The sequence below is a fragment of the Mytilus californianus genome, unplaced genomic scaffold (assembly GCF_021869535.1).
Source record: "Mytilus californianus isolate M0D057914Y unplaced genomic scaffold, xbMytCali1.0.p SCAF_2, whole genome shotgun sequence".
Taxonomy (NCBI): domain Eukaryota; kingdom Metazoa; phylum Mollusca; class Bivalvia; order Mytilida; family Mytilidae; genus Mytilus; species Mytilus californianus.
Window position 1 is genome coordinate 107,139,889 of NW_026262668.1, and position 565,197 is coordinate 107,705,085.

Here is a 565,197-nt window from a genome sequence, read left to right on the forward strand (position 1 = left end):
ACTGAAGGTGAGGAAGGATTAATTCTAGTAAACTAATGAATGTTAACAGGTGTTAAGAGTTCCAGTATTGAATATATTTTCATTGAAACTAATCCAAAAACTATGAATAGATTGGCAAATCAAGTACTGGGGCACCGCATGGGAGCAGTCCTGTCTGAGTATTCATTTCCCCGTTTTCCCCAACTTTATTCGTTCTTTTTACAGATAAACGAAATATAAATAATATGAAACCTGCATGGATTCGTTTTTATCCCTGTTTCTTTTACCTTAAAATTTGAAAGAACATCGTAATTCAATTTTGACATGATTGAGGGACAGTAGGACATCGTGTTTTCTAATTCGGGACTATGGGATGTTAGAGACTTTGCAGTCTTACCATGCTCCATGTTCATTGCGATAAGGATGTCAGCAGACCAAATATTCTGAAACGATTTGACGAAACCGGTCATAAAAAAATTGGCAAACTCCGATTTGAATAACAATTGCTACTGAGTCGATGTTGTTCTATGTTCTGGCGGCAGACTCATATTGATATTTGGATGTTAATCTGACATATAAATTTAGATAAAGTTGTTAAAAATTTGGTGTTAGTACATGTCTTAAAATATAAAAAATATGTAAAAAGTGTCAGACTGAAATAAAAACTCTGGACAGCTTGTCTCAACGATGTCAAGCTCTCTGGAAATGCCCAGAATGCAGGATTTTACACCATTTATCCCAGACCCCCTTCCGAAATGTTTCAGTTCTGCCTCACTAAAACAATATGCCTAGTTAAAGCCTTGACAAAGGACTACTAGCAGTTACTGACATGCCAGCTCCAGACCTCAATTAAATCCATATTTTTAAATTTCAAATATTTCATTCAAATGCCTGTTTTTACCCTATAATCTTTTTAATATCTAATTATCGCAGGATTGATTTCGTTGAATATATTTAAACCCAAAGCACAAATGAGTAGAGCATTGAACTGATTCTTACAAAACGTAAAAAAAGATTGATTGCTTGTTGTTTTATCTTTAAAATACTATTGATGCCCAAAAAACTGTATTCAAATATGTACTAAAACAATCTCTATGTTATACTCGACATTCTCATGATGCTAACCAATTGTGCACCTCTTCTTACCGACTTGTTCCTTTATTCGTATGAGGCTGACTTCATACAGGAGCTTCTTAGGAAGAATGAAAAAACGCTAGCATAATCCTTAAACTTCACTTTCCGCTATATATAGATGATGTCCTCTCACTAAATAATTTAATGTTTGGTGACTATGTTGAACGCGTCTATCCCATCGAACTTGAAATAAAGGATACAACAGATACAGTTAAGTCTGTCTCATATCTAGACTTACATCTAGAAATTGACAATGAGGGTCGGTTGAGAACAAAACTTTACGACAAAAGAGATGATTTCAGCTTCACAATTGTGAATTTTCCATTCCAATGTAGCAATATTCCAGCAGCACCTACATATGAAGTATGTATCTCTCAATTGATACGATATTACAGAGCTTGTGTTTCCTATCATGATTTCTTTGATAGAGGGTTGCTGCTCACAAGGAAGCTATTAAACCAAGAGTTCCAAGTGAAGTTGAAATCATCCCTTCGAAAATTTTACGAACGCCATCACGAGTTGGTTGACCGTTATGGAATATTTGTTTCACAAATGACGACGGATATGTTCCAATCGTCGTAACCACAATCCCGTCCTCCTTTTCCTCGAATGTGACCTACCGAATTAGAATAATCAACGGGGGTTTTCTTACAGGAGCAACACGACGGGTGTCACATTTCGATCAGGATCTCCTTACCCTTCCGGATCATCCCCGGTTTTTGGTGGGGTTCGTGTTGCTCACTCTTTAGTTTTCTGTGTTGTGTTTTGCATTCTGTTGTTTGTCATTTGGTTTTTTTCTTGTTTTGCCTTTGGCGTTGTCAGTTTATTTTCGACTTATGAGTTTGAATGTCCCTATGGTATCTTTCTCCTCTCTTTTACGTTATCAGAACGTTAAAAAATGAGTTAAAATCGACGGCAAGGATCGGCTGAGGAATAAACTGATGACTTCAATTTTCGTTATCTTTCTACATTGTTTTATTTTTTTTTATTTTGTTGACAACTGTTTGTCGTTTAATCTTTTTCTTTAGACCATCATGTTGTCTGTTCATTTAAACTGGCGATTTCGATTGCCTCTCTGGTATCTACTTGCTTTTAAAGCATAATTACTACAAAACAAATCATGTAGTTGTTAATTGAAATTGAAATTACCACTCTATAAACGGGTTGCGTCAGATGCGCTTTTTTTTTATTTACCTTTATTAGAAACGCTCAAACAAACAAACTTTGATAGTCGAGAGTATGTATGAATACCTGAATACTTGAGGAGTTATTTACCAAAAAGGGATCAGTTTCAGAAATATGTCACCTGTCCACTTTTCAATCTACTCCTACGACACTGCATACAAAGAATTGTCAAATCCACACAAGGTCAACTTTTTCTGATGGAACTGGAACCTTAGTTTCTCAATATATATTTTTTTTTAGATATTTCAACAAAAAATTTAAGAGATGTTATAAATCAGTACCCGAAGCAGCGTGGAAGATAATGTATCCTGATATTTCAGTTATATGTATATATAAATGTTTCATAACAAAACACCTCATAAAAAATTGTCCTTTTTATCTCTTCATAAAGAAAGGACTGTCGTCCTAGTGCCAGTAAAGCTTGTAAAACTACTTTCCTAGATACGTATAAACAATTAACAGCGCCGAAAAGACAAATGTAAACGAGATGTTGTGACTGCATAGTGGTTTTCTACCAATCTGATTAAAATTCAGACCTATATTAACTCGCGTGCTCGTATATGAGTATAACGAAATCAGAGAACTATATTCTAATTAGATTGGTTTTCGACGTTTTAGATATTACATATGCATTTTCAAGAATTATTTTTTACAGCAAACATGAATTCGATGACCCCAATATATGTTATATCAATAAAACGGAAATTTTAGTTGAAATAACACATCATTTTTATAGAAAATTCGAAGGAGAGGTTTTTGAGAAAATTAATACAATTTAAAGTAAAATTATTCAATTATTTTTTTCAATTACGTGCATCTCATACATTTGCACTTCCGGAGTATTCAATTTGCTTTATCTCCAAAAAGCAGTAAAAGTTACTTATGTAAACTTTTTGATATAAGCATGCAGTTAAATATGTTTTAGAGGCTTGCAAAATTTCATTTAATTCCACGAGATCGTCCATCTACGCACCTGTTACCTTTTACCTATATCTTTGTCATTAAATGAGGTAAAGCACGGGAAGGTATAAAATGATATTTTCCATAAATATCGTCAAATGAGGGATAACTTCTGTATAAGACCACCTATAATATGATATATATACCACCAAGTAAAGGGACATACTATATCGATCCGAATACCAGAATAGTACCATGACAATCTCTTCAGTATCTCTAATTCATTCGTATCAATTCTGTTGACACCCTCAATGTAAATTTAAAAAATGCTTCGAGGTACGATTCATATTTTTATAGTCAAATTACTAAAAGAGGTCGATTGTTGAATAAATGATTTTCTCATTGTAATGATATATATGCTAGTTTTCTTAGCCGCAGTTTTCTTATTGCAATATCATACAGAACCTTTATCTCTTATATGTCGATTTTTTTTAATGAAAAATGTCATTTTAGAACTACGTGTATTACTTTGATTCAAAGGCACAAAAATGCATTTTACTTTTTAAAATTTATTATCAATTCAGTAGCTTCCTTGAGAGCAAAATCTTGATAGAAAAGGCATCATATGGCACCAACAAGGAGATGTATAATACTTCATATGCAGGTTATACTGTGACGTTGAAACATAAATAAGGAAAGTTCATGATGAGAAATTGAAAGTCAACTCTTCAACCGTAAAGTTTACTTCTCAACCGACCATCACGATCGAAATCTGTCTATGTATCAAGTGTAGTTATTGAGTTTTGGCAACAAACGAGAGTGGTGGAGAAATATGCTTTCCTTTATCTAAGCTATGAATGGTAAAATACATTCAACTTGAAGAATTCAAACCTGATTAGATAGTTAAATGTATAAGAATAATTGAAACGATATTAAAAAAACAAGTATTTCAAAGAACTGGACTTTTAGATTATATTTTGCAATACTGACCACTTAATACGGGTTTAGTCAAGTCGTACATCTTTGACAAAGGCTAGTGGTAGTAGTCTAAAAAATATTTATACATTAATTGATAAGAATTATCTATTGAAACATCCTAAACACCCAAAAAGCTTTTTGTAACAGCATTCGGCCTGAAAAAAAGATTGTCGCTTCCAAAAATAGATTAATTCATTGTTGTTCTTGGCAATTCCAAATTTTTACGATAACATCCAAAGAATAAATTTTGAGTTAAATCTGCCTATGTCACAGATTTCTTTCGTGTGTTGTTGGGGACGCAGGATATTTTAGCGAAAATAAAAAAATACAAGGGCACATTTTAGCGCAGACATGCAACCCATTTCAGCGCCGAATTAATCCGTTCACCTGTATTTAGTGAAAACTTACCGGGTTACATTAGTAAAACCGTAAACAGTAATTTACGCTGGATTTTTGCATTTACAATTTGGTAAATCATGGAACATGGAAATAAATGTTGTTGAAACAAACAAAGAAATAAAAGTGGTATATGTAATGTCTAACATCATCCAGCCATATCCGGTTTCTAGATACTATCGTCAACTTAAAAACGACAACATATATTAAGAAAAGAAGTATAGATGAATCTGTACTTCAGTGTAGACAATCTTATGAACAGTATTGAAAGTGGGTATATCAAAAGCCCATTATGTACGTTCACTAAAACATACATTGATGAAAAATAAATAAAGAGCTGCGCCATGTGCGCATGATACGCCCATCCTACTTTTAGCTCGTCTTTATGCTTTAAACGAATTTATATGATCAACTAGAAATGCTGTGAACTCCGAATTTAAAAAAAAATTGAAACGCAACTTATGTCAATATATATGAGGGGGTGGAAAGGGGGGTATCTTTTCTCCTTTCTCCCGCCCCGTCTCTCCTTTCTCCCGCCCCTCTGCTTCCATCTCCCACCTTAACAACCGTCTTTTTTCAGATCAATCGATTTTAATACAAATTTGAATTAATATATGACCATATATAGGTGGCATATGTCTTTATTAAAGCATATACTGATTTTACGAACAAGGCCTGCCTCCTTCTACTTCTTCTTCTTTATGTAGATCCCTCCAGCGTTGGAGCACACACAGGTAGCTGTGTTCCCTTAACGGATTAGTTTTTTAAAATGTTAACATATTCACAATTTATTCCAAGTTTAAAATATTGTAAGGAGATCCTCCACCATAACGTTGCACATGCACACAATTTATTTACAGAAATGTACATATTATATACACGGATAACCCATACGTTGTCCAGGATGCAGGTTTGATGATAAAAGCAATGTCTAGCTTAATAAAATCAATGAAATATTTTGGCTGTTGAATTTACTGGATAGAGTTTATGTTTTAAAAGTCATCATTCATATGAAAGCCTAGTAGAGCAAGCCTAAAAAACTATGCATTCCCAAGATGTTACGGATGGATATTTTCTAGATAATGTTAATAAGCAATGATATATTTTTGCGTTATAAAAGTTAGTTCCACATTGTACTCAGATTTAAACAGACTGGACATACACACATTCAGGCTTATATATATGTTGTATATTAGAGGTAAGCAAGCAGATATTAATGCTGCGGAAAGTTAAGCATATAGATCACACTAAAGTTTTTAACGGCAACTATTTTGCTATTTATAATATATATCACATAGACACATGGTGGTAAATATTGTCATTGGTGTCTTTATAGGGAGCTGTGAGACCTAGGGAAGTGTTATATCTCGGCGGATAATCTCTTTTTGTGAATTTCATAGCAGTATATTCTGGACATATTTTCAATCTTTCCAAGTATTTCTGGGTTGTTCGGTATAATGTCCAGATTTGCAAAGTTCTGACAGTCTACTATAAGTGTACTTATATATATTGCATCACGATTACTGAAGTGAGTTGCCCATTTTGTTTCAGATATAATACTCAATATAAAGTTTTTAATTGGAGTATATAATGCCATCCTGATGTTCATATACAATGGACAAGTTGTTAACACATGACATAGGTCTTCTGTTTCAGTTCTACAGTTTGGACAAATCGGGTCTACTTCAGCCTGGTTAAATCTGTGTCTATGAGCTTGTAATAGATAGGTTCCCGTTAACATGCGGCTTTTTGTAATTGCTTTTCTGATGTCAGAGACTGATGAGGAAACTGTAGCCCAAACAGGGTGTGTGACACCTATTCCTAAGTTCGAAATTGCTAAATTTTGTAAAGTTGATTTTTCTTCACATTCTAGGCGTAGTTTGTTAGTCCAATGTTCGTTTATTGCTGATTTTGTCAGTTTTTTCCATTCTATTTTTGTATACTTCTTTTCGAATAATTCAAGAAAGAAAGGTAGGTTGTACATCTCTAAAATTTCTGCTGTTTTGGTAAAGAAGCTTGTTGATCTTCCGGACATATATTGACGCATAGCTAGTGATCTAATAGTTTCATTGTTGCTGTTGAGAACACCAAATAAGAGGCTAAGTTGTCTTTTGTGAATTTCAGCATTAAGCGGTAGAGCTCCAAGAAGTAGGTATACTGATGCACATGCTGTCCTTTTAGGAAGAGACTGTAGTTTTCTCAAAATATCGAGGTGGAAGCTTGATAGAAGCGCCATTTCTTTAGAGTTCACATGCAGAGTTTCAAGCCCGTATAGTAGCCTTGGTACGACGTATGCTTGGTAGATCCTGTATGATGATTTAGGATTTAAGCCATTTGAGCCATGTACACCCGTCTTTATGAGAGAGTACAACGTTCTTCTGGCTAAACTGATGCGATCATCTACATTTATTCTGGTTTCATCTTTTGTTGATCTTGTGAGCCCTAGACGAGTTGTACGATCAGAACAATTTAAATCATTGTTCCCCATTTTAAAAGCATCGCTATCTTCAGGATCTTTACGTTTATTTCCAGTCTTTATTATAACATTACTCTTTTGAGGATGGATGTTAAATCGATGGTCTTTTGAGTAGTTATCGACAATGTTCAGCATTTCTTGCATTTCTTCTCTATTGAGGGATAAAAGTACGATGTCATCTGCACAAGTAGGACATCCCACATAATTGTTGCCTATATGAGAACCTAGATTTCGTTTTTGCAGATCAAGAAGCAGTTCATTTATGTAGGCCTTATATAGGTGAGTAGATAGGATACCTCCTTGACGCACGCCCTGGTGTATGGGTCATTATCAAAAAAACATGCAAAACTATGTTATTTGGTCTTTTCAAGTCAAAAGACATGAAACTATATCAAAATGTATCAAAATAACTATTGCATATGAAATATGTGAATGTTTTGTGATACACTATACACAGTTTACAGTATGAAATGTTATAAAAACATTCTTATTTTTTTCTCAGACCCTTGGATATAGCCAGAATCAACTGTTATTTTTATACTATAAATCCCTTCAGACCTGAAATAGGGCTATTATTCATATCATTTGTTATTAGAAATTATCACTTTTTATTGCATTTGATACATACAAACATTTTTTTAATGATTTGGAAGGTGCATGTTGGTTTTATAATAAAAAATTTAACCAAAAGGAAAAGTCTCATTTTTTAAGTCAATGGTGTAACCAAAAGACAAATTGGTAGGGTAAGAGTTATCTTTCTCAATATTTCAGCATTTACAATAGTTTCTCCCTTAGCAATGTTACCTGTAAGCATGTTATGCAAAAGAAAACAAACATTTATGTTGAAAATTTAGTAAAAAAATATTAAAAGTAAGTACAAGCTATATCGTAATTGAAAATAGTGTCCATGGTGTACCCTTATAAAAATCTTTTTTTTTTAAATTCCTGAACTTTGAATTATGAAATATATTGATTGTAGAAACATGCACCAGGAACACCATATAAAATAGGGGAATGGAGCCCTTATTTTGTAACTAAATCTTAAAATACACCTGAAAATCAATGGTGTTACTGTCAATGGTGAGACCATTTTAATAAAATAACACCATTGACCAGCTTAGTAACACCACTGAATATATTATGACAATCAGCATTTTTTGGTGTTTCTTTCATGTTTAACAAGCGAAACATCATATTATTTATAACAAACAATACTTATTTAACAATGTTTTAACAATATCATGTATTACATATACAAAGTTTTCAAAAACTGGTGTATGCTGGTAACACCAATGACACTATTTAGTAACACTACTGACATTTTTAGTTATTGATATTATGTTATATAATTTGAGATTTTAAAGCCTAAGAATTATTTTTTCTTCTTTTTCTTTTGCTCAGTGTTCTCTGTTTTGTGTTCAGTACTTAATAAAAGTAAAATTTGAAATGTGTTGTCAATGGTGATACTTTTGTGTCATTGGAGTTACTGAAGAGTCAGTGGTGTTACTATATAAAAATGCGATACTTTTTAATTTTTATTCATAAATGAAAGTATTTTTAGGTTGTATACGAAGGATTAAGCATATTCTTATCATTTCATCTTATATACATTGTACATATATTCAATTTAAGTGTATTTTTTAGTATTTACAACAGCCATAATTAGGACAGCCAACTTTTTTACGACAATGTATTCTGAAATTTATGTTTAAAAAGAATGTAAAGCTAGAGGAATAATGTCAATAAGTAGTAATTTAAACCTTAACAACAAATTGGAACAGTTGTTTGATGTTTAACAATAATATTTAGTACCTAAATGCATGTTTTAAATTGGTAACACCATTGACACGATTCTATCAAAGGATGACCTAAAATTGTTAAAATTGAAGGAACCCTTCATTTTTCCCATTGCATATTTCTGAAAATAGTTGCTACCATACTATAGAATAGAGGGACACATTTAAATGTTTTAAACAATGACATCGTTTTTCCAAATATTACTTCATCGAAATTTGCTTGTTTTTTTATAATGACCCGTATATCAAAGCTTGTACTTGTTTCTCCTTTCCATTTTACTGTTGATGTTACGCCGCTATATAGCTCCTCGATAATGTTCCACAAATTCAGATTTAGCCCGTAATGATATAGCCTGTCCATCAGTATTTCGTGACTAACAACGTCAAATGCCTTTTGACTGTCGAGTGTTGTGACAATAATGGTTTGCTTTCCTGAGATCTCTGAGCATGCCTCGGAAAGTATTAGGGCTGCCATGTTTGGTGATAATCCTTGTGTAAAACCAAATTGTAACGGAGATTGACCAGATTTCATTAGGTTGGCTTTATCCAAAATGATATATTCAAATACTTTTCCAATAACTGATGTAACTGTTATGCCACGGTAATTTTCTACCTCATAGAATACTTTTCCTTTCTTCAGAATCGGTGATACTGTTCCGGTTTTAAACATTGATGGTACTTTTTCCTCTAATAGAATTTGATTAAATGTTTCTTGTAGTATTTCTAGCAAGCTTTCCCCAGAGTGTTTCAAATGTTCTGCGGCTAAGTCATATTCGTCTGCTGCTTTCTTAGCTTTGAGTTGGTTTATAGCTTTCCGGATGTCTTCCTTTGTTATGGTAACTTCTGAGTTGGTTGAAGTCTTTGCGATTTCTTTTATGATCTTACATCTTTTCTTACAGTTCAGAAGTTTTTCGTTGTTGAAATTAACGTTGTATTTGGTTGGGCCAAATCTTCAAAGTATTTTGCTAGTAATTCACATTGTTCTTTTTTGGATTTAGCTTCTTCCTTTCCCATTTTTAGAAAATCAGTGTCCGATTTTGAAGTTTCTGATCTATTTCTTCGGATAAGTTGGTGGAATATTTGGTCATTTGGATTTTCTTCAAGTTTTTGAATGAATTGTTCTTTTTCTAATGCAGTTTCTTTTCTCTGTTGTTTTCTGAGATTTCTTTTGGCTTCCTTTTTTTCTTTAAAGAGAAGATGGTCGTCTCGTGGTCTTCCTGCATCATTCCAGAGTCTATGTTTGTTTTTGCTAATTCCAATCAGTCTTTTAACATCAGGGGAAGCTTTTCTTTTGGGTCCATTTAGTTTGATAATTCTTGATGGTACTGCTAGTTTGGTAGCTTTGTGTAGAATTCCCATGACACATTTTAGCTTATCATCAGCAGTAGTTTCATCGGATGAAAGGTATTAAAGATGTTTATCAATCTCATTTATGTATATGTGTTTATCCATTTCTTCCCATATTAATTTATATGCTACTGAATTTGTTTTAGATTTACTGTTCTTCTTTATTTCTAGATACAGATTTGTACATGTTTTTACTGGTACATGGGTTGATGTGTTTACTGGATCTTGACTGTATATATTGGTTGATAGTAAGATGTCATTGTTAGACAGAATATAGTCAATTTGAGAAGTATCTTTTCCATCTGTGTGAAAATATGTCGGTTTGGATTGGATATCTCGAGTTGGCTTTAATCCATTAACAGAAGTAAATTGTTTGAGACTAATATCATGCTTGTTGTTTCTTGTTGATATTAATAACCCATTTAGATCTCCACATAAGATGATATTGTGTGATTGATCATATTTGCTCTTGATGTTAAATATGATGTCAAGGCATTCAAATGTTTGGCTTTGAGCGTTCCTGATGAAGGTAAATCCAGAAATGCGCTTCGGACGCATGACATTATTAAACGTGTTGTTTTCAATTTTTTATATTCATCCAAAGATTGTGCTGCATTTGTTGGCATGTAGGCATTTATGAGGCAGGTTGGTTAAGGTACTGACATGATCTCTATTGCTATAATTCTTTCATCCTCCGACTCGTACGCAAATTAATACACAATGTTGGAATGTTGTCAATGGTGCATTGTGCATGCCCCAATGTCAAGAAACTCATTTTTGATATGTATGGTCATGTATGAGGATCATGAAATTAGACATAGTTTTTTATTGTGTCATCTCTATTTTTCCCTGTCCTCGAGAACACCTTACTTTGTATGGTCAAGTGGATAACGTACATATTTTAAGGTGACCTGGAAAACGCATTAAGTACATGTAATATTGTTTAGAGGAGGGAGTGTATCTCTCTGACATTGTCAGCATCCCTTCTTTTTAAATTTGTAGAAGATCGCCAAATACTTAGAGGAAACAGATACCCACATGTGAAGGCATAAGACAAGAAAACTAATGAACCTGTGTACATATATCTGGCCTTAAATATTTGTCTAAGTTTTGCTATAAAATATAATATAATATGTACAGAATTAATAGAAATCCATCAAGTGTCTTGGTTTTTTAACAGTTCTCCCACGTCTCGTCCTTTCACAGCTCAGTACAGTCAGTACAATTTCCTCTTCCTCAAACGTCTCGCTAACTTTTTCATTGATCGTCATTGTATCAGTCTGAAGAGAGCTGGTCAGCCTATTGTAAATCTCCTCATCTAGTGTATATACAACCTGACCAGGTAACAAAGGGGGTATTACACTTTCTAATATACAATTACGTGGTATATCTCTTTGCATGTCTTTATGAAATTCAAGGATTTCAAAGAATTGTCCATTTATTAGAACATTTAGTATCCAGTTTTTTCGTTTTTTTACCTCTTTATTTTTTTTTCAACATTAAAGTTCGTCTCCCTTTGATAGTTCTCCCTCCTTTCTCCCGCCCTTTCTCTCCTTTCTCCCGCCCCCTTTCGCCTTTCTCTCTGTCTCCCAATACCCTTTCCACCTACTCATATATGAACAATTCACTTTCATGAAAATTGCTCAAAGCATTTTTGAGTTATAGTCAGAAAACTGGAAAATACCCCATTTATTTATGAATAAAATCCCATAACTCGGAAAAGTAAAATCTAAAATTTATTAAAATCGAAAGGGAGCTTATGTCAATAGATATGAAAAATTCACCAAAGTTTTATGAAAATTGGTGAAAGTGTTTTTGAGTTATTGTCTGAAGTGTTGACGACGTACGGATGGACAGACGGACATTGGTATACCATGACGAAATTATAAAAATAATATATGTCTTAAGACGAAAGTATAAAAATGAATAATGGACGTACTTCAGCGGCTGAGCGGTATATGAAGACTTTTAGTGCTCAGTGGCGTAGCCACTAGGAAATAAATTATAAGCAGGGGATCTAAGAAAAGCTGAACGATTATAGTAAAATTCTTAGTGAAAATAAAAATGTTTATAAAATTATTAGTAAGCACATGCTTACAATGCTACACTGGTGCTACGCTACTGAAGTTGTATCTTTATTAAGGTCTTTCTTTTCTTAATGGAAAGACCTTACTGTTATTCGTTTGTTTATTATTCTTTTTCCTCGTCCGTTTTCAAAGTCAAAAATCAAAAAAAGTACGCCATATATCCAAATGATCTTTGGTACCAGGTATCAGGTTAATAAAATCTGTCTTGTATTAGGGAAACCAAATTGTACTATTTTCTTTATAGGAGTTATCTCCCCAATTACAAAAAAACATTTTTATCGCTACTCTTCATAAACTATAAGAGTTAACGGCAAATAGTTTTTTTTTAAATGTTCCTTGTCACATGTCACAACTTTAAATAATTTTAACCGAAGCGATCCAGTGACCTCTTATAGGAGTTATTTCCCCTCGAATATTTTACTTTTGGATATGCATAAGAATCTCATAAACCGTAAGTTGTAAAAACCTAGTTTTTTTTTTATTTGAGATCATTGGACCATAACTTGAAAATATAGGTCAAGGTCAGAGGTCAAGGTCATATTTTAGATTTTGATATGTCTTTGATTTCCCGATAATTCTCGAATGGTTATAGATACAGAAAATTTAAATAGTGATAAAAGTTTGGTACTTCAAGGGGCAACTTTATCAAATTATAACTGTATTGATTTTACCATTATATAAGAGACATAACTCCCATTGACGGTTTGCTAAAAGACATTATTAGGCAAATCTATTTAACAAAAGGTCCTAGACCCATAAGGTCTTTTGCAATGACATTGTAGACTAATGACCTTGACCAAGGTCACAAGGTCAAAGGTCAAGGTCATGTCGAAAAAGGCAAACTGTTTGTTTTTGATCCTATTCAAATGGTTTTATGTGTGTTTCAATGCTTTTGTAGGTTGACATTGACTTTTGACCTCACTTCTTGTTAAGGGATCATCTCTCAAAGGCTAGATCCCATATGTTTAGATATAGTATCTAGGCTTTCAATTCCGTTTTTGCAATGGGCTCGGTTCCATGTGTTCAATCAATAAACCAACCAACCAACCATACATCCAATCAATCAATCAATCAATCATTGCATGCATGTTTCCGTCTCATGTGTTTAATGTGGGTTCCAAGATATCCTTTGTTTCTTTTTCGCTTGTTTCAAGAGACCCTGTCCCATGTGTGTAATCAATCAATCAATCAATCAATCAATCAATCAATCAATCAATCAATCAATCAATCAAACAATCAACCAACCAACCAACCAACCAATCATTGCATGCATGTTTCCGTCTCATGTGTTTAAAACGGGGTTCAAGATCTCATTTGTTTCTTTTTCGGTTGTTTCACGAGACCCTATCGCATGTGTTTAATCAATCAATCAATCAATCGATCAATTATTCATTGAATTAATGTTTCCGTCTCGTGTGTTTAATACGGGGTCAAAGATCTCATTTATTTCCTTTTCGTTTGTTTCAAGAGACCCTATCCGACGTGTTTAATCAATCAACCAACCAACCAACCAACCAATCAATCAATTAATCAATAAACTAACCAACCAACCAACCAATCATTGCATGCATGTTTCTGTCTCATGTGTTTAATACGGGGTCCAAGATCTCCTTTGTTTCTTTTTCGCTTGTTTCAAGAGACCCTATCCAACGTGTTTTATAAATCAACCAACCAACCAACCAATCAATCAAGAATTAATCAACCAACCAACCAACCAACCAATCAATCATTCATTCATTGCATGCATGTTTCCGTCTCGTGTGTTTAATACGGAGTCCAAGATCTCCTTTGTTTCTTTTTCGCTTGTTTCAAGAGACCATATCCCACGTGTTTAATCAATCGATCAACCAACCAACCTATCAATCAATCAATCAATCAATAAACTAACCAAGCAACCAACCAATCATTGCATGCATGTATTTATGACAGTATATTTTAAAAAATATGGATGGAAAGACCTCTCAATTATTCAAGAAGAATTGAATTTTAATTTGACATGTTGTTTTTTATATTGTTCTGTCTTGATACTATTAAAATTTATCCTTCTACTATGAATCATTTTCTGTTGCCACAATGGGCAATGATAATTTCATTTTTTACTACAACGGGTAAACAATCTTTTGTTTTTTGTGAAATATGAGAAGATTTTTGACCATGGTAACTGATGTATTTCATTTGGAACATAAACTCCTTATCTGTTGCATAATTGTTCTCCTATTTTGTGGGTTTGTTGCATGCTTGTCAACTTTTTACAAGTATGATATAGTACATCAACTGTTTTTACTACAGGTATGGTACAGTACACCAACTGTTTTTACTACAGGTATGGTATAGTACATCATTTTTTTTGTTTCGCCGGATTTGTTTCATCTGACATAAATTCAAAATCTGATCAACTTATTACGAATTCAGTTATTTTATTTTTATCATTTTCGCAGTCTTATCATGACTAGCGTGAGGGCAAAGAAAACAATTGACCGTGTATAGTCAATCTCAAGTGTATATACTTATATCCAATGATAGACCACACATTTAAAGGGAATTTGGAGAGTTCAACAAATACATTTCGTGCTTTCTTATCAAATACTTTAATAATGATAAAACATAGTCTATACTTTAGAAGGCACATTATTTTAAAGATAAAGTTGTCAGTAATAACGGTTTTTTAAACCACACAATCATAACACGTGTTTACAGAGAAACTACACAAACTTTGAAAACCTATCCTCTGACCTTTTGTGGTTAAATAACAAATGGAAATTATTACCAGTACGGTGATGGACAAATTAAGCATAGATAATAGAGCAACTGCTCCGACATGATAAATGCAGATTCAACGGCAATGGATTTTATGGTGTTTATTTTTAAAACTTACATTTGTTTACATTATCTTGACAGTATTACACATGCATATAATTTTGATAAAAAGAATGTGATGCTTTTCAAAGGACCTAAAGGAAGTTATTTTGGATATTCTGTTGGAATACTGGAAAACAAGAACGGAATCATGTAAGTTTAAACGGTTTTACTTCAATCTTAATTGACTAGGATTGTCAGTTTTCCTAAGGTATGTGGTTCTCTCTAGGCACTCTGGCTTCCTCAACCAATAAAAACTAACTCTACAAAATAGCACAATAGTGCTGAAAGTGGCGTTAAACACCAATCAATCAATCAATATAACATTTTAGGATTGCTAAGGGTAATGGACCAATACGAGATACAAACAACATTTTGTGGCTACTATTCATTGGAGAGTAAAGTTTTATATATCATTTAGTTGATCTATAATACTCTTGATAGTTTGCACTTTTTATGTATTTTGTCAGACTGAATAACAAGTTTACCAGGGGTACGGGGTTATATAAGAAATATGATAAAATAGTTTTACCTAACAAAAATCAGATCGCAATAGATTACGGGAGGTTCTTCTTCATTTTATGATTTTAAAAAAATTGTATTTCATCTTGAGGCATGTCATTTTTGGCCATTCGATTTCGAATATTGTACAATAACGTATGAAATATGCATAATATCAAAATTATCTTTTTTACATGCGTAAATTATTAACAGTTTATAGTAGTGATATTTTGACTTGTATATGGTTAAACAGATGTGTAAACTTTTAGATGATTCACGCAAATTAGAGCAATGCAAATCATATTTAATTACATATAATTCGTGTTATTTGTAAATCTTGGTACAAAAAGTCTAGGCCATTGTGTCATATAGACATATTATACACGCTCCTTTCATATAGGCTTTAATGTCAAGATCCGAGACTGATTATCACGAGGTTCATTGAAGGGTTTTCGTTACTTTGTTTTATTGAGTGTAGAAAAATATAAAAGAAGGGCGGTGGTGGTTTCACATGTCGGAGAAAACCCGTCAAAAGGTGTACTCTTCCCAAAAATGAGTAACCATCCCCCAATTGAGTGTTAAAATTATATTCTTTTTGTTGCCGAGTCTTTTTACTTAAAATGGCACAAATGTATAGAAAAATGGAACAATTTTCCCGAAAAAAACCCATTTAATTATTTTGGGCATAGGCTTGTAACTTAATTATCAGTTTAGGACTATTCGTCTTTGAAGAATGAATTAATATATTTTCATCAAAAGATGTCATTTCGACTAAAAATTCGGGATTACATTTTTTTTAACAAATAAGTAATTTGATTTTCTTTGTTGTCTATTATACCGGTACTACATATGCACAACTGAGCTTCTTGAATGTGAACTTAAAGTTCTTACAATCTAAATTTTTCTCGTTTATTCTGAGCTGAACGACGATTCCTTCAAAGTTAAGATATTGAAAATTTTGAATAACAAACTGGTTAAACAGGTTTGTCAGTTATTTTTTAAGCTATTTCAGTTGGTAGAAAACACACGAGTCATAAATAATAAGTTTCACCCGGCAAGCAAGAAAAAATGCATAATTCTGTGAATATTCCGATTATGTGCTGTACGTGCCTTTTCTTACCTAAATTTTATATGCCCGTCGAAAACGTTAGTTCTACAGGACTTTAGCCATTGATAAGTTAAGCGATTTTTCACATATCGCTCACTAACTCCAGTATGCCTGGATTCGTTTCTTGAAAACTTTACATTATTGTTGGGATTGATAAAAGGAAGCTCACTTTCGATTATTTTTTTAATTTTAAGAGTTATGGGACTTTAACTGTCAGATTTAAGTAAGTTTTCATATGTTGTACCATAGCTTGAGTTTTCTAGGATTAATTTACTGGAAACTTTACAAAATTTAGGATAAGGTGAATACTAGTATAGGCCCATGCTTATACAACTGAACACCAATTAACATTGGCCTACCACTAATGGTTCCCCTTGAACTGACCTAATCACGAACTAATACATGTTAACTTAGCAAAATTTTCAGTCTATAGACCATGACTAAGGGGGCAGAGCCAAATAATCTCCATGGAAATGAGATATGCCAATGCTTATACAACTGCATATCAAATATCATTGACCTACCACTAGTGGTTCCCCATAAATTGACCTAATCACAAACTAATACATGTAAACTATGAAAAGTTTCAAAGTCAATAGACCTTGACTGAGGGGGCGGGGCCAAATAATCTCCATGGTAATGAGAAGTGCCAATGTTAATACAACTGCATACCAAATATCATTGACCTACCACTGGTGGTTCACCATGAACTAGACCTAATCACAAACTAATACATTGTTGACGCCGCCGCCGGAAACAGCATACCTATGTCTCGCTTTTTGACTCCGTCAAGGCGAGACAAAAACTGAACGCCACGAAATAGCTAAAGTGGCGTTAAACACCAATCAATCAATCGGAAAGAAGGTGCACATTTTCAATGTTTATTCAATTCAATTGAAGGTTTTAAGACTTTGGAAACCGTTGGAGGGGGGAGCGTCTTCTTACCACAGAACACCACAGAATACCACAGAACACCAAAAATATACCACAGAACTTCGAATTATAAATACTTCAGACATTAAATTATTGTTATTGTTAATTCTTTTTATAATTTGACATTTATTATTCAAATAAATTCATTTTTTCTATTTAGGGTCGACTCACTATCGCTACGCCCCCAACTGAATTGGCCTATTATTGGGTCTATACCAAGAACACCTACCTGTATTAAAACCATAATATACAAAAAATATTTAAAGTCACAACAATTGTAATTCTGGGGTATATTTGTGACATTTACTTTTTTTTAAATACATTTTAATTTTTTCTTATTATTTTTTTTCTTCCATTTTTTAGAATGTTTAGATGCATAACGTAATTATATTTTAAATCTATTTTGTATATACCAGAACATATCGTTTTTGTAGTTGTCATTTTTGTTTAATTTTATCATAGATATAATGGATATTATATCTATGATTTTATGTTAAGAGTTGTTACAATAAGTACCGTATATCGTCAGGTTTATCGGAATTCCTATGGGTACTAACTGTGCACCACTTACTGCGGACCTGTTTCTGTATTGTTATGAGTTACAATTTATGACTAAAATCAGCAAAGACCCATCGAAACAAAATCTGATTCAAAAATTTAATAACTTTTAGATATTTAGATGATATATTGGCTCTCAATAATGACGACTTCAGTATGTACACTAAAGAGATTTATCCTGCCGAACTGACTTTAAATAAAGCTAATACTAACAATGATCACTGCCCTTTCCTGGATCTTGATATCTTGATCTTTAACGGGAAGCTTTATACCAAAATTTATGATAAAAGAGATCCTATTGTTAATTATCCATTTTTAGATGGTGACGTTCCCTTGTCGCCATCTTATGGTATTTATATATCTCAACTTGTTCAATTCGCTCGTGTATGTAACAACGTATTTGATTTCAACGAAAGAAATCTCTGTATTACTGAAAAATTATTACACCAGGGTTTTCGATATCACAAACTAGTCAAAACATTTACTAAATTTTATCATCGCTACAAGGACATCATTCGTAAATATAAATCAACATGCAGCCATCTTATACGTCCAGGTATTTCGCATCCAATATTTTATGGTAATATTCTTTACAAAGCACAAAAATGTCGGCATTCACCTCAAAAGCTAACCAATCATTTAAACAGACTTATTCGGAAAGGATATAGTTACGATACTGTTGTCATGTCATTAAGGATTGCATATTTTGGTATTAATATTGATTCACTCATAGGGTCTTTTCATCGGAAATAAACACATTTATTTTAAAACCAGTTGTTGGCATGATACGGGTTATGTTCTTCTCATATATTTTATGATGGTATGATACTAAATCCCTAACAGGAGGGATTGTACTTGATTTTCATATGATGAGGACATAATCTTTCAATCAGTTTAATTGAGGTGTGGAGCTGGCATGTCAGTAACTGCTAGTAGTCCTTTGTTCATTTATGTATCATTGTCATTTTGCTTAGTTTCTTTTGTTACTTATTCTGACATCGGACTCGGACTTCTTTTAAACTGATTTTTACTGTGCGTATTGCTATGTGTTTCTTTATTCTACATTGGCTAGAGGTATAGGGGGAGTGTTGAGATCTCACAAAACATGTTTAACCCCGCCGCATTTTTGCGCCTGTCCCAAGTCAGGAGACTCTGGCCTTTGTTAGTCTTGTATGTTTTTTAATTTTAGTTCATTTATATGTTTTGGAGTTTAGTGTGACGTCCATTTTCACTGAACTAGTACACAATTTTATTTAGGGGCCAGCTGAGGACCACCTCCGGGTGCGGGATTTTCTCGCTGCGTTGAAGACCCATTGGCGGCCTTCGGCTGTTGTCTGCTCTTTGGTCGGGTTGTTGTCTCTTTGACATATTCCCCATTTCCATTCTCAATTTTACATGTATATTATTAAATATTGAATAATATATAAAGCAGTCCTTTAAGGGCTACCAAATAATTTCAACAAGCTATTTGAAGTTGTTGGACAGTTATTTGAGTAGACTAATAAAATATTACAAGTGTGTCTTCATATGGGCAGACATTATGAGTAAAAAACACAAGTGTATAAAAAATTGGAATTTTTATGTAACGAAAACATTTTCTGAGTGTAATGCAGAACATTTGTGTAACATTACAGAATATGTTCATAGTACTTCAGTTGTCAATACTATTATGTCTAAAATATTTAGTAAATATGTTGAACAGTGGTAGTGCAATTTACAGTCAGAGAAAGCTTTATCTCGTAAAGGTGGTAACAAACTTCGAACGTATAATTTATTTACGGACAGTTTTGAAACGGAAACTTATTGTACAATTCCAATGTCATTTTCATCGTGTCCTTTATATGACGATTTTAGAAAAAAATTATTTGATGAAGCAACACATTTGATAGTGATTTTATGTCTTTTGATGATAAACAGACATTAGTGTTTTTATTTACAGATGTTAATATGATTCGTAGCTGTGCCAAAGCCTTTTATTAGAACTTTTTTTATATTTTCTACTATTAATATTTTCAAACTGTACATTGATGGTTAGGTTTTATGGATATTTACCTGAAGTTAATTAGCATTATGTTTTGACAATCTAATCTGATGAATCCCTTGTTTATTCAACTATTCCTTCTATTCCTTCGTGGATTTCTTACAAATGACATACAAGATTTAAGAAGGAATAAACCATTTAATTGAATTATACCTTGCATAATCAGATGGCAATTAGAATTCAATCAATTGACAATTTTGTATAGAAAAACTTTTTACAATAAATTGTTTTTAAAAGATTTTTTATAAAATATAGTTTAGTATCTAAAAGGTCTCCAAATATAAAAAAAATCTTTTTTTGTATGAGTTTTTGAACTTAGGAATCTAGTGAGATTTTGTTTGCCCAGTCACTTTTAAACATGTGCACAAAAGTTGACCATACCATAAACTAACAAAGTTTGAAAAACTCTGTAAAGAACACTTTGCTATCATACTGTTTTGAAAGTTATACATAGGTTTGTTTTAGATGTAAAATTGAGATGTACATTTATTGAGAATCTTCATATTTGGACTTATGATTGATGAATCAAACCACCATCAGGTCTACTGATATTATCTGGGATAATGTGAGCTGATACTACTAGAAAATTGTTTCAATGATAACCTCACAAAACGCCCTTAAAAACTGTTTGTGAATACTTATATAAATAGTTGATTATTTTGAAATTTATTAACAGAATTGGGAGAACAAACTTACTCTTAATAGTGTAATTGGCGCCGGTAAAATTCGTCATGTCAACTTTTTCTTTTTTTTTTAATAGAAAAAGCTTTTTTTTTTAATAGAAAAACATTTTTTTTTTATAGAAAAAGCATTTTTTTTTATAGAAAAACATTATTTTATAGTAACATTTATTTATAGAAAAACATTTATTTATAGAAATCATTTTTTTTTATAGAAAAACTATTTTTTACAAATAAATTGTTTTTAAAAGATTTAAAAAAAAATATAGTTTAGTATCTCAAAGGTCTCCAAATATAAAAAAATCTACCAAATAACAAAAAAAGTTATGATCATTAAAGAAATGTATATCTCATCCGGTCAATCGTCCTGTCATTAGTGTAGCCCGAATTATAAAAATAATATAATTCTGAATTATTAGTTTTGCATTTTGTAAATTAATTCAATGTTCTGTGGTATATTTTAGTAGCTTTATTGTATTTTGTGTAGTTCTGTGGTATATTTTGGGTGTTCTGTGGTGTTCTGTGGTATTCTGTGGTAAAAAGACGCTCCGTTGGAGGGGTTGAATATACGAGTATCTTCAATCGAGAATGATGCAGAAAATAGACAAAATTTCCCCATTAGAAAAATATGCACAAATCATCAAAAAGTATACAATGCTGGGGTGCACTTTTTCAAGGTATATCTACACTGTTTGACCGTTTAGGTTGAAGCTGAAGGAAACAAGTATCCTTTTGTTCCATCCCGTTGTCCATCGTACATTAAACAATGATAGTGCACACGCTGAAATGTCTCGCTTTCTTTACTAACCATTGATTTTATGTTGATAGTCCTAAATATAAAGCTTTACTTCAAGGAACACATAAACTTAACATGATCCAAGAAAATGAGGTCAAGGTCAGATAAACCAAACGATAAATACATGTACACCTTACAATCATTCAATAAACCAAACATAGTTGACCTATTGCTTATAGTTTTTATCAGTAACATCTTAATCCAATTAAAAAGTTACATTTGGTAGGAGACATTATATTGCACATTTTAATACACCATTGTTGTGACTTTGTATACAAGACAGACTCTATAGAAAACAACCAACAGCAAATTTAACAGTTTTATTAAGAACTATTTTCTTGTACATACAACACATATTTACCTGTTTTATCAAATTTTGTAAATATATATATATATATATATAAGTTCACAATCGAAGATCGACGGTTCTCTCCGACTTCGTCCACCAATAAAAAACTGAACTAGCATGATTTCGGATCTTTTAAAAATAATCGTTTTTTTCTATAACTCTACTCTTTTATTGTCCATCAATTTTAATAGTCCTGCAAAGTAAAGGAAAATAGTAGACTTAGGTGTGTTTGTGAGCACTCAACCCAGGTTGCGTCATTTTCCTTTACTTTGCAGGACTGTTAAATTGATTGCTATTTCAAAATCTATTCAGATTCTATAACATGTGTAATTATTATAAAAGAAAATCTTGTTATTTACCATATTTTTAATTTGATAAAAAATTTCAGATTATATATAAATATATTTACAAAACTTGATAAAACAGGCGACATCATAGTACATTACGTAGTTCATAACGCCATTTGAATCGGCCCTTTGGCACTGAAAGGAGTACGATTTTCCTGTGGCACAGAACTCGTTACTGAACAAGGTATCTGTAATCCAGGGGTTGTTGTCAGCTGTTGATTACCATAACGGTTTTATTCTTATACATGTACAAATGTACATCTTGTAGTATAAATCAGGCTTTACATGTACAACTGTACATCTTGTAGTATAAATAAGGCTTTACATGTACAACTGTACATCTTGTAGTATAAATCAGGCTTTGGGTTCTTTTTAGAATTGTTTAACATTTTGTCATCCCGAGGCCTGTACTTGTTCACATTATTGTCCTTATGTCTTTGTTGGATAGTTGTCTCAATAACAATTATACCACAACTCCTTCATATATTTTTATATAAGTAACAAAACATCTGTACACTTTGTAAGTTTTCATTGGTACAAATGAATTGAAGCAGTATATAATTAATAGACATGTTGCATTTATCTGACCTGCAAATACACTAAAATTATTTAAATCTCTGAAATACTCAGTCTCACACATTATCTTATTAAAGGTCAATTAGTGGCTAATCAGTTACATGAGGTATTGTAGCCAGAATTGCTGCAAATCATTAAAGATTTTTTGTTCAGTGGAAGTTTATAAATAACTTGTCTACTTCGATAGCATTAGGCTGGCTTCCAGCTAATGTAAAAAGGATGGAAAATCTGATAATTTAATTTTCAAAAATTTCTACTGGTCACCATTTTTTAATTTGTATATGGAAAGTTATGTATAGAAATACATGTATGGTCATCATTAGACTTGACCTATCCACCAGTAAAACCCTTGCTAAAACAGGGGTTCGTTTGGCTGTGTATAAATAAGTAGCCACACCTGGCCAGAATTGAGATACCATGTGCAGGGTGAAGACCAAGCTTTCAGCATGTTTATATGGTTAGAGAACCCTTGCAATAAATCTTCGGGGTCCATAGGTGACCTGTTGAAAGACCAAATTTTTGCTTCTTACCAACATGCCTTCATTTTTAAATAGCAGTCCAAATTTCTTGCCCCCTCTTCATGGCCTTGCAGAACCTACCTGTATTAATTGTAACTTTATTCTGATGCTGAATATGCATGAAATATTTGCCACTGGATGTAGGGCAAGAAATAATCAATCAATCCCACTTTGCACCTGGTAAGCATCTGTATGTCGTATATCTGCAACATTTGTCACATACAAGACAATATCCATGTATTATATAGTCACATATGAGACAAAATACATGTATATAATAAATGTTTACACCAGTACAAAGTACAAGCTAATTATCTGCATGGATGAGAACTTATCAATTATTTTTTAAGTATAATGGTTGTAATTACATGTATATGATATCAATACAATTATCATGTCTACTACATTTGTACTTGTAAACTAAAAAAAACTTGAGATTTCATTTGTAACCAATCATTACACTACATGTATTTACAAACCAAATTTCAGTTTTATAAATGAACCTGTAGAGTGGGCTAAGGGAAGCGAAAGCTGTTTCCTGTATATGGATTATTTTTTCTATGTTTCTAGGCCCTTGCTTAATGATTTTTGAATTCAAAGTAAGAAATAATTCACACAGGTAAATGTTTGTAAAAATTTAATGCCAACATGTCATGCATGCATATATGTGATTTAATCATGTTAACGTTACATGTACATGTACATGCACGTAACATTGAGCCATTTATCATAACAAATCAGAATCAATTGTAAAGTTTCCAAGCTGACCTTTTCTGAATATTTTCAATGCATACTGAGCAGCTTGTTCAAAATTAGGTTTAAACGCATGTTGGAATTGAGGATTATTAATATCTTTAATTTTCTTTACCATGTTTTGCTGTTTGGCAATGTGTGACAAAAATGACATGACATTATCAGTTGGTTCTTGCAATTCAAACTTCTCAATATAACTAAAACGTTTTTGTTTATTCAACCAATACAACATATAGTCTACTATGTAATGTTCCCCAACAAGATGGTCAGGTAAACAACCACATAAACTCAGTCTCATTCCAGAATCAATGTTAGGAATGTAAGGTGTCAATATGCCAGGAGTGTCTACAAGGAACATGTCTGGGTTAAAATGTACCTTAATTCGATTATTAACACTTCTAGTAATTCCTGCTATTGCTCCAGTTTGAGCAACATTTCTCTTTCTAGTAGTATGCATTCTTCTGAAGGCATTTATAAAGGTTGACTTTCCCGTGTTTGGAACCCCAATCACCATGATATTAAAGTCAACACTTTTCCTATACCTAGGTCTTGAATTAATTGCATTAAATATCATTGGCATTAACTCAGTTTGTATTTCCTTTGTCCTAAATTCTAAGCAATTTGTAAAAAGCACATTTTCAACACCCATGCAGTGAAGCTTGTCTGAAACTTCCCCTTTCAGTCTCTTGTTACATAGATCGAATTTGTTCAACAGCAGTATATGAGGTCTAAGTGCAATCATGTCACTGAATCTAGGATTTCTTCCTGAGAATGGAATTCTTGCATCGTGTATTTCAATCACACAATCTGTATTCTTCAATTGTGATTGCATTTGTCCCATTGACTTTGCCATATGACCAGGAAACCATCTTATTACATCATAATTTGGAAGAGAAAATGTCTTCCGAAATGTCTGTGCCATTTCATCTGGTAAATCAAATATTAAAAATGGACTGTCACTGATCAACACCAAAGAAGAAATTAGATTTCTGTAGTAATGTCTAACTTGAATGTTTCATTCAATGGGCGCGTCCATTACAATGTCCCGGATGAAAGGGAAGTAAGTATCTGAAATACTGAGGGTGTACTTGGGGGTTTTTAACTATTAAAGTTTGCTTAAAAAATGAAAACAACACGTGATAAATTTAATGCGTCCGAAGCGCTTTTCTGGATTTACCTTCATCAGGAACGCTCAAAGCCGAATATTTGAAAGCCAAGGATGAATAAAGCCGAAACAGTTGAAGAGCTATATAATCATGGCAAAAATGACCTACAGGCGTTTTTAATCACCAACCAACTTGAGGATTTTAATAGTAGAACTACTTACTATTAAAGTTCATGCAAACCGTATCAGATTATGTCAGTTTTTAAAAGATATCCGTATCTACATATCTTCACATAAATTATTTATAGATAATATTAAAATAAGATCAAATAAATAAACAAGGATTTTTACAGTACTATACTGTACAAATACTTGAAATAAATAAGCTTTATTAAAACTTCAGCATGGTTAAAAAACTAAGGAATGAAATAAGCTTTATTGAGCTTTTAACCGGCATACAAGACAATACAAAAAGCATGCAATAAGTTAAATAAAACACAAACTGAAGCACTATAATCTAGCATGATACTGAATAGCAAGTAGACTCAGTTATACAAGGACGATGAACTAGATATTATAACAAGTTAACAAACTGTTAACACAGAGATATATCTCGCCTTTTTGTTATTTTGATAGTAAAATGAATTATTGAAATTAAAATAGCAATACATTAAATAAACATGTAAGTTATGCAAAATATTCAGTCAATGAACCATGACTGAAGGTACAGGGCCAAACAATCTGAATGGAAATGAGATGTGCCAATGCTTATACATTTGCATACCGAATATCATTGACCTACCACTAGTGGTTCCCCAATAACTGACCTTATTACTAACTAATACATGTAAACTATAACAGTAAGTAAAAGTTTCAAAGTCAATAGAACACGACTGAGGGGGCGGAGCCAAACAATCTCCATGGAAATGAGATGTGCTAATGCTAATACACCTTAATACCAAATATCATTGACCTACCACTAGTGGTTCCCTATAAACTGACCTAATCACAAACTGATACATGTAAACTAAGCAAAAGTTTCAAGGTCAATATACCACGACTGAGGGGGCGGGCCCAAATAATCTCCATGAAAATGAGATGTGCCAATGCTTATGTACTGCATACCAAATAAACTATGCAAAAGTTTTCAAAGTCAACAGACAACGACCCTGGGGGGGGGGGGGGGGGGGGGTCAAATAATCTCCATGGAAATTAAATGTGCCAATGCTAATACAACTACATACCAAAGATCATTGACCTGATAGATACTAATAGCTATCTTAGTTTTTAACAAATTATAGTTCATAAAATACAAAATATTTTATGGAGTATTTTTGCATACAGAAGAGTGGATATTTATAAGGTGGTGTTGTATCTAGCTCAGATGAAATAACCTCATAAGAATTTCAGATAAATACAAGAACTTGTACAGTATTGACAACTTCGTTATTTAATAATATTGAAAGTATGATTATAATTGTTAATTTTGAGATTTTTTGAAACTTTTCTTTTGAGATTCATTAGATGTATTTGCTAATGGTGTCGTCACTTGCTTTCATTTAATGTTTTTTGCATTTTTCTCCAAAAACAGCTTCCAATTGTATAGTGTTAATAAAATGTCTTATCTACGAATTGGCGTAATTATTTATTAATTTTTTAGCGCAAATGATACTAGGTATTCTAAAACTTAGCGGAACATATATATATAAAGATAAAGAACCAAAAGCACCAACATACCAAAGCACACATCACACTTACATATAAATAAAAATAATTAAGCATGTGCACACATATATTTAAATTTTGAACATGAATGGTCACATGTCACAATCACATAAAAATTAAGCACATACGTATTTAAAATTTCAACATGAATGGTCACATTTCACAAAATTTTTAACTTTTTTTTTAATTACATTTTATTTCGGGAATTTTAAAAAACATCTATGAATGCAACTTGTTTCATTTATTTGTTTCAATTTTATCATTTTAAATTTAAAGTTTTCATACCATTTGACTTATTATTCTATTTCATTTCAATTTTATATTGACAAAAAGTGATATTATAAAGGTGCAATATAATTTTACCTTCAAACTATCGTTTTCTAATGATTATTAAAGTTTGTTCTAAAATAAAATCCATTCACTAAAACAACATCAGTTCAATATATTTTGTTGGCATTCGAAGAATAGATATTTTAAAAAATATAAGCATTCCAGGAAGACACCATTTCTACCTATTTGTACGAAACAATTGTCAAGAGAGAAATATTGAAACCATTTGATTCAGAAAATGCCCCAAGTTTAAAAACGCTTTTTGATTTTCTACAGGTTTTATTTACCCAAAATGGTTATAAATTAATACACATACAATATTAAACAAAAAATAAAGTAATATGGAAGGAAATTACCTCTATAATTGTACATGAATTTTAGATTTTAGCTCCCTAAGTCTACTTTATCTCTTCCAACTCTAATATCATATATATGTTTTCGCCTTCACGACCTTCTATTAGACTTGGTGTCTCTATGTGTCTTTACTTTAGTTGCGTTTTCCTTTCTCGTGTATGAAAATTTTTCCTAGTATCTTCTTCACTCTATATGACAATTTACAATGTAAATTTAACTTAAATCTCGTACTTAAACATACGGAAGGGCTGTTTTGAGAACAAAAAATCGACACTGGTAATATATTTCATTGCTGCAGTATTTTTGGGTGAATACCATTCTAGAACAGGAGGTTTAACATTGAGTTTGGTTGAGCAATTTTACATTAGGATATGGTGCAAATAATGCACCAAACCCTCGGTCTCCAAATACAAATATGCCAGGCGTAATTTTGGCGCATTGGCGAAGATACCGATAGAGGTTTTCGACGTTGGATAGTAAGGTGTCAATCTTCTGATGAATTTAATAACATAATTATCAAATATATATTGTCTTTTACGTGTCGTTTGGTCGCTCTCTTAGTGACGTATATCCATGCATTCACCAATAAAATTGAGAATGGAAATGGGGAATGTGTCAAAGAGACAACAACCCGACCATAGAACAGACAACAGCAGAAGGTCACCAACAGGTCTTCAATGCAGCGAGAAATTCCCGCACCCGGAGGCGTCCTTCAGCTGGCCCCTAAACAAATATATATATACTAGTTCAGTGATAATGAACGCCATACTAAACTCCAAATTGTACACAAGAAACTAAAATTAAAAATAATACAAGACTGACAAAGGCTAGAGGCTCCTGACTTGGGACAGGCGCAAAAATGCGGCGGGGTTAAACATGTTTATGAGATCTCAACCCTCCCCCTATACCTCTAGCCAATGTAGAAAAGTAAACGCATAACAATACGCACATTAAAATTCAGTTCAAGAGAAGTCCGAGTCTGATGTCAGAAGATGTAACCAAAGAAAATAAGAAAAAATGACAATAATACATAAATAACAATAGACTACTAGCAGTTAACTGACATGCCAGCTCCAGACTTCAATTAAACTGATTGAAAGATTATGTCTTCATCATATGAATATCAGGCACAATCCTTCCCGTTAGGGGTTTAGTATCATACCATCATAACATATATGAGAAGAACATAACCCGCTTGTTTTTATTCAATCTTCATATACATTTTTAAAGGATCCTTGTCGGTGCACCCAAAGGAAACAGCAGTAACTTTTCATTGATTGACAGACCTGGGTTGCTGTACAAATGTCCAATTGCAGGCCAGAAAAGAGATTGTTACCCTGTCAATGTAAATAATGCAGGTAAGTCTTATTCTTATTTTGAAATATTTCTATCAGCAGTGTGCAATGCTGCATTATATCTGATTATTTTGAGATATGTTTTAAGGTGAAACGGGACCTTTGAAAATTCGCAGTGATGGATACAAACTTATAAGAATATTTTTCTCACTATTACTGATATTAAAAGTGCTTCCTTTTTCAAAATTATGCACCAGCCACTGAAACACACGGAAACCACCGGTTACCGTGTCAAGAAAAACTGAGAATAACATGGTAATTTTCATTGTTTAAAAGTTATAGCACCTTTAAAAAAAATGACAAACTGACCATGTTGAAGATATGCCGGTATATGCCGTATCAGAATCTACATCTTATTTTTTCCCCTGTTTAGATGTTTATTAAAATCATATCATCAGCATTGAATTCGGTCCCAAAATAGTATATTAAGAGGACTCAATATTTAAGAAATTGTTATTCATTACGTTGAGCACAAAACGAATCTAAATTGTTCAGATTTTCTAAAAGTTTCATTATTTTTTTTTCAGAAATAACAAAACAAATAATTATCTAGTTGTACAGAGATTGAGTATTAATTAAGGATTTGAATTATACACAAAAATATAAAAACGTTCCCAATTTTAAGTAGAATAAAATCGAGAATGGAAATGGGGAATGTGTAAAAGAGACAACAACCCGACCAAAGAGCAGGAACCAGCCGAAGGCTACCAATGGGTCTTCAACACAACGAGAAAAATCCCGCACCCGGAGACGGGCTTCAGCTGGCCCCTAAACAAAAATGTGTACTTGTTCAATGAAAATGGACGTCACACTAAACTCCTTTAACATATAAATGAGCTAAAATTAAAAAACATACCTGACTAACAAAGGCCAGAGGCTCCTGACTTGGGACAGGCGCAAAAATGCGGCGGGGTTAAACATGTTTTGTGAGATCTCAACCCTCCCCCTATACCTCTAGCCAATGTAGAATAAACAAGCACACAGCAATATGCACAGTTAAACTCAGTTTTAAAGAAGTCCGAGTCCGATGTCAGAATAGGTAACAAAAGAAACTAAGCAAAATGACAATGATACATAAATTAACAAAGGACTACTAGCAGTTACTGACATGCCAGCTCCAGACCTCAATTAAACTGATTGAAATATTATGTGTTCATCATATGAAAATCAAGCACAATCCCTCCCGTTAGGGGTTTAGTATCATACCATCAAGTCTTTCTCTTGTCCCTTCCACTTTCAAAACCTTTATTTTATTTCATATTTCGAAACGATGAAGTCGTACCAAATTGTTAATTGTAATTTGAACAACTTTGTCGTATTTTAAAATAAGAGTGAATTGAAACTGTGTAGTATATATATATTAGGAAATTAATGCACACCTTAGCTGTGCACTATCCAGATTGTATATATATAGCACATTATAAATAAAGATATTTTGCTTATATCGTGTGTAAATGTAAATATAAGCTTGCAGTGGACGTTTATTACTGTGCTAATAATTCTTTCACATGAAACTGTAACGTAAGCTACTATATCAAAGATTTCAAGATGGTCAAAAGTTTTTTTAGGATTACAATTTGTATACTGATGCATACTATTAGTTAGAGGCAACTCTAACCTACATTGGAAGTGAACTTATGACAATGAAAAACCAGGGTTTGAAAGCGATAGTCTATAAGGTTAAACCTCAATAATCCTGGGTTGTTCTTTTTAACACATAATTCATAGCAAATACGCTTACAGTTTCAAAGTATCTGATTCTGTCGTTTCAAATTCATTTCGCAACAGGTAACACAGAAGAAACGATAAGTTATCACAACAAGAGAATAACATTTCACAACGACATGAGCAACCAGTGGTTAGGAATGACATTAGATATAGAACCTATCAACCACTCATCCATTATGGTAAGTGTTGGGAATCTATAGTTATTTGCGACATCGCTAACACTAGTCATTCAAAATTAGCTGTACACTGACGTCGTCAAATCAGTTGCTTATAGAAGTCTTTGCAGAGCTGTGTTAACGATTGACGTTTTCTACATATGAATTTGTAGTGGCAAAAAAAATTGCCTACAGCTTTCTTTTACCAATAATTGTATCAAAGCACCAGAATTTAAACGCATTTAATCTTCAACTAGATATCTAATTGATGGGCCTGTAGACTAATAAACACTTTGTAAAAAGGGTTAAAAATCTCTTTTCCTTTGGAAGTTGTGTTATATTTATTCGAAAAGTATTGAAATACGGAAAATAAATGCTGTGTGTTTAACCTTAACCTTATCAAATTGAAATTAAATATATCAGAAAGCAGGAAATACAGATATATTTTTCATTGCATATTTCGAGAAAGCATCGAATGCTCTTAATCATTAGTAAAAAATGGTTATTATTATTATATTATATAAAAATATTGTACCGTATCAAAGAATTTCGCAGTTTCTTAAAACAAACTCAAAGTCCTTTGATTGCTGATATGAAATCGTGCCGTGCTATGATCTAATATCGGTGTCTGTACATCTAAGAAAATAATCAAAGTTAAAAACATGAGTACATGAAGACAAGATCTTGTGCAATGCCTAGAAAAAAACTGTACATAATTTTAATGCAGAAAAACAAAAGAAACAGTTTAGACTTGCTTTAAACTTAAAGCATGGCATGAAATGATCATTCTTCTGAAAGAACTAACATTTCAAGGTAAAATCAATTTACTCTACCAGATTTGTGCCCCGAGATGGAAGGACTCATATTTGGAGAAAAAGATGAATGGAATGTCCCATATGAATGGAATATGTTACCTTTTGAGTTCAGACTTATCAAGTCCACCGAAGTTTCTCCCAGCATTAACTAACTTGAAAAGACTTGTCAACAGAAAGAGTAATTATGTTGAGTTTTCAATGGGGGCAATGGGATTTTCAGCAGTATTCTCACAGGTTAGTTTAATCTAAGTGAATATTCTCCTTATACAGTTGTTGTTATAGTGGAATTATATTAAAATTAATTTGTCAATGCCCACACCTATTATACGACTAAATCATATACTATTCGAAAGCATATCATCTTTTCTATAAAATTTGCTCGGTCGTCAGATATTCGTACTGTGCAATACCCGTATATTATGCAAATAATGCTGAAACACAAACTGAAATGAAATTAAATGAAAATTGAGAATAACAGATCGAGCAATTTTACATTTTCTTTAGTTTTAATGAGTATGTAAGTCTTAGTCCATTCTTTGGGAGAATGTTGAAGATCAAAGGTCGAGACAGAATAATTCCAGTAAAAATGGTTAAACGACTGAAAATCAAAACATTTGTTTGTGATTGAACTGTGACTGTCAATCACTCAAAACCAAATAAATCTCTTAGGTATTGTGAAGGAAGTTTTTTGTCATCAATTCACTACAACGACGCTAATAAAAGAGCCAATCATGACAGATCATACATGTTTGAAATTTTTTCAAAAAGTCAAACGGAAATTACACACGCGGGATTCTTGCTTTTAGTGGGAATCAAAGGGGCGAAAATTTTAATTATTATACTTGCCAGCATGACAAAAGTACTTTTCTTACTGTTTGATTTGTAACTTCATGATAAATATAAAAGAAATGAAGGACTTTTTATCTATATAAAATCTCACCAAAAAAGATAGATCCATAGATTATAAATCAATGTTGAGAAGTTAAGTTTCAATGAATTCTCTTATACAAATTAGAAAACTTGTCTTCCAAGTTACTTAACTGCATCGTGCATTGTTCATTGTTAAAATGCATGATATCTTCACAAACAGCATCTGTATTCAGCGCCTGTTTATGATGGGGTTCGTTTTGCTTTTATTAATTTCTGATTTTCTGTATAGTCTGTTATGAAGTGATGTTTGTCTTTTCGTCATGACGTTGTCTGTCTTTTCGTCATGACGTTGTCTGTCTTTCTTCGACTTCGTCAAAGTGTATGGCAGATCCAGGGCTTCTATTTTTTTATTCGAATTCCAAAGAACCTAACAAACCTATGATTTTCCAAGTTTTTCCATTTATACGTTTATTCGGGGTATTTATTATAGAATTGATTCTGTATTTTTGAAAATTTATGCGAAACCACGATCATATTTGTATTAAGAGTTTCTTGCTAAAATGTGACCGTCACTTGCTTTCTCCCGAATAAAAATCCCCATCCCCCCAAAATACGGTATTTAATTTTATAATTTATATGTTATAAAAACCACTGTAATTCAAACAAAATTATTTTCTGAAGTTGACATCAATATGCTTGATCTTTTTGATTGACAACATATTCATTACTTTTGGAGGATGTGATTTTTTCAATAGACATTCGGCATTCCTATATGAACAAACTGTGCTATTCTTCTTGCCGACTTCATACAGGAGCATCATAGGAAGAAGAATGAACGCATCTATCCCTTCGAACTAAATAGAAACCATAAATACATTTAAATCTGCCTTATATCTTATTTGTTGTTTGTCTTTTCGTCATTTTTCGTTTTTATTGTCATGGTTTTGTCGGTTTCTCTTCGACTTATGAATTTTGATTGTCCATTTGATATCTACCGCCTCTTTTTTTTTATAAACATTTTGATTTGGGGGTGGGGACGAAGAGGGCATAAGCAATCTTTTGTTGAAAAATATATAATTTTTTATCAGAAAGTCGTTCCAATTTTTTTCGCCTCGATCTGCTCGGCGTTATATATTTTGTTTGTTTAACAATTACGTTCCCTAGTCAAAAATCATGCATGAATCCGCCCCTGCAGTAAAATTGATTATCTTTAATATCATTGAATCTGAAATTTAATCTGTAAACACAAAACTTCGACAGGCATTGTGTAGTGACGTGAAAGAAGTATGATCTCACGTAAAATCAATTGTACAACTGTTTACAAAATCATTAAAATGAGACTGAAACATGATGACATCATTGCTTTTAAGTTAATACCCTGTATATATTATTTATCTAGGAAAATGGAACGTTGTTGTTTGGAGCTCCTGGTTTAAATGATTGGACAGGTTAGTTCTATAGGTCTTCATGGTAAAATACAGTAGAATAACTATAAATGCCCCGTTACATCTTGCATGTTTCTTCAAGTGCAAGTCATCAATTTTAATCGCAGATTATCTTAGAAGGTGGCTATTGATAAGATCTTGGAAGTTTTGATAATACTTGGATTTCAGTGAATTTTGTTTTTTATAAGGTCTTCAGAATTTATAACAAATGATTTTTGCTTTACAAAAAAAACAAATCTTATGAAATATGATAACGATAAACAAAAAGGGAAATTCATCAAAGATATACCAGGCTTAAAGTTTGGTACCGCAGAAGCGCGTTTCGTCTACATAAAACTCACCGGTGCCGATCAAAACAAACAGATGGATGGCCAAAAAAATAAAAAAAACCCCAAAAAATCCGAAAAGTTGTGCCAAATACGGATAAGGATATATATGCCTTGGGGTAGAAACACCTTAGTATTTAGAATATTTCAACATTTCATAAAGAGCGTATCTATATATATTTCACGTCAGCACAGAAATGCTGATGATCGTTGTTCCCGCTGTCTGTTTCACTCGGCTCAGCTTTTTATAAAATTGTATATCACGGTTTTGTGACATCAAATACGTTGACCCGGCCTTAATAACTTTGACCCGGACATATCATTGACGTCATAATGAATGAAACGACGTCGATAAGTTTGACCCGAACTTATCACGTCAACTTCCAGTTTTTTGGTGAAACTTTTGTTTCTATCATACAAATACACAAATACAATCCGATAAATCAATTATCAGGTTGTCTGCATATTGATATTGTAAAATATCAGCTGCTCAACACAATATGAAGCCTTTTTGAACTCGTTCGCTACGCTCACTCGACACAAAGCTTCATATTGTGACTCACAGCTGATGCGTTACAATATCAATACGCAGACAACCTGATAACCGGTACTTATCGGTGTCCCCACTGTCTGTATCACTCTGCTTAATTAGCTCTTCATAAAATTGCATACCACGGCTTTGTGACGTCAAATACATTAACCCGGCCTAAATAACGTTGACCCGAACATATCACCGACGTCATTATGAATGAACCTACTTTGATAAGTTTGACCCGAACTTATCAAGTCATCTTCCAGTTTGCTGGTGAAGCAAAGAAAAAACACCTGTTTTTATCATGCAAAATACACAAATACAATCCGATAAATCGATTATCAGATTTTCACCATACTTACATTGTAAAATATCACCTGCACGGCACAATTTGAAGCCTTTTTGAATTCGTTTGCTGCGCTCACTCGACAAAAAGCTTCTTATTGTGACTTGCAGCTGATATTTTATAATATCAATATGCAGACAACTTGATAATCGGTACTTATCAAAACAGGAATACTGAGAAAGATTTGAAATAAAAACAAAAGAAGAATATCTAAGAAAAAGGATATTAGGAGGATTGTATAATATTCATTGAGTTATAAAAGGTTTCTTCTCTTCAGTCATGACACTCGTTGAAAAATGAAATATAAAATTCGGACAGTGCGAGATCTTCATGGGTGTTCATAGTCATTTATATATCCCTACAGTAGTGATAAAGAATTTGTTCTTTGTAGGGGGTGTTGTAATAGAAACGATAGCAGGAGAAAACAATGTAAGATACATAGAACCATCGAGAAAAGACTTCCAGGATAGTTATAGTGGTAAGTCGAGAAATATTCATATATATTAAAGATAGAGAAATGTATATAATATTCATTTGTAGGAATGAAAACAACTTCGTATTCAATGTTTAAGCCAAAATATTTGATCGTGAAATAATATTCATAACTTACAAATGACCTAGGTTGCATTGTTTAATTATTGACTACATGCATGAAGTGATAAACCCTAAGTTTCACATCATTATATTTTATTTTTAGGATATTCTATAACGACAGGGAAATTTGTAAGTAGAAACAAATTTAGTATAGCAGTCGGCGCCCCTAGAGCTGATAATTATGGAAAGGTAAGCCGTTACTCCACCTGTTTTCATGCCGTAAATTTTACCAATAGAAACAATGATGATTCAAATTGCAACTATACTATAATTTAATTGGGGCTGCTTCGTAGGGCCACGTAGATTTTGACTACTGAACGTGTAGCTAGCCAAGCCGCTAAATAGATTTAGATAGCCCAATTAATGTATGCTATCTAGAGAATTCAAAATGGAGTCGGAAAGGTTATTACTCATGACGTCATTTTGATAGGCTAACTACGTAGCATATCGTTCAACATAGATAGATATATAAGACATAGAGGCTATAATATCTGCTACGATATTGAACGCAACCATGTAGTCTATGTACGTCACGAGATAAACGCGTTAAACATGTATCTCAGTTAACATCGAAAACAATTACGTACAAATAGATTGAGTGGGATATACATCAATTGGACACAACTACACAACACACCAGAAGCAACATGGATCCTATCAATTTGGCAAAATTTACGTTGTGTGATACATACGTTATAACGATATAACTGAATAACGATCTAATCTTTAATACAAGGGACTGATATTAAGATTATAGAAAACATAATAGAAAAATTAGTTTCTGTAAATGATGCCACAAAGGGACGCAGTTGTCAGTCATTAAAATAATATTTTTGCTTTTAGGTATTGCTGTATTCTAGCGAATCGACAGTTGGTCCGCTGTCATCCGTTGTTGGAACACAGGTGAACATTATAGTGTTTTGATTCTTACATGATCATTTAGCTGCATATAAGAACAATTTAAAAGCCGAAAAAGGCCTTCGAAAGCTTATTGCCCTAACAGTACTACTATCAAAACAAATTAAATATAGTGAAATTTAAGAAAAGCCAGCACAACGCATGCGGGTAGGATTTGCCTATTTGTCTACTCACTGAAGAATACATATTCACTAACATATTGTAATTTTATAAATGACTTCCAACATCTATATGTATTGCTTTACAAAAATAAAATCATTGAACCACTGGTCGTCTGTTCATACTCATCTTTACTGAATCACATGGTAACACAATTACTAAGAGATCTTTTGAGTCGTTGGTTTGCAGTCTCATTGACACATACCCACATCTCCCTTGATTTATATTTTTATGTAGTTTGACTTTCTATTCGTGCATTGTCGTAGTTTTCTCATATCAACAAATTTAAATGCATTTGTTATTGTTTAACAGACAGGTAGCTATTTTGGAGCAGCTTTATGCAGTTTAAGTATAGAAGGGGACAAACTAGACTACCTTGTAGTAGGAGCTCCGATGTTTGCAGATAAGAGCCCAGAGGAAGGCCGAGTGTTTGTGTTCAAGTCTCATGGGTTGGTAAGTGATGAGATTAATTTTAAGTCGATGTACTAGTATAGTTATTAAAGAATATTTCAATTAATATTCAAGTTGACGCAGCAAATATTTTCGTAGTGACGGTACAAATAATATTGCATGACATTGAATGTAAAACTAGCTTCATTGCAATGACATGAAATGTAATTATATATAATGCTATATTTTTATCATATTTAGCTCGGTTTCAGAAAGGCATCAGTTCTCAGGGGTCTTGATAAACCTTTTGCCAGATTTGGAGCAACAATCTCTAACATCGGTGATCTGGATAAAGATGGATTTGAAGGTTTGTTATGGCAAAGCATAAATTATATAATGACTGATATTAGAGTGTTCATATTTTGTTTGTTTGTATCAGCATCTTTATACATTGCATTTTGTTGGTCATCCACACTAGGGAGTTTATTTTCTTAAACGTTAGGTGAATGTTTACTAATACAGATTATTAAATATGTAATCATTAAAGACTAACTTCCATTCCGACAGAATGCGAGACCCGATATGCAAACCCTTCCATAGAACAGACATCCCTCAACATGACTCTGCATTAGTCTTGATTATTTCAGAAAAGGGTCCTGTTTAGTATTGTATTATAGCGGGAGGTTTGGCATGCCACAAAACCAGGTTCAACCCACCATTTTTTTCTTAAAATGTCCTGTACCAAGTCAGGAAAATGGCCATTATTATATTATAGTTCGTTTCTGTGTGTGTTACATTTCAATGTTGTGTTTTTGTTGTGTCGTTGTTCTCCTTTTATATTTGATGCGTTTCCCTCAGTTTTAGTTTGTAACCCGGATTTGTTTTTATCTCTATCGATTTATGAGTTTCGAACAGCGGTATACTACTGTTGCCTTTATTTGGTCTGTTCTCAATATGTTTGACAAAAATACTGTACTAAACACATCGTTGTTTTTTATTCTTTTTTAAATATTATAAGCTGTTATTGTTTGCTGTAAAAACTCACCAAAGATACATTGCTTGAAGTTTGATTCAGTAAACGTTCTAGTGTTACTGCTGGTGGGTGCATATTTTATTTCATTTCAATGGTTGTTTCTGTCTTCTATTTTACCGTAAATTTTCTGTTTGATTTTTGGTGTGATTGAAGTCCCCGATTTCTACTTAAAATTTATCTCCTTTATATTAATTCTAGGAAAAGTTAATGATCTTTTAACTTGCTTGAACGCCTCTTAGCTATAAAGTCCATTTGAATTTGCTTATTGACTTTTATTTAAAAGTGCTAATCCTAGCTGCTTATCAATCGATTTTGTTGACATTTTCCCCCTGAACTTCTCTGGACTAGCTGCACATATATACGGAGAGTTGTGTGTTCCGATGTTGTATATAGCTAGTAGATGCATAAATTGAGGTTGATTTGTAAGGGATCTATTCCCACAGCAACACATCAAACCAACTTTACATAAAACTCCTAATTAAACTGTTCTAATCGTTTGATAAAGGAAATAATGATACTTTATGATAATTCTGATATTATTCAAAATTTTGCATTATTACTTCTTAACAAAACGTTTCTATTGTGAACTGATAATCAGTTCATATAAAATATTGAAGATTTCCGATTATCCGTGTTTACAGGGGGGTAATATTTAGATTTTATACTGTAATAAAGTATATATGATATGGTTTTTTTCTCAATAGCACGCATAATCAACCCTTTACTAATATACCCCCTTAGGATTATATTGGTATCTCAGATTGGTACAGGTTTGATATTTAAAACGCAATTAAATGATCTCTCTCTTTATAAATTCTACTATGATTAAGACTAAATGACAAAGACCTGAACAATCACAGGTGACTGTAACAGTATTAGATTAACATGACACCAAGTACAGTGTTATATATTTTCGCACAGTTTTCCTTTGAACTGCAAAGTGAAATTTGATTTTTTTTGTTGACGATTTCAATGACAAACACACTTTTAAAGTATAATATTTGGCGTCAAACATAAAACTGGACAAACATAATGGGAGATTTAAAACATTGCTATTCTAATAAAAGAATTATACTTTATGACATCGAAATCCTGAATTACGATATAATTGGTTTACAGATATTGTCGTTGGTGCCCCTTATGAAGAAGACGGCAGAGGATCCATATATATCTTTAATGGTTATAAATTAGGTTTATGGAGTAAGTTCACAAAACATATTACAGCCAGGGAGATAGATCCCGGAATTAGAACATTTGGTATATCATTTTCCAGGCCATATGATGTTGACAGAAATAATTATTCAGGTATCACAATTTAATTTTTATTTTAAAATCTCATATTCATTTTTTTTTTAACAATGTATGACATTTCCATAGAATGTAAGTATATAGTACTTAATTACAGCTACTAGCGTTTCTGTGATGATCGACCGTTCCGCATTTTAATAAAGATGTTGGTAAATGTAAAATTTTCTTTTTTAATATTTTTTAAGATCACGAGATAACTGCCGGGTATAAAACAGCTGCTAATGTGTTCTTTTTCTTTCCTACTTTTGGATTTTAATAGACATTTTTCTGATTGTCGCATGGACAATGATTGAACCGTCTGTGAATGTTACCGAATTTGACAGAGCGTCATATTTCAAGATGCAGCCAGTCTTATTGAAAGGATTAAGAGGATTGTTAAATCTAAAGCATATTTAACTATCTTTTCAGGCTCAAAAAATTATAACTAGAAGGCGTACGTGTTGGACGTCATTCCTTTTCTAACCAGCACCAGTTACATTTTCTACAGATTTTGCAGGTTCAATTTTTCTTGAAACTATTTATGAATTGATTATTTTGAAACTTGTTGGGTACATTCATAAGGAATTCGTCCTGTAAAATTGTTAATATAAACAAATATATGAAATTCAAAAGATAAAGCAAATTCTACAGTTAATTCTCAGAAATAGTCCTTCTTTCAGATATTGCAGTCGGTGCCTACAAATCTGGTCATACAATTGTCCTGTGGTCCACACCTTTAATTGACTTGTCGGAGACAATATTAAAAATTAAAAATTTGCAACCAGTAAATGGCTGTATCATTCATGAGAAACTTCAACCAAATTGTACCAACCAAAATCTTCTACAAGGAAATATGATATACTGTTTTATGTTCAAAAGCGACAGACTGAACTCACCCACTAATGCTAGTAAGTATTATACTGGAAAATGGAAAAATGCCGATATAGGATGAACAATATGTTAATGTGATCAAAAGTACTGATAATTATCCAATGAATAATGCTTTTGTTATTGCAGTTTTGTGTAAAACTAGTCTATTTTTGAAGAACTTTCAGTAAAAGAACATTTAAAGGGTTTTCTATGACCGTGAGCACATGTCGTTAGTCAGTTTAGACACCGATACATCATATCGGTCAACCAATTCATCATGGTGACCGTAAAAGTTATGCTGTGTCGATTTCAGTCGTTATTCATTACACTTTTGGAGCAATTTTTGTGTATGGAGCACACCCCTGTTTATGAAGTCCATATAGCGTAAACATGCACGCTTGTAACGTATAAACTTAGATATGTAAACGCTATACGATGGAGCAGGAGCTATGTTACCGTTGAGAAAAGGGAAGTGGACAATTGGAAATTTGAAATCATCACGTTTATCATAGATTCTAATTTGAAGTCGCCCATCTGTATCAATATCGGGGAAAAGATTAAGATGTGAGGCAGACATTCTACTTTCTGTCGTATCTTGATATCAAGTTCACTAGGATATATGATATGTAAGCACTTATTGAAATATGGGTTATTGAGTGAGAGTAGGACATAAACCACGTGCTTCTTTTTCATTGGTTGTCGTTGTCATCTTCTTTGTCTCTTAAAGTTGTTTTCGTTTTGTGTTTTCGATATTAATTGGCTCATTATTTGACCCATTTGAACTTTTTTTGCATTCTAGTTTATCAGTAGGTCGGAATGTTTGCCCAATGATGAATGCTTCACGACGATTTGCAAATGTTTTTGTATTCACTTTTGATTCTTACAGTGTTTAGTGGCTAGTTGTTTGTTACAATACCACACCAACTCTTTGAAATAAAAGGGGCATGAGCTACAAATATATTTTTTGTTTCATTTCAATATTAATAAAAGTGGAATTATGAAATGTTATTTCGCTATAAGCTTTCATTTTGGTTCAATTTTGTCAAAATAAGCTCAAAACATCGCTGATGTATTATTGACCTGCAAGTCAATAATAATAATTTAACCTAATTTGAATCCGTATTTATGCGAACTTCAATTTGACCTTTAATTATAGATGAGATGCGCATGTGTTGAGCATGTTTAGTTATAAAAAAGAAAGAAAGTCAACATTGAAAAGGGAAACAAGGCAGCCAACTGGAAGAACACGTTCGTTGACTGATTCTGACAAAAATCAATCTTATTCATGTAAAACGATTATTTAAATATTTTCAGACCTAGAAAAATCTTCATCATACCATTGCTCGTGCTTGTCTGTGTATTTATATTTGTTTTTTTTCTTTACATCAGGTCATATGACCATCGGAATTCGTCGGTTAATTACACGGCAGCTTGTCTAAAATACGCATTAACTGCTGATACGTTATAACGAGTCTATGCATTGTTAATTATTTCTTAATGACTTTTTGTAATTTGAACATACATTTTTAGTATGTTATAATTCAAATATGAGAATCTTAGTCGAATCGAAGAGGATGAATTTGACAACTCATGCTCATTTAAATGATATCATACTTTCTAGTTTTGTTGTTTCCTTTACAGTTGTGAAATATCAGGTTGTATTTGATTCATCTAGGAATAATTCACGAGTTTTTGGCTATAACAAAAGCAACAAATTGATTCCACTCAAAACTTTCACTGGGAAGCGTAGGATTTATGTCAACAGACGAGCATGTGAAAATACTACAATATATATACAGGTACAACACTTCATCTACTATTACAGCAAATCCAACTACGGTGTTCAAAGTAAATTCAGAAATTGGCAATACAGAGAAATGTAGAAGATAAAGACAAACTAAGATAATGATTTCCTTTTTTAACAAATTATAAGTCTGGTATCTTTGATGAAGTTTTACATGTGGCATTTGACAAATTGGCCAGTGGTGAAATTCATCTATGATAGTAAGCTAAATGACTATCAGATAATACAATGTTATCAATAAAAAGTTATAAACGTCTGGTATGAATAGTTTATATAGAATCCTTATTAATTCCATAGAGTAAATAGTATGTAACTGTATCTTCCTAATATTTGCTACCTTCTCAAGTAATAAATGAGATGATAAAAAAGAGGCGGAAGATACCAAGGGGACATTCAAAACTTATAAGTCATTAAACTGAGCAACACGAACCTCACCTTAAAATGGGGTGATCCCAGGTGCTCCGGAAAGGTAAGATGCATATCCTGCTCAACTAGTTAAACCCGGTGTATTGCTCATGGTAAGTACACATTCGGCGATGAGTCTCATAACAAACTAAATTATTCTGAGCCTAGGTAATATAAAGCTGAGCTTATTTTATAGAAACTTTTCTGTCAATGAAAACCCTATGTTGAATTATGTACATGTGTTATAAAGCTGAGCTTATTTTATAGAAACTTTTCCGTCGATGAAAACCCTATGTTGAATTCTGTACATCTGTTTTGGTTTAATTGTGTTGGTAGATCAATTTCTTACTATCCTTACTTCACGTAATAATACCATTTGATAAAAAAGAGAGTACTGTTTGAAAAACCAGTATATTTTTAATTGGTCGAACGAATTGCAGCTTGGTATAGTTATGTTGTGATTTACAACAAGCATTATAAAGATATATAAAAATCGTGACAAGACGTATACAAGACCATATTTGCGTCTCGTATAATACTTTTTTTTACCAAATAATATTTTACTCCGTTTAACACTAAAAATGTAATGCATGCTAATTAAATGATGCCTTATCATTGAAGTTCACAGAAGAATCAAATCAAGATGTATGGATTGAACTTGATTACAACTTAAGAGGTCGAAAAGTTACCTTACTTCAATTCAACGGGAAGAAAAAACAACCAGAGATTACCAATAAAAGCAAAGCGAAGGTATGTTTACATTATTATTTCTGTTACATTAATTGTGAATAAAGATTTGAAGACGTTTTTATTTCTAGCAAATAGCAGTCCATGAAGTAGAAAGCTATGTGTTATATAAACAAGAACCTAATACCGCCAAAAATCAATGAACAAATGAAAATTTGCTTCTATTAATATTTTTTTCATAAATTTCAATAGTAAGGCAGTTTGAAAGAAGAAAGATGGGTGAAATAAATGATAATACTACAATGATTATTGTAGGTTGAACTGAAGCAAAAGTGTGCAGATGACAATGAATGCGACGAAAAAATATTAATCAAGGCTGCAATGGAAATACAGAATGAAAACCAAACTGTATATACCGTAGGAAAATCAGTAAATGTGCTAGTTCTAGTCACGGTACTAAATATGGATGACATTAAAACATCAAGTGATGTCAGTATAAATATTCAATATTCAAAAATATTATCTTTTGTGAAAAGTTTTCATTACTGGAGCAATCGTAGTTTGCCATGTGACATTGAAGACTACAATAGTTCAAAGTTTATTATTAGTTGTAGAATAAGTAAGGAACAAAATTACAATACATCTGCTATTTTCGAATTTTACGTTGGAAACGGATTGTTGGAGGATAGTGTAGAGTTTTTGATCAGTTCACACAGTAGTAGTAGAATATCCAATAATGTTACGTTATATTTACCTGTAGTTTCTAGATCTCATGTAATAGTTATTGGGTAAGTAAAACGTAAAATGTCGAACAACGTAATAATGTTTTTTCCTGTAGTATCTTGATGTCATTTAACATTTGGTAAGTTTGTAACACTCCCAAACGTGTCCATCCCCCCAAACGTGTCCAATTCCCCCAAACGTGTCTATTCTCCCCAAACGTGTCTGTTCTCCCCAAACGTGTCTATTCTCCCCAAACGTGTCTGTTCTCCCCAAACGTGTCTATTCTCCCCAAACGTGTCCGTAATATTCAATATGGCCCAAACGTGTCCGATTTCAAAACCCCCAAACGTGTCCGATAATTGTTATTCGCCAAAAACGTGTCCACTGTTAAACACCAGCAGCCGGTTGTACGAACGTTGCATTAGCCTAATGGGTCATTAAGTCTTTATTAAGCCTTTATGATTCATTAGGCTAATGAAGACTTAATGACTCATTAGCCTAATGACACGTTCGTACAACCGGCTGCTGAACGTCTTTTAGCGCTAATACATGTATGTCCTAAATGAAACCAATAACGTTTACGGCAATTCTATGATGGGGGAAGCAGTTGATGAGGTAGTTATTTATTAGCATTAGTTTGTTCAATGCCGGTTGTTAATGATTATCATAATTGCAAATTTATTATGTAACATATGAATTAACTTTTGACTGAATTTGCTTATTGTCCAGTATTTCTTGCTCATTTAGAGCGAACATACAAATAATTCTAGTGCAGTTGAATTAATCGTTTACTATGTAAATTATGTGTTACTAATAAACTCCGATGATGCCTTTTATATTAATCCGACGGCGGGCTTTCAACAGAATTGACTTCCCTTTTTTTCAACAGTTCTGATATTTTAAAAGCTCTTCAAATCATAAACTGGTTTTCAGGTTTTTTAATAAATTTTAAGTTTCGAGCATCACTAAAGACACACGAACAAGAGAAATAACGTCCAGTGCCAAATATTTAATGCATTATTGGAACGACATCATGTTAACAATAAATACTGTATACAGGTTCTATTATCATACCGGGAATTTAGGATTGGGTATAAATTTTGACAGTTTTTCGGGATTAACACTAGTTGGGATTTTAATCTAAAAAAAATAAGAGCGAGTGAAGACCGATTTTTTATGACTTCAGTAAGAAACTACTGCAATCTCCGTATGTAATAGAGGCCGTTTTAAATAAAAGTTGCGGAAATTTAAAAAAAAATGTTGCCTTCCAAAATACAACTGATGGCACCATGAAAGAGTTAATTGCTACAAAGGTTTTAATGCGCAGAGAATGGGACATTCTCCCTACACGAGGTATCTGATTTAATATCTACAATTTAACTGAGCATGGCTGCTTACATTTACATCCAACATAGCCGAACGGACGCCCCCACTTTTAACCAGGTTAAACTGCCGGTTTAAAAAAGACCTAAAGTAATTTATTTCTATTTTTTGATGAAATAGTAAAATGAGTATACGTTAATGAAAAAACAATAACCAAATAACCTACGTATTTATAATATGGACACGAATGATAGTTCCAGTAAAAGAAAAAAATTAAGCTCGATATGGACACGTTTGGGGGATTGGACACGTTTGGGTGTTCATTAAAAAATGGACACGTTTGGGCGTTTAGACAAATGACACGCTATGGCGCCCTTTTACATTTGGACATGTTTTGCAGTTCAGTGACGTCATGTGGACACGTTTGGGGGAATCGGACACGTTTGGGGGGGGGGGGGGGGAGGGGGGAGGGGGGGAAGGACACGTTTCTGAGTGTTACAAGTTAATTAGAATATCCAAAAACCGTAACATTTTATTAACTTTTTGTACCTAAATATAACGTAATAGTCATTGTGTTAGTAAATTTAGAACATTCAAAAACTGTAACATCATATTAATCTGTTGTACCTAAAAAGCATGTAGCAGTCATTGGTTAAGTAAAATTTAGGATGTTCAAAAACCGTACCATTATATTAGCCTGTTGTACCTAAAAATCATGTAACAGTCCTTGAGTAAGTAACATTTAGAATGTCCAACATTGTGACAAGTTGGTTGTGGTTGTGTGGTCTGTTGTACTGTTTAATATTTTTAAGTAATTGCTTTATACCTTTTTGTATAATATAGGGATACAATAAACGCATCATAGATACCAGGATTAAGATTAAGTAACGTCAGACGCGCTTTCGTCTACAAAAGACTCATCAGTGACGCTCGAACCAAACGGTCAAATATAGTACGAAGTTGAAGAGCATAGAGGACCCAAAATTCCGAAAGGTTAAGCCAAGTACAGCTAAGGTAATCTATTCCCGGGATAGAAAATCCTATAATTTGCTGTAACGTTCATTTATTCTCGTCTATGTCAATTGTAGTCACGCGGATTCCAAATGTTTTGTCAAGTTCTCGTTTTCCCTTAATCTGTATTCAACCCCAAATGCCCAGTATCAAAGTTTCTTAACTTTCAAATAGTTGACTGAGGATATGATGAATACAGATCCTTAAAATGATTTCGCGGATACAAAACTGGGCATGCAGATAATAATATTATTTTGTGCAATTCAAGTAAATATTACACGATTTACATGACTTCACAGAGTAATGTGCTTACTGAATATCTTTTTCATTATAGTAAAGGGAGTCCAGATGAGGTGATTTTGAAACTGCAAAATGAAAGTATAAAGACAGAACATGAGATTGTGTTTACTTACATCATTTTCAATGAAGGACCATCCACACTTGAGAACAGCAGTATGTTTATTAGTTACCCCGAGCTACCAGGAGTGTTGGACATGAATGGATTGATGGTGAGTATAAAGTAATAATTATAAGAATATGTTCTACTCATGAAGCTGATTTTAACAGAATAAGTTGATATCCAAGAATGATATGAATAATGCGGGAAAGGAGTTAAGAAGGATAACTTTTTACAAAATTAACCAACATTTCTTTACAGACATACTTACTAATTGTTTTAAAGTATTAAACTTACATTTGAAAATTCAAGGTAGGTTTGTTTTGGTGAAACACGCTTAATATCGACAACGGTATTATTATTGTTACTATTATAAGTATGTTAATTTTGTTATTGTGTATCCTGTCGATACTTATATCATTAACAGATGGCCTATGACGTTATTACAATAAATCAGATGGAGGTGTACTGATTGAAATTTTAGTATGGAATCACAATGATTATACAATAGTTCAATTTGGGCTCAGAATCTGATTTAAGTAACAAACGATTTAACAGTTTGTTCTTTTGTTGTGTTGTTTACACCACCGTCTCAGGTTGGAAAGGGTTAAGCGCTGTTGAACCCTACCACGTAATTCATATGCCTGTCCCAAGTCAGTCATCTGTATTTCAGTGGTCTCCAGTGCATGGTTGCCGTTTTTTGCCATATTTGTTTTTCGCTCTTCGTTCATTGTTATAGCATAAATCAGGCCGTTGGTTTTCACTTTTGAATTTTCACAATTGTCATACCGATGACTTAAATAGCTTACAATAAGGTATGAAAATTGCCAGTTGTATAGAGATAGAAACTATATAATATTTTGAATGCACGAAAATAAAACAATTTTGGAGAGCATTTTCTAATTGATGGTATTTTTGTTTTTTGGAGTAAGAAAATTTTTAATAAAGACAGTGTAATTTTTGGCTTTTTGAATTCTGATAGCTTAGTTTGAAATTATTGTATTCTACAGGCAAAGTGTTACATTAACTATGTAAAGATCCCCTGATTAGACAGACTGTTAATATTTATGCAAGCTTTCATTACATTTTTGAAAAGATGTTTGGAAATTTTAGAATATTTATATTTTTCTGAAGACAAACACGAGTCATGTATCGACATATGGGGGGAATTTATGGAATTTATTTTGAATATGATGGTATATTTAATGAACGCCAAAGTATTCTTAAGATAGCATCATATACATGTACTTGGGTTCACATCGAAGACTTGTTAATCCTTAATATTTCTTAATCGCATAATAGTAATGTCATATATTTTATACACTTATGTCTTGGAACAATGTATGTATGCATTTTAGTTTGAAAACCAAAAAATTCAATAAAAAATAAAAAAAAAAAAAGGTATGAGAGTTGATCATTTTTGAAGGTTGTACCGTAACTTGTAACTGTTTACATCTTTGTTCTTTGTTCTTTGGTTTTTATTGCTATTTGTTAATCACCTTGGCAATAGTACCACATCTCCATATTTATACATTGTAGATTGAATCGAATCCAAAAGATTCTTCAAAGTACATGTGTACCCTGAAGATGAGAGGTGAAATCAGTAGTTCTTTGGTTGACAAGATAAATAAAGAGCAAAATATTCAGCTAGTAAGACAAATAAATATTGTATTGGAACTTTATATATGGTTGAATCAGCTCTGACTGATCTAACAAACACAAATCAATGCAAGTGCTAGCTTTGTGCTACTTAGATCATGATTTTGCGCTACCTTCAGAGCATGATTTTATGTTACTTTCAGGGCATGATTTTTTGCTACTTTTATATAACGATTTGTGCTACTTTCAAGACATGATTTTGTGCTACGTTCATTGCCTGATTTTGTGCTACTTTTATGACATAATCTTTTTACTACTTTTGAAGAATGATTTTGTGCTTCGTTCAATGCATGATACTTTGCTACCTCCAAAGCATGATTTTGTTCTACTTTCTATGCAAGTATTTGTGATACTTTCAAAGCATGATTTTGTGATACTTTAAAAATTATTTACTTCTTTTTCACAATTACCAAAGACTGACCAATGTTCTGGTTTGATACTATATTTTTTTTGCTGTTCGATGTAAAGTTGGTTAAATGATGCACCCTGCTGACTATCGCATTGTTTTTTGATTTTTCCTGTTCAGCTTATCAAATGTTAGTTTGATAATTTTATTTCCCGATGTTGTTCAATTATGTTTTAGGTCGATAACCTTTTCCTTTTCTTAGGTTATAAATATATCGATGCTGTAATATTGTTGATTTTTCTGAAGACAAACATGAGTCATGTATCGACATATGGGGGGGGGAATTTATGGAATTTATTTTGAATATGATGGTATATTTAATGAACGCCAAAGTATTCTTAAGATAGCATCATATACATGTACTTGGGTTCACATCGAAGACTTGTTAATCCTTAATATTTCTTAATCGCATAATAATAATGTCGTATATTTTATTCACTTATGTCTTGGAACAATGTATGTATGCACTTTAGTTTGAAAACCAAAAAATTCAATAAAAAATAAATAAAAGGTATGAGAGTTGATCATTTTTGAAGGTTGAACCGTAACTTGTAACTGTTTGCATCTTTGTTCTTTGGTTTTTATTGCTATTTGTTAATCACCTTGGCAATAGTACCACATCTCCATATTTATATATTGTAGATTGAATCGAATCCAAAAGATTCTTCAAAGTACATGTGTACCCTGAAGATGAGAGGTGAAATCAGTAGTACTTTGGTTGACAAGATAAATAAAGAGCAAAATATTCAGCTAGTAAGACAAATAAATATTGTATTGGAACTTTATTTATGATTGAGTCAGCTCTGACTGATCTAACAAACACAAGTCCATGCAAGTGCTAGCTTTGTGCTACTTAAGTCATGATTTTGTGCTTCCTTCAGAGCATGATTTTATGTTACTTTCAGAGCATGATTTTTTGCTACTTTTATATAACGATTTGTGCTACTTTCAAGACATGATTTTGTGCTACGTTCATTGCCTGATTTTGTGCTACTTTTATGACATAATCTGTTTTCTACTTTTGAAGAATGATTTTGTGCATCGTTCAATGCATGATACTTTGCTACCTTCAAAGCATGATTTTGTGCTACTTTCTATGCATGATTTTGTGATACTTTCAAAGCATGATTTTGTGATACTTTCAAAATTATTGAGGTTATTTATGCTAACAGAAGATTTACTTCTTTTTCACAATTACCAAATGCTGACCAATGTTCTGGTTTGATACTCTATTTTTTTGTTAAGTTGATTAAACGATGCACCCTGCTGATTATCACATTGTTTGTTTGATTTTTCCTGTTCAGCTTATTAAATGTTAGTTTGATAATTTTATTTCCCGATGTTATTCAATTATGTTTAGGTCGATAACATTTTCCTTTTCTTAGGTTATAAATATATCGATGCTGTGATATTGTTGATTCGATTTTAAACCAGTTGTGCCATTTTGTTTACATCTTGAATATTTCTAGTACCAAATTATTTTTTAGATTTGCAATGGTGTACACCCCTACTGTACAAATATTGTGTGTAAATTCCGAAACATTGGACCACGAACGTCAGTAACACTGAACATAAATATGCTACTTACTGTTCATGGTAATAAATTTCAGGTAATTATATTTTGAGATAGAGGTTCGTACTAATGAATTTTGTTAAAGGCGAATGGTCAGTTTGGTCAAAATAGCCCTTAAATATGATGTTCTTTATCAAACTCTTTCCATGCGCTAAATTTAGTGATTGCTTCCAAAATAGTTCTATACAATATTCATGTTTGTCGCATTGTTCAATTATTAGAAATAACCTGTAATTTTTGAAGCACGGGTAAAATGAAAACAGAAAAAATGAATTTTAGATAACATAATTAAAGTAAAGGGAAAGCCTTGATTTTGAAAATGATATTTTTCAATGGAAGTACCTGAAATTACTGGAAATTCACTGATTGGACTGAACATTTGAGGTAGTTAATTTTAAATTGAAAAAAAGCGTTCACGATTGATGTTTCTACTGTATGCCATTTATTCTATCCAATATGAGGATACATTTAGCAAGTTCGACATTCCTATTTTCTTCTTTAATACTCCTTGCACTATCGACATTTGACAATGTGTTCTCTTTGTACATCCTGCCATCTCCATAATGCAGGTGAACATTAAATTACTCTTGGCTCATGAGAATCGGGCCGAAAAAACTCACTGAACGGATGGGAGTAGGACGATACAACCCACATACTTACAGTTCTCATGACAGTGTATCTGTTTGATAGAATTTGCATATTTAATTTATTTCATAAATACAGTTTCCATCTGAGAATGATGTTTACTATATCAGAATATGTATTTACATTTTCATTACAATTTCATACTCAATGAGATACGCACTGTCTATTCATACCAGTTTTTAGTATGAATGTTTGTGAAGTCATATGATTACAAAATATTCTACTGTTGGGATAATTCCGCATTCAGGAGTGCATACGAAATGGTTTAGCAAAACATGGGCAGAAATGTTATGTCTGTAAAATTTTCAAATGCAAGAACAAACGATACAATCTTAACTATAGCTGACATTTTGCTATTCATTTGTTTCGTGCACTGTCCTCTGGAGTCCTTTTCACCTCACCTTACCGTCGAGTCATATTCGCATTTTCCTATCAATTGAAGCCTGTTTTCATCTTTTTACATTTTCACAAGTCTCCAACTATGAAGCAAATCGGCACACTAAAACCACAAAAGCTCGCTTGAATTGTCATTAGCAAGAGTTTTTTAATTATATAATTTTTGTCTCAACTAACATTTCTGTTATTACTTAATAAAGATCAACTGAGTAAAACAAACAAAATAGTTAAGATTTATTGACATCCCTTTTGATATTTAGCTGAATTTCTGTAGATGGTTGTGTGATAAACAGATTTCATGTGAATGTTGTGTCTGTAACCTTCCTTTTTACTGTTAACGTTTACCATGTAATAAGCAGCTATTTAAGGAAAAATAACAAAACATATGCGCATTGGATATATATACAGAAGTCGACTGAAGTCTCCCTAACTTATATACAGCCGATCACGGTGTAGCATATATTTACTAAAACATGTCACATGTATATCCAGAGGAAACTCTTTTATGCGCTAGTTGTTAACTATGTTCCTGATTATTTAGTGTTGAATGCAGATCTTCTGATTTTTTCTGTTTCTTCACATTTTCTTATGACTTGAGACCATTGAGTTTCTCAAATAAGTCAATAATTGAAGACCATTTTTTTAAATTTTTAGTCAGGAGGTTTTAAATTGTATGATGTGTTACTTAATATCAAGCACTTTCAGAATTAGCACAATAGAAATTAAGAAGCATTTTATTTTCAGATAAAGATATTATTCACTGTTTATTAAATATACCTAAATATTGCACTACTAGTAACCTAAGATACATTTAAGTGTAGTATTTAATCTACTTTTGTATTTATTTCATTAGCAACTTAGACATGTGAAACTTCAGTCGACTTCTGTGTACAGAAATAAAACGGAGGAAAAAGACTGGGATGAAATCATACTTTTCACAAAATCAAACCGAAAGTCAAAGGTAATTATATTTCAAAACATTGAATATTAGCCAAATGCAATGTGTATATAAATATGTAATGTACAAACCGATGACGTGTAGTCACATACTTCTTAGAGAAATTTGTTCACTGCCGTTTTATAGGCATTCAAATAAACCATAAGAAACCTGATAAATATAAAAATAAGAAGATGATGTATGATTGACAATAAGACAACTCTCCACTAGAGACAAAATGACGTAGAAGTTTACAATTATAGGTCAACGTTCGGCCTCCAACAATGAGCAAAACCCATTTTAGATCTGCTTTCAATAAATGTTTAACTCACATATTTCGTTGTTTTTACTGAAGCTTTAACAACTGCGTAGGAACTGATATCAAACCATTTATTTACAAAGCTGTCAAAAAGTTTTTGGACGTATTTGATAAACTACGTTCCTTTGAAGGCCAGTTTTGATTACTATACTCTGTATACTACACGTCAACAATTTTATCAATCAAAAATGTTTTTGTTCAATAATACTGTCTGTTGATTATATATGTTGTAGCGATTACAATTTTTGTTTCATAATATAACATATATATATATATATATATATAAGTCTGAAAATTACACCCAACAGTGTTTGAATTAGACTTTTATGCTGACAAATTTTTGTCCTTCAACGGGATTCGAACTCACACCTTTGATACACTACAGCACCAATCGCTTAGCCTCATGTCCAGCGCTCTAGACCACACGACCACATCCGCTATATAAAAATATAACTTCAATAGTCGTAGTGTTACCTTGTCACGTAAGGCGAATCTAGAGATAGACATAAGACATGTGTTTTAAGCGTGTGAAGATGTTATATTATTATTTAATACACAATGTATTTGTTATTTGTCAGCAATCTAACTCAACAATTTTTATATACCGTATGGGATAATGATTCAATTCATTATACAGTCACTAGAAATAAGTATATCATACAAACAAGTCTAAGCAAGTGACAACCATACAATATATATGCCCACTGGATCTCAGTGTGTTTGAGACACAGGGTTAATACAAATATTTATATAAGTCTGAAAATTACACCCAACAGTGTTTGAATTAGACTTTTATGCTGACAAATTTTTGTCCCTCAACGGGATTCGAACTCACACCTTTGATACACTACAGCACCAATCGCTTAGCCTCATGTCCAGCGCTCTAGACCACACGACCACATCCGCTATATAAAAATATAACTTCAATAGTCGTAGTGTTACCTTGTCACGTAAGGCGAATCTAGAGATAGACATAAGACATGTGTTTTAAGCGTGTGAAGATGTTATATTATTATTTAATACACAATGTATTTGTTATTTGTCAGCAATCTAACTCAACAATTTTTATATACCGTATGGGATAATGATTCAATTCATTATACAGTGCCTATAAATAGCAGCACATGACATACAAATCTATGGGAGTGTGGATTAATCAGTACAGAGATTAATTCAATTACACAAATAAAATTAAAGATTGCCTAACAATGTAATTTTAACACACTATTTAGTATGTAAATATAAGAATGTTTAAAATATTTACAAAATGATGAAAATAAACGCAATATTTCGCTAGACTAACTAGCTTTATCAAGCGTGCATCTATCCAGGTGAAATCGGATGTAGATGATAAGAAACTTTTGCAGCTCAATGTATATGTTGAACCTGAATTTAGCTGCCTTGAAAATAATACATAATTTGGATGAAGTTCAAGATTTTTACAAAATTTGTAGTTGAAGTTAGCAACGTCCATTGGCCAATATTACAGGATGAAAAGGACGATGCTGTGTACTAAATTATTCTTTATCTTTCCTGTATCTTTTCTCACCTTTTTCGTTAAGACCATCAGGTTCTAAAGTGTGGAGTTGGTGGATCCAAAAATTTTCTCTTCTCCTTCTCGCCGTGGTGTCCCACTCGGTGTTGACTTCTATGATTTGGAAAGTAACATTATCAAAAGAATGTTTCGTTGAACGAAGATGTCTTGTGAGAGGACAGTTTTTGTTGGTGTTGTACCATGAACGATGGTTATTGAGCCGAATATTAAATTTGTCCATTGTTTCTCCCACATACTGAATGCCACAAGTGTCACATGTTAATATATAAATTGAGTTCTCCGTTTTACAGTTGGAATTTGAGTAGATGGTATAATTTTGTTTAGTAACGGAGCTGATGAAAGAACTGCTTGAATTGGCAGCTTTACAACACAAGCAGTTCCTTCGACCACATTGTTTGTAGCAACCAGGAGATGGAGTATGCTGCTTTGCTAATACAGATGTCACTAATTTGTCACGGATGTTTTTTAACATGTGACACTTGTGGCATTCAGTATGTGGGAGAAACAATGGACAAATTTAATATTCGGCTCAATAACCATCGTTCATGGTACAACACCAACAAAAACTGTCCTCTCACAAGACATCTTCGTTCAACGAAACATTCTTTTGATAATGTTACTTTCCAAATCATAGAAGTCAACACCGAGTGGGACACCACGGCGAGAAGGAGAAGAGAAAATTTTTGGATCCACCAACTCCACACTTTAGAACCTGATGGTCTTAACGAAAAAGATGAGAAAAGATACAGGAAAGATAAAGAATAATTTAGTACACAGCATCGTCCTTTTCATCCTGTAATATTGGCCAATGGACGTTGCTAACTTCAACTACAAATTTTGTAAAAATCTTGAACTTCATCCAAATTATGTATTATTTTCAAGGCAGCTAAATTCAGGTTCAACATATACATTGAGCTGCAAAAGTTTCTTATCATCTACATCCGATTTCACCTGGATAGATGCACGCTTGATAAAGCTAGTTAGTCTAGCGAAATATTGCGTTTATTTTCATCATTTTGTAAATATTTTAAACATTCTTATATTTACATACTAAATAGTGTGTTAAAATTACATTGTTAGGCAATCTATATATATATATATATATATATATATATATGCGCTGGACACCGTGCAGGTGGAGTTGCCACCATGTCACAGAAGCAAGGGTACAAATCCCGCTGAGGGAAGAACGAAAATTTGCGTACGCAAATTTACAGAACTAACCTTGTTGAACTAAATTTGAGACGAATTACATATATATAGATTATGGTGTTAGCCCTGTTTAACTACTGGTTATCCGATGGAGAATGTCTGTCATAAAGTTGCAACATGTTTAGACGTATATCTTTTGGAAAATGTTGTTTGTGCTGTATTTAGACCCCCTACCAAGAAATTTGTTTTGCATGCACATGTATAAAAATTGTGGTTTTTATCCAACGCAATCATAGGTTTGAACGTTGTTTTCAATTTAAGATTTGTTTATATTTTTTCGTTTGGGCTTGTATTATATTTGCCTTCGGGTTTATATGATCCGTTCATTCTATTTTGACTCTTTCAAAATTCAAGAGTCTATCCTAAAGAAATTGAGGTAAATTATATGGCCTTCCAAATACCGTTTCGATTTCTAACATCACTAAAAGAGACATTAATTGTCGAAATCCGGATATGGTGTACAAATTTTTGCACCTCATGTTTGCGGTATACCATCTTTTCCGCAAGTTTATTGTTTTCTGTTTGGTAATAAATTGATAATAAGATCTATTTTGTTACATCTTGTGATACGTTTATTTGGCAATCGCCAATGGCAGTCAGCAGGGTTTAAGAACATCAGTTGTTCGACCTGCTAGTCAAATGCGTTTTGTTAAAATATACTTTTTCACTCATTTGGTCTTTTGGAAAATGTTGTTTGTGCTGTATTTAGACCCCTCTACCAAGAAATTTGTTTTGCATGCACATGTATAAAAAATGCGGTTTTTATCCAACGCAATCATATGCTTGAACGTTGTTTTCAATTTAGACTTGTTTATATTTTTCGTTTGGGCTTGTATTATATTTGCCTTCGGGTTTATATGATCCGTTCATCCTATTTTGACTCTTTCAAAATTCAAGAGTCTATCCTTAATTGAGGTAAATTATATGGCCTTCAAAATACCGTTTCGATTTCTAACATCACTAAAGAGACATTAATTGTCGAAATCCGGATATGGTGTACAAATTTTTGCACCTCATGTTTGCGGTATACCATCTTTTCCGCAAGTTTATTGTTTTCTGTTTGGTAATAAATTGATAATAAGATCTATTTTGTTACATCTTGTGATACGTTTATTTGGCAATCGCCAATGGCAGTCAGCAGGGTTTAAGAACATCAGTTGTTCGACCTGCTAGTCAAATGCGTTTTGTTAAAATATACTTTTTCACTCATTTGGTCTTTTGGAAAATGTTGTTTGTGCTGTATTTAGACCCCTCTACCAAGAAATTTGTTTTGCATGCACATGTATAAAAATTGCGGTTTTTATCCAACGCAATCATAGGATTGAACGTTGTTTTCAATTTAGACTTGTTTATACTAGTATATTAGATATATATATATTTAATTCGTGTCAAATTCAGCCCAACAATGTTAGATCTTTAAATTTGCGTTAGCAGATTTTAGTTCTTCAGGAACAAAATATATATATTATGTATTATGAAAACTATCCTCCCCTTTTTTCTTTTTCTTTTCCAATGGGGGATAGCGCCAGGAGGGTACTGACACTTGAATCGTCAAAGTATGATATGTCCAAACAATATCATATATATAATGCAGTAACAATGTACCGAAAAAGTTAGAAATACTTTTTTAAAAAATCTAATAACTACATTATTGCTAAAATAGCCTAACATAGGGTTTTATCGTAAAAGTACATTGCAACCTCATAAGAGTAGCATAGTGTTATAATTGAAGTTCATATATATCAATTGTTTCGTTTTCCTTTGATTGAACACAGTGTTGTCTCTTTTAGAGATAATATTAACTGTCAATTTAGTGGTATTTCAATTAGGAATCATTAGGACCACCTCATTCATTGCTGATTTTAGTTCTTCAGGAACAAAATATATATATTATGTATTATGAAAACTATCCTCCCCTTTTTTCTTTTTCTTTTCCAATGGGGGATAGCGCCAGGAGGGTACTGACACTTGAATCGTCAAAGTATGATATGTCCAAACAATATCATATATATAATGCAGTAACAATGTACCGAAAAAGTTAGAAATACTTTTTTAAAAAATCTAATAACTACATTATTGCTAAAATAGCCTAACATAGGGTTTTATCGTAAAAGTACATTGCAACCTCATAAGAGTAGCATAGTGTTATAATTGAAGTTCATATATATCAATTGTTTCGTTTTCCTTTGATTGAACACAGTGTTGTCTCTTTTAGAGATAATATTAACTGTCAATTTAGTGGTATTTCAATTAGGAATCATTAGGACCACCTCATTCATTGCTGATTTTAGTTCTTCAGGAACAAAATATATATATTATGTATTATGAAAACTATCCTCCCCTTTTTTCTTTTTCTTTTCCAATGGGGGATAGCGCCAGGAGGGTACTGACACTTGAATCGTCAAAGTATGATATGTCCAAACAATATCATATATATAATGCAGTAACAATGTACCGAAAAAGTTAGAAATACTTTTTTAAAAAATCTAATAACTACATTATTGCTAAAATAGCCTAACATAGGGTTTTATCGTAAAAGTACATTGCAACCTCATAAGAGTAGCATAGTGTTATAATTGAAGTTCATATATATCAATTGTTTCGTTTTCCTTTGATTGAACACAGTGTTGTCTCTTTTAGAGATAATATTAACTGTCAATTTAGTGGTATTTCAATTAGGAATCATTAGGACCACCTCATTCATTGCTGATTTTAGTTCTTCAGGAACAAAATATATATATTATGTATTATGAAAACTATCCTCCCCTTTTTTCTTTTTCTTTTCCAATGGGGGATAGCGCCAGGAGGGTACTGACACTTGAATCGTCAAAGTATGATATGTCCAAACAATATCATATATATAATGCAGTAACAATGTACCGAAAAAGTTAGAAATACTTTTTTAAAAAATCTAATAACTACATTATTGCTAAAATAGCCTAACATAGGGTTTTATCGTAAAAGTACATTGCAACCTCATAAGAGTAGCATAGTGTTATAATTGAAGTTCATATATATCAATTGTTTCGTTTTCCTTTGATTGAACACAGTGTTGTCTCTTTTAGAGATAATATTAACTGTCAATTTAGTGGTATTTCAATTAGGAATCATTAGGACCACCTCATTCATTGCAGATTTTTACCTTTATTGTTAGGAATCTGATGAAGGTAAATCAAGAAAAGCGCTTCGGACGCATGAAATTATTAAACGTGTTGTTTTAAATTTTTTAAGGCGAAACCTACAAAAACCCAACAAACCACCATTTTTAGACATTGTTAACAAAAAAGCAGTTATTCTGACGGCATATTCTTTCTCAATGATCCAGCAGATGAGACCGTGTTCTAAATTTACGAATTGCATTTATTCACCTTAACTTACTCTTACCAAATCACACATTCGTAGTACTATTTGTCCTTTCTAGACCTTGATATAAACAGTTATCATTGTTATTTTCCTTTTCTAGTTTTGTCTTTAAATGATCGTGATGTTTCGGTGGTTCCTCCGTATAGAATTTACATATTGTTATTATTAAATTTTTTTTACAGCAGATATATAGATAAATAGGTCAAATTGTACTAAATTTGATCAACATGTTAAAAAGTTTATCAAATTCTCTTATAAAAATATTAATTGTCATTAAACAGTCTTTTTGGCTTAGTTAACTTATTGATTGATAATTTTGTTTTTATTTAACTGTTGTTGATCAACCACATATTGTGTGTTTTATGTTTGTTAATGAAACATATAGTTTTGAAGCAAGACAAATTTAAGATTCTTTGCACATTTAATTTGGGCATTGCAAAAAATCATGTCGTCCTGTTCTGGTTATGAAACTGCTGCATGAAATCTAGCCCAAAGGACCACTACCGACATAAAAGTGTAAGACAATACGACTTGATAAATTTGAGGTTGCTTCAGTAACTGCGACTTTTTTTATCATGATTGTTTTGCTTGTTTTTGAATTCTACCGTTATTGAAGAGTTAAGAGATATTCCTGATTTATGTCCTTGAATTATATGATGTTTTACGTACGTTTTTCATATTGCTTCTAGTCGAAATAAGAAGAAGAAGGTTTGAGATATAAATACCAGTTTTACTCAGCCACATGTTAGCTTACCTGTCCCAAGTCTAGAAACTTGACAGTTGATGTTTGTTTTTTGTAGAATATTTATTTATCTTTTTTATTTTTTAATAGGTTATAATAGATGTTTTTAACGTTGATATGAATTATGAAGAAGTTAGAGATATGCAAATGTGGATTATTATTGTCAGTGGTGCTGGTGGCATTGTTGTCTTTTTGATAATTAGTCTATTCATGTTTAAGGTAAATGATATTTGATAGCATTTATATGAACGCAAATCGTTTAGTGAAACTTATATATGTATAACTAGATAACCCTGTCCATCCCATTCAGTTCAGTAATACTGAATCAAGATGTTTAACAAGCTATTGATTTAGTCTTGAGTACATTGTGTGTTGTAGTACATTTTGGAAATAAATATTATTCCTACTCTATATGCAATCTGTTCATGATGCCATTCCTTTACCAAGCGTTCTCCAAAAAAAAAATTGCAAGAGTCTACTTTCAAAATACTGTGATTGATTGCTCTGTTATACTGAGTGGTAATTTGGCAAATCCTGTTAATTCTGTTATTACTGAATATGTTCAATTTGATAAATGTGTGACTGCGTGATAGTCAAGCTTGGTGCATTTTTGATTAATAGGGAATTTTGTATATTGGCAACAACTCCATAAACAAAATGTTTCAATCAGTCACAACAATGGTAATAAACTTAATTTTGTCACCACTGTTTTCTTATTTTCTGTATACTTCTATTAATAATTGATGATAATTCAATAGTTGGAATTCAATATCAATAGAATTATAAGAAATTAAATTATTTTACTTGGTTTCAGGGGTTGTCAATATTAATCTGCACCTCCCAAAAATATAATATAATTAGCAGAATAAATTTGCTCCATGCATATATTGCTTAATTAGACGAACTGAAAAAAAACACGCATTGGACCGATATTCGTGTGCACGACCCGTGTGTCTGGAATAACCTCTTTATCACGTACGATCGAGAAAAAACAATTGAAAGCAAAAACAATTAAAACGTTTGAGATGATAAATCGGAAAGGCCTTATCAGAACAGCCAAAATGAGTAACATCACAAAATGATTGTACGCTCTGTCATGTTTTTTTGGGATGCCAAACAATATGAAATGCTTGAGAAATACTAGAGAGATGACTTAAAAGAAATGCCAAAATGGCCGAAGATAAACTTATTTAAGAATTGAAAATCTTAAGAAAAATTTAATCATAACTCATGCCAGTACCAACCATTGTGAAATGATCAGGACTGATAGTCTACAGGCAGCGGTACCGATACAGTGGTAGTACAAAAACGTTTGAACGTATGACTTAGAATGACTAGTGATGATTAATGAAACGGCTTATGACAGGAAAGCCTACCATTGAAAAAAGTCATAAACGGACATCGAAAAAGCTTATTGTATCTTTTTTTTCAATTCAATTTAGCATAAAAATGAGGAAATCTGATATGACAACAATAAATCAAAGGACCAACAATAAGTTAACCAAATAAAATGTAATAAGGTACTTTTAAGCAGGTGCTACCTGACGAGCTCCCGACGGTTATTGATGAATATCTGTTTTACTTATCATCATACTGCAATCAGATATATAAATTTGTTGGAAATCGTATGCTCGTAAGATACATTTTTGCTGCATGTCGTATACTCCTTAAGATGTCTTAGGAAAAATCTCTAAAAGAACGGTAACATTTTTGCATTCTCACACAAGATTGTGTGACAGGACATTTATTTGAAGCCATGTTGTTAAAAAAAATTTCTGGAGATAGAGGTATGGTCCAAATGGACAACTTTACCATTTTATGCTCCTTTCGGGTCCGGATCAAAAAGGCAAAGCAATCCAACAGAAAAGCGGCCATATTTAAGTATGAATATATTTAAAGTAGATCTTTAAAACGAATGACTGCTAAGATCTTAAACATCAGAAACAATGTCTTTCAAGCCTCCTTAGAGAAAAAGATATTATGATTTCTCTCTGCATACATAACATTCTTGTCTATATTTCAGGTTGGATTTTTCCGACGACTAGACAACGAAGATTTACAACTAAGAAAGGCTAATTGGAAACTTAGAATAGCTGAGGCTAATCAAGATCAAGACATTAACAGGACTAGACAACACTTCCACAGAAGAAATAGACACACTATTAACAATGCCTGTTTCTCATCGAATGTTGACGACGACGAAACACATGTGCTCATTCCATATTCAAATGATTCTATAACAGGCCCTTCTGATGAAGACATTTCTAGCATCTCCTCTGATATGTCAGAGGAGTCAGGATACTTGGAGCCAATCAAAACTAGAAAACAAAGAGTTTTTGTGAAGTGAAATTTGTTAAAGATACCACCCATTATACAATGTGTTCATGAAATGTCAACTGCCCCAAAAAAGAAGATAAACTTATGATTGTGTGCAATTCTTTTCAAATGCATTTTAATGTGAAGTTGCCAATGTGGCTTTATGTTGTATATGACAACAATCTATTCTGCATGCAGTTTATACAGTAACAAAATAACGTTTATTGCAAAGATGGAATATGAAATATATATGGGGCGTTTTTAGCTACGAGAGACTACACAATGAAAATCTAAAGTTTTTGAATGCACGTCTTATGAACAGTTAACGCAAATGCATACTTTTAAAACCAAACAAAATTATGAAAAATACCTAACTCTGAAATATAGAAAATAAAGAAAAATTATGATTATGCAAACCTTTGGTGTACATTTCCAGCTAATTTAAGAATAAGCAAAATAAAAACACTTCATATAAGAAGAACTGATATCTTTTGCTGCAGTTACATTAACATTATATGATAAGAAATACATTTATAAAATATTGTCAATGAAGGGTAAAATGAAATATTATTATCACGGAATGAAAAAGAAAACATGCATTTCCGTAGTTGTACACAATTCTTGTACAAATATAAAAAAGAAATACTAAAGAACTTGCAAATGAAGTATAAACCGTTCTGAAATTGCTCCCAAGTTGTTTGGCGCGGACTTCGAAGAGGACATCAAAAATAAATATCACGTGAACACTGCTGCACATGTATGAAAAACTTAAAAACACTGTAAGTATAATATAAAGAATACTTTTTTTTGCGAGCTACTTGGGAAAACTATCAAAATTTACACCATACCCAAGCACATACGTCAAGATATTAAATACAATTTTCTATCAGAATGCCTAAGTATCGGGCGTAATATGCTTTGGATAGGCGATTGAACATTGTATTATCGCCCGTTTAACAGAAAAAAATCTCAATTAACAAACTTGAATGAAATCATTACATATGCATAATATAGATGTTAGATAGGTGAGATACTTAAAGTATTGTCATGACACTTTTTCTGAGTATCTCTATTAAATTAATATTTTTACCTGATATTACGTTTGTGTTTATACAAATGCATTGTTTTGTACTAGGAAGTCTACGATCGAGTTTGCATGGTAGCATTTTTAAGGTTCAAGTGCGTCAGTCATTAAAAAAAATGTTGGTTATATCATAATTATTAATGCAGCAAACATAAACAAATGATTAAAAAAAATAATAATGATACAAGATAAATCAGGTTTTTTTTTTAAATTTTCAATAAATATAGTAATATCATGATATTAGTGTATAGTTTATGTATTTTCATTGTATTCAGAATTCCTAATGTACTAATATCCTCCTAAGTGTCAGATGGTCTATCAAATGAGTCATACATTAAATGGTTCAATAGTTGGAAGGTTCTAGACTTTCAAAATATGTAACATACTATGTGAACAATGATAAATTACTTAACAGTCATAACATTGAGGTATATGACGCTCAGGTATGACGAAGCGAAAAAATAATTTCATACTGAATGCTTTTATTATTCTTAGTTTCATACTTATCGTCTGAATACAAAGATACAACAAAACTTGGCACGTAATGAAACAATTTAAAAAAAAAAACGGAAATATTAATGTTGATAAAATGTCCCCACAAATGTGCCTCATTTAATTTACAGGTAAGGTAACAGATGTTTGTTTTGATACTAAAAATAAAGCGATTACGTCGACATTTAGGACGTAAACATAAAACCACGTGAGTCATTTGTGTGTATACAAATACAGCTGTCCTGGGCAGTATTATTCAGAACCCGAAGGCTTGTCAAAATAAGAAGATGTCGAACATTTTTATAGCAGAGTACTGTGATGAGAGTGATTTGTACAGCATAGATCAACATAAATTCATCCATGTTGGGCATAGCGGAAAAGGACGGAGCAAACGTGAGGCCCGACAACATACTAATGGATATGATCCAAATGGACATACTCGTAAGATAGTACAGAAACTGGTAAATCGTAAAATGAAACTTACACAAGACCGTTGAAGATCCTAATGGTATGTTTCTTTCTATTGTCACAGTCTACATTAATAGTAATATTTTAAAAGAATTGCTTAATTGTTCCCCAATTGGTCTTTATTTCAGTTTTTTGTCAAAATTTAATCATATTTCATTAAACACGATTTTGAGCTTGATACAAGTGATATACACTTTTTTTTATTGGTGCCTTTAATTGTTTGTTAAAAGACTGCAAATCGCAAGAACCTATTTTCTTGGTAAATCAAAACAAATTATACTATTAAATGTTTTGAATTCATTGTTGATTATATACATTATGTGTAATTTATTTCTGTATAAGGAAACCAATATTCCATAAAATTGAATTATTTTAGAAGAACTTGCAGCTAAAAATAAAGTAGCACGTTAAAGAAACTAAATTTGATACAGATATTCTCATGATGAAACAGTAGTAAGGAGACGACTATTTGATGTTCTGTGGAAAAAGGGGGAGGGGGAAAAGGGGGGGGGGCTGGATTGGAAACCGGAGGTTTTTTGGCGTTTTGACTTCATTTTCATCTATTGCTAGGCATGCTTACTTTTTTCCTCGACTTTCCTGTGCGAAAATTTATTTTCTTCATTGTACATAACTGTTTCCTGCATTTTGTGTCACAGAAAATTTATTTTCATCCTATCTAAAGAAAGGTTATTTAAATTTCATATCTTACCAGGATATTAATTTTCAAAATCCTCCTTCCCTAGAAAATCAAATGATTGTCCCTTTAGTCCGAATATTTACATAAAAAAATGTCTGGCACGTTTATTTTTATTTATTCAGGTTTATTTCCATATCATATGCAAATTTCAAACTAGAAAACGACTACACCCTTGTCGTCTGTTTGATTGGCAGCTACACCGTAAAAGGCCTAAATATTGTCGATGTTACGCTATATCCGAGGCTGTACACGGACGAGTTATTATCGTTACTTTTTTTACGATAAGTTACATTGAATATTTATATTTTAGCAAAACGCTGTACTACGACACTACGGACACAGGAAAGAAAAACGACGTAAATGGACATGGATGAAAGTGGATAGTTTTAACGAAAATTGGAATCAGTGAGACAATCGATCGAAAACATTTTAACAGTTAAAATGATTACTAAGTCTTATTAAAAAGAACAGTTTTGCAGAATTTTAGTTGTTTTATTGCTATAACACAGTTACATGAATAATCACAAATGATTTTCACGTAATTAGAAATTGGAAAATAAATCGTTCTTGTTAATCTAAAAACACAAACTTCAAACTTTGTAGAAATGCAGATATTTCCTTTGACACCACAAAAAAATGAAAGCAGGATTAAACAAATTCAATTTTTTGTTAACAGGGAGTAAATTGAACCCTTATATATGATAAAGGCTCCTCCCACTCTGTCGTTTACACACACATTGCCTGTATACATATTGTTGAATTGTTGAAATGTCCACATTATATTTGATAAAGCGAAATAAATGCAATAATCTCGATAGGAAAGTAAGCGTACGTTTCGAAAATACAAGTTACTACTTGCAGTTAATTGTTTTGGTTAGTTTTTATCGTTGGCCAATGATTGCTAGTTCGGTTTGATGTTAAGGAGAGTTGAAAAAAGTTTTATGTGCAATATTTTCAAGAAATTAACGAATATAGATGACTGTAAACGAATGTATGACAAACGCAATCTTTTAATGGTCATGTTAATTAAAGCGACAGTAATTTACCGATTTTTAAATCTCTTAAATCCATGGGGATGAGACAAACCAAGGGAGCAAACAGAACTTAGGAATCGCATGAACTTCAAAATGAGCGAGAACTGGTGCGTCGACACAGTAGGGGCATCACCCAGCTTGTGAGTTTACACTCAGTCAAACAGTCATAATCAGGAAAGGGTAACAATCGTTAAAATTACAGATCAAAACCCTATACGGGTATCCAATACCTGAGTCAGAGTAGTAATACCCCATCCGCCCTTGTCTTAACAAATTAAGATACATTATACTTGATTTGAAGCTTTTTCAATCAACAAAATCAACACTGTAAAATGTGCAGTTCTAATTTAGAGAGCCCTCGTATTTTGAGCTCACCATTCCGAAGGAACTGTGAGCTTTAGCCATCACTTGGCGTCCGTCGTCGTCCGTCGTCGTCTGTCGTCGTCGTCGTCCGTCTGGTGTAAACTATTTCAAACATCTTCTCTGAAACCACTGAACCAATTCCAACCAAACTTAAGCTGAATGATCCTTAGGGTATCTAGAATAAACTTTGTGTTTTATTTTCTGTTTCGTAAAAAAACATGGCCGCCATGGCTAAAAATAGAACATAGGGGTAAAATGCAGTTTTTGGCTTATATCTCAAAAACCAAAGCAGTTAGAGCAAATCTGACATGGGTAAAAAGTGTTCATAAGGTAAAGTTCTATAAGCCCTGAAATTTTCAGATGAATCTAATAACCCATTGTTGGGTTGCTGCCACTAAATTAGTAATTTTAAGGAAATTTTGGAGTTTTTGGTTATCTTAAATAGTATTAATGATAAAGATAAACGGAAAACAGCAAATATGTTCAGCAATGTAAGATCTACAAATAAGTTTATATGACCAAAATTGTCAATTGACCCCTTAAGGAGTTATTGCCCTTTAAGGACAATTTTACACAATTTGTTTATCATGTTTTCTAACTTTAAAAAATCTTCTCCTCTGAAACCACTGAACCAATTCCAACCAAACTTAAGCTGAATGATTCGTAGGGTATCTAGAATAAAATTTGTGTTTTATTTTCTGTTTCGTCAAAAAACATGGCCATCATGGCTCAAAATAGAACATAGGGGTAAAATGCAGTTTTTTGCTTATATCTAAAAAACCAAAGGAGTAAGAACAAATCTGACATGGGGTTAAAGTGTTCATTAGGTGAAGTTCGATCAGCACTGAAATTTTCAGATGAATCTAAGAACACATTGTTGGGTTGCTGCCACTAAATTGGTAATTTTATGGAAATTTTGCAGTTTTTGGTTATTATCTTGAATAGTAGTAATGATAAAGATAAACTGTAAACAGCAAATATGTTCAGCAAAGTAAGATATACAAATAAGTTTTATATGACCAAAATTGTCAATTGACCCCTTAAGGAGTATTGCCCTTTGAGGACAATTTTACACAATTTGTTTATCATGTTTTCTAACTTTAAAAAATCTTCTCCTCTGAAACTACTGAACCAATTCCAAATAAACTTAAGCTGAATGATCCTTGGGGTATCTAGAATAAAGATTGTGTTTTATTTTCTGTTTCGTCAAAAAACATGGCCGCCATGGCTAAAATTTAACATAGGGGTAAAATGCAGTTTTTGGCTAATATATCCAAACATTTAAGCAATTAGAGCAAATCTGATGAGAGATTAAAATGTTTATTAGGCCAAGTTCCGGCAGCCAGTAAATTTTCAGACGAATCTAACAGTCCATTGTTGGGTTGCTGCCACTAAATTGGTAATTTTAAGGAATTTTGCAGTTTTTGGTTATTATCTTGAATATAATTAATGATAAAGATAAATTGTGACAGCAAAAATGTTCAGCAAAGTAAGATCTACAAATAAGTTAATATGACCAAAATTGTCAAATGTGTCCTTAAGGAGTTATTGCACTTTAAAGACAATTTTTCACAATTTGTTCATCTAGTTTGCTTACTTTAAAAAATCTTCTCCTTTGAAACTGCTGAATCAATTTCAGCCACACTTGGGCTGAATGAGTTTCAGAGTATCTTGTATAAATTTTTGTATTTTATTTTCTTGTACGTCAAGAAACATATCCACTATGGCTAAAATGGAACATAGGGGTAAAATGTATTTCTTTGCTTTTGAAGAAAATATGACAGATACAAAGAACATCTCAATTGAATTTTTAAGCCACTAATTAATATATATTAAAAAGTAAAAATAATCATTGATGAAAGATTTAAGCAAAAAATTACAGGTGAGCGATTCAGGCTCTTGAGAGCCTCTTATTTATTAGTACTTATTACCAAGTTCAACTTGTCAACGAATTTGTACTACTCATTAGCAAAAGAGAGGGGAAAGATACCAAAGGGATATTCAAACTCGTAAGTCGAAATCAAACTGAAAATGCCATGGCAAAAAAACAATAATTGCTAATAGTAGAATAGACGCTACCATTATTTTGCGTCCATCGGCGTCCGTCGTCGTCCTTCATTCGTTAACTTTTTACAAAGATCATCTCTGAAACTACTAGGCCAAATTTAACAAAACTTGCCCTCACTGCCTATGGATTTTACTAACCCTCTATAGATTCTTTGTTGGTCAGTTGCAAACCATACAACTTAAAATTAGGGATTGTGATAATTATAATACACGCACATTGTATAACAGGTTAGAATGGAGAGTAAGATAGCTGTTAAAATAAGACAATCTTACTTTAATACTTAATAGTATTCATATCTATCAATACATTGTTAACTGATTGATTTGTGTTTGCTTTACGTTATCTATCTGTCAAATAATTCAACCATATCTATACATCAGAGGCGAATCCTCGTTTCCCGTCTCATTTGGTCGAAAATTTGTCTTTTTAGTACATTTTTCTGAATTTTGAACGCTGTCACCCTTTTAAAGGTTTTTGTTCAACCAATGCTATGAGAGAAGTTTTTATTAAGTGCTAATATAGACATGAACGCCAAAACTAGACAATTTTTTCAACGTCTGATAATCCGTTAAAAATTTCATTACAAATAGAGGTAAATGGGACTGGATGCTGGATGATAAAATACAACTGAATAGAAAAAAGTAAAATCACAAAAATACTGAACTCCGAGGAAAATTCAATCGGAAAGTCCCTAATCACATGGCAAAATCAAATGACAAAACACATCAAACGAATGGACAACAACTGTCATATTCCTGACTTGGTACAGGCATTTTCAAATGTAGAAAATGGTGGATTGAACCTGGTTTTATAGCGCTAAACCTCTCACTTGTACGACAGTCTTATCAAATTTCGTTATATTTACAACGATGCGTGAACAAAACAGACATTATAAATAAAATAGTCAAAATATGGGTACAGCAGTCATCACTGTGTTACAATATCAAAACAAACAATTATTTACAAAAAAAGCACAAAAGCATCTATCAAATTAAGACCCACATTCATTGCTTCGCGTGTCTGACGTCAGAAAATGTAAACGTCACATAAGAAAAAAGTTTGTCATTCAATGTCTATTCAAAACAATTTTATAATTTCACATGGGGAATGTTGGTATACAGGGTTAAAAAATCAAAAGTTATGTTAGAATTAATTTCAGAAATAGACCGAGATTTATAATTGTCCAGAAGTTCTTCAGAACCCTTAAGAATCCACATATGGTAAATACCACTACGCGAGTAAAATAAATTTGTCGTTTGTCGTTCAAAGTATTTTCAAATTTATAATAGAACAATAACATAATGACATATAATAGAACAATAACATAATGACGGGATCTTTTAAAGTACAGAGTCACGTTAAAAGAACCACAGAAACACAAAAAGTCGCATATACAAAACACACCAGTAAAAATTAAAGATAATACAAACACATTGACGGGATGTATAAGTACCTAGCCACGTCATATGGATATCACAGAAAACAAACCAAACAGTAAAAGTAATATTAATAATAGAACAAAGACAAATGAAAGAACAATATTACACGTTGTTAAGTGTATGAACTACATTAGAGATCAATAATATTATGTACAAAATAGGCATGAAAATAAGAGCGTATTAGTCAGTTTTCAAGCAGAATATATTCTCATTTTGATTTTCCGGTAGACGTGAACATCATTTAGTTTGTGTATTGACAGCTTTCTTAGCTAGTAACATAAACATATCTCATAGCAGTTACGGATCTCGAATTTTCCAACAAAAAAGGAACAACGTTGGGGGCATCCTGTGATTTACTTTCAGGTCCCCTCAAATTCGATGGCAATCACGGATGCTCTCTTGTGTAAAACATTTTTTTTTAAAAGAACCCCTTAATTTGTGTTATTTTTCTTATTAAAATGTTAATAAAATTGTCATTTATTAGATACAAACAAAATATAACGCCACCTCATTTTCTTTTTCATATTTTATATTTTGAGGGTCATTTAAATGAAAATAACACCATTAACTTGTGCGTCCGACGAGCTTTTCTGGATTTACCTTCAACAGAAACAATGATGTCGTAGACCTAAACATGTGAAGATCTTTATGAAAAAATCTTTTTATCCTAATTTTAAGGAACACAATGTTTTAAAACATTTTTTTTTATAAAACTCCCTTTGGGGTAGTGCAGTGAAAGTTACTCCATCTTTCTTGTCTGTGTTGTCATAATTACCAGCATCAGTCGTCGATTAAGTCTCCTATTGATCTATGGCTACGTTTAGTGAAAATAAAGATAGCTATATGATAGATAACTAGCATATATGAGAGCAAGGTGCAACAATTTATACGTTCTACGACTTTTTTTTTAGAACAATACTGTTCTATCTCCACACTTCCCCTAGCATTATAATGTAGCCTATTCATCTAGTTGGAGACCGGAAGTTCAGAGAAAAATATTGTTATAGTGTTGTATCTTCACAGTTTTACAGATGTTTAGTTCTTCAAAGCTGTTATCCAAATTATCTTTTGTATTTGTATGTCAACATGTTATGCAGGATTTGATTTGAACTACAAGTGAACAAACCGTTGCTATTCCCATATAACTTTCTATCTATCAGTTAAATATTGAGAATCAGAGGTTCTTTCCACAACAAATCTTACGACAAAAATTGATCGTTACTTATATATATATATATATATATATATATATCGAACTTCAGATAAAAGATACAACAGATACAGTTAAGTCTGCCTCATATCTTGACTTACATCTAGAAATTGACAATGAGGGTCAGTTGAAAACAAAACTTTACGACAAAAGAGATGATTTCAGCTTCCCAATTGTCAACTTTCCGTTTCAATGTAGCAATATTCCAGCAGCTCCTGCATACGGAGTATATATCTCCCAGTTGATACGATATTCCAGGGCTTGTATTTCCTATCATGATTTCCTTGATAGAGGGTTGCTGCTCACAAAGAATCTATTAAACCAAGAGTTCCAAGTGGTGAAGTTGAAATCATCCCTTCGTAAGTTTTACGGACGCCATCATCACGAGTTGGTTGACCGTTATGGAATATCCGTTTCACAGATGATAGCGGATATATTCCTTATGTCGTAACCACAATTCCGTCACCCTTTTCCCGAATGTGACCTACCGAATTAGACTTATTACTGGGTTTGTACTAACTTGAGCAACACGACGGGTGCCACATGTGGAGCAGAATCTGCTTACCCTTCCGGAGCACCTGAGATCACCCCCAGTTTTTGGTGGGGTTCGTGTTGCTCAGCCTTTAGTTTTCTATGTTGTGTTTTGTGTACTATTGTTTGTCTGTTTCTTTTTTAGCCATGACGTTGTCAGTTTATTTTCGACTTATGAGTTTGAATGTCCCTCTGGTATCTTTCGCCTCTCTTTTATACTGAAATGTTCATGACTTAGGATTATTTTTTCTCGTATGTCATTTTTGTGAAATCGATCGCTGCTGGGACTTCCACTTATTTATATTTCTGTTACCAACATTTAGAAAAATGTGAGTTTCATCCGTTGATTGATAGCGTTTGATTTCGTAAGTTTTAATGGAAATCCCCTTTTCTGCCTTGGTGTTCGGTATTTTTGTTATACCTTTTTCGTCATTATAATTCTCACAAGAGGACTGCAGTGATTCACTTATCATCTTTCTGTTGTTTTTTGTGTTCTTTAATTGCATTTCAAATCTAAAAATAGTTTGAACTATCGTTACGAATGCGCATTACATGTAATAATAACGACAATATCCAGGGAATGCCACTTTTTGTTGATTCATATAGAGTCTTGAAAAGAGAATAAAGGGATAAAAGCTCAGATGAATTTAAGGGACTTATCATTTTTTACCTGGGAAAGGGGGGGGGGGGGGAGGGGGGCTGGTGAAAATGTAGATGGGGTCTAGTTTTTTCTGTAAGTGGAAAAGGGGGGTTCAAATTTTTTTAGAAATTCAAAGTGGCGGGATCAATTTTATCTCTAATGAAACATTTGGGAACTTTTTAATCTTCAAGTATATCCTACATATCATGTGTATCAATAGTATGTGTTTTGCATGTTAAAATTTTAGCATGTTTAAGGGGGAAGGGGGGGGGGGGGATAAAATAAGAATAGTGAAATATTATGGGGGGATCAAGAAAATTTTATATGTTTGATTTCAAAATGACCTGCTACCCCCCCCCCCCCCCCCCCCCCCCCCCCCTTTCCCAGGTAAAAAATGATAAGTCCCTAAAAGATAAAAAAAAAAAACAAATCATGAGAGGATCACGACATCTAAAATTTCAATTTTGTCATCAGTGATTGTCATCAGTGATTACGTATATGGGGTAAATCTTTTGCTTTGGTGCGTACTATTTTTAGTTTCGAAAAAAAAGGTTGTTTTAACTTTTATAACATGGGTCAATGAGAAAAAAACTGACCTTTTACTATATTTTGTTCACATTAAAACCTTCAAGTATTAGGTACCAAGAGGAGATGGTGGATGAATGTTATCCAATTTTTATCTCAATAAAAGAATTTGTTCAGGGATTATCAATTTACCAATCACAATGCATGTTTATTAGAATATCAAAATTCGGCCAGATAGTATTGGATATCGACCCTCGGTACGTTTTTAGTAGAAAGAGATTCATTTAAATGTTTTCTAACACATTTCATAAGATGGATAATTATATCAGTTTGAAAAGCAAAAGATTGTTCTAGAATGCATTTCTGTTCTGTAGTTTTGAGATATGCATTAATCGACCTTATTATCAAGTACATCTTTCTTATAGGTAAAGATCTTGTTATTCAATTCGAACAATACAGTGATCTGGGAATCGGAATAACTATCAGATAATTTTAGAATTTATGTTACAATAGTAAACCAACGCACAAACAACCAATAAAAAGTGAGTACTAACAATGTGACACTCTATGGTTCATAAACAAATGATTTTCACTCCAGATATACGTTAATAATTAGTGAATTGTTTGCCTCACTGCCGCAATGAAAACTACAACACTCCAACTATTGTGCATGTGTTCAAATATTACAGGAATATTGTGTTGTTTGGTGCAGTAAAAAAAACATTAGCGTTTCAAATGATTCAAACATTTACGAACAGTCAATATCTGTGCCTACCGTGAGAAACGTTTAAATCGCATACTTATAACTGGAAATTTAAAAAAAATGATTGCATCAATGATATTGCATGTCAGAAAAGAATTGTTCACCACATGGCTGGTGATACCACCGGGAACAGAACGTGCATCATCAATGGAATCAACATAATGATTTTTTAAAATGAAAATTACGTCCATTGAAATACTGAACGTAACTGCAAACACGCGCAAATCAAACTAATTGAAAAGTGTACACCTCATAAACAGAATCTAACGAAACATTACCATCTAGAAAAGGAAATTTTGCAACACAAAATGAAAAATCATTTCGTAAAAAAATCATAAATGTTGTAAAAAGATTGGTGGGAAATTCTATTATCATTGTGTAGAAAAGACGCAATCAGATTCAGTTTAAAATTTTGATTTAGCAAGAATGAATTTTGCATATTGAGATAAGTCTTGATTGTTTACAGAATACATTGTATCTGCATATTGTTGAACACATCTAGTTTCAAATTGTGTCTTGTTGAGTGCATTGATGTATTTATATAAAAAAGTAATACCAAAAATACCGAACTCGGAGATAAATCTAAAAAAAGGGATGTCCATAAAATCTGAAAAATCAAACATTAGATATATAATATTTATCTTTAAGCAGCGATTCAAATCAAATGGTAAAAAAAAACAGGTGCAATGCAATGGCAAAGTTAGTCCTCAAAGGAAATACAATCACTTAGTTCATTTTACTACAAAACGACATGCAAGAATCGAATGACTTGTAAAAAGTAGAAAAAAAAAAAAAAAAAAAGAAATTCCAAGCAAAATTCAAAACGGAAAGTCCCTTATCAAATGGCAAAATCAAAAGCTCAACAAATCAAACGAATGGAAAACATTGTTTTTGTCTCACCTGTGACGAAAGTCGCGGAAAGCGACACATAGGGATAGCTTTTCTGGCGACGACGACGGCTCCGGCTCCGGCTCCGGCTCATGGGTCAACAATTGTTAAGTTTTCTGCTTAAGTTAGTTTGATAGGAGCTACTTTCAGTACATATCAGTTTGATGACTATTTCGAGGCCCTGCCCCCTAGGACATGGTCCACTGACTTTGAATTAATTAGCAATTTTTAATGTTCAGTTTTTCTGCTTAAGTCAGCTTGATAGGAACTACTTGTGATAGATCAATGATATTTTGTATGAAGTTGCATTACTATCAGTACATATCAGTATGCAAACATATATTCCCAACAGGCATTACGAATGTGGATAATTAATGAACCAAACTTCAAGTAAAGCATGTTTAATAACAAAGAAATGTCTACATTTATTAGTTACATAACGGGAAATCCGTGTGAATATGTCATTTTTCAATGACTAGGAAAACATATTCACAAACTATTTCACTCTTAAAAAACATAACGTAAACACTATACAATTTTGTGCTATATCTAACTCGCACGTTGTTGGTCTTATTTTCTTATGAAGGCATGTTAGGGGTTCCGATCTTTTTTGTTTATATTGCTTAAAAAAAAAAAAAAACGGCCGAAAATCGTTGCGAAAGTAAATTTCCCTTATCAATAGTTAATGAAACCGTATCTGGTTAGAATGTTTATATTGAAAGTTTCCGTGGCAATGAACAGACGAACGTGCTAGTAGACCACTAAATTATGGGAAAAAAGTATATTTCGAGAAATTGTTCCATGCTAACGACTATGTAGAACACTCTGAAAATAGTGGTATGGAAGGAGCTATACATAATATATGCACATGATTTTTTTCCATATGTTTTGATATGCAGGTAAGATTTCCCAGTACCAAAGTAATTACTACTGGGGAAAAGGGATGACACCTCGATGCCTGATAAAAAAGAAACAATGCTATTGACCAAGTATGAGTTAAAGGGTAAAATAGTATGCCAATTTTACCTAACCTTAGATAAACAAAATATCTAATTGTCGTAATAACCTCTTTATAATGCAGGAAAATTATCATTTTATCGCTTTTTGAAATGATTGGATTTGATAGATCTTTTATAAGGGATGGATATGAGTTGGAAAAAAGATGTGGTCTTGCTTTCTGAAAAAAAATAACTGTGATAATCAGTAGAATATTCTGGTGAAATCACATTCAATAAAGATGGAGCAAAATAAAAATAAAAATATCATATAATTTTGCATAGATATTTAACAAAAAAAACTTTCCTAGAGCAATCACTTTACACGTTCGTGCCTCATATGTGTGACATGTACAGGTATGTCAATTAAGAAATAGTTCATGCAAGCCATAGATTTGTTGGAAATTTTCACATGACCTGGGCCGTTATTTTCGAATTTTATCTCGAGCGTTAGTGAGCGATAAAATAAACGAATATAACGGCCCAGGCCATGTGAAAGGATAACAAATCTAGGGCTTGCATGAACTATTTCGATTACAATAGGACAAATACGGTAATTTGAAAAACTGAAGCGAAGGTAAGAATGCCGTGTGTATGGCTGTTCTATTTTACCCCCTGTAAGATAAAAGCTACAAATTTCAAATAAATCTAAGGCTTGCATGAATTATTTCTTAAATAATCACTAGAAAAAATGTGTTCAATCCATAAAATTCTTAACCCAAACATTTTTTTTCGTTGGCTATTATTTACTGTCAAATCCACAGTTGATATGTCGTAACTAAGGAGTGAGCCGCCATGTTGACTTGCTGAAATTCATGAATGTGCGAATGATACAAAAGAATAGAAAATGAAACAACTACCTGAAAACTCCATTTTAGTGCAATATTATCCAAATTTAGAGCGTACACGTACTGGAATAATCTTCAGCTTGAGAGTTTTCATTCGTATGACGTCATGTTTTGACAGGACGTTAATGCGCAAAGATCATTCATGAAATTTCGCGGCATTTTATTTTATTTTGATTTTATACATTTTTTAAGTTCTTATGCATTAACTCTTTTTGTTATGCATTAGAATAGCAGTAACAGTTTCGTAGTTTCTTTTTTAATTTCCATTTGAACACATAACGAAATCTTCATAGTGTTTGCACATAGGTTACGATACATGTGGATTTACATGGGAGGTAAATTAATATGTACATCACTGAGTCTGCGCTAAGTATAGATATATCTAGAATTTTATCACGCTGTTGTTTACAAAAGCGAAAGGAGCACGTCATATTAGAATTAGCAGTAAATATTTACTGGTGTCCCTTATAATAAGGAATCAGTAAGATGAGTCAAAAATATTTCTTTATCTTCAATATCATCGGGAAAATCTATGTAAACTTCCTCTTGTACAATTTGTAGTATCTTATTTGGAATTCGATATCGTAGTATTTCTTCCTTAAAGACAAGTATTAACATATTTGTGCCTTGTCGCGACATCACGTTTTCTGTATGAGCCATGTGTATTTCATACATACACCATTCAGATTTTTAAAAAGCCTCTGTGATGATAAACACAACCTTTCGGCTTTGGTGTATAGCATTAATGATATTATCTGCAATATCACATCCGGGTATAAAATCTCGATGATGGATGCAAAGTCTTAAACATGCTTCCTCCTCTAACTTTGCTTGAACATTTTTTGTTACAAAAACTCTATCTTCATCTGCATAAGAAATAAACGCATCAAAGCGGTAACGCTTTTCGCGTGGAAGCCCATTGTATCCTTGGAAATAATGACGTTTAGCTATATAATACCAATATCTTAATTTCCATCGGTGTCTGTAAAGTATTGTTATTACTAAAATGGCTAAAAAGCATATGATAAAATTGATTGCTAAAACTGTTATACTGACATAGGAGGAACATTTCTTTTGCAAATAAATTTTTGCGGTTTGAATACCAACGGGATTTGTAAGTTGACAGTTATACTTTTTAAAATTTTGAAACATGTTTCGTCGTTTGATAAGCCACGTTATAAAACTGTAAGAATCACAATTACATTGAATAGGATTTTGTGATAAATCTATGGAAAGATTTGTAAGAAAAAGTGAATCAATTAAAGCCATTCCAGTGTCAGACAGATAGAGAATTTGGTTTTCAGACAAATTTAAATAAGTCAAATATCTCATATGCTTAATTGTAACATTCCAATCAGTGAGTTGGTTTTTACTAAGATTTAAATGACGCAATTTTTTCAGATTCCAAAATATTTCTCTCGGTAAGAACTTTATCCGATTCGATGTCAAACTTAGATGTTTCAGCTGTAATTGCATTGAGAAAAGGTTTCGTATATTTTTATCATGAATAATTTGTGCATTCCCAATTAAATTGTTATCCAAAATCAATGTTTCAACTGCTAATAATTCACTGAAAATATAAGCTGATAAATACGAACATTTATTATTTGAAAGATCTAGATAATTCAGTTTTGTTGCATTACATATAGGCCCAATGGGTGAGTAAAACTGATTGTGGCTTAAAATCAAGGATTTGAGATTTGACGAAGTAAAATAAGTATATGTTAAAGAATGTCCTAATCGAGAATTATTCATTATGATCTGTTCAATATTTTGTGGCACAAAAATCATATGAACATTTGTTGCATATGGTACTGGAGTACTACAATTCAAAGGATACGTAATATTAGTTTCATCATAGTAACCACCGCGTTTTGTCTGCGTATAAAATGTTTCACCTCTTCCTGGGTTAAGACATCCTTTAATACATGATTCCGGAACACGGGGATTCAAAGTTTTCCCGAATAAACTGGATCGAAGTTTTTCACAGTTAATGATGCGAAATAAATTTTGACAGAATGAATACTGTTCATCAGAAGATATTTGATGTTGATTCATATCACTGATATCAAGATAGGTAAGATTTGTCAGCCCCAAAATATTACAGTATGTATATCTATTCTGAATCCACCGGTTGCTTTTCAACGTTAAACGTTTGAGTGACGCAGGTAGATAATAAGGCACTCCAGTCTGTGCAAAATCAATATTGTTGCCGTCAAAATACAATTCTTCAAGAGAAGTATTTATTAATGGTTGAATATCCTCGCATAAAAGTGTGACCGAAGGGCCAGCATCACAATGCAAAAAATTTGCCCTCAAAATCCTGATCTGAGTGAAAGGAAGGTCATGTGTTATATTCGAAAAACCACATAATCCTAATTCTCGATTATACGACACATCAAGATGTATCAGGTTTGATAATTTTGAAATGGCTCCACTATAAATATAAAAAATAGAACAATAAGAAGTTTTCCATACCATTGTCGTAAAATTCCGTTTCATTTCGGATGAAATATCTAATGATATTAAATTCAATAAATTATCAAAGTAGTCTTTCCGTATGGTAAGAAGTCTGTATTCATTACATAAGCCATACAATCGCAAATGTCTTAAGAATTTAAGTTTTTTAAATCTAACTCCAAACGAAATTTTCTCAGACCCATCTATTGCAAAAGTTTTTAACGAAACAAGAGGTTGAATAACTCGATCTAAATTTCTGAATTCATATCGAGTTAATGTATTTCTTGTCAGATCTAGACTTTTCAACTTTGTAAGTTTCATAAATATATCTTTCGTGTAGATTTGAGGATCCAATGGTATAAAATTTGATGATAAATTAAGTGATTCCAAATTATTGATATACGTAAACAATTTTCTCGACTTTTCAGTGTCGATCCTGGCTAATAGATTTCCGGAAAGATTTAAATGTTTTAATGTAGTGGGAACATCAATTGTTGACGGAAAATTCTTCAATTTATTAAAACTTACATCTATTGTTACGATGCCATCAAGGAACTTTGGATAAGAGTTAAGGTTAAGTCCAGAACAATCAGCAAACAATCCCGATTCAACTTCCTTGCACTGGCATCGCTTTTCTGTTGTACACTGTTGACCGTTTTGCCCAAAAATAAAGTTGAAATAGAAGACACTCAATATCGAGATCAACAACATTTTATACTATATATTAAATACTTAAAACTACTACAGTCAAACAGAGAAAATGCAGGCATGATATGTAAACATTTGCTACTACAAAATGTCGATCATATAAAACAGAACAAGCAAATACTTATCTTTTTTATTGGCGGAAAGACGAATCACGTGATTCAATGATATGTTTCTAATTTACATATACAATCTAGTTCTGTTTACAAAGAATATATGTTTCATTCCTCTAATAAGCGTCCAAAGAGAGTATACAACACAAAAAAATAAATTATGCCGTTAGTTTTCTGAATTGATTTGTTTCACATTTTTTATATGGAGGCCTTTTATAGCCGACTATACGGTATGGGTTTTTCTCAATGTTGAAGGCCGTATGATTGCCTGTAATTGCTTACATCCACTTCACTTAAATTTTGGTGATAGTTGTTTCATTTTCAATCATGCCACATCTTATTTTCATATTAACATTATATATTGCTATTAGGTAAAATGATTTAAATGTGAATCAGTTAATCTTATGTAAAATTTAAAAATCGTTCGCTTTTTTCCTAGACAAGCTGTCTGTATGTATTATGGTCAAAACTAAAATGACTTTAAAGTATGTAGACCAGTTTTCAACGTTACAAAAATGAAAAAAAGGAGGTTAAGAGCAACACCTGAAAGTATCTCCACTGAGCAAGAAAACCGATGGAAACTAGATTTGTCCGATGGAAACATACAGCGCCAGAACGATTTTCACCGAATCGACTATTCAGTTCACATATCTTTGCAAATTAAGGATGTACTTAGATGAGGTTTTGGAATTTTTGTCAAATGTTCGGACTCCTTGGTTTTTCCCTACGATTCAGGGTAAAATATTTTGCCCCATAACACCCATTTTTCTTTTCATATAAGACTTCAATAGCTCATAAAAGGTCATTTACCAAAATTTCAGCAGATTCTAATTTTCTTCTCTTTCGATTTGAGACCCAAATAATACCAATGCAAATATAAGGAAAAGTCCGAGTAAGCCTTTTCCCGCCATTTAAAAAAAAATTAAATATCTCTAAAAGGAGCTCCATAACCTATCAATATTTTTGGCTTATTCCTTAACTAATGCTCTTCTGACTTATAGTATCAATTTCATATTCTAGATTTTTTTTAATTTCACCTAAGTACATCCTTAACAAGCTAAAATAACAGAGAAATAAAAGAAAATAATGTAAACAACATATTGAAAAATCCCTTTTAGATAAACAGCGTTATACGTATCTAAACATTAGTAGTCTACTCCTCTTTTCCTAATATAGCTTTTTTTTGAAACCCTGGACTTCTAGTGATTTGAATGTTGCTAGGAAAGACTACTCCAGAAAGGTGCTTCATACGCACACAATTTATAAATGTTTTTTTCAATTAATTAATTGGTTAATTAATGCATAAATTTCTCGTTTTTTATATAGATTAGACCGTTGGTTTTCCCGTTTGAATGGTTTTACACTAGTAATTTTTTGGGGCCCATTATAGCTTACTGTTCGGTGTGAGCCAAGGCTCCGTGTTGAAGACCGTACTGTGACCTATAATGGTTTACTTTTATAAATTTTGACTTGGATGGAGAGTTGTCTCATTGGCACTCATACCACATCTTCTTATATCTATAAATGATTTGACCGGTAATTGGTACAATTTTCATTTGATCTTAACTGGCTATCAGTATCACTACCAGGTACGTGGATCATTTTGCCTGCGCGAGTGAAGTATTTCAATTCAAATTATACACAACAACGATAGATACAGTAAGTGCATGAGAAGCACAAATTCGTAACTTTTTATAAGAGGACGATCTGCGTCTGACAAACCAATTGATACTTTTGGTAATAGGTAGGCAACCTAACAACGAAGCCTTGAAGTCTGTTTTTAATTTCGCTCGGTGCCTTCCTGTATCAGTGAGGAATCATAAAAATGAAAATAAGAAAATACTCTCAGCTGATGTTGTGACTATCTGGACCATCCCTAGGGAGGAAATATAAAATGCCCGACTCTGTAATGAACGAAAATAAATTATCCGTATATTGATGGGTTATAAATATCCTGACTAGCAAAATATTTGAAATAATTATGAAGACTATAGGCTACAGTCCCGACAGTCCAAGTAATCAAAGATTGTATTCATATAAGATAAAAAATCCGGATTTAGTTAGTGATTTTCTTTTTCTAATTCTCGATTAAAAAAACAAATAATAACTTTTTTTTTAAATAAAGTGAGTTTCAAAAACAAAGCATCCATCATGCAAAGCTCTGGTTCCTTGCCCTGCTTTGGCTTTGTCTTTTTTAGTTTATCAGCTCTTCATCTTTTCAATAAGCTTTGGATTCTCAAATTGTTTGGCCAAAGACCATGTATCAGCGATGTTTTAGCGTATCTACGAAATTAAACAGACTGACTGCTGATAGCGAATTACTATTTATATTTTCGCTTTAATTAATGTGGGTCTTATTCGTGGCTAATGGCCCTTTAAAACTTTAAAAAAATATTTTCTTTATCTTCTAAGAAGAGAGCAATGGAACAACAGGTTTTCAGGCTGATTTTGAATCCATATTAAGATAAGAACTAAATTTAGCAAACGTGGTCATTTCTACTATGATACAAATCAAAAGTTCCAGAAAAAGAACTTCACGTTAACAAGAACAACTTGCATCAGTTTATCATAAAAGTCCAAAACACCTGAAGGAATTGCAGGAATTGCACAGAAACTTTAGGGATAATATTATGCCGGACTGTACACTGAAAACGATGATCACATCAGGACCTACCGATCACAACGAAAGTACTGAAACGGATGACTTTAATAATATGAGTAATTGCGTTTATCAAGATAGTTTAATAACTGTAACTTTGCAATGGGCCTTTTATATTTATTTCTATTAAAAGAGAACTTGAATTAAACGAAAACAGCACTTTAAGAAATTCGTGCGTCCGAAGAGTTTTTCTGGATTTACCATACCAATTTGAATCTTTGTTTGGGAACGCTAAAAATTTGAAACCAATGATATATAAATACATTAAACGTGAGGAATAATTAACTTGGACATAAAAGGTATAGCAAAATTAATCTTGTTGGAGTTTTTGCTTTAATAATTTCTTAAATTATGATATGACCATCAGTGCTATCGACCTAGTGCTGGTAAACGAAAATAATACTTTATAAGTATCGTGCTATCAAAGCACTGAACTGGATACACCTTTATCAGGAACGCCCACACTCAAAATTGTTAATCCAATTAAATTCATCAACATCTCTTGACAAGTTCATTTCATTACTTCAAATATAAGAAAAGAATTAAATTTGTTATAAAAAGTCTGAGAACAAAAATGTTACAAGACGAAGAGACGCCATTAAATAAATGCCTTTGTTAGTCTTGTATCATTTTTAATTTTAGTTTCCTGTGTATAATTTGGAGTTTAGTTTGACGTCCATTATCACTGAACTAGTATACATATTTGTTTAGGGGCCAGCTGAAGGACGCCTCCGGGTGCGGGAGTTTCTCTCGCTGCATTGAAGACCCATTGGTGGCCTTCGGCTGTTGTCTGCTCTATGGTCGGGTTGTTGTCTCTTTGACACATTCCCCATTTCCATTCTCAATTTTATGTATGCAAAATATGGAATTGTAAAATGTTCGATAGCTGTTTTGAGCATGTTTGTCCAAAAACACTTGAACCTTTGGGTAAATGTCTGTTTATTATCCTAAAATGACCAATCAATCGGGATGTGGCACACCCTATTGCCTGTTTCAAAACTATTTCTAACTTATAATTGATCTTTACCAAAACGCTGAGTGTTTCAAACTGTATTCTGTTTACAGTCCACTGTTTGCAAACGCATGCATTACAACCGTTAATGAATAAAGATTATGAACTACGACGCATAATGTTCATAGGAAGGCATACTTTATGTGGCAAAATTCACAAATTGACACTATCTCTGGAATTATAAATGCTAATTTTATCAGTTTTATTCGATATAAAGATGCAGTTTAAAAATTCTAATGCATTTAAAATGTCATCAAGTTCCGAAATATTGCCTAATGGTTTATTCCTTGAATGCCTACACCTTTTGATCTGCCGACGTAATACAGGTAAAGAAATGTAGGCATTCAAGGAATAATGTCTTATGAAAATTAAGTGTAGTCAAAACAAACAGTAATTATAATCTGTGCAGGTAAGCTGAGTTTCCCAATTAAAATTTCAGGTAATATTTTTATTTTCCTGTTTGTTTGCCATAAATTAATATTTTGTATTTTTTTTGTATGTTTGAAACGATTTTTTTAACGAAATTAAAGAAACACTCTTCTTTGACAGCTCAGTAAATGTTAACGAAAGATAACTAAAATAAGGAATATATATTTATTCGTGTTCAATTGATCAAGAATAAAGATAATATTCAAGATAAGAAAAAAAGCACAAAAATATAAAAGCACTTGTCACAACCACAAATAAAAAAAGCATACATGCCTTTGAAATTTACAACATGAATAGTCACACAGTGCCATCACAAGTATACACTAGTATATTGTCAATTTAGTCAAAATGAAGGAGGTATGAAACAGCATCTACAAACTGAACTGTCGAAATCTCTACGTTCTGGTGTCGGATCTTTAGGTTGGAGAGTCTATATTTAATTTCCCTGTATTTCCGTTTATTGGTTTGCTCATACATTAAATATTTCTATGAATAATACTTTAAACTTTAAATGATTTTTGTTTATAAATGTACTAGAATCATGTGCATAACAGCGTAGACGAGACCATTGATTGGCGCGCTAAAATATCCCATTGACTGGGTCAGATTAGGTGAACGTTCGTCTGTAACGCCCACTATTCACGACGTATTTGTTATAGACATTTAAACTGTGGAGTCACCAAAGGGTCTCCACGCCTAAATAAAATGATTCGAAAACAAAACTAATCAGGAATAACCTTTGTGTTTTGATTTATATTGAATACTTAAATGTTCTTTACTTGTGTTTTTGTTATGTTTTGATAATCAATTTTTATGATATCGCACGTTCTTTCAGCAAAAAAAAAAGGATTTAACTGGCTTTAAAAGTTACAATGTATGTGTTGATTATTATCTTGTTTCGGACGTCAAAGCGATTTAACAATTGCGGTTGTCCAATTATGTCATCTTTTAACTTTTATCTGGTCAAAATTTTATTTTAAAACGAATGCATGATCAACTTTTAAAAGTGTGCAAACACCAAACATATAGAAAAAATATACTTCTGTCCTGTCTTTTTCGTACTTGCAAGTTATTAGACAGTAAAAAGGCTATTTGGATCAAGCCTTGTGAAATTTGCATTTTCGTTTTTGAATAGGTAAAATGTATAGTTTGGTGAACTTTTCTGCTAACTACTTTACTTGTGAAAAACCCTTGGCAACATAAACATATTCAGCTTTTTTTTTTAATCGACCCAATTTACATAGTAATGGACGACATCGTACATTTTATGATCGCAAATAAAATATGTATATAATATACGGTGCACTGTAGTTCGTATATTCATTTTTTCTTTTGTTAATGGATTTTCCCGTCTTTCTGGGAGCGATTATTTGTTATTGACTCCTTAAGCTTACTCGCAAATAATTTAAAACCAAGACTTGCAAAAAAAAATGTCCAAACAAACCTTGATTTTCCTTTTTTTTTAAACATACATCTCAGCCATAGATAATGACTTAAATTCGCCAGGTCTTTAATTTCTAGTTAGTGAGTTGACCAAAGTAACATTGCGGACCATTTGCCAGTTTCCATGCGGTATCCGTGTTTTTTTCACTCGCTCTGTTCTGCATCCACTCATCTTTCGTGTTTGTCATGACAAGGCCATTTGAAGCTTTCATGCTATACAGTGTGTGTTTTGCTTATTGTTGAAGGTCGTACGGTGACCTATATTGCTAACGTCTGTTGACCGCTGGAAGGGATTTGTCTGATTGTCTATCACACCACATATTCTTATTTTTATATGCAGTTATATCTATAATAAAATTGAGAATTGAAACGGGGAATGTATCAAAGAGACAACAACCCGACCAAAGAGCAGAACATTTGTTTTTCGTTAATTGTTTTGTTGTAGATTAGGCCGTTGGTTTTCTCAATTGAATTGTTTCATATTTTTCATGTCGGGGACTGTTGTAGCCGACTATACGGTATGGGTTTTTCTCATTGTTGAAGGCCGTACGGTTGCCTATAATTGCTTACATCTACTTCATTTGAACTTTGGTGGATAGTTGTCTTATTAGCAATCATACCACATCTCCTTATTTTTATATAAAGTTGTATCAATTGTGACTTTAGATACATTGGTGTATTGATTTTTGTGTGCGTACAACGTCTAGTGTCAAATTTGTCATGCATGTTTAGGACTATTAAATATATTGCAGATAGTTTCGTAATTAAACGGCTTTAGATCTGTTATACGACAATAATACATAAAAAGATAAAAGGTAGGAAAATTAAGAGACCACAACAACAAAGACCATCGAGTCCTGTCCATAAATAGTAAGATAGACGTTTAATCAACAATGAACAACACAAAACCCGGATAGCCGGACGTTTGGCTCAAATTTAGTGGGGCTAATCCAGTTTAACATACAAGCCCTCCCTGGCTAGACTTGATGCAGGCACACAATCCAGTGGGTTAAATCAGTATAACATGCACCCTCCCCAGCCCGACTTTGGCACAATATGTAGCGGTGTATTGCTGTGTGTTTGTTTAATCTACATAGGCTAGAGGTATAGGGGAGGGTTGAGATCTCACTAAACATGTTTAACCCCGCCGCATTTTTTGCTCCTGTCCCAAGTCAGGAGCCTCTGGCCTTTGTTAGTCTTCATTTTGTATGTTTTTTAATTTTAGTTCATTTATTTGTTTAGGAGTTCAGTGTGACGTCCATTTTCACTGAACTAGTACACATTTTTGTTAAAGGGCCAGCTCAAGTGCGCCTTCGGATGCGGGATTTTCTCACTGTGTTGAAGACCCATTGGTGGCCTTCGGCTGTTCAAAGTTGTTTACTCTTTGGTCGGGTTGTTGTCTCCTCGAAACATTCCCCATTTCCATTCTCTATTTTAACATGCAACCTTTCAAACTTTTTTTGTCTGTCTTGATTATATTTGGCAATAAACAATAAAAGAAAAATAAACTACACAGCGCAGCTTCCAACAGGATTACAACAAGAAAATTAATTTTAAAAATGCGGTCAACAGTCAAAATTTATTAATATTATTAAAATTATTTAAAACAAATCTTTTAAAGTTTTGTGAAAAGAAAAAATTTCATTTTATGTATCGAAATGTGTAACAAGTGATCATTATTTAAATCCCCACTGGAAGGCCTCTGACAGACTGAGTGAGTGTAAAATCATTGTTATCGATAGCCAATGACAAACAAGTTAAATGTAATTTATTCAGTATTATTACCAACAAAAGTTTTACGGTTGTCTACGCTGTTATGAAAACGATTCTATTTTAGTCTTAGATGCATGATCTTTTTAACAGTTGTTATTGGCTTTGAACTAGCTGTCAGCAACTGCGAGTACTCTCAGATCTGTACTTAGTGTCTTTTTGTTGTGGGTATGTATAAGTACCCCGCCACGTCCACTCCGTGTTTTTGTTATGTTTATTTCTGCTTTGAATCCATCTGGCGAGTTAAGCCCTTTTCAACTGATTTTTATAGTTTGTTATTATGTTGTATTGTTACACCAAATTCCCAGATTAGGGGAGGGTTGGCGCCTTCAAACTAGTTTAACCCAGTAATTCAGTGGTTGTCGTTTGTTGCTGTATATTATATTTGTTTTTTGTTCATTATTTTGTACATTAATCAAGCCGTTAGTTTTCTCGTTTGAATTGTTTTACATTTGTCATTTCGGGGCCTTTTATAGCGGACTATGTGGTATGGGTTTTATTCATTGTTAAAGGCCATACGATGAACTATAGTCGTTAATTTCTGTGTCATTTGGTCTCTTTTGGACAGTTGTTTCATTGGCAATCATACCACATCTTCTTATTTTTATATTTAAAGTCTTTCTTTCATCATACGATAATGATACTGTCAACCACAAAAAGCTATATAAATGAGATTCATTATGTTGTGACTTGAACATGAAAAACTTCAATTAAAGCGGTTTTCCAAAACATTAATACACCATATCTTTTCTCTTTTTTTTATTTTCGGATATGAATGAAAAGTCGTGCTGAACGGTTTTAATTTTAAAAGACTCAACTGTGAATTTGTACAAAGTGTGAAACATTTTTTTCGCACAATATCTTCTTAATCACTTAAGTCATTGTGTGGGTCAGGATATCCATTTGAAAATAAGCGTTGGATGGACTATATATGTTTTTGTTCATAAGTTATTTGGGTATAATTTTTACATAATTTGCATATCTGCAAATAATTGAAAATGATTGATTGATTAACTTGATTACCTTCTTTTTCCTTACTACTTTCGTTTCTTAAGTAAACACTATGTCATTGTCAATTTCACTGCGATATAGTTTTGAGCGATACTATTGAATGGAATTCTTGGGTTCTAAAACCTAATAAAATATATCAGGCTTATGATTAGGTACACCGCCCGTTAATTGAAAGAATAAAATAACAATGTTTCGAAAAATTGGTTTGACAATTATAAGGATGAAATGTTTTTTTTCTCGAAGTCATACTAACTGTACACCTACTGTAAATACAAAATTCTAAAAGTACAGAAATAGTTAAGACCTCTATTAACATAATATATTAGATGAGAAACTCGACCAGTCAAAAGAACAGAAATATAACACGTTAGTGGTTGTCTTTTTCATGTCTTAATGGCATGTTTTAATATTTAGAGCTTCCAGTACTAGCTAACACTGTTCGATTGTTGTTTCGAAATAATGTTTTTAGAAGTACCGTAACGACGTAAACAAACTTTTAAACTTGTCACCTTAATCATACGAATTATTCATTTCCTTTTGATTTCACACTGCTAATATAAACGTATATGATATTGATCTCAGTGTCAAAGGCACATTTATTTGGAAATACCAAACAAGATGTACTCCGATAACCATGCAAGATTTTGTGAAGCCAAATACATAGTGTATTCAGGGCACCCAAAAAGTTAGTTGTTGTAATGCAAATGTGAAAATATGATATCGATTAAATCTAAACTTATCGTAAAAAGGGAACTGTGAGTAGTTACCTATATGTAAAGATAAGGAGATGAGGTATGATTGCCAATGAGACAACTATCCACCAAAGTACAAATTAATTGGATGTAAGCAGTTATAGGCAACCTTACGGCCTTCAACAATGAGAAAAACCCATACGGTATAGTTGGCTATAAAAGGTGCTGACATGAAAAATATGAAGCAATTCAACTGAGAAAACTAACGGCATAATTTATAACAAAACAATTAACAAAAAAACAAATATGACAGACATGAACCAACGACAACCACTGAACTACAGGCTCCTGACTTGGGACAGGCATATAAAGAATGTGGCGGGGTTAAACATGTTTGTGAGCCCTTAACCTTCTTCTAGTTTACTAAGAAGTTTTTTTTAAGAAAACTGTTTTATCATTGTTTGTATGTTTAAATTTCTATTCATATCACGGTGTACTGATTAGATTTGGAAAGATGCAGTTTAGCGTTAGGCAAATAAAATAATGGTAATGATCGTTATTTATGCATCAATCGAATTCCAGAATTTTTTTTTGAAATACGAATCACAATGTGAATGAACATACTATATATAAAATATTCCACAAATGTGTTAAGACATCACTTGCTGAGAACAAATATATGTAAAATAGCAATGATTTATTTTCATTGATGAAAGAACATGTTGTATTGATGTTTAACTATAATATAATTAGATCGAAATTGTCTTATCGTATTTATCGGCGGTTCTATGTACGTGTGCAATGTGCGGGTTAGTAATTTTTTCTCACTATATTGATAATAACAATTAAGACATTCATACTCAATTATGTTTATCTTTCAACATTGTCATTCATAATAAGGAATCGGTAAGATGATTCCAGAATATTTCTTCACCTTCAATATCATCGGGAAAATCTATGTAAACCTCCTCTTGTACAATTTGCATTATCTTTTGGGGAGTTCGTTTTTGAGGTATTTTCTCCTTAAAGACAAGTATTAACATATTTGTGCCTTGTCGTGACATCACGTTTTCTGTATGAGCCATATGCACTTCATACATACACCATTCTGATTTTAAAAAGGCTTCCGTGATTATAAATATTACCTTTCGGCTTTGGTGTATAGCATTAATGATATTATCTGCAATATCGCACCCGGGAATAAAATCTCGATGATGAATGCAAAGTCTCAAATTTCCTTCTTCTTCTAGTTTTGTTTTAACACTTTTTGTTACAAAAAGTCTGTCTTCATCTGCGTATGAGATAAACGCATCAAAGCGGTAACTCTTTTCATCTGCAACCCCATTGTATCCCCGAACATATTGACGTTTAGCTATATAATACCAATATCTTAATTTCCATCGGTGTCTATAAACTATGGCAATCACTAATAAAGCTAAAAAGCATATTATCAAATTGATTGATAAAACTATTAAACTCACATAGGAGGAACATTTCTTTTTCAAATATGCGTTTGCGGTTGGGATATCGGTGATATTGGTTTCAATAAGCTGACAGTTATAATGCTCAAAATTTTTGAATATTTCCTGGCGCTTGATAAGCCACATAATAAAAATGTGAGAATCATAATTACACTGTATTGGATTAGAAGATAAATCTACAGTAAATGTTTTAGAGAAACTTGAATCAATTAAAGCCATCCCAGTATCAGAAAGAAAAAGAATTTGGTTTTCAGACAAATCAAGATAAATCAAATGTCTCATTTGTTCAATATTAACATTCCAATCAGTCAGTTGGTTTTTACTTAGATTTAAATAACGCAAATTTTTCAGATTCCAAAATATTTCTCTCGGTAAGAACTTAATTCTATTCGATGTTAAACTTAATTCTTTTAGTTTTGATTGCATTGAGAAAAGGTTTCTTATATTTTTATCCTTCAGTATTTGTGCACTCCCAATTAAGTTATTATCCAAAACGATTTTTTCCACTGCTATCAATTCACTGAAAACGTAAGCGGATAAATGGGAACATCTATTATTTGAAAGATCTAAATATTTTAATTTAGTTGCATTACAAATTGGTCCAATGAGTGAGTAAAACTGATTGTGACTTAAAACTAATGATTTGAGATTTGACGAAGCGAAATAAGTATATTTTAAAGTATGTCCTAATCGAGAATTATTCATTACAATGTGTTCAATATTGCGGGGAACAAAAATCACTTTTACATTTGCTGCATATGGTTTTGGAGTGCTACATCTCAAACGATAAGAAATATTAGTTTTTCCATTGTTAACATTGTCGAGTTTCTTCTGTGCATAGAAGTTTTCTTGCCTTCCTGGTAAAAGACACTCTTTAATACACAATTCCGGAACACGGGGATTCAAACTCGTTCCGAATGAACTGGATCGAAGTTTTTCACAGTTAAGGATGCGAATAAAATTTAGACAGTCTACATACTGTTCATCAGAAGATATTTGATGTTGATTCATATCACTGATATCAAGATAGGTAAGATTTGTCAGCCCAAATGTGTTACAGTATGTATATCTATTCTGAATCCATCGATTGTTTTTCAACGTTAAACGTTTGAGTGACGCAGGCAGATAATACAACACCCCAGTTTGCGCAAAATCAATATTGTTGCCGTCAAAATACAATTCTTCAAGAGAAGTATTCGTGAACGGTTTAATATCTTCACACAAAAGTGTGACCGAAGGGCCAGCATTACAATGCAAATAATTTGCCCTTAAAATCCTGATCTGAGTAAACGGAAGGTCCTGGGTAATATTCGAGAAACCACATAATCCTAATTCTCGATTATAAGAGATATCAAGAAATCTCAGGTGTGATAACTTTGAAATGGCTCCTCTATAAATATAAAAAAGAGAACACAATGATGTTGTCCAGTTCATTGCCGTGAAATTCCGATCGATTTCTGATGAAATATCTAATGTTTTTAAATTCGATAGATTATCAAAGTAGTCTTCCTTTATGGTAAGTAGTCTGTATTCATTACATGAGCCATACAATCGCAAATGTCTTAAAAATTTATTGTTTGAAATCCAACTCCAAAAGAAATTTTCTCAGACCCATCTATAGCAAAACTTTCTAATGATACAAGAGGTTTTATAACGTGATCCAAATTTCTGAATTCAAATTGAGTTAACGTGTTTCTTGTCAGATCGAGACTTTTTAACTTTGTAAGTTTCATAAATATATCTTCAGGGTAAGCTTGAGGATCCAAAGGTATAAAATTCGAAGATAAATTAGGCGATGCTAAATTATTGATATACGAAAACAATTTCCTCGACTTGACAGTGTCGACTCTTTCTAGTAGATTTCCGGAAAGATTTAAATGTTTTAATGTAGTAGGAAAATCAAGTGTTGACGGAAAATCATTCAGTTTATTATAACTAACATCTATTGTTACAATGCCATCGAAGAACTTTGGATAAGAATTAAGGTTTAGTCCTGAACAATCAGCAAGTAATCCCGATTCTACCTCCTTGCACTGGCATCGCTTTTCTGTTGTGCACTGTTGACTGTTTTGTCCAACTATAAAGTTGAAATAAAGAATATTTACCATCCAGATCAACAGCAGTTTATCCATAAAGAATACTAGTCAAAATACTTAAAACCAATGTATTCAAGTTTCAAAATTAGCTGAGAAATGTTAAGTTTGCTAATATAAAGTTTTATCATATGAATATTGGTGTGTAAAATTTTTGTTTTAATGTACGTATCAAGGGTAGGGAATTCCGTTTGTAATTTTAGAACCGGGAATTTGATATAACTGTGCTATAATGTGTCATTTTCAAAAAATGTCAAAATCGCATATTTCATGTTTACGAAAATATAATTCATAAAATAATGCATTTAACTGCCTACTTAAACGGATGTAATAAACTTTTAGTGCTTAATGTGTTGACATGTGATATGAAGTACGTTTGAGTTTTGTGGCTATATTTACTTAAAAGCACATTTAAATGTCATATATCGGTATGGGTCGTAATTCGATAAAAGATGACGAGAGTTCAGAGATAAGTATTGCCTAACCTTATTCGTGTCCTTGTTTCTCTTGTTTACCTGCATTCTTAATTTTTATAACAAAATCTGTTTATCATCAGATTTTGGCATCTGCCCCTTTTAATTTTGCCTTTTTGTAATTTTGGTCTCGCCTTGACGGAGCAAAACAGCGAGACTTAGGTATGTTGTTTCCGCTACCGCCGCCAACAATTGGTTAAAGTTTGTGATTAAGTCAGTTTAAGGGGAATCAGCCGGTGGCGGCGGTAGCGACGGTGGCGTCGAAAAGTGCTGTCAACAATTGGTTAAAGTTTGTGATTAAGTCAGTTTAAGGGGAATCAGCCGGTGGCATCGGTAGTGGCGGTGGCGGCGACAACGGCGCCGTCAACAATTGGCTAAAGTTTGTGATTAAGTCAGTTTAAGGGGAATCAGTTATGATAAGTCAATGATATTTTGTACACAATTGAATTAGCATTGACACTTTTCATTTCCATGGAGATTATTTTGCCCTGCCCCTCAAGTCAGGGTCTTTTGACTTTGAAACTTTTGCATAGTTAGCATGTTCAAGTTTGTGTTTTTTAAGGGGAACCACTGGTAATAAGTAAATGATATTTGGTATGCAGTTGTAAACCATTGGTACATCTCATTTCCATGGAGATTATTTGGATCCGCCCCCTCAGACATGGTCTACTGATTTTGAAACTTTTGCATAGTTAGCATGTTTAAGTTTGTGTTTAGGTCAGTTTAAGGGGAACCACTAGTGATAAGTAAATGATATTTGGTATACAGTTGTATAAGCATTAGCGCATCTAACATTACATGCAGGCGAACAATATCTCTGTCTCAACAGTTTATTCTTCTAAATACTGAAGATATTGGCAATCATATCATATTGCCAATAAGACAACAGTTATCAACTATAACACATTCCGAAATTTTTTTGGCAGATATAAAACGATATCATTACGACGAATGAATCAATTGAAATAAAATATGCTTGATGTTTGCCGATATCTCAAGAGTTTCTTTCAATGAAGTGATTAAAAATCCAAAATAGTTTACATATAATCATTGCCCGACATTTGTACATTTTGAAATAACGGTGATTTCAGTTATTATAAAGGTTTAGGACATTTAATAATGGATGCTTGCATGATACAACATAACATATATTATAGTTGTGAAAGAAACAATATAACTAAGTTATAGATGTTTCATACTTTTTGGATAGTGTTGCGGTGTTTCATAAATTATATCATAGCTTTTGTTTAAAACCCCTGCAATAACCTCACGAGACGAAGTCGAGTGAAGTTTCCGAGGGTTTTCAACAAAAAAACTATGATATAATTTACGATACACCGATAAAATATAAAAATATGGAATATCTGTTTTAACTATCGCAACTTTCTCTGTTTAAAATTTCATATTTTATATATTCTTTAGGGTTAATTTTAAAATAATTTTGATAAGAATCAGTTAGAATTTACCCGTTTTGGGCCTTACACATATAACTGCACCTAATTTCTACAAAAAAGCACGGGCTTCTGGAACAGCGGGAATATCAGTTAGACAAGATCCTTTGACAGCGATGGATGTACATTGACATTGTTGTCACTTATCTCTTATCTGTAGGGCTGTAATGCTACAAAAGACATTAGGGGTAAGCATGAATTTCGTGGACGCAAGAGAATACAGATTTATGACATTTTGAAAGAGCTCTGGAATCCCAGATTAAAAGCTGAAATGCAAAAGGGCTAGTTTTTTTTTAATTTAATCAAAAAGTTTGAAAATATTTTTATTTAAATATCAATTTATAATTCTAAGGATTAATTTCACAGTAATCTTTTCTTAGTTTTTGAATGAATCATACCACGTTTTAATTTGTATCAAAAGCCCAAGCAGTACATTAATTAAAAAGGTTTACAAAATGTTCACGATAAAAATAACATTTTGCCTAGATATACTTAAACTACTAAAATTTAAGCTTCACTTAGAGTAACCAGACGCTATCTTATTTTTACGGTCCAACATTATGATTATTACTTAGGCAATTTCGTTAAAATCGAGATGTCAGCAATGTAATATAAGTTATTTTTTTTAACCTTTAGCTGTACAACGGAGGCTATGGGAATACAATCAAAGTATACATCTCAATAATCGAAAATCAAAACTCCCCCAACTTATGTTTTCAAGTGATAAATATAATTTTATATTAATATTACTCTTAACATATCTTTTGTTTTTGTTAACTCAATGAAAAAAAATGTGTCATTTTATATATATATTTTTTTTAAATTTTATTTATTGTTTTATTTGTTGTTTGTTCTGGGAGCAAACTTTTATGCATTTAAAAAAAAAAGGACAACGAAGTTGGCGTACGTCGGTTCGATTCCCACCCTATATCGACTGGTGCAAAGCGGGCAGTTTAGCTAAGTGGCACCGCGCTGACTCTGTTGTTCATATGTCTAAAAATTCAGCCTACCAAGGCCAAGTTTTGCTCTCTTTCTTTTCTTTCTATTTTTTTTTCGAAGTTCAGATATAAATAAAGTTAACCCATGGTATAATTTTTACATAGCTATGGTATACTTTTGTTTACTGAGTTTTATACTCGGCTTGCATTCCCAAAGGCTCCATTGTACGGCTATAGGTTAATTAATGATCAAATTGTAACTTTAGTGTATAATAGAGATACCTAGACCAGTGTATCGCTTTGATATTTTAGAAAATAAATAATTAACTTTTCTTAGAAACATTTGTAACAGAAATTAGCAGTAAATCAATTTCCATTGTAGCTTATAAAAAGAGTGAAGGCTCCGCGTTGAAGGCCGTACTTTGACCTATAACTGTTTACTTTCTACACATTGTGACTTGGATGGAGAGTTTTCTCATTGGCACTCATACCACATCTTTTTATTTATATTGGCATAGATATATTGGAAAATGCTTTCGTAAAAAAATCAGAAATAAGAAGAAAAATATACAGATCGCTGAAACTAATGAAATGAAAATAATACTTTATAAATTTCGTGCATCCGAACCGCTTTTGTGGATAACCTTCATCAGGAACCAAATCCATTTTTTTAAGAGCCAATTAAACACCTGAATACTTGAGGAGCTGTAGGACCTAGAATTAACTTTTTTTTATATAAAAGTATGTCGATGGTATGGTTATATTTTATGAATCCGTCGAGGATAAGGTGGAAACTATGTGTTTAACATTACTGAAATTGTAATTTTTAGACATAGTGGTACTGTAAAAAAATAACGAACAAGGTTTTTATAAAAGTGTTCAAATTGGCATTGTAGATAATTTTACTAATTTTAATGGAAAACTTTAAAAAACACAAAAGCATGTTGCTGATAAAGGAAGAAAATCTATGATTGCTCTTATAAATAACTAAATACCAAACCTTATCATTTGAATTATATTAACTTGTTGTCTGTGTTTGATACTTATGTAATGAGTGTTTAATGCTATTTGTATTGAGTAATGGGGTTTTCACAAAGCACCAGATGTGGATTTTTGTATATTTATAAAGTGCCAATATGCCTAATAACCAGGCAGTGGTGAAAACATGACAAACAAAAACCCGCTCAGCTTTACATTAATTTAAGTTCAGAATGCATAATATAACATTCCTTTCCTTTCCCTGTTCTGGTAATTCAAGATATAATTTGGTTGCACTAGAAAATAACAATTAAGGGGAGATAACTCCGTAATTTGCTATCATTGTAACCGAAAGCAGAAGGTCCGGTAAGGGCTGATTTCGGCCTAAAAATTCGAAGTACATCTGATGCAAGATTTTTTACATTTTTTAAACACGCAAGTGTCTACTTCAGTCGATTCAATTAATTGATGTTAAATATTTGAACTGATTTGTTCATTAAAGACGCTCAAATTTAAGCTTAAATAGGAAAAATCTATCAAATATGCCATAAAACGTCACTTTTCAGATGGTTTTTTTTTTTTATCTAAAATGGAAGTGTTCGCATTCGTGTTCAGTCTCAACATTTATATATGTTATGTTTTATCGTTAGATACAAACTATATTTGAATATTAAGACTGAACACAAGTGCGGCCACTTCCATTGTAGACAAAAAACCGTCTTAAAATTAGCACAAATTCTCAAATTAAGACGACTTCAGTATTTTTGCATGCAATAATGATGTTAGTACCTGATGCATGTCCATTGTATTGTCAAAAGCAACCCATATTTATGTAACAAAAATATTCTACTTTCCAATAAATAGCTAAAAGTGACATTTTTAACTACTTAGTAAAAACGCTATATTTTGGGGCCAAAAGGGGGTCTTACCAGGCCTACTCCAAAGATATGTCTCGAATTACCAGACACGCAGAAACGAAAGACCTCCCATTTCTAACTCAGGATGAGGGTACCTTCAAAATAGGTTGGTTAGGTCGGTGGGTTTTTTTCGTCCATGTTTTGAAATTTTTCTAAATTGCCTGATTCTTACAAAGACTGGCACTTAAAGACATCAAATTATGAGCTTCGTATGTGATATGTGTTTGGAATAACCAAATAACAAGAAGATAAACGGGTTTGTTTTGTTCTAAGTGAGTTATTTCACCTTCGTTTTTAAAAATTACATGTGGTATGCACAAAACTCTCTATGTAGAGAACAGATTCGCATAATAAAGCAGAAGCTTCATGATATTATTGAACAAGAATTTGTAGGGAATTAAATGCTTCATCTAAACTTTATATGTATAGATATCTTATTTCCAACATATGTTTACAATCGTATTTATATAAAACTATGCTTGAATTGTTAGTAAAAAGATCTATTTTTAGAATAAGACTTTCTTCTAAGAGTCTTGCCATAGAGCAAGGCAGCTATTCGAATGGTAACAGAGATTACATGATCTGTAAAATGCGCACTAATGAAGTAGAGGATGAAATGCATTTCATCTGAATATGTTCATTGTATTTAAAATTACGAGGAAATCTTATCAAGGCTTATGTTTGGAAAAGGCAATGATTCATGTATATATTATTACAATTGTTAATAGACTAATTAACAATAGAACATACATATTTCGTGCATTGAAATTGAGGTAAGATAAGATAAGATAAGATAAGATAAGATAAGATAATGATTTTATCAAAGTGTCACATATTGATCTTACAAGTAAATAATTATACAAGTTCAATACACAAAACAGTTAAAACAAAGATCAATAGCCAGCCTGTATAGACTTACGAGACACTAAATTTACAATAAAACACATTGAAATATATAATTTATAAATCATTTACAAGCACATCTTTAATAACGACATAAAAAATTCCACATTTGACACAAGCAAAAATCTTTATAAAAATGATAATGTTGTGATTATATAGTAAATAAAATTGTCAATTGAATTCATCTTTTAAAAAGAAAATAAAAGTATTTAAAATTGGGGTATTAAATGAAGACTATCACAGTAACCTTCATGTAAAATATAAAAATATACAAAGAAAGAAAAAATAATACTGATGATAAATAAATAGTTTGCAAATCATAATTTCATAAAAAATGTTTTTACTCCTAAGAAAAAATCTATTCAATAAAATTGAGAATGGAAATGGGGAATGTGTCAAAGAGACAACAACCCGACCATAGAACAGACAACAGCAGAAGGTCACCAACAGGTCTTCAATGCAGCGAGAAATTCCCGCACCCGGAGGCGTCCTTCAGCTGGCCCCTAAACAAATATATATACTAGTTCAGTGATAATGAACGCTATACTAAACTCCAAATTGTACACAAGAAACTAAAATTAAAAATAATACAAGACTGACAAAGGCTAGAGGCTCCTGACTTGGGACAGGTGCAAAAATGCGGCGGGGTTAAACATGTTTATGAGATCTCAACCTTCCCCCTATACCTCTAGCCAATGTAGAAAAGTAAACGCATAACAATACGCACATTAAAATTCAGTTCAAGAGAAGTCCGAGTCTGATGTCAGAAGATGTAACCAAAGAAAATAAACAAAATGACAATAATACATAAATAACAACAGACTACTAGCAGTTAACTGACATGCCAGCTCCAGACTTCAATTAAACTGATTGAAAGATTATGTCTTCATCATATGAATATCAGGCACAATCCTTCCCGTTAGGGGTTTAGTATCATACCATCATAACATATATGAGAAGAACATAACCCGTGTCATGCCAACAACTGGTTTTTAAATAAATGTGTTTAGTGCCGATGCAAAGACCCTATAAGTGAATCAATATTAACGCCAAAATATGCAATCTTTAATGACCTGACAACAGTATCGTAACTATATCCCTTCTTAATAAGTCTATTTAAAGGTTTTGTTAGCTTCAGAGGTGAATACTGACATTTTTGTGCTTTATAAAGAATATTTCCATAAAAAATTGGATGTGAAATACCTGAACGTATAAGAAGTCTGCATGTTGAGCTATATTTACGAATGATGTCCTTATACCAATGATAAAATTTAGTAAACGTTTTGACTAGTTTGTGATATCGAAAACCCTGGTGTAACAATTTTTCAGTAATACATAAATTTGTATGAGCTAAAAAAATGTGTGTGTATTTACAGTTCATAAGCGCAATAAATCTATTCTCTGTGTTCATACTGTCAAAGTCATCAATGAGTTCTAGTGATTTTTTAAAAAGTTCGTATCGGATGTCTGTATATAAAGGACAACCATTAAAAAATGTATTTCGTTTTCTACAGAGTTCGTATTACAAAATTTACAAAGTCTATCATTTAATGGTATTTGCGGTGTGGAATATCGTCCCGTCTCAACAGCTAGCGGTAGTGCCCGCTCCTAAATAATGCCATTGTACGTCTGATGAAAGAGAAACATTTTTGAAACCTTATTATCGAAATAGACCAAACATATTGAAATTTCATGATTTAATGAATACTAGAAACATCAGTATGCTAAACCATTTGTGCAAATTTATCAGACTGATTAACAGACGACTGAACTCTTAGGAGTAACATTGTTTAATAACGTTTATATCATATTGTATACATATATAATGTGTGTTTATATAAGCTGGAATTTGTCTTCTGTTACTAGTTGTAGATCATACATTTGTATTAATTCTGACTATTTGTTATATTATTAATGTTTATAATATCTCTGTACCATGGATTTTGGTTTATGATAATACAGATATATATATATACAACTCGTCTAAACATCAGCCCAACAATGTTAGATCTGTAAATTTGCTTTCGCAAATTTTTTGTTCTTCCCTATATATATATATTTAAGGAATGACTGTAATATTTTTTCTGTCTATGAAGAAATAACATCAAAAATGTGGTGCACACTAAATAACCCGCGTAGCGGGTTATTTTAAAGTGTGCACCACATTTTTTATGTTATTTCGAATAGACAGAAAAAAATATTACAGTCATTTCTTATAATTTAATTCTAAATTCCATTTTAAACCGGATTAAACCATGAAAAAACGTTGATGAAGTCACGGTCACATGACAAAATTATGTCTATGAGCTGATAAACAAAACAACGTCAGCCAATCGGAAGACGCGTTACATCCAAAATTAAATTATATATATATACATTGTACAAGTCTAAATTGAAAACAACGTTCAAACCTATGATTGCGTTGGATAAAAACCGCAATTTTTATACGTGTGCATGCAAAACAAATTTCTTGGTAGAGGGGTCTTAATACAGCACAAACAACATTTTCCGAAAGACCAAAAAAGTGAAAAAGTATATTTTAACAAAACGCATTTGACTAGCAGGTCGAACAACAGATGTTCTTAAGCCCTGCTGACTGCCATTGGCGATTGCCAAATAAATGGATCACCAGATGTAACAAAATGGATCTTATAATAATTTATTACCAAACAGAAAACAATAGACTTGCGGAAAAGATGGTGTACCGCAAACATTGGTGCAAAAATTTGTACACCATATATATATATATATATATGACAGTTGGTGGAAGTTGGCATGTAATGTAGTTTTCGGTTTCTATCGTCGTCTTATATAAGCGGTACGTTCTTAATTTATTGCCATTCACTTTGTTTTTATCATTGTTCAAATCTTGCAGAAATGGGTTTTGATTAAAATTAAGTAACTTGTCGTTGATAATGCGTGTTGCTGTTTTCACACTCAAGCCAACGTTATTGACAGTATCAGAAACGTCTAGTTCGTTTATACATTTGTTTCCTTGGGAATGCCAGCCTTTTTTTTAAGACGCGATGCCCAATTTGCCACTTTCGAAATCAGCCTATCATCATCTGCTCGGACTAATTTGCATTTTAATCGTATCCATGACAGTTTTTGCTTAGAAGTCCTAGGTAGCCACGCACAGACGTATTAGAAGTTCTTTTTCCTACTGCAAGGAAATATTTGGCTGCTTTAGTCTGAACATTGTTTATCAGATTGTAAGATTTTGTTGCCCAAATACCACTGCCATAATACAAAATCGGTTTCACCATCGATGTGTATAGTTTATGGTAAACTTTTTAAGTCATACCTCCCGTCTATTTTTTTCTATGAATTTGCCAAATAGGGCACCAAGAGCTCTACTAGCCGATTTGATTGTTTCTGAATCGTTTAAGTTTATAGATTGGTAGAGTGTTTTTGTTTAATACTGTGTTTATTGTTCAATCTTCTGTCAGTCTTATCACAATCATGTATATGTATTCTGAAATAATGTGTTACTACCAGTTTTTAAGCTTATGGCTTATAAAGAATTAAGTTGAATTGATCAAAGGTGACCTAAACAGAATATGCAAACTAAACTCAGGTCACATTTACGTGAGGGAGTTCAAAAATAAACCAAAAGAAATCAAAATTACACATTTTACGACATGAATGAATAAGAGATAACTATATTAGGTCCAAAATACAAGGGCAACGATCTACAATAATTTTAGAACCTAATAAACATAACGATACCAAGGCTAGTTAAAAGTGGAGGAATTTGCACCACCAATCGAGAACAGATATTTATAGAAGTAAAAAACTGTACACAAATATGTTTATTCAAGAAAAGAGACAATACAAAATATTGATTTCAATAATGAAATTCCATGTATAAGATGTTCTAAAATTGACTAATGCAATCCAGGATACTCTGGAGGAAAACACTTATTTATTTTGAATTAACCGCAGCTATTAAAAACATTTAATGATTGCTGGGTTATTCTTTCTGCTCGGAAACTTAATTCATAATGAGTTCTTTTTTTTATATTCTATGTCTATTTCCATACAAAGCTTTTGGAACGACTTCATTAAAAAAAGAAGCGCTATGTGTTATCAGTACAATAGAAAATAAGTGTCACAAATACCCTTTACATGTCTTCTTCTATAAAAACCGAAATAGCTATTCAAAATACCCTATACATGAATCAATTAGAAAAGTTAAAATGTGACCACGTAATACCACGGTCTTCCGACAAAGCTAATAAGTTTATATTGAGAGAATTTATGACCTTGTTAGTTGGATTATACACAATTGATGCATTTCCAATTATATGGTACCATTCCAAAGCATCTAAGTTCACTCACGGTTTTTGGTAGGGGTTGTGTTGCTCAGTCTTTAGTTTCCTGTGTGATGTTTTGTTTTGTTGTTTGTGTTTTCTTCGAATTTATGTTGGCCATGGTGTGTGTGCTTTAATTGGATTATGATTTTTGATTGTCCCATTGATATCTTATCTCTGTTATTCTGTATTTTGGGTAAAGATTGCATTCATGCAATCAAAACCCTTATATGGCTGGCTTGATAGTTATCAGTATTCTAGATTTTATCATTACTTTTGGTAAACACATAACATTGTGCATTGAGCACAACATTCTATACATCTTACCTATGAAAATTCATATATGAAATATATACTCAAATATTCAAGTTACAAAATTATGTGTATGTATATAACCCATGCTTGTCAAGAAAATTACATAAATTGAGCATAGTATATGAATTTAGTATCTGTTCTTAAAATATCAATTATGTCATTGCTAAAGTAATATTAGAAATTGGAGTTATCTTCCATTATACGTATACATAATTGAAGTTGAAACAACTCCAATTCATATACCCCGAACTTATCACCAGCCCAGTAGCTAGTACTTTGGTACTGGCATGAACATATGGATATTGTTTGATCAAAAGTTGCTGGTATACAATTTTGGAAATAATTTTGAATTAAGGAGTTTATCCCCATAGTGCAAAGCTACGATTCCTTGTCCAACGTGGGCTATACTTTAGGCCCTTTTCTATTTTATCCGCTCTTCAACATTTGTATTATATTTTGGATATTCAAATATTTTGGCTTTGAGTATCACTGAAGAGACATTAATTGTCGAAATGCGCATCTGGTACATAAAAATTGGCACCGTTTATGCTATTATGAATATGGAAGTACTTGGCATTGTTTTGAATTATCTGGAAAAAGCAAAAGGTTCTAATTGGCTGTGTAGTCTTGTGCGCATGAGGTCACGACTGAAAATATGTCTATATCAATATCTAGGGAAGAACCACTACTACTTGTTTTTCTGTTTACAAACCTCGTTAAATATAAAAAAAGAGTTTTAAATTAAATCTAATTAAAGAATACGGAGTCTCGTCCGGTCAGAATGAGAACGGTTACATCAGATGCCTCGTATTGGGAGATTGCGAGTGGAACCCTCTCTGTAGGTTTAAGGAACCATACGAACTTTTTTTAACGGATATGTAGGTAGCATATTACATATCACAATTTCCGCTTGGTTCCAAAGAGATCACATTATTTAGTGGAAGTCCAAATTTCTCGAATTTCACCAGTCGATTCACTCTGCTGAGCCTGCTTATTGCACTAAATTCTAATGATTTTGTTCTCGTCCTGAATATGCACGAAGTATTTGCCACTTGACGTTTCAGCAAACAACAATCGTTCAATCAGAAGTCTGATTTAAAAAGGATTAATCTAACCTTAAAAACTTCTTTTTAAAAAAAGGTAGAAAAAGAATAATTCTTAAAAAACAAATAGTAATAGATCAAATATAAGATTGTAAGTTTGGTGTTTTTATCTCACCTGGCCCTAAGGGACTAGTGAGCTTTTCTCATCTCTTGGCGTCCGTCGACCGTCGTCGTTTGTCGTCCGTCGTCTGTTAACTTTTAAAAAATCTTCTCCTCTGAAACTACTGGCCCAAATTTAAACAAACTTGGCCACAATCATCATTGGGCTATCTAGTTTTAAAAATGTGTCCGGTAATCTCACCTGCCAATTAAGATGGCCAAAATGGGTAAAATTAGAACATAGGGATAAAATGCTAGTTTTGTCTATTATTTTGAAAACCGTTATAAATAGAGAAAATCTGATATTCCAAAAATGTTTAGAATGTTGAGCTCTACCAATTTTCTATATATGTCAAAACTGTCAGACGACTTCTTATAGGAGTTATTGCCCTTCAAGTTAAAAATGACAAATTTTACCATTTTTTTCATATTTGCCTATTATCTTGAAAACTATAACAGATAGAGAGAAACTTTAAATTGCAAAAATGATCAGCAAGACAAGTTCTACATTTAAATATTTTACATGGTCGAAATCGTCAGTCGATCCCTCATTAGAGTTATTGCTCTTTGATGACGATTTTTACCAATTTTTTGCGTTTATGCCATATATCTTAAAAATTATAATAGATAGATAGAAACTTAAACAAGCAAAAATTATCAGCAAGACAAGATCTACAATTAAAACAATATGGAGGAAATCGTCCGACGATTCCTTATTGGGGATATTGCCCTTTTATGACGTTTTTTACCATTTTTTGCGTTCTGCCTTATATGATAAAAATTATAATAGATAAATGGACACTTTAAATCACAAAAATGACCAGCAAGGCAAGATCTACTAACAAGTCAAATTTTGCCAATATAGTTAGTAGACTGTCATTCTTTATAGGGGTGATAGCCCTTAATTGAGGATTTTTTTTACCCCCTTTGTGTTTTGAGCAAAAACTAAAGAAGATAGAGAGAAACTTAACAGACTAAATGATCATCAATATTAGATCAACACAACAGAGATTTTTGTCATGAATTCTATTCTCGTCTTCAATGTTGAAGAGTGTCCTTTGTTGAATATGCACATTGACCAAGTTGAGCAACACAGGCTCTTTAGAGCCTCTAGTTATATTCAAAGTAAAAACTAAAAGCTTTATCAGAATAAAGATATTAGTGGCACATTCCCTTCAGGTATTATAACGGGTTTTCAATTCACTGGTTTTCAATATAGGTAGCAATACACAGTTAGGAGTTTGGTTTTGCTTTTGCATTTTGGCTAAGGTGATTGTTTTAAATATGAAAATTATTGTGCAATAAAACTGATTTTAGATAGCTGAAGAATAATATAGCCTTCAAAATGGATTTAAATGAACACCAAGATTGTTTTATAGGCCATTTATGTTTGAAAGTCCGTATGTTCACATCCGTAATGCCATAGGTCCAGAAATTATTGTAGTGTTTTTCAACAAATATTTGACGCTCGAACTTTTCAATTCAATTTTATGGAGAAAAGAGTCGAAATGCTGATGATTGTTTTGGATCTCTTGAAAGATAATCGCCAATGGTTTTAGAAAAGGTATCACTCTAATGTATTGAATTTCTACTTTGGAACAAATTTTGGGGACTTTTGTGACATTTTCAGCCCCTTTTTGCAATATTTTGTAGCAAATAAATGCAGATTGTTGCCATAGTTACACCAAAAAGAGATTATATTCCACCATTTTAACTATTGGAAATCAAAATCTATGGAAGATGTTGTTTTCATACATATGAACATACAAAACACAAACATTAAGTCTTATGTGTTAGAAAGCGAGAGAAAGAGGGTGGTTAAAATTATGAGTGTCAATTTTAACTTGTGTATTGCTACCTTATGATGAAGGGGATCAAGTTCCTTAAGAACATCAAAAACTAATCATCATCATCATCATCATCATCATCATTATCATCATCAAGTTGATTGAATTGCCCTTCACAAGGTTTGATCGTACAGACATTTTTATGTACAATATTACTGCATGTCGTCATTGGGTGATGAATTACCACAATTTTAACATTGCGTTGTACTGTAATCAAGGTATTAAGAAACATATAGCATTGCGTTGTACTGTAATCAAGGTATTAAGAACCATGTTGTTTATTTATTATTTAAATGATAGAAACTTGTTTAAAAAAAAATTAAGCCCAAGTTTAAAGGTTCTAATAGCAGGACATTTGAAAATCAATGTGAAAACTAATTACAAACACTTTTTTTTTTAATTTTGGCCACAAAATCTTAAATCTTTCAGAATAGCCAGAGGCACTTATTGTTTTTAATATCTTGATTACAATACAATGAAATCTAATTACAAACACTTTTTTTTTAAATTTTGGCCACAAAATCTTAAATCTTCCAGAATAGCCAGAGGCACTTATTATTTTTAATATCTTGATTACAATACAATGAAATCTTACCCTTGTGGTCATTCATGCATAGTTACTTAGTACACGGAAAAATATATACTATGAAACTTAGAAGGCAAATTCAAGCAATTTGATTGGACGAGAAGTTGTAAGTATGTGCTAATACAAGTCTTAAGATTTGTACACCAGTACTAGTAAAATGTATTTATACGAATGAACACTATAAAACTCTCAGGATTTTCTTTTTTGAAAAAAGGATTTTTACTGAAGAAGATTGATTGTTGTTGCCAATATGTTTGTCTATGCTACATGATTTCATCTTATTCGTGACTAGTTTTTATCAGTATCGTTGCACAAATATTAAGACTTCCTGTGTATAAATATGTAAATAGCCGAGTTGGCCGAAGGAAATCCGTTTGTATTTAATGCGCTCTAACTATGAACACAAGTGTAGTAGTCAGTTAATAACCAGCTTAGTGGTCTAGGTGATTGGACACTGTGCAGACGAAGTCTCACAATGTCACAGAAGCACGGGTTAAATAAAATGGGTTAAATTGGAGGTCCTTAAAATTACAAAATTTGTAAAGCTATTCAATCCTTAAAGGATGTATTCCTCTGACATTTCAGTCTCGTTGAAATCTCGTTCTGGAATTATTTCCAAAACATGTGGAAAATATCAATGAATTCAAAAAATTTTATAATCAAACTTAACTCTGTGAAAAAATTTGCAATGAGTAGTTTTTGAGTAATCAATTTTACAAATTTTATTACCAATCAAGTCAGTTTTTTGAGCCAAAATTTTGAGAAAATGGGTGAGGGGTACAAGAAATGATTTTACCAGACACATGTACATCCCGTATCACTTTTTTCTTTTCATATTTCTTAGATATGTATATTTTCAATCATTTATAACAAAGAAGTTGAAATAATATGCATTTTGTTCTTAAAACAGAGAAAAATCACAAATTTACAAAATTGACAGCATGGTCAATTTGACATAAAAAGCATCAAAATATGATAAAACATTCTTATATTAACACCTACCTATAGTTTTTTTAAGTTAAATTTATTCAGATTGGTCCACTTCATCTTTATTGAAAAAATGAAAAAAAGTTTAATTGTGGAACTTTGATTTTTTTAACGATAATAGCCCAAAAATAGGTAAAAATTGATAAAAAATAAGAAAATCATCGAAATTGTGTACTTCCAAAGGGCCGTAGCAAAAAACGAAGTGCACCACCATATGATTTTTTCTTCACCAATTATTTTTTTACAGTCATATAAACCCAAAAATCAGGTTAAGAAAAATATTTAATTCTAGAAATTTTTGGCTCCTCAGAGGTGTACATCCTTAACTTATTATTTTAAATTCATTGACAAACAGTTTTATATAACTTAGACAATTGGTAAAAAAAATTGGGGTTATTGTGATGTCATAAACATATCGCAATTGTAATAGTTAACTAAAATGGTAATTTTACACATAATTTTTGGTCAATATAGATATGACCTAAGGCCTTATGCTAACAGATCTTTTACACATATAATCATCTTTTTATTTTACATCTTGAAGCAAATGTTATTTTTGGGTTAAACCTTGGCTCGTCTCCAAATATTAATGACAAGATCTAAAATTAAGCACATTTTTGCAGTTTATTTTACAGTTTTACTTTAAGTAGCATGGAGTAAAAATGTGTAATAATTTTGTTGGGAAGGATATATTCATAATCTTATATATCTATAGTTATATACTATTTTCTCGTGATATAAATTGGTATATTGATTTGAGTCTTCCATCGACGGAATTATTTAATTCGGAATTGATGCAAGTGTTTGTATAAGGGCCATTACTCTGCAGACATTGATTTTATAACCTTATGTTACTTGAGAAATCTAATTAAACGAATGTTTAAGGATGATACTATAATTGATGTATATTTTTAGAGGCCTTGTTGTTTTACTGTACCATTGACGTACACGACATCTCTTTTCGTATTCTTGATTAATGTTTTTTTCTATGATTGCTTTGTATAAATAAACCTGCCTTTTCTACCGTATAAGGAATTCGGCAGTAGAATATCCACTTTAAATCATCCTCCATCCGTATTTTATAAGGTATAAATAGCTGTTGTTATCTTGTTGATTACTGTGTCTTGGTTAACCAGTTCGTTCTTTATTGATTTTATGTTAATGTGACAAGGTTTCTTTGTCTATTGGGTAATTATAAAATATATAAAAATCTTTTTATCAAATAAATTAATATCTTTTGTTGTCTTCAATGTGATTGAATGCTTTAGTTCATTTTTTATAAATATGAAAATAATCAAAGTGAAGATATTCATATCATTGAGGCTCAGCGGGGGAATTAGCTCATGTTTCAATGACAAATATCGTTTTAATATTTGTTAGTAAAATTACTAACTTATCGGGAACGTTTCTTGTGAGGAATATTAAGCCAATGTTATCATTATGTATCTATATTAACAGATAGATATAAAATAATCCTATAAAAAACCTCAATAACAATAGTAGCAACCTGTCGTGCTATATTTTTACAACTTGTGCGCCGTTTTCAATTATTGTTATAGCATGCAAACCTTTATGTCAGTGAATTAATTAAATAAAACGATGATAAAATTGTAATAACACATGATCTTGCACTGAGATGTTTCTATTATCAACCGGGTACAATGTGTATCAGATGATAACATTCTATATTTATATGGATGATAATTCTTATAGTAATTATATGATTTGTGAAGAAACGGAAAATGAAAAGATATCACTGTAAAAGGCATGGACGTTATTTAAAACTTGGGATTTTAGTGATTCTCTATACACTTGTTGTTTTGGGCACCCTTGTTTATAGGGCTAGTGGTGGTCAGCCTAATACACATCAACGGCATAAGAGGGATTTATCAGAAGGTAACTATAGATGTTGTATATTCTGTGTATTATACATTAAGTTTACCCAAGTTACCTAATAGACAAGATTCGTGATGGTCAGTCCTTATCAGATACCCTGCGTTTGGAAATCTTTTACACAACAATCAAACAATTTTATACCTACCACATATAACATATATATAACATTTATAAGATAGATTCAATTAAGCCACACAGATCATCGGTGGTTTTTAAATAGTGGGTGTACTAAAGCTCTTTTTCAATACAAGACGAGCGGTGGTCAGATATTGTTAGGTAACTATCGTAGATAATGTAAGAAATGACAAGAAATTTAAAGTTTTGCACATGCGGTAAACATTTCTCGAAAGGTGTCGTCAAAAGATTAAATAATAAATATATAACTTATGTTTCTATAGTTTTTTTGGATGTCTTCAACGGTTAAACAGGGACAATAGTACTGGACCACACTGGTATCTTCTAGACATATTGAAGAATGCATTAAAATATTATCCCTGATGTGATTCAATTACACTTTTTATGACTTGACTTATATTAATGTATAACTCTTCACGTCCCTATTCAGGATAGTAGCTGCCGGTTTCTTACTTATTCTCTTCATCCCGGATGGGACATAAGGCTATCACAAGCTTATTCCATTCTTCCCTGTCCTTTACCACATGCTCAGTTTGCCCTGGGCTGTAGCAAATCTAATGTAACTCGGCCACCACATTTCTCCTACATCTTGTACGAGGACGGCCTGGTGTCCAGTTGAGAGCTACTTTTGATGTTCTTCCAATTTACATAGCCATCTTTAAAGTCCTTGCTTTATCTCATCTGTGATGTTATAATTTTAATTGATAAAGATTTTCTGAATTTTGCGGAGACAGGTGTGGAATACGTTTACCTTCTATATGTTACTTTGAATAATTCGCCAGCATTTTGATTCAAACAACAGAACTGATTGTACATTGCTGTTAATGTTTTTTTTAGCTAGGTGTTAATGATAATGTTAATAGACTTCCAGATGGGCTGTAGTAGTTGCCGGTTCCTTAATGTTATTTTTGTTCATGTATTATGGTCAATGCGTTGTGGTAAAACATGAAATCATACCAAATGAAAGCTTATTATTGTCACATTAACCTATAATGTTTTTTTGGTTATTTACCCAATGTTATTGATATAACGGAATTATAAGCAACTGTTATACAAGTTGGAGGTTTGGCTAGCTATAAAACCAGGATTAATCCATCATTTTCGGAAAATGCCCGTACCAAGTCAGGAATATGATAGTTGCTTTTCACTTGTTCCGTTGATTGATAGCGTTTGGTTTTGTCAGTTTTTATGGACTTTCCTTTTTTAAATTTGCCTTTGAGTTCAGTATTTTTTTTTACACCTTTTGTACAGGCGGATTCGTTTTGTCCTTATAGTAAATGTTGTTTGATTCATAGAAAATTTCCAATTTCAGCTGTAAATATTTTATTGAAGTTAAATGGATAATACTGAGACTAAACTCCTCTGAAACAAACAGAAAACACATAACATAATTTACATATATCAGTCGTCCCATAATGAATTCAATGTCTTGTATTCTAATGTAAGCTTTGATAAAGTAAATTTAAATTTATCATGAGTAATCCTAATATCAAGTTATAATTCATGTTACGTTTAAATATACATTCATTTAACTATAATTATAAAGTAAAAGCTGTAGAATAAACTAACGCCTTCTGGTTTGATGGAAAATCAGGATTTCCCCTGAATTTTTGTAAGGTAGGACTTCCCATGCACTACATCATACTGTACATAAATGATATTTTATTGAAGATTAATTGTTATATTGACCTCAAAAACCGCAAAATGTAATATCGAAGTGTATAACCTGAAGCAATAAATCTAAGGAAAAACACATGAAAAGTCTTATTCTGTGATTATTGTTTGTCAAATAATGAAATAAAATCAAACTATAATTGAATTAAATCAAAGCATGAACTTTGAATACTGCAAACAGTTTTACAATGGTACAAATACAAAATATTGTGCTTTGTTTGAGGAGGGGGTCAAGAATGAAAATAAGAATAATATCTATTTCTGTTATGCCATACAAAGACCCTGTTGTTACCAGTTATTGATGGTATGATGCCTATCAATGTATAAACCAGATACAATTTTCGTAAAGAAAAATATAATCATGGTGAATATATATTACATGCAGTTAAGGTAGGGGTTTTGGAAAGTAAAAGAAGAGAAAATGAGGGTGGGTAAAAACTTTGACGGTAAGATGCAGAAAGACTGAGTTTTTAGCGAAGGTAATTATGAAATACGCAACTGCTTAGACTTTTTTAATATCAAAAACTTGCATAAAAATGATCCGTTTTTCGTTAGAACGTTTTGGAAAAAAGTGTTATTTTTTTTTATTGGGTCTTAGAATTTCATGTTTATTTTTTTAAGTTTATCTAATGTAATAAATATAATGTATATATCATAATCCTCAATTTGCATACTCAGATTAGAAAAAAAATATTGTTTACCGGCTTCAGCATTTGATTGTTTTTTCGTCGTGTCAAAGCATTTGAACAAGTTTTGTCTATTGTTATGTATTGTATCTGCATTTATTACATGTGAAAGTAACAATGTAGTGACCACAGTCCAGTATAAAATTGGGATAAGCTTGTTTAAACTGGATAAGATATTTGAGATGACATCATTTGTACGTGTATACATGTATAACAAACGTAAACATGTTGCCAACTAGGTGCAGAGAAAAAGAATTAAATTGAGACACGCATTTTAAAAGTCAGAAGGTTACTTCAAAAGTTTCAGGCGTCTCCGATATTCAAAATTCTGTATAGCAGCATCCTTTAAATGTCTTTAATAAAAATAAGGAGATGTGGTATGATTGCCAATGAGACAACTATCCACTTGTCTTTTTGTGTCGTTTGGTTTCCATCTCGTGAATCTGTACTTTAAATCTCCGTTTATTCATGACTAATGTAATGGCCTTGTCAGAGTATTTCAAGCACTGTTTTTATAGGGCAGAAACAGTTATTCGTTAATCTAAACAACGAAAAAATGTTTTATAACATGGTCTGTAAATATGAACATCAAAGAAGACAAAATATGATGAATTCTTTTTTCGGCAATCTGTGGAAATGATGTTTATACAGTCTAAGATTTGTTTCGTTGATACAAATGGAAACACTTTTTTTAAAATGAAAAGCTAGTTTTTTTCAAATGAATAATTTTTAAAAAAGTTCAACCTAAACTTTAGCAAAAACAAAAATCTATATAACAAATATCATATTCTTATTCCTCTGACAAACCCTATCTAGTGATATTATATTCCATCTGTTGACTTCTGATCAAAACTTTTACAATTTTCCTGTTCATTTTCATTCTGAATAACCAAAGAGTCAGAAATGTTCACAGGCTGATGAAAGGTGGCTTGTGAAAAAAGTATTACCAAATTTTTGTTAATACTTTTTTTCACAAGCCAGGTATTTACCGAACTCCAAGGTAAATAAAAAAAGGGAAGTATTTGATGGAACATAAAAACCGAGTGCTACAGTATGTAAGCTCTGATTTTTGACACATTTGTCCCCTTTTTCCATTCAAGTGCCGAATTTATTTTAAATAATAATCAAAACTTTAAACTATGATATGCAATACGTTCTTTACTGATGTTCAGTTAGAATAAAACAATATATACCCACCTTGAGCTTGAAACATTGTGTTGTTGGCATTATATGTAATGTAAGTTTTCTGCGAGTATCGGACCGCACCACATTTTCCCATACAGACTTTCGAACGATTCATGTCATGTAAAAAGATGAAGTCAAATTAAAAAAAAATAAATCTATTATTCAGGCAATGTGTGCTTTATCATAACATATATTTGCATATTGCCAAAGGGCAAATTATTTTTTCTTTGGGACATTCATTTTTAGTTCTGGCTCGATACGTTAGGCCGCAGGAATAAAGACCATCGGACTATGTTAACATATCGTTATTTAGATGAAATTAACATTGAAAAGTCTCACATATTGTTTTTCAACACTGCATAAACGCCCTAAATTTGTAGTGTTGAAAAAAATAGGAAGTAATTTTTAACTAATTTTTTCACTTGTAAGACTTTTAGGTTTGGTAATATATTTTTTCAAGAACTATATTCAATATATTCCTTTGAATTTGACAATTAGGCTCTGACTATTTTTATTACTCTGTAATAAGGCATTGTGCCAAACTTTAAGTTCATGTGACAGAGAATCTACGTCATTATTTACAATCTTATTTGTCTCTTTGTTAGGTCTTAAGATCTCTCACTACAACCAATTTCACTCCGCTAATGATTAAAATTAAAAAGAGACAAATGCATATCAGTTTTGAAAAAAAGTAAACAGAACAGACATGAAATGTTTGAATTATATGTTCAACCCACCATTTTTTTCTTAAAATGTCCTGTACCAAGTCAGGAAAAAGGCTATTGTTATCTTATAGTTCGTTTCTGTATGTGTTGCATTTAAGTGTTTCTGTTGTGTCTTTGTTCTCCTCTTATATTTGATGTGTTTCCCTCAGTTTTAGTTTGTAACCCGGATTTGTTTTTTCTCAATCGATTTATGAATTTCGAACAGCGGTATACTACTGTTGCCTTTATTTCCGTAATGAGAACACAATTATAGTACTTTTTCGTTTACAAACTGAAGTACAACACAACTGCAAATTGCTTTATTTTGATTAGTTTAATATTTTGATTAATCCAATTATTTTATTTAATGATTGAATAACTTTGATTCTAATGAATAGTAAGGCAACAACTGCCCTTTCCAGCGCCTGACCTTGAAGATCCTTTTATCTTGATGACAGTTCATTTATCATTATCGTTTTAAAGATATTTCAAGTATTTCATACACAGTTTAAATCATTAACGGATAATCTGTAAAAAAGCGTTTTTATTGATTTCAGAGGTTTTCCTGTCGGATCTGTCCTCTGTGGCCATTGCACGTTCGTGTCTTAACACCTGTTCGCGTGCTAAGATCACAAGGAAGACTTCTAAGGGTCATTGTGACCTTACTGCTACCTAAACCAGTTTTGTATTTGAATATCGCTTATCCATTTATGTCCAATAAACAAACTATTATGCAGTTATTTATGTCTAATATGATTCTTGTGACTTTTAGTTCACAATATAAGACATATAATACATGTAAATTGAATGTATGTCTACTGTTATCATCTTTATATTCGTCTCAAACAAGTTAATATTTGATGAAGAAAAGAAGCACTGATAAAACACTTTGATTAATCAAGATATATGTGTTCAGCATACTGTAACCAACTAGCATTCCGTGAGCGATTTATGTTCTCGCATTTCGCGAGTAGAAAAATAACCCGAATATAAATCGTCGCAAATATGTAAAACTTGGATCTTTTCTTTTTTAACTATATCAAGTAGATTTGAAAATCACGAAATTGAATCGCGAAGTGGGCTAGAAAGAGCCAAACGCGAAATAAAGCATCCGCGAAAATAAGTTGATTTACAGTAAATGCGCTTTGCATATACCAAAGTTATTTTAAATACGAAAAAGGAATAATATTTTTTCAATTTTCTGGAACCCAACGGTTGACAGGAGTATAAGTTGTTATCATTCATGGACTTCTCCAATCCAGCATCCCTTGCTATAGTCTAAAGAGTAGTATCCGTTTGACAGTTCGGGATGTATAAATTTGCAGCCACATCCGACATGAATGGGAACGTTAAATCACATGTTGCGTCTATGTGGAAAATGTCACGCTCTCTGCATGTTAAATAAACTGCAAGAACTCTTTGAGGAGTTCGTAGGTGGCAGTGCTTTGGATTATTGTTGATAGGCGCAAACCTTCACAAGTAATCTCGTACACAATATAGATATGACAAAAGCCTTAACCCGCAACACACTTGTACTATCTTTGTTAAATACATCTTGTTGCAAATTCTCTTTTTCAGTTAAGCCTTTGCTCATATCTAAATGTTTAATGACAAAATCTCAAAATGAGATTATTCTGTCAGTGTGTTTTTTAAATTGCACTATAAAATGCAAGAAGTTTGAGGCCTTGAGGCAAATATGTAAGACAACATCCAAAAATATAAATACTAATATCCGACATACTGATGTCTTGTGAACATCTGAAGGATTTCATTTGGAAGATTTATTATACTTTTGATTTTCGAATTCAAGTGGCCTTTTCGTGCCTTTTCATAAAAATACCTACAAAATAATAACCAAGTTCTGGCCACGTATGTTTTACTACAATATTAATTCATTACTCATATTCCTGCTTGTATGACCCAACAATTGTTCGTTTTAGGATGAAAAATAACATTCACCTGTAATTTACCTGTAAAAAAATCGGTGCAAATGAAAAAATAATCGGCGCAAATGAAAGAAAAAATCGGCGCAAATGAAATGCAGATCGGCGTAAATGCAAAACGCCGGTAAATTATTGTCCAAACTGTCACAGAGAATAAATTGACTAAATGAATTTCCGAGTCCTTTGTCCAAGATTATGACACTTAATCTGTGTAAAACACTTATGTCTAAATTTACGACAAAGTTCAAAATAATAAAATATGGAAAGAATATATATAAAATATGAAAAGATAGACATACACTTGAAATAATAAAATGTTCTTTGAAAACTAATTTCACATTCCACAGTCCAAATAGTCCGGTCATATATGTATGATATGGACAAGCTTCAGACAATGAAATGATATTATAAAAGAGGTATAACTTTTAATCACGTTTATCTGATATTGAATTACAGGAAGTGGAGTTGACGAATATGAGACAACAATATCCCGAATATCGTGGAAATGAAAATATGGTAATGGTAAAGCTTTCGAAGAAATTATTAAGTAAAATTTCATTGAAAATGGTTAATTCCGTCTATTTCATTTACAGTAATTCTAAATGGTATTTATTTTTAATCAATCTGATGCATTACTCTACCATATTTTGATTTTTTGATTTCTTATTATTCATTGTACTTACAGTTTAAGGATGTATTCTTCTGACGTTACAGTCTCGTTGAAATCTCGTTCTGGAATTATTTCCAAAATATGTGATACAAGTGGAAAATATCAATGAATCTAAAAAATGTTATAATCAAACTTAACTCTGTGAAAAAATTGTGTATTTACAATGAGTAGTTTTTGTGTAATCAATTTTTTCAAATTTTATTACCAATCAAGTCATTCTTTTTAGCCAAAATTTTGAGAAAATGGGTGAGGGGTACAAGAAATGATTTTACCAGAAACATGTACATCCCATATCACTTTTTTCTTTTCAAATTTCTTAGATATGTATTTTTTCAATCATTTATAACAAAGAAGTTGAAATAATATGCATTTTGTTCTTAAAACAGAGAAAAATCACAAATTTACAAAATTGACAGCATGGTTAATTTGACACAAACAAGCATCAAAATATGATAAAACTTTCTTATATTAACACCTACCTATAGTTTTTTAAGTTAAATTTATTCAGATTGGTCCACTTCATCTTTATTGAAAGTATGAAAAAAAGTTTGATTGTGGAACTGTGATTTTTTTCACAATAATAGCCCAAAAAAAGGTAAAAATTGATGAAAAATAGGAAAATCATCAAAATTGGATACTTTCAAAGGGCCGTAGCAAAAAAAGAAGTGCACCACCATATGATTTTTTCTTCATCAATTATTTTTTTACAGTCATATACTGTAAACCAACTAATTTTCGCGAGCGATTTATTTTCGCGATTTTCGCGAGTAGAAAAATAACGCGAATATAAATCGTCGCGAATATATAAAACTTGGATTTTTCCGTATTTAACTACATCAAGTAAATGTGAGAATCGCGAAATTGAATCGCCGTGAAATGGACTAGAAAGGGTTAATCGCGAAATAAAGTATCCGCGAAAATAAGTTGCTTTACAGTAAACCCAAAAATCAGGTTAAGAAAAAAAGTTTAATTCTAGAAATTTTTGGCTCCTCAGAGGTGTACATCCTTAAAAAACAAAATTGAAATTGCAAAATAAAATCACTTTAGGATCTTCTCGGTCTCTTTAGAATGAAGTAGAATTTAATTATCTATTGTTTTAGATTTATTACTTCAACTACTTTCGTCAATTTTGTAGTCGAGTTATTAAACGACAGGAACACCAACGGCGAAAAAAGAACGTCAGGAGCACCTAAGTTCAACTTAAGTTTAAGGAGTTCTTGTTGCTTTTTGCTTTAGTTTTCTGCTCAATACTATATGATGAGATACAGTCTTTATTATTAAAAAAATCACATTAGGCAACAGGGAAAATATTCCTCAATTTCCGGAAATGACCAAATGCCTTAAATTTTAAGGCTTTTGGGGTTTGCTTTGTCTTTGTCTCTATGTAATATTTAATACATAATTGCACACATTTCCGGTAACACCCACACACACGATGATATTATTTTTTGATATTTTCACCTTGATATTTATCACGTCAATGTTATCATTATAATATTTTTGCTACCTTCATTAAAAATGTATTCCTATCTGTCTCTGGAGAAAACTTACAATGAAAACTACCAAAAGGAAATATGTTGATAAATATTAAGAGTTTTTTATAAGCATGTACTGAAATACATAATGCATATTTTATATCTAAAAGCCTTTAAAGGGGTACCATTTAGAAAAATTTTACATGTCTCTAAAATCTGTATTTAAGTTGTTTTTGGACACTATGATCTTCCATAAATAAACGCAATTAAGGTACTGTTTATTAAAAATATAAATAATTTTCAAATATTTCTTTAAATATCTATTCTTCAAATATCTAAAAATCCGAATATTTTCATTAACATATCACTCCTGTTAATGAGTCTTTAGTTAATTCTGTTTTAAGAAAAAAAAAAATGAAATAAGTTATGACTAATTTTTATTTATCATATTTAAGGATTGTTATATAGTAAAATACAAAAATTTATAAAATGTATGTAAAGATAAGTTAAAGATTGATTAATGAAAAAATTGAGCCCAAAACGAGGATTAAAAACGAATGAGTTATAATTACAATTGCGATTGTCAATTATATTGAATAAATGTGATATTATAAATATTTTACCTATAGCAAAACGAAAATTGTTGTATTTGGAAATGGATGGCAACCAATAAATGTCCATTTTTCCTACGACGAAAAAGCTACAAAATGTCAATTCTTATATATATATATCTGGGTATGTTGTTTTATTCTAATGGAAAGTTCTTACAGACCCAGAGAATTGTGTCGATTCAGGGATAACGAGCTTTATCTTCATTGTAAAACTCAGTTAATATTTTGTACTTGTTGATGAAGCAACAACTTGAACTATTTGACAGTATGGTGGCATCTGTTCTTAATTATGGTTTGGAAATAATTATGAGGTTTCCATCGAGGAAAAGAGGTTGAGATAATTCATAACCATTTGTGTTGCAACATTTTAAAGGCTGGCACAACTGTGCCATTTTGTTAAGTGTGTTATGAGAAAATTTAGAATTCTCAAATACTGGTTGACTATTGTTATTAATAATAGAATAACAAATCAGCATATACAATGCTGGTAAGCATCTGTAGAAAAGCGTGCAAAACTTAGAATTTATACGAATATAAAGTAAGTAATTAGGTTTTAAGGTTATTTAGATAACTTTTATAATTCACACTTTTTAACTAAATTGCGTAGCGGTACACTAAAGCTGAACCTTGAAACAGGAAGATATACTGACATGGCTAGAAAATTACGATTCTGCAAATGTTGTAATATGCAGTGCGTTGCATTGGTATACTTCTCATTAGTATGCCCGGCCTATAGACTTATAGCATCTGTTTTTTGCCAAAACTTTATTGTTCTTGACCCAAACACCACTGAATTACAGTTTATATTATTAAAAATTATTAACACCTGTTTCACTAATAAAGAAATTGTAAACTATAATTACATAAAATCAGCATGGTCAATCAGATCACACGTTGCTTGTTTTCTTATGCATTTTATGTATTGCTATCTGATGTTTATCATTTGTCTTGTTGTAAATATATATCCGTAAAGTGGATTATGCTATAAATTTCCCAATCAACTACATTGAATAATTCTTATCGTTAACAGTTCTTAGTTCTTAACGTTAAAAAATACGTGCCCTCGAGAATATCTTAAACTATTTTCTGACGCGGAATACCATACCAAAATAAAAAAAAGTTTGAGTCAGAATTACAAGGTAAGAGTTCGAAATCAGATATATATATATATGAATCGATATTTACTTCATTTTTTTAAATACACATTCTTTAAACAATAATTCATTTCTAGCCTCCTCCACCAAGTGATACAGAGGTGCCCATGATGACAAGGACTTAATGATAAAGATTCAATTGACTCTATTTTAATTCAGGTCGGATATATTAATGCGTCTTCGGATATATCGATAATCCAACAAGAAATGACCATCCTTTATAATCAAGAGATATTTTTGCAAATACATTTATTGGAAATGAAGAACATATTTTAGAAAAAAAACATGTATTGAATATATAAGATCTTAAATACAATGGATTATCTGGTCTGCTTTTAATTAAAACTGGACAGGCAAATAGTACGTACAAACATACAAAATATAATCACATCATGTTTGTAGATAACTTAAATTTCAAATAATAATGAAACTTTGACCATTAGATTTCTCTCTTTCCCGTTATTTACCTACAGTCTTCCTGATTGGAATTGAATGAATGGAATCAGAACCAAAGAGCTATATAAAAAGGCGTACAGTAAGATTTTAAATACGCAATTTCCTATATTTTCATCTGGAAATAACTCTAAGTAATGCAAATGTAGACAGTTGCTCATTGTTTTAGGTCACACGGTAACGTATACCTGTTTACATCCTCGTCATTTAGTCTCTGGTGGATAAGTGTCTCATTGGCAATCATTCCACACCTTCTTATTTCTATATAGTTATTCCACACCTTTTTATTTCTAAATAGTTATTTTTCATCAAAGTTTGGGGATAATTGAACTATATCTTTCAAATTATCTTTGACAGACGATGAAAACAATACGGATTGCATCCCAAGATCTGTGGACAATTTTCCAGGGAATTTCTTCACATTGGAACAGACACAAGATGGCGGAGTATTTCTCCACATTTTTATTGCCCTGTATTTGTTTGGTGCACTGGCAATTGTTTGTGACGACTATTTCGTGGCCTCCCTAGAAGTAATTTGTGACGGTAAGTTTTCTTCCTCAGAAATTTAATATTTGAATACTAACTATCTGTATAAGATATTTTGAAATAACTTTTCTTTTCAATAATATTTGATAACATTAAATGAACAGCATAACTCTATATCACAGAACAATCAGCATCAACATACGAGACATACAACAAGAATCGGAAGACGAAATATGATTGGAAAATGTGGATAATCTAATTTAACCCAGACATCTCTTGGCCAACCACAGCGCTGGTTATAACTGACTTTCTAATGTTGTATATCGTACTGTAAAACACATACTAATATCAAACTCTAAAGATATTTAAATGATTTAATTAATCTTTATATAGTGTGTGCTTTGGTTGATTCCATTCAATTGTTCAAAAACGTGTTCGAAGTACGCCGTTTATCTTTTACCACACATTTTTATAATATACAAAGTTAAAGTATTGTCGACGTTTCATTGCTGTTTTTGTATTTCCTTGAAAGATATGACATGTGATCAATTCTTGTTGATTTTTTTTTTTTTATTAAAGTAAAAATAATAATAATAAACAGTGAATTGTAATCATAAAAGACACACACATTATGTATAGATGCATGCAAAATATACATTGGTAGAAAGTTTGTCGAATATCTATGGTTATGATGATTTACTTCATCATTATGGTAAATAAACTTATTTTGTGTACCAAAGATATGAAAGTCGAGATAACCTTTTAATATACATACACTGAACATGTAGATAAAAATGGTTAATTTGTAATAACATTTTGTGGATAAAATAAAACAACACACACACACACACACACACGAGAAAATGAGCTTTGTGTTCTCAAACTTAAAGACGTGATGCAAGTTGTGAAACCAAGCACAGGAATAAGCAACTTATTTAAAGCTGAAATTCACTGCAAGAGGTACTCAGAAATAAAGGCGCTGAATCTCTATCACATACTAATGGCTCGACATTGAGCTGCCCTCAAGGAGTGGGAATAAAAATAAATGAAATAAATACAAATGAACTTATTAGTTATAGTGAAATTTGTATTTATTAGATAGAGCCATTGTTGTTTTGTACATAAAGTTTTGCAAGTTGAAATAAATCTATTTGTATTATCAAAAAAAAAATGCTGAACCAGTATATATTATTGTTTAGGGGCCAGCTGAAGCTCGCTTCCGGATGCGAGATGTTGGTGCCCTTGACCTGTTTTCTGCTCTTTGGTCGGGTTGTTGTCTCTTTGACACATTTCCCGTTTCCATTATCAATTTTATTAAAAAGATATTACTAGATTACTTTGACGTATTAAAATCAATAACATCTTCATTGATTTCGGCGATGTTATTTTCCTACAAACGATTAAAATTATGAGGGGTGTAAATTTTGAAATGATCCTTGTGTCATTTGTTTGAACGCATTCAAAAATTAGAACAGCACGTTATAAATTTCATGCGTTCGAAGCGCTTTTTCTGGAATTACCTTCACCAGGAACGATCAAAGACCAAAAAGGACTTAAAAAAATAGCCAAAAACATCTAAGGTCAACTTTGCTTGAGGGAGTTGAAACCTTGGTTTCTTTATTATTTAAAAAATCATAAACGGACAATTTCGAAAAGGTTTGTTATAAATCATTTCAGTACCGAAGCACTTACTACTGAGCTGATGATACCCTCGGGGACTGATAGTCCACCAGCAGAGGTATCGACTCAGTGCTATAAAAAACTGAAACCAACACGTTATAAATTTCATGCGTCCGAAGCGTTTTTCTTGATTTACCTTCGCCAGGAACGCTCAAAGCCGAATATTTGAAAGCCAAGGATGTATAAGAACGGTTATAATTAAAGAAAATGGAAAGAAGTTAAACCTAGTCCTTACTTTAAGGGGGTACCCAACACTATGACTAAAATAGATTTGGCCCGTTTAAATTTCACAAAATGTTTACAAAATATTAATTTGATCTGTTGACAAAAATATAAAAAATTCAAGAAATTTGAACCACACAATTTACAGACGCGTAATTTCATTGGATATTTAGCAGTTTGACATACACTAATTTCGATCTTTGAGAAGCTTGATTTTTCTACACTCTAATAGCTTGTGATCAAACTATTCAGCTGATTTCAGCTGAAATGATCGGCCCATAAATGTTCTGCACCCCCATAATCGTATGTTAAATAAACGATGTACTTCTTATAATATAATAAGTATAAAAATACTTATTACGGTTAAACTTACAACTTTTAACAGGAAAAGTGATTTCCGGTTTTCATATTTATATTGATTTTGTCTTTCTGATTTCCAACTTACCTAAATACATATAACATGAAGATAGAGAAAAAATGAACGTATGTGGTACTCAAATTTAACCCTTAAATCTTTGTTGAAAACTACTGTGTCAATACCTCTGTTAAGGGATGTTTTATCCGCGCGGACATACCAAACCCAGTAGTCAGCACTCCTCTGTTGACATGACATATCATTGATGTGGTCATTTTCTGTATATTTCTGTTAAAAAAAATGAGAAAAATCATTCGAAACTTTTAGGTTTTTCTACTGTCAGACATAGACAGCCTTGAGTAGACTTGCCACAACTTTGGGAATTTAAAGGTTTCAATTCTCTTTAACTTCGTAATTGGTCATGTACTTTTTATATGAGCGTCACAAATGAGTCTTACTTAGACTAAGCGCGCAATTAGTGTACTAAATTATATACCCGGTACATTTGAGGACTTTTGAAACCACTTGGTGATGATCCTGCTAAGGCACGTTTCGTCATCTTGGATATACCAGTCAAATAATGGACACTCCTTTTTTATATGAAGTCATCTATAATAAATTTATTATCCATACAATGTTAAAATCATCAAAGATGCACTTAGAAATTTTCGGAATAACTTTTTACAATTTCGGTTTTTTCAGAACTCTTCAAATTCGTAATTGATTTTTGTCTCGATATAACAGATGTTTTATACAAATCAGTTCTGGGTTTTAATGGATCGGTGCTTTTGATTTGTATCGTTTGTACACTGTGCTCTGGATTAAATGTAGATTTTTATTTCCTTTTAAATCACAAAGAAAGAGAACTACTTGTTTTCAACATAAGAATATTTCCTCATACCTACCGATAACATATAATATTAGGCTAGGGATTTTTCATTATTCTGGCCACAAGCATAACGGAAGTGACATTCTCTATATCTCTAATGAAGTTCAATTGGTGTCATTAAATGTTATTACAATCACTGGGTGACACCTTAATTAAAAGTATCTCCAGACCAGTAGAATTTGAATTTAAGACACGTAGCTCCCTAATGTATATCTCTGATTCCTGTCCGGATTTGACTATATTTTTGCTACTTTTTCAACGTTCAGACTTCTATTAGTTTCGGTTTTTCAAATCTGAAGAGCTACACATTAATTGATAAATGCGCATCTGTTTCAGTAAAATCAGGAGAGTTAAATGTTATTACACGATTTTTTATTGGTCGTATATATTTGGTTGTGCAATTTATATGGTAAACATATCAATTAAATTGCACGCAATAACAGGAAGACGTATTCTGTTTGCTTCTGATATATTGCTTCATTTAATCTTATATAGATTAAAAAAGTCAAAGGTAATACTACATAATAATAGATAATAGAAACTATACAAACAGAGTGTAAATAGTTACAGGTTCCAGAAATGACAGAAAAAAACAAACTTAACAAACGAATATAATTTGAAATGAAATATATGCTGAATCATTTAATTCTTTTTTTTATTTCAGTATTTGCATCTGATATATTGTATGTTTTGCATTTTTTGTTTGAATTAACATGTACAGCGCCTTAGAGTAATTTTGTTTCTTTGATATAGAGCGCTTTATATATTTTCATTATTATTTTATTATTATAACATAGACCAGAAGTTGCGATACCGGTGTTATTAATTACGTTGGCTTTGTATTGAACTTCTCATAAATAGGAAGCCATTTAAAAATATTCTGTTGAGGACATTTTAACATCGATAAATTAGTGTTGCCGTTAATTTATTACATATGAAATTATTAACAATGCTTATAATCTATTTTAGAATTAAATTTGAAAGAGGATGTGGCTGGTGCCACTTTCATGGCAGCAGGAAGTTCTGCACCAGAATTCTTCACAGCATTGATAGGTAATATGCTTAATAGTTCAAATTTGGGTTTACTGCCGTAATCATAAAGTAAGATTTTAAGGTGAAGATAAGAAAATACACCAATGCTTCTTTTTGTTCGATTTGAATTGCATACGCAAACGGCGAAAGATACCAAAAGGACTTTCAAAACTCATAAATAGAAGAGATACTAGAACCTCGTGGCAAAAAAAACCCAAAAACAGAAGACGTAAAATAACAAACAAGTACACAAAACACTACATAGAAAACTGAAGACTGAGCAACACGAACCACACAAGAACATTGGAATAATCTCGGATGCTACAGAAGGAAAAACAGATCCTGCAACACCAGTGGCACCAATCATCTTGCTCAACTTGGAAACGCAGGATTCTAACTCAAAATAATTAATGTAACTGCTTTGGTCTGAAATGTTATTGGAATTTCTTAAAATAGGTATTCATTTGTACAATAATACATTCAAAACGTAAAATTTTAAAGATAAATAATGACCATAGTGTCATTTACGCAGCTTTTTCATAGTTTTTAATAATCATTTAAAGTTGACTTCTTGATTAAATTACATCAAATGTTGAAAATACAATTAAGCGTAAAGTTGTCACGCTGTAAAGACATAAAAAGCGCGTTCTTTCAACAGTTGTCTCTGCGACTACAGTTGTAGAATGTTTAAAACAACAACACCAACAAAAAAACGAAGTCGGTGACACTTTGATTATCTTATACCAACAACTTCTGATTTTGAAGGGAAATATATGGACTCGTAATGCAAGTGATGTCGGTCATTTATCCTTTTTTTTATTTCTAAGATTTAAGTCAAGACCTGAAATGAGAATAACCAGGATGTTGAAGCTTAAATATGCCTTAAAATTGTACTCATTTAACTTTTTCCTTGTAGGCGTATTTATTTCAAAGAGCGACGTCGGAGTTGGTACAATTGTTGGATCGGCAGTCTTTAATATTCTGTTCATTGTTGGAGTTTGTGCTTTATTCTCTGGAATGGTTTGTTATCCGAAAGTTAAATGATAGACCTCAATATCATTAAAAAAATTGATTTCCATAAACACCATCAATAAAAGACGATCATATTCGAGATATAGTGCGGGATAGGGTTTAAACTTTTGGTTGAGTTCGAATTAAATGTTGATTAAACGCTTTAACTAAACTTCAGATAATGTCTTCGAATACTGTTCGACTTACTGTTTGAGCTACAACTCGGCTATGTTTAATCTAAATCAATTCCATTAATATCAAGCTTAAGTTGAATTAATCATCTCAATTGCAGTTACATATTATTTTTAAGGGCTAAATATTGAGTTCAAAAACGAGTTAATGTTTCATTAAGTTAAATTTGATTTAAAATCGGATTACAGTTACACATTTCGTTTTTTTTTGGATTACATATCGAATTAATATTCGTGTTCCATCTATCGTGTGCATGATTACGTAATACCGTAGCTGTTATTCAAAACAAAACTTTTGTTCTAAAATAGCTCGTATATGTATACAAGCATAATAGTTAAAATTTTTGAGTCATGATCAACTTTATTTTGTTGAGTCAATATTGCCATGAAAAATAGCAATGGCAAACCATATCAAATTCATCGAGTGTAAGGCATTTAAAAAACTTTTAGTTTTTAATATGTAATAATAGTGAAATTAAAAATAGAATATATTATTTGCGGTTATGTCTGCCTGTGTGTAGTGACAACTGTAAATTATACCTTGTCCTTCGGATTTCATATGATTAAGAAATATCAGGCGTTAGAATATTTATTAAATTGCCTAGAATATCAACCTAACAATGTTAGAGTAGATCTGATTCTTTACTTCCTTCTCGGGCGGGGTGGGAACCTGTACTTTTCACTTCTCACTTCTACGAAAACACCGCCTAGCATTGCACAGACGCCTTATCCCTTCCTCTAACTATAGCTGATAAAAATCATCTTTCGTTTCGGGAGGTGTTGTATCTATAAAAATTTAACATCTTAGTTCTGATATGTATAATAACGTGGAAATGTCATTCAAAAATCGTTTGTCAAGTAAAAGGATATGATTATTTCTCCGTGTCAGAATCGAAAAGGTCATGAAACTTTGGTGAATTTGAATATATAAATTATATTCTTTAAAAAAATATTTCGACAATGTTACATTTATCCGTGCAATAAATAAATATTATTCAATATAATACATTGTTATTTAAAATTTTGCATCAAAGGTCATTCAACATGCATTCGTTTCCAGATAAAAAGTTAATACATGTAAATTTAATCCCGATAGATTACGCATAATTTTTTTTTTTTTATTTGTTAATATCGCATATATTTTATTGTATTCTTCTGAAGTATTTGAAAATAAAGGAAAACTCCGAGAAAAATTAACATTCATTTCTACAAATAACTAACTAATTTTTCTTAAAATGTTCTGTACCAAGTCAGGAATATGACAGTTGTTATCAAATAGTCCGTTTATATGTATGTTGGCGTTGTTTTTGTTGCAGTTCAGTGTTTCTGTCGTTCCGTTGTTTTCCTCTTATAGTTGACGTGTTTCCCTCGGTTTTAGTTTGTAATCCGTATTTGTTTTCTCTTTATCGATTTATGACTTTTGAACAGCGGTAAACTACTGTTACCTTTAACTAGCGAAATAATAACACAAGACTGTATGATGCATGGGGTAACTGAGAATGACATTTTAATAAGTGATTTATAAGTATTCAATTGAGGAATAACACCACTAATTCATAGCCCCCTTGCTTTCTATGTTAAATTCTGCAACTTCAAGCATGCATAGCTAGTTCGTCTTACGTTTAAATAAAGTGATAATCATTTCATGTCACAACTTTACCTTATCCTGACTTGTGCTAAAAAAATCAAGTTTTTAAGTTTTCATTTGAAAGCAAAATTATCCAAATATTTTATTTTTTGACAAAGTTACCGCTATGCATAGGACCTATTTTGTTTAAAATATGTACTACTTTCTTGTATGTTCTTTCTGACCGGGCCAAATTAGTGTTCTATACCTTTGAGACAATGCTCGATTACCTTTTCGCCGTCTAAGGCGTTAGTCCCTTACTTTTGCTTTGAAACTGCAGCGTTGGAGCATAAACGGGCTTTTGATACTACTTTTATATATCTGGAATTCAAAACGTAGATTGAACATGCAATGTTTGTTATCATCATTCGTTATATTTTTAAGGTAGTTAATCTAACATGGTGGCCAATGTTACGAGACTGTGTATATTATATCGTAGCTGTTGCAACTCTAGTGATTGTCATACAAAACGGCAAAGTGTACTGGTAAGGTTAATTTTTCAAACATGTTTATATATATTTTTCGGAAAAAAAAATATTATCACTTACAAAAATGCACTGAAGACTTATTAAAAATATTTATATATATTATTAATTAAAACAATGTAAATTATATCGACTGGTAAAACATAAATCTGTTTTATTATTCATATCTTACATAACTCTATGAAAGTTGGAATTCTAGTTAGAAAAGTTAAAGACAATTGAAATAGTCTAATTGTTGCTAGAGGGAATCATTAGCCTATTTGTGAATGTTTCGCTATTACTTTCATTTATTGCAAACATATTTCATTTTCTCTTGAAATAGTGTGGAAACATTTGACTTGTCTACCCTAAGAAACACAAGTATTCCCCACTCCAAACTCAAAAACAAATTAAAAACATCAGTCTTAAACTGTTTACAAAAATGGTAGATACAAATATCTTGTTTTAAGGATAGACAATTCATATTTTGTAAATGACCAGTCTGATTCAAACCAAAAAAAAAAAAAATACTCTGAAACTGATATTATCAAGATGCTGGATTTATTGATTGACAACATATTTGTTTCGTTAGGAGGACGAACTTTTCAACAAACAATTCGCATTCCCATGGGAACCAACTGTGCTCCTCTTCTTGCCGACATGTTTCTTTATTCATATAAGACATACTCCATACAGGAACTTCTTTGGAAGAATAAAAAAAAAAAGCGAGCATTCCGCTATATAGATGATTTCCTCTCACTATATAATTCAAAGACTATGTAAATACATGTATCCCATCGAACTTGAAATAAAGGATACGACAGATACAATTAACTGTGCCTCATGTTTTGACTTACATCTACAAATTTGCAATGAAGGTCGGTTGAAAAAAAACTTTACGACAAAAGAGATGATTTCAGCTTTCCAACTTTCCATTTCTATGTAGCATCATTCCAGCAGCAGCGCCTGCATATGGAGTTTATATTTCATAGTTGATACGATATTCAGGAGCTGCATTTTCTATCAAGAATTCATTGATAGAGGGTTGCTGTTACAGGGAAGCTATTAAACCAAGGGTAACAAGTGGTCTAGTTGAAGTCATCCCCTCTATAATTTTATGGACGTCACCATGAATTAGAAATGTCTTCTTTTGGACCACATAAATTAAGACACTAATACTAAGTGGTATAAATGGAACCATTAGGTTGGCATATTATACCATCTTTTTCGCCAGGAGGATCGCTTGTGTGATTTTGGGCGACTGTTTTATCTTTGTTGTCTGCCAAATTTGACTTGCAAAAAAAGAACATTTTCAGTGGTGGGAAATTTTATCGGAATACTATGTCTTTAGTGTAACGTTGTATAAACCAGTTTTGCGTCACATGATAACAATAAAATCAAATCGCGTGAGAGAAAATTTGAATAAAGACATAGCCAAAAATTAACTGTTGAATCAGTTTTTAAAGAAATATTTTTTTTTGTTTTGAAATAAAAAAGAAGACATGATTTACAATTTATGTAATTTTAAAACCTTGACAGTAGATGCTTCTGGGACTTTTCTGAACGCGCCAAAGTGATTTACCTGCAACATATAAAGCGTTAAATTGAGAAACTATTTCTAATGAATGATTAAAAAGTTTTCACACTACAATTTAATTACATTTTACACAAAAATGAAAGACTTACCAAAAAAACACAAACAACTCACAATTGAATGTTCCTCAATCTTTAATTTACAGGTATGAGGCTTTGATTATGTTTTTATTGTATCTTGGCTACATTCTTATAATGTACTGGAATAAAGATCTCGAAGATTATTTTGAAAGACTTTATCGAAAACTCCGACATATTCCGGAAGACCCTCCATCACAAAATGAAACTCAGTCATTGACAGGTTCACAAAAGATAAGCAATGGTGTGTATAATACTTCTAAAGATTCAGTGAAAGATGTTGAGGACGCCAAAAATGACGAGGCAGAAACATCATTTACAGGAACACATGAGAGTGTTCCGCACGAAGGACATAAAGATAGTAAGATTGATTAGTTCTTTATTTTGAAAAAAAAGCAATATATATACATTGTCGGAAATGTAAAAATTATTTGTACGAGCTTTAGAAACAGGACGAAAAGCGAGTTTCTCCGGGCTATTTTCCTGTTTCGTAATGAGTACAACTAAAATTGAGAATGGAAATGGGGAATATGTCAAAGAGACAAGAACCCGACCAAAGAGCAGACAACGGCCGAAGGCCACCAATGGGTCTTCAATGCAGCGAGAAAATCCCGCACACGGAGGTGGTCCTCAGCTGGCCCCTCAATAAAATTGTGTGCTAGTTCAGTGAAAATGGACGTCACACTAAACTCCAAAACATATAAATGAACTAAAATTAAAAAACATACAAGACCAGAGGCTCCTGACTTGGGACAGGCGCAAAAGTGCGGCGGGGTTAAACATGTTTTGTGAGATCTCAACCCTCCCCCTATACCTCTGGTCAATGTAGAAAAAAGAAACACATAGCAATATTAACTACATTTTATATCTGACAATGTATATATATTGTTTTTGTCCTGCAATTTAGCGTTAGTTGTTTAAATCCAAATCATTGTCTCTGATTTTTCAAAGAAATCGACATAGTTAAAACGCAGACCGCAAAGAGGACCCCAAAATGAACTGTTATGCAAAAAGAAATAGCCACATTACCGCTTGCTCAATATAGAAGTTGGGTAACAGATTTTATTTGTACAAGAACAAATAAAGCTAAATTTTATTTATGAACCTGTTATTTGTACAATAGTTGCTGATTGAAAGATAAATGATGAGATGTAATTAATTATCACACATATTCTATCGAAAAATGATAATTGAATATTAATTTTATTAAATGGGGAAGTATATTACATATAATGAAAAAAATAGAAGCTTCACACGAGGTCCAAAGCAAAACTAACAACTTTTGTTGAAAAGAAATGTGATATGCATTTCACATTTAATTATAATTTGAACTCTGAACAAAATGAATTATAATAAAACTAAATTTTTACATTTTTTAAAAAGTTCTTGCTCCTTTCATAAAAATAAAATTTGTACAAAATGTTGATTTTTTGGAGTGAATTAAATTGTTTCGATAAAAAGCTGATAAAACATATAAAGATAAAAAAAAAGGCAAAACTGGACGAGGAACAAAATGAGCAGTGCACAAAAGAGATAAAGTCCACAATTCTAAACGATATCTAAAGTTTTATAACAGCAAATTGCAATAAAAATATGCATAAGTTCATGCCATTACCGAAGTACTGGCTACTGGGCTGGTGATATATTCAGGGATTATCAGTCAACCAGCAAATGTATCTATCAATAGGTAGTATTAACATTAATGGTTCTAAATGTACATCCTCAGACTCGCATTTCGACAACTATTGTATTTTAAGTGATGCTATAGGCCAAAATACTTGAAAATCCAAAACCTACTACAGACTTTGAGGAACGTATGAAACCCTGAAAAAAAGAAAAAGTTCAGAGTAAATTAAAAACCTTTAAAAAAATTTGTTATACTACATTTTAGAATTATTTTGTATATTTTTCAGTACAACATTGTCTTTCAAGTATACAATCCTGGCAATTAATTTGCGAAGTTTTGTAATTCAAAAACTATCAATTAGATCTAATGTCTATAATCTAGATAATTTAGACAAAATAAATAATCGTTCCTGCTGCGAATGAATTGAACGTATCAAAATGTCATATGGTAAGCAACTTTGATTACGATAATGAAATCTAATGCATGTTAAACTGTACTTTATTGACCTCAGTATATAAGTATATAAAATAAGGAGATGTGGTATAAACTGTCCATTAACGTCCAAATGCTATGGATTTAAGCTAAGTTTGGTCACCGTACTGTCTTCAACAATCTAGCAAAACCCATACCGTATATCCTACTTTGAAATGTCCTGACATGACAAATATCGAATCAGTTCAAACGAGGAAAAAAGTCCTGATACGCATTTTGCTGTACTCATTAATATTTATTTTATAAAGTTCTCCTTTACAAGAGATGTATCCATATCCCTAACATATGATTAATAAGTATCCAACCAAATCTTATCAACTTTGCATAAAACGACCCTGTGATAATTGTTGCTGGTTTAATGAGTAACACAAGAAAGCACAGCAACACATATTAAACAAATTTAGTTGAGTTAACATTCACACTACATCTCCTTTTTTTCACATGTTATAATACATTGTAAAATTCTTGAAGGTAAAGAATATGAATCACCATGGCTGATACCGATATCTTTTCCTGCTCGTATTCTCTGGGTAACCATGCTACCGGTAAAGGCATTACTGTATATAAGTATACCAGACTGTAGGCTACCCGGGCGATGGAGGAAGATGTACCCTTTGACTTTTATAATGTCAGTGGTGTGGATTGCAGGTTTCTCATATATAATGGTTTGGATGATTACAATAGCAGGTAATCTTGAAAAAGTATTAGATAATCAAAAATGTATTTAACACAAAAACATTTTCATAAATATTCAGAAAGCAATGTAGGCATGAGATTGCCTAAAATGTATTTCCAAATTACTCCTGTAAAGAAAGTTTAATTACGCCAATTATTGAACTCGTTTACTCGGCTTGCTGGTATTATGGACCTTTAGTATAAATTCATAAAAAATCTGACAAGAAATGTACCTATGAAAATGCTCACAAGACCGGACGCACGGTATATTACTATGGCCTTCGCACCGCTATGTTGCCTGGAACAATAACATATCAGTTTTGCGTCAACAAATTACCCGCCTTTTCGTTATCGTATGATATTTTGAAGAAAAAATCACGAAAAAGACTTCATTAAGTTAAGTAATGTTCATGTCACAGAAAACCACCAGCAAGCAAAAACTCAAAATTTTATTTATGTCCAAGGAACAATTAAAAACTGAATATCAATATAACAGATTGCTTAACACATTATGCACACAAGCTTTAAAAACTGGAGGTACATATGGTATTTACGATATTGCTCCATAATTTGTGATGTCCTAGGAGGTCTAATTTCGGAGAGAGGGAGGCTGAAAAGGGGTGTGTCTGTGCTAGTCCTGTCAAACCCTTCGTCCGATTGCCTGTATGTCTATTGATAAATTTGTCAATGCGAAATGTCCTACAGTTAGATAGGTATAGGACAAATCTTAACACAATCACTTCATTTACTGTTGCTTCATCAAATATTAATTGATACATTTCATTTTATGTGTAACGAATAATGTTTCGAGTAAATTTCTTATATGAAAAACGAATGATATGATATCCGTATCCACGAAAAATTAAGAAGACCAAATATGTTAAACGCTTTGACATGAAAATGGATAACTCATGCTTTAGTGTCGTAAAGATGAATTAAACGTATTAACTATAAAGTTTTTATTCATGGAGAAATGATTATTCATAGTTTTGAACTTGTTCTATCCAACTGTGTTGTTAACGACATTTGTCGAAGAGTTTCTTTTTAAAGGTATTTTCCGCAAAATTTTTACCAATGAAATGATTTTTAAAATGTTCATATCAGTATTGTTGATAATTAAACATCCTCTCAAAACTATTGTACATGATCAGATAAGCAGAAACATCAAAACATTTATTTTTATAGATTGTTAAAAATTGATTGTTTATAAAATATTTCAAGAATGTTTGTAAACAATATGTATCGCATGGTTCTATGAAACTGATAGCTGGTTTAAAACGGCAAAAGACAAAATTGAAATAGTATGTGTACATGAAATTGATAACGAATTAGATATTGTGTTTATTGCACTAGCGTCTAGATTGTTATTCTAATAAATAAATATATTCCAAACTACTATTTGAATCCTTAATAGTCTCTCTGGGTACCAATGCTTATGTATAGATATTTTTATATATTTATATACCTTTTGGTTTTGCCATTTGAAATTGTTACATTGCTTTGAATCAGATTTCCCGTATTATACTGTGTAGCGACATTTAGTTGCCAATAAAACTTGTAAAGTTGATTTAATATGATTAAATACAAAGTCCACCAGAACACATGTAAAATACACAAAAGAATCATGTCACTATGTTGTTACTATTTCAGGAGATTCCTTAGGCATTGCAGATACCGTCATGGGGTTAACGATTTTAGCAGCAGGAACAAGTGTCCCCGACTGTTTGTCCAGTTTGTTTGTATCCAGAGATGGTAAGCTGAAATTAAAATCGATTTACTAGTAGCCGTTCGTTGAATGACTGATAGTCATTTTTTTTATGACGGGGCTTGTAATATGAAAAAGCTAAAACTACTCTTGTATCAAGTTGAAATATTCCAATCAAGTCACAAAATCTGAGGGAATCGCATGAACTCCCAAAAAAAAGCGATACTGGTTAAATATACATGGTAAGCGTCTCCTGTGATGAACCCAGATTAGGTAGAACAGACAGATAATCAAAAAGATCGCTTCTTACAGGTTTTACAAAAAGTACAAGTTAAAATATTTCCACCTTTTGCATATATATCCTTGACTTATTTGAACCTTTATAATCTGGTAATATGATCACTGGTTTCAGATTCTGTACTTACTTCCTATTCTAAATGAAACATTTAAAAATGTTATAGAAATTCATCAAAGATATCAGGCTTATAAACAGATCTCGGGCGTTTGGTGACGACACAAGTATGCCTTCTTATCTTATCAGTTTGTTGTTGACATCAAAAGGAATGATATTGATGTCACTCCTGGTTTTTCTCCGGAAGGGGCTATTCGTTACTGTAACTGTCATAATATGACAGGTGCAAAATTTTAAATGTCAAAAGAATATTTTGAAAATAAATCAGTTTGTTCTTATCACATGAGCGTTTCAAAATATCTATGACAAACGTGATGATTTTAACTATCCAATTTTCAACCTCCAATTTCTCAGCAATAACAATACTCTCTGCCTCATCGTATGGCGGCGTGTACATACATGTTCACACTATACACAACACATGTCCCAACAGAGTTATGAGGAAGCACGACTGAAATCAACACTGCACAACATTAACGGTCACAATCACGAATTGGGTGACTGATACGATATGTCTGTGTTTCAATTCACTAGAGACATATTTCCTCAGTCTTACTTCTTTAGATATCAGAATCGTCGTCTAATCTGTAATTTAACCCAATATGTTGTATTTTTGATTCAGACATTTTGACTGATTGTGGATTCGCAAGGCGTGTAGTGCGTGCATGTCAGGAGGCGCGTGCCCATTGATTTGCTCCTTTAGGAGTTCGGGATTCCCACGGTATTTGTTTGTTACCTTTATTTTTCTTTTCATTGAGTTTTGAGATCTGAGCATCGGGAAACTAATGGTGCCTTATTTTAAAAGTAGTTGCTCCTTGTCTCTTAAATTCAGTATTATGATTCTTTTTTATAGGATTTGGTGATATGGCAGTTGCAAACTCCATTGGCAGTAATGTGTTTGATATATTGGTCTGCCTTGGTCTTCCTTGGCTGATTGAGACAGCGGCAGTTAATCATGGAGACTTCGTCAAAATAAGCAGTGAAGGACTAATCTATTCATCTATTACTCTATTATCAACAGTCATATTTTTATTGCTGGCCATGTTCTTTACAAAATGGACGTTAAGTAAACCTTTTGGGATCGTTTGTTTATCTGCATATGTAATTGTGATAACATTCTCTGTTTTATACGAACTGAACGTATTTGGTAATTTTGTTGCAGAAATTTGTCCAAGATAATGTTGAACACCACGTTTGTTGGCACTCTTGTATAAACATGTACAGTTAATCTGAAACGATATTTTTATATGATACATGGAAAGATTATAGACTGTAATTAATTTGTTCACCTAAGTTTATTACACAAATATCAAAAGAACACGTATTACAAGTTATAAAAAGTTATTTACACAACTATATCTCCATATCTCTACGAAATATTTTATTAAATATTATTGATGAATAGACGGTAGAATTCAAATTAAACGTACAACAAATACGAAAAGATTATTGAAAAGCAAATTCAATCTTCCTGAATATTAATATTAATATTAAACGGTGAGATGGAAGACCCTGTTATATGAAATAATCTGGGGAATGTCTCATACTGGTAGCCAAGGAGACACTACTGGAAATTCTGAATGTCACATTAATGAAAGTTCAGTTATTTCAATAAATACCCTGAATAAAGAAACATCAGACATACATTGAAATACAAGGCAAATGCCAGTAATTTACATGTCATGTTATGTCAAAAGGATGAATTAAATAAAATAATTGTATAGAAATATTACTGTTATATAGCACGAGAAATAAGTTGCATATTTCACCGTCACAAATGAATTAAGGTACAATCTTAATCAAATCTGCAATATCCTGTAAATTAACAATTATTCATTACGTATGCTAGAACAAAAATTAAATAAGGAAATTACAGCTGATTTTGTGTGACGATAAACTAAACCATGTTTGCAAATGCTTGACGTACCGAAAGTTTCCATTTTCTTTACTTGTTACATATTTGAATAAAATAACGAATATTTCTGTTGTCTTATGCATAACAAGAAAATGTAAGTCTTCAGGTGTCGAAATTCTTCATAAACATACTGTTTGTTTACGGCGTATTTGTACGAGGTTAAAACACAGTTGGAATGCAGTCTTATATTTGTACTTGTATTTATCTAGAAACTCGCCGTTTCACAATCTATAAAGATTTTGATATAAAAAGTAAAATAATAAAAATACCGAACTCCAGGGAAAATTCAAAACGGAAAGTCCCTTATCAAATGGCAAAATCAAAAACTTAAACACATCAAACGATTTGGTTGAAGGCCCTTTGAGTGATACACCTATAATATACAACAGAGCAATGTCTATTGGGTTGTAAATGTATACGACACCTTGTTACAGGGAGATCGTCAGTCTCCTGCTGTGCATGCATCAGATGCACACTCAGTTGAAATGTCACAATCGGGAATTGGACACAATAGGTAAAAGTACAGATCATACGACTTTATTGGTATCTAAAGATTTAAGAAAAAATGTCGCTAGTGAGTTGAGACATTGATACATCGCATCGGTCAACCAATTTGTCATGGTAACCGTAAATTTTTGGAACTTTTGAATTTTTTCGTTCTTCCTCGTAACTATGATGGAGCAGTTTTCGTTCATGAATAAAGAGCACAGCCCTGTAAATAAAATCAGAATAGTGTGAAAATGCACGAGAGTAAAGTATTTCCTGAGATCACTCCCATCTTTTTGGTGGTGCTCGTATTGCTCAGTCTTCAGTTTTCTATGTTGTGTCTTATATATTGTTGTATGTATTTTTGTCCTTTTTTTGTTTTTTTGCCATGGGTTGAAAAAGGACTTTCCTTTTTGAATTTTCCTTGGTGTTCGGCATTTTTGTCACTTTGTTATTACTGAGTTTGAATGTCCCTTGATATCTTTTACTTTTCATGTAAACGCCATACAATGGAGCAGAGGGTATGCTAATGTTAAGAAATTGGAAGTTGACTATTGGGAATTTGAAATCATCACGTTTGTCACGTTTTTAATAGATTCTAGTTTAAAGTCGTCCATATGTGTAAAAAAAGGACAATTAAAGCCGTTAAACCAGCTTGAATTGTATGAAATTCATACGTGAAATCACGTGCGTCGAAAGGCTAGCCATTTCTAACCAGGTATATGATCATATTTGATGTAAAAATCTAATTATATTTAATAATTTTAATTGATCGGGGCCAAAATGAATATAATAGCGTAACGTTTTTCCTGATTGATTTTTGTTATTATTTTTAATCAAGTTCATGTGATAACATTTCAATTAATAGTACTTTTTCTTCACTATGCATTGAAAAGTATCCTAGAATTTGTTATAGTTATGGTAAAATATAATTTTGAACTGTAAATTTGATGAAAATTTTTACAATTTACTATAAAATAAAAATAACAATTGGATCGCGTGTTATAGTTTAGAAATCAAAGCCATTAAAATATCTAATACTCGAATACTTGGCAAATGATTAGCCTCGGACTGGGAACAAAGTACTTAATTAATCCTGTTTTTCACATAGCGTAATTCAACAATTCACATTTTGGTCTTTTTCTATCTTCATAATTATTTATTATTTTGATTTTTAATTTCAATAGACTGCTTAACAGTATGTCCGAGTTGGACACAAATACTTACTGAAGACTCCGGTGCAGCCGCATAGCTTATCTATGATTTATACTTCAAATAAGTAATGGATATACAATGCGTTTTTACTGTATTTTATTTAAAATTTTGCTCTGCTCTTTCTCAGTTGAGTTAAGTGAGACGGCGACGATGTCATAGGCCAACGTCAATGAAATTGCTTTGGAAAATAACACTTTTAATACAAATATATATCCATGGTTCTTAAAATAAAAGGGTGTTTTTCGGCTACAATTCGTCGCAGAGAGATAGTCCTAAGATGAGATAAAGTAAGGAAAATTATATATCTGAATATTCTGTTTTCAAAAAACATCATCGTTTTTTACATTTTTTGACGGGGAAAAAACTATTTTCAGCCGAGTAGCTTGAGATATATTATCACACCGAGAGATCAAAGCAAAAATTAAAAGAAGTAAATGCAATAAACAGATTATGTATACTATTTTACCTCGAGGCAGTTTTTCGTCTACATCTAATCTCAAGGCTTTCGCTCTCCTATGAGATTGTAGCCGAGAAACTCTCTATCGTTCTCAGAATAATAAAAAGAAGCGAAAGATACCAACGGAACATTTAAACTCATATAAAAAAGCCATGGTGAAAAAAAAAACGAAAAAAGATAAAACGAAAAACAACTGTCTACGAAACAAATCACAGAAAACTAAAGACTGAGCAACACGAACACCACCAAAAATCAAGAGTTGATCTCAATTGCTCGAAAAAATTAGCAGATCCTGCTCCTTTTGTAACACCCGTCGTGATAATCCTATACAATACGATGATAAGCTATTTCGAGTGATTAGGCATCATGCATTAGCGGATTGGTAATCGACACTTATCTTACCCTAAGACATCACCATATTTGTAAAACATCGGTCATTTTTCTAACCCTAAATCTTGACTGAATGTGAAATTTTGAAATTGAACACAAACACGCTGTTTTCGTCACAAAGAATAGAGACGACTGTTATCGGTATTAACAACGACATTGAAACATTAAAAAGCACAAAGAACAACACTTAAACTGAGAGCAAGAGCAAAACATCTATAAATAGAGTGGTGGTTCAAATTAAATTATCTCGCGTTTACCCGAAAAATCTCGTCTACACACAGATGTCATTGGCCCGTTACAAACATAACTTTTTATCGACAAATCCACACTGTTTAACCCGCTGCATTTGTTTGCACTTGTCCTACGTCAGGAACCTGAGGTTAAGTGGTTGTCGATTGTTGATGTGGTTCATTAGTGTTTCTCGTTTCTCGTTTTTTATAATAATTCATATTTTGTGAAAAACCACACTGAATCTACCAGAAAATATACTGAAGATGATATTATCAAAATGCTGGACTTTTTGATCGACAATATATTTGTTGAGTTTGGAGGATTTATATTTCAACAGACAGTCGGTATTCCAATGGGAACTAATTGTGCACCCCTACTGGCCGATTTGTTTTAGTACTCGTATGAAGCAGAATTCATTCAGAACCTTCTAAAAGACAAAAAGAAAAAGCACCTTGCGAAATTCTTTAATTTTACAATCCGATATATTGATGATGTTCTATCATTGAATAACCCATATTTCAGCCAATACTTACATCTCATATATTCCAGTGAACTTGAAATTAAGGATACTACTGATACTAGAAGGACTGCTTCATACCTTGATCTTTTCCTCAATATTGACACAGATGGACGACTTCACACGAAAATCTATGATAAACGGGACGATTTCAACTTCCCAATTATCAATTTCCCATTTCTCAGCAGTAACATACCCTCTGTCCCTTCGTATGGTGTTTACATATCTCAATTGATACGTTATTCTCGTGTGCTTGTTCACACTATAAGGACTTCATATACAGGAGTGTGCTCCTTACACAGAAACTGCTCCAACAAAGTTATGAGGAGGACAGATTAAAAATGACACTCCGTAAATTTTACGGACACCATCACGAATTGGTCAGTCCATACGATGTGTCTTTGTCCAAACTAACTAAGGACATTTTTACCACGTGTTAGATTGTGGTTTGTCATTACGTCGTCTGATCTTTTAATTACCGAACGTGACTTATTCCCGATTGTGACTGTTTTGCTGAGTGTGAACCGCATTGCTATAAGACGTGTCACGGTACCTTTCTATTCCAAATTCATGTATTTAATTTTGATGTTATATTTGTTATTCTCGTCGGATTTTGTCAAATGTCTTAACGTCTTTTCTGTTATATTCGTGTGTTATGGTAAAGATAATTAATCACCCCCTTCATTTATTAGATTTTAGTTTGGTTCAACGAAATTTATACGATATATTTGGTTTACAGTTTGATTCAGAAGAAACACCGACATAGCTAGATAATACAATTAATTATCTAATTACTACCACAATTTGATATTAATAAGTATTGTAATTTTCATTGTTATTAATAAATGTAATGTCAGTATTACAAATCTAATCTTGAATCAATCCTAATCCTATCTTATTTTTGGGAAATTTTTTACAAATTCAAATGTGACGTCACTTTGTGTGTTTTTTTAGAATTTAAAAGTGACGTCACTTTGTGCGTTGATGCTTTGGCTAACTCGGGTGTGTATTTTTATATGTTGGATTAAGTTGTTTTATGTAATGTATCCGTTTTTATTCTGTATTTAGTCCCCATTTCGGTTTTATCATGTATATCTATTATATAGTCATTTTATAAAATTTACTGTTTGCAAAATTATAAATTATTCTAAATAATAAGAATGTTCTTGTCCCAGGCAGAAAACCCTGGCCGTGTCAGGCGCAACTTTTTGGAAGTTTTGGTCCTCGGTGCTCTTCGGCTTTGTACTTGTTTTGGCTTTCAAGCTTTTTTTATCTGAGCGTCACTGGATGGTCTTGTGTGGACGAGACGCACGTCTGGCGTATTGAATTTTAAGCCTAGTACCTTTTGTTAGCTATTATTCGTGTGTTTCTTTGTCCTATATGTTCTCCCATTTATTTGTATTGTGGTCCTGTCATGTGATGTTGTCGTTTTGGTGTTGTGTTTAACGTTGCCATTAAAGCGGCAGGTTTGGCATGCCACAAAACCAGGTTCAACCCACCATTTTTTTCTTAAAATGTCCTGTACCAAGTCAAGAAAATGGCCATTGTTATATAATAGTTCGTTTCTGTGTGTGTTACATTTTAATGTTGTTTTTTTGTTGTGTCGTTGTGCTATATCCAAAACGCGCTCTGTAACTTGCCATAGTACACTTATAAACCAAAAGTCAGATCAAATGTGCTAAACGACAATAGTAGTGCATGATCGTATTCTTCGGTTTTTAAACAAATGGTACATGTACGGCGTGTTCACAGTGTGTCAGACTCCGGTTTAACCTAAGTTTTAAAAGCAACAATAGAGGTATCGTGACTGCCGTTTTGTTTAGAAAGATTTGAACTATTGTTCCAATTCTTTCCTAAGGCACTGCCACTGGACCCAAACAGAAAGTAGACAGATTAGCTACTAAATCAGTAACTAAATCTAAACACACTGACATATAGTACCCAACTATTCTCATGTCTGTGAACATATGAACAAATGAACTGATTAATTTGATAACATCTTAATTTAGAGTATTTTTACAAGAACAATATACATTTCTTTTTTTCAATTATCTGGCAAATTTTGTCTTTTTTATTATGTAAGAATATTGATACAATATCAGTATGATTGACAACAGTTACTGTCATGATCAAGAAACAATTAAACATAAAGGGTGGGGCAATAATTTTAATTGTAGATATAACCCTCCTCTTCAATGCCAATCATAACTGACCAAACTACATAACTATTGAGTTTATACATAACATGGCAATCCAGACAATGCACAATGTTGACCTCATTATCATTAGATAGATGTTTGATCTATATAGGTCAGTGTTATTAGGCAGTGCCTGTCTTCATGTGTTTAAACCAAATATTTAAATAAGTATTCCGCTGTTGTATGGGCTTAACAAGAAGTTGAACTGGACACTTTTGTTTAAATGGGTCAAAACAATCATGTCTCTGATAGACCGAGATTAAAAATTATTCATAAGTTCTTTAGAGTTTTTTAGAATCCACATATGGTTAATACAACTACGCGAGAAAACAGTTTCACAGTATTTCTGTAGACCCTCTTTCAATGCGGACAGAATTTTTATCAATCTAATGGACAATTTATTTGTAGAACATGCAGATGAGCCGGCAATGTACCGTTGTTTGTATAGAATTTTGTGAAGCTTGGGTATCCAATACAAATAAGGTAAGTCCTCAGATTTGCTGTTCAAAAAATACTTTCTGTATTGAATTTTCCTTTGAATACGGTATTTTTGTTATTTTACTTTGTGTACACTAGTTTGAGATATCATTTTTATATCTTGACATCGATGTATGAGATTAAGAACTTTAACAGAAAGGTATGTCTCGGAAAACCTTTTTTTTTACAAATTTTGTCCCCAATTTCTTATTCCGCAAAATAATGTAGCTTTTAAAATGACAGGTTTATGTGACTAAGTTTTTTATTTAGGAATGTAGCAATAATGGAACATATGGAAATAATGATTGGTGCTTTATTCATGAGATTTATATATCACGCGACCTGCCCGTTTAGTTTGATTACCTCTCTTGTTTATAGGTTCAAAGATATGAATACTAGTAATATTGAATTTACAGATAAAATATTTTCCCTGAATCAGAATTATTGTGTCCTTGAAAATTCCCCTGTGCTGAATATTACAAGCATGTGTCGGCCGATAAACAGGTAATATACAAGTTATTTATCTAGAAAGTTTAACATTTAACATCTATGGTGTTTTCCTATATGCGGACCTGCATGAACAATCACGTTTTGTATCTGTATTTGTAATTTTGAAAATAAGAAGATGTGGTATGATTGCCAATAAGACAAATCTCCTCAAGAGACCAAATGACACAAAAATTAACAACTATAGGTCACTGTACGGCTTTCAACAATGAGCAAAACCCATACCGCATAGTTAGCTATAAAAGGTCCCGAAAAGACAAATGTAAAACAATTCAAACGAGAAAACTAACGGCCCAATTTATGTACAAAATAATGAACGAACAACAAACGACAACCACTGAATTACAGGCTCCTGACTTAGGACAGGCAATGTGGCGGGGTTAATCTAGTTTGAAGGTGCCACCCCCTCCCCCAACCTGGGACGGTGGTGTAACAGTACAACATAAGAAACAAACTATTAAAATTAGTTGAAAAAGGCATGACTCATCAGATGGATACAAATAGAAATACATCTAACAACAACACAGAGTGGACATGGCAGGGTACTTATACATCCCCACAACAAAAAGACACTAAATACAATCTGAGAGTACTCGCAGTTACTGACAGCTAGTTCAAAGCCAATAACAACTAATAAAAAAAATCATGCATCAAAGACTAAAATATCAATCAGTACACATCCAACATCCAATGGATTTAGTAAAAAGACGTCATAAACAGTCAGAGAAAAACATGACCTAATGCAATGTATATTTGTATCTGAATTTGGCGCGAATTTAAGTTCTTTTATAAAGCAATAATAATACAGCTTTGCTCCTGTTTTTGAAAAAGAAAAGATCCATAATTTTCACAGTTAACAACATTCATGTGTACACTTACAGATGGCAGGTAACGAGTAAAATTCTACTATATATGTTTTGTATCTGTATTTGTAATTTGAAAATAAGAAGATGTGGTATGATTGCCAATAAGACAACTCTCCACAAAAGACCAAATGACACAGAAATTAACAACTATAGATCTCCGTACGGCCTTCAACAATGAGCAAAACCCATACCGCATAGTCAGCTACAAAAGGCCCCGAAATGACAAATGTAAAACAATTCAAACGAGAAAACTAACGGCCCAATTTATGTACAAAATAATGAACGAAAAACAAATATGATTCACAGAAACAAACGACAACCACTGAATTACAGGCTCCTGACTTGGGACAGGCAATGTGGCGGGGTTAATCTAGTTTGAAGGCGCCACCCCCTCCCCCAACCTGGGACGGTGGTGTAACAGTACAACATAAGAAACAAACTATTAAAATTAGTTGAAAAAGGCATGACTCATCAGATGGATACAAATAGAAATACATCTAACAACAACACAGAGTGGACGTGGCAGGGTACTTATACATCCCCACAACAAAAAGACACTAAATACAGATCTGAGAGTACTCGCAGTCACTGACAGCTAGTTCAAAGCCAATAACAACTAAAAAAAAATCATGCATCAAAGATTAAAATATCAATCAGTACACATCCAACATCCAATGGATTTAGTGTAAAGACGTCATAAACAGTCAGAGAAAAACATGACCTAATGCAATGTATATTTGTATCTGAATTTGGCGCGAAGTTTAGTTCTTTTATAAAGCAATAATAATACAGTATTGCTCCTGTTTTTGAAAAAGAAAAGATCCAAAATTTTCACAGTAAACAACATTCATGTGTACACTTACAGATGGCGTAACGAGTAAAATTCTACTATATGCGGACAAATTTGTGGTTCGATGTAAGTTATAGAGAAAGTCCAAATAGCTGTCCATTCCTAGGAAATAATGGTGCGGAGGCCCGTATGGCCGACGCCCATTATTTCCCAGGAAAGGACAGTTATTTGGACTTTCGCTAACTTACACTTTAAATTAGATTATAACATTTTAAAGAATTTATTCCATTTTGTAATGGTTTTCTTTTTGTTTTCCCCGAGGTGTACCAAATAATCCACAGGCAAAATTTAATATCAAGCTAACCATCTACTCATTTAACGAGGTATTTATGAACAGTAGAATAATTACTGTAAAAAAATGTTGAAAAAAGTTCATCCAAATTTAATATAAATAGTATACCGAATAAGCCACTTTGACCATTTCAGTTTCTTGAACTATTTATTCTATTTGACCACAATATTATTGTAGAAACTATCTGAGTAATATTTCTTTTTTTAATGAATATATATTAAATTGAACAAACCGTGTTTGCTGTACAAAATCAAAATACAATACTTTAGATTTCAAGCAAATGATATCTTAAACGGTAAAATTAAAAGTAAATCTGTGAGCGAAATACGTTTTTCGCTAATTTTCCTTATTAAATAATGTTAATGTATTTAATATTAAAAAAGAATTCAGCTGAGTTAACACATTTGATATTTTGTAGATGCACAGAAGAGGAATGGCACTCAATGGAAAATATTCGTTTTACCCGCTTGGATACTATCCGTGTCAGAAATTCAGCCAAGATTTTCATCGAAAAACAAATTGTGGATAATATTATGGAATTTTACGATACGATACTATATTATACGATGGAATTACGACTCGCAAATTAAAGCTGTACGTTAAGTAGAAATAAGAAGATGTGGTATGAGTGCCAATGAGACAACTCCATCCAAGTCACAATGCGTTAAAAGTAAATAATTATAGGTCAAAGTACGCCCTTCAACACGGAGCCTTGGCTCACAATGAACAGCAAGCTATAAAGGGCCCCAAAATGACTAGTGTAAAACAATTCAAACAGAAAAACCAACGGTCTAATCTACGAGTTGAATTTTCTTAAACATAAAATGCATTTGAATTTTATTTATCTAGGGCATGCTATTTCTTAAAACTTTTCCAGATGTAGATGTAAGTCTGTGCTCAGAGTAAATTTTGAGGTGAAAACTCAGCCATTTTAGCCAAAGTGTCCAGATGAACCTTAATAATGAGATATTTGGTGTTCATTGTATTACTACGATCCCAATTAAAAAAACTCCAGTATCAGCCGTTTTAGTAAGTGTTCATCTTCATTCAATATCGCATTACGTCTTTTAGAATTATTTCCATGGGTGAACACTTTTTATGAGAGTGACCATGGAAATATCCAAAGAGCAAAACGTCCGATTGAATGAAGATGAACAATAGAAAATAACTCTCCATTCCTGAAAAATAATGGAGAGTTGAACAAAAGATTTACGTCACAGGTGTATTTCAAGAATTGATATTGTTGCATTTTTTTTTGGGGGGGGGGGGGGGGGGGGGGGCATGTATAATCCTAATGTAATTGCTGTCATCAAAATAAGTCAATCTGGCCGATGTGCGAATTAGAAAAATACTCAAAATTCTGTCATAGGCTTAGGTTTTTCTCAGTGTTTGCCTTCCGACTCACTGCGAGTGCTTAGGTGGGACATTTCTTTTGGAATTTTTGGGTCCTCAATGCTCTTCAACTTCTTTCCTGATTTAGACTTTAAACGTCTTTTGATTCAAGCGTCATTGATGAGTATTCTGTAAACGAAACGCGCGTTTGGCGTACAAAATTATAAGCCTTGTATCGTTGATGAGTTTTTTTTTCATTATTTCGTTTTCTATTGGAATAAAACACATATCAATACATTCTAGAATTCAAAATTGCGCTGGCCCTAGTTACGAACCGGTAAACTGTTGAATTTATACCAACAGAATATATGATTTGTTCAATCAAAACCGTGATTACAAACAAAGAACTTTTGAATTGACTTTAAATACCTGAGTTGTAGAAGTGAACTATATTTTGCCGCTTAAATGTTAATAATATTGTTTTGGTTAAATTTACTTTTGATATTTTCGGTTACATCACTTTTCAACGTTAATTTTAGGTTTTGGAATCATATATAGGTCTCGACCGTCACTGAGGGTCAGGAATCTTTTGCAGTAAAATTTGTGCCGTTTGATATTTTTATCCAGCATCTCACATAGAAAAGTTATTGACAGTGTAGTGCACTAGTAGAGCTAGTAAGGGACATTCAAAAGTAAAATATTTTCAAGGTGATTTAAAAGATGCACCTTAAGATAATTTTCTTCTTTTTTGAATAAGGGAGCTACCATATTTGATCTTTATGATGAGGGGGGGGGGGGGGGGGAGGACTAGGATGAAAAGTTGTAATCTCTGTCCTGCCTTTTTTTATTAGTTTATCCTGACTTTTTTTAACTTAAATTGTCATCCTGCCTTTTTTTTGCCAAGTTGCTTATCCTGCTTATTTTTTTGCTCAAAACTCCTGTCCTGCCTTTTTTTCAAATTTCATCTTAGCCCCCCCTCCCCCCCCCCCCCAAAAAAAAAACAAAACAAATGTTTCACACATCAATTTTAGATTTTTACTATGTTATTCATACATATTCTGTGTAACAATGTTATAGATTATGAAATAAAGAATTCAAACTTCGGTTGTTGCAATCAATTGATCTAACTGTTTCTTCAATTTCCTGTCATTCTCTTTTACATTATCACTCTTCACCAGAATGCAATGTAAAAGGAAGTTGAAAGATACCCAAGTCGAAAACAAACTGACAATGTCATGGACAAAAAATAACAATAAGACAAACAACAGTACACAAAACACAACATAGAAAACTAAAGACTGAACACAAACCCCACCAGAAACCAGGGTTATGTCAGTTGAACCGGAATGGTAAGCAATAGAAACGATCTGATTACATAGACTGTTATAAGCCTGGTATCTTTAATGAGTCTTTACATCCACTGCGTCAATGCACTGCTGGTGGTTGTTTTGTGCTCGAGGGTATCACCAGCCCAGTAGTCAGATGTGCTGACATAAAATATTATTGATATGTCAATATTCTGTAAATGTATTGTTTATAAAATGTTATGATATGTTGAATTATTCGAAGGTTTTTCTTCCCCGAGTTTACTGGTTTTAATGCTGTTTTATTTTGTATTTAATTTTGCATGTCTATTGTTTTGAATCGGATTACACTGGTGAGTCTTATCATTATGTAGGCGAAATGCTTGTCTGGTGTACCAAATTATAAGCCTGGTATATGTTATAAGCTTTTACAACCACAGGGTCAATGCTACTGCTAGTGGACGTTTCGTTCCCGAGGGTACCCCTCTCATAGTACTCAGAACTTTTGTGTGACATGAAAAATAATTGAAATATTTATTTTGTGTTAATCTAATGATTATAAATTAATAATTATTCGAATTGATAAGTCATCACTTCCAGAAAGATTGCTTTAACCGTATTTATGCCATTTTTTTTAATTTCCTATTTTTAATGCTCTTTAAGTTAGTATTTGGTTTGGCAATCCAACTGTTTTGATACGAGCGCCACTGATGACTTTATGTAAAAGAAACGCACGTCTGATCAAATTATTAGCTTGGTATCTTTGATGTTTTAACTTGGCTTACCATTTTTATCGATATTCCAACTGTTGCAATTTTCCAATAAAGGCAAATAAAAATATTGTATCGGTGTATATGCTGGTAAAAAAAGATGTCCATTTTTTGTTCTATAAATTGAATATCCGTAAAACAAATCTATTGTAAAATATTTTCATATTTCAATGGGTCAATTCGCTGCTGGTTGACTATTATTTTCCAAAAGCAATCGTCAACTCAGTTTTCAGTGCTTCTAAATTGACATGATTTATAGGATATGTTCCGTTGATTAATTTAGAAATAGTTATAAAACTAAGATTCCAACACCCTCAGACAATGGTTACCTTAGCTGAATTTGACTATCCATTCTTTTTGATATATATCTACTCACGTATTCATGTATTTATATATCCTTGGCTTTCTTCTGTTTGGTTTTAATAATTCATTGTAAAGGTAAATTCTGAAAAGCTTCGATCACACAAATTGTATAAATATTTTTTTTTTTAATTTTCAATTTAATTAAAACATGATTATGAGTAAAAAAATTTAAAGTGGCAAAAGCATTAAAAAGTCTTATTCGACAGTTGTCTTTATTCATGAAAAAGCAATATTATAAAGAAATTTCATAGATGTAAAATGCATACTAAAACAAATATTACATTGGTTGCAATTAAATACAATGATTTACTTGCAATATTTTAAAACAAAATTCATAGATGTAGAATAAATGCATACTAAAACAAATATAACATTGGTTGCAATTAAATACAATGATTTCCTTGAAATTCTCTAATTTCACTCCTCTGACGATATACAGCAATAGGTTTTGTCAACAAGTTTTCAATGACGTTGCATCAAAACGAAGTGAGAGCCCGTAGAAAAAGATATAGTTCCTAGCATTTTCTTTCTTATTTTTTTTGCATTAAAAGTTAACGTAATAAAAAGAATAACTAATCCAGGAATTCAAATATCCAAGACATTTACTTGGGACCAAAAAACAGTGATAATTATCTCATGCGTTAGTGGAAAATGTAGTTGCAATAATTACCTCCCCTGCAAACACTAAAAAATCGAACTCTTCAAAGTTTTGCACTTAATTCGCGAGAACGTTACTAGTCATAAAAACAAACTAATATGTCAACAAAGAAAAACAAAATGGCATATAGACAAAGCACATAAGCAAAAATGAAAGACAAGAACACAAAAAATGACGATCGCACAACAACACATTGGCGGGATGTATAAGTACCGAACCACGCCAAGAGGATATTACCAAAAATGGATTGAAGGCCGTACGGTTGCCTATAATTGCTTACATCCACTTCATTTATACTTTGGTGGATAATTGTCTCATTGGCAATCATACCACATCTCCTTATTTTTATATACAGTTAAGTAAATAATTTACAAAGACATAAAAAAGAACACTATAGCACGTAATTAAGATGATAAACAACGCCAGTACCTAGAATCTATAATTCAAGGCCATCGTGTATTATTTGTGATGTTGATACGGAATATTTATCAACAAGGTCTTGGTATCTTCCGATGAACTTTATTTTCGTTTCTTTTGCTGAATGCGTCCTTAGAACTGGTCTATTCTCCTTATATCTGGGCAACTAGTCCATAGAGATATGGAATCAAAATATCAAGACAATAGATTTTTATGCAGCAAAGATTAACACTTTTACAGTCACTAGTCAAATTCAAACTGATCTTATTCTGTTTAAACTTTAAATGCGAAAACATCGAGAAGACGACACATTCATGTAGAAAAGTGGAGACGACCAGTGCTTAAAATTCTTTAAACAAAAGAGTAAAATCCTTTAATAGATAATCATTCTTATAAAAAAAAAATATTCCCTTTTCTTTTTTAACATGAACAGATATAACGTTATATTCACACAAACACAATATTATATATATATAGAATATTCTTGGGAAAAAAGCGTTCTTGGTCGTGAAAAATCGATTTTGGGAAATTGTTCCCTGGAATGGATTTATTTTTGAATAACAGTATAACAAGCTTCTAATGCATTTATTTCAATTATAAAAAAAAAACATATGCATTTGCAAGTATCTTTCAAATCAGCTACTGATTTGATTCGAGCGCCACTGATAATTTTTTTCTCGACGAAACGCGCATCTTTCGTACCACATTTTATGCTGTTTTTTGTTTTTTTGTTTGTTTAAATATATTATATATAATAATATTCGATTGTGGCTTTGAAAATCATTTTTATAAGTTTGGTTACTGATGTATACAACTTTTGATTGTTATATTATTCATAAGAAGAGTTACTTTTGTATTATTCCCGCTTCGTCAGTAGGTCCAAAGACACAGTTATCGTCCTTGACAAATATAGTCCCCACTGTATAACTTGCAAATTTTTTTCATACACTTTCTAAATTTATTTGTTTATATTTTATGCATAAATTTTTAAGAAGGGCATGACATTACATGTTAAAAAAATTTGGATGAGAAATTTTTATGTAAAGTAGTGATTTGGTCCAGTTTAAAAAAGTAAAAAAATTAGTATGTCTGAAGCTGTTAAACTGAATTATAGACCCCTTTACAAAGCATTCTTCATATCTTGAGTAAGAGCTGGTAGACTTTTTTAATTTTGAAATTATTTGTCCCAAAAGTAGTACACTACACTGTAAAAATCTTTTTGAGATATAGCAGGTACGATTTGTTTTTTAATTTTAATTTATTGTCTTAAAAAAAAATTCACTACGAAATAACTCGGGCCAATTTACACACACACACACTGATGCACTACTCGCGTTTGTGAATTCATGTGTTGTTCAGTCACACGTTAAATATATTTCAATATTTGAATTCTTGGATTAGAAATTATATATAACAACAACAGTAATAGATGCATTTAAAAAAATCAAAGTAAAACAAAACTATTAGCAAACAACTAAATCAAACAAACAATAAAAACAAAAATAACATTTAGTAAAATAAAGTGCACTTTATTCTTGCATCATTAACAAATATAACATATTTTCTACAGAAATCTAGATTCAGACAAATATATAAATCTTACTTGTATTTCGGAAAGGACTAAAAATTACATTCATTTTATACAAACTACAATGACTTTTAAAATTTACAAAATAATGATTATAGTAAAGACATAATAAAGATATATCAATATGAACATGCACGCCCACAATAAAAACAGTTATGCAAACAGTTGCTTCATTAAAATTGTAAATGCTGCGTATGAAGTATGAAATTCAAATTGTAAAAAAATCTGATATTTTTGTCTCTTTCTGTTGTTTAATGCTACCAAACAACATATATTAAAACGAAATGTAATATAATGTAACACATAATTACAAAGTATTTTGCCTTCAGTACCGACAGATATATGTGTGATGAATGTAAATGCAATAGTGATATTTTTTACAATGACACACATTGTTAGAACAACCATAATCAGAAACACTCAAAAAAGTTAAAATGCATATTATCCAGTTAACCAGTTAAAATTGATGACCCAACTGTATTACGACATCCAAATTACACAATTAGTAAAAACTAAATGTGGAACTTACAGACGAAACTAATTGAAAAATAGAACGCAAGATACTATCCAATATTAACATATTTAACTAGTATTTATTTTATGTAAATGAAAATAAATGTATGCCTTTGTTTTGATAAATATCCAAATTGTATTCAAATCAGAAATCGATGCACATGTAAAAACAACAATTGATGAGAAATTCTACCATTGAAAACAACGAGAATCATCACACTGCGGATTTCAGACAGTATTGGCAATTCAACATTCCGAAACCAAAACTGAAACCTGAACTCTAATCATTTATTTTGTTTTTAGTATTTACTTACCTCTCTGTTGTCCGTGATACTGGTATTATAGTACTTTGTGTCTTTTCTTAAATGATATGGATTGTACATTCTTCCATGAACCCTTTGTTATTATTGAATATTCCACCGGTGGAAACTTTAAAAGAAAAACAAAGTGGTGAAGGCGTTTACTATCACTAACCGAGTCAATACCGAAGTGATAATAGTCTGTCCATGTCAGATACCTCTTTACAGAGGTTTTTAGTTACATGTATATGCTTTTGTTTATTTGTTTTTATGGGTTTTGCGTTGATTGCATATCTTTGATAGTCTCGGTTAGGCTTATTTACAACTTGTCTAGACTTAGGCCGATTAAAAGTATAAACATATATGGTATATCCACCTTCTATATTTTGCAGACCATATTGCTACCCATATAATTATGTCTTTTATTTTGTTTGTGTTGTTATATTGCTGTTTCATTAACGTATACCCACAACTCTTTCATTCATACTTATTGCAAATTTACATATACTAGTTACTAGTTAGGCACATTGCTAAAAAGAAATATAATGCCTGTAATAAATATGAATGAAAAGTATTACAGAAATTTCACATCACCAATTTTCTCTTTTTGGTCTAAAAGATTTGGCTGTATAAGACAATTTTAAAATGTTATATAAAAAAATATACACGTTCGTGATCAATAAAATAAATGAGTGATAGATTTGCCATTAAAATATAGGAGGATGTCTGGAGATTAAATCCAGATGATCTTAAAATTGCGTCTATAAAGCAATACATGAATTAAAGAATATATGGCTGTCGTGAATCAGACAGCAAACTAACGATACAGGAACTAACAGATATCTAGAGGTTAACATATTGTCTTCAACAGAAGTCAAATGTTTATACAATGCGTCAAACTCTAAATCGCTGCGAGTCTTATTTGGACTTGGTGTTATCTGATTTTCTTTGAATTGTGTTTTTTTTATTACTGCCTTTGTATCGCCATTCACATTTGCGTTGAATAAATAAAAAAGAGACTTTAAAGAGTTGCAATCAGCATTTTCAACATGACAAAACTATTAAGATATTATTAAAGCCAAAACAATTAATAGATTCCTGGCCAAATTCCTGCACATGTACATTTGGCAGAGTTAATAATTTGATTGAAAAAAACTTCAATTTGATGATATCGGCATAATAGACAACCAAAACATAAGTACTGAAAAACTATAATAAATAATATCGGATAAAATCATAGTTGCAGTAAACGGAAGTTTATTTTCTTGTATATAGAAGTTCGGAGTAATTTACCTGTTAAAATGGAATCATGCCAACCTACATTCCGATATAGGCAGATGTTCTCGAAGTAGATTTCGTATAGTAATGTCATAAACTTTGCAGGAATACACGTGCGTGTGCAATGCCCAGACTATTTATTTGAACAGAAAATCAAGGCAGAAAAAAATTAGTAAGTTTTGTTTCAGACTAGAAATTGGCGAATATTTATGTATATTAGATCCTCAAAACTATCTGGACATGACAGGCAAGAACACATTATATACATACATAAAAAAAATTACAGAAACATCAATCTATTCAGAGCCAGCGGACTAGCCGACTTGCCCCACGGTTGTCTATAATTGCTTACAACCACTTCATTTGAAATTTGGTGGATAGTTGTCTCATTGGCAATCATACCACATCTCCTTATTTTTATATGAACCTTATAGATATTTCTCCGGAGCTGTGTAATGATATGTGCAACATACTAACTGATAAATACCACGTTTAACCATTCAAATTGTTACTGCATCTCTTCAAGCTTCTAAGATATTATGAGTATCTTTTTAAAAACTAATAAATAATCCTCGAAATAACGCCAATTTTGAATTATACAGCAATTACTTTCCTATAGTTAACAGGATCGTCCAACTATATGGCGATTTCAACTTGTTCAATTGAACATCCAGATTTCTGTTCCTCATAATTACGTCTGACCGATGGATTGTTGATAAGTGTGTATAGCTTAGCCCATTTACGGCTAATCCGTCCATGTTTTTGACTGATTGTTTCGACATTCCCTTGTGTGTAATTGACAGGTGTTAGTAACACGTTAGCACAACCCCTTTCTCTGCTGGTAACTAGTAATTCGTTACAAAAAACTGACGCTACTGGATTTCTGTGATGAACCTCTACCATTAACATACCAATATAAGTCGAATAGCCTGAGAGAAAAATGTTTGTTATTCTATGTATTTTACGGTCTTAACGCTTTAAGTTTTTGCAGAATCTATCAGTCCAATACCAATTTATTTATTACTAGATTTTCAATCGTTACCTTCTACTAGCATGTCAGATAACGAGTCATTTAATAAAAACCAGTTAGGAATAATACCACTATAAACAGTAAAAGTCTGAAATGACCTATATCTGTACTCGACTGTATTGATTTTTACTCGACCAGTCTGAATTGGTCTGAATTTTACTCGATATTACTCGACCTCAATCTTAACTATACTCGACTGTACTGATAAGTATTTGACCCTTATTTTTGCCATTAAAAAAGATCTGAACTATTACTCGACAAGTCTGAAACAGTCGTAAGCTATTCTCGACCTACTTTTTCAGTCTGAACCATACGCGACCAAAGTCTGACTAATATTCGACCAGTGTGAACCATACTTGACCAAATAACCTCTACTTTTTTTAATTTTAACTGTTTATATGATTATATTTTTAACGGAAAAGACCACAGCCACAATAAAGTAAAGATATGTTTACAAATTTTTACATCCTTGCATGATTATCAGATTTATCAAATCGAGATAGTCAAATTATCTAATTCTAAAGTTTGAGTCTTGGTAAGAAAAAAGATTTTCTTTTACATTAAAACACACCTGTACTGAGCTTAATAAAACCTTATTAAGCTGCTTCTTGTTTGCCATGTATTTTTTTTAACAAAACTTAATTCACCTAACTTAACTTCTTAAAAAAACTTCATTGGTTTCATGGCTACATACAATAGTTCTATCTTTTTTACTGACGTAACAACAACCAACAAAATCACTGAAAGTGTTTAACCTTATATCAATTATATATCTATTCTTATTATAATTTGGCATACATATATATATTATGGTGTTAGCCCTGTATAACTACGGGTTGTCCGATGTCTGTCATAAAGTTGTCACATGTTTAGACGTTTATATATTATAATAAAAATAAAATTATAATTTGATGTGACGGCATGGTAATTACATTATCATCCTTTACGACAGGCAAACATACCTGATCTGAAAGATATACCATCCTACTTGCCATTATACATCATGTACTGCGTTACAAACCTATATAAAGCTGACGAGGAAAGGAATTACTCGACTAAGTTAACGAAAGCTATATATTTATATAGCCTAGTTGGAAGAGTGGTCTAGGGCGCTGGACACAGTGCAGGAGGAGTTGCCACGATGTCACAGAAGCTATGGTTCAAATCCAGCTGAGGGAAGTACAAAAACTTGTGAACGCAAATTACAGATCTAACATTGTTGGACTAAATTTGAGAGGAATTATATATTTTTTATGTTGTTAGCCCTATACAACTTCCGGTTATCCGATGGAGAATGTCTGTCGTAAAATTGTCACATGTTGAGACGTACAAATGTATATATTTTCTAAAAGGGATACAAAAGAAATGGACTCTTTGTTAGAGAAAGTAAAAAAGGCCAAGTTGGTAAATTTGAATTGTTTACATCTGTTTCTATGAGCTTTAAAAGTTTAATGAATGTGCATAATTTAGGATTTTATGCATCTTATATATTTGTTTTTACTAAAATTATGGTATAGAGCTTCGAGATATTTGTAAACTTTTAAATTATAGACAAATTTTTACAAAACCGTCGATTGGGGTAGGTGCAAATTCATGTGGATCTTTTTTGTGCATAAGTATATATTCCGCCGAAAAAAATTGCAAAGAAAGATTAAAGATTGATCTTTTTAAAACATTAATTTGCATCTCTGCCCCGGCCACAGTTTTTTTTGGAAAAAATCCCCAAAATTGGCAATAATTTCATCGAAAAGAGAAAGTCGAGTACACCTTTTTATGTTCAGGCGTGCTTGAGTTGACTATTCTGTCTTGAAAACGTATAAAAGAAAATATTTGATACATCATCTCGCTTCAGATTCTATTATTTTTTTTTATATATTTAGGCTTTAGGTTGATATAATAACATTAAAAACCTACAGTACTAAGAAATGAAATATATGGGTCAAGTGAAACATCTTTGTAATAAGTCATAACACAACAGATTAGGTGTGTTCGAATTATAAATTTTTACTAAAAGTACTTGACGACAGACTTTACAAGTTGATATTAAAAAATGCACAACTTCAAAAAAACTTCATCTTTTGTGTGTGTTTTCTAGGGTAATTATTCCTCAACCTCTAAAAATATTTAGTCTGCCCTCCCACGAAATATTTAATTAGAATTTTCTTAAATATTTTTAGAACTTTCGAAAATTCCCCCTGACAACCGATCAGACAATAGTTTTAAGTTAACCAAATGTATAAAAGTACATTAAATGATGCCCAATAGAAAGTAGATACATTTGTCTTTTAAGATACAACTGGCATATAAGGATCGTAATGATGCTATGTGGATAAACTGATCGGGTTTCAAGAGCTGAATTGACAGCGCGTCATCACTACAATGGCTTCCATTTTTACGATTAAAAAGATTGGGTGGCGTAATGGGGAGATAATTTTTACGAAGTAGAATCCTGACTGTTTACTGCATTAAAAGGTTACCGAGGATTGCTATGGAAGTTCTATAATATTAAATTCTTGGTTTTACAAAACAAAGGTGTCATTTTTAAAATTTATTAAGTTGCTTCATATACAATATAAAAAAAAATAGTTCATTGCGTTATTAACTTAATTCGACTAACACCATTAATTTATACCAGGCTTATGTTAGTGTTGAACATTTTCTAGTAATCATAAAATACATCTGAAACATTCAAAAAACGTTTGAATTCCATTTAAGATATTTGAATAATGGTCGAAAGTTCTAGTATTTTTGATGTACAACATGCAATGTGAACATGATCATGAACATAAAAATTAATTTGACCAAAAACTTAATTTATTAAATGATGAATTTTTAAACCGACCAGAAATCACTTCCTTTGATCATCTTGTTTGCAAATTTTTGTTCTCTTGCTTCTGTGACATCATGGCAACACCACCTGCACCATGTCCAGCGCCCTAGACCACTCGACCACCTAGGCTACATAAAAATATAGCTTTCGGTGGTCGATGTAATGCCTTTCCTCGTCGGCTTTATCTAGGGTTGTAACACGGTACATGATGTATAGAGGCAAGTAGATGGTGTACCTTTCAGACCAGCTATTTTGTCTGTAGTAAAGGACGATAATGTTAATTACCACGTCGCCACATTAAATTTCTATGTTATTATACACGTCTAAACATGTGACAACTTTATCACAGACGTTCTCCATCGGAAACACGTCTTAAGTCAAAATATGCAAGATGCAAATCTTGGTCTCCACCGAGCAAAACGGGCTACGACAATTTGAAAATTTAGGGCTTTTTTAGTTCATTTATTTTATAATAATTACAGGTTTTATATATCATTTGCCATCCGAATGGGCGGGACATTGACATTCAACCCGTTTCTGTTTGTGTCAGAAGAAGCCACGTTCGGGTTACCTCAATGTATTGTTTTTTTTTTTTATTCTATTTCTAAATTTATTTCATTGAGATATGTCGTAATCATTAGCTCATTTAACAGTTTTAAATAGATACGTTTTAACGTAAGGGAGAAAGGAATATAAGTTTAAATTATACAGCCACTTACCACTTAAAATAGTATTATACTAAATTTACCTTTGTCAAGCTTCTCATAACCTCTTGGAAGCATACACTTATCTATCCTGGCTAGTGATACCAGACCGATCCGTACACCATCCAAAATCCTATTTATACAACTTATAAACCCAATAATAACGTGGAAGAAGAACATGAAGAAAGACAATATGTTGAACATTTTTCTGAAAAGAACAAATATTAGATAGAAAATATGGACAGATTATACAAAGGGTACAAGCTTATAGTATTGATGAAATACAAAAAATTCAAACAGATGGATAAAATTATGCAAACTTTTTGCCTTTTTAAATTTTATAATTCGACATTAAATAATTCCAATAATTTACCCGCCAAATTTGTAGATACCAAAACCCATTGATGTCGGTCAATCCAGTTAACGTAAATTCATTCTTTTGATTTCGCGTGCACACTTCTTTATCCCTCTTCTAATGAATGTAATTATCATCTACACCACACCTCTTTTCATATTGGTCAACGCTTCTAATCTATGCTGATAGGAATATTATGAATGATAACTGATAATTCATGATTGAAAAAAGGAGTGTCCTATGGCAGAACACTATACATTTTCTGTAAATTAGCTAGGACTTCATAGAAAAAAACAAATTTTGCAATATAAAAAAACACAATACTAAACTGAACGGGTTTAAAACCTGTTAAAAATTGTTGACAATATTTGAAACATTATTTATTCATCGAGATTTCAAAAATACATTTGCATAGAAAGTGAAAGTTGTGCGACTTAATTGTTTTGTTAGATAATGTCAATACTTACATATTGTCCAAAGCAAGAGCTTTCTGAGTTTTTATCCCTTTAGGCATAATAACAGCATAATCCTGCAGGAAGAATGTTCTTGATAAAAAGACTTGTAGTTTCTCAAAGCCGAAATTGATCATCATCAACGGTCTGGAAAATGACAAAAGACACGTAGACATAGGAATGCTGTGTTTGTTCATTCATCTTATCATTACAACGCGAATGATGATAAAAAATAGCCAAAATTATCCGATCCTTGATCGATATCTTTTTAGACCATATAATTCATTGTTTTCACAACAATACACAATAGTACAAAGATAATAGGCTTAACAAAAGTAAAGAGTTGTCTGGTCGCTTCTTCTCCAGTATCATTTGATCTAGTTCTGATTGGTTCGTTTATTAATTTTACTCCTTTCAAGATTAATGGTTGTACCTAAGATCCGCTTCTTCATTCCTTTGTATAATTTTTGTCTCGCCTCCGACGAAAGTCTCAGTTTGCGAGACAAAGGTATTACTATCCGGCGGCAGCGATGTAAACTATATGTATAAAGCTTTCTTTTTCAGAAGGTAGAAGACCTGGATGCTTCATACCGTTAATGCAGATGCCTGATGTTACGAAGTTTCCGTATGTGATATGTAAATTGTCCTTGACCTAATTTTTTATGGTTCAACGACTGCTTGAAAAAAATTACAGTTTTTTGTCATGTTGAACTTCTCACTTATTACGAGTAATAGGATAACTATATTTGGTGTATGGGTTCCTAGTAACGTCTATTATTCGTCAGACAGGGTTCACCTGATCTCGACCTGATTTTATGGATCAGTGATCAAGGTGAAAGTTACGTGATTATGTCCGTTTCTCATATACTTTAAGCAGTAGGTTAACTATATGTGGTGTATGGAATGATTGTGAGGAGTACATATCAGTCTGGCAGGTTTCATCTGACCTTGACCCCATTTTCATGGTTCATTGGTTAATGTTAAGTTTGTGTGTTTCGATCTGTTTTTCAAATATTATAAGCAATAAATCAATATATTTCGTGTATGGAATGATTGTAACTTGTACATGTCTGTCTAGCCGGTATCACATGACATTGACCTCATTCTCACGGTTCATAGGTCGTTGTTAAGTTTTTGTGTTTTGGTCTGTTTTTCAAATACTAATAACAATAGGTCAACTGTATTTGGTGTATGGAATAATTGTAAGGTGTACATGTCTGTCTGGCAGGTATCATCTGACCTTGACATAATTGTCATGGTTTATTGGTCAATGATCAGTTTTTGTGTTTTGGTCAGTTTTTCAATTAGCATAAGCAATAGGTCAACTATGTTAGGTGTATGGAATAGTTGTAAGGTGCATATGTCTGTTTGACAGTTTTTATCTGACCTTGACCACATTATTATGTTAAGTTTATGTGATATTTGTAGTAACACCTTTATCTTTAAGACGTTCAACATACAATCAATGGTCAGTAAAGTATATTAGACATTTCAGCGTGTGCACTTTTGTTATAACCTCTAAATATATAATGTTACTTTGCTTTAATTTATTGTAAATTGTATATTCTTAATATCGAAGCACCATCTCGTTTTAAAAGAAATATTCAAATGGTTTAGTCAATATTTTACATCAAAATTTATTCTTATTAATTGTTGGTTTTATAAAGGTATGATTTGAATGTATCAAGAGTTCCATATAACTAACTTCGTTTCGCCTTTGGCTCTTTTAGTTTTGCAGCACCATTACGCTGTGAGCACGAGGGATCAACACGATTGTTATCTTAAGTTTCGACTTTAACTCCTTATGTCTGATTTTGGTGCGTTTTTTTATAATTTAAATAGTTTAAGAACGTCAATGCTTTAAGAATGATTATCAACGAATCGTTAAATTTTTTTTTCAATGTCTATTTTCAAAATTGATTTATCCGCTGATCGACCAACATAGGTATCGTTTATATTAACTGACCATTAGTGTAAAGTAGGCAAAATTGTCCTACCTGTATAACACTTGATTATGGTATATCGCTTTATAATGAGTATGACGAACGTCTTTTGCTATAATTGGCTAAGTTAGTTTTTAAATAATTTCTCTCACTACAACCATCAGAAAAGATAAAAAAAATACAGTATACAAATCACCTCATAGAAATTTAAAGACTCAGGAATACGTACCCCGGTGCTACAGAAGGGTAAGTAGATCCTGCTCTACATGTGGCACGTGTCGGGTTGGTCATGTAAATAAAAACCCAGTGATGAGTCTATTTAGACAATTGGAACATATCCGTCGTCATTTGTGAAACAAATATTCTAATGGTCAACCAACTCGTGATGATATCCGTATATTTTCCGAAGAGATAATTTTAACTTCCCAATTTGGAACTCTTGTTTTATAGCTTCTTTGTAAGCAGCAACCCTCTTTCATGGAAATCATGACAGGAAATGCAAGCTCTGAAATATCGTATCAACTTAGAGATGTAAACTCAAAATTCCGGGCGCTGTCGGAATGCTGCTAGGTAAAAATAAAAAGTTCACAATTCGGAAGATGAAATCATCCCAGGAATAAAGGAACTAGTCAACAAGAAGACGAGCACAGTTAGTACTCATGGGGAGGCCGATTGTTTGGTAAAAAACACGTCCTCGAAACGTAACAGATATGTTGTCAATTTAGAAATCAAGCATCTTGATAATGCGAGTTTAAGAGAATTGTTTGTTTGAATCAAAATGAACTTTTACAAAGTACGAAAGTGGTTTCGTGAGGCACTTTGAAGACAAATCACTATAACGTTTTTTGTGAGGACACTTATGTAATTTATGTATCCAATACAGTGAAGGAAGATCCAGTTCTTCATATTTGGTTGAAATTCCAAAAGAGCATAGGACAGACCTATAATTATTCAGGTTTTTCTCCTCGGTAAGTACCATGGGAGTATATGTTGAGTTTCCAATTCTATTGTCAATATCTAATTCCATTATCAAGCAGTTTATGTAATATAATTTACGCACAAAACAATGTTGTTTGGGGCTTTATCTGCTGGGACAACAACATATTTGTCATAGATGTGGACAGGTTTGTAAAGATTGATGTAACCATGCGTATCCATACACCCATTCAGTTTTTTGAACTAATTTGTATGAACGACCTCACAACCTTAACCCATTCAAATAGAGTATCTACGTCTTCTTTTTCGCCTTTATTACATTTCCAGGCATAATCCTCGACTGAATCCATCAGTATTACGAAGTTATACTGCCAATTGATTGAGTTAGTCTTACGATATTTCGGGCCTTCGAATAATACATTTCGCAGAGACTTATGACGTATTATTTATGAATGGGGAACTAGCACTGGTGCAATGAGAAGACATTGATATCATGCAACACGTGTTTGTAATTGAAAATAGTTTAGTTGCAATTGGTCTGGTATAGGTATAAGAGATGGTAGGCACAAACTGATCTTTAAAGTAGGAAGGTATTTTCGAGTAAACGTTCCCATCCTAACTGAACATGGCTATGAATTTATACATCCAGCCGAACAGTAAAACGGACGACCATTACCCCTCATCATAACCACATGATATGATTGACAAACTTGTAAAAATACTAAAAATTCTCCATATAAATGTGTACTCACAGTGTAATAAGAACTGGATGAAAATATGAAAATGGGACCTTTCCAGCTAGAGGCAAAATTATAATGTAGGCAATCATAAAGCAGAGTATCCATAACATCAGTATTATTAATAAGTAACCTGAAATAAATCAAAATTAAAATTTATTTTGTATATTTATTTTGTATTCTTGTAATATAGTCTGTTATATAAACATCAATAAATAAAATTTCAACAAAAGAGATGGATTTCAAATATTATGAAAATAATGCCAAAATTGTTTTATAGTGTTGTCCGTCCATCTTCAACCACTAGTTTTGATTGTTACCTTGTCATTTATGTTAAAGTTATGTCATTTCTCTTGAAGTCTTTTGTAGAAAAAAGCATACAAGCTTCATTATGATATACTTTATTTCGTAAAAATCGACAAATGAGAATTGGATTAAAAGTGGAAGTACGAAAATCGCATGAAAAGTCGCAATTGCCTTTTTTTTTTTATAACAATGTTGTAAGTTTGCTTGGAATATAATTCAAATGTACAAATAACGCATAATAATGGTATACCGATTTTTTTATTTATAGGAATTTTGTACCTTGCAATGCTTCGTTGTATCCTTTTAAAGTTGGTTTGTTAGGTTGATAATTGTGTTCATTTACAATCATACGCTTTCTGTTAATAATGGAAAATACAAAATCTAGATATCTCATTTTGGAAAACAGTGTAGTACTTTCGTCAAATAAATAATTTAGTAAAGCCGGTTGCTAGACTAACCACGTCTTTTGTTGGTTTAATAGAAAAAAAGGAAATGTGGTATGATTTCAAATGAGAGAGCTATCCATAAGAGACCAAAAGAAGTTAACCATTATAGGTCACCGTACCGCCTTCAACAATGAGCAAAACCTCTACCGCATAGTAAGCTATAAAAGGCCTCAAAAATGGCAGATGTAAAACAATTCAACAGTGAAAATTAACGGACTGATTTGTACAAAACAATAAACGAAAAACAATATGACATATAGCAACAAACGACAACCGCTGACTTGGAACAGAAACATAGAACGTGGCGGGGTTAAAGTTTTGTCATCTGATTTATTGAGCTATCTTATCTAAAATTATTTTGTTTGATATGATAATCTACGAGTTTCATGGATCCATTGAACAAAGTATTGAAGCTTCGAAATTCTTTCGTCTTCACAGTAAAGAATGGGTCTTAAAAATAACTTAACGGCGTTTTTATCATATACCGTCCGAAATGGGTGATAATAAGGCCCCATTTAAAAACAATTTTATAACCTCTGGGTTATGGAAATTGCTAGTCTGACTGTAGTAACATTATGGCTACAAACTATTTTCCTAAAAGCGCATTGACTTGTAAATGTTCTTTTTTTATTTTTGTAAATGTAAGATAAAAATTCAACTCCGTGCTTTCAAAATACAGATACACGTGTTTCTGAACGTTGATTGAATAAACTAAGATATTCTATTCTAAAAGGCGTACAAAATCCTGCTATCTATGATGAGTTTATTTTCATCCAGGAAAGAGCATCCAGGAACGAATCAAAGAAAAAATCGCTCATTTGATTTCATACTTTGAACAAGAATATGAGTCCATAAGAAACCATGCCCATTCCACACTATCACGTTAACCTCAAAATCTGATTCAAAACATTACTTTGGCATATATGTCTTGGACTCAGAACAACGTCAAGTTTTAAATCGACGTATGTTCCTCAAATCGGAGTCCAATCTGACGTTATAATGAAATACCATTCAAAATCGACGACCAATTCTGAAACCCTCTTATCGAAGTCGTTTTCGCTTTCTCAAATTGAATTTCAATTCCTGAGATCATTAACTGACGTCTCTTTTCTGGCAGTTTTCAAATGAGGGCATAAACTTTGGATGTTGGATGTGTACTGATTGATGTAATTTAATCTTAGATGCATAATTTTAGTTGTTATTGTCTTTGAACTAGCTGTCAGTAACTTCGAGCACTCTCAGATCTGTACTTTGTGTCTTTTTTGTTTTTTTAGGGATGTATGAATACCCTGCCAAGTCCGGTCTATATTTTTGTTTGATGTTTTTTCTGCTTTATATCGATCTGATGAGTTTAGCCCTTTTCAACTGATTTTTATAGTTTGTTCTTATGCTGTACTGTTAGACCACTGTCCAAGGTTAGGGGGAGTGTTGGTGCCTTCATACATGTTTATCCCCTCCACATTCTATAGGTGCCTGTCCTTAGTCAGGAGCCTGTAATGTAGTTGTTATCGTTTACTAGAGATTTCCAATAAAATGACATGCGTACGTAACTCGTCTTACGTGGCTAATGGTCAACAATCGAATTTTGTTAAATACGTCGCTTAAGTTTAAACTAAATATTCCAAGACTATTAAAACCATACACAGGAATTTTCATCCATATAAAATAATTTTTACGTGATGAAAAATGACAGAAATCAGGTATTTTTCATTCATCACGTGGTTCTTCAGATTCCCGCCTTAATTTTCACTGATATAAGATCACGTAAAACACGTACATCTTACCTACTGTAAGTTCGATTTGAATTACATTTCACGGCCTTGGTAATAACAGTTATTTTTCACTTTACTTTGCAAATGAACGCTGCATTATCCTATATTTTAAATGCTTATTTTTTCGTTATCCAATGTTCTTTTTTCTTTCTTTATCTATTTTTTATATTTTTGTGGGGAAAAGATATTTTAGAAGGATATTAAACTGCCAAGTTCAGAAATATCGAAATAAGTGTTTGTCAGAATTTGTCTCTTTTAAAAGTTGAAAATTGAGACAAAAGCTATCGCTTCCTTTTAATTTCTATGTCAAAGTGTTTTAAAATTTATTATAAAAATTTAAGATAAAAAATTACTAATATATGTTGCATTTCAGAAGATGTGCCCGATTAAGGACTGATATGCGTTGTCTTGTTTATCGATAATAATATTAAAGGCAACAGTAGTATACCGCTGTTCGAAACTCATAAATCGATAGAGATAAAAACAAATCCGGGTTACAAACTAAAACTGAGGGAAACGCATCAAATATAAGAGGAGAATAACGACACAACAAAAACACAACATTAAAATGTAACACACACAGAAACGAACTATAATATAACAATGGCCATTTTCCTGACTTAGTACATGACATTTTAAGAAAAAAAATGGTGGGTTGAAAACGCTAGCTGAGTCCAAATACAAAAGTCATTCCCTGGCAAAATATTTGTTATTCCTTGAAGTACATTCACTTATAGTACTTTATTGATAAACACTTTTTAGAGTCTCCGAATTTGTTTTACTACATACATTGAAGTGTATGTGTCATAAGTCAGAAATATAAAAAAACAATATGATAAGAAGTTTCCGATGCGCAATCCATTCAAATCGGCACGCTTATATTGTCCTTTTCAATGCTTTTATTCCATATGCATTGTAGAAGATCACGAGTTTGCGCAGCGCTAAAATATAAGGATGTTGAATCATAATTGTTCATTGTATATGTAGTTAAATATGCACATTCAGGACGAGATGAATACGAACCCTACTTTGTACTAGACCGACACGCTGATCTATTTTGTTAAAGTGTTAGTTCACAAGGTAACAGTACACACGAAGTTATGTCATCCAACTGGGACACATTATTCCGACTCCGGATCGACTACTTTTTGCTCTTACTCCTACATATCGCGTGCTAAGCAGAGGGGCTTCCAATCTTTGATTTGAACCAGTCGAGGCGAGTACGATATCACAAGACCACCGAAGCGGTTATAAATATTGTAAATACACATATATATGTACATGAATATTCAAACCATTTGAAACAATAATATGTGGTCATACGATACAGTGCTCCCTCACATTATCACATCTCTATGTTAAGTAAACCACTTTATCCGGGAACAACCATGATTTGGTTTATAATTTTAAAAATATTAAATTTGGACCGGGACGGATGAATGAACGGACGCACAAACTAGAAAATATAACATCAATTTGTTATCATAAGTTGGTCACGAAAATAAAAGTATTGTACTTAACAAAATTGCAATCAAATATTCCATACATGTCAGTTTTTCAGACGTATTTGTATAAGCTGAACGCCAAACATTTCATAAAAAACATTTTGTGAGCTATGACGTTAAATTACGTATGCATCTCTATAATTAAAAACAAGAAGAAAAATAATAACTGATTTAGTAAAGTGTGATCATTTGTGTTTTTGAAGATGCATCCTAATATACTTCATCTTATGAAATTCTATAGAAAGATGATAAAGTTCTATCAGATACACATACAACAGTGATCTGAATTTCTCCCTCTGACAAAAGTATCTTGAAATAAATGATAGAACTATGCTAAAAAAGAAGTTAGTCGTGAACACCTTTAACATTCCGGCTTGTTTGAAACCCTTGTTTCAACCTTATAACTTATAAATCAAAAATGAGAATATCATCTTGCTTCATATTTTATTTTTTTATTCTTTCAAACTTAATTTTGATTTTAGCAGTTTTACGAATTCATCCTTTCAGAACTAAATATATGGGTAAAGTTAAATGATCGGTGCGTTTGATTACCGGTATCTGAATTAATTATTCCCTTAAAAGGTTATTGTCAATCAAATCATCCAGAATTTAATAACAAAATATGTAAAGATTAGAAATAGCAGATTGGATTGATTTTTGAATAACATCTATTCCAACAAATTATGTATATTCAACGAGCTAAAATATCATGCAATCTATGCTCCCTTCCGTCATGCTTCAGTGCAATAGGCCGAGATACTTTCAGATATGTTTGTTATATCGAGTGATGTCATTTTATTAGAAATCTCTACATGCTGTTTCTTATGTTTTTCGTTTATTGTTTTGTACAGTTTTTTCTTATGTTGTGCCGTTACATCAATGTCCCAGGTTTGGGGAAGGTTGGTGCCTTCAAACTTGTTTAACCCCGTCACATGCTGAATGTGCCTGTCCCAAGTCATCCGTTGGTGAGGAGTCATAAGCTTAGACGCGTACTTATACAGATCTTATATCTGATAATGGGAAGTTATAGTTTGACGTTATAATAATTTTGATCCCTTTTGTACTGTTGCATACACGAGCAATGTTTCATCCTTTTCCCCTGTACAGATTGACGGCGTAAAAAGTTCGGTGACAGAAGTGTAAAAGTCGTTTAAACTTCGAGTTTACTCTCCCCAAATAGCACACGTCTAAAAATGGTCTTAACTTAAAGCCAAATATGTCAACAATATTTTCCAACCTGCCGTAAGAATTTGGTATGGTCATATTTTTCTAAAAAATCGTTTTAATGACTAAAGTATATTGGAAAGTTTGAAACCGCCTCCCCCCTTTTTTCAAAATGAAAATTTGAATATATTTGCTTACATTTAATTAATATGATTTTGTTCTAGCTATCATCATATGTCAAAATGTTTTATTCAGTATTTTATTTTCATCTAATCTATAAAATTTGCAAAGTTCTGACTTTTTAAAAGTGAAGTAATTTTTATTGCAAAAATTTTGACACAAACTTTAATTTCTTCTTCATAGTAATAGTCATTACTACCTCATATTGTTTTAAGCAAATAGTACTTTATAAAACTTGTTACTGATAAAAATCTCTGAACGTAAATATCAAAAAGCCTTAAGATATCAACGAAAAAAGAATAAAGTAAAAAACTGCAATTTCATCACGGAACTTGATCACTTCCCTTTCATCACATTTACAAGTTGTACAAAAATTGACTAAAATTCACTTATAACTTAATAACAATAATTTATAGTATGAATTTTGTTATAAAACACATTGATACACACTATAGAATTTTTATTCAATGACCACACAATAAACCTTATTTACAAAATACAAAAATGGAGACATGCATTGTAATTGATACATGCATGTCAGTTAATTCTGATAGTACAATAGAAATTGGCTTCAGTGACAGATCTGATAGAATGATAAAAATTGGCCCCAGTGACAATTCTGATAGTATAATAGAAATTGCCCCCAGTGAAAATTCTGATTATATAACAGAAATTGGCCCCAGTGACAATCAGGATGACAGTGACGTTGAAACACCAATTATCCTGCCAGGAAGCGTACGCTGTCTGGCCAACAGATTCAAGCCGAATATCTAACCAAGAAAACGAAATACTTCTAAATGTAAATGTAAAAGATGTTGTGCAATTTCCGATGTTATAATTCACTGACATATGACATGCTCAAACAAATGATAAAGAACTATTTTTGTATGTTTTAACAAGATTTATTGTGTGTTCATTAAAAATAATCTATTATGTGTATCAATGCTTTATTATAACAAAATCCATACTATAAATTATTGTACAAGTTATAAGTGAATTTTAGTCAATAGTACAAGCACTTTTTGTACAAATTACAATTGGTACAAAGTCAAATTACAAATTATAATTTGTACATTTTTTTTGTACAAATTATAATTTGTACAAAATGATAACTTGTACACAATATATATATAAATATTTTGGAAAATGTTGTTTGTGCTGTATTTAGACCCCTCTACCAAGAAATTTGTTTTGCATGCACACGTATAAAAATTGCGGTTTTTATCCAACGGAATCATAGGCTTGAACATTGTTTTCAATTTAAGCTTGTTTATATTTTTTCGTTTGGACTTATATTTATATATTTCGTATTATATTTGCCTTCGGGTTTATATAATCCGTTCATCCTATTTCGACTCTTCAAAATTAAAGAGCCTATCCTAAATTTAGGTAAATCATATGGCCTTCCTAATACCGTTTCGATTCCTAACATCACTGAAGAGACATTAATTGTCGAAATCCGGATATGGTGTATCAATTTTTGCACCTCATGTTTGCGGTATACCATCTTTCCCGCAAGTTGATTGTTTTCTGTTCGGTATTAAATTAATAATTAATATCCATTTTGTTACATCTGGTGATCCGTTTATTTGGCAATCGCCATGGCATTCAGCAGTGTTTAAGAACATCCGTTGTTTTACCTGCTAATCAAATGCGTTTTGTTAAAATATACTTTTTGACTTTTTTGGTATTTTGGAAAATGTTGTTTGTGCTGTATTTAGACCCCTCTACCAAGAAATTTGTTTTGCATGCACACGTATAAAAAAATGCGGTTTTTATCCAACGCAATCATAGGTTTAAACGTTGTTTTCAATTTAGACTTGTATATATATATTTATCTTACCTCGTATAGATTTATGGGGATATGATTGGTTAAAGCACTACACGTGGTGACAATATATATTTGAAATAGGGTGTCCTAAAAAATATGGGGTTAGTTACCATATAGGGTCTGTTACCATATGGTGTTAGTAAGGAGTTACTTCCCTTTCAAAACAAAAAAGATGGCAACGAAAAAGACGCAGAAGCGTTTCGCAAGTACAATAGACGAGGAGATGACAGATAAATCTTTGGACAATACTTTAATAGCTAACAAAAGATGTGCAAATATTCTTCGTGATTATTTGAATGAGAAAAAACAGAACTGTGCTTTTGAAACTTTTGATTGTGTGCGCCTGAACGAATCACTCTCACATTTTTATGCAGATCTACGTAAACCCGACGGTGAGCGGTATAAAGCATCATCTCTAGAGTCCATAAGACATGGATTAAACAGATATCTAAAATATTCACCTTAAAATAAAACGTTTGATATATTGAAAGATACTTAATTTAATGATGTCAACACCAACTTTAGAAATGTGCTGGCTGAAGTCAAACGTTTAGGCCTTGGTGATATTGAACACCATCCAGTCATTGACGAAGTAGACCGAGAAAAACTTTACACATCCTTATATCTTTCGCCAGACACACGTACAGGACTCGCAAATAAAGTGCAGTTTGATATTAGACTCTACTTTTGTAGAAGAGGTCAAGAAAACATCCATACCACGACCAAAACAACATTTTCGGTTTAAACAGATAGTAATACAGGCTCTAAATATGTAATCAAGACCATAGACGAGCGTACCAAAAATCACAGAGAATCTAACAAGGAAATCGTTTCAGGAGTTATGCCAGATTCACCAGGTGAGTTGTCAATTTAAAAAAAGGGGGGTATAAAATATTAGTTGTCCTGTATTAAATATCTTGTGCACACGATGTATAAAATCTTACTGAGCGTGTATTAAAAATCTTGTAAACATCATGTATAAAATCTTACTGACCATGTACACCATGTATATAATCTTACTGCCTGTGTATTAAAACACCTGTTCTCACAATCATGACCATGTATAAAATCTTAATGACCGTGTATACTAAATCTTGTACACACTATGTATAAAATCTTCCTGACCTAGTATTAAAAATCTTGTACGCACCATAAATAAAACCTTACTGGCCGTGTATTGAAAGTCTTGAACACACATGTATATCTTACTGACCGTGTATTAAATTCTTGTACACATCATGTATTAAATCTTACTGACCATGTATAGAAAATTTTGTACATACCATGTATAAAATCTTACTGACCATGTATTAAAAATCTTGTACACACCATGTATTAAATCTTACTGACCATGTATTAAAAATCTTGTACATACCATGTATGAAACTTACTGGCCGTGTATCAAAAATCTTCTGCACTCCATGTATTAAGTTGTACTGACGTGTATTAAAAATCTTGTACACACCATGTATAACATCTTACTGACCATATATTATTAGTTAATAATTCATTTATATTTTGGGTTCAGTGTACTGTCATGTTGCCTCTTACAAAAAGTATATTTGTCATTTAAATCCAGAATGTGATAGATTATGGCAGAAACCATTGGATACCTTTGAAATGGAATGTGATGTTTGATATGCTAATATGCCAATTGGAGAAAAGAAACTGGGCGTGTTTATGTCAGACCTAATTAAGAAGTGTAAGTTATAAAAATCACTCAATACATGCAACTGGAGCAACTGGGTTAACGAAAAATATGTACGGATCTGCTTAAATTATGGCTGTAACAGGACACAAATCAGTACAATCTCTAACAACATATCAGAGAGTTGATACGGATTACAAAATAAGGATGGGTAAAAACAATTTCAGAAAATCTTGTGAAAGATCCTGTTGTAAAGCAAAAGGCATTACCCTCTACGACTTCACTTGCCTTACCCTTTACAGATAGGGCAAACATTCCTGCTGAAACTGTAATTCAGGATCTTGTACCAGTAAATAATAACAATAAACAAGTCATACATATAGTTCATGACAATAGTACAAGTAGGGAAGACTTTATGGACTATTTACAAGATATCGACCTTAATGATATTTTGGGAGATTTTGATGGTAACTCACATGGACCAAATCAAACTAAAGAACCCAATATGCAGTCAAGAAATCAGATATTTTCTGGAAATGTTACTGTAATACATAACCTAACAATTCACAAATAGAGTTGCAAAGATGTACATCATTGTACATTGGCAGATATTACAGTTGTCAGCTGCAGACTGTTTATTATACATATTGTTTTGAAATGAATACATACATTTTTCATCATTTTCTTGTTATACACAAACAGATGTGTTACAGATACTGACTATTTTATTATTGATTATTGAAATTATTATCTAAATTTGAGATATCAAGGTTCTGTGATATATATTAAATTGTTATATTTGATATTTGTTTTTAATATAGACCACATCACATCCACAGGAGGTAAGATAAATTTGTTACACGGTGTGCTAGTGACATAATACGAGATATACGGGGTCAGTAAATTCCATATGGGTCTCGAGCTGCGCTCTCGTCCCATATTAAATTTACTGACCCCGTATATCTCGTATTAGCTCACTAACACACCATGTAACTAATAATGTATACATAATTACTCTAAATATCAGCACAACAATGTTAAATCTGCAAATTTGCGGAAGCAAAATTTTGTTCTTCCCTCGCCGGTCACGAACTCATGCTATTTAGATATCGTGACAACACCGCCTGCACAGTATCCAGCGCTCTAGACCACTCGGCCACCTAGACTGAACTAAAAATTCAGGTTTCGGTGGCTTAGTGTTACCTTTCCTCGTCAGCAGAATCTAGAGTTGTAACACAGTACATGATATATTAGGCATGAAGATGGAATTGATTGCAGATTAGCTAAATTATCTATCATAAAGGATCGTACGATGCTGTCACAGAAATAATTATAGATAAGTACGTCTAAACAAGTGACAACTCTACGACAGATCCATCCATTGGATCATCAGTGAAGTTGATACACGGCTGAAAACACATATTATATTCATAACTACTCTAAATATCAGCACAACAATGTTAAATCTGCAAATTTGCGAAAGCAAATGTTTGTTCTCCCCTTGCCGGGATTCGAACTCGTATATATATACAGAAAGAGAGGGCAATTGGTCTCTTTACATGAGCTGCACTGCTGTCATGTTGCCCTATATATATGTTACAAATAGGATCAACTAATCAAGATGGCTACTTGTCTGCCTGCTAGTGTGCTAGCTTTACCACTGGCTGTAGAATTAGCATTTCAGCGAGGTGAGTTTTAGATACGTCAAAGGCCTGGAAATTTTAATGGAGTATAGAGCGACATGGCAACTGACAAATCTGCCATAAAGGACTCAAAAGGTTGTGGTGAAATCAGTGGTATACAATGTCAAAAGCCAGCCCTAATGAGATGGTCACTTACTCGACATGTGCTTGCAGACTTTACGTCAGAAATGAAAACCAGGTATTGTTGCATCAATGGCAAAAGCGTTGAGCATGATGAAGTAAAGCAAACAGCTTTGACTCGAGATGAAGAACAAGTTCAGAAAATTGAAAACCATGTTCTTTTCTTTGGTTCTATTCCTCGGTCAACGTTAAAAATATTCGAGGACCTAACGAATAAAACAAAATTAAAATGTAGAACAGGAGAAATTTTGAATCTTCACATTAATTTTTTACTCGAGTTCCGTCGAGCATTGGTGTTAGCGAATAGTCGAGATGACGTCACTGTTGAAAAGGTTTTGTCATTTCCGATTAGTCCGATCCCTACATTTTCCGATAGCACACACTAGTTAAAACATTTACTAAATTTTATCATCGGTACAAGGACATCATTCGTAAATATAATTCAACATGCAGACATCTTATACGTTCAGGTTTTTCACATCCAATATTTTATTGTGATATTCTTTACAAAGGACAAAAAAATGTCGGCATTCACCTCAAAAGCTAACCAAACCTTTAAATAGACTTATTCGGAAGGGACATAGTTACGATACTGTTGTCAGGTCATTAAGGATTGCATATTTTGGTATTAATATTGATTCACTCATAGGGTCTTTGCATCGGAAATAAACACATTTAATTCTAAAACCAGTTGTTGGCATGATACGGGTTATGTTTTTCTCATATAGTTTATGATGGTATGATACTAAACCCCTAACGGGAGGGATTGTACTTTATTTTCATATGATGAAGACATAATCTTTCAATCAGTTTAATTGAGGCCTGGAGCTGGCATGTCAGTAACTGCTAGTAGTCCTTTGTTAATTTATGTATCATTGTCGTTTTGCTTAGTTTCTTTTGTTACCTATTCTGACATCGGACTCGGACTTCTTTTAAACTGAGTTTTACTGTGCGTATTGCTATGTGTTTCTTTATTCTACATTGGCTAGAGGTATAGGGGGAGGGTTGAGATCTCACATAACATGTTTAACCCCGCCGCATTTTTGCGCCTGTCCCAAGTTAGGAGCCTCTGGCCTTTGTTAATCTTGTTTTTTTTTTAAATTTTAGTTCATTTATATGTTTTTTTTAGTTTAGTGTGACGTCCATTTTCACTGAACTAGTACACAATTTTATTTACGGGCCTGCTGAGGACCACCTCCGGGTGCGAGAATTTCTCGCTGCATTGAAGACCCATTGGGGGCCTTCGGTTGTTGTCTGCTCTTTGGTCGGGTTGTTGTCTCTTTGACATATTCCCCATTTCCATTCTCAATTTTATCCCTTTTTCATGATGATGGAACCATGAGAAAATCATGTAAAGCCGATCATTGCCATCAACTCGAGAACGAGACATCGTATTTCCACTATCTCCCTGAGTTTGATAAACCGCTTACTGTTTAGATTAGGGATGATATGTTTCTTATCCGGTGTATCAATGCTAAAAAAATGAAAAGTTTTGGTGACCTGGGGACAGAAATCGTCCAATCTCAGCTCCGCTGTTATTCATGGGCTACTTCCGATGTTGAGTTCTTGGACAGATACAAAATATGACGTCCAACTTTGTATCCAGACAGCAGAACGGAACCGAAGATCAAACTAAACACCAAAGGTCTTCCAATTAATTGAAGGTCGCTCCCTGTCAGACTGGAAAAAGTTTTTATCTTCCAACGAAAATAAGCAAACATTGCTCAGTTTCTTGGGAATATAATTGTTTGTAACCACCAAAAGAAACCTAATACACTAGCAAATAATAGTGAACTTACTTTAGGCGGATTTTTTTCCAATCCTCAAATCGAAAACGCATTTGTGCTAAAACTGTCATTGACTGCTTCGAGCTTTACAGTACGCATGGGGAACTGATACGCGTATGATTGTACACGCCATGTATGCCGATAGACAGTTTGGAAGTTGTAGCTGTAAAGGAAGGATCATAGTGAAATCCCCTGGCACGGATTTTTAAGTTCTTTGTTTCCACTATTATTCTTCCTAGAAAAACACAGAATAACTTTGGTTTGAAACAGGAACTATAACCAGCACCAAGGCGGCAGGACGTTTTATACTTATGCATGAACTAAGCAATTTTTTAAATTCCATCGTCAGTCAATGCTTGCCTGTAGTGCATGTAATTTCAGGATGTGACTCCCCATCGGCAATGTTTGGTATAGGTAAAAAAAAACGGTTTTCAAAGTCCTGAAACAGGTTTGTAGTGATGTGTCCGATTTAGTAAACCAGGCAAACTGTGATGTAGATGAATCTCTTTCAGGTCCAAGAAAGCTCGTGGCTGTTTCGTGATCAAAAGAGTAAATTCAAAAGCGTACACAGTGACCTCAATAAATTACGTGTAAATCTTTCGACTACTAAAGATGCGTCTCTGGCCAAGCTTCCCCCTTGTGAATCATCATTTAGGCAACATTTGCTTAAGCACCTGTGCAGACAAGTATATGGATGACATTACATCTTCCAATACCGCCTTTCAGATCTCCGTAAAAGTTTGAATGGATTGATAAGGATGGTTTGGACCCGGTGTTTTTCGAGAGTCAAATGTCTTCGGACTTCATACAAGACCTTGTTTGTACTTATAAAGGAAAATATGTGTGCTCAAATGAATGTGTTTGCTTTGAGCAGAACCTCTCATATACAGACCTACGTCCATGCCAAGCAAGTGAAATGTGTGGAAACATTAAAACACGTTTTGTGATGGTTGATAGATATAAAGATGCTGAAGATCAGGCTTCAGTATCTTTTGAAGACTGTGGTACGTTGCTAGGAAAAAAAAGAGGGTTATGGGAGTAAAACCGATCATGTTATATACATTAACCAGAGTAAAATACACAACAGTATATAGTGCTATGGAAGCAGAAACATTCGGTGAAAAAAAGAAGCAACGAGTCGTCTATATAAACAAGAGGCTCTTAAGAGCCTGAATCGCTCACATGTAATTTTTTGCTTAAATCTTTCATCATTGATTATTTTTGCTTTTTAATATATATTAATGAGTGGCTTAAAAATTCCATTGAGATGTTCTTTGTATCTGTCATATTTTCCTCAAAAGCAAAGAAATACATTTTACCCATATGTTCCATTTTAGCCAAAGTGGCTATGTTTCTTGACGTTCAAGAAAATAAAATACAAAATTTATACTAGATACTCTGAAACTCATTCAGCCCAAGTTTGGCTGAAATTGATTCAGCAGTTTCAAAGGAGAAGATTTTTTAAAGTAAGCAAACTAGATGAACAAATTGTGAAAAATTGTCTTTAAAGGGCAATAACTCCTAAAGGCCACATTTGACAATTTTGGTCATATTAACTTATTTGTAGATCTTACTTTGCTGAACATTTTTGTTGTTCACAGTTTATATTCAAGATAATAACCAAAAACTGCAAAATTCCTTAAAATTACCAATTTAGTGGCAGCAACCCAACAATGAACTGTTAGATTCGTCTGAAAATATCATGGTTGATAGAACTTGGCCTAATGAACATTTTAACCTCTCATCAGATTTGCTCTAATTGCTTAAGTATTTGAGATATATTAGCCAAAAACTGCATTTTACCCCTATGTTCTATTTCAGCCATGGTGGCCATGTTTTTTGACGAAACAAAAACAAAAAAAAAACATTATTCTGGATACCATAAGGATCATTCAGCTTAAGTTTGGTTGGAATTGGTTCAGTGGTTTTAGAGGAGAAGATTTTTTAAACTTAGAAAACATGATAAACAAATTGTGTAAAATTGCCCTTAAAGGACAATAACTCTTTAAGGGGTCAATTGACAATTTTAATCATACAAACTTATTTGTAGATCTTACTTTGCTGAACATATTTGCTGTTTACAGTTTATCTTTATCATTAATACTATTCAAGATAATAACCAAAAACTGCAAAATTTCCTTAAAATTACCTATTTAGTGGCAGCAACCCAACAATGGGTTATTAGATTCATCTGAAAATTTCAGGGCTGATATAACTTCACCTAATGAACACTTTTACCGCGTGTCAGATTTGTTCTTACTCCTTTGTTTTTTTAGATATAAGCCAAAAACTGCATTTTAACCTATGTTCTATTTTTAGCCATGGTGGCCATGTTTTTTGACGAAACAGAAAATAAAACACATACTTTATTTTAGATACCCAAAGGATCATTCAGTTTAAATTTGGTTGGAATTGGTTCAGTGGTTTCAGAGAGGAAGATTTTATAAAGTAAGAAAACATGATAAACAAATTGTGTAAAATTGTCCTTAAAGGGCAATAACTCTTTAAGGGGTCAATTGACAATTTTGGTCATATAAACTTATTTGAAGATCTTACTTTGCTGAACATATTTTCTGTTTACAGTTGATCTTTATCATTTATACTATTCAAGATAAAAACCAAAAAATAAAAAAGTAAAAATGCAGGAATTGATGGAACAATGTGATAACTGTCCAAATATGAGAAAATAAAGGGTGTCAGGTAGGTGAAACTTGCATAAATGAAGAAATAAATGAAAAATGAACAAACTGAGGCCCGATTTATATGGATCCAAGGCCGTCAATCGGCTCCAGAAGCAACGAAGCGGCGCATCAATTTTGGACGGGCAAATATCCACTTTTTGATATGGGACGAGCTTTGACGTCCCACGGCCCCAGCTTGACTGGCAAAACTGCCGTTGGACGTCAGAGTAATCTCGGACTATAAACCGTTTATGGGTTGAAAACTGGATTTTTAAAGTTTTGTTTATAAAACGTTGTTTTGGGGATTGTTTGAGAAAAATATCTATGATTAAGGTTTATGAATAAAAAATAATCCGGATGTAAAATAAGCGTTGAAACACAGAAAAAAATATTGAACTTTTTTTTGAGACCGTAATTGGCGAAATGCGCATCTGATAAAAAAAAAATTGAGACCGTTCAAGTTACTGCAGTCATCATTGACATTACAATGAGTCCTTGAAAAAGTCGCAATTTGACATTGCTTTGCAGGATAGACCAACTAAATTAGTGAATTTTTGTAGTAACTTTTTGATTTCATACTTTTTCTGCAATTCTTTCATTCATTACTTTTATCTTCATGGTTTATTATAGCATATATATATATAAGGCTAAAACCATATATTAACTGTGGCAGTAATAACTCATCAAACGCTTTTAAGCATCGGAAGCAGAAATATATTTTCCTTTTTTGCGTATCTTTGAAGCGCCTTCAGTTCTTAAAACTTAGAAACTTTCGCTGGGCATACTACAGTGAGTTCTTTTCTTAGACCAAACACCGATAGGACTGTATACATTTTTCGGTTAAATCAGTCTAACATTTGACCTGAATCGAAAGACAACCATGTGATGAATCATATTATGATGTACAGAAATTGCTATTTCCAGCGGCAAGTATGAATATAATATATATTTTCATGAAAAAAGAATTCGAAGTGTATTTGCTCAAGATTTGTAGTTTTTGTTTATAAGAGCATAGTTCCTGATACTTAATAGCAGATGCAACAGACTCTCTTCATTCAAGTCCGAAATTGGCAAATTAGTGTTTTCATTGACACAATCGCCTTTTGTTCCACCAGTGCATTGGAAGCGTCATCCGTATTATCATACTAGCATTCAATGAAAAAGTTATATAAACACTTAGTATGAAAGGTCGATTATGTTGCTAAATTGTCATCATCAACTTTCACATCGTTACATTTTTGCTAATTTATTTGAAATTTCAATCATTGGGTCTTCGCGAACATTCTCCTTTATAAGGAACTCTGCAAAACTGTAGAATGACTAAATTTGAATATTTTCTCGGATTCAGCTGTCAACTCAAAATTGCATTCTAAATGAAATTCGTAACGAGTCCGTTTTTGTGAAGAAGTGTCATTTCCGTGTTTATCTAAGTCATGCATTATCCAGTTTGAGGTTGCCATTTCGGATGAATGATTTTTAAATGACTACAATAATGTTTTTACCAAGTGAACTCGTAATCCTTACATTAAAAGTTAACAGTCACCCGTAGTGCACCCTAAATGCAAACTTTGTTTTCAGCTTGGGTAATTAAATTCTTATTGTAAAACCTGTGTAAACACTGGACATTACGTAAACATTAATTTTAAATTGGGAATTGAAAGGTTTTGACAGAGTTTGTTGCAATACACATTTGGTGTCTGGACTACAAAAGAACTCGGTATTCGGTGCTGAATATATAAATAAGTATCTTTCTGAGATTGATTTTTTTTAAATTGAATTCGTACATTAAAAAATTATTTTCCTTTCCTAAAATGCTAAATTCATTTCTCTCAAACGCAATGGCTTATCTTTCAGTTATTATTACTTAAACTTACACCATACTAGATATGCAATCTGTGCCCCAGAATATTGTAAACTTGATGCCTAAAAGTAAATAATTAACAGTATGAAATGAGATGTATTATAAATACCATAGAACAATACCAAATTTTTTAACTTTAAGCTCAAGTCTTAAGAATTGAACCACATTAGATATAAGGTAAGGCTGTTTTCACTGAGGAGCCCTTTTCGCTGTTCAACTGCAAACTTGATTCTCAGTTGTCGTATTGTTTTTCATTATTCTAGTATATTTTATTTAGACGAGTTATCATCTTGCTTATTTGGAACCTTGACAATCAATTTGAAGATGCAGAGACTTTTTCTTTTTTCTAAACAAAGAGGCCTTCGTTTTATCAATCCAAATGCAATATTTTGCTATCTTTAGTCGATTGGAGTTTCCATCATTAGATAATTCCAATAGTTTAAAACAAGAAGAAAACAGTTGCTTAAATAAATTATAATAGAGCTTAGTCCAATTTTCGTTCAACGACGTGTCCATTACCATAAATTCAGACTATAAACTTCTACTAAATGCTAGTTGGCATTGCTAATATGGTTTCTTACTAAAATCTCGGTAAATGTTGGAAAAAGCTTATCGATGAAAGCACCATTTTGGTAAAACTGAATGCATTTTTTATAGTCCAAAGCGACAATTAAAAAAAGGGTACTAGATTTCAAACCACCTGTAATGGACATCTTATAAAATCACAGAGTAGTATTGAATATTTAGGTATTGACAAATACCAAACATTTCCCGGTGAAATCGGAAGCCTTGAAAAACAGTTTGCGGTAAGAACAAAACCAGACTGTTTGTTTTATCAAAAGTATTGACCCAAAAATTACTATTGAATTACAGGCTTCCTTCTTGGGACAAGAAGACAAGAAATGCGACGAGGTTAAACATCTTTGTGAACGATCAACCCTCTTTTTTGATATTTCTAGTTAAACCATGTTCCCGCTTATGCTTGATATTTTTTTTTACCTTAAAATATCCATATTAGGCTGATGCTTGTAAAGAAACCTATCGAAAATAAGCTGTATGGCTTCCATATGTAATCCTTTAGTATTGCGTTGGGATATTGAAGTTTTAATAATCAAACGACATGTTATGCTTTACTTTTAATTAAGTAAATAAACTCATCATAGAAAACAGGCTTAAAAATGTTTAAGCCAGAAGCTCGTTTCGTCTTAATGACTCATACGTGAAGCTTGAATTAAAAAGTTAAAACTGAACGAATTATTTTTATCACCTGTTTAAAGTGTTGATATGTTTAACTTTAATATATTTTTCCTTTCACCGTTATGCCGCTTTGAAGTATGTATATATCTGTTTTATTATTTTGTATTTTTATTTATTTAGTGGAGTATGTGATATCTTAACAGCAGTTTGGACCTGAACGAGTCCCTAAATGAAGATCTGGAGGAAAATAAAAAAAAAATGCTTTCCTCAATGCTCTTCAACTTCGTACTTTATTTTGGCCTTGTGACTTTTTTAATCGAGCATCACCGATGACGCGCGTCTGTCGTACAAAATTACAAGCCTTGTATCTTTGGTGAGTTTTTTTTTCAATAGTTTCCAAGAATTGGTTTGAAAACTAAATCTATTGAATGACAAAAGATTTGAGGAATGTAAATTGATTGCTTTTTAAAATCTTCATGCTTTGCATTATAAATCCGAGACATTTGTGTTTTATTTGACCTTTTTCATGCTTACAGATAAAATTGGAGAAAAGGCCAACAACTCAAATTGTCAAGTTGTACAATATGTCTTATCAAAATGGAACCACAACAACAATAACCATGACAAAGGATAATTGTTTCCCCCAAACATATTATATTTAGTAAAATGAATTTTCAAAGTTAGAGCTTTTATTATTATTTTTTTAGTAACGAAAATTATATACATTCCAAAATGGAAGCAAGTATTTTCTAAAATATGAGTGTCGGTTGATTACACATAACAGGTTTACAGGTTATTAAATTTTGTAATTTGTGTAATTTTAACTACACAATCTCAATATGTAGGAATAGGCATCGGTAGCTCGGTAGCTGAGTAGTCTCAGTAGTTCATCCACAGTGTCAACTATTCTGTCAAACTTGAGGTTGTAAGTTTGTAATCGATCTCAGACTCCAACCTAGTAAACTAGGACTGCCAGTTTTCCTGCCGAAGGTAGGTAGTTTTGTCTAGGTACTCAGGCTACATCTACCAATAAAAAGTCATAAAGGTTGCTGGAAAGGGCGTTTAACACCATCAATCAATCAAAATGTATGGAGTTTGGATATATCATTTGAATAAGTAGAAGTAATATCAGTCCCCGGAATGCTGCTCTTCCTTTCACCGGAAATGTGAATAAAAATGCCTGCTATACGTCAATGAGACATAAGCTCTATACAAATCTAGAGATCAGCAAACGATGTTCAACGATAGACAATGGTCTATAAAATATGTAGGCTGTAAATCACCCCGAATCTGTACATGTTGTAAATATTTCAACAAAGACTACGTTCATTATATGATTATTACACTTACGACTAGATTGTCATTTAAACTTTTTCTGAATTTCATTGGCAAGAATGTGTAGTCTCCTCTTTGCATCTTTTCGAGATCTTTACGATAACTGATGAAGATTGCAATGACGTAACCGACCATGAATATGCTGGACAGAGAGAATGACACGTAAAAACCAACTGAAAAAGAGGACGGTTTAACATATATTGAGGTTTTAAATTAAGGCCGATAGAAATATTTCTAGTAGTAAACTGTTACGATTTACTGGCAGAAGTTACCAATAACGTTTTTTAAAGGTCGTTGAAATATACATGTTTGGGATATATTTGAAAGAGTACACATAACATTTACATTCTACAAATTAGTATGTAGAAATCATGGTACATATTGTTTCATACTGGAAAAGCTTTTCATTCATACATATCAATTTCGGCGGGAATGAAATAAATCATACTTTTTAAGATCAAAACACATAGGAACATAAACTAAAGAATATTTTATTCATAAATTCAAACCTATCGTTTAACGTGGGAAAAAGAATTATGGCTGTTGGTTCGATATTAATGGACTACTGGGAAGTTTTAAAAAAACAAACGAATTATGTTCGTATTAAGAGAAAACACGAACCTGTGAGTGCTTTAGTGGCAAAACGGAGTCGGTAACCCCAAATGTTATCATCATACTGTGTTCCCAAAATCATGAAATACCTTGACACAAAACAAAAAAAAAATCACTAATAGAACTGAAAAGGCAGTTTGGTCTCTGAGTGATCATCTAATAAAACAACAGGGTCTGTCAAATAAGTTATATATGTGGTATATAAAAATAAGATACCCATTAATAATGTGATCAATAATTGGATTACTTCCTTTAGAGTGTCGGTAAATACAGTTGTATTTGCAAAATATTTCTATATGACTTGCTGTATAATACTTTGAATGGATAAATATAATACCATCTGCAACAGTAAGTAAGGTTTCAAATTTAGGTACTGATGCCTCTTCAGATGTGTTGAATAATTCAGTTTGGATGTATGTCGTAAACAGAAGTCCAGGTTTATAAAAGATATAAAGAGTGAGCAGTTCCATGCCAACCTGAAACAAAAACAGAAATTATATTTCATATATCTATCAAATATATATAACACTTTAACAATAAGTCATGCGTCGTGAATTTGACTTAATTAGACGAAATGAGTACTTGCATCTTATTTATGCAAGTAAACATGAGATTAGGGATACTACCGAAACTAAAATGTCTGTTTCGTATCTTGATATTTCCCTCTATATAAACATTGATTGACGATTTCAAACTTAATTCTGTGTTTAATTTTGCAATTTTTAATTTCCAATTTCTCAGCAATAACATATACCCTCTTCACCATCGTATGGCGTTTACATAACTGAACTAAAACTTCACGTTCGCACATATTAAACTTTACCGAATTCATAAATAGGGTTGTGCTCACTAAAGTAAAAACTGCTTCAACATAGTTATGAGAAAGAACGACTGGAATCGACAATTAATAAGTGGTTCATATGCATCTTAACAAAGTGGTTGACTGATATGATGTGTGCGTGTCTCAAATCACTAGCTATCTTTTCGCGGTCTTAGATCTAGATGCAAGTGTACGCCACTGATCTGTACTTTGACCTATTTTGACATTTTGACTGAGTGAAGTTTCGCATGAGAAGGGATGCATGCATAGCAGGAGAAGCGTACATTTTGACGAACATCGTCTCTCTCCTATTGGAGTTCATTCAATTTATTCATTTTTAGTTTGATCCCTTGATTTTTAACTTCTTCGTCGATATATGAGAATTGAACTACTGTTGCCTAGATTTGACACGAGTAACATCCCATCCAAAGGACCACTTTACACTCATACCAAAATACGCGTATTTATTTTACCTCAACATGGAATGACTTTCGATCATGATGTGCATTAGATTTTATTCATGTAAAACGATTTTGTTAATACAAACCATATACCACAACAAAACACAAAAAAGATAACAGAATTTACAAAAAAAATTAAGCAGTACAAAAGATCACACCAACCACCAACTTCAGACTACTCTGGAAAAATTACATACAAACAAAGACAAACAACAACGAGCAACACATGGTCCAGAAAGACTGACTCGATACAAGCACAATTTGTACTAGGTTAAATAAGTTTTGATTGCGCACAAACCTCAACTGTGCCATTCTAGACCATATGTTGTAAAAGAAAAACACAATAACAAACCCAGCTAACAACATGATGACAACAAGCTTGAATAAGGAAATAAAATACGGCATATAACTTGGAAAGCAGAGTCAAAATAAAGACAGGGAACTAGCTAAGGTAGAAACGGTTGTTTGTTGAATATTGCTACTTTTTGACAGATTCATGAAGTCTTATCCTAAAAAGTAATTCAAATAGGCAGTATTTGTGTGAGGTTAGTAAGTATGTAGAACCGTCAGACCATCAAAACAAAGAACCATTTTAAACGAATAAGTTATAATATCACGCCTGTCGCCCTTGCTGTTGAAAGATGTAAAGGTTTTTGCCAATTTAAATACTAATATAAAGTTTTCCATTATTTAGCTCCATTTACCACAAAACAATAGAAGGTAGGATGCAAAGTATTGTCTAACATGTTTGTTTGTCTGTTTGTTTGCTTGTTTGCTATACTTGCCTAGTTTTTTGTATACAATTCAGCTCCAAAATAATCCCAGAAAAATCAAATGTATTTACCTGAAATAACACAATTCCTGCTACAAAAAAGGTTGCAATTACTCTAGGTGAAGCATGTAGAGGAGACCTCACGCCAATTTTGTTCTTTATATCTTTACTGTAAGCCTGGATTGACCTTAAAAAAACAGCGATCCCAATGACGCAGGACAAGAACATTGATAGTACTGGCTTAAACTTGTTGTTTTTGTACACATCAGAGACAAAGAACAATGTTTATTTTTTCTCTTGGAAGTTTTATAATTTGTAAGCCAGTGTATGGGAAAATCTGTCAAAAAACACCTATAAAACCGATTATTCCTATTAAGGTTTTATTAAAAGAGAGGCGAAAGATATTAAAGGGCCATTCATACTCATAAGTCGAAAATAAACTGACAAACTTATCCATTTGCCTTTTATCCATGCAATTAATCAAATAAGCATACAAAGAAGTATACGATACTACCATATGCTTATATTTTTTTTCTGTCACGGATATAAGCCAGTAAATAAAAATAGACTGAAGTAGTGTGCTTTTCCTATTCTGATTGTTGTTATTTGATGTTTATGTTATTCCATCCATGAATATTAAAAGTGGAGGGTTAAGATTTCAGATGGCTAAATAAAGGACCTTTTGCTTCATCTACATGAACCTCAATCTGATCTCTTCAAGAAATGAACAAAACCAAGCAATATAAAACCAATGATTGCCAAAAAACGTCTGGATGAAATGGAATTTAAATCAAAAAGCGACATTTGTGTATTACTGACAATTTCCAATATCACCTGTTTTACTTGATTCATATTCTGGTTATCTATTTTATTGTAGTTTTGATTTATACAGGCAATGGAGATGCGGTTATTATGGTCATTTCTAAAAGCAACTTCTGCTTTATTTTTTATTTTCGCTTAAAACACTTTTCGGTCTTTAGTGGTAACTACCGTTTATGTGTTTTTTGGTTTCGTTTTGTTTTTTGCCTTATTCGCGGCAGCTATAGATACGCATAAGCTTCCCTGCATATTCAAAGATTTATCGCTATTGCCCACTTGTCAAAACATTGCTGCAAGTAAGTTATTTAGAAGCACACCAGCAATATAACGGTCTTCAAAGAATAAAACCTGATCACGTTCTGTTTGGTATGACACATATGCTCTCTCAGTCTCATTCAATAAATCAAACCACTATCTGTGTGAATTAGACGGGATATTTTAGCCAGTAATTAGTACTATAAGTTCATAATTCCATACATGCATTTAAAATTGTAATTCTTTGACAAGGACGATAAAACCAGACTAATAAAGACATGAAAAGGTCGAATTAAAGTGCATTTCTCTTTTGTATTCGTAGTTTTGTGTACAGTTTATCTAGAATCCTCCCCTATTTCGTCTATATAAAATAATTCAGAAAAACAAGATTATTTTAACTACCTACCGTACTACATACCTACCTACCAAACAACCCTAATTTTGTACTGTTACCCTAAAACAAGCTTAAGTGTGAATTGTCTTAAAAGTCAATCTAGTATATGTTGTACTAAAATATTATCATCAAAAATTCAAATATGACTTCTATCTATTGCAATACTTATCTTATCACATTTTTCATAATAACAAAATGAGATGTGTGGTTCATTTTAATGAAACAGCAACCCGACGACAAAAATAACAATAGTGTATCTAGAGAGAGCACTATAAAGTCTTCGATAAACGGCAGATGTGTATACAATATGCCAAGATTTAAATCGTCCCGTGTCTATTAAAGTCGTGAATATTTCACGAAGGTTTTTAAAAAACAACACACTGTAAATTCATACCTCTTCAATCCTGAGCCTTTTTCTTTTATGTCACATTCTGGTTTTTTCAATAACCACTTCACATAATTATATTGCAGCTTGCTTGTGCAAGGTTTGGAGCCCTGGTTATATTTAAAAGAACCGTTAAAACATAGAAAAGCAAGTTTCACATCCGGGTGCGGGATTTTCTTGCTGCATTGAAGACCCATTAGTGGTCTTCGGCTGTTGTGTGCTCTTTGGTCGGGTTGTTGTCTCTTTGACATATTCCCCATTTTCATTCCCAATTTCATTCAATTTCTGTCAAGGGGAATATAAATTCCAAGAGCTTTAATTGAGTCAAAATAGTAATTAAAAGTGTAACTCCATCGTTGTTAGACATATTATTCAAACAAACAAATGCAATTGCATTCAGAAAATGTTAACTTCTTTAAAATGAATAACAATTAAATGCTCATTTTTGATTTTCAAACTGAATCCATATTAGATCAATATTTCAGATATTTCAATACGAAATTTGTCAGTGTGGATTACGAAACTTGATCGAATAATCGTAAAAGGCAACATTATCAATGGCGGGAAACATTGTGTTGAGGTTTACAGCATCTTTGGATGTTACTTAGTAAGACAAATCAGTATGACATGCATAAATGAGTGGTATTGTTTTATCTTATTGAAGTTAACGAGTCTGCTTCCATCTTACCATTTGCAACAAGGAAAAAGAAATAGTTTACTAAAGAATTCAATTTTTATTATATTGAAACTCAGTAATAAGTTAAATCGTTGATGATCTGGTTTCTGTACATATAAACATAAAAAGCATTTGTAAATCACTTAAACGCAAGTCCATCTTAATTTATGCCAAACTTTGCTAACTGTGTCCACATGTTAATAATCATTCCTTTGACAGTATTTTGGGGTTTCCTGCTACCTAGCGACGACACTCTCTACTAGACTAAACTCAGGGTCACTTGACTAATGATGCATGTACAGGAGGAAATGCGTACCTTGTCAATGAACATTAAAGTTATGAGGTTTAGACTGCCTCAATCCTAGGGGTGTCTGTTTAAACCAATATTTGACTGATAGGGACGGGGGAGAAATGCCATGAGAGCGACCGTTTCCTGGACACCGATCTTGAAAGAGACAGTAGATAACATATTCATTGTGAACAGAGAGAAGATGGACTAGTGATCCTTTGAACTTATCAGTATTGTTCCAGATACGATATAAATTAACTTTTACAGATATGTCTGTGCCCATACAGCAGCGCTACCCAGGAGTGGATGTCTTAGCGACACAGTACGGCATTCCAGAACAAAGATTTATTGTTATATTCAGGAATGTACAGTGATCTTATTTTGGCAAATAAAAGGAGATCTTCATCACGTATACAGACGGATAAATCAAAATATTAAAATAATCATGAAAGAACAAGCGTACTTTGACCTATAATGGTTTACTTTTATAAATTTTGACTTGGATGGAGAGTTGTCTCATTGGCACTCATACCACATATTCTTATATCTATAAAGACTAATGTTTAAAACTTTTAAATTTTAATCAGAAATTTTCAAAATATTAACCATATTGTATTCAGTAGTTTGATGGTATTCATGGATATGGCACAAGGTCTGATATCATGTTTAGCAAATTATAAATTATAGATTTAATAAAGTTTGACCCTTTGGTCCATTTTTGGAAAGAAAAAAATATATCAATCAAAAAAGTTAATGGTGGTAATCATAGTTCATATGGACGATTCTATCATGGATATTTTAATGTTGTATTTAGAAAATAGAAAGTGTGACCTTGGTACAAAATACGTGTTAGCTATTATTTTAGAAGTACACATGATATATATTGTGTGCAATAATTGGTTTAATAATTTAGATATCTAAACATCTGCTTTCTTATAAATACACGGCCGTCAATTGGTATATCGAAACAATTGATCGTGAATCATGAGTGATTTAGTATTAGATCATTGGAGAAATCTGATCAAGACGAATTATGCAAGGCAAGTATTTATTTCATTGAAATATAAGCATAATAAGTATCTGAGAGAAATGAATATTCACAATCCTAGTAGTTTTGTTTACCCTTTTAAATCTATATTTACTTAATTTTACTTAATTTTTACTTCATCGAGAAAGTGTTTACTATATACGATAAGTGCTTTCAAAGACAAAACCTTTTTTTGTTGACGTCATTGTCAAATTCACACTTTTTTGTTGGCGTCTTTTTTAGATTAATTTGTACTTTGTACTGTCATATTAACCTATTATGTCTTGTTTGGTTGATTGATTGATTGTTAGTTGCTTAACGTCCAGTGGCAAATATTTCATGCATATTCAGGACGAGAACAAATTAACAATAAATAGTAGGTAGGTTTGTAATAGAGGTGTCCAGGATTAAGGTCGGAGAAATTTAGACTGCCACCGGAATGAGGGTATATTGGATAAGGACTGAAATTTAGTCTTGCAACAGGTCACCTACGGACCCCTCAAATAGTTGTTACAAGGGTTTTAAACGTGCAAAGAGCGTGGCACTCTCTTTACACGAGGCATCGGATTTAACGTCCCCATTCTGACCGGACGTGGCTGCAAATTTGTACATCCCGCACAGCCAAACGGACGCCCCACTTTGGCGAGGGTTTTACTGCCGGTCTTAGGAAGACCAATGGTGACCAAACTTCTATTCCCCAGTCACCCTTGGGGGATGTCTGTTTGGGATGCTCACCCAATTTTGTCATAATAATGGAACTATAAACATCTGTCATACAAGTGGGAGGTTTAGCTAAGTATAAAACTAGGTTTAACCCACCATTTTCTTTCTTTTTCTACTCCTGTACCTCTGTATGCATTTGTTAAGATCGAGGGAAAACCCCTGGGGAATCGTATGAATTCCAAACGAAGTGAGACCGCGTGCGTTGATAGGATACGCGTCTACTGCTATGCATGAATCCACCGTCATACGAATACCTAGTCAGTCAAATTGTCATCAAAATGTAATAGAAAACAATCGGTTAATTTACATATACAATCACTTTTCTTGTATTGAAAGATCTTAGACTGCGGATCATTGCTCTTGTGAATTAACAAACAGACGAATCGTATCGGTCAAGCAAATAAAAATGAAGAAGCAGGGCGGGTGTTGCTCTGAGAAATGGAACATAACCTTTGGTCAATAGAGACACAGATAATCCGTTCTGTTCAACCTAGTTATAATTGCGTAGGTAAAACACTTTAATTTTACAAAGCAAAATCCTTTGTTCCAAAATTTCCTTGTATCTATTACCCTCTATCCATCAATCCGAAAATCTATTTCAAATGCTTGTGCTGCTATTAAATTGCTGCATAGTATCTATGGAAATAACTTATCTACATACTGTTACAATGCATGGTTTAGTTTTGTTTATTTGCATAAATGATTCATTACCTCATAATCTGTATCCTGTTTAAGACGTCTAACAAAACTATAGGTTTGACGAACTGATTTGTATAGAAAATAGCCAATCAATATCACATGACATAATGATGTGGGTATATAAATTAAAATGTAAGCCTTTATTCTTCTAACCTAAAAAATAAAATAAGCCATAAGCACTGTGATATATTGAGTGAAACAATCATAGTTTAACAATCATTGAAAGATAATACAATTTTAATTTTCAAGTTAAAACTGATTCCATGAGGGCGTAGTTATAAGCAACATGCTACACTAAACCTGCTTGTCTTTGTTAGGCAGTGAAAATAATTTTATTTGAATAATCTTTCAACTATAGAGTAAATAGAATTTAATGTCTTAGTTAAACAATAGACACTCTTCCGTGAATAGTGAATTCATGAAAAAATAAGCCAAAATACCTTACAGAAGTGAAGTATGGGGTTTGAATTGGTTTATAATTTGACTGTTTTTCTGATAATTCAGAAATTATACGAACAAACAACACAGCAAGAAAAAGTTAAAAGTAAAGAAACATTCATTCATCAATATAACTCGATGTTTTGTTTTGTAGCCTGCTATTTTTCCTTTCGTCCTTTTTCTTTTCTAGCATTTTATTGTCTTTTTCATTAGACTTATCATATGGTTTTTGATTGCCCCTTTTGTATATTATCCTTTTTTGAGACTTTTTCTGCAAAGGAGAAGGTGTGATAAGGTCACTTTTCATTAAGCCCTTGAATTTAAAAATAAAATAAAATAAAATAAAAGTAATAAATCTGCTAAATAACACCCTTCAGGTGTTCATAAATTAAGTTGACAGTAGTTTACCGATGTCCAAATCTCGTAAATCGATAAGGAAGAGACAAATTAAAGTAAACAGAAAATGAGGGAATCGCATGACTTTTAAAAAGAACAAGACGGGTTAGTCAACAGGATAAGCGTCTCCTGCTATGCATCTATCACCCGCCATGTGAGTTCTCACTCAATAAAAAATGTCACCATTTGGGAAGGTTTACTCCTGGTTTGCCCACATTTAATTATACCAATTATCCATTGGTAAAGAAAACAAAAAAGACAAAAGGTTTAATGAGCAAACAATTGTATAGTCTGTTCCAACTTGATTTGTATATAGTTTATCTATGTTTTCTGGTATATTCAGGTATTTTTCGTTTTGTAGTTCCACTTTTATTTGTATACACAACCCAATATTTTTTTTCACAATAATTTAATATTAATTCAGTCGATTCATTTAACAGACAACTAACATGACTAATGATAATAATACTAATTTATACATGCATTGCATAAGAAAATAAGATAAAAGCATTATGATAACAATAAGTAATATGGGTCACTATATGTATAGTGATGAAGAATACAACATTTAATTTATATTTCGAAATTAACAAAACATTTATATTTTAACAAAGTCACATAACATTTTATTTACAAAGTTACTAAGTCACAAATTACAATATTTCACGAAGTCATTCAATTCAAATGAAGAAGATGCTATCACGTTGATGAGTCCGTGTTATTATATGTCTTTCAGTAGTTGGAGGCTGATTTCTATAACTTTGTACCGTCGTCTTTTTGGTGGGCAGGCTCCCCATGTTGCATACTGGATAATGCTACATTCTGTTAGTGCCTGAGTCCTCTTGAGTAACTCGATGATCTCCTAGATGTTGGGGCGGGCATGGTGGAGTTTCTTCTTAATTTTGTTGTACCAACCATCCATGGGGTTGGTGATGCGGGTCCTTCGATTAAGTAGTGGTTCCATAAAAGGCGGTATCCTTCAAACCAAGACTCTGTCATATAATCAGTAAATGATGTTGTAGCGGGTATGTTGTCAGTTTCACCAATATCTTCTAAAGTTGTAAGCCAAACATCCTCAACAAGTAGGGTGGAACGAGAGATAATACTGCGGCTTGTTGTATAAGTCGAGTGATGTCTTCATTTTCTTTATAGTATGACTGTAGTCCACATTTCTGTGCCTTTCACCAAATACACTGGGTAAAGTGGAAGAAGCAGCCTTGCACGGTAACCCCTGGGAACACTGTACCTGTTGCGTTGTTGGTTTCTGTCTCGTAATCGATAAATACTGTTTCTGGTTGAAGTTGTAACTGTTGAAGTTGTAACTGATGAAGTTGAGCGATGTAGTGTATGTGGCTGAAGAAGCGTGAGTAGATGATCTCGTCTTTTCTTGGCAGTTTAACATACACTAGTGGGAACATAGAACTTATTATAAATTGAAAAAAGAAAGTGTTAGCGTGGATGCAGATTACTGATAAAATTATGTCATTTGTAAAGATTGGCTAGTGAACAGTTGCATTTATATTTTATTTTTTAGAATTAATTGGGTTTTTTTTTATTTTACATTTCAGAACAAAGTATTTATTCAAATTAAAAAAATAAATAAGGTGAAAAAATAAAAAGAAATTCGAAATGTTTTATTATTTTCTTGTTTACATTTTTTTCCCAGAATGTCAATAATTTGTCAAAATGATAAACATTTTTGAATATTTTTTTCAAATATTTGTCAAATTCAATACATTTTCCGGGTAAATTTAATAAATATATTTGTACATTTTCTTTGATTTAATAGTAGAATTAAGTATCTTTCATAAAATGTACAGGTAAAATAAAGGTAAAAAATATGTTTATAATTCAAAAATAAACTATAAGTATATGGTGTAATGTAAATGACTTAGTTGTAAATATGGACAAGTCAAAAATTGTTCATTTCAGAACACAATCTGTGACACAAACAAATTTTGAATTTATGTTGAACGGAAACCAGTTAGATATTGTATCAAAATATATGTATCTTGGTTTATTATTAAATGAGTTTTTAGATTATAACGAGATGGCGAAAATTGTAGCAAAATCAGCCAGCAGATCATTAGGTTTACTAATTGCTAAATGCAAAGCAAATGGTGGTTTTGAATATTCTACTTTTACTAAGCTTTTCGACACTCTTGTTATGTCTGTTATTGAATATGGTGCTGCAATATGGGGAAGTAAAGAATACTCTTGTATAAATGCTGTAAAAAATAGGGCAATGCGTTTTTTTATGGGTGTTGGAAAGTACACACCTAATTTAGCCCTATATGGTGATAAGGGTTGGATGCCATGTATTGTAAAACAATGGACATGTATTTTTAGAACTTATAGTAGATTTACAAAAATGTGTAATAATAGAATAAACAAAAAAGTTTTTATATGGGCAAATAATATATGCAATAATAGACTGAAAAATTGGAATTTCAGAGTACACACAAAGTTTAAAGAAGTTGATATGGAACATTTTTGTAATACTAATTTAATTATTGATAAACATGTTATAAAAAATATTGAGAATATCTGTTTTAATAGATTTAAAGAGCAATGGTATATTGATTTAATGTCAAACGAGCGTAGTAAACTACGTACTTACAGACTGTTCAAAAATGAATTTGGTGAAGAAAACTATTTATTAAAAAACATACCTGGTAAATATAGGAGTGCCTATGCCAAATTAAAAGTGGTACTGCTCCTTTGAAAATTGAGACTGGAAGGTATGAAGGTCTTTTAGTTGAAAATAGAATTTGTTATAACAGCATTTGTAATGAAAATCTTTTAATTGAAGATGAAAAACATGTATTAATGAATTGTCCTGTGTATGAAGATTTGCGTTGTTATTTGTTTTATCAAGCATCCCTATTTAATGTTAATTTTATGCAATTGTCTGATGACGATAAATTTATATTTTTATTCACAGATGAAAATATGTACTTTTATACTGCCAAAATCTGCAATGACATTTTATTGAAAAGAAAATGTATTTTATATAGCTAATTTTAGTGTAAATAATGTATATACATTTTAGATAGTCTCTCATAACTCTTTTTAGAGTGGCTCTTGTATGTTTTATGATGTTGTTTTATTAACTATTTGTATGTTTTATATAATGAAGAGGTGAGACTTAAATAAAGTATTGTCTTGTCTTGTCTTGTCTTGTCTTGTTAAAACAACAAAATACCCTATGCTTTTATAAACCTGCAACTAAATGTGGGCCAAGCAGGATGACACCATTGGGAATAGGACACAATTGGTACAATTAAAGACGAGACTAAGCTGGTTTCTAAAGATCTATAAAAAATATATCAGTATTCATAGTGTAAATTTTGTCTCTCATATTTGGGTTAAGGCCGCTTCAAACTTCTTGAATTTAGAGCAAAATTGTCCAAATAACCTCATTTTGAGATCTTGTCATAAATATTTAAATATTTGAATATGAGCAAAAGCTTTTCTCAAAAAAATATTTTGCTACAAAATCTGTTTTGTCAAATATATCTGTTTTGGTTAAGCCTTTGTTCAAATCAAGTTTGTCCAAAAATATGTGTAAAATTGCCTTATTTCATCAAATGTTAATTGCAATAGGATGCTGACGTCAAAGTGACTTCACATAATATTTACATGTTCCTTTATTGATAAAATCTACTTGATTTTGAAAATCTTGAATAATTGTAATACCTTTGAAATTTCAGGGGTCAAATGATAGCTGTTTTCATACATCTTTCATTGTATCATACAATACAATAGTTTTCTACCTTTTCTAGATCACGTAGCTTGCCTATGTTATAAAAACACCAGATTACCGCTTCCCTCTTTGTGCGTATCAAACGATACCAAGTAGGACTTTTGGTTTTGATAACAAGTGTGAAATCAAACTTACGTATACTTACTTAACAGCATATCAAATGTTAAGTTATCCTTTACTGCTGCCGAGAAAATGGGCGATAAGTTCATTGTAAATAATATTATTATATCAAGTGAAATTTGTAAAATGATGCTGTTAAATTGTCTCATGTCCTTTATTAGAATAAAAGTTGATATGCCTCACGATTTTGTTATTACTTCATCTATCTTAAAGTCTAAAGGTAATTTAAAATTTTAGGGAAAATATTTGAATCAACCGCAAAATTCTTAATTCTTGAATTAGACGCCTGCGCAGAAAATATTTGACCGGTCGCAAGCTCCAATCATTTTTATATGGAAGGGATAAACGAGAACTTACATATTTTGGAAATTAAACGAGTCTAGATACAAGAAAATTTGTTTTATCACTCTTAAGAGTTGAAAAAATATGTCTCAACCTTTACCATTCTATAATGCATTATAGAAAAAATCTGAATGTGCAAAAAAAAAATCAGTATCTTGGAGTGTGCATGAAAAATTCACAGTAATTAACATCTCCAAGCTGCACTATCTTTTCAAAAACGAAAACTTTGGTGCTTTAATACAAGAAAATAAACCTAAATATTGAGAAATCAACAAAATTTAGACATAAAGATTCAACATAAGTAGCAAAGAACAATCCAAAATAGTTCGTAATTTATATTGTAATTAATATTAAAAAAATCGTATCTATTTACTAATAAAAAGAAGAAAATAAAAGAAAAGACTTCAGAAAGACAAAAATATATGTAGAATTTTAAGGCCGAGTCAAACTTGAAAAAAAAGGTTTCATCTGGATAAGAACTGTTTGATTCGAGGACTTTTGCACGAAAGAAATAATATCAAACAGAGCCAAACACAACGGTCAATTTGTTATGAAATATTCAAAGACAATTCATTTCCATATCTGTCCCCTCCTTTTTTCTTATATTATTCTGATGAATTTGATAATCCAAAGTATTAAATGATAACCCCAAAACACATGTACGGCTTAGAGTCGTACATGTACCACCGTACCTGATCTGTACCAAATCGGGAAATCTCTATTAAGAGGTATACTTACTTCCAAAGAATTGGTCAGCTGGTAAATTAAGATTGAAAATCTACAAAAAATATAATAAGCTTGATGTTGTTTCAATAAAATGCAATTGTAATGTTTGAAATTGCTTTTATTTCCTGCTCATAACAATTTATATGCATAATTTCTATATCAAAGTTGTCTTTAAGAAATAAAATCGAGACAATTCTATGAAAGTTATATTAACAATTAAAATTCAGAGTGATCCTTTACCCTTAATCTCAATATTTCCATATAAAAAAGATGTATAGACAAACTAATAATAAACAGATATCAGATCAACACTGAAAACTAGTTAGAACAAAGAATATCTTCAATTTTGTTTACCAAAAATGAAATAAGATGCTCTAGATCATTGAGTATAAACTAGTAAAGAGCTGACACCCGTAGCCAAAATATGTTTCCCTTATGTGATGTGATGATCACATTTTAGGCAGGGAATATACCGCTGACCATATAGTTTCTATGGCAGTGATTGTGTACTTTCACGAAAATTCTTATACAACAGACAATTTAAAAAATAGAGAACATCTAAAACACCATACAGAAACGGAGTAGAACTAAGAAATGTACATTATTCCTTTCAGTATATTTACTACTTCTACAAAAACAAAGTTTCAATGTTGAAAACTGACCGAGCTGAAACTTTGATAATTTGACTTTTTATTACAAACAAAAGGAGATCCCAAATAACGACTGAGGGGTAGTCTTGCTCTCATAGTAGCTGCAATGGCTATTAGAATGTTAATGAAATGCCTGTTATGACTCACCAATATACGAATTACCAAATTTAAAATGTCAGAGATGCACGTTATACGTGGATTTTCTAGTTACATTGCAAAATATTGTACAAATCATTATAGTGGAATACTTGCAGCATTTGTCTGAAAGCCAGACATCGCTTGTTCCACAACCTAAGCATGAACCAAAGACCCGAAGATGACCGTTTTTTAGAAGATAAATAAAGATTGGGCTTCAGGGGTCTACGCAAGGCCTTATATTTGGCTCCAGAATGCATATGATGTGACACTTTAGGTATTGGCTTTGTCTGCATGGTTAACGAAATTATAACATTTTCTACGAATTGAAAATTCTACTAAGATAAGGTGTCTTCTGTTATGTAAAGTTCAAAATGATATTAAAGCCAAGCAGATATGTTAACTGCCTGTTAGTCATAGTGCATCATCTGTTACGGATTTATCGTGTGGCACATACGAAATCAGTATTACAGTATCCTTTAATGTTTATTGAACTGTAAAATTCCAAATATGAAGCAGTATCTATATTTTTGATATATTGTTCTATTGAGATGATGTATTTCTCGATTGATTGATTGTTTAGAAAATGTCCAGTGCCAAACATTAAATGACACATATCAGCACCTCTCGATGACATTCATCTAAATTCTGATCATCGTCTTATGTTCTTTCAATAACATAATAGAATGATAGAAATGCATTGTGAGTCGACATTCATTAGGATAAAATGTTTGTACTATTTAGTTCATAGTTGAAGATTTCGAGTAGCACTGTGCTATTTTGTTTATACATTTGTTTAATCTCTTGCATTTAGTTCCCTTATTTTTATCATGTTGACTTCCGCTCATTTTATTTTTTATTTGTGATTCCTAAGTATCTCTCTTCATAGTTTTTGAAATAAAGAGGTTTTCAAAAGAAAAATGTCGAAACAAATATAAGAATACGAAGATGTAGTATGATTGCCAATGAGACACATACCCATCATAAACCAAACAACGCAGATTTAAGCAAAACATAAGACATTGACTGAACAGTGAATGAGTGTTTTAACATTCAAAAAAAATTGTAAGTAGCTTTGTAAGTTTGAACAGTAACCCTAATTGCCATTGAGATGCATTTAAAGGACAAACTACTGTCTACAAGAATAGAACATTTGCTCAATTATCTTGGTCTCAGAATATTCTCTCTTATAACACATCATATTAAAAATGAAATGAAGTATAAAAAAGACTTACATGAATGTGGTGTAGAACAGGCCAATCAATGGTTCAATGATAATTCTTCTGCATCTTATAACAGCAAATACAGGATAAAATTTCAGAGAAACAAACAGTGCCATGATCAGCAAAATAAAAACTGAAAAAGAAAACTATAATGATAAACAAGTGATAATGAGGTAGGATGCTTTAGTGAATAACACAATATTTAATTTGCGCCTTCTGAACAGAACTAAAATGAATTGAAATAAAAGAACATGGGGGATGTCCCTACCTGTCTCAGAGGGGACTACACAAGCATACTGCTTGAAAAAAGAAACATCATGATATTAGCACTTCGTTGAACCCAAACAATGCCGTTAGATCTATTTTAAGGCCTCATTAAACACGGTGACAGGGGTTCCAAATATCCGGAGGTCTGTGTAAAATCTGCAGGGCCGGTATGCAGAAAACATCTTAACTTAAGTGTTCCTTAAACTTAGATGTCACTAAGAATTTCCTTAGTTAAGTATAATTCTTAAGTCGTATGCATAAACTTACTTAAGTCTTCACTTAACTAAGGAATACTTAAATCGGAACCTTTCTTTAATTACCATATGATGTGTATCAGCTCATCGCATGTACTCATCCATGTAAAAGTTTGTTATGATTATTTACATTGTTTGATCAATACATACTTAATTAGTAGATGGGGTTAAATTTATGTTGGTATGTAAAACAATTCAATAATACGTAACAAAACATTTGATAAATTGGCGCATAAGAGAAAAGGTTGACGTGTCGATGGATGGGCATGGGAAGAAAAACATATTTGAAATCCAAAACTTCCCCCTACTTACTAGTAATATTCAATTCATCTTTCATGGGTGTTGGTGGATGGAGGTGCCTGTTAATTTTCTGGAGACAACAATATATTTTTAACTGTAACAAAACATGATAAAGGTTTCAATGGCGTAGCACCAGTGTAGTAATGTAAGCATGTGCTTACAAATAATTTTATAAAACATTTTTTTTCAAGAAGAATTTTATTATATTCGTTCAGCTTCTGGTGAGCTGCCGCCCCCTTCCAGACCCCCTGCTTATAATTTCTTTTGAGGTTTTAAAAAATCTACTTCGAATTGAAATAAACTATTTTATCACTTCCCTTTTACAACAATAAAAAAGGGGTAGAATCAATTTTCCACGAATCCATATAAAAACGGGGCCATTTTTCAAAAATCCTGCAAGCTTTACTAAAACACACATTATTAGATTCATATGTTTATGGTAAGGTATTATCAACATCTTAGCGTACTAACAATATTTTCGTTTACAGCAATATATCACTTAATATAATAAGGAAATATGAAAACTAATTTAATACGGTTTAGGTATCATAAATACGTTATATACACTTTGACTTCCATGGGGTAGGTCTTAAAACTTTCCGATTTTGTCCCAGTAAGTGAAACAATTTGCCTTACATCTTTAGAATAAAACAAAATAATTGAAAATATTCAACCGATGACCCCCGCCCCTCCCCCCCCCCCCCCCCCCCACACACACACGCAGAAAACCGGATTTTGCATGCCTGAAGATCCTCATCTCTTCCTTCCTTCATACTTTTTTTTTACTGATAGTTACAAATGATACCACGCGGTGTATTTTAATAATTTAACGTTCAAAGTGTAAATATGCACATATAGAGTAAACAAAAGAAAAATAAAAGCACGAATTCCATGCGTGTAAAAAGTGAATACTTTTCGGTATACACAACAACGAGATTGAGAAATATGTGTAGAATGAATATATAAAACTACCTTCTGTTATCTCTTGGTGTGTTGATTATACTTGATTTTAAGAAAATTACATTGATCGTTATATTAAGAAATAAACAAACGAAAACTATTAATTATTAAACGGTAGCTAATCTATTAATATTCTGCAAAAAACCCATACTTTCGACTGATTTTTAACTATTTTTGAAAATTTAAGGTATTTTAAACATAAGTATAATCTTAGGCGTTTTCTTAGTATAAGGGGTTTTATGCATACCACTTAAGTTTTGTGGGCGTGACTTAAAACAACTAAGATTTGACAAAGAAAATACTTAGTTTAAGATATTTTATGCATACCACTTACGTAAAAAGGGCGGGGTTTCCTTAACTTAAGTGCTTACTAAGGAAAATCTTAACTTAAGTAGCTTTATGCATACGGGCCCAGATGAATAATGTTGAAAAAGAACATTTTTGACAAATGTAAAATGTATGATTAAGTACATACATTTGGTGTTATTAATCAATCAATATTAAATATTTAAGATTGCATTATTACTAAAAAGTCAAATAACAAAAATAATGAACTCCAAGGGAATTTCAAAACGGAAAGTCCTTTAAAAAATGGCAAAATCAAATACACATCTAACGAATGGAAAACAACTGTGATATTCCTGTCTTGGTACAGGCATTTCCTTATGTAGAAAATGGTGGATTAAACCTGGTTTTATAGCTAGCTAAACCTCTCACTTGTATGACAGTCACATAGAATTGCATTATATTGACAACAATGTGTGAGCAAAACAAACAGACATAATAGGTAAAAACGTCAAAAATCGGGGTACAGCAGTCAATATTGTAATATAATCTTAATCACTATAAAAATAAATAACAGTTTCAACAAAGAAACACAAAATGGCATATAGACAAAGTACATAAGCTAAAATGAAAGACAAGAACTCAAAATTGACCATAGCACAATAAAACAATGGCGGGTCCGATCCACGTCATAGGTATATAATAAAACAGTAAAGGTTAAAAATATACAAGGACAAAAAAGGGGGCTTTAACACGTAATTTAGATGATAAACAACGTCAGTACCTAGAATCTATACTTCAAGACCCTCATGTATTATTTGTGAAGTTGCTACGGAATATTTATCAACAAGGTCTTGATATCTTCCAATGATCTTTTTTAGAAACAGGACGAGACCTTTCTTTGACATAACCTTCGCTCATCACCTTTCTGCTCAAACACTGGTGACGTTTTATAAAGTCTGAGTAGCAGCTGCAAGCTCTTGAATACCGAATGAGTTGGGAAATGTATATCCCATATGCAGGTGAAGTTGGTATATTGCTGCTAAGGTGGGGGAAATTTATAATTTCAAAATTAAAATCGTCTCGCTTGTCATAGACTAAGCACTTTCAATAGGATATTCAATGACAAACCCCACCCTTCTCTGGACTTTAAAAGTACCACTTTAAAGACCCCATTGAATAAACGAACTACGTTGTGCACGACTAGTCATTTTATTCCGTAGAACCTTGAGTACATGGTTTCTCGTTAATACGATAACTTCAGGTGCGAGAGAGAAGAAGAGGAATTGAGCAGAATATTTTACCAAATTTCTTTTAAGATATTTAATTATGCCTGCATAATCTTTTAAGTTGAAATTACGCTAAAAACAACAGGAAAACCCACAGAAGTACACAAATTAATGAAAATTATGCATAATTAGAATTTACTAATCGAAATAATTGGAGCAATTAAAACAGCAGTTAATTGATCAACTAAATGTATCTTCAATTCAATGATTTATAAAATTGACTCCTTTTTTTCAATTTTCTTAGACCACTCGGTCACCGAAGCCTCTCTTATATAAAATGAGATATGGCATAAGCTTGTTTGAGACATAATGTATTATATAGATATATTATTATACAGATATATTATTATGCAGATATATTATTATACAGATATATTATTTCGATTCTTACATAACAAACTGTTGTGTTTTCTTTTTAAAAGTGTGTATTCAATATTGGTATTGAATGATGATCCTCATTGATACCCCGTATTTTTGATAAAATAAGATTAACATTTTGACAAAATCTACAAAAAGTTGATTGCAAACACCGTTTTTCTCAGTAATGGTTTGAATGAACTATTAAATTTTACAAAAAACATAGTATTTGAAGGAAAATAATTAGGATGATGTCTATATTTAGATTGTATGTTACTACAAATTTCATGATTCAGTAAAATGCCTTCATAAATTTCGAATTAATGTCTGATTTTTAACATATTTTTCTATTATAGTGACATTCATAATTCTTTTTAAATTTTGCCCCATATAAATTTCACTTTAGAAAAAACATTGAATTGTATTAATATAAGCATCGATGCTTTAAACGTTTCTTTGATAAATCCAGATTAATGGATCCATACTATAAGACATTTTCGATAACTTTCTAAATTAGAGTTGACAACGATACCGACATGTATAAAATGCAAGTAGTCGTTTAAAAAAATCATAAAGATTGTATATAAATAGCAGTGTATCAGTTTGAAAAATATTTGCCTGCATGTCTGTTTTTAATGAAAAATCATTTCATTTTCGAATTGAGTATGAAGAAAAGGAAGGCACTCCATATCTTATTTCATTATCTTAGATTACGAGCCTCTAGCTTCCTTGACAAATTTGAAAAATCCGTTTTTTAGTAGTAATAGTTTACTCAAGATTTTGTTTACGTCTATTTATTTTCAACGACAGTACATTTTTGTCACTTTCCCTTCAAATTTTTCCGACCTACGGTTGATATGAGGTGTCGTAAATGGCGTGGGTTTATGTTATCTCCCAGAAGAACACAATCTTCTTAGAAATATAGCGGACCATAGCTGCCAATTTGCTGCATCAATGTGAATTGTTGATCATTTGAGAGCTAAGTACCATGTTGCGTTGTAAAAAGCCAAAGTTATATACTTGTTAATGCTTAGATAACAGTTCTAATTTGTATGTATGACTTTCACTAGCTATATTGGACTTTTGATTCACACATTCAAAGTTTTGCGAAATAAGTTTGCAGTGTGTCATTACTGTATTTTTTAGCTTCTGTATAGACGGGCTGAACTTTGTTAACATTACTAGTGACTGTTCCCGTTTTCTTGCGAGATGTCTTTGCAAATATTTCCTTTCTGAGCTTTAAGTTTAAACAAAATTTAATTTACTTCAGATGCTATATATCCCCTTAGGAGACCTATTTTTAAATCTGATATTTTAGTTCAATTTGGCTGCAAGTGTTTCTGATGTATCTCAATAGTTTCCTGTTAATGAATCCTTTAAAACACATCTGCGGTGTCAGCTATAAAAAAGAAGATGTGGTATGATTGCCAATGAGACAACTCTTCACAAGAGACCAAATGACACATAAATTAACAACTATAGGTCACCGTACGGCCTTCAACAATGAGCAAAGCCCATACCGCATAGTCAGATATAAAAGGCTCCGAAATGTCAAATGTAAAACAATTCAAACGAGAAAACTAACAGCTTAATTAATGTACAAAACAATGAACGAAAAACAAATATGTAACACAGCAACAAACGACAACTCCTGAATTACAGGCTCCTGACTTGGGACAGGCACATACATACAGAATGTGCCGGGTTAAACATGTTAGCGGGACCCCAACCCTCTCCTAACTTGGGACAGTGGTGTAACAGTACAACATAAGAACGAACTATAAAAATCAGTTGAAAAAGGCTTAACTCATCAGATGGATACAAATAGAAATACATCTAACAAAAACACAGAGTGGACGTGGCAGGGTACTTGTACATCCCAACAACAAAAAGACACTAAGTACAGATCTGAGAGTACTCACAGTTACTGACAGCCAGTTCAAAGCCAATAACAACTAATAAAACAAATCATGCATCTAAGACTAAATTATCAATCAGTTCACATCCGACATCCAATGGATTTAGTGTATAGACGTCATTAACAGTCAGAGAAAAACATGACCTTGTGCAATGCCAAGATACAGGTATCGACAGATTGTATATCCATGAAAGTGCATATGTATATAACAATAATATTTACTTTGCTATTAATTTACTGATAACAAAATCAATATTAATACCAATAAAAACAATATTCAAAGATATAATTACAGTGTTGAATTGGATACCTTTTAGAATCAGTTTATTTAAAGGATCGATAAGTTTACAAGGATCGTTTCTAAATTTCCGGGCACGGTAAACAACATCTCCGTAAAAATGAGGATGTGCTATCCCGTTTGAAATAAGTTTTCTACAGGTACAGCCAAACTTCAAAATCAAATCTTTATATCTATGGAAGAATTTAGTAAAGGATTTAAGTAATTTGTGGTAACGAAATCCCTGACTTAATAATTTACCAGTAATACATAGATTACGTTCATTAAAATCTAAAACGTCACAACAGACACGGGCATAGCGAACGAGTTGTTAAATATAAACACCGTAAGATGGTGCCAAAGGAACATCACCATCCAAAAAAGGAAAATTAACAATAGGGAACGAAAAATCGTTCCTTTTGTCGTAAATTTTAGTGTAGAGTTTCCCGTGTAAAACTGAAATATCTAAATCTAGGAAAGGACAGTTATTACCGTTTACATTTGATTTATTTAAAGTAAGTTCCTTTGGGTAAATTTCGGCAGTATATTTTGAAAATTCTTGATTATTTAACAAAAAAATATCGTCAAGATAACGGTAAGTGTTGTTGAATTTATCAATTAAATGCAATTTAGACGGGTCTTTACTGAGTTTGGTCATAAACTGTGAATCATAACAGTACAAAAACAAGTCTGCTATTAAAGGGGCGCAATTAGTGCCCATAGGAATACCTACAACCTGTCGTTAAACTTTGTTGCCGAAATTTACATGAATATTATCAAGGAGAATACTAACAGCTTCAATTATCTCATCACACCTCCAGTAAGTATATCTAGTATATTTACCTTTCTCATTAGGGAAGTAGGCATTAAATGAGTTGCAGCAAATATATTTGCATTCAGATTTACCAAACGACCATTTAATTAAATAGGAAAACTTTGGTTTGATAAGATTGTGTGGAAGTGTAGTGTAAAGAGTTGAAAAGTCAAAACTGTCAACAGAATCAAAAGGACCATCAAAAGAACGCAATTTATCTAAAACATCCAAAGAATTTTTTACACTCCAAAAATAGTTAATTCCACTATTTTCATATATTTTATTACAAAAGTTTATGATAAGTTCTTTGATAGTAGTTAAAAGCACTGAAAGATTAGTTGTAGAACACTTACTAGAGGCCGAGATGAAACGATATTTTACTGGTTTTTTTGTGTAGTTTAGGTAACCAATACATAGTAGGGACTTTCAAATGTTCAGAAGAACACTTAAGCTGTGATGTGGTTATGATATGTTTGTTTACTATATGACTCTCTGTGGAGCGCACGGACTTGAATTTAGATGAATTTAAAATTTCATTCTTAAGAACGTCCGTGTAGTATTTACGGCATACCACCACCACATTGTTGGCTGCTTTATTGGCTGGTACAAACACAAACCGCTTTGAAAGTTCTTGAAGTTTATTTCTTAATCTGGAAATAGGCGTATTATGTACTCTTTTATCTATTTCTGAATTATTTTCAAAATGTGATATTCGAATATCCGCAACATTCATACATTTATTTAGATAAGAAGTTCGCTTATGTCTGTTCAAATTTTGAAAGATTTAAGTTGATTTGATATGTGTATTAATATCTAATATGTATTTGTATAAGAGCAATGCTCATTTGTTTATGACAGTTTCAAGCTTAAAAAATGTTGTTTCATTACGTGAAATTTCGTAGGTAAACTTCAAGCGTGTGGGCAAGGTGAACAGCTCGTGCATTACTTTTACAGACCCGGAATATATAATCCAGTCGTCATCCCTAAATCTGGAAAAGTAGTCTCATTTTGTTTCTATGTTGTAAAATAGGCATAATGAGGTCTGCTAACTCTGCAGGTCCTGGTTTTCCCATAAGTATGCTAAAATTTTCATGGTACAATTAATTGTTAAAAGTAAATTCATTGATCCCTAAATAAGCTGCCATAGGCGCTTTGCACTGCCTTTTGGTGGAACCTCAATTTCCTATTCGTTTAGATAAATATTGCCCAGTGTACTGTTCGTAGCGTCGGGTATTTCATCGAATGTAAAACGAGTGCACATATCTTTTTCATCCAAAGTTACTAGGTAGCAGTTTCGTTGGGGTTTTATATTTCCAATCGAATACGTATTTCCATATATTTTTTTTTAACAAGTGGAACCAGACAACAATCTATATGGAGTCCAATTTTAATTGGTGTTGTCCATCAAAGTGATACAGATTGTCTGCATGGGATTAAATTTACACGTCTAGTAACTTCGTTTGTCTCAATTTATGATAAGGTATTTTAAGGTTTTTTACCTTATCCTTATGTACCTCATCCTTTCCCGATAGTATTTGGCATTTCCTGCACATAGACGAAGTTTTCAACTTCATTAGATGTTATTTGATTCATATATGTTTAAATATTTTCATCTAACATTTATTGTTTTAAGTATGCTTTAAGATTATTGAAATACATATTTCAATATAATACTTCTTCCTTTTAATTTCCTCATCTTTTACCTAGATTTACCATGGCAAATTAGTCAAAGTTGTTGTAACATAATCCATCATAATACAATATTTACACAATTATTCTGGGAACTCCACATGACTTCCTATTTTTTTTACTTTATCTATGACATGGAAATGTTGGAATAGATAATTGTTGTTTTCTTAAAAAAAAAATTTCCTGTATGTCTGTTTAATACTTTCTCCAATGGTCTACTTTCCTATTTTGTTTAAGAAGTATTTGATCATTAAATTAATTATTCTTTAACTGAGTCCAAAGACCTCAATTTTTCATTTTATTTTGTTTTCATCATTTGAGTGACGAGCATCTAGCTCTCGAAAATATGAGATAGTGAAAACAAATATGCTTAAGTAGCTAAATTTGAATCAAAATAGGGTTTCCATCTACTTAGAAGCATGGCACATGTCTCTACAATTTCGATTAATGTTGGTCTCGGATGCTCTTATGATGTATCCATTTCTATATTTGTTTAATTCACAAAGTGGGATGTTCGACTAGAATATTGTATTTAGCGGCAATACTGTTTGGGGGAGACCATTTATAGTTTGTGTGCGTGTAATTGGGACGGGGTATGGGATTTTTAGTTTTTGTTTTACCTGGAATTTTTTTTTCACTGAAAAAAAGATAAAAATTAATAACATACAATTTTTTTTTTTTTAATTTTCAAAAGAAACAAACTTTTTGTCACACTTTCCTCCTAAAAAACAATTGTTTTTTCCAAATAATTCAGAATAAAAAAAGGTATTAAAAAACAAGTGTCAGTTTAGTCCATGTACACTGCTTGTTTTTTCTCTCCATAAAAAAAAAGTAAAATAAAAAAAATACCGAACTCCAAGGAAAATTGCAAAACGCAAAGTCCATTATCAAATGGAAAAATTAAAACCTCAAACACATCAAACGAATGAAAACAACTGTCATATTCCTGACTAGGTACAGGCATTTCCTTATGTGGAAAATGGGGGTCTTTTTGCAATTAATAATGCAGTATTTATTTTACTTGACGGTTTACATAATTCAATGTGACATGTTTTCGAAATACATGAATAAGTATTATATGAGAAAGAAGAAAAGAAGAAAAATCAACAAATAGGCATTTGCTAGATATCCGTTTTTTTTTAAATAGTTGAATGGTGTTAAATCGAATACTAGTATAAATAATATGTAAATTTATTCTTCATTTTTTTTAGTATGTCCATTCATTTCACCTTTAAACTGCAAGTGTCATAAGTCGAAAACGAGAGTATTTAAAAATATTATTCATATTAACAGGCTATTTCTCCTATGTAACTCAATGTAAATGTAGATAGAATAACGAACTGAGATTTTAATAAACCAATTTATGACTTGAAGTGGTATTTAAATGAAATAATAACTGGTCGATATATTTTAATTTCTAACTGTGTCTTGCTTTTCTTTCCTATAATTTGTCTCCATGTTTGCCATCAATACAAGTTAACAGAAGAAAATAGTACATGATGTACAAAACCAATTTTTTTCGGATTTCAACTTTCTTCAGGCTTTATGATAAATCATTTGTTAAATAATAATTTTCCAAATTGCTGTATAAACATTTCATAATTGCTATTTCTTTTTCCGAGTATATACACGTAACAAACATGCATAGCTTACCTGTTACCCAAGGGGCAACTAATTTCGGAATATTCAACGAATCTAAAATCATTCCACTATTAAATATCAGAGTCACCAGTTGGTTTGAAGTACATCCAAAAGCAGCTGTATAAACAATGGCTAGATTATCATCTTGCAAAAAGTTTATCGGTCTGAAATATATAACAAAAGGAAATAAATTGATGACAGTTTTTTTGTAGGATTTGAACAATATCTTTTCATTTACATTACCTACGATGCCTTTATTGAATTATTTTGCATAATAACAAAACATTGTGGCAATGCAATATTTTTACTCGGTCACTTGTATTTCTTTTATGTTTTCTCCATTTCTTAAATAATGATAGTCAGAGTCTGTTGTGGTACGATTTTGGTTCACATGCCGAGTTTGTTATAGAACTGAACTAGTGATTAGACAAGTTGTCTTTTATAACAAATTGTCTCTGCAGACAAAGTCAACTGTCTTTCCCTAAATTATTTTTTAAATATCAAAAGGTTTTTTTTTCATTTCCGATCGGCCGGCCATAAAACTCCTTTGATTACTTTTCTATCATTGAAAAGTATCAGTAAATTAATAACCGATCTTGCGAGACCCTTATGGATAGTCAAGGTCGTTAAACATCCCAGTAGAAGAAGTCAATTACGATACATCTTTTAAAATAGTGATGTTCGGAGATAAAGCTTGCAGAAGATAGTACTTTCAAGATATTTGAAGAATTGTGTATAAATCTGGTAAAAGGAAAATCAATGTTTTTGTTGCATTTTTATGTAGCTTTATAACATTAAGAAGAAAGAAGAGAAGGACCAATCATGTTTCAGAATGCAAAATTAAAAATTAGGAAATCAAATTTTAAATTAAATTTTCAGAACTCGAACATCAAGAGATATGTTTCCTGCGCTATCGTAGTTCAAATCTAAAACACAACAAATACAATTCTTGATTATGATAAATACACGAGGAAGGATTTCACATGTTAAATGTATGATGCCAAAACTGCTTTACATTATAGAGCTTTGCCGCTTAAAAAATTGTCAGTGTAATCTTAATCTTATACCGTAAATTAACGATATAATTGTGTAAAAACAAAGGACTACACAATTTTAAAGGATATCTGCCAACATTTTACCAAGCAACTGAACATTTCTGTAATTGTAATCTTATTTCTTGATTTCACGTTAACACTGGAAGAAGGAGAGATCGGTTGTCACTTCGATTCTTTTTCGAATGGGTCATGTTTTTCCTCAGATCGTAACTTCTTCATGTTAGAATTTTTTCTGTAGAATAAACTTAGTCATTCAGTAAACCTATCAGTTAACAAAATAAACTTTTCTAGAACAATAAACTACTACCTAGCAAGGTACAATTCACAATACATATATAACATATATCAGAAGAAAAAATGTCAAAATATTTGTATTAGAATTAGCGTCACATGCTGAGAAACTTGGATGTTTTATGTTAATAGATGCGACCTATTACATATTTCATTTACAAACGGAATCGTTTGTTTGTTACCCGGATTTGTTTTTGCTTAATCGAATTATGACCATTGAACAGCGGTATACTACTGTTGCCTTTATTTCCTAAATAATGAAGCTTAAAATGGTACTTATCCAGATGCCCCTTTCATCAAAGGGATTCTCTCCAAAGAAAAAGTGCACACTCTACAAATTTGCACCTCGGTGTTGAAGTTCATACTACTACAACAGAATTCCTTTGTTTTTCGTCTACTTGACATGCGTCTAATTTGGACTTTTATCGATATTAACTGATATCTATCAAATTTGCAGATGTTTGTATCAATTAAAATTGAAGGTGAACCTGTGGCAAAGTGTGTACCATCTTCATTTATGCAGTTCCAAAATATATTGCGTCCGCTTTTCGGTGTACAAAATAAAATTTGACAAGTGTTAAACCAACAGTTATGTAGTGGTTGGCAAAGAATGCCATTCCCCTCCCAAGGTGACCGATGGAGACCGTAGCGATGCCTCATTTATTTACACAGGCTAAATATATAATCATTGAGAATTTAATGTTATAAGTAAATCAAGCTTTTTTTAATTGTGTCAATGAAGACGAATTCTCTGCCATTGTGTGAGAAATTGTTTAAATAATTTTGACATTATCAAAATGATTATATTATGAAATTTAAATATTTTTTTTTAAAAATGATTGATTTATTACTGTTAGTAATTTTATATAACTTTAAATCGACTTTTGTAAAGGTTTGGCAATGTTCCTGAATATAAAATCATTCAACTTCGTGTATTTAAAGAATTACTTACTATAATTTAAAAAAATATTTAATGTGCATTAAAAGAATTACTAACTATAATAAAAAGAAATACTTAATGTGTATTAAAAGAATTACTTACTATTATTAAAAGAAATACTTAATTTGAATTAAAAGAATTACTTACTATAATAAAAGAAATACTCAATGTGTACTAACAGAATTACTTACTATAATAAAAAGAAATACTTAATGTGTATTAAAAGAATTACTTATTATATATGAAAAAAATACTTATACTAATTATTAAAAGAATTACTTAAGATACATAGAAAAATTACTTGCATTTAATTACTAGCTAATTACTTACAATTACTTGGAATTACTAGTAATTACTCATTTTTTGACAAACATTTTTACTTGTTTTTTTACTTGATTTGAGTCAAAACAATACTTGTTTTAAGTAAAATCTAGTAATTTATCTTTTTTTAATGTGGCATTTAATTTTTAGAATATTGTACATCTACGAGAACGGAATGTAGGGTTTTTACTTTTAGATTTATCATAGTTGTACATGTATCGACACAAGTGTGTTGTGTTTTAATGTCCACGTATTTATGTTATTTATACACAGGTCTGTTTGGTTTGATATTAATTAAATAGGGGTAGAATTTCATGATTGGGTAGTTTGTTATTTAGGTCATTCGAGTCATTTCAGTCAAGTGCACTAGAGGTTTTTTTTAATTCTTATGTTCGGTTTATGCACCGTAGCATGGAAAATTATTAAAGTGATGACACTTTTTCAAATACCATTAGACCACCCGAGGCGGTTCGTATAGAGCAACAAACACCCGAAAAGATTGCTGAATCCATATTATGCCTTTTTAAGGAAATTTTGATCGCATAACAGGTATTTTAAAACGTGATGAAAGAAGAAGCAGCAAGCAAATCTGATAAAGGTTTGAAGAAGATTAAAGCAGAACATTCCTATAGATTTGAGTTTGCCGTGACAAAAGTTCAGTTTGAATTTAATTCTGACATCGACCCACGAGATATCAAGAATCAAACGCGCTGAAGGGTCCAGAGAATATCATAAAATCAAAGATATTTGCTATGATCTCAAAGAAAAAATTCAAAAAGCGCTATAATTGCATTAAGATTACAGACAAATCCACAGACAAATGGGACAGTCAAGGAGTATATATAAGACGATCTGACATCAGATACCGATGTTGAGAGAAGAATCCAGGCAGCAGAAACCGTGCTTCCAAAATGAAAAAGAATCGAGAACAAGGGCTGGTCAAACATACATTCGGCAACAGTTATGGGTAAAAAAAATGCTGAAAGTTTCCCGCACAGTACCGACTGTCACTTATACTAGTGTTTCTGACATAATTTTGGTGCCTACGACAAAATCGACATTGGACCAATAAAATCCACCGACATTTGTTTTGGTTGCCAGACCATGTGTCAACTGGCCAAAATTTAACAAGCCAGCAAACTCCAGATAAAGAAATTAATGAGAAGTATTGTTTTGATTTTGTTGACAATGGCATGTGTGGTTTAAAGAACAGTTAATATACTTTACAACTAGATGCGTAGGGATATGAACAATCAACTAGTGTACAATCTGTAAAAGGTAGACTTGAAAAACAATTTGATTGTTTGAAAAAGATAAAAAAAAAAAAATATGTATTAGACATTATTGACAACGACTATGTTATTAAAAACAAATAACTAACTTCACAAAACAAACGAACGTCCTTCTTTTTCAACAATAATTATAGACCTCCGTCCTCCTATATGATGATAATAAATAAAGAGAACTCTCCCCATTATAATTTATAGAGAAACTCTACATGTACATTTTGATTCAGGTGTACTAATGATAGTTGAACATTCCTTTCTTCATATATTGACATCGGGAATTTTCATATATTATTACTGTTCTGTTTTGCACACATATGTTTTGCCACAATTTGGTCTGCAATTAATAGAGTCTTTGTTTTGACGTCCGGTGTTTACATAGTTCACTAGTTAGAGCGTAAAACAAAAATTTCTTTAATTCTTACATCTTTTACATCCTTGGCTTTCAAATATTCGGCTTTGAGCGTGCCTAGTGAAAGTAATTCCAGAAGAGCGTTTTACTGAAATATACGACAAAAGAGATTTCAACATTGCCATAACAAACATTCTGTTTTTAGATGGTGTTGTTCCTCTTGACGCACTTACGATGTGTACATTTCACAACTAGAATATGCTCTAATGATGTTGACCTTAATGAGCCTAATATTGCGTTTACATCAAAGTTTACAGAATTAGAAATACCACAGCTTATCAAATACTTTAAACACAATTACATTCGTTTAATGTGTTTGTGCTTTTGATTTTGCCATTTGTTAAGGCACTTTCCGATTTGAATTTACCTTGGAGTTCGGTATTTTTGTTATTTTACTTTTTACAATCGATCAGCATATTTTTTGTAAATATAATATTTCTCGTACAAACTGAAAATCATATTACGGCATTTGTCATAATTGTAGAGTCTTTAATACAACTAATTCAAAACATTGAAACATTATATATTTTAACTCTAGAAAGTTCTTACACCATCCAAAAACGAGGGTTTCATGTGTGATATACTAACTAATTTAGCTAAAATTCTTTCTTTTGATTCGTTTGATTTTTTTGAAGAGTCAATATAATTTCAGATTTCCCATTGTGGACTTTGCATTTTAATGTGACAATATGTCAGTAGCGCCTACATATTGAATATTTATCCTCCATAGGATACGATATTCCAGGTCTTGTGTTTCCCAATGATTTCATTGGAAAAGGATTAGCAGTTTTGTGTTGACATAATATATATATATTGTTTATAAAATGTTGAATTATTCGAAATAGTAAGGTTTTTCCTTCTCAGGCATAGATTGCCTTACCCGTTTTTGACAAATATTTTATGAATTTTGACTTTTAACGCTATTCACTTAGAATGACTTTTCAACTGTATTGTTTATCTGGGTCGATGCCTCTACTAGGTCACGTTTCGTAACCGGGGGCCTTGGGGAGGGGGGGGAGATTACAAGTCCAGTAGTCACCACTTTTATGTTCACATAAAATATCCTTTCATGCAAACTTTTTTTATTATAAAATGCTTTATCCATATTTGGCACAACTTTTTGGAATTTTCTGTTTAAGATGATTTTCAACATCGAATATAATTTGGCCTTTAAACTGTTTTGATTCGAGTGCCACTAATGAGTTTTATGTAGACCAAACGCGCGTTTGGCGTACCAACTCAAAAGCCTTGTGTCTTTGAGGAGTTTTAACAAGCAATGGGCCGATGCCAGTGTTGGTGGACGCTTCGTCCCCGAGGGTGTCACCAGCCCAGTAGTAGTTAGTTTTTTTGGTGATGACATGAAAAATCATTGATACGTTCATTTTCTGTACTCTTTATAGAATGTTGATAACTCGAAATGCTAAGTTTTTTCTACCACCCTTGCGTGGAATGCCTTATCCATATTTGGATCCACTGTTTGGAATTTTCGGTATTAGATGCTCTTCAAATTCGAGTTTGATTTGGCCTTCCAACTGTTTTGATTTGGGCGCCACTGATTAGTCTTATGTAGATGAAACGCATGTCTGGTGTACCAAATTATAAGCCTGGTATCTTTGGTGAGGTTTTGATTCGAGCACCATTGGTTAATTTTAGGTAGACGAAACGCGAGTCTCGTACAAAATTATTATCTTAGATAATTTTTTTTCAAGCCAGCAATTAAAACCAAGGATTCGTTATGTTAAGATTGAAGTCATTTCTTCGAAAAGTTAACGGATATTATTATATTTTGGATAACTTTTATGATATATCTGTCTCACAGATAACTATGGGTATGTTCAGCATCTCGTCCTCGTTCCTTCGTTTATTACATTACCTTTTGCGACAAATCATCGAAATTCACACACAGGTGCAGCAAGTGCAACATAAACTGTTTATATCTCTATTTTTTTGGTAGGTTCGTGTTGATCAAGCATGATGCATGTTTGGGTTTTATTTCACTGTTCTTTGTTCGTCCTTTTTTCATTTGGGCATGTCACCGGAATATAATTTTGCCATCAGTAATGAGACATATGCCAATAGTGAGCAGAAACTCCTTACAAACCCTGGATTTTGGTCGGTTCGTGTTGATCAATCTTTTTTCTATGTACCTTTGTTCTCTTTGCCATTGTGGTTTTTAGTCATTTCGATGTCTGTCTTTTTTCGACTTGGGAATAGGATATTTGGTATTTACTATCCTTTTTATGCAATAAAATTGTAATAATTGTAATTATCCAAAATATAATCATTTCAATTCATAAAAAATGTATCTGATGCTGCTCTACTGATCTACCTGACAGTCAAGTTTAGATTTGTTACAAGTGAATTTGATTATCGCCTCAAAAATAAATTAATTTGGTGATAAAAATATCATATGCAATTGAAATAAAGGAAAGATACTCACATCACAATACCTGGTTTTCCACCCAGTTTGTTCTTTTCAAAGCAAGATAGAAAAACTGAGAGCAAAATCTGAAAAAATAAGACAGACTTTACAAGTCATTTTAAATAAGGTTAAGTGTTTATACTCTTTACACTGCCACCGACAGGCCAATAATAAGAGGGTCATCTCGAAAAATTGCCAAAATTGGGATTTCTTATGATATAAATGATGCACCTCAATATTTCAAAATTATGGTCCGATATCTAAAGGAATGCAGCACTGGAATAATAGGAATTTATGATAATACATTACCAAAAGTAAAAGGTTACTGTTTACTGCGTTCACAAAATTACCTAAAAGAGAAGTTTACAATAGGGTTGGTCAACTCATAAGTCAAAAACAACTGACAATGTTATTAAAAAAAAACAATTCAATTAAAAATGTCTTTAGCAAAATCTATAAGTGATAGAATTTTGTATCGATCTGATGAGTTAAGAGCCCTTTTCAACTGATTTTTATAGTTTGTTCTTATGTTGTGCTGTTACACCACTGTCCAAGGTTTAGGGGGGCCCGGGGTTAAGCGCTCACAAACATGTTTAAGTCCGCCACATTCTTTATGTGCCTGTCCCAAGTCAGGAGCCTGTAGTTCAGTGGTTGTCGTTGGTTCATGTCTGTCGTATTTGTTTTTCGTTCATTGTTTTGTAATGAATTAGGCCGTTAGTTTTCTCAATTGAATTGTTTCGTTTTTTTCATGTCGGAGCCTTTTATAGCCAACTATACGGTATGGATTTTTCTCATTGTTGAAGGCCGTACGATTGCCTATAATTGCTTACATCCACTTAATTTGAACTTTGGTTGATTGGCAATCATACCACATCTCCATATTTTTATAGTGTATTATATTTTGAACCAGCCATTTTGTCTAAATACACAAATGAAAAATTCAAATTGAATTATACTAACATATTACACATATAGTTTAAAATCTGAACTGTAATCTTAATTATAATAAGACAGCCTTAATTGATGTTGGGATCATAGCCTATTCAATTTAGCTCTAAAATCGCTCAACCCGCAACTAATTACAACACAAGGTTTTTTTAGTGCAAATTATAATATAGACTTGTACTAACAACATACTAAAACTATACATTGATATAAATTGCGGAAAAGGTTATTTTGGGGTGAAATATGTGGTTTTTAGAGAAAAAATGCTGAAAACTGGAAAAGAAGAAAAATTGTTATTTATGGTTACATTTTTAGAACTAAAGCTTGTTGAAGACAGGAAACCTTATCTTAATAGAGTATTATGTAGTCCTCTAGTTATTATTATTCATACTGAAGTAATTTTGAGGTGAAATGAGTGATTTTTAGTGAAAAAACGCTGAAAGCTGGAAACGTTGAAAATCTCCGTTGTTAATTGTTAATATTTTTGAAATTTGATCTATATAGAAAAAAGAACATACTATTTTATGTTTTATTTGTGAAGTTCTTTAGTTATCAATATTAATATTTGGGTAATTTTGGTTGAATATATGTTTTAAGACCGAAAACCCGGAAAACTGGAAATGAAAATATCTCGGTTATTGATGGTTAAAACTTTCAAATTGGGATCTTAACAGAAAATAGAGAATAATATCTGATGTTTATCTTAAGAAGTCCTATAGTTATTAGTATTTAAAAAATTGTAATTCTTGTGTAAAATGTGATTTGTAGAGAAAAATTGTGAAAAATGGAAATAAAAAACTCGATTATTCATGGTTAAAACTTTTAACATAGGATCTTTATAGACAGACTATATTATCTTATGTTTATCGCATATGTGTTCCTCTTGCTATCGATATCAATAATAATCAATTTGTTGTGTGAAATATTTTGTTTTACACACTAACTACAAAACAAGAATATATCCATAGTACACGGATGCCCCACACGCACCATCATTTTCTATGTTCAGTGGACTGTGAAATTGGGTCAAAACTCTAATGTGGCATTAAAATTCGAAAGATCTTATGATAGGGAACATTTGTACTAAGTTTCAATATGATTGGACTTCAACTTCATCAAAAAATACCTTGACCAAAAACTTAAACAAAAAACTTTAATCTGAAGCAGGACAGACGGACGAACGAACAGACGCACAGACAGAAAAACATAATGCCCCTAAGTGAGGGCATATAAAATGAAAATTTTAAAATCTTGATTATTTCTTAGACTAGTTTGATTTTTAAAAACGAAAAAATGGAGAATGGAAACAGGGAATGTGTCAAAGAGAAAACAAGGCCACTAATGGGTCTTTAACATAGCAAGTATGACCCCTTAATTATTTTGTACACTAGTTCAGCAAAATGGACACCACCCTAAACTCCAGTACATACAAATGAACCAAAATTATCACAAAAAAAAACACACACAAGACAAACAAAGGCTAGAGGTTCCTGACTTGGGATAGGTGCAATAATGTGGCAGGGGTAAAACATGTTGTGTGAGAACTCAACCCTCCCCTAGTTTCTCTAGACAATATAGAATAAAAAACACACAGTAAAACTCAGTTTTAAATATGTGCATTTTGTGGAAGTTTGAAATTTTATATTATGTTTCGGTTATGTATTTATAGTAATTATACGTGTAGGTATAATAAACAAAAAAATGATTGTGTTCAAAAATAACTGTAAATCAGTTTGGCTACTGACTTTGACTTTGTCATGTTAATTGCTGGAAAAGTCATTTTTCTAGTGTCCTTGCATCGTTATTGACTGTAGTCCTTTTTGTGTATTTTTTCATTAGCTACTTTTACAATATTTGAATTGCATAAAGTCACAGTTAAACACAGAAGATGTGATTGCAGATTTCTCTTAATGTTTTGATAATTTTATTTAGCAAGCTCTATCAATATCCACGTTTAATTTCAGATATATAAGATTTTTAAATTTAGGAACATATACTAGTTCACTGAATTAGCATTAAAAGAGGGGCAAAAGATACCAGAGGGACAGTCAAACTCATAGATCGAAAATTAAATGTAGATCTGATATTGTTTAAGGCAATTTCAAAAGCAGCTTTGTCAATACGATTATAAGTTTACCTCAAGAGCTTGAATTTAAATAGTAATTGTACTAAAGTGGGCCAATTTTGGATGTTGAAAATGAGATAAGCACTGTTGAATGAATTAATGGGATCACTTGCTGGAGGAAGTGTTAACAGCAACAGCGCCTTATGTGTGTACCCTATAAACCTGCATGTATGTGATGGTCTAAAACATCAACCAAATGGTAAAGACAAAGAACTAACATGGGTTGTCTGCTATATGAAAATATTATGATCAAAGATATATATATACTTACTAGTATATAAAGAAAAGCATTACCAAGTTATTTATTTAATATATCTCATTGAATTAATTTAATAAAAGGTAATCAGCTTTAGCCTAAGAACTGTAAAAAAATGATCATGCATCATCTGTGTATGAATTAAAATTTGTAGTGTCTGAGGGCGACTTTGATGGCCAGAGATAGCGTTTAGATAGTCATGTCTAATCTGAAAGTATGTCTGTTGGTTTTTGTTAGTCGTTTGGGTTGCTTTCTCGTTGACTTTAAAAACCTCAAATCTCTCTTTATTCATAAATATACTCTATTACAGATATATCAATGTTAAAGACGCTGTTTTCTGCTTCCGGAATGCTGACCTGTATTCAACTCATTTGAACGAAACTATAAAAATATTTTAAAAAATACACCTCATGCCAAAAGAATATAAATATTTAGCTTTTAAGGTCCGCTAAACTCTATCAGTGATCTCTTGGTAGTAAGTTTGATCGCTTGCCAATGAAACCATCACTTAGTATAAAATTTCCCCACTTTATAAACATAAGAAGATGTTGTATGATTGCCAATGAGAACTTTCCACAAGAGATATCAATGATGTTGGTGTGGATGTAAACAACTATAGTTCATCGTCAAAATATAAAACAAGTCAAACTAGAAACTCAAAGGCCTGATTAATGTTAAAACAATAAACGGAAAAACAAATATGACAGACAGCAAACAATAACAACCAAGTAATAAAGGGCCACTGACTTGTGATAATCATATCCATAGTGTGCAGGGTTAACCCTGTTTGCGAGCACTCAACCCTTCAATAATCAGGAACAGTTTTTATTTAGGGGCCGGCTGAGGACCACCTTCTGGTGCGGGATTTTTTCGTTGCGTTGAAGACCCATTGGTGGCTTTCGGGTGTTATCTGCTCTTGATCTGGTCGGGTTGTTGTCTCTTTGACATACAGTATTCCCCATTTCCATTCTCAATTTTATTTAAATAGCAAACAACGTAAGAACAAATTGAAAACCCAGTTGGAAAGGGCTCAACTCAAAAAGATCAGAACGGAGTATATAACCAATTAACAAAAAGACACTGAGTTCTCATAGCTAGTTTAAAGCTTAGTAATTACAGTTGATGAATAAATAATGTTGGCACCGATTAAAATATAAATAAGTACACATTCGATTAGAAACCAAAGTGAAAAGTGGATTCAGTGTTACAGTCAAAGCTTTATTGATATGGTGTGTGAGTACTGAGATCGTCGCAAATTACATGAGTAGTTATTTGCTTCGAGGAGCCTGAAATTTTCATTTGTGAAAAAATATTTAACATAAAATAATTTAACACTCATCATTCTTATGTTTTTATGAAACATTGTTGGATTCTAAATCTTAACATGTTTGTTCCAGAAGGTAAATGAAAAAAAAAAATATTGTTTTCTTTCTAAAGTTGTGGAGAAAAAATACCTTAACGACTTTGAATCTTGCAATAACATTTTTTTTATAAAGGACAAAACATGTTTTTCTGGAACCCCTCCCCTAACAAAAAATAAACTGTCTGTGCCTTTGACACAGGAGCAGATTTTTTTCAAATACCAAGTAAGAATGTGACTACGTTGGTTACTCTAATTCAGTACAGTTTTCCATTTATATGTTACTTACCAACACTATTTTGGAGAATTAGATTCTTGGATTGTAAAATAGCAGAACACAATCTCGGTCTATATCTTTATTCAAATATACAAATTTTGAGACAGGAAAGTGATTCATTTGTAATATTATTCTTTTGAATTGAAATAATTATGTATTGTATTGTATTATTTCAACTGTTTTAAAAAATACAGAACATTTTTTGTATAATTTTATTTTTTTTCAACTTTGGCAAATAAGGGGAAGCAACTCATATAACCTTATTTTTACTACAAAACATTTTTATAAATTACACTACTTTCCGCAAAATATATTTTTGTATAGTTTTAGTATGTTCAGAGAAAAACTTTGTGTTGCAATTAGTTGCAGGTTGTACACTAAATTGACTAGACTATCAATGCTACAAAAGTATAAGGTTGAAAACTACACTTCATAACACTCACAGTAAACTGATCCACAGTACCCAGATCATGGCATGCATCGCACCTAGGACCCATAGATAGGACCAAGTCATGTATTAGTCCAAGATCACAATGACTTTAAATAGACTGATTTTTGTGATAAATTCTGATGTTTTGAAAAATATGCCACTTTTTGTTAATTTTGCTCATGTTTCATGTAACATGCTCCTTTTAGAACTAAAATTGTTGCTTTATGTGGACGGATTTTATGATAAATTCTGATATCTAAACATATTATATTTCTTAGTGATTTTGATATTTTTTCTCTCATGTATAGGATAATATTTTGTATAGGAGACTCAGTGCTTGAAGTATAATATGGTGTTTAAATACTGCGTGAATACATCATTGTGTTAGTAAACTCTTATCTTTTGTGACTTTGTACCAATGTTTTGTTGATAGATTCACTCAATGGCAAAAACTTTTCATTACTCAAGCAAACTTAACACAAGAGTTTTGTAAACATATAGAAAAACAAAACTTTTTTAAAATTGGACATTCATATAAAAACTTAAACGGTTTTATGGATATTTACCTGAAGTTAATAAGCTTCATGTTTTTACAAGCTAATCTGATTTAAACCCTTGTTTATCTAACTATTTCTCCTATTCCCGGTGCATTACATTTGCGCGCAGCTTTTGATTACATTTGCGCGCATTCTTTTACAGGTAAACTCAGGTAAATACAGGTAGATCATACTTATTTATTTACTAGTATTATTTTTTAGCAGGATAAGTCTGTTTTATTGTGCACATGCAAGCACTAAAAAAGGTAAAAACATAGTAAATCTAAAGAATAAAAGTACTGATTTCACATGTCGTAACGTGCACAAAAATACATGGATGCCGTACGGTTGCCTATATTTGCTTACATCAACTTCATTTGAACTTTGGTGGATATTTGTCTCATTGGCAATCATACCACATGCATCTCCTTATTTTTATATGGATGCGCATTGCAATGAATTATCCACTGACTTAAGTGTTCTGTCGATACGAAAGTAAATCCATCGTACACAAATGATTTTTCCACCGACTTATATATGATAAACTAAACTTCATGTGTGTGTTTGAAGCATTTTTCAAATTGACTTAAATTATTTATAAAAGCGATCACTATTCGGTAAAAATATGAAACAGAATTCTCTTTACTCTGAAATATTCGCAATTATTTGTAAGTCTAAAGCTATTACGGGATTTCTCATGATCACTATATATTTTTTTAGAATTCAATATGAAAAATATATAATTTACAATTACAAATAGAATATGTTCAAAATGCATATTAACTATAGCCATATTTATTATGAATTATCTTCATTTTACCTGTGTTACCAGTAAAATGAATGCGCGCAAACGTAAAACATGTCAATCCCCAAATGCACGCAAATGTAATACATAGATTATTTACAAATTACACGACAGATTTTAAAAGCAATGTAGGAATAGGAGGAATAAACCGGTGCACCATATCTTACAAAAACAATATCTGTGTTATCAATTTTAACAGTTAGACTTTAACTTAAACCATTGAGTTGTTAAATAAAATAGCAACACCTCTAGAATTAGTTTCCCCGTGCGAAAAATAAACAGTCCCACTTCATTATCGTTTCAATATAGTTTCATAAAATTCAATACTGTGTGTTTCTTTTAAAGTGGTACCTAACACTACAGGGAGATAACTCTGTAAAAATCAGCTAAAAGTTTTAATTACGTTGTATTGTTAAGGAAATATTAAGCTTCTCAATGATCAAGATTAGTGTTTGTCAAACTGCTATATAACCAAAGAAATTTTTCTGATAAAGTGGTTGGTTCAAATTTTTTGAAATTTTTATATTTTTGTCAAAATTTAGGGTCAAAGTAAACATTTTGTCAAAATTTTATGAAAATTAAACGAGCCAAATTAATGTTAGTCAAGGTGTTGGGTACCACCTTAAGAACATGATGTCGCTTTGAAATTTTTTCATTCAAAGAAACATTGATTTACGTTTAAAATCGTTCCCAAAGCAATTTACACTGATATATTACTAAATTGATACAATATATAGTAAATCTTGTCCTGCAGATCATTTTTATTATCTAATGTTTCTCTCTATCGATAATTGTCATGGTCATAAAAGTCAAAATCGCAAATAATGCTTAAAACGTAATCTAAGGGAGAAAGCGTAATAAAAATAAGCCGTTTGAAAACCGTGATCAAAATAAACAGTACGTCGCTTTTAACAATGCCAACACTTCTATCTTGTCCGATTTTTATGTAGCTGTCATGGGTTTTTAAGATAATAGAGAATACTTGCTTTTCCCTTTGTTGTATGTTTAGCCTTGGTAGCCATGTGGGTAGGGATCATCCGTCACATTTTATTAAAATAAATACCCCAAGGTTGACCGATGTCAAGTTCGGTTCCAATTTGTCGAAGTTTCAGAGAAGTTTTTTGTAAAGGTGAACGTTTCTGTACTAGCATAAAAAACGGATATTGTGCTACAAATTTTTGAAATTATTTGAAATTACGGAATATATTTCCCTCAAGCGGGGCTCTGATTCCTTTCCCGCCTATGGCTATACTTTTTGTCCTTTTTTGTTTTATCAGCTCTTCAATTTTTTATTAAGTTTTGGATTTTCATATATTTTGGCCTCGAGCATCACTGATGAGACATTTATTATTTTATCAAATTACTTGCATAAGTTCATTTATATTGTTAATATTGTGTACATGCAGAACTAACTTACAGCTATGGCTAATGCTCCAGCCTCTAAGCCCGTTACTACACCAGCGGTAGAGGCTACATCAACATTATTGGAAGACCTTAAATACGAAGTTTTTTTTTAAATTAAACATACTGAAACAACCTTTCTTTGCTTTAAATTAAAAACAGATTTTAAATTATCTTAAAGATTTCTTATTAAGAAAAAAGGTATTGCGATTTCTCCGAAATACTTGAACCACAAATAATATAACGACGATATATTGAAAACACGGATACCAATGCATAAAACATCTTCAAATATAGTAGACTAGGATAGCCTAAACTAAAATTAAGTTGCCCGAAACTGCATACCTTTCCAAACGACGAAAATTCTTTAGTCTTATTTTAAGTATTCATGTTTGTTTTTCTTTATATTTTATTATATTTTGTGACTTCCCCACACTGATCGGACGAGGCTTTTTATGCATCCCTCATTTAAAAACACCGACACAATCGCCACCACATTACGGGCTCAGTGCCTGACGGGCAAGTTTTTGATAACCACGTGTCTATACCCCTAAGGTGGTGACGTACTAAACAATTTATAAACTCTGTACGAACAATATAAACTAGAAAATTTATTTTTTAGTTCATAAATTATGTAAATTTATAGAGACAAAGGGTGTACCGCCATCAGGCAAAGTTAAATTGTTTTGTTTTCCTCTATAAACGCAATTGTTCCAGAACTAGAAATGTATGACAACGATAATGTTCTGCTCGTCGTAACCGAAATTCCGTCCTCTAAATAGCTAAATCTTTGGTTTTTATGTAGTGTTTTTTTTTCTGGATTGTACTTTGTCTTTTCGTCGTTTTTCTCTTTTAATCATGTTGCTATCTGTTTTTCTTCGACTTCATGTTTTTGATTGCCCTCTAGCTTTTTCCTTTTGTAAAGCATTCCAAATAAAAAGTTATGCGTAAGCCAGTGAAAATTTAATTTAACCCTAGACAGGCTAAGTGTTATACAGTATGCAGTGATCTATCTTGTGTATACTTACATTGCCTGCTTCCTTTGTACTAAAAAACACATGAAAAAAATAGTAATATTGAAATAAACATAAAAGAATGATCATCAGTAGTGTTATCGATTTTCCGATAATTTATCCCTTCACATCTTTATTTACAAACAATTGATATTCCAATGGATACATGTACTAATTTGTGTGTTTTTTTGTGTACTCATTTGAACCAGAATTAAAACAGAAACAGAAGATGCTTGATTTCTTGATTTACAACATATTTGTCACGTTTAAAGGACGTGTTTTCCAACAAACAATCGGCATTCCCATGGGAACCAACTGTGCTCCTCTTCTTGTGGACTTGTTCCTTTATTCATATGAGGCTGACTTCATACAGGAACTTCTTAGGAAGAAAGAAAAGAAGTTAGCAATATCCTTTAACCTCACTTTCCGCTATATAGATGATGTTCTCTCACTAAATAATTCAAAATTTGATAACAATGTTGAACGCATCTATCCCATCGAACTTGAGACAAAGGATACAACAGATACAGTTAAGTCGGCCTCATATCTTGACTTACATCTAGAAATTGACAATGGTGGTCGGTTGAAAATAAAACTTTACGACAAAAGAGATGATTTCAGCTTCCCGATTGTGAACTTCTCATTTCTATGTAGTAACATTCCAGCAGCACCTGCATACGGAGTATATATCTCCCATTTGATACGATATTCCAGGGCTTGTATCTCCTATCATGATTTCCTTGATAGAGGGTTTCTATTAAACCAAGAGTTACAAGTGGTGATGTTGAAATCGTCCCTTCGTAAATTTTACGGACGCCTTCACGAGTTGGTTGACCGTTATGGAATATCCATTTCACAGATGACAATGGATATGTTCCAATTGTCGTAACTACAATCCCGTCTACTTTTCCCCGAATGTGACCTATCGGAATTAGACTTATCACCGGGTTTGTACTAACATGAGCAACACGACGGGTGCCACATGTAGAGCAGGATCGCCTTACCCTTCCGGAGCACCTGAGATCACCCCCAGTTTTCTATATTGTGTTTTGTGTACTGTTATAAAAATAAGGAGATGAGGTATGATTGCCAATGAGAAAACTATCCACCAAAGTTCAAATAAAGTGGATGTAAGCAATTATAGGCAACCGTACGGCCTTCAACAATGAGAAAAACTCATATATATACTGTATAATGAAAAATATAAAACAATTCAATTGAGAAAACTAACGGCCTAATTTATAACAAAACAATTAACGAAAAACAAATACGATAGACATGAACCAACGACAACCACTGAACTAAAGGCTCCTAGCTGACTTGGGACAGGCACATAAAGAATTTGGCGGGGTTAAACATGTTTGTGAGCGCTCAACCCTCCCCTAACCTTGGACAGTGGTGTAACAGCACAACATAAGAACAAACTATAAAAATCAGCTGAAAAAGGCTTAAAGTACTTTAACCTATAATGGTTTACTTTCATAAATTTTGACTTGGATGGAGGGTTGTCTTAATAGCACTCATACAACATCTTCTTATATCTATTAACTCATCAGATCGATACAAAGCAGAAAAACATCAATAATAAACACAGACCGGACGTAGCAGGGTATTTATCCATCCCTCATCCCTAACAACAAAAAGTTTGTTTGTCTTTTTTTTTTAGCCATGGCGTTGTCAGTTTATTTTAGACTTGTGAGTTTGAATGTCCCTTTGGTATCCTCCCTTTTTCTTCTCAAAAACAAAACTAAAAAGCATCCTACTCCGGAGCACTTGAGATCAACCCCGGTTTTGTGTGGGGTTCGTGTTGCTCAGTCTTTCTATGTTGTGTTTTGTTTACTGTTGTTTGTCTTTTGTTCCTTTACTATTTTTGTCATGGCGTTGTCGGTTAGTTTTCGACTTTAAATGTCCCTTTGGAATCTTTCTGCCTCTCTGCATTTACAGAATTATTTTCCTCTTCAAGCACATTGCATTTTTAACTCCTCAAACAGACAATTTTAATTAATCTAAAATATGAATATGTTTCTATTTAAAAATATAAACATATTTAAGGATAACATTTAATAAAAAATAAAACATTATTCAATTGTATTTGACAACAACAGAAAAAAACTACGCTTCATTGGTAACTGCTATTTACATGCTTTATATTCCTTAATCGGTGTCAAGACGGATGAAATTATGCTTGTTCTCTATATAATCCGATAGTTATGTATGTATTGATAGTGATACACATGGTTATCCTTGAATGTTAGCGACCTATTTTCTTACACGCAATGATAAGTGTGCTTGGTCATATAAAAAGGGGATTTCAAACTGCCAAAACGAATTCGAACTAAGCATCATGGATAACTATTGTTAAATACTTTGACATACAAACACATATACCAAAAAACCGCAATCTAAAACCGTTGAAACATATTTATTGTACTTCTATTTATTTGTATTGATTTAAAGATAATATAATTTCTATTTCTTGAAGATAACACTACAAAAGTCTAAAAGTCTGAAAAGACCAGTTTTTGTCTTAATTTGCATGAAATTTTACTCGACATTCTCCAAAAGTATGACTTGTGTCTTAATTTTTCTTGACAAATTCTCATTTATATTAAATTTGTATGAAATTTACTCGACATATTCTCGACATCCTGAATATGGTCTTAAAATTTCTTGACAAATTCTTGACATTTGAATACTGTCTTGAAATTTCTCGACATATTCTCGACATTCTTATTTTTTCTCAGTATGGCTTGACATATTCTGAACATTTTGAATCGTGTCTTAAATTTACTTGACAGTTCTGAGTTTTACAAATCATGACCAATATTCCTGATATAACTTTAATCTTTATTTCTCTTTATATGATATACTGTTGTTTCAAGTTACACTTCTTTACAACAACAAAAAAAGTTGGGCATGTAAAATAATTGAAAATTTGGGTATATAAATATTTTTACAAATGCAAATATGGCTATGAAATCTAAAGTATAAAATAATTCAAATGTGGGTGTGTTGATATAAAACAATTTCAATGTGGGTTTTTAAATAATTACAAATTTTGATTCCTAAATCTTATAAATTAAATGATTCAAACCAATCATACTGTAGACATATTTCATTCTACATTCATAATATTCAATGTTGATATGGTAAATAATTATTATACCAAAATGTGGTTTATATAAATAGCAAATTATGATGATATACAAATCATTCATTTAACAGAAGAAAAATTTGTGTAATGTCATCTGTTGGAATATATTAAGTATTACACATGGACAGGATGTTCCCCATAAAATTAAGGTATTCCACACCCCAGAGTACACGCAACTGTCAAATAGAAGTTCTTGCTTTACCTGTAATCAGCCATACAACTTATCAGTTGACCGACCATGCCACTACAATTTAAAAAGTTTGTTGATAGATGAAAATGAAAATCATCATTTTGATGAAAAAAAATTGAATTGAAATGGATTTTCTTCATCAAAATTATGAAGTTAATTATTTTAACATACAAACAAATTGAATAATTCCCAAAGATTAAAAGAAAATTATTATCTACTCCAGGAATAATAAAAAAAATGTATTTAGAATGGGTCCCATCAATGATTTCTATAGAAATCATCGGTCTTATGAAATGGTTCTCAAACAGACATGCATAATAAAGATCTAAACATTTTTTTCTTTTCAGGAAGGAGTTATCACAAATATTTATTTTTGATAAAAAATTATAAAATTCAACACTCAAATTTGAATGAAAAAATGTTTTTGGGTTGTTCTAAAAAATGAATAAGGTTTTTGAATCAAGATGGGAACAAATTCTTTGACCTAAACGAAAGCCCCCCCCCCCCTCTTTTTTTAGCCACACAAACCCAAAAGATGAATTGTGGGGTCCAAAAGAGATACAAGACACCTATTTTAGTAAAGCAAATTTGACTGGCAGTTTTGCGAACGGCAAAAATCTAAATGCTGTTTGTCAATACCTTCGACTTATATTCCAAGTGAAAACAATTACTTAAATGTTTAATAAAAATAAATCAAAATTAAACTACATGGGGGATTATTCAGGGTATTCCAACTTAGTTGCACCAAAAGGGTATCTTACTATACCAAATTAATCCTTGATTCTTCAAAGTTAAGTTTAGCCATAATAAAAAGGTGTATATAACAGCAATAGAATGTCATAAACAGTGCAGAATAAGTCTGTTCACATTTCAGGCGAAATTTATACTGTTGAGATAGTGTCAAGACATATTTAAGACTGTCAAGAATGTGTCGAGACATATTCAGACATTATTTAGAATGTCAAGAATATGTCGAGACATATTCAGACATTATTAAGAATGTCAAGAATATGTCAAGACAGATCGGGACAAATTTAAGACAGTCAAGAATTGGTCGAGACTAATCCAGACTCTTATCAGATGATACAGGAAGTGTCGAGAAATTTTAAGACAATGTTCATACTGTCAAGACACTTGTCAAGAAAAATCAAGAACCTTATTAGACAAATTCATACTATGTCAAGAATTTTTAAAAATTATTCAGACAAATTAAGAATGTCGAGTAAAAATTCATGCAAATTCAGACAAAAACTGGTCTTTTCAGACTTTTTGACTTTTGTAGTGTAATCTAGTCATTATTTTGTTAGAAAATACTGACAAAGGTATTTTGCATAGATTGAATATCTAAAAACTATAGTTGTAATAAAGATTGAGAACAATCTTTACACATTTTGTAGTTAAACGACAAGTTGAACAACAGATCCCAGGTTTCAGAAAATGCCAGCTTATTACATAAATTTTTTATCATATACTTTGAAGATGAAATTAACATCAACTACGTACCATAAACGGTCAGATGTCAAAAGTGTGTCACACTTTAAAATTACGCTATATATTTCATATAATTTATACTTATAACACAAATCTCAATTCTGGTCGAAAATATATATTTAGGTATATAGTATGTTTAGGGAAAACATTTCAATAGTTGTATATAAATAGTGATTTCTCCGTAGTGACACGTCATTAAATGTTTCATGATAACCATTAATCAAAGTACTGAAGTACTGAACATCGGATGACCGCAAGTTCTGGAGGATGGTCACAAGCACTTGCCTCAGAAAAAAGAAATCACATCTCCATACCTGAAAGTGAGATTAAGGTACATAGATATATTTTTTCCTGAGACAAGTTCGTGTGTGGATGATGAATAAATGACAGGGAATTCAACCTCACCGTAATAACTATCATATTGTAGTGATATAATCATTTGTTTTCAGTTTACTCTGGTTTGTTGTTATATATTATATTAATATTTGTATATAACAGTTATTATATTAATGTTTATATATATAACAGTTATATATAATTTTCATCCATTTGTATATCATTCTATTCTACTATTCTAATAATAGCGCAGTGCAAGTGCATGGTGGACACTCTTCTGTAATAATTCGTTTTTCTAATATATTGGATTTGAGTTGGCATTCATATTTTCCCGCAAAACGTTCTTGAGATATTCTTCCGCATGCGTTAGATATTCTTGATTTGTTATTGATATATATGTTACAGTGAATTTGTATAATCAGGGATTATGTAGAATCAATATTTCAAATTTTTTAAAAGTTTCAAGAAGAAATCATCAATTGCAAAATATTGCGCATTAGATTTGTAAAATCTTTGAACACATTTATTTTGTGTCATAAACCTATATTATGTCAAAAATTTGATCACAATCCAAATTCAGATAGTATCAAGCTTGAATATTGTGTCCAAATTTGATCAGACTGTTCAGGGTTCGACCACTGCGGTCGTATCAGGCTGGGTTCAGCGAAGCATTTCATTTTGAGTTGATATGCAATCTTCTTAATTTTAAGTCCATCATGATTTACCAAGATCATATGACAAAAATGTTCTAAGTGTAAATCCACAGTGTATGTTATTTGTGGTAAAACAAATGGTGTAGAGGGTTATGGAACATCTGTTTTGTGTATTTTGTGTTCCAATGAACACGAAATTCTAAATGAGAGAACTGGCTCAACTAAGGCATAGAAAAACATACAGAACGAATGATCTGCTATGATTTTAATCTATTTTTTCACATGATTTCCAAAACCAAATAAGAAAAAGGTGCGCGATACTGGCTCTTGGGGGCCTCTAGTTTTGGTATCTTAGATGTTTGTACGTCAAACTTTATTTCCCTTAGGCGTGTAGAACAATCTGATTCAATATATGAAGGACAAGGTTTTTCAAAATGTGGATGTTGTGGTAAAAGCAGATGTGCCAGGATCAAATAGACGTGCCTTCAAAAAAGCAGGGCAAACGTCACTGTGTATCATCGCCACCGGAAATTGGGTACTAACGAAGCGGAGAGAAATGGAAAAAAAAAGTAAACAAGGTAAGAATTCATTCAATTTAAAGCATTTCTACTGATTTGACGAGGGTACCGCTTAAGAAATGATTTTCTGATATATAATTCTTTAAATTATTAGGCCGATAAGTACAAAATTAAGACAATATTTTGTGTTATACTCCAAACCTTGCCACTTAGTACCTGAAAATTTCGAGGTCGATTGTCCTCTGTCGCACCATTGGCAAGATATTCAACTGTTTTTCATTATTTTTCCAGACACGTTTTTAGATTATGATAGTGTGACATCATACCGACTGAAATCTGTTGTCATAAAAATGTTTTTAAAGAATATGGACCAAAACATTGTTTGTTTATTGTACGGCGAATTGCAGGACGCTGTACGGCGAATTGCAGGACGCTGTACGGCGAATTGCAAAATAACAACTTTTGTCTGTACGGCGTCTTGCAATATATTGTAATTTAAAGATGAAATTAATCACTGTTTAGATAATATCAAGTGACGATATTTTGGCTGTATCAAAGCTTTACCGGCTTACAAATATACAGAATAAACTACTTATCAAATATTATAAAATATATGCCGTTAATTTCGTTCAGAAGTCGTCGTTGCGTACCTCTATTTGACTTTGTGTTTTTAAAGACAAAAAGGTTTTTTTTTTCAACCATATTATCCTAAATACATTCATATATCGTTATAATACTAACGACTGTTGTCTTATTTGTTGTCAGGGTGAAATTTTGTAAGTTCAATAAAAAAAAAAACCGACCATTCATCTTTTGTTGGTGCTGTTTTTTTTTTAAAATATAAACAGTGGAGATGTTGTATGATTTCCAATAAGATAACTTTCCACCAGGGTCAAATAAAGTGTATGTAAGCAATTATATGCTATCGTTTGGCCTTCAACAACGAAAAATCGTACCTTACAGTCGGCTATAAAAAGCCCCGACATGAAAATTGTGGAAGGATTCAACAAGAAAACTAACGGCCTAACTCATAACAAAACAATTTACGAAAAATAACAAATATGATAGAGATGAACCAACGACAACCACCAAACTACAGGCTCGTGACTTCGGACAGACACATAAAGAATGTGCTGGGTTAAATAGATATAAGAAGATGTGGTATGAGTGCCAATGAGACAATTCTCCATCCAAGTCACAATTTATAAAAGTAAACCATTATAGGTCAAGGTACGGTCTTCAACATTGTTTATTGTTTATTTTTTAAATTTCTGAAATGAATAATTTGTTAAATGAAAAGTGAAGAAAATACTTTGTTTTCATTGAGAATTAGGAGAAATAAATCATGAATTGTGTTTCGAATTAATTTTCTTGTTTCTTATTGAAAATAAGATTGCATTTTTTTTTTTTAGTTTAAGTAAATTCAATTAATCTTTTTATTGACAGGGAAAAAAATAATAAAAGACTGTTGCTAAGGCTGTTTGGCCTAAACTTAAATGAGTAGATGGAGGGGTAGTGAAAAGGAGTGTATACGTCCGAATTTTCATTGTTACAGTAGTACATTAATGATTACTATGTATAATATTTCTCATTAAATTTTAATGTGATATTGTGCTAATTAAAATTATATAATTAATACAAGTAAGACTTGCATTAGCCTTAAAAGATATAGCAGTACGTGATTATTTGTTTTCAAACACACCTTCTCTGTTTTTAAACTTATAAAGGTATGGATCTTGGCCTATCTGTTTGGTTGAATATAAATGTGAATTCATAGAGTTTCAAAATCAACAGTAAGCCCTATTTTTGTGTGTGTGTAAATAATCTAATCTTTAGATAGATGCTAAAATTAAAATCATTTTTCTTAATAAGAAAATAAAGTGCAACTTAAGCACGCCTCAATGTAAAAAGGTGTACCCGACTTATTCGTTCACGATAAGAATTTACCGATTTCGGTATTTTAACAAGACTGTTTACGAGGGCAAATAAATAAATGAACGCTATCAAATCAACATTTAAATTTACGTGGATTTTTCCCAAAGAATTTATGAGTATGCACCATCAGGATTCAAAAATATGTAACCGGAGAGCATGATTCTACTTGCAAAATCGCATGTCTCCACTGGGACTCGAACCCGGGACCTCTGTGTTACAAGGCAGCGCGTTAACCGACTGAGCTAAAGAAGTACTTCCTTAGCTCAACCGCTTACGGCTGACTAAGTATCTACTAAATGTTCTAAGAGAAGCAATCCCGTCACACTTCCCCCACCTCAAGAGTCATTATACTCTATAATGATGATATCTTCATCTTTTTTATATTTATATTTTAACCTGGCTAGGTATTTCTTCTAACCGTGGGTTTTTATTGTTGGGCGCCAATGTAACCGGATAGCATGATTCTACTTGCAAAATCGCATTAATAAGTATATAATATTAAGATGACAACCAAAAAAAACTTCATACAAGGTCATCTTTATTCTCAAGTAGAAAGTTTATATAAATAGTTTATGCCGTAGCCACAGCCGGATTTGTATCCCTTGTATCGGATTCTTCTTTCATTCTTTCCAAAAATGATTAATCTAAGGTTAATATTTTTTTTAAATTCAAACAGTGTTAGCCACCGAGCTTGTTCGTTTCTTACTATATAGAGATGAAGTTTTTTTTAGAAAATGAATGTTCTTTATTCTAATATATTGGCTGTATCTGCCTTTTACAAATAAGACAATAACTTGAAAAAGGAGACGTGGAATGGTTTTTACTGAGAGGACTTTCAAACGAAGTCCAAATAAAAAAGATTTGACCAACTATTGGTTACTATACACTTCACAATGAACAAAACCCATACCGTATCAAAATTGCCTGATTTATGACAAAATCATAAACAAATATGTCAGGCAGCAACTTACGACAGCCGCTATATTACATGTTCCTGACCAGGGACAGACACATATATATTGAGGCGGGCTTAACTCAAACCTCCCTTAACATGGTGCCGTGGTGTAGCAATACAACATTTTTTTTGCAGAGAATGATAATTCATTTATATTTCATTTTATCTGAAAGTTGAAAGAGAATTCATTCACTTAATGGTTCTAAATATTCAATGCGGAAAAATTCTCCTGCCATTACCTCCTTCCTTCCCTCCACCCACAACCCATCCCCGAAATGTTCATCACTTATATGCAAATGCTGACTAATGGTGTATGGTTAAAACATTTGGTTGAGGCAATCTAAAGTTTGAGAACAGAAACGACATGCAGCTTTAGCTTTTTTTCATTTATAAAAGGGCATTACTCAAGAACGGTAACAGTGACGCTACCCAATTTATAACTTGATCTGTGTTTTGTGGTGATAAGCATTTCGTGTAAGTTTTAAAACATTTGGTTAAGGCATACTAAAGTTAGAGAACGGAAACCAATTATTGGGACTTTCTGGACGGACGGGAGAGACGGGTCGGACGGACATGGGTAACATTTAACGCTACTTCAGGGCAGAACAACAGGTCAGTTAAACAGTGACATGCCTTTCCGAAAGTTACAACATTTGCCAGCTTTTGTATATGCCGTATTCATATTGTATACATCAAGTATGTAAAAGATGTAATAGGACTGTGTTCAAGCCTTATATTCATGTATACATCTTAAATGGTGTCAAGCGAATTGTATTTTTATCAAATGCATAATTAGATATTTGAACCTAATACTTTATTTTCTTCAAAAAGACGGCAAATAAATATTATGAAATTAGCAAGTTGCCATACAGTTGAAAACAAGTTGCCATACAGTAAATTTGTCAACATGAGCAAGTTGCCGTACCCTAGACTTTATTTTTTATGGTCTATATTTTTTAAAAACGTTCATTTTGACAACAAATTTCAGTAAATATGATGCCACACTATAATAATCTAAAAAAGTGTCTGGAAAAATAATGAAAAACAGTTGAATATCTTGCCAATGGGGCGACAGAGGACGATCGACCTCGAAATTTTCAGGTACTAAGTGGCAAGTTCTTGAGTATAACACAAAATCTTGTCTTAATTTTGTACTTTTCGGCCTAATAATTTAAAGAATTATATATCAGAAAATCATTTCTTAAGCGGTACCCTCGTCAAATCAGTAGAAATGCTTTAAATTGAATGAATTCTTACCTTGTTTACTTTTTTTTCCATTTCTCTCCGCTTCGTTAGTACCCAATTTCCGGTGGCGATGATACACAGTGAACGTGCAATAGTCGAGTTCAACCAAATTTAGTTTGTAAAAATAGATGATTGTTTTTGAAATATTGTTCTTAACATTTTAATATAATTTGTGCTTAATATTTAAGTTTATTGTTCCTAACATTTTAAATATGTTGTTCCTAACATTTTAATGTATTGAGGTTATCATTTTAATATATTGTGCTTAACATTTTACAATTTATGTTTATAATGTGGTTTTAATATGATTATTTAAGAATTAATTATTTAACTTTTATTCATTTTCTATAAAATAAAACTTATTTATCATTTCAGTTATTATATATAATCCCTGACATTTTTTCTAGTGATTATACATAATCCCTGAAAATTTTAGTGATTATATATAATCCCCAAACTGACCAGTGATTCTACATAATCCCTAAAAAATTTTAGGGATTCTACATAATCCCTGATTATACAAATTCACTGTAACATATATATTTCTCACGACAAAACATTTTCATATCATTTATCTATGTTCTTAAAAATTATTTTCATGAATATTTATTGATGAAGTTTATATATAACAAGCGATAATGAATGTTATTTTGCACTCGATAATGTCCGCGTATTTATACGATCGGTTACCAGTTAAAAACGAAAGTAAGTAGAAATCTCTGTGGCAACAATACACCGGAATGCCCTCACGGTCATTCGATGTAAAAATCTGCAACCATTTAGAATCATGTGCAAAACAGTGTAGCCGAGACCATTCATTGGCGCGCTAAAATATCCCATTGACTGGGTCAGATTAGGTGAACGTTCGTCTGTAACGCCCACAACTCACGACGTATTTATTATAGACATTTAAACTGTGGGGTCACCAAAGGGTCTCAACGCCTAAATAAAATAATTCGAAAAACTAATCAGGAATAACCTTTGTGTTTTGATTTATATTGAATACTTAAACGTTCTTTACTTGTGTTTTTGTTATGTTTTGATAATGATTTTTTATGATATCGGACGTTCTTTCTGCAAAAAAGGATTTAACTGGCTTTAAAAGTTACAATGGATGTGTTGATTATTATCTTTTTTTCGGACGTCAAAGCGATATAACAATTGCCGTTGTCCAATGATGTCATCTTTAAACTTTTATCTGGTAAAAATATTATTTTAGAACGAATGCATGATCATTTTTAAAAAGTGTGCAAACACAAAACATATAGACAAAATATACTTCTTTCCAGTCTTTTTCGTATTTGCAAGTTATTAGACAGTAAAAAGGCTATTTGGATCAAGCCTTGTGAAATTTGCATTTACGTTTTTGAATAGGTAAAATGTATAGTTTGGTGATCTTTTCTGCTAACTACTAAACCCTTGGCAACAGAAACATATTCAGCTTTTTTTTTAATCGACCCAATTTACATAGTAATGAACGACTTCGTACATTTTATGATCGCAAATAAAATATGTATATAATATACTGTGCACTGTAGTTCGTATATATACTGAGACCCTTTGGCAACCCCATAGTTTAAATGTTTATAATAAATACGTCGTGAGTTGTGGGCGTTACAGACGAACGTTCACCTAATCTGACCCAGTCAATGGGATATTTTAGCGCGCCAATGAATGGTCTCGGCTACACTGTTTTGCACATGATTCTATGTGATAAACAGTACAATTTTATAAAAATCGGACCTGAAATTTTTTTGACAATGAAAAAAATGTGTTTATATAAAATATATAAAATTGTAAAACTCTTTTGACCTTTGACTTTATTACCAATATACTGGAAATTAACCATACAGACAGCTAATAATAGTAGATATTTTAGCAGTATCTTAAAGATAACGTTAAATACTGCTGTCGGTATCACTTTTATAAAATGTAATACTGATGAAAACAGTTTTGCTAGAATGTAAATCTGTTTCGGAATTTTAATTCCATTATAAGATTAATAAAAAGGAATACCAGGAATCGCCAACAATGCACAACAGTACATTAAATAAACTCATCATACATACCAATATTAAAATTGTGTACGCCACACGCGCGTTTCGTCTACAACTGACTCATCAGTGACGCTCGAATCAAAACAGTTAAAACAGACCACACCATCAAAACAGATAAAAACAGACCACATCAATCACTTACACTGATTTCTCCGGAAAAAAAACCAGACATACATTTTGAACTAGATTTCTATAACTGCGAGTACTTTCAGATCGGTACTTTGTGTCTTCAGTGTTTTGTGCTTTATATCAATATGATGAGTCAGGCCTTTTCAACTGATTTATTTTAGCTAATTTTGTGCCTTTACACCACTGTGTGATATTAAGGGTAGAGTTGGGCGTCCGCAAACATGTTTTAGCCCGCCACATTCTGTATTAGCCTGTCCCATGTATCAGGAGCCTGTAATAGATTGCTGTATATCATTTTTTTTTCGTTTTTTTTTTTACATAAATCAGGCCGTTATTTCATATGCAAAAAAAAAACACACACACAAAAACATGGTCCAGATCGACAGTATTTCAAACCTGAAAATTTTTTGAAAAGTCTTCACTTGATTTTTTAGGTGTAAAATATGCGCACGACAAGGTCTAATAAGGAGTATGTTGAAGTTTGAACTGAATGACAAATAATTAAAATGTTCATTAAAGACGTTGTTTGGTAAAATCGAAGTTCTCAGAAGTCAAATGCTTCATCCATCCTTGATTTATTTCAAAGGATTCAATCTTGTCTATTTTAAAGATAAATATAAAGACAATACACACTGGGGAAATGGAAAGGCTTTATCGTAGACATGTAATCTAAGACATTGACCATGAAGATTTAAAGACAAGCAGTTTTTTTTTCAATGTATGACTTGTGATGCCTTCTCTCATTTTGTAGTACATTTGAACTCACCTAGTGATGTCGTCCTTGTCTTTATACGGTTGCTACGTTAGTTTCCACTATGAAGTGTCTTAATCACCGACACATATACAGATATGTTAATCCGATTTGAGTTAATGTCATATGAAAATCCAAAATGAACTTATGCAATGAATTATAAGAACAATACATATGTTGGTTGTAAAAGAGTAGTTTAGGTAACTTTTATGATCTACCTGGCTTTATTTACTTCCTCATTCGATATGTCTAGGTCAACCGTCTGTCGTTCAATTTTATCCCATGCCATAAAATATTTCTAAAAATGTAGCTACCAGATGTATCAATAAAATCATAAATCGGAAATGTTTAGTTCTACTTGCATACAACATTTGAACAAATCATTAGGACAGATACTTATTTTATTTCTATGTGAAATGATAGGCAGACAAGTTAGTTTTTAAATCTTGATTGTATCATATATAGATGATCGATACACTACACTACGTATTGTCACATGTGACGCCAGGTTAAGAGCTGCACAATCTAAAAAAAACATTCGATTGATTATCTATAATTAATTACATAGTTATTTTGACAATTAAACAGAAATAAATCTTAAATTTCATATCACTTCAAAATGTGTGTATATATTTAGGATGATGTATGTCTAGAGAGAGATGGACAAACTAGCTGTGACTACACTCCATTCTGTCATATTGTGATTTACTTTGATATACAGTATTACATTTCTTTCCTTTAATCATGTACAGAATAACAGTTCGACCGTTTTATGTTCATGGAAGGAAAGTGTTGATCTTTAAAATTTCGTTATCAGAACAAACGAATTTTGTTTTTCCTATTTAGAAAATAAACTAATGTAGCTGCTACTTGTGAGTCAGAAGCTTCATCCATTAAATAAGGATGAGGCGAATAAAGGGTTTATGGTGATACTAATTTCTATGCTTTCCCTAAGACAAGGAGATATGTTGGAATGTTAATATTCATAAAATAAAGATTGAGTTCGAATTTTCATTTTAAATTTTAACGGTCCATAAATTATATTCTATGCAACATTAAAAAAAATGTACAAATTCTTCACTTCATTTTTTAATCCAATTCGGGATATTTATAGACATAACTATCAATTAGTTTTAACAAGATTAATACCACAGCTGGTTAACGTTTCGTCCAGGCTTCAGCCAGATTCGACGCACCATTTTTGAATTAAAGGTTTTGAATGCTTTTAACTTTGTAATTGAATTGATTTTGCAATCGTTTTGTTTCGAGCGCCACAGACGAGTCTAATGTAGACGAAACGCGCGTCTTACTTACTAAATAGTGAGCATGGTATCGTTGACCACATTTTACCACTGCATGGGATGATAGAACTGCTAGTAAACTCTTCGTCCCGAGTGTATCAACATTACAATATCAAACATGATATTGCTGACAGGAAATATTATTTGTTGGATGATTTTCTGTAAATTTACTATAAATAAAATGTTTTCAATCCTTAGCGTACAATGAACATTGTTTAGGTAAAAGAAATATCACTATAAAGGGTAATTATCATGGCATTAGGCAACACAAAAAGAATGAACTGTTTTTTACATAACAGAATTTTATCTATGACTATACTAAATATGAACTTTTATTTTGATCAATGAAATCGGATTCATACAATTGTTATCTTGCATATCTTGATGGGTTCCGTTGCGACGTTTTAGATTGGGACGTTCAATCTGTTTACATTAAACTAAATTGAAATTTAAACTTAATACAAATCTCCCCTTGATCACTGCACTATGATATCAAGGTTACGTGATCCGTTGAACCTATGTTTTGAAAAGATTCTATTTGTAAAAGATGAATACACACAGTAATATTAAATCGCCTACACATTAAACTAACTTAAAACCGAAACTTGACCCCTTTCAAAGTATTCCACAGTTAGTTGATGTTTAATTGGATATTTGAATAGTTTTTATATTGATAAATTATTCTAATTCTTATAATGAAATCGCAAACAAATACCACCGAACTACAATAAACCTGGAATTAAACTTCGTCACAGAACTATAAAATTGAATTGGAATATATCCTAGTATCATATTTTGTTCACAGTTTGATATATTCCGTTAAGGGATTATGTTGTACCTCATATTAAAAGAAAATAACGATGATATTTAACCCTCAACGGAATAGACATATATCATTGAATACAGTAAAGAAAATAACGATGATAATTTAATCCTCAACGGAATTGACATATATCATTGAATACAGTAAAGAAAATAACGATGATAATTTAATCCTCAACGGAATTGACATATATCATTGAATACAGTATTTTGGATATATTTCATATTCCAGATATCTTGATGTATTCAATTGAGACGTCAAGTTGGAAAATATACTCTGCAAAAAAGAAACGCGTATGTCCGATTATTTTTCATGAATATATGAATAGTTAAGTATAAAAGCAATGAGTTATCAAAGGTGTAAATCCAAAATACAAAATACCGGTAAAACATTTTGGAAACTATGTACGTGTGCTTTTCAAAACATTGAAAGTGAAGTCTAGTTCAATTTTGTAGAAATGAGATAACAATTTTGCTAATACATCATAGTCTTCCTGGACAATAATTCCACCTTATTTGGATTCTTGTACATACGACCTATGATTTGACTTCAGTTAAGAAGGGTTTTGAATGTGCTCAGCATGTTCATGAAAAATAATCACCGAATAAAGTGTAAATAGGAAGCCAACAGGAAAACCGATTTCGTTTGCAATGATCAGCCTAATAGATATCAAACAGGTATTGCTTGGAGACCAAAAAATAAAAGCCAGGACACACACATGAGGTATGGAATAGCCATCTTGGCAACCAACAAAGACGAAAAGATATAATTTGCTGGTTTTGCGGTGAGTCAGGAGACACGGGTTTGTACTCTTCGTATGTATGCCTGATGAAAGCATTGTTTTCTGGGCGTTCATAAGTAAAAACAAGTGAGTGTCATGGGTGTCATCAGGTTTAACATTTGACAAGAAAAATAAATTAAACGAAAGGGTAACCATATAAGCGTTACGGTTCAAATAAACGCCATAAAAAGGCCACATGGTAAACGATATAATTAATTTACATTTAATTTCTATTAATTCGTGATTTTAGTAGTATAATCCCCAAACTAAATATTCTTATTAAGAGACCATGTTGATTTTACAGGACTTGCCGAAACCTTCTGAAAATTGAATTCATGACCACCCAAACTTGGTGATCGATCAAATGGATCGGAAAATGTCGATCAAATGGGAAAGATAAGAAAGTCTAGTAATGTCTGTCCATTTTAGGAGATAATCCGATTAAAAGCCGAGACGATAGCATAGAACGATTGAGAATATTGATAAAACATTAATGGAATTAAAACAGCTGTTTGTGTCTTCTACTTTTCGAAGAATGATCAAACAAATACAGAACTGACAAACTGTTTCAGGAGTTACTAGTAATATTTTACTAGTTGTCTTAGTGGTTACGAGATTATCCTATAATACATGATGAGTTGTTATCAAGCCATCATGAATCACCAAAGGTTTTCTCTAGAGCATTTCTTTAATAAAAAAAAAAGAGGCTTATCCAGTGATTGTTGACAGATATGCTGATCTTGGCATATAATTAGTGATTACGTGATACATGTAGTAAGAAGCATTTTAAAACCCAAATCATTGAAAAAAATACAAATCAAATAAAGTTGATGGTCCATGGAACGTCAATGGCTCGACGACCTATGAACTAGTTTAATCATATTTTGAGTCGGACTTCGATGGTTTCTCGATACCAAATAACATCTACGCGTATGTGGAGCTTTCATGGAAAGTGTGGAAACACAGGGTCCACTCATCTTATTGGAAAAAGGCTATTGATAATAAACAATATATTGGTACTGTGTCGTAGGACCTCTCGAAAGTGTTCGACTGCTTTCCTTATAATTTATTGATTTTGAAACTGAGGACATATGTATTATCTGAATGCGCTATAAGATTGATATATAGCTATTTAAAGTAGTATGGGTGTCTTCGCTATCTTGGATTGTAAAATAGCAGAACACAATAGATCCAGATTTTCAATCAATATAAAAATAAGAAGATGTGGTATGATAGCCAATGAGACAACTCTCCACAAGAGACCAAATGACATAGAAGTAAACAACTATAGGTCAGCGTACGGCCTTTAACAATGAGCAAACACCCATACCGCATAACCAGCTTTAAAAGGTCTCGAAATGACAAATGTAAAACAGTTCAAACGAGAAAACTAACGGCCTGATTAATGTACAAATTAATGAACGAAAAACAAATATGATATACAGCAACAAACGACAACCAGTGAATTACAGACTTGGAACAGGTACATGCAGAATGTAGCGGGGTTTAACTAGTTTGCTGGCGCCAAACTCTCGCCATAACCTGGGACAGTGGTGTAACAGTACAACAAGAAAAAATATAAAAATCAGTTGAAAAGGGCTTTACTCATTAGATCAATACAAAGCAGAAAAACATCTAACAAAAACACAGACCGGACGTGGCGAGGTATTTATCATACATCCCCACAACAAAAAAGACACTAAGTACGGACCTGAGAGTACTCGCAGTTACCGACAGCTATATCAAAGCCAATAACAACTAATAAAAAAATCATGCATCTTAGACTAAATATCGATCAGTACACATCCAACATTCAAGTGATTTAGCGTGAAGACGTAATTAACAGTCAGAGAAAAACATGACCTTGTACAATGTCAAGATACAGGTATCAAAAAAAGTAAAATAACAAAATTACCGAACTCCAAGGAAAATTCAAAACGGAAAGTCCCTTATCAAAATCAAAAGCTGAAACACATCAAACGAATGGAAAACAACTGTCATATTCCTGACTTGGTATAGGCATTTCCTTATGTAGAAAATGGTGGATTAAACCTAGTTTTATAGCTAGCTAAACCTCTCACTTGTATGACAGTCTCATAAAATTCCATTATATTGACAACAATATGTGAACAAAACAAACAGACATAATAGGTAAAAATTTTAAAAATAGGGGTACAGCAGTCAACATTGTGTTATAATCTTAATCACTATAAAAACAAACAGATATGTCAACAAAGAAAAACAAAATGGCATATAGACAAATCACATAAACAAACGACAGATTGTCGAGCCACAAATGTGCATTTCCAATTAGGATGAACTATCCCGTACAGCCAAACTTCCAAACCAAATCTTTGTATCTATGGAAGAATTTAGTAAAAGTTTTAAGTAATTTGTGGTAACGAAATCGGTAGTATATTTTGAAAAAATTCTTGATTATTTAACGAAAAAATATTATCAAGATAACGGTACGTGTTGTTGAATTTATCAATTAATTCAGACGGGTCTTTACTGAGTTTTGTTATCTATATTTTATTTCATAATTCTATCATTTAATTTTTTCTACCTTTTATTCACATAAATGTGTTTTCTGTATAATCCATGCAAAATCTTTCATTTTTTAAAACATGTAGCTTGAAAAAAATCTTGGTGGCCTATCATTTTTATTATATTTTTGAACAATATAGCAATATACTTCATTATGGCAAAGTATAAATAAATTCCATCATTTTACGTTTATACTCCCATACAACTTTAAGTACAAGAAAAAAATGTGTAAAAGCTGGTATTGATATAAGTAAGTACCTGCAAAGATATATATAAAGGGTTCTATATAAGTTTATTGGGATATCTTTCCTTTTTAAAATTTTCTTGAATTATATTTTTACTTTTTGTCAAATAGCTCATTATACAATTATGCAGATAATAAGAACTCGCATTCTGGTATCCGATACATGTATCTGTATTTAGATTTTCCTGAAATCGCAATAATTTATCTTGCATTTTTGTCCATTCTTAAAAAATCGCAATAATAAATGCACGCAATAATTTCTGAGTTTACAGAATATCAGGCTAATAATTCTATACGCCAGACGTGCTTTTCGTGTACAACAGACTCACTGGCCAGTGACACTCGTATCAAAAATTTTTAAAGTCCAAATTAAGTACGAAGTTGAAGAGCATTTAGTGCCACAAATTCCAAAAGGTTTTGCCAAATAAAATTAAGGTAAACTATTCCTGGGATAGAAAATCCTTAGTATTTCGAATAATTCATAGCTTTGTAAACAGTTTCTTTAAAAATATGACAATGTAATTGATAATTCATGTAATCACAGAAGTCCTGACTACTGGGCTGGTGAAACTCTTGGGAAGGAAACCTCCACCAGCAGTAGCATCGACCCAAGGTCTCAGGCAATAGCCATCGGTAAGATAACTGAATTAAAAAATATATGTTTTAATTTAGATGACAATAGTATACGTTATGAAATAGAAGTTCAGTTACTTGGTTTTTATCAACTTAAATTTACTGCTCATATTTCAAATATGTACTTAAAACGTATTGGTAAAGATTTAATGAAATTAGGTAGACTTACTATTTACTTTATGATGTCAAATTTAACTGACTGTCTAATTGTGTGGCATTCTTGTGGTGATTGTCATACTAGAAAAATAGAGAAAATACAGGAACGTACCTTAAGATTTATTCATGAAGATTATTGTAGCAAATACCAACAGCTTTTAACTAAATCAAAATTACTAAGTTTAAAGTTGGTATTTGGCAATTCTGTTTAGGTCCTTTTTGGTCTAATAGCTTCTATCGTTTTGGCGTATTTACGCATCTCTGGCTTCCAAATGTAAAGGTTTAAGCGTTAAGGCAAATCCCAAAAAAGTTTTTTGAACGCAAAAAAATTATAAAATGTTTTATTTTTCATTTAAAAATCTGAATACACAATTATTAATACACATTGTATTTAAATGACCTTATCGAAAATAAAAACTGTAGTTATTCTTTCAGAAATGACAATAAAGCTGCTGTTCCTTTGGTAAGGACGACTACTCATGGTCTGCACTCATTCAGATATGCAGGAAACTATGGAATGAGCTGCCGAATGAGATGAGGAAATACGTGCCGTTGTGTCAATTTAAAACTTTGGTTTGGAATTGGGATCGCACCTCGTGTCAGTGTTACCTCTACAGATCTTACTGAGGTGCAGAATTAACATTAACCTTGATATACCTTGGCTTTCATATTTTTGTTGAATGCTTTTTTAACCTTATGAAAATTCTTCAAAAAAGTGTAGTGTTTATTAGTTACTATCCAAAATTGTCAACATAGTAGTTTTGGCAAACGCAATCAACAGGAAGTCCTAGCAGTTTAATAGAGGCGCTCATCTATCATTATTATACACATATATATATATACACAAACTACTACATGTTGACAATTTTGGATGTTTAGATACGCAGCCAGGTTTATATAGTATCGAGTTTTGTTTTGTTTTATGAGTTTCAGGAATAAATCAATAGTTTATCATGTACCCGTATTAATGAGCAGTCAGGATTTTACTTCGCCAAAATTAATCTGACGCCACCTAATTTAAACAATCATAACAATGGAAGCCATTGTAGGGATGACGCGCTGTCAATTTAGCTCTTGAAAACCGATAAATCTATCCACATAGCATCATTAAGATCCTTAAATGCCAGTTGTATTTTAAAAGCCAAATGTATCTACTAGCTATTGGGCATCATCTAATGTACTTTAAAGCCTTTACTCAATTTAAAACTATTGTCTGATCGGTTGTCAGGGAGAATTTTCGAAAGTTCAAAACATTTAAAAAATTAAATTAAATAGTTTGTGGAAGGACAGACTAAACATTTTCAGAGGTTTAAGACTATTAACCCTAGATAACACACACTCAAAATGAACTTTTTTGAAGTTATGCATTTTTAAGATCCACTTGAAAATCTGTCGTCAAGAAATTTTAGTAAAAAATTGTTATTCAAACACGTCTGTTCTGTTGTTATGACTCATTAGAAAGGTATTCACTTGACCCATATATTTAATTTTTTAGTACTGTGAATTTTTAATGTTATCATATCAACCTGTGGCCTTGAAATATAAAAAATAATAGAATCTGAAGCGAGACGATGTATCAAATAGTTTTGCTTTATAAGTTTTCAAGGCAAAATTGTCAACTCAAACACGCCTGAACATAAAAAGGTGTACTCGACTCTCTCTTTACGATGAAATTATTGCCCATTTTTAGGATTGTTTCCACAAAAACTGTCGCCAGGGGCAGAGATGCAAAATAATGCTCAAAAAAGATCCACATGTATTTGCAACTACCACATTCAAAACGATCCGGTAAATATCAAATTACCTGGTTGGTCTTTATAGACTTAAATATGGCTGTTTGACATAGTTTTATTGGCAGATATATTAAACAATAGAGGCGAATATACCAAAGGGATATTTATACTCATAAATCGACTACAAACTGGCAGTGTCTTTGAACATGTACATATCTATGCATAACATTAACATTAAAAACAAACATATACCAAATCTTCTTTTTTTATATATAACAAATTGTTAGAATCAATTAATGTCAAGCACTGGAATGAACACACAATTAAAGACAAAGCATAAAAACTGAACGTAGTAGATGAGAAATGTCAGCTCTTGATACAAAAACATAAACACAAATTTGATGGCATACTAGATTGTCAACACCATAGAGTTTCTTTATACAGTTCAATAGCTATCGACTTGACCGTTGACACAACCACATGGAGTCAAGAGTCCAGTTGTTGATATGCTGCCGGCAATGTACGATAATTATGTTATCTAATTTTTGTCTAAAATAAATGTGCTTACCTTCACGTTGAATATGTACCCGTGGATATCTACAAACCTACTCTTTCCACGCTGTGTACAGGAGACAACCATGGTGTAGGTGATGGGATCTTGGGCTATCTCATCATTTTGTTTTGGTGGGGCGAGTTTGCAGGCCTAGAAAGTGGGCTGAGTTGGTCAAAAGTGAGCGAGTTGGTCTGGGGCGATTTGGCAAGATGAGTTGTCTTGCTTCCTCCATGGTCTTGTCCGATTTTGTTTTAATTGTGGTTTTTGATTTTTCCCTTGGTATCTTCATTCCCTTTCTTTTTTAAAGAATAATCATACAAAAGACTTTTAAATATCTGCTACAAATTTACTTAACACGATAAAACCATTAAGATATTACGATGGACAATAACTGAAGAAGTGCCTGATATAATTCAGGCACATGAACACATGGTAGGGTTTCTTATTTGTTTAGATTTAATCCCGCATCTTATCGTATATATACATGTATATATATACATTGATTGTATGTTTCTAAAAAATAGAAAAGCATCCTGCATCTATAAATGCTATACTAAACAGATGAGTAGTAACGCGAAGGTAACACCTCCCGAAACGAAAGCTGATTTTTATCAGCTATACATAGTTAGAGGAGTTAAAGCGTCTGTGCAATGCTAGGCGGTGTTGTCGTAGAAGTGAGAAGTAAAACTAAAGGTTCCATTCCCGGTCGGGGAGGAATTAAAGAATCAGATCTACTCTAACATTGTGATATATATGTACCCGAAGGTAGTAATGATATAGAAAAAAAACAACATTATAAATGATAAATACCACGTTTCACTATGAAAATTGTATGTGTATCTCTCCAATTTTCTTACAAGCTATCATCATCTTAGTGAATACTGTAAACAATCCTCGAAATAAAGACCATTTTAAAATTACAACAATTCCACTCCTTTGTGAATCCTTTAATCAACACGGTCGTGCAACTACATGGCGATTTCAACTTGATCGATTGAACATTCAAAGTTCTGTTCCACATAATTACGTCTTGCCGAAGGATTGTTAATAAGTGTGTATAGCTTAGACCATTTACGGCAAATCCGTCTGTGTTTTTGGCTATTTGTTTCGACTTTCCCTCGTTTTGCTTTGACAGGTGTCAGTAAAACGTTAGCACATCCTGTTTCTTTGTTGATAACTAGCAATTCGTCGCAAAATACTGACGCTACTGGATTTCTGTGATGAACTTCTACCATTAACATACCAATATAAGTTGAATAGCCTGAGAAAAATAGATTTGAAAACTTATGATTTTCGCTCAATTTAAATAAAATTACAGGTTTTATATATCTTTAGCCATTTAGAAGGGGCGGGGCATTGACATTTTATCCGTTTCTGATGTCAAACTAAATAATTTTGTAGTTTTTACATTCAATTTTATACCTACAGATATGATTAACTTACTGAGCGACATCGTTTTTGTTCCGCTTTGTTTGTGTCAGAAGAAAATATGTTCGGATGACCTCAATGTAATCAACCTGAACTGACTACAATTCTTCAGTTGTAATATCAGAGAAAAGACCAGATATTTGAAAGCGTATGATCATATGATATGTACCGTAAAAGCATATCCCGTCTATTCTATTTAATTCGTGTGAAGCTGTAATAGTCAACTCTCATTTTTACAAAATAATGTATAAACATAAATGTAGGATTGTTAATTTGATTATGTCTATTTTCAATATTGAAACTGCTGGTACTGTTAATAATTATTTATGTTAATTGAATTAGATGAACGGTTTTCCTCAGGTGAAATTGTCGAAGATTTAATTGGGTTGGTTTATTTCAATTTATCTTTTTATGTTGTACTTTAAATTTTCATTTTATTTTGTATCCAAAACTATTTCCTTTAGATATGGTGTAGTCTTTGATCAGATCATTAAACAGTCTATACATATCGTACCGATATTATTTAACATACAAGGGAAAGGAACGTTAATTTAAATTATACAACAAGACACCACAATAAAACATGATTATAATAAAAATTACCTTTGTCAAACTTCTCAAAACCTCTTGGAAGCATACACTTATCTATCCTGGCTAGTGATACAAGACCAATCAATAGACCAATCAAAATCCTATTTATACAACTTATAAATCCAATGATGACGTGGAAGAAGAACATGAAGAAAGACAATATGTTGAATATTTTTCTACAAATGAACAAATATTAGATAGATAATAGCGACAGAAGATACCAAAAGTGCAAGCTAATAGTACCAATAGAATGCGTAAAATTCAAACAGACGTACTTGTATTCATTTACAAAAATAGATTTCTAAATTCGGATGAATATAATTTGTTGGCACGAAAAACGTCAAAAAGTTCTAGGGTGTGTACCACCCTATTTCAAATCCTTGATCCGCTCCTGATTTTGTAAGTTTCATGTGAAGTCAATTTCTCAAATAAACTATAATTTAAGAACATTTTGCCACGGTGTAATTTGTATTTAGATGAACTTAAAAAAATAATTATAAAATGAATTATAAAGAGTGTCGGAGCTTCTAACTTAATCAAAACAATCTTATTATGCTGTTTTATAGGTTAGTATAACAAGGATATACGTCCCTAACCTTTTTATAAAATACAGGTGTGAAAAATTTCTATATTTTAATAAGGATATTAAAGAAGAAAGTACAACCATGCAGGTAAGAAGTAAAAAATACAATAATTTTATAAAAACAACATATAAGTAGTTAGCATTATTCTTTCTTTGAAAATAAAGCAAAAGTAAGAAACAGGGATCACATTTCTCGGATCTTCTTTTTGGTTAACACAATTAAAGAAATAAACATACATATGAAATTATCATAAAATGAAATAACTGAAGTGTTACCTTTCCTTCAAAACAAATTTCTATATTTAAAAAAAAAAAATATCTGTAAACTGAAAATGATCTACCATAAAGACTAAACATATAAATGTTTTGATATAAATAGCAAAATTATGTAAACTATTTGCATTTGTAAATTTAAAGGATCAGCTTTAAATAAAAAAAAAAACATTTATTCCATTTAATTCCAATTTTTTAAGCCACCAGATTTGTAGATACCAAAAACACTTAATGCTGGTCATTTCAGTTAACGAAATGTATTCTTTTGTTTTCTCATGTACTCATACATAACGTTTTTTTCCTTCTTCTTTTCAGATAAATTACCATTCACCATACATCGCTTTTTATATTGGTCAACGCTTATAATATATACCCAGAGGAATATTGTGACAACTGGTAATTTATGACAAAAATAAAAGAGTGTCTTATTGAAGAACATCATATCGTTTCCTGTAAATCAGCCATATGAACTAAATGACGTCTTTACACTAAATCCATTGGATGTTGGATGTGACCTGATTGATATTTCAGTTTTAGATACATATTTTTTTTATTAGTTGCTATTGGCTTTGAACTAGCTGTCAGTAACTTCGAATACTCTCAGATCTGTACTTTGTGTCTTTCTTGTTGTTAGCGATGTATAAATACCCTGCCATGTCCGGTCTGTGTTTTCTGCTTTGTATTGATTTGATGAATTAAGCCCTTTTCAACTGATTTTTTATAGTTTATTTCTTATGTTGTGCTGTAACACCACTGTCCCAGGTTAGGGGAGGGATGAGCGCTCACAGACATGTTTAACCCAGCCACATTCTTTGTGTGCCTGTCTCGTCAGGAGCCAACAGTTTACTGGTCATATTTGTATTTCTTAAATTATTTTGTTATGAATTAGGCCGTTAGTTTTCTCAATTGAATTTCTTCATATTTTTCATGTCGAGGTCCTTTATAGCCGACTATACGTTATTTTCTCATTGTTGAAGACCGCACGGTTGCTTATAATTGCTTACATTCACTTCATTTGAACTTTGGTGGATAGTTGTCTCATTGGCAATCATACCACATCTCCTTTTTTTTATATTAATATAGTTCATAGGGATACTGTATACAAAAACGTTTACTGTATACAAAAATGCAATACTTAACAGAAGAGGGTTAAAAACCTTTAAAAAATTATGACACTATTTGTAGCATTATTCGAGATTTAAAAACTGCAATTAAAAAAATAAATATATTTGTTGTGTTTTGTGTATTGTTGTTTGTCTTTTGGTCGTTCTCCGTTTTCTGCCATTGCATTGTCTGTTTCTTCTCGACTTATGAGTTGGAATATTTCTTTGGTATCTTTCGCCTCTCTTTTGCATAGAAAATGAAACAGGAAGTGTTTATCCTTTCAAAGTTCATGATTTCCCTCGTGTTAATTAGTAGGTTTCGTATTATTCAATCGCCAGTTTCTATAATTTTGGTTATTGTATGTAGATTCTTGTTTTTTTACTTTTCTTGGCATTAATCTTTTTGTTATCTATTTTGATTTACGGTTTCTTTTTGCCATTGGATCCACTGAATATTCACAAAAAAGACAAAAATTTCACTAGAATCGACTCATAGTTTTGTGACTTATTCATATCAGCTATGAATACATTAAATCAAATAATTGAAATACTTACAGATTGTCTAATGCAAGAGCTTTCTGAGTTTTTAACCCTTTAGACATAATAACAGTAAAATCTTGTTGGAAGAATGTTCTTGATAAAAAGACTTGCAGTTTCTTAAAGCCGAAATTCATCATCACTAACGGTCTACAAAATAACAAAAGACACGTAGACATAGATAGGCTGTGTAATCATTACAACACGACGGCTTTAAGAAATTATCAAAAATTATGTGATCCTTGGTCGAAATCGTTTAGGACCATATAAATCGTTGTTTTCACAACAATACATTATGAACATTGATCGAGTTAAGTCATTTCAATTAATATTTTATAGTGTGCCTTTTTATGTTGTAATGTTACACTACTGTGTCAGGTTAGGGTGAAGGTTGTCGCCTGTTAAAACGTTTAAACCCGCTGAATATTTATGCACCTGTCCTAAGTCAGGAGCCTGTTGATCAGTGGTTGTCGTTTGTTGGTGTGGTTCATAGGTGTTTCTCGTTTCTCGTTTTTTATATATAGATTAGACCGTTGGTTTTCCTGTTTGAATCGTTTTACACTAGTCATTTTGGGGCCCTTTATAGCTTGCTGTACGGTGTGAACCAAGGCTCCGTGTTGAAGGCCGTACTTTGACCTATAATTGTTAACTTTTTAAACATTGTGACTTGGATGGAGAGTTGTCTCATTGGCACTCAAACCACATCTTCTTATTCATATACTACAGTATGTTTTCTTTTACAAAAAAAGAAACGGCTGGTCGTCGCTCCGTTCTCATCTAAATCGGTTCTGATTTGTTCGTTTTGTGTTTTTGTTTTGCTATGTTACCCCTTTCAATTTAAGTGGTTGTACCTTGGATTAGTGTTTTATTATTTAGATTTGTTCTTATAACCCCTATATAAGCTTTATATATTTTGTGATTTTCCTTTATGTATTGTAAATTGTATATTCTTGATATCGAAGCAAAATCTCATTTTATAAAAAAAATCATATAGTTTCAGTCAGCATTTTACATCGAAATATATTCTGGTTAGCGAAGGAACAGGTTGTGAGTTTACAAAGAGAAAGAAAGAAAATCATTGCCTAGACTATCCTTGGGTTCGTCCAGTTTTTTTTTATGTAAAAAGCCTTTCGATTACCTTAAGCTGCAAGCTATGAAGAATCAATAAGATTGTAACCTTAAATTTTGGTGCATTTTTTTTTTCTGCTTAAAAAGTTTACGAAAGTCAATGCTTAAGAGTGCTAAATCAACTACTCGGTAAAATGGTCAACATTTTCATATGTTTTATCGTTATAACTAATTTAAAAATTAATTCATCCGCTGATCGACCTAGTTATAGTTAATATAAACAGACCATTAGTGTAAAGCAGTTCAAATTCTGAATCGCCTTCCCTGTAATTCACTTGATTTTAGTATATCGTTTTGTAATAAGTAATTACAGATAACGAACGTTTTTTGCTCTTATTGGCCTATTTTTTCATAGAATTTCTCTCACGACAGCCATTAGAAAAATTCGCGATGGAAATGACAGATTTTATTCCTCAGTCCTCCTTGAATTTATTGAGGATTTTTTCCTGGATGATATACATTCGATTTTGTCTAGACTTTTGGACTTAAAGATAAAAAAAACAATTTCCTTCTTTTTTCAAACGTTTGATGAGATATTGAACTGCATCTGATATAATTGCTGAGTACTAAATTAAAGTGTTTGAGCAAGTATCTTTCGATTCTGAATACCTTCTTTTGAGTGTACATCATCGATGGTGACCATCTTCATATCAAGTGTACAAACTTTGCCATTATCAATAAGGTTTATTTCAAATTGTATGTCACATTTCTATAAATATTTCTCCCTCCCCACTTAGACTAAGTTGAATTTAGTTTGGCTGTTCTGCTTTTTTTCTTACAATGCATTTTTCTTCTTTGGCGTTTCAAACGTTTTCTTAAAGCATTTTTGAATTCGCATCCAGAAAAGCGCTGCTATACAATATATTAAATGTATGTTACGTTTGAAGTGTTCGTACTGCAACAAGCAATGTTTCAGTACATCTTTGCTTTTAAGGTCAAGTTACAGTAAATGGGCTATGTCACAGATTTTTCTAAAATTTTGCATCATATTTTGACTATAACAGAAAATCGAAAAAAATAATACATTTATTTCTTTTATTATCTGAAAATTACTGATTGAATTCTTTCAAAATAAGTGAACGAATTTGACTATTTACCGGATTTGTAATAACATAAGCAACACGACGGGTGCCACATGTGGAGCAGGATCTGCTTACCCTTTCGGAGCACCTGAGATCACCCCCAGTTTTTGGTGGGGTTTGTATTGCTCTTTATTTAGTCTTTGGTTTTCTATGTTGTGTCATCTGTACTATTATTTGTCTGTTTGTCTTTTTATTTTTGGCCATGGCGTTGTCAGTTTGTTTTCGATCTATGAGTTTGACTGTGCCTCTGGTATCTTTCGTCCCTCTTTTGTATAGAAAGCAAATAAAATTGGCAAATTAATGGGGAAAAAAACAATATTCATGAACGCTTTGCACACAAGCTTAGAACGAACTAAAACTTTTTTTCTCAAATATTGGTCAGCTATTTGACTAAAGATGTGTAAAAGGGTCTTGATAAAGAGTATGATTGTTTGATTGTTGCTTCCCTAACGTCCAATTACAAATATCCCATGCTTTTTCAGCCCGAGGACACCTTAACAATTAATAAAAGGCTAGATTCTGTACAGTTGGTCAACCTGGATAAAGTTCCTAAAATTTTGACTTCTACTGTAAAATAAAGGTACGTTCGGTAGTGTAGACAGTTCATATCGAAACAGAACACCAAAGGACCCCTCAAAGATGTGTTCAAAGTTTTTCTGAACGTGCGTATATCGTGTCACTCTCCTAACACGTCATCAGTTTAAACGCCCCCATTCCAACCGAACGTGACTGCGCATTTAAACATTCCCCACAGTAAAAAGGACGATACTTAAGGGGGAGTCGTACTCCTCAGACGGCGAAACTAGAACCAATTTATTTATCCTGGGCTTCCCTCCAGGGCATAAAATATATACATTATGCATTGAACACATTCTTTGACTGTCAGAACAATCATTAAGCCACATGTTATGTATGATAAACCTGGAAACAAAATCTAAAATTTCTCCATTGAACTTATACTCACAGAATAATAAGTACTGGCTCAAAAAACGAAAATGGAATCTTTCCAGCTAAAGGCAAAATTATAATGTAGGCAATCATAAAGCAAAGTATCCATAACATCAGTATTATCAATATGTAACCTGAAATAAATTAAAATTATAGTTTTTTTAAATACGTACTTCATATATTACATATGCTCGTATATTATTTTTTACTTAACCTATTATGCATAGTATTATAAGTTAGTTATTAGAAGAAAGCATTCTTCAAGCCAGCAATGATATAGTTTTGAAATAAACAATTGTGTGTTGTCTTGTCTTCATGTCATCTATTGTACCTTGTTGTGTGGTAAGTGTTTGCAAAGGCTTTGCCTGTTTCCCATTTCAATTCAATTCATTTTGAATAAATTTTGTTTAATCTTAAACAAGGGTGCCCCTGAAATATATGATAGTGTCACACGGTTTTATTGCTGATTATCACTGAATATTGTGTTAGTGTATGACGTCAAGGTATAGTTTCTCAGGGCTTCATCCAAGATCAAAGAAAGGATATCGATGTCTTGTTGCTGTATATGCTGCTGTGTTTGCTTTTGGTTTGGGTCCTGCGATTTTGATTTCAAAATTCAGAACTTTTCCGTTAAAATATTTAAAGCTTAACCACGATTGATTAAATATTGATGTCTTTTCAACGTCATTGGCATGTATCCCATATCCATCCTTTATTTTGTTTTAGTTGCTTCTTGTGGCTTGAGATGTTTTCTCCTTGTCCGTTCTTTTCATGAGTCAGTTCAGTCACCATACTATGATTTTACATGCTATCTATCAAGACAAAGACGATGACAACAGAACTGGGTCATATTGGATTTCGATTGGGACAAACTCCAATAGGATTGGTAATACAAGTCGTTAAAATTAGACGTCGATGAGAGGACATAGATTTTGGGCTTCTATTTAAAACTGTTATGTCAGATATGACGTAGATTAAAGAACGGATGTTCAATATTTTATAAAGGGCATACCATAATGAACATGTGTATTAAGTTTAACGTTGATGTTACCCCATATCCATAGTAAACTACCTCAAACTATCAGAGGCATGGCATCACAAATACTGCATTCCGAGGACAAATGTGACCATGTGGCGCTATGAATTCAACACACAGAAGCAAGAAAATTCCTAATCATAAGATAAAATCGAGACTAATCTCAGAAATATTTCGCAAAATTATGCATTTACAGCAAAAGCAGATTAAATCGTACGCTATTGTCGAAAGTCAAATGTACATTTGTACGCAATTTTTATTTATTCAAAACAAGAGCATGGTTCCTGGCATTTAATAGCACATGCAACAGTCTCCTGATTCAAGTTCGATCCCGGCAAGTGAGTGTTTTCATTGATACAACCGCCTTTTGTTTCACTAGCGCTTTCGAAAGCGTCAACCGTATCATACTAGCATTCAATAAACGATTCGTATTAATTACCACTTGACATCAAAGGTCAATTCTGTTGATAAATCGTCGGCTATTTCTACATCGTAACTTTAGCGGTTTTAATTTTGGATTTTATTTTAAAAAATACAATCATTGGGTCATCGCAATGCTTTTCCTCTGGTTGGGTACCTACAAGGAATCTGCGTAATGGAAGAATGATCTAAATTTGGATATTTTCACGGATTCAACTGTCAACTCTATAATTTGCGTTCTAAATATAATTATTTATTGAGTCTGTTGTTTGTTTCGACTTTCCATTTTAAATGAATGCTTTTTAAATGACTAGAACAATTAATTTCTACTAGGTGAACACTTTTTAATTTGTAAATTAGAAGTTAAAAGTCACATGTAGAGCACCCAAAATTCAAACTTTTTTCAGCTAATGTAGAATAGAGAATGGAAACGAGGAATGTGTCAAAGAGAAAACAACCCGACCAAAGAGCAGTAAAACAGCCCAAGGCCACCAATTGGTCGTCAACGTAGCGAGAAAATTTCGCATCCGGGAGAGGGCTTCAGTTTGCCCTATAAAATTTGGTAAACAAGTTCAGCCAAATGAATTAAAGTCAGAAACATACAAATGAACCTAAATAAAAAAAAACACACACACACAACACTAATAAAGGCCAGCGGTTCCTACGCAAAACTGCGGCGGGGTTAAACATGATGTTATCAATTTCTAATGTGACAACTGTGATAAAACTAGACATGCATTACTCTAACAATTATTTTTTAGAATTGATCGGTTTTGACATGTTATGCTGCACATTTGGTGTCAAGACTTCAAAGAATTCGGTATTCGGTGTTGAAAATGTATCTTTCCTAGATTGTTTTCTTTCTTGAATAGGATTCGTAACTAAAAAATATTGTTTTTCCTTTACTAAAATGCTTAACTTATTTCGTTGAAAGGCAATGGCTTACATTTCAATTACAATTACGTTAACTTACACCATATTAAGAATGCAATCTGTACCCCGGAATATCGTAAACTTGATGCCTTAAAAGAGAAAAGGTGAATAATCAAGAGTATGAAATCAGATGTGTTATAAGCATAGACAGTTAAGTGCTTTTCATCAAGGTTAACTTGAACTTCCCCGAAATAGTTAAAGCACAGCCCATATAATGTAATTCGTATCCTTATCAAATCAAGTCTTAAGAATTAATCTCAACATTGGAGATGGTAGGAGGCTATATCAATGTATAAGGGCCCTTATTGCTGTTCTTGCCCCAAACTAAATTCTAAGTTGGCATTTCCACCCCCGATTTAAGTCAAGTTAATTTAGACGAGTTATCATCTTGTTCACTAATTACTCGTTAACAAGCTTCAGTCGATTGGAGCTTGTAACATTTATTAAGTCCAATCGTTTTTGATAGGAGGAAAATGGTTCGTAAAATAAATCATAATGGAACCGAATCGAATTTGCAGACACAACCTGTGGAGTAGACATTATTTTTTTTTTCGAGTAAAAATTATATACATTCCACAATGAACGCAAGTATTTTCTAAAATGTAAGTATCTGATTATAACCCTATTGATTGAATACACATAACAGGTATATTCATTTTGATTTAAATTAACAGTTTTCAAATTTCGTAATTACTGTAATATTTAGTATACAACCTCAATATGAATGGAGGACCTCGGAAGTTAATAGAGGTATTGATTTTATTTAAATACAATTGAGCCACCTATAATTTCTTATTCGTATAAAAAAACTAGTGGAAGTTTAATTTTTAATTATACGTCAGTTACATAAGATGTCAGTATAGAAAATAATGCTCCTTCAACATGAGACTGTGAAACGTCGAAGTTAAGGTATGATCCCTATGGCCATGTAATTACAGGGACCTCAACATCGTTCAAGACCGAGAGGTTATAAACTTTCTGAAAAAGGGACCAAAATATCGTCCACTGTCGAAAATAAATTGGGAAGAGTGTCGTCAGGTTATTAAAGATGCTCTTTCATCCTATTGTAAAAAAAATGGTGTGAACGAGAGAAGTCTGATAAAAAGTCACTTGATTCATATCTAAATGTATGAATATTGTAGATATTCGTATATCACATTTCGAAAATAATTTAGAAATGAATAGAAGAGTAAGTAATACGCCCATTTCTAGGATTAAAAACAAAATTCAAGTACTATCAAAGCGTTTTGTGTTCGTACCGGCCGACAAAGCAGCCAACAATGTGGTGGTGGTTTGACGTAAATACTACACGGAAGTCCGTATGATTGAAATTATACATTCAACTACATTCAAGGCCGTACGCTCCACAGAGAGTCATATAGTAAATAATCATGTCACTGCCACAGCTCAGCCTAAGGCCTCCTCGGAACATTTGAAGGTCCCCACTATGTATTGGTTACCTAAACTACACAAAAAACCCGTAAAATATCGTTTCATTTCGGCCTCTAGTAAGTTTTCTACTACTAATCTTTCGGTGCTTTTAACGAGTTCCTTAACTTGTAAGAAAACATATGAAAACCTTGGAATTAACCATTTTTGGAGTGTAAAAAATTCTTTGGATGTTTTAGATAAATTACGTGCTTTTGATGGTCCTTTTGAATCGGTTGACAGTTTTGACTTTTCCACTTTTTGTACTACACTTCCACACAATCTTATCAAACAAAAGTTTTCCTATCTAATTGAATGGTCGTTTGATAAATCTGGTTGCAAGTTTATTTGCTGCAACTCATATAAAGCCGTTTTCTCTAATGAGAAAAGTAAATATGCTAGATATACTTACTGGAGCTGTGATGAGATGGTTAAAGCACTAAATTTTCTCCTTGATAACATTTATGTACGTTTCGGCAAAAAAGTTTATCGACAGATTGTAAGTATTCCTATGGGCACCAACTGTGTCCCTTTATTAGCAGACTTGTTCTTTTACTGTTATGAATCACAGTTTATGGCCAAACTCAGTAAAAAACCGTCTAAATTCCATTTAATAGATCAATTGAACAACACTTACCGTTATCTTGATGATATTTTTCGTTAAATAATCAACAATTCTCTAACTATACTGATGAAATTTACCCAAAGGAACTTACTTTAAATAAATCTAATATCAACAGCAATAACTGTCCTTTCCTAGATTTAGATATTTCAGTATTACACCAGAAACTCTACATAAAAATTTACGACAAAAGGGATGATTTTTCTTTCCCTATTGTTAATTTTCCCTTTTTGGGCGGTGATGCTCCTTTGGCACCGTCCTACGGTGTTTATATATCCCAACTCGTTCGTTATGCCCGTGTCTGTAGTGACGTTTTGGATTTTAATGAGCATAATCTATGTATTACTAGTAAATTATTAAGTCAGGGATTTCGTTACCTCAAATTACTTAAAACCTTTACTGAATTCTTTCATAGATACAAAGATTTGTTCTGCAAGTTTGGCTGTACCTGTAGAAAACTTATTTCAAACGGAATAACACATTATAAATTTTACGGTGATGTTGTAAACCGAGCCCAAAAATTTAGATACGATCAAGGTAAACTTATCAATCCTTTAAATAAACTTATTCTAAAAGGTTACCTATTCAACACTGTAATTAAATCTTTGAATATTGTTTTTATTGGTATAAATATTGATTTTGTTATCAGTAAATTAAACCATACTAAATATTACACATATGTACTTTCACGGTACTACAATCTGTCGATACCTATAGTTTGGCATTGGACAAGGTCCTGTTTTTCTCTGACTGTTAATGACGTATTTACAATAAATCTATTGAATGTTGGATGTGTACTGATTGATATTTTAGTCTTAGATACATGATTTTTTTCATTAGTTGTTATTGGCTTTGAACTAGCTGTCAGTAACTGCGATTACTCTCAGATCTGTACTTGTGTCTTTTTCGTTTTTGGGATATATAAGTACCCGTCCACGTCCACTCTGTGTTTTTGTTAGATGTTTTTCTATTAATATCCATCTGATGAGTTAAGCATTTTTCAACTGATTTTTATAGTTTGTTCTTATGTTGTACTGTTACACCACTGTCCCAGGTTAAAGGGAGGGTTGAGCGCTCACGAACATATTTAACCCAGCCACATTCTTTATGTACCTATCCCAAGTCAGGAGCCTGTAGTTCAGTGGTGGTCGTTGGTTCATGTCTGTCATATTTGTTTTTCGTAAATTGTTTTGTTATAGATTAGGCCGTTAGTTTTCTCAATTGAATTGTTTCATATTTTTTATGTCGGGGCCTTTTATAGCCGACCATACGGTATGGGTTTTTGTCATTGTTGAAGGCCGTACGGTTGCCTATAATTGGTTACATCCGCTTCATTTGAACTTTGGTGGATAGTTGTCTCATTGGCAATCATACTACATCTCCTTATTTTTATATAAGTAGTTCATCCACATTGACCACTAGCCTGTCAACACCGAGCGCGTTTTTTTTTTTTTTTTTTTTTTTTTTTTTTTTTTTTGCTTCAAAAATGGTTTTGGTTTCTGATGTATGTTTGATAAACCTTCTATTTGTTCCTTCAAATCAAAACAAGTTCGAAATCAAAAATAGTCTCACATTTGTTTCTTGAAAACCAAAACCGGCTTCCTTAAATTATGTAACCTCCTCGTGTGGGTTGAACAGTTGGACAAAACAATATCAGAGGTTGAAAAATTAGTTTCGAAGCATTTAAACCGGTTTTAAACCATCCAAAAGCTGAAAATGTAAACTTAAACCAGTTTGACTGCAACACATATGCCCTGAGGTTATGAGTTCAAACCCGATCATCAACGCCGATCTTATTTGAATTAGGATTGCTAGTTTTTTCTGCCGAAGTCCTGTAGTTTTTTCGGGTATTCTGGCTTCCTCCACCAATTAAAAACTACCTAAAGTGCTGAAGGTGGTGCTTATCACCATCAATTAATCATATGTATGGAGTTAAGATATTAAAATTAAGTGGAGTTGATAACAGTCCCCGAAATGCTGCAAAGATATCACATTGACAAGTATCTTTCCTTTACCTCGTTAATATGATTTGCATTTAAATTTGTTATCGGAAATATGAATAATAAAATGATACACATCAATGAGACATCAACCCAATATAAATCTAGATAATGTCATACGATCTTCAACAATAGACAATTGTCTATACAATATAGAGGCTATTAATCACCCCGAATATATACATGTTGTAAATAATTCAACAAAGACTATGTACTTTTTCATTATGTGATTATTGCACTTACCACTAGATTGTCATTTAAGCTCTTTCTGAGTTTCATTGGCAAGAATGTGTAGTCTCCTCTTTGCATTTTTTCTAGATCTTTACGATAACTGATGAAGATAGCAATGATATAAACGACCATGAATATGCTGGACAGAGAGATTGATGTGTAAAAACCAGCTAAAAAACAGGATTCATGAAATAAATTTGTAGGTATAATATATTTCTGTTTTGTTTTATCTTTAAGATGTTAAAGGTGTTTTAAAACGTTTTGTTTGGGAAGAATGATAGCTGAAAACGGGGAGTGAGGGATGTTGCGGGGTTCGTGACCAGCAAATAAATTATTCATCTGTATATGATATATAATCTCTCAATTAATTAACTCACGTTTGTCAAAGCCTATAGTCAATTTCGGTAAATATACTGACATAGCTTAGGGGCAATAATACTGTCCTTAATAAGTCTTTATTCAAGAAGGTAAACAAGGCCTATTATGCCATGCGCGAAGCTTTTGACAGTTAAAAGTTACTGAAATTAACTACCTAAACACATTCATTATATTCAATTAACAGGCCTGTGTACAAATTGCATCGATTCTTTTTTGTTTATTTCTCTTTATTTCTGTTAGATGCAGTAAATGATTTTCTGGGTAGGAATAACTATCGGGTGCGATTTATATATCTGAATATGATGCTTGAATTATCCTCTCTAATATAACAACATAGTCTGTGAAATAATTTCTTTATGTATATAAAAGTAAGCAACTCATTAATCAAAAATGAAACAACATGTTATTAATTTCATGCTTCCGAAGCGCGTTTCTGGATTTACCTTCATCAGTAACGCTCAAAGTCGAATATTTGAAAGCCAAGGATGTATAAGAACCGAAACTACTGAAGAGCTATGTGACCAAAAAGGACGTAAAAATAATAAAAACCAGATTAAAAATAGGTTAACTTCCCTTAGGGGGTCGGTAAACACAATTTGATTGGCAAAATAGTGTGTATATGTACTGTTGAATAATACTTTCATTGCATTGGATAAATATATATACCATCTGCAACAATAAAAAATGTTTCAATTTCAGGTAAAAATGCTTCTCCAGATGTGTTGAAGAATTTCAGTTTGAAGAATGTGGTAAACTGAAGTCCAGGTTGATAGAAGATATAACTAGTGAGCAGATCCATGCCAACCTAAAAAAAATGTTTAATCATATTACCAATATTTATCAAATTGTATAAAACACTTCAACAATAAGTCATACGTCGTGCATTTGATCTTATAGACTACAGAAGTGCTTGCATCTCATATTCAAGTGAACATGAGATTAAGGATACTACAGAAACTAGAATGTCTGCTTCGTATTTTGATATTCTAATCGATATTGACATTGATGGACGACTTTAAACTAGAATCTATGACAAGCATGATGATTCAATTTTCCCTTCAATAATCAATTTATCGGCAGTAACATACCCTTTTCCCCGTAATATGGCGTTTGCATATATCAACTTATACGTGTAAGCAATTATAGGCAACCGTACGGCCTTCAACAATGAGAAAACCCATACTGTAAAGTCGGCTATAAAAGGTCCCGACATGAAAAATATGAAACAATTCAATTGAGAAAACTGCTTCTACAGAGTTATGAGCGACTGAAATCGATTGTGAGAGTTGAACATCGGTTAACTACTGTAGTCTAAATTTGAAACGAATAATATCCCATCGAAATGACTACTTTACTGCAATGCAAAACTACGCGTTTTCATTTTACCTTTACATAAAATCCCTTTCAACAATGATTTCCATTGTTTGGGTGGTGTTTTTTTTTCTTGTTTAACGACATTGTTAATACAAACCATATATTATTTGTTTATTAAATAAAGTAAGAAAATACCATATGGGCAATCAAAATCATAAGTTGAAGAAGGACGCACACAACAGCATAAACAAAGGAAAAAAGAAAAGTTTATCAACAGTAAACAACATAACACAAAATAGCTGAGGAATTGAAATGATCGCTTATCATTAGTCTTTATTGAACCACACAAGTAAAGACGAATAAAAAATATCGTAGTGTAAATTTATAAAACTTATACGTATAAATTAATAACTGTTGATCACCGTACGGCCTTCAACAATGAGCAATACCCATACCACATACTAAGCTATAAAAGACCTTTGTAGACAGCTCTCTCACAAACAAAACCCTGACTGTAAAATATAAGGGCATACTCCACAGGCACGGGGACACATTCTACTGCATCCACACAGCACGAGCAACAAACCCTGCCGTCAATATACAAATATGATTTGGTATATTTGCCAATGAGACAACTCTCCACCAGAGACCAAATAGTGTAGAAGTTAGCAACAATAGGTCACCGTATGGTCTTCGACAATGAGTAAAGCCCATACTGCATAGTAAGCTATAAAATGCTCCTATTTTTGCTTTTTGTTTGTTTACTGTTAACTTCAAGATTAATTCAGCTCCAGAATAATTGGAGGGAAATCTAATCAATTTACCTGAAATAAAGCAATTGCTGCTACAACAAATGTTGCAATTACTCTGGGTGAAGCATGTAGAGGAGACCTCACACCAATTTTGTTTTTTATATTTTTACTGCATTCCTGGATTGACCTAAACAAAAAGATACATCGATAACCATTGACGCTAGACAAGAACATTGATAGTACTGGCATTGACTTGTTTTGAGTCTTCCAATAAGGGTATTGTTTATTTATCCTTAAATAGCAAATTGTACATTCAGCTTTTAGAAATTATTACTTTACTCTACATTTTGACTTGAAAAATTTTCCAACATTCTAAAATATGTAGTGAACATTTACTTAATATGTACGTAAGTTCTATCTATTGTTCATTTATATTTTATATACGTGTTTAAGTTTTATCATAGGCTTTGACGTTGAAAATATTTCGGTATATATAAAGATATTCAGGACTAAAAATGGCTACAACTAACGTGTAAAATATTGTGATTTAATTTGATTCAATTCTATGAGTATACCTGGTTTTGTTCTCTGATGGAATGGTGCTATTGTGAACTCGTGTAACTGACTTTTATTAAGGCAGTTAACAAAATAAGTACAAAAGAGGTATGATGATACTTATATATGTTAATAGTTTTTTTTTTTCTGTCACGGAAATAAGCCACTAAATAAAAATGGCTGAAGTACTATCCTTTTTCAATACTGATTTATGATGTTTATGTTATTCCATTCGTCAATATTTAAAGGGGTAGATTTGAGATATCGAAAAACTAGTTTAACCCGCACATGTTCATGCATCTGTCCCAAGTTAAAAAAAAACAAACTCATCAGTGCTTCTATTTTGTCAAATCTGAATTTTTTATGTCGTTCTGAGAGTTTGATGTTGATGGCACACATATTTGAAAGTCTTGTTATGCCGATTAAGAGCTTTACATATTGTAGATACTGCCTACATTTTGGTTCCAAAATGGTCCGATTTAGATAACGTTAAAATACATATGCAGTGTTTGGATCAAAACAACGTCGTCTGCATGAAAATATCAATGTACCGGTGATATTATCTAAAGGCAGGTTTTAATCATGGTGTTAGAATTTTTAGTCCCCTACCGACGAAGTCGAAGGGGACTTTAGGTTTGCACTCCGTCCGTCTGTCCGTCTGTCCGTCTGTCCGTCCGTCCGTCTGTCCATCCGTCAGTCCGGCAAATCAGCTTTCCACACTTTTTTCTTCGTTCTTGTAGATATTGATTTGATATTTGGTATATAGTTTTATCATGAAAAGTTATAGATCAAGTTCGAATTTTGTTCCGGTCTGATGATTTAGTTCAGAGTTATGGACCATAACTGTGGACCACTTCTAATGTTAGAGTACTATGTTAACCCATATCTCTGTACAAAGGGAGATAACTCATTTTTTAAAAGACATTCTTTGTTAAATTATTTGAAGAATTTTTTGGAAGGTTTGTTTTTTATTTAGTATAAACTAATTTTCTGAATGCTATATATATATATAAAAAAATTATGAGGAGAAATCCTTTAATTAGATAATAATCTATTTTTATTAATGTATATATTTCAATACATTACATTGTGTAGATAAAAGTTGTTGATATTTTATAGATAAGTTACAAATCTATATTAGTTTGTGACAAATGAAAGAAAAAATATTTGGAACTATTAATTATATTTGATTATAATTTGAATATAGATATACACTGTATTACATCATATCTAATTTCAGAGAACTATTAATCATATTTAATGTTTTTTTCATCATGCTTATAAGATATTGATTGATAATTGGTATATTGTTTTATCATGACAAGTTACAGATCAAGTTCAAATTTTTGTTTCGGTCTAATGATTTTGTGCAGAGTTATGGTCCTTGGACTTGAAAAATTCACTCATATAATCAGTTTTCCACACTGTTTTCAGTCATGCTTGAAGATATTGACATGATATTTACTTTTTGTTTACACCATGACAAGTTATAGAACAAGTTAGCACTTTGTTCCAGTATAATGAATTTTTACCCAGTAGAGGACTATGTATTGCCATGCAATACTCTCAGAATGCTTGTTTTATCATAAATTTATATAAATCATTCCATTCGATAAATCATCCTTGTTAAAAAAAAAACAGTCGGCTGCATAGAAAATTTGGATTACTGTTCGTGTAACGTTCATGTCTAAAATGCGCCCCTATTTAGTTTACATCAAATAGTTTTGTAAAATAAAATAATCTTACCTTTCTACCTACCCTATTTCTGTAAATAATGTTATCCTTAATCAGACTATGGCGTCTTTTTCAAATTTACTATCCACTACAAAAATGTTTTTGTTGGCGTCTTTGTTTGATTTATTTGTTTGATTTTTTTAGTTAGTTTTGTTGTATGTCTGTAATGTATATTAAAACAGTTTTGGCTGCTTGATTCCAATTATTGTCACATTAACCTATTGTGTCTTTTTGGGTTGCTTACCCAAATTTTCAATATAACGGAACTATAAATAACTGTCATACAGGTGGGATGTTTAGTTAGCTATAAAACCAGGTTTAACCATCAAAATGTCTGAACAAAGTCAGGAATATTACGGTTGTTTAACATTAGTTCTCTTGATTGATAACGACACGCATTAGATTTTGTCAGTTTTTATGAACTTCACCCTTTTTGAATATACCTTGGAGTTCGGTGTTTTTGTTTTACTTTTGTATTGTCTAACAAGTGGATCCAGTATAAGTTGTACTAAAATATTATTATCATAAATCAAAATGTGACTCCTTACTATTGCAATACTTATCCTGTCACGTTTTTGTGAATATTTCAAGATTGTTATTAAAAAAAGGCACTTCCAATTCTTACCTTTTCAACCCTGTGTCTGTACGTGTTTCAATGTCGCGTTCTGGGTTTTTCAATAACCATTTTACATAATTATATTGCAGCTTGCTTGTGCATGGTTTGGAGCCCTGATATAATTAAAAGAACTGTTTAAATATCGAAACGGTAAGATACCATTTATGTAAATTGGATAATAAATTCAAAGAGCTTAAATGCATTCGGAACGACATGGTTACCCAGAATATATGTATAACGTCAGCGTTGTTAGACACATACACATTCAGTGGTTGTCGTTTGTTGTTATAAATCATATTTTTTTTTCTTTTATTGTTTTGTACATAGATCAGGTCGTTAGTTTTCTCGTTTGAATTGTATTGCATTTGTCATTTCGGGGCCTTTTATAGCTTACTATTCGGTATGTGTTTTGCTCACTGTTGAAGGCTTTACGATGACACATAGTTATTAACCTCTATCTCATTGGGTGGAGAGTTGTCTCATTGGCAATCATACCACATCTTCTTGTTTAATATGACTTCATGAACATAATATCGTTACAGTCATTAGAAAAATATCAAAAGTGTAGCAAGATATAGTTTGTTTATGTTGTCAGTCTATGAAAAATACCTGAAGCCGTCACGTAAAATTTAAATCTTATCGATTTTTGAACTGTCTGCACGAGAGGATGACATTCAAAAATAGTGTTTTGTTAATATACAATAAAGATTTATTACCTCATTATCTGTATCATGTTTAAGACGTCTGACAAAACTATAGGTTTGACGAACTGACGTGTACAGAAAATAGCCAATTAATATCACATAACATAATGATGTGGGTATATAAACTAAAACATAAGCATCTACTCTTTTAACCTAAAAGATAAAAGAAGGGGAAACACTGTGATAAACTGAGTGAACGTTAGTATAACATTCATAATTTTTAAACAATCATTAAAAGATGATAACATTCTAATTTTCAAGTTCGAACTGATACCGTGAGGACGTAGTTATATGAAAAGCATGTAGCATGCCACAAAAAACCTGTTTGCCTTGTAAGACTTTAATTTTAAACATAGATGAAGAAATGAATATCCCCCACTCTACTGGATACCCAAATTATTCAAGTTTGCTTACACACAACGATATATTGCTGGGTCTGCCGAATTATGTACAAAAGAAACATCTTTCCAAATTATCAATATCTATCTTACCAGTATCCATTACCAGTATACAGAGTAACTGTGAAACAACCAACTCTAGGAATGGTGTGAATCAGATGTGCATACTAAAAATATCAAATGATTTTAAAAACGCGTACAATCAAAGTCCCTCTCTTCATGCAATAGTATGAAAATATTTGACTTTTATACTCTTCACGCTATCATTCTTCGTTCTAAATTTAGAGACAGATTTGGTTCAACTTGTTTCAGAAAACAGAATGATCAACGCAGAATGATTTTTTTTTAGGAAGAAACAAATCATACTTAAAGAAAACCACTCTGATTCAAGCATGAAATTCAATGAAGCTGACAACATATTTGTTACATTTGGCGGACATGTTTTTCATACAAGAGCTTCTCAAGACTAATGAAAAGAAGCTGTCATTATTCTTTACTTTCTCTTTCCGCCATTTAGATGAATAATTCAAGATTTGGTGACATTGTTGTTTGCATCTATCCCAATGAACTTAAAATAATGAATTTTTCATTTCTTTGTAGCAATATTTCAGCAGCGCCTACATACGGATACGATAATCCAGTGCTTCGTTTCTTATCATGATTTGCTTAATAGATGGTTACTGCTACAATGAAGCTATTGCATCAAAGGTTCAAAGTTGTTTAGTTGAAGCTATTCCTTCGAAAGTTTTACGGACGCCATCATGGTTTGGTTGACCGTGATGGAATATTTGTATCACATATGACTACGGATATGTTCCACTTGTCTTAACGACAACACTGTCCTCCCTTTCTTGAGTGTGACATTACCGAAAGCGTATTATTACCCGATTTATACTTGAGCAAAATGACTTGCGTCACAAGTGGATCAGGAACTCATATCATCCCGGTGCACCTGAATTCATCCTTAGTTTTCGGTGGGGTTCGTGTTGCTCAGTCTTTGGTTTAATATGGAATGTTTTGTTATTCTTGTTTGTCCTTTTATTTTATTTTTTTTTTACTTTTTTTATTTGTTTCCATGGTGTTTTTATTGGACAACAATAGCCGATTCTATATTATCAATTAAACTAATGTCCATTAATTTATTAGTACATTTCTAGAAAAAAAAATCAGAAGTGGTTAAAAAAAAATAATATTGTGATTTTGCATATAAACAAAATCACAGTAAATATAAAATCCCATCCTTTCTCCTATCTTTACGGAAAAGAAAGGGTTGGGGCTTTAGAATACAAGAAAGACACAAACTGTTGACAAATTAACAGAATTTCGACATGATAATACAACATCAGTAACATAGTGAAACGCAGCGGTTAATGAAATAGTCTTTAATTTATTTTTCCATTATTCTCAAAAAATCTTTTTCTTATTTATTCAATGATAAACAGAAGACGAAGAAACAAAAGAAAGGCAAATCTATATTAAGATTCTTAAGGATGAGTAAAATTCGAAAAGTAGGTTTCATCTGTATAAGGTATGTTTGATTAATGCACGTGTGCACTTAGTAAATAATAGTACACAGAAGTGACAGAAGCTCTAACAATGCGCTCTAAAACTGGGCAGTTTGCTTTGAACTGATTTGTTTCAAATTTATCTCTATATCTAACTTTTCCTTTTTTTATTTATCTTGATGAATATGATAATTATATATATTCAGTGACTACTCCAAACCCACACATATGGTTGAGGTACGTACCACTGAACATGATCCAAACCAAAATTGGAAAACCACTATTAACAGATATACTTACACCCAAAGAGTTGGTCAGCTGGTAAATTAAGGATGAAAATCTGCAAAAAAAAGTTGTCGTTATTTTGACAAAATGCAGTTATGATATTCGAATTTTCTATTTATTTGCATAATTGTTGTATCTTCTTGTAAGAAGAGAGACGGATGGTACCAAAGCCTGCAAAGTAATAATTTATCTCTTTAGTCGAAGGCAAACTGAGAACGCCCTTGTCCGTCGTATTACTCCTATACAATACGTGGATAAGTGATTAGGAATCACACAATAGGAGATTGATACTTGACTATTATCTTACCCTAAGACACCACCAAATTCGTAAACCAATCGGTCAATGTTAATTTTTTAATGACTTCTTTTTAACTTTGAAATAAATACACGTTTTTCATTACAAAGGATAGACAAAACTGTTACCGAAATAGAGAAATTAACAAACACTAAGAACCTCACTTAAAACTAAAGCAACACGAACCCCTTGAAACAGTTATCTTTAAGAAACAGAATCATTATAATTCTACAAAAGTTATAAAGTATCTATATAAAAAAGTGATGGCTCATTTTTCCCTTATCACAACGGAATATGAGATTGTCAAGAATGTTGATCGCATTAAATATAAAAGTTAAAAGGTAACACATTTTATTATGAATATTGTTCAAGTTCTTCAGATAATTTAATCATGTGTTTAAATTATATATAAATGTTGATATTAATTCGAAAAATGAAAATGATTGCAAGTGTTTGGCTGTTGTTAGAACAGATGTTTATGTTGTTCAGATGATTCATTCTGTGTTTACAATTTTCCTGTTCTTATAGTCATTGTTATACAAGAAATTTTGTTCAGTTTACAAATAACCCATTTGACTAAAAAAATGAATAATTTGGTTATCATAGCAACAGTTTATCAAAAAGTAGTCCTTGTCTCTTTCATTTGGCATTTATTTAGCATCAGCACACTATTTGAAATTAGCTTCAAAACAATATTTCAATATTGCGTTCATAATGCGTATTTATATGGTCCATCTTTATTTTATTATACAGTGAATTTAAAAGAATTTAATTAAATTAAAATTAAATTCGTTCATTGCATTTACAAATACGTGTAATCGAGTCGTCCTTTATTGCTATTGTTATGCTAATATGAGTATTTGAGAGTTAAGTCGTAAAACTCGTGCATTTTAATAGTCACTTATATTTTGAAAACCAATCTGAAAAGACGTTGTAAAATTTTGATCCATCCTCTCCGACCCTGTTAAATTGAGTTTTGTTTGCTGCTGTTCTTATCCAATTTTCAGAGGCTCCAGTATTCATACCTCCATCCGTCATGGTAACATATTAAAGTACAGTTATGTAGTACAGTTACATAACTGGAGCGAAATTTACTTAATTTTATGCAGACTATGAATAGCCCGGCTGCTACTTGTGAAATATTGCTGACTAAACCACCCTTCAGTACTTCAGCGTTGGATCTCCAAGCTGTGCTTCTGTAATGATGTTGCTGTTGCTTGGATTTTAATTAAATTTTGCCATGATAAGATAAGATAAGATAAGATAAGATTTATTTTATTAAAGGGTCACCATCCATTACAGTATCTATATATATACACATAATGTCATAAGAACCTAACATTTAGTAAAAGAATGCCAGCCGAAAACGACTTATGAGACACTATCATTAAAACAAAAATCTCATACATACATAAAAGGACAACTTTGTTACATTTAAAAAGTATTTCGTAAATAAAAAAAAATAAAAAAAATAAAAAACATATATCATTTCTAGATGACATGTTTACGTCGGTAAAACATATAATAAAGGGAACTAGCTAAAAGAGGAACCATATTCTCATTACACATAACGAAGTTTTTCAATATCGCATAAATACTCAAAATCAACATTTAAAAGACAGGCTTTGGCATATAATTCATGTCTGATATCAGAGTAAAAACAACAACTAAAAAGAAAGTGTTTTTCATCTTCAATTTGGCCACTATCACAAAAAATACATAAACGGTCTTGTAGAGGTTCTGGTGGTCTAGCATATCGACCTGTTTCAACTTAAAGTTGTAACGAACCAACTCTGAAAAGTGACAAAATACGTCGGTGGCATCTATTATTAACTACCTTTACATAAGGCTCCGTACCAATACAAGTTTTAAACAATCTATAAAATCTTAATTTATTACCATTGACATTATTTTTATCATTCCATACTTCATGATGCCAAGATTCTTTTTCAAAAGTTTGTATAGAATCCCATACATTACTCATATTAATTTCATCTTCTACATTTTGAATCAAACTATATTTACGAGCTACCTGTAAAACTCTATAATCCCATGACGATTTTCTTCTAATCGCCCAGGTATGAACCTTTTTACATATATTACTGGTATTGTCACATTTAAGACGATTCCATAGTTTAAAAACTTCAACTTTTTGTAGTGCATCACCTGATAAAAAAAACCCATAACACCTCTAGCAGCTAGATTGCTGCTTCTCTTGCTTAAGCCTTAGAAAAATTTACAAGCATTGTTTTGCAAACTATTTATACAATTATGTATATTAATGCCCCATACACCGGAAGCATATGTAAAAATGGGTTTGACTAAAGTGTCATATAATTTAGTAAATACATCAAAATTCATACCACCAGTTTTACAAAATTTTGCTTTAATAACACCAAGAGCTCTATTAGCTGATTTATACAGTTCTTTGGCAATTATTGAATAATCCGAAAATTCATTCAAAAGTACACCAAGATATTTATAACAAGTTGCATATTCAAGACAAAGTTCACCACATTTGAACTGAAAATTACTTCTTTGTATAGATTTATTTCTAAAATGAACAATTTTGGTTTTGTTTTTATTTAGAGTTAATCTCCACTTTTCACACCACTTGTTTAAAATGTCCAACTGCTTTTGCAGTTTCTCTGTATCAGGTGCAATCAATGCAATGTCATCAGCATATAATAACATAGAGACCATTATGTAATCTTTTTGAATACCTCAATTTGCTTCTTTAATATCTGAGACTAAATCATTTACATAGATAGAAAATAAAGTCGGCGATAAAATACAGCCTTGTTTTACACCAAGAGCAACAGGAAAAAAGGATGTTATAAAGTTATTTACTCTGACTGCACAATTGATATTACTGTATAAAGAAGTAATACAATTTAAAAATATACCGCTAATACCAATTTTTCTCAATTTAAAAAGTAGACAGTCTCTATCAACAGTATCAAATGCTTTCTTTGCGTCAACAAAACATACAAATGTATCCTTTTTTGCATTTTTTCTGCTTTTGACAATATTATCTAATACATAAACATGATCTGTACAGTTTCTACCTTTTCGAAAACCGTTCTGTTCATCACATAAAATTTCATTTTCATTGAGCCATTTATTTAAACGCTTATTCAAAATGTCAGCAAAAATTTTACATGGGATAGATAAAATAGTTATACCTCTATATGACATAGGATCGAATTTACAACCACTATCATATTTTGGAATAGGATTTATAATTCCATTTAACCATAAATCAGGCACTTTACCATTTTGAAAGCAGAATGAAATAAGTTTAAATAACAGGTCTATACATATGCTATTGCGTAAACTTTCCGCAGGAATATAGTCAAAGCCGACTGCTTTATTCAATTTAGTCCTATTTACAGCGTCAATGACATCTTGTCTCGTCACAGGGCAGTTCAAAGTGTCACAGTTCCTAGTCGAGAAAACATGATTGTTTCCTTTTACCCAGCCTAAATGATTGTTATCAAAGTTACCATTATCACCAGAATTAAATAGTTTTTCAAAATCTGTTTTCCATTTGTCCGGGACAGCATCAACATCACTACTAAAGCCGTCATCTGTTTTTACTTTGAATGGAATGTTTTGGCGACGTTCATTCGCAATACCAATATAACCAATGTATTTCCAGAAGTCCTGAGTGTTGTGACTTTGAAACAGTTTAGTCAAATTATCCTGCTCCTTTTGTTGAAAGTTACGTTTAGTTTATCGAACTGATTACGAATATTACAAAATTCCTGTTTTAGTTTACGTCTCAGATTAGTGCAGTTTTTGCATTTCAACCACTGCTTTTCTTTAATACACACTTTATTCCATAATGAGGTAAGTTCTTCAGACCAATATGTCTATCTGTATTTGGTGCTTGTCCAATTTTACTCGTATCGCAAGCAATGTCTTTCTTTACGTTTACAGTCCACATTATTGGTCCATGGTCCGGGATGGACTTCTCAACGTTCAAACCAGTATCGACTATAAGATCAGACATTAAATACACGTCACAGCTTGTACACATGTCTAACTGTTCATGAGGTGTAAAGACATAGTCAACAACTGACCGTCCACGCTTTGATACACAAGTGAAATCGTTATTTCCATCAGCACGACCATTTAGCATACACAAGTTCAACTGGTCAAAATGTCAATTAGAAGATCACCGTACTTGTTATTAATAACGTCAATTATTTCTCTGTCATTAATATCATCCACACCTTGTATATAATCCTGCTCACTACCGCATCTAGAGTTAACATCTCCACCAATATACACAAAGCCTTCATTTTGGTAGCAATAAACTTGTTCTAGCAGATCATTATAGAATTTTTCACCATCATTTAAACGACTTGACCCCTCCGGTGGTAAATAGCAAACACAGAACCATGTATTATTTGAATCATCATATTTATGTGATAATTTGATACACAAAATATCTTCCACTGCATGAACTATCAAGAATTGAAACACTGAAATTATCCAAGACTTCATCTTTTATCAACACACCCACACCACCAGAGCCTCTCTTCATTTTGGCATTTTTAAACTTTCTATTATGGCCATACCATTGATAACCACTAATTTCAATATTATCATCGTTTTTAAGAAGGTTTCACAAACACCAATTATATCCAAATTAAGGAAATTCAAAACACTTTCTCTAATCCTAGAATTATCAGAATTTTCATATTTAGACCAACCATTTACGTTCCACACACCAAGCCTGATGTTTTCCTAACTTTCTTCATTCGGAAAACATCATATTTAAACAAAATCAGTGTTTACTATTTGTTATAGTGATATACAAATCAAATAATCAATGGCGTCTGTTCGTAATACTAATCACATATTCCAAGTTCATACTGGACAAAAATATGTTCGAACTTATGCTTGTCGAGTATGAATTGCCCAGTATTGCCAACTAAATCTAGTTTTGTATGCCAAAGTTTTCAGTGTTTATTACTAGTGATGAATTCAAGTAAATGACCGTAACGATCGACAAGATGCATGCGATGATAATATTTTGGCAGGATATACATCTCTGACTGAATAGTTTCTATGACATTGATTGTGTATTTTCACGAAAAAAGTATGTAAAAGTAACATTTTTTTCTTCTTTGCAAACTGTTAGCACCTAATGCTGTAATGCACGGAAGTTACCGACCCATAATATATTCGAGCAAACGTATACAGAGCTCTGTTTTATCAAACATCTCTCCTCAGTTTTCCATGTTGCAGATATTGAGACTTCAAATGCAAGTTTCAGTATAAAAAAACTACTTTTCTGCGACCTCTTTCCGTACTTTATATATAGAAATGAATTTACATCATATAATCAGACATAACCCTTTGCTTCCAAGTCAATATTTCTAGGTTTTAAAGTTAATTTTTCAACAAAATGTAATGTGTCGCACGGCGTGTTAGATATTGCATCTCACGTGGTTGAGGCGTTCATTAAAACAAGGATAATTTTGCCTTTAACTCTGTCTTTATCTTCAAGTAAAAGGCATTACTACATAGATATAAGAAGATGTGGTATGAGTGCCAATGAGACAACTCTCCATCCAAGTCAAAATTTATCAAAGTAAACCATTATAGGTCAAATTACGATCTTCAACACGGAGCCTTGGATTATGAAGTTTATGATTAAATGCATAATGGTTTACTTTTACAAATTGTAACTTGGATGGAGAGTTGTCTCATTGGCACTCATACCACATCTTCTTATATCTAAAGAAGACAATGACCATGCAATTTTTAAAACAATTGTCATATTTTCAACTAACAAATCGTTTTGCATTCAGAACTGATATTACAAAGATATGACATAGAATCATGGGTAAGCATACAGTGGCGTAGCTTGACCCTTATTTCAACAGAGCCAAACGATTTGAAAGTTTAGAGTCAAAGTATCTTCACAGTCAAAGACCGCAATTGGGATAGGGAATGGAAGGTTAAGTGAAAAACATAATCGTTATACTTTAGTATATTTTTCAGCATTTGCAAACAACAAAGTCGAATTCTACAAAGGTTTGATTGATTTGTTTGCCCTAGTGACACACGCTCCATGCACATTCATAAGAACACATTAACCATATTTCACTAGATAGGTTCTGCTGATTGGGTCGATCAGAATGAGAGCACGAATTTCGACCTCAACTGTAAATGAAGAGCATGCTGGACATGAAATGAAATTCTGTCTTGTAGAAGGCTCCATTTGAGTTTTTGATTTTGACATTTGATAAAGGACTTTCCGTTTTGAATTTACCTTGGAGTTCGTTATCTTTGTTATTTTACTTTTTTTTTTTTTTGGGGGGGGGGGGGGGGGAACCATGATATAGTTGTTTCAATTCTTATGTCACGCTTAGAGAGCATTATCATTCTTCGTACGTAAAGCAATACCAAACGAATGCAACCCTGTCTTCTGTCTTTAGAAGTTACGGTTCTCATATATGTATATCCCAGTTCTATCCGTATGCAGGATAAAAAAATACAAGTAATTAGATATTGATGATGTTGCAAAATTACATTCTTGCAGTCTTATTATTACATTTTCTCTAGAATCATGTGCATACCAGTGTAGACGAGACCATTGATTGGCGCGCTAAAATATCCCATTGACTGGGTCAGATTAGGTGAACGTTCGTCTGTAACGCCCACTATTCACGACGTATTTATTATAGACATTTAAACTGTGGGGTCACCAAAGGGTCTCAACGCATAAATAAAATAATTCGAAAAACTAATCAGGAATAACCTTTGTGTTTTCATTTATATCGAATACTTAAACGTTCTTTACTTGTGTTTTTGTTATGTTTTGATAATCAATTTTTATGATATCGCACGTTCTTTCAGCAAAAAAAAGGATTTAATTGGCTTTAAAAGTTACAATAGATATAGGAAGATGTGGTATGAGTGCCAATGAGACAATTCTCCATCCAAGTAACAATTTATAAAAGTAAACCATTATAGGTCCAGATACGGCCTTCAACACGGAGCATTGGCTCACACCGAACAGCAAGCTATAAAGGGCCCCAAAAATTACTAGTGTAAAACCATTCAAACGGGAAAACCAACGGTCTAATCTATATAAAAACGAGAAACGAGAAACACGTTTGAACTACATAAACAGACGACAACTACTGTACATCAGATTCCTGACTTAGGACAGGTGCAAACATTTGCAGCGGGATTAAACGTTTTAATGGTACCAAACCTTCTCCCTTTTTCTGAAACAATAGTAGTTTCAATTCTTATGTCACGCTTAGAGAGCATTATCATTCTTCGTACGTAAAGCAATACCAAACGAATGCAACCCTGTCTTCTGTCTTTAGAAGTTACGGTTCTCATATATGTATATCCCAGTTCTATCCGTATGCAGGATAAAAAAATACAAGTAATTAGATATTGATGATGTTGCAAAATTACATTCTTGCAGTCTTATTATTACATTTTCTCTAGAATCATGTGCATACCAGTGTAGACGAGACCATTGATTGGCGCGCTAAAATATCCCATTGACTGGGTCGGATTAGGTGAACGTTCGTCTGTAACGCCCACTATTCACGACGTATTTATTATAGACATTTAAACTGTGGGGTCACCAAAGGGTCTCAACGCATAAATAAAATAATTCGAAAAACTAATCAGGAATAACCTTTGTGTTTTAATTTATATCGAATACTTAAACGTTCTTTACTTGTGTTTTTGTTATGTTTTGATAATCAATTTTTATGATATCGCACGTTCTTTCAGCAAAAAAAGGATTTAATTGGCTTTAAAAGTTACAATAGATATAGGAAGATGTGGTATGAGTGCCAATGAGACAATTCTCCATCCAAGTAACAATTTATAAAAGTAAACCATTATAGGTCCAGATACGGCCTTCAACACGGAGCATTGGCTCACACCGAACAGCAAGCTATAAAGGGCCCCAAAAATTACTAGTGTAAAACCATTCAAACGGGAAAACCAACGGTCTAATCTATATAAAAACGAGAAACGAGAAACACGTTTGAACTACATAAACAGACGACAACTACTGTACATCAGATTCCTGACTTAGGACAGGTGCAAACATTTGCAGCGGGATTAAACGTTTTAATGGTACCAAACCTTCTCCCTTTTTCTGAAACAATAGTAGTTTCAATTCTTATGTCACGCTTAGAGAGCATTATCATTCTTCGTACGTAAAGCAATACCAAACGAATGCAACCCTGTCTTCTGTCTTTAGAAGTTACGGTTCTCATATATGTATATCCCAGTTCTATCCGTATGCAGGATAAAAAAATACAAGTAATTAGATATTGATGATGTTGCAAAATTACATTCTTGCAGTCTTATTATTACATTTTCTCTAGAATCATGTGCATACCAGTGTAGACGAGACCATTGATTGGCGCGCTAAAATATCCCATTGACTGGGTCAGATTAGGTGAACGTTCGTCTGTAACGCCCACTATTCACGACGTATTTATTATAGACATTTAAACTGTGGGGTCACCAAAGGGTCTCAACGCATAAATAAAATAATTCGAAAAACTAATCAGGAATAACCTTTGTGTTTTCATTTATATCGAATACTTAAACGTTCTTTACTTGTGTTTTTGTTATGTTTTGATAATCAATTTTTATGATATCGCACGTTCTTTCAGCAAAAAAAGGATTTAATTGGCTTTAAAAGTTACAATAGGTATAGGAAGATGTGGTATGAGTGCCAATGAGACAATTCTCCATCCAAGTAACAATTTATAAAAGTAAACCATTATAGGTCCAGATACGGCCTTCAACACGGAGCATTGGCTCACACCGAACAGCAAGCTATAAAGGGCCCCAAAAATTACTAGTGTAAAACCATTCAAACGGGAAAACCAACGGTCTAATCTATATAAAAACGAGAAACGAGAAACACGTTTGAACTACATAAACAGACGACAACTACTGTACATCAGATTCCTGACTTAGGACAGGTGCAAACATTTGCAGCGGGATTAAACGTTTTAATGGTACCAAACCTTCTCCCTTTTTCTGAAACAATAGTAGTTTCAATTCTTATGTCACGCTTAGAGAGCATTATCATTCTTCGTACGTAAAGCAATACCAAACGAATGCAACCCTGTCTTCTGTCTTTAGAAGTTACGGTTCGCATATATGTATATCCCAGTTCTATCCGTATGCAGGATAAAAAAATACAAGTAATTAGATATTGATGATGTTGCAAAATTACATTCTTGCAGTCTTATTATTACATTTTCTCTAGAATCATGTGCATACCAGTGTAGACGAGACCATTGATTGGCGCGCTAAAATATCCCATTGACTGGGTCAGATTAGGTGAACGTTCGTCTGTAACGCCCACTATTCACGACGTATTTATTATAGACATTTAAACTGTGGGGTCACCAAAGGGTCTCAACGCATAAATAAAATAATTCGAAAAACTAATCAGGAATAACCTTTGTGTTTTCATTTATATCGAATACTTAAACGTTCTTTACTTGTGTTTTTGTTATGTTTTGATAATCAATTTTTATGATATCGCACGTTCTTTCAGCAAAAAAAGGATTTAATTGGCTTAAAAAGTTACAATAGATATAGGAAGATGTGGTATGAGTGCCAATGAGACAATTCTCCATCCAAGTAACAATTTATAAAAGTAAACCATTATAGGTCCAGATACGGCCTTCAACACGGAGCATTGGCTCACACCGAACAGCAAGCTATAAAGGGCCCCAAAAATTACTAGTGTAAAACCATTCAAACGGGAAAACCAACGGTCTAATCTATATAAAAACGAGAAACGAGAAACACGTTTGAACTACATAAACAGACGACAACTACTGTACATCAGATTCCTGACTTAGGACAGGTGCAAACATTTGCAGCGGGATTAAACGTTTTAATGGTACCAAACCTTCTCCCTTTTTCTGAAACAATAGTAGTTTCAATTCTTATGTCACGCTTAGAGAGCATTATCATTCTTCGTACGTAAAGCAATACCAAACGAATGCAACCCTGTCTTCTGTCTTTAGAAGTTACGGTTCTCATATATGTATATCCCAGTTCTATCCGTATGCAGGATAAAAAAATACAAGTAATTAGATATTGATGATGTTGCAAAATTACATTCTTGCAGTCTTATTATTACATTTTCTCTAGAATCATGTGCATACCAGTGTAGACGAGACCATTGATTGGCGCGCTAAAATATCCCATTGACTGGGTCAGATTAGGTGAACGTTCGTCTGTAACGCCCACTATTCACGACGTATTTATTATAGACATTTAAACTGTGGGGTCACCAAAGGGTCTCAACGCATAAATAAAATAATTCGAAAAACTAATCAGGAATAACCTTTGTGTTTTCATTTATATCGAATACTTAAACGTTCTTTACTTGTGTTTTTGTTATGTTTTGATAATCAATTTTTATGATATCGCACGTTCTTTCAGCAAAAAAAGGATTTAATTGGCTTTAAAAGTTACAATAGGTATAGGAAGATGTGGTATGAGTGCCAATGAGACAATTCTCCATCCAAGTAACAATTTATAAAAGTAAACCATTATAGGTCCAGATACGGCCTTCAACACGGAGCATTGGCTCACACCGAACAGCAAGCTATAAAGGGCCCCAAAAATTACTAGTGTAAAACCATTCAAACGGGAAAACCAACGGTCTAATCTATATAAAAACGAGAAACGAGAAACACGTTTGAACTACATAAACAGACGACAACTACTGTACATCAGATTCCTGACTTAGGACAGGTGCAAACATTTGCAGCGGGATTAAACGTTTTAATGGTACCAAACCTTCTCCCTTTTTCTGAAACAATAGTATAACATCACAACATAGAAAGACACACTATAAAATATCAATTGGAAGGCATAACTCAATCAAAAAACGTAAATTAACACACAATGAACGAATAACTTTGATCTGTGATACCTGAATGCAAATACATAGTTAATAAAAATTATAAGGGATAAATAACTAAGGTCAAAAGTAAATAAACAGGTTGAAACAAAGTTAAAGTATGATACCACTGTGAAATGTTAAACAATATGCATGTGTTGATTATTATCTTTTTTTTCGGACGTCAAAGCGATTTAACAATTGCGGTTGTTCAATTATGTCATCTTTTAACTTTTATCTGGTCAAAATTTTATTTTAAAACGAATGCATGATCAACTTTAAAAAGTGTGCAAATGGTTTACTTTTATAAATTTTGACTTGGATGGAGAGTTGTCTCATTGGCACTCATACCACATCTTCTTATATCTATAAACACAAAACATATAGACAAAATATACTTCTGTCCTGTCTTTTTCGTACTTGCAAGTTATTAGACAATAAAAAAGCTATTTGGATCAAGCCTTGTGAAATTTGCATTTACGTTTTTGAATAGGTAAAATGTATAGTTTGGTGAACTTTTCTGCTAACTACTATACTTGTGAAAAACCCTTGTCAACAGAAACATATTCAGCTTTTTTTTTAATCGACCCAATTTACATAGTAATGGACGACTTCGTACATTTTATGATCGCAAATAAAATATGTATATAATATACTGTGCACTGTAGTTCGTATATTCTTTTTTTCTTTTGTTAATGGATTTTCCCGTCTTTCTGGGAGTGATTATTTGTTATTGACTCGTTAAGCTTACTCGTAAATAATTTAAAACCAAGACTTGCATTATAAAATTGTCCAAACAAACCTTGATTTTCCTTTTTTTTAAACATACATCTCAGCCATAGATAAGGACTTAAATTCGCCAGGTCTTTAATTTCAAGTAAGTGAGTTGACCAAAGTAACATTGCGGACCATTTGCCAGTTTCCATGCGGTATCCGTGTTTTTTTCACTCGCTTTGTTCTGCATCCACTCAACTATCGTGTTTGTCATGACAAGGCCATTTGAAGCTTTCATGCTATATAGTGTATGTTTTGCTTATTGTTGAAGGTCGTACGGTGACCTATATTGCTAACGTCTGTTGACCACTGGAAGGATTTGTCTGATTGTCTATCACATCACGTATTCTTATTTTTATATGCAGTTATATCTATAACAAAATTGAGAATTGAAACGGGGAATGTATCAAAGAGACAACAATCCGACCAAAGAGCAGAAAATTTGTTTTTCGTTAATTGTTTTGTTGTAGAAAAGGCCGTTGGTTTTCTCAATTGAATTGTTTCATATTTTTCATGTCGGGGACTGTTGTAGCTGACTATACGGTATGGGTTTTTCTCATTGTTGAAGGCCGTACGGTTGCCTATAATTGCTTACATCCACTTCATTTGAACTTTGGTGGATAGTTGTCTTATTAGCAATCATACCACATCTCCTTATTTTTATATAAAGTTGTATTAATTGTGACTTTATATACATTGATGTATTGATTTTTGTTTGCGTAACGTCTAGTGTCAAATTTGTCATGCATGTTTTGGACTATTAAATATATTGCAGATAGTTTCGTAATTAAACGGCTTTAGATCTGTTATACGACAATAATACATAAAAAGATAAAAGGTAGGAGAATTAAGAGACCACAACAACAAAGACCATCGAGTCCTGTCCATAGATAGTAAAATAGACGTTTAATCAACAATGAACAATACAAAACCCGGATAGCCGGACGTTTGGCTCAAAATTTAGTGGGCTAATCCAGCAATCCCTCCCTGGCTAGACTTGGCGCAGGCACACAATCCAGTGGGTTAAATCAGTATAACATGCACCCTCCCCAGCCCGACTTTGGCACAATATGTAGCGGTGTATTGCTGTGTGTTTGTTTAATCTACATAGGCTAGAGGTATAGGGGAGGGTTGAGATCTCAATAAACATGTTTAACCCCGCCGCATTTTTTGCTCCTGTCCCAAGTCAGGAAGGAGCCTCTGGCCTTTGTTAGTCTTCATTTTGTATGTTTTTTTAATTTTAGTTCGTTTATTTGTTTAGGAGTTCAGTGTGACGTCCATTTTCACTGAACTAGTACATATTTTTGTTAAAGGGCCAGCTCAAGTGCGCCTTCGGGTGCGGGATTTTCTCGCTTTGGTAAAGACCCATTGGTGGCCTGCGGCTGTTTTGTTTACTATTTGGTCGGGTTGTTGTCTCAGCGGAAAAATGCAACAGCTTGATATTCATTTGAAATAAAAATAATTGTAATGATTTACACAACGTTACTTTTTTCAATATAAACATTCAGATTATTTTGTTTTTTGTTGTTTTTGATTAATTTACAACATCTCTACAAAGACCACATTCTGACTTCGATATTAAGTAGACAATAAAAGCGATGTTCATTATATTTCTTCTGTTGTAAGTTTAACATAGTTATTTTGTGTCATGAATTGGTATTGATGTCACTCGTATGTTTTTAAATATGAAGAAAGGGGTAGTCCGGTTTTCTTATACGTCAATGAGACACAAAAAATACGACCAAATAAAAAGGGGGCAACATTCATTCTTCAACAAAAGAATACATCACAAGAATATAAGTTTTGTAAGAAAAAGACCAAATTCGTGAGACGTGTAGGACTTGAATAGCCAAGACAAACTGATAAATATCTGAATGAATGAATCGATTTATGTAAAAAAAATCAAGGTATTAAACAAAAAAGTTTTATTTTATGTATCGAAATGTGTAACAAGTGATCATTATTTAAATCCCCACTGGAAGGCCTCTGACAGACGGAGTGAGCGTAAAATCATTGTTATCGATAGCCAATGACAAACAAGTTAAAGGTAAATTATTCAGTATTATTACCAACAAAAGTTTTACGGTTGTCTACGCTGTTATGAAAACGATTCTATCTTTAGAGATGCAATGTTTTTACTTTTCCGTTCATAGTTGAAGACCTTCAAGTAGAACCGCGTTGTTCATTTGATATTTTTTTCATATTTCTTTGTATTCAATATTTCTCTGTTGTCTATGTATTTTTCGGTCATTTCGGTCATTTCATTTTCATTTGTGATTCTTTAGGATCAATCTTGATATTTGTTGACTTATATGTAGGTTTTCTAAATAAAATGACAAAGCCTAATTCATTGATTGACGGTGAATGTATTGTTTTCAACATAAAAATCATATTGTAAGCTGGAACAGCAACCTATTTGTCATTAAGATGCATTTGTAGGACAAAGCCATTGCATGAAAGAATAGTACATAAGCTCAATCATCCTTACCTCAGATTATTCTTTCGTCTAACATATCATAAAAATTGAAATTAAGTATGTTAACTTATAAAAGACAGAAGAGACTTACATGAATGAAGTGTAGAACAGGCCAATCAATGGTTCAATGATAATTCTTTTGCATCTTATAACAGCAAATACAGGATAAAATTTCAGGGAAACAAACAGTGCCATAATCAGCCAAACAAAAACTGGAAAAGGAAATTTTAATGATAAACAAGTGATGACGTTGAAGGATGCTGAAGGGATGCACCTTTCTTATGCACTTAAATGCAGTTAATGAAATTTTTTATGGAACATGCTCTGATTTGGAGTTCAAAAATTTACTCCTTGAAAAAACCTTTCAAGTTAATTGCATCTCCTTGTGAACCCAAACAATATATCAAAACTCATTTAAGGACCTTATCAAAAAATGTTTGATAGGGGTTCCCATAACCCAGCTGATAATATTAAATCCTACTGTAGAAATAAACATTAAAAAAAAACATGTATAATAACTTACAAATATTTTGTGTTATATTACAAAGGATTTTTTCCAATAGGATATTAAATGGTTAGTCTCGCCCTTCTCCAGGCTTTTGAATTACCCATTTATGGACCGCCATTCATACACAAATACTTTATGCACAACCAACTAGACCTGTGGGTACGTAGAACCTTAAGTATATTTGGTTTGCCATTCACTGAGCAGAAAAATGTTAATATTGAGGTGATAAGAACAGTAGAAGGTTGACAAACAAACTAACTAAATTTGCAATTAAATGATTAAAAAGTGGCTTATTTACTTAAACCACTCGACCAACAATGTTCCACTAGAATAAAATGAGATATGGGATAAACATAAATGAGACAGAACCACACAGAAAAAAAGTATTCCCAAACAATATGTAGAGCTAATCATATGGCTTTCAACCATCGAAATTATCCTAAACCAAAGATTTAAACCAGCTGTAAATAAATCAAACAAAGACAACCAAATATCTAACACCAACACCAATTAGAAAACTTGACAAAACATAAACAACCAATAACAGCTTTAAAATGAATATGTCTCTAGCCCTCCCTTAATTAATTTTGAACATCAAATATGGTGAAGATTTCGATTGAAAAACACAGTGACTCCAAGTGTGATACGGAAAGTTCCCTGTCAAAATCCCTTCCGCAACTTTGTTTTGAGGGGATAGTAAACATGTCGAGACATAAATTGGCAGGTAAAAAAAGAGAGGCGAAAGATACCAGAAGGACATTTAAACTCATAAGTCGAAAATAAACTGACAACGCCATGGCTAAAAAAGAAAAAGACCGACAGACAAACAAACAGTAGTACACAAAACACAACATAGAAAACTAAAGACTGAGCAACACGAACCCCACCAAAAGCTGGGGGTGATCTCAGGTGCCCCGGAAGGGTAAGCAGAACCAGCTCCACATGTGGCACCCGTCGTGTTGCTCATGTTAGTACAAACCCGGTAATAAGTCAAATTCGGTAGGTCATATTCAGGAAAAGGGGGACGGGATTGTAGTTACGACATTAGAACATATCCGCTATCATCTGTGAAACGGATATTCCATAACGGTCAAACAACTCGTGATGGCGTCCGTAAAACTTACGAAGGGGTGATTTCAACTTAACCACTTGGAAGTCTTGGTTTAATAGCTGCCTTGTGAGCAGCAACCCTCTATCAAGGAAATCATGATAGGATTGGCCCATTGAATTGAAAAAGTTAGTAAAGAATGCTCATCCCAATAAATTTATGATGACTAAGTTGTGGAGACATGAAAAAAGCCAACCAAATTATGCACACGTCTCCAATATATACTCAAGGGAAAACGTGCACCAAAAAAAAATAAATACCGTGAGATAGAAAGCTGTCTTGCAACCTTGAAAACCAGATTACATAATTCAAACTACAGCAAATCTCTCTTGTCTCTCCATGTATTGTTTGTTCGGAAATCCAAGCTCTAGACTTCGAACAAATGTACACGTGACGACGGACACATGACTTTATAGAAAAGGAATAATTACACGAGACAGGAATAAAAGTTGCATTTAAAACATAAGTTAATCGCTATTCGCACAATTAAAAAATAATAATCATAAAAATTGTAGAAAAAACGTATTTGAAAATAAATTTATTGCAGTATGTTTTACCTGAAGGTTTGTACAATTCAAAGTGAATTGTTTTATAAATACTCAAAGTATTACATGAGAGATAAGAAAACAAGAAAAATCCGCAAGAGACCTTTGTTCGATATCGGATATTCTTTTGGACAGAATTATCGAATGCGAAAACAGATATGTAATGTCATTCTTGAAGGATTTTATCTTTGAAATGACCCCTCCATTTCACATGCACACTGAATGTGTCGATAGTTCTTGAAAATGTCTATAAGTTTAAACCTTTCCCTTCAGGCATTTTAGACCTTTACTTATCAAAAAAGGCACTACCAATGTTCAATTGAATACTGCAATCGCACCAAAGGTCATGTACTGGCCATATTGGACTCAAACGAAAGATAATTGATCGAATATTTCAAAAAATTAACTTTAAGATAATTCGTCTTTTTTAGGTCACGTGGTATGTTTCCACGTGACTTGTGGGAAAATGTGAAATAATACGAAATCTATGGGGGGAAAGTCGTGTAGAGACATATTGTTGCACTAATAGGGTATAGTTTTGGTGGAAAAACAATGCCCCAAGTCTGTTAGAGACAAATTGCCATATTGGTATAAAAAGAGGAAATACGTGCTATATGCCTTGAAATATCGATGTCAATAACATTCCAAATAACCGATTTCAGAAACTTTTTTCGTCCAAATTCAATCCCTGACACAAGTTTTTGTCTAAATCGTGTACAATCAAGCAGTAAACTAAATTTGGTCTTTACAAAGGAAAATTCCTTGAATTACCAATGTTAACTTGATGTGGCGCACCCTGGACCGAGGCTATGGGAGCAAAGAGGACAGGAGTGCAATTGGGCACACAAAATCTTTTTTAAAAAAAACATAAATATTTCTGTATCAGACTTTTTCATGTAGTTGGTTTTCTTTTTGAAATTGAAAGTTAAGTTATGTTACATTTACTATAGGAAATTATTTTTTCACCCCCGGTAGTGAGATTCGAACACGCGATCTTCCCGCTGTGGGTTGTTAAGTTAAGTTAAGTTACATTTAATATAGGAAATATTTTTTTCATCCCCGGCAGTGAGATTCGAACACACGATCTACCCGCTGTGGGTTGGTTCAGCATACCCCTGCTCCACTGGCATCCTTAGAAAATTATTGCAATTTTAGTAGTGAGAGAAACAAAATAAGTAGATCATCATCCAGCTTATTTTCTTTTAGAAATTATGTGTTGAGATGATATATTTTTGTTGCCAAATTCATGATTTTAAGCAAATATAGGAAGAATCCATACCTTAGTCTGTCATTTTTTCATTGACATATACAAGTTCCTTCATCTAAACAAAAGTGTTTTCAACTTCATCGCAAGCAAGCACTTACGAAACAATGTTTTGTTACATCTATTTCAACTTCGCTTAAACATTTCAGGATATTTTAGTGGGTTTTGTCTCTTTTTCAATAAATTCTGTAAGATATAACTACGAATTTTTAGCGCATTTCAAGTTTGTCATTGCGCTGATACATTAAGAACCACATATTTAACTAGTGTACAAGTTAGAACTATTATTCCTCAAAAAACACACTGCACAGTTATTGAAAATAGCCATATTTCACCCCCAAAAAACAAGTATTCTATGCACTACTTTGTGAAAATATTCTGTTAAAATTTGTTTTTACAGAGAAAAAAACACTTGTCAGTAAGTGGCAAATCGACTTTAAACAGATAATGATAGAAGTTTGATACATATTAAATCACATTGCTGGTATTCTGAGGATTAATTTGAGTCATTAACCACATCTGTACGTCAAAGAATTTCGATGAAACAAGACTTAACTCCAAAAAAATGTCTTAAAATTTGCTTCAACGGTACGCTGTACGGTGTGAAAAGGAAAGGGTTAACGGACTCTTCTTCTGTATAACTCCATACAAATGTAGATGCAGTAACTAAAACTTGATAAACCAAATGAAGACCATGAATTTCGAAGTTGTGTATACATGAATTAATAACTTAACGTTTTACTTTCATTTCTGTACATTTCTTTGTTTTCATTTTCTACACTGGGTCTCCATGTTTATAATCAATATAAGGTTAACATAAGAAAAAAGCACAAAACCTTGCTGATTTCCATATTCTGTATACTGGATGATAAAATATTTGTTTGATAATGTAGCTATATTTCCCACATGTCTGTATTATCACTTCAAAATTGCTATTGCTTTTTTCCGAGTATATGCAAATGACAAACATTCATGGCTTACCTCTAACCCAAGGGATAACCAATCGTGGAATATTGAACGAATCTAAAACGAATCCTTTCAATAATATCAAATTCAGGAGTTGAATTGAAGTACATCCGAACGCAGCTGTATAAACAATGGCTAAATTATCATCTTTCAAAAAGTTTATCGGTCTGAAATATAAAAATAAATAACAAATTGATGACTTTTATGAAAGTTTCGCGGTAGGAATTAAATTAGTTTAGTATATATTAATGCATTGGTTCAATGTTTTCCTTAATATTATAATTACAAGAAACTCGTTTCATTTGACTTTAAAAGGGGCATAAGCTGTCATATTCATCATCACCGATTTGACTTAATCAGTGAAAGAAATGTTCGGGTTTTTTTCTGGTGGCTTACTTGTTTCACTTTGTTGACATTCTTTTCTTTTTAATAATTGAACACGCTCAGGGCATGCGTTACCAATCTCAAACTAAAGGTCATGTTAGGGTCACATGAATACGGATTCAAATAAGGTTGAATTATTTACTTGCAATCCATTAAAACATTTGCGGTGGGTTTTTTTTTGTCTTATTTTTACCAAACTGAACCAAACTGGCTACAAATCGCGGAACATCTATACTATTAAATGAGAAGACCCCATTTTGTGTGTCGCTTCTCTTCCTTCCACAATAAATTAATCATCATGCCTCTGTGTCCTATAGGTACCATGCATAGTCGCATTTGTCATCCTCGCTTATGATTATTCAGTTTGGGTTATTTTGGGAGGAAAACGAAAATAAAGGCGTCCGAATATTATTTCCGTCATCGGACGGACTTTTAAGTCATAGACAAGACTTCTGTTTAGGACTGTTTTAAAATTACACATAATTTTCACAAGTACTTGGGGATAGGACAATTATTTTCGCGTTTTTTCTGTATACTATGATCATACATATACTATAAATAAAGTGTATTTGCTATTTACTATCAATTCCAAGATTACTATCCACGGCGGTCACTGATATTATTATATAGACTATATCAGTGACCGCCGTGGATAACGGTAAACTTGGAATTAATAGTAAATAGCAAATACACTTTATTTATAGTATGTGTATGTTCATAGTATACAGAAAAACGCGAAAATAATTCAAATTTACAGAAAACAAAAAATAACGGACTTTGGAAAAAGTGGGAGGGCTAAAAAAAATACTATAGTGCCCACAAGTACATTTGATACCTTTCCTGAAATTCTCCAGTCATAAAATCTTTTACAAAAATTCATCCTACAATAGTTTACATACTTTCAACCACGCTCTAAATGCCCACGATTTCGCGGGTGTGTTCTAGTTATATTGATATCTCTACAGCTGCCATGAATAATTTAATCTTGTTTTTTATTATGAAACCTAACATTATTTTGATATTCCGCTTTTATAAATGTTCGAAACACACAAAAATCGTAATGTTTAATCTAAATCGGAGCTAATACCACTTTAATAAATTATGGTACTTAACTAAGATAAAATATTGAATAAACAGCATTCTCTTATTATTAACCTATTTATATCTTTTTCCGACCGGTTGATTATTTTATTTTATGAATAACATGTGGTTCATCAACAACTGTCAGAGGAAGGTTTAACTGGCAATAAAACAGGTTTAACCCACTATTTTCTTCAGAAATGCCTATACCAATTCAGGAATATGACAGTTGTTTTCCATTTGTTCCGTTGATTGATATAGTTTGATTTTGTCAGGTTTTATGGACTTCCCCCTCTTTTGATTTACCTTGGAGTTTGGTATTTTTTGTCAACACTTTTTCATTTGATCTCAGCTCATCATTGGTCAAATTTCAATTATGACGTAAAGTTGTTTTATTTTCCTCTTTTTTACTATTGTGATGTCACGAAAAAGGGGACCATGCCTGATGAAGTCACTCAAAAAGTCACATTTTGAAATCCATGATAAAAAGCAAAACAACAAAAATACCGAACTCCAAGGGAAATTCAAAACGGAAAGTCCCTCAACAATTAGCAAAATCAAAAGCTCAAACACATCAAACGGATGGAAAACAACTGTCATATTCCTGACTTGGTACATGCATTTCCTTGTGTAGAAAATGGTGGATTAAACCTGGTTTTAAAGCTAGCTAAACCTCTCACTTGTATGACTGTCGCATAAAATTCCATTATATTGACAACAATGTGTGAACAAAACAAACAAACATAGTAGGTAAAAATGTCAAAAATAGGGTACAGCAGTCAACATTGTGTTATAATCTCAATCACTATAAAAACAAACAAATATGTCAACAAAGAAAAACAAAATGGCATATAGACAAAGCACATACGCAAAAATGAAACTCAAGAATACAAAAATTAACACATGTTTCTTGATATTCTTTTAAAGTACTCTCAAACAAAAAGTTTGGAAACTCTAGTGTATGAAAAGTATATATATATATAAACAAAACACATTTGACTTACAGGTCGAACAACGGATGTTCTTAAACCCTGCTGACTGCCATTGGCGATTGCCAAATAAACGGATCACAAGATGTAACAAAATGGATCTTTATTATTAATTCAATACCAAACAGAAAACAATAAACTTGCGGAAAAGATGGTATATCGCAAACATGAGGTGCAAAAATTTGTACACCATATCCGGATTTCGACAATTAATGTCTCTTCAGTGATGTTAGGAATCGAAACGGTATTTGGAAGGCCATATAATTTACCTCAATTTAGGATAGACTCTTGAATTTTGAAGAGTCGAAATAGGATGAACGGATCATATAAACCCGAAGGCAAATATAATACAAGCCCAAACGAAAAAATATAAATAAGTCTAAATTGAAAACAACGTTCAAACCTATGATTGCATTGGATAAAAACCGCAATTTTTATACGTGTGCATGCAAAACAAATTTCTTGGTAGAGATGTCTAAATACAGCACACACAACATTTTCCAAAAGACAAAAAAAGTGAAAAAGTATATTTAAACAAAACTTGTGATCCGTTTATTTGGCAATCGCCAATGGCAGTCAGCAGGGTTTAAGAACATCCGTTGTTCGACCTGTTAGTCAAATGCGTTTTGTTTAAATATACTTTTAATTTTTCACCGTCAAAATTGAAAAGAAACGTAGTTTTAGTAATTGTGACATTGACTATAAATTTGACGTGATTCGACGGTAGCATACGCGAGTTATTTAAGACTTTTGTAGACGAAACGCGCGTCTGGCGTGCAAACTTTTAAGCCTGGTATCTATAATGAGTGTATTGGTACAAATTGAAAAAAAAATCAAAACTAAAATATACGAGAATAGAGACGATATCAAGTTCGTAAAAACATTCGTTCGGTGTTTAGATCGCAATGTTCCACTTGCGACACCTAACCCCAAAGTAACTTTTATATGGTTATAGATACCACAGACATTTGAATACTTTTAAATATAAAAGGTCATTATCATCATCTTATCTGTAAATAAAATATATCTCGTCAAAAATTAAAGTTATTTCTCAACTGATGTTTAATTGTTATGCGGTAGATAGAACTAATTTAAAGCAATGAACAAATGATTTAAACTCTTGTTCAAGCAAATTATAATCATTATTTCTAAAAAAAAAATCAATTGGTAGTATGGGTGTTATATAAAATTAGAATAAAATAAGAATACGTACACCACAATACCTGGTCTTCCACCACGTTTGTTTCTCTCAAAGCAAGAAAGAAAAATTGAAAGTAAAATCTGAAAAATTAAATAGACAATAAAATTGAGAATGGAAATGGGGAATGTGTCAAAGAGACAACAACCCGACCAAACAACAGAAAACATCCGACGGCCACCAATGGGTCTTCAACACAGCTAGAAAATCCAGCACCCGGAAGCGGGCTTCAGCTGGCCCCTAAACAAAATGTGTACTAGTTCAATGAAAATGAACGTCACACTAAACTCCAAAACATAAATGAACTAAAATTAAAAAACATACAAGATTAACAAAGTCAAGAGGCTCCTGACTTGGGACAGGCGCGAAAATGCGGCGGGGTTAAACATGTTTTGTGAGATAAGCATGTTATGAATGTATATATTAATGTTTTTGTGTAAATATGCGTTGACAGGAGCATATGTTACAATTATCTTTTAATTAGTAGTAATTTTCGGGCGAATGAAATTTATTATGTGCTACTTTCATTTACTAGCATTGGGTCGAATCCACTGCTGGTGGACTATCCGTCCCCGCGACGTTCATCAGCTTAGTAATTAGTGCTTCGGTAGTTACATTATTTAACATACGTTTCTAAAATAAAACTGTCTGTATATAAATTTAGAAGTTATTCAGAAACTGAAGTTGACCTTAAATGAATTTGGCTTTTCTTTTTATGTTTTTTTATAGCTTCTAAGGTGACTGCGTCTTTATACATTCCTGGATTTCATATGCTTAGGTTTGAGCATTACTGATGAAAGTAAATCCACAAAAGTGCTCCGGACGCACGAAATGTATTAAGTATTATTTGCATTCCAATAAGTCTCCCTGTTTACACTGTTTACGCCGACAGCGACAAGCATCGAAAGATTCATTTGAAGAAAGCCCACGTCATCCTTGTTTGTAAAACCAAAACGGTTTAATGAAATTGCTGGACTGGCATAAAATGGAGTTTTCGAATGTTGTGATGCCCCATAATGTCACACCATTTTGGTCCTAATTGGTTAATCCTATATTATTCAGATAATGACAAAGAAGGCCAACGAGAATTTGTTTTAATTGATATCATATGTGGTTCAAAAAGCATCATGTCAATATTAAACCCAAACTAAATTAAGTCAAGTCTAATACAACAGCTATATAATCTTCCACTACTTCTATAACAGATAAAAAAAACCAACATTTCCCCATATGCTGAACACAATAAAGGCCATTGTGATCTCTTATATCGAGTTTATAAAAAAATCACACTTTTTCCTTCCAGGTATAGGATTCCAACCCCGTACCTTAGACAATTAATTCTTCTTTTTCAAACCGATATTTCTTTTTATTATAGTTAACATCTATGATTGATCAAACTCTCTGAACAATTGCAAAGTCATTTAACTTTCTTTAACCTGTGGGAGGCCTAACTATATATGGGAACCTTATGGATACAATCCTTTCCGAGCATACAAGAATAAATAGAAAACAATGAAATTATCATCATGTAATTCCCTTGAATTTTGCTCAAAATTTAAGATAGTCAGTCATTTTGCACGAAACGGGTTAAGTACGATGATCGACAGTTGATTGCCTTGTATTTTCAGAAAAAAAGGATCAACGATGATTGGGTTACATATCTTTGAATGCGTTTTGGTCAATATAACCAATAGTCAAGTTAAACAGAAGCGTACATTCAATTATTATTTACCAGCCATTCTGAAGGAATTATTAATCCTGCAAAAAATATCTTTTATGATTAGTTTGCTGTCTAATTGACGTACATGTATACGTAGTATAGCTTATCCACGCAACAGATTCAGGCAAAGCACAGTAATTTCTCCTAAATGTCCATCTCTATATATTTCTATATAGATATAAGAAGATGTGGTATGAGTGCCAATGAGACAACTCTCCATCCAAGTCAAAATTTGTAAAAGTAAACCATTATAGGTCACAGTACGGTCTTCAACACGGAGCCTTGGCTCACATCGAACAGTAAGCTATAAAGGGCCCCACAAATTACTAATGTAAAACCATTCAAACGGAAAAACCAACGGTCTAATCTATATAAAAAACGAGAAACACTTATGAACCACATCAAAAACGACAACTACTGAACATCAGATTCCTGACTTAGGACAAGTGCAAACAAATGCAGCGGGTTTAAACGTTTAAATGGTACCAAACCTTCACCCTTTTTCTGAAACAATAGTGTAACATCACAACATAGAAAGACACACTATAAAATATCAACTGAAATAGCTTAACTCAATCAAAGGACATATTAACATCAGTGAACATACACTGAACAAATAAATTTGACCTATGATACAATGTAAATACAAAATAAATAAACTAAGGAAAGAATAATAACAGTAACTAGTTATATCGGTATGAAATGTTAAACAATTTAAGAAAAACAATATGCTCGAACAAAAATATCAGCCATTTGCAATTACTTTAAACACAGGTAAATGAAAATAATTTTGTTGTTAGGGATACGTGTACAGTTCCAATAGAGAAAGGAAATATTTTTACAAAATAAATAATTTTGATGTTCATAGTACGAAGTGAAAATTTATAGTAATACCAAACACTTATCAAAGCTATACATGTATGACTTAATACGTCCTGTCACATTTAAGAAAGGGCTTTCGGAATGTAAAAGAAGTGGAATAAATTTTTTTTTATAATTTTAATATTGCAGTATTTTTTAACAGGCATAACATGTTTAAATTAGTCACAAAATTCTAAATAACTTATATGTTTTATAAGCTTTTAGAAAGCCCTGTTAATTATCATGAATTTGAAGTGTTACCAGCCGGTTTCGATAGTTCTATTTTGATGGGCTTCTATTTCCAAGTATACTAAATATCCAGTCTTCATCAAAATACTGGACACAGCGACAACAACTGTCAGCAGAGCCCACAAATTTAAACTGCCGCTCTAATATTAGTACCCTTGTATGGATACGGACTTTTTACAAGCATTTTATAGCTAGCAGTAAAGTCAGTACAAACATTCAATTGAAAAACAAAACATTGAGTTCAAAACCTCAAAGAGAGATGCTGTGACGGTTTCAACCATTCAGTAACTGGTTTAGAAGGAGTTGCTGACACGCAGATGCATAGCCTCTTTGTAGAGAAGGAGTCATTGACAATTTTATTCATATTTTCTTATTTACGCATCTTGTGTTGCTACTGTTTTTTTTCTGTTCCAAAAAAAGTAAAATAAAAAAATACCGACCTCCAAGGAAAATTCAAAACGGAAAGTCCCTTATCAAGTGGCAAAATCAAAAGCTCAAACACATCAAACGAATGGAAAACAACTGTCATAATCCTGACTTGGTACAGGTATTTCCTTATTTATAAAATGGTGAATTCAACCTGGTTTATAGCTAGCTAAACCTCTCACTTGTATGACAGTCATATAGCATTCCATAATATTGACAACAATGTGTGAGTAAAACAAACAGACATAATAGGTTACAAATGTCAAAAATTGGGGTACAGCAGTCAACATTGTGTTATAATCTTAATCACTATAAAAACAAATAACTATTTAAACAAAGAAAAATAAAATGGCAAATAGACTCTCTTTAAACAAAGTACATAAGCAAAATTGAAAGACAAGAATGACCATAGCACAATAACATAATGGCGGGATGTTTAAATACCTAGCCACGCCAAAAGTATATACCATAAGTGGACTAAACAGTTAAGGTTAAAATATATAAAAACAAATAAAACGAACACTATAACACGTGATTAAGATGATAAACAAAGTCAGTACCTATAATCTATACTTCAAGACCATCATGTATTATTTGTGAAGGTGATACGGAATATTTATCAACAAGGTCTTAGTATCTTCCGATTAACTTTTTTAGAAAAAGGACGAGACGAGAAAATTTCAATCTATTTATTACAATTTTCAATATATTTGGTTAAACCACTTAAATTGGTTTTTTTTTATATCGTTATTTTAAGGACAAAAACTTCCAAAAGGAGTTGAATGACGATTCGATCATGTTGATCTTATTTTATAGGTAATTTTTGCAATTGTAGTTTCTCTCCATTTAATAACATACATGGTACCAATTTTTCTGCACCAGATGATGCGCATTTCGACAATCATTGTATCTTCAGTGATGCTAGAGGCCAAAATATGGCTTCTGCAAAAAACAAAAAATACGTAAAAATCGTCATTTAATGGCAATAATTCATATCAGAAGTCGACAGTCGATTTCGGCGGTCGTACATACTCAGAGATCTTATTTTTCTGATCAATTTTCAAAAGTTTTTGTATCTACTAGTATATAGTTTCTGCTAAAATTACAAAAAAATGGTATTCAAGGCATTAGCTTTTATAAGAAGTCGACCTACGATTTCAGTCTTTGACCTTATTTGTAGATTTTATTTTCATGGTCATTTTTATATTTACAGTTTCTCTCTATTTCTAATTGTTTAAACTAAAAACAAAAAGGAGTAAAATCGTCATTCAAAGGTCATAACTCTTATCTCGAGTCGACTGACGATTTCGGACTTTCAACTTGTATGTAGATCGTATTTTTCTGATCATTTTTCCTATAAAAGAAATCTGTATTTACTATAAAGTGTCTGCAAAAATCACAAAAAATGGTATACATTGTCATTCAAGGAGTCGATGGACAATTTCGATCATTTTGACTTATTTATAGATCTTGCCTTGCAGATCATATTTGTCATTTATTTTTTTTCTATCGATGATAATTTTCCTGATAAAAGCAAATGTCGCAAATAATTCGAATACATTTTCATTTAAAGGCAAAAACCCTAATAAGGAGTTGTATGACAATTTTGGTCAATAAAGACAGTGTTAGATCTTGACACTCTGAACATTTCTATCCAGCCAGATTTTTCTGTATCTGTAACGGTTTTTGAAGATAATTGACAATTCATGAATTTCACCCTTGTTCTATTTTTACCATTGGCAGCCATGTTGGTTGGCGAGTGGGATCATCGGACACAATTGTTTAAAACTAATCACCCCAAGGATGATTATAACCATATTTGAACCCAATTAGCCTAGATGTTTCAGACAAAAAGACTTTTGTAAAAGTAAATGACGACGTTGGATATCAAGTGATGAGAAAAGCTTACATTGGCCCTTTGGCCCAAATGAGTTAAACACAAAAACGACAAAAAGGTCAAACAACTGGCTACAAAACACTAAACAGGAAACTAAAGACAGGGCAACGTGAACTCAGAAAAATAAGGAAGAGCATAATCAGCAGCACGTGTGGCACCCGTCGTGTTGCTCATTGCGATTACAATTTCGGTAACATGTCTCATTGGGGGATGTCACAATCAAGAAAAAGAGCACTGGATTGTTAACATGACAATTAGAATATATTCAGGGTCATCGGTGCAACAGATGTTCCATAACGGTCAACAAAATGATGGTTGCGTTCGTAAAACTTTCGAAGGGATGACTTCAACTTTACCGCTAGGAACCCTCGGTTCAATATCTTCCTTGTAAATAGAGCAAACCTCTATCAAGGAAATCATTATATGAATAACACACTCAGGAATATCTTATAAATATTGAGGTATATACTTTATATGCAGGCGTCACTTGATTGTTGCTACACAGAAATGGAAAGTTCACAATAGGAAAGCTGAAGTTTTCTCTTATGTCGTAAAGTTTATTTCAGAGCCATCCCTCAATGTCAAGATATGAGACAGACTTAACTGTCTCTGTGGTTTCCTTTATCTTAAGTTCGATCAGACAGATGCGTTCAACATAGTCGCCAAATTATTGAGTGAGCGGAGATTGTCTATGTAGCGGAACGTGAAGTCAAAGGTTAAAGCTTGCTTTTTTTCATTCTTCATAAAAACCATCTTTGTTATGTCAAACTCATTATATATGAACACGTCGATAAGAAGAGGATCATATAAATGCCGATTGTCTGTTGAAAAACTCGTCCTCCAAACGTAACGCGTTGTCAATAAAAAAACAAGCATCTTGATGATGTCAGTTTTAGAGAATTTTTTCGTACCATTTTTTTTTTAAATCAAGGTTGGAGTTATTCTGTCGATCTATCTTTAAGTTAAGGATGAGGAGTACTTGTGTAAAGGGTTGAGAAGTCTAAAAAACTTAGATTGTTTGTACTCTAATAATTCTCTGGAATTTGGAGTGTACAACGCCCCTTGAGTAGTTAATGTCACATGATATTGAACATTGGTAACTATTGTTGCTTCTAGTTTATTATCATTTTGGGATTTAAAGATATATGTAGCATGAGCATTAATTACCCATAAGTGTTTTTTTCCTAATTCTGATTAGCATCAACGACCCCATTTCCTTAACCCATTAGGAAGGGTATGTATGTATTCTTTTTAATTGCATTGCCTGGCATAATTATCGACTGAATCCAGTTGTGTTTTCTTCAAATTCATGGATTTCGGCTCAAGGTATTTCGGGCCTTTGTTAATTATATTTCGCAGAGAAATATTGCTAACAATGTTCAGGTCATCAGGAATAACGTGGTCAGCCGGATTAAACATGAATTTGGAGCTATCACAGGTGTAATCAAAAGGTTTAGTCGTTTTAGTCGTCATAATTGAAGTCCTGCAACACATTGGAAATTTTAGTCGCAATAGGTGTAGAAAATTTTAAGTTAATTATTGTTGTCCAAATAATTATAAAATTGCCTTTGAATACCATCATTGTCATATTCCAGAATATGACTGTTATACCGAGTGTGAATCTTCATTGCTATACGACGTGTCTCAGTATTTTGTACATCCAACATTCATGTATTTATTTTTGATGTTTGATGGTTTCGGTTGGATAATGTGTTATGTCTTATCGTTTGTAGTCCAAATAATTATAAAATTGCCTTTCAATACCATCATTGTCATAAAAATTGTTTGGACGAGTATTGTGAAAATAATTGTATAAAGTTCGAGATTGCATGTTAGTTACGTAAGCGCGTCATTGTTTGTGATATCCTGTGGTGTTCGTCGTTGATGGAATATGTTCGTTGTTGTTCTGCGGTGTGCATGTTGTGTCGACTATTATATTATTTGTTTGTGCGTTTCTCTGTGATGAATGTTCTTGCGTGTGTTTGTGCTGTATTTCTGTAACGTAGTGTTGTCATTGTAGCGATATTTTTTTTAACATTGTCATAAAGCGGGAGGTTTGGCTAGCCATTTAACCATGTTCAACCCACCACTTTTTTTCTTAAAATGTCATGTACCAAGTCAGAAATATGGCAAATAGTTCGTTTCTATGTATGTTGGCGTTTGTTTTTGTTGCACTTCAGTGTTCCTTTTGTTCTTTTGTTTTTCTCTTATAGTTGATGTGTTGCCTTCGGTTTTACTTTGTGACCCGGATTTGATTTCCCTCAATCGATTTATGACTTTTGAACACCGGTATACTACTGTTGCCTTTATTTAAGCAGATAAGAGGAACAAACTGATCTTTTAAGTAAGGACGGGGCATTTTCGATAAGACTGATTTATGACGAAGGGTATTGTCTAAATTGATGGCAGCTAATCTTTGTTGGTAAAGGAAAGTTTAACAAAGGATCTTTTCTACATTACATATTTTCCCATGTCAACTGGTCTAAAAAAGTCTTTGACGGGCAACATATGAGATGCAAGCTGTAAGTTTGTATTTATCAGAATGGAATTTCTTACTGGGGTTTCTAAACAAATGTTGTACAGAGAATGAATTTCGTGTGGTTGTAATGTACATCCAAGATATCTGTATAAATGGCAGAAGGTCATTAATAAGAGAATCATGAGCAGGAGATGGTGTATGATGACCATGACCGTGAAGTTTTCAAAGAAAGTGTCAGTGATTTCTGATCATTGAGGCATTGCAGATACAATATGGAAAAATATGCCATAAGCATTGTAAAAAAGGTACAATACGAATGGTATTCCGGTATACGGGTTGAAAACAGGCCCCACGAACTTATTTGAAATTCCCAATATATGTTGCCCAAAATCAAAATAAGACATTGAGAATGATTGTATTTTATATGGTTGTCAGAGAGGAGAATAGAGGTGAGTACCGAGAAGAACTTGGTAACTAATTAAAATTCCGTTTATTCAAACAGTATTGTATAGTTATCTGTTCGTTCTTTTGTCCGAGCTTATGTGCTTAATATCCAAAACTCTCATAAACAAGTACTGATTAAATGATACTTTCTGTTTTGGTTATTAAGTTCCTAATTTTTCTACGTATTTATACATCCCTTGCTTTCAAATCTTTGGGTTTGACCGTTACTTATCATGATGAAGGTAGGTAAATCTAGAAAAGCGTTTCGGACGCACAAAATTTATGAAGAGTTGTTATACTTTTCTAGCACTTGGCCGATGCAACAGCTGGTGGACTGCAAGACCCTGATGGTATCTTCAGCTCAAAGATAAGTGCTTCGGTACTGATATGATTTATTACATATTTTGTTTAAATTTTCCAATTGATAAATTAAGAAATTGCTAAGAAACTTAGGTTCCAGCTCACTCAGGAAAAGTTGACTTTAGATGCATTTGGCTATTCTGTTTAAATTCGTGTTGATCAGTCTTTAGTTTTCAATGTTGTGTTTTGAATACTGTTGTTTGTCTTATGGTCCTCTTCGTTTTAGCCATGGCGTATTCAGTTTATTTTCGACTTATGATTTTGAATGTCCCTTTTGTATCTTTCGCCATTCTTTTGGTCATTAAGCTCCTAATCTTTCTACCTATTTATAGATCCCTAACTCTCAAATTTGTCGGTATTAACGTTTTTGATGAAGTTAAATAAAAAAAAACGCTACTCACGCACGAAGTTTTATCAAGAGTTATTTAAATTAACCAGCACTGGTCGTTGTTGTCAGATTTTAAAATATTGATATAAATAAAGTCTTGCAAAAAAATCTTTAATGTATCAAAACTGAGGTGTTATTTTATACATTTTACTGCATATGATATACTTGCATGGGTTCATTTATAAATGTTAATATTGTGAAAAACTAACTTACAGCTATGGCGAATGCTCCGACCTCTAAGCCTACTACAACATCATCGGTAGAGGCTACATCATCAGTAGTGGAAGACCTTCAATACACATGTTACTTTATTTAACAAACTGAAACACACTCTCTGGTTTTGATTTAAATCAAAAACAGATTTTATGTTAATAAATAAGTTTACTTATTGAGACAAAAGGTTTTGTGATTTCTCCTTAGTTCCTTACTCACGATTAATATAAAGACGAGATTCTGAAAACAAAGATACATGCGTAAAACATCTTCAAATAAAAAAGGGAAGGATAGCTTAAACTTATGTAAGTTAATTGACTACGAGCGTATCTCCATCAGGCAAGGATTGTTTTTCCCTTCTATAAACAAAATAAAACTAGAAGTATGCATGTCAGCTATATTGTATATACTTACATGGCCTGTTTCTTTTATACTGAAAACAAATGAAAAAGAATAATCATATAAAATAACAAGAACTGATTGTAACAGGATACTGTTACGAAGTCTCCCAAACGAAGCTCCCATAATTCGTAATTCCCAGGGTCGCCTGACATTGGGCAATGTCCAGTGAAAATTGGTTTGGTCCAGTAAAGTTATATGCATTAGTGATGCCTGGGGACTAACCTTGTATATCATTCAAATCATCTTGGCATGACAAACCAGAATATATATGGTTTAGGGGTGGGGATCTTGACCACTTTCAAGATATATGAACTTTCTTAAATGGCAGGGGGTGGGGGTAACCTCTGGGGACTAACCCTGTATTTCATTTGATGTGCTTTATCATGACAAACCAGAATATATATGGTTTAGGGGTGGGGATCTCGACCATTTACAAGATATTAGAACTTTCTCAAATGACAGGGGGTGGGGATGACCCCTGGGGACTAACCCTGTATATCATTCAAACCATCTTAGCATGACAAACCAGAATATATATGGTTTAGGGGTGGGGATCTTGACAACTTAGAAGATATTAGAACTTTCTTAAATGGCAGGGGGTGGGGGTGACCCCTGGGGACTAACCCTGTATTACATTTGATGTGCTTTATCATGACAAACCAGAATATATATGGTTTAGGGGTGGGGATCTCGACCATTTACAAGATATTAGAACTTTCTCAAATGACAGGGGGTGGGGATGACCCCTGGGGACTAACCCTGTATATTATTCAAACCATCTTAGCATGACAAACCAGAATATATATGGTTTAGGGGTGGGGATCTCGACCATTTACAAGATATTTGAACTTTCTCAAATGACAGGGGGTGGGAATGACCCCTGGGGACTAACCCTGTATATCATTCAAACCATCTTAGCATGACAAACCAGAATATATATGGTTTAGGGGTGGGGATCTTGACCACTTACAAGGTATTAGAACTTTCTTAAATGGCAGGGGGTGGGGGTGACCCCTGGGGACTAACCCTGTATTTCATTTAATGGGCTTTATCATTTAGAACATTTTCAATTAAAAAGTTTGTGTCTATCAGGAACGGTTTTCAATTTATAATCATTTGAAAATTTTTAAAAATAAAATCCCATAGGGTTCTATAGTAAAACCCTCTTTTCTTTTTGCCCCTCAAAGTACCCCTTTATAAACCCCATTGCAAAAACAAAACCCTGATTGCACCACTAGACATGTTAGTCTAACATATTGTGAAACCCTAAGTTAATCCGACAAGCGGTTTTGGAGAACGGGTGCGGACAAGTTCAAATTTAAAAGCGGCGGGAGAAGAAGAAGAAGAAGAAGAAGAAGAAGAAGAAGAAGAAGAAGAAGAAGAAGAAGAAGAAGAAGAAGAAGAATAAGAACTGAGCAAAAACAATAAGTCTTCCCAAACTTCGTTTGGGAGACTTAAATATAAATGTATGTTTCATTAGTAGTGTTACCGATTTTCTTAATAAATACCCATCATCAACCTTATTAATAGACAATCGATATTCCATTGGGTACTAATTGTGCATAACTACTAGCCGATTTCGTTTTATTCATATGAAGGATAATTTAGACAGAACTTTCCCAAAGAAAACAGAAAAAGTATCTTGCAAGGTTCTTTAGATTCACTTTCAGATATATTGATGATGTCTGGTCACTCAATAAACCACATTTCAGTGAGTCCTTACATCCCATATATCCCAGTGAACTTGAGGTTAAGGATATAACCGAAACTTTCCATTTCTCAGAACTAACATACCCTCTGCTTCATTATATGTCTTTTACAGATCTCAACTAAAACGTTACGCTCGTACATGTTCACACAATACAGACTTCATTAAAAGAAGTGTGCACCATACACAAAATTACTCCAACAGAGTTTTATGGAAGAACGACTGAAATTGACACTACATTAGATTTATGATAACCATTACTCATAAGATGTGTCGGTGTCGCAACTCACTATTGACATGTGTTCTTAGATCTTGAGATACCAGAATAGTAGACTGATCTGTAATTTTACCGATTGTGTTCTATCCCCGATTACGACTTTTTGACTAAATGTGCATTCGCATGGCGGTTGATGAATGCATACTAGGATACGCTTACCTTTCCAACGCACCCGGTCTTGCATCTTAATGGGGTTCATGCGATTCCCTCAGTTTTTGTTTGTTACCTTGTTTTGTATGTTTTTATGAGATTTGAACATCGGTAACTTACTATTGCCTACATTTACCCATTTACATATTATTTTATTAATATTTTATGGACTATAAGAGAAAAATACACAAGCGACATAATACTCTACATTATAAGTACTCTACATTATACGTAAGAAATGGATAAGTATATAACGTAAACATAAGTGAATTAAAGATATTTTTTTTCCTACAAATAATTAGGTAATACAGTCGTCAACTATGTTTGCTGGGAGCCATCACAGAGGGCGCTTTATTATTGTACAATAAGAATAATGTCATGAATATACGCACTGGTGTCTTAAGTTCAACCAACAGTTTGATCATAACCATCAACGAACGGTTTTTATTCATTTGCACAACACAGTTTCTAGTAGTGTTGAATAATCACGCTCAGTTTCATTCCTGAAATTCTAGGTTTTTTTTTCAATTAGATGACGGAAATGATGTGTGTACATTTGCACAGGCGGTGGCTTAGTTAGACTAAGTTTTTGATCATTACATTCAATGTAGGATTTTCTTGTGTATGCAATATGTCTTCTAGTAGTGGTGAATAGTCATACCTAGTTTCATCCCTGATGTATAAGGGGTTTCATAGATAGAACGGTTACGATTTTTGTAAATATGCATAGGGATTGCTAAGTTGAACTAAGTTTTTGACTATGACTTTCAATGTAGGATTTTCTTCTGTATGAAGACACACCTTCAAGTAGTGGTGAATAATTATATCAAGATTAATCCCTGAAGTCTTGGTTTTTTTTTAAACATTACGGATTCAAACTTCATAAATCAACAATGACAACATGATGTTAAGTCTTGTCTTTAATATTTAGATCTGAGTCGTATACAAAAAATGTTTTACAAAGATTTTATGTTAGTAAAATATATTTTTCTGTAAGGCCTTAGCTGATATCTAATTTTGCTTAATCGATGTGTAAAATTTATACCTAACATATTCTACTTTACATTCTGTAAGATAAAATATGTAAAATTTGACAATGTGTCATCATAGTGACATCATAACTACGTAATTTCAGAATGATTAAAGAAAAAAGTAAAATAACAAAAAATACCGACCGAAAATTCAAAACGGAAAGTCCCTTATCAAATGGCAAAATCAAAAGCTCAAACACATCAAACGAATGGAAAACAACTGTCATATTCCTGACTTGGTACAGGCATTTCTGAAAATGGTGGATTAAATTTGGTTTTATAGATAGCTAAACCTCTCACTTGTATGCCAGTCACATAAAATTCCATTATATTGACAACAATGTGTGAGCAAAACAAACAGACATAATAGGTACAAATGTCAAAAATTGGGGTACAGCAGTCAACAGTGTGTTATAATTCTTATATGATTAGCATATTAGGAAATACGTTTATATAATTGGCTTCCGGTAGTGGCTCTTAAAGTTATTTATTTTTGGAAAACGACGCTGACAAAACTACTTTTTGTAACCAATGTAAACAAGATGGCGGCGATAATAGCACAAACCGGCTCGACGTTAAAAATATTTATTTTCACTTCGCGTTCATCGTTAAATTGAAAAAAGAACACAAAATATTCATTTGAAGGATAATAAGATATGATTAATTTATTTTCACTTCAGATAGCAGAGTCGGTATAACCAAAAAATATAATCATGCGCCAGGCCAATTCAATGACACAAATATACAATTTACGTGTGATAGAGTAATGAAATTAAATTTATATCCAATTCAAAAGAATTATAACGATTAAACACATTTTTAAAGGAATTTATTGGCGTATAAACTGGATCAAGATCAAAACAAACAGACATGTCAAAAATACGGCTACAGCAGTCAACATTGTGTTATAATCTTAATCACTATGAAAACAAACAAATATGTCAAAAAAGAAAAACATTGTGGCATATAGACAAAGCAAATAAGCAAATATGAAAAACAAGAATACAAAAAATGACCATAGCACAATAACACAATGGCTAGATGTATAAGTACCGAGCCACGCCAAAAGGATATTACCAAAAATGGACTGAAGAGTAAAGATTAATAATTTACAAAGACAAATAAAAGAGCACTATAACACGTAATTAAGATGATTAACAACGTCAGTACCAAGAATCTATGCTTCAAGAACATCATGTATTATTTGTGAAGTTGATACGGAATATTTATCAATAAAGTCTTGGTATCTTCCAATGAACTTTTTTTAGAAAAAGGTCGAGATGTTCTTTGACATAACCCTGATTCATCAACTTTCTGCACAGACACTGGTGACGTTTTATAAAGTCTGAGTAGCAGCTGCAAGCTCTTGAATACCGAATGAGTTGGGAAATTTATATCCCATATGCAGGTAAAGTTTGGTATATTGCTACTAAGGTTGGGGAAATTGATAATTTCAAAATTAAAATCGTATCGTTTGTCATAGATTTTGGTACTGAGATGACCGCTTATGTCAAATTCGAGTATAAGTATAAAAATGAGGCGGAGGAAGCCGTGTCTGTATCTTTATTTTCTAGTTCTGGAAAATATTTTAATGGAACCCAATCAGAAAAGTTAGTATTGTTAATTGAAAGAACATCATCAATGTATCTGAATGTGAAATCAAATGATCTGGCTTCTTTGATCTTCTTGTGTTTGACAAGTGCCTGAAGGAACTCCGACTCATATGAAAATAAGAATAGGTCAGCAAGGAGAGGCGCACAGTTCGTTCCCATAGGAATACCGACGAATCATAATATTTTTTCTTTAATTCCAGGGGTCAGATATTATCATATATTACATGACATTTTTCAAGATATATCTATATATCAATACCAACTACGTACAATATGCAGCCAGTGGTCAAAACTGTTCGCACCTCTTGTTTTTTTTTTCTTATTTGATTTTTGTTTTAATTAGGGCTTATATACTTTTAAAGACAAATCGGAATTTATGCTTGATAAATATATATATATAGTGGTGTAGCATGTGAAGGAAATAAATTTCAAAAATTGTATATAAATAATGATTTCTCTGTAATGACCCGTCAAAAAAATATTTCCTTTATGAGTTTAACAGTAAATTTTCATTAAAAAAAGAACCTGAAATAATTATTTTTACGATTAAATGTATATGGAATCTAATATGATGTGAAATATAGCGTAGTTTTGGAGGTGTAAAACACTATGACCTCTGACCGTATTACCTCTGCTAATTAACAACAAAGACAGCTTATACAAGTTAATATTATTTCTATTTCAGAGACAGTGAAACAATAGAATAAGAATACAAAAACAAATAGTTTTTTCTCAGGGGTTTTACACTGTTTTTATTTTGACTGACAAAAATGCAAAATATCTGAAACTAAATTAGTGGATAAAATTCAACTATGCGGCATTCTAATAGAGGATGTGTTCGACCTTTGGTAACAATTCATTCTTTTATCTGCTGTTTTCTATTATCTTGTCATTCATTCTACCGTCTTGTTTGTTTTCATAAAGAACGTAACGTGACGTTGAACTACATTTTTCGATATCAGCTTCGAATCGCCTCGTAATCAATTCATCCCTTAAGGTTGATCGGGTGTCTTTTCTGAGCATCCCTTCTGGTCATGTTGCAAAAAACGTTTTTGTTTAAAAATATTTTACCAAGTAATCATCAATAGAAAACAAACACATATGAAACTTGAAATTTACAGATTAAACTATCAAAAAATAAGTGTCGTTAAATGTATTTAAAATTATCAGAAAAAAATCTTTTTAAAATCAAGTGCAGATAATTATATTGAATTTGATAGGTCAATTTGTTTTTTAAGGGATTTTCGAGAAAAATAAGGCTCGTGACATCTTTATTTTATATTTAGTAAGTATTTATGAAAAGCAATTTTCTCGTTGAATTTTAACCAATTCTATGGTTTAATGTTTAATCAATACGGAAAAAATAAGTTTTCCCTATTAAACCCATATAAAACAACTGTGATTTCGTTAATTTCAATGTATTTTAGCGAAAAAAAACAAGGTCCGTGACCCCCAGTTTTCATGTTGAAATTTGAAAGTACATTGACCCAAAAGCCTTTCACAAAAGTTTAAGAAAAATCTATCGTCGAACATTTAAAAATCCGAGTTACCTGAGGAACGGTTTCCCTTATGTTTATTTATCACCCATTGAGTTAAAATGTAGGTCTATCTTCTCCATCTCCACCAAAATAAATGTTGCTTTGGGTTTTTTTAATGACCGCATTAAGTTACAGCCTCTGATAGATTTTTTATCGGTATCTTATTAAAGTGTTAAATACTGTCGGTGGGGTGCAATATAAGATATAATTCTGACTGAAAACAGTTTTGCTAGAATGTAGGTCAATTTCAGAATTTTTCATTCATTATAAGATGATGGGGCCTTGTATAGCTTGCTGTACGGTATGGATTTTGCTCATTGTTGAATGACGCAAAGTGAGCTACAGTTGCTAACATCTACGTCATTTGGTTCATGGTGGATAGTTGTCTGATGGGCAATCAAACAACATCTTATTCTATATAAAAACAATATACAACACATGGTCCAGAATGAGTTTAGTGTATAAAGTATTTAAAACCTAGAGATAATTTTGAAAGATCTTCTTATGAACTTTTTATAGATGTCAAATATGCACCGTAACAGATAGAAAAATCAGGGTTAGAATTCATAGAACAGACAAGGTGCAGTGGCAAATATTTCATGGATATTTTGGACACAGAGAGGGTTACCCCGGCACCCTTTGCCAAAAAAAAAAACAACCCCTTTTTCTTCTATGTGCCTCAGGACTTTTAGTTTTGAATTGTAGTTTCACTTTCCATATTCGGTATTTATTCTAATGTAAGCTCCACGTGGTAAAAATCACGTGATGCAGGAATATATTATCTTGGAGTTGGGCTATTTCTTTCTTTTTGGGAGGGTACTTCAAGTAGACAACATGCATGTGTATAACGGCACAATACATTTTCTTTTTAAATAAAGAGAGTTGCCGGTCCTGCATGTACATGAATAGATCGGTTAGAAAGCAAGGTTTTAATTTTAATTAGATTGGAAAGCTTAATTCGAGATTTGAAAATGGAGAGCGCGAAAAAAAGGGGGTAGGTTGTTCCACGGGGAATATTTATCTTATGAACTCTGCATTTGAAAGCTTTAATCTTTGGTTTATTAAATAAAAAGAGAAATCAAAAAATGTTAGACAAGTTGTGAATGTCTTTCTTCCTTTCTCCCATGCCAAGAAATTGCCTCCGTTGAAATTTTGCAAATATCCCATAGAGCAAATTACACGGTTGATTAATATTAACCATTTGGTGTATGGCTGTGTTCTATGCGATACGTACTTGCAGGTCATAAATTAATTTGTTGAATGAAATCAAATCTTTAACTACTAATGGATGCCGTAGGAGGTCTACCGGAGTTTTGAGCGAGGATTTCTTGGCATGGTGACAAGGTCTAACAAGGAGTATGTTAAAGTTTGAATTGAATGACAAATAATTAAAAAGATATTAAAATGTTTGGAAATATCGAAGCTCTCAGATGTAAAATTCCCCACCTTTATTTATTTATTAGGATTCTAAGCATGCCGATTCTAAAGTTTTTAAGACAAGTAGTTTTTTAATGTAGGACTTCTTGTGCCTTTTCTTATTTTTCAAATTTAAACTGACCTGGTTCAATCGTCCTTGTCTTCATGTATTTAAAATTGTTGCTATGTTTGTTGTCTTTATTACCGACACAGATATGTTAATCCAATTTGAGGAAATAGCAAATGAAAGTCCTGAAATGCACTTATGTATGGAATTATAAAAACAATAAATACGTCGGTTTTAAAGGAATATTATATCTCTTTTTTCACCTGGCTCGTTTACTTCCTTTTCAGATATCCAGGTCAACCGTTTTGTCGTTTAATTTTATCTTATGCAATAAAGTATTTTCTGAAAATATTAATTTATAAATATACCAGATAAATCTAAATAAAATAATGAAAAACGGAAATATTTAGTTCTACTCAATTACAGCATTCGAACAAATAATTAAACTGTATCAGGACAGATACTGATTTAATAACTACATGAAATGATAGTTATACGTTATACACGTTATTTTTTAAGTCTTATAAAAATAAGGAGATTTGCCAACATCTTAGATGGTAATTACGTCACCTGTGAGTATATTGTTCCGCCAAGAAATCAGCTGTTCCAAATGAAAGCACAAAACGTACCAACAATAGGCTAGAGTCTTTTCACAGCAAGAACTGACTTATAGATTGTTCCTGTCGATATTACGTACTGTGTTTTATTTCAGAATATGGTTAACATACTTACAATTATGCTTTCCAGGAAATACACACTGAATTTTATTAAAGACTTTGCTTGAAATAAATGTAGTGCTGTTTGATGATTATTTAAACGAACAAAGACTTCTCTGTTTATTATAAATTATTTATCAATATCATCAATTTTTGACAAAAAAATCCATAAAGTTCAGGTTATTCGCGCAAACGTAATACCTGTCAAAATTCACGCAAATGTAAGTCGCCCCTTTTATTTTTCAAAATTATTTTTTTAATATTGCGTGGAGTATATATAGTGTTTGAATCGTGTAAATTTGATTTATGATTATTAGCATAACGAGTAAGAGACGAACGACGAACAAATCCGCCCAGACTATCATACGAAATCAGAGCTTTCATTGTTTCCAATGTGTGCATTGCTATGAAAAAATTCATTTAATTGAAAATATAAAGAAATGTTCATTGAAAGAATATGTTGATCTTTTTTTCGTTATCAGAATAAATAAAATTGTTTTCTTACATTAAAGCGCTTTGTCCATTGCATAAGGGAGAGGCAAAAGGTAATTCTAATGCAATTCTTTTGTATCAATGGTTCTGATTGGATGACACTAAGCGTAAAATTCTCTATGTCCCCGTCTGTAACTAAGGAAGCCGACATTTTGAATGTATTGACATGCAATTTTTACAATAATAAGCAAAAAAACTCAAATGTTGCACTTAGAAATCATCTTTTTATCAAATTCAATTACATTTTGAAGCGGCAAAGAAGCCAGAAAACGCCCGGTGTTTACGTTTGACGCCGGAAGCATACCTATGACGTCACCTAGTTTAGGGGCCAAAGAATATCTTTTCGTGGAATTTTACACTGAAATAATGATTGAAATTGAATTATGTACTTGTTTTGCATTAGAATAGAGATAACTGTATTGTATTTGAAGCTTTGCGGACGTCCATCGGTAGTTTTACTGTCGCAAATACCCGTTTAAATGTCTCCGCTACGCGTCGCCAGGTAAACTAAATTTGCGACAGTAAAACTACCGATGGACGTCCGCAAAGCTTCAAATACAATACAGTTATCTCTTAAATGGTTTATGGGGATAACAATTTGTATTCAGTCAATAAGACAAGAAAAGATATTTAGGAATGTTGATATTCATAAAATGTAGATCAAGTTTGAATTTCTATTTCCATTTCACATGTTAACGGTTCAAACATTATACTCCAGGCAATATTGAAGAAATAATTCAAATTCTTTACTTGGATTTTTAATCCAATTCGTGATATGTATGGACATAACTATCAATTATTTTAACAAGGTTTATACCAAGACTGGTGGATGTTTCGTCAACGTTGGACTGACTAGTCCAGTAGCCAATACAGCAATGTTGACATGAAATATTATTGATGCAGCCACTATCTACACATTGACTGTTCATAAAGTGTTGCAATCTTTCTAAACAATTTGGTTTTTCTTTACCCAGGCGTAGATGACCTAAGCTAGATTTGACACACCGTTTTGGAATTTAAGGTTTGGAATGCTCTTCAAATTCGTAATTGATTTTAATGCTTTTTCAACTTCGTAATTGATCTGACTTTGATAATGTTTTGTTTCGAACACCACTGATGAGTCTTATGTAGACGATTTACCTAAATAGTAAGCCTGGTATCTTTGATCACTTTTTACTACTGCATGGTTCGGTACAACTGTTGATTGACGTTTCGTCCCGAGTGTATCAAAGTACAGTATTAAACACGATAGTGCTTGGAAGATTTTCTGTAAATTAATGATTTCTACCCCCAGGTGTACAATGGACATTGTTTTAGGCAAAACATTAGACTATTATAGATAATTATCATAGCAGTATGCAACAACAATAAAAAAGAATTATATTTATTACTGGTTATTTATAAGGTCAAGGATTTCGTTATCACAAATTAACTTAAACCTTTATTAAGTTCTTTCATAGATATAAAGATTTAGTTTGGAAGTTTGGCTGTACCTGTAGAAAACTTATTAAAAACGTGATAGCACATTGTAATGTTTACGGTGATGTTGTTTACCGAGCCTGTAAAATTAGATACGATCCGCGTAAACTATCGATCCTTGAAATGAACTGATTCTAAAAGGTTACCAATTCAACACTGTAATTAGATCATTTGATATTGATTTTGTTATCAATAAATTAAAACACAACTGAATATAATTGTTATACACATTCACGGTCTCACAATCTGTCGATACCTATATTTTGGCATTGCACAAGGACATTTTTCTCTCTGACTGTTAATGACGTCTCTACTCTAAATCCATTAGAAGTTGGATGTGTACTGATTAATATTTTAGTCTTATATAAATGATTTGTTTGTTAGTTGTTATTGGATTTAAACTTGCTTTCAGTACAAAGTAAAATAACAAAAATACCGAACCCTAAGGAAAGTTCAAAACGGAAAGTCCTTCATCAAATGGCAAAATCAAAAGCTTAAACACATCAAAAGAATGGAACTATCTTTCAGTAACTGCGAGTACTCCCAGATCTGTAATTTGAGACTTTTTCAACTGATTTTTTATAGCTAGTTCTTAAGTTGTTACACCACTGGCACTGTCGCAGGTTAGGGAAGGGTTTGCCCAAGTCAGGAGCATTTAATTCAGTGGTTGAAGTTTGTTGATGTTTATCATATAATTAATACAAAAGTTCCCCTTGATCACTGCACAATGATATAAAAGTTACGTTATCCGTTGAACGTATGCTTTGAAAAGTTTCTATTTTGAGAAATGAATGAATGAACGTAATAATATTAAATCTCCTGCAAATCAAACTTACTTAAACCCAAAATAAAATTACTCCATAATGATGAAGTGAAGGTGACGTGAATATTTGAATAGTTCATATATAGGCCTAATGATATATTATTCGAATGTATATACAATAAACATCGAACTACAATAAACTTGGAATTTGACCTTTATCACAGCAGTATTATATTTTAGATGGTTCTCAGTTTGATATATATAGAATAATGGCATTTTTTTTTTCATACTACTTACTTTATGAGCATGCATATCAAGCGAGTCAGCTAGGGTGAGCTGATATTCACGATGACGAAGTCAGTATCAAAAAATAAAATGCCATTGTTTTTTTTTATATGCAATTTGTCTCAACTGTATGGTTTTATTTTTTTGTTGAGAATATGAAATAAAATCAAATAGTTAGTAAAACCATTTTTACGCGTACAAAACGTTGTGATAGTTGTTAAATGGTATGAATGAAGTCGCGTGGATTTCATCGATAAATTGACGCAGATGGACATGAATACGTGACGTTGCTGCCCTGATACATGACGTCATTGCCTAATACTTTCGAGTATCAAGTCCTGTCCATGATATAAAAAATATTAGGCAGTTATATCAAAGGGAAAATGTACAAATTGCCGATTTATTCCGTTATGGGGTGTCATTATCATATCACACCTACCTCATATTCAAAAATGTCAACGATGATAACTTTATAAGCCTGATAGCTTTGATTACTTGTTTGTTTTATCCTAAGCGGAATTTATCCTCATATTATGGGTTTTCGTGCTATTTAGAATGCATTGTGGCGTCACAATTTCCTTTGAAAAAGCATGCATAGTACGAATGCATATGACGTACGAAAACATATGATCTGACGATACACATATCATTGGACTCTTATTTTGGATATGTTTCATATTCAAGATATCATGATGTTTTCGCTTGTGACGTAACGTTGGAATATATACTATGCAAAAAAAGAAACACGTATGTTCGATTTATTTCTAAAATAAAGTTGACCATTATTAAATGAATGTAACAATGAGTTATCAGTGGTGTGAATAAAAAATACAAAATACCGTTGAAAATGAACGTTGCACTTACCGTGCAGAAAAAATTATTCATATTTCCACGTGATTCTAGTGGTGAAATCACCCGTGACACTATTGTGTTAAAAATTGGGTGTTAACCCTCTTGCTGCCGGAGGGACACATGTCAATATGTTCCAGTTTCTAATCATTGCTCTATCTCTTTTAAATAAAATACCGAAGATTTAAACCGTGTAATATTTTTCTTCAATAGGTCCACTATGTAACGGTCATTAGGGTGTGACGTTATATCAAATGACGTCATTGTTGGGCATTTGACGTTACAAACGTCCAGTTGTCGTATTTTCTGGCACAAGAAATGCAACCATATGAAATTAACGGCAGCAAGGGGATTAAACAGGCACTTGTCAATGGTACTGTGAAATGCCGCTGTGCCAAGATTGGACACTGCTACACGTAACAACGTCATCGGACGTCTTCAGGCATTCACCAGAGCAAACTTTACGCGTTTGACAGAGGTTTAATCAACCTGCGTCATATCAAGATCTACCTAATGTGGTAGGCCATACATCACTTCTTCATCTCAAGATCGATAAATTCGGTTATTTAAACTACGTAATCGAACAGTCACTGCTATAATCACTGCTGCTGGTATCCTAGGTTTTACGGAGAATTTCCGCCCAGACAGTTCGTTACAGGCTTTGCAAACGCGAAATTCGGGCAAGAAGACCATATGTAGAACAAGTTTTGAGCCTGCATACAAGCAATTGACAGATTTTGCACAGGGAGCGTCATGCAGCAATACCGTACAGCCGCAGATCAAACCTAGTGCATGTCCAAGAAAATTTAACGGTTAAACATTATAAAAAAGTTATTTTTGCAGTCACATATGCTCAATATTTTTGACCGTCATAGGGAGTATTTACAGCTGGTGCTTTACAGCAAGGTTAATAATGGATTTGCTAACTCAGAACAATAACAAGATATTATAATGGCTCTCAAAGTCGCAGGATTTAAACCCCATAGAACATCTATGGGACGAACTTGATAGTCGCGTCCAACTCCAACCCCAACTTAATTTATGAACCAACTCAGTTAAGCGTTACAACATGAATGGCAAAGGATACCCTAGGTCCGTATGCAATATTTGATTTGATCCATGCAGTTTAAGTTGCACATGTTGGTCACAATTGACACTGACTGTTTCAATATATTATATACCATAAAACTGTTGTCAAAAATCGATTTAAAGTACACAGAATAAAATTTTTAAAAACAACATTAGGCGGATTTTTTGTTGTTTTTTTTTAATCTTCGTGCAGAGAATATCATTAAGAAGGTTTATAAGGGTGATTAAATATTCGATATATGTACGTTGTTATAGCTCATATGTTGATATATTCTTTAGTAATGTTATATATTTTGTATCACGTATATTTCACATCAAACTGCATAAAAAATCTTTTTCAAACATTCCTAGTTTCAATGATGTTACCATCCACCAAACATTTTATCTCTTTTTAATTTCCTCAAAACCTTCAGTCATCAGATATTAAATATTATGTGTCCTATATTTTAGCCAATGCGGGAAACAACTGGAAACAATTGATAATAAAAACATTTACTCAGTCCTTGAGAGTAACAACTTATGAGTCACTTGACATTCGTCGTCGTCGTCCGTCGTAAACGTTTTGAAACCACACTGCCAAATGTATTGAAACTTTTCAGTGCATGGTGTATGTTCTATAAAAGATCCTTATTTTATTCCGATCGGATGATAAACAGGACCGTTATTGGTAAGAATAAAACTTGAGGGTTAAACTGCAGTTTTTGGCTTATATGTATATCAAAAGCTAAAGCAGTTAGAGGAAAACAGACATGGATAAAATTATCCATGGATCAAGATCTGTCTACCCTAAAAAAAACCATCGTATTTGAGTTATTGCCCCTGAGATGTCATTCACTTGCTTCAGTTTTTGTTGTTCTCTTGAAAACTATATAGAAAGAGAGAAACTTTTAACAGCAAAAAATACCAGCATGATAAAATCTACAAATAAATCAACATCGCAGAGTTCATATAGATTAAGAGAAACTTTAAACAGCAAACATTATCAATTAGACATTATCTTTAAATCAATCAATAGGCTGAAATCGTCAATAAACTCTTCATATGAGTTTATGTCCTTCAATGATGATGTTTACCCTTTTTGCATTTTAGCGAAAACTATAATCAGTAGAGAGACACTGTAACCAGTAAAATGATAGGAAGACAAGATTTACAAATACATTTTTTAATTTATAATCGTCATACGATAAGAGTAATTACCCTGAAAAGACTATTTTGCACGTTTTTTTGCCATTTTCCTGATAACTATTAACAGATACATGTATTAAGAAACTTGTAACAGCAAAAATAGTAATCTACAAGATCTACAAAAAAGTCAAATAACCAATATCGTCTGTTGCCTTCTTTTATGCCTTATTACCCTTCAATGAGGAGTTTTACCAATTTGTTTACCATAGAAGAAAGGGAGAAAAGATAAACAGCAAAAAATAATCACCGAAATAAGATCTTAAACTAAGTAAGCATGACCAAAATCGGCAATAGATTAAATAACAAATGATAAATTTCATCCATTTTGGATTTTAGCTACTTTCTTGAAAACTATTATACTTAGATAAACATAACTGATGTTGTCCATCCAGTCTTTACAGGAACTATATCCCTGACATGTAAGTTTTAACAAGTGTTTTCTGCTATTATATTGAAAACTTTAGCTGATAAAGAGAAACTGTTTCCTGTGAAAATGATCATCAAGACAAGATCTACAGGTAATGATTTCATGACCAAGCAAATTTGATGATCGATACGAATGGATCGGTAAATGTACGTTAGCGAAAGTCTGTCCATTTTAGGAGATAATATGATATATAGCTGAGACGATAGCCCATAATGATTGTGGAGATTGATTAAAAAAATTGTGGCATTAAAACAGCTTATGTGTCGTCTTCTTTCCAAACGATGAACAGACAAATACAGACCTGATGAACTGTTAACGAATTCCTTGAAACAATTTCACAATTTGTTCCTGTTGTTATGAGATCATTTTTACGGGTGGTTTTATAAATGGTTAATGTGTTACACAATGCCTTTTTAACGGTAACAGTATTTTTCTTACCTCCTATACATTTCTAGGAATATGATTGGTTAAAAGCAACCGCGTGGAGACCGTGTATATTTCATATTGGGTTAACAGGCGTGGTTTATTTCAATACACGGTTAATAGTGGTGTTATGTCCCATTGTAAAAACAACACGATGTTGAGGGAAAATCTGAAAGGTTTCAACAGACGAAGAAATTGATGATGGTATCTATTACATAGTCATTTTATACCCACTTCGGTTTTATCATGTATATCTATTATATAGTCATTTTATACCCACTTCGGTTTTATCATGTATATCTATTATATAGTCATTTTATAAAATTTACTGTTTGCAAAATTATAAATTATTCTAAATAATAAGGATGTTCTTGTCCCAGGCAGAAAACCCTGGCCGTGTTGGGCGCAACTTTTTGGAAGTTTTGGTCCTCGGTGCTCTTTAGCTTTGTACTTGTTTTGGCTTTCAAACTTTTTTCATCTGAGCGTCACTGGTAAGTCTTGTGTGGACGAGACGCACGTCTGGCGTATTGGATTTTAAACCTGGTGCCTTTTGTTAGCTATTATTCGTGTGTTTCTTTGTCCTATATGTTCTCCCATTTATTTGTATTGTAATCCTGTCATGTAATGTTGTCATTTTAATGTTATATTTAACATTGCCATAAAAGCGGGAGGTTTGGCATGCCACAAAACCAGGTTCAACCCACAATTTTTTTCTTAAAATGTCCTGTACCAAGTCAGGAAAATGGCCATTGTTATATTATAGTTCGTTTCTGTGTGTGTTACATTTTAATGTTGTGTCTTTGTTGTGTCGTTGTTCTCCTCTTATATTTGATGCGTTTCCCACAGTTTTAGTTTGTAACCCGGATTTGTTTTTATCTCTATCGATTTATGAGTTTCGAACAGTGGTATACTACTGTTGCCTTTATTTAGCATATGGCAATTTATTTTATCTCCGAAAGTATAACAGCTACTCGTACCATTTTTCATACGCAGTTTCACATATTATAGTTTAAAAACCTGGAGGCCATTTACGTTCCTGTTACCTTAAATATGGAGATCAGGAGAGCAAATGTTACAATCACTGGTGTATTTATTTACTTTAATATTAGATCTTGAGTTGATCCCTCGCGACTGGGAAAAAAAGTAAAATAACAAAAATACCGAACTCCATGGAAAATACAAAACGGAAAGTCCCTTATCAAATGGCAAAATCAAAAGCTCAAACACATCAAACGAATGGAAAACAACTAAATGTGTACAGGAAATTTCTTTATGTAGAAAATTGTGGATTGAACCTGGTTTTATAGCTAGCTAAATCTCTCACTTGTATGACAGTCGCATAGAATTTCATTATATTGACAACAATGTGTGAGCAAAACAAACAGTCATAATAGGTACAAATGTCAAAAATTGGGGTACAACAGTCAACAGTGTGTTATAATTCTTATATGATTAGCATATTAGGAAATACGTTTATATGATTGGCTTCCGGTAGTGGCACTTAAAGTTATTTATTTTTGGAAAACGACGCTGACAAAACTACTTTTTGTAACCAATGTAAACAAGATGGCGGCGATAATAGCACAAACCGGCTCGACGTTAAGGTGAGAGGTACGTAAATGAACGCCTCTAGAGGATAACGGGAAAATTTGCGTTCGTTGTTATGAGAGTTATCTCCCTTACACCAGAAAAATATTTTCAAGATGTCGGAAGGTATTCCGCTTCGTCGGAAAAATGGTCAATTCGGTGGAAAAGTATTGAATGCTTCTCATCAAAATATAACAAAAAGTGTAGTAATTGTAAATGAAATGTCTTGTCCGAGTGAAACATTGCTTCCCTCCCAAGAAAATGACTGTAATTTGGCATGGCGTGATGGTCGAAGAGTGGTTGAGTTGGGTTTACTAGCTGACCAACTTAAAGCTTGCAAGAACTGCTATGCCATTGTTTCTACACAACTGTTTAAAAGAACAAAAATACGGTCTCCGAAGTATTGTGTATATACCTTGTGGTAGCTGTCCCTACACAAACTTAATAAACACTGGTAAACGGCACAGATCAGAGACTTCAACAAGAGGCTCTCAAGAGCCTGAATCGCTCACCTGTTTTTCAGAGGAGAAGATTTTTAAATGTTAGCAAATTTGATGAACAAATTGTGTAAAATTGTCTTTAAAGGGCAATAACTCCTTAAGGGGTCAATTGACAATTTTGGTCATGTAACTTTTTTGTAGATCTTACTTTGCTGAACATTATTGCTGCTTATAGTTTATATATATCTATAATAATATTCAAAATAATAACAAAAAACTGCAAAATTTTGTTAAAACTACCAATTCGGTGGCAGCAACCCAACAATGGGTTGTTCGATTCGTCTGATAATTTCAGGGCCGATAGATCTTGACCAATTAAACAATTTTTCCCTCATGTCACATTTGCTCTAAAAGATTTAGTTTTTGAGATATAAGCCAAAAACTGCATATGACCCCTATGTTCTATTTTTAGCCATGGCGGCCATGTTTGTCGATGGATACAAACTTCGGATACATTTTATAAACAAGATACCCTAAGGAACATTTAGTTTAAGTTTGAAGGTAATTGGCCCAGTAGTTTCAGAGGAGAAGATTTTTAAATGTTAGCAAACTTGATGAACAAATTGTGTAAAATTGTCTTTAAAGGGCAATAACTCCTTAAGGGGTCAATTGACAATTATGGTCATATTAACTTTTTTGTAGATCTTACTTTGCTGAACATTATTGCTGCTTACAGTTTATATATATATATCTATAATAATATTCAAAATAATAACAAAAAAACTGCAAAATTTTGTTAAAACTACCAATTCGGTGGCAGCAACCCAACAATGGGTTGTTCGATTCGTCTGAAAATTTCAGAGCTGATAGATCTTGACCAATTGAACAATTTAACTCCATGTCAGATTTGCTCTAAAAGCTTTAGTTTTTGAGATATAAGCCAAAAACTGCATTTGACCCTATGTTCTATTTTTAGCCATGGCGGCCATGTTTGTCGATGGATCAAAACTTCGGATACAATTTATAAACTAGATACCATAAGGAACATTTAGTTAAAGATTGAAGGTATTTAGCCCAGTAGTTTCAGAGGAGAAGATTTTTTAAATAGTTTACGACGACAGACGACGACGACGACAGACGATGGACGACGACAGACGACGACGACGACAGACGATGGACGACGACGGACGCCAAGTGATTGCATAAGCTCACATGGGGCCCTTCGGGCCCCGGTGAGCTAAAAAAGGGAATGTTGATATGGGACGTGAATACAAAATGTAGTATGGGTAAGAATATTACAAACACTTGCATATACACACAATAACAAATTAAAGCTCACACTATAACGTTGACTTTTTTATTTTTATTTTATTTATTGAAATTCCATAGAAAATAGCCTATAGTCGAAGACGCACACTTACAGTTGCATACAAAGAAATAAATTCGTTTCTCAAAACAACTGTCAACACTAAGAGATATTCAACTCTCGACAAAAAAGAGGAAATACACTGTTATAAGCTTAATAATGATATTCTTGATTTGATATTCGTGTTAGATAATCACTTTTTCACATAAATATAAACATTTGAATGTTTATACAAACAAAAAACCGTTGTTTACAGTGCTTTCCTTCACGTCCGCAATATGGTCTATAAATAGAAGTGGAAAGTGCTAGTACCGAGTGTGAAAAATAAAGGATTTAAGCAAATAATTTTTAATAAATAATGTTGAACAAGAGTTTTAATTTGCTGCGTGACATGACATTTGTGGAATTACATCAGAAGGGTAAGCAAGAGAAAAGGAAAAGAAAACTGAATGCGAATCAAAATGGGGATGGAACCTTGTGAACGGACAAACGGGAAGTAAAATGGTCTTTCAAAATGAACGAAAAATTATAAAAAAAAAAGTTTACACGTTGCTCTTTAGTCAATTTGAAATGAACATTGTGAATAATGTGTTTCAAGTATGAAAATACGCTGAGGAAAAATTAAAAATCCACTGCTCGAAAATTACCCTTAAGGTGGTAATATCACCATTGATTTTCCCCTATTAGTCTTTGTTAAATTTGCACTTTTCAAAAAATTGTGCAGAATTTATCTTTGTTTCAAATAAAGAAATACTTGGCATGAGTAAAGTTTTATTCTGTCCAGTACTATAGAAAAAATTTCTCATAACATTTCATTGCATATAAGAAAATTACAAAAGCCTATTAGGGTCACAAACAAAAAAAAATATTTATCTCGTAATTACGAGATATTTCTAATTACGAAAAAAAACTATCGCGTAATTACGAGAAAACTATCGCGTTATTACGAGATAATCATATTTATCTCGTAATTACGAGTAAACTATCGCGTAATTACGAGATAATTATTACGAGAAAATTATCTCGTAATTACGAGAAAACTATCTCGTAATTACGAGATAAAATTACATATATATATATACAGATCATGATTACCCTTCCGGGGCACCTGATAAAACGCCCATTTTTATTAGCTCAACTGACCCAAAGGGTCAAGTGATCTTTTCCCATCACATGGCGTCCGTCGTCCGTCGTCGTCCCATAACTTTTACAAAAATCTTCTCCTCTGAAACCACTTGGCCTTAATCATCCTTAGGGTTTCTAGTTTTAAAAAATGTATCCAAAGACCCCGCCCACCAACCAAGATAGCCACCATAGCTAAAAATCGAACATGAGGGGGGGGGGGGGGGGTAAAATGTAGTTTATGGTTGATATCTCTGAAACTAAAGCATTTAGAGCAAATATGACAGGGTAAAAATTTTCTGACGAATCAGACTTCCCGTTGTTGGGATGCTGCCCCTGAATTGGTAGATTTAATGATTATTTTTCAATTTTTGGTTATTATCTTGAATATAATGATAGAAAGATATAAACTGTAGGAGCAAAAATGTTTAGCCAAGTAAGATCTACAAATAAGTCAAATGACCAAAATTGTCCGATACAACTAATAGTGTTTGGCGAAAGGTGGTTTAATTATTAAAATAATGGAATCATATATAGTTATACCAAATATGGTATCAATAAGCTAAAATGAACAAAGTGTCAATATGAAGCACATGAACCCAAATAAGTCGCCAAACAGGGAAGAAAAAAAACATGTGCCAGAATCATGATCTTGTCTAGTCTTTGATCAATTCAATAAAAGAAAGATGCCCTTATCACTAACAATACCATTCTGACTTCCTGATCAATTGTCCACGGGAATTAAAAGACGCTGAGCTTCTGCTGACCAGATTCGACGCCCTAAGCATATCGAAATATGCCAACGTTAGAAAACACCATGAAAAAGCATCTACCTAATCATAAATATTCAACAACATAATAATATCAATTAAAAGTGTCGGTAACAATGGCAATTTTGACACGGCCACATACTTATTCTTATGGATCAATCCCCTTAAAGTCAATTTCTAATCTGCAGATAGAAAAATAATCCACAGCAAAACAGTTGACTCAGGTCTTAATGTCAGATATATATTTTTAACAGAAGAAAAACTGCATAAGCTCTAGAATAAAAAAAAAAACCCTGCGTTAGCACACAAGGTATTCTTTATACAATGGTAAATATAAATGGTCGAAATTTACAAAACACACAAAAAATATGGTATGCATTGAGTTGACCATTAGAAAACTGGGTTAGAAAAAGTACCAGGCCGAAAGGCTGCCCCTTTAGCAAGCTTGACCTCTTCTGTAAAACTGCTCTTCTTGACTTAAGACCTGGAAGTCATAAGACAACAGTAATTAGATAAACAAAAATGTCATATTAGTACATTATTATAGTTACTCTTATCACCAATTATGCGCTAAAATAGTACAAATGTATCATTTATGCACACCTAGATATCAATGATATCATTAAACCTAAAACTAGAAACTTCTTTACGACAAAATCTGAATTGTACACCTTAGATTCGATGAAAACTGTGTTCTGTTCTTCTCCGAAAGATTCTAACGGGATAGCAAATCTGATAACCTATTTCCAACAGATGATATATAACTCAAACGCAATTGAACATCACTTGTCACACACAAATACCACATAAGACATGTTAAATTCAACTTTTCCTGATTCCGTCCTATAATCTTCCAACAGCTTTTCCCACAATTGCATGTTAAAAAATTTAGAACATACTGGAATTTTACAATCATGGATTCACTGTGTAAAACGGCTTCATGAACACGTGAAAAATTATTCATATCCATTTCACTAATTCTGAACGACACATTTCTCTCATATCTGGCGGATACTAAAAATTAATAGACCCTCCTGTTGACTCGCCTATAAATGCAGGGGACGAAAAATCACAAATATTACTAAACATGTCTTCCTCATTTGCAGAGGATATTCCAAACGAATTTTGGAGATGAACATCCAATAAGACGCCCGTATTTGCAGGGGAATATGATTTCTCTTTGCGAATGGTAAAATCATTATATTACACACCTGGCACAGCAGGGGGTTTCATAATATTATGCCGAATATAATTATATCTCATTTTAGCAGATTCACAATGTAGCACTGAAGTTGAACATAATTCATGATGCGGACAATCCTTCGATGGATGTTGAACAAACAAGTCTCTCGAGCCTTTGCCTTTCGAACGCACTTCCTGCAAACATGCAATAATTTTTGTCTACATAGGCTCCAGAAAGATCCACGGAATGGCTACAGTTTCCCGCTTGATAAGCGCCGCAAATTGGATTGCGATTAACCTTATCCTTGAGTACTTCCCCTGTTAGTTTAGATGAAGATTTAAGGGGGAGACGAGAGTGCGGCCTTGTTCTCCTAAAAATACACGAGACCCGTGTGTATGACCCCTTTCATCCGTACACAAAACTTCGGCATGAAAATCCTTTATCTCGGTTAAGTGATATTTTTCGGCGAGATACAGCAGATTAATCAAATTTCTTTTGACTGCGCATTGAAATTGCTTGTTTTTCTATGTTATGACAATAGGAATTAAGACATTATCTTATTTACCGATTATGGGCCCTTGTCGGGCAAGATACATAAACATCATAATACAATAAGTATTATAAAACATGCAACATGTGCAAGTTTTTAGTAAAAATAATCAACACACAAAGAAATAAAGTAAAATATGAGCAATATAGGATATTATTACAGAATGAAGTGTTTAGTGTAATGAGGACGATTTTATTAAAAAAAATATATTTAAAATTTATTCACAGGAAATAATAGAACAATCATTTTGTAGTAGTTCTCCTCATAACCAGTGCACAACAGTGAGGAACTTTACATCACCACAATGCACAGATCATCAAGGGGAGGTCATGCAGAACCAGCTACAGATATTATAATGAGATTATCCCCAATAGTGGTTCTCCTCATTACTAATGCACAGCAGCAAGGAGTTGACATTGCTACTGTGCAATATCACCAAAGGACTGTGCTGTAGAAATCACTAAGGGGAAATTATAAAGTTAAAGTGATAAGAAGAAGAAAGAGATAAATCCCATCACAATTTCTCATCTTCATTATTCATTAATCAGATCAGTTTTGGTAGGGTTTAGATTTTTTTAAAGTTCTTGTAGCAATTATTTATCATTGTTATCATATCTTTTCGTTGGTCAGATAGAATATCACAGTTAAAAAGAAAATGTGATTCACCTTCGGTTTTAAACATATTTTATTCATAAAGATATGAAAAGGATTGAGCAACAGGCACAGCCTATAAAAGCTCTCTCCATATTACATGTACAAGGTATAAATCAAATATTAACAACTGTATTTAAAATAATACAATATAGTGGAAAATGCATGCTACTTATGAGCACACACACGCAAATATATATTTACAGTGTTAATTACTTAATATAAAGTATATTTAAGTATGTAGGCAATTAATCATCATTTATTCAAGTACCTTGAGACTTGTAAATATCTTTTATAAGTCATTAGAAATATATATATATAAGGTTTGGAAGAGACACTAAGCTTACTTAGTGGAAAAAATGAATTAATGTTGAAGGAAAAAAAGGAAAGAAATGAGAGAATAAATAAATAAATAAATAAATAAATAAATAAATAAATAAATAAATAAATAAACAAATAAACACTAGATAAATAAATAAATAAACACTAAATAAAACAAAAATTAAGAAAATTTCAAACAAAACGGTTAGTGTCACTGATATATTTTTGAACAGATTTAAAAATAACAATATTCATATCATATGAAAATAATCTGTTTCCAAAAAATAATAAATCAATATTTATGTCATTATTATCAATAATGGAGTAAATAGAATCTAGTAAAATCTGTCTAACATCATTGTATTTAGGGTAAATAAAAAAGAAATGCTGGTTATCCTCAACAGGGTGATTACAGTTTGCACAAATAGTGTTCTCTGATAAGAACTGATTAAACAAATGAGATTTTAGGTTGCTAGCATTATTTCTGAATTGACAATGACTTACATTATGTTTCCTTATCCCATAAGTAAAAGGTTTAAATATTTCGTCAGTCCTATAATACTTGTCCAGTCCACCTCTAAATATACACAAACTTGGGGATTTTTGTATACTTAGAGGAAGACTATTCCAAAGTCTTATAGTGGAAGGAATGAAACTATTAAAATAAGAGCTAGTTCTAGCAAGAGGAGGTTGAAAAGTATTATTTTCATTCCTCAAAGTATAAGGGGTTTGTCTAGGAAAATTCATATTCGACCTTATTACTACAACATCTTTGACACACTCTATTGTGTCGTGGAGTATTATTATATCTTCCTCTCTCTATAAGTAAATGGTGAGCAGATGTCCAAAATCTTGTTAGACTCTGTCTTTCTTCAAATGTTTTAACAATATACAGATATCCAAAATTGGATAAAAGTTAAAAGTAACATATATACAAAGTTTCTCTCCTGAGTGATTATTGAGATTTTCCCCCCAATCTTTCAACATGACAATTTTAAGTTTTCTGTTGTCAAATGTTTATTCCTGTCAGAGGATGTTAGACAATTATTGATCAATGAAAAAAGTTTCTCAGACGACATATACCACGACGGTTTCTTTGACTCATACAATTTCTTAGATTCTAAAAAGGCATTATATAATAATGGGAAGTTAGTGCCAGATTTTCTTATCTGTAGTAGTATTTAATCATTGTTTTAATCATGCTAAAATATATTGGCAGTCTTCCCAACTCAGTTAACACAGCAAAGTTATATTAGTACTTCTTTTTGGAGCTCCAACAATAAATTTACAGACTTAAGTATGAAGTTTTTCAGCAGGTAATTTAGAGTAAATATGGTCAAATGAAACAATCCCATTTCTAGATTAAGCAGACATTGGGTTAAAGGCACCCCATATCTCACAACTGCATAAAAAGTAGGGGTTTGATGGTATGATCAAATACATGCATGCTTGTTTAACAGAAGGATGCAAGGATAAAAAATCTTTAGACAACTTAGAATAGGCTTTTAGTGCCTTTTTATACATTCATCCTGTGTTACTGTAAACGAGCCAGATGCACAAAAATGTATACCAAAATATTTATATGTCTTAACAGACTCTAGTTTAACATCATTTAACATAAACTCATATTTGGTAATCAATCTAACTGCCGTGTTAAATATAGAACCTTTGTTTTATTTGTAATCACACTTAAGCACTAGTCATTGCAGTAATTTTGCAATATATCCATATTTTTTTTGCAACCCGTTGGGAGATGTCGATAATAAAACAATATCGTCAGCATACACAAGACAGTATAAATCTTGGTTATTTATCGAAACTGGGTTCTCAAAGTTTTTTCAATAGTTTGTCAAATTATTTATAAAGATCTTGAATAGGTTTGGACTAAGGTTGTCTCCTTGTTTTACCCCTAAGTGTGTTGAAAAGCTGTTAGTTAAGTTTTCATTTACTTTTACACACGATTGCTTACTTGATATATATTTTTTTTTTATGATGATGTAAAATGAAGATCCCACCCCACCCTAATATCTAGTAATTTCAGTTTGATTCTAGTGTGAATAACAGTATCAAAGGCCTTTTTGAAGTTAACAAAGCAGGTATATAGTCTACCACCAGGATTATTACAATATTTATCAATATTTGTTTTGATTACAAACATGTGGTCAGAGGTCCTAGCTTTTTTGTGAGGCCAACGTTGCAGCCATCAATTATTTTGTGTTCGATTAGAAATTGTCAAGACGAGTGGTCAAAATAGAATTAAACAATTTCGCTATTGAACTAGTTATAGATAAACCCCGATAGTTATTTGGATCAAGAATATCATTAGCCTTATGTGAGGGTGTAATATATCCTTCTGTCCGTTTTTCGGGATATGTGCCATTTATACTCAAACAAGAGTTGAATATTTTTTTGAAGCAACCAATTAAAATACTTTGGCTGCAATCAATCATGATATTTGTTATATCATTGAATATATCATTTCATCGAAATAATACACTTGATGTACATTACCCAAATATCAAAATTTACACGAACAGACATCATTGATGACGGATTTGTATATCACTACAACAAATAACAAACACTGATTTTGTTCGGCTAATGAATTGTCATGCAACATTTCATCAAAATTCAAATAACAACAACAACATACATTACACAACCAAATTATTTGTCAGTCAAAATAAAATCTTGACGACGATTGAACTAATCATTGTATCACAGCTGGGCGATCCAAAGCTGATGTACTGAAGGGTGGTCCAGTCAGCAATATTTCACAAGTAGCAGCTGTGATATCCATAGTCTGCATAAAATCAAGTAAATTACGCTCCTGTTGTGTAAATATGCATTTCAGGATGTTTGTTACCACAGCTAATTTTTACAATCGTAAAAATGGAAGCCATTGTAGGGATGACGCGCTGCCAATTTAACTCTTGAAAACCGATAAATTTATCCACAAAGCACCATTACGATCCTTATATGCCATGTGTATTTTAAAAGACAAATATATCTACTAGCTATTGAGCATCATTTAATGTACTTTTCTGCATTTAGTCAATTTAGTCATTTGAACATTTTATTACTCAAAAACTACTTATTGTAAATACACAATTTTTTCACAGAGTTAAGTTTGATTATAACATTTTTTAAATTCATTGATATTTTCCACTTGTATCACATGTTTTGGAAATAATTCCAGAACGAGATTTCAACGAGACTGAAACGTCAGAAGAATACATCCTTAACAAGTTTTACAAATTAAAGCTATGTGATTTTATTTGATATTTTCATAAAAAAAAGGAATTGATGTATTTTTTTTTATTGATTTTAACACTTTTATTGTAAACGATTATTACAACATTCTGATATAAAAAATATGGGATAAATATTTCAACTGAATGTTTATCCTAAACTGTATTTGCATGATTTTTTTAAATATTTTTCAAAATATTATTTCTGTGAGCTTTGCCCTGACGAATGAATTGGGATAGCCATCCTAATGAACATATTTTTTATATACAAATATATATGTATATTATATTTGCCTTCGGGTTTATACAATCCGTTCATCCTACTTCGACTCTTCAAAATTCAAGAGTCTATCCTAAATTGAGTTAATTTTATGGCCTTCCAAATACCATTTCGATTCCTAACATCACTGAAGAGACATTAATTGTTGAAATCCGGATATGGTGTACCAATTTTTGCACCTCATGTTTGAGGTATACCATCTTTTCCGCAAGTTTATTGTTTTCTGTTAACTTTGGTATTAAATTAATAATTAAGATCCATTTTGTTACATCTTGTGATCCGTTTATTTGACAATTGCCATGGCAGTCAGCAGTGTTCGACCTGCTAGTCAAATGCGTTTTGTTAAAATATACTTTTTCACTTTTTTGGTCTTTTGGAAAATGTTGCTTGTGCTGTATTTAGACCCCACTACCAAGAAATTTTTTTTGCATGCACACGTATAAAAATAGCGGTTTTTATCCAACGCAATCATAGGTTTGAACGTTGTTTTCAATTTAGACTTGTATATATATATATATATATATATATATATATATATATATATATATATATGCAATGTGTTCATTCAACATGCCAACGATGCCCATCCCTCAATAAAATTCACTTGTGAAATCTCAGACCCTATGATCACATTTCTTGACACTGCTACGCAAGTGAAGGATGGAATCATATTTACAGATCTGTATTGCAATCCCACAGACAAACATCAATATCTTTCTCCTTTGAGTTGTCATCCTAAACATTGCACCAAGAGCATTCCCTACAGCCATGTCATACGAATAAAACGGATTTGCTCCACCAATGATACTGCAAAATGGCGACTACAAGAACTTCGCGGTCACCTAAAAAATCGGAGCTACAGAAGAAGACATTGATAAAGGTTTCTCTCGTGCTAACAACATCACCCTAGATGAACTTTTACAATATAAAGACAAAAAGGTCAACAAAAGAGTGCCGTTTGTGCTGACTTACCATCCCAAATTTGACAAGTTATCACACCTTATCCGCGAAAATTGGAAGGAAATCGAAAAACATCCTAAACTATCCAAGATTTTTCCCGATCCACCTGTACTGGCTTTCCGTGGGCCCAAAAGCCTAAAAGACTTGCTGGTGAGAGCTGATTTATCCTCTAAATCATGCTCATCGTCTGTGGGTTCTTTGCAAGAGATGCGGAAACAAACGATGTCAGACATGTAAGCAAATACTGAATACCCAGACTTTTAACAGTCACTCCACTGGTACGGAAAACACCATATTTTGCAATGTTAATTGCAAGACTACAAATGATGTGTATCTTCTACAGTGTAAATGTGGTAAACAGTATGTTGGCGAGTCAGAACAGCCATTTCACAAACGTATGAACGGTCATCATGCAAGCCAGACCTTCCTCTCAGTCGACATTTGAGATCCCATGGCCACACTAAGGCAGATCTCAGTCGACTGACCATTACAAGCATAGACCACAACACTACTTGGTCTAGGGAGGATAGACTCACTCGGGAAAGATTTTGGATAAGAAAATAAAAAACTTTGGCACCAAAAGGTGTAGTTCCAATTCTCGCAGTGCTTTACATTTGGGTTATATTACATATTACTACGCAGTCTCTGTTGCTATTCATTTACCTTTGTCAACTCTGAAATTCTAGAAAATACGCAGCCACGGTTAATTACTTAACCTTTGTCAAAATAAAAAAAAATTAAAATTATCAAACTGCTATTTATTTGGTATGTGTAAATACGCAGCCTCTGTTGTAATTACGTTACCCTCGTCAAATTTGAAATTTGAGTATTATACCAGCTCAAATCGGTCAGTGCTATTCATTGGGAATGTATTTCTAAAAGTCTTTGTTGTAATAACTCAACTTTCGTCACCTGTGAAATTTTAGAAATATACCAGTTCATATCGCACATTACTATTTTTGTTAGAAATATATCTATGCAGTCTCTCTTGTAAATACCTAACCTACGTCAAGTTTGAAATTTTAGAATTGTACAAGCGTTGTTCGGTTTTAATTGTATAAATTTAAAGATTGTTATAGTAGTTAAATCAGAATAGATTGATATGATTCATTTTACATCATAATCATACTGCTGAAGGATATCTGTTATCCGAAATATTTAGACCTTTTACTTACATTTAATGTTTCCTTTTTTTAATATTGGTGTTGTTTTGTACCCTTTTTAGGCGTTTATATAATTTATTTATTGTGTACAGGTATCGTTACTCGTGGCGATCCAGCGCCCTCGTAAGAAAGATCGTTGACTAATATCTAGACGTTTTATATATATACATATGTAATAGTTATACACTGAGGGATAGGTTTGTCTGGTTAAGAAACCCCGACGGCCGGAGGCCGGAGGGGTTTCTTATCCAGACACGCCGTATCCCGAAGTGTATAACTAACTTACACTCGATGCTAAACTCTATATTTGTTTACATTGAATATTAAATGAAAAAGAACGGAAAGCATTTTTATTGACAATATCAAACCATGATTAATAAGAAAAAGAATATTTTTTTTAGATGAAACCCCACTAGTAACCTTACTTTGACAAGTGTATAGATTTTACAAATGTTAAAGTTGCCGTTTTGCATATTCCCGTTAAATCCATGTGCTAATATGGATCAGCAGTATCGTGCATTCCTATTACAAAAAAAATACATCATGCTCCTTATATGCAGTTGTCAATATGGACGGGTATAAGGCGGACGACATTTTGAGTTAGGCGTTTGAATTGGTAGAAGAGACTAAAGATGAAGGCAATATCTATAACCCATCGCTGATGAATGATTCACTTGCAGGTGAATAATTCGACCACATTGAATCCGTATTCATGTGACCTTCAATTAAACCCCTTAGCTGGAGATGGGTTACGGATGTATTCAGCTATAAAAAGGAAACGAATGTCAATATTGAAAGTGAAACAAGGGTGAACCATTTGGTTGACTGATTCGATTCACAAAAAAAATCATTCTTATACAGGTAAAAACGATGATAAACATACTTTTTAACCTACAATATGAAATCAAACAGACCTAGAAAATCTAATTGCATGTGGTCGCCATCTATTTATATTTGTATTTATGTTTATATCGGGTTATATGACCGTCGGCAGTCTTCGGAGGTCATCTCGATGGTTTATTAGATGACGTCTAGACAAAAATACACACGAAATGTTGATACATATTATCGAGTCCATGCATTGTTAATTGTTTATTTTAGACTTTTTGTAATTTGGATATACGTTTTAGTATGTTATAAATCAAATATGAGAATATTAAACCTTTAATGGAATAATTTGAGTTGCGTCGTTTTGTAATAAACTAAATCAAAATGTATTGCAAGGTATATGTATAGAGAACATGTGTTGTATAATGAAGTGTACAAGAAATTACTTGATGTTACAAATGCATTCTGATCGATTTTAGCTGAAAAGTGGTAAATATCATATATATTTTATGTCTGATTATTTAAACTTCAGACTATTTTACGTTTCATTCCTTTTTATGACTCGACTTAGAGATTGTTATACAATACAAAAGTTTGTCGTTGTAGTCATCAAAGTGATCTCTATGCATGTCCGATGTTTCTTCATTGTATTATTGAATTGCATCGGACGCGCCATAATATAATATTATAAAGTTTTATTTTCATTTAATTTTATTTGCTATCTCAAGGATTTAAGGTAACGTCCATTTCCCCCCGGGATATTCCATTTTTTTCTTCCAGACTGGTCAACATCCAGCCAACTGATTTTTTGTTGTTGTTGAAGTCACATGCGCCTTGGTAATTAACCCCCCTTTTTTCTAAAAAAATTGTTTTGTGTTAAGTTTTTGTTTTATTGTAATTTTTAATGTTTTAACATATTACATATGGTTTGATTTTTCTTGTATCTCATTGGTTTATTTGGTCACGTGTTTCCCAATATATAATAATAATATTTTGCATTTTTTCACTATTTTGACATATATGCTATTTTTAAAAATGATATTGACTCCATGTTACTAAAAACAGTAACATCGAGTCGATATCATTTCCAAAAAATAGTAACATTGAGTCAATATCATTTTCAAACTTACACTATTTACATATGTAATATATGAATTAAGGACTTTCACTCAGTCAATAATCAAAATTATTTTCACCTCTTTAATGTGTTTTTGCTCTTATCCATACGATGTTACAGAAAATAGTAAGTAAATAGTTTATCACAGTATCACAATCTAACATCATACATAATATACACAGGCACTTGTCTCTGAAAAAAATCCTATATACTTTAATATTACATATGGTGTAGCATTCTCCTGTTTTCATTGGATATTACAATCACGTGTTTCAAATGTTATTTTATGTATCCGAAGCCTTGTTTCTATTTTTAAGTATATTGACGCTATGTTTCTATTTATATGTATATTGACGGTCAATATAATAAAATCTTGCTAAATTTAGATTTATGACGTCATGACGTCACACATAACAACCATGGAGGAAGCGCCACAGCAGACGAAAAGAAAATTTGCAAGTTTATCAGAAGGAGATTTCAAGAATTTTATGCATGTACAAGAATTCGTTCGGTCTTTAATGCGCATGCGCTAGTAATTGTCCACAGACAGCGATTAATTTTACTATAGATTTGTATGGGCAAATAGTTTTTATACTCGTATTACTTTATATTAACTTTTGAATTTCTTCTTCGCGCCGTTAAATAAAGTTTATTAAAGGTTTAAACTGTGTAATGATGTAAATTTTATGAAAATAAGATATTTTAAACATCCGTCACTTTTGATTTAAAATTTGCTACCATAAATAGCGAAGTAGCCCGTTTAATGTATACAGAGAAGGCATTGTTTTTCGAACCCCTGACATCTGTTTGCTTCAATAACAAATAGTATTCGTTATTTTCTTATTTTGGCGTCGATATTTTTATAATCTCCAAAGACAGGGAAATAAAATGATATTTTTGCCTAAAAATTAACTTTTGTAATTCTCCCGTCTTTTTATGGTTGAAAATTGAAAATTCTTTAATTTGTCATGGAATAGAGAATTTTACACGCTTGGATACGAAGTCATCGGCAAACACTTATACTTTTATGAATCAGTATGATTATATATCCTTTAAGACTTTGATAACCAATATAATTGTGAATGTATACATGTTTACTCTACATGTAACATTAAAGTAGCAATCTGACTTGCAATACACAAGGTATATGTTTTTTTTGTTTTGTGTTTTCCACTTTTCAATCATGAGAAAGGATAAAGTATACAATGGAATCATTATGTTGAAAAGTGAACTTCCAACAATTAACAATCTTAATATATTTTTCATTATTATGACAAAAATAAATTTGCTAAAAGCTTCAAAGAAAAACTATGACAAAATACACACGTATTAATTATTAGGTTAGACTGGTGTTATTGTAGTGGATGCATGTGGAAATTAAAATCCTTCGGATTTATGACATAAAAGAAGAATCTTCATCGTTATTCCATATATCGTGACCATATAAAACATCAATTGGATTAGGTTCTTTGGTTGCACCAGCTATATTTTTTTAACAGAACAAATGACATGATTGTTTTTTTAATTATTAAGATTTCAATACTAGTAATTATTATTCCATAATTTTTCCATAACCGTAAGCTAACTAACAATAATATCTTCCCTGAAAAAACACATAAACTTCCCAATACTATGATAAAGTTTAAAATAGGTTTTTAACAAAAATATTCACGAATTAACTTTTTACGACTACATGTACTGCATAAACCTACACACCCCGGGATACCAACATTGATTTGTGTGATTCAAGTAGCTAATTAAGATTGTTCTCCACATGGAGTGATGCGTGTGATGTCACCGTGTATATATTATTAATTTCTCACACTTTTCTTATCATTTCAAGTTGAAATCTTTCAGAGTTTTATCTTTGACGAGTTTTTGATTTGGCTAAGTTAGCTACATGTATTTGGAAAATACCCCGTGTCTACTTAATACTTTGTCATAGTTCATGGAGATCCGTTACATAATTATATTCCTTTAGAAATAAACATAATTATAAAATGATTAATTAAAACGAATATGAAAATAAATCAAAAATAGTCGAAACTGTAACATATTTTGAAAAGTTTTAATTCTTAAAAATCGCATAATGGATTGTTACTTGATTACACAACGACCGAAATCATAAAGTCTCGCAGCATGCATGGAGGTTCACATCTACTGTGTCAAATAAAAGATACACACACGTATTCCTCATTATTAACTTAAACACAAAGTCCATCTTTTTTAAGATGCCATAGTAAAAACAAATATCTTGCTTTAGGAACGGACAAATCATATTTTAAAAAACTCTTTAATTCGACAAAATTGTTGAAACTGTGAAACTGACATGATGTTTGATTTTTTTTTATTGACCAAATGTTTTTTATTATTATGTTAGGTTGACGTTTTATTTTCAACTGAGACCATATGCAATCCCATCAGAAATAATTATGGTTCCCTTTTCACCGACGTGTCCCTTTTTTTAACCAAGCTAATGTTTAAAGCTATTGATTTAAAGTACATTGGGAAATTCCATTATTGTATGACAAATATTCTACAAATAGAATTTGCATGGACAAGACTTTTGTGCGAGTGTGTGGCTAGTTAGTTATCATATCCAGTATAAAAGTTATCCCAAGCAATGGAGTATAACATATATGGCAATCTGGATTTCTTCTATCTGGCAGTAAATAGGTATTCTTTATAGCTTGCTGTTCGGTGTAAGCCAAGACTCCGTGTTGAAGGCCGTACTTTGACCTATAATTTTTCATTTTACAAATTTTGACTTGGATATAGAGTTGTCTCATTGGCACTCATACCACATCTTCTTATATCTATTCGCTTCATTGTGCTGAATGTATAAACACGCAGCCACGTCCGATGCCACATCTTCTTTACGTAAGCATATATATATACCCTTGCAACAACTCTTTCAGGGGTTTGATGGCAAAAAAATCATTTAAGTCGAGTTGCATTCGAAATTTCTGTTTCTTCATCGTGTTCTTCCTAGTCGTTCCACTTATTGAATTATTGTTGATTTGTTTTCGTTCCGAATATGCATGAACTATTTGTCACTCGACGCCAAGCAAATCCGTCAATCATATCCGCGCATGATATAAAATTAATCTTTTGCACCTTAAGATGCCGAAAACTTTGCAGTAGAATGTAAAAAATTTCTCATTTGTATTTCAAGGTGCATTCATACTAAAATTGTTCATTCTTTTTTATGTCTCAACCCTTCATGGAAAGCTTGTATTAATTCAATGGACAACCGACTGAATAAATCAATAACAACACTAATCTGTTCTATCACTCTTAACATGATCTTTCAAAGAATGTGCGATGGGTGCGCTGAAGGTTAGAAAAAGAGTTGAATACAAACGGTATTGAATAAAGACCACGAGCTAGTATTTGTCATAGAATGTGGACATACTGAGTGTTTCAAATCAAGAAAATAGTTATAGGACACGGTGGTACTATCTGGGAACGGAAAAAGTTACCCGAGATGTTGAGATACTGAAATATAAGCGAAAAAAGGTTAAGTTCCGCTTAACTTCTATAAAGGAATTTAGCCTAAATAAAAAAAAGAGTGTTTAAACAATCTCTGCAATTGTTTAGTCATGACACAGTCTTTCGAATCAACTTGTACTTATTATGTCTGCTAAAATGTAAAATGAAATTAGAAAAAAAACTTTTCCAAATGAAAAACTTTGGGATTCATGTCTAACATTGACAATATCACTTAATGATTTTGATGCGTCCAAAGCGCTTTTCTGTATTTACCTTTATTTTGATATCCAAAGTTATAACATACCATACAATTAATTGGTTAAATGTGTCTTCTTAAAACTAAGGAATATAAGTATGAGTATGATGGCCATAAAGTCAGTAGGACATACTCGTTTTCGAAGCAATAACATAAAGGTGTTAATTCTGTTTATTTATGTTTACCTTACTACCTTTACATATAAAAGATCATGAACTTGAAATAGATATGTAACCAAATTTGATTACATAATACTTTTTATTTATTATTAGTGGCCAAAGTTATGTATACCACATGTATTGAAGAAGTGAAATCAATTTTGTTTTAAATCGTTCTCAATTTTAAACTTGCAAAATTTGTTAGATTTCTTAGATGCATTTCGCCATCTTGCTGTTCAAAGATGAAAAAAGAAGCAAACATTTCACTAAGTTCGTTAATAGTTAAATTGAGTTAATATGAGTTTATAATTTTTCTCTGTACCGATGTAATGCATTGTCTGTATGAGAATCAAAATATATATAGTCATTCAACCAGACATGGCAAAATTCAATATTTTAGGTGGGCAGATTTCTTTTTTTTTTCTTTTCTCTGTTTTTTTTTTTTTTTTTTTTGTCTTATAAAATCAAATACTTCAATTTTTCTTAACAGAATTTGCATGTTTAGAAAAATGTTCAAAGATTAAGAAAGAATTTTTTACAATAGATACGCATCTCGTATAATAAAAACTAATTGAAATTATTATATATAAACCGTAATAATTCTAATTTGATTCTAAACTCGGTTTTCTATTAAGATTACCAATTATTATACTATTGGAATTAAGCGTGGATATCGATCATCGAACATTCAAAACCAGTTGTAATCCGATATTTAATTATTTATGTACACAAGTTGGCGTGCAAAAATCAACATGTTCCTCGGAAATACTGATAAACTCGTTTCCCTTTATAAGAAAATTGAGTTACCTCCCTTTTTTTGAGTACGAGTTGTCTTTCTTGACCGAACTAATAGTTCAGTATGTTAAATGCAGACTCTAAGAATCCAAGAAAGCTAACGCAACGAGCTATGAAGTTGTTCTAAGAATATTGATATTTTCAATAACATGTTAAAAGAACGCCATGTACATTATTTACATATGTAATATATAAATTAAGGACTTTCACTCAGTCCTCGGTCAATATAATCTGAACAGGTCCATATATAACGTATTGACTTCGTCAAAAGTCCATAATTGATAAATATAACATGCAACATTAAGGTATATAGGAATTTTTTTTCAGACACTTAATGTTTTTCAGAGACAAGAGCCTGTGATAATATAGTATACATCATATAAAAGCAGCATAAAAATATAGCAAGATTCCTGCCTTAAAAGAAATATGAGATACTTTTACCTCATGCCCATTAAATGCATACACAATTTAAAAATCATTTTTCAAAATTAAAAATTATTTAAAAGTATAAAACAATTACTTATAAGATCAACCTTTGTCAACTAAAAAAGAAGGGGGAAAAATAGAAGTAATTAAAAGTCTTAATATGCTAATAAATAATAAAAAAAATTAAACACTTAAGTACATTTGTAGTTATACATTTATCTTTATCCTCTTTAACATAAAATTCAATGTTTTTGCTAATAAACATGAAACGTCATCACAGCTCCTACTATAATTAAATTTCTCTTCCACATTCATGGTAATAAAAACATTATTTGATAGAATGGATGAATTAAAAAGTTCCTCTCTCAAGTCCGAATAAAAATTACAGTTCATTAAAAAATGTTGTTACAATGACGCCCCTTTATTTTTATTTCCCACTAAGAACAGAACTATTGTTATTATATCGCATGGATACGAGCAAGAACACATTGAATAAGTTAAAATATTAAAGAATATTTACTAAAAAAAGTTAAATCACAAAAAAATAGTTAAAAGCGGATCCGTGCTTTTCCAAAGCGCTTGTGGTTGAGGTGATAAGCTGTGTAGAAGGAGAAGTTTATATCATTGTGAAGAATTCGAGTAATCTCTTGTGTGTACCTGGCTGACTAGTGATTCAGATCTGGCTTTGCTATACGGTCTTCATATTTTTAAAAGTGAAACATACAAATATATTTTATTCATGTCCTTATGAAAAAAAGATAAGCAAAAAAGGGTTGAATACAACTTTCCAAAATGACAACAATCATGAAAGATACAAGCTTCAGACTATTTTCATATTTCTGACTTTCACTCCGGAGTATATAATTTTATGACAGGTTACCTCCTCTGTTGTAGGACATTCTGGTATTCGTTCAAGTAAGAGCCACTAAAAGTAGTTAAATCAAAAGTCGGTAATATGAAAATAATTCAGAAACGTCCAAAATCTAATTAATAAATTACGGAACGATGATGAGTTTCAATCGTATACATTATATATATATATTGGATTCTGTACAATGTATTACTAGTATTTTGATTTTCTTTGGTCGTTACATCAATTGAAACCCCGTCCTGTTTATTACACTATGATCTGTTTATACTGACAAGACTTTTGGAATTCTTCCCATGATATTTTGCCATCACCATCAAAATCTGTCTTTTTGATAATGTCTTTCAATAAAAAATCTGTCCATCGAATTTTACTTGCGTCCAGTGTTGTTTCGAGCTCGTCCTTTGTTATGTAACCATCTTTATTGGTGTCAAATCTCCGGAACGTTTCCAAAAGTTCAGCATCGCTGTAAAGAAAAATTAGGATCTTAATAAAATGAGATGTTGAGCATATTTAAATGAGAACGTCTAACATTATGATAATCTGAAAACGACATACGGTTTTCAGTAAAAGATAGTTTCTGTCATACGTCAAGCATGAATGAGTGGCCGAGTGGTCTAAAAGTAGTTCATAAACTGTATTACTAGCCTGTCAACACTGATCCACGCACGTGACAGGTGCGTTCGACTCCTATCTTAATTGGGTAGCAATACACAGTTAGAAGTTTAGTTTCGCATTATGGCCTTGGTGAATTTTTTAAATATAAAAGTTTTTGTACAATAAAATTGATTTTTAGATAATTGAAGAATAATATAGCCTTCTTAGTGGGTTTATTTGAACATTTAGATTGTTTTTAGCATGTTTAATAGGCCATTTTTCTGTTTGACAGTCCGTATTTTCCTATCCGTACCGCCTATAGGTCCATGAATTATTGTAGTGTTTATCAACAAAGATTTTGCGCTCGATCTTTTCAATTCAATTTTATGGAAAAACGAGCAGAAATGCATATGATTCTTTTTGGACCTCTTGATAGATATATGTCTATGGATTCAGGAAAGGTATCACTGTAATTGATTGAAATTTTCCTTTGGACCAAATTTAGAAATCAAATCTATGGAAGATTCTCTTTCTATAAATATACACATGCATAACACAAATATTAAGCCTTATTTGTTAGAAAGGAAGGAAAAGAGGGTGTTTAAAAATTATGAGTGTCAATTTTAAGTTTTTTTTCTAACTGTGTATTGCTACCTTGACTTCCTGCCGAAAGTCGATTGTTTTCTCCGTGCATTAACACCAAAAAAAGTATGAATGTTGTATTCTACAAATGTATGTAATTATGGTTGATGTCAAAATGTATGCAATTATATTTTGCAGATTCACTTGTCTACTTATGATTTTGTATTTTAGTAACTTTTAAAAAAGATATGTGATATGTTTGGCTCCGTATCCCTACAAGTATTTTGTTTATTTCAAGTCCTCCATATAAAAAGACTGTAAAATTAAGCAACAACGAAAACGTTTAGAGGCTAATTAAAAAATATCTTAACATATAAATGAATTGAAAGTCGTAAGGTTACTTGCCTTATTGTCTTGGGGTCTCTTTTGGTCATTTCAGACATAAATTCATAGATTGTTACTTTTCCGTCAAAATTCGTGTTTACATCAACAAACATTTGCTGAAATAATAAAAAAAAAGAGATTGCAAAATTTATTTCATACAACAAAAATACAATTTACGCGCTCGTTTTCGTACGTATAACATTTTCATGATGGTAAAAGAAAAAAAGATCCAGTAGATACCAAAAAACCATCCAAACTCATAAGTCGATGACAAACTCACAACGCCATGGTAAAAAAAACCAAAAAACGACCGAAAGACAAGCAGCAATATTTAAAACACAACATAGGGAAACAGAAACTGATTCTCATGAACCCCACTAGAAACCAGGGGTATTTTATTAAATATTCCATCTATTGGAGTTCATAATGCTCAACAAGTGACGGAAGGCAAACCCGAGTTATCTTTCTTCTCATAAAAAATCGGGCATATTTAATAATCATGTATAACATAACGAACGTGGGACTTAACATGTATATTATATTGAAGGATTTTTAACAGCGAGAATATATCTATAACGAATTCTAGTTTACTCCTGTGTGTAACTTCGAGTATTGCACGCATTGGTCAATTGCCACTGGACGTGAAGAAAGTAACAACCAATCAAGCATTGATCTATCTCCTCGCCTTGCTCATAAAACAAGGAGACAACCTTAGTCTAAACCTCTTCAAGATCTTTATTAATAATCTGACAAACTATTTAAAAAAAACTCTGAGGACCCAGTTTCGATATATAATCAAGATTTACCCTGTCTTATGTATGCTGACGATATTGTTTTGTTTTCGACATCTCCCAACGCATTGCAAAAAACGAATACATTGTAAAATTACTGCAATGACTAGTGTTTAAGTACTGATTTTTTGTTCTTGCATCCTTCAGTGAAAACAAGCATGCATGGAGCCAAGTCCGGTCTGTTTTTTCGTAAGATGTTTTCTGCTTTGTATCGATCTGATGAGTTAAGCCCTTTTCAACCGATTATTATAGTATTATATTATTATATCACGTCCCAGCTTAGGGGGAGGGTTCGGCGCCAGCAAACTAATTTAACCCGTCAACATTCTATATGTGCCTGTCCCAAGTCAGGAGTCTGTAGTTCACTGGTTGTCGTTGGTTCATGTCTGTCATATTTGTTTTTCGTAAATTGTTTTAGTAAATTAGTCCGTTAGTTTTCTCAGTTGAATTGTTTCATATTTTTCATGTCGGGGACCATTAATAGCCGATTATACGGTATGGGTTTTTCTCATTGTTGACGGCCGTTCGTTTGCCTATAATTGCTTATTTCCACTTCATATGAACTTTGTTGGATAGTTGTCTCATTGGCAATCATACCACATCTCCTTATTTTATATGTATTCGATCATACCCATCCTTTTATACAGTTGTGAGATATGGCAATGTCTGCTAAATTCAGAAATAGGATTGTTTCTTTTGACCATATTTACTCTAAATTACTAACTAAAAAACTTCATACTAAATTCTGTAAATTTATTCTTGGGACTCCAAAAAGAAGTACTAACTTTGCTGTGTTAACTGAGTTATTAGGAAGACTGCCAATATATTTCAACATGATAAATGCAATGATTAAATACTACTACAGATTAGAAAATTGGCTCTAAATTCCCATTGTTATATAATGCCTTTTTAGAATCTAAGAAATTGTACGAGTCAAAGAAACCGTCGTGGTACATGTCATCTGAGGAACTTTTTTCACTGATCAATAATTGTCTAATATCCTCTGACAGGGGTAAACCAATTGACAAATTGAAGAAAGACAGAGTTTAACAAGATTTCGCATATCTCCTCACTATTTACCTATAGAGAGAGGTAGATATAATAATACTCCTCGACACAATAGAGTAAACCAAAGATGTTGTAGTAATGATGTCGAAGATGAAACACATTTTCTTTTTAACTGTGATAGTCTATCTGACCAACAAAAAGATATGATAACAATGATAAATAACTGCTGCAAGAATTTTTTAAATGTAGACCCTATCAAAAAACTGATATGGTTAATAAATAATGAAGATGAGAAATTGTTATCAGAATTGTGCATATTCATAAAGATATATGAAAAGTTTTGATGGGATTAATCTCCCTCTTCTTCTTCTTCTTCTTCTTCTTCTTATCACTTGAACTTATTAGTTTCCCCTTAGTGAGTTCAGAGCACCGTCCCTTGATGAATCTTGCACAGTAGCAATGGCAAACCCTTGCTGCTGTGCATTAGTCACGAGGCGACCCACTATTGGGGATAATCTCATTACTAGTATAATATGTGTAGCTGGTTCTGAATGACCTCCCCTTGATGACCTCTGCATTGTAACGATGTCAAGTTCATCACTGCTGTGCACTGGTCATGAGGAAAACTACTACAAAATGAGAAACTATATTTCTTGTTCTATTATTTCCTGTTAATAAATTTTATATCCATTTTTTATAAAATCGACCTAGTTACACTAAACACTTCATATTGTAATAATATCCTATGTTGCTCATATTTTATTACTTTATTTCTTTGTGTATTGTGTATTTTCACTAAAAACTTGCATGTTTTAAAATAATTATTGTATTATGATGTTTATGTATCTTGCCTGACAACGGCCCATGATTGGTAAAATAAAAATAATGTAAAAAAAATCTAATGTTACTTAGTGACAGCAGATTGTAATCAGTGTTCAAGAATACCATGAAATGCGTCCATTTACTGTACTGAAAGTCGCGGAAATGTTGCCATTTAAGGTGTGACTTTTATATCTTCTCATAGAGTACACTTCATATACGTCTTTAAATAATGCTTAAAATAAATTTTAAACTTAAAGTCTATCATAAACATGACATAATTCAAGTTCAAAATCAACACTGCCGTGTTCACATTACCTGCTGTTTTCATTCAAGCATTGTGCTGATCAATTCGCTGACAATGCAAAATGCAAAACCGAAAATTATGTTTTAATATTTTGCGGTGCAAAAAAAGTTTGTCTAAGTTTGGGGTTGTCAGTACCTTCTTTCCGATGTATGACTGATCATTTTTTCATGTAACTTCAATACGAACAATATACACGTGTTACCATAGCATCTATTATGAATAAAGGGAAATGGGATGTAAACGTTAATGGGAAGAAACCCAAAGACACAAAAACTAAAAGGCACATTTCTACAATTGATCAGTTTATTGTTGGACCCGAGAGTATTTATCAGCTCAGTAGTCAGTGCTTCGGTACTGGCATGATGTAAAACATACTTTTATTAAATTCTTCTTTGATGAATTAAGAAATTATGAAAAAACTAAGGTTTCAAATCCCTAAAGCAAAATTGACTGTAGATGAATTTGACTTTTCTTAATACTAAGTAGGTCCCTTTAGTTCATATAGCTCCTCAGGTATTTTTATACATCCTTGTGTATAAAATTTTGGGGTTTGGACCTTCCCGATGAATATAGTTCCAGATGAACGCTTCCGTCTCACAAAATGTATAAAGGGATATTTCATTTAAAGTCAAATGTTCACGTTTGGTATTAGCAAACGTAACATGTATCAATTTTTACAATACTTTGTCGGAATGAAACAGTTACACACACAAAGGATGATGCCGAAGACGAGGATGCGGTTATTTACATTACAAAATTGATTAAACTTCATGTTCTAAAGGGGGCCTCGGTGTCCTAGTAGCGGCTAAGTAGTACTTTATCACTAGCCTGTGAGTTAGACAGCACGTGACATGTGCGTTCGACTCTAATCCTAATTGTTTAAGATTGCCAGTTTTTTCTGCCGAAGTTCTGTGAATCTCTCCGGGCATTCCGGGCATTCCGGCTTCCACCAACAATAAAACTGGCCGCCAGGATATAGCCAATAGTGCGGAGAATGCCGTTAAACACCAACAATCAATCAATCATGTTCTTTGGCAGTATGATAAACGAAGTGTTAAATTGTGTCTAAAAAAGATGCTTGTACCAAAATGATGACAGATATTTTAGATCGTAGCTAAATTGTTATATTCTGGTAGGTGTACAAAAACCAAAACTTGTTAAATAATATAATTGAACTTTCTCGATAAATGAGCGACCACTAGAATGTATTGAATTAAAAGTCTTGTAAATATTCAATATAAATGTACTACGATAACATGAACTTAGAAACAAGATGAAAGGATAAAATCAATTACATGACATATGTTGGAGTGTTTTATCTCAAACTGATGTCGTGGGTCTTTTATTTACCGTTAGTCAAATATTCAAAATTAGTAATACGGTCATCCCTGGACTTCTACCATTAGGCAGTAAATTTCATACTAACGCCTGTTTGTCTGTGCGGATGTATAAATACGAAGCCACGTCTAGTCTGAACGGATTAAAGCTTAAAACCCGATGCACTCTCTGCACGTTATATAACCTCTGAAGCAACTCTTTAATGGGCCAATAGGTATAACCCTATGCAAAGCAAAACTTCTGCCCCTATCCAACGTACCCTCATTTATTTAGCGGGACAGAGTCGAGATGCACACCCTTCTTGCAGAACCTACGTATAAGTGGTATTGTTAATTTGTTCTCGTCTGAATGTGCATGAAATATGTGTCACTGTGCAAGAAAAAACAACAATCAATCGCTAGATCATATATATATTATATACAGTATTCAAAATTCAAGAGTCCATCCTAAATTGAGGTAAATTATATGGCCTTCCAGTACCTTTTCGATTCCTAACATCACTGAAGAGACATTAATTGTCGAAATCCGGATATGGTGTACTAATTTTTGCACCTTTTGTTTGCGGTATACCATCTTTTCCGCAAGTTTATTGTTTTCTGTTTGGTATTAAATTAATAGTTAAGATCCATCTTGTTACATCTGGTGATCCGTTTATTTGGCAATCGCCAATGGCAGTCAGAAGGGTTTAAGAACATCCGTTGTTCGACCTGCTAGTCAAATGCGTTTTGTTAAAATATACTTTTTCACTTTTTTGGTCTTTTGGAAAATGTTGTTTGTGCTGTATTTAGACCCCTCTACCAAGTTTTAAAAAAACGGGTTCAGCGCGGCGGTCTTTAGTACTAACTAAACAGGGGTCCATCTAATTTTATCAAATAAACTAGTAACTTATTCTTGTCATGTCATACTAAGAAATTGCTCACAACACTCATTCATCAATTTATCTGCTATCATAACCGTTTTTAAGAAATTAAAACCACCAAGTACATTAATGCTTGACTTTTATTGAGACGTGACGCGTGTACTCTCAAAAGCTTTAGATTTGCCTACTTCTCCGCTCAGCAGCAGAAATTGAGAAGTACAGCAAGTACGGACAATTCGGGTTTATGTTGACCTAACCCGTTGCAGAAGAATAATACTGTAATCACAATAAAATTACTTAGTGCGTGTTTTCTTACAAAGCAGGATTCATCTCAAGAAAAGAACTAAAGTATCTCTACTTGATATAACAAAAAACATTGCTAATAATTGATTTCATTTGATCATTAAATTGCCCAGACAAAATCATGTGAAGTATACTTGAAGAAAAGTCAAAATTAATACTGAGATCAAGACATTTTATTTGTCGTATAAAAAGTTTGCGGCATGCATTTTGTACTTTCGAACACTATTTATCCAATCCTCATACTAATATTATCTTTAGCCGCCTTGTTCTTCATGATTTGCTGCCTGACTTAGTTTTTACATATTTTTGTAACCTCCACCTCCAATGCTAAAAACTGTTCGGGACTTTAATCGCTCGTTTCTTTTTGTTTCCTTTCCTTTGTACGCATGAAACCTTCATCTACAAATCTTATTCTCCTGCCTGCAAATCCAACTTGTTTAATAACGTTGTATTTGAAAACGTCACAATATCTAAACGTCATGCCAAACCATCGCACTTCAGCGAAAGGACTATCGCACTTCGGTGTAGACCATCGCACTTCAGCGAAAGGACCATCGCACTTCAGCGTAGACCATCGCACTTCAGCGTGACCATCGCACTTCAGCGTCCCCATCGAACCTCCGAGTCCTACATATATATGTATATATATGGTTCCGAATTTGCTACAGTGCATCTTTTTACAAAAAACGTAATGTTTGCACACACACAATTAAAATTGAGAATGGAAATGGGGAATGTGTCAAAGAGACAACAACCCGACCATAGAGCAGACAACAGCCGAAGGCCACCAATGGGTCTTCAATGCAGCGAGAAACTCCCGCACCCGGAGGCGTCCTACAGCTGGCCCCTAAACAAATATGTATACTAGTTCAGTGATAATGGACGTCATACTAAACTCCAAATTATACACAAGAAACTAAAATTAAAAATGATACAAGACTAACAAAGGCCAGAGGCTCCTGACTTGGGACAGGCGCAAAAATGCGGCGGGGTTAAACATGTTTTTTGAGATCTCAACCCTTCCCCTATACCTCTAGCCAATGTAGAAAAAACAAACGTACAACAGTACGCACAGTAAAACTCAGTTTAAGAGAAGTCCGAGTCCGATGTCAGAATAGGAAACAAAAGAAAATAAACAAAATGACAATAATACATAAATAACAACAGACTACTAGCAGTTACTGACATGCCAGCTCCAGACCTCAATTAAACTGATTGAAAGATTATGTCTTCATCATATGAATATCAGGCACAATCCCTCCTGTTAGGGGTTTAGTATCATACCGTCATAAAATATATGAGAAGAACATAACCCGTGTCATGCCAACAACTGGTTTTAGAATAAATATGTTTAATTCCGATGCAAAGACCCTATAAGTGAATCAATATTAAAGCCAAAATGTGCAATTTTTAATGACCTGACAACAGTATCGTAACTATATCCCTTCTTAATAAGTCTGTTTAAAGGTTTTGTTAGCTTTTGAGGTGAATAATGACATTTTTGTGCTTTGTAAAGAATATTACCATAAAAGATTGGATGTGAAATACCCGAACGTATAAGATGTCTGCATGTTGAGTTATATTTACGAATGATGTCCTTATACCGATGATAAAATTTAGTAAATGTTTTGACTAGTTTATGATATCGAAAACCCTGGTGTAATAATTTTTCAGTAATATATAAATTTCTCTCGCTAAAATCTAATACGTTGTTACATACACGAGCGAATCGTACAAGTTGAGATATATAAACACCATAAGATGGTGACAAGGGAACATCACCATCTAAAAATGGATGTTATTAACGATAGGAAATGAAAAATCATCTCTTTTGTCATAAATTTTTGTATTAAGCTTCCCGTTAATGATATAGATATCAAGATCGAGGAAAGGACAGTGGTCATTGTTATTATTAGCTTTATTTAAAGAAAGTTCAACAGGATAAATTTCTTTAGTATACATACTGAAGTTGTCATTATTGAGAGCCAATATATCATCCAAATATCTAAAAGTATTGTTAAATTCTTGTATCAGATGTTGTTTCGATGGGTCTTTGCTGATTTTAGTCATAAATTGTAACTCATAACAATACAAAAACAGGTCCGCAATAAGTGGTGCACAGTTAGTCCCCATTGGAATTCCGATAACTTGACGATATACGGAATCTCCAAAGCGAACAAAAATGTTATCAAGTAAAAATTCAAGGGCAGATATAGTATCAAAGCATGTCCAATTGACATAGCTGTTTTGTTTGTTGCTACTAAAAAATGACCTAAAAGAGTTTGAACATATTGTCTTTAAAGGCCAAGGACCTGGTTAAAGTGTTGCCTATAATGAATACATGTATTAGTAAAGTTATTGGAAAATCATTAAGATTTGGAGAATTTTTGTTCTAACCAATAATCGAGAATTGAATGATCTGTTTTCTATTTTCTTTATGGTCCATGGTATGTAACTGTATATCATACCTGACCAGTAGTATTTGGATCTTGGTGTCAATCTTGACAAAAATAGTTATCTTTTATTTACTGTAAGTCAAATATAAATTTGTTATGTATGTGGTTAAAAGCCGCATACTTGCATTATTGATATTTCTTATATTATAAAACAGGGATTATATGTCAATTGTATTATTCGGTTCCGAATTGTATCCGCAAGTATTTGTTACTTGTTTAACACATCTCTCCTGGTATAAATGTAACAAATGTGTTGGAATAGAAAAATACCGCCAAACAATAGCAACATTGTATTGAAAAGTAGGTTCTTTGTAAGCTTTATTGTTAAATTGTTAAATGGGTAATATTTTGAAGAGTAATTATAGAATTAAGCCAACAATAAGTTAAAATTATATATTTGTCTTACATAGAAGTTTAAGCCCCGCGTTCCATAAACGCATTTGTCCTATTTAGGTTCTTGAAAAAAAAGAATTAATACCTATAAAAGTGTTATAAACAGTTAAACTTTTGAAAAAAACAAGAACATATAGTTGTATCATCTCCAAAAAGAGTACTATATAACTTTTGAATGCACCAAATCAACAAAATGGCATATCTTGACTCACGAATATTTTAGTAAAAGGTTTTGTGAGGTTAAAGTCAATGACAATCTAGTCATAATTCTGTCACCAATCAGGCCAGCCATCAATATTGTATGGTAGGTTTCAAATTGGTCTATGTGTTTAGAGAAGAAACGTATGCACACATGAAAAATGCGGAAAGAATAAATAATTGTTAGATTCTTAATTTGTTCAAAAACCATAATTTGTGTCCGAAGGGTAGCGAAAAAAATGTGTTTCCATTTAAAATTAGGGTGGGGTTTAAATGACATTGAGTTGTTAAAAAAATAAATCTTGTTCCTGTGTGTTATTTAAAAACAAAGTTTTATTTTCAGAGAAAGGAAAAAATTGTTTATCGCGAGAAAAAAAAATTCCGCACAAAAGTCGAATGATCTTTGCCTAATTTATGAATCATGATTGAAGTGTATGTGTTTGCATGTCAATTCTAAGGACATTGATCGAGATTAAAAAGATTAGATCTAGAAATATAAGTCATATGCATGTGCCTGTATCAAGTCGGGAACCTCGTCATACAATTAAATTTTTATATTATTTCCATGGTCAGACTAAGTATTAGTCTTAATAGGCGCCTATTAAAACGTTTAAGCCCGCTGCATTTGTTTGCACCTGTCCTAAGTCAGGAACATGATGTTCAGTGGTTGTCGCTTGTTGATGTGGTTCATCAGTGTTTCTCGTTTCTCGTTTTATAAAGATTAGACCGTTGGTTTTCCCGTTTGAATGGTTTTATACTAGTCATTTTGGGTGCCTTTTATAGCTTGCTGTTCGGTGTGAGACAAGGCTCCGTGTTGAAGGCCGTACTTTGACCTTTACAAATTGTCACAGTGACTTGGATGGAGAGTTGTCTCATTGGCACTCAAACCACATTTTCTTATATCTATATTATGAATGGAAGAATTATTGAGTCAATATAATACTCCCATGGCTTAGGTTTTATCTCAATGATTTTTTTCATTTAGAGAATTTAGTATTAATTGCAGATCTTTTGATAGAAAGGTTGGTATATACTTACGGCGACGGTTCTGTCCGTTCCAGAATAACCTAACTTTCTCACAGCTGGTACAAACTTTTGAATTGTTAAATATCCAACATTTTCTGTATCAGCAGCTTTGAAAAAATTGATGAGTAATTTTTTGTACGCATCAGACACATTTTTATAACTTTTCATTAATTGTTCTTCCACTTCTTTTGTAATGCCTTTAATTTTTTCATCGGATTTTTGTTCCATATTTTTTTCCGTTATTTTCTCCTCAGTAGTCTTTTCTGAACCTTCTGATTTTGTATCTTCTTTCGGAATGATCTCTTCTTCCAGTTTTATAACATCGCTTTTCGTGACCTTTTCCTGGCCATCAGCCTTTTTCAGACCTTTTGGATTGTCTTTTATCTCTTTGGTCGTCATGATTCGACTTCCTCCAATAGATAACTGGAATGTAAATCTCTGCATTTTGTTGGTCATTCGGTTTTTATACCAGAGACATCAATCAATTTCCATAATAGCCAAACAAACAAAATTGAAGTTTTATTAGATTGTAAAATATCTCTGTTGTTATTTTATGACTTCTTCAAATTCTCCCACGTATATGATAACTGTCCGGTCCACCCAAAGAATCTCCGAAATTTTTATTTTACAAATTAATCTCAAGTCTCATAAACTCTGAGTGATAATAATACTCCACTAATATAAACCAACATGTTTGAACGGACACGTTTTGCATGATATTCATCCCTACACACAACGCCAGAGTGTCATAAGACCTCTAAGCTTACACGTTTTAACTCCATTGAAAACTAAGATAAATATCCAGTTAGGAAAGAAGAATCAATATGATATTGTTTCCGTATTAAAATCCTCGATCAATTAATCAAAAGCAATTAAAAGGTAAGAAAAATCCGACAAGGTATTTCTCAGGTACAAAGTATAAGTTTACCTTACGTGCTTATTTTGAAATGTATTTAAATGATTGATTTTTGTTTGTCAAGGATATTATATATTTATTTAAAATAATTAGGTTTTTTAAAACATTCACAGTGGCATGACTGGTCCTGATTGACTTCATTACAATTAGTTCATATGACCCTGAAATGACAAATGAAGGTGATAAAGTGGGGGCAAATTACGTTTTTAATTTCATCGAATTTGGACACATGAGTGGTTTTGATAAGTAAAATTTTATCAGATTATATATTTAGTAATACGTTTTTTTCTTCTTTTTATAATCCCCACGTTTTATTATGCAATTCTGTCATAATTCAGTCAGTGTTTTGACGACATATGGCTATTGACTATGTGCACAGAATGCAAAACAAGGTTTTTTTTTATAAATTAAAACATTACTAAATATTATGACTATATAGTTATGATCACTTTTGGTCCTACATTCTGACACCATGCTTTTATCAGACTATATATGACTTCCTTACAATAACCCATTGGATGTGCGCTTGACATTTAAGTCTAGGAAGACATGGTTTATTTATTTGTTGAAATTGGCTTTGAACTAGCCTTGTGTTTTTAACTTTTTGCTATTTTTTTTTTTCGTGTGCTTAGAGCCGATCTGATGAGTCAAACTCTTTCTTACTGATTTTTATTGTTTGTTCTTATATTCATTTACATCACTGTCCCAAGGTAGAGGCGGGTTAAGTGCTCAAACCTGTTTGAAGCCCCGGAACATTCTTTATGTACCTGTTCCAAGTCAGAAGCCTGTAATTCAGTGGTTATCGATGATTGCTATCGTTCTTATTTGTTTTTCGTTTATTGTTGTAAGCATTAATCAGGCTATTGGTTTTATGTTTTGAATTGTTTAAAATTTTGTCATGCCGGAACCATTTTTAGCTTATTGTATGGAATGGTTTTTGCTCTTTATTTAAAAGGTCACACAGTGCCCTATAGTTGTTTACACCCTTTTCCTTTGGTCTATGGTAGAAGGTTGTCACATCTCCTTGTTTTTATATTTAACACCCCTACTACAAAGCCGATAGGGCTCATAATTCCTCGATTAATATCGGATGTATCACTCAGAATTCGGAAATTAAAAGTTTACACAGTCTTAAGTAAAACACATGTGTAACTACTTTTCAGATCATCTTTTTTAAATCAGAAATTGTAATATGTTAATTCCAGACAATCCATTTAGCATTTTCTGGCATATCGTTCCTTAGAGTATTACGGAGTTCTGCTGACAATAAGTGTCATATATAACTTTACACCCCGGTATTTTGGTGGGGTATATGTTGCTCAGTCTTTAGTTCTTTTGTTTTCGATTTATGAGTTTTAATGTCCCTTTGGTATCTTTCGCCTCTCTTTCACCCGATCCTGCAATATTAGCCACTATTAGTGGGAATCTATTAGTAAAATTAGTCTGCTAGCAACACTAACAACAGTATACTTTTATACTGTACAGTATAGATGTTACCTGCTGGTTACTATATATATAATAAAATATTAATTTTCGCGAACCATTTAGGTCACAGAAATTCCAAAAAATGGCATCAGTAAGGAGAGTTGTACAAATGATGTGAATACACAGAACCCGGATCCAATTTATCTTTTACTAAAAGTATTCATCATTTTCTGTTTGGTATGTACTAACAACATTTCATTTTTCTACAATTTCGATTAAAATATTATAAAACCTGCAGTTCAATAGGTCACATGCCCCAAATAAACATTCCCCGATTGGTCGAACTACTGTGGCCTCGGTGTAAAGTAACGCAAGCCTCGATGTAACGATCACGCTTCCAAAAATAGAGGTATGTCCCAACTTAACATTCCCCGATTGGTTGAATTGCTGCTCGATGTAAAGCAACGGAAGCCTTGATGCAATGAAGAAAAGGGGTTGACAGGATAAACGTAATCGTTATGAATTTTAACTTCATGGTTCTTATGCAAGCAAATTTAATAAACAATGATTTTATACAGTTGTGTTATTGTTTTCACCTTACATAGGGCTTTATTTCTGATCTTATTTCTGTGTACACAATTCTGAATCTACATATTTCACCTATATCAATATTAGGTAATCCGTTTGGACGATTCCATATACTATTATGTTTTAGGGTTTTATAGCTTTAGTGTCGAGTTGGTGTATAGTATTGAGGGCTATCTGCGAGAAATAAATCCTTTTTTCTGATAGATTAACTAAATTCAAAACCAATATAAAAATAGTTAACACATATATTTTATTTAACTGAGTAAATTGATCGGAATGTGAATGATACATAAACCTAAAATTCGTTTTGGTCTATCCCAGTGATGACATTTGCGCGGGAATTTAGTCCATTGACATCGTAATATAATTTACTTTGGATTGTAATTATCTTAAGATGTAATGTTACAGGATTTAATGTGAAATTATTTGTCTCTTCTTTTATAGTACACGAGTTTGACGTCAGGTTTGTACACATGAAGTCTCTAGTCTAAAAAAGCCAGTGACAGAACGATAAACAGATAAGCAACTGTCTAGGGCCAAGTAAGGGAGGTGAAAAAGCCAGTATTACGCAGAACGATAAACAGTTACATAGACGGATCCAGGGGGTGGGGAAAATTTTGTTGATTTTATAGGGAAGCAGGGGCGGATCCAGCCATTTTATAAAAGGGGGGTTCCCAACTCGGGACAAAGGGTGGGGGGGGGGTTCCAACTATGTGTCCCCATTCAAATGCATTGATCGTCCAAAAAAAGGGGGGATTCCAACCCTCGGAACCGTCCCCCCGGATTCGCCACTGGGGAAGCATGACGGGAGTGGGCAACCCTTAGGTCAGTCAGCGGCCACCCCCCTTTTATGAAAAGTTGTGGATCCGCCACTGAGATTTATATAAGCAGGTTTTCTTTGTGTAGATACCTTACAATATCACCAACTGTGACTGAGTACACAATTTGATTCATTTTAGCTCATTAGCTGGGCTCACTCGCTAAAAAGGTTCATTGCGGGCCTGCTCACTGGCTAACATTTTACGATATTCATGACTCGTGTAGAAAAGCCGATAATCTATACATGTGTGTGAGGAGTAGTTATCAAGCTTGCTTTCGTAAGTAAAAACTGTCTTAGGCCAAGTTAGGGAGGTGAAAAAGCCAGTAATAGAACGATAAACAGATGATCAGGTTTTCTTCATATAGATCCCTTAAAATATCCCCCACTGAGGACACAATTTGATTCATTTTAGCTCATTAGCTGCGCTCACTCGCCTTAATAGGTTCATTGCGGCTTACCGGCAAATATGTGCAGAAAAGCTGATAACCTATACATACATGTACATGTATATAGTCAGATCATATGTTTTCGATCGTCATATGAATTTGTACTATGCATGCCTTTTCAATGGAAATTGTGACGACAGTATGCATTCTTAATAGCACGAAAAACGATGAGAAGAGGATACATATGTCAACCAAAATTTTTCAGCAACGTCAAAATATGTGAGGACACCCTATCAAGATCTATTAAGCTTGCGTTCATGTTACGTTAAAACTGTTTTAGGAAGGTGAAAAATACCAACAATATAACAATAAATAGATAATCGATATTGTAAGTGTTGAAAAGCCAATGGTCTACATATATACTTAAATATGTCAACCATAAAATAAAACTGATTTAATTTACACCACAACTGTTGAAAAAACCTTTATGTTTATATAACTTATCTCATTCTAGTCCATTCAACTGACAGAATCGGTGTACATTTCATGAACTCTTTAATAACAATAATCATCATGGACTATTCTTTATGGCAATATCTGTTAGCCATTTAGGGGTCTTTTGCATTCAAAGTTTAGTTTTAGTGGGTTTATTTTGCGAAAAAGAACTCAATTTCCAGATCAAAGTTAACATTTTCTATATATTTTGTTGTGTCAAAATGACCTAATGAATATAAAGGACAGTACCCATATAGACCCAAAAATGGTATATCACATTCTACACATGACATTTTAGCAGGAAAGACTGCCATTGGAGTATATAACTTTTAACCTGTGTATGTATAATTAAAATATGATAATAAAATTCATATCTTTTTCAGGACTTCTGATCGAACCATGTACATGTAGTATGGCATGTTTGTGAGATATGGTTTTGGTGGATAGGATGTTCATGAAGGACCTGTAGTACAAAGTATATCACTGGATTGAGCTCTTTGTCTAAGTGTATTATTAAAGTGCTTTGCTTTGAGCTCAGTTCATTGTTATGCAATTCATTCTTTGTGAAATAAAGATTTGACAGACAACTCTCATGCACAAGGATTTGTCAGGGTAGTATCCATTCTATGTACAATGTAAGTAATAAGGAGATAAAAGCATTTTATTATGATTTGAACCAAACATTTTTTGTCCTTTAACCAAATTTTAAAAAAAGAACAAATTTACCCGACAATGCTACACTCGCTACTAGCAATATGATGCTAGGTTGTTTTAATACATCTGTACTGCCTACTGATGACTCGGTCCTGAGTGTAAATGGTCATTCAGTATGTTAAAAAAAAATTAAAAAATTTATAAGGCCTATCTGGCCTAATTGATTTCTAAAACTATATTTCATTGTACATGTTCAACATTTTTCATTCATTTGTTTATTTCTTAATTTGTGTGAATTAACATTGTTACAGTAAATGTTAATAACTACACTTTCATACCACAACAAATACTGTATTGGTATCACTTATATTTGTATCCATATAACAAAAAAAATTGAAAAGAGAATAATTTTGCAATACCTTTTTCATATTGAATACTATAACTTTTTTGATATTTAGACATATTAAGTAGATTTTCATAATACCCACTTGACATGCTTGAAATTCTATCAGATTACTTTTGGAGCAGTTATGAGTCTTTGAAGCATGCTCACAAAGGTTTTTTTGTTGATATTGTTTTCATATTGGTCAAAACTTTTTTTTGCTTCGGCCAGCTTTGGAGGAGATGTTATCAAAGAATTGATAAAAAACAACACAGAAGTTTACTTTCTAGCTCATCTAGCCCCAAGCATCATGTCAGGCATTTTCATTACTAAAAACCAATAAATGTCTTCTAATCTGAGAAACAATTTCGACATTTTAACAAAATATTTTACTAATGATACTGACAATCCACCACAAAGTAATATAAATAGAACCATACAAATAGTGAGCAAATACATATAAAAAAGATGTGGTATGATATTGCCAATGAGACAATTCTCCACAACAGACCAAAATGACACAGAAATTAACAACTACGGGTCACCGTACAGCCTTCAACAATGAGCAAAGCCCATAACGCATAGTCATTTATGTTATTTATGTACACAAAATAAACGAAAAACAAATATTATGTAACACATAGACAAACGACAACCACTGAATTGCAGCCTGCAAAATCAAAGATGTGGAAAATATTCTATTATAATCATTTGGTCATTAATGCAATTAGTGTCTCTTTCATGCCCTCTTGAACATAAAATCTAAATATTAAATAAACAACACTCCTCATGCTCAGGTTGGTTGTCATCGTACAACATAGTTAATAACACCATATAGGAAAAACATAGAACTCCTTTTGTCATATAAAACACTGTCAAACATCCAAACATACTATCCACATTCATCTGTGTCCACACTTGTAGTTATAACAAAATATGTTCAATTCGGGGACATCAAAAATCATGACAAGGGTTGTTTTGATTCAAAGAAAATGGCGTGAAGAATGGCACCAACATGATGACATAAGGAAAAAATTCCAAATCAGTCACACAATATACGAGAAGAGGTAAAAGAAGGGCTTTGCTGTCTGATCCTTTTCGTGTTAAAACTGATAAGCCGTGACTTAGAAATATCGTCACCACTCAGGTAGTAACGTCAACAAGTCGGGCACAGACAGCATTGAAAGAAGAAACAAAACAGAAATATCCACATGACATTCAGATTGGTCATAGTAATCAGCTGGTATGATATTGAGGGTATAATGAAATCATTTTTAGAAAATATTAAACGAGTCGACACAACGCAGTTTTCCCGATGTACTCGGTTTTACCAGAGACGATATACACTCTGGTTTTACATACAGTGCTGTTTGCAACGCCGTATCCTTCAATTTCATTAAAAACATAAACTTGAACGGTGTATAAAATGCTTGCAAAAGTGAGAAAACAACATAAACGCCAACGCGTATAGAGATTTTATTTAAAAAACTGATTGATTAAACGATTACTCCGGAAGAATTCCGATTTTGATTCCGTTTTATATTTTATTTTAGCTCTCTACGTGTGAGGTAGAAAAGGTAAACAAATACAAAGTTTCTTTTTTTCTCTCTTTCGAAATACGCTATATAAAAAAAACAGGCAGCTAATTAGTTCCTATTGCAAGATTGTCATATTTACATAAAAGTGTAAGCAAATTCAGTTCTAGAATTAACAAATAAAATTTGTAAGGTGTAGAAAAAAAACCTTTACCGGGATTGCGGCTTGCCAAACTGAAAACACCATCATACTGAAGTGAAGGTGTGCCTAGGCTATATTGGCAGAAAATATAAAGATACAGATACATGGACCTGCTAACGCACAAATTCATTAGAGAAGACGTTTAAGAACTAACATGACGGTACCCAAATTGCACCTATTTTGACAGTTTTTTTCACCTACGTTTTTTTATGATGCAGACAAAAGGGATCTCCTGTAGTTGGTGATCGCAATACTGGTATACCAGTTTTGTCCACAATACTGGTATAAAAATTTTGTACCAGTATTGTAACTTTTTTTTAAAAAACAGCAATACTGGTACATTACTGATATACCAGTATTGTAGTTGTATTGTTCACTATACTTTAAGGTGTATAATGAAAAATGAATTTTAAGCAAAATTAGATATTGAAGATCAAAGAGATTAAATGAACTCAAAAAGATTATAGAGGATAATTGTGAAATCAATAAACGTATTTACACTTTTGGTATTAAGCTTTATTTTGCCTCCGAATGACCTTAGATCTACTCCGAATCACCTTTTGACGTCAGGCAACAATCACTTTTCAATTGTGACGTCAAATGTTTTGAATTATGATGTCAAAGTTTACTGGAACCTGTGTGATTTTACATAATGGCGGTCTATAAACAACCAGTTAAAAATAATTACTATAATTGTACAAATAAACAAAAGATTATTGTAATGAAATCATCTTATTCAAGCAATTGTTAATTATATAAATAGTTGCTAATAATTTTATCATACTTCTATAATTTATTTAATTCAATTTAGATAAAATAAAATAAAAGCTTTATTATCTGAGTTATTATTTAATAAATTCAAGCAAATTATTACACTATAACACTGTAAATTCAGCATTTACATGTATGCCATGTATATTTTTTACAGATATTTTAATACATGTATACTAAGATTCTAAGCATTTGTTTGTGTTTATTTTCTTATCAATCTTTCACAATAAACATGATAAAAGATATCAATATCCATTAAACATAAAAAGTTGCTTAATAGGGGAACCTGATTATAATCAAATTAACTACTTTTACTAGTTTGTCTACATGAATGTTAAGGGTAGTTAAAGCAGTTGATTCAGAACCATGGGCAATACAATTTGTAGCAGATTTATCTACTGGTACAAATACTCAAATACTAATACTAGACAAGCACTCCTACAGTAAGAGAGCCATACAGGTGCTATCTAAACAAGCTTGTAATCTAGTAAGCGTAAGAGAAAGTCCACAGACTGAATACATAAATATCAAAAATAGGAAGTGGGGATTGCAGAAATGCCATCTGAAGAAGAAATAGACAATACCAATGCTGATGATACAGAAGCTATAACAGCATTAATGTCAATATAAAATTCACTAAAATATACTATTGAGACTTGGAAAGAGAGAACTGGAAGAAAAGATAGAAGTAAGTAAAGAGTTTGTTAAAATGCTGAGACAGTATGGTTCCCTTAAGAAAAAAACATCAGAAGTTTTAAAACTTTCTTTGATTACAATCACAGTGTACCATAAATGGCATAATCAGTTAAACATACAATCATTCCATATAAAATTGTCATGTCATATGTTAATATCATTATGCATATATATGTGACACCTTTAATAAAAGATTACTTACCTATATGTATTGTTTATTTTAAAAAAAACACAATACTGGTACAATACTGGAATACAATACTGGTACAAAATTTTTATACCAGTATTGTGCACAATACTAGTATACCAGTATTGCGATCACCAACTACAGGAGATCCGACAAAAGTTTCCAATCTGTGTTTATTTTGTAGATGTATACTTGTTTATTATAGTTACACCAATTTAATTTTGTATCCATATTGAATCATAGAAAAATGAGTATGAACCGACCTCCAAACGATCCAGGATTCCATTTATATGAGGAGTACCCAACTTGCATCGGCCAGCTGGCCATGCTTAAATTCACATCCTTAAGAATTGAATAACAGCTAGATGTTTTGTTCCATTTCTTCAAATATTTAGAACAATTTGACATTAGTCCATGCTTGCTATCCATTTAATAAGAAATGATGACTTTTTGAGAACATCGCATGACGACGATTCCGTAGATTTACTTTTTCCAGTGAAAGCTTCATCTGTTGATATTTACTGTGAACGTTTTGTGTATATTTAAATATATTCAGCTATGTTAAAAGACATGTGTAATGTCAAATCATAAAAATACTAAGTGTTTATTCTTAAAGAAAACTTGTAAGATTTCCACAGCTGTTTTTGTTGATATGTGCAATTTGTGTACTTGGTGCAATTTGGGTACTGTCACGTTATATCTCTTCTCTACAGAGCTAAGTATTTAGTGACAATCTATTTTTGTATTGGATAATGTATCTGGTCTAAAAAAAAAATAGTTTGCCACAAGTATTTAGTGACAATCTATTCCTGTATTAGATGATGTTTCTGGTGTGATTTTTTTTATTATTTTACCACTGAATGAATCAACAATCAAACTATATAAGTAGATTGAAGTTAAAAAAAATATCTGGAAAATTTACTAAATCCCAAGACAGAATGAATAATATAATTATAACTTTTTTGTTATGCCCCACTGCTAGTCAAAGGGGCATTAACTTTTACTGTTGTCATGATGTCCATCCATACATATGTCTGTCTGTACAGAAATTGGTTTCCATTTTCTTACTTTATTTGCACACAATTATTTTTTTCACAGAACACAGATTAATTTATTAGAATTTGAGTGGCATCACTTTGACCGTTCGTGAGTTATGCCCCTTTATTAACGCAAAAATTGCTGAATCTTTCTTTTCTAGTCTCTAACTTTAGTTTGTCCCAACAAATGTTATAAAACTTATACACTACTTATTACCACAAAACACAGATCAAGTTTGAATTTGACTCCCGTCACTGTAACCGTTCTTGAGTTACATGTATTTATGCTCCTTTATTATTAAATAGAAAAAATTGCCAAATCTGTTGTGGATCCGACAAACTTTTGTATACAGATTTTATTTATTTAGATATGATTTACAAACTTCAGAAAAGGTTGAGAAGCATTTTAATTCTAGGGAATTCCAACCTGAAGCAAGTTATACCAATGGAATTGATGGAAGCCCCCAATAGAACACTGTGCATAACTGGGGTTGCAACTTCACCATCTGATACAGCATCTAGTTCATCAAAGATAACCTATGCTGAAGTGGTGAGACTTCCTCTGCATGCAACAGGTCAGACCAAACTAAAACCACGTTTGATAATAAGGTATGAAAATAATGTCTAATATTGTAAGAATGAATGGAACATATGCCAAAGGAATGTCTGTCACTTTTTGTTTTTATACACCCTACAAACAAAGTTTTGGGAGATACATAAACAAAAATATTATGTTTCTCCTATTAAGAATTATATATATATAAACAGTCACATATATATAAACGGTCGTGTCGTCTGATTTTTTAAACAGAATTTTCAGATTTACTTTACATTTAATAAACAAAGCATACATGTAGCTGTACCCGAACTTAGTTATACACTGCATGAGAAAGGGTCCCGGTATTTTGATAGCAGGATTTGAAAAAGTTATGCGATACTTATTTATAATAGTCTATATGTTGGAAAGTCATGCACGCTTAAAATTCTTTCATGAGAGTGACACATTGTTCATTTTCTAAAATAAAACAGGATATACTGTAGATACAAGACAAAATGTATACTGTACTGAACAAATCAAGCGTAAGAAAATAAATCATGTAGACAAATGAAATATACTTGGAATTTGCCCTAACAAATATTGCCTCTACAGCTGCCCCAAAGAGCCCACTCTTAACGAAATTTGCAGAAAGGGTCTTTTACATATATGTACTATAGTTGAGTTACTATCTCCCTTTACGTTTAATATGACGGTGCTGGCTATGAAATTTAATAATAATTAAACTACAAGCCATCCGCTGTACTGTGGATTCACTTATTTTCGTGGGTACCAATTTTCGTGGATCGCGGAAAACTTGCCTTTTCGTGGATATTTGATTTTGTGGTTTTTGCAAAAGTCTTCATAAACCCTTATTGAAAATATGTAATTCGTAAAACATTGAATTTCGTTGTTTACATGTACCCACGAAATCCACGGAAATTGGTATCCAATGAATAATACTCAATCCACAGTATTTCAAAGGGCTATCTGTTTCTTCAGAAAATAACCATACTTTGTGTAGAGATTACATTTTTGTAACATGTGACTGAACAACATAAAGAATGAACAATACTGTTATACAATTCTATAAGGAATCATCATTCAAAAATGTTAAAGAGGTACACCAAAAAATTAAAAAAGTTTTCCCCGTTTTCAAGCAACTCGACTTTTAACTTAATTGCAATAAAGATTTATAATAAATATAAAAATAGTAGTGCTGGATGGGGGATTTCCTTGTGTGAGTTGACTCAAAGTGTTAGTTTATTCAGGTTACACACATTTTATATTTGTAAATGCAGTTTTTATGTGAAGTGTACATATCACAAAAATAAAAGCTAATATTTTAAAAAATATCATATTTTTTGTTATCATGGTTATTGGTTAATAAAGTTATTTTTTTTTTAATTTTGATTACAGTGTATGGAAATGAAGAAATCAATTGGAGTCCCTACATTTAAAAGGAGGAGTGTGTCTTCAGTTGAGATTGGTAGAAAAAAAGAAAAAAACAGTTAGGACTCAGTTAGCATATTATTTTGAATAGTATAACTACAAATGGCCATTTATAATAATATATATATATATATATATATATAGTCATTAATAATATTATACCATAAATGATGGCCCGGAGAACATAGCAAAACATCAGATAGTATTTTGTACATTTAGTGTTGTTTTTTTTTATTTGGCTGATAAATCCAACATTGACATGAATGAAATCAAAATTTTCTTTTCGTTTTAAACCAGCTGCATGCATGATAAATGTTATATACATTTTCCAAAATAAAATGTTTATAAAATCTATGATGGAAAATAAATGCTGTATTTTTTATTCATAAATATCAAATGTTAAATAATTAATCCCAAAAAACTAAAACTTAAAATTCTTAATTCTTAATTTAGTCTCACAGATGAAGAAGTGGCACTTATGAAACAGGGTTGGTCATTGTTGCATTACTCTTTATTTGTTTATCTTTTGTTTTGCTCCACTATGCATTATTTTATTTGTTAACAATTTTACAAAGGGCCTCTCCAGAAAAAAATACAAAGCTGTTTGAGTTGGAACTACATATTTATTTTAAGATACCTACATAAGGATGATAATTATTTTGCCATTTAACCTTAAAATGTGTATTTCTGAACCCCTTTGTACTTTTTCCTGGTAAATCTCTTACAAGAATGCATGCTGTTATTGTTTTGAACGTCTAGAAATATGGCCCTATTACACATGATACATCTTCTTTCCAGAGGAATTAAATGATATTTAGATAAGATAGATATGCAAGTTACATGTAAAAAGTAAAGTAACAAAAATACCGAACTCCCAGGAAAATTCAAAATGTAAAGTCCGTTATCAAATGGCAAAATCAAAAGCTCAAATACATGAAGCGAATCAGAAAACAACTGTTATATTCCTGACTTGGTACAGGCGTTTTTTATGAAGGAAATGATGGATTTAACCTGGTTTTATAGCTTTTTTAGTAAAACCGTATTTAAAGATTAATAAGATCGTTAGAAACAAGGCAATTGACCTAATCATCATGCACGAAAGTAACTGCACGGTATTATGCTTTGGTCACTATAATGCATGGAGAGATTATGAATTGTGTCTATTTGATACAGCACTGATACAAAAAAAAACTAAAAAGAGATAATGAATGGCCATTGATATAATTTTGAAGTGGACTCACTTTAATACACATGAGCTGAAAAAAATTAAAATCTACCAATAAAATTACTTAATGATTGTACAACTACTGAAATCCCTTTACTTTTAGTTTAAGACTGTTTAATTTTTTAGTTACTTTCATTTCATATTTAATATTGTGCATTTTTAATAGATACAGGGTAAAGACGAGTGATCTAGTGTTTGGGGTCACCGAGGATGTGGCTGTTGTCCTACCAAACAAAGCTTTACTGGAACATAGTTTTTATCAGGTATTGTTGTATATATGTAAGACTCCAGATCGATGCCCAGTCTCTAATCGACGTCCGTTCCTCAAATCAACGTCCAAATCTGACGTCACAATAAAATAACATTCCAAATCGACGGCCAATTTTATGTCGCTCTTAAATCGACGTCTTTTTTGTTGTTCTCAAATCCACGTCCATTTTCAATCAACGTCCGTTTTATTGACGTGTCGCAGTGAAATCTCATCCTTATCAATGGTGGGATGAACCTATAACTCAAAAAAGTTGTTGAAAAATATAACCAAATTATAATACTTTTCAACAATTTGCCGTACGTTTTTATTCTTTCTATTGTTTGAGTCTGTATAGATGTACTGCCCTCTAGATGTCTTTTGATTATCTTTGTCTTTGGGTTGTTGTCTCATTGTTGTACAATGTATATCCACATTTATTTGTTTATATGAACAAGAAAAGAAAACGACAACGTACGTCGTTTTTGTGATTCATAACATCACATTGGACGTCAATAAGAGGGTTAAAATACTGGACACTGATTTTAGAACGTGACGTCAAATTTGGACGTTGATTTGAGGAACGGACGTGGATTAGAGACCGGACTTCAATCTGAGTCTAACATATATTTAATGACTCACATAAAAAAGCAACTGCTTGAACCCATATCAATGCAGCCTTCGAAGAAAATGCCTGTGATGAAGAAAGAAGAAAATGTACACATTTTATTTATTTTAAACATTTCTGCCCAATTGATTATGCAAAGCATTACATATTAAAGTATGTTAATTTTTTAATTCATTCTTTGTATATATTTCCACTTTCACTGAAGCCATCGTAGTAGGAAACTTTTTTGTGTTCAGAGATATGGGATATATGTAATAGTTGATCATTTAATTAAATTCATAGTGATTATTGTTGCAAAGCACCTTTAATTGTCCTGTTTGTCCAGTGATGTGCTTAAAAGAAGACTTTTTGATAGATCATGTTATTTTGGCCATACTGAAAAAATAAAAAAAGGTTTGATTGATAATGTCATATATTACATGAAACTACTGCCTTCATTCAAACACTTGGCATCTTCCCAAAACAAAAATGAAAACATTTGATAGATTAGCGATTCAAAGAACTCAAGGACTCAAGGACGTTGAACAGAAAAACAACTCATAACCAATAACTATCACGTAAGAAAATGCTTGTAAATATGTAAAAAGCGTGTACATGACATTTGAAAAAAATAAAGCTTGTATTACACAATTGAATAGGTAACTATGGATACATGTACTTTTTATCATATAACCAATTGGAATGTTACACCATCATTTCCCAGTCAATCATATTCATGTAATTTTTTATTCACTCCTTGCAGTGTAATGCAAGAAATATCTCTTAATGTGAGAAATAGACAACATGCTATAAACATGAGAAAATAGATTTAATTTTCTAAGGCTTGACACATTTATAAAATAATCAACATAGAATAAAGAATGGAAACGGGTAATGTGTCAAAGAGACAACAACCCAACCAAAGAGTAGAAAACAGCCCAAGGCCACCAATGGGTCTTTAATGTGCACTATTATATGATTGTTATAAGCAAAAAATAAATAATAATTTATGTTCTTATGCCTTCATTTATTTTGTAGGCAGAATTCAGACAGACAGAGATTCGTCATTTCAGGTTAGTTATATACATTCAGAATACATCACACCATTTGACAATATGGTAAATTACTTAAAGGATGTTTTCTACTCAGTTTCAAAATATCAAGCTTTTCCTAACACTGGTAAATATTGATAGGAGAGTAATAAACTCACTCACTCACTCGCTGACAACTAAAAGAGCTAAAATACTTTTAAGGACTCTGTTGTTTGTGCTTGTTTTTGAGATATAAGCTTTTGAAAATTTGGGGGGGAAATTCTCTCTTGAATTTTGATATCTTTATAATTGACAAATCTTACTTCACAAACACTATTACAAAATGCTAGGATGCTAAAATTACAAGAATTTGATAAGATTTTTACAATTGGCTTCTCTCCGGCATAATAAAGATTTATGAAAAGAAAAATGAGTGTAAGTGGCAAAAATAATTTTTGGTCTTCAAATGGACAGAACTAGAGGAATTCCAAAATCTGACAATAATTTAAAAACCTGACTAGCAAACATCTTTAATTAATATGGATTTAATTCTGCTGTATGGTATTATTTATATTTGAACTTATGGAAGATTTATATACACTAAAATACAGGTGTTCAAATTGGTGTTGGTCTGAGGTCCATGACCTTCCACTTACTGGTTTGGACCTTCCCACCGGTAGTTAGTTACACCCTATGTACTTTCATATATTTGCAGTTCAAATGAATTACAAAAACATATTGAGCAAAAATATGAAAATTTAGTATTAAAATGATCTTAATATATGCAACTATACTGAAAGGGAACTTATGTGGTTACTTACATTCTTTACCCTCGTGACGGGTCTTCGTACAAGATACCAGGAAACTGGAGAATATAATATTAGAACATAACTAGTAAACAGAATGAGTCTGTTTAGTTTTTTATGAATTGAATTATCAAAAAAAATTGGCTCTTCAAAAAATAATGGAGGACCTTTAAGTATTATTAGTCGAAGGTCAGGTTGGACCTTCCTTTGCCTAAAGTGAATTTGATACCGTGGATTAAAAGGACATACAGGTATCAACAAGCATTTGATTCTTTTTTTATGCCCGCTGTAGCGGAGGGGTAATTAAGTTTTACCCTTGTCTGTCGGTATTTCCCAAAGTTAATTGGCTTCTGTTCTCTAACTTTAGTTTGCCTCAACCAAATGGTTCACTTTTACCGTTCTTCAGTTATGTCCCTTTATAACTTTATATGATGTGCAAGCGGGGGCATCATCTGTGTCCTATGGACACATTCCCCATTTATTTTTAAATACATATATGTAGTGTGAGTGGTCAATTTCAATATAATTTACTTTTTTAACTGGATTTTCGAAGGAAATATCAGTTATTAAAATGGTGATGTATGGCGGGCAGCTGGGCGGATCTACGCGCGGCTGCCAAACAGTGTCAGCACAATAACATGAAAACGCTTTAACAAATTTTTTTCAAATTTAAATATGTTGTTTCCTGGGACTTAATGAAGGTCTAGTTCAATTTTCAAGATATTAGTTTATCTCCTTTGTGAGTTATCGCCATTTTTTAATCATCCAAAAGTGGAATTTTTAAATATTTTACTCTTGTTATCTTTTTTATGACTAAGCATAATGTCTTATCTCACAATAAAAATTGGAGTGACAGATTTATTTGAAAATTATCTATTTCCTAAGTGGTTATGATTATAAGCTATATTATTAGACATTTTGAAGTTAATTACATTATTAATTATTAATTAGATCTGGGTTATATCTTAGCATATAATATCATTGGAGTGACAGATTTATTTGAAAATTTTCTGTTTCCTGATAAGATCTGTAGGACTGTATATATAAAGTTTGAAATTTACTAGTTAAGGACAGTATAAATGAAATTTGAAATTTACTGTTCATTATTAGACATTTTGTAGATATTTAAGTCTCCCTAAACCATATATATTCTTACCCCCACCCCCTTTCAATTTGAGAATGTGCATTTATCTTGTAAACGGTTGAGATCCCCACCCCTAAACCATATATATTCTTGTATGGGACAATAAAACAAATCAAATGAAATATTTAGAGAGTCCCCGGGTTCACCCCCACCCCCCTACTTTTTGAAAACTTGTAAACAGTCAAGATCCCAACCCTGAAACCATATATATTCTTGTATGTGACAACAAAACAAATCAAATGAAATAAAAGTGGAGTCCCCTGGGGTCACCCCCACCCCCTCCTGTTTGAGAACTTGTAATCGGTCGAGATCCTCACCCCTAAACCATATATATTCTTGTACGGGACAATAACACAAATCAAATGAAATATAGGGGAAGTCCATTGGGGTCACCCCCTACCCCTTCTTTTTGAAAACTTGTAAACAGTCAAAATCCCCACCCCGAAACCATATATATTGTTGTATGGGACAATAAAACAAATCTAATGAAATAAAAGGTGAGTCCCCTGGGGTCACCCCCACCCCATCCTGTTTAAGAACTTGTAAATCGTCGAGATCCCCACCCCCAAAACCATATATATTCTTGAATGGGACAATAAAACAAATCAAATGATATATAGGGGAAGTCCATGGGGGTCACCCCCATTCCCCTTCTTTTTGATAACTTGTAAACAGTCGAGATCCCCACCCCTAAACCATATATATTCTTGAATGGGACAATAAAACAAAATCAAATGAAATTGAGGGGGAGTCCACTGGGGTCACCCCCACCCCCCTTTTTTTTGAAAACTTGTAAATGGTCAAAATCTCCACCCCAAAACCATATATATTCTTGTATGGGACAATCAAACAAATCAAATGAAATACAAGGCGAGTCCCCTGGGGTCACCCCCACCCCCTCCTGTTTAAGAACTTGTAAACAGTCGAAATCCCCACCCCTAAACCATATATATTCTTGTATGGGACAATAACACAAATCAAATGAAATATAGGGGAAGTCCATTGGGGTCACCCCCACCCCTTTTCTTTTTGAAAACTTGTAAACAATCAAGATGCACACCCTGAAACTAAATATATTCTTGTATGGGACAATAAAACAAATCAAATAAAATATAAAAGGCGAGTTCCCTGTGGTAACCCCCACCCCCTCCTGTTTGAGAACTTGTAAACGGTCGAGATCCCCACCCATAAACCATATATATTCTTGTAAGCAATAAAACAAATCAAATGAAATATAGGGGAAGTCCATGGGGATCACCCCCACCCCTCTTCTTTTTGATAACTTGTAAACGGTCTTGATCCCCACCCCTAAACCATATATATTCTTGAATGGGACAATAAAACAAATCAAATGAAATTGAGGGGGAGTCCCCTGGGGTCACCCCCTACCCCTTTTTTTTTAAAAACTTGTAAATGGTCAAAATCTCCACCCCGAACCATATATATTCTTGTATGGGACAATCAAACCAATCAAATGAAATACAAGGTGAGTCCCCTGGGGTCACCCCCACCGCCTCCTGTTTAAGAACTTGTAAACAGTCAAGATTCCTACCCCTAAACCATATATATTCTTGAACAGGACAAAAAAAAAATCATATAAAAATAAAGGAAGAGTCCCCTTTTGAGAACTTGTAAACGGTCGAGATCTCCACCCCTAAACCATATAAATTCCTGTTCGTAATTTCAAGAAGATTTTAATGACATACAGGGTCAATCCATAGGCGTCACTAATGCATATCATAAACCAATTTGTACTGGACATTGCCCAATGTCAAGCGACAATGGGAATGACGAATTATTGGAGCTTTGTTTGGGAGACTTCGTAACAGCATTCTGTTACAATTATTTCTTGTTACTGATAAGTTTTATAGATTTTGAAATGACATTGTATTAATGATAAATAAAATTTTGGATTTTTTTCTTCTTTTCTTTGGTAAATTGTTTGTAGAATTTTGTGGCAATTTTGTTTGTTATTCTGTAAAAACTAATTTTCTGAATGCTATATATATTTTTTTTTTTTATGAAGTAAACTCCTTTAAAAACTAAGCTTATATTGTCTAATAATAAACATATATTTAGATTTAATATCAAATCAGGGTCCAAAATTAAACTTTGTTTTATTCAACAAAAAAAAATTTTTAATGGGGTTCTTTGAAATGCTGAATCTAACCATGTATTGAGAGATTTTCGATTGTGGGCTCCTTTATCAAATTGGTCCACATTGAGATCCAAAGGGTCTTAAATTAAACTTTGTCTGATTTCATCAAAAATTGAATGCTTGGGGTTTTTTGATATGCTGATTCTAATATGTACTTAGATTTTTGATATTGGACCATAATAGGTATTTAAATGTCCAATTTCAAGTATTTCAGTTCTTAACCACATTCATTTTGTGTCACAAACCTATGCTGTGTCAAATATTCAATCACAATCCAAATTCAGAGCTGTTTTAAGCTTAAATGTAGTGTCCATACTTGCTCAACTGTTTAGGGTTCAACCTCTGCAGGAAAATCCGGTTTGCTGTCACTCTGACAGCCTCTTGTCTTTTTATTAGATACCAAATAAAGAAAATGCTGTTGAGGAACAGGGGAGTTTCTGTGATGAGAATGATACACAAAGAGCATTTGGTAGTGTATAATAGATGATATTTTTTTTAATTGGATACAGTAAATAACAATATTTTTGTATACATTATTGTCACCATTTTCAATCTGACAACAGACTTGAATTTTAAATTAAGTTTAAAGAGGTATGACATGTATTTACATTTGCACAAACAAATATGTTGATAGGTTTGATTTCTTTCAAGAAAAATGCTTTTTCTGCACATACTGCCTCTTTAAAAGTCTTACTTTTGAATAGAATTTATGTATAAATATATAAAAAAATCTTAAACATGGTGATTTGTGTTTGTAAAAAGTTCTTTTTATATTATATAAATTATTGCAGTTAATCATTCACTATTAATGTACTTTTAACATGTTTAAGCAATCTTTAGTTGTTGAAATTGTGTTTTTTCAAGATTTTTACCGTTAATCATTTTAATTTTATGAATCAAGTTAAAGAGTGTGTATATAATGCAACTGAAAACTCTTTATCTCTGTTCTGTATCTAATAATATAAATATATATCTATGTGTATATTGTTTCAGAGTGTGATGAAGTTGAGAGTAGTATTTTAACCAAAAGAACATCTGCCTTAACAACAGTGAAGGTTTTAGCGAGCAGGTGCTATTTGGTGATGTTGAAAGAAATCCAGGACCTACAATGGTATCAATCACCCCAAAAAAATGTTATGTTTGAGACTGAAATTTATTTAGGATTATTTGATCTGAAAAAAGTACTTTTAATTTGAGACATATAAACTTAACTCATTCATGTCATTGGCACTCATACCACAACTTCTTATATCTATTAACAACTTCATTAAAACCCATTTAATAATTCAGGCGTATTGGATAATGTTTCAATTCATCTTTACCGTAATTTTCATGGAAATTTTATGTTTTATTGACCAATGGAAATCTGGTTAGTATTCTGGTGAAGTAAGGCAGACTGGACATGCTGCTACAAACAGTTTCCATGGGATTAATTTAACATTTGATCAATTCAGAAATGGAATTATTTAAAGACCTGAACAAAAAATCAACTTTTACTGTCTTCTCAAATTATTTTTTTAAAATTTTTTTTTTTCCTTTAATTTCAAAATAAGAAGAGACCTTACTGGTACAGTTTTAATTTTCCAGATCCAAAATCAAAAAAAAAATGAAATAATTCTGATATAATTGTTACACTGTACTGTATGCTAAATCTATTGAAGATTATTGTTTAAAAACTCCTGCCATGATATAATCTTGTACTTTATCCATCTTATTATACATCCCACAAAGTTTTTCAGGTGATTAAATAATAGGAATCACCCTGTCTGTCTATCCGCCCATAAAAACAAAACAAATTGTCCTATCAAATCAATGTAATTATCTGCCCTTGATTTTAATATTTTATTTTTTTTTTTATAAAAAATTTAAATACGCTTAATCACACTTAATTTTTTGATAGTTTAATCTACCTTTTAAGCTAAAGATGTTCCAGTCATATAATGAATTATACTTGGTAAAATATTTTTAAACCAAAAAAGGGTATTTTTTGTAACATGTCCAAACTGGAAGATCAGAAACAAGACACCATTCCAAATTGAGTTTAATATATCATAGGAAAAGCCAGTCATCTTGTGGAAATGTGATGACCGAACGTGCGAGGGCTGAACAGCCAGTCAAGGTCGTTAAACACTTCCAGTAGAAATGTGATCAAAACAGTTCAAACTTTTTTTTTTTTCATTTAGAATGAATGTTTATTTCAATAATTGAACCAGATTTTGTGAATTTTACATGGAAGCCATTTTATTTTAGGTTTATCAAGACTAATCTTAGTGCTTGCCATACAAGTGTCAAAGAGTGAAGGGCAAGAACAATTTTAAAGAACAGAGAAGACTTGTTTTATTGCACTTAGTTTTGAGTTTTTGTTTTATATTTTACCACTATGATAGAGTAATGTAACATTCAGGAAATGTATTGTTCTGATATATCTGTTTTATAATTTCTCCTTTTCATATGTCCGTTTATGGGACGTATTATGGTATATCGTTGACCGTCTGTCTGTCCGTCCGTCCGCCCGTCCATCGTCAACATGTCGGACATTAACTCAAAAACGCTTTAACCAATATGCATGAAACCGTTTCCGAGTTTTGTGGGTTTTATTCATTAAAAAAGGAGGGATTTTCCAGTTTTTGGACAATAACTCAAAAACAATTTCACCAATTTGCAAGAAACTTTGGTGAATTGTTTATTACTATCGACATGAGCTCCCTTTTGATTTTTATAAATTTTAGACTAGATGTTTTCGATTTATGGGGTTTTATTCATTACAAAAAGGGGGATTTTCAAGTTGTCGGACAATAACTCAAAAATGCTTTCAGCATTTTTTATGAAACTTTGGTAAATTGTTTATATCTATTGTTGTAAGCTCCCTTTTGATTTTTATAAATTTTTAGATTTTACGTTTCCGAGTTATAAGATTTTATTCATAAAAAAGGGGTGATTTTCAAGTTTTTGGACAATATCCTTAAAGTGCTTAGGGCAGTTTTCATTAAACTTTGATGACTGATTTATATCTATTAAGATAACCTCCCTTTATTTTTTTTTTATAAATTTCTGATATAACATTGATAAGTTATTGTTTGTTTATAGTCTGACAACAGATTTACTATTTAGTATTGAGCAACAGCACAGTGTATTGCACAACAGCAAGAAATCTTTAATTGAACATAAATTCAATTCATATAACCAATTTCAAGTTCTTTACTTCAATGATTCAGAAACCTATAATATGTCAAATATTTAATTACAATCCAAATTCAGACCTGTATCAAGATTGAATATTGTGTCCATTTTTGCCCCAACTGTTCAGGGTTGGACCTCTGCAGGCGTATCCAGCTGTGCTCAGCGAAGCAGTTTATTAGATGTGTTTTAGATGTTTTTTTATACCTTTTCCTACTTGAGTACCATTGACAACTATTTAAAGTTTTTAGTAAGGTTACTTTCTTCAATTTGTTTATTTCATAATATTAAGATGTCATTCTTGAATACCTTGTAGGTATAGACTGTGTTTTTTTCTTCTTGATATGTGTAGTATAAATCCCCCCCCCCCCCCCCCAATTATGTTTAGTTTTGAAAAAAATATATATACCATAAGGACTGTCCACTATGGATGCCTCTCTAAATAAAGATACGAGAATCTTGGCATACATTAAATACAAATTTCTAAAAAATAAATTAAGAAGACTCCATACAAAAAACTTTGGAAAGTGTCACACCAGTGATTCTTTTTGTATAATTCAGGTTAGTTCTAAATCTCATTTTTCATTGGGGATTTTCTTCATTGCATAGAGGATGCATTTATCATCTAGTTTAATATACCTCACAATGTGATTTTTAAATGTTGTAAATACAGAAAAACATACATAATGATTATGATATGCTAATACTTCATTATTGCAAATAATTTTACTTTAGATTATGATGAATATTTAAACTGGAATTAACTATTCACATGTTATGCTCATTATTGCTTTTCTCATCACTTGTCGTTAACTTTTACAAAAATCTTCTCCTCTGAAACTACAGGGCCAAAGTTAACCAAACTTGGCCACAATCATCATTGGGGTATCTAGTTTAAAAATTGTGTCCGATGACCCGGCCCGCCAACCAAGATGGCTGCCATGGCTAAAAATAGAACATAGGGGTAAAATGTAGATTTTGGCTTATATCTCTGAAACTAAAGCATTTAGAGCAAATCTGACATGGGATAAAAATGTTCATAAGGTCAAGATCTATCTGCCCTGAAATTTTCAGACAAATCAGACAACCCGTTGTTGGGTTGCTGCCCCTGAGTTGGTAATTTTAAGAAAATTTTGCAGTTTTTGGTGATTATCTTCAATATTATTATAGATAGAGATAAACTGTAAACAGCAATAATGGTCAGCAAAGTAAGATCCACAAATAAGTTACATGACCAAAATTGTCAATTGACCCCTTAAGGAGTTATTGCCCTTTATAGTCAATTTTTTACGATTTTCGTAATTTTTGTAATCCTCTGAAACTACTGGGCCAAATAGAATCAAACTTAGCCACAATCATCATTAGGGTATTCAGTTTAAAAAATGTGTCCGATGACCCTGACTGCCAACAAAGATGGCCGACATGGCAAAAAATGGAACAAATGAGGTAAAATGCAAGTTTTGTCTATTATTCTGATAACCGTTTTATAAAAAGAGGAAATCTGAAGAGGGTAAAATTGTTCAGAATGTTGAGCTCTACCAATTATCCATATACGTCAAAACTGTAAGACAATTTCCTGTAGGAGTTATTGCCCTTAAATGACTAATTTTACCACTTTTTTTCGATTTTTGTCTATTATCATATCTTGAAAACTATAAAAGATAGAGAGAAACTGTAAATTGCAAAAATGATCAGAAGGACAAGTTCTTCAAATAAGTCTTATGGTTGAAATCATCAGTTGACTCCTTATTAGAGTTATTTCCCTTTGATGCCGATTTGTACAATTTTTTTTGCGTTTTTGTCTTATATCTTAAAACTTATAATAGATAGAAAGAAACTTAAATATACAAAAATGATCAGCAAGACAAAATCTACAATTAAGACAAATGGCAGAAATTGTCCAACGACTCCTTATTGGAGTTATTGCCCTATAATTATGATTTTTACCAATTTTTTGGCGTTTTTCCTTGTATGATATTAATTATAATAGATAGATAGAAACTTAAATAATCAAAAATGATAAGCAAGACGAGACCTACTAACAAGTCAAATTTTGCTGATATAATAAGTAGACTGTTACTCTTTATAGGAGTTTTTTTACCCTCTTTTGTGTTTAGAGCAAAAGCTAAATAAGATCATGAAGATAGCGAGAAACTAAACAGACTTCAATGATCAGCAATATAAGATACAAAAAAAATCCCAGAGATTTTTGTCATTAATTCTATTCTCGTCTACAATGTTGGAGAGTGTCCCCTGTTGAATATGCATATAGACCAAGTGAGCGACACAGGCTCTTGAGAGCCTCTAGTTTAATTGGTTACTTTTTTGTCTATTTTGTTTTATACCATAATATTATGCATGATAAATATAAATTGTGCTTTATGCATGTCACTAATGTATAGATAATTTTCTTTAAATGTTGTGTAAACTTTATTTAGGTTTTTATGGTAATGTATTCATTTACCTATATACAAATTTAGAAAAATTAAAAGTTTTATAATAAAGAACAAAACTAATTAAAACATTTTTTGATTGATTTTTTATCCAATATGTATATTAAAAGGAAAGCTGTTCCAATAATAGATATGGCATTTAAATATAACTTGCATCATATAGAAAATAAAACAGCAAAAGATAGAAAACAAGAGAGAAAATTGCTTCATCAGGGTTGTACTGTCATATTCAAAGTCACATTGCCTGTTTACAGAAGGAATGCAATATAAAGCCTGCATTGGACTTAGTATTGTAGCTAAGCATGTGTGAAATGATTTTTTATTAAATGATGACTGCTATTTTAACTAAGTAAAACTAGATCAGGATACAATCTGTGTGAATTATGTGGGTTTCTTAGAAAGGGTCTACATGTATGCATGTATTAATTGTCTGTGATTCAGTATGTTATGTCTAGTTCCAAGATCTAGTCTGAATGTATTTTTCCAATATTCAAACATGCAGCATGTATGCTGTTTCTATTGTTTTTATATACAGTCTATGCAATATGTAATGGTTTTAAATAATGATACATGACTTTATCATGTTACAGGATCATTTTTTGTCGAGCCTGCGACTTTTGTCGCAGAAAGCTCGACATAGGGATAGTGATCCGGCGGCGGCGGCGGCGTTAGCTAACTTCTTAAAAGCTTTATATTTTAGAAGGTGGAAGGTCTGGATGCTTCATACTTTGTATATGGATGCCTCATGTTACGAAGTTTCCGTCAGTCACATGTCCAATGTCCTTGACCTCATTTTCATGGTTCAGTGACTACTTGAAAAAAAAGTTAAGATTTTTTGTAATGTTAGATTCTCTCTTATTATAAGTAATAGGATAACTATATTTGGTATGTGCGTACCTTGCAAGGTCCTCATGCCCGTCAGACAGTTTTCACTTGACCTCGACCTCATTTCATGGATCAGTGAACAAGGTTAAGTTTTGGTGGTCAAGTCCATATCTCAGATACTATAAGCAATAGGTCTAGTATATTCGGTGTATGGAAGGACTGTAAGGTGTACATGTCCAACTGGCAGGTGTCATCTGTCCTTGACCTCATTTTCATGGTTCAGTGGTTATAGTTAAGTTTTTGTGTTTTGGTCTGTTTTTCTTATACTGTATGCCATAGGTCTACTATATTTGGTGTATGGAATGATTGTAAGGTGTACATGTCTAGCGGGCAGGTGTCATTTGACCTTGACCTCATTTTCATGGTTCAGTGGTCAAAGTTAAGTTTTTGAGTCTTGGTCTTTTTTTCTAATACTATGTGCAATAGTTCAACTTTATTTGGTATGTGCGTACCTTGCAAGGTCCTCATGCCCGTCAGACAGTTTTCACTTGACCTCGACCTCATTTCATGGATCAATGAACAAGGTTAAGTTTTGGTGGTCAAGTCCATATCTCAGATACTATAAGCAATAGGTCTAGTATATTCGGTGTATGGAAGGACTGTAAGGTGTACATGTCCAACTGGCAGGTGTCATCTGACCTTGACCTCATTTTCATGGTTCAGTGGTTATAGTTAAGTTTTTGTGTTTTGGTCTGTTTTTCTTATACTGTATGCCATAGGTCTACTATATTTGGTGTATGGAATGATTGTAAGGTGTACATGTCTAGCGGGCAGGTGTCATTTGACCTTGACCTCATTTTCATGGTTCAGTGGTCAAAGTTAAGTTTTTGAGTCTTGGTCTTTTTTTCTAATACTATGTGCAATAGTTCAACTTTATTTGGTATGTGCGTACCTTGCAAGGTCCTCATGCCCGTCAGACAGTTTTCACTTGACCTCGACCTCATTTCATGGATCAATGAACAAGGTTAAGTTTTGGTGGTCAAGTCCATATCTCAGATACTATAAGCAATAGGTCTAGTATATTCGGTGTATGGAAGGACTGTAAGGTGTACATGTCCAACTGGCAGGTGTCATCTGACCTTGACCTCATTTTCATGGTTCAGTGGTTATAGTTAAGTTTTTGTGTTTTGGTCTGTTTTTCTTATACTGTATGCCATAGGTCTACTATATTTGGTGTATGGAATGATTGTCAGGTGTACATGTCTAGCGGGCAGGTGTCATCTGACCTTGACCTCATTTTCAAGGTTCATTGCTCAGTGTTAAGTTTTTGTGTTTTGGTCTGTTTTTCTTAAACTATAATTTAAGCAATAGGTCAACTCTATTTGTTGTATGGAAGAATTGTTAGCTGTACATGCCTGCCTAGCATGGTTCATCTGACCTTGACCTCATTTTCATGGTTCATTGGTCAATGTTTAGTTTACTTGGTTAATGTTAAGTTTATGTGACAGTTGTAATAAAGCTTTATATTTAGGACTATCAACATAATATCAATGATTAGTAAAGAAGGCGAGACATTTCAGCGTGTGCACTCTTGTCTTAAAACACCTTTCATTTCATTTTTTGTCTATATAAAGCTTTATATTTCAAAAGTTAAAAGGCCTAGATACTGCAGATGCCATATGTTACGAAATTTCCCTCTGTCAAATGTCCATTGTCCTCAGCCTCATTTTCATGGTTCAGCATCTGCTTAAAGAAAAACAATGTTTGTCATGTGAATTTCTTACATCTATGAGCAATAGGATAACTATATTTGGTATATGGGTTCCTTGCAATGTCTACATTTCAGTCAGACAGGATTCTTCTGACCTTGACCTCATTTTATGTTAAAGTTATGTGATTAGATCCATTTCTAAAATACTGGAAGCATTAGGTCAATTATAGGTTGTGTATGTAATGATTGTAAGGGGTACATGTCAGTCCGGCAGGTTTCATCTGACCTTGATCTTATTTTCATGATTCACTGGTCAATGTTAAGTTTTTTGTGTTTTGGTCTTTTTTTCAAGTACTACATAAGCAATAGATCAACTATATTTGGTATATGGAATTATTGTAAGGTGTGCATGTGTGTCTGACAGGATTTATCTGAAATGTGAATTGTCTGTTATACTTGTAGTGAAACCTTAATCTATAAGACTCATAAAATCAATGGTCAGTAAAGCAGGTGAGACATTTCAGTGTGTGCACTCTTGTGTGTTTTTAGAAGTCAAATATGATGTTTTGCCTTTGAAATGTACTTTTACTGTACCTATACAAGCAGAAAAACAAAGGCATTAGTCTAATTTAGTTAAATACAGATTATGAAAGATATAAGGCAAATGTACATGAAACAACCAGTAAAATATAGATAATGAAAGATATAAGGTATGTACACGAGACAATGAGTTATAAAATGTAGATGATAAAATATGTAAGGCAAATTGAAATAATTTACCCACAGCAAACCTTGGTATGCATTGTCTGATGTTCTTATATACATTCTGTAAGTATTGTCTGTGGTTCCTAAATACAGTCTGTAAGAAGTGTCTGTGGTACTTAGATACAGTCTGAAAGTATTGTCTGTGGTACTTAGATACAGTCTGAAAGTATTGTCTGTGGTTCCTAGATTCAGTCTGTAAGTATTGTCTGTGGTTCTTAGATAAAGTCAGTAAGTATTTTCTGTGGTTCCTAGATACAGTCTGTAAGTATTGTCTGTGGTTTTAAGATACAGTCTGTTAGTATTGTCTGTGATACTTAGATACAGTCTATAAGTATTGACTGAGGTTCTTACATACAGTCTGTAAGTATTGTGTGTGGTTCTAAGATACAGTCTGTTAGTATTGTCTGTGGTACTTAGATACAGTCTGTAAGTATTGTCTGTGGTTCTTACATGCAGTCTGTCAGTATTGTCTGTGGTTCTTAGATACAGTCTGTAAGTTTTGTCTGTGGTTTTTATATATAGTCTGTAAGTATTGTCTTTGGTTCTTACGTACAGTCTGTAAGTAATGTCTGGTTCTTACATACAGTTTGTAAGTATTGTCTGGGGTTCTTATATATGGTCTGTAAGTATTGTCTGTGGTCCTTAGATACAGTCTGTTAGTTTTGTCTGTGGTACTTAGATACAGTCTGTAAGTATTGTCTGTGGTTCTTAGATACAGTCTGTTAGTATTGTCTTTGGTACTTAGATACAGTCTGTCAGTATTGTCTGTGGTTCTTTCATGCAGTCTGTCAGTATTGTCTGTGGTTCTTAGATACAGTCTGTAAGTTGTATCTGTGGTTCTTACATACAGTCTGAAAGTAGTGTCTGTGTTACTTACATACTGTTTGTAAGTATTGTCTGTGGTACTTAGATACAGTCTGTAAGTATTGTCTTTGGTTCTTACATGCAGTCTGTCAGTATTGTCTGTGGTTCTTAGATACATTCTGTAAGTATTGTCTGTGGTTCTTAGATACAGTCTGTAAGTATTATCTGTGGTTCTTAGATACAACCAGTAAGTATTGTCTGTGATTCTTAGATACAGTCTGTTTTTATTGTCTGTGGTTCTTAAAAAAAGTCTGTTAGTATTGTCTGAGGTACTTAGATACAGTCTGTAAGTATTGTCTTTGGTTCTTGCATACAGTCTGTCGGTATTGTCTGTGGTTCTTAGATACAGTCTGTAAGTTTTGTCTGTGGTTTTTATATATAGTCTGTAAGTATTGTCTTTGGTTCTTACGTACAGTCTGAAAGTAGTGTCTGTTTTCTTACATACTGTTTGTAAGTATTGTCTTTGGTACTTAGATACAGTCTGGAAGTATTGTCTGGTCCTTACATGCAGTCTGTCAGTATTGTCTGTGGTTCTTAGATACAGTCTGTAAGTTTTGTCTGTGGTTTTTATATATAGTCTGTAAGTATTGTCTTTGGTTCTTACGTACAGTCTGAAAGTAGTGTCTGTTTTCTTACATACTGTTTGTAAGTATTGTCTTTGGTACTTAAATACAGTCTGGAAGTATTGTCTGGTCCTTACATGCAGTCTGTCAGTATTGTCTGTGGTTCTTAGATACATTCTGTAAGTATTTCTGTGGTTCTTAGATACAGTTTAAGTATTGTCTGTGGTTCTTAAATACAGTCTGTAAGTATTGTCTGTGGTTCTTACGTACAGTCTGTAAGTATTGTCAGTGGTTCTTGGATACAGTCTCATAAAATATATATTATCGAAACAGGCGGACATATATTTGAAACATGGTGATACGGATGCAGTGCTAACACATATTAAGGTATACAGGCGGACAATTGAGTGGCTGCACAGCGGTTGTACTTACCGGTATTTAATGGTTACAACATTACCAAGCTGCAGACCAAATACAAAAGGATTTCGTCTCGTTGAAGCCGAGAAAAAAAACTCTGTCCAGTCAATTGGACAGACGGCTGAGTCCTGTGGTTATATGACCAACCTATTGTATTCACATTATTAATTTGTTCCCGTTCAAAGCATGAATGAAATAATTGCCAATGGACGTAAATTTAATAGTTTGTTGGACAGACGGAGTCTAGCTGTTACATTACATAACTATTGTGTTGGTATGATCTCGTCCTGAACATGAATGAAATATTTGTCGCTGGACGTAAAAAAACATCAATCAATCAATCTAGCGGTTACTTGACCGATGGCAACACAGGTAACTCGACTTACTAAAAGACAACTTTAATTGAAATGCCAAATTAAGTGACTTTTTCTACAGAGTTATTCGATAAATATATGCTCTATAAACGTTCATACACCAATGAGACATTGTTATTTGATGGGTATAGACCCTATACAACGTTCATATACCATGACAAAGTTATTCGATGGGTATTAACCCTATACAACGTTCATATACCAATGAGACACAGTTATATAATGGGTATATACCCTATACAACGTTCATACATCAATGATACACAGTTAATCAGTTGGTATAAACCCTATACAACGTGCATATACCAATGAGACACAGTTATGTAATGGGTATATACCCTATACAAGGTTCATACACCAATGAAACAGAGATATTTGATGGCTATAGACCCAATACAACGTTTATACACCAATGAGACAGAGCTATTCGATGGGTATACACCCTATATCGTCCATACACTAATGAGACAGAGTTATTCGATGGGTATAAACCCTATACAACGTTCATATACCAATGAGACAGAGTTATTCAACGGGTATATACCCTATACAACGTTTATACACTCCAACGAAAAAGAGTTATTCGATGGATATATACCCTATACAACGTGCATACACCAATGATTCACAGTTAGTCAACGGGTATAAACCCTATGCAACTGTCATACACTAATGATACACAGTTATTCGATTAGTATAAACCCTATACAACGTTCATATACCAATGAGACACAGTTATATAATGGGTATATACCCTATACAACGTTCATACACCAATGATACACAGTTAATCAGTTGGTATAAACCCTATACAACGTGCATATACCAATGAGACACAGTTATGTAATGGGTATATACCCTATACAAGGTTCATACACCAATGAAACAGAGATATTTGATGGCTATAGAACCTATATAACGTTTATACATCAATGAGACAGAGTTATACGATGGGTATAAACCCTATACAACGTGCATATACCAATGAGACACAGTTATGTAATGGGTATATACCCTATACAAGGTTCATACACCAATGAAACAGAGATATTTGATGGCTATAGACCCTATACAACGTTTACACATCAATGAGATAGAGTTATTCGATGGGTATACACCCTATATCGTCCATACACCAATGAGACAGAGTTATTCGATGGGTATAAACCCTATACAACGTTCATATACCAATGAGACAGTTATTCAACGGGTATATACCCTATACAACGTTTATACACTCCAATGAAAAAGAGCTATTCCATGGATATATACCCTATACAACGTTCATACACCAACGAAAAAGAGTTATTCGATGAGTATATACCCTATACAACGTTCATACACCAATGATTCACAGTTAGTCAACGGGTATAAACCCTATGCAACGGTCATACACTAATGATACACAGTTATTCGGTGGGTATAAACCCTATACAACGTTCATATACAAATGAGACTCAGTTTTTAATGGGTACAAACCCTATACAACGTTTATACACCAATGAGAAAGAGATATTCGATGGGTATAAACCCTATATAACGTTCATACAACAATGAGACAGAGTTATTCGATGGGTATTAACCCTATATAACGTTCATGCACCAATGAGACAAAGTTATTCGATGGGTATAAACCCTATACAACGTTCATACACCAATGATTCACAGTTAGTCAACGGGTATAAACCCTATGCAACGGTCATACACTAATGATACACAGTTATTCGGTGGGTATAAACCCTATACAACGTTCATATACAAATGAGACTCAGTTTTTAATGGGTACAAACCCTATACAACGTTTATACACCCATGAGAAAGAGATATTCGATGGGTATAAACCCTATATAACGTTTTACAACAATGAGACAGAGTTATTCGATGGGTATTAACCCTATATAACGTTCATGCACCAATGAGACAAAGTTATTCGATGGGTATAAACCCTATACAACGTTCATACACCAATGATTCACAGTTATTCAACGGGTATAAACCCTATGCAACGGTCATACACCAATGAGAAAGAGATATTCGATGGGTATAAACCCTATACAACGTTCATAAACCTATGAGACACAGTTTTTAATGGGTACAAACCCTATACAACGTTTATACACCAATGAGACCGAGATATTCGATGGGTTTAAACTCTATATAACGTTCATACAACAATGAGACAGAGTTATTCGATGGGTATTAACCCTATACAACGTTCATATATCAATGAGACACAGTTATGTAATGGGTATATACCCTATAAAACGTTCATACACCAATGAGACACAGTTATATAATGGGTATATACCCTATACAACGTTCATACACCAATGATACACAGTTAATCGATGTGTATAAACCATATACAACGTTCATATACCAATGAGACACAATTTTAATGGGTATATATCCTAAACAACGTTCATACACAAATAAGACAGAGATATTCGATGGGTATAAACCCTATATAGCGTTCATACACCAATTAGACATAGTATTCGATGGGTATAAAGAACTATAAACCCTATACAACGGTCATACACCAATGATACACAGTTATTCAGTTGGTATAAACCCTTTACAACGTGCATATACCAATGAGACACAGTTATGTAATGGGTATAAACCACATACAACGTTCATAATGATACACCAATGAGACACAGTTATATATTAGAGTATAAACCCTATTTAACGTTCATATACCAATGAGACAGTTATTCAACGGGTATATACCCTATATGACGTTCATACACCAATGAGACAAAGTAATTCGATGGGAATAAACCATATACAACGGTCATACAGCAATGATACACAGTTATTCAGTTGGTATAACCCCTATACAACGTGCATATACCAATGAGACAGAGTTATTCGATGGGTATATTCCCTATACAACGTTCATACACCAATGAAACAGAGTTATTCGAAGGGTATAAACCCTATATAACGTTCATATACCAGTGAGACAGAGTTATTCAACGGGTATAAACCCTATACAACGTTCACACACCAATGAAAAAGAGTTATTCGATGGGTATAAACCCTTAACAACGTTTATACATCAATGAGACAGAGTTATTCGATGGGTATAAACTCTATACAACGTTTATACACCAGCGAGACAGAGTTATTCGATGGGTATAAACCCTTAACAACGTTTATACACCAATGAGACAAGAGTTATTCGATGGGTATAAACTCTATACAACGTTTATACACTAATGAGACAGAGTTATTCGATGGGTATAAACTCTATACAACGTTCATACACCAGTGAGACAGAGTTATTCGATGGGTATAAACCCTTAACAACGTTTATACACCAATGAGACAGAGTTATTCGATGGGTATAAACTCTATACAACGTTTATACACCAGTGAGACAGAGTTATTCGATGGGTATAAACCCTATACAACGTTTATACATCAATGAGACAAGAGTTATTCGATGGGTATAAACTCTATACAACGTTTATACACTAATGAGACAGAGTTATTCGATGGGTATAAACTCTATACAACGTTTATACACCAATGAGACAGAGTTATTCGATGGGTATAAACTCTATACAACGTTCATACACCAGTGAGACAGAGTTATTCGATGGGTATAAACCCTTAACAACGTTTATACACCAATGAGACAGAGTTATTCGATGGGTATAAACTCTGTACAACGTTTATACACCAATGAGACAGAGTTATTCGATGGGTATAAACTCTATACAACGTTCATACACCAGTGAGACAGAGTTATTCGATGGGTATAAACCCTATACAACGTTTATACACCAATGAGACAGAGTTATTCGAAGGGTATAAACCCTATTTAACGTTCATATACCAGTGAGACAGAGTTATTCAACGGGTATAAACCCTATACAACGTTCACACACCAATGAGAAAGAGTTACTAGTATTCGATGGGTATATACCCTATATGGCGTTCATACACCAATGAGACAAAGTTATTCGATTGGAATAAACCCTATTAAACGATCAAACACCAATGATACACAGTTCTTCAGTTGGTATAAACCCTATAGAACGGGCATATACCAATGAGACAGTTATTTAATGGGCATATACCCTATACAACGTTCATACACCAATAAGACAGAGTTATTCAATTGGTATAAACCCTATAGAACGTTCATATACCATGACAAAGTTGTTCGATGGGTATTAACCCTATACAACGTTCATACACCAATAAGACAGAGTTATTCAATTGGTATAAACCCTATAGAACGTTCATATACCATGACAAAGTTATTCGATGGGTATTAACCCTATAGAACGTTCATATACCAAGAAGACACAGTTATGCAATTGGTATAAACCCTATATAACGTTCATATACCAATGAGACACAGTTATTCGAGGTGTATAAACCCTATACAACGTTCATACACCTATGAAACAGAGATATTCGAGCTATCAGATAAGCATAGAACCTATATAACGTTCACATATCAATGAAACAGTTTTTCGATAAGTATACTCTATACAACCTTCATGCACCTAAATGAGTCGGAGTTAGTTAAAAGACCCCATACAACGTTTATAAACCTATGAGACGGAGTTATTCGATTGTTCATTGTTGAAAGCCAGATAACCTTTAATTGCTTAAATCCACGATCTCTGTTGGATCAAGGTCATATACACCAAACAATCGTACCACACACTAAATCTGATAGTTGATAACATCTGAGAAACTAAAGTACCTGCAAGTATGAAAATTGATCATTGACCAATGAACCATAAAAATGAGTTCAATATCAGACCATATAATGTACAGCTTGCAATCATTCCATACATCATATACTGTTGACTTACTGCTTACAGTATCTAAGAAACAGACCAAACTGTGAGAATTTAACATTAACCAATGAACCATAAAAATTTGTAGGGGTTCCGCGGAACCCAGTGTCTCGCCTACTTTTGCTGTTAATCGCAGGCTCAACAAAAATGAGATGAGGAAAAAATTTAATAAAAATATTCCTCTCGATACAATTTTTTTTATTGTAAGAAGCTTCTGTCCAAGTTTGGTAAAAATCCAGGATAGTTTATGAATCTAATAAATGTTTTAAAAAATTTAACTGCAGACTGTATCTAATGTTAACTGGAAGAAAAACTAAGTCCATTTATAAGTAAAATATGGATAAACAAGTACAAAATTTTAATAAAAATTTCCTTCTAGATACTAGCTTTTGATCATAAACAAACTTCTGTCCATGTTTGGTACAAATCCAGGATAGTTTAAGAAAGTAATTAAAATTTTAAAAACTTTAAACACAGAGTGAATGTAACGTTTCCTGGCAGAAAAACTAAGTCCATTTATAAGTAAAATACGGAAAAACAGGATATTTTTTTTTAAATTTACTTCTGGATACTATCTTATGATCATAAACAAGCTTCTGTCCAAGTTTGGTAGAAATCCAGGATAGTTTAAGAAAGTTATTAAAATTTCAAAAACTTTAACCACAGAGTGAATATTTCTGGACGCCGCCGACGGAATGTAGGATCGCTATGTCTTGCTTTTTCGACAAAAGTCGAAGGGTCGACAAAAATGTGGTACAGTTCATGTAGCTGTCAGATTGACTTATACACCTTACAATCATTCGATACACCAAAATATAGTGTTTCATCACAGGGGAGACAAAATAAAACAAATGCATTCAATCAGAACTATACAAGAAATATCAAATAAATATCTTCAAGCCTGACGAAAAAGTGTGGAAAACTGTTAACTTGATCTGATAGTCAGACAAACGGCGTGCAATCCTATAGTTCCCTTTGACTTCGTCAGTATCTTAGGTACTAATAACTTGCATATAATACTGGGTTCAAACTAGTAATAATGTTTTTTGGCACAAACTTTATTTCATACAATGTCATTTCAGTCAACATGAGTCAAAAACATTACAATTTATAAATCAACTAGTTAATGTTCTTATTGCATCTATGCTAATAAACAATGAAAGTTTGTGAGGGCTATTCCATTAAAATGTATGTGGGTTTTTGTTAAAACAATATTTTTTGCATAATTTGGCAAAATTTATGACTATTCTAAAAAAATTAACAGATTTGCCACCATAATTTGCTGAAATATTCATATATATATATATAGTGTTCTTTACTTTTTAACCAACATGTCAATGGGTGAGGAGTGGAGCCACATATAAAATCTAGAAAAAGATAAAATAAAGGTGCAACATTTATACAAAAATGGACTAAAACGAAATCTGTCCCATGGATACAAGTTAATAAATTTTTCTTAATACATCTATATATAAGTTTTTGGTAAAATCCTGTTATAAGAAGACATTTCTAAACTAGAGGCTCTAAAGAGCCTGTGTCGCTCACCTTGGTCTATGTATATATTAAACAAAGGACACAGATGGATTCATGACAAAATTGTGTTTTGGTGATAGTGATGTGTTTGTAGATCTTACTTTACTGAACATTCTTGCTCCTTACTATTATCTATCTATAATGAACTTGGCCCGGTAGTTACAGTGGAAAATATTTTGTAAAAATTTACAAAAATTTACAAAATTTATGAAAATTGTAAAAAATTGACTATAAAGGGCAATAACTCCTTAAGGGGTCAATTGACAATTTTGGTCATGTTGACTTATTTGTAGAACTAACTTTGCTGTACATTATTGCTGTTTACAGTTTATCTCTATCTATAATAATATTCAAGATAATAACCAAAAGCTGCAAAATTTTCTTAAAATTACCAATTCAGGGGCAGCAACCCAACAACGTGTTGCCTGATTGGTCTGAAAATTTCAGGGCAGCTAGATCTTGACCTAATGAAAAATTTTATCCTCATCAGATTTGCTCTAAAGCTTTGGTTTCAGAGATATGAGCCAAAAACTGCATTTTACCCTATGTACTATTTTTTAACCATGTCGGCCATCTTGGTTCGCGGGCGGGGTCATCGGACACATTTTTTAAACTAGATACCCTAATGATGATTGTGGACAAGTTTGGTTAAATTTGTCTTAGTAGTTTTAGAGGAGAAGATTTTTGTAAAAGATTACAAAAATTTACGAAAAATGGTTAAAAATTGACTATAAAGGGCAATAACTCCTTAAGGGGTCAACTGACCATTTTGGTCAAGTTGACTTATTTGTAGATCTTACTTTGCTGAACATTATTGCTGTTTACAGTTTATCTCTATCTATAACAATATTCAAGATAATAACCAAAAACGGCAAAATTTCCTTAAAATTACCAATTCAGGGGCAGCAACCCAACAACGGGTTGTTGGATACATCTGAAAATTTCAGGGCAGATAGATCTTGACCTGATAAACAATTTAACTATGTCAGATTTGCTCTAAATGCTTTGGTTTCAGAGATATAAGCCAAAATCTACATTTTACCCCTATGTTCTATTTTTAGCCATGGCGGCCATCTTGGTTGGTTGGCCGAGTCACCGGACACATTTTTAAACTAGATACCCCAATGATGATTGTGGCCAAGTTTGGTCAAGCTTAGTAGGTTTTGAGAAGATTTTTGTAAAAGTTAACGACGACGGACGCCAAGTGATGAGAAAAGCTCACTTGGCCCTTTGGGCCAGGTGAGCTAAAAATTATGATGCACAACAACTGTGGATAATAATAATAATAACCAAAATAAAAAATTATGTAGAGCATAAATTGACAACAACTCTGAAATATTTATGCTAATTTGCACTGAATACTGTTCATGAATCCATCATATGCTGGACACACTAATATGATGACCTAGCAATATGTTGACCACATTAAAATAATGAATGCAAAAAATTTACCACAGAATCAATACTAACATTACCTCAATTTGTGATGGAGTATGCACTGTAGGTGCCTTATTTTGAATTTGAAATTTTCGTGAAATGTACTTCAGACAAATCAAAATAAATAGATTATCATAAATGGCAAAACATTTTGAATCCTACAGAATAAAAACAATTGATTTATTTTTAAAATTAGAAAATTGGTAAAAAAATCATCTAATGTGAATAGATATTTGTAATTAAAGTTTCCTCTAATGAACAAATTTTACCAGGTATATTTGTTTATATGGCAAAGATAACAATGATACCATTAGGCCAACTAAAATTAATTTGTAGATTTTCATCCAGATTTTTGAAATAAATGGGGCGGGTGGACGGATTTTATTTTTTTAATTTTTAATTTCCTCCTAAACCATTTTGAGACGTGTTGTTCATTTACACAATGTACAAGGGTAATAATAAGCTTACATCATGTTTATATAAGGAATTCTACATTTTTAAAAAAATTCTTAAATCAATATTTCCGATTGGCAACCATTGTTCTACATGTAATTGCCGCTTTAGAAACCGATTTTCAGTAAATAGCAAAAACGTGGAAAAATGTTCTCTTTTAGATTACATAGATCATTTTTTGCTTTCTAAGTTATGATTTATAGTGCCCATAAAATGAAGCATATGCATTGGTATGCAACACAAATATTATGAGTACAGAGTGAAATGAAAACTCAAACTGTGTTGAAAATACTAGGGTTCATGCTTTTAAGATTCTTATGCAAGGTGCAAATATAATTACAATGTAAAACACGAACTGAACCAAAAAGAAAAAGTTGTTTTACAACTCTATTGAAGGGCTGAAACGACAGCCTTGGAGGTAAATCTAAGCCATGGCAGCTATAATACATTTTGTACGTTGGCCAACTCTTTGTACTTAATATACAGTCATAAATTGCACGGTTCGTGCTTCTGTTAATTTCTTTATTCCAGTCATGATTTTGTATCAATGTGTTCCATGATTTTTGCGCTTTGGATATCATTCAGTCTAAATTTCCTTACACAATGTCATTGTATAAATAAAATAATTCACGGTTTTATATTCACTGAAATTTGTGACATACCGCGATTACGGTTATTGGACACCGCCAATTACTTGTAACCCGAATAATTTATGTCCTTCTAGTAATCAATCTATATTCTCAAAAGATAATGTTGTCATCATTGAGCAGAAGAATATGTCGACCTATATTACTCGAAGAAATACGAAAACCGAAATTTGAAAAAGGAAGTTTAAATGAAACGAAATTATCGGCGGTTACCGGTAACAGAAATGAACAAAATCCGGAAATCGTATATTTTTAAAAATTAAAAAAATCGGGGCGGGACGATTTCAGAGAGTTGGGCGGGATAAAAATCTATCAATTAATTTCAATTGGCCTTATTTGACTGCCAAAATTTGGTGGTCATATACAAAAGAAATATTAAAAGCATTTCAAATATGAAATTCTTGTATATCTGTATCCTTCCTCTATCAATTTTCTTCCAAAAATGACCTGAAAATAAAATCATTGTTTCATGGCTATTAATTATAATACTTTTAATAAATGAAATGCAAAACCACCTGTTAGTGCTAAAATTGAATTTTTCAATTTGAATTATCAACCTACTTTAATAAAGAGTTTTTTCACATCTCCCCTCTGATTATAGAATCCATCTCCAAGAGATAGTCTAATTTGCAAACACTAATCTATGAAGAGTATAAAAATAATGTTAGCTACAGATAGTAAAATGTATTTTGTTTCGATAATGAAAAATTTGATGTCATAATTATCCAGAATGAGCAGGTAGGCATTTCAATGTGTTGTTTATCATTAACATCTACATCATTAGTTCTCTGGTGGAGAGTTGTCTCATTGGCAAACTTAATACCACATCTGATAACTAGCTAGGTTGGAGTAATATAGACAATTTATCACAGGTTTTTTTGTGTTTATCAACTTGAAATAGATAAAATTTGAAATCTATTTTTTTTTATTCTAAAACATATAAGGGCTGTTCCAGAAAATACTATGTCCCCCGAAAAAACATATAAGGGCTGTTCCAGAAAATATTATGTCCTCCCACGGAAGGTTTTTTTTAAAAATTTTATGTGGGTGGTTGTATTTGAAATATTCAAATACCAAAATGCAAAGGGAGTGTTGTTCTAATTTATTTTTATTTCTGTGGGTGGTGGTGGTAAAAAACAATGCTGTCCTTGTTGTAATATGAAAAAATAATTTGTTTTATTTTGTGAAAAAAAATATAGTCTAACGTAAGAAAAGTTTCTTTTACAAGGGATAACAGATATGATATGCAATGCAACTAAAACACACTAGACCACAAGATATATTTACTTTGTTTGATATTTATAAAATTCATGATTTCCCTATCCCTATGAAATCAACAAAGAAACTAATAAAATGCTTCGCTGAGCGCAGCCTGATACGACTGCAGAGGTAGAACCCTGAACAGTTGGGGCAAATTTGGACACAATATTCAAGCTTGATACTGTCCGAATTTGGATTCTGATCAAATTTTTGACATAATATAGGTTTCTGACACGAAACAAATGTTGTCAAAGATCTTAACAAGAGTGCACACGCTGAAATGTCTCGCCTTCTTTACTAATCATTGATATTATGTTGATAGTCCTAAATATAAAGCTTTATTACAACTGTCACATAAACTTAACATTAACCAAGTAAACTAAACATTGACCAATGAACCATGAAAATGAGGTCAAGGTCAGATGAACCATGCTAGGCAGGCATGTACAGCTAACAATTCTTCCATACAACAAATATAGTTGACCTATTGCTTATAGTTTAAGAAAAACAGACGAAAACACAAAAACTTAACACTGAGCAATGAACCTTGAAAATGAGGTCAAGGTCAAATAAAACCTGCGTGACTGACATATAGATCATAAAATATTTCCATACACCAAATACAGTTGAACTATTGCATATAGTATTAGAAAAAAAGACCAAAACTCAAAAACTTAACTTTGACCACTGAACCATGAAAATGAGGTCAAGGTAAGATGACACCTGCCAGCTAGACATGTACACCTTACAATCATTCCATACACCAAATATAGCTGACCTATTGCATGCAGTATTAGAAAGAAAGACCAAAACTCAAAAACTTAACTTTGACCACTGAACCATGAAAATGAGGTCAAGGTCAGATGACACCTGCCAGCTAGACACGTACACCTTACAATCATTCCATACACCAAATATAGTAGACCTATTGCATACAGTATAAGAAAAACAGACCAAAACACAAAAACTTAACTATAACCACTGAACCATGAAAATGAGGTCAAGGTCAGATGACACCTGCCAGTTGGACATGTACACCTTACAGTCCTTCCATACACCGAATATACTAGACCTATTGCTTATAGTATCTGAGATATGGACTTGACCACGAAAACTTAACCTTGTTCACTGATCCATGAAATGAGGTCGAGGTCAAGTGAAAACTGTCTGACGGGCACGAGGACCTTGCAAGGTACGCACATACCAAATATAGTTATCCTATAATAAGAGAGAATTTAACATTACAAAAAATCTGAACTTTTTTTTCAAGTAGTCACTGAACCATGAAAATGAGGTCAAGGACATTGGACATGTGACTGACGGAAACTTCGTAACATGAGGCATCCATATACAAAGTATGAAGCATCCAGGTCTTCCATCTTCTAAAATATAAAGCTTTTAAGAAGTTAGCTAACGCCGCCGCCGGATCGCTATCCCTATGTCGAGCTTTCTGCGACAAAAGTCGCAGGCTCGACAAAAATCAATTGCGCAATACTGCACATTTAAAGATTTCTTCTTAAAAGTTTTACAAAAAATTTGAAATTAAAAAAAGTTTGAAAAAAAAATATGAACCCCTTAAAAAAAATTTTGAACCCCATGAAATTGTGTCTTCTTGAACTATATTTCACAGTTCATCTGTGAAATTTCGTTCACGTGACAGAATATCACATTTGTAAACTATAAAATAGTGTCTCCCTTAGTGAAAAATTGTCCCTAGTACTTGGACATAATTTCATAGATGTTTTATAAAAATATGTCACATGGGACAATTTTTCATAGTGTAGCTGTTTTTTTCTGTCCCTAAAGATTAGGGACATAATTTAGCAATCATTGAAATGTTTTAATCAATTAGTTAAATCATAATTGAAATTTAAATCAAGACAACACAGATGTGAACAAATATGGAAAGTGGTGAATATAAACAGCTATATGACTTTTTGTTTGGTGGTCAATACCCTCCAGAGTTTAATAATAATGAAAGAAGATCATTTAGAAGGAAGGCCAAGCCCAAGCAATTTGAAATTAAAAACAATGAAATGTTTTATATACATGCCTCCAAGACCCAAACGTATGCGCAAGAAGAAACGACAATCGAGTATTTATGAATATTATTCATGATATTATTGATCTTGTTAAATACTGTATATTTAAAAACAAATGTCGATTTAGTCTTATTATTTATTGTAAATTAAATTGTTTGGTATTAGACAAGACTTTTATGCAATTTGGACATGATTTCACTATGAAAAAATATCCAACAAAGGTTAAAATAGAATATCTTTTCAAGGGACACTTTAACACAGAAGTGGACAATATTTTATAATAAAATTCTGTCCTGGACAAAATTTCACAGGTCATATCCGTGAAATTTTGTCCATGGGACATAATTTCATGGGGGACACTATTTAATCCTACACATACACTTACACACAAGTTATTGTCCAGAAACTAAAAAAATGCTTGTTTTTGGCCCCTAAATCCTAAACTGTTGGTACCATAACCCCAAAAATCAATCCCATTCTTCCTTTTGTGGTATTGAACCTTCTTGTAAAATTTCATAGAGATCAATTGACTTTAACTAAATTTATTGTCCAGAAACCAAATGTGTCATCGGACAACGATGACAACGACAGCATCATAGCATTATACGAACCAAAAAATTTTTTTGCAGTCATATAAAAAAACATAGAGGTTGTCAGGTGTAGTGCCTGTCTCGCATATTTTAGTGATGCACATAAACAAATACTTAATTCTGTCCCAAACAAAAGAGAAACATTTAATACAGATTCAGGTTTCATAAATTTTGACACCAGAAACTAGACCATTTTTGATATTTAAGTGCTCACAAGTTAAACCAAGTTAAATTATCTCTACATCTATACAATTGTCATATGTGGAGCAGGATCTGCCTACCCTTCCAGATCACCTGAGAACACTCCCAGTTTTTGGTGGGGTCCGTGTTGCTCAGTCTTTAGTGTTATATGTTTTGTGCACTATTGGTTGTCTGTTGGTCTTTTGAATGTTCATTTGGTATCGTTCTCTTATTATAGCTTTTGATATATTAAGGAAAAAATGCAATATAGAGAGAAAAATAAAAAGAAATAATTGTGGATTTCTTGAATTAAATAAGTCAGTTTCCTGATAAATGGAAAACTCTATGCAAGAACTAAATAGAAGGTAAGCCAAAGGAGAGATTTTTTGTTACACATTGTTAATATTCCTTGGTTTAGTGCTCACAAGTTAAACCAAATTAAAATCTGTATGTGCTTGTCCAAAATCTGGAACCAGGAGCCTGAAATTCAGTGGTAAGTTTCCATATTAATTGTTTTTCATTTTATTTTGTCATAAATCTGGTCGTTATTCTTTTTATTTTGTCATGTTCAGATCTTTAATACTCATTGTTGAAGGCTTTATGTATTGTCCCTTATATCCACATCATTTGTGGATAGCTGTCATATTGGTAATCATACCCATAGTTGCCAAGTGACATGATATTCGCGTGTAATACACGCTTTTTCAACGGTTTACACGCGAGGATTTTGTCACATGGCGTGTACACGCTTTTCACTACTTTACACGCAATTACACGCTTTTTTGTTGTTTTGATTTTTTGGTCGTTAGTGATATCGTGATTCTCGGGTTTTTTCATTAATGCACGATAAATACCGAAAATTCCGTAGTAATTGTTTAGACGCCATTGTTTTTTTTTCTATCATGATGGACGAACAGCAAAGGCTCTTAAAGGTAAGTAGTTTGTGATTAGATTTTTCGATTTCGTGACAATCTTTCTTTCAAATTCACTTAGGGGAAATGTCCTCAGAAAGAGGTCGCTTTCAGGGCCTGTACCGTCGTCTAGAGAGCCGATTGCTAAGCGAAAACGATGTGTACGTACCAAGTCCAAGATTCAAGATTTATAAATAAAACAGTTCAAGTTTAAATGATCGAGGGACGAGTAACGTATTGTGACCCTATGTTGCAATCATAACAATACATGTGAGAGGGGAACTACAATGTAGCTATTTGATTAATCATTTAACATATCAAATTATAAAATATTTTTTCAGTTTCAGTTTCAAATCTAGCCTACAGATTTCCACAGGCCATAGGGGATGGAAATATCACGGAACTGTTGGATCAGTTCTCATAGTACCAGCTGTCTTCTGATAAACTACCCAGTTTGACCAGGCAATAGCAACATATATAGTTTGTTGGGAGCAATGGCAGAGATTAAAGATGACATTTTAGATGGCAAAAAAACGTTATGACACTCTTTCAAAGCTTGATAAAGCTATTTTAGTTCAGCCAAATATCAATTCTGACTGTGAGAGAGCATTTTCAATTATAAAGAAATTCACACTGAATTCTGATCAGAACTTGACAATGATATATTGTGTGCCTTGTTATTAAGTAAATGTAACCAAACTGGCAGTTGTTTTGAATATGTGCCTAGAGGTGTTGCTTTAAAAGCAGCAAAACAGACCACTGTTGAATACAATAAAAGTTTACAGTTGAATATTGTTTCTTATATTTAATAACAAATTTGTATAATGTGAAATTATGAACATTGTTCACATTAAAAAGTTCGCATCTACGTCACGCGTTTTCACACGCTTTTTGACATGTCATGTCATGCCATGACATGATTTCTCATTGTCAGAGGTTGGCAAGTATGATCATACCACATCTCCATCTTTTTACATTCAACACTCACTTAATTAAGATAAAACAACATTTGTAAAGGAAAGAGAAAATTAAGATATAAATAAACAGAATAAACTTGGGTAATTTACAAATCTATTATTTTCCTTTGTAATACTGTAAAACATCATATATTATCATCTTATTCACCGACATCAACAATGTCAATATGAAGTGGAAATGAAGTATTAATGCTTGACATTTACTGAAGCAATCCTCTTTACCACAGGAATTTTATACAATGCTGGTAATGTAATTATACTGACCATTTGTTTTCAATTTCCAGTATCAGAAGAACTTCCAGTAGGTTTTTCAATGACCCAGCAAGGATTCACCTGAAAGAAGTAGACATTTTTTAATATAATTTTGACAGGTTGGGGAAAAAGCATGTTCCACAGTATAACTGTGAATAATGACAATCTATTCCTGGCATATCAATACAAATAATGACCTTCTACAGTTCACATTTAAAAAAAAATAACTGGTATGCATAGGACGTTACATTTAAATGAATATTTTTTGTGATGTTTATTTTTTAATTTATAATTGTGAAAATTGTGATGGGTATATATAGGTTGAGCATAAAATATTGACAAGTTATTTTAATCACAGCTTTTTTATATACGGTCTGTCCATCAAGCCATAACACAAAATGGGAAATCATAGTTATATTCTTAAATGAGATGCAGGTCAAAACAAATTGTGTTTCAGAGAGAGGATATATCAAGTTGTCCAGAAAAACAGAAGATAGTTTGATCAATATGGCAATTGGCATTTGTAGCATATTAGGTTTTGATTGCAGCGCCAGATCATTGGTACTATTTAAAATCTTATAACTACTACTAGGTTGATATATCTGTAAGTGAACTGCAAGTATCACAAGCCACTAGTTGCCAGTACTAAGCTTAAGGGCACGCTAAAACGGTTATTGATTGATTGATTTTTTTTATCTAATAAAACTTTAAAATCATTTAAATTAATGAATACATGTACATGTTTTAACTCTTTAAGTATACTAAATACCAATCAATATTTACCCTTAATTTAAACTTTTGTGAAATATATAGAATATATATCTACAAAGCAAAATGTAAATTAGTTTGAGATAACTATGTATTCACTATTTCTGGTAAAACTATCAAACTTTCAAGCATCATTTAGATATAGTCGCTGTCCCCATCAACAGATCAACCTAGCTAGCAGCAGACTAATTCTCGAAAACAACACGTTTACATAGAAATCGACTTTACTTATTTCTACATCAGCCATATTGGGATAGTGGTAACTGCAGTTACCATGATCAGTTTAACACCAGTGATCTTTCTTTTTTTTCAATCAAAATCAGCAGCTATTATCATTGAAATATTCTGCAGTTACAATTATCTTTCAAGTGATTTGTCCACAAGTTGCCATTATCTTTTTATTTAAGTTACGATTATCCTCCTAAAATATTTGATGGATATTATTTCGGTAACGAGGCCATACATGATATTTATAACACCCATACACAACAAATGTTACAGATCAACCTGGCGGCTGAGTAGTTCATGAAAAAAACACATTTAAACGGAAAATTAGCAGAAATCGATTTTACTTATTTCTACCTCCGCCATATTGGGATCATGGTAACTGCAGAAATATAAAGTTCATCATTAGTAAGATGAAATCATCTCTTTAGTCTTAAAAGTTTTGTTCTTTACCGACCCTCATTGTCTATTTCTAGATGTCAGTTAAGATATGAGGCAGATTTACCTGTATCTGTTGTATCCTTTATTTCAAGTTCAATGGGATACATGCGTTCAACAAAGTCACCATACTTTGAATTATTCAATAAAAGGAAATCATCTTTATAGCAAGTTAAGGAGATCGATCGAATGCAATCTTCTTTTCAATTCCTCCTTAGAAGCTCCTGTACATACATGAAGTCTGCCTCAAAAGAAAAAAAGAACAAATATGAGTACAAATGTATATGTTGATCATATGTTAAATTGTTTTCCTAGCCAAGAAACTTAGAAACGATCCAGGTAAACTTATAGATCCTTTAAATAAACTTATTCGAAAAGGTTACCAAAGTCAACAATGTAATTAGATCTTTGAATATTGCTTTTATTGGTATTAATATTGATTATGCTATCAGTAAATTAAAATCAAACTAAATATCATAGTTATATACATTATGCACATTCATGGGTCTACAATCTGTCAATACCTGTATCTTGGCATTGCACAAGGTCATGTTTTTCTCGGACTGTTTATGATGCCTTTTCACTAAATCCATTGGATGTTGCATGTGTATTAATTGATAATTTAATTAGTCTTAGATTCATGACTTTATTATTAGTTCTTATTGGCTTTGAACTACATGAACTAGCTGTCAGTAACTGCGAGTACTCTCAGATCTATACTTAGTGTATGTTAATAGATATAAGAAGATGTGGTATGAGTGCCAATGAGACAACTCTCCAACCAAGTAAAAATTTATAAAAGTAAACCATTATAGGTCACAGTACGGTCTTCAACACGGAGCCTTGGCTCACACCGAACAGTAAGCTATAAAGGGCCCCAAAAAATTACTAGTGTAAAACCATCTATATAAAAAACGAGAAAACGAGAAACACTTATGAACCACATCAACAAACGACAACTACTGAACATCAGATTCCTGTCCTGTTAAGCCTGTCCAAGTCAGGATCCTGTTATTGACAGTGGTTAATTAATTGTCACTTGTTGCTGTGTAACATACAGTGTTCTCCTTTTTTCACTAAGGTAAGGTGGGTGTTTTAAAAAAAACACTTGCAACCGGGTGTTGTTTTTTTTTAAAACATTTCCAACCAGGTTTTTTTACTGTTGGTGGGGGTAACAAAATGAAGGATTAGTATTGTATTCCCATTTAATTTGACGATCGGCCATTATTGTCTATGAAAACAAATCAGCGAGGCGCGATTAGTACTTAAATTTTTACGGTGCTGAACTGAAAAAAATCCAGAATTTGAAAAAAAAGCCGACCACCTCCTAAAATGGAAAGGTGGTCGGCACAAAACTCTGACATATTTGTTTTTCGTTCATTAATTACTTTAGGCCGTTAGTTTTCTAGTTGTTGTTGTTGGGATGTACAAGTACTCATCCATGTCCAATTTGTGTTTTTGTTACATGTATTAATTTCTATTCGTATATCCATGAGATGAGTTAAGCATTTTTCAACTGATTTTTATAGTTTGTTGTTATGATGTACTGTTACACCACTGTTCCTGGTTAGGAGAAGGGTTGGCGTCTTCAAACTAGTTTAACCCTGCACATTTGTATGTGCCTGTCCCATGTCAGGAACGTGTAATTCAGTAGTTGTTGTTTGTTGCTGAGTAATACATATTATTTTTTACATAAATTAGGCCATTAGTTTTCTCGTTTGAATTGTTTTACATTTTTTATTTTGGGGCTTTTTATAGGTGACTATGTCATGTATGTGGTGTTGGTTTTGCTCTTTGTTGAAGGGGTACGCTGACCTATAGTTGTTAATTTCTGTGTCATTTGAAGACCGACAATATTTTCTTTAAAGATTTGCTTATTTTTATTTCAAATTATTTGAATAATTTCTGTGCAATGTGGTTTACCCTAAAAACATCTTTTCATATGTGAACTGTTGGTGTCCAATTGTTATTCTTTGTCATATTGTCCGGGAATTGGTCATACCGTATCACTGCTGGATGGGATAGTATCTTGCGCTTTACTTCATCAAAAACTTTAAGGGCATCTGTACCTGAAAATAAGGATTTATTCATGTATGTGAATAATTAGCTAACTTAGAATAGTTTAGAGGGATTTTTTCCCCACAAAAAAAAATGACATCATTACAATATTATCTTTGAAAAAAGCAATACTACTGGAATTTATTCAAGAACTAATTATATGAAACATTTATTGACATTCAATTGGCTCCATCTTATGGAGTAACGTTTATACATATCTGAACTTGTTCGATTCGCTCGTGTATGTATTATAAACAACATATTTGATTTTAATGGAAGATATCTTTGTTTTACTGAAAATTATTACATCAAAGTTTTTGATATCACAAACTAGTCAAAACATTTACAAAATATTATAATCGGTACAAGGACATCATTCATACATGTAAATAAAGATCAACATGTAGACATCTTATACGTCAGGTATTTCACTTTGATGTGCAATTAAATTTCACATCAAATATTTTATGGTAATATTCTATACAAAGCACAACAATATGTTAGCACAACAATATGTTGTCAGTCACCTCAGTAAACCTCATGCAGTTTATAAAAGTTTAATCTGAGTTATTAAGAAGGGATATATAGTAACGATACTGTTTTTGGGTAATTAAAGATGGCATATTTTGGAATTAATATTGATTCATTCATAGGGTCGTTAAATCAGATGTAAACACACTCATTCTAAAACTAGTTATTGGCAAGATACAGGATTTTCTCGCTGCATTGAAGACCCATTGGTGGCCTTCGGCTGTTGTCTCTTTGACATATTCCCCATTTCCATTCTCAATTTTATGTTCTTCTCATATATTTAACGATGGTATGATACTACACCCTAAACACAAGGGATTGTGCTTGATTTTCATATGATGATTGAAGACATAATCTGTCAATCATTTTAGTTCCAAGTCTCACTCACTGGAACTGGCAAAAAATTGTCAGTAACTGATAGTAGAACTTTGTAAATTTTTGTTTCTTCATTGACAATGTACCTATTCTGACATGTGACTAGGACTTGTGCGTAGTGGTGTGTGTTTGTTTATTCTACATTGGCTAGAGATGAAGACCTATTTGTAGCCTTTGGATTATTTCTGCTCTTTGGTGGGGTTGTTGTCTCTTTGACACATTCCCTATTTCAATTCTCAAATGATTCTCAATTTTAGAATGTGTGTTCTTTTGAATTTAAATTTAATGTATGCTGCAAAAGAGGGACGAAAGATACCAGAGTGACAGTCAAACTCATAGATCGAAAACAAACTGGCAACGCCATGGCCAAAAATAAAAAGACAAACAGACAAATAATAGTACAGATGACACAACATAGAAAACTAAAGACTAAGCAACACAAACTCCACCAAAAACTGGGGGTGATCTCAGGTGCTCGGGAAGGGTAAGCAGATCCTGCTCCACATGTGGCACCCGTCGTGTTGCTTATGTTATTACAAATCCGGTAAATAGTCTAATTCGGTAAGTCACATTCGTGAAAAGGGAAGGGCGTTGTAGTTACGACATAAGGAATATGCAACTGAGTCTCCAATAAGAGTAGTATAAATTTTCAATGTTCATTAGAAAGCCAGAAAACATTAATACAAGTACAAAATCAGGTGATGTTGAATACGCTAAAATAAAAGTTTTACATATTCAATAACTGCTAATATCTGTATCTTGGTTGCTGGACGTTTCAAGTTTTCTTTCCTTGTTGAGAATTGCCAAAAATTGCAGTCTATGCACTGAGCTTCAACAAAGAAAATATAAACAAACCATTAGCAATCAATCTTTTCACACAATATGTAATTATTATATTACCTATACTATTATTATTATATGGCAACTTTTTGAATTTTTTCCCCATATTTTCAAATTGTATTTATAACCACACACAAAACACTCAAGCAACACACAAAAAAAACCAAGGGGTGGTTAAAAGTAAAACCTACAGTTGTAACAGTGGTTTGATTCCGCCAGTGTACTTTATCTGTAGGATGAAAATCCCTAGTGTTTATTATCCAGCAACAAAAATTCACTAGGGTTTTTTATCCGGGTCCAGTGTAAAATATCCACCACTCTTGATAAGATTCTATAGAGAGTTTTTTGAAGGGGAAATGTATAAAAAATGGGGCTTGGTATTTTTGGGGGGTATTTGAATTAACTATTTAACTTGCATATATAGCTGATTTATGTAAAAAATGGACAAAGTAAACTTTTGAACCAGGAATTATTTATTTATACACTAGTGATTTTGTACCTGGAATGAAACTGGGAGTTATTACACTAGTGCATTGTCTTTAAGATTCATATACAGTGATGAACTATTTTAGCACTCACTTTGAACACATGATATATGTAACACGTACAATATAATGATTTATTTACAAATTAAATTTTGATAATTTTTCTAATGAAAACCATCAATTAAATCATATATATGCTTATAAGTTGTCACTAATTGTATTATTCATATATACTGGATTGCCAAAGTTTTTCTGTGCATTTGCGTTTTGGTAGACTTCGATATAAAATCATATCTTCAATGTCAATATCTATTTAATGAAACTGGTTCCTTGAAAACTATTCTAATTTTAACCTATTAATTTATGTAAACAATAAACTGGTCTAATATAAACATAAGAGTGCACATGCTGAAATGTCTCGCCTTCTTTACTAATCATTGATATTATGTTGATAGTCCTAAATATAAAGCTTTAATTTACTACAACTATCACATAAACTTAACATGATCCAAGAAAATGAGGTCACTGTCATATAAACCAAACAAGAAATACATGTACACCTTACAATCATCATGATCATTCAATACACAAAATATAGCTGACCTAGCTATTGCTTATAGTTTCTAAGAAAGACTTAACCAAGAAAACTAAACACTGACCAATGAACCATGAAAATGAGGTTAAGGTAAGATGAACCATGCCAGGCAGACATGTACAGCTTACAATTCTTCAATACAACAAATATACTTGACCTATTGCTTATTGTTTAAGATAAACTGTTATCACAGAGATATGTCTCGCTTTTTGGTTATTTCGATAATGCAAATGTTGAAATTAGAATAGCAACACTTTTACATGTAAGTTTTGCAAATATTCAAAGTCAATGAATCATGACTGAAGGTTACATGGCCAATGCTAATACAACTGCATACCAAATACTATTGACTTATCATAAGTAGTTCCCTTTAAACAAACCTAAACACAAACTAATACATGTAAACTAAGCAAAATTTCAAATTCAATAAACCATAACTGAGGGGGCGGGGTCAAATAATCTCCATTGTAATGAGATGTACCAATGTTAATACAACTGCATACCAAATATCATTGAATGACCTACCACTAGTGGTTCCCCATAAACCGACCTAATCACAAACTAATACATGAAAACTAAGCAAAAGTTTCAAAGTCAATAGACCATGACTGAGGGGGCGGGACCAAATAATCTCTATGGAAATGAGATATGCCAATGCTTATACAACTGCATACCAATTATCAATAACTTACCACTCGTGGTTCTCCATTAACTGACCTAATCACAAACTAATACATGAAAACTAAGCAAAAATTTCAAAGTCAATAGGGGCCAAATAATCTCCATGGTAATGAGTGGTGCCAATACTAATACAACTGCATACCAAATATCTTTAACTTACCACTAGTGGTTCACCATAAACTAGACCTAATCACAAACTAATACATTGTTGACGCCGCAGACGCCGGAAACAGCATACCTATGTCTCGCTTTTTGACTCCGCCAAGCAAGACAAAAAACAGACCAAAACACAAAAACTTAACACTGAGCAATGAACCGTGAAAATGAGGTCAAGGTCAAATAAAACCTACAAGACTGACATGTACATCATAAAATATTTCCATACACCAATTTGAAATATAGTAGACCTATAGTATTGAGAGAAATAGACCAAAACACAAAATCTTAACTATAACCACTGAACTATGAAAATGAGGTCATGGTCAGATGACACCTACCAGTTGGACATGTACACCTTACAGTCCTTCCATACACCGAATATACTAGACCGATTGCTTATAGTATCTGAGATATAGACTTGACCACCAAAACTTAACCTTGTTCACTGATCCATGAAATGAGGTAGAGGTAAAGTGAAAACTGTCTGACGGGCATAAGGACCTTGCAAGCTACCCACATACCTTACCATATATAGTTATCCTATTACTCATATAAATGAGAGAGAAATAAATTAACATTACAAAAAATCTTAACTTTTTTTTCAAGTAGTCACTGAACAATGAAAATGAGGTCAAGGACAATGGACATGTGACAGAGAGAAACTTCGTAACATGAGGCATCTTTATGCAAAGTATGAAGCATCCAGGTCTTCCACCTTCTAAAATATAAAGCTTTTCAGAAGTTAGCTAACACCGCCGCTGCCGGATCACTATCCCTATGTCGAGCTTTCTGTGACAAAAGAGGGACGAAAGATACATGTACCAGAGGGACAGTCAAACTCATAGATCGAAAACAAACTGACAACGCCATGGCCAAAAATAAAAAGACAAACAGACAAATAATAGTACAGACGACATGACAGATGACACAACATAGAAAACCAAAGACTAAGCAACACGAACCCCACCAAAAACTGGGGGTGATCTCAGGTGCTCCGGAAGGGTAAGCAGATCCTGCTCATAGTCGCAGGCTCAACAAAAACAATGATATCAAGATAAATGCTTTCACGCTATTTACATCCAATATTCTTAGTGAAAAACAGTCACCCGGAATAAAAAAGGGTGGAATGAAATTACGCTTACACAGCCAGGGTTAGTGATGTTGATATTGCCGGTATGTCATTAGGTCTCACCTTGTTGATACTTAAACATGTGCTTGTGGATTACTCATTTAGCTGAGTTGGTAGAGCAGAGACTTTCTGTGCAAAGGGTCACAGGTTAAAATTCCGATTGGTACAGTAATTTATTTTGGAAAGCAAATAATGATCTCTGGGTTATGTGTAAACGTATTTTGGTATTTAGCTGAATTTTGTCTCCTTAAGCCTGAGATCAAATCGGCACTTGGTCAAATTGGCACCCGATGTAGTCATTTCGCCACCCATGTTCAATATTTTCAGTATTTGAAGCAAATAGATTAAAAAAAACAAGGGGTTGTCTACAAATATTGACTTATTTTCATTTTTTGGGGGTTTCTGTGTATGTATTTTTTCCATTCAACTTGATCTGTATTCACGGTATTAGATATTTTTATGCATGTTTTAACCAAAGGAGAATTTTCCATTATTGGAAAACTATATCCATTTGTTTGTTTAATGGTGTTTAAACTTTCCTGAAAAAAACCCACCTTACCTGATTGTTATCTTACATTCAAGGTTGATTAGTGATAGTAATGAAAGGGACTCATAATTTCCCCTTTTCCTGCTTCTAATTTTCTCATGATCAAACAACAACAGCTTGTGTAATGGCTTCATGTTTTTTACTAAGTTTTTAAAGTAAAAAAACATCAATAACAACCTGTTTAGATTTAAAACAAGAAACATGTTAATTATGTAATAATAACTGTAATTGATAAAAGTTATTAATATCAATTGAAAAGATAACTAATCAAAACGTCAGTCACAGATTGTTGAGAAAACTTATAATATGTATTCTAACTGCTTGGTGAATTTTAACTATACATGCTATATGTAGATGTAATGAGTAATATAAATTAAAAAGATAAAGCCAAACCCCAACAATAATTTAAAGATAGAAAGATCATTTATACCAAGGATTTGTAAATTGTATAGAAATCCTTGTTTATACATTTTTAGAATTATTTATCTGTTTATATTGTATCAAATAATGAAATATAATGGGTTTGACTAGATGCCGATTTAACCAGGTGCCGATTTGACTTTTTCTATGGGTGCCGATTTGAATTGTACACCCCCCCCCCTCGGATATTTATCATTCTGTTACGAGGGAAAAGATAGTAATTTCACACGATGCAGGATCCGCTCACGATTTTTAAGAGTGTTTGAAAAGTTAGGTCGTTTTAACATGAAGCAGTAATGCTAAACCATGTCAATATCGACCCCTGTTATGTGCTTGTCTATATATTTTTACCGATTCATGCTTTCATGGCAAATATATCATAGAATACTTACCTTTGATCGCTTCAAAATTCCAAAAATGGCGGCTGGAAACTTACACAAAACACGTGACTCGTGACGAACGTTGTAGATCTGGGTGCATACCAAAAAGTAGCACCGAGGTTTAGCCTAGATTCCAATACAAATAATTTAGAATATTAAAAAATAAATCGAGTGATAAACGGGGCGATAAATAGGTTAAAACATTTATAAATCCTGGTTTATATTGGATGTATATTTGTAACTGCCTTTTCAATAAAATGCGTCTTAATTCATGTAAACGAAAAACTATATCTTAAAAAATATCAGTACACTGCGAAGATCTGCGAAATTGTCTTATAACATATTCTTTATTCAAGAGCGCTCAAAATGGTAAACAATACCATGGCACATGAAAATATTCTCAAAAATAATATATATGGATTATGCACATGCAATGTACAGATTATTGTCAATACTTGTTATGAAAAGTATGCTTCGAATTATGTCGATTTATGCAGTGGCGGATCCAGAACTTTTCCTAAGTGGGGGCTCGCTGACAGACCTAAGGAGGGGGCCCGGTCCAGTCATGCTTCAGTGATTCCCTATATAATCAACCAAATTTTTCCCACGAAAGGGGGGGGGGGGGCCCGGGCCCCCCTCAGTGGATCCGCCTATGGATTTATGTCATATAATGTTTATTTTAATAAATTTCGTATCCAATCCATCATGCAGCTGTTATGTTTAAGTCATATATGCTTATTTTGATACATTTTGCATCATGCTGGAGTGAGAACTGAGGTATCTAACTGATCCGTCATAGCAACTATTTTCCAATAAAACCTAATTGAAAGATGAAGAAAAAAATGAATATAGTTTCATCATGTTAATTTTTCAGTCTGATGTTTATTGGCCAAAGAGCTATTGCCTAGCTTCAGGTGGAGGTATATATCTAAAGCCAACAAACATAAAGCCGTTTTTACAAAATAAATAAACTTTTTATGATTCTAAGCAAAATCAGTCTATTTAGAATAGCAAGCATTCGTTCAAAAAAAAGAAAAGAATAGGACTATTTAGAGTATTGTTTTAACTATGAAAACTGTCGCTTATAACGACTAACATTGTAATACTCCATAATTACAATTTGTGTTGTTTCAAAAACCTTCATCAGCAGTCGCTTACCGCAGAAGTTGTTCCCGGCGTTGATCCGGGTAACAAGTACGTTGTTAACCTTATTAGTGGTAACACTGAAACTGTAATACTACGCCATAATATCCCGGAAAAGATCCGTGTTTGTACTGAGTAATATGTATATATTGTACGTTGTTAGTTCTACAACTTCTAACATTTGTACTGTGCAGTATAAAAGTATACTGTTATTAGTACTACTAGCGGACTAATTTTACTAATAGATTTCCACTATTACTGGCTAACATTGCAGGATCGGGTGTCTCTTTTACTCCGAATCAGGCATGTACTATCTAAATGCTAGTTTGGTATTTTATCAAGTTTCCTTTGAAAAAAATATCAGATGATTGTAGCTCCAATCGGATAGTTGTTCTTAATTGAGTTTTGACTCTCACACACATTATGGATAATAACTTCTGACGACAGTCGGAGCTTAAAGCTGAATATTTTCAATTTGTCCCTTGAACTTGGCTGCTAAAATGAGTCGTGTATTTAACAATAAATACTTTTTACAACCACTATGTATTTTTAAAAGAATTGTGTTTTGAAGGAGATCGAACATTGCTATAATATAAATATAAATGATATATAGTTTTTTTTTTTTATTATTTTCCTTTTTATTCACTCGCTAGTAAAGGAAATGGTGTCAAGAACATTGGTATTCGCTCCTCCGTCTGTCCTGACTTAGTCCTAAACCATTGACTGGATTTTATTGTAAATTTCGGAAATTCTTCAGTAGCTAATAACATTATGCATCTACTGTTTTATTCCTATTTAATTTATTTTTCGGGATTCCCAGGTCGATCAGATACATGAGGGAGCGAGTGACATGACTTGGTGAGCTCTACACACAGTTTTTCTGTTTGTTGTTTTTTTTTCATTTAATGTAATAAAAAAAATAATGTTCATGTACATGACTGTAATTGTCTGTTCTTTCGTGTGTGTTTTGTTAAACTTTGTTTAATTTTGTTATTTGGAGAATTTCGTTGTTGACTTTTTTTAACTTTCTGTTTATCAGCAACTTCTATAAACTCGGGACCATTTAGAGCCTGACAATTTGTAAAGATTCCTGTGTATTGTTGAAGACTGTATGTTGCCTCTAGATGTCTTTTTGTTACTTTTGTCGTTGGGTTGCTGTCTCATTGACGTATATCCCACATCTCCTTTTATTCATATCATTGACGTCAATGTATTGTGCGACATTTTCATCATTGTGCGTTATATAAATATTTTAAAAATTGGAGAAAGTTGCATTGCAACACAGTAATAGCCACGTTTTATGATAGCGATATTTTACCACTTACGATAATTATGATTTGGCATGGCATAATGGTATGTATTTTTTTGTCAGACTGATTATGCCGTCTTTAAACTAAAACCGTTGGATGTGTACTATCTGATTGTTAATTTAGACTGGGGAAACATTATTTATCTATTAGTTGAAATTAGGCTTTAAACTGTGAGAACTTTTACTTTGTGTCCTTTGTCTTTTTGTTAGTTTTCTGTGTGTGTGTGTGTATTTTTTGTACCGATTTGACGAGTCAATCAATTTCCAATTGATTTTATGGTTTGTTATTATTTTTGTGCTGTAGAACCACTGTCACAAGCTTGTGAAGGTTGGGCGCTCACAAACATGTTAATCCCGATACATTTGTATGTACCAGTTTCAAACTATGAGTTTAGTCCAGTGGTTGTCGCCTGTCATTATAATTTTTCGTTTCATGTTTTAAGATTAAATTATGTTGTCAGTTTTCTCTGCTGTATTGTTCCACGTTTTGTTTTTCTAGGATCTTTTATAGCTTACTACACACTATGAGTTTCGCTTGTTGTTTCATGTCGTGCGGTGACCTGTAATTGTTTATATTCTAGCTTGTCCGTTGGTTATTAGGTAGAAAGTTGTCTTATTGGCAATCCTAAGTCATCTCTTTATTTTTATATTAGAAAAAAAGAGCAACAAAATGCGAAGGAGGGCAATCCTGTCATGTTGCTCATGGCTAGTAAAAAATCGGTGATACAGCTCAAGCATGGACGCACACAGTGTCGTTCCTTTTGGAGCTCATGCGGTTCCCTCAGTTTTTTTTTTTTTTTTTAACTTGAATTGATTAATGAGATTTGGTAAACTACAACTGCGTCTTATAAGTCGTATTCGGTGATGTTATAATCAGGGAAAGAAGGGAAAGAAGGACTTGATCAAGGTCACGATAAGCGAATCATCTCTTTGCTATTTGGAACCCTTATACAGTTCAATAGCTTCCCTTCTGTGTCACAGGGGCTTGGATACAGGATTTCATTTTAAAAAAATCAATATTCTATCTTTATACTTAAAAACATTTTAAGTATGGATAGTAGAATAAGCGATATTTTCAGAGTGGATAAATAATTTCCAAACAAGGTATTAAAGGCAAGCTTGGTAGTGTTCAGTATGTGGTATAAAAATTGAAAATGTAATATTCAGTGCAAACAATGATATTTTTATTTAAATCCTGTACCCAAGCGCCTGTGTTCTGTGTAGGGTGTTTGCTTCAATAGTTCAATCTCTTTCACAAACAAATGAGCTTCATAGAAAGAAGTATGAAAGACATTGAGGACAGGTTTCCACATGTAAATTCAGAAATTTTTACGATGTTTTTATTATTGCTAAAATTGCGACAGGATAGGTTTTGCACAAATAAAAACTCGCAGATATGACAACTTACTTAACTTTCCGTCATCTCACCCGCATCGCCATCAGTTCGTGGTTCTTGTAAATATCTATGATTGCCAATGTTTCCAGTTATTTTACTTGCAAGAATTCTACGGTAACATCCTCGCCTATAAACTAATGACTGATTGTAGTCACCATCCATTATCATGATCAAACACACAAAGTCGGCATATACGATGAATGGTACTGTATAGAGTGTCCTTGGTTCGTAGAGCTGAACTATAACGTTCTTGAAAGCATTTTAATTTAACTGGTTTCTTGTTCAGACACAATTAAGTACAAAAGGAGATGTGGGGTAAACGCCAATGAGACAGAAACACATAAAACCCAAAGACATCTAGAGGTCAACAACAATAGACGCCTCGGTGGTGTCGTGCTAGCGAGTGCGCGAGGTCGTGGGTTCGAACCCCGGTCGGGTCAAATCAAAGACTTTGAAATTGGTATTTGCTGCTTTTCCGCTAAGCACGCGGCATTTAGGAGTAAATGCAAAGACTGGTCGGCTCGGAGTCTGAATAATGTGTCCGAGTAAGGTGACATGTCTTCCTGCGAACAGTTATCTTGTGAAGTAACCGTTGAAATACCGGCTCATAGTACAAAGTAGGGTTAATTCATATTACATTAACATGTTCTCGTCCTGAATATGCATATTAATTTGCCGCTGGACGTTAAGCAGTCATTCATCATCTACATCATCAAGAGACATTTGTCAACACAATAACTCGAGATCAAAATCCTCTGAGTCTTAAAATTGCTGTTCGAAGAGAATTTTTATTCAAACATACTTGTAAGCTGGGAACATTTTCATCCCGTGCAATGTAAAAGTTATATAACTATTTCAAAATAAACAAGATACTTTTGTGAAACACTAAAACTTTGTTACAGAAAATTGTCTCTTACTTTTTCTCAATCTATCAAATTAAAAAATAATAATAATACTTAGGTTTCAAAAGTTCAGCCTTTTAATTAAAATGACAGTAAGGTAGATGAGGGTCGATATAATCGTTTAATAACTTGCAAAAATATAGTTTATATCACGCTATTTTCTATTAAAGAGTATACATGAACAACTTTTTTGTGGGAATAGAAAGAAAACTAAACGATAGAATTTAGAAATAAAATATGAGAAGAAACTCAAAATATGCTTACAGGAAATAAAATTAAGATCCCCATAGTTGTTTTCTTGATACAAAACATAATAGAAAGATTTACTGCACTTTCCTTTATAAAATTCAATTATCATAGTTGTTTTCCTTATATAACTAAGTTAAAAATAAATGATTTAGACAAACAATAGTTTGTATTTGTGAAAACAAGTTTGTAATGATAAGATAAATCGCATAACTTTCTTCGTTTAGATGAAAAACCTTACAAATTAATTGCATTCCTGTCTCAGATTTGCATATTCTATTAAAGATCTAGAGCAATTGTTTTCTGCTTTTTAACAATGAATCCAAGATGATAGAAGATCCTGTACTACCTTAAAGTGATTTATGTAACACAAAAAACCTGGAGATTACCTTGATGTTGATTAAGCATCTGTATTCATAAGAGCTAATTTATTAAATATAATTTCAAATTATATTTTTGAAGTTATAAAATGATGCGTAACAATTTATAATCGTGTGCACTTGCACCTGCGTGTAAGATCTTTATTTTTTATCTTTTATATTTTATCTTTTATCTTTATCTTTTCATTTGAAGATTGTAATTTTATAAAGCAATTGAATAAAAGATTAACTTACTGCTGAAATTACGTGTTAATTTAAAACTCAATACTCTTAAAATGGAATGCAATTTTACAGAATTAAAGAGTCTAAGAATATATATTTCCATCTAAAAACTACTTAGCAACAAGGTTCCTTCCCAATCATTAATATTCTGCTATATCAAACCAGTACAATAACAATTCACTTTTAAATCAATTCACAATTAAACCGGAATTGGGGCGATTCTTTGCACGACTAATTAATATACAAACGCTATCGATGAAGACCGTATGTTGATTTCTAGATATCCTTTGGTTAGCTTTCTTTTTATGTCTTTGGTTTGCAGTATCGTTGACGTGTTTTACCCTTTTTCTTATTTCATCTATACAATCACTTTTGTAATAGGTGGATGAATTTCATTAAAAATCATTTAATTCCTTATTCCTTGGTAACTTATTAAGATAATTTAAAGCTTTTTGCACTAGTTTTGCGTCCGTTCATATTCGTTGTTATTTTCTTGGTTGTTTAATGAAGAAAAAGAAATTCTTCGTCCAAGTCATTGGACAGACAGCCGCTGAGGCGGTCAACGTGGTTAGTAACTATGATTTCAAATTATTTTAGTTGTAGTGACCAGGATTCCAGCTATTAATCTGTTCTCGTCTACTAAATATGTTGGATTATTATCAATTTAACGGTGGCGATATAAAAAGAGTATTAAAGCGCGCATGTCAGAAAAAGTTTCATAGACTAATGACAAGGGAATTGAGTATTGTAAAAGTACATCTTCGTCACCAGACACTGATTTAAATCCCCATATGTTTGTTATAAAATTCTTTAACGAGCCATAAAGAATTGTTTCATCTTTTAATTCTTTATAATTGACGACTTGAGAAGAAAGAACGGTAATTCTTTTTAAACAAAAAATGTTGATTAAGATCGTTGTAAAAGCTATTTCTAATATATTTTTTTTTTTAAATCCAAAAAAATTCTCAAGTTCGTGTGATTATTGAAGATATAATTGACCTTTGAGAACTGTTACCATACGATAGGATATTGCACTGACCTTGGCATCATAGACGATTTCAACACCTAGCATTTAATCACCATTATTTTTACACAATTTATACAAAAATCAACTCCACCTTAAATTATCGTAAACTTTATGACAGGTGCTTTCTTTGGTTCTTTCCAAAAATCATTGTTTCGACCTTGATGGAAGTAAGACGCGATTGATATACAAATGTTTTCGTTTATTTTTATGAATTGGAATTGCTTACATCCACTTCATTTGAACTTTGGTGGATAGTTGTCTCATTGGCAATCATACCACATCTCTTTATTTTTACATAATATATATTAATTAAGTTCAAGTATTGGTAACCTTTTCAGATACTTTGCATATGGAGTGTTATTCTTCATAATTGATCATAATAATTTATGTTGTTAACATTGCTGTATTGCAATTTAGCACCAGCCTTTCAAGTTTACGCTTTAAACATAGTGTTACTTATTACATTCACTTGGTACCGACATAGCAATTGTTAATATTCATACAATGCAATATTGGATAAACTTTAAGAAAATATAACTTTTCTGCAAAATGAAGGTTCTTGTTGTCTTATTTGTTTACATTTTGTCATGTCATTGTAAATCATTCGTCGATAACAGCAATGCTGACAAGAAATATCAGGATGGAAAAGAAGAGGAACGTGTTTCAAGATTTACGTCTCTTCACAAATTCCGAACAGATACCCTGTTAGGTGTAAAAGAGCTGAGAACAGGAAAAAGAAAAGTGCCTTTCAATGGAGAATACAAACAGGATGCCGAAATAATGGACTCAAATGGCAAAAATGTAAGTGCACCAAAGTCTAACGAGGCTTTGCAATATAAACGATCAAATGGTTTTGTCGGAAAAGACAAGCCGGGAATTCATCAGATTCGTGTGAAAGGTGTTAATAACACTCTTAAAGACTACAAATATGTCACCAATTCTAAACTGGATAAAATATTGAACATGATGTCAGATAACTGGGATGTTGTGTCCTGGGAAAGATCCATGCTGACAGAGATTGCACAGACAATGTCATACCTGTTTACTGAGCTTAGAGGACAGGAAAAACGAATCAAACGATTGAATAGAAATGTGAAAAATAGTTTGAAATTTTTATTAGATGGAAAGGATATCGGTCAAATGCTGAAAAAAAGAAAAATAAATAGGAACTAAATGTACAGGTAAGTTGTCTTAAGCATGACTATCATTAGTACTCACTACATCCTTTCATACACAAACAATAAAACTGTATAAACATTTTTATATTGGTGTTAATAGTTTTAAAAATGTCGGTAAATGGAATCCCCCTCAACATGAAATCCTATATTTATAACAAAAGTTTTAGCAAACATATATGATAATTGTATTCCTGTTGTAAATGGGTTTCTTGTGATGAACATATTAAGTTTCACTCAAATTTGAAACTTACTAGTCTCATTTACACTTCTAAGCTATATTTTAGAAAGTTATAAATGTACACAAGTTGCATACCAATGTCGAGGTAAACACGCGTTCAAACGAAAATGTAGATCTCCATCTAGTTGTTTTGAATTTAGTTGTTTCTTCTCACATGTAGTTCCAAGTAAACTGATGATATAACATTGTCCATGACAGAAGATATTTTGTCATTTTACTTTGAGTAAGAATACAATACTAAGTAACTTCAAAGTGCTTGGTAAAGTTTACTATATTGAACTGTACCAAGGAGAATGTTCAAATATTTCATTCACTGGGCTTAAACATCTTTCTCTTAACTCAAGACTTAACATCAACATATGCTTCGACCAGAAAATTCAAACAAATCTTACTTTTAACAGCCATGCGAACAATAGTTTTTCCCATTTTTATTTCTATAGTTTTAAATTATATTAAATACATAAATTACGTCCGAAACAACTGCCGGTCTTGGTTTTAAACTTTAGCGTGAGGTTCGATTAAAGTGGAAAAAAGATCTTCTCATAAACTGTGTGAAAAATTTAATAGAATCTACTGCCGCTGATTGGGAACATGTCAACATTGAAAGTGAAACAAGGCTGAACCATTTGGTTGACTGATTCGATCCTTAAAAAATCATTCTTATACAGGTAAATCTCATGATTAACATATTTTTAACCTATAATATGAAATCAAATATACCTAGAAAAATTCAATTGCACGTGCTCGCTATCTATTTTCATATTTATATTTATGTTTATATTGGGTTATATGATCATCGGCGGTCTTCGGAGCTCATCTCGATGGTTGATTAGATGGCGTCTAAACACACGAAATGCTAATGCATATTGTCGAGTCCATGCATTGTTAATAGTTTATTTAAAATATGAGAATTTGAGTCAAATTGGTGAACATGAATTTGACAGTTATGCCCCTTAAGCTATAGACGAAACAAATATGCAGGTTAACAACTGCGAGTAATGTTTTTATCATTTACTATTTATCGATTAGCCTGCCATTGTCATCCAAAAGTGACTAAGAACTGTGAGGACATGTTCAAATCACTATATCAACATGAACATCGTAACTTTTTTAATCATAGCTTGACAAACTAGCTTCAAAGGTTACAACAACAACACTTCAAAAGTTTAATCATTTTCTCTTGAAACATTGCATGACTAAGGGGGGGGGGGGGGGGGGGGGGGCTGGTCAAAATGTAGGGGGACAATTTTTTCTGTAAGTGGAAAAGGGGGGTTCAAATTTTTTTATAAATTCAAAGTGGGGGGATCAATTTCATCTCTAATGAAACATTTGTGAACTTTTGAATCTTCAAGTATATTCTACATATCATGTGTGTCAAAGCGAGTACGTGTTTCGCGTGTTAAAATTTTGGCATGTTTAATAAAGGGGGATCACATTTTTTTAAACGTTTTTAAGGGGGGAATAAAATAAAAATAGTGAAATATTATGGGGGGATCAAGAAAATTTTATATGTTTGATTTCAAAATGACCAGCCTCCTCCCAGGTAAAAAATGATAAGTCCCCAACTGCAAAGGTCTCGTTGGTGACCGTATCGGAAGTTGACTTTTCAAATACAACCGAAATATATTCGGCACAGTTTCATAGAATCTAGGTGAAATCTAATTTGAATACGAAATGAAAACACTACAAAAGCTTGAAATTGCAACATTTCGCATAAGACCCGAGGGGAAATAAATTACAACGTACTCCCATAAAAAGGCGATCTTGTTACGCAAATCTATACTGTGTTAAGTATCTTATTCATATAATATTCGAGCGGCATGACCATCCAAAATCATGGCCACCAAATTGACTTGCTCCATCATACGGTGTTTATATAACCCAACTCGTTCGTTATGCCCGTGTGTGTAGTGATGTCATAGATTTTAACGAACGTAATCAATGCATCACTGGTAAATTATTAAGTCAGGGATTTCGTTACCATAAATTACGTAAAACTTTTGCTAAGTTCTTTCATAGATACAAAGATTTGATTAGTAAATTTGGCTGTACTTGTAGAAAACTGATTAAAAACGGTATTTCACATCCTAAATTTTACGGTAATATTGTACTTAAAGCGCGGAAATCTCTATGTGATCCATGTAAACTCATCGAACCTTTAAACAAACTTATTAGTAAAGGTTATCTTACCAATGTTGTAATCAGATCTTTGAATATAGTTTACATTGGCACTAATATCGATTTTGTCATCAGCAAATTAAAACATAACTAAATTTGTATTCTTTTCAAACGGGATGTATAAAGACACACCCACGTTCGTTTTGATCTATAAAGAGGTTAAACTCCTAACTATCCTACTGTTTGTCGATACATTTATTTTTGGCATTGCACTAGTCATGTCTTCTTTGACTGTCCATGACGTTAAAATACTAAATCCCTGGGATGTGTTTTAGTTGATTTTAGTCTCTGATGCATGATTTTTTATTATTAATTGTTTTGGCTTTTAACTAGCTGTCAGTAACTGCGAGTACTCTCAAATCGTACTTTCTTGTTTATTTGACCTGTTGATACTAATTGTATTGCTTTTTTGTTATTTAATGTTATTCAGGGTTATGTCTGGTCTATATACCAGCTTTGATAAGTGTTTGGTATTACTATAAATTTTCATTTCGTACTATGAACATCAAAATTATTTATTTTGTAAAAATATTTCCTTTCTCTATTGGAACTGTACACGTATACCTAACAACAAAATTATTTTCATTTACCTGTGTTTAAAGTTATTGCAAATGGCTGATATTTTTGTTCGAGCATATTGTTTTTCTTTATTTGTTTAACATTTCATACCGATATAACATGTTACTTTTATTATTCTTTCCTTAGTTTATTTATTTTGTATTTACATTGTATCATAGGTCAAATTTATTTGTTCAGTGTATGTTCATTGGTGTTAATATGTCCTTTGATTGAGTTAAGCTATTTCAGTTGATATTTTATAGTGTGTCTTTCTATGTTGTGATGTTGCACTATTGTTTCAGAAAAAGGGTGAAGGTTTGGTACCATTAAAACGTTTAAACCCGCTGCATTTGTTTGCACCTGTCCTAAGTCAGGAATCTGATGTTCAGTAGTTGTCGTTTGTTGATGTGGTTCATCAAGTGTTTCTCGTTTCTCGTTTTTTATATAGATTAGACCGTTGGTTTTCCCGTTTGAATGGTTTTACACTAGTAATTTTTGGGGACCTTTATAGCTTACTGTTCGGTGTGAGCCAAGGCTCCGTGTTGAAGACCGTACTGTGACCTATAATGGTTTACTTTTATAAATTTTGACTTGGATGGAGAGTTGTCTCATTGGCACTCATACCACATCTTCTTATATCTAATTAATCTGTCGAACTTGATTTAAAACATACTAAAATGTATATCAAAATTACAATAGTTACATCTAGTAGGAAACAATCAATAGTACATTGAATTATAGAGTTTCAACATTTCGAATTTTGGGACTAATGTTACCCCCAAAACAAATATAAATATAGATAGATTTACATGTATTTGGAGATCAGCACGTCAAACCAATATTTTCCTATAGTTCTGTTTTATTCCATATCATAGATAAGAAATGTATATCGTCATTTTACATGTATAAGAATATTTTTCAACCAAAACTTTAACTAGTATAACTTTTTCAGCTATATTCTTTTCAATAATTGTACATGCTCAGCATGTGCGCAAACGATCGCATCCTTAGACCGAATCATTTGTCGTATGCATAAGAATCCAAATGAGGGATTAAAGTCTTGCAAGGCAATAATGTGTCAGCGAAGTTTTTTTGTTTTGTTTTTTTTTTTTTGCTTACTTTGTTAAAATTGAACCGAGAGAATTATTTTACATTAAAAAAAAAATAATGGTATTCTCAAGTACAAAGCTGTAAACGCCCTCGGTCTGCAAAAGTTCAAAGATTTGCCATCAGCACCAATATCCATAGACTACAAGCGGAATATAACTAAAGACTACCACAGACGAGGTGGACAGTCACATGGAGACGATTATATCGTACGGTGTATGCCTTATTGTGTATGTAAATGCAATTCTTGTTGTAATGATTGTGATTAGTTTCTTCTGTCACATTTTCAGATGTGACACTTGTTCATCTTTTTCTTTTCTTTTTACCTATTTTTTTTTTATCTTTTCAGGTTATAATGATGCTAAAACAAAGACTCAGTATGAAATGACAGTTGCAATGACACTTGGCAAAGGAACAATACTGTATCAATTATAGCATCTGAAACTTTGTCATATCTTGTATATACTAATGCCTCTGTAAATATGCTAAAGTACACACGGCGTTTAGAGAATACATATATTCAAAGTGAAACTATGTGTATTTTTCGTCCTTTAAAGATTTTAGTCTGACATCTAGATATCGTTTTACTTTTATGCGTATGTCGTATGTTGCAGTCTCACTAACGTATAAATCTACATCTCCTTTTTTTTAAACATAAGCAGCAATGTTTACAGAATTCAAGAAATCATTATGAATGCCAGTAGAGCCAGTTTGGAGACTAAAGAGATACTTGAGCAGTCCTGAGATCTCACCCAATCTTTTTTGTAGGGTTCGTGTTGCTCAGTCTTTAGCTTTCTAGACTGTCGTTTGTCTTTTTTTCGTTTTTTGCCATATTTTTTACGGTTTCTCTCCGACTTATGAACACTGATTTTGTCTCTTTATATCATAATCCCAAGTATTTTATAGTCTAATCTACCTCGTCAAATTTCAAGTTTAAATGGATGTTTTTTCTTGGACCTGTCAGTCCACTGAACCAGATACAAAGAGGGTGATTTCTATAAAAAAAAAAACTAGTTTTACTCCGCCACATTTTAACGTGTGGCCTGTATCGAGCCAGGAATCTAGACAGTGGCTGTCGTTTGTCATATCTTATGTTTTAGTTATTTCTGGGACACATACATGAATAGGTCCCAGGTTACTTGGAGAATTTGGTTTTGATTGTAACCCTTCGAAAGTTTCTGTTCAATTATTTCAGACTTTTTAGACTCTGGACGATAAAAAAACATGAACTAATTATTATAAAATTATAGACATCTGTCAGTTTTTTAACACTGGATGTTGACCTATAAATGTTTGTAGGTTAGTGATGCGCTTTTTTGGGGTTGCTGTCCCATTGACGTATACCCAATATCGTATTTTATTCATAAAAAAGTCTTCGCAGAAATGACTTTGTGGACCAGAGGACGGGGTTATTACTTGTCAACATATTTTGAGGAATACAAAACAAAATGCTTTATGTCCTCAACATGTTTACCTCCATACCACACAGTGTTCATACTCTGTGGCTTGATACTAAAAAGATTTGAATTGTTCATTCAATTGAAAATAAATCTGAAAAACCATGATGTAATATTATTCAAGAATAACTCTTTATGATAAAAACTAATCAGTGCTGAAAAATTTGTACAAACCAATACGTTTAATTCATTCAAATCTAAGTCTTGTCTAAGCAAACTATCGACACGAATTATGTATACTTCCATCTCTACATTGAAGCGTGATTTAAACGCCAGTTTGAAAAATAAACCATGAGTTTCAACAGATACAGCAAATATTTTGAGTTTTAACATTTTATACAAAATTTCTTTACGACATCGTTTCGAACGAATCTTGGTTGTACTTCGTTATATGGGGTAGATGTTTCCGTAAGTACACATACGTTAGGGCTTTGAAAAATAAATAAAACAATCAAAAGTTGTGTACTAAGAGGGGTAACTCTATCTTAAAAAAAAATGCAAAGTTGCATGTTTCAAAACAAGCTTGACTGAACTAACATTATCAAAAGTTGGTGAAAACTTAGATAACCCAATTACCTACGTTTATAAAATATCATTAATATATACTAGATATTTTGTGAAAACTGGTGAAAAACATAACTTTTGGTTTTGGAGTTATGCTCCTGAAATATCGATTATTTTCCAAATTTTAGCAGATACTGTCTGTTATCGTAAAAATTATAGGAGCAAGCTTTATGTGAAAAGTGTATATTGCAAATATGATCAGCACAACATGATGTATCTACCCTGAAAATAAAAGAAAACAAATCTGTCGACCAGTTTTGGAGTCAATGCCCCTAAAATACAATTTTTGCCGTTGCTGGCTGTTATCATGAAACTCTAGGAGCTAGGTTAAAAGCGTTTACTGCAAAAATGATCAGCATGACAAAATCTATCTACTCTGAAAGTTTCACAATATAAAAAATAAGGAGATGAGGTATGATTGCCAATGAGACAACGCTCCACCAAAGTTCAAATAAAGTGGATGTACGCAATTATAGGCAACCGTACGGCCTTCAACAATGATAAAAACCCATACCGTAAAGTCGGCTATAAAAGGCCCGACATGAAAAATATGAAACAATTCAATTGAGAAAACTAACGGCCTAATTTATAACAAAACAATTAACGAAAAACAAATAGGACAGACATGAACCAACGACAACCACAGAACTACAGGCTCCTGACTAGGGACAGGCACATAAAGAATGTGGCGGGGTTAAACATGTTTGTGGGCGCTCATCAACCCTCCCCTTACCTTCGACAGTGGTGTCACAGCACAACATAAGAACAAACTATAAAAATCTGTTGAAACTCTTTTAGAGTCATTGCCCCTGATGTGTTGATTTTAACTGTTTTTTGTTTTTTTTTTGTTTTTTTTTTTTTAGGGGGGTGCCGTTTCGTCCCCGGACTCAGTTTATATCTAAAAAAAAAAACCATTTGATCTAGGTAAAACATGTAAATTGCAAAAATGATCAGCAATACAAGAGTAACTTTAGTCATGCTGTGTTTATAAAAGTCCTTATTAGCAAACTGGCGATTTTTGTTTTCACAAGGTGATCGAGTAACACAGACACAAGTGTGCCTCTTAATTGTGTCTTTACCCTTTTCTTTTGGAGGGGGGGGGGGGGTGAGGAGGGTTCAGTAATTGGTCTTTTTTTAAACTTAGTTTGTCCCTCTATTCTTATGGTGCATAACATGTACCGCAGTCGGGCAGATGTACGATATCTGCAAAATATATATTTTATTGTTATTATATTTACACCAAGATGTCGTTAAATGAAACTGGATACCCTGCATTTATCATGCTTTTCAATAACATATGATCAAATCGCTGAAAGACTCCCCTCCTAGATTTTTTAAATTTCTGTAAATTAGATGGCATGCGTGACCCATTCGGGCATAACCGCTATTCTTATACATAAATATTGTATGGATAAGAGCAAGAACACATTACCTAATTGAATAAATTAAAACAAATATAAGACACACAAAAAAATTACCAGACATATATACTGCAGTAACTGTTATATAAAAAAAAAAATACCCCCCCCCCCCCCTTTTTTTTCATTGAAAAAGAAATAGAGAAAGAGAGGTCTATGCATCGAGTTTATTTTAAAATCAGAAATGTCTGAGCCTAAAATGTGAAAAATGTATTTCATAACGCGACGGCGTAACATGGAATAGTGTTTACAAATATAAAGTCCTAAGGGGCATAAAACAAAGGGAAATAATTTTATCTGAAATTAGAATAGACCGGAAGTGGAAAATCCATTTTGTTTGTGTTATTGAATAACACTGTCTAACTCTAGAAGGTTTAACATGGCCAAACGCTAAACAAAAGTAACAACATGTTCCCATTAAGAAACTTTATTATATCTGTTGTGATTTTCATAACAAAAAATGTTGTTCAGGTAAATATACGATGAAAAGGTATACTCTGATACTGTGACCAGGTGACTGTCAAACTGAAACTGTTTATTTGTACACTATAGTATATGATATTGTTATGTAAACAAGTCGGGACCACTCACTCAAATGGGACATTCTTGGGTTATAAGAATCCATTTTGGCTATAATACACCATATAAGCGAATTTATTACAGTGCACCATGTCTTGTGATTTTAGATTTATCTGTTATTATTTTACTGCAGAACAGCAGTAAAATAAACAAGCACCTGATTTACATTTGTCATGATTTGATTCTGTCCACACATATGTCTTATACATGTATAGTCAGATCATATACTGCACGTATTTGCTAGTAAGAGTAATTTTCAAGGTGTCAAAACAGCCATTTTTGTCCATTTGTAATGTCTAATGAACGTTAATATATTTGTGCTGAAACAATATTAGACCACACTTTTCTATTTTGACCTTCTCACCCTAATTCAAACCTGCTGTAAGGTGACATCACTCATAAGTTAATGTTCACCTGCTTTTCAATTGCTTATAATAAGAGTCAAAGTCTGGATCTATCAACAAGTCTATGGTGCTAAATTGTGTGTTAGAGAAATGGTAAGAAAATATTTAAAAAAAAACAGTGAACTTATGAAGGTAACCTTTACTTAACCAGTTACAGTAACTGGTTTTTCCAGTTTTTTTTAATTATTTATTCAAGGTCTCTCAGGCCAAACAAAATTAAGTTTTCCTGATTAAAGTATTACAAAGGTATAAGTTAATTAGATCAAGTGTTGTTCAAATTAAAACCGCTAAATATATTTTAATTATGAAAAGGTCATCATATGAAATGACAGTAAATGAAAAAACAAATTATATTGGTAAAATTTTAAGCACTAATTTCACCCATTTATGTCATTAGAACAAGAATCAACTGATATTAGATTGTACAAATCATGCACATTGCAACTAAACATGCTAAAAATACCTATAGAATATTAATTAATCAGTTATATGTTGTATATTTTGCAGGTTGTTGCAGAAACTTGTTCCAATGGGATAATGTAAGTACATGTACAATACATATATGTTAGCGACAATAAGTGAAATTAGGCATTCAGCTTAAATCCTAGGTAATAAGCTAACGCCTAGGCAGTAAGTCTATTGCCTAAATAACGTTAGGCATTACTCTTAAATCCAAAGATTTAAACTTAAATCCTAAAAATTATGTCCAGGCATTAATGTTAATGCCTAAAATGAAAATGAGAGAAAATAAAAAGAAATTTATTCAAAGTTAAAATATATTTTTATGCCCCCGCCGTAGCGGAGGGGGCATTAAGTTTTACCCTTGTCCGTCTGTACGTCCGTCCGTACGTCCCAAAGTTGGTTTCCGTTCTCTAACTTTAGTTTGCCTCAACCAAATGTTATGAAACTTATACACAATGCTTATTACCACTAAATACAGATCAAGTTTGAATTTTGGTTGCGTCACTTTTACCGTTCTAGAGTTATGCTCCTTTGCAAATGGAAAAATTGCTAAATTTTTTCGTTTCCGTTCTCTAACTTGTTTGCCTCAACCAAATGTTATGAAACTTATACACAATGCTTATTACCACAATATAAAGATCAAGTTTGAATTTTGGTGTCATCACTTTTACTGTTCTAGAGTTATGCCCTTTACAAATGGAAAAATTGTTAATTTTTTTTTTTTTTTTTTTTTCTAAATATCAAGTCATTTTTAAAACTGGAGTTATCTTCCTTTGTCCATGATTATAGTTGAATCAACTACAATCAATGCTTTATACAATGCAATGTTTAATATTTTTACATAATAAAGTAATAAGAACTGAAGAACTGAAGTTTGAATGTCAATTACATGAAATAAAATCATCAGTTAGTGAAATATTGATGTTAAAACTCATTGAATCAACCTCTCAAAACATATGTAAACTTGTTGGATATATGTTTAGTTTTCTCATTGGCAGTCATTTTACATCTCCTTATTTTTATATTGATAGAAAATTGTATTGAAATTTATTTGATACCAATTGGTGCAGAGCTATGGCACAGAATATTTCACAGTTTTATTTTTTTCTAGCATTTGTACCTGGTGATTGTCCAATGCCTTTGTGTAGAGAATTTTTTTGTATATTGACAAATTTGATTCCAATTGACCACTTAATTCGTTGTTCCTCATCCATGCAGTAAGCATGTCATGAATATTTCCGTTTAACCACGCAATATTACCCTGTGACTTGAGAGATGTATAGGCTTCCCATGAACAGTAACTAGTTCTGGCCACATTAGCATTAATTCAGAAATAACCTTAGCTATAAGTTCACGACCTTTGTCACTTTGCTGTTTATGTGGCACACCAAATATTGTGAAAACATAAACTAAATTAGAAGCCACCTTTGAATCACTTTTTGACGTAAGAGCTCTAGTATTATATGAATGTTTTCAATGGTTTTAGGTGATCTTGGTACATCATAAGAAAATATAGTTTCCATCTTACTTTGATTGGAAATCGACTAAATCAACCTGTCCTCTTCTGTTTTTCTCAAAATACCATACAGTTCCTCTAGAAAAACATAAACTTTGAAATTTCCCTAAGCATTCTCTTTTGCTTTAGTTACCAGTCTTTCAAACCTCCAAAGGTTATAAATGTCATACCATTTTACATTGTAAAAGTCTATAGCTGCCTTATTTTCTGATTTTGAAAGTTTAATCTTTGCCAAATTATCATTGTACTTTTGGCTTGGGTGTATGCTCTTAGTTTTCCCTGATTCAAATTTATATTCCGCAGAGGTTCAAGAAATTTGTTGTTGCTTAAAGATGGATATGTAAGAACATTTACATATCCAATAAACAGACGGAAAGATGATGTAACTGGCAAAATTTCATATATTCAGTTGTCTATTTTTGACCAGCTCAAACTGGCTTGACCATTGAAGAGCAATACCACAAGGAAATATGAGTAAGTTCTGTTTTGAGTGCGGAAAAATACTAAAAATTGAAGATCTTTCAAATCAGTTTATATTGATTTTTGGCATATAATTTTTAAAATATTATTCATCAAGAATATTTCACCGAATGTTACATGTACAATGTACATGTATTTGGAAGATAAACAAAAATCCCAAAGTTAACTTATTGCCTGAAATGATGTTTGGCAATAGGTTGAATAATGATCATAAGATTTCAGGAAATAAGTTTAATGTCTGAAAATTTCAAGCAATAACTTAATGCCTAGGTGTTAGCTTATTGCCTAGGATTTAAGCTTAATGCCTAATTTCACTTATTGCTGCTAACATATACATATATAATTTTACAGAAGCACATTACATACTTCTGTCAGTAGAATTTTGGATTTTATCCATGCATCTTTGATATTGTGGCAACTCATATTTGACCAACCAACCATCTGATAGAAAAACACAGGATACTAAGCAATATTAAAAAATAACTAATATTCTTTAGTCATAGTGAAGCCATTTCTTATAGGCATTGTCTAGGGTTTTAACACTACATAATTTATATTGTCATAATTATATAGAGAATATCATATGGCTATTTCAATATCACACCTGTATCAACCCGAGACATTAATATAATCCCAAGAGCTCTGCTTGAGGGATTATACAGTTGTATTGGGTAGAGGTTTAATACAGTGTGTGAGATTGAAAAAGCCATATCATATATATATATATACACTTTATTTTATACCTTAGGTAGAAGCCTTTCACGTGACGTTAAAAAAACAACTTTAAAATCAAGTTTTTATTTGCAGATGTAACAGTCCATACACATGTTGTCATGGTAATTGCTGTCACGACAACGACGATGATTATATCTATGGTTATAGAATGTCCTTTTGGAATCTTTGGTATTTCTGGTAAGTTTGAGGAAAGTAGAATTACTTCAGATTAAACTTAACGATAACAGGGTACAATGTGTTTACTTAAGGATTACAGAGTACAGAGTCTTTATTTAAGGATAACAGGCTACAATGTCTTTACCTAAGGATAACAGGGTACACAGTCTTTACTTCAGGATAACTGGGTACACAGTCTTTACTTGAGGATAACAGGGTACACAGTCTTTACTTGAGGATAACAGGGTACACGGTCTTTACTTAAGGATAACAGGGTACACAGTCTTTAAGGATAATAGGATACAATGTCTTTACCTAAGGATAACAGGGTACACAGTCTTTCAGAGCTCCAGATAAGCTGCGTATTTGTGTGATCACGCAATACAAATAATTAAAAACCCAATGCAATTGCCCGTTGCAGGGTTCAAAAACCCAATTCATTCAAAGGAAAACCCAATTATATGCCAAAACCATGAGTTCTTAACGCTTTTATTCGCTATCGTTTGCGTTATTTACGCTTATCTGATTACAGTCGTTGCGTAAATCTATTTTTATAATATTTATAATTGGAAATGTCTTTTCGTTCTAAAAATAGAGCCCTGCATCAAGTAGCCGAAATGGGTCCCTGTTGGAATTTTCTGTTGCTCAAAAGGTACACGTGTTTATGAAAACATTTCGATCTTCTCGGCGTTTATCCAATTAGCGTTTGTCTTGTTGTCATATTTTTTTCGAATTGCTCGGGATTTATCATAACATACAATGAATTAAAACGAAAGTAAATATCCGATATAAATATTGAATAGAAGCATGTTTTCAGCTTCTTTTTGATACTTTAGGGAAAGTTATTATGATGATAACAAGACCCATTTGCGTACCTAAACGAGAACATTTCTAGAACGATAAACACGGGGTTTTGTCAAGAACGAAATCAGTTGGAAAAAGTGAAAGGCCAAATCAATTATGACATGATATATGTAGTTGGAAAGCATCAGAAACCAAAAGTTCTAATCAGCTGGGACAACTTAATCCAGATTTATGTAAATTAAATTAAACAAAAACATTCAAGTATAATTTTAGTTTATATATTATTTTTTTCATTTTAGTTGATGAGTGAATACACATATCCGTTTTTTACGTCAAAGCATCTTGACACTTTCTTTGTTTTGGTCTTATTGTTCTGTATGCTTATGATAATTGTCTTATTGGCAAGTGCAGTTTAACATTGTCATTTATTTATTTGATGTTGCAGAATTATTTGTAAATTTAACTCTGTAAATTTAAGTTGAATGTGGTCTCCGTCATTAAACCTATAAACCTGGTCAAGGTTTTGGGGTATATCTTAAATCTGGGAACTACTTATTATTTTTATTAAAAAGTAGATCTGGCAAATAGGTGAAAGGACTGGCAAAACTTTCTTGCAGCACCTAAATTTCACATATATTACATAAAAATCTAAACACTTAGCCACAACTACCCCAACTAAACTGGTGATCATATGGGATCTAGAAAGGTAATTAGTAACTGTCCAACTAGTGACACCAGCTGCAGTTTATATAAGTTGTGAGAAAATACAAAACTGGCAGAACGTTTAAAATCGGACACAAATTAAACATACAATTGCTCGTCAGTGAATAAACCAAATAAAACAGCTAGCATATATACAAAGAAAGAAACACATTTAAGATGGAAAAACATCTGCATGGGGTTGATATAATGTGATTATAACATGCCTAAAAATTCAATATTGTGTTGATGAAATAACCCAATACATTAAGGAGCTTGATTGTGAAAAAACCCAATTTGATATTTGCTTGAGGGGTGAATTGGAATTGATAATGCAATTTAAAAACTTTATCACCCAATTACATCAAAAAATGGTGGGTAAAAACCCCAATTTGTGAATTCTTATCTGGAGCTCTGGTCTTTACTTCAGGATAACAGGGTACACAATCTTTACTTAATGATAACGGGGTACACAGTCTTTAAGGATAATAGGGTACACAGTCTTTACTTAAGGATGACAGCTTACTCAGTCTTTACTTCAGGATAACATTACACATTGTCTTTACTTAAGGATAACAGGGTACAATGTCTTTACCTAAAGATAACAGGGTACAATGTCTTTACCTAAGGATAACAGGGTACACAGTCTTTAAGGATAACAGGGTACACAGTCTTTACTTAAGGATAACAGCTTACTCAGTCTTTACTTCAGGATAACATTACACATTGTCTTTACTAAAGGATAACAGGGTACAATGTCTTTACCTAAAGACAATAGGGTACAATGTCTTTACCTAAGGATAACAGGGTACAATGTCTTTACCAAAGGATAACAGGGTACAATGTCTTTACTTAAGATTACAGGGTATACAGTCTTAAGGATAACAGGGTACAATGTCTTTACCTAAGGATAACAGGGTACAATGTCTTTACCTAAGGATGAAAGGGTACAATGTCTCGACTTAAGGATTACAGGGTATACAGTCTTTAAGGATAACAGGGTACACAGTCTTTACTTGAGGGTAACAGGGTACAATGTCTTTACCTAAGGATAACAGGGTACACAGTCTTTACTTAAGGATAACAGGGTACACAGTCTTTACTTAAGGATAACAGGGTAAAGGACATGAATTGAAGACCGTACTTTGACCTATAATGGTTTACTGTTATAAATTGTGACTTGGATGGAGAGTTGTCTCATTGGTACTCATACCACATATTCTTATATCTATGAATGTTTTTGCCTAGGAATAATAATATCATGGACATGAATTCCTAGGAAAATTAGTCTGGGGACAGAAATTTTATTAAAGATTAATGCACAACTGTTAAACCAATCATTAGAACATAATAATTATAACTTCCATTATGTACATGATTTCTTTCTTTACAAATTTTCGTAGTAAAATAAAGGACATTGATATTTTTACCTAGGAATAGTAATGAGATGGACATGAATTTCTAGGAAAATTAGTCTGGGGACATAGATTTTATCAAAAGAATAATGCACAACTGTTATACAATATTGAAACATAACAATTAAAAATTTCATTGCTTACATGTAAATGATTGCTTTCCAGTAAAATAAAGGACACAGATGTTTTTATCTAGGAATATTAATGACAAGGACATGAATTCCTAGGAAAATTAGTCTGGGGACATAGATTACTGACATCAGACTAAAAATACTAGTAAAATTTTGTAACCATGGACTTTTTATCCTAGTAATATGTGTCCACCTGTACACATTTTACCAGGACTAATTTATCTCTTACATATATTGTTGTACATGAGAATATTTTTACTCTAAACATTTTTTACATTTTGTATAATCAACTCTTTTGCAAAATCATAGTTTATAAGGAATTTGTACTATGAATACAAATATGTACCCTAAAACAAAGGAGTATGTCCAAGAATATTCAATTTTGGCTCTAAAAATCAATTTTTGGGTAAAGATTGCATGAAATGTAATTAAAACCCTATGGTACTGACTTGATATCTATATCTCCCAAGGTTGATCACTACCTTTGATAGTTCAAACAAAATAGTGCAGTGACGTGATCATGATCATTATTTAGATTCAGTCAATGTCATGCTATTTATTGATGATATGGTATACTTTGATACATAAGTAATTCATGGTGTATTAATCTGTTATAAATATATGTTCAACTACAAATGTACAATCATGACAAAGGAAAATAACTCCAACTCAAATTTTTGATTTGCCTAGCAAAATACAATTCAATGTTTTATATAAAAATTCACAAAATTGCAAAATGAAAGCAATATTTACCCTTCAGTGCTCACAAGCACTTTGATTATATATGTTGTGTACAAACTGTAATGTTGTACAAATTATAATTTGTACAGAATTTTTGTACAAGTTATCAGTGTTTTATGAACCGCTTAACACAAATGGATGATACAAGCACACAGTCTTTTGTTTCGCATATTTCTGTCATATTTCCATGACTACATGATACAGTCTAATACTGAGCATTGATACAAAAAAAAAATATAACACAAAAAGACTTTTTGTGGATATGATTTTGGTATAAGGAGAAAAATATAAATAGAATTTAAACCTTCAGGTGTCCTTATTTCCATTTTTAGGACTAGGAGAATAGCACTTAATGTTAGGTTGAAGTATATAAATTTGAATTTTAGACATTAAGCTGATAAATTATAGAAGATAAACTTTTATCACCTGGTGCAAAAGGGTATGTGTCAAAAAACTTATAACTTGTACAAAAATCCTGTACAAATTATAATTTGTACAAACTTATATCTTGTACACAACATATACATTGCACATGCAATGACACAATTGTGAAATAAGCTAAAAATGTATTTTACAGGTTTATAATTCTGTTTGTTTTGATGTCATGTTTCGGAGGTTGTGGATATTACAAACAGCGCCAGAGGATAATTCGTAGGAGGACTGGTTCTCCAACACGTAGTAACAGAAGATCCAGAACTATCATACTCACTAACACAGGGGAGACAAACCCTACATCTTATGCATATTCAGGGCCTGGTGCTGAGCCTTATAGCAATGTTTACCAACCACCTCCTTATTCTGAGGTATTTGTTTTTTAGTCAGTGTCCATAGACTAGGTGATTCAGAATCTAAAGATTAAATGTATTCCTATGTCACATACAGCAAATGAAAATGTGTCTCATTGGATAAATAACAACTTTGCTGTCATTATTTTTAGACAAATTAAACATTCAAGAATGTTCTTATATTCTTAACCAGGAAATAAAACAAATATGAAGTGTTATGTGTACATTTGCGATATGAATATTGGTTGAATTCAGGTAGAATTATGATTTGTTCAATTTCTTGAATTTATTTATATATAAAAGTTTTGAAAATGAACATCAAATTAACTGCTGATCAAACAACTCCAGAGATTTAATGAAGCTAAATTTGAATGGGAATTGGATTGGCTCCCCTACCATAGTTTTAAGTTTTATCAATTAAGTGGATAAGACATTTTTTTTTTAAATAGACCTTAACAGGAGATAGCTCAGTAACACAAATTGGCAATATTGTTTGCAGACTAGCCCTAAAATGAGACACACAAGTGCAATAACTATTTACAATTTTCATGAATATATACACATTTTCAAATTTTTATCTAGTACTGTTTCTATTGTTTTGATTTGGAATTGCAAAACACAGTAGAAAGTAAGTTATTTCTGCAAAGTCCTAATCCCTCTAACAATATGGTTTGATCCAAATACATTGTCTGACTTCACAGTGTAATTATTGGTTATGTGCACACAAAATTAAGATAAGTTGAAGAGAGTTTTACAATTCACTTGAATTAATCGTTGCCAACTTAATTTCATATACCGGTAAATGCTATTTTTGGGGAAATAGAAGTATTTCTGATATAATTAATGAAATAGTGAAATAGAAATCACCTAACTGAACATCAATGATGTATTTTAGTATCAGTTTTAAATTTTCTCTATTTGCTTGGGATAATATTAATATACATGGACATACTTGTGATGATCATACAACATGTTGTTATCTGTAGTTCTGTGTTAAATGAGTTATCAACATTTGATATGAAAGATATCTGTCACATTTACTCAGCTAAATTCAAATATTAGAAACATGAAAATTTGAAACAGTAGTTTTTTTCAGAAACGATGGTTGATTTGTAGATCTTAAACTAGTTAAGTAATGCTTAATTAATTTATTTTAGGTAATGTTGCACCCAGGACTATATCCCACCAATAAAGAAAATCTTCCTCCTTATCCTGGAGATTTAAGTCAGAGTAGAACAGGTCAGTTAAACTGATACCAGTATAGCAAGATACCTGTATAATAATGACTCATAAGTTATTACTGGTAAACTAAGATAAGCTAATAAAAATAGATATGAATTACAACTGATAGATCATAATTATCCCGGTAAAATTACTATTATTATACATTTTCATATAAATGTTGTATGGATATTATTTTCCTCCTATATAGCTACTGTTATATTGGTACATGTACCATGATCATCATTACTATTGATACACAAGAAGTAAATTAGTTAAAGAAGTAAATACTTCATTAATTATTGCAGTATTCAAGTTGAGTTAAAAACTGTTAGAAATTGTCTTTTGATAATAATAATTGATTGCTGCTGACCACAGAGGTTGCTGTTAAAACTTACAATAGATAAAAAAAGAAAAATAAATTTAGAGTTTCCATACTTATTCAAATTTTTTAAGCCTGAAAATGACTACCATAATAGGAACCTCTTGTTTTTCAAGAGTACTTTCAGAATAGGATACTTTATATAAGAGAGGGACGAAAGATACCAGAGGGACAGTTATATGTTAGAAGTGACATGAGCTAGATTGAATGAGGTAAAAAGAAATAGATCCCCAATTTTGTACCATCTTGGACATATACATATGTTTCAATTGTGTGAACAACACTATTTTAGATACATGTATCATGTATGCAAAAGCTACTTATATATTAAAGCAAGACAAAGCAATTAAGTTTGTTAATATATTGTAGATGCAGATACAGTGCCTATAAATACTGATTCAGTCCCAATTCAGCCACCACCATACACAGAGATAGCCAATCAAAATACAGATCTGAATCAACCAACCTATCAGAACACTACACCTCAAGCTGCTCATCAAAATTTTGCACCTTTACAGCAACAGACAACCAATCAGCAAGCACCTCAGGAGACCAATCAGAATGTAGCCTAACTAACTCCGAGAACAGTAATTGTGCTTTATGCTGTAATGTAAATGGAATATACTGGTCTCACTTGTCTCTTGGTGTTTCCATAAAGAAATCCTTTTATTATTCATTTCCAGTTGTTCCATTCAAATATAAATTATTTTTTAATTGTTGTATATTTTATGTATATGAAACTTTAATATCTAGTTATGATTCCTAAAGAGGCATATTTATGACATTAGGAAAAATATAATGTCATTTCTATAGTAAAGTTAAACATGCGTCTGGTGTTCAAAATTCTAATTCTAGTATCTATGGTGACTTTATTTATAGAATTATTTACTTATTCTGATATATGGTCCATACTAACTAAAATTTGAAAAGTGGAATTAACTATTAAAAGATTTGAAGCAAAATGTTAAATTTAAAAGTACAAAGATGAAAACGTGAATTAAACTTATGAGATATATCATTGAAAGTGTTAATTTATTTGAATTAAAATTAAATTGTTGAAATTAAGTTTTTGTATTTATTTTCTATGTTAAATACTTGAATGGATCAACCATTTTTAACACATTTGTAATCCTAAATGGCTTATTATCATGAAGACAATCATTTACTGTTTATAGTTAAAAAAAATATATATATTGCTGTCTGCCTCCCAATCAACCCTATGTTGGCAGCCAATCCAAAAACAATTTATTGCCTTCTTAAAAAATTTAAAATCATATTACTGTATATGAGTAAATTCTGAATCCTATTTGGGCTGACTTTTTTGGTCAAATTTGTGATAGAATTTACCAAAATATAGTGAGAAGTAGTCATTAAATTTGAAATTGTAAAAGTTCTGTCACTTCTGAATCCTATTTGGTCAAATTTGTGATCAAATTTACCAAAATATAGTGAAATGTAGTCATAATATTTGAAATTGTAAAAGTTCTGTCACTTCTGAATCCTATTCGGTCAAATTTGTGATAGAATTTACCAAAATATAGTGAAAAGTAGTCATAATATTTGAAATTGTAAAAGTTCTGTCACACATGCACCAAATTACAGACCTGTAGTGATAAAAGAAATTGTGTTAGGCTGCATGAAAATTGCAGATGTATATTTTTTTGCCCTTGTATAAATATGTTATATATTTTGTCATGAATGTGTGTAAAATGTTTTAGAATAATCAGATTATTTAAGTTACAATAGTATCTTTATTCTTTACAATTCTAAAAGCAGTGAAAATCAGGGTTCCACTCTTAGAAGAAAAAAAGCCTGAAATATAGTAGCAGTCCTCCTGTATAGGAGTGCCCTTGAAATTCACGTAAATGGGGGTGACACAGAAAAACCATGGAATTTCTAGCCTTCATTGGAGAGGTACTTGTCTGTTATTTGTAATTTTCTCAATTCCAAAAGCTTCAAGATTTTAACTGTAGTTCCAATGTCTGTTGGACCATTTTTGGCCAATAATTTATGACAGGGAGTCTTTTCCAAATGTCTGAAAGTGAAAAGTAAATTTTGGTTTCTTCATTTATGTCTTCTCTTTCCTTCATTGAAAACAGATAAGTTCTTGAAAAATTTGGATTTTTTTTTTTGCAAAATGAGTGGAACCCTAAAAAAATGCACAGCCTCCATTTACTTGCTATGTTATTTATTGTCAGTAAACACACCTACTTTCAGTTAGGGAAATATACTTCCCCATAAAATGCAGGACTTAATTGTGTATAAAGGTGAAAATAAAATTCTGCACAGGAAAAAAACACCTTTGGTACAAGTGAAAATGAATATTCCTCCAGAAAAATCCTGCCTCCCCAAAATATCAAATGGTCTCCCCATAAATATAAGAAAAAGTTCATGGGTTTGAAAATTTTTTCTTAAAATACAGTTGTTATTGAAAGAGGTGTCTAGAAAGGATAGATGATACCTGAATTTATATAATAGTATAGGTGTATCAATTTGTATGTGAATCCATATGATAATGTCTATGCATTTAAAACATACTTTGAAGGTTGTGAGATATTGTTTTATATAAATAACATCAATTCTTCAGTAATATTTATAAATTTTTAATAGGTATCCTAAATTGCCAAATGTTGAATTGCATCATGTGTTTTAAACTTTTATGCTGTTGTAGAAATTTGTAAAATTATTTTAAACTTGTCTTTTTAAGTATGTTTTCAGTATAAAATAGCATGTAATTTACTCTCAGTTTTAATGCACTTGTAATAGAGGAATATTTTCCTTGTGCAAATTACAGTTGACAATTTGCTACCTATAACTTTTTATGTAATGATTAAAAATGATGATGATGTTATTTGCTAATAGTAAAGTTTTGGGTATTCATGACACCAAGTTTAATAGAGTGTCAAACTAGTTTTACCGTATGCACCGAATAGAAATGTTTTAGGTATAAAACAAGCAAAACCTTTGTAATCAACATTACACTGCAGTTGTACTGCTAAACATTTCCTTCATTGGATGGTCAGAATAACTCTAAAGGAATTTAACATTTTGAATCATAACTTTTACAATTTTTGTGTTCAAGTCATATATATTCAATTAAGAATTGTTTTTGGTTGGAGAGAAATCCATGTACTTTTGTGAGTTGTTGGATTAAAGGTTGAAATCCAGTCTTTTATTTTATAATATTTTGAATGTTACCTCTTTATGGTTTAGCTCTGTTTGTTATTTTTTAATCGCTATATGCGAGTCTTTATTTAAGTAATATTTATTGGTTGAAAAAAAAAAAAAAAAAATCATTTTTGTGATCAACATTAGTTGATGATTTATACCCGTGGACTTTAGAAACGCAACACACATTTTTGTGACTTTTTTTTACCAAATCCTGATTAATCTTCATACAATTGCTTTTCATGCTTACCATACTTCTTTCTGTTTAGAAAAATTCATTACCTGACTTACTTACTTACCTGAGGTAATTGAACAAACCAGATTATTGATGTCGCATGAATTTCTAAAAGCGAAATTTGAAACCAATGCATGATATTTTTTTTTTAATTTCTTGGTGAAACATTTCTTTGAATCCATACCCACACTTTAATCAGTAAAAAAATGTTACATTTCCATATTGCCAAGACTGAACAAAATCTGAATCAGGCCATAAGACTTTTGCTGACAGGAATACATCAGTGTTTTGTTTCTAGACCATTTCACGTCAGAATCTCCTCTTAAAGGCCAGACAGACAGACAGGTTTGTAAATGATCCCCCATGACGACATAAAGCTGTAGTGACAACGCAATGTCAATAAAATGTTATTATGTAATGTCATATGCGAGATAGGTTTAAGACTGCAACTTCAATTGCTTACCAAAGTGTTCTGATGTCATGGAGGACAGATTCACCCCTTAATTGTATCCAATATACTAGAATGCCTACAGAAAAACATTTAAAGGACTACAGTTTAAACAACATAACTGCCAAAACAGACTGTAAAGGGTAAGACAGAGGCAAAATCTGATGGGACAAAACAGAACTCAAAACATGCACAAAAGAGCTGGTTGACTTTTCTGTCAATTATTTTGGAGCTGGTTACAAGCAGACTTTGACGGTGACACATCCATTGATAAGGAGAAAACTAGGCTTTCATTGCATACCACATGATTTAAACATAATAAATCAAATTTTAACTTCCAAACTGTAAATTTTATTTAGACAATGGAGTAATGAATGAAACTTATGTTTATATATTTATTTTACAAGTATTGCATTTTTTAACATTGAAATTAAAAAGAATAATCTTGTGTTGGGTTTTTGAAGTCTGTCAGTAAGTATAGTTGAATCAGATTTTTTTCTAGACCTAGAAGTAAATTGTGTATTATAGTTAAGAGAAGGTGATTTAAATTTAAGGTCTTAATCATAAAACACAAATGTGTGCATTTGCTTTGATTGAGTTGGAGCAGTATTATTATAATTCATTCTATATGCATAATATTTTATATTATATTGTGTAATCAATCAATCAAATGTTTGATTGATTTTTTTATGATTAAGTCAAGTTTAGAGGGTTTTAAATGATAGTTGTCATCTCTGCCAATATTACATGTATTACCATTTTTAACTAACCAGGTCCTTCCAGCAATGTGAGCTATTGGATCACTTTGTGTCTGTCAATGTCCAATATTTTACATTTCCATCTGTTTCTATGAAATCAAGTTCACTCAACCAAACTTTACAGGAATGATCTTTAATGATCCTCATTTTGTTCAGATTGGTTGTGAGACATGTCTGTCAGTCTGAGTGCCAGAGACTCTTTGATTCTGATTGGACAATTTTTTTTTTCATCTGTAAAAAATTACATTTTCTTTTTTTTTCTCTAAACTCAATAATCTATTTTAATCAAACTAAAGATAATTTTATCGGACCTTATCTTCTCTTTTACAATTGAGGAGTTGAGGAGATGAGCAATGCAGTCTCCAAGAACCACTATAGTTAAATGCTCCTCAGTGCAAAGATTTATTTTGATATACAAGGCCTTGGTAGGAATAAGAGGAGTATACAGTATGAGAACCTTTTGTAATTATAAAAAAAAACAAGAAAAAGCTAGGTTTGAATTAAATGCATGCACACATTATATAAAATTCTGGCAAACAGTTTACAGGTATTAACTGCACCCACAACAAAACTTTATGATCCTAAAAGTTGCTGAACAAATAGGATGAATATATTATAGAAATATTTAAAAGTGTAAAGAAGGAGCAGGATCATTTGAAATGAATTTTTGTTGTATTTTTATATGTAAAGTGATCTTTCTTGCCATTTATATCAACAAAAAATCATGGTGTTATCAATGTTATTTGAATATTACTTTAGGAAATATCATTTTATGGTGCATTTTATATATTTTAATTTTGGTTACAAGAACTAATTTTAAATGTTCCTACTTTTCACTCTACTACACATTTTTGAATAATATTATTAAGATGAAACATTTGTGTAACTGTAATCATTTATCAAAAAGAACCTTTGGAATTAAAAGTTATTCACCTGTTCTTTCATACAAATGTTTGCAGATAATTCTGATATTATTGAGCTTTTAAGCTATATCATTTTAAAATATTTAGTTGAAGGTTTATCATTGTTGATCATGTGCATTGTTTTTTTAAATTAAGAATTTATTTACTGAACCAAAACGAAAAGGATTGTTATCAAGTGAAAAAAGAATTTATTATTTTATATATATTTGCCTTATGTTAATGTATATCGTTGTGAATGTATTCAAAGAATAAAGAATCATTGAAAGTGTATGGTGTTAAACTTATAGCTCTACACATAACATAGTTAATGATATTTAAGTGACATTTTCAAACAACCTTTGAAAGGTAAATTAGGTGTAAATGTTGAAGAAAGTTGCCCAATGTATATGAGTGAAGTTATTAGTATTCAGATCATGTTCTCTTTTAATACAGGACAGTCTTACTAATACTACCAGGAGGGATTCATAATGGAAATTTGTATTTCCTAAGTTATCATTAATTAAAATGGATATGGGGCAAGTCCCACACTAGAACTATGTGAAATTGACATGATATTGACTTTTTATTGCTGTGAATTCATATCTTTTTCTGTTTAGACTAATTGATATAAGGTTTAAAAAAGGAATCTTAGATTAATTTTCGATGTGATATTGCTGAAAAATAAGTGAAAGTATTAATTTATGTGCTTTTCACAACCTTTTGAGTCCTAAAATGCAATAAAAACTTTCCTGTTGATCATGCTTTTATTATTTTCAATTTTGCTAAATGCAAATCTGGTTTAAAATATAATGTATATCAGACAGGCATAGAAATTTTCTTATGAATTCAATTTAGTTAATATACAGCTGCAGTCCCATTGTAGGGTACCAATTTGTGAAATCAAGTCCTCTTACAGTTTTTTTTACCAAGAACCTTCAAATTATCCAGTATGGTTGTATATACACTGAAGATGTGCATCTCACTTTTGTACATTTATGTACATAATGTGCATATCTTTCATATGACACAATTTAGGCATTTTCAGCAGCAGCCACAGTGTCGGATACCTATACAACTAACTTTCTAGAACAACAAGAAATACATTGCAGATATGCACCTTTCGTTGTATACAAATTTGTTGAAGTATTGCAGATGGTGAGAATTATTTCAGCAAAATTTGATGATGGGTAACTGTATTAAGCTCACCTGGCCCAAAATTAATCTCCTGTAAAACTACTGGGCCAAATAACCAAACATCCTTGGGGTATCTAATTTATAAATGTGTCCAATGGTCCCACCTTCTAAACATCAAGGCTGGCATGGCTAAAATATAACATAAGGGTACCAGGTAATATGCAAGTTTTGTCTATTATCTTTAAAAAAGATGCAGAAAATCTGACAAGATGCAGAAATGTTCCGAGTGTTGAGATCTACCTACTGACAATTTACACCAAAACTTACACTTATAAATGAACCCTTAATTGACGATTTTTACTAATTCCTTTATGTTTGCCTTATTATCTTAAAAACTAGAATAATAAAACTTAAAATGGCATAAATGATCAACAAGACTACACCTACAAATAAATCATCATGACAGAAATGGTGGGTTAACTCCTTATAAGAGTACCCTCATAGCCCCTAAATGACGATTTCTATTTAAAAAAAAACCCGTTTTGGCTTATCCTTTTGATAAGTATAATAGATAAAGAGGAAACTTAATTTACAAAGACGATCAGCAGGACAAGATCTTAGTGCAAAGCGAATTAGAATTAATAGTAAGCGGAAAATTATCCAAGAATAAAATTAAAAGCCCCAAGGATGTTGTATTTGGCATATCAAGTGTATTGCACTTTATGCAACTTAAACCAGAAAATTCAAAACAAAAAAACACATTTTAACTCCAATCTTTATTTTCCACCAAAACTTCCGAAGTTAGCATTGATTGCATTCGGATCAAATGTACCAGAACTGCTGCTGCTACTGCTGCTTGATGAACTACTACTGCTTGACGAAGAACTACTGCCAAAGCCAGAACCACTTCCAAATCCCCCAGAAGATCCTCCACTGCCCGATCCACTTCCAAATCCCCCAGAAGATCCTCCACTGCCCGATTCACTTCCAAAACCAGAACCACTTCCAAATCCCCCAGAAGATCCTTCACTGCCCGATCCACTTCCAAATCCCCCAGAAGATCCTCCACTGCCCGATCCGCTTCCAAAACCAGAACCACTTCCAAATCCCCCAGAAGATCCTCCACTACCCGATCCACTTCCAAATCCCCCAGAAGACCCTCCGCTACTAGATCCACTTCCAGACCCGCTGCTCTGTCCAAAACCACTTCCTCCGAATCCTCCAGAAGATCCACCACTTCCAGATCCGCTGCTCTGTCCAAAACCACTTCCTCCGAATCCTCCAGAAGATCCACCACTTCCAGATCCGCTGCTCTGTCCAAAACCACTTCCTCCGAATCCTCCAGAAGATCCACCACTTCCGGATCCACTTCCAGATCCGCTGCTCTGTCCAAAACCACTTCCTCCGAACCCCCCAGAAGATCCACTTCCAGATCCGCTGCTCTGTCCAAAACCACTTCCTCCGAATCCTCCAGAAGATCCACCACTTCCCGATCCACTTCCAGATCCGCTGCTCTGTCCAAAACCACTTCCTCCGAATCCTCCAGAAGATCCACCACTTCCCGATCCACTTCCAGATCCGCTGCTCTGTCCAAAACCACTTCCTCCGAAACCTCCAGAAGATCCACCACTTTTAGATCCGCTACTCTGTCCAAAGCCACTTCCTCCAAATCCTCCAGAAGATCCACCACTTTCAGATCCGCTACTCTGTCCAAAGCCACTTCCTCCAAATCCTCCAGAAGATCCACCACTTCCAGACCCGCTGCTCTGTCCAAAGCCACTTCCTCCGAATCCTCCAGAAGATCCGCCACTTCCAGATCCGCTGCTCTGTCCAAAGCCACTTCCTCCGAATCCTCCAGAAGATCCGCCACTTCCAGATCCGCTGCTCTGTCCAAAACCACTTCCTCCGAAACCTCCAGAAGATCCACCACTTTCAGATCCGCTGCTCTGTCCAAAGCCACTTCCTCCAAATCCTCCAGAAGATCCACCACTTCCAGATCCGCTGCTCTGTCCAAAGCCACTTCCTCCGAATCCTCCAGAAGATCCGCCACTTCCAGATTCGCTGCTCTGTCCAAAGCCACTTCCTCCGAATCCTCCAGAAGATCCACCACTTCCCGATCCACTTCCAGATCCGCTGCTCTGTCCAAAACCACTTCCTCCGAATCCTCCAGAAGATCCACCACTTCCAGATCCGCTGCTTTGTCCAAAACCACTTCCTCCGAATCCTCCAGAAGATCCACCACTTCCAGATCCGCTGCTCTGTCCAAAGCCACTTCCTCCGAATCCTCCAGAAGATCCACCACTTCCAGATCCGCTGCTCTGTCCAAAACCACTTCCTCCGAATCCCCCAGAAGATCCACCACTAGCCGATCCACTTCCAGATCCGCTGCTCATTCCAAAGCCTAAGGCATTTGGATCAAACGTACCTAACAAATAAAAAAGTTCCATTTTGTAAGAAAGTAGTACACGAGAAAAAAAAACTAGAATAGAACATTATTAATCAGGATAATTGAACAAATCTTTTTTGAAAGAGAGTAATTGAATTTCGATTATTGAAAGCATATAACGAACATTACGAAATACGTAATGTGTAAATAAACAACAACTACAAAGAACACACATAGTAACAACACAAAAGAAAAGTCTTAGTATGTATTTGTTGATTAAGCTTGATTGTTGTATGCCTCAAGTGCAGCGGCAAATATTTCATGCATGTTCAGGACATTCCAATTTAAAAGAAAATAAATTAACAATAAATATAATGGGTAGGTCCTGCAGTAGGGAGTCGACCGGGATGATGGGCGGCAAATTTGAATGTCACTGGAAAATGAGGGTATATCGGAGACAGCAATTTAGTCTTGAAACAGGCCACATACAGATCCCTTAAAGAGTTGTTGCAAGGGTTCTTAACATGCAGAGAACGTAGCACATTCTCTTCAAGAGGCATCGCATTTATTTTCCATGTTCTTACCGGACGTGGCTGCTAATTTATATATCCCGCACAACCAAACGGAGGCCCAACGTTATAAAGGGTTTTACTGCCTGTCGGAAGAAGACCAAGTAACCATATTTCAATACCCCAGTCACCCTTTGGATTTTAATTAATGAAAGCAAGTCCAAAGAACTTGTTTGCGCCTTGAATATCTAAAATCTTTAAAGTAGTATTAAAGGGCCATAAATAACTGTCATATTTGTAAAGGTTGTATGGAAATCTAGGAGGGAGGTATAAGCCACTTCTCATTTTAAGATTCAAAATGGAAAATCAATCCTAATGACTAAAGTTATTGGTGTCTGTAAAACTGAGAAAATTGTACAAATATCTTACATCAAAGCATTGTAATTGAAGACATGATGAAAAATAAAGTAGCAAGTTTTACATGTAAATTTTGTGATGAAGGCCTCTCGATACCAGATTAAATCCGTGAAGTTCAGTGGTATGGTATAAACACTTTATATGACGAGTTTTGTTATCCGTTATCACAAAGCGCAGATAATTCGTTATCATAAATTGTTGTGTATTCCCTATTCCAATTAACTAATTTTTTACATATTTTTTTCTCTCGCTAAAATGAATTTCGAATTCTACAATCATTAGAAAAATAGAATTGTAAAAAAGTAATAAATTTCAGTCCTGCATATACTCATCTAAAACTAATATTCCTTTACTTAATAAGATCTATCATGTTATCTTAATATCATTATTTTAAGACAATCAAAGAACCCCTATCTGATGTATAGTCAGGATTTTGCTTTGGTCCAATGAATCTGTGAACTATTGAACCTTTAACATAAGAGTACGGACATCTCGTATCTGTAAGTGCATTTCATTTACGATGCTTCTAATATTAGCCACTTGACGTTAGCGATAGTCGTCAATCAATCGATTTTGTTACAAATAAACTATGAGAACATCAACATTACGTACTTAACAATAATACATAATTCTAGTTATCGATTGCAGTTTTTTCCGCTTTATCAATAAGAAAATGTGATGTTATTTAATTATGTAAGTACACCTTGTTGTCAAACAAGGTCGTGTAAAAATATTAGAACTTTTATTATATCCTCGAAAGGGTTAACCTTATACTTTTGTGTTTTTGTCTATGAAAAGACTGTAGACGAGGTCAAGTCTTTAATATGCATACTTATTGAACTTGGTTCACACATACACGAGTTTGATGTGAAAGTCTTATTCCATTTTCAAGAATTTAATAAAAGTGCTATTTCACAAACAGTTTTTAATACTGTTAATAGTGCAAACTAGTATCGGAATCTAAATTTGCCTTTGTCTGAATAGACTTATCGATAAAGTTTGTAAAACATAAGTCGAATAAAAAAAGACAACGCTATTACTAAAGTTAATCAGATGGGAAGACACAAAGAATAGTCAACAAAACACTTATCAAAACAAAAGAACCGGCAATGATTGTTAAAGGACAAAAACTGTTAAGACAGAGATATGTCTCGCCTTTTTGTTATTTTGATAGTAAAATGCAAATTTTGAAATTAAAATAGCAATACTTTAACATGTAAGTTATGCAAAATAGTCAGTCAATAATGAACGATGACTGAATCTTCATCGAAATGAGATGTGCTAATGCTAATACAACTGCGTACCATATGTCATTGACCTACCACTAGTGGTTCCCCATAAACTGACCTAATCACATACCAAAACATTGTTACGCTGCCGCCGACGCGGGAAACGGTATACATATGTCGCTTTTTGACCCCGTCAAGGCGAGACAAAATCCACTGATATGTACAGCTAAAACTTATGTCAACGATTTGTCGTAAGACTAAGACGCTAGAAAAGGGTTGTTCAAGATATTCTTATATTATTGTCCTGTGTTCATCTGACAAGACACAAAATCAAATCGATTTGATGAGAACTTGGTTTGAATAAACTGAGGCGTCAGCAGGATTAGGTCTCCAAGTAAATAATACTATATACTAGATCTTTCACTACATACTAAATATGTAAACGCTGGTAATTTGATTGATTTTCAAAGATTTGATACAAAATTTTAACGTCTTACCGTCTGATTGAATCAAAACGGGAAGGAATAATCCAAGCAACAAGAATACAGTTCTCGCCATGGTGTCACGTTGAATAAGGTCTTTAGTTTATTGCTTATCTAAATGAAGGCTAGTCTTCTGACCTTTTGATTATATTAGAATACGTGTCAATGATGTATACCTATATTAGTCCAGTGGAGATTATACTTGATGGCCGATATGGACCAAATCCTTTCATTAAAATAAAGTATGCAAAAAAGTCGTACTTAATCAAAAGTACAGGAGTACAATAAGAACAGATTTATTTTCAATGTATATATAATAAGAGCATTGTTAGTGGACGAACACTTGATATTCGGGGAGGGGAGGAGGATTTCTTTCAGATTGACTATTTATTTTCATTTATTGCTACGCAAAGCCGCGTGAAAATTTATTTTTATTTTACAATTAATTCCTTCATTTTATGTTGCAGATTATTCATTTCACCCTGTGTTGGCCAATATCATATATTTTCAGCTTACCAAGCAAAGATATTCATTTTCAAACCCCTCCCGGTGGGGTCAAATAGTTGTCTCCTTTAATAAAACCCAAAAAGTCAGTGAACATCCGCATTCAAACATGAAAATAATGTATATGCATATCGATGCGAGCAAGTCTTTTTTTTTTTTGTGCATATTCAACAAAGGACACTCTCCAACATTGTAGAACGGAATAGAATTCATGAAAAAAAATCTGTTTTGTTGATCTTGTATGGCTGATAATTTAGCCTATTTAGTTTCTCTCTATCTTCTTTAGTTTTTGCTCAAAACACAAAAGAGGATAAAAAAATCCTCATTTAAGGGCAATCACTACTATAAAGAGTGACAGTCTACTAAACTATATCGGCAAAATTTGACTTGTTAGTAGATCTTGACTTGCTGATCATTTTGTGATTTAAAGTGTATCTTTATCTTTTATAATTTTCTATCATATATGGCAAAATGCAACAAAAAAAAGTGAAAATCGTCTTTAAAGGGTAATAACTCCAATAAGGAGTCGTCTGACCATTTCCTCCATATTGTCTTCATTGTAGTATTTGTTTTGCTGATCATTTTTGCCTAGCTAAGTTTCTATCTGTCTATTATAATTTTAAGATATAAGGCAAAAACGCAAAAAATTGGAAAAAATCATCATCAAAGGGCAATAACTCTAATAAGGAGTCGATTGACCATTTCGACCATGTTGATCTATTTGTAGAACTTGTCTTGCTGATCATTTTAAAGTTTCTCTGTATCTATTATAGTTTTCAAGATAGTAGGCAAAAATGAAAAAAAAGGTAAAATTTGTCATTTAAAGGCAATAACTCCTATAAGAAGTCATCTGACAGTTTTGACTTGTACGGACAATTGGAAGAGCTCAACTTTCTGAACATTTTTGCTCTTGTCAGATTTTCTCTCTTTATAGTGGTTTTCAAAAAAATAGACAAAACTTGCATTTTACCCCCTATGTTCTATTTTTAGCCATGTAGGCCATGTTGGTTGACAGGTGGTGTCATCGGACACATTTTTTAACTATATACCCCAATGATGATTGTGGCCAAGTGTGATTAAATTTGGCAAAGTAGTTTCAAAGGAGATTTTTGTAAAAGATTACAAAAATTTACGAAAAATTGACTATAAATGGCAATTACTCCTTAAGGGGTCAATTGATAATTTTAATCATGTTGACTTATTTGTAGATCTTACTTTGGTGAACATTATTGCTGTTTACAGTTTATCTCTATCTATAATAATATTCAAGATAATAACCTAAAACTGCAATATTTACTTAGAATTACCAATTCAGGGGCAGCAACCCAACAACGTGTTGTCTGATTCGTCTGAAAGTTTCAGGGCAGATAGATCTAAACCTATTGAACATTTTAATCCGCGTCAGACTTGCTCTAAAAGTTTTAGTTTCAGAGATAGAAGCCAAAAACTGCATTTTACCCCTATGTTCTATTTTTAGCCATGTTGTCCATCTTGGTTGCCAAGCGGGGTCATCGGACACATTTTTTAAACTAGATACCCCAATGATGATTGTGGCCAAGTGAGATTAAATTTGGCAAAGTAGTTTCAAAGGAGAAGATTTTTGTAAAAGATTACAAAAATTTACGAAAAATTGTTAAAAATTGACTTTAAATGGCAATAACTCCTTAAGGGGTCAACTGAAAATTTTGGTCATGTTGACTTATTTGTAGATCATACTTTGGTGAACATTATTGCTGTTTACAGTTTATCTCTATCTATAATAATATTCAAGATAATAACCAAAAACTGCAAAATTTACTTAAGATTACCAATTCAGGGGCAGCAACCCAACAACGGGTTGTCTGATTCGTCTGAAAGTTTCAGGGCAGATAGATCTAAACCTGATGAACATTTTGGGACAGGTGAGCTAAAACTGAGTCCGATGACATTAAAAATAACTTCATTCATTGTTCCAAAATCTTTAGGAAAGATTTTCGAGAATTTGCAACTGAAAGATAAAAAATGTATAAATGTAGTCGCCTTTTACGTACTCTCTAAACACTATTATATTTATTTAGAAAAATACATTTTTTGCACCTCTGGAGGCATAAATGCTACATTTTTTTTTATATTTAGACGAATTTTAGCGAGCGTTAAATGCATTCATTTTTTCAAAAATCAAAATGTCGTTCAATTCTTCGCATTAAGTCTATTTGTAAGAATGTAGTCGTCCGCGGGGCGCAGATTGATACAACCGCAGAGGTCGAACCCTGAACAGTTGGCGCAAGTATGGACACTGATTCAAACTTGATGCAGCTCTGAATTTGGATTGTGATTAAATATTGACACATCATAGGTTTCTGATACAGAATAAATGTGGTCAAAGAACTAAAAAAATTTGAAATTGGACTTTTACCTATTATGGTCCAATATCCGAAATCTAAATACACGATTAGATTCAGCATATCATAGAACCCCAAGAATTTAAATTTTGGACCCTTTGGACCTCAATGTAGACCAATTCGATAACAGGCCCAAAAATCAAAAATCTAAATACACAATTAGATTCAGCATATGAAAGAACACCAATAATCTTATTTTTGAAGAAATCAAACAAAGTTTAATTTTGGAACCTTTGGACTTTAATATGGGTAAATTCAAAAACAGGACCCAAAATCCAAATTCTATATACCCAATTGGATTCAGTATATTAAAGAACCCCACGAATTCAAGACTTTGAAGTACACCCCATTGAAATTGTTTAATAAATAAGCAATTTATATAAAGTGCTACAAAAATATTATTTTTGGCCCCTTTTAACTAAACCGTTAGGATCAAAACCCCTAAAATCAATCCCAATCTTTATTTTATGGTATAACACCTTGTGGCACAATTAAATAGCAATAAATAGTCATTGTCCACTAATAAAATAATCCTAGTTTTTGCCCCTTTTCGGCCCCTAATTATTAAACGGTTTGGGCCATGACACCCAAAACCAATCCCAACTTTCCATTTGAAGTATTGAACCTTGTTGTAAAATTAAATAGAGATCCATAATGTAATACACAAAGTATTGTCCTGAAATATGAAAAATTCTTGTTTTTGGCCCTTTTTTGGTCCTTAATTTCTAAACAGCTACGACAATAACCCCAGTGGCACAATAAATCCCAACCTTCCTATTTTGGTATGAAACCTTGTGCTGAAATCTTATAGAGAATCACACACTCATACTCAAGTTATTGCCTGCTATCCATAAAAATAGTTGTTTTGGTCCCTTTTCGACACCTAATTATTAAACGGTTTGAGCCATGACCCCCCAAAAATCAATCCCAACTTTCCTTTTGAAGTATGGAACCTTGTAGTAAAATTTCATAGAAATCTTTACTCTTATACACAAATTATTGTCCTGAAACATGAAAATGCATGTTTTTGGCCCCTAATTACTAAACAGCTATGACAATAACCCCCAAAATTAATCCCAACCTTCCTATTGTGGTTTGGAACTTTGTGCTAAAACTTAATAGAGATATATACACTTATACTCAAGTTATTGTCTTAAAACCAGACAAATAATTGTTGTTTTGTTTCCCCTTTCTGGCTCCTAAATACAAAACAGCTAGACAATAACCTCCAAAATCAATATCAACCCTCCTATTGAGGTATGGAACCTTGTGCTAAAATTTCATAGAGATCCATACACTTATACTAAAGTTATTGTCTGCGAACCAATTTATTTTCTATGAACCAGTAAACCTGACCTTTTTTTGGTCCCTAATCACAAAATAGGATAATACCCCCTAAAAACAATCCCAACCATCATTTAGTGGTTTAGAACCTTTTCCCGAAGTTTCATAGAGATCCATACACTTATACTCAACCAGACGCAGACGCAGACATCACCTTAACATGATACGAACGCAAAAATTTTTTCTAATATTTCAAAAAACGTAATATTTCATTTATAACAAAAAATTCATCAAGGATACAAGTATCCTAGATTAGTTACATATATATTCCTCTTACAGCAATATCCCGATACATATTCATTAACTCTAAAAATAATAATTTTGATTGAAAATGCGAGGTATACCGATACATAGTGATACCATTATAAATTGGATAAAGTGTAAGAATCTGATTGTCTTATGAAAGAATTCGAGAATAATATTCCACATTTAGATTATTTGAATAATCAAATTTTATCCACGACTTAAGTTCTGATTTCGAACATTACATTTATTGAATTTTTCTGATTAATTTCAAAAATCATTTACCGTAACACATGGGGAATTTGATTAGTAGCCTGGGATCCTGGCCAACTGGGGCGTGTTTTATTGGTCTCTTCGGTACATCCCCAGGATGTCTTCTGGTGAAGAGTCCAAAAAAATGAATCTGGACCTCTTCTGGAGATATTCTATGGAAGATCAATAAAATAAAAATGCAATTTGCCGTCGAATATATCAGGTTTTTGTTATGTTGGATGACATAAATTAAGTTTACAATTTTTTTAGAAAATTAAGATACGTCCAGTAGACATGACAGTAAAAGTGTTCTCTTGTTCGTTACAATTTGCTTTATGCTTTCCTTTAACTCAATTTTGCTAAACAAATCAGGCTTAACCCCCACTATTTGATTTATAAGAATAATCTTAAACTGCACAAGAATTCGTCAATGTTTGTCTGGAATATGACTGATCAAAAAGGAAATCTTAGTCTTTTCATTTTTTTTTTTAAAAGTAACCGAACTGGATTAACAAGATATGTGAAAGTTCGAAAAAATCGTTTTTCTCTGGCGGTCCTTGAAGAAAATCTTCTGGTCCTATCTATTATTTCTAATGCAAAATTTCGATGGTCAAAACCTTCGGACTACCAATCTTCAATTTTTTTTATTGTATATGGATCTATATGTAATAAAATTGAGAATGGAAATGGGGAATGTGTCAAAGACACAACAACCCGACCAAAGAGCAGACAACAGCCGAAGGCCACCAATGGGTCTACAACGTATACCAGACGTTTCTTAGACTTTTATTTAATAAATCAGTTGGTTGTGTACTGATTGATACTTAAGTCTGGGAGAACAAGATTTATTTCAGTACTTGATGCAACTAGCTTTGAACAAACTTCTAGTAATTGCAAATACTCTTAGTTCGATGCTTTTGAGTCTATTGTCTTAATGTTAGTTGGTCGGTTTCTTTTGTGTGTCTCGTACCGATCTTTTGAGTTAATCTAATTGCAACTGATTTGCGCAGGTTGTTCTTATATTGAACTGCTACACTACTGTTTCAGCTTCGGGGAGGATTGAGCGCTCACAAACAAGTTGTTGTACTGTTACATCACTGTCCCAGGTAGGGGATGGTTGGGATCCCGCTAACATGTTTAACGCCGCCACATTCTGTATGTATGTGCCTGTCCTAAGTCAGGAGCCTGTAAGTCAGTGGTTGTCGTTTGTTGCTATGTTACTTATTTGTTTTTCGTTCACTTTATTTTGTACATTAGTTAGGCCGTTAGTTTTTACCATTGAACTGTTTTACATTTGTGATTTCGGGGCTTTTTATAGCTCACTATGTGGTATGGGCTTTGATTATTGTTGAAAGCCGTATTGTGACACATGGCTGTTAATTTCTGTATCATTTGGCCTCTTGTGAAGAGTTGTCTCATTGGAAATCATACCACATCTTCGTTTTTATATAAAACCCTGCCATATTCTTTATGAACCTGTCCAAAGTCAGGAGCCTGTAGTTTAGTGGTTGTCGTTGGTTCATGTCTCAACTCATATTTGATATTTTGTAAATTGTTTTGTTTTGTATAATTAGGCCGTTAGTTTTATCGTTTGAATTGTTTCACACTTTTAATGTCCTTTTATAAACGGCTTTACAGTATCGGGTTTCGTCATTGTTGAAGGCCTTAAGGTTGCCTATAATTGCTTACATCCACTTCATATTAGGATAGTTGCCTCGTTAGCAATCATATCACTAGTACTAGTAGCAAGATTTAAGTCTGAAACGGTCATTTTGGTCTGATCAAGTCTTAATCGCCTTGATTTACTGCTAGGGAAAAACGTTAAGACCGGTTTAGACTTTCAGACTCTCTTCCGATATATCGTGTTCAGTCAGATCAGTCGGGTCAAGATAAACAAGACAGATTCTTCTAGCGTTCAAATAAGACTTGATTAGATCACGTTCAGATAAAATAAGACCAAAGGTAAAAAATCTGTTTAGTTGCTGTAAGATCGTGTTCAGTCGTGTTAAGATTTTAAATATTTTAAATAAAACGAGCGACACTTTATCTGTGTTTATCAGGGGTTACTCCCCTTTATGAATAAAATCGGCATAGCTAGGAGGATATTCTTTTGTGGTCTTTTAATGTAATACTGTATATCTATTTCATTAAATAACGTATGCAAACGTACAATTCATTTTTTCCCGATAGAATTTTTAACATTTAATTGGTTATATAAGAAAAGATTAATTGTCTTAACCGGGAAATGTGTTAGTCATTAAAATTTTGCAGTCGTGCTTTCTGACATAAAGTAGTCCTGTATTTATTCATTCCGCCCGTAAAGATATAATGATAAGTAATATATCCCAAAGATGTTCTGAAATTTTCTTAAACATTTTTTGTTTCTAATGTAAAATAATAGTTCTGATCCATATAAAATTTGTCAAGAAAAATATATTCTAAGTATCTAATTTACTTTAAATTTTTAAATATTATACAGATGACAGACGCTTGGTGAAAGTTATTTACATTTCAATAAACGGATTATCTAAGCAGTCAACCGAAACGGGTTGTCATAAACTATCTAAATACCCATGCAACGCTTATGATGTTTTATCTATGGACGTAAAATGAATAAAGTTCCATGTTTTATCTTATATAAGGATTTACCGGGTAAAATTATTACATTGACAAATAAAACATTATTTAAAAAAAAAAAGGCAACAAGAATAAAGAATATTTTAAGAATTTAGTTGACAGTTTATATTTACCATTAGGTACCTATAAAGACCGATTTCGATACCTCTCTTGGTTTTTTTTTATCATCAAGTTTTTTTTTAGCATGAACTAATACAAGAATAAATCATATAGAAAAATATCAAACAACAATTGATAAAATCTTGTGTACGGTTTATATTTCTGTTTCGTATCAGATTTTTTTTTATAACACCAGCGTTACTTCTCATTTAAAAAACAGTGAGATGCTTACTTGCTTTTTCGAAATTGACCAAAAAGCTATAGAATAACGTAGCGAAATGACTGTACTTATAGATTATACCTTTGTTTTTCCATTTTGAATTGTTTTACACTAGTCATTTTGGGGACCCTTATAGCTTGCTTTTCGGTGTGAGCCAAAGCTCCGTGTTGAGGCCGTATTTTTAATCTATAATTGTTTTATACTTTGTAACTTGGATATAACTAAGATGATTATTTGGCACACATACCACATCTTCTTATTTATATTAACCGGGAGCAGTTTATAATATTTTCATTTCGATAAAAAGAAATATGCAATTCAGTAAATCAAATCGATTTGTACCATATTGTTACATTCAAAAGTCTTTAACTGAAGTAAATGACTGATAGAAATACATTATTTGTATTGCATCGCTCCTAAAATAATGTCCAGTGTCAAATATTACACATCGATGATCACTTAGATGTTCAACTGATTCAACCAAAAATTAAACTTAGGACTAGGATCAAATGCAATTCATTACGTTACAATTGTATCCAATATTAATATTGCTAATAACATTCAGTCGAGGAAAAGACATATGTGACATTGATATGCATTGGTTTGTTCTAGCCTGATACGGCGAGCGCGTGTCGACAAAAAAGGTCATGTTAACAAGAGAACAATTGTTGTGAATCAGAGCCAAATTGACCTTTGTTCCATCTTTACTCATAAATAATGCGTGCTTGTGGACAAAAGGTCACAGACGAAAGGTCACAATTCAGTTTCTGAGACTATTTTCTTTGAAAAAGAGAAAATACTTATTTAAAAAAATATATTTTGTATGTATCTTGAACTATTGTATATATAAAACCAACTCTGTAAACAAATGTATTAAATGAACAAATAATTGTTTAGTAAACAAACTATCAAAGTGGATTGGTACCTAAACAGCTTCATGGTGCTAAGAAATATTATATCATTTGCATGATTAAAATTGAATAAATCTGCATTTACCAAGGCTAATGAACAATTTCATAAACTGTAAAAAGAATATATGTAATACAAAGTAATTTTTCAAGATATTTCTCATACATACTTAAACAATTGTCACTTCCTGTCCTGTGACTTTTTGTCCTGTGACTTTTCAGTGTTCGCTTACTGGTAAGAATAGGACCACCCTTACCCAGGACCTCCCTTACTAATGGAGAGAAAGCTGTCGGGACTACCAATCCTAAGTGTTAGAGAGAATAAAAAGTACATCAGTCATTCTCAATTTTATATGTTTTGCGTAAAACAAAACGGTTTTAAATGTTGAATTTAAGGAATGCTCGGATCTAAAAAAATAAATCTTTTTCGTTTGCTTTTCGTTGAAATCATCCTGAATATTATGTAATATTGTACGCTGAACATTCAACGATCATGGCCAAGCATGTGTTCTTCAAAATGCAATCTGTAGAAGAAAAAACACGGTTTTAAATCATGTACATTGGAAATCAAGAATCGTGTTCGACCTATAATCCTTTATTAAATAGTCGAAATTGACTATTAATATATAGTTTTGTTTTGCACCTACGTAACTCTATATATGCATGTTTTTGCCACTTTGCTTGGAAAAATTATCATATATCTTAATTCTCTTTCAATAACATTTCCTTATTCAATTTGCTACTCGTCTACCAAAAAAAAAAAATAGATATTGTTTCATTTTTGCCATTTTGGTTATAATAAGTTCTTGGTAGATGTATGTCCTTTATGATCTCTCAGGTAAATATCAAAAATGAGTCCTGAGTTTTGACGGTTGTGAATTAAGGATTAGTTACTTTATGGAACACTTATTTCCTTGGATGGTAGTACAAACTTGTATTTTATCCTTTAAAGTTAGTATGCCTGTTTAATAATTTACAGTTTTAAGGAGAATTCTTCGTCTTTTGCAAATAGATGAAGAATAAAATGAAAATTTGCTTTCGATTGCATTCAGGCAGAGAGAAATATGTTTTGTTATATTTCAGACGATTTTTAGTACGGATATTAAACTATAATTCTTAATCTCTTCCAATTTACAAATATAATTTGGTATTGTTTTTTCTGCAAATGGTAGATGAAACTTGTATGTTCTAACTTTTTCAGAGGTCTGTGAAATCTTGAAAATATGACGTTCCCGGAAATCACAAGTCGCTATATAGAATGCTTGTAAAATTCAGAAACTTGCAGTACGCTCATATTTAATACTTTTCTGTTAAAAAAGAAAGTGTAAAAATAAGAAGGCGAAAACGGGAAAAGGGGAGGGTTGTTACACGAACACTTTCTTCGCAATTTAATTCTAAACGAATAGTGATTATCTAACTTTTTGTTCAAATATCGAATACACAATCAAATCTCTAACTTATCCACGCTTGCAATAACCTTTTTATTGACAGGTTTCTGCTGGCATTTGATTGGACAACAGTTTAATGTAGGCGTGACAACCTATCACATTTATCCAATCAGCTGTCTTGTTAAACAAACCTGTGTGCGATGACCCACTGTCCACATAGTTTAGTTTAGAGAGTTTAGTTGTTTTTTTTATAATGAATTGATCATCAAAAGGACGTTGTTGCTATTGTTGGCCAGGGACTTTCTATACTAATGAAAAAGTCCATGTGTGTGCTTGTCAGATAGAAATAGACAACGCTTATATTTATGAATAAAAAAAGTGATGAAAAAGAAATATTACTATGCATTGGATGGATATTTAGACTAATTCACTAGCTGTGTTATACAGACGGAGAAATAACGCCACGTGTAGCCAGGATAAAAAAAAATGATGATTTTAATTATGCTAAAAATGATATATTATCCAATCAAAGGGGAAGCGATATGTCGGCTCCTGAATCCGCCACTGACCAAGCAAATTACGACATAATTAAACAATTAACAACCTTGTAAAAAAAATAATAGAAAAGCGTCTTTTTTATCCCTTATATTTTATGATATTTTGTGGACAATATAAATCTTAAATCAGTGTTTCAAAGTCATATCAGATAAAAAAAATAATTGCAATTTCTGCCACAAAAAAAACGTATTTTAGAATCACGAAATAATTGAAATCGAATTTGGATTAGTTTTGTGCTCAATGGAATTTATTAAGACTTTAAAATATCTGTTCCTTTATATTCGCTATTTTGAGATCGAATTTAATGAGGTTCATATATAAGTATGTGCCAAAACAGAAAAAATACAGTTGCAAATCAACGGGTACGTCTAAACACTGCCCAGGACCTCCTGAGTGCACTCAGGACATACAAAGTGCACCCAGGACTCTTTTAAAGTCATCGTATATGCACACAGGAAAAATGTTTACATTCTTTTCACGTTGTCTATTTTAGTGGAAACTTTTGGAATATTTTGAAAACGAACTTAAATAGATATTCAATATTTTTATAAAATAATGAGGGCACGTGTCACTGATTCACAACTACTCAGCCGTGAATAATCCAATCAACAAATTTGATTGGATTATCCTTATTGCTTATGAATATTCAGATTCAATATTTTATTAATCTATCTTATGAATATTATGTTATTAAAACAGTGTTTTTTATAAAAATTTAATAATGCGAAATTTTAAAGTTTTTTCGAAATTGATTTATGTAATTAAATACTTTGTGTATTGACTTTAACGATAATGGAGAAAAAAAACTCAAAAGTCCCATTTAATGTATTTTTATACAGTTTATGTGTAATGAGTCAGCTAAATTAATTTTGTTATTTTACGTTCTGCAGTTCTAAAGTAAAAGAAATAACAATTGATATTGTTTTATAGTTTGTCTATTATCAGTTCGTTTTTGTTTTTCTTCGTGAATTTTTTCTCCTTTCCAACATCAATTAAATAAACGAATATCATATTTTATTTAATATAAACATACAAAGTGTTTTTTGTTTTGTTTTGATAAGTCTAATATCTTGGTAGAGTACGTGCTTTTATTGGTTTCTTTCTTTGGTTTGGCTTATGGGCGAGTTTTTGTTTTATTTTTATTTAACATCTGTGCATAAGGACTTATTCGTTGTAAGAACGGACTGAGTATCTTTCAACAGTCTGCGAAATAGTCTTTCTCGCTGTTCTTGATTATGAGTCTTGCAAAAACAACATTAAATTGATGTGAAATAACATGTTTTCTGTAAGACCAAAAAGTTCATAATTTCTCATGAGCTCGATTTAAAACCAAATCTTACTACCTGAAAATGTTAAGAAAAAAAACCAAATATGATAAATGACGGGAGTTCAATGTACGCATTATTTTAGCCCGTTTGTGAAAGGGGGTCGGTCTTGATTGGGACAGAAAACTGACAGAAAAATGGAGTCAAATTCATTATTCAGAATTTATTTTCTCATTGAAATTCGTTCAGGCTTGTAATCATGGTAATACTGGAGAAGAACGATTTTAAGGAGAAACAAAACTTTACTGTTTGAGTTTGATTATTTGAAAATCGTATTTTGATAAGTACGGCAACAAATACAGATAAGAACGGGCTTCATTCAAAACCAAATATTGCCTTATTAAAATGTTGATGACAAATTCCTTCTTCAGATTTTATTTCCCTATTCAAACTCGTTTGAGGAATTTATTACTCACTCATCGGTACAGCGGATACAGCTTAATAGGTACTTCGAAGGGTGAAAAGCTATATACCGTACATTCATTTAACTATGCACCGTACAGAAGGATTTATGTGGTCAGCTATACACTGTACACAACGCTTCTTTTCGGAATAGAATATCGAAAAATAACATATGTATGAAAGATTTCAATGCCAATTATTGAAACAGCTATACTTATTACGTACACACAGTGCATGGCCTTCTATCAGAAAAAGAGTTGCAATATTGAATATAGAATCATATCGGATGAGACGAGCGCCAACTTCTTTGACAAGTATTTGCACATGTTTTAGTAAGCGTTCTTGTTTTAGGAAAATAATGAGACTTCTCTAATCATCAACCTACGACCAAATCATTTCTTAAAACAACAATTATGTTTAGATTGAGGTACACATTGATATTATGTAAACAAAACAAAGACTTTCTTACCGTGTCAGAAGAAAAATCGATCACGTCCGCTTGGTTAGTACCTATATCCGCTGTACCGATGATACACGGTGTTACTGGACAAGAACGAGTGAAAAAAGCGACAGTGTCTTGTAAATATGTGGATACACTTTCAATAGTCACACACATATTTTATATACATTTATTTCGGGAATTATTTTTTAATTTATTATGCGCTCTATTAATTGATGCCAGATTTTCCTTTTTTTTTACTATCAATGTTCAACCACACCTATATATGCATTCTTATATTATAGGATTTTCCTCGTAGATGAAACAGGGGTTTTATCCAAAAAGGACGTCACGTTTTGCAATGAATAAGATCTATATTATTTTTAACGTTTTCAAATGAAATGAATTGAATCGAAAATTTCCCGACTATAGACAAGACAAGACGTATACATGTACATATACGTAGACTTCGTTTGGATCTGACATGTCTTTAAAATTAGTACAGTTGAAATAAGACTGAGAATGAAACTTTTTTCTGTTAACTATGTACCATAAATTTAGGTTCATCTCTCTACGATTAATCAGTTCAGTTCAGTTCAGTTTCTTGTATATTCCTCCATTAATTGTGGAGCACTACCCATAGGGTATAATTGTAGCAACTATATACACCTTAGAACATAAGGAAACATTTAATTATGTACAGATGACTGAATTTAGGCAATAATAATTACTAAATAATTAATATTATAACTAATTCATAGGATTGTCATCATAAAATTTTAAAAATAATATTCATAATGTGCTGAAGTGTAAGAATAAGTTAAGTAAGAACTGGATATATTTACAAATAAGAATTTAGAATTTAAGTGGTCTTAAATTAAACTTTCTCATAATTGTTAGTTAAAGGTGCTATACGTACATCAGAATTTATAATGAGAAGGTTATTTTATAAGACTTATGTAAAAGGGTTGGGGTTTAGAACGATTCATCATATATACATGTTTTCCTTCACAGTTTAAAGTTACCTTATTTCGGATCTTATCATTATTCTTTAAAGGTAACTGGATATTTTAAAACTTTGCAAAATTTTTTATTTAATTTAGGTCCTAATACGTCATAAAATAGTAAGATGGTAAAGTAGGGAACTATTTTATTTTCAAAAAGTTTACTTATACTGTACTTGTGTTCAAGTTTTTTATCCTTTTTGTCCTCTGAGTATATGCATGGCTTGGGTGAAAGAAAAGCAATTGATCTATACTCATGCAAATAACCCTTTCAATTATGAATTCTTATAAACTGAGAACAAGTAATAGCTTTCTTAAAAGCTAGCCGTCTCATAGCTGATGAAAGTGGAAAATGTTTTCTCTTTGTAGTTCAATTCGTTCAAAATTGTATGTAAATTGTAGTAGATAACAAAAATTATAAAAGGCTTATACCTTTTTTTAGATTTACCAATTTTTTTGGGGGGAAAGTATTAAAACTGGAAATTGGGGGTAATGTCTTTTTATCGATTATTTTTTTTCAAACAAATATCGGAGTTGTTCGTTGGCTTTTTCTTTGGTTGTTTGCTTAATTGTTTATTTGTGTTAGAAAAGTATGGCCGCTTCCACCTGAAAGTTTTTCGTTCTTAATAGGCATCGAAAAGTGTAGAGAGCAGGCATGGGGTAATGCAAATTTCAAGTAATTGCATGTAATGTGTAATGCAGCAATTTGTACATTACATGTAATTGTAATATAATGCATTACTTTAGCAAAAAGTTGTGTAATTTCATGCATTACATGGCATTACATGTCATTACTTTTTTCACATACTACATCTTTAACATATTGTTGGAGTTTTAACTAAACCAAATTTAAGATTTCTTGATTAATTAAGAATATGTTAATTTTAATTAAGGTCTATGTTTATTTTATAATTAGGGAAGTAATTCACAGTAATTAGATATTTCGTTTAAAATTTAAAGAAAAACAACAAAAAATATATTTATAAAAGTAAAGTCAACATTAAGTTAAAATAATTAAAAATTGTAAAAGTCAAATTAAATAGACTTTTTACATGTATACTTATATTCAATTCATGGAACAGTTACTGTATATGCTAGAATCTTTTGTGACTTGTAGTTGTTTTTCAAAATGTTTAATTTTTCTATTCACTAATAAAATTTTCAAATGTAATGTGTAATTCAAGGCATTACTTTGCAAAAGTAATTGTAATATAATGCATTACTTTGATAAATGCATGTAATTGTAATTGTAATATAATGCATGGTTTGGTCAAAGTAATTGTAATATAATGCATTACTTTGATAAATGCATGTAATTGTAATTGTAATATAATGCATGGTTTGGTCAAAGTAATTGTAATATAATGCATTACATTGCAATGTAATTCGCCCCATGCCTGGTAGAGAGTGAAACGTAGTAAAATTTAAACATATAAGAACACAATTAGTATATTTCCAACGGTATCTCACTTCTTTTCAAAAATGATCCTTAAAATGTAAAGCTTCGCATATATGTATGGTTATTTTTGTTGTCGATGAAGATTTTGCCTATTCATTGTAGTTGGACTGCAATGTGGAATGCCCCACGCCTCTTTTTCTATATTTGAATAATGAGTATCCTTAACAATTAAATGTTTCTTTTTTCAGATTATTTGGTTTTATTGGACTTCTTGATTTTATTTTTTGATGAAAAATACTCAGAGTCGTGAGACGGGTAATTTGTTATATAAGACCTATTGTAAGCGCCTGAAAACAAAGTGGTTTCGCCGCCATTTTTTTTCAAATCATAATAGACGTCGTTGGTTATAAAGAAGGTGATAAGTTCTGCAAAGCTACTTTAAGTTCACTATGAGGCCATCAACATAAGAGAATCAACAAATTTGACCAAAACTTAATCAAGCATACAGCTTGATACTGTATCTTTTGTTATTGTTTTACTTGTACATATCTTCATATTTATTTACTATACCATTTAATGTTGGATGACGAATAAGGCCCTTATCATACTTACCCTTAAAAGCTTGACATACTGGATTGACATAATCTTTTGTGGGAGACCGTTTGTATGTTGACATATAAATGTCTTTTTGTTTTATGATCATAGTATATGTATGTTTATACTTGTTTTTACAATTCTTGTAGAAAACATACAATTAAAAATAATCTTTTAAAGTGCCAACAGTATTTTCGTCTTTTAAATTTATAATTTTCTTTTATTTCTCTTTCTCTCATTTAGCATGTCTAGTATAAATAGTCAATAAACCTCAAAACAAACATTAGAAGTTTGTTCCTGACCCTGCTCATAGTTCCAAGTAATATCTGAATTATTTTTTGCTATTAAGATTATTTTTTTGTAACAAAAAAAATGTTCCGGCGTGACATTTGTTCCGCTGGAACTTATTTCATAGGAAATATGTTCCACCGGAATTTATATCACAGAAAATTTATTTTAAGAAAATATGTTCCAGCACTGTAAAATTTGTTCCGGAACTAATTTTTTTACTAAATGTAAAATAAGTTCCGGGTGTTATAGATTAACATGATGCATTAACTTTATATCAAGCAAAACATTCTATAGTTGTACCTGACAAGTTTAATATTCAACATTGAAGTCTTTAAACAACACGACAACGTTCAAAATAAGGTAAATCTTTGAGAAATTCAAATTGAGTCAGCATATATATTGTACGTAGATAATATGATTAAAAAACAAATGCACAACTATGATTAACAACTGCGATAAATATTTAAAACACACTATTTCATTTTTTGTCTCGCCTTGACGGAGTCAAAAAGCGAGACATAGGTATGCTGTTTCCGGCGTCGTCGGCGGCGGCGTCGTCAACAATGTATTAGTTTGTGATTAGGTCTAGTTTTATGGCGAACCACAAGTGGTAGGTCAATCATATTTGGTATGCAGTTGTATTAGCATTGGCACATCTCATATCCATGGAGATTATTTGGCCCTGCCCCCTCAGTCATGGTCTATTGACTTTGAAACTTTTGCTTATTTTACATGTATTAGTTTGTGATTAGGTCAGTTTATGCGGAACCACTAGTGGTAGGTCAATGATATTTGGTATGCAGTTGTATAAGCATTGGCATATCTTATTTCCATGGAGATTATTTGGCTCCCTTAGTCATGGTCTATTGACTTTGAGAATTTTGCTAAGTTAACATGTATTAGTTTGTGATTAGGTCAGTTCAAGGGGGACCATTTAGGGTAGGCAAATGTTAATTGGTATTCAGTTGTATAAGCATTAGCACATCTCATTACCATGGAGAATATTTGGCCCCGCCCCCTCAGTCATTGTCTATCGACTTAGAAACTTTTGCTTAGTTTACATGTATTAGTTTGTGATTAGATCAGTTTAAAATGAACTGCCAATGTTAAGTAAACGATATTTGGTATGCAAATTTATTGGCATTTGCAAATATCGTTTCCATGGATATTATATAGCCTCACCCCCTCTTCATGGTTCATTGACTTTGAAACTTTTACATAGTTTATAAGTTAATGTTTGTGTTTAGGTTTGTTTAAAGGGAACGACTTATAATAATTTAATGGCATTTGGTATGCAGTTGTATTAGCTTTGGCACATCTCATTTACATGGAAATTGTTTAGCCATGTACCTCAGTCATGGTTCATTGACTTTGAATATTTGCATAACTTATGAAACATGTTAAAGTATTGCTATTTTAATTTCAACATTTGCATAATCAAAATTACAAAAGGATGAGACATATTTCTGTGATAACAGTTTATCTACAAATTCTGATATGAGGTAACGTATGTTGAATTGCAATATTCATAAATAAATGATTGATCTATAAAAAATTTCTGACGGATTTTTCTTATTCTTCGCTTATCTGCCTCATTAAATTATTGTCATTTGGATATTTTTGTATGGATAATGTAATTAAACATTTTGCTATACTCCACAGAATCCATATTGGATGTTTACACCTTTTATTTATTACATTATCAATATAATACATGTTTTTATAATGTACTTGAATTATAACTTTAAGCTCACTGATAACAATGCTCAGTATAAAAGATAACTTGTATAATCAGTGGAACATATTTCACAGACAAGGAACTTATTTCACCAGGTAAGGAACAAATCTCACAAACCTGGAACTTATTTCACTAGGTAAGGAACAAATTTCACAAACCCAGAACTTATTTCACCAGGTAAATTGTGGAACTTATTTTATAGAGATGGAACAAATCATATAGAAATTATCTGTGAAAAAGTTCTCCCAGAATATATTTCCTGTGATATTTGTTCCACTGGAACTTTTTTCACAGGAACTAATTTTGGCTCACATATTCACAACTATTCTATATATTATAGTTAGACTTGGGAGGATTAAAAACTTTAAAATGTTGTAATGACATGTCCATTGAAGAAGACCGTAGATTGAACTTTAGAAGTAAATTGTCACGTTTTGTTTGTTGCTTAATTGGATTGCTGTCTAAATTAATTATGTATACTTCACATCTCCTTTAAAATCATTCATAGAAATTAAACATTGCTTAAAATATGTTAGCATACATCGTCTGAGAGTAGTTTTTTGCTCTTCTTATATTCCCTTTTAGATATATTTTTAGTCTTCTGTTCTTCAACCTCTGCTATATCTTGCTAGGAAGAGCTAGCTAGGTAGATCTAGACAACATCCAACTCAGCCAAACGATCTTGGGGTGTGTGTGGGGGCACTTATTATGTAATGAGTGGAAAGGATGAGTCGCTGGGATAGGTCACTGTTTGAAGCTTCATGAAATTGCATGAGGTCGAGAAATTTAGGTGAGATATAAGACAAGGTTGATGATTGAATCTGAAACTAATCAGATGTCGATATTTTTTTACAGATGAAATTAAAATCACCAGAGATTGTGTACATATGTCTCTAAAATCACTTTCGTAAATTTTAAGATATTTGTCAAAAATCTATTTACTAGTATCTCCCCATGAAATAGCGTAACAATGATAGCTATGTGCAGGTATATATACTTATTGTAAAAAATATATGATAGCTAGGGTAACTGCATGTATGTTCTTTTATCATTCAATATATATAGTCAAATGCGTTTTGTTAAAATATACTTTTTCACTCATTTGGTCTTTTGGAAAATGTTGTTTGTGCTGTATTTAGACCCCTCTACCAAGAAATTTGTTTTGCATGCACACGTATAAAAATTGCGGTTTTTATCCAACGCAATCATAGGTTTGAACGTTGTTTTCAATTTAGACTTGTTTATATTTTTTCGTTTGGGCTTGTATTATATTTGCCTTCGGACTTATATGATCCGTTCATCCTATTTTGACTCTTTCAAAATTCAAGAGTCTATCCTAAATTGAGGTAAATTATATGGCCTTCCAAATACCGTTTCGATTCCTAACATCACTGAAGAGACATTAATTGTCGAAATCCGGATATGGTGTACTAATGTTTGCACCTCATGTTTGCGGTATACCATCTTTTCTGCAAGTTTATTGTTTTCTGTTTGGTAATAAATTATTGATAAGATCTAATTGTTACATCTTGTGATCCGTTTATTTGTCAATCGCCAATGGCAGTCAGCAGGGTTTAAGAACATCAGTTGTTCGACCTGCTAGTCAAATGCGTTTTGTTAAAATATACTTTTTCACTCACATGGTCTTTTGGAAAATGTTGTTTGTGCTGTATTTAGACCCCTCTACCAAGACATTTTTTTTGCATGCACACGTATAAAAATTGCGGTTTTTATCCAACGCAATCATAGGTTTGAAAGTTGTTTTCAATTTAGACTTGTTAATATATATATATATATATATATATATATATAAAGGGTGGGGTATTGGATGTCTCAGCTGCTCACCTCTGCCATAGAAAGGTCGAAGTGCCGCCGCCGCCGCCCCCGCCCCCTGAGATAAAAATTCTTGTGTAAATTAATATTAATCGAACAGAAATTATTTGATATCTCCGTTTTAAAATGTTTGTGTTGCCTTTAGATTATCTTACTGAGAAGGGGGCCTCGGTGGCCGAGTGGTCTAAGTAGTTACTACTGTAATCACTAGCCAGTCAACACTGAGGTTGTGAGTTCGAACCCCGCTCGTGCAGGTGCACTCGACTCCAATCTTAATTGACTAGGATTGTCAGTTTTCCTATCGAAGGTCGGTGGTTTTCTCCGGGCGCTCCGGCTTCCTCCACCAATAAAAACTGGCCGCCACGAAATAGCCCAAAAGCGGTGCTTAAAAGTGGCGTTAAAATACCAAAAATCAAATCAAATCAAATCTTACTGAGTATAAATAAATATAACCTAAGAAAAAGGCATTTTCCTAAAAGTTTTCTTATGTTTTCACGTATAAAATGTACGTAACATGAAATAATCACGTGTGTGTTTACAAATCTTCAGGAGATTTGGCTATTTATAGATAAGTGTTACCTGTGTACCGATATGCATGATTGGTAACCAGGCAAATCTATTTACTAAAATAAAGAGTTCAGATCCGACACTCTACGGGATTAAAAGACATTTACTAGGTTTGAATTGTCCCAACCAATGAACGAAATTTAATTATGACAGCGTCAGTAATATCTTCCAATTAGGTAGTAAGAAAGCCTTCAGCCCGTAGACTGTCCATCGTTCAACTCTTAATATCGTCTCCGAGGAGACGGTAATAAAAAGTAATCAAACAGAACTCAAACTATAGGAGATGTGGAATAAACTTCAATTTGACAGCAACCAAACGACAAAAACGCCATAAGTAAATCAGATATGTCTTTGAGTAAAAGCCAATTTCTATTGTTTCACTGTTTTTATTTCAAATAGCGCAATTAAACAATCACTTTTTCCAAATATATTTTTTCTAACAAAGCATCAAAGAAAAGATCAACAGTCCTTTTATCATTACTACTTAGCAACAAGGAAACATAATTTACCAGTTAAAGATTGGTTGGATCAATTTTCAAGTGATCAGACATTACACAAGAAGAGCGCGTGCCCCGTAAAAATGTTAACTTGTATTTGTAGTATTTGTATTTTTATCCATCTGATGAGTTAAGCCTCTTTCAACTGATTTTTATAGTTCGTTCTTATGTTGTACTGTTACACCACTGTCCCAGGTTAGGGGGAGGGTTGGGATCCCGCTTACATGTTTAACTCCACATTCTGTATGTATGTGCCTGTCCCAAGTCAGGAGCCTGTAATTCAGTGGTTGTTGTTTGTTTATGTGTTACATATTTGTTTTTTGTTCATTTTTTGTACATAAATTAGGCCGTTAGTTTTCTCGTTTGAATTGTTTTACATTGTCATTTCGGGGCCTTTTATAGCTGACTGTGCGGTATGGACTTTGCTCATTGTTGAAGGCCGTTCGGTGACCTATAGTTGTTAATTTCTGTGTCATTTGGTCTCTTGTGGAGAGTTGTCTCATTGGCAATCATACCACATCTTCTTTTTTATGATAACTTTTAAATCTCTTAAGATTTTCGAACCAACTTTGAACATATTTTTTTACATTATAATAATCAATCTTAATTTACGATCTTGGTGCATATTTAACCTTTCCATTCATATCCTTAGTTCAGACGACATAGTACTATTGGCAGAAAGTGCTGATGATTTACAGAAACAGCTGGATTCTTTCAGTGAATACTGTAATATTTGGAAGCTTAAAGTTAACTAACGTGATGATTTTTTCTAGAGGCAGAATGCCGTCAAATTTACATTTTTATATAGCTATAGACGGCACTGACATTGAAAATATAAAAATAAAATTGAGAATGGAAATGAAGAATTTAACTATTTGGGCATATTATTATCTAGAACTGGTAATACTAAAATAGCACAGAAACACCTAGCAGAAAAACCCACACAAGCTATGTTTAAGGTGTTGAAATCAGGCCGCATACATAATCTTTCCACTCAGTGTCATTTAGATCTTTTCTATAAAGTTGTGAAACCGATACTTTTGTATGGATGTGAAATTTGGGGGCATGGTGATGTTGAAATTATAGAAAGAATCCATCAGAAATTCTGTAAACTTCTTTTGAAACTGAAAATTCCACACCTAGCTATATGGTATACGGAGAACTTGGTAGATATCCTTTAAATTAAAAATAGTATCTTATTGGTGTAAATTAGTATCTGCTAAAGAGACTAAGTTATCTTCTATCGCATATACACTATTAAAAACACTATTTACTGTTAATAATGTATGTACATTTTTTGTGAGTGAAGTTAAAAATATATTGGATGAATGTGGTTTTTCAAATATTTGGATTTCTCAATGTTTTGGTAATGATAAATGATTAAAAAATGCACTAAAGTTGCGATTACAAGACCAATACAAACAGTTGTGGAATACAAAATTTCAAGAGTCTACATAATCAGTAAATTATAGAATTTTTAAGTTAGAATTTAATTTTTAAAAAAATATTTTTATATGTTGGATATGCACGAAAGTATTATTTTATGTAGATATAGAACCACAAACTACAGACTCTCAATAGAGACAGGGAGGTGGAATAATGTTAATAGAAATGATAGAAAATGTCATCTTTGTAATATTGGTAGCATTGGAGACGAATTTCATTATCTGCTAGAATGTCCATTTTTTAACGACAGTAGAAAATTATACCTTGATAAGTACTATTTGGCTTATGTTAATACAGTAAGTTTAGAAAACTGATGAGCAAATTAAACAAAAATTTAGAGCTAAAAAGATTATGTAAGTTTATAAAGTGTATAAATAAACATGTGGGTCCTCCTAGCTAAAATGTATATTATTTGGAAACCACTGTATTGTATATATGTTTTGTAAATAGATGCATATTCATGTACATATTTTGCACTCTCTCTGTACCTATGTATCTGCAATGGTTATGGGAATAAAGATATTGGTATTGGTTTATATGAACTCGTCAAGCTTCGGTGGATTCAATCAACACTATGATAACTGGACACATTATACAAAAGTCGGCGCGTGCCATGTAAAATGTTTATAACTCTTTCATTTCTAAATACATTTACACCAAAATTTAAATATATGCTCTTTATTTACAACATTATCATACTGAATGACCTTGGTACTTATATGACTGTTCCATCATGGGCTTAGTGCAGTTTTCAGAGCTTAGTGCACCAAGGCGGCCTAGGTGGTGTTTAGACGTACCGGGTAAATCAGTCTTCAACAAGAAACAGGGGCGTGTTTTTTTGTTCTTCGGTAGTGAGCCAGAAGAGGTCCATTTCTGTTTTTTTGCATAGGGAAGATCTTCTGGCCCTCTTCCACCTCTTCGTTTTTGATAGGTAGTTTAGACGGCAGAGGCACATAACAAACATGGCGTCGTTTAGTCTAAATGACATTAATAAATTTATGAATGCAGATATATTGGAATGTGAGCTGTGTTATAAACGTTTTTATGGTATGACAGTCTTAATAGGACATCCCTGTATGACGATAAGCTGGATAAATATAAGAACTACACGGACAATAAAAGTTAAGGGACGACTATTTGATATTCTAGGGAAGGGATTTTGATTGATAGGTGTTTAACGCTACTTTCAACACTAAGTTGGGCTATTCCGTGGTGGTCAGTTTAAATTTATAGAGGGCATTATTAACATTTTTAATCTGTCGCTTATTATGCATATTTTTCAGCTCTTAATTACCAGCCCACCCCACTAAATGAATGAATATCAAATGGTTTTTCTTCTTATTTAACACAAGTTTAATTGGTTGATTGTTTGTTGCTAATTATTAACGCCCAGTGACAAATATGTCATGCATGTTCAGGACTCGGTTCAAAACACGAGTTTAAAAGTCAGGTAAATAAATAAAAACGAAGAAATGTATGATTGCTAATGAGGCAACTATCCACCGGAGTTCAAATATGAAGTGGATGTAAGCAATTATAGACAACCGTAATTAAGGCCTTCAACAATGACAAAACCCGATACTGTCAAAAGGCCCGACGTGAAAAGTGTGCGAAACAATTCAAACGAGAAAACTTACGGCCTAATTATACATAACAAAATAATTTACAAAATATCCAATATGAGTCGAGACATGAACCAACGACAACAACTAAACTACAGGCTCCTGACTTGGGATAGACACACACAGAATATGGCAGGGTTGATAAAAAAACGAAGATTGCCAATGAGACAACCCTCCAGAAGAGACCAAATGACACAGCAATTAACAGCTATAGGTCACCGTACGGCATTCAACAATAAGCAAAGCCCATACCGCATAGTCAGCTATAAAAGGCCCCGAAATCACAAATGTAAAACTATTCAAACGAGAAAACTAACGGCCTAATTAATGTACAACAAAAAATGAACGAAAAACAAATATGTAACACAGCAAAAAACGACAACCACTGAATTACATTTGACTTTGACTTTGGACAGAGCATACATACAGAATGTGGCGGGGTTAAACATGTTAGCGGGATCCGGCCCAACCAGCCCCCTAACCTGGGACAGTGGTGTAACAGTACAATAACATGTTTGTTAACCCTCCCCGAGGCTGGGACAGTGGTGTAACAGAACAATATTAGAACAACCTGCACAAATCAATTGCAATTAGATTAACTCAAAAGATCGGTACGAGACACACAAAAAAAAACTTACATTAAGACAATAGACACAAAGCACCGAAATAAGGGTATTTGCAATTACTGGAAGTTTGCTCAAAGCTAATTACAACTATAGTACTGAAATAAATCTTGTTCTCCAAGACTGAAGTATCAATCAGTACACAACCAACGGATTTATTAAAAAAAAAAAAAGAAGAAAAAACAGTCTGAGAAATGTCTGGTATACATTGTATATATATATACTTGCATATAGATCCATATACAATGAAAATTTTTGAAAAGTGGTGGTCCGAAGGTTTTGACCATCGAAATTATGCAATAGAAATAATAGTTAGGACCAGAAGATTTTCTTCAAGGACCACCAGAGAAAAATGATTTTGAGAACTTTCCGATATCTTTGCTTTATACAAAAATAATCCAGTTTGGTTACTTTAAAAAAATTGAATAGACAAGATGTCCTTTTTGATCATATTCGAGACAAACATTGACGAATTTTTGTGCAGTTTAAGATTATTCTTAAAAATCAAATAGTGGGGGTTTACGCCTGATTTGTCTAGCAAAATTGAGTTAGAGGAAAGAACAAAGAAACATGTCACGAACAGAGCACACTTTTACAGTCATGTCTACCGGACGTATCTTAATTTTCTATAAAATCATCGTAAACTTCATTTAATATGTCATCCAACATAACAAAAATCTGCTATATTCGACGGCAAATTGAATTTTTGTTTTATTGATCTTCCGTAGAATATCTCCAGGTTATCTCCAGATTAATTTTTTTGGACTCTTCACCAGAAGACATTCTGGAGATGTGCAGAATAGACCAATAAAACACGCCCCAGGTGTCTACACGAAATGTCAAGGTCTAAACGTCATGAGTTTATATAAAATTCGTGAATACAATAAACAAAAACAATTATATGAAAGAATCTAAATAATATAAATACTCATTATTTTACACGTATTCGAGGGATCAAAATAATCAGTTCTACAAATTGCTGTTAAATGAAATATTTAAGCCAATTTTACAAATATTTATACCTGCCTCTGTAATATGTCATATTGACGGACCACATTATTTTTTTTTATCGTTAGAGACACCGTTTCAAAGCTCATTTTCCATTCACTTTAAAAACCTACAAAAATTGCCTAAACTTTTAATCTTAGACTAGACAGCGTGAAAGATCAATACACTTTGGTAAGTGTACAAACGGCGTTTTGACAAACCGGTAAATAATCATGTTTTCGCCCGGGGATATGAATTTGACATTAAACGTCCTTCAGTAACTTTACAATACCCAGCCGTGTCATTTCCGTATATTGTAGATGGAACGTGTGACAAATATACACCAGCAATACCAATACAGGTGAATTTTACCTTTTTAAATGATTCCAAAGAGGGGTGCATTGCATTTGCGCCAATTTTGAAAAAAAAAAATCAATCTTTCATTTGCGCCAAAAAAATAAAACTACGCCATTTCACAGGTAACATATAACGGAAAAGTTTTAAATATTCATTTTTACATCGTAAATAAGATGATTTTTTAAGTATTCCCCATGGATAACTTATTTTAAAAAGTTCATAATTATTGTTTATTATAAAATTGCGAGTCAGTTAGGTTTAAAATTATATAGTGTTCGCATGTTTGAGGTGTCAAGATGGATGGATCTGAGTAAAATCTGTTAGTTTTCTCAGAGTTTGATTGTTTCATATTTTTCATGTTGGGACCGTTTTTAGCCAACTTAACGGAATGGTTTTAAGAAGGCCGTACGGTTGTCTCTGGTGGCTTTCGTCAACCTCATTTGAACTTTACGGATAGTTGTTTCATAAGCAATTCTTAATATACCACATCTCCTTGTGTTTACATAGAGGAAATTAGTCTGTAATTTTTATGACCACACATACAGGTTATCCAGTATAAATAAGTACATCTGAGCCGTTGCCTACAAGTCTAGTGTCGGAACAAACTTTTGGTTTTACTCCAGTATATATATAGTCCTTTATTTCTAGTTTTTATGAACTCGTTCAATTATAACATAACTGTGATTTAAAGTTATTATTCAAAGTCTCTTTTAAATAAAAACAACTTTTTATACTATTCAAAATTGAGAATGGAAATGGGGAATGCATGTGTCAAAGTGACATCAACCCGACCACAGAGCAGAAAACAGCCGAAGGCCACCAATGGGTCTTCAACACAGCGAGAAAATCCCGCACCCGGAGGCGTGCTTCAGCTGGTCCCTAAACAGACACCAAGTGATGGATACAATTGTGGCTTATATTGTTTAATTAATTTTTTAGAGCAAAAGATTAATTGATTGTTGGTTGCTTAACGTCCAGTGGCAAACATTTCATGCATATTCAGGACGACAAAACTTTTCAGAAAAAGATTATGAAGTACTAGGTATAACAAATGTTAAAATTTTCTCATCATTGACCTTTCAATTCAATTTTGTTTATGATATGATCTTTCGTTGTCTTTCTATGGTTATGAAGTCATAAAGTATGTTCTATATATTCTAAGTTAGCATATCTGTACAGTTTGTCATTTTGACTTTTTTTTTATTTTGCCATGGCGTTGTCAGTTTGTCTTTGAATAATAAGTTTGAATATCACTTTGGAAATTTAATTCCGCCTTTTTACAAACATTATGAGATTCAAATTTGATAAGATGAAAGATTATATTTTAGACTAATACGTATGCACATCTGTACAATTTAATGAGATTCTTGATCGGGGGTAGACAATTCCTCTATCTAAACCAAGAAAACCAATATGTCTGCTGTATAATTCACCTACTTCTATTATATAGAATTGAAAACTGTCCTAACAGAACAAGTATCGATTTGCATATTTGTAAAATTTAATGTCAGTGGTACACTCAGTGGCGGATGGGGAGGGGGGGCGGATTTTGGACCCCCTTTTGTTAATAAGGACATACGGTTGGATCCCCTCCCTTTATCCTTGGTTGGGAACCCCCATTTAAAAAGACTGGATCCGCCACGTGCACTGTACACAGATTTAGTCCGCATTGTTTTCCGGGCAGAATAGACCACCACTGTTACTAATTTTTATAGTTGTAAATATTTACGCTAAATTTTGTTAATAAAGATAGGAACAGTTACAATTGTGTGGTCATAGATTTCGTAAATTTGTTTTCTGAATCCATATAGCAAGTGGCATGACATCATAATGGTGAATCGGGGAAATCACAGAAAGCTTATTGAAATGTTAGATTTTTTTTGATATATGACAATAGCGCAAAAAGTATCAAATATGTTTTGATAGAGAAAAAAAAATGACTGTAGCTGTAATAACTATATTTTTTTATTTGTTTTTAATTGTGTCGGTCTTTGATGACCATTTATGAAACCTGCATTTTCGTCTTTCATTCTTACGTACGTCTAGAAATTTACAGAACTCAAATTATATATCTGAATAAAAGGAGTTGTCGGTTTTATTTACGTCAATAATATAGCAAACAAACCAAAAACAAAAACAAAAACCAAGAGACATCCAGAGAGCAAAGTGGATTTTTCGGCTTGCAGTACAAACTAAGTATAAGTATAAAGAACAGTTATATTATAACTATACCACGTCAAAAGTTCTCTCGTTCATTTCATTCCATAGTAGAGTGAAATGACTAACTTTCATTTGACCTTTAAAGAGGCAGAATTAGTTGACACAAATGTTATGCCTTTTTGCATGGCTGATTGTATATATTTATGTTGAACATGTTAAATTCAAGGCGATCTTGTAGCGAACGCACAACCCTATACTGTGTTTGGTTTTTCTATGATATCTAGTTAAGAAAAAACTTTATTATCGGAGGGGTGAAACGAGGGAGAAAATAATATGTATTAGATACACATTAAGGGCGTTAGCCCGAATGAGTGCGTATTACTTACACCAAGATAAATTGAATATTGTCAATGCAGAATGACAAATTCAATAATTTAGGACAGGGACTTTCAATACTAACGGATTGCCTGTTAAGGAAGAGATCTTTTAACAATTTGACAATATGCTATTGAAATGCATGATAAATGCAGGGTATCAAATTTATTTATCGACATCTTTGTGTAAAAAAGATACAATTTTGCTAGATAAATAGAAAACAATAACACATTTCCTTGCATAATCTTATCTAAAAATTATCATAATTTATGGGTATTGTTTTAAGATGATACACCAAAGCCGAATTTTGTATGTTTGCATTACACACTTGCACTGTTTGGATTAACGTATCAATTAGAAGGTAGGTTAGAAAATCACAAAAAAAGAAATTAAAGGACAAAACGCCATTATATGGTTTTCCGGATAATGTTTTTTTTTTTGGCAAATATTAAAAAAAAAATCTTAAACTTTTACATATACATAACATTTTAGGTAAACACCTAGAGTTACATATATACCAGCATACATTTTTGATAGGAAAAAAATGCTATCAAAGATACTTCAGAAATGCCTAGCTCCATGCCTAAGAAATATACATCTTTTTTATTGTTCACATTTATTTAACCTCCATTCAACAATGGGAAGGAACATTTGCCTCAGCTGTGAAATGAATTGATTTAAAACGACTTTTAACATATTTACTTCTGTCTTGTCAATATCTTAGCATAGAATATGATCAGAATATGGTCTGTGTATAAAACAAGTATACCGCTGTAATAAAAGCACTAGACAATTTATACATGTAAATATATGCTACTTCCAACAGAATTTTGTTTTGTTTTTAGTTTTTATTATTTTTTTGTCATTATCGTTTATTTTTTAACCACTAAATTTTCGGTTTTGTGATATGTTCGTGCAGTTTTAACAATGTCGTCAATAGTGTTCAGAAAGAAGCTATTATAAAATGTGTCAGAACCTTAAATTACACATACATGAACGGAGCTATGATACCATGACAGGTGTACATATGATGTAATTGTGAAATAGCCATTGTAATTGCCAAGTTTTTGATAGTTTAAGGATCATTTTTGATTAGTGGCACGTGCCATCGAATTCAATCTTTATTGACAGAAAATATTAAATAACGAATACATTTATTACTATTATAGGAAGAAAAAGACGAAGAAGAATTATTTGCTATAGTGCAACTTGAATCAACAAATAAATACATAATTATTTTATATTAAATAAAATTGTTATTAAAATGAAAGAAAGGATTAACGCATTTACAAGGATATATACTCGATGCTGAACTTAAATTAGGTTGTATTGTTTTAACGAAAACTTCTATGAGGATCTGGAGGGGGTCCTTTATTTCTGTATTCTTTAATTTTTTATGCCGATTTTCTCTATTCTTTAAACTTTTTGTCTATTATTATCAATTCTTTATATTCAAGCACCTTATTATTCTCTATTCTTTATTTTTTTTTATCCATTTTCTCTATTCTTTATATTTATTGCCACTCATTCTCTTTTCTGTAACCTCCTCCCCGCCCCCTCCCATCAACATCTTCTTCTTTCCGATAGTATGTTATTTATAGTTTTATTGTCTCGTCACGGTCTAAGTGCAGTTTTCAGAATATTAACTGCACTCGGAGACATGGTTCCCTGATGCGGCCTTGGTGACTACGCACTGAGACTACTATAACACATAGTAGTCTCAGCTACGCATCACTACGAAATAAAAGCAAAAAAAAAAAAAGAAGACGGTTGTCCAAATATAAAAAGAATAGCACGCACGGGGAATGATTACTAAATGCCACGAAGTAATTATTAAGTTTTAGAGGAAAGTATCGAAAGATAACGAAATTAACGATATAAATTATCTGACATAAAACATATTTGTATTTACGTTGATCGTTCCCGATGAAGTTAAATCCAGAAACGTGCTTCAGACGCATGAAATTTATAAGGTGTTTTAACTCTTTTGATAATGTTATGTTTAAAATTTGCAATTACTTCTTTTCAAAGAATAAGTAGATAAATACATAAATTAAAATCAGAAAATAAAAAATAAAATAAAATCATAAACAGTTATAGGCGAATAAGTTATTTCCTCAACAAAACAAAATCACTAATCTCTTAAAAAAAGACCAACAGAAATAAAAAGTCAACCAATGATTTTATGTTAAATTATTAAAAATATACGTTTTTCATTCTAGCATTTATATTGTAATTTTTTTATAATTAAAATGTATCATCCACATGAAGGGGCGTAACTCCTAATATCATTCTGACACACTAAACGGATCTTAACCCGATCTGAAAATTTTGAACATTACTTTTTATGTTTGGTCTGAATTCGTCTAAAACCGTCTTAACATATCTTGTTTAACAGCTAGAGCCTTCTGTCTTGTTTATCTTGACATGAATGAACGGACTGAACACGACATATCTGAACAGCGTCTGAAAGTCTTAAAAAGTCTTAACGTTTTTCCCTAGCGGTAAATTCAGTTGATTCAGACTTGATCAGACCAAAATGACCGTTTCAGACTGAAATCTAGCTACTATATATCACATCTCTTCGTTTTTATATAATTTACCAGACTTTTTTTATCTCGTGTTTTCCTGAACATGCATGAAATATTTGTCACTGGGCGTTAAAAATTAGCATGATAAATTTAAACTTGTGTTTAATAAGAGAAAACCATCTGATAATTATTTATTTGTTGGGATGGGGACAGAGGATTTCGTATATGAATATGGTTGCCTGGCAAGAGCTAAAAAAATAGGCATGATTAGCGACAAATTAAAATGAATAATAATGCCCTCTTTCCTTCTTCATTAATTCCTCATCTATTGATTTAAACTGACTACTACTGAGCCCAATCATGAGTGTTGAAAGTAGCGTAAAACACTAATCAAAATCCCTTCCCTAGAATATCAAATAATCGTCCCTTAACTGTCCGTGTAGTTCTTATATTTATCCAGCTTAATGTCCTACAGGGATGTCCTACTAAGGCTGTCATACCAAAAAACGTTTATAACACAGCTCACATTCTAATATATCTTCATTCATGAATTTATTAATGTCATTTAGACTAAACGACGCCATGTTTGTTTTGTGCCTCTGCCGTCTAAACCACCTTTTTAAAAAGAAGAGGTGGAAGAGAGTCAGAAGATCTTCCTAATTCAAAAAAAATAGAAATGGACCTCTTCTGGCTCACTACCGAAGAACAAAAAAACACGCCCCTGCTCGACGAAGTATTAGATTGGGTCAGGATGCCAGGCTATTTGATTAGTTGTTTCGACATCATGTGATATGACGTTATCAGGACCTAAAAGTAGACATATGAAACTGCAATGTAGTCTGGTCTTGTATTTTCGGATAGTAAATAAGCAAACTCACTAATTAGCATAAAGAATTATTCACGAATCATGTCAAGGTCTACTGACACATGCAATGGTCTCTGAAAGTATTCTTATTATTAATTCATTTTATACCTTCATGAAAAGTAAAATAACAAAAATACCGAACTCCAAGGAAAATTAAAAACGGAAAGTCCCTTATCAAATGGCAAAATCAAAAGTTCCAACACATCAAACGAATGGAAAACAACTGTCACATTCCTGACTTGGTACAGGCATTTCCTTATGTAGAAAATGGTGGATTTAACCTGGTTTCATAGCTAGCTAAACTTCTCATTTGAATGACAGTCGCATAGAATTCCATTATATTGACAACAATGTGTGAGCAAAACAAACGACATAATAGGTAAAACTGTAAAAAAATGGGATATAACATGTTGGTGCAGAAAGTCAATACTATGCATTAAGAACGTGGTACATACGTCAATGAGACATCAATCCAATAACATAACGACATAAAAGTGAGAAAAAAATACAAACAATAGACAGATGTTTGTCCAAATGACAAACTCCAAATCAATCGGCTTGTTTCTAAACGAAACGTTAATAACTACAATCATTTATTTACAGTTTATTTACTTTGGAGTATACAAACTGTATGTTTCCTTTCCTTCTCATCGCAAATCATCCCTTTGCTGCTATGAATCGCAGTTTATGGTTGAACTTGTTAAACTCGATAGGATAAACCAACGAAATTTATATCCTTCTGAACCTAACTTCTCTAACTACATGTACATTTAACATAAGAGAGACTGCTAGGAGGGGGCTAGGATGAAAAATTTTGTCCTGCATTTTTTTTTTTAGTTGTAATCTCTGTCCTGCCTTTTTTATTTTTCACTCTATTCGGTCCTTCCTTTTTTTTTATTAGTTTATCCTGACTTTTTTTTTTACATAAGTTGCTCATCCTGCCTTTTTTTTTTTGCCAAGTTGCTCATCCTGCCTTTTTTTTTTTGCCAAGTTGCTCATCCTGCCTTTTTTTTTTTTTGCCAAGTTGCTCATCCTGCCTTTTTTTTTACTCAAAACTCCTGTCCTGCCTTTTTTTCTAAATTTCCTCCTAACCCCCCCCCCCCCCCCCCCCCCATAAAAATCAAATGGTAGCTCCCTTAGTACTAACCGGGTATTTCAACTGTAAATTATATAACAAAAACAAACAAAAAAACGACAAGCGCTAACGAGGGTTCCTGTTTTGACAGACATGTAAACAATATTCGGTTTAAAATATTTTGTGATAACTCAATCCTCCTTTTAATTTATCATTAAGATATCAAAAAGAACAAAGAAGAACTCCTCATAAAGATTAGTTAAGAAAAATACAATTCAAAATTGTATGTATTACAACTGACGGAAATATAGCAAAAACTTAAGCAATTTTTATATATACTGTTTATAAATGCCTGTAGTTTCTAAAACACACAGCTCGAAGTACTCAAGTCGATTGGTATGGAAAATCACGACTTCTTACAAAATAATATCTGTAAGTTTGTCATATTTATAATGTATAGATATATAAAAATTATTTCTATCAAATGGTATCTCCCTTAGTACTAACCAATATATTATAGAACCAGAATTTCATGTTTTTTTTAACAAGCAAGCATGCAAACTTCAATTTATACAGGACATATATATATATACTTATATATACCGGGTATTTCAACTGTAAATTATATAACAAAAAAAAAAAAAAAACGACAAGCGCTAACGAGGGTTCCTGTAAGTTTGTCATATTGTCATATTTATAATGTATAGCTATATAAAAACTATTTCTTTATCAAAATTGTTCGAATTCACATCTCAAATATGACCACTGCGTCATCTGAATATAACAAAGTTCAGAGTACAACAAAGTAAAGCCTTCGATTGTAGATTTATTTTTATAAAAAAAATCTTTAAAGGATAAGCAGGATAGAAAAATCTTTCATATTTATATAGTCATGTATATTATAGACATAATAGTTTTGATTGGCATATTGATCCAATTGTAATCTGATTCTTTCACATCTTAAGAATGTTTAGCAGAGATCATTGAAATTTGTCAACATATGTATGAGTAGGACATATGAAATCAAATAATTCATTATGTCACGTAAATCAACAAAGGTTTTTCAAATAAAAAAAAGGTTAGATATTTTATTTACTGAAAAAAAAATGAATTTGATCCAAATCACAGTCTGTATACATGAATACAATTTCACATAAACATTTCCAAAATTGATTTTTTTTTTAGAGAAACAAATATTTTGAACGGCCTGAAGAATATGACATTTGATGAAGGAAAATATAATTAAAAGATCAACTGGTGGTGGGTATCTTGAATAGCAATCATTTGCATTGATCTAATGTTATAGTGGACGTCATGGGTAGATGCTATACCACTATAAATAATAATATAAAAGAATAGAATATATATGTCAATTTGGTCACAGCTGCTAGTTATATATCAAACTCATCACGGTCTCACACATAGCGCTTTCTACTACTATTTCTGAATACAGGTTACTCAAGTTTATATATGATAATAATGTTGATATATTTTTAAAAAGGCAGCTTTCCGTTAATTTAATTTAATTTTAATTTTAAGACTTGATAATCAGTAATTTTATAAGTAATGCACACAGGAATATTAATTTGGATTTTTGTTTTAGGTTGATAAAATGCGTTTGTGTGCGCTCATTGTTATCCTCGTCATTACATCGGCTTTTGTAGAAGGTAAGTCTTAATATATATATGCACATCTAAGGTCTCAATTATTTTTATCTTATGTATTTTCATTCATAATTATAATATTTGATGCACTTGATTAAAAAAACAGATTAAAAAAATGAATGAAAAATGTAAATTTTATTTATCTATCTACATTGTATTTAATCATAACATGAATTTTGAATGTTCTTTCCTTTTGTTAACTTTCCTTTCCTTAATTTTAATGTTCAGTGGGAACTATCTTTATCAGCGCTTCGCTATGTAAATGTTAACTGCAGCGTCTAAGATTTTTAGTATCGCAATATTTTATAACAAAGAAAAATATATTGCATCAAGAATTTCGATGTCACAAAAGTAAGTCGGTCAAAAGTGTGACTTAATTTTACTGCAACGGACTTCTTAATATAGTTGCGGGAATGGAAAAAAGGCGTTTCTCCTTTCAGTATCTTATGGTACTGTCGTTAACAAAGAATGTTATTTTGAAAATTGTCATATGGATATTCCTGTTTTGCATTAAGTTATTGACATTGTTATAGTTATACTATTGTCCTAAATCGTAATCTTGGCGTGTAATGGAATTAATTATAAACAATTAAGGTTTAATTTAGATGTTATTTTATTTTATTTATTTTCTAACTCTTTTTCATATTTCGCTATAGATTTTTAAAGGCTTTTTTCGATCACTGCAGCTTTGCTTATTCATATTTACACGTGGCACTGATAACAATTTAATCATTTTAAAATAAAATGTAAATAAGAAATATTTCTATACCCTTTTTTTAAATAGTCTAATTATAATACACATCAAGTACAAGCAGTAACAGTAACACGCAAGGTTATATTTGATGACTTGAATAGGAAGAATAGTTGACCATTTTATAATAATTGACGTCACCATACGGTATTCAGCAATAATACCGTATGGAATTGAAATATTGTTAGAATTCCAATGAGCGGTTAACAGAGATGATAGATGACAGAAGTGACAAAAAAAGTAATGGCAATTTAATCATTTGTTATCAACTCTCTTGATAACAGAGATAAATTTTTTTCCAATAGAGGACCAATTATAGGCATAGTCAGTACATTGATTTTTTTATATCACACAATTGCAATAGACAATACACAAGAAAATAATAAAAAAAAAGAAATACAACTGAAAAAAAACATGAAATATAAATTGAGTTAATAATACATGTAGTCACGTAAACCAGTATGTGTTTAGTGTTTATTGACCATGCACCAGATTGAAGCAGCATCACATCTATTATAAAAAAAGCTTTTGAGTCAAGTCCTTCCTCGTGGCTGATGCATATGAACAAATAGTATTGTTGTTCATATGCAGGAGTCACCAAGGACAGGTGCTTAAAGGACACTCAAGCAAATACACAGAAATATGAACACTTAAACACTTTACAACACAAACATAAACTAATACTTAAAAAGAATTACTATATTATAGTCCTCCTTGTACGGAAGCCGATAAGGGCCATTCAAAAAAAAAAATTATGTCGTAATTACGACATAGCATGTCGAAATTTCGACATAACATGTCGTTATAACGACATCGCTATATCGTAATTTCGACATAACATGTCGTTATAACGACATCGCTATGTCGTAATTTCGACATAACATGTCGTTATTACGACATCACTATGTCGTAATAACGACATAGCTATGTCGTAATAACGACATCGCTATATATATATAAAAGAATATGTATTATGATTGCCAAGAGACTTAATGACACAGAAATTAACAACTATAGGTCATCATAATGGCCTCAATAATTAGAAAAGCCCCCGCATAGTCAGCTATAAAAGAGGGACGAAAGATACCAGAGGGAGAGTCCCCGACATGACAGCTGTTTAATAATTTAATTCAAACGAATGAAAATAACGGTTTTAATAATGTACAAACAAAGACCGAAAAACTAATATGTAACACAGCAAACAAATGACAACCACTTAATTACAGACTCCTGACCGCTATGTGATAATAACGGCAACCTTATAGTTTAACTTTTCACTTTTTGATGCGATAGGCATTTCAAAATGGTTGTCAGTAAAGGCAAAGTTTGTAGCGGAAACAAATTCATCTTTTTTTTTTTTAGAATAATGAACACTATATGCAATCAAGCTTAATTAAAGTTATTCACTTGCACCTCAGACTTGCACATACTAGAACTTTATTTATAATCAAGTCAAATGAGACCCAGTTGAATAGGGGAGCAATTCAAGCTCCTTGGAGCCTCTAATTATGTTTGGCATGTACAGATTTGTGTAAATTATGAAGTCCTGCATTTCCATTGCAGGTTTTGAATAAGATGAATTTTAAGCTTTTCCCAATAAAGACTATGTTAAACTTTGGACTCATAGTGATCAAACCCACGGATCTCTGTACCTTCATTTGTACACACTTGAATCTTAATGTACAGTAACTACTGAGGCTTGATGCAAATTATTACTGCATTGCTATTGTTGGTTCTTAATGAGATTCTTCAAGCGTCCTCCCCATTGAAGCCCTATTTAAACTTTGTACCCCAAGTTCTTTTAACCACTGTTCCTCAGGGCAACTATTCCTACAAACTTAAGGGGAGAGTTAGGATTCCGCTAACATGTTTAACCCCGCCACATTCTTTATGTATGTGTATGTCCCAAGTCTTTAATTTACATATTTGTTTTTCGTTTATTTTTGTACATAAAATAGGCCGCTAGTTTTTCTCGTTTGAATTGTATTACATTTGTCATTTCGGGGCCTTTTATGGCTGACTATGCGGTATGGGCTGTGATCATTGTTGAAGGCCGTACGGTGACTTTAATTGTAAATTTCTGTGTCATTTGGTTTCTTGTTGAGAGTTGCGTTTTTGAACAAACCAGCGTATCCCAAGGCCTTGATAACCTCTGTAGGCCCCAAATAAGACGAAAAAAAACATCAAAATTGGAGAGAAAACTGAAAAAAATTGTTTCTAACCTCAGGGATATTTACCCTTGGCTATCTTAGATTTAATGCAATCAGTATGCATCAGCATCAGGGTACAGCTCATTTGCATATCATTTGCATATTTTTACAAATACTCGAAATTTAGACAATTTCTGATAACAGTTCAGCATGCCAAGGGTTAATATCCCTGAGGTTAGAAACCATTTATTTTCTGTTTTCTCTCCAATTTTGATGTTTTTTCGTCTTATTTGGGGCCTACAGAGGTTATCAAGGCTTTGGGATACGCTGGTTTGTTCGAAAAAACGCAACTCTCAACAAGAAACCAAATGACACAGAAATTAACAATTATAGGTCACCGTACGGCCTTCAACAATGATCACAGCCCATACCGCATAGTCAGCTATAAAAGGCCCCGAAATGACAAATGTAATACAAGTCAAACGAGAAAAACTAGCGGCCTATTCTATGTACAAAAATAAACGAAAAACAAATATGTAAATTAAAGACTTGGGACAGACACATACATTAAGAATGTGGCGGGGTTAAACATGTTAGCGGGATCCCAAACCTCCCTCTTAGTTTGTAGGAATAGTTATCCTGGGGAACAGTGGTTAAAAGAACTTGGGGTACAAAGTTTTAATAGGGCTTCAATGGGGAGGACGCTTAAAGAATCTCATTAAGAACCAACAATAGCAATACAGTTATAATTTGCTTCAAGCCTCAGTAGTTCATTAAGATTCAAGTGTGTACAAATGAAGGTACAGAGATCCGTGGGTCTGAGCACTATGAGTCCAAAGTTTAACATAGTCTTTATTGGGAAAAGCTTAAAATTCATCTTATTCAGAACCTGCAATGCCAAACATAATAAGAGGATCCAGGGAGCTTGAATTGCTCCCCTATTCAACTGGGTCTCATTTGACTTGATTATAAATAAAGTTCTAGTATGTGCAAGTCTGAGGTGCTAGTGAATAACTTTAATTAAGCTTGATTGCATAAAGTGTTCAATATTCTAAAAAAAAAAAGATGAATTTGTTTACGATACAAACTTTGCCTTTACTGGCGACCATTTTGAAATTCCTATCGCTTCAAAAAGTGAAAAGTTAAACTATAAGGTTGTCGTTATTATCAGATAGCGGTCAGGAGTCTGTAATTCAGTGGTTGTCATTTGTTGCTGTGTTACATATTCGTGTTTCGGTCTTTGTTTGTACATTATTAAAACCGTTATTTTCACTCGTTTGAATTAAATTGTTAAACAGCTGTCATTCCGGGGACTCTCCCTCTGGTATCTTTCGTCCCTCTTTCATAGCTGACTATGCGGGGGCTTTTCTCATTATTGAGGGCATTATGATGACCTATAGTTGCTTATTTCTGTGTCATTTAGTCTCTTGGCAATCATAATACATATTCTTTTATATATATAGCGATGTCGTTTTTACGACATAGCTATGTCGTAATTACGACATAGCTATAGTGATGTCGTAATTACGACTTGTTATGTCGAAATTACGACATAGCGATGTCGTTATAACGACATGTTATGTCGAAATTACGACATAGCGATGTCGTTATAACGACATGCTATGTCGAAATTACGACATAGCTATAGTGATGTCGTAATTACGACTTGTTATGTCGAAATTACGACATATCGATGTCGTTATAACGACATGTTATGTCGAAATTACGACATAGTGATGTCGTTATAACGACATGTTATGTCGAAATTACGACATAGCGATGTCGTTTAAACGACATGTTATGTCGAAATTACGACATAGTGATGTCGTTATTACGACATGTTATGTCGTAATTACGACATGTTATGTCGTAATTACGACATACAATTTTTTTTTTGAATGGCCCTTATCGGCTTCCGTATCCTTGTGGCTAATGCACATAAATAAGATTAATATGTAGTTATCCAAATGCAGGAGCCACCAAGGGCAGGTGCTTAAAGGACATAGTAATATATTGCGTAAACTTTCTGTGTAAAAATATATGGATTTGGATGCAGCCTCTAGCACAACTTGTCCCAATGCTCTGAGAGAAAAGAGAAAATACACAAAAAACACAAACAATGGTATGAATTATGAGTATTTTTCATTCTGTTTTATGAAAGCACACATTTCATACAAGATATCCTTGTTTTCATTACTTATTAACCAAATAAACTGATCTTTAATTGTCAACATATCAAAATTAGCACAATATTTCCTAGCACAAAGTATTAATTTACTTCTCTCATTATTTAATGAGGTACAATTAAGAAGAAAATGTAACTCATCTTCAACTTCAGAGCTAGAGCATCTGGGACAAGTTCTATCGTGTCGAGGAATACCCTGATACCTTCCCTTTTCAATCTTTAGGGAGTGTGCTGAAACACACAGCCTTGTCAGATTTTTTCTAATAATACATATGTTATCCAACGATGGTACATGTGTATTTGTTGTTGTTAAGTGAGAAATTTATTTATCTCATGAGTATCTCAATCAATCTACATCATAAACAGTACAAGATTCGTACTATAGTTTCTGAACATACATTCCATGAGGTCTTAGTGTACCCAAATAAAAACAAATCTTTATTCCATTAACCGTCTGTGCTTGAAAGCCCCGCCTGTCTGGAGAACAGTCACCTGCATAAGTTAAACGCTATGACAAGGCTGACGGAATAATTGCTGACTGAGTATTCTTTTTTCGTGTTTCAAAAAGTGTGCAGCGACATGGCTACCAAGACATTTACATGTGTGATTCTCAAGTGAAAACTGTAACGATTTTACTTCTTTCTCTATTTGATTAATGCCTAAATCTTTTGTTCACGATGATCATCGTTTTATTTAGGGAGTGTTACTGTAGATGAAGGGTGTAAAAACCGGTTACAGGGAAACCAGATGGAAAGGAATGGCATTATAGAATCGGAAAAGGTTGTAGTCGGGTGTGATGAACAAAGTAAGACGATAATATCTTACAGTAAAATTTCAAACTTGCTAAGTTTAAGGGAAAGCTTACTTAGAAGTGTCAGTTGTTGTTTGTGATAAACATTACATATCATATCTCTATAAATAAGAAGATGTGGAAAGAATGTCAATGAGACAACTATCCATCCAAGTCATAGTGTGTAAAAAGTAAACAATTATAGGTCAAAGTAAGGCCTTCAACACAGAGCCTTAGCTCACACCGAACAGCAAGCTATAAAGGACCCCAAAACAATTGTGTAAAACAATTCAAACAGGATTCATATCTCTAGTATATACAAATAATGTGGTTATAAGAATAAGAGATCTTTGGTATAAGCTGATGACAAAGCTACCCAACAACACAAATACAGAAAATATATCAAATTATCCATTGGGTCTTCACCAATAAGAACAAAACTTTTGTAAATATTTGAAAATAAAAATGCCAGGCTTTTTAAATTATAGTATAAAAATTCTTCCTCTTGGAGTTTGACCCAGCAAAGAAATAAAAATTCTTCTTTTTGAGGTTAAAACAGGAATAATCTGCAGTTTGAATATGAATTATGGAACCAGAAAGATGATTTAAAACTGTACTTTCTCCGTTTAAAAAGCTAACCACATCAATGTTATTCGAATTAATTGGTTTTAGTACATGATTGAAATGTTTGTGTGTGCATTTACGATAGAATCCCTGAGTGTTAAGATAAATAAAGCTTTTGTTTGTTAGCCATATAAATTAATAATATTCGTCCGCAGAATTGAATTCCTAATAATTTTGAGCGTTCCACTTAAGGATGTATGTATATGGCATGATATGTATTAATTCCATTCTGCACTATAGACAAAGAAACAGGACATATTTACCATTACAGTCTGTTAGAAGTTTAGATTTTTGAGAAAAAAATGTTTCCCTTTTATTTACATATTGTAGCAGAGAGTGTAGATTTTATGGATGTTGGATTGGAAGAAGTCTTAAATATGGTAGGTTTGTAAACAAGAAAGTAATTTAATTTGTCAGATGTTGTTGCTGTAACATTGGAACGCAATTATATATACTTTTCACAGGAGTGATATGTTTTTAAAAGTACATTATGCGAAGCTAACGAGCAAACTGACTTTTTAGGTTACCGACCGGATAATATCTCAATTTGAAAATTGAAAATCACACTCATTCATTAGGGAGTTTCGCGTTCAATTCCAAATGTATTTATTGGAAGCTCACTTTCTGTTGGATTATTTCAAATTGTTTTTCGTTAGTGTCACCTACAGCCAATACTGAAGGAATATTAGTGCTACAATTGTCAAAGAAAATGAGCTTCTGATAAATACATTTTGACAATCTTATTCTGGTTAGTAAAATTATCTCTAAATAATCCATTTAATCTATATAGTATATACCAAAATAATTTCTTGAGGCAATTGCTTTTTAGAATAAATAAACACATATAGAAATACACTGCAAGGATTTGAAAACAATTGCGTCTATGACTTGCAAGTAAAATATTGATATTTACCGGCTTTGCCGCACGGAAATTTATTTCCACTTTTTTACACATTTATATACTGCATTTTGTTGGGTAAAATATGCATTTTCATTCTGATTTGGGCAAGGTTGTTTATCTTAAGTTCTTACCAACATTGATTCTCAAAATCATCCTGTCCTTTCCCCTCCTAGAATATCAGATGTTTGTCCCCTTAAGACGTCTGTACCTGGACCCGAGGGAGTTTGTGTATTATAATTAAATCACTGACTACTAAGCGGAGGCTATACCATGCAGTGGTTAAACGTGCTGTCTTTTGCTATATATATTTGATGCACAGTTTTGCATTTTTTTGCTATTATCTGACAAACTATAATAACAGAAAAAGAAAAATATCAGCGAGATAGGATTTACAAGAAAGTTAACATAACCGTGTCGATCTACCCCGTATAGGGTTGTTGCCTTTCAATGATATTTTTTTTTTCATACCCTTTTTGTGTTTTAGGCTAAATAATCTTGCAAATTATAATAGAAAGGACATTTTTTTATATCAAAAAAATATCAGCAAGTCAATATCAACGAATAATCCAACATCGAACGTGTTATTAGGGTGTTATTTTAAAAGTGTAATTTCCTCAATTGAAGATTTTTAATCTATTTTTTTGAGATTTTTGTCTCGCAGAATTTGAGACATAGGGGATTACAACCGGCAGCGGCGACGGCATAAACTACTTGTACAATGTTTTATATTTCAGAAGGTAGAAGACTTAGGTGCTTCATACCTTGTATATAGATAACTTAAGTTACGAAGTTTCCGTCTGTCATATGTCCACCATCTGTCATATGTCCACCATCTGTCATATGTCCACCGTCTGTCATATGTCCAATTTCCTTGGCATCATTTTCATAGTTCAGTAACTGCTTGAAAAAAAAAGTTTTTTGTCAAGTGAAATACTCACTTATGAGTATTATGATAACTATATTTGAAATATGGGTTCATTGCAAAGTTTACATATATCAGGTAGGGTTCACCTGACCTTGATCTCATTTCATTGATCATTGATCAAGGTTAAAGTTACGTGGTCAAGTCTGTATCTCAGATACTATAATCATAAGGTCAACTATACCGGTATATTAGATGTACGGAATAGTTGTAAGGTGTACATATCCGACTAGCAGTTTCATCTGACCTTGACCTATATTTAATGGTTCATCGGACAAAGTTTAGTTTTTGTGGTTTGGTCTATTTCTCAGATACTATATTCAATAGGGCCACTATATTTAGTGTATGGAATGATTGTAAGTTGCACATGTACGTCCAGCAGGTTTCATCTGACCTTGACCTCATTTTCATGGCCCATTAGCAAATGTTTAGTTTTTTTTATTTTGTCAGTTTATCAGATACCATAAGCAATGTGTCAACTATATTTGGTGTATGTAATGATTGTAAGGTGTACATGTCTGTCTGGCAGGGTTCATCTGTCCTCATTTTCATAGAACAGTGATAATGTTAAGTTTATGTGATACTTGTAGTGAAACCATCGTATTACAGACTTTCAAAATGAATTCAATGAGTAGTAAAACAGGCGAGACGTTTCCGCGTGTGCACTCTTGTTGGTTTTTTTGACAATTATCTGAAAAATATAATAGATTTCAAATTCAAATACTTAGATACATACACAATATATTAAACAGCAAACTCGATCAGCAAAATAAGATCTACAAGTAAGTCAATTGACTCCTCACATGAGTTATTGACTATGTTTGCCTCTTCTCTTCATTTTTGACTGCTGCACTGCAAACTATAATACATAGAAACTGTACACAGTTAAAATGATCAGCAAGAAAAAATCTACTTGAAAATAAAGTGACGATTCACTTCAGAATGTCTTTAAACGACTCTTCAATGTTTTTAAACATTTTCTGAATAGATTTGGATCAAACCTGACCATAATCATACTATAGTGTGTGTGATGATAGCTGTCATCCACTAAAACCTAATGCTGCATGTTGTATCAGCTCCTGGGAGTCTCCATGCAGTTAATATTTAATGACATCATCATATCATGCTACAATCATGCAATAATTTAAAGTTTAATATAACTTATATTTCCAATTATACACGGGCATACATATGTTTTAGTCAACAAAATCAAAAAAATATAGCTTTTTGAATGAAAGTTTTTTAAATCATTCATTTGTTTGCTGGTGTCTTGTGATATTTTCTGTACTTAAAAATGAATGCAAAATCAAATTTGACTTGCAAGTCATAATTCAGTGTAAAATTTCCCCATATGATATTAATCTTTAAAACGTAATGAAATGCAATAAAAGATAGATTTAATTTGTAAATGTCTTTGTAGACACAGACAGCTATGATAGATGTAAATACTGGAATGGAGGAAGAATAACAAGAATAATAAAGAAAGGCTGCAATTTATTCCCAAAAATAGACTCGAAAAATTAATATAAATACAAAAATACAAATTACGACTCTCTGTAAATATGAACAAAGAGGTATGGGATATATATCATTTAGACGGCATACCTTAAACACAACAAGATCAATACCAGGTCTGGACCTGTTTCGCTCATGCAATTAATTGAGGTAACATGTATACTGAAGCATGACTGATCATTCCCTTTCATTGAATCAAAAAAAAACTTTTACAAGTGTTCCTTGTACAACGAGTGTTCTAAAATTTCAAACTATCGTCAAACAGGAAGTGGTAACACGGCAGATTTAAAAATTGCTTACTCGCTACAACACAGCATTACGAAGCTGCAGACCAAATATAAAATCATTCCCTTTCATAGAAGCCAAGAAAATTTAACGAAAGTTTTCTACACAAGGTCTTTCGAACTGACAGAAGCACAGACAGACGGACGGAGTCAAGCGGTTTCTAGGCCGACTCTCGCCTTCGGCGACGCAGGTAACAAAGCAATACCAAGCGTATGAATAAGCTTCAAAACCCCTTCTGTGCTTTCGAAAATTGACGAATCCAAAATGTTGACCTCTAAATCTTTTTGTTTATCGTGTCGTTGGGTTGCTGTCTTATTAACACGCATCCCACAACTCAACCAAAAATAATGATTTTTAATTAAGCGTGTCTTCTATTATGACACAACAAAGTTTTTTTCACATAATATAGTTCTTGTTCATATTTGCATCACTTTACAAATCATTTGGTCGTTTCACCACCTCTGTGGTCGCGTACTCGTCTCGATTGCGGGGGGTCGCAGATAAGATCCTCGGTCAGGTCAAACCAAAGACTTGATAATTGGTATTTGCTGTTTCACTGCTAAGCATAGTATCCATCTTCCTGTTACCTTACGAACTAGCACGTGTCGGTCTAGTACAAAGCGGGGCCCATATTGAAATAAATTTAAAATCAACATGCGATCGTAATTGCATAGAGGGGAGGTGTGGTAAATACTTTTAAATATAACAAATAGCCCAAACAATCCAAAATGACATACATATAATTGTCTGTTAGCAAAAGATGCAAGTAAGAACTAGTGAGTGGAGATAAAGCCACGGAAATTCATCGCTCATTCAGTTTCTGTTGGCTTCATAGTCTCAAACTATCTATCCTCCCTGGCTTTCAAATTTATGGGTTTGAGCGTTTCTGATGACGGTATGTCCAATGTAGCGCTTCGGATGCACGAAATTTATGTACTCAATGGTTAATATTATTCAGTCACACTTACCATATTGCGTCAAATATTTAATTTCTTTATACGAGGTAACGGTCCCGGCATAATTTCATATTAGTTCACGGCATATGGTCCAGATATAATTGCGGAATTGAAGGTATCGCTTTGAAAAGACCCGGTGAAAGAAAGAAGTGAAAATGCACGATCCCTGATAAATCACCAATAACGGGTACCGGTAAATGCCATATCAAAATCAATACGATGCAAGATGGAAGGAAGCAAATTCGGGAAATTTATTGGAGTGCCATCTGACATATGAGTTATCTGTTTAAAGCATCCACATTTCACAATCTTACATCATCAAGTATTAATGTCAAACACGCTCATCCTACTGCGCCAAATGTCCAATCGTCAAATGTTCGTACAGTGCCACTTCGTGCGTGTCCTTTGATCCTGGCTAGTTCCATCAATTCAGGATCAAAGGACACACACGAACATTAAAAATGTTATATATGACATATTCTGACTTGAAAATTAAATTGGATATGGAACAAGCATTCTGAGAGTATTGCATGGCAATACATAGTCCCCTACCGGTTATAAATTCATTGTATTAGAACAAATGCTAACTTGATCTATATCTTGTCATGGTGTAAACTATATAACAAATATCAAGTCAATATCTTCAAGCATGACGAAAAAAAGTGTTGAATTTTCTAAGTCAAAGGACCATAAATCTGCACAAAATCATCAGACCGAATCAAAATTCGAACTTGATCTGTAACTTGTCATGATGAAACTATATACCAATTATCAAATCAACATCTTCAAGCATGACGAAAAAAAGTGCGGAAAACTGATTACTTGAGTGAATTTTCTAAGTCCAAGGACCATAACTCTGCACAAAATCATCAGACCGGAACAAAATTAGAACTTGATCTGTAACTTGTCAAGATAAAACTATATACCAATTATAATATCAATATCTTCAAGCACGACAAAAAAAGTGCGATTTGAGTGAATTTTGAAAATCAAGTCAAGCCAGACATACATGTTCACCTTACGATCATTTCATACACAAAATATAGTTAACCTGTTGTTTATAGTCTACTAGAAACAGACCAAACCATGAAAACTTAATATTGACTAATGAACCATGAAATAAGGTCAAGGTCAGATGGACTCTTCCGAATAGACACATGCATCACATATAGTTGACCTCATTGCTTACAGTTACTACGAAACAGACTTAACCAGGTAACATTAACATACACCAAATATAATTATATAACGGACCAAACTACTGAAACTCAACATTGACAAATGAACCATGAAAATGAGGTCAGGGTCAGATGAAACCTACCAGACTGACATGTACACTTCACAATTATTCCATACACCAATTAAAGATGCAGTTGTTCTTACAGTATTTGAGAAACGGACCTAACCAAGCAACACCTTGATCACTTATCCATGAAATGAGGTCAAGGTCATGTGAACCCCGTCTGACAACCATATACCAAATATATTTATCCTATTACTCATAAGTGAGAAATTCACACGACAAAAAACTACAACTTTTTTATCAAGCAGTCACTGAACCATGAGAATGAGGTCAAGGACGACATGACAGATAGAAACTTCGTAGCACAAGGCATCTGTATACAAGGTATGCACACCCAGCTCTTCTACCCTTTGAAATGTAAAGGTTAATACAAAAGTTTACACCAGTACTACCAGCAGATTATCTCATATTCTGACTTTTGATCCAGGCAAGACAAAAACGAGGTCAAAGGCAATGGATATATGTCAGAGACTTGGTAACAAAAGGAATCTAAAAACAAGGTATGAAGCATCCAGGTCTCTTACCATTTAAAATATGAAGCTTTATACAAAGTTTTACCACTGCCAGATACGCATCCTTATGGTTTGCATTCAGCAACTAATGTTGCAGGTAAGAACACCCCCTATTTATGATGTCAATGTCATTTCTATACTTGTGGAGCAGGATCTGCTCAAGCTTCCAGAGAACCCAAGATCACCCTAATATAACAAGAGTGCACACGCTGAAATGTCTTGCCTGCTTTACTGACTATTGGTTTTATGTTGAAAGTCTTAAAAGATAAAGGTTCAACTAAAAACATTACAGAAACTTAACATTTTTAAAGAATGAGGTCAACATAGTCAAGGTCAGATAAATCGTGTCAGACAAACATATACACCTTACAAATTTTTACACACCAATTATAGTTGACCTATTGCGTATGATAATTAAAAAAGACCAAAACACAAAAACTTAACATTGACCAATGAACCATGAAAATGAGGTCAAGGTCAGTTTTACCTGCCAGACAGACATGTGCATCTTACAATCATTCAATACACCAAATATAGCTGACCTTATTGCTAATCACCTCAAGACAATACAACATTTCTTTATACATAATTTAAAAGCAGTTTAAGGGAGGTAGTCCAACCTTTACATTGTACTTTTTTTAATTGTCCAATAACCAGGAAACCCTTGTTTTTCCCCCTAGTTCCTAAACGATTTGAGCCATAACCCCCCTAAAGCCAATCCTAACCATCCCTTTGTGGTATGGAAACTTGTGGTATAATTTCAGAGAGATCCATACACCGTACCACAAGTTATTGTCTGGAAACTAGAAAAATGCTTATTTGGGCCCCTTATTCCTAAAATGTTAGGACTTTAAACCCCCAAAAATCAATCCCAACCTTCCTTTTGTGGTTATAAACTTTGTGTTTAAATTTCATAGATTTCTATTTACATTTACTAAAGTAAATGTCCAGAAACCAAATGTCTTCGGACGACGCTGACAACTACGACATGATACCAATATAGGACTGCAAAATTTTTTGCAGTCATATAAAAATCGAAAGGGAGCTCACATCAATAGATATAAACAATTCACCATAGTTTCATGAAAACTGTTCGAAGCATTTTAGAGTTATTGTCCTATAACTGGAAAATCCCCCTTTTTTAATGAATAAAACACCATAACTCGGAAACGTAAAATCTAAAATTTATAAAAATCAAAGGGAGCTTACGTCAATAGATATAAACAATTCACCAAAGTTTCATGCAAATTGGTTAAAGTGTTTTTGAGTTATTATCCGACATGTTGACGACGGATGGACTGACAACTGTATATCATAATACGTCCCGTAAACAGGCGTATAAAAACAGACCAAAATACAAAAACTTAACATTGACAAATGAACCATGAAATTGAGGTAAAGGTCAGATGATACATGCCAGACAGACATGAACACCTTTAAAATCATTCCAAACACCAAATATAGTTGACCTATTGCTTATAGTACTTGAAAAACAGACAAAAACACAAAAACTTAACATTGACCAATGAACCATGAAAATGAGGTCAAGGTCAGATGATTCCTGCCAGACAGACTTGTACACCTTACACCAATTAAAGTTGACCTATTGCTTATAGTACTTGAAAATAAATGGGGAATGTGTCTATGGGACACAGATGATGCCTCCACATATCATATAGTTATAAAGGGACATAACTGAAGAACGGTAAAAGTGACTCTACCCAAATTTGTTCTCGATCTAAGTTTTGTCTATAAGTTTCATAACATTTGCTTGAGGCAAACTGAAGTTAGAGAACGGAAACCAACTTTGGTACGTATGGACGGACAAGGGTAAAACTTAATGTCCCCTCCGCTACAGCTTGATACAGGTCTGAATTTGGAATGTAATTAAATATTTGACATATTATAGGTTTATGAATAAATGTAGTCAAAGAACTTGAAATTGGTTATATGAATTGGATTTATATTCAATTAAAGATTTCTTGCTGTTGTGCAATATACTGTGCTGTTGCGCAATACTTAGTAAATCTGTTGTCAGACTATAAACAATTAAATAACTTCTCAATGTCATATCAGAAATTTATGAAAAACTAAAGGGAGCTTATCTCAATAGATATAAACCAGGCACCAAAGTTTAATGAAAACTGCTCAAAGCACTTTAAAGGTATTGTCCAAAAACTGGAAAATCCCCCTTTTTTTAATGAATAAAACCCCATAACTCAGAAACGCAAAATCTAAATTTTATAAAAATCAAAAGGGAGCTCAAGTCAATAGATAATAAAATGCTCCGCTGGGGCGCAGCTTGATACGACCGCAGAGGTCGAACCCTGAACAGTTGGGGCAAGTATGGACACAACATTCAAGCTTGATACAGCACTGAATTTGGATTGTAATTAAATATTTGACACAGCATAGGTTTCTGACACAGAATGAAAGTGGTCTAAGAACTTAAAAATTTTCAATTTACCTATTCATACATGTGATGGACTGTGAAACTCAGATCAGGAGATTGGGAAATTTTGGTCAGGAGATTAGGACTCAGATCAGGAGGTTTTTAATCGACATTAATTTTGTTGTAAATGTAACCGTGTGCTGTAAAAATGGTCTTTTAAAGTGTGTTTTCTTCAACTTTCCAACCAATTTATTATGTTTATAGTACCCTTGTACTTATAAAGTTTCTCCATCTTTATATTCTACATGTTCAATCTAACATTGTTTTTTTCCAGTATGTTCTTTAAATTTTTCACTTCATATTCTATAAATCAATCATTGCAACCAGAACATTTGTTTAGCTGTCTGCAAATAGTTTTTATTTTTTTTTTTTTCTCTTGCAAATAGTTTTTATTTGCAAACTCAGAAATTCATTCTATCTGTAAAGTTAGGGTCATAGTTATTATATAAATTTCAATTTAAGCCTTAAAAGGAAGTATAGAATCCTCAAATAATTTTCAAATTATTATTTTTTTATTTGTCCTAAGACATTTAAAATCATTTAATAACCATCCTTTTATGATTATTTGTTCAATTTATATTTTATTTATATTCTTTTAAAAATTTTCATTATTAAAAGGAAAGTAACTTAAAACAGGATAAATCAAGGGAAGTAACCCAATAAATACACAGTTTTTGTTACACAACGGCAGTTAGCCTGAGGTAAAAATCGTTGCTTACCAGTATGTTTGACACCCAAGCTGACAAGTGAAGCCATATAATTATGCATGTTAATTGATTTACAGGTAAAATATAACTTCAGGTAATGTCAGTTACACCAGATGCCCGAGATGTTATGTTGGGCAGAAATTTTTCATTCATGAAAAATTTCATACACGGGATTTTTTCAACGGGAGGGGGGAGGAGACCCCTGAAAACGGGATTATTGTACTCCCGTCGGGAGGTTCACATGTATGCCTATTCAAACCATATCATTATTATTTGCTTTTATATATAAATCAGAAATAACCAATTTAAAATGGAAAATGTTAAAGAAAAAAAAGGAAAAAAAAAATCCCCCCCCCCCCCCAATTTTTGAACCCCCTTATGATTCATCGCCCCCAAACTCAATCCCAGCTTTCCCTTTGTGGTATGGTACCTTGCAGTACAATTTCAGAGAGATTCATACACTTGAACACAAGTTATTGTCTGGAAACTAGAAAAATGCTTGTTTTTTGGCCCCTTTTTGGCCCCAAATTCCTAAACGTTTAGGGCAATTACCCCCAAACTCAATTCCAGCTTTCCCTTTGTGATATGGAACCTTGCAGTACAATTTCATAAAGATCCATACACTTACACACAAGTTATTGTCCTGAAACTAGAAAAATGCATGTTTTTTTTGCCCTTTTATGGCCCCGAATTACTAAAATTTTGAGGGAAAACCCCCAAAATCAATCCCAGCCTTCCCTTTGTGATATGGAACCTTGTAGTACAATTTCATAAAGATCCATACACTTACAAACAAGTTATTGTCATGAAACTAGAAAAATGCTTGTTTTTTGCCCCTTTTTGGCCCCTAATTCCTAAAATTTGGAGACAATTACCCCCAAAATCAATCCCAGCATTCCCTTTGTGATATAGAACCTTGTGGCACAATGTCAGAGAGATCCATACACTTACACACAAGTTATGTCTGGAAGTTACAAAAATGCTTATTTTTGGCCCCTTTTGGCCCCTCATTCCTTAACTGTTAGTACCATAACCCCCAAAATCAATCCCCACCTTCCTTTTGTGGTATTGAACCTTATGGTAAAATTTCAATGAGATCCATTCACTTAAACTAAAGTTAGAGTGCGAAAACTAATGTGTATTCGGACGACGACGACGTCATACCAATATACGACCACAAAATTTTTTTTGCGGTCATATAAAAACAATTGACCAAAGTTTCTTGCAAATTGGGTAAAAGCGTTTTTTGAGTTAATGTCCGACATGTTGAAGACGGAAGGACAGACAATGGTATACCATAACAGGTGAACTCTGTCTGATGGACATGTAGATGTTGCAAGGAACCCATATACCAAATATAGTTATCCTATTACTCATAATGAGTGAGAAATTCACATGACAAAAAAACTCAAATTTTTTTCTCTCAAGCCGTCGCTGAACCATGAAAATGAGGTCAAGGACAATGGACATATGAATGACAGATACTTCGTAATATAAGGTATTTGCATACAAGATATGAAGCATCCAGGTCTACTACCTTCTGAAATATAAAGCTTTATACAAATAGTTCACACCGCCGAATAGCAATACCTATGACTCACATACTGTGACAAAAGTTGCAGGCGAGACAAAATAAGATGTGGTATAATTGCAAATGAGACAACTCTCCACCAGAGACAAAATGACATAGAAGTTAACAACTAAAGGTCACTGTGTGGCTTTTAACAATGAGCACGACCCATACCGCTAAGTTTTTGGTGGGGTTCATGTTGCTTAATTTTTTTTTAGTTTTCTATGTATTGTTTTGTGGACTTACATCATCTTTAGCATTATATTACATTTTTTAATAAACAAGTCAGCAGAGAGGACTTTGTTCTACTCTTTCAACTCAAAACATGATTTATTTGGCAAGGTAATAAAATGATTTTGGATCAGCAGTCAAACATGGGGTAGGTTAGGAGAGAGGAATCAGAAATATTTCTTGGGGGAGCTTGATAAAATTTTGCATCATTTTTAGGAATTTTACAATTTTTGCATTTTCAATGGTAAAATGATTACCTAGTACTCATATCATGACTCCTCATTTATAAGGGAATACATTTTTGGTCCTAGCTTTCTGAACTAAATTTTTTCTATCCAAGTCATTGGACAGCAATGAGACTATCATTCAAGTATTCTGGATGAGACTCCATACAGTTACAGTTAATGTAATCTACTGGGGGGGCATAAAATTGGACGCAAATGAAGACGTTTTACTTTTCTATAACCAATTAATTTGTATATGACAGTAATTCGTATATATAATGCACAACAATTTTGCATTATGAATACAAAGATGGAATTTAGCAGCAAAAAAAATGAACCATGGCCATGGAAACTCCAGCATTTAAAAAAAAACTGGGTTTTCTATTAGCCAAAAAATTAACACATGGACCCCAATTTTTTACCTTTGCAATCTATTATGTATTACTTCAAGAATGCTATATCTAAATTTCAAGAAAAAATCAGGGCTAGAATTTTTTCAATTTGTATTTGCAAGAAAATTCAAAATCAGTCTTCATTATACGGACTATAAAATTTAATAAATTGAGCTTTTTTTACGGAAAAGTATAGAAAAATGAAATTTTGTGTTTTTAACCAGGATAAGGGAAATTGTAATATCTTGGAAGGTTTTATTTTCTTTGCATATTTCAATATTATATATCAAAATTTAACTTTTGTCTCAAAATTTTAAGGAAAACCAATGAGATTGTTTCTGTGTGTATGCCCAATTAGAAGCAAACAGATTTCATTGAATCATATCCAATAACCAACATAACACAAATATTGTCACCTCATACAACAGAATGCACAATATTGTCACCTCATACAACAGAATGCACAATATTGTCACCTCATACAACAGAATGCACAATATTGCAATGAACAATTCTGCAAACAAACTAATGTTTTTTTTACTTTATTTGTTAACTTAGAAGCGTAACTTCTGGAAGAACCATCTGTTTTTTCCTGTCTTGTATCTGAAAATATATTAAAACAAATAATCAAAAAAGTTTTGTCAAAGTATTCTCAATTTATGCATTTTTTTAAAGAATTTTTTGCTTGTTCTAAATATTTTGTGCTCAGTATGTTGTATTCTGTAATGGCTTACACAGATAATGAATCTTGACAATGCCCAACTTTGCAGAAAAAACTCTTAGAATTTTTATGCCACTCTCTAGTATCAGATAGATATTTTACTTCTGTTAGGGATACTTCTTGGCAAATGCCTTAACTTCAAACTATTTTCTTACATTTCTCAGGAAATTAATACATAAAGTTGTACTTGCTTGTATATAAAAGTTTTTCATTTTGTTCTTTTCTCCTTAAATTTTCAATTAATTTTCTATAAATATAAATCACGATAAATAATTAAATATATATTTCAAGGAATAATTATGTAATTTGAAACCCACTCTAAATTACTTTGTAATGTTTACTGAAAAGACACTTAATTCAAATTACTTTTCTTCAAATTTAGCTTTAGCATCTTTTCTTGCTTTCCTTTTTAGAGCTGGGTCTCTGAAAGCGTCTTTGTTTACTGTAGCCTTGTCTAAGTTAACATCAACAGAGTATCTGAAATAAACCACAGAATATATAATAAATCTTATTAGTATTGTCCACTTTTTTACTTTTAATTCCTCTTTCATAGGGGATAGGAACATTTTAGTCATTTAGAACTGATAAATTTAACAACTGTTAGTTTACCACAAACCTTTTTTTTTAATTGTTCTAATTTCTTTTTATTTAATCATAGGATGCAAATTCTATTTTTTATTGGTTTGCCAATTTCATGCAGAATGGGCACGACCTAACTTATGCTACATTTCCAGCTTTATACATATAAAATATTCAACAACCCTGCATACCATAGGTGTCCACTATCAATTACTTAGGATCAGTGCCTACCAAGAAGTTTTAACTGAGGCAAAAATAAATTATCTGTGTTTCTGTTTACCCTACCTACCCTCAATTTTTTTTCTTTACATTTTTGAACAAGCATTATTAAAGTCAGACTTTCCCCTGTCAAAACCAGTCAAAAACTTTTTGAAAAATGAAATTCTTTGCCTTGCCACCGACCATAATTTTTTCCAGCATGATAGCAGACACACAGGATATTATTTTTTAAGGCCTTAACTGTTAAATGTTGGGTAAACTGGTCTTAAATTATAAATGTCAGTTTTTAAGTTAAACAAAAATCAATTTAAAAAGTATAATACATTATGTATTAAGAATCTAAACCAATAAATAATATTTTGTATAAATGCCGATTGGTATATCCTAATGCTGCCATTTACAGACAATGTCAACAACAATGGAGATCTAGTTAATTATGTGGCATTATTTTTTATTCTGTTTTACTGTTCTTTATTAGATTTAAAAATGATCTTATCTGAATGTTCTAGTAAGTGGATGCTTGATTAGTTTCTGTAAAGACACCTTCAATGAACTTTTGACAATTGTCTAATGGAACTTTAGAATGACTATAATATCATTGGACAAGCGTAAACTGTAGTATAAGCATTGAATAAATGAATATAATGTACTACTACAAGTGAATTAGGAATACAATACATATGTACATACTAGACTATCGTTATATTTAGACCACTCAGACACAGCCTCGTATATTTTCCATCAACCAATAAAGTCAGAAAATATGTTTTATAAGTCATCAATGTGGCATTGTCTTTTTACATGGGAAAAATAAATGTGGTCTATTAAAGAACTAAAAAATTTGAAATTGGACTTTTACCTATTATGGTCCAATATCCCAAATCTAACTACATGGATAGATTCAGCATATCAAAGGACAATAACCCCTAAAATCAATCCCAACCTGCCTTTTGTGGTATGGAACCTTGTGGTTCAATTTCATAGAGATCCATATACTTATAGTTATACTCAAGTTATTGTCTGGAAACCAAATGTCTTAGGATGACGACAATGTCATAACATTATACCTTTTTGCGGTCATATAAAAACCTTACAGATCACTCAGACACAGCCTCGAATTTTATCCATCAAGCAATTAATTATATCAGATAATCGATATGTGGGTCATCACAGAGATCTGTTTTATTAGGATGTTTTATCAAAATTAACATAAATTGAAAAGAGTGTTAAATTATATTTTTATCAATTTAAATACAAAATATTAGTTGGTGAAATTTTTAATTTTGCACTTTTTTTGTAATTGTACTGCTGATTGAACAATAATAGGGTTTCCATCAAGGCTTCCAAAACGGTCATATATTCCGGACATTTGTATAATGTCCGGTAAAAGTCCGGCTGGGCAAAGCATGAAACGGACATCTCCTTTTTAGTTTTCAAGGCTTTCTTAGGAGACGGTCATTTTAACATAATTCGCAATCTTTATGACCCAACCTTTTGCCTTTAACAGCCACACATTTCCGGTCATAAAAGTGACATGATCATTAAGTACTATCAAAACAACCCCTACTTCAATACCTTCTCATTTTAATCAAGGCTAATTAGTTGTCGAACAGCTGAAATTTACCTGTTCAGGTGACAGGTAAACTATTTTGAACCGGACATTGATCGGTCTATTCAAAGTTATTTTCTTACATTTCACCGGTTTGCATCTAATTAATTTAGTCAAAAAGATTTTAATTATCAGAAATACGTTTACAAATATGATTTGATGAAAAAATTAATAAAATGCTCCGCTGGGGCGCAGCTTGATACGACCGCAGAGGTCGAACCCTGAACAGTTGGGGCAAGTATGGACACAACATTCAAGCTTGATACAGCACTGAATTTGGATTGTAATTAAATATTTGACACAGCATAGGTTTCTCACACAGAATGAAAGTAGTCTAAGAACTTAAAATTTTTTAATTTACCTATTCAAACCATATCATTATTATTTGCTTTTATATATAAATCAGAAATAACCAATTTAAAATGGAAAATTTTAAAGAAAAAAAAGGAAAAAAAAATCCCCCCCCAAATTTATTGAAACCCCCTTATGATTCATCACCCCCAAACTCAATCCCAGCCTTCCCTTTGTGGTATGGTACCTTGCAGTACAATTTCAGAGAGATCCATACACTTGAACACAAATTATTGTCTGGAAACTAGAAAAATGCTTGGGTTTTTTGCACCTTTTTGGCCCCAAATTCCTAAAAGTTTAGGGCAATTACCCCCAAACTCAAACCAAGCTTTCCCTTTGTGATATGGAACCTTGCAGTACAATGTCATAAAGATCCATACACTTACACACAAGTTATTGTCATGAAACTAGAAAAATGCTTGTTTTTTTGCCCCTTTATGGCCCCTAATTCCTAACATTTTGAGACAATTACCCCCAAAAACAATCCCAGCCTTCCCTTTGTGGTATGGTACCTTGCAGTACAATTTCAGAGAGATCCATACACTTGAACACAAGTTATTGTCTGGAAACTAGAAAAATGCTTATTTTTGGCCCCTTATTCTTAAACGTTTTGGGCAAGTACCCCCAAACTCAATTCCAGCTTTCCCTTTGTGATATGGAACCTTGTAGTACAATTTCATAAATATCCATACACTTACACACAAGTTATTGTCATGAAACTAGAAAAATGCTTGTTTTTTGCCCCCTAATTCCTAAAATTTGGAGGCAATTACCCCCAAAATCAATCCCAGCATTCAAACCCTCAATCAGCATCATTTAACAGTAATATCTAATAAAATGCTCCGCAGGGCGCAGCTTGATACGACCGCAGAGGTCGAACCCTGAACAGTTGGGGCAAGTATGGACACATCATTCAAGCTTGATACAGCTTTGCATTTGGATTGTGATTAAATATTTGACACAGCATAGGTTTCTGACACAGAATGAATGTGGTCTAAGAACTTAAAAATTTTAAATTGGACATTCACCTGTTATGGTCCAATATCCAAAATCTAAATACATGGTTAGATTCAGCATATCAAAGAACCCCAAGAATTCAATTTTTGATGAAATCAAACAAAGTTTAATTTTGGACCCTTTTGACCTCAATGTGGACAAAGTTGATAATGGGGCCCAAAAATCAAAAATCTAAATACATGGTTAGATTCAGCATATCAAAGAACCCCATATATTCAATTTTTGTTGAAATCAAACAAAGTTTAATTTTGGACCCCGATTTAGACCAACTTGAAAACTGGGCCCATAATAAAAAATCTAAATACATGTTTAGATTCAGCATATCAAAGAACCCTAAGAATTCAATTTCTGTTAAAATCAAACTAAGTTTAATTTTGGACCCTTTGGACCTTAATGTAGACCAATTTGAAAACGGAACCAAAAATTAAGAATCTAAATACACGGTTAGATTCGGCATATCAAAGAACTCCAATAATTCAATTTTTGATGAAATCAAACAAAGTTTAATTTTGGACCCTTTGGACCTCAATGTGGACCAATTAAAAAACGGGGCCCAAAATCCAAAAACAAAATACACGGTTAGATTCAGCATATTAAAGAACCCCAAGAATTCAAGAATAAAACCCCATTGAAATTGGTCAAGAAATAAGCAATTTATATGAAGTATCTTCTTTTGCACAATACTGTGCAATTAAATATTTCTTGATATTGTGCAATACTGTACAATTGACAATTTCTTGCTATTGCGCAATATTGTGCTATTGAATATTTCTTGCTATTGCGCAATACTGTGCAATTGAAGATTTCTTGCTATTGCGCAATACTGTGCAATTGAAGATTTCTTGCTATTGTGCAATACTGTGCAATTGAAAATTTCTTGCTATTGCACAATACTTATTATATAATAATTTACACATCCTGTTTGGTGTGTATCTCCTACCATATCATTATTATTTGCTTTTAAATATAAATCAGAAATAACCAACTTAAAATGGAAAATTAAAAAAAAAGAAAAAAAAGGAAAAAAAAAAAATCCCCCCCCCCCAAATTTTTCAAACCCCCTTATGATTCATCACCCCCAAACTCAATCCCAGCCTTCCCTTTGTGGTATGGTACCTTGCAGTACAATTTCAGAGAGATCCATACACTTGAACAAAAGTTATTGTCTGGAAACTAGAAAAATGTGTTTTTTGGCCCCTTTTTGGCCCCAAATTCCTAAACGTTTAGGGCAATTACCCCAAAACTCAAACCCAGCTTTCCCTTTGTGATATGGAACCTTGTAGTACAATTTCAGAAAGATCCATACACTTACACACAAGTTATTGTCCTGAAACTAGAAAAATGCTTGTTTTTTGCCCCTTATTGGCCCCTAATTCCTAAAATATTGAGGCAATTACCCTTATCACCAATCCCAGCCTTCCCTTTGTGGTATGGTACCTTGCAGTACAATTTCAGAGAGATCCATACACTTGAACACACGTTATTGTCTTGAAACTAAAAAAATGCTTATTTTTGGCCCCTTTTTGGCCCCCAATTCCTAAACGTTTCGGCAATTACCCCCAAACTCAATTCCAGCTTTCCCTTTGTGACATGGAACCTTGTAGTACAATTTCAGAAAGATCCATACACTTACACACAAGTTATTGTCATGAAACTAGAAAAATGCTTGTTTTTTGCCCCTTTTTTGGCCCCTAATTCCTAAAATTTTGAGGCAATTACCCCCAAAATCAATCCCAGCATTCCTTTTGTAATATGGAACCTTGTGGTACAATGTCAGAGAGATCCATACACTAACACACAAGTTATGTCTGGAAGTTACAAAAATGCTTATTTTTGGCCCCTTTTTGGCCCCTAATTCCTTTACTGTTGGTACCATAACCCCCAAAATCAATCCCAACCTTCCTTTTGTGGTATTGAACCTTGTGGTAAAATTTCATAGAGATCCATTCACTTAAACTAAAGTTAGAGTGCGAAAACCAATGTGTCTTCGGACGACGCAGGACGACGCCGGACGACGACGACGACGCCGGACGACGACGACGACGACGACGACGACGACGACGACGACGACGCCAACGTCATACCAATATACGACCACAAAAATTTTTTTGCGGTCGTATAAAAATGGAAATTACATAACAAAGGTATTAAAATAGAAAATGACATCATAGTCATGGCTAAAAATAAACAAAATCCTTAATCAGCAACATTTTACAGTAATATCTAAAAATAAAATTCCTTTGTAACCATAAAAGCCCATTTAAATACATCATGACAGATATTAAAATAGAAAATGACATCATAGTCATGGCTAAACATAGCAAAAACCTTAATCAGCATCATTTAACAGTAATATCTAAAAATAAAAATTTCTTTGCAACCATAAAAGTAAAATAGAAAATGACATCATAATCATAGCTAAAAATAAACAAAATTTTTTTTTATTACCAAATTTTAAATGGAGTTTATTAAACTAAAACAATAAATTTGCAACCATAAAACCCCATTTAAACACATCATAAAAGTATTAAATAATTCAACTACATCATAAGGCTATAAAAATAGAAAATGACTTCATAGTCAAGGCTAAAGGTGAACAAAAAACCTTCATCAGCAAAATTTTATATTGGCAAATTTCCAATGAAGTTTATTATACTAAAATTGTTGGCAAATTTCCAATGCATTTATTAACAATAAAGTTATTGGCAAATTTCCAATTTACATAATTTAAAAGCAGTGTAAGTGAGATATTTAAATGAGTTTGAATTACCAACCTTACACTGCTTTTAAATAATGTTTTGTACTTATTTGTCTATTAACCTGGAAACCCTTGTTTTTTCACCTTTTTTTCCCTTATTATTTAAAGGTTTGAGCCATAACCCTACCCCAAAGCCAATTCTTAAATTCCAATGTAACCTAAATTTACAATATACATAACTTCAATTTAAGTTTTTGATAAAATCAAACCACATCATTATTATTTGCTTTTATATCTAAATCAGAAATAATTAACCAACTTTAAGTGGAAAATTTTCACACATCACGCCCCCCCCCCCCCCCCCCCCCAAACTCAATCCCAGCCTTCAGTTTGTGGTATGGTACCTTGCAGTACAATTTCACAGAGATCCAATTACTTAAACACAATTAATTGTTGGAAACTAAAAAAAAATGCTTATTTTTAACCCCTTTTTTAGCCCCTTATTCCTAAACATTTGAGCAATTATCCCCCAAACTCAATTCCAACTTTCTCTTGGTGATCAGAATTAACCAACTTAAAATGGAAAATTTTAAAGAAAAAAAAAAGGAAAAAAAATCCCCCCCCCAAAATTTTTTGACCCACTTCCCTTTGTGGTATGGTACCTTTAAGTACAATTTCAGAGAAATCCATACACTTGAACACAAGTTAATGTCTGGAAACTAAAAAAATGCTTATTTTTGCCCCCTTTTTTGGCCACTTATTAATAAATGTTTTGGGCAAACATTTTACAATAATATTTAAAACTGAAATTAATTTGTAACCTTAAAATTAAATAGAAAATGACATCATAGTCATAGCTAAAAATAAACAAACTATTGGTAAATTTCCAATGGAGTTTATTATATTAAAACAATAAATTTGCAACCATAAAAGCGCATTAAAATAGATCATAAAAGTATTAAAAAAAATTTAACTACATCATAAGGCTATTTAAATAGAAAATGACATCATAGTCAGACTAAAGGTAAACAAAAAACCTTCATCAGCAAAATTTTATATTGGCAAATTTCCAAAGAAGTTTATTATACTAAAATAATTGGCAAATTTCCAATTTACATAATTCAAACATAGTGCAGGTGAGATATTTAAATGAGTTTGAATTACCAACCTTACACTGCTTTTAAATAATGTTCTTTACTCAATTATTTGTCTATTAAAATGGAAACCCTTTTTAACCTTTTTTCCCCTTATTCCTTAAACGAAAAAAAAATAATTACCCCTTTTTTGACCCCCCCCCCCCCCCTATGATTCATCACCCCCCCTTCCCCCCCAAACCAAGCTCAATAACAGCCTTGCCTTTGTGGTATGGTACCTTGTAATACAATTTTAGAGAGATCCATACACTTGAACACAAGTCATTGTCTAGAAACTAAAAAATGCTTATTTTTCACCCCTTTTTAGGCCCCTTATTACTAAACGTTTTGGGCAATTACCACAAAACTCAATTCCAGCTTTCCCTTTGCGAAATGGAACCTTGTAGTAAAATTTCAGAAAGATCCATACACTTACACACAAGTTATTGTCATGAAACTAGAAAAATGCTTGTTTTTTGCCCCCTTTTGGCCCCTTATTCCTAAAATTTCGAGGAAATTAACCCCAAAATCAATCCCATCATCGACCCTTTGTGATATGGAATCTTGTAGTACAATGTCAAAGAGATCCATACAATAACACACAAGTTATGTCTGGAAGTTACAAAAATGCTTATTTTCGGCCCCTTTTTGGCCCCTAATTATTTAACTGTTGGTACCATAACTCCCAAAATCAATCCCCACCTTCCTATTGTGGTATTGAACCTTATGGTAAAATTTCATAGAGATCCATTCACTTAAACTAAAGTTAGAGTGCGAAAACCATTGTGTATTCGGACGATGACGCCGGACGACGACGACGACGACGCCAACGTCATACCAATATACGACCACAAAATTTTTTTGCGGTCGTATAAAAAGGTGAAAATGAAAAATCGTCATAACCACGTTGTTTGAACCAGAGACATGTTTGAACTAGTACACGTGTGCGCATGTGCGCAGGTGTGAAATTTAATTATGCAGCTTAATTTCTTCAAAAAATACTTAAATTGTCATTGATGCCTTTATCTCACGTTTATTTCGAATATTTTCTTGAAGAAATAACGTAGAAAGAGCTACTTACACTCGTTCATGCTTTGCAAACATACACGGAATTTACGTATCCGTCTCTGGTCCATGTTTTACCATTGTCAAGATAACATCCGGTTTAAAAACGAAAGTAAAGTTTTTGACAACGTTATTTTGCCAAAATAAGTCTAAGGCAGATATAAGTACGCTGATCTTGCACACTTCGAATGATGCACTGCCAATTTAACAGTTTACGTCAGAACTTCGAATTTGAATCAAAGGAAGTTTAATATCGTTTTTAATGTCAATCATTGGGATGTCCAACTCGGCAACTGATTACCATAATTGCCTTTTGTTTATTTAGTCTTAAGGGATTAAAATCGGGATAATATATAAAATGTCCGGCTGGCTAAAAATAATTTTGGAAGCCCTGGTTTCCATAGGTTTAAACCTAACAAGTTTTTAATTCTGAAAGCAAGTTATGAAAATGTAGTAGTATTAAAAATCCGGTTAAAAATTGTTAAGAGCGGTGCTCAATGTTTCATGTTTATCATGTTCAGACCTCATAAAACAGGATTTTAACATATTTTGAAGTATCAATTTAAAGCTTTCAAAGCAGGCAGATTCTCGCATTGATATTTATCGTGTACAAAAAATTATCCTGAAATAGATGGCAGCTGGAGTCTACAAGCAGCTTTTCCATTGTCACATTATATGCAAATCCCTAGCCACTCAATGCCAGATCAGAATCAAATAAATTTACAAAAAAACACCAACTCCAACAAAAAAAGTTAATAATAGCTGTGCCATGAGAAAATTAAGAACTGCGCCATGAGCGCATGATACTGTACACCCGTCGCTTTTTCAACGAATAAAGTTCCACAACTCCTCAATGTCATAGCAGAAATTCATAAAAAACTAAAGGGAGCTTATCTTAATAGATATAAACCAGTCACAAAAGTTTCATGAAAACTCCCCAAGGCATTTTTGAGTTATTGTATGAAAACTGGAAAATCCCCTTTTTTTTAATGAATAAAATCACATAACACGGAAACGTAAAATCTAAAACGAAAAAAAAAAAAAAAATGAAAGGGAGCATCAATAGATATAAACAGTTCACCAAAGTTTCATGGAAATTGTTAAAAGCCTTTCTGAGTTCTTGTCCGACATTTTGACGAACAACGGTATACCATAATACGTCCCATAAACATGCATATAAAAAAAGTTAATTTTCAACAAGAATGCATGTGTTGTCGTGCTAAGCATACCCCCACTTGTAATTAAAAGTATTGGAAAACAGGAAATATTCTGACAGATTTGAATAAAATGCTTCACCGAGCGCAGCCTGATACGACCACAGAGATCGAACCCAGAACAGTTTGGCCAAGTTTGGACACAATATTCAAGCTTGATACTGTCTGAATTTGGAATGTGATCAAATTTTTGACATAATATAGGTTTCTGACACAAAATAAATGTGGTCAAAGATCTTAAAAATTTGAAATTGGACATTTAATTTACCTAGAATGGTCTGATATCCAAAATCTAACAACATGGTTAATCAGCACACAAAAAAACACCCAAAATTTAATTTTAGTTGAAATCAAACAAAGTTTAATTTTGGACCCTTCAAACCTTAATAAGGACTAATGTGAAAACAGGGCCCAAAATAAATAAACTGCTTCGCTGAGCGCAGCTGGATACGCCCACAGAGGTCCAACCCTGAATAGTTGGGGCAAAAATGGACAACAAGTCTGAATTTGGATTGTATTAAATATTTGACATATTATAGGTTTCTGAATAAATGTAGTCAAAGAACTTGAAATTGGTTATATGAATTGACTTTATATTCAATTAAAGATTTCTTGCTGATGTGAAATACACTGTGCTGTTGCGCAATACTTAGTAAATCTGTTGTCAAACTATAAACAATTAAAGTTCAATTAATTCTCAATGTCATATTAGAAATTTATGAAAATGTAAAGGGAGCTTACATTAATAGATATAAACAATTCACCAAAGTTTCATGAGAATTGCTGACAGCATTTTTGAGTTATTATCCAAAAACTGGAAAATCCCCCCTTTTTTAATGAATAAAACCCCACAACTCAGAAATGTAAAATGTAAAATTTATAAAAATCAAAAGGGACCTCATGTCAATAGATAATAAACTGCTTCGCTGAGCGCAGCTGGATACGCCCGCAGAGGTCTAACCCTGAACAGTTGGGGCAAAAATGGACACAATATTCAAGCTTGATACAGGTCTGAATTTGGATTGTAATTAAATACTTGACATACATCTATTATAGGTTTCTGAATAAATGTAGTCAAAGAACTTGAAGTTGGTTATATGAATTGAATTTATATTCAATTAAAGATTTCTTGCTTTTGTGCAATACACTGTGCTGTTGCTCAATACTTAGTAAATCTGTTGTCAGACTATAAACAAATAAAATTTATAAAATTCTAAACGGAGCTTACATCAATAGATATAACAGTTTACCAAAGTTTCATACGAATTGCTGAAAGCATTTTTGAGTTATTGTCTGAAAACTGGAAAATCCCACCTTGTTTAATGAATAAACCCCATAATTCGGAAATGTAAAATCTTAAATTTATAAAATTCTAAAGGGAGCTTACATCAATAGATATCAACAATTCATCAAAATTTCATGAGAACTGCTGAAAGCATTTTTGAGTTATTGTCCGAAAACTGGAAAATCCCCCTTTTTTTTATGAATAAAACCCCATAACTCGTAAACGTAAAATCTAAAATTTATAAAAATCCAAAGGGAGCTCATGTCAATAGATATAAACAATTAACCAAAATTTCTTGCAAGTTTGTGAAAGCATTCTTGAGTTATTGTCCAAAAACTTGAAAATCCACCTTTTTTTAATGAATAAAACCCCATAACTCTGAAACATATAATCTAAAATTTATAAAAAACGAAAGGGAGCTCACGTCAATAGATATAAACAATTCACCAAAGTTTTAAGCAAATTGGAGAAAGCATTTTTGAGTTATTGTCCGAAAACTGGAAAACACCCCTTTTTTAATGAATAAAACCCCATTTCTTGGAAACTTAAAATCTGAAATTTATGAAAAACGAAAGGGAGCTCATGTCAATAGATATACAATTCATCAAAGTTTTATGCAAATTGGGTAAAGCGTTTTTGAGTTAATGTCCGACATGTTGACAACGGACAGACAGAGGTATACCATAATACATCCCGTAAACTCCTAAACTGTTGGTACCATAACCCCTACAATCAATCCCAACCTTCCTTTTGTGGTATTGAACCTTCTGGTAAAATTTCATAGAGATCCATTCACTTAAACTAAGTTATTGTCCGGAAACTAAATGTGTCTTCGGATGACGACGCCGACATGATACCATTATACGAACGCAAAAATTTTTTTGCGGTCGTATAAAAACACACACAAGTAACAACTCAATGCGGAAAAACCTTGCTTAATATGCACAGATCACTCAGACACAGCCTCGAATTTTATCTATCAAGTAATTATATCAGATAATTGATATGTGGGTCATCATAGAGATCTTTTTTTATAGATATATACAGTAAGTGTTTTATCAAAATTACCATAAATTGAAATGAGTGTTAAAATGTATTTGTATCAATTTAAATAAAAAATACTATTTATGAAATTTTTAGTTTTGCACTTTTTGTAATTGTACTGCTGATGGAACAATAATTGGATTTTCATGGGTTTATACCAAACACAATTTTATTTAAGTAAGCATGTTATTTAAATATATATTAGTCACTAAATTGTTGGGAAGAGTGGCAATGAATGTCTAATTTAATCATCTAAGTTTGTCATGTGCAGACGGCATAAGAAATCTATTTTGAAGTTTAAAGCTGCCAAAAAGGAGTGATTTATCTCCTGGATATTTATCGATTACAAAAATTAAATCAATACTTCTGAAATAGTTGGCAGCTTGAGTATAGAAGCAGGTGGAAAAGTGACACCTAAATATATACCTGATCTACCTGAATACACAGCTATTCCACTGCTACATAATATGCAAACCCATATAGCCACTTATGGCAGATCAGAACCAAATAAATTTACAAAAGTGTTTGACCAACATGACCAACTCAAACAAGAAAAGTATTAATAGCTGTGCAATGATTACAATTCATTTTCAACAAGAATGCATGTGTTGATGTGCTATTAACTTGTAATTCCAAGTATTGGAAAACAGGAAGCAGTTGTCTGACAGATATGAAAAGTATACACATGTACAGGTTACAACTCAATGTTCACAGATCACTCAGACACAGCCTCGAATTTTATCCATCAAACAATTATATCAGATAATCGATATGTGGGTCATCACAGAGATCTGTTTTACTTAGAAGCAAATGAATTCTATTAAAACTTATATAAATTTAAATGAATGTTAAAACAAGAATGCACACATCCCGCTAAAACAGAGGCGAAAGATACCAAAGGGACATTCAAACTCATAAGTCCAAAATAAACTGACAAGCCATGGCAGAATAGACCAAAAGAAAAACAACTGCTAAGCATTTTAACACTTGTAATTCCAAGTATCTGAAAAACAGGAAGAACGTGTCCTACAGACCTTAAAGTATTGGCATCTTACAACTCATCACTGTTAAGCTGCTGACCAAATATGAAGTCATTCTGTAGTTTTTGAGAAAAGAGTAACTAAAAATATTTGTTAGATGAATGAATAGATAAACAAGGTGATTGCAATAAAGGCCCTACTTTTACAAGTGTTTCACAAATACTAAAACAACAAAGTGTCCTTAGCTTTGCCATGAGCACAAATTATTATATTCATTTTCAATAATCTTATTAAGTTTAAAGAAAATGTGTTATATAAATTTCAGTAAAGGTGCAACAATTAAAGGAGTAGGGGCAATAAGGACCTTATTTGGCCCAAATATTACTGCAAATTTAAAAGTTATCATACATATTTTTAAATTTGTTCTAACTAGACTAAGGTACAAGGTTTTCAGAAAATAAAAACAAATTCCACATTAAATGAGCTACCATGGCAACAAATCATGACGAAATTTGTATATTTTGTAAAATTTCTTAAATTTCCTTGTTTTTCATCAAATTCTAAGTATATTTTAGATTGGCAAAGTATGTGCACACCCAAGAAACAACTTTATATTTGGTGAAATTATGTCAATAGTTATAATAGATTCTCTTAAATTATTTTGTTGTTTCCTGGCTGCGAACGGTTTTTCCGTAATGGAAATAACAATTGAAAATTGTGCAAATTCTGTATTTTGCATCGTTTTCATGAAAACGGTACATATTATGACGTAATTGTGACATCATCAGATCAACAATATTATGTTTTACATTTATATTTCTTCACTCTATGCATTTCCAAACATTATGTGCCAATTTGCAGTAGTCGTTAAACATTTTATTTTCTTGGGCCAAAACCAGGCCTTAATGCCCCTACTCCTTTTCCAGTACAGGCAGCTTTAAACAATTCTGCACATATCACTCAGACACAGCCTCCAACTTTATTTGTTTATTGTTTATTAAAAGAATAAAACCTTACAAATTCAGCACAGATCACTCAGACACAGCCTCGAATTTTATCCATCAAGCAATTTATCAGATAATCGATATATGGGTCATCACAGAGATCTGTTTTATTTTATATGCAGATGTATTTTATCAAAACTTACATAAATGCAATAAGAGTGTTAAAATACATTGTATATCTAAATTACTTCAAATTACTAACTACTACTTATGAATTTTTTATATTTTCACTTTTATAATTGCAAGTTTTGCTGATGGATCAATTACAAGGTAAACCTAACAATTTTCATTTAAGAAAGCAGGCTAAAGAAAATTACCATAACCACTGAATTTCAGGCTTGACTTTCACAATAAATCAAACTGAAATTGATGATAAGTATACTTGTAGTCCTACAAATTTATATTTTAATCCAGGACCAGGCTCCTGGCTTGGAACAGGCATATAGATGAAAAACCGCATTATAAGTGCTGTTCATTAGCTTTTTGTGTTTTTTGCTGTGCATATATCCATTTTGTGTCATGGATTGATACCCTCCAAATCCTTTCTTTTCTATTGCATAAAGGACGAAATGTTTGTTTTTTTTAAATTGTTTGTTTGGATACAACGGTACAATAAAGATACACACCTGTCAATTTGTGGAAATTTTGTAAATACTGAACTCTGTTTCATCTGCTCAACTACTCCCACAATTTTACAGCTTAGATTTTTTTGTTTTTATATTGGTACATATAGAAAAGGTGTGCATATTGGTATGATTTTATTTTCTTAAATTAATCGTTAAAGTTACAAGTAGATAAACTTGGTTAACTTTTTGCCATACATTTGCATTATCATGATTATGGTGCAATGTTTGTTGATTATAATTTATGATCAGAATTCTGATTTTATTTACAGAACAAGAGGTAGTTGAATTTAAGTAATTTTTCCTACAATGTCAGTCATTTTTTTCATTTATGGTGCATACTTTATCGGCATAACTTATCAAGTTTCCAAACTGGAAATTTTTTTATTTGCAGAATGCTAGTATACCTTTAAAATGTATACATACTGTCACGATGATTTTGTTAACCACTTATGAATGAATTCGAATACCCCAGAACGAAACTATCACAGGTAATTCTTGCAAAAATATACTGTCTGACAATCTCACCTCAAAATACAGAAATAATATAACAACCCACATCAAGATATATGTTAGATATGTTAATGTAATTTGGCAGAAAAAGTTTACAACAATGCCAAATTATGACAATTGTTGAAACATCCAATATTTGATTTTTTGTATCATTTAACAGGCATTCTGAGAGTATTGCATGGCAATACATAGTCCCCTACCGGGTAAAAATTCATTATACTGGAACAAAATGCTAACTTGTTCTATAACTTGTCATGGTGTAAACAAAAAGAAAATATCAAGTCAATATCTTCAAGCATGACTAATAAACTGCTTCGCTGAGCGCAGCTGGATACGCCCGCAGAGGTCCAACCCTGAACAGTTGGGGCAAAAATGGACACAATATTCAAGCTTGATACAGGTCTGAATTTGGATTGTAATTAAATATTTGATATATTATAGGTTTCTGAATAAATGTAGTCAAAGAACTTGAAATTGGTTATATGAAAGATTTCTTGCTGTTGTGCAATACACTGTGCTGTTGCGCAATACTTAGTAAATCTGTTGTCAGACAAAAAACAAATAAAATCTTATAACTCGGAAACGTAAAATCGAAAATTTATAGAAATCAAAACGGAGCTTACAAAAATAGATATAAACAATTTACCAAAGTTTCATAAAAAAAGCTGAAAGCATTTTTTTGAATTATTGTCCGAAAACTGGAAAATCCCCATTTTGTAATAAATAAAACCCCACAAATCGGAAACGTATAGTCTGAAATTTATAAAAATCAAAAGGGAGCTCATGTCAATAGATATAAACCATTCACCAAAGTTTTTTGCAAATTGGTGAAATTGTTTTTGAGTTGTTGTCTGAAAACTGGAAAATCCCCACTTTTTTAATGAATAAAACCCCAAAACTCGGAAACAGTAAATCCGAAATTTATAAAAAACGAAAGGGCGCTCACGTCAATAGATATGAACAATTCACAAAAGTTTCATGTAAATTGGTGAAATTGTTTTCGAGTTATTGTCCCAAAACTGGAAAATCCTCCCTTTTTTAATGAATAAAACCCCAAAACTCGGAAACGGTAAATCCGAAATTTATAAAAAACAAAAGGGAGCTCACGTCAATAGATATGAACAATTCACAAAAAGTTTCATGCAAATTGGTGAAATTGTTTTTGAGTTATTGTCCGAAAAAATTGGAAAATCCCCCCTTTTTTAATGAATAAAACCCCAAAACTCAGAAATGGTAAATCTGAAATTTATAAAAAACGAAAGGGAGCTCACGTCAATAAATATAAACAATTCACCAAAGTTTCATGCATATTGGTTAAAGCGTTTTTGAATTAATGTCCGACATGTTGACGACGGACGGACAGACTGACAACGGTATACCATAATACGTCCCGAAACAGACGTATAAAAACAGTGTGGAAAACTGAATGTATGAGTGAATTTTTTCAAGTCAAAGGACCATAACTCTGCACAAAATTATCAGACCGAACAAAAATTTGAACTTTATCTGTAACTTGTCATGATAAAACTAAATATCAATTGTCAATCAATATCTTCAAGCATGATGAAAAAAAGTGAGGAAAACCTATAACACTCTAACATTAGATATGATTAATAGTTCTCTAAAATGAGATATGATGTAATACAATGTAAATCTATTTTCAAATTACAATCAAATATAATTAATAGTTCCAAATATTTTTTCTTTCTTTTGTCACTAACTAATAAAGATTTGTAACTTATCTATAAAATGTCAACAACTTGTATCTACACAATGTAATGTAATGAAATATATACCTTAATAAAAATAGATTATTATCTAATTAAAGGATTTCACTTAATAAAAAAAATATATATATATATACATGTAGCATTCAGAAAATTAGTTTATACAAAATAACATATAAACCTGCCACAAAATTCCTTAATTTACCAAAGAATGTCTTTTAAAAAATGAGTTATCTCCCTTTGTACAGATGTATGGTTTAACATAGTACTCTAACATTAGTTATGGAGTTTTTTTATGGACCAAAACACTGGACTAAATCATCAGACCGGAATAAAATTTGAACTTGATCTAATACTTGTCATGATAAAACTATATACCAAATATCAAATCAATATCTTCAAGAACGAAGAAAAAAAGTGTGGAAAACTGAGTTGCCGGACTGACTGATGGACAGAGTGCAAACCTAAAGTCCCCTTCGACTTCGTCGGTAGGGGACTAAAAATAATCATATTCTGTGTTTCAAGTTTATACCTGGTTGGCATCAGATGGTTGTAATTGCATATCTTTAGGAAACTCTTAAGTTTAGATCTATCCTTTTGTTTCTTTTTCCCCATACTTTTTGTGATCTTTCTGGGGTATCTGTCAATTCCAGCAACAAGTGCATGACCATAGGGTTTTTCTGTCGTACCTTCATCATAATTCTGAAAAATAAATATAAATTCACTTTCAATTGATCTTTTTTTCTATTTGACAAACATGAAAAATTACTGCAAAAGGGGAAATAAAGCTAATGCAGTACCTAATTCAATTCCGTAGGTGGAGAAGACTTTTTCCAGCAGGTGACAGTTAACACACATTTTTAAATTCAGCTATTAGATCTTACTCCAGAATTGAAAACCAAAGGATATTTGATAAAATGCTTCAATGAGCGCAGCCTGATACGACCGCAGAGGTCGATCCCTGAATAGTTGGGGCAAGTTTGGACACAATATTCAAGCTTGATACTGTCTGAGTTTGGATTGTGATCAAATTTTTGATAAATATAGGTTTCTGACACAAAATAAATGTGGTCAAAGATCTTAATAAAATGCTTCGCTGGGGCGCAGCTTGATACGACCGCAGAGGTCGAACCCTGAACAGTTGGGGCAAGTATGGACACAAAATTCAAGCTTGATACAGCTATGACTTTGGATTGTCATTAAATATTTGACACAGCATAGGTTTCTGACACAAGATGAATGTGGTGTAAGAACTGGAAAAAATTTAATTTACCTATTATGGTGGAATATCCGTAAACTAAATTGTTTGTTAATTTCAATATATCAAAGAATATGTAGAATTCAATGTTAGATGTAATGTAATAAAGTTGAAATTTGGACCGTTTTTGTTCAAGTGGACCAATTTGGTAACATGTATAAATAATCAAAAATCTAAATACATGGGAGCCCATTTAAATACATCATAAAGGTATTAAAATAGAAAGTGACATCATAGTCATGGCTAAATATAAACAAAAATCCTTAATCAGCAACATTTAAAGTAATATCTAAAAATAAAATTCCTTTGTAACCATAAAAGCCCATTTAAATACATCATAAAGATATTAAAATAGAAAATGACATCATAGTCATGGCTAAACATAGCAAATAACCCTTAATCAGCATCATTTAACAGTAATATCTAAAAATGGAAATTACATCATAAAGGTATTAAAATAGAAAATGACATCATAGCTATATATAGTCATGGCTAAAAATAAACAAAATCCTTAATCAGCATCAGCAACATTTTATAGTAATATCTAAAAATAAAATTCCTTTGTAACCATAAAAGCCCATTTAAATACATCATAACAGATATTAAAATAGAAAATGACATCATAGTCATGGCTAAACATAGCAAAAACCTTAATCAGCATCATTTAACAGTAATATCTAAAAATAAAAATTTCTTTGCAACCATAAAAGTAAAATAGAAAATGACATCATAATCATAGCTAAAAATAAAAAAAAAATTTTTTTATTGGCAAATTTTAAATGGAGTTTATTATACTAAAACAATAAATTTGCAACCATAAACATGATAAAACCCCATTTAAACACATCATAAAAGTATTAAATAATTCAACTACATCATAAGGCTATAAAAATAGAAAATGACTTCATAGTCAAGGCTAAAGGTAAACAAAAAATCTTCATCAGCAAAATTTTATATTGGCAAATTTCCAATGAAGTTTATTACACTAAAATTGTTGGCAAATTTCCAATGCATTTATTAACAATAAAGTTATTGGCAAATTTCCAATTTACATAATTTAAAAGCAGTGTAGATGAGATATTTAAATGAGTTTGAATTACCAACCTTACACTGCTTTTAAATAATGTTCTTTACTCAATTATTTGTCTATTAAAATGGAAACCCTTGTTTTTTAACCTTTTTTCCCCTTATTCCTTAAACATTAGAGCCATAACCACCCCCCCCCCCCCCCCCCCAAAGCCAATTATTACTTTCCAATGTAACCTAAATTTCCAATATACATAATTTTAAATTTCAATTCCTCATGATATATAACCGTATCATTATTATTTTCTTTCATATATAAATCTGAAACAACCATCTTTAAATGGAAAATTTTAAAGAAAAAAAAAGGAAAAAAAAAATCCTACCCCCCACACATTTTTTCAACCCCCTTTTGATTCATCATCCCCCACCTCAATCACAACCTTCAATTTGTGGTATGGTACATTGCAATACAATTTCACAGAGATCCATACACTTGAACACAAGTTTTTGTTGCAAACTAAAAAAATCCTTATTTTCGACCAATATTTGGCCCCTTCTTCATAAATGTTTGAGCAATTAACCCCAAAACTCAATTCCTACTTTCTCTTCGTGATAAAAAATAACTAACTTAAAATGTAAATTTTAAACAAAAAAAAAAGGAAAAAAAAAAATTACCCCTTTTTTGACCCCCTCCCCCCTTATGATTCATCACCCCCACCCCCCTTTCCCCCCAAACCAAGCTCAATAACAGCCTTGCCTTTGTGGTATGGTACCTTGTAATACAATTTTAGAGAGATCCATACACTTGAACACAAGTTATTGTCTAGAAACTAAAAAATGCTTATTTTAAACCCCTTTTTAGGCCCCTTATTACTAAACGTTTTGGGCAATTACCACAACACTCAATTCCAGCTTTCCCTTTGTGAAATGGAACCTTGTAGTAAAATTTCAGAAAGATCCATACACTTACACACAAGATATTGTCATGAAACTAGAAAAATGCTTATTTTCGGCCCCTTTTTGGCCCCTAATTCCTTAACTGTTGGTACCATAACCCCCAAAATCAATCCCCACCTTCCTATTGTGGTATTGAACCTTATAGTAAAATTTCATAGAGATCCATTCACTTAAACTAAAGTTAGAGTGCGAAAACCATTGTGTATTCGGACGACGACGCCGGACGACGACGACGACGACGACGACGCCAATGTCATACCAATATACGACCTCAAAATTTTTTTGCGGTCGTATAAAAATCTATTGCACAACACTTTCAATTGAAAATTTCTTCTTGAAACTTTTCAAAAAATTTGAAGAAAAAAAAGTCCCCCCCCCCCCCTTGGAGTAATTACCCAAACTCAATCCCAGCCTTTCCTTTGAGGTATAGAACCTTGTAATTCAATTTTAGAGAGATCCATACACTTAAACACAAGTTATTGTCTGGAAAAAAAGAAAAATGCTCGTTTTTGGCCCCTTTTTTGCCCCCTAATTCCTGCATGTTTGGGGCAATTACCCCCAAACTCCATCCCAGCCTTCCCTTTGTGATATGGAACCTTGTGGTACAATTTCAGTGAAATCCATACACTAACACATAAGTTATTGTCCGGAAACTACAAAAATGCTTGTTTTTGGCCCCTTATTCCTAAACTGTTTGTACCATAACCCCCAAAATTAATCCCAACCTTCCTTTTGTGGTATTAAACCTTCTTGTAAAATTTCATAGAGATCCATTCACTTAAACTAAAGTTATTGTCCGGAAACCAAAAATGTCTTCGGACGAGACGATGACGACGTCATAGCATTATACGAATCCAAAAATTTTTTTGCAGTCCTATAAAAATGAGAGAAGAAACAGGAAATACTTTATGAAGTCCACACATTTTCATATCAAAATCTAATACAATGTTACATTAATTTTTTTCTTTATGACACAAACATTTTGATATTGGATGTTACTAAAATATAAACATTAGCTGGAGGTATAGGGGCAGGGCTGAGATCTCACAAAATATGTTTAACACCATCTCATTTTTGCATCCGTCCAAAATCAGGAACCTCTAGCCTGTGCAAGGCTTGTGTGTTTTTTTTAATTTTGGTTCATTTGTATGTTTCAGAATTTATTGTGGCGTCCATTTCGCTAACAAGTATACATTATTGTTAAGAGCCAGCAGACGCCCGCCTCCAGGTGAGAGATTTTCTCACAGCTTTTAGGACCCATTGGTGGCTTGGGCTGTTACCTGCTCTTTGATCGGGTTGTTATTTCTTTTACACATTCCCTGTTTCCATTCTCTATTCTATACAATTACTAAAGATCAAAGAATTTCTTTCTTTTCAATTTTGAAGGGCCAGCTAAAAATCAGGAAGGGCAAGTAAACTTAGAAAACTGTTAGCCATCTTGGCCAGTTAAAAAAAAATCTTATTTCTATTCCTGGCAGGGGTTTAATAATATTGTATTTTTCACCTTGAATCTGCACATTCACATATAAAAGTATGTTCAACATAAATAAGGTGAAAAATTAATTAATGTTGCTGTCCATTCAAAACGTCAAAGCATATGAACCAGGACATAAAGCGGGAACAGCGAAAAATAAAGTTATATACATTATTTGTTCTAATCTGATTAAATTACAGATGCTGTGTCCAAGCTTTGCTTAGGAAGATCTGACAACACTTCGTTTTACTGTCAGTTCTGGTATTTACTACATCAGCCAATGAAATTTCAGCCTTCAAACTTTTGAAGGTGTGTATTAATCAGATAAAACCAAAGGATCCGGAAGAAAAGCCTGTGAAACAAAAAGTAGAATATAATTGAGCTTTTCCAGATCCTTAAAACCAAAGCTTAGACATGATCTGTATTGTAATCAGAATGTATTTGTTCTAAAATTAACTGTAATATAAATTGGTTGTTAATGTGAACAATTATAAATCATTACCTACTTGGAATGACTGCTACAAATGATTCAGACAATAGAAATAGGCATGTTGTACATCTATTTTGTAGAGAATTTAATGGAGATTTACTACATAACAAGTTTTAGTGGAATAGACAACCGTGGAATCTAAATATAACGGAAGTTCGCAACCGTGTGTCATTTCTCAAAAATACCAGTTAGGTACCTTGTGTTATATTAAGGTATATAGGAAAAAAAATTTAAAAGACAAGTGCCTGTGTTTACTGATCATGATTAACTTTGTAAAAAGACTTACAGAAATAAATGGGGAATGTGTCCATGGGACACAGATGATGCCCCCGCTTGCATATCATATAAAGTTATAAAGGTACATAACTGAAGACAGGGTTCGACATTAACTTTTATACCAACTTGTCCAGTTGGGCAAGTGCCCTATTACTTTTACTTGTCCGAAAGTGAAATCTACATGCCCAAACTTTTACATGCTATTTTTGTGGTTGTAATGTAGTACATGCAGATAAAATATAGTTATCATGTATATGGGGTGTAAATTGATTATGGAGTATGAAAATATACTATGAGGCATATATGAGCCGAGGAGGGAGGGAAAAGATCGATGAATATACGGGAATTGGATCATTTACATAGAGATACTTATTTCATAATAATTTATCTAAGAAATGCCATTTCAAATAACCCTTCTTGATAAACTGACAACTGACAAATTTGTTAAAGTTTAATTTCATTTTCTCTTTCAAGCTTTTACGTTTTTCCATCTTAGGGAAATACACATCCGATGTCAAATTATAAAGTTAGAACAACGAAAATAGACCTCCGCTTTCCATTGGTCGGTGGGAATAACACGTGCGTCGGAAACGCCCGAGTGGTGTCCCGATGGATAACGATAATGACGAAGCAACACCGCGGCAGCCTGATTGGCCAATATTTTTAAACGTGATCTATTTTTGGAAAAATGGGGAATTCAGTGCGAACAATTGACGAAATATACGCATTGAAGGGGGGTTAAGACCACTTTACTCGACCGTGCGGTGTTATCACTGAGTAATCTATGGACAAAACAACAGACACTATTGATTTTGTGAAATTTTAATCATATAACACTTTTTTTTTCACTTGCCCAATCGGACAACCAAGATGATGTTTTTACTTGTCCGAATACGGCATTAGCTTGCCCCGGGCAATCGGACAACCGTAAGTGTCGGACCCTGGAAGAACAGTAAAAGTGACACTACCCAAATTTGTACTTGATCTGAGTTTTGTGGTAATAAGTATTGTGTAAAAGTTTCATAACATTTTGTTGAGGCAAACTTAAGTTAGAGAACGGAAACGAAAAATTCAGCAATTTTTCCATTTGTAAAGGGGCATTACTCTAAAACAGTAACAGTGACGCCACCAAAATTCGAACTTGATCTGTATTTTAAGGTAAAATGCATTGTGTACAAGTTTCATAACATTTGGTTCAGGTAAACTTAAGCTGGAGAACAGAATGAAAAATTCAGCAATTTTTCCATTTGTAAAGGGGTATAACTCTGGAACTGTTAAAGTGACACCACCAACATTCAAACTTGATCTGTATTATGTGGTAATAAGCATTGTGTATAAGTTTCATAACATTTGGTTGAGGTAAACTTAAGTTGGAGAACAGAAACAAAAAATTCAGACAGTTAAAGTGACGCCACCAAAATTCAAACTTGATCTGTGTTTTGTGGTAATAAGCATTGTATATAAGTTTCATACCATTTGTTGGAGGCAAACTAAAGTTAGAGACCAGAAACCAACTTTGGGACGTACGTACGGACGGACAAGGGTAAAACTTAATGTCCCCTCTGCTACAGCAGGGGCATAAAAAGTTCTACAAAAAGTATTACATTATCAATGATCCATGAATATGTGGTAATTTATGTCAGATGGACATGTACACCTTGCAGTCATTCCATACACCAAATATGTAGGCGACCTATTGCTTATATATATATAATTATAGTATCTGAATAAAACACAAAATCTTAACATTGACCCGTGAACCATGAAAATGAGGTCAAAGCCAGATATACTCAGCCAGACAGACATGTACAACTTAAAATCATTCCATACACCAAATATAGACCTACTACTTAGTTCTAATAGTAGATTTGACCATGAAAACTTTACCTATAACTGATAAATGAAATGAGTTTGAGGTAAGGTAAATCCTGTCTGATGGACATGTAGACCTTACATGGATCAATATCACATACATGTATACCAAATATAGTTATAATAATACTCATAAAAAGTGAGAAATTCACATGACAAAAAAAACTTTATAGGAAAATGTACTTCAGTTGTTGTCATTTGTTACTGTAGATCATGTTTTTTTGTTTATTGTTTTGTACATAAATCAGGCTGTTAGATTTCTTGTTTTGATTGTTTTACATTTGTGTGTTTTTCGTTTATTGTTTTGTACATAAATCAGGCTGCTAGATTTCTTGTTTTGATTATTTTACATTTGTGTGTTTTTTCGTTTATTGTTTTGTAGATAAATCAGGCTGTTAGATTTTTCATTTTGATTGTTTTACATTTGTAATTTCAGGGCTTTTTATAGCCAACTACGTGGTATAGGTTTTGATACATACATTATACATACAAGACGTCAATTTACATGTACAAGCAAAACCATCCAGTCTAAACAGCTACACCAACATAATACTACATTGTAAATACAACATATAATTCTTGAAGAATTAAAAATTAGTCATAAGGTCACCCTTAACAAATTCTTAGTTTGATAGATGTTGCCTACCCATGCCTTGTAGGGTTGAGTAGGTAGGTAGGGATCTTTTTTTTTTTTGGCCAACAGCATAAGTTACATGTTTAAGACAAGAAAACGATGTTAGAGCAAGAAAAACACTTAAACAAAAATATTGAAACAATTTGTGTTGTAAAATTTATGGGTAGGCTGCTTTATATGTGGGGAGGTAGGCAACGCCAAACAAATTTAATTTTAAAATTAAATGGCCTAAATACTGGATAAGTCTGGCAATTATGAACTCTTCTCAATTTGGACAGTCGGACAATACACAAATGGGTTAGGAACAGCCCTGATTTGTTATCTGATAGGAACAAAGCTAAGGTCACTTTTTACTTCCATGTTAAGGAAAGGATTTACAAAGTATGGTCTTAATCGCCTCAGACATTAAGAACTAAGTGTTAAAGTCAATAAAAGATGACAGATGATTTTTATTAAAGACAGTTCCTTTTGTCAAATATCTAGTTACTTCAAAATTGTGTTTTTCACCTTGAAGCTGCACATTCACTGATGTTCAACATAAATTAGATGAAAAATTAATTAATGTTGCTGTCCATTCAAAATGTCAAAGATAATATACCAAGACATAAAGCGGTAACAGCCGAAGTAGTTATATGCATTGCTTGTATAAAATTAATTTGAATCGAACAATCCAGGAATAAAACGTCAATCAAAAAAAAATATATAGTTGTGTTTCTGCCTGCCTACCTGCCCTAAATATTCATCTCTAACCCAACACATATTAAAAGGATATTTTTGGTTAATCAATGTTGAAGTGCAGAACATACAAATGTATACCTTTATACATGATAGTCTATGAAAAATATTAATAAAAAATAAATGTGGATAGTGTCCACATGTGGACTCAGATGATGCCCCCGCTTGCATATCATATAGTTATAAAGGGACATAACTGAAGACCGTTAAAAGTGACGCTTCCCAAATTTGAACTTGATCTGAGTTTTGTGGTAATAAGCATAGTGTGTAAGTCTCATAACATTTGGTTGAGGCTAACTTAAGTAGAGAGCAGAAACTAAAATTTCAGCAATTTTTCTATTTGTAAACACGCATAACTCTAGAACGGTTGTGTATAAGTTTTATAACATTTGGTTGAGACAAACTAAAGTTAGAGAACAGAAACGAAAAATTCAGCAATTTTTATGTTTATAAAGGGACATAACTCAAGAATGGTTAAAGTGTTGCCACCAAATTTCGTACTTAATCTGTGTTATGTAGTAATAAGCATTGTGTTTAAGTTTCATAACATTTGGTTGAGGCAAACTAAAGTTAGAAAACGGAAACAAAATATTTGTACTTGATCTTAGTTTTGTGGTAATGATAATTGTGTATAGGTTTCATAATGTTAGGTTGGGGCAAACTTAAGTTACAGAATGGAAACTAAACATTTTGCAATCTTTCAATTTCATAATGTTTGTGTTTATAAAGAGGCATAACTCAATAATGATTAAAGTGACACTACCCAAATTCAACTTGATCTGTGTTTTATCAGTGGAAGTCAAAATTAAACATTGCATTGTATAAAGCATTGATTGTAGTTGATTGAACTATAATCATGGACAAAGGAAGATAACTCCAATTTTAAAAATTACTTGATATTTAGAAGAAAATAAACATTTTGCAATTTTTCCATTTATAAAGGGGCATAACTCTAGAACGGTTGAAGTGACGCCACCAAAATTCAAACTTGATCTGTGTTTTGTTGTAATAAGCATTGTGTATAAGTTTCATAACATTTGGTTGAGGCAAACTAAAGTTAGAGAACAGAAACGATTAATTCAGCAATTTTCCATTTGTAAAGGGGCATAACTCTAGAACGGTAAAAGTGACGCCACCAAAATTCAAACTTGATCTGTGTTTTGTGGTAATAAGCATTGTGTATAAGTTTCATAACATTTGGTTGAGGCAAACTAAAGTTAGAGAATGGAAACCAATTTTGGGACGTACGTACAGACGGACAAGGGTAAAACTTAATGCCCCCTCCGCTATGGCGGGGGCATAAAAAACATCACTTTATACATTCCCAACCACCCATATTTTATTGTGCCATTACCACTTTACAAGTACATATATATTTTTGTTTTGGCTTTGGAAAAAACCTAACATGAACAAATGTCTTATCAAATCTAACTAACCTTTACAATGACAGCTTTACGTCCTGCAAATCGGCCATTCAGCACAAGAACTACCTTGCCTGTTTTCATAAACTTGCCCATGGCTAAAAGTAAAAACAAACTTTTAACTACAATCTGTTAATGATCACTACTATCATGACTATATATACATTTGTAGATTTAGCTCAACATTAACTTTATACCAATCTGTCCAAGAAATTCATTTACCAGTACATGTAGAACTTTCTAAAGAAGAATATTACTTGCTAGATTTCAAAATCATAAAACATCATGCATAATTAGAAATTTTAGAGCAGGTTACTATCTCGGGAATATTAAAACTAAAATAAAGATGCAGATATTTTTTTGTTCCTGTCAAACATTGGGTCCTGCATGTAAGACAGATTTGCCAGTCAACTGTTTGCCAGACCTACTTTTTATTGAAAAAAAATAAACAGTTCCCAGATGGATTAAATAAGATACACTTTAAACCCTTGACTAGAACAACCAGGTTGGCGCCTGTTAAAACGTTTAAACCCACTGCATTTGTATGCACCTGTCCAAAGTCAGGAGCCTGTTGTTCAGTGGTTGTCGTTTGTTGGTGTAGTTCATAAGTGTTTCTCGTTTTTTATGTAGATTAGACCGTTGGTTTTCCTGTTTGAATTGTTTTACACCTCATTTTGGGGCCCTTTACAGCTTGCTGTTCGGTGTGAGCCAAGGCTCCTTGTTGAAGGCAGTACTTTGACCTATAATTGTTTACTTTTTATACATTGTGACTTGGATGGAGAGTTGTCTCATTGGCACTCGTAACACATCTTCTTATTTAGATTAATGATATGATCATAGGGTGTTTTAATGACTGAGACCACATTCATCTAAAATCATCCTGCAAAACAAAATAAGTACTTCATATATTTAATGATTTTATTCTTTGTGGAGTATTGAGAAATCAATAACTCATTTGCCTGAACACTCTGGTCAAACTCAAAGTCATCTTAATCAGTATTTAATTGAGGTAAGTTTTTTTTACCAGGTTTTGATCCCTTCCAGAATTTAATTGGCCACAATGCAGATATAAAGGAAACTGCAAACAGTCAACTAATTACAATAATAACTGATAGGATGTGAAACAAATCCTGGATGAAAACTGGTTCATGATATTTAGCTGAAATGCTTATAAAACAGTTATGTTTACTGATTTGACCATTTTGTTTATGAATTTCGACTTAATTAAAGGTAAACAAGGATTCTTCATGCGAGACAATGGGAAGAACCAGGACCAACAGAAATTTCATTTTAGTCAGTCATTGGGTCAAACACATTTGCCATACCCTCTAAAATTCTCCCCACCCCCCTGGTCTGACAGGGCAGATGATTAGCATCTAGTGTTGGATAATCGGTTGAAATTATCCACCGATTACCTATTACTATCGGTTGAGAGCAACCAAAACTATCGGTTATAATCGCATCATTATACCTTGTTCTTTTTTTTTATATGAAATCATGCATTCAGCCACATTGTATATGTCTAATGCATATATTCCATATCATTTATTACCGACGACACTAAAATTTCTAAATTTCAATGGCATCACTCACATTATTTCAAATACATAGCTGTATCAAAATTTTAAGGTTCAACATAACCTTTTGACTAATATGGCCTTATTTACACCACAAATTTTACTCTGAGTACAGACAAACCTGTGCACCTGGAAAAGTTTTAAGGCATGGCAGGAACTAGATAGTTAAATTTTAAATGCATTTTATGTTTCAGAAAATTATAAACTTTTCTGGATTTTGCTATTCATTTTTTTTCATTCCTGCAGAAGGTGCCAAAATAAACTAAGTTGGGAAAGAGGTTTGAGAAGCTCCCCTCATATAATAAATGTTGTGAGTAGTATTGATTTAAATGGACAATAGACATCTGCAAACAATAGGGGATTTAAACTGTGTAACTGAGTGGACCTATCAAATGAAACTCGTATATGTAAGAGAATGATAATCCCTTTCTTCATGATTAAGTACGAGCGTTAGCGAGTACTTATCATGAAGTAAGGGATTATCATTCTCTTACAAACTTAGAATATTGTAAAGTGGTCAAGGTTCTCAAATGATCTCTTAATTGGTTGTATTTAAGAATTAGTTTCATTGTCAGTGCAATGTTTTTAATTAATGCATGACTTCCTTTTTAGGCATTTCATTTATGGATAAGTTTTAGTGATGGAAGGACTTTCATATCATTTGGGAATTATTTTTAAAAAATATTCGTTATAGATATTAGGTGACACAACAGAACAAAGAAATTGTAGGAATTGTATATGTTTCCTGATTGTGAGTATGAATGTATATCATGTAATATTTTAGTGAGAAATTATCCTTTTTTTTAATTTACAGTTTACATGTAAATCAAATGATACATTTGAGTTACAACTAAATTTTATTTAACAGCCAATATTTTGGTCTGGCTTTTTACATCAAATACTATTTCATTATGTCAGGGAAATTTTCAAATAAAATGCCTTTAAAAGTTTTTAATATGTTCAAAACTAAAATTAAATTCCTGTTTTTTTAAATTAATTTTTTTATTTTGTCAGAATATTGGAAATAACTATTCTTCCAAACTGCTGATCCAGTAATCAAAGTTTTTGAAAGCTAAATATTAAGTTGTTGTTTTTTTTTATTTCAAAGCTTCTTTTTTTTTTCTTTTTTTGCAAATGCCTTGATATTGTTTAATTATTTAGTAATTTGAAGAATATTATAATAATAACATTCACGGTACCAATTTTACTGCACAGTAAACTTCAACTTATTTAGAGTTTTTTCTTTGTTTCACAATTCAACTTTTAGTCACTGTGTGATAAATCCTTTCAATCTGATAAATGTGCTTGGGGGCAGTTGTAACTCATTTATAGAAACTCTTTGTTTTGAACTGTAAATAGACCCAAATAATAGGATAATCCCTTACTAAGAACATGATTTGCATTCATTCTTCACAACTAAGAGGCATCAGATCCTACAATTTCATTGGTTGAGAGCACTTTGCTTTATTCTAAATGCATTTGTTTATTTTGCTATCTTCTGCAGACTGGCTAAAAATGCACATCAAAATCCAGGTAAGTTTTTAATCTTCTGAATCATAGACTACATATAACTTTTATATATCTAGGTCCTGCCATGCCTTAAAACTTTCCTAGATGCATCAGTTTGTCTGTAGTCATAGTAGATTTTGTGGTGTAAACACGGCCATATTTTTCAATTCCTTTTGATGAACCTTAATGCTTCTCATTAAATAAAGATATATAAAGTATTGCATGTTTAAGCAATTTAAAATTAATAAATAAAATAATGCATTTGCATTGAAATATATACATTTAACTAAGGGGATCCAACCAATGTCTGTTATTTTGTGTGGAATGCATATTTTTCACTTTTGTGGTCATTATTTTTCTGTCAGCGGTGTCATTCATGCATCTGTACTTATAATCGTAAGAATACAGAATTCCTTCATAGTTGGTCTCGTACATATTTCAATGGGGGACAAAGAAGAAAAATTTACAAAAATAAACGATGTTTGACAAGCAATTTGGAAAGGAATATGACGGTTTAATGCAACAAATGGATGAAACATTAATAAAAAGCAATCTGCACCACGTTCTAATATAGCAACAAATTTATTTTGTTGAAAATCAGAATGATTTTATGTATGCTCTCAAGCAACAAGTACTGGAAGTGAAAGAAAATGTTTCATTTTAAAAAAGTTATTTATTTTAAATAAAATATGAACAAGTCAATGCCTTTACCACATTTATAAAGAAAGAAATTGCTTATGTCTTTGATTAAAGGATGATAGACATTGTTATTGTCACCTATTGATAGATTTTGTTACAATTTGTTTGACCACGTATGTAAAATGCAAACTGGAAACGGACCGGAAGTTAATATGCTATAAGTCCGGAAACTCTAACGACAATAGACTGAACAAAATCCCAATCGATTATCGACATCACCAAGCAAAAACCGATTTCCAACTTATTCCAATCATCAGAACAATATTATTAGCATCATCTCTGGAATGACTTTCAATTTAGATCAAAATTGAGGATGTGGACAGTAAGAAACCATCAATCTTTTTTACTCAACTGCTAAAGATACATGTATGTAGAAGCTAGATAAAAACTAATAAACATTTTTTTTTTTCGTGGATCAGTGCCACTAGATCTAAGATATATTACAATCAGTAGAAAAGGACAACAACTTACATTTCTAGAACTACAATTTACAGTTTTGGGCAATTTTATCCCAATAAAGGACAATGTGGACAGGGGCCTAAATGGTAAAAGTAAGAGAGGGCCCAATTTTTTACCCTACCACTTGAGCACTGAAAGACACTTGACATGTGCCATGATGTGGTCCATAAATTTCGTTAATTTTGGGGATTTTTCATAAAGAAGTTCAAGAAGCATATGAATTCCAGCAAATTCGTATATCTGATAACCCAAAAGTATAATGATAAATGGAACAAACTGGCACAAATAAACTTCTGTAGATAATCATAACATAGCTAGCACCTGCATCATACTAATTAATTGTATACAATAGTTGCCAGCTATATTATCATACATCATGTACATACAAGTTTGCAACCAGTGACAGTGTGAAAACTCTATACGCTAAGATTCATGCTGACCATTTGACTAAAATGGCTGCGTTTTCACCTTAAAATTTACTCCACTACAGACAAGCCTGTGTATCTGGAAAAGTTTTAAGGCATACCATTTTCCACTTTTTCATTCCTACAGAAGATGTCAAAATAAATTAAGTTGGGAAGGTTTGATAACTTCCCCATAAGTAAATTATGATTGAATTGAACTGTATTGATTGACATGGACAATACTCAATAGAGGGACAATAATAATTAGTGATTTACATGGTGTCACTGAGTGGACCATAAAAAGTGAAACAACTGTTTCAAGTTTATCAACTTTTGAACTTTTGAAGAGAAGAAAAATGTGCAAAGCAATTAATTATCTAAAACTAAAATTTTGAATTTTATTGATCAAGCCTCAAGGCGTGCTGTCTCAAACTTTTCCAGATACACATCATCACATTTTGTCTGTACCCAGAAAATTTTTGATGGGAAAACAGTCATTTTAGCCCAAGGGTACACACGAAACTTAAAGACAAATTTTACAAATGAGACCATCAATTATCAACACTGACTCTTACAAAAAACAGAATAATACATGTAAAATTTAACAGTAACACACCAATGTTTCAAACAAACACTGGCTACATTTGGTTCAAAATGCAAGTCTCATAAATTGTCTTCCTTGCAGGCCCCAGAGTCTGGCAGAGAGAATTATCGACATATTTCATGTTCAGATTTGTATGTTATGAAAATTTGTTAATAAATCATAGTTGAAGTGAACAGTTCCCAGACTTATCCTTTTTTTTGGAGTAGGGTTGTACATATAACTTACTCTTGGACAGATCGTGTGGTTGTAAATCATACACACGAATAAGACAGAATTCTACAAAAAGTACAAATACTTTTGGTTTTCAGTACCGAGTGGTACTTCTAAACCATAAAAAATAAGCTATAAATGGAACACCGAAAATTGCTCTATGACGAGGATTAATAGTGAATTTAGCGGACGTATTTTAAGTTATAAATCAGAAATAGGGTGTCTGAAGTTATGCTATGATACATAGGATCATATATTTATTGCTAGAAAGAAAAAATATTTATTTCTGAATGATGATGACGGTGGATTGTCTATTCCTAGTCACAACACTTGCCTTTGGGTAATGGCCGAAGAAGAAAAGAACGTTTAAATCTCGTCCACGACGATATGAAATACAAAAGTCCGGATCATAGTAGGCGACAACCCATAAATTCCGTAGCAAGTAAATAACAAAAATGATCAAAAATACCGAACTCCAAGGAAAATCCAAAACGGAAAGTCCTTTATCGAATATTAATATTAATCAAAAGCTCAAACACATCAAACGAATGGAAAACAACTGTCATATTCCCGATTTGGTACAGGATTTTCCTTTAATAAGTAGAAAATAGTGGATTAAACCTGGTTTTATAGAGCCCGCGCGCTCCTAATGGGGTTTTTGATTAAGGGATTACGTGGCCATTTTTATAGTGATTATTTGATTACCAGACCAAATATTTCATGATTATTTGATTATTCGATAATCTAGGACTGTATTTTTGATTATTTGACTATCTTGTTTAAAAAAATAATTAATGATTAATGATTGGCAAAAAAATGTGATTGTGTGATTACTTGGACCTCACAATGAGGGGCCTCTTTATAGCTAGATAAACCTCTCACTTGTATGAGAGTCGCATAGAATTCCATTATATTGACAACAATGTGTGCGCAAAACAAACAGACATAATAGGTAAAAATGTGGCTATTGGTACTTTACGGAACGGAATTTCATTTAAGGTATCCATAGGGGGCATCTATCAAAATTTCGAAAAATCTTTAAAACAAAACAAACTTTAAATTTCGCTGTTTACAGTTTTCAATATACAGATAACACGATTGTATACTAAATCTCATCTTTATATGTAAAATGTGTAATAATGTATAACATCGGGAAATATCCTGTAGATATATACATGCATGTCCTGAATTTGACGCATTGACAGGTCAGAGAAAAAAGTCTTACTCCTTTCATTCATTATGATATCTAAGAAGACAGACCTCACGTCGTCCTCAGTTCCGGCGATGATTAGAAACATTTTGATTCTGATTTTAACTTTGAAATTTGTTATTCCGTTCCGTTCCGTTCCGCAAAGTACCAATTGCTCTGAGGAATTGGTATTTAACGGAATCAACGGAAACAGACATATGTAAAAGACGGTATGATTCCTTTTTTTGTTGTTGTCTTAACACTTTTTTTTAAATAAGTGGTAAGTGTTTTAGATATACATTCAATAACCAGAACAATAATTTATATGAAATAGGCAAGTCAAACAAAAAGTATTACTCCTTTCATTCCGGCGTAATTATATCTAAGAAGACAAGACACAACGGGATGTTGTCCTTTCCGACGATGATTAATATTGATTCTGATTTTAACTTTTTCAATTGATTATTCCGTTCCGCAAAGTACCAATTGCTCTGAGGAATTGGTATTTAACGGAATCAACGGCCCCAGCTTGTCTGGCAAAAGTCCCACGGCCCCAGCTTGTCTGGAAAAACAGCCGTTGGCCGTCAGAGTAATCTCAGACTACCAATGTATTAAATACACAAAAATGCATCCAGATCTTACCACATAACCTTCGACAGAGCCGGAACTACCAACCAACAGGCAGTCAGCTCAGGATGGCCCCAACACAATAAAAGCAAACAAATCTAAAGGCACGACAAAATGGCACAATATCTAACCAAAACTAAAAGATCAAACAAGACAGACCAATTAGAAACGCATGATTGTTTACCCTAATATAAATATGATCTTATAATATCAACTGCAAAATTTACTGAATACCTTCTCGTTTATTTTCTCTTAATTTTTTCAAAAAAGTACACCAAAATGTTTTGCACATCTTCGTATATATATAGCAGTGTTTAATTTGATTTTTTTTATAAATTTTTATGTTTTAACGCCACTTTTAAGCACCACTTTTGGGCTATTTCGTGGCTGCTAATTTTTATTGGTGGAGGAAGCCGGAGTGCCTGGAGAAAACCACTGACCTTCGAGATAAGAGTCGAGAGTACCCACACGAGCTGGGTTCGAACTCATAATCCTCAGTGTTGACTGGCTAGTGATTACAGTAGCAGAACTACTTAGACCACTCGGCAACCGAGCCACCGAGGCCTCTAGAGTAGCTTTTAAGAAGTGTGTACACCCTCCCTAGCCTTGCATGCAATAGGGGGTTTCAATACAGTCTGATATAGTCCATTTAGGGACCGGTCATTTTTTTTCTATAAGAGAAGACGAGAGGCAAAAATAAAAATTTGAAAGACATAAAAATTTCAACACCTTTACATTTTTTAAATACATTGTTTGATGTTGAATAATATTATCAATTTCAATAAAGCATGCATTGTATCAGTAGAAGATAATGAACTTCAGGATGGAGTGGAGGTAGTGATATCATGAAACTTTTTCCGATATGCTTAGCTAGTGTGATCTCATTTACATGTATCAACTTACTCTAATTAAGCACATTTTTTGTCTCATTACCTATTCTATATGCATGAAAGTATTGTTAGTTTTGTCAGTGCCGATCGAAGCGAGGCACATTTATTTTACACATTTTGCTATATCAAAATGGGTAAACGAACAGTTAACAGTGAACTGACCATTAAAACAGCTAACATGGGTATTTTTTTCAAATAACAGTTAACAATAATGACAATTTTAAGAAAACAGATAACAACTATAACTAGTTAATAACAGTTAACAGCACATATATTTTTAAGTACAATGTAACAGTTAACAACAGTTTAAAACACCTTAAGAGAAAAGATCTTGCCCCCTTTTCTTTTTTCCTTTTCATTTAAAAAACAAAAAAATATAATATTACTTTCTTTACATAGATATCTGTTTCCGTTCGATTCAGTTAAATACCAATTCCTCAGAGCAATTGGTACTTTGCGGAACGGAACGGAACGGAATAACAAATTCAAAAAGTTAAAATCAGAATCAATATTAATCATCGTCGGAAAGGACGACGGGAAGTCTTGTCTTCTTAGATATAATTACGAATGAAAAGAGTAATACTTTTTGTTGGTCTTGCCTATTTCATATAAATTATTGATCCGGTTATTGAATGTATATCTGAAACACTTACCACTCATTTAAAAAAAGAGGCGTAAGACAAAAAAATGAAGCATGCCGTCTTTTACATAGATGACTGTTTCCGTTGATTCCGTTAAATACCAATTCCTTAGAGCAATTGGTACTTTGCGGAACGGAATAGCAAATTTAGAAAGTTAAAATCAGAATCAATGTTTCTAATCATCGTCGGAAAGGACGACGGGATGTCTTGTCTTCTTAGATATAATTACGAATGAAAGGAGTAATACTTTTTGTTTGACTTGCCTATTTCATATAAATTAGTGATCCGGTTATTGAATGCATATCTTAAACACTTACATCTCATTTAAAAAAAGAGGTGTAAGACAAAAAAAATGAATCATACCGTCTTTTACATAGATTTCTGTTTCCGTTGATTCCGTTAAATACCAATTCCTCAGAGCAATTGGTACTTTGCGGAACGGAACGAAACGGAATAACAAATTTCAAAAGTTAAAATCAGAATCAAAATGTTTCTAATCATCGCCGGAAAGGACGACGGGAGGTCTGTCTTCTTACATATCATAATGAATGAAAGGAGTAAGACTTTTTTCTCTGACCTGCCAATGTCAAATTCATGATAATTTATCAGGACATAAATGTACATCTACAGGATATTTCCCGATGTTATACATTATTTCACATTTTACATATGAAGGTGAGATTTAGTATACAATTGTGTTATCTGTATATTGAAAACCGTAAACAGCAAAATTTAAAGTTTATTTTGTTTTAAAGATTTTTCGAAATTTTGATAGATGCCCCTTATGGAAACCTTAAATGAAATTCCGTTCCGTTCCGTAAAGTACCAATAGCCTAAAAATGTCAAAATTTGGGATACAGCAGTCAACATTGTGTTATAATCTTAATCACTATAAAAACAAACAACTATATCAACAAAGAAAAACAAAAAAGCATACAGACACTATAGACAAAGAACATAAGCAAACATGAAAGACAAGAACACAAAGTCGTTCATAAAGTCCATAAAAAAGAGACGAAGGATACCAAAGGGACAATCAAACTTATAAGTAGGAAATAAACTGACAACGCCATGGCTAAAAAAGAAAAAGACAAATAGACAAACAACAGTACACAAAACACAACATAGAAAACCAAAGCCCGAGCAACACAAACCACACACAAAAATATTCCATGAATATTTCTTATGTAGAAAATGGTGGATTAAACCTGGTATTATAGTTAGTAAAACCTTTCACTTATTTTTTGCTTGCTGCAGACGCTTTGTTTACAGTTAAATGCTTAGTTTTTAATTTTCACACAGATCTTCACTTTTTTATTTCTTATCATCTTTAAAGTGGCCCATATTCTTGTTTTAGTACTTATTCTGCCTCCGCCGTAGCGGAGGGGAATTAAGTGTTACCCTTGTCCGTCGGTCCGACCGTCCGTCGCGTACGTCCCCCAAAACTTTAATTTGCCTCAACCAAATGTTACAAAACTTATACACAATGATTATTACCACAAAACACAGATCAAGTTCAAAATTGGGTGGCGTCACTGTTACCTTTCATGAGTTATGCCCTTTATAAACATAAAAATGTCTGAATATTTCGTTCCGTTCTCTAACTTTAGTTTGCCTCAACCAAATATTATGAAACTTATACACAATGCTTATAATCACAAAACGATCTTATTAATAACTACGTGAATCCTGCATCTGTATGTGGAAGTTGACTCATGCATATTTACAAGCGGGGGCATCTGTGGCCCATAGACACATTCTCCATTTATTTTTAAAATGAATTTCTTAGTTTTTTAAATATCAAATTTTATCATGATTTTTACCTTGGATTATTTTACTAATGGGACTGGAAACTGTCGGTATTCTATATGCTGACTTGTTTGCCGAAATGTGTTGTTTACATGTTTCGATACATGTAAACAACATATTTCTGCGAACAACTGAGTCCGCATACAGAATACCGTTAAAACTGGTGGATTTAGAATAAAAAATTAAATATAAATGATAAAACTATTATAACAAATTTAATACATTTACTATAATAAAATATTAAGTAATGCCGATTAAAATAAGTTTTTCTTAACTTCAACTAAATCGTCGAATTTGTTTCGGAAAAGATAAATACTATTCTTATTGTTTACGAAAAATTACTAATAAGTAGAAAATTAGGGTTGGTTTAAACAATATTTATTCAGATAAATCATCACAAAACGATATGATACAATTGAAATAAATATTAAGGATTCAGAACGTGACAAGCAAATTTGCTTTTACAAATCTGTCTCCTATTGCACAAATAATACATATTGAACAATACATAAATTAATATAAATACTGGCATCCTCTGTATTAAATATATAAATATGAAAAAGGTGGAAAATACAATAGAGAAAAATAAAAAATAAACATGAATTTTTGTAATGTATACAGTGTGAAATGCTTGAGTTCCTATTGGTCCGAGTACACAGTTATCGTCCTTTGATCGTCCCTAGTGTGGACAGTGTGTTGCTTGCCAATTTTTTTAGTACCCCTTCCAAATGTATTCCTTCATGTTTTATGCCTCAAATAGCAAGTAGGGGGATGAAATTACACTGTAAAAAAATTTGGGTCATGAATTGTAAAGTTAAGTAGTGATTTGGTCCAGCTGAAAAAGGTTAAAAATTAGCACTTCGGAAGCTGTCAAAAGATTTCAAGACCCCCTTAACATAGAATTGTCCGTATTTTGAGTTAGAGCCGATGAAGTTTTCTATAATTTTGATATGATTTGTCCCAAAAGTAGTACAACACACTGTAAAAATATTATTGAGAAAGCGCAGGTGGGATTTTTTTTATTTTCATTTATTGTCTAAAAGAAATGCACTACGAAATAACTGTGTACTCGGACCTAAGAGGCGAAATCAGTAAATATAGAATCTGTACTTTGGCAACTTCCCTGAATGATTTAATGGTGTCAATTTGTCAAATAGCATGAAACTAAAGGATTTAAACTTTTATTTGATAGAAATTCTGCAAAAATTATCCATTTTGGCATTATATGGTCAAAATAAGCATTTCAAAGCTTTTTCAATTTTGATGCATAAGTGGCATTCTGACTTTCTATGTGACAGGTTTTCCTGTGTCAATATTTGTGTTTCTATGCTTTAACCCAGTTGTATTACTCATTTGTGAACTCTGAATCTACAGAAAATAAGATTATCTCAGACAATATGTGCAAAATGTGTTGTATAAATGACCCTCGTGTAACGGCCTGTTTGGATCAAGTTAAATGTGAGGACCTAGGTACATAAAAGTTGAAGTCCATAATAAAGATTTCACTAAATTTGTATTAAAAGCACTTCACAATGTCTTTTGTACCTGTTTCATTTCACATAGTATCTTTCTTTTCTTATGTTAAATAGCAAGTGGTTCAAATATAAGCCTACTGAGGCTAAAATTGCATGCAAGTTTTTCACTAAAAAGTTAAAAATCTTTGTATCAGACCATACTGTCTGCAAAAAAAGTTGAATGCAAGAGTCCTTTTATGCTCAGATTTATTGTATCATGTAACCTGAGTATAGAAATTATAAAAAAGACACAAATTTTTATTTCCTATAGCTTCAGTATGCATTTTTAAATGTAAATATGTGCTACGGCCTAAATTGACCCTAAATTATTTTCAGTCTTACTTGGCTTAAGACCCTTTTATACTAATATGGTATGCTATTTGTAATTTTTCTTTCCATTTAAAGTACATTTAATACATATGTAAGGATTATTTATAACCAAAAAACTCCACAAATTTAAAATTGCTGGAAAATAATACATCTTCATGTAAGGCCCCCTTCATTGGAAAACCTCCATTTTTTGGCACAGGCTCATATAAATTTGACTTTTAAATAATTGTGATAAGTCTGATAAATCAAATGAGTATTCTATTGCTTTAAATAGATAATATGTAATATATTAAGGCCTTTAAAATGTAATTTTTTGCAATATTTTGATTTTTAAAGCCCCAAATGTTGATAGTTGAAATTTTTCAATTTAAACGTCAAAATTTAACACGCGAAGTTGAATATAGAATTTATCATATTGTCTATAATATATATCCTATTGCCATGAAACTTTGTCAGCAGTCTCATAATTTATTAAGCTTTAGTCATACCAAGTTTTATTAAGATTGGTCAAATTTTTCTATCCTATTAAGAGGCGAAATCAGTAAATATAGAATCTGTACTTTGGCAACTTCCCTGAATGATTTAATGGTGTCAATTTGTCAAATAGCATGAAACTAAAGGATTTAAACTTTTATTTGATAGAAATTCTGCAAAAATTATCCATTTTGGCATTATATGGTCAAAATAAGCATTTCAAAGCTTTTTCAATTTTGATGCATAAGTGGCATTCTGACTTTCTATGTGACAGGTTTTCCTGTGTCAATATTTGTGTTTCTATGCTTTAACCCAGTTGTATTACTCATTTGTGAACTCTGAATCTACAGAAAATAAGATTATCTCAGACAATATGTGCAAAATGTGTTGTATAAATGACCCTCGTGTAACGGCCTGTTTGGATCAAGTTAAATGTGAGGACCTAGGTACATAAAAGTTGAAGTCCATAATAAAGATTTCACTAAATTTGTATTAAAAGCACTTCACAATGTCTTTTGTACCTGTTTCATTTCACATAGTATCTTTCTTTTCTTATGTTAAATAGCAAGTGGTTCAAATATAAGCCTACTGAGGCTAAAATTGCATGCAAGTTTTTCACTAAAAAGTGAAAAATCTTTGTATCAGACCATACTGTCTGCAAAAAAAATTGAATGCAAGAGTCCTTTTATGCTCAGATTTATTGTATCATGTAACCTGAGTATAGAAATTATAAAAAAGACACAAATTTTTATTTCCTATAGCTTCAGTATGCATTTTTAAATGTAAATATGTGCTACGGCCTAAATTGACCCTAAATTATTTTCAGTCTTACTTGGCTTAAGACCCTTTTATACTAATATGGTATGCTATTTGTAATTTTTCTTTCCATTTAAAGTACATTTAATACATATGTAAGGATTATTTATAACCAAAAAACTCCACAAATTTAAAATTGCTGGAAAATAATACATCTTCATGTAAGGCCCCCCTTCATTGGAAAACCTCCATTTTTTGGCACAGGCTCATATAAATTTGACTTTTAAATAATTGTGATAAGTCTGATAAATCAAATGAGTATTCTATTGCTTTAAATAGATAATATGTAATATATTAAGGCCTTTAAAATGTAATTTTTTGCAATATTTTGATTTTTAAAGCCCCAAATGTTGATAGTTGAAATTTTTCAATTTAAACGTCAAAATTTAACACGCGAAGTTGAATATAGAATTTATCATATTGTCTATAATATATATCCTATTGCCATGAAACTTTGTCAGCAGTCTCATAATTTATTAAGCTTTAGTCATACCAAGTTTTATTAAGATTGGTCAAATTTTTCTATCCTATTAAGAGGCGAAATCAGTAAATATAGAATCTGTACTTTGGCAACTTCCCTGAATGATTTAATGGTGTCAATTTGTCAAATAGCATGAAACTAAAGGATTTAAACTTTTATTTGATAGAAATTCTGCAAAAATTATCCATTTTGGCATTATATGGTCAAAATAAGCATTTCAAAGCTTTTTCAATTTTGATGCATAAGTGGCATTCTGACTTTCTATGTGACAGGTTTTCCTGTGTCAATATTTGTGTTTCTATGCTTTAACCCAGTTGTATTACTCATTTGTGAACTCTGAATCTACAGAAAATAAGATTATCTCAGACAATATGTGCAAAATGTGTTGTATAAATGACCCTCGTGTAACGGCCTGTTTGGATCAAGTTAAATGTGAGGACCTAGGTACATAAAAGTTGAAGTCCATAATAAAGATTTCACTAAATTTGTATTAAAAGCACTTCACAATGTCTTTTGTACCTGTTTCATTTCACATAGTATCTTTCTTTTCTTATGTTAAATAGCAAGTGGTTCAAATATAAGCCTACTGAGGCTAAAATTGCATGCAAGTTTTTCACTAAAAAGTGAAAAATCTTTGTATCAGACCATACTGTCTGCAAAAAAAGTTGAATGCAAGAGTCCTTTTATGCTCAGATTTATTGTATCATGTAACCTGAGTATAGAAATTATAAAAAAGACACAAATTTTTATTTCCTATAGCTTCAGTATGCATTTTTAAATGTAAATATGTGCTACGGCCTAAATTGACCCTAAATTATTTTCAGTCTTACTTGGCTTAAGACCCTTTTATACTAATATGGTATGCTATTTGTAATTTTTCTTTCCATTTAAAGTACATTTAATACATATGTAAGGATTATTTATAACCAAAAAACTCCACAAATTTAAAATTGCTGGAAAATAATACATCTTCATGTAAGGCCCCCCTTCATTGGAAAACCTCCATTTTTTGGCACAGGCTCATATAAATTTGACTTTTAAATAATTGTGATAAGTCTGATAAATCAAATGAGTATTCTATTGCTTTAAATAGATAATATGTAATATATAAAGGCCTTTAAAATGTAATTTTTTGCAATATTTTGATTTTTAAAGCCCCAAATGTTGATAGTTGAAATTTTTCAATTTAAACGTCAAAATTTAACACGCGAAGTTGAATATAGAATTTATCATATTGTCTATAATATATATCCTATTGCCATGAAACTTTGTCAGCAGTCTCATAATTTATTAAGCTTTAGTCATACCAAGTTTTATTAAGATTGGTCAAATTTTTCTATCCTATTAAGAGGCGAAATCAGTAAATATAGAATCTGTACTTTGGCAACTTCCCTGAATGATTTAATGGTGTCAATTTGTCAAATAGCATGAAACTAAAGGATTTAAACTTTTATTTGATAGAAATTCTGCAAAAATTATCCATTTTGGCATTATATGGTCAAAATAAGCATTTCAAAGCTTTTTCAATTTTGATGCATAAGTGGCATTCTGACTTTCTATGTGACAGGTTTTCCTGTGTCAATATTTGTGTTTCTATGCTTTAACCCAGTTGTATTACTCATTTGTGAACTCTGAATCTACAGAAAATAAGATTATCTCAGACAATATGTGCAAAATGTGTTGTATAAATGACCCTCGTGTAACGGCCTGTTTGGATCAAGTTAAATGTGAGGACCTAGGTACATAAAAGTTGAAGTCCATAATAAAGATTTCACTAAATTTGTATTAAAAGCACTTCACAATGTCTTTTGTACCTGTTTCATTTCACATAGTATCTTTCTTTTCTTATGTTAAATAGCAAGTGGTTCAAATATAAGCCTACTGAGGCTAAAATTGCATGCAAGTTTTTCACTAAAAAGTGAAAAATCTTTGTATCAGACCATACTGTCTGCAAAAAAAGTTGAATGCAAGAGTCCTTTTATGCTCAGATTTATTGTATCATGTAACCTGAGTATAGAAATTATAAAAAAGACACAAATTTTTATTTCCTATAGCTTCAGTATGCATTTTTAAATGTAAATATGTGCTACGGCCTAAATTGACCCTAAATTATTTTCAGTCTTACTTGGCTTAAGACCCTTTTATACTAATATGGTATGCTATTTGTAATTTTTCTTTCCATTTAAAGTACATTTAATACATATGTAAGGATTATTTATAACCAAAAAACTCCACAAATTTAAAATTGCTGGAAAATAATACATCTTCATGTAAGGCCCCCCTTCATTGGAAAACCTCCATTTTTTGGCACAGGCTCATATAAATTTGACTTTTAAATAATTGTGATAAGTCTGATAAATCAAATGAGTATTCTATTGCTTTAAATAGATAATATGTAATATATTAAGGCCTTTAAAATGTAATTTTTTGCAATATTTTGATTTTTAAAGCCCCAAATGTTGATAGTTGAAATTTTTCAATTTAAACGTCAAAATTTAACACGCGAAGTTGAATATAGAATTTATCATATTGTCTATAATATATATCCTATTGCCATGAAACTGTGTCAGCAGTCTCATAATTTATTAAGCTTTAGTCATACCAAGTTTTATTAAGATTGGTCAAATTTTTCTATCCTATTAAGAGGCGAAATCAGTAAATATAGAATCTGTACTTTGGCAACTTCCCTGAATGATTTAATGGTGTCAATTTGTCAAATAGCATGAAACTAAAGGATTTAAACTTTTATTTGATAGAAATTCTGCAAAAATTATCCATTTTGGCATTATATGGTCAAAATAAGCATTTCAAAGCTTTTTCAATTTTGATGCATAAGTGGCATTCTGACTTTCTATGTGACAGGTTTTCCTGTGTCAATATTTGTGTTTCTATGCTTTAACCCAGTTGTATTACTCATTTGTGAACTCTGAATCTACAGAAAATAAGATTATCTCAGACAATATGTGCAAAATGTGTTGTATAAATGACCCTCGTGTAACGGCCTGTTTGGATCAAGTTAAATGTGAGGACCTAGGTACATAAAAGTTGAAGTCCATAATAAAGATTTCACTAAATTTGTATTAAAAGCACTTCACAATGTCTTTTGTACCTGTTTCATTTCACATAGTATCTTTCTTTTCTTATGTTAAATAGCAAGTGGTTCAAATATAAGCCTACTGAGGCTAAAATTGCATGCAAGTTTTTCACTAAAAAGTGAAAAATCTTTGTATCAGACCATACTGTCTGCAAAAAAAGTTGAATGCAAGAGTCCTTTTATGCTCAGATTTATTGTATCATGTAACCTGAGTATAGAAATTATAAAAAAGACACAAATTTTTATTTCCTATAGCTTCAGTATGCATTTTTAAATGTAAATATGTGCTACGGCCTAAATTGACCCTAAATTATTTTCAGTCTTACTTGGCTTAAGACCCTTTTATACTAATATGGTATGCTATTTGTAATTTTTCTTTCCATTTAAAGTACATTTAATACATATGTAAGGATTATTTATAACCAAAAAACTCCACAAATTTAAAATTGCTGGAAAATAATACATCTTCATGTAAGGCCCCCCTTCATTGGAAAACCTCCATTTTTTGGCACAGGCTCATATAAATTTGACTTTTAAATAATTGTGATAAGTCTGATAAATCAAATGAGTATTCTATTGCTTTAAATAGATAATATGTAATATATTAAGGCCTTTAAAATGTAATTTTTTGCAATATTTTGATTTTTAAAGCCCCAAATGTTGATAGTTGAAATTTTTCAATTTAAACGTCAAAATTTAACACGCGAAGTTGAATATAGAATTTATCATATTGTCTATAATATATATCCTATTGCCATGAAACTTTGTCAGCAGTCTCATAATTTATTAAGCTTTAGTCATACCAAGTTTTATTAAGATTGGTCAAATTTTTCTATCCTATTAGGTCCGAGTACACAGTTATCGTCCTTTGATTTTCGTTGTCCACGAATAAAGTTCCTAGTGTGGACAGTGTGTTGCTTGCCAATTTTTTTAGTACCCCTTCCAAATGTATTCCTTCATGTTTTATGCCTCAAATAGCAAGTAGGGGGATGAAATTACACTGTAAAAAAATTTGGGTCATGAATTGTAAAGTTAAGTAGTGATTTGGTCCAGCTGAAAAAGGTTAAAAATTAGCACTTCGGAAGCTGTCAAAAGATTTCAAGACCCCCTTAACATAGAATTGTCCATATTTTGAGTTAGAGCCGATGAAGTTTTCTATAATTTTGATATGATTTGTCCCAAAAGTAGTACAACACACTGTAAAAATATTATTGAGAAAGCGCAGGTGGGATTTTTTTTATTTTCATTTATTGTCTAAAAGAAATGCACTACGAAATAACTGTGTACTCGGACCTAAGAGGCGAAATCAGTAAATATAGAATCTGTACTTTGGCAACTTCCCTGAATGATTTAATGGTGTCAATTTGTCAAATAGCATGAAACTAAAGGATTTAAACTTTTATTTGATAGAAATTCTGCAAAAATTATCCATTTTGGCATTATATGGTCAAAATAAGCATTTCAAAGCTTTTTCAATTTTGATGCATAAGTGGCATTCTGACTTTCTATGTGACAGGTTTTCCTGTGTCAATATTTGTGTTTCTATGCTTTAACCCAGTTGTATTACTCATTTGTGAACTCTGAATCTACAGAAAATAAGATTATCTCAGACAATATGTGCAAAATGTGTTGTATAAATGACCCTCGTGTAACGGCCTGTTTGGATCAAGTTAAATGTGAGGACCTAGGTACATAAAAGTTGAAGTCCATAATAAAGATTTCACTAAATTTGTATTAAAAGCACTTCACAATGTCTTTTGTACCTGTTTCATTTCACATAGTATCTTTCTTTTCTTATGTTAAATAGCAAGTGGTTCAAATATAAGCCTACTGAGGCTAAAATTGCATGCAAGTTTTTCACTAAAAAGTGAAAAATCTTTGTATCAGACCATACTGTCTGCAAAAAAAGTTGAATGCAAGAGTCCTTTTATGCTCAGATTTATTGTATCATGTAACCTGAGTATAGAAATTATAAAAAAGACACAAATTTTTATTTCCTATAGCTTCAGTATGCATTTTTAAATGTAAATATGTGCTACGGCCTAAATTGACCCTAAATTATTTTCAGTCTTACTTGGCTTAAGACCCTTTTATACTAATATGGTATGCTATTTGTAATTTTTCTTTCCATTTAAAGTACATTTAATACATATGTAAGGATTATTTATAACCAAAAAACTCCACAAATTTAAAATTGCTGGAAAATAATACATCTTCATGTAAGGCCCCCCTTCATTGGAAAACCTCCATTTTTTGGCACAGGCTCATATAAATTTGACTTTTAAATAATTGTGATAAGTCTGATAAATCAAATGAGTATTCTATTGCTTTAAATAGATAATATGTAATATATTAAGGCCTTTAAAATGTAATTTTTTGCAATATTTTGATTTTTAAAGCCCCAAATGTTGATAGTTGAAATTTTTCAATTTAAACGTCAAAATTTAACACGCGAAGTTGAATATAGAATTTATCATATTGTCTATAATAAATATCCTATTGCCATGAAACTTTGTCAGCAGTCTCATAATTTATTAAGCTTTAGTCATACCAAGTTTTATTAAGATTGGTCAAATTTTTCTATCCTATTATAAGAGGCGAAATCAGTAAATATAGAATCTGTACTTTGGCAACTTCCCTGAATGATTTAATGGTGTCAATTTGTCAAATAGCATGAAACTAAAGGATTTAAACTTTTATTTGATAGAAATTCTGCAGAAATTATTCATTTTGGCATTATATGGTCAAAATAAGCATTTCAAAGCTTTTTCAATTTTGATGCATAAGTGGCATTCTGACTTTCTATGTGACAGGTTTTCCTGTGTCAATATTTGTGTTTCTATGCTTTAACCCAGTTGTATTACTCATTTGTGAACTCTGAATCTACAGAAAATAAGATTATCTCAGACAATATGTGCAAAATGTGTTGTATAAATGACCCTCGTGTAACGGCCTGTTTGGATCAAGTTAAATGTGAGGACCTAGGTACATAAAAGTTGAAGTCCATAATAAAGATTTCACTAAATTTGTATTAAAAGCACTTCACAATGTCTTTTGTACCTGTTTCATTTCACATAGTATCTTTCTTTTCTTATGTTAAATAGCAAGTGGTTCAAATATAAGCCTACTGAGGCTAAAATTGCATGCAAGTTTTTCACTAAAAAGTGAAAAATCTTTGTATCAGACCATACTGTCTGCAAAAAAAGTTGAATGCAAGAGTCCTTTTATGCTCAGATTTATTGTATCATGTAACCTGAGTATAGAAATTATAAAAAAGACACAAATTTTTATTTCCTATAGCTTCAGTATGCATTTTTAAATGTAAATATGTGCTACGGCCTAAATTGACCCTAAATTATTTTCAGTCTTACTTGGCTTAAGACCCTTTTATACTAATATGGTATGCTATTTGTAATTTTTCTTTCCATTTAAAGTACATTTAATACATATGTAAGGATTATTTATAACCAAAAAACTCCACAAATTTAAAATTGCTGGAAAATAATACATCTTCATGTAAGGCCCCCCTTCATTGGAAAACCTCCATTTTTTGGCACAGGCTCATATAAATTTGACTTTTAAATAATTGTGATAAGTCTGATAAATCAAATGAGTATTCTATTGCTTTAAATAGATAATATGTAATATATAAAGGCCTTTAAAATGTAATTTTTTGCAATATTTTGATTTTTAAAGCCCCAAATGTTGATAGTTGAAATTTTTCAATTTAAACGTCAAAATTTAACACGCGAAGTTGAATATAGAATTTATCATATTGTCTATAATATATATCCTATTGCCATGAAACTTTGTCAGCAGTCTCATAATTTATTAAGCTTTAGTCATACCAAGTTTTATTAAGATTGGTCAAATTTTTCTATCCTATTAAGAGGCGAAATCAGTAAATATAGAATCTGTACTTTGGCAACTTCCCTGAATGATTTAATGGTGTCAATTTGTCAAATAGCATGAAACTAAAGGATTTAAACTTTTATTTGATAGAAATTCTGCAAAAATTATCCATTTTGGCATTATATGGTCAAAATAAGCATTTCAAAGCTTTTTCAATTTTGATGCATAAGTGGCATTCTGACTTTCTATGTGACAGGTTTTCCTGTGTCAATATTTGTGTTTCTATGCTTTAACCCAGTTGTATTACTCATTTGTGAACTCTGAATCTACAGAAAATAAGATTATCTCAGACAATATGTGCAAAATGTGTTGTATAAATGACCCTCGTGTAACGGCCTGTTTGGATCAAGTTAAATGTGAGGACCTAGGTACATAAAAGTTGAAGTCCATAATAAAGATTTCACTAAATTTGTATTAAAAGCACTTCACAATGTCTTTTGTACCTGTTTCATTTCACATAGTATCTTTCTTTTCTTATGTTAAATAGCAAGTGGTTCAAATATAAGCCTACTGAGGCTAAAATTGCATGCAAGTTTTTCACTAAAAAGTGAAAAATCTTTGTATCAGACCATACTGTCTGCAAAAAAAGTTGAATGCAAGAGTCCTTTTATGCTCAGATTTATTGTATCATGTAACCTGAGTATAGAAATTATAAAAAAGACACAAATTTTTATTTCCTATAGCTTCAGTATGCATTTTTAAATGTAAATATGTGCTACGGCCTAAATTGACCCTAAATTATTTTCAGTCTTACTTGGCTTAAGACCCTTTTATACTAATATGGTATGCTATTTGTAATTTTTCTTTCCATTTAAAGTACATTTAATACATATGTAAGGATTATTTATAACCAAAAAACTCCACAAATTTAAAATTGCTGGAAAATAATACATCTTCATGTAAGGCCCCCCTTCATTGGAAAACCTCCATTTTTTGGCACAGGCTCATATAAATTTGACTTTTAAATAATTGTGATAAGTCTGATAAATCAAATGAGTATTCTATTGCTTTAAATAGATAATATGTAATATATTAAGGCCTTTAAAATGTAATTTTTTGCAATATTTTGATTTTTAAAGCCCCAAATGTTGATAGTTGAAATTTTTCAATTTAAACGTCAAAATTTAACACGCGAAGTTGAATATAGAATTTATCATATTGTCTATAATATATATCCTATTGCCATGAAACTGTGTCAGCAGTCTCATAATTTATTAAGCTTTAGTCATACCAAGTTTTATTAAGATTGGTCAAATTTTTCTATCCTATTAAGAGGCGAAATCAGTAAATATAGAATCTGTACTTTGGCAACTTCCCTGAATGATTTAATGGTGTCAATTTGTCAAATAGCATGAAACTAAAGGATTTAAACTTTTATTTGATAGAAATTCTGCAAAAATTATCCATTTTGGCATTATATGGTCAAAATAAGCATTTCAAAGCTTTTTCAATTTTGATGCATAAGTGGCATTCTGACTTTCTATGTGACAGGTTTTCCTGTGTCAATATTTGTGTTTCTATGCTTTAACCCAGTTGTATTACTCATTTGTGAACTCTGAATCTACAGAAAATAAGATTATCTCAGACAATATGTGCAAAATGTGTTGTATAAATGACCCTCGTGTAACGGCCTGTTTGGATCAAGTTAAATGTGAGGACCTAGGTACATAAAAGTTGAAGTCCATAATAAAGATTTCACTAAATTTGTATTAAAAGCACTTCACAATGTCTTTTGTACCTGTTTCATTTCACATAGTATCTTTCTTTTCTTATGTTAAATAGCAAGTGGTTCAAATATAAGCCTACTGAGGCTAAAATTGCATGCAAGTTTTTCACTAAAAAGTGAAAAATCTTTGTATCAGACCATACTGTCTGCAAAAAAAGTTGAATGCAAGAGTCCTTTTATGCTCAGATTTATTGTATCATGTAACCTGAGTATAGAAATTATAAAAAAGACACAAATTTTTATTTCCTATAGCTTCAGTATGCATTTTTAAATGTAAATATGTGCTACGGCCTAAATTGACCCTAAATTATTTTCAGTCTTACTTGGCTTAAGACCCTTTTATACTAATATGGTATGCTATTTGTAATTTTTCTTTCCATTTAAAGTACATTTAATACATATGTAAGGATTATTTATAACCAAAAAACTCCACAAATTTAAAATTGCTGGAAAATAATACATCTTCATGTAAGGCCCCCCTTCATTGGAAAACCTCCATTTTTTGGCACAGGCTCATATAAATTTGACTTTTAAATAATTGTGATAAGTCTGATAAATCAAATGAGTATTCTATTGCTTTAAATAGATAATATGTAATATATTAAGGCCTTTAAAATGTAATTTTTTGCAATATTTTGATTTTTAAAGCCCCAAATGTTGATAGTTGAAATTTTTCAATTTAAACGTCAAAATTTAACACGCGAAGTTGAATATAGAATTTATCATATTGTCTATAATATATATCCTATTGCCATGAAACTTTGTCAGCAGTCTCATAATTTATTAAGCTTTAGTCATACCAAGTTTTATTAAGATTGGTCAAATTTTTCTATCCTATTAGGTCCGAGTACACAGTTATCGTCCTTTGATTTTCGTTGTCCACGAATAAAGTTCCTAGTGTGGACAGTGTGTTGCTTGCCAATTTTTTTAGTACCCCTTCCAAATGTATTCCTTCATGTTTTATGCCTCAAATAGCAAGTAGGGGGATGAAATTACACTGTAAAAAAATTTGGGTCATGAATTGTAAAGTTAAGTAGTGATTTGGTCCAGCTGAAAAAGGTTAAAAATTAGCACTTCGGAAGCTGTCAAAAGATTTCAAGACCCCCTTAACATAGAATTGTCCATATTTTGAGTTAGAGCCGATGAAGTTTTCTATAATTTTGATATGATTTGTCCCAAAAGTAGTACAACACACTGTAAAAATATTATTGAGAAAGCGCAGGTGGGATTTTTTTTATTTTCATTTATTGTCTAAAAGAAATGCACTACGAAATAACTGTGTACTCGGACCTAAGAGGCGAAATCAGTAAATATAGAATCTGTACTTTGGCAACTTCCCTGAATGATTTAATGGTGTCAATTTGTCAAATAGCATGAAACTAAAGGATTTAAACTTTTATTTGATAGAAATTCTGCAAAAATTATCCATTTTGGCATTATATGGTCAAAATAAGCATTTCAAAGCTTTTTCAATTTTGATGCATAAGTGGCATTCTGACTTTCTATGTGACAGGTTTTCCTGTGTCAATATTTGTGTTTCTATGCTTTAACCCAGTTGTATTACTCATTTGTGAACTCTGAATCTACAGAAAATAAGATTATCTCAGACAATATGTGCAAAATGTGTTGTATAAATGACCCTCGTGTAACGGCCTGTTTGGATCAAGTTAAATGTGAGGACCTAGGTACATAAAAGTTGAAGTCCATAATAAAGATTTCACTAAATTTGTATTAAAAGCACTTCACAATGTCTTTTGTACCTGTTTCATTTCACATAGTATCTTTCTTTTCTTATGTTAAATAGCAAGTGGTTCAAATATAAGCCTACTGAGGCTAAAATTGCATGCAAGTTTTTCACTAAAAAGTGAAAAATCTTTGTATCAGACCATACTGTCTGCAAAAAAAGTTGAATGCAAGAGTCCTTTTATGCTCAGATTTATTGTATCATGTAACCTGAGTATAGAAATTATAAAAAAGACACAAATTTTTATTTCCTATAGCTTCAGTATGCATTTTTAAATGTAAATATGTGCTACGGCCTAAATTGACCCTAAATTATTTTCAGTCTTACTTGGCTTAAGACCCTTTTATACTAATATGGTATGCTATTTGTAATTTTTCTTTCCATTTAAAGTACATTTAATACATATGTAAGGATTATTTATAACCAAAAAACTCCACAAATTTAAAATTGCTGGAAAATAATACATCTTCATGTAAGGCCCCCCTTCATTGGAAAACCTCCATTTTTTGGCACAGGCTCATATAAATTTGACTTTTAAATAATTGTGATAAGTCTGATAAATCAAATGAGTATTCTATTGCTTTAAATAGATAATATGTAATATATTAAGGCCTTTAAAATGTAATTTTTTGCAATATTTTGATTTTTAAAGCCCCAAATGTTGATAGTTGAAATTTTTCAATTTAAACGTCAAAATTTAACACGCGAAGTTGAATATAGAATTTATCATATTGTCTATAATAAATATCCTATTGCCATGAAACTTTGTCAGCAGTCTCATAATTTATTAAGCTTTAGTCATACCAAGTTTTATTAAGATTGGTCAAATTTTTCTATCCTATTATAAGAGGCGAAATCAGTAAATATAGAATCTGTACTTTGGCAACTTCCCTGAATGATTTAATGGTGTCAATTTGTCAAATAGCATGAAACTAAAGGATTTAAACTTTTATTTGATAGAAATTCTGCAGAAATTATTCATTTTGGCATTATATGGTCAAAATAAGCATTTCAAAGCTTTTTCAATTTTGATGCATAAGTGGCATTCTGACTTTCTATGTGACAGGTTTTCCTGTGTCAATATTTGTGTTTCTATGCTTTAACCCAGTTGTATTACTCATTTGTGAACTCTGAATCTACAGAAAATAAGATTATCTCAGACAATATGTGCAAAATGTGTTGTATAAATGACCCTCGTGTAACGGCCTGTTTGGATCAAGTTAAATGTGAGGACCTAGGTACATAAAAGTTGAAGTCCATAATAAAGATTTCACTAAATTTGTATTAAAAGCACTTCACAATGTCTTTTGTACCTGTTTCATTTCACATAGTATCTTTCTTTTCTTATGTTAAATAGCAAGTGGTTCAAATATAAGCCTACTGAGGCTAAAATTGCATGCAAGTTTTTCACTAAAAAGTGAAAAATCTTTGTATCAGACCATACTGTCTGCAAAAAAAGTTGAATGCAAGAGTCCTTTTATGCTCAGATTTATTGTATCATGTAACCTGAGTATAGAAATTATAAAAAAGACACAAATTTTTATTTCCTATAGCTTCAGTATGCATTTTTAAATGTAAATATGTGCTACGGCCTAAATTGACCCTAAATTATTTTCAGTCTTACTTGGCTTAAGACCCTTTTATACTAATATGGTATGCTATTTGTAATTTTTCTTTCCATTTAAAGTACATTTAATACATATGTAAGGATTATTTATAACCAAAAAACTCCACAAATTTAAAATTGCTGGAAAATAATACATCTTCATGTAAGGCCCCCCTTCATTGGAAAACCTCCATTTTTTGGCACAGGCTCATATAAATTTGACTTTTAAATAATTGTGATAAGTCTGATAAATCAAATGAGTATTCTATTGCTTTAAATAGATAATATGTAATATATTAAGGCCTTTAAAATGTAATTTTTTGCAATATTTTGATTTTTAAAGCCCCAAATGTTAATAGTTGAAATTTTTCAATTTAAACGTCAAAATTTAACACGCGAAGTTGAATATAGAATTTATCATATTGTCTATAATATATATCCTATTGCCATGAAACTTTGTCAGCAGTCTCATAATTTATTAAGCTTTAGTCATACCAAGTTTTATTAAGATTGGTCAAATTTTTCTATCCTATTAAGAGGCGAAATCAGTAAATATAGAATCTGTACTTTGGCAACTTCCCTGAATGATTTAATGGTGTCAATTTGTCAAATAGCATGAAACTAAAGGATTTAAACTTTTATTTGATAGAAATTCTGCAAAAATTATCCATTTTGGCATTATATGGTCAAAATAAGCATTTCAAAGCTTTTTCAATTTTGATGCATAAGTGGCATTCTGACTTTCTATGTGACAGGTTTTCCTGTGTCAATATTTGTGTTTCTATGCTTTAACCCAGTTGTATTACTCATTTGTGAACTCTGAATCTACAGAAAATAAGATTATCTCAGACAATATGTGCAAAATGTGTTGTATAAATGACCCTCGTGTAACGGCCTGTTTGGATCAAGTTAAATGTGAGGACCTAGGTACATAAAAGTTGAAGTCCATAATAAAGATTTCACTAAATTTGTATTAAAAGCACTTCACAATGTCTTTTGTACCTGTTTCATTTCACATAGTATCTTTCTTTTCTTATGTTAAATAGCAAGTGGTTCAAATATAAGCCTACTGAGGCTAAAATTGCATGCAAGTTTTTCACTAAAAAGTGAAAAATCTTTGTATCAGACCATACTGTCTGCAAAAAAAGTTGAATGCAAGAGTCCTTTTATGCTCAGATTTATTGTATCATGTAACCTGAGTATAGAAATTATAAAAAAGACACAAATTTTTATTTCCTATAGCTTCAGTATGCATTTTTAAATGTAAATATGTGCTACGGCCTAAATTGACCCTAAATTATTTTCAGTCTTACTTGGCTTAAGACCCTTTTATACTAATATGGTATGCTATTTGTAATTTTTCTTTCCATTTAAAGTACATTTAATACATATGTAAGGATTATTTATAACCAAAAAAACTCCACAAATTTAAAATTGCTGGAAAATAATACATCTTCATATAAGGCCCCCCTTCATTGGAAAACCTCCATTTTTTGGCACAGGCTCATATAAATTTGACTTTTAAATAATTGTGATAAGTCTGATAAATCAAATGAGTATTCTATTGCTTTAAATAGATAATATGTAATATATTAAGGCCTTTAAAATGTAATTTTTTGCAATATTTTGATTTTTAAAGCCCCAAATGTTAATAGTTGAAATTTTTCAATTTAAACGTCAAAATTTAACACGCGAAGTTGAATATAGAATTTATCATATTGTCTATAATATATATCCTATTGCCATGAAACTTTGTCAGCAGTCTCATAATTTATTAAGCTTTAGTCATACCAAGTTTTATTAAGATTGGTCAAATTTTTCTATCCTATTAAGAGGCGAAATCAGTAAATATAGAATCTGTACTTTGGCAACTTCCCTGAATGATTTAATGGTGTCAATTTGTCAAATAGCATGAAACTAAAGGATTTAAACTTTTATTTGATAGAAATTCTGCAAAAATTATCCATTTTGGCATTATATGGTCAAAATAAGCATTTCAAAGCTTTTTCAATTTTGATGCATAAGTGGCATTCTGACTTTCTATGTGACAGGTTTTCCTGTGTCAATATTTGTGTTTCTATGCTTTAACCCAGTTGTATTACTCATTTGTGAACTCTGAATCTACAGAAAATAAGATTATCTCAGACAATATGTGCAAAATGTGTTGTATAAATGACCCTCGTGTAACGGCCTGTTTGGATCAAGTTAAATGTGAGGACCTAGGTACATAAAAGTTGAAGTCCATAATAAAGATTTCACTAAATTTGTATTAAAAGCACTTCACAATGTCTTTTGTACCTGTTTCATTTCACATAGTATCTTTCTTTTCTTATGTTAAATAGCAAGTGGTTCAAATATAAGCCTACTGAGGCTAAAATTGCATGCAAGTTTTTCACTAAAAAGTGAAAAATCTTTGTATCAGACCATACTGTCTGCAAAAAAAGTTGAATGCAAGAGTCCTTTTATGCTCAGATTTATTGTATCATGTAACCTGAGTATAGAAATTATAAAAAAGACACAAATTTTTATTTCCTATAGCTTCAGTATGCATTTTTAAATGTAAATATGTGCTACGGCCTAAATTGACCCTAAATTATTTTCAGTCTTACTTGGCTTAAGACCCTTTTATACTAATATGGTATGCTATTTGTAATTTTTCTTTCCATTTAAAGTACATTTAATACATATGTAAGGATTATTTATAACCAAAAAAACTCCACAAATTTAAAATTGCTGGAAAATAATACATCTTCATATAAGGCCCCCCTTCATTGGAAAACCTCCATTTTTTGGCACAGGCTCATATAAATTTGACTTTTAAATAATTGTGATAAGTCTGATAAATCAAATGAGTATTCTATTGCTTTAAATAGATAATATGTAATATATTAAGGCCTTTAAAATGTAATTTTTTGCAATATTTTGATTTTTAAAGCCCCAAATGTTAATAGTTGAAATTTTTCAATTTAAACGTCAAAATTTAACACGCGAAGTTGAATATAGAATTTATCATATTGTCTATAATATATATCCTATTGCCATGAAACTTTGTCAGCAGTCTCATAATTTATTAAGCTTTAGTCATACCAAGTTTTATTAAGATTGGTCAAATTTTTCTATCCTATTAAGAGGCGAAATCAGTAAATATAGAATCTGTACTTTGGCAACTTCCCTGAATGATTTAATGGTGTCAATTTGTCAAATAGCATGAAACTAAAGGATTTAAACTTTTATTTGATAGAAATTCTGCAAAAATTATCCATTTTGGCATTATATGGTCAAAATAAGCATTTCAAAGCTTTTTCAATTTTGATGCATAAGTGGCATTCTGACTTTCTATGTGACAGGTTTTCCTGTGTCAATATTTGTGTTTCTATGCTTTAACCCAGTTGTATTACTCATTTGTGAACTCTGAATCTACAGAAAATAAGATTATCTCAGACAATATGTGCAAAATGTGTTGTATAAATGACCCTCGTGTAACGGCCTGTTTGGATCAAGTTAAATGTGAGGACCTAGGTACATAAAAGTTGAAGTCCATAATAAAGATTTCACTAAATTTGTATTAAAAGCACTTCACAATGTCTTTTGTACCTGTTTCATTTCACATAGTATCTTTCTTTTCTTATGTTAAATAGCAAGTGGTTCAAATATAAGCCTACTGAGGCTAAAATTGCATGCAAGTTTTTCACTAAAAAGTGAAAAATCTTTGTATCAGACCATACTGTCTGCAAAAAAAGTTGAATGCAAGAGTCCTTTTATGCTCAGATTTATTGTATCATGTAACCTGAGTATAGAAATTATAAAAAAGACACAAATTTTTATTTCCTATAGCTTCAGTATGCATTTTTAAATGTAAATATGTGCTACGGCCTAAATTGACCCTAAATTATTTTCAGTCTTACTTGGCTTAAGACCCTTTTATACTAATATGGTATGCTATTTGTAATTTTTCTTTCCATTTAAAGTACATTTAATACATATGTAAGGATTATTTATAACCAAAAAAACTCCACAAATTTAAAATTGCTGGAAAATAATACATCTTCATATAAGGCCCCCCTTCATTGGAAAACCTCCATTTTTTGGCACAGGCTCATATAAATTTGACTTTTAAATAATTGTGATAAGTCTGATAAATCAAATGAGTATTCTATTGCTTTAAATAGATAATATGTAATATATTAAGGCCTTTAAAATGTAATTTTTTGCAATATTTTGATTTTTAAAGCCCCAAATGTTGATAGTTGAAATTTTTCAATTTAAACGTCAAAATTTAACACGCGAAGTTGAATATAGAATTTATCATATTGTCTATAATATATATCCTATTGCCATGAAACTTTGTCAGCAGTCTCATAATTTATTAAGCTTTAGTCATACCAAGTTTTATTAAGATTGGTCAAATTTTTCTATCCTATTAAGAGGCGAAATCAGTAAATATAGAATCTGTACTTTGGCAACTTCCCTGAATGATTTAATGGTGTCAATTTGTCAAATAGCATGAAACTAAAGGATTTAAACTTTTATTTGATAGAAATTCTGCAAAAATTATCCATTTTGGCATTATATGGTCAAAATAAGCATTTCAAAGCTTTTTCAATTTTGATGCATAAGTGGCATTCTGACTTTCTATGTGACAGGTTTTCCTGTGTCAATATTTGTGTTTCTATGCTTTAACCCAGTTGTATTACTCATTTGTGAACTCTGAATCTACAGAAAATAAGATTATCTCAGACAATATGTGCAAAATGTGTTGTATAAATGACCCTCGTGTAACGGCCTGTTTGGATCAAGTTAAATGTGAGGACCTAGGTACATAAAAGTTGAAGTCCATAATAAAGATTTCACTAAATTTGTATTAAAAGCACTTCACAATGTCTTTTGTACCTGTTTCATTTCACATAGTATCTTTCTTTTCTTATGTTAAATAGCAAGTGGTTCAAATATAAGCCTACTGAGGCTAAAATTGCATGCAAGTTTTTCACTAAAAAGTGAAAAATCTTTGTATCAGACCATACTGTCTGCAAAAAAAGTTGAATGCAAGAGTCCTTTTATGCTCAGATTTATTGTATCATGTAACCTGAGTATAGAAATTATAAAAAAGACACAAATTTTTATTTCCTATAGCTTCAGTATGCATTTTTAAATGTAAATATGTGCTACGGCCTAAATTGACCCTAAATTATTTTCAGTCTTACTTGGCTTAAGACCCTTTTATACTAATATGGTATGCTATTTGTAATTTTTCTTTCCATTTAAAGTACATTTAATACATATGTAAGGATTATTTATAACCAAAAAAACTCCACAAATTTAAAATTGCTGGAAAATAATACATCTTCATATAAGGCCCCCCTTCATTGGAAAACCTCCATTTTTTGGCACAGGCTCATATAAATTTGACTTTTAAATAATTGTGATAAGTCTGATAAATCAAATGAGTATTCTATTGCTTTAAATAGATAATATGTAATATATTAAGGCCTTTAAAATGTAATTTTTTGCAATATTTTGATTTTTAAAGCCCCAAATGTTGATAGTTGAAATTTTTCAATTTAAACGTCAAAATTTAACACGCGAAGTTGAATATAGAATTTATCATATTGTCTATAATATATATCCTATTGCCATGAAACTTTGTCAGCAGTCTCATAATTTATTAAGCTTTAGTCATACCAAGTTTTATTAAGATTGGTCAAATTTTTCTATCCTATTAGGTCCGAGTACACAGTTATCGTCCTTTGATTTTCGTTGTCCACGAATAAAGTCCCTAGTGTGGACAGTGTGTTGCTTGCCAATTTTTTTAGTACCCCTTCCAAATGTATTCCTTCATGTTTTATGCCTCAAATAGCAAGTAGGGGGATGAAATTACACTGTAAAAAAATTTGGGTCATGAATTGTAAAGTTAAGTAGTGATTTGGTCCAGCTGAAAAAGGTTAAAAATTAGCACTTCGGAAGCTGTCAAAAGATTTCAAGACCCCCTTAACATAGAATTGTCCATATTTTGAGTTAGAGCCGATGAAGTTTTCTATAATTTTGATATGATTTGTCCCAAAAGTAGTACAACACACTGTAAAAATATTATTGAGAAAGCGCAGGTGGGATTTTTTTTATTTTCATTTATTGTCTAAAAGAAATGCACTACGAAATAACTGTGTACTCGGACCTATTGAATGATGAAGCAGTAACATCAAGGGTTAAAACGTTTGCGTTTGATAATATATTTCTGCACCAAACTAAATAAATGACTATTTTGCTCATCTGAGAGTACCATTGGTCCAAAAAGCAAACTGTGTGTGTCAACTTGGACAGGAAGAACTGAAACAGAAGCTAATACTCAGCCTAATAGTTCATGTCTTAAATGAGTGTATATGGGACAAGATATCAGGAAGTGAGAATTTGTTTCTATCACCACAACGACAGTTTGGGGAATCTGCTAAATTGCGAAGGAATAGGTGAGAATTCAATGAACTTGAATCCATTCTTAAGCGAGCACGAAGAATTTGACCAAGACGATATCCTATATAATAATACATTGGGACCTTACTATTTTGGGTACGAATTTGTTTTTGAATAATGGTTAAATGAGGGTTAATATAAAAGTCCCAGTTTTTACCTATATTATAAATTTTCTTAGTGCTTATTCCAAATTTTAAGTAGTTATACATTTTTATCATACCTCAAGTTTGCTTAAACATGTTAAACCAAGTCTTTCACATATAAATGCCGAATTTTGAGTATGCATATTTGTTATTATTGTTTTTATGTTATTTATATGTGTTTATATTCGGTCAAAACTAAGCTCTCTCGAGCTTGTGTTGTACAGTTTGTATATATTCCGGAATCAAAATAAAATGTTCTTATCTTATCATATATTATGACAGTCGCATAGAATTCCATTATATTGAAGGTCGCACGGTAGTATTTCCTGGCCTATAGGGATAATGATAGCCTTTTTAGAATTTAGACCACTTTCTAACACTGCTCAAAATTCTACATACACAGTTAACTGAGGTACTTTCATTATAATATTCAGAAATTAATTTGAATATGTATGATGACCGTTTACCTTTTTTGCTATCTTTATAAGTGCTTTTAGGTCTTTTATCATGCAGTGAATAAAACAGTCTCAAAAATTCATTTTCACCTGTATGTAGAATTATTTCATATTTTTTTTACACCTGATTCATCCCTCAGTTTGGGAAAGTATGTTCAGTAGATACTGTATTTTTTGTCCAATCACAGATACATTGACTTAAGTACAAAAAAGCAACCTAAATTCCGGAATGTAAATACTACCGTGCCACCTGAAAGCAATGTGTGAGCAAACCAAACAGACGTGATAGGTAAAAATTACAAAAATTGGGGTACAGCAGTCAATATTGTGTTATAATCTTAATCACTATAAAAACAAACAACTATATGTCAACAAAGAAAACACAAAATGGCACTGATATTACCACTCTATAGACAGAGCACATAAGCAAAAATGAAAGACAAGAATACAAAAAAAATGACCATAGCACAATAACACAATGGCGGGATGTATAAATACCGAACCACGCCAAAAGGATATTACCAAAAATGGATTAAACATGGTTTAGCATTCTGGCCAAAAATGAAGAAAAAGCTTGAAGATTTCATCGATTACAGAAGTGATGATTGTTTAACAAAAAATATTAATCATAACTTGACAAAACAAAGTGGGTTCTCTTTAATAGTACAGACAGAAGGTACATCAAGTCAGCTTCCTAGAATGTCTAGCTATAATTGTCATTATTCAATGGTAGATTTAGACACTACATCTAGACCTGTGACATAACATATTGACTCTCAGATCTAAATACTATTAGATAAAAATCAAATAGGACGTATGTTACGTTCTAAATCCAATTAGAGACATTCATCTCTCAGTGTATCATATGTCTCTGATACAATGTTGCAGCTAAGTACTCCATAAGGCAGTAGCGGATTCGGATTTTTTGGGGGTGATTTGAGGGGGGGGGGGTAGAGGCGAAGTCCCCAAAACACACAAAAAGGTAATAAATCGTCATTTCAGAGCAATTACTCTTATATAAGAGTCTGACAACGATTTCGGCAAAATTTGTAGATCTTGTCTTGCCGATCATTTTTGTTTTTTAAAGTGTTTACCTTTTTTTGATAGTTTTCAAGATAATAGTAAAAAAATGGCCACAATGGTCATTAAAGAGCAAAAGCTCCATTAAGGAGTCGACTGACCATCTCGGCCATGTTGACTAGTTTGCCGATCTTATCTTGCTAATCGTTTTTGCTATTTAAAGTGTTTTTCTATCTATTATAGTATTTTAAAAGATAAAAGTTAAAAGCCCTAACAATGGGTAAACATCGTCATTAAGAGTTGACTCACGATTTAAGCCGTTAGTCTTGAATTTAGATCTTGTCTTGTTGATCCCTTTTGCTAATTGTGGTTTTATATCTCTATTATAGTTTTTTTTTTAGATATAAGGCAAAACCGCAAAAATCGAAAAAAAATCGTCATTAAAAGGCAAGAACTGTCATACATTACAAGTGGGAGGTTTAACTGACTATAAAACCAGGTTTATGCCACCATTTTCTTCGGAAAATGCCTTTCCCAGATAAGATCTACAAATAAGCCAACATGCCCAAAATCGTCTTGGTACAGTGAGGAATATGACAGTTGTTTTTCACTCGTTCCGTTGGTTTATATCGTTTGATTTTGTCAGGTTTTATGAACTTCCTTCCCCTTTATGAATTTGCCTTGAAGGTCGGTATTTTTGTAATACTTTTTTCCAATAAGGAGACGTTTGACGATTTTGAGCATGTTGACTTATTTGTAGATCTTATCTTGTTTGTCATTTTTGCTTTTTAAAGTGTCTATCTCTCTTTCATAGTTTTGGCTAGGCTAGGGCAGGGCAGGAGTTTTGAGTAAAAAAAAGGCAGGATGACAATTCATGTAAAAAAAGTCAGGATAAACTAATAAAAAAAAAACACAGGACAGAGATTACGACTAAAAACAAGAGGCTCTCAAGAGCCTGAATCGCCCGCCTGTATTTCTGAGGAGAAGATTTTTAAATGTTAGCAAACTTGATGAATAAATTGTTTAAAATTGTCTTTAAAGGGCAATAACTCCTTAAGGGGTCAATTGACAATTTTGGTCACATTAACTTTTTTGTAGATCTTACTTTGCTGAACATTATAGCTGCTTACAGTTTATATATATCTATAATAATATTCAAAATAATAAAAAAAAACTACAAAATTTTGTTAAAACTACCAATTCGGTGGCAGTAACCCAACAATGGGTTGTTCGATTCATCTGAAAATTTCAAGGCTGATAGATCTTGACCAATTAAACAATTTTACCCCATGTCCAATTTGCTCTAAAAGATTTAGTTTTTGAGATATAAGCCAAAAACTGCATTTGACCCTTATGTTCTATTTTTAGCCATGGCAGCCATGTTTGTCGATGGATACAAACTTCGGATACAATTTATAAACAAGATACCCTAAGGAACATTTAGTTAAAGTTTGAAGGTAATTGGCCCAGTAGTTTCAGAGGAGAAGACTTTTAAATGTTGGCAAACTTGACGAACAAATTGTGTAAAATTGTCTTTAAAGGGCAATAACTCCTTAAGGGGTCAATTGACAATTATGGTCATATTAACTCTTTTGTAGATCTTACTTTGCTGAACATTATTGCTGCTTACAGTTTATATATATCTATAATAATATTCAAAATAATAACAAAAAACTGCAAAAATTTTGTTAAAACTACCAATTCGGTGGCAGTAACCCAACAATGGGTTGTTCGATTCGTCTGAAAATTTCAGAGCTGATAGATCTTGACCAATTGAACAATTTTACCCCGTCACATTTGCTCTAAAAGCTTTAGTTTTTGAGATATAAGCCAAAAACTGCATTTGACCCCTATGTTCTATTTTTAGCCATGGCGGCCATGTTTGTCGATGAATCAAAACTTCGGATACAATTTATAAACTAGATACCCTAAGGAACATTTAGTTAAAGTTTGAAAGTATTTGGCCCAGTAGTTTCAGAGGAGAAGATTTTTGAAATAGTTTACGACAACAGACGACGACGACAGACGACGGACGACGACGGACGCCAAGTGATGGCATAAGCTCACATGGGGCCCTTCGGGCCCCGGTGAGCTAAAAAAGGCAGGACAAAAATTTTCATCCAAGCCCCCCCCCATAAAAATCAAATGGTAGCTCCCGAAAAACGTGACGAATAATTGGCCATACCTAGTGGACAGCTTGATGCACCAAAATTTGGTCAACATTAAATAAAGATGTGGAAACGTAGGTTAACTACTCAACCATATTAAATGCAGCAAAAGATTATAATCTTGTAAGACCTTCTACTTTATTCATCAATCTTATCCTCTTTAGCACTATGAGGGGGTGGACAGCTTTTGAGGGAGGTGGGAGGTGGGGGGGCGGGAGGTGGGAGACAAAAATAGGTGGGAGAGAAAAAAAGATTCTAAAATTGGGAGGTGGGAGCTAGAAGGGTAGCCCCCTGTCCACCCCCTCCACTATCGTGAGGATGCAATATATTTGAATTAAACTATAATTAAACTATCAATTATTTCGCTGGTATTTCCGAACAAGTAAAATCTATGGGTAACATCAACTTTTTTTCGGTTTGTTTTTTTTTCTTTTTGTCGCTCTCAATTAACTAGGTACTTATAATCCTTGACTTTTACTTTTTTATGAGCATTCGTGATGAAGGTAGATCCAGAAAATTATTTTTACCTGACAAGTGATTGGATCAGGTAGTAATAGGTTGGAAAGATCTGACAAGATGACATGAAAGGATATATATTGTCAAAAAGAAAATATTAGACTGTGCCTTTCCATTTTATTCTTTTTTGCTCAACCTTTGAAGTAGCGAATTTTTTATGTTGACATCATTAATACATATATTGAATTATACTTAAGTTATGTTAGACACCTAAAAAAAAATAAGATATATTTCCTGTGCGACAAAAATAAAGACGCGATGACTTACATATTGATGGACGTCATAGGTTGAGAGGAGGCATGACCGTTTCTTCGTTGTTGACACTTGCTTGTTGGCACCACATATCTATCTGAATACCACATAACTACACACTATAGCTTGAGACGTTAAAACTATCAACATTTCGATAATCCGCGATCAACACAAACTTAACAACGTCAATGATATTATTAAGATTCTAGCAAGAAAAATGTATGTAGAACATATCCCAGTAGACAAATGAAAAATTACGCAGCACAGTCCCTTCGAAGAAACATGCCTAACAAAAAATTTATATAATATTTGTAGTCATATCAACATCTTAAATTGTATATGACTTGTACCATTGTATTCAAAATAGGTCGAATTAATCTGCACTATTTAAAAAGATTCACGTGAATTGATGAGCAAGTACTCATCGATATGATACTTTCAGATTTAGAACCATTAAACTGAAAACACGTGATTGACTTCACACTGATATTTACAATGGAACTTCAATCCACACAACTATCCTTGGGGGGGGGCAAGGGGGGTTCCAATAACAGCAAAACAGCAAATTGATTTTGCTTATAACTGATAACAAGGAATTGAAAAGGGATAAAAACAGATAACAGTAAATGAATAATTAAAATCAGTCGGGTCCAGGACAAATCCAGTATATATCTTATTGTAATCCTTTGTAATGAATTCCATTTTCTATGAACATGTTTTTAGAGTTATTTAATTAGAATTGGTTTACTCAATGTAGGATAATATTTTTTTGTTATGGAATACTTTTTTCAGCATTTATTTTTGTACTTTTAAAGAAGCTCACACATGCTTGTGATTTAAATAGTGAGTGTATTCTTAGAAAACAATCACAGAGCTGAGTCTGTGTTCCTTATTATATAAATGGTGTCGTCGTCGTCAGGGGCATCCACAAATATTCACTCTGTAGTTAATGTTTTTAAAAGTTGAATAACTTTCTTAAAATGTCCTGGATTTCTACCAAACTTGGACAGAAGCTTGTTTATGATCATAAAATAGTATCCAGAAGTAAATTTTGTAAAAAAAAAATAATCCTATTTATCCGTATTTTACTTATATATGGACTTAGTTTTTCTGCCAGTTTACATTACATTCACTCTGTGGTTAAAGTTTTAAAAATTTTAATAACTTTCTTAAACTATCCTGGATGTTTACCAAACTTGGACCAAAGCTTGTTTATGATCAAAAGCTTGTATCTAGAAGGAAATTTTGTAAAAATTTATTTCTTGTATTTCCATATTTTACTTATAACATGATTGTATAAATGGACTTCAATACGTTTTTCTTTCAGTTAACATTACAAACAGCGGAGGGGGCATTAAGTTTTACCCTTGTCCGTCTGTACATACGTCCGTCCATACGTCCGTACGTCCAAAAGTTGGATTCCGTTCTCTAACTTTAGTTTGCCTCAACCAAATGCTATGAAACTTATACACAATGCTTATTACCACAAAATCAAGTTTGAACTTTGGGGTTGTCGCTAAATTTTCTAGGGTTATGCCCCTTTACAAATGGAAAAATTGCTGAATTTTTCGTTTCCGTTCTCCGAGTAAATTAAGTTTGTATCAACCAAATTTTATGAAACTTATACACAATACGTATTACCACAAAACTCAGATTAAGTACAAATTTGGGTAGGGCCACTTTTACTGTTCTTCAGTTATGTCCCTTTATAAATGTATATGATATGCAAGCGGGGGCATCATCTGTGTCCCATGGACACATTACCCATTTATTTAATAACTTTTTACCCATTTGTTGAGCCTGCGACCAACATCAAAAGTAGGCGAGACACTAGTACTGGGTTCCGTGGAACCCTTACAAATTTTTGTAATATTTTAAAAGAATTGTTCGAATTTAATATGCACATAATCGTTATCCCTATACGTAAAAATCAAGATAATTCTAAATACATGTTCATAGAAAAAGGAATTTATTACAAATAATAATAATATATACTGTAATGGTCCTGGACCCAACTAATATTAAAATGTTTATGTGATGATCTGTGATTAAATATAAGAATATGTGGTATGAGTGCCAATGAGACAACTCTCCATCCAAGTCACAATTTGTAAAAGTAAACCATTAATATAGGTCAAAGTACGGTCTTCAACACGGAGCCTTGGCTCACACCTAACAGCAAGCCATAAAGGGCCCCAAAAATGACTAGTGTACTGTAAACCCATTCAAATGTCTATATGTTAATTGAATCCTTCTCCGAATACGGGACCACCAGGTTACTAGTGGAAAGATCCCAATTCTATTTCTACTGAAGATTGGCTGTCAAAATGCTAACATTTCAATTTTCAATAACAGTTAACAGCAAATACATTCTCACAATAACAGATAACAAAAAAACTAATATTCCAATAACAGCTAACAAGGAACTAAGACAATAACAGCTAACAGCAAATATATTTTCAGAATAACAGATAACAAAGAATTAAATTGCCCCAAAACAGCATAACAGTTAAATCCCTTGCCCCCCCTCATCCTTGGTTTCGTTTTTGGTATCGGTTTCGGTTCCAATTTCGGTTTCGGCTTAAGATGAAGAAGTCTTTTTGTGGAGGGGGAAACTGACAATCCTAGTCAATTAAGATTGAAGTCGAACGCACCTGCCACGAAAATCTCATATGAATAGCCATAACTTATTTAGTTATACAGTACTGTTTGGTTTCATGGAAAATCTACATCCCTACAACTAACTTAAGGTTCTTAATATATTGAATGGATTTTAGATAATGGAGACGCGTTACATTCTATATTCATGGGATTCTTTGGTGGGGTTCGTGTTGCTCAGGCTTTGGTTTTCTATGTTGTGTTTTTGTACTGTTGTTTGTCTATTTGTCTTTTTCGTTTTTTTAGCCATGGCGTTTTCAGTTTATTTTCTACTTATGAGTTTGATTGTCCCTTTGGTATCCTTCGCCTCTTTTTCATGGACTTTATGAACGCCTCTGTGTTCAATTTTGCTTATGTTCTTTGTCTATAGAGTGTCTATATGCTTTTTTGTTTTTCTTTGTTGACATTGTTGTTTGTTTTTATAGTGATTAAGATTATAACACAATGTTGACTGCTGTACCCCAATTTTTTACATTTTTACCTATTATATCTGTTTGTTTTGCTCACACATTGTTGTCAATATAATGGTTTAGCTAGCTGTTAAATCAGGTTTAATAAACTATTTTCTACTTATTAAAGGAAATGCCTGTACCAAGTCGGGAATATGACAGTTGTTTTACATTCGTTTGATGTGTTTGTGCTTTTGATTTTCACATATGATAAGGGACTTTCCGTTTTGAATTTTCCTTGAAATTCGGGTATTTTTGTTATTTTACTTTTTGATAATGTTATAAGCGTATTTTACTGAACCTAAGACAGTATGGTATAACCGATAAAACATGTACTTGGATCCAGAGGTTTCTCAGCGATATAAAGGAAACAACGTGTACACATTGGTGGAAACTACTTGCTGATGACACTGAAATGTTTAGAGATATTCAACTTCAGTTAATTTGCTACAACATGAATTGAACAATTTGTTTGATTTGGGTGTTGAGCGTATGCTACTCGTCCATCCTAATAAATGCAAAGTATTGAATTTTTACAAGCGGAAAGAAGTTGACGTAGATAACTATCCAATTAAAAAGTATGATATTGGTAAAACAACATTGGATGTGATTGATATGGAAAAAGGATATTGGAGTAAACAGACAGTCATCTAGCATTTAGATTATAAATTGTCCTTTCTGTTAATTATTTAAGGCATCGGTAAAACCACACCTAGAATATGCGAACAGTGTATGGAGCCCCTACAAATAAAACAAAAAAACATTGAACCAATAGAGAAAGTTCAGAAAAGATCAACTCTGATGCTAACATACCTGAAAAACAAATGTTACAAAAGTCATCCTTCCGGATCAACTATTATAAGATCACCCCGGTTTTTGGTGGGGTTCTTGTTGCTCAGTCTTTAGTTTTTAATGTTGTGTTTTGTATAGTTTGTTTGTCTTTTTGTCTTTTTCTTGTTTTACCATGGCGTTGTCAGTTTATTTTCGACCTGTGAGTTTGAATGTCCCTTTGGTATTTTTCGCCTCTCTTTTACGAAGACAGACAAAAAAAAATAAATAACCAATATTGAAATTTAGACGAGTTCGCGGCGACATGATAGAAACATTCAGAATATTAGCAGAAATATATAACAGCAAAACAACTAGCGATCTGTTAACCTTAAACAACAGCACAACCAGAGGCCATAAATTGAAAGTAAAAAAAACAAATATTGGAACTAGGTGTGTGTAAACACTTCTTAACTAACAGAGTAGTAGGTATCTGGAACAGATTGACATAACATGTTGAAACAATCACCAAAAATAAGACATTTGAAAATAGACTAGACAAACAATGGAAAAACCATCCTATGAAATGTGACTATACATTTTAATATGGACAACACATATGTAGAAGAACCGTGGCTTGTCGGTATTACAAGAAGAGTTTACATTCAGATTTCATTAACACGTTATCGCTCTCGATATGAATATTGTATTTGCATCACCACATCAATCGCTAGTGATGGTATGTATATATGTACACTCCGCTATATGTGTGACCATCGTGCGATGTATGGCAGAGTCGAAAGATGAAAGGATTAATAATTTTTCTCCATTTTGTAAAACAATGAAATAAGCAAAGAAGGGATTATAATAAAACAAAGATAAAGTTATTTGCTAGTAACGGTCGACACGTTAAAACATGTCATAATTCTAGGCACTGAAACTTAGCTTGGTACAAATATCTCATCTTCTGATTACTTCCCATCGGAGTTATATACTGTGTATAGACATGACAGGCCACGAATACATGACTTACATCTAGAAATTGACAATGAGGGTCGATTGAAAACAAAACTTTACGACAAAAGAGAGGATTTCAGCTTCCGAGGGCCAATTGAAAACTTTCGATCTCTATGTAGCAACATTCCAGCAGCGCTATATACCTCCAATTTGATATGATATTCCAGGGCTTGCATTTCCTATCATGATTTCCTCGATAAAAGGGCGCTACTCACAAGGAAGATAATAAAGAGTTTCAAGTGGTGAAGTTGAAATCATCCCTTCGAAAATTTTACCAACGCCATTACGAGTTGGTTGACCGTCATGGAATATCTGTTTCACAGATGACGACGGATATGTTCCAATTGTCGTAACTACAACCCCGTCATCTTTTCCCCGAATGTGACCTACCGAATAAGACTTGTCACTGAGTTTGTACTTACATGAGCAACACGACGGGTGCCTCATGTGGAGCAGGATCTACTAACCCTTCCGGAGCGCCATCAAATGTTAAAGATCTCTTGGAATTATTAAAAAAACTTATTCTATCAGTAGAAACATATATACAACTATCAACATTTGACACAATTTTTCATGATTTTTGGTTTCCAATGCTCTTCAAATTCGTATTTGATTTGGCTATCCACTTGTTTTTTGATTCAAGCGCCACTGAAGAATCTTATGAAGTCGAAATGGGTGTCTGGTGTAACAAGTTATAAGCCCTGTATCTTTGATTATTTTTTTGAAGACCTACAAAAAAAAAGATCTTTGTCATAAATCAAGAGCCAGAAACAGGAATCTTCAGGAATAACAGCTCTGAAACACAAGAATGGGTACCTCCATAGCATGCCAGATAAAGGACCAAGCCTTTCCAAGCCTTTCCTCAATCACGAAACCAATAAAAGTCAACCAGAAAGTTGTCACAAACCTCCTTAGAGGTCTTAGATCAGTTTAAGCTACTGGTCCATATGATATACAGCCTTCATCACAAAGTACACATCATATCACCTCACACCTTACCTAACCAAATTATGCAAAATGTCATTGCGGATCCATACAAGAAGATTGGAGGACAGATTACAGAGTCCTAGTCGGTAAAAAGTAGAGGGGAAAAACAGCGCAGCTAATTATCGCTTTGTCTCTCTGACATCAACTTCATGTAAGAACTTGGAGCACGTAATCCACAGTACTATCATGGATCACTTTGCCCAAAAACTAGATAGTCTGCGATGAGCAACATGGTTTTAGAGCTAAACGATCCTAGCTACTTATTACTATACATGGCATGGCATAGTGGGAACCATGAGACTATCAGACAGACACCATTTATTTTGCCTTTGATAACGTGCAACATACCAGACTGCTATTCAACATGGACTGCTGCGGAGCGAAGTTCGAGATACTCATTGATAAGGTTCCTGTCCAACAGAACACAGTCCATTATACTGGAAAACCAAAAGTCACTTTCTTTATGGCTTACATTAATGAGATCCAAGAAGCAACATCATCAATCGCTCGCTGATTACTGTCTCCTTTTCTGTTGCA

General features: G+C 32.4%; 11 protein-coding genes and 3 long non-coding RNA genes across 21 annotated transcripts; 5 read left to right on the forward strand and 9 right to left on the reverse strand.

The window, feature by feature from the left end:
- Positions 1–14,877: 14,877 nt before the first annotated feature.
- Positions 14,878–65,326, forward strand: LOC127730676 (integrin alpha-4-like). Of its 3 annotated transcripts, XM_052239189.1 has the most exons (23): positions 14,879–15,287; positions 29,039–29,166; positions 30,952–31,070; positions 31,883–32,095; positions 34,131–34,179; positions 35,772–35,858; positions 36,078–36,163; positions 36,818–36,877; positions 37,364–37,504; positions 37,703–37,808; positions 39,594–39,779; positions 40,442–40,669; positions 42,273–42,430; positions 43,462–43,590; positions 43,843–44,315; positions 46,919–47,093; positions 48,521–48,631; positions 49,689–49,799; positions 50,534–50,656; positions 52,514–52,621; positions 59,879–60,007; positions 61,812–64,188; positions 65,156–65,326. In XM_052239189.1, the coding sequence occupies exons 1-22, from the start codon at positions 15,097–15,099 to the stop codon at positions 62,133–62,135; spliced, it is 3,435 nt and encodes a 1,144-aa protein (XP_052095149.1). In that variant the 5' UTR covers positions 14,879–15,096; the 3' UTR covers positions 62,136–64,188; positions 65,156–65,326. The 3 variants fall into 3 exon arrangements, with proteins under 3 accessions (XP_052095151.1, XP_052095149.1, XP_052095150.1); XM_052239191.1 differs by lacking the exon at positions 49,689–49,799 and having other exon boundaries at positions 14,878–15,287; XM_052239190.1 differs by lacking the exon at positions 48,521–48,631.
- LOC127730677 (mitochondrial ribosome-associated GTPase 1-like) lies at positions 24,164–25,338 on the reverse strand. The gene has a single exon (XM_052239192.1). The coding sequence runs from the start codon at positions 25,214–25,216 to the stop codon at positions 24,269–24,271; it is 948 nt and encodes a 315-aa protein (XP_052095152.1). The 5' UTR covers positions 25,217–25,338; the 3' UTR covers positions 24,164–24,268.
- An 11,998-nt stretch (positions 65,327–77,324) lies between the features above and the next one.
- Positions 77,325–78,890, reverse strand: LOC127727746 (toll-like receptor 4). Its single transcript, XM_052234861.1, has 2 exons — positions 77,601–78,890; positions 77,325–77,332 (listed from the first exon to the last, which is right to left on the reverse strand). The coding sequence occupies exons 1-2, from the start codon at positions 78,649–78,651 to the stop codon at positions 77,325–77,327; spliced, it is 1,059 nt and encodes a 352-aa protein (XP_052090821.1). The 5' UTR covers positions 78,652–78,890.
- Positions 78,891–88,434: 9,544 nt separating this feature from the next.
- On the reverse strand, positions 88,435–92,199 carry LOC127727747 (toll-like receptor 4). Its single transcript, XM_052234862.1, has 2 exons — positions 91,505–92,199; positions 88,435–91,463 (listed from the first exon to the last, which is right to left on the reverse strand). Exons 1-2 carry the CDS (start codon positions 92,054–92,056, stop codon positions 89,334–89,336), a joined length of 2,682 nt encoding a protein of 893 aa, XP_052090822.1. The 5' UTR covers positions 92,057–92,199; the 3' UTR covers positions 88,435–89,333.
- A 16,261-nt stretch (positions 92,200–108,460) lies between these two features.
- LOC127730678 (probable sodium/potassium/calcium exchanger CG1090) lies at positions 108,461–136,035 on the forward strand. The gene is made up of 9 exons (XM_052239193.1): positions 108,461–108,823; positions 119,871–120,056; positions 124,115–124,198; positions 125,094–125,197; positions 127,391–127,491; positions 129,210–129,502; positions 131,732–131,947; positions 133,586–133,687; positions 134,906–136,035. The coding sequence occupies exons 1-9, from the start codon at positions 108,670–108,672 to the stop codon at positions 135,229–135,231; spliced, it is 1,566 nt and encodes a 521-aa protein (XP_052095153.1). The 5' UTR covers positions 108,461–108,669; the 3' UTR covers positions 135,232–136,035.
- Positions 136,036–148,407: 12,372 nt separating this feature from the next.
- On the reverse strand, positions 148,408–236,793 carry LOC127730680 (stimulated by retinoic acid gene 6 protein-like). 3 transcript variants are annotated; one of them, XR_007995216.1, is made up of 18 exons: positions 236,582–236,793; positions 223,168–223,186; positions 222,156–222,231; positions 214,023–214,090; positions 207,290–207,441; positions 197,239–197,359; positions 195,231–195,270; positions 189,443–189,583; positions 186,026–186,126; positions 184,236–184,350; positions 182,448–182,586; positions 181,514–181,671; positions 178,980–179,028; positions 161,978–162,095; positions 158,362–158,493; positions 157,584–157,747; positions 153,463–153,904; positions 148,408–151,827 (listed from the first exon to the last, which is right to left on the reverse strand). XR_007995216.1 is itself a non-coding variant. In XM_052239194.1 (17 exons), coding segments are annotated over exons 2-17 (1,869 nt in total). In that variant the 5' UTR covers positions 223,170–223,186; positions 236,582–236,793; the 3' UTR covers positions 148,408–153,611. The 3 variants fall into 3 exon arrangements, 2 of the variants coding, with proteins under 2 accessions (XP_052095154.1, XP_052095155.1); XM_052239194.1 differs by having other exon boundaries at positions 148,408–153,904; XM_052239195.1 differs by lacking the exons at positions 148,408–151,827; positions 153,463–153,904; positions 157,584–157,747; positions 158,362–158,493; positions 161,978–162,095 and adding an exon at positions 174,443–174,659.
- An 8,240-nt stretch (positions 236,794–245,033) lies between these two features.
- Positions 245,034–307,972, reverse strand: LOC127730681 (stimulated by retinoic acid gene 6 protein-like). The gene is made up of 17 exons (XM_052239196.1): positions 307,759–307,972; positions 299,896–299,914; positions 299,482–299,557; positions 290,460–290,527; positions 286,809–286,960; positions 282,494–282,614; positions 267,937–267,976; positions 265,746–265,886; positions 265,039–265,142; positions 262,197–262,311; positions 260,725–260,863; positions 259,693–259,850; positions 255,440–255,488; positions 253,027–253,144; positions 249,871–250,002; positions 247,369–247,532; positions 245,034–246,598 (listed from the first exon to the last, which is right to left on the reverse strand). Coding segments are annotated over exons 2-17 (1,872 nt in total). The 5' UTR covers positions 299,898–299,914; positions 307,759–307,972; the 3' UTR covers positions 245,034–246,305.
- A 28,852-nt stretch (positions 307,973–336,824) lies between these two features.
- Positions 336,825–348,978, reverse strand: LOC127730682 (neo-calmodulin-like). The gene is made up of 3 exons (XM_052239198.1): positions 348,049–348,978; positions 338,560–338,654; positions 336,825–337,441 (listed from the first exon to the last, which is right to left on the reverse strand). The coding sequence occupies exons 1-3, from the start codon at positions 348,490–348,492 to the stop codon at positions 337,225–337,227; spliced, it is 756 nt and encodes a 251-aa protein (XP_052095158.1). The 5' UTR covers positions 348,493–348,978; the 3' UTR covers positions 336,825–337,224.
- A 7,270-nt stretch (positions 348,979–356,248) lies between these two features.
- On the forward strand, positions 356,249–369,758 carry LOC127730683 (uncharacterized). Of its 3 annotated transcripts, XR_007995219.1 has the most exons (8): positions 356,249–358,739; positions 360,085–360,186; positions 360,571–360,605; positions 361,509–361,605; positions 363,235–363,269; positions 367,732–367,804; positions 368,329–368,446; positions 369,586–369,758. It is a non-coding gene; the product is annotated as an uncharacterized LOC127730683 (long non-coding RNA). The 3 variants fall into 3 exon arrangements; XR_007995218.1 differs by lacking the exon at positions 360,571–360,605; XR_007995217.1 differs by lacking the exons at positions 360,571–360,605; positions 367,732–367,804.
- A 17,381-nt stretch (positions 369,759–387,139) lies between these two features.
- LOC127730706 (uncharacterized) lies at positions 387,140–395,282 on the reverse strand. Of its 2 annotated transcripts, none has more exons than XR_007995256.1 (3): positions 395,094–395,282; positions 393,608–393,676; positions 387,140–387,830 (listed from the first exon to the last, which is right to left on the reverse strand). It is a non-coding gene; the product is annotated as an uncharacterized LOC127730706 (long non-coding RNA). The 2 variants fall into 2 exon arrangements; XR_007995257.1 differs by lacking the exon at positions 387,140–387,830 and adding an exon at positions 391,902–391,935.
- LOC127730708 (uncharacterized) lies at positions 392,342–393,156 on the forward strand. The gene is made up of 2 exons (XR_007995258.1): positions 392,342–392,387; positions 392,708–393,156. It is a non-coding gene; the product is annotated as an uncharacterized LOC127730708 (long non-coding RNA).
- A 23,586-nt stretch (positions 395,283–418,868) lies between the features above and the next one.
- Positions 418,869–434,859, forward strand: LOC127730691 (vesicular, overexpressed in cancer, prosurvival protein 1-like). Its single transcript, XM_052239214.1, has 6 exons — positions 418,869–419,020; positions 420,040–420,071; positions 422,798–422,902; positions 427,249–427,474; positions 428,614–428,695; positions 429,429–434,859. The coding sequence occupies exons 1-6, from the start codon at positions 418,958–418,960 to the stop codon at positions 429,629–429,631; spliced, it is 711 nt and encodes a 236-aa protein (XP_052095174.1). The 5' UTR covers positions 418,869–418,957; the 3' UTR covers positions 429,632–434,859.
- A 1,618-nt stretch (positions 434,860–436,477) lies between these two features.
- Positions 436,478–438,151, reverse strand: LOC127727748 (uncharacterized). Its single transcript, XM_052234863.1, has one exon. The coding sequence runs from the start codon at positions 438,149–438,151 to the stop codon at positions 436,481–436,483; it is 1,671 nt and encodes a 556-aa protein (XP_052090823.1). The 3' UTR covers positions 436,478–436,480.
- A 55,900-nt stretch (positions 438,152–494,051) lies between these two features.
- LOC127730692 (60S ribosomal protein L27-like) lies at positions 494,052–527,295 on the reverse strand. Its single transcript, XM_052239215.1, has 5 exons — positions 527,247–527,295; positions 521,466–521,548; positions 511,840–512,009; positions 494,613–494,723; positions 494,052–494,128 (listed from the first exon to the last, which is right to left on the reverse strand). The coding sequence occupies exons 2-5, from the start codon at positions 521,544–521,546 to the stop codon at positions 494,080–494,082; spliced, it is 411 nt and encodes a 136-aa protein (XP_052095175.1). The 5' UTR covers positions 521,547–521,548; positions 527,247–527,295; the 3' UTR covers positions 494,052–494,079.
- Between the last annotated feature and the right edge of the window lie 37,902 nt (positions 527,296–565,197).

What these genes read in the sequence shown, in the direction of transcription:
- LOC127730676 (XM_052239189.1), top strand. Translation starts at nt 15,097, where the DNA reads ATGATAAATGCAGATTCAACGGCAATGGATTTTATGGTGTTTATTTTT. An exon ending in GAGCTGATAATTATGGAAAG is followed by an intron (nt 36,164 to 36,817) that starts GTAAGCCGTTAC and finishes TTTTGCTTTTAG; the next exon opens with GTATTGCTGTATTCTAGCGA. An exon ending in CATCCGTTGTTGGAACACAG is followed by an intron (nt 36,878 to 37,363) that starts GTGAACATTATA and finishes ATTGTTTAACAG; the next exon opens with ACAGGTAGCTATTTTGGAGC.
- LOC127730677 (XM_052239192.1), bottom strand. Translation starts at nt 25,216, where the DNA reads ATGGCACAGACATTTCGGAAGACATTTTCTCTTCCAAATTATGATGTA.
- LOC127727746 (XM_052234861.1), bottom strand. Translation starts at nt 78,651, where the DNA reads ATGAAACGGAATTTTACGACAATGGTATGGAAAACTTCTTATTGTTCT.
- LOC127727747 (XM_052234862.1), bottom strand. Translation starts at nt 92,056, where the DNA reads ATGGATAAACTGCTGTTGATCTGGATGGTAAATATTCTTTATTTCAAC. An exon ending in TTTCTTTTGGAGTTGGATTT is followed by an intron (nt 91,464 to 91,504) that starts CAAACAATAAAT and finishes TTGTATGGCTCA; the next exon opens with TGTAATGAATACAGACTACT.
- LOC127730678 (XM_052239193.1), top strand. Translation starts at nt 108,670, where the DNA reads ATGAAAAGATATCACTGTAAAAGGCATGGACGTTATTTAAAACTTGGG. An exon ending in CAAAACGGCAAAGTGTACTG is followed by an intron (nt 127,492 to 129,209) that starts GTAAGGTTAATT and finishes TTTAATTTACAG; the next exon opens with GTATGAGGCTTTGATTATGT. An exon ending in GCACGAAGGACATAAAGATA is followed by an intron (nt 129,503 to 131,731) that starts GTAAGATTGATT and finishes AAATTCTTGAAG; the next exon opens with GTAAAGAATATGAATCACCA.
- LOC127730680 (XM_052239194.1), bottom strand. An exon ending in AAAGGCTCAGGATTGAAGAG is followed by an intron (nt 184,351 to 186,025) that starts GTATGAATTTAC and finishes TGTTTTTTTAAG; the next exon opens with GTCAATCCAGGCTTACAGTA. An exon ending in GTTTAAATGACAATCTAGTC is followed by an intron (nt 179,029 to 181,513) that starts GTAAGTGTAATA and finishes ATTTACTTTTAG; the next exon opens with GCATCAAGTTTACAATATTC.
- LOC127730681 (XM_052239196.1), bottom strand. An exon ending in AGCTGACCAACTCTTTGGGT is followed by an intron (nt 265,887 to 267,936) that starts GTAAGTATATCT and finishes TTTATCTTTTAG; the next exon opens with GTTAAAAGAGTAGATGCTTA. An exon ending in ATTTTTTATTGTTGCAGATG is followed by an intron (nt 259,851 to 260,724) that starts GTATATATATTT and finishes CCTGTTTTTTAG; the next exon opens with CTGGTTTTTACACATCAATC.
- LOC127730682 (XM_052239198.1), bottom strand. Translation starts at nt 348,492, where the DNA reads ATGACCAACAAAATGCAGAGATTTACATTCCAGTTATCTATTGGAGGA. An exon ending in GAACGGACAGAACCGTCGCC is followed by an intron (nt 338,655 to 348,048) that starts GTAAGTATATAC and finishes TTATTATTTCAG; the next exon opens with CAAATGTTTGTTGATGTAAA. An exon ending in AGAGACCCCAAGACAATAAG is followed by an intron (nt 337,442 to 338,559) that starts GCAAGTAACCTT and finishes TTTTCTTTACAG; the next exon opens with CGATGCTGAACTTTTGGAAA.
- LOC127730691 (XM_052239214.1), top strand. Translation starts at nt 418,958, where the DNA reads ATGTTCCCATTAAGAAACTTTATTATATCTGTTGTGATTTTCATAACA. An exon ending in TGGAATCTTTGGTATTTCTG is followed by an intron (nt 422,903 to 427,248) that starts GTAAGTTTGAGG and finishes TGTATTTTACAG; the next exon opens with GTTTATAATTCTGTTTGTTT. An exon ending in AACCACCTCCTTATTCTGAG is followed by an intron (nt 427,475 to 428,613) that starts GTATTTGTTTTT and finishes AATTTATTTTAG; the next exon opens with GTAATGTTGCACCCAGGACT.
- LOC127727748 (XM_052234863.1), bottom strand. Translation starts at nt 438,151, where the DNA reads ATGGAACTTTTTTATTTGTTAGGTACGTTTGATCCAAATGCCTTAGGC.
- LOC127730692 (XM_052239215.1), bottom strand. Translation starts at nt 521,546, where the DNA reads ATGGGCAAGTTTATGAAAACAGGCAAGGTAGTTCTTGTGCTGAATGGC. An exon ending in GTAAAGCTGTCATTGTAAAG is followed by an intron (nt 512,010 to 521,465) that starts GTTAGTTAGATT and finishes TTTATTTTTCAG; the next exon opens with AATTATGATGAAGGTACGAC. An exon ending in AACCATCTGATGCCAACCAG is followed by an intron (nt 494,724 to 511,839) that starts GTATAAACTTGA and finishes GGTTTATTTCAG; the next exon opens with ATACTCTGTTGATGTTAACT.